The sequence below is a fragment of the Plectropomus leopardus genome, chromosome 4 (genome assembly GCF_026936395.1).
Source record: "Plectropomus leopardus strain MGB_pleo_1.0 chromosome 4, ASM2693639v1, whole genome shotgun sequence".
In the NCBI taxonomy this organism is placed as follows: domain Eukaryota; kingdom Metazoa; phylum Chordata; class Actinopteri; order Perciformes; family Serranidae; genus Plectropomus; species Plectropomus leopardus.
The window spans coordinates 33,064,508-33,640,000 of record NC_142179.1 but is presented as its reverse complement, the minus strand read 5'-3'; the positions used below and the strand labels follow the sequence as shown (position 1 = coordinate 33,640,000).

The 575,493-nt window shown below is 39.8% G+C and overlaps 20 protein-coding genes and 2 long non-coding RNA genes across 40 annotated transcripts in view; 12 read left to right on the top strand and 10 right to left on the bottom strand.

Moving 5' to 3' along the window:
• Positions 1 to 13,117, top strand: part of ncaph (non-SMC condensin I complex, subunit H) — a 14,059-nt gene extending 942 nt beyond the window's left edge. Inside the window, exons 2-18 of the mRNA XM_042488288.2 lie at positions 719 to 941; positions 1,152 to 1,242; positions 1,475 to 1,567; positions 2,137 to 2,254; positions 2,487 to 2,635; positions 3,210 to 3,399; positions 3,720 to 3,802; positions 4,515 to 4,708; positions 5,183 to 5,328; positions 5,802 to 5,908; positions 7,272 to 7,391; positions 7,686 to 7,793; positions 8,566 to 8,709; positions 9,712 to 9,822; positions 9,977 to 10,053; positions 11,330 to 11,405; positions 12,757 to 13,117. Of these exons, the coding sequence (XP_042344222.1) occupies positions 724 to 941; positions 1,152 to 1,242; positions 1,475 to 1,567; positions 2,137 to 2,254; positions 2,487 to 2,635; positions 3,210 to 3,399; positions 3,720 to 3,802; positions 4,515 to 4,708; positions 5,183 to 5,328; positions 5,802 to 5,908; positions 7,272 to 7,391; positions 7,686 to 7,793; positions 8,566 to 8,709; positions 9,712 to 9,822; positions 9,977 to 10,053; positions 11,330 to 11,405; positions 12,757 to 12,816 (2,085 nt within the window). The 5' untranslated portion in view covers positions 719 to 723 and the 3' untranslated portion in view covers positions 12,817 to 13,117. The remainder of the gene's footprint in view (positions 1 to 718; positions 942 to 1,151; positions 1,243 to 1,474; positions 1,568 to 2,136; positions 2,255 to 2,486; positions 2,636 to 3,209; positions 3,400 to 3,719; positions 3,803 to 4,514; positions 4,709 to 5,182; positions 5,329 to 5,801; positions 5,909 to 7,271; positions 7,392 to 7,685; positions 7,794 to 8,565; positions 8,710 to 9,711; positions 9,823 to 9,976; positions 10,054 to 11,329; positions 11,406 to 12,756) is intronic.
• Positions 13,118 to 15,355: 2,238 nt separating this feature from the next.
• On the top strand, positions 15,356 to 26,977 carry vamp8 (vesicle-associated membrane protein 8 (endobrevin)). Its single transcript, XM_042489035.2, has 3 exons — positions 15,356 to 15,563; positions 20,023 to 20,190; positions 23,915 to 26,977. Exons 1-3 carry the CDS (start codon positions 15,549 to 15,551, stop codon positions 24,095 to 24,097), a joined length of 366 nt encoding a protein of 121 aa, XP_042344969.1. The 5' UTR covers positions 15,356 to 15,548; the 3' UTR covers positions 24,098 to 26,977.
• Positions 26,978 to 39,145: 12,168 nt separating this feature from the next.
• Positions 39,146 to 50,114, top strand: vamp5 (vesicle-associated membrane protein 5). Its single transcript, XM_042488978.2, has 3 exons — positions 39,146 to 39,435; positions 45,150 to 45,293; positions 49,301 to 50,114. The coding sequence occupies exons 1-3, from the start codon at positions 39,433 to 39,435 to the stop codon at positions 49,457 to 49,459; spliced, it is 306 nt and encodes a 101-aa protein (XP_042344912.2). The 5' UTR covers positions 39,146 to 39,432; the 3' UTR covers positions 49,460 to 50,114.
• A 2,179-nt stretch (positions 50,115 to 52,293) lies between these two features.
• On the top strand, positions 52,294 to 85,287 carry gcn1 (GCN1 activator of EIF2AK4). Its single transcript, XM_042487630.2, has 57 exons — positions 52,294 to 52,375; positions 53,813 to 53,915; positions 54,004 to 54,067; positions 54,573 to 54,704; positions 55,174 to 55,282; positions 55,604 to 55,702; positions 57,138 to 57,272; positions 57,441 to 57,618; positions 57,716 to 57,790; positions 57,959 to 58,087; positions 58,172 to 58,222; positions 58,862 to 58,960; positions 59,149 to 59,322; positions 59,417 to 59,569; positions 59,670 to 59,762; positions 59,845 to 59,920; positions 60,506 to 60,665; positions 60,827 to 61,016; positions 61,186 to 61,310; positions 61,697 to 61,875; positions 61,981 to 62,074; positions 62,161 to 62,274; positions 62,371 to 62,569; positions 62,657 to 62,809; positions 64,015 to 64,196; positions 64,506 to 64,586; positions 64,789 to 64,932; positions 65,778 to 65,902; positions 66,413 to 66,602; positions 66,689 to 66,759; positions 67,520 to 67,685; positions 67,803 to 67,997; positions 68,918 to 69,164; positions 69,465 to 69,586; positions 70,394 to 70,508; positions 70,892 to 71,071; positions 72,079 to 72,299; positions 72,761 to 72,829; positions 72,915 to 73,053; positions 73,141 to 73,337; positions 75,291 to 75,433; positions 75,521 to 75,638; positions 75,741 to 75,956; positions 76,062 to 76,226; positions 76,879 to 77,040; positions 77,126 to 77,218; positions 77,313 to 77,456; positions 77,820 to 78,089; positions 78,295 to 78,408; positions 79,770 to 80,000; positions 80,148 to 80,341; positions 82,167 to 82,281; positions 82,612 to 82,708; positions 83,057 to 83,205; positions 84,069 to 84,179; positions 84,332 to 84,553; positions 84,660 to 85,287. Exons 1-57 carry the CDS (start codon positions 52,358 to 52,360, stop codon positions 84,783 to 84,785), a joined length of 8,016 nt encoding a protein of 2,671 aa, XP_042343564.2. The 5' UTR covers positions 52,294 to 52,357; the 3' UTR covers positions 84,786 to 85,287.
• A 1,529-nt stretch (positions 85,288 to 86,816) lies between these two features.
• rab35b (RAB35, member RAS oncogene family b) lies at positions 86,817 to 101,317 on the top strand. The gene is made up of 6 exons (XM_042488218.2): positions 86,817 to 87,123; positions 89,405 to 89,455; positions 89,550 to 89,673; positions 96,546 to 96,670; positions 96,848 to 96,972; positions 98,964 to 101,317. The coding sequence occupies exons 1-6, from the start codon at positions 87,072 to 87,074 to the stop codon at positions 99,090 to 99,092; spliced, it is 606 nt and encodes a 201-aa protein (XP_042344152.1). The 5' UTR covers positions 86,817 to 87,071; the 3' UTR covers positions 99,093 to 101,317.
• Positions 101,318 to 103,685: 2,368 nt separating this feature from the next.
• Positions 103,686 to 136,766, bottom strand: bicdl1 (BICD family like cargo adaptor 1). Of its 3 annotated transcripts, none has more exons than XM_042489030.2 (11): positions 135,910 to 136,337; positions 133,645 to 133,860; positions 122,431 to 122,547; positions 119,842 to 119,853; positions 118,508 to 118,654; positions 117,648 to 117,827; positions 117,354 to 117,572; positions 115,428 to 115,571; positions 114,295 to 114,425; positions 112,864 to 112,984; positions 103,686 to 110,282 (listed from the first exon to the last, which is right to left on the bottom strand). In XM_042489030.2, the coding sequence occupies exons 1-11, from the start codon at positions 136,300 to 136,302 to the stop codon at positions 110,106 to 110,108; spliced, it is 1,857 nt and encodes a 618-aa protein (XP_042344964.1). In that variant the 5' UTR covers positions 136,303 to 136,337; the 3' UTR covers positions 103,686 to 110,105. The 3 variants fall into 3 exon arrangements, 2 of the variants coding, with proteins under 2 accessions (XP_042344964.1, XP_087933292.1); XR_015776497.1 differs by lacking the exon at positions 119,842 to 119,853 and adding an exon at positions 112,210 to 112,324 and having other exon boundaries at positions 110,144 to 110,282; positions 135,910 to 136,766; XM_088077166.1 differs by lacking the exon at positions 119,842 to 119,853 and having other exon boundaries at positions 135,910 to 136,763.
• Positions 136,767 to 145,010: 8,244 nt separating this feature from the next.
• Positions 145,011 to 230,783, top strand: citb (citron rho-interacting serine/threonine kinase b). Of its 9 annotated transcripts, none has more exons than XM_042487946.2 (41): positions 145,011 to 145,390; positions 149,697 to 149,798; positions 152,319 to 152,462; positions 153,270 to 153,389; positions 162,884 to 163,054; positions 163,225 to 163,278; positions 163,443 to 163,496; positions 164,990 to 165,130; positions 167,856 to 167,981; positions 170,245 to 170,340; positions 170,595 to 170,711; positions 171,733 to 171,842; positions 172,151 to 172,325; positions 174,738 to 174,935; positions 175,043 to 175,096; positions 181,170 to 181,367; positions 185,773 to 185,966; positions 186,715 to 186,850; positions 186,951 to 187,055; positions 187,321 to 187,461; positions 187,779 to 187,886; positions 188,513 to 188,738; positions 188,910 to 189,068; positions 189,252 to 189,275; positions 191,071 to 191,241; positions 191,737 to 191,917; positions 193,524 to 193,612; positions 193,728 to 193,832; positions 194,154 to 194,323; positions 194,748 to 194,792; positions 196,842 to 196,922; positions 197,854 to 197,989; positions 198,336 to 198,475; positions 198,590 to 198,682; positions 199,611 to 199,719; positions 200,128 to 200,256; positions 200,944 to 201,024; positions 201,119 to 201,197; positions 201,288 to 201,461; positions 201,733 to 202,018; positions 229,576 to 230,783. In XM_042487946.2, exons 2-41 carry the CDS (start codon positions 149,790 to 149,792, stop codon positions 229,597 to 229,599), a joined length of 4,953 nt encoding a protein of 1,650 aa, XP_042343880.2. In that variant the 5' UTR covers positions 145,011 to 145,390; positions 149,697 to 149,789; the 3' UTR covers positions 229,600 to 230,783. The 9 variants fall into 9 exon arrangements, with proteins under 9 accessions (XP_042343880.2, XP_087933284.1, XP_087933287.1 ...); XM_088077158.1 differs by having other exon boundaries at positions 172,133 to 172,325; positions 187,767 to 187,886; XM_088077161.1 differs by having other exon boundaries at positions 145,012 to 145,390; positions 172,133 to 172,325; positions 201,730 to 202,018.
• An 84-nt stretch (positions 230,784 to 230,867) lies between these two features.
• On the bottom strand, positions 230,868 to 269,988 carry mtmr3 (myotubularin related protein 3). 4 transcript variants are annotated; one of them, XM_042488020.2, is made up of 22 exons: positions 269,811 to 269,988; positions 267,615 to 267,690; positions 266,762 to 266,818; positions 264,487 to 264,576; positions 261,493 to 261,609; positions 258,773 to 258,793; positions 256,453 to 256,535; positions 253,708 to 253,874; positions 253,520 to 253,616; positions 253,000 to 253,113; positions 251,664 to 251,854; positions 250,761 to 250,892; positions 250,488 to 250,599; positions 248,295 to 248,490; positions 247,904 to 248,089; positions 247,458 to 247,628; positions 245,043 to 245,188; positions 243,038 to 244,568; positions 241,641 to 241,751; positions 241,393 to 241,481; positions 238,508 to 238,534; positions 230,868 to 236,303 (listed from the first exon to the last, which is right to left on the bottom strand). In XM_042488020.2, the coding sequence occupies exons 3-22, from the start codon at positions 266,762 to 266,764 to the stop codon at positions 236,132 to 236,134; spliced, it is 3,756 nt and encodes a 1,251-aa protein (XP_042343954.2). In that variant the 5' UTR covers positions 266,765 to 266,818; positions 267,615 to 267,690; positions 269,811 to 269,988; the 3' UTR covers positions 230,868 to 236,131. The 4 variants fall into 4 exon arrangements, with proteins under 4 accessions (XP_042343954.2, XP_087933290.1, XP_087933289.1 ...); XM_088077164.1 differs by lacking the exon at positions 238,508 to 238,534; XM_088077163.1 differs by lacking the exon at positions 258,773 to 258,793.
• Positions 269,989 to 270,629: 641 nt separating this feature from the next.
• Positions 270,630 to 380,650, bottom strand: cux2b (cut-like homeobox 2b). 2 transcript variants are annotated; one of them, XM_088077155.1, is made up of 22 exons: positions 380,276 to 380,650; positions 341,692 to 341,802; positions 338,164 to 338,211; positions 312,490 to 312,568; positions 301,024 to 301,164; positions 300,598 to 300,757; positions 299,438 to 299,517; positions 297,217 to 297,283; positions 292,183 to 292,231; positions 291,405 to 291,491; positions 288,938 to 289,129; positions 288,757 to 288,815; positions 288,620 to 288,668; positions 288,268 to 288,367; positions 286,349 to 286,978; positions 283,980 to 284,081; positions 282,982 to 283,820; positions 278,695 to 278,860; positions 277,742 to 278,047; positions 276,233 to 276,421; positions 275,850 to 276,126; positions 270,630 to 274,625 (listed from the first exon to the last, which is right to left on the bottom strand). In XM_088077155.1, the coding sequence occupies exons 1-22, from the start codon at positions 380,336 to 380,338 to the stop codon at positions 273,812 to 273,814; spliced, it is 4,608 nt and encodes a 1,535-aa protein (XP_087933281.1). In that variant the 5' UTR covers positions 380,339 to 380,650; the 3' UTR covers positions 270,630 to 273,811. The 2 variants fall into 2 exon arrangements, with proteins under 2 accessions (XP_087933281.1, XP_087933282.1); XM_088077156.1 differs by lacking the exon at positions 380,276 to 380,650 and adding an exon at positions 379,503 to 380,195.
• Positions 380,651 to 388,858: 8,208 nt separating this feature from the next.
• On the top strand, positions 388,859 to 393,891 carry myl2b (myosin, light chain 2b, regulatory, cardiac, slow). The gene is made up of 7 exons (XM_042487686.2): positions 388,859 to 389,006; positions 391,008 to 391,097; positions 391,211 to 391,286; positions 393,061 to 393,165; positions 393,253 to 393,331; positions 393,401 to 393,449; positions 393,540 to 393,891. The coding sequence occupies exons 1-7, from the start codon at positions 389,004 to 389,006 to the stop codon at positions 393,642 to 393,644; spliced, it is 507 nt and encodes a 168-aa protein (XP_042343620.1). The 5' UTR covers positions 388,859 to 389,003; the 3' UTR covers positions 393,645 to 393,891.
• Positions 393,892 to 397,085: 3,194 nt separating this feature from the next.
• On the top strand, positions 397,086 to 401,839 carry LOC121944027 (serine/threonine-protein phosphatase PP1-gamma catalytic subunit A). The gene is made up of 7 exons (XM_042487685.2): positions 397,086 to 397,515; positions 397,928 to 398,059; positions 398,223 to 398,453; positions 399,196 to 399,300; positions 399,539 to 399,762; positions 400,295 to 400,429; positions 401,171 to 401,839. Exons 1-7 carry the CDS (start codon positions 397,461 to 397,463, stop codon positions 401,258 to 401,260), a joined length of 972 nt encoding a protein of 323 aa, XP_042343619.1. The 5' UTR covers positions 397,086 to 397,460; the 3' UTR covers positions 401,261 to 401,839.
• Positions 401,840 to 402,731: 892 nt separating this feature from the next.
• Positions 402,732 to 416,006, top strand: pptc7a (protein phosphatase targeting COQ7 a). Its single transcript, XM_042487624.2, has 6 exons — positions 402,732 to 403,325; positions 405,804 to 405,983; positions 409,429 to 409,627; positions 412,523 to 412,646; positions 412,741 to 412,870; positions 413,823 to 416,006. The coding sequence occupies exons 1-6, from the start codon at positions 403,124 to 403,126 to the stop codon at positions 413,879 to 413,881; spliced, it is 894 nt and encodes a 297-aa protein (XP_042343558.1). The 5' UTR covers positions 402,732 to 403,123; the 3' UTR covers positions 413,882 to 416,006.
• Positions 406,521 to 408,466, bottom strand: LOC148189815 (uncharacterized). Its single transcript, XR_015776496.1, has 3 exons — positions 408,328 to 408,466; positions 407,462 to 407,574; positions 406,521 to 406,658 (listed from the first exon to the last, which is right to left on the bottom strand). It is a non-coding gene; the product is annotated as an uncharacterized LOC148189815 (long non-coding RNA).
• Positions 415,980 to 425,761, bottom strand: rad9b (RAD9 checkpoint clamp component B). The gene is made up of 11 exons (XM_042487623.2): positions 425,637 to 425,761; positions 424,911 to 424,981; positions 424,496 to 424,633; positions 424,178 to 424,292; positions 423,817 to 423,916; positions 423,373 to 423,479; positions 423,057 to 423,163; positions 422,062 to 422,126; positions 420,338 to 420,454; positions 418,114 to 418,336; positions 415,980 to 416,813 (listed from the first exon to the last, which is right to left on the bottom strand). Exons 1-11 carry the CDS (start codon positions 425,668 to 425,670, stop codon positions 416,679 to 416,681), a joined length of 1,212 nt encoding a protein of 403 aa, XP_042343557.1. The 5' UTR covers positions 425,671 to 425,761; the 3' UTR covers positions 415,980 to 416,678.
• Positions 425,762 to 425,913: 152 nt separating this feature from the next.
• LOC121944411 (protein FAM216A-like) lies at positions 425,914 to 428,719 on the bottom strand. The gene is made up of 5 exons (XM_042488193.2): positions 428,552 to 428,719; positions 428,431 to 428,462; positions 427,099 to 427,229; positions 426,803 to 426,929; positions 425,914 to 426,727 (listed from the first exon to the last, which is right to left on the bottom strand). The coding sequence occupies exons 1-5, from the start codon at positions 428,629 to 428,631 to the stop codon at positions 426,558 to 426,560; spliced, it is 540 nt and encodes a 179-aa protein (XP_042344127.1). The 5' UTR covers positions 428,632 to 428,719; the 3' UTR covers positions 425,914 to 426,557.
• Positions 428,720 to 428,860: 141 nt separating this feature from the next.
• On the bottom strand, positions 428,861 to 436,328 carry LOC121944412 (ubiquitin-conjugating enzyme E2 G1-like). Its single transcript, XM_042488194.2, has 6 exons — positions 436,138 to 436,328; positions 432,838 to 432,940; positions 432,641 to 432,738; positions 431,068 to 431,246; positions 430,838 to 430,945; positions 428,861 to 430,740 (listed from the first exon to the last, which is right to left on the bottom strand). Exons 1-5 carry the CDS (start codon positions 436,178 to 436,180, stop codon positions 430,859 to 430,861), a joined length of 510 nt encoding a protein of 169 aa, XP_042344128.1. The 5' UTR covers positions 436,181 to 436,328; the 3' UTR covers positions 428,861 to 430,740; positions 430,838 to 430,858.
• A 997-nt stretch (positions 436,329 to 437,325) lies between these two features.
• On the top strand, positions 437,326 to 442,528 carry anapc7 (anaphase promoting complex subunit 7). The gene is made up of 11 exons (XM_042488054.2): positions 437,326 to 437,535; positions 438,254 to 438,440; positions 438,619 to 438,738; positions 439,014 to 439,125; positions 439,248 to 439,401; positions 439,497 to 439,639; positions 439,853 to 439,970; positions 440,056 to 440,252; positions 440,343 to 440,567; positions 441,216 to 441,366; positions 441,459 to 442,528. Exons 1-11 carry the CDS (start codon positions 437,435 to 437,437, stop codon positions 441,646 to 441,648), a joined length of 1,698 nt encoding a protein of 565 aa, XP_042343988.1. The 5' UTR covers positions 437,326 to 437,434; the 3' UTR covers positions 441,649 to 442,528.
• Positions 442,529 to 443,759: 1,231 nt separating this feature from the next.
• Positions 443,760 to 476,824, bottom strand: atp2a2a (ATPase sarcoplasmic/endoplasmic reticulum Ca2+ transporting 2a). Of its 2 annotated transcripts, XM_042488854.2 has the most exons (21): positions 476,293 to 476,824; positions 474,729 to 474,746; positions 474,552 to 474,634; positions 471,281 to 471,385; positions 469,002 to 469,140; positions 458,225 to 458,305; positions 456,419 to 456,504; positions 455,788 to 456,252; positions 453,409 to 453,497; positions 453,128 to 453,230; positions 452,125 to 452,256; positions 451,906 to 452,025; positions 451,579 to 451,797; positions 450,395 to 450,730; positions 449,556 to 449,776; positions 449,206 to 449,408; positions 448,351 to 448,436; positions 448,133 to 448,266; positions 447,906 to 448,023; positions 446,494 to 446,614; positions 443,760 to 444,493 (listed from the first exon to the last, which is right to left on the bottom strand). In XM_042488854.2, the coding sequence occupies exons 1-21, from the start codon at positions 476,408 to 476,410 to the stop codon at positions 444,480 to 444,482; spliced, it is 2,991 nt and encodes a 996-aa protein (XP_042344788.1). In that variant the 5' UTR covers positions 476,411 to 476,824; the 3' UTR covers positions 443,760 to 444,479. The 2 variants fall into 2 exon arrangements, with proteins under 2 accessions (XP_042344788.1, XP_042344787.1); XM_042488853.2 differs by having other exon boundaries at positions 443,760 to 446,614.
• Positions 476,825 to 479,589: 2,765 nt separating this feature from the next.
• Positions 479,590 to 501,283, bottom strand: ift81 (intraflagellar transport 81 homolog). The gene is made up of 18 exons (XM_042488058.2): positions 500,833 to 501,283; positions 500,576 to 500,679; positions 500,285 to 500,465; positions 500,092 to 500,181; positions 499,429 to 499,494; positions 499,038 to 499,148; positions 497,096 to 497,180; positions 496,388 to 496,551; positions 496,204 to 496,299; positions 495,600 to 495,746; positions 489,793 to 489,942; positions 487,861 to 487,989; positions 485,323 to 485,412; positions 482,892 to 482,978; positions 482,686 to 482,757; positions 481,842 to 481,927; positions 481,545 to 481,590; positions 479,590 to 481,355 (listed from the first exon to the last, which is right to left on the bottom strand). Exons 1-18 carry the CDS (start codon positions 500,974 to 500,976, stop codon positions 481,173 to 481,175), a joined length of 2,031 nt encoding a protein of 676 aa, XP_042343992.2. The 5' UTR covers positions 500,977 to 501,283; the 3' UTR covers positions 479,590 to 481,172.
• A 1,057-nt stretch (positions 501,284 to 502,340) lies between these two features.
• LOC121944039 (breakpoint cluster region protein) lies at positions 502,341 to 542,102 on the top strand. The gene is made up of 23 exons (XM_042487707.2): positions 502,341 to 504,604; positions 520,012 to 520,193; positions 522,266 to 522,370; positions 523,981 to 524,166; positions 525,077 to 525,184; positions 525,391 to 525,451; positions 525,560 to 525,612; positions 525,699 to 525,839; positions 529,561 to 529,682; positions 530,024 to 530,189; positions 530,444 to 530,563; positions 530,762 to 530,837; positions 530,939 to 531,043; positions 532,106 to 532,180; positions 532,662 to 532,759; positions 532,969 to 533,100; positions 535,773 to 535,832; positions 537,849 to 537,958; positions 538,754 to 538,893; positions 539,046 to 539,180; positions 539,282 to 539,387; positions 540,436 to 540,595; positions 540,677 to 542,102. Exons 1-23 carry the CDS (start codon positions 503,260 to 503,262, stop codon positions 540,764 to 540,766), a joined length of 3,876 nt encoding a protein of 1,291 aa, XP_042343641.2. The 5' UTR covers positions 502,341 to 503,259; the 3' UTR covers positions 540,767 to 542,102.
• A 1,500-nt stretch (positions 542,103 to 543,602) lies between these two features.
• LOC148189814 (uncharacterized) lies at positions 543,603 to 552,364 on the bottom strand. The gene is made up of 3 exons (XR_015776494.1): positions 552,130 to 552,364; positions 547,543 to 547,626; positions 543,603 to 543,738 (listed from the first exon to the last, which is right to left on the bottom strand). It is a non-coding gene; the product is annotated as an uncharacterized LOC148189814 (long non-coding RNA).
• Positions 543,693 to 573,543, top strand: specc1la (sperm antigen with calponin homology and coiled-coil domains 1-like a). 4 transcript variants are annotated; one of them, XM_042487734.2, is made up of 17 exons: positions 543,701 to 543,833; positions 548,933 to 549,065; positions 553,215 to 553,377; positions 553,460 to 553,598; positions 554,477 to 556,107; positions 557,095 to 557,302; positions 557,613 to 557,686; positions 559,537 to 559,712; positions 560,035 to 560,198; positions 560,343 to 560,464; positions 561,257 to 561,347; positions 561,928 to 562,017; positions 562,114 to 562,270; positions 562,562 to 562,664; positions 566,648 to 566,764; positions 566,881 to 566,940; positions 568,984 to 573,543. In XM_042487734.2, exons 2-17 carry the CDS (start codon positions 549,043 to 549,045, stop codon positions 569,071 to 569,073), a joined length of 3,408 nt encoding a protein of 1,135 aa, XP_042343668.2. In that variant the 5' UTR covers positions 543,701 to 543,833; positions 548,933 to 549,042; the 3' UTR covers positions 569,074 to 573,543. The 4 variants fall into 4 exon arrangements, with proteins under 4 accessions (XP_042343669.2, XP_042343668.2, XP_042343670.2 ...); XM_042487735.2 differs by lacking the exon at positions 548,933 to 549,065 and having other exon boundaries at positions 543,693 to 543,833; XM_042487736.2 differs by lacking the exons at positions 543,701 to 543,833; positions 548,933 to 549,065 and adding an exon at positions 543,888 to 544,783.
• The last annotated feature ends 1,950 nt before the right edge of the window (positions 573,544 to 575,493 follow it).

The following is a 575,493-nucleotide window of genomic DNA, read 5'->3' as shown; positions in this document are numbered from 1 at the left end:
AAACAATGCAAGTCAGTTAAAAATATCAAAATAGAAATAGGTAAATAAAAGTCATAATTAAGTGCATAAAAGTTATAAGCACCATAATTTTTTTTAAAAAAATCTATAAAGTGTATCATTGCAGAGCTATTAAGGGCCCCTTTAAGTGTCCATAAAGTTCATCATATTTTATTTGTCCACTATCTGTGTGTGTGTGTGCCTGAGTCTGTAGATTGGCATAGATAGTAGAAGGCAGGATGTATGTGGATGTGTGTTGTATGAGATTCTCTTGCATTTTCCAATTGAATCCTAATGTTAACGTAACACGGCCAACTATTGTATGCTGAGTGGTGAAGGGTGTCAAACTTGACTTTAAAATTCAGCTGTAGAGTGGAGGCAGAAACACATGAATGTTTCTACTTTTCTAGGACTTTAACACTGCAAGCCATTTTTTTACACATTGAAAATACTGTGTATTGCTCTTTACAAAATTTACTTACAATTCTATGCTCAATTATACCTCAACTTAAATATGTTTAAATGAAAATCATCATATTAGCCTTTCTAATGCTTCGTTATACACTACAACACAGTGCAGTTAATATGGAAATACTTTTCAGCAAGTATAACATTCTGCTACCAACTTTTTTACTATCTTTCTAAACATTGTAACATGATCCTAGCTATTTTCTTAAACATATGTCAACATGTAGATAATGGCATGTTTCTATATCTCCAGCAAGGATGAGCGCAGCCTCCACACCGGTCTCTCGGATATGTCCAGGATGGACGTCGTCCTCCTTGAAGAACAAGGGTCTTTCCCCTGCAGCCTGCAGCACCCCGCTGCTGGCAGCCTTCCCCGGCAATGATGATGAGCAGGAACGACGTCAGCGCCGAAGGTCAAGAGTCATTGACCTTCAGACTGCCACTGACTCCTCCTTCAATGACTCTGCAGCTCATAGGTAAGCTGTAGAGATAAAGGTTTTGCCAAATTGTGCTTTTTGTTGTGTTTTGAGCATGACTTTGGTGACAGTCTGTCACATAGAGTTTGTAGAGTTTGAGCAACTCTGATTTCTAGAAACATTGAATACCACGGCTTTAAAAGCCAATTTCTCTCTGCCCTGCTAATATGTATCTTGAGATCTTAAAGATAATCTCATTTTTGTATGCAGTGCCTCGGGGACTCCTGCTGCCGTGCCCAAGCTATCAAATGCACAGATCTCTGAGCATTACTCCACCTGCATAAAACTCTCCACTGAGAATGTGAGTGTGTGTGCATGCATAAGATAGAAAGTGAGAGAAATCAGTCAGTGACTCACACAATGTGCCTTTTAAAGTGTTATAATAATTACCCTTGAAATGTAATGGTTTTTTTCCCTGTCTTTGATATTGTTCATGTGTTTAAGATGTATGTCTATGACTTTTGAAATGGAGAGTGTAAAGACTTCAAAGGCACAAATCAGAGACTAATGCATTTCTCTTTTCTTTTTGGCAGAAAATCACCACCAAAAATGCCTTTGGCCTTCATCTGATTGATTACATGGCTGATATTCTCAAACAGAAGGATTCTGAGCTCACAAACTTCAAGGTTTGAGTTTTTTTTTAAATCCAGGCTAGCTTTGATATAACTCTTGGTTCCCCAGACATCTTTGAACTTTTGAATAATTTATTGAAGTTTAATCAAATGTGTCGTACTTTATCTGTTGTAGCTGCTTTCCCGCTTTAACCTAGAAAGTCCTAAAAACACAGACTTTCTTTTTACTTCAACTGTCGAAAAAATGTGATCAAATGTATCTTGGATTTTTTCCTTTTTGTATGATACTTCGATCCCTTAAAGGTCTTTAATATGGTGACGTAGGTAATTAAATCTTAAATTACAGTGTCTAGCAAAGTGTTTTATCTGAACAATGTGCAACATCTCGAGGTAACCCACTGAAAGTTGCAAAACATTGCCTCAAAAGTGTGAAGGGATTGTTGTAATTATTAAAACATAAATATCAGCAGTGTTATTTGATGTTATTATGCTCTAAAAAAAATCCCTAGCAGACTTATTTTACAGGCAGTGTGTATGATTTTTGCACGCCCCTTCTTGTGATATTAAGCGAAATAAATAAAATTGACTTGACCTGATTAGTGCTTGTGTGTCTCCTGCTATAGGTGGCAGCTGGCACTTTAGATGCCAGCACAAAGATCTATGCTGTGAGGGTGGATGCTGTTCATGCTGACGCCTACAGGGTGCTGGGGGGCCTGGGGGCTGAGACTAAACCTGGAGAAAGTGAGAACCTCAGCAATGTCATTTCTTTCTTTCTTTCTTTCTTTCTTTCTTTCTTCTTCTTTTTTTTGTTTATTTCTGTCAGTTTTTCATTTGGATACACTGAATTACACTGAAGCAAGGATGCAGGATTTGGGGGGCTCTGTCCTACAGAAAGTTATCTTGTTCTTAAAGTATTGCTCCATTATTTTATGTTTTCTGCCTTTTGGCTCTCTTAATTTTTGTGCCTCTTCAGACCATGGTGTGGAGGAGGACAGAGATAATGAGGAGGCTGCAGCAGGTGAAGTGGCCGCCAAGCAGCCGAAGAAAAAGAGACCTCCGAAGAGGACAGTAGAGCAGAACCTGAGCAACATCAATAGTGCAGAGTCTGAGAGGAAGTGTGAGGTATGGTGCTATCTTTACCGAACAGTATAAGTTCAACTGACACCCACCATAGTTCTAGAAGGAAGATAGCTCTGCTGTCAAACTGCAATATGCAGTGTTATTTAAGTAATATTGATATTTATATATTCTGCAGATGGGATAGATGGGCAAACAGAATGCCAGAAGGGCAGTTCCAGTTATTTCCCTGTTTGAGAAGATGAAATGATGCACCTCAGTTTTTCTCTTCTGATACTTTTACTCAATTTTTATTCAAGGCGACATCCCTGCAGTAACAGCATATCATTCTATCAGTCACTAAAACTTCATAATCCCCTCATATCTGCTGAGTGTCTGTCTGATGACTGATAAGTTCATATTTGAGGATTAAGATACATTATTCGACATGGGTCACTAAGCTTTCATCAAGCCACTATCTTTGGTCTCAAGTATGACTGTCTCACCTGACATCAGATAACCAGAAGACATTAATATAAATGAAGGACCCACTGAAGTCTGTTTCAGTACATTGTATAAGTATTTTTGACTGTTATCGTATGGCTGTAAACCTGATCGGCTGTCTTTCTTACCCGCCCAGGTGGACCCCATGTTTCAGCGGATGGCTTCATCCTTCGATGAGAGCAGCACAGCTGGCGTCTTCCTGTCAGTTCTCTTCAGTGAGAACAGTCGTTGCGAGCTGTTATTTCCCTCCCACATGACCCTCCTGGAGTCCAGACCCTCGTACTCTCCTCCACCTCAACAGGGAGTCACTGCATCCCCGTTCATGGGTAAAAAACATTTACCACCACGCCTAAAATGTGTTAAATTTCATAACCATAACTTGTTAGGTTGTCATAAAACACTGTCCCATCAAAAGGATTTGTCTGAAGCTTACTGGCAACCTGTCCAGGGTGTACCTCGCCTCTCATCCAATGACAGCTGGGATAGGCTCCAGCCGCCCCGCACCTCCACCCCCCAGGACCCTTATGAGGACAAGCGGCTACGGACAATGAATGAAGCTTACTGCCACCCAGCTGTGTGTCATGTTTTCAGCTGTTCCTCAGTAGCAATGCTAGCTCCTCATCTTTCTCTGCTGTGTTTCTGCCAGCCGGACTGCAACGCTCTCAGGAGAAAAGCGCCATCTGCCCCTCCCTGCAGGATTTCTCCTTCACGAGCTGGAACCCTGAGCAGGTCAGAGAAACCATTTAACCACCGAGCCAAATATTAGAAATTGTTCTGATGGAATACTTTATTAGTTTTCAGATTACAAGGTAAATAAGACCAGCACTTCCTTTTAAGATTTTGCCATCCATTAAATGGAAAGACACATTCACACAGAGGTGTTTGATCATATGCTGTTAAGAAGAATATTCTTTTAACTTTACCAGATTTAATTTATCCATCTTAGTGCTGACCTGAGTTGATATGGTTTGGAGTAGCAGGCATTTTAGAGAGATAATTGCTGAGTTTGATGGAAAAAAGTGTATTGGATTAGAATCACAGACTGCACCTTTAATTCAAACCAGTATTTTTTGTTTAAACTTGACGTTTTGATCAGTTGGAAGTCCCAGTCTTTTTTATGCACACACAAACGCAAAATTCCCGCAGATAATTTACCCTGGGAAAGGAGCAGATTATGGCCTGCAAACGCAGTGCCCAGTTAATAAAATATTATCTTGGTGACACCACTGTCAAGATGCTGACACACCAAGGATGGCTTAATACATCAACTGATATCTGTAAAAATGTGCATGTCCACATGGTGCAAAGACAACAGTGAAGTCCAACTGAGCACCAAGAAATCTCTACAGTTCTCTACCTTCTTCCTCTATCAAATCATCTGCATGAGTCTCATTTACAGACTGTCAGATCCAGCTGACTGTGATTGTGCATCGTCTTTCAGACCATGAATCAGCTCTTGGAGAAGATGAAGCAAGGCGATCACGTGTTTGATGTGAATGCTGAGCCCGAGCCTGAGCCTGAAGAGGACGACTGCCCTGACTTTGACGCAGACTATGAGGAGGGAATGGGTGACTGTGACGACAGACCCAAGGAGTACAAAGAGGGCTGTGAGGCTTCTGGCTCCGGTAAAGGGAGGTAAGATGGCAGATTGTAAGACGGTTGAATGGTGATGTTTGTCTTCTGCTGAGTGGTAGAGGAACTCTTTTACCACTGACCTTCTAGTTAACTGATTTTTCTGTTGTTTTTTATAGTCGTGGGTATACGTTTCTAGAGATGGTTCTCTTTTCTTTATTCCTTTTTTGCACCCTTTCCTTTTCCTCTCCTAGAATTCTATATGCACCTTGTGTTAGAATGGGATAATTTGCCTCCCCCTCAAGAAAATAGCCTTTTTTAATGCTTCTTAAGCTTTCAAGTTTGAAATGCATTATATAATCATAGGGGTAAAATGCATTGCCTATCACTACCAGGAGAGCAGGTATTTGATTGATTACACCATTCTGAATGAGTCAAAATGCTACTCTAACAGCCTCTATTAGCAAGAGATTATGATTTGTGTCTATGTGCTTGACGATTTTAATGGTTTCTCATGCTGGTATGATGGTGTTGCAGGGATGTGATTCCAATCGGAGAGGGAGACATCACCACCATGTGTCTGCAGCTGTCCTCTCAGCCCAGGGAGTACTCATACTTCAGCCCCAGGACCATGGCCACGTGGGCTGGACCCGGCTACTGGCAGTTCAAACCAAAGCACAAGTGTGAGTGGAAAATTAGCATAAACACATAAAAAGAGAATACTCAGGTGTCAGAGTAGAGAAGTGTCCTTCACCAAGACATGTTCTTTTTTTTGTCATATACTTGATAAATTTGGGCAGACTAGTGCTAAAAGATCATAACAATAAACATTTTTTGTTTTGTATATATTGTAATTAGAGTTAATGTAACCTCAGCCTTCTGCATTTCCTCTCTTTGTGTAATCAGTATATGCAACAGGGATTTTCTAGTTTCAGTTAATTAAGTAGTCCATTATATGTAATGCCAGAAATGTATTTGGATGCTGTGTTATACTGCAGCATAATGTATACACATTAGGCTTATTTTTTGTTTTGGGAGATAAATCAGGCTTTCCCATTTTCTCTAAAAGCCGAGATGTTTGCTAATGGTTGGCCTCTCCTGCTGAATGTGTACAGAGAAACGATTATCTGTCTCATCTGTCTGTATGTTTCTATAGTGGACCATTTGCCTGACAAAGAGACACGTAAAAGGAAGCCCAAGAAGACCTTTGAGATAGACTTCAATGATGATGTCAACTTTGATACCTACTTCCGCACCACAAGAGTAAGAACCCTCACTGCTTTTGTCATTCCAGACACAACATATTAGCAGTTAGAGAGTGTCATCTAGTGTATACAGTGCCTGATGTTTGATTTAGTTTAGTTGGGTTTATTTGTACACAATTTAAAAACTTTATCAAATCCATATGAATTTTAAAAAAATGGGTCAGGAGAGGTCACGATGCCAGAGGCTTAAACAAATGGACCCCCTCAACTTGAAAACAACCAACAAAAATCAAGAGGAAACAAACAAACGAAACCCAGTCAATTAACATTTTTCAAAAAATAATACATAGGGCAAAAAAGTAACCAATCAGTAAACATTTATCTAAAAAACAAGAGGTACATAGAATGCAATACAAAGTGTAGAGGAAAAAATGAAATATATACACACGTACATATAGATATAGATATATATAATAAAAATGAGGAGCTCCTGAGAGCGTGTTCATATCTGTACACTGTTATATCAGAGAAAATACTGGCTATGTTTTGTTCTGTAAAATGGGCGGTGATGGTAATCAACCTGTCTAGTTTTATATGACTGAATCTTTCAGTAAATATAAAGAAATTGCTAAAGGATGATGCTTCACCTTCCTGCAGGGTTGTGCAGAGTTGTAGGTATGTTTATATTTCTAATATTTATGTCATATACTACTCATTATTAAATACATTGTATGGCATATGGAGAAATATGTTTCTTTGCTTTCTTGAGAGTTAGATGAGCAGATTCATACTAAAGTAAATATATCCAGAGAAGGGCAGAGCTTAGCATCAAAACATTGAAACAGGTAGGAAGCTGGCCTGGCTCTGGCAGAAAGGAACAAAATACATAAATCTCACAAAATAATGCTTTTTTGTAAAAATTAAACCAACAAGCTATGTGTTAGTGAGCTTTAGAGGTACAGGTATTTTGTTACCTTTGATGTTTGGCTCCATTTTTCTTTTAACCATCAGAATCTTTCAGTTTTTTTTTAATTTATTTTTTCATTTACTCTTATTCTTAGACTAAATTTGGATTGGTTCATTTTTTGGGTACATAGCTTTATTTTATTAATGAATTAATTAAATAATTAGTACTTTTTTATGGTCATGTTTGTTTTTGTTTTTTAATTATTATTGTTATTATTTTTGCTTGTTTTTAAGTAATTTTCTTGTCATTTTTTTTACAAATGTCTCACTTTTTTGAACAATTTTGTTTTAAGTTGTTTGTCACCCTCTTCCCTTGTTTTTTAAAAAGAAATGAAGCCAATTTGTTCGAGTATCAAAGGGTTTAGAGCTTGTGAGTTAAACATGTGTATGAAGGAAACCCCCCAAATACAGAGGTATCTGAACTGAATGTGACATTCTCTACTTTCCCTTTACAGGCTGCCACCACTAACAGCAAGTCTGCCCTAAGTGCAAGCAACAAGAAAACAACTCTGCCAGCAGACTTCCAGTTTCCCCCAGAGACGCTGTCCCAGCTCAGCCTCAAACCCTCCAGCTCGGTGAGTCTTCATTCCTCCTGTCAGCTGACAGGGCTGCAGGAGGAGGCTGAAGGTAGAGATGCACAAACTCATCCTCATCCTCAGCACTGATATGAGATGAATGTTGGCTGAAGTTTGACATCATTATCAATACAGACCACATAAACATAAAAAAATAGTACAATAATTACATAATTTTCATGGTCTTAAGCTTTTTATATTAAATTTGACACATGGCATCAGTCAACATGCCTGTGCCATGTCCTGTGAGTATCTGTTGCTAAAAAAAGATCATTTGTGTTTTGTTCACTCTAGTTGAGTCAAGAAGGTCAGAAGAGGCTGTCTGGAGAGCTTGGAGAGGGTATTGGAGACTACGACTACAACAACGCCAACGACACAGCCAACTTCTGTCCAGGTCTTCAGGTCTGAACATTACTTTTTTTTTTTTTTCAGGCTTCCCACTAATCAGTAAAAAGTCTTAAAAGTACATTGAATTTATTAAGTAAAAAAATAAGGCCTTAATTGGTATTGCACTGACTTAAATGAATCTTTCAAAAGTCTTTAAAATGCTCACACATGGGAAGGGGGATTTTTTTTTCTAACATTCCATTGTAAAATCAAAATATAATTGGTCTTTTTGTTGTTGTTGTTGTTGTTGTTTTGTTAAATAATTTAATAAATTACTTTTGTTAAACTTACCTAATGGGAATCCAAGCAGTGGAATCTCACATGCAGATTGAGAAAACAAAAATCAATCAGAAAACAGGCCAGAAATGCCAGATATTTCCGCCTCTGTTGGGCAACTAAATAGATACCTTTATGATACAATAATATGTTCACGTCTTTCATGTGTTCCACCCTAAAAAGAGTTATTTTTCCAACATTTGATGTAAATAATCTAACCTTTTCACTGGATAAAAAAGTCATTTTTTGTTATGGTCAACATTTGGGCAAAATAAAATGATCTTTGCTCATTTTTGGTTGTTAGAAAATTGGTCTTGAACTTAATTCCAAGTGGCATTAAAAAGTCTTAAAGTTTAAGTCTAACTTGCCTTAAGCTGTAGGAATCCTGTTTTTATTACTAAGGATTTATTTAGTTCTTGTCAACTTTTACAAAGATTGAGCATTGTCATCGGATATTAAAAACCACATCGCAGATTTTCAATCCTTCATCTCTGTCCATCTTCCTCTTCAGGGGCCTGACAGTGATGATGATGTCGAAGGGTTTGCTGGTTCAGACGACACACAGCCTTCAGGTGATAGTATGCCTCTGCCCTCACAAGATCTAGAGGGCGTCTCAACCTACGGGGAGGATGATCTGGTACCTGAACCACACAGGGTGAGTAACACAAGGTCTTAGTGCAGGTGATACTGTAGGTGGTTCTTGGCCTTTTAAAGATAACTGCTCTTCACTCAAGAGCTTTTGTAAAAAATTCAACTCAGTTTTCAGTTTTATTTATTAAGCCCATTATCACAATTCACAATTTGCCTCAGGGGGCTTTACAGCATATGACATCCCTCTGTCCTTAGACCCTCACAGCAACTAAGGAACCCCCCCCCCCCAAAAAAAAAACTTTTAACTGGGAAAAAATGGTAGAAACCGCAGGAGGTGGCCCTGGGGAGTGATCCCTCTTCCAGGGCGAACAGATGTGCAATAGATGTCATAAAGAACAAAAAAATTACTGTAATGACCAAATGATACATAGGAAAGAGAGACAAAAAGAGAGAGGGAGGGGTAGAAATGCACAGCAACAATAATAGTAACAATAGAAATAGACATAAACAAAAATAAATGTAATTAATGATAACATGTAATATTACATGCAAATATTGCAGTTTATGGGTGTGGCAATAACAACCATATGTGTATTATAATAATAGTAGAGGTATGACTAATAAAAATGTCAGTAGTAGTTGGTGTCGATTAGGACCACGTCATCAGTGCAACCACAACCCGTGATCCAGGTGCTGCTGCGGGCAGGATCATGGCATCAGCACAACTACGACACGGGCGCAGCCACAGACAGGATCACAGCATCAGCACAACTATGACCACAATGTAGAAATATAAAATGTGATCCAAGAAATATCAAATGTGCTCATGATTCGTGAGGCAACATAGCACTACAGTGACAACAACCAAAACTGCCTCATAATCTTTCAAATTCTATTTCTAACAGTACAATTTTAATACCTGAAATCCATTACAGTCAGTAACACTGAAATTGACACGCTAAACTGAACGCTTTGGGCACATTTTACACAAAAGATTTTACTAATGAACTGAAACTTTTTTGCTAACTTTTACATAATTAAACTTGCATCATTGCTTATTTTATAGGTCAACAAGATTGAGATCAACTATGCTAAGACAGCAAAGAAAATGGACATGAAGAGACTCAAGACCAACATGTGGAGTCTTCTTACCGAAAGCCCCGAAAAGCCCACAGAGGTAAATTACACTGACACACTGAAACCCCAGTCATTTGTCGTTGCTCACATTTTGTGTTTACATGCAGCCAATCAGGGTTAGTTGTGTATATCTGCGTGCTTCTGATTGTATATTGTGTCTATTTGATTAGTTTTTGCCTTAATGTTCCCTACAGGAGGTGGATACTGAGGAGAAGCCAGTAGTGTGCGGGGAGAAAGCCTTCAGTCAGACCACAAAGACGCTGCTTCAAAGGTACAAGCAGACCTCCTGCTATGCTTGCCATAGGCCCGGCACTAATGAGGAATAATAATGACTGAACAGCACTCAGCAAGAGAGCATGGCATGCATATATAAACACAGCTTTTCATTGTTGATCGGGGTTTCTGCTCAGATATGGACATGTAGATTTAAACACAATTTTTTTCAATGTCTTAATTATTGTAAGGACGTATTTTCATCTGCACGGTTCTATTGCTTTGTTTGATAGATGTATAACAACTAAAGAGAGTCTCAGTCAAATTTGGTAAGATTTAGCCTGGCAGATACGCATCATTTAAACCCTGCTGTGAGCCAGCAAACAGCAAAACCAAATACTGCTACTGCTTTAGGGCCCCTGCACATGTCGCAGTTTTTGAACCCTCAGATTCACTGTTTTCAGTGTAGGCATGTGGTATTTACACTCAACTGATATCCAGTTTAGTGCTTTGCTGGCTTGAATGGCGGTCTAAAAAATTTAATCTCACAGCCCTTTTAGACTTTCCAAGTGTTCTCAACCTGGATGGCTTAAATCTAGATAGTGAAACGAGCAGTATCGCGGGGGTTACTCACAAAAAATGATTCGCTGATTTACAGGCGTCTCTTTCCTGATGTAAGTCAATGGGGAAAAGTCTTTCTAGGCTTGTGGGCATCACGTGACAGACCCGGATGGTGTAATTCAACGTTTGGTCTGGTTGTGGCATGCAAGCGTTCCCATGTGCCTGTTTTTCAGTGCTGCATCCTGAGATAAGCGAAATTCAACTTTATGAAAGCAGCAATGCACACTGCATGTCATGTGCCAACAAACAGCCCATCGCAACCTGTAGATATCTTCCCTTTCTTCTGTAAACATCAGTCTGTGATAAATATGTGTGTAAGAAGTTGATCATTTTAGCACAGGGCTACCTCGAGCTTTACATTTTACCTGCGGAAAACCTTTTAGTCCAAATACACATTCAAAAACAATACCTGGAAGCTGGCCAGCTCAAAGGAAACTGATGTTTACAGCTTTCTTAATCAGCTATGCACTTAGGATTCTTTTAGTAAGTATTATGGTGTTGGTTATGGTTGCATCGCAACCTCAGATGCAGCCTGCCTCTGCGCCTCTGACAGTTGACACAGTAGATACAAGAGTGGCACCCGACACCTGGCAGTTAAAGACTCCGCATGTGTCCCAACCTTTACATGCGCTGGGTTTGAACAGCATGATTGAAGGAATATAACACTTCTTGTGTATGCCCTTCTCCCTTTCTCTTTTCTCTTTCTTGTCCAGGTTGCCAAACACGATGGCTCAGAACCTGTCGGTGCCTCTGGCTTTTGTCGCTCTGCTTCACCTCGCCAATGAAAAGGTGAGTTTTGTTTTATGGGTGGGTGTTTACATGGCAAAAGACCTGTAAAAATAGAGAGAAAAAAATTGATGTGTAAAATGTTTTATAAACTTAAAGCAATAGTTCAACATTTTGAAAATTACGCTAATTCACGCATTCAGAGAGTTAGATGACATTGATACCACTTGGGTCGATATTGATCTTCTCTTCTACCTCTCTGCTGCAATTTTTGAAATTGTGTAGAATTGTCTTTAAGTTTTTTTCTTCATTCCTATTCCTCTGTGATTAACATCAAACTTTATTTAAATCATTAAACCCTGCGTAATATATTTTGTCAAGGTCAGATTTATGATTTGCTTACAAGTGTCAACAAAGTTGCACATTAGGATGTTATAAATAGGTTCAGTCAACAGATACATTGCTTTTCTAAGTAAGTTCTCAAAGTAACTGCAGGTAACTGTAGCAACCATATTAATGTTTCACTCTACAAGTTAACTTGCTGGTGAAACTAACTAAACTGTGGTTCAAACTAATTGCAGACTATTTTAAAAATTAATACATTTTCCTTTGCTCATGCTTAAAGCATGACAGGCACTCAAAGTTGTCTCATATGACAAATGTGTATGTTTAACCCTTTGAAACCAGGATCGGCATCACTTGTCTTTTGCTGCATTCAGGTGAATGTCACAAGCTATTTGACCCGTTGAACCATGAGAAGGTTTGCTTTCTTTCAGAAACGTAGGTGGTAATGACCAATTTGTCAATAAATGTCCCACAAGCTGCAAAAAAATTGGTGAACAAGAACATTTTCTTAAAATTTGTTTTTTAAAAAGTGGGGAGGACTATAGGAAAATTAGAGGGAATAGAGAAAAAGTCCAGAAAACTATATTTTTAATTATAATAATTTTACATTTAAATTATGTGCCTAAAATAGAATAGAATAAATAAAATGCATAAAATAAAAAAATACACATAATACCTATTTTCTGTTGATTTTCGTTGAACTTTTTTTAGTCGTATCATACGTTTAGTTGCTTATGGCTTTTCCCGATGTTTTTGAAACAAATTACACCACTTTGTTTAAGTTTCAAAGGTTTAATACATTACTGTGATATATTCTGCTTCTCATGAAATGTTCCCCACCTTACAATGATAATTTTCCCATAGACATAACATGAAATACCTAAAACTAATAACGCACAAAGAAAAAAGGACTTTGAAATGTAAAAGTGTACACACCTTTCATGTTTTACTTACCCTGGAGATAACCAAAATGGGCTTATTTAGACATGTGGCTATCTACTGGAAAATGGGAAGTATTTATATGTATTTATTGTTGTGTACACAAAGGAATATGTTCTGTTTTTTACAGAATTTGGAGCTGGTGAAGGTGGATGACATGTCAGATATCATCATCAGACAAGGCCACTGAGGAGAGATCAATGATGGGATGTTGTATGTTTGAGAATTGCTGTTATTCTCTGCTTTTTCATCTCTTTTACTGTTTATTGTACGTCTCTTTCTTTGTGACACGCTCTTGTTTAGATTTTTTTTAATTCATTCTTATAGGAAATCCAGCATGAAATAAGAGCTCAGACATCAAGTCTGCCTCTTTTCCTTTAATAGCATTTCCCTTTTATTCTGTACTTCTCCTGTGTGTAGATAACTTAAACTGCTCAACCACCGCACAAAAATTTATATTGTCAAAAGAAATAAAAGCTTTTTCTAAAACATTCTGTGGAAATCAGACTTTTTCCCCCCACAATTTATGTTTTCCATAATGCAATAGACAGTATTTTTAGTGCTAATGCCTGCTGGGCAAATTGTTTTCCAAAATCATCATAATGGCTTGAATTATTTTTAGCTGCGTGTGATTCAGAGCAGAACTACTGAGGTTGTCTCACATCATGTGACGTGACAGCAGGAAATGAACGACATGTAAGCGTAACGCTGCATTCTGAGATAGAGGTGAAACCGGTTGGTCGGGGCTGCTGCAGGTAGCTGGGTGGGACTCGGTATGACATCAGTGCGTCAGGGAGCTGCAGGACAGGGAGGAGTCACTCAGTCAGCTGAGAAACACACCAAAGAGCCAACAGTCTCAGGCAGAGTTAAATTACACTGTCATTGATTTCTGTAGAAAATGAATAGTAGTGAGTAATAGCAAACCCATGTTTTTAACATCATCAGTTCTGTGTGGATCATTTTCTACACTCAAATGACATCTTTATCTAATCGAATGAGATCTGTGGAATGGGACATTGCTGCTGATGTAGAGATACTGAGCTATTGTGTTAAGGAATGACTTGCAGTGGTCTGTATTTCATATGTGCGGCTGCCTTCAGCGATGAAATATAATGTCAAAACATATTTCTCAAACCATCATCAACAAATTAGTTGTTGATGCTGTTTTCTTGTGCTGGATGGATATCTGTGGCCTGAGGGTGCATGATGAACCAAGTTTTTGATACAGTTGTAGAAATTATACATTACCATGTCACTTTAAGCCCTCAGAAATACTGATACATCTCATGATGAAAAAACACAAGATTACAAAGATGCACTCAACCTATTTTCTTATTTATTGCATTCAAAGTGTGCTAGTTGGATATGGTAGGGGTGTTTTCATATTTGCAATATTCATTGAAATGTTAGCACATTTGAATCCAATTAATATGCTGCAATCAAATTGCATGACCACATTGCCAATTGCTGTTTTGTTTAAAAATGTCAAAAACAGTAATTATTAAATAAACCAGTGTTCCAAAACCTGTCAGTTCAAATGCCAGTGTTCTCAGAGGTAAACTTCTTTCTCTTATTATTTTGATAACTAACAATTTTGTTGCTGTTTTTATTTGTTTATGTATTGATTTTTGATTAGCTGCTGATAATGAAAACTTTTCTTGTTTTGGTGGATTGAAACTTCAGTTTGTGATTGTCTTATAACAATGGTAATTTTGATTTGATTCTTGCTGGTGGTGGGCTCATCAAAAATTAGTATGTTGTTATTCAGGCTATCTTAGCACGCCCCCACATCTTTGCCTTGTCCTTTTGTTTGATCATGAACACAAAAGATGACATAACACCTATCTCACACCTTAAAGCTCTCTTTTCAACTGAAGAAAAGCAAACAAAATCTTATAATTATTAACACTGGTCGTTATATTATTTGTGTCTTTGTGATTCAGCAACTGGGCTCACTGCCAACATATGATGGGAACACCTTGATATTAGGATAAAATCGGGTGAGCCACATCAAGTTGGTGTGTTGTACAACAATAATGGAAGTTAAAGGAAGGGGCCTTCAAAATAAAAGTACCAAAACGTCTGGTTTATTACGTATTATATTGTGTATTGTAAATTATATTAAATTAAATTCAAATAACAAACTGGCCTGTATAATTAATAACAAAAAACATGCCAAAACAGATTTCTTTGTCTAATAACTGGGCTGTAGTTCTGGAGGGGGGGCGGGGGGTTGATTTGGCACAGTATTTAAACTTCCTGAAAACTTTATCTCAGATTAAGCATATACTGACAAAGTTTTCATTAAGGGACAAAATTTGCAGTTGACAAAAACGTGATAAATTGCAGTATATGTTATCGCAATACGCAACACATTTAAAATCACAATATTATATCATGATTTTAAAAAATGTTGTGACTATACTGTAGGCCATTGATTATCCCCATTTCTGTTTGTCTCTGTTACTATATACGTATAAAGGGTAATATAACGTGTGAAACTGAATTTGCTCATTGTGGTTTTCAGTCAATTTTGATATTACCAGTAAATATGTAGTTCATTGCAAGCTTAATTATTTTTGGTACATAATTTGTGATTATATTAATAATTAAGGTGACCTAAAAACTTGTATGTGTCTTTAAAATATATGTAAATTGCAAGTGCTTTATTTTGAAAACATAGGCAGGAAGTCATAGTTGTGTTATGGGACACTTCACAACACTTGAGTTCAAGGAATTCAGTTTGAAGAGAAAAAAAAACAACCAGGAAGTTAAACAGAGGAGGAAACGTCTGCGTTGTGTTGGAGCATCAAACTTTCATATCTTTAGGAAGATTTTTTTACATAAGTTTTGAATAACAGCGTCAACTTAAAAGACAGTTAGTCCATCGGGTTGTGGTCAAAGGGCATTGTTTCTGACAAGATGAACACTGATCCGGTAGGTGATACTGGCTGAAGCTTGTGGTTTTTGTTCAGAAAGTCTCCGCCGTCATGATGTTTAACAGCAAACACCACACGCAACAGGTGTATATCCGGATATCATATCATACATTTGAACCACAAGAGTTGTATTAAGTCTGGAGATTAGTTATATAAGTGTGTATTAAGTTTTCATTGTTAGGAGAGGAAGTCTTAGTGTATCTTAACAAAATGGCCTAAGTAGCTGTCGAAACCGTAACAGGTGCAGTTTGTCAAGGAATTTGGCTAATGTCGGTTTCTCTCACGCTTCATTTCACCTGAAAACTTTATCCGCGCTGATATATTGTCAGTTAATTAACTTCGGTCACCTGCAGAAAAAAAATATTGCGTAAATATTTCAAAAGCACGAAGTTGCTTCCAGGTCGGTTGAGCCTGGCGCCTGCAGCCAAACTCCACTGAAAGATGTGCTAATTTCACGCTAACTTAGCTTGACTTTACCTTACCTACTACTTGAGGTTAAAAAAAAAAAGTTAAAAATGACATTTCTGAAGCCTCATTTTTCTCTAAAGACCCTTTAGCACTCTTGGGTAAAAATTCAACTTTTACATCTTTAGCTCAGTGTTTGAATTAGCTGCTTCATAGCCACAGTTGGTGCCACTCAAGTATTAGCGTTATATTCGGCTAATATTTTGTATTAACAAACTGTGCTAAGAAATACTGGTGTAAAAGTTAGCACGTTTTTAAATGAGGTCTTGCGTCCCTCAAATATTATTCAAAATTAAAAGAGGCATGTAAAATTCTTTCTATCTATCGTTATAACTTTTGACATTTTTTACTTTGTCAAATTTGGCTTTTACATTTTTTAGGGACTGTTCGTTATTTATGAGGGGGCTGGAGGGGTGCAAAACGAGGGAGATATGTTTAATAATTTCTTAAGCACTAGTGAGGAACTGTGTGTGTGTGTGTGTGTGTGTGTGTGTGTGTGTGTGTGTGTGTGTGTATACATATATATATTATAAATATCCACTGAACACCAAACCCACCTGCAGGTTTAGGCAAGTTTTATTTTTAAAAAATTGCCAAAATTACCATGGTTGTCATAGCCAAAAACTGTAAAGACTTGCATAATAATCATATGATTTGTGAGTAGGATTTGCAGTTTTCAATTTCCGTAAGAAATTAGCTTTGTCTTGGTTGTAACTCTCCAATCCTGTGCTGTTTGGCTTCAGTGTCATCATTTAATGTAAGTATATACGAACATGGCAAGGGCCTATTTATGGTTGTGGGAGGGTTATGCATATTTCCCCAATCACCCAGAGACTCAAGGAAAAATATTTGTAGGTCCGGGGAATGTCAGAATACAGTTAATAAAAAAACAGATAATTTTTAAAAAAGAAAGAAAGAAAATCCATGTCACACCTAAGCCACCCCCTCCACTCATAAAAAAAGAACAGCCCCTTCTCCTATCAGTGATGAAGTACCTTGAAAGTCTCCCAGGATCTTTGAAGAGCACATTTAAGGATACTTGAGTGTTATTAATAGGCTGCTGTTATTTTTATTCATGATGACTTACGAAATGATCTTTCCTTCCGTGTTCTCACTCTGCTGTGCTATGAATGAGGGTTTTTTTTGTTCATATCTAACACACATCTTCTCTGTCAGTCGCCAGTAACAGAAGCTTGTCCAATGAAGGACGGTGGGGTATAATGAGTATCTGTTGGAGGTTAAATACCCCAAACTGTTGCTCTTTGCGATAAACAGTTACATACAGTGACCTCTGAGCTTTCAGGGAAGGGGCTTCCTTTTTCGTTTAAAGTCCAAGCAAACTAAAGATATAGACTCTGCTGTGCAGCAGGGAGAGCTAAACCAACAAACAGTGTTTCCTGTAGCCTGCAGCATTTATTGGTGTCGGTTTAACGAAAGCATTTATTTTGAGTCTGCTTGCATAAAAGGAAAAATCTCACTGCTCATCTACGGCATGTAGTCTATTCAAAACCCGAGTGCACTCACAGATTATTTCACATTTGACTAGATTAGGACGCGAGGATTTATTGTGGCCTACCGGGACAAATAAAATCCATCGTTTTGTTTTTATAGCCTAAGTCAAACATTTAAAGAGAAACGATTTGATTCATCTAACTTACACGTCAACGGGAACTTCCTTTTGAATCATTCTTACTCCTCGTGCATCAGCAAAGAATTTACGAGGCGTCTTCTCTGCAGGCTTTTGTTTGAGTTGTCAAATTTTACTGAAAGACTGCAGTCACTTTCCATGCACAGCAGAGGAACTTATTTTTCACACATTTTTGGGTGTATTCTTCTACAAGGTTTAAACACTTGTTAATAGGACACATCTTTGTTGTCGTCGGTGCATGAGCGTCTTGTCCCGGACTGTGTCTGTCTCCCTCTTTCTGTGGATGTTGATACTTGATAGCTGTCAGCCATTCAGACGGCCTCATTAAACTGCCAGCACTGGTAGAGGCAAACGAGAGAGGGACTAAACCTGGTTTATATGGCAGATAAATAAGAGCAGAGTTAAACAGATGAGAATACAGAAATATGCAGTATGATATTATGGGGACACAAAGACACCGAGAAATATGTTAAATGAGTCGCAAAAGTAGCAAGACGAATTGTTTTTAGGATCAAAAGCAACTACATATCAGAAAATCTATTAAAGTGTTGTTTTTAGAAGTGGATTTGATATTACTGAATGGAGAATGGAGTGAAGAAAGAAGGAAGGATGGGGGATAAGAATGAAAGAAGGGAGGGAAAGACTGGAAAAATGCAATATGAAGAAGGGATCAGTGAATAGAAAGAAGAAAGGGTAGGGGCGGGCAACAAGGGAGCAGGTAGACGGCAGGTAGACGGCAGGTGACGCAGCAAAAAAGCTGCTGTTTCCTAGAGACAGGTTTGTTTACAGTCTGGTGCTGGCTCATGGGATAAGAAAGTCACTGTACACTTACCACAGGTGTCGTTTCTACACACACCATAAATATCATTTCTACTTAGAAATGACACCCACAACGACTGTGTAAGATCACAGCCTTTCTTCCTGTTGAGTGCAGACGCGCTGTAGCAGGCGTTCCCAGAGATGGTGTGACTGCCAGCAGGCTGTGCTGTCACCTGCAGCAGCCCGAGAGACTGAAAGGACTCTCAGAGCTGCCACCAGTTGTCATTCACATTGTCTTCTGAAAACACAAGTCTGATAGTACTTTGTTTAGATTGTAATGTTGTATTGACTCGCTTGTGTCAGACAGAAGAATCCAGGGACTGGGGAATAGGAGGAAAAGAAAAATTATTCTAAAAAATACTGCAGGGCCAATTGGAAAAATGTGTCCTGAGAGCAGCTTAAAAAGGCCAGCCACTTTGATTTTAGTTTTGAAAGACATGTACTACTTTGAAACCTGAAGCAACATCACTTTTCTTGTGCTGCTTTCAGATGACTTTCATAAGTGTTTAAAACTGAACCCTGAGAAAACTGCTTGATTTCTTTCCAAAACATGTAAAAGAAGGCAATGAGCAATGTCATAAGAAATGTTCCTTGAATTGCGAGAAATTAGCAGATTTTTAAAAAGCTAGGGATAAAAGAAAAAAAGCTACTGAAAAATATATTAATAATAATCATAAATATATTCAAGGTTACGTTACAGAATTCTTTTTCAAGGTAATTTCCTTGTTTGTTTGTTTTTTTAACTTTCTTTTTACTTTTTTATTTTATTTTATTTATTTATTTATTTATTTATTACAGTCTTCAGGTAATTTTCTTGTACTTTTAATTTCTTGCTAATTTTTGGGTCATTTTTTCTTTCATAGCCTTCTTTCCATGTTTTTTTTATAGAAATCAAGCAATTTTGCTCAGGTTTGAAAGGGTTAAAGTCATACTATGCAGGAAAATGATGTATTGATTCACAAATGTTTTTCTTCTCAGTCATCCCTTATGACCCACTATACGTTTGTGGTATGATTTAAATCTGCACATGGTCTCTTCTGTGCCTGTATTTTCTTATTTTCCTCTTATTTTGCTGCGTTTGGAAAGTTCCAAGGCACAGCGCACAGGTGAGGTTGTAACGTCATTAAAAGGTAGCGATTAGATACACGACCTGGCAGCCTATCAGGGGCCAGATTCGGGCCAAGCCAGTTGAGTACCACTGTGCAAGACACTAAGGACGCTATAGTCTACACACAAGAGCTGTACCAAGAGCTGTTCAGCTACAATGAGACAGTCCTGACCTTTGGAAAGAAAAGGTCATTTTAAAATAGAATTGACAATTGCTTAACCCCAAAAATTTGGTTTGCATCTAATGTCCCTTAACCACAAACGAAGCCAAAAAACACATTTATTTTTTAGTTACATTTCAATGTAACTGTTCATACAAAGTTGTTTGGATTTTTAACACCAATAAAAAAAAACTATAAAATAAAGTTTGGACATGGGAACTTTGTTCCTCAACTAATTTTTTTTGTGTCCATCCCAGGAGCGGGGAGGAGTAGGGGCAGCGCCGGAGTCACAGGACAAGGTGCAGTCCTTAAAGGAACAAGTAGATGGAGTGAAAACCATCATGACGCATAATGTGGACCGGATCCTGGCCCGAGGAGAGAGACTGGATGACCTCATGGGCAAGTCAGAGGACCTGCAAGCAGGGGTGAGTCATACTGCCACATACTGTAACTTTGGTTTGTGTAAAAGTGGGTTGAGATGTGCACTATATTCTTATACTTGCACCAATGCATCTTTGGTGTACCGTGTATTTGTCAATACACAGGTTGTTTTGCAGCGACCTCAGTGATAATCATCTGGTAAACCAGTATAACAAGTCAGTCAGATTCCAGACACTACACAACCCAAATGAACCAGAGAAATGTTTTGTTCAGACTCAGCCCAAATCCGTTTTTTGTCATATCCAGATTGTATTTGGATTGATTTTTAGAAAGTATGTAGAGAAAAAAAACAAGAAAAAAACACACACATGAAAACGAAATTGTTTACAACATGGATCCAAACCATATTTGAAGGGGGGTTGAAATGGGATTCCTGTCGGATTTCTACAGATGCGTCTCAGTTAAGCCATCCTGGTCTCTCGAATCGGATACTCAGAATTATGCCAGTCGAATCAAATTTGGCTGTTCAATACTAATATTTAACTATTTGCTCCTTTTTTTCAATAAAGATTGTGAGAGTTTGAACAGGGTTCAGTGAGATGTTCAGGATGCAAGTGAAATTTAAGCAATGTAGTTAATAGGTTAATTGCACTGTAGACGGATGGGAAACGTGCAACATTTTTTAGTCAGTATCTGTATCATATTGAGTTGCTGTGAGCTGTAAACTCACCATTTCTACGCAGAGGACAGAAAATAATGTGATTTTGCAGTCTTATGGGGCAAAATCTCTCCTCCTCCAGGCAGCTGCCTCTGTGTACGCAGCAGCCTGTAACCAAATAGCAGCGTGAAATTGAAGAGTGCTCACTCTGCAGGAAAATCTGAGGACTGAAACGTCCCTGTAAGTATACTGCACACTAACTGGCAAAAAAAGAGATTGCTTGACTTGAAGTCATCTCAGTCGTCTGAGAGGTCTCTGACTGATGATACGAATCTCTGACTTTCAGCGATCATCCTATTTTTGACACACATATACGATGTGATCACTCGACATAACAGTACAAAATTGTCAGTCTGTCAATTGACAGTCTGTCTTAAAGATCTCACTTGAGAAACAACTCTCTTTTTTTCTCTCTATGTCTTTTTTTTTCTATCTGATCATAGCTTAAGTCTGGCTTTTTTGTTTCTCTGACCTAAACTTTGGGTTAAGCATTTATTAGTACGACGTTAGAGCTGCTTCTTATTAGGTAATTACGCTCACTAACCCAACAACCTTCTGTCTGAGGTTCAAATGCCTCACTGCACAGTAGAGGTTGACAGATTATCAGCCTGGTCAAATATCGTGGCCGATATTTGGCATTATGCCGATTATCTGTGTCAGCGTTTTATTTTAATGATCACCGATAGAATGAAAAAGTGTGCTTATTACACTCAACCAACACCAGTGAAGATAGTCTGCAATACATGCAAGAAAGTGTCAACATGGCAGGAACTTTTACTTTGTAAAACCTCAGCAAGCAGTTTTATTTATTCTTTTTTTTTATTTAAATTTTCATTGAATTGTATAAAAAGTTGCCGTGAACTTGCTGTGTGTGATATTTAACAGTTCAGTTTGGATTACACATTTGCTAAAGGCATTTAGATAAAGTTTTGTGTTGGAGTTTGTTGTATTCCAAATTTTAAATTTTGACAAATATTTTAATTTGTATTATAAATGTATATCGGTTCCAAATATTGGTTATCGGCCCCATTAAGTACTAATAATTGGTATTGGCATCTGCCCTGAAAAAAACAATATTGGTCGACCTAGTGCACAGGCTGTATAGTCCTTCTGCACTGTAGACTTTTTGATTTTGTCGTAGCAGGAGAAGCACAGATGCCACTAACAATATTAATGATGGCTCTGATCTGTCGATGTCTCTGAGGAAGCCATCTCAACAGCCAATATTCACAAAACCAGGACGCCGAAACTGGCTGAGTTAAATGGAATGCAGTCATTATTAATGTTCCTAAGCACGCAGGTGACCTATCGAAATGGGAATGAAGCAGCAACTTTCTTTAAATGTACTGAACCTTTAATTGTTGTTGCTAAAAAACATGCGGCCTCTTGCTGTCTCATAAAGCTGACCTTCCTCACAGCAGACATCTTGACTCTTCATAGCTGTTAACGCACAGCCGTATCTAATAACGTGGATAATGGCTCCGTTCCACTTAGCTGTGCCAGGAAGCCATGTCATTGAACCTGCAGCTCAGTACCAGGAATGAACAAAGGAGCCATTATCAGTGACGCGTGACTCAGGTGTACTATGTAAAGGTCTGACATTAACATTAACCTTCCTCAAAAAACATAGCTGTCATTAGGCAGTGTGTGTATTTAAATGGTGAATAAAGTGTTAGTTACTACGTGATGATGGCATCGTTGGAGTTACTCCGATGGCATAAATATTTGATGGTAGAAAAAGTGACAATCCCAGTGAGAATAGGTGCAGACTAATGGTGCATTTCCACTACATGGTTCCGGCTCTTCTCTACTCTACACTACTCGCCTTTGGTATCGGGTACCGTTCTGGGGGTCATTTTCCATTAGAAGATAGTACCGCCTCAGTGTAGCTGGTCGCCATAGCGATGCCGTGTAACACTGCCGTGACGTCAGTTTCGACGCGACACACACATACACATAGGGTTCAAAATTAACAGTGGCTTCTGTGGGAGCCCCATTTTCCAGTGCGCACCACTACTAAAACACATCACATGCATAAAGTGTGCAGCAGCGTGTGGTCAATAACAGGGTTACTGCCAAAAAGATTCTACTAATACCCACCGGTAACATTTCCTCTCTCTCTCTCTGTCCATTCTGTGGGATGATGAGTTCAGGGGACTATGTAAATGTAGGAGTTTGAGTGCAGCACCGCTTCACGCACAGATGACCGCAGCAGGAATATACACAACAGTTAGGTAGTGGAGACAGATGTTTGGAAATGGAATGTAATGAGCGAATAAACACACAACATTGACATATTACTTCTGTTTTTTTTTTTTATTATTTCAGGAACCTTTATGCGCAGAATATATATATTCTTTAACATAAAAGTGAACACTTTTTTAGAGTTCTTCTGAACATCCCAAGAGAGGCTTTCAGGGGATCCGAGCTCCCCTTAGCTCCCCCGTAATTCCAACTATGCATACACACAGACACTCGCTGGATACACTCAGCGGCCAGTAAGGTGAGGAACATTTGCACCTCCTTGAGTGACCACAGCGTGATCTTTCTGTTGCTTAGCATTTTGGGAAAGGAAAAAAAATGATAAACAGCAGCCGCTATAATAGCTTTGCTGTGTGCGCTGTTCAGGGTATTCCATGCGTGCCGCGCATTGATGACGCAGTGACACAGTGATGTTTCTCTCTGACCAATCAGTGGTCTGCAGTGTTTCACATCACCTTTTAGTACCTCATAGTACCTGGTCGACTTTTTTTGGAACCCCAGGAGAGCAGGTACCAAAAAAGATGGTACCAGGTACCAGGTACTTTTTCCTAATGGAAAACCAAAAAAGGCGAGTAGAGTAGAGCCGGTACCATGTAGTGGAAACTTGCCATAAGTGGCCTAGGAACTATAGTATGTTGAAACGGCCACTATACGATCTCATGAATATGTCACTCGCTGCTGTTTGGTAGAAGCGAAGCAATAAAATAACACATGGAGGCTTTAATAGAACCACTTTTCCAAGAATGCATGATTTGTTGCTTTAATGTCTCGTCTCCCTCTCTGCTCAGGCTCAACACTTCAAGCAGACGTCTCAGAAAGTGGCTCGCACCTACTGGTGGAAGAACGTGAAGCTGGTCGTGGTCATCGTGGTGGTAGTCCTCATCATCGTCCTCATCATCGTCCTGCTGGCCACCGGAGTCATCCCTGTCAGTGCCCCCGTGCCTCCAGTCGCTCCCACCACAAAGCCTTAAACACACACACACAAACACATAATGTATATACAGTCATACACACATTCTTATTGCACAGTATACAAAGTAATATATAGACTAAAGCAGGAAACTGCTGTCTGGTGAAGCCTTTATTACTTCTGAGTTAGTTTCTGCTGGGAGCTTTCATGCTTGTATTGGAATTCAAGGACTTTGTGCTTGTTTGAAGGAACTTAAAAGGCACATCCGTTTTTGAAACTCTTTCAAAACGCAGTTCAAGTGTAGCCACTTTTTGAATTTGTGAGAAATTAAAGAAAGGTGTCTGGAAGGTCTGAAGTTTTCACCTGACAGCAGCAAAAACACTGTCCCTGTTCTTAAAGGACGCTGCATAACATCACACCAGCTCCTCTGTTTTTAACTGTTTCACCACCAACGGTTATTTCATCCTGGAAAACAGCGTATCACTTTAATGTGTGGATTTAGAAAAAATCATTTTGGATTTCTCCAGTATCATACGAGACATTTTGTTAATGTTAAATGTCATCACTTATGTGCACCTTTACCAAGGGCAGTCTGTATAGTTTGAAAGTTGAAAAATGCAGTTCCTAAAAATATCAGGCAGCATGTTTTTGCTGACATTGGACATATGCACCTAACACAAATCTGTTACAATGTCACTCACACTAGTGAAAGGCTGAATTGTGTATTTTAAGATATATAGAAATGTTACCATTTATGGGCATGTTACTTTCAAAGTGCTTCCACTTTCTTTGTAGTCAGACAATCTAGAAAAAAGTAATCATCCACAGAAACTCATTTTTTACATTTTTCAGGTAGTTGATTGAATGTATACACTTAGGGCTGCTTTAGTTCTTTATAAAAAAAAATGAAATTAGCTCCTCACTGGTTTTAAGGGCTCATGTTTGAGGAGAGGTTTGTAAAAGTAATAGTACACAGTCAAAGGTTAAGAAACAATTATAATGCATAAAAATCACATCATTCAATTGTGTTTAGTGTCAAACCGGTGAGCTAAGACACCACCGAGTACAACATTAGTGTGTCCAGAAGTGTACATCAAAAGATCCAGTGTTTAGGATTTAGGGTTTTTTTTTAGTGTACAATCACCTGAAAATAAGAATCGTTGTGTATCGTTATCTTAGATTAACTGTTTAAAGTTACATATGGTCCTCTTCTATGGAGTTCAACATGTATTTTCTACAGTAACCTGGAACAGACAAATCTCTGGCTCTAGATAGGGCCGTTTTTTGTGTTTTCATGTTGGCCATTGTAAGTCTCCTACACACTTCACGCTACACGTTTCAGTTTCTTGCAATCTGCAAAATCACCACTGGATGTCACTAAATCCTACACACTGGACCTTTAAATATAAATCAGCATTGACTTGGGTGATAAAAATTAACTGATATTACCTTATGTTTTAAAACAACACTGCATTTTCAGTTACACGTTTTTCTACTTAACAGAAGAAAAGTTAACTCAAAATTTCAGATTTGTACATTTGCGCTTTGCAGTATCATTTAACACATCTTGTTAATTTTTTTTTTCCTCAGTGTGTTTTACCTCTAGCGTTATTGCATTTTAAATGTAGAGCTTCGGTACGTTGATTCAATAAATAAACCACCAGGGTCAGCAGTTAACCCTTTGAAACCTGAGGACATTAGCTTGAGTTCTTTCAAATATGTGGGGAGAAGGCAATGAGCAACTTAACAAAAAATGGCCCAAAAATTTTCAAGCATAAGTAAATAAAATTTCTAGACATTTACTTAAAAAAAAAGAAAAGTAAAAAATTAACTAGAGAATGACCTTTAAAAAAAGTGCAGAATATTTATTAAAAAAACTATAACAGCATTATAAATATCTAATATAATATAATGTAATATAATATAATATAATTTTATATATAATAATTTTCTCCTAGTTTTTAAATAATAGTCAGCCATTTTTAATACTAATTTCCAAGTCCCCCAACCCCCCATTTTTTAAAGAAATCAAAGCAACTTGCTGAAGTTTAAACAGGTTTAATAGCTTGTAAAAGGTGTTTAAACACAGCAAAAGAAACAAGATGTGGATCCAGGTTGCAACGGGTTAAAAGTCTGTTTCCACACTTCTTGTTTTGGCTCTACCAGCCAGCCAGCTGAGAGAGATCAGTTACAGCCCCACTTGGCTCCCCCTGCTGGGTCCGTGTCAACCAATAGGCCCCCGCAGTCACAGCTTAGCAAAAACTTGCAAAAATGTCTGCAGCACAGATCCTGCATGTGCAGCTTCCCGCCTCTCTCTGCTGTTACAGTATCAGTTTAGCTTCAAGGAGGTCAAAATAACTCCCATCATGAACTGTAAATAGTTAATATAGTTTCACCTTTATGTATATTTGCAACAGCCTCAAACCAATGTGTTAATGAAAGTAGCTGTTCTTGTAGAGGCTATTTATTTATGTCATTCATGTTCTCTCTCTTTTTGTTTTAATCAAAAATGAACTTGTGAAAGCTGTTTGATTTCAACAGAATAATCCAGACTGATTAATCCTGACATGGTACAGTTGTATTGCTCTGTTCTCAAATCATTTCTAGAAGCATAGGTGTAAAAAAAAAAAAGGAGGCTGTGTTGGAACAAATTTCTGCATAGTGTTTATTACGTGGCTCTGGAGTGCAGTAGAGCTAATCTCTTTGCCTGATCTCATACTGCTCTGATTAATGCTTTGTGTTCACACAGGCTGCAGCAGGTCTGTTGTTGCATTAGAAGCTTTTTTTTGTCATTTTGAATCAACAATCTTTTAACAGGTGAGATGTCGGACTCCAGTTGACCTTTGTTGTACCTGAATGTTATTAGAATTCTGGAGGGTTCTGTTCTGATTAATAATGGTATTTAATGGTCTGATAATAAATAAATAGTATTTACCACTAATGGTGTGCCCTCTTTTGCTGTTTCTCCAAATGACACGGGATAGAGAGTCCAACTACTCTGAGACTAAGGAAGTTGATCAGAGCCCTTTTTTTTCTCTCAGTGAAGCTACGACAAGTAACAGGGCTCATTTTCCTCAACTGTCAATTTCATGTTAACTGCTATTAGTGCCAAGTAAGAAAAACCAAAAACAGAACACCTGTTGTAACAGGTGACTTATGATCAGTGGGATTCAGCATTGAGCACACCTGGTCAGAGCAGATTTGGATGGTTAAGAGCGTTTGGTGCAGGGCGACCTCTGGCTCACTGGGGCACAGTGTGCACCCCATATGCCTCAGGCCCCTGCAGCGGCCTGGGTTTGAGTCTAGCTTGTGGCCCTTTGCTGCATGTCATTCCCCTTTCTCTGTCCCAGCTTTCCCATCTCTCTCAAACTGTCCTATAAAATAAAGGGAAAATGCCCCCCCCCCAAAAAAAAACCTTAAAAAAAAGAGAGAAGAGAAATTTAAGAGAAAGTTGCTGCATGAAGCCCAATGCCTTCACTGGAAACAACATGGCTACAAAGACAGCGACAAAAAGTTGGATGCTGGTTTATTTCAGGCAGTACATTCAGTTACATGACAACAGTAGCTGGCTTGCTCTTGTGCTCTAAAGTTCATTTACACTAAATGATTTTTTGGAAATGGTGTCATGGCTTCCTTGATGTGATTCCTGTAAGTCAGGGAGGAGATGGACTATCAGTCATGGAGAGAAAGGAAGTGTGATTTGACAGGAAGGCTGGATTGCTAAAACAAAACCTCACGATGTAATTGGTCAGACTTTATTGTTAACATCATCAGGGATGGTTATCTGTTTTTCAGGAAGCTCAAGTAATCGGGCAATGACATATTTAAATGCTTCCGATATGCGACAGGCCTGGCACAGACACAGCAAGAGACAGGACACACATGGTAAGTGAAGAGTAGCCTCATTTCTTACCCTACCCTGGGACACCATAGCTTCAACTTCAACTTCAGGAACTTCACATTGATTTCAGAAAAAATAATGATAATCCCAAAGCTAGCACTATACATGGTAAAGAGGTTGAGCTTGTTGTCTCTTTAAGTTACCTGGGGACCCTGTTCCATTCCCAACTTAATGCAAGTTTAAGTTTAATGCAAACACAGTGTCGATCATCAGACGTGGACAACAAAGAATGCACCTACTGCGGAAACTTCACTCCTTTAAAGTCTGCAACACCCTTTTAAGCATTTTTTATCAATCATTTATCGAAAGTCCTTTAACTTTTTCTTTTATCTGTTGGTTTAACGGGCTGTCTGTTACAGACAGGAACAGTCTGAACAATATCATTAATGTCTGCTTCAGGATTATAGAGAGTCCAGCAGAGAGATCTTGACCCCCTTTAGGAGAAATATGCAGCAAAGAAATCAAAATGAATTATAAGTCAATCTGATCATGTTCTATCAAGTGAATTCACTTAAATGCCCTCAGGCTGGCACTACAAAGCACCCTTACAAAAATAAATCCTTTATTCCTTCTGCTATCAGGCTGCTAAATGTTGACAGTAATCTTTTTAAATGACTGCTGTATTTTCTAATCACATGGTTGGTTTATCATTGGATCTCTGTCTTCTTCACATGGCTGGCAAGCCCATGCATACATTTTATGAACATGAATGTATTTGAGTGATGTGCAATGCATCGGAACATCTTATTTAATTAATTAATTGAATTTATTCTGTCCGGTCCTCATGTGGGTCAGTATGTTCAGGACCATACGAGGTGTCAGTGTGTATCTTGCCCATGTCCTGGTCTCTCTGATGTTCTGCTACTACTACTGAGTGTCGCGTGTTGTTGTCTCTCAGTTTGTGTTTGGTCTGGGTAGATTGTGAAACTAAATTGCCCTTTTGGGATAAATAAAGCTGATTGAAGTTGAAGTGAAGTTGAAGTAAAGGTGAAGGAGAAACCTGACAGGTTACAAGTTGCTTTAAAAAGTAGAAAGGGTGTTATGTCGGCAATATATCACCATTGAATGTTGTACAATGTAAGTATGTCCTAAATGAAAAAATCATGGTGTATGTTGTGAAAAGGTTTTTTGTTTCACAACACTTTTAAATGGTTACACACACACACACAATGTTAAATAGGTGAGTACAGCCCTGCTTCAATGGTTAGTTCTTTTGGTGTTTACATACAAACTAATCATTCATCTGCCTGCAGGGCTCACTCTTTCAGCTCTTTACACTTCAGCAAATAACTTCAAACCGCTTCAGTGTTTTAAATTCAAGTGACACATCGACTGCTTTTAGTGCGTTAGCTTGAACTGCCCACACAACAGCTCAAATGTAGATATTTAACATTTCAATCTGTTTACAGGAAACGCAGCCCTTTCCAGTAGCACTTTATATCCTATTACAAAATGATACGCCATAATCTAAAAAGAAAATGACTGTATTTTATCTCAGTCTATTTTTATATACTTTTTTAAATGCACTTTTTTAAAATGCAATAAAATGTAATGGAGTAAAAGTATATATATATACATATATATATATATATATATATATATATATATATATATATATATATATATATATAAATAACAGAAGTTGGAAATACTTAAGTAGGGTGCAAATATCTTAAAATTTTACTCACAGTAAATACATTAGTTTTCCACTATACTCCCATCCAGAACCAGCAAACGTTGCTGTAAAGTGTCTTTGGAAATTAAAGGTTATTTTGAAAGTGATTTTGATTAAATTCTAAATTATGGTTTAACTTTTGCATGTTGTGCCACTTTTAACTAACTTTTCCTACCCCAGGAACGGCAGAGCCAGCATCACAAAGCAAGGTGCAAGCCTTGAGCAGTGAGGTCGATGAAGTCACTGGCAAGATGAAAGATAATGTGGAAAAAAATGCTTAAACTGGGAAAGATCATGGTCCACCTCTCTGACAAGTCAAAAGATATGGAAAATTGGGTCAGTGGTCAGTGTCACTACGATATTTTACACTTTTATCATGATTTGTGTTAAATTATGTTGTTGTGTATTTGATTCCATAAACTTACACTAATGCATCTTTGGTGAACTGTGCAGTTACAGTTTAATGTGAAGTCAAATAAAAAGGTTGCTACACTATGACCTCAGTGTTCATCATCATCGGGTAGAGCAGTGCAAGTCAGCCGAGGTCATCCCATATTCAAGATGTGACATAACAGAACAAAAATTAAAGCGTGGCTGATCTGACCTAAGCTTCAAATAAAGCTTTGTTAAGCAAGGCGTTGTTCTAGCTACACCTTGTTAGGTGATTAAACTCAATAACCCAATAACCTTTTGTTTGTGGTTCAAATGCCTCACTGCACAGGCTGTATTGCTCATCGGGAAAGAAGTTATCACTTTCTGTTAGTGCACAACTGGTCATTCTAGTTTTCTTATTCCAGGAAATGTTTCAGTACGCATTACAGTAAGCACTGTCTCAGGCGAACAGTTTGTTTTTGCATAGCTGTTACCAATATCGGCCAAAGAGATGTTTGCCTTCTCTCCAATATAATGGAACTAGATGGCAATCAGCTTGTGGTGCTTTAAGTGCCAAAAAATACATTTGAAAACTCAACAGCAATGTGTCTTTCCAGAAATCATGACATGGTTACTCAAAATAATCCACAGATGTTGTTTTGAGCAGTTTTATGCAATACAAAGGGTCCTCCATTGACATATGCACAATCGTTTCATGTGTTAAATTGAAACTTTTTGCTTACTACCAAACTAAACCCGCTAACAGCTTCACCACACAGAGGGAAGCGTGCATCTGCTCACGAATGAGAGGCTGGTTATACGTATGGTTATATCCATATTAATAGCATATTTTCACATATAGGTCACACGACTATATTTTATGTCTTGTCTTAACTTATGTATGACTTAACTAAGTCAATGACACATTTTAGATCACTATAACAGGTCTGTTTCTTGTGGTTTTGATGTTAGTGTACTTTTTTCTGTTACTCTGTCAAATGGACTTTGAATGTTACAAGCTTAATATTCAAAACAGTGACCTGTGATTAAGGTATTCTTGGAGGGACCATTGATGAGTTGGGTTCCATTTCTTTGTTGCTTTAAAGTGGACCAGTGTGTCGGAATACAAAATGTATTGCTTCACTGTAGTGTCTCATCTCCCTCCCTGCTCAGGCTCACATCTTCAAGAGGACAACAGAGAAAGTGAAACATGAATACAGGTAGAAGAATGTAAAACTGATCATGGTCATCGTGGTGGTCGTCATCACCATCCTGCTGGCCAGAGTCATCCCTGTCAGTGCCCCGGTGTCTCCTATAGTCTATCCCACCAAAAAGCCTTAAACACACACACAGGCACAAATAATGTACATACAGACAAAATTAAATCATAAACAAAATTGTCCTGTCACAGGCCGCATTCTTTACTGGGAACGGAAAAATGGGAGAAATTAGGTAAACATGTTTATATTGTAAAATAAATAAATATATTTTTGTATGTTGCACTGTATTTTGAAATATGACATTCTAATGGTGATATTGACTTTTTATGTAATTGTGCATTTTTTGGTTATGGAGGTAATACTAAATATAATGTACATTTTTGCTCCTATGAACAAAACATCAGGTTAAATTTTAATATAATTAATACAAAAATATACTTTCCCTCAAACAAATTTCATCTGAGTTTTGATTGGAAAAACAAATAACGGTGCAGCAAGCTATTTATCATTTTAACAACAGATGTCATTTTTTTAATTAGATCTTTTATGAACACAGTTATTTTTAAGATGTAGTCTAAAGCATTATCTAGATTACCATTACCTTAAGTGTATGAATGACAATTTAATTACAGATGGAAGAATGGGTTCTTAAGAGTAAAACACATTTTGTGTTGAGTCTAAGTTAAAGTTTATGCAGAGGTGTGTGTAGAGCATTAAATGCAGTTTGTAATATAGACATGGCTTGTGTTTGAGAGGAGGGAAATGCATAAAGTATTTTGTCATCTGCAAAAAATATATTTTTAAGTCAGTGTTTAGTGTTTGGTATATTATAAATAACAAAGGACCAAGTGCAGAACCTTGTGGTACCTCCTCAAAATCACAAATCTGGTGTGAAATTTGGCTGTTAGCTGTGTTTCAAACCTTCTTCATGAGCAGGGAAAACTTTGGAGGATTTTGGAACACTATTGTGTCCAATCTTTAAATATATAGCAGAGATATTGAACCCTTTGACTTCTTCAACTCAGCTCAGTGTTCCTGCTGCTGTGAATCTGTTGTGAAGCAGCGGATGTCACTGAAAAGAAGATTGAGGGCACTGAGAGAAAATAAGCACAGCTTTGGAAAGCACAAGAGCTCCACACTTTACCATATGTCTTTGATTTAATAAACACAGCACCACGGTCAGCTGTTAAAGGTCAGATTTCAGGCCAGTGGATGTTCACACACTTTAGGCCGACCAGCTGAGAGATCATTTACAGCCCCTCGTGGTTTCCCCTGCTGGGCACATGTCAGCCAATTGGACCTCAGAAAGAACAGTTTATAACTAGAAAATTATGTTCCAAAACACACAGTCACTTTACAGAAGTGTGTTTTCAGTCTGGGGCAACATTTTTACACATCTCAGCTCCCACCTCCCTCTGCTGTTAAAGTAGCAATTCAGCTTCAAAGAGGTCAAGATAAGAAACAATATGAACTATAGATAGTCAATATAGTCACACCTTTATGTATATTTGCAACAGCCTTAAACCAATGAGTTAATGCATGCATCTGTTCTTTTGGGTGCTATTTGTTGTTGTGTTTTTTTTATTTTGCTTCATTTGTTAGCTTGTTTTCTTTTTAAGACATGCTACCTATGAAGAGGTCTGACTTTTCGGTCAGCCAGCTTTCTGAGTTAGTGTAGCTCACACATGAAAAAAGTTATCTGGGACTGTGACACATATCATAAAAATAAATCTAACCTAAAATCATGGCTACAAGACAATCAAGTGAGTGACCACACTATGTAACTTGTTTAAAATATGAAGTGTGCTTTGTTTATATGTTTTATGTCCTGTTTGCACATTTACAGAATTAATGTGCGCTGTCCCTGTAATCTTTAACTGTATTAAAAACTATATAAATAAATAATCAAATATTAACCAAAGAGGGATGTATTTGATGTTCGTACAATCATTTTATTTTATTTATTTAGATTTTTGTAATGATTCTGGAGCAGAGTTGTCCGATTCTCTTTGGTTGCTCATGCATTCTTACATTGATCCATGCTGTGTGAGAGTAAGATCATTTTCTGTTCATACAGACTCTAGTTGTTGCAGGTCTAATGTGTTTTTCACCATGTCTTTAACTGTTTGATTAGCAGAATTCACAAGGGTCTTTTCTGATAACATATTATATAATGGTGCTTTGATGTGTAATAAATATCACTTTTACTCATTTGCTTTTTGCCACAAGATGGAGACAGAGAGTCCAGAGTGATGTGAGAATTTAGGAAATAGATCTGAGGGGATTCCCATCATCTTCTCTGGTGGTTCACATCTGCTCCTGGTAAAACCATGGAGGGCATTATGGCACACTGTCTCATACTTTTGGTTTCTGTTCAGCTTATTAGTAGGCTGAAAGACAAAACTTTTGTGTATTTATAATCACTTCACTGAAGAAGACATTTGCAAACACTGAAACAAAAGGGAGTCATGTTAGTTTGAGTACTGTGAAGAATGCAGTAGGGAAAAAAGGGTGGTATAGCCTACTACAAATCAGGCCCAGCTGGTGAGGCGAGGGGCCAGCATGCCTTCACTGTGCACACATCTGTTTTCAAATAAGAAAAAATGAAACTTTAAGATTTACCACTGAGTACTGACTTGTCTGTAATTCTTTTCTATCAAACATTTTTTTGTTAAATTTTTTTGTTTATGTTTTTTTTTTTTATTAAGATATATGCCCACCAAACATATCTACTACATTCAAACCAAACAACCTGTAAAAAGGACTATTAAGCAAGAGAGAACAAAAATTCAGGCAGAGTATTTAACATGTTGCAACAGGCCCACCGCTCCTGTTGACTCAACAACAGTGAACCTCTGTGTCCCACCAGAATGAATGTGCTCTTTTGTCAAAAGTGGTGACTAAACTATTAAAGTTTTATCCCCATGACAAAGGGCCTGATGAGTTTTCAGAACAACAGCCTCTAAGACAAACACAGACAAAAAAAATCCACTGAAAGCCCATTTGTGAGTGATGGGAAATGAGCCTGGCCTCAGACTGCCGTAGTCATGCGGATGTGAGTCTTCCATCCATGGACGAGTATTTGACAATGATGCGAAGGCAGAGTGGTCAGCCTGCTGAATATGGCCTTTGTGTTTGTGAAGCTTTTGCCTGAAGTAGCCTTTTGTTGGCCGGGCCTCTGACCCCGGCCGCTCTGACCTGACAAAGTCTCACATGCTGCCTCAGTTAGAAAAATGGTAAATACTACATCACAGATGTATTGTGGTGATTATGTGTTCACTTTGATGATGCGGTGGTGATATGAATCTGAGGTGGAGTCTGATGGAGGTTAAGAAGGTCAATGCTGACTGATTTGGACTGAAATTGTTGATACCACAGACTGTATATAAAGATCTTTATATACAGTATTGCCATTCATTTATTCCTTTACTAGGCTACACTATACTATAGCCAGCTATACTATGATATACTACATTATACTATGCTTTTGCTATGCTATGCTATGCAAATGGGATAGTATATTACTTAGTATGCGACAATATAATATAGTATACTACATTACAGTATTATACTGCACTTTAAAGTCGTATGGTGTCCTATAATGTAGTATACTAGTACACTACTCTTCACTAGTCTATCATAATACTGTGTAATAGAGCCCATTATCACAAAAGATGGTTTGCCTCAGAGGGCTTTACAGTGTACGACATCCCTCTGCCCTTAGACCCTCACATCACCCAAGAAAAAAGTCCCGAAAATGAACAACAACCCCTGTAACAAGGGAAAAAAAGGAAGAAACCTCAGGAAGAGCAGCAGAGGATGATGAGGGATCCCTCTTCTATGACGGACAGACGTGCAATAGATGTCATAAATAACAACTGAAATACAATCATGGCAAAAAAGAAAGAGAAAGAGAGAGGGGAGGAGAGGGGGAGCGAGGGGGAGAGAGGCACAGCAATAATAGAAACAGATGCATGTCATATTACAATAACAATAGGTGTGAGATTATCAAATGCACTCTATGATGATATTGTGGGTGTTGATAAGAGTCTCATGCATATACTGTATTAATAGGGAGGTGTCCAAAGGCATGATCACAGCATCGGCGCAAGCAGGACCAAGACCACAATCAGGGCGAGCGGGGGGCAGAGTATCAGTGCAGCCACAGCACGAACACAACCAAAGGCAGGGTCACAGCATCAGCACAGATATTACAATGATCAGGCACAGCCAGGGCTGCGGCCAGGATCCAGGAAAGCTAGGAAACAAGGGAGCAGGAATGCTCCCAAGAGGCAATGGGATTAGTGTAGTGCAGTTCAACAGACCCAAGGTGGTGAGCAGTAAAAAGGATAAGCACTCAATGAGAATCCTAGAGTCACTGATCAGCAATTATGACTTAAATATGAATGCTAGAGAGCAGTAACAGAAAAGAAAGATAGAGAGAAGAAAGACAGGTCTGAACGGACTCAAAACCAACCCTGCCGGATTGGGCCGAAAACTCTGCCACCTCCCCCTCCTTTTCAACTTGTGCTCCAGGAACTGAACTGAACTGCACTATGGTGCAGTATAATATGGTACAATGTTATATACTTTGGGGATATAACTGTACTCTACTATACTGTTCATGCTGTACCTTTACGTATAAAATGGTGAATGAATGCTAATACAGTATAGTATACAACTATATTGAACTACAAAACACTATACTATACTAGACTAGACTAGACTAGACTAGATCAGAGTAGACTGTACAAAACTACACTATAAAACTATACTATACCACAGTATACTATACTGTACTATCTATATTAGGGTATGCTATTATACTTAGTATAGTAAGTACATACTGGACAATAATACAATACTGTGCTACTCTACTATACTACATTATAGTATACTATAACAAACTATAAAACAACTCTTGCATTATCAAACAAATTATATTATGATATGCTGTACTACACTATTAAACTATACAAATATTACTGCAGAAGTAGTATTACCATTCATATTGGATTTAAAAGTAGCAATTTAATTATAACTGTAATGTATGCAATACATAATGATCGTATTGCTTCTTCTAATGACATGCCATAGAAAATTACTCCACTACACTCCACTATGATGTTGATCATGTTTGCACACTCACAGCTTTGGCTTGGATTTGGTAGTAACATGTTACAGTAAACAGAAACAGTTACAGGGCCGGTCGTCTTACTGCTTTCCCTCTGATAACAGCACGTAATCAGTAATATGAGATGTATTTTAGATTGGTTGTATTTGTTCATGGTTTATTAGGTCTAACTTTGTTTTCAAATGGTGAGGCTCTGAGAGCTTTACATGGACTGCCTCCCTTCTCTCTGTGCAAAACCTTAAGTGAAGTCTGGCAAAAAAAAATTGTATTGATTTTCGATAGTACAATTCTTTTAGATATATATTTACAGGTTTTTGTTCTTTCATATAAAACGAAAACAAAACTATTCAAACCAAACATTAACACATTAAGATCAAATACCACAGTCCTTGCATGTAATCCATTCTAGTTCTGTATATAGTTTCACATCCGTAATAGAGCCACTATTTGCTGCTCAGCATCCCAGAGCACTCAAGTGATTCAATGATTCAAAAAAACTTAAATCTGAGTGAGATTTAATTTAATTATGGGCATAAATGGAAGCCTATGAGTTTAATTCATATAATAGCAGCCAATAATTCATACATACAGAGCCTCAGCAACATACAGATTAAACCAATGTTTTATTAAAAGACAACCAAATGAAACTTAGAATTTTGACCTGACACAGAGTTCACATGAAAAAGACAATTTAAATGTTTAGGGAAGAAATGCTTGAATTACCCTACTTCTTCTTTCTGGTACTTCTTTACTTCCAAACCACTATTTCCAAGCTAATACGTCCTCTATTTGTTCCTCTTTTTGTATGCAGCTTACAAACACTGTAACACAGCAGTGCAGTTATGAATTAATCACGCAGCAACTTCTTTTGAACAAAGTATGTCTTGATGTCTCAATTATGTTTGGACGACTTCTGTAATTCGAGATAATGGGGTTTGCCTCAGGGTGTGCTGTTTGACATGTAATTGTCACCAAATGAATCGAAGACTGTTGGAAAGAATTTCAGTCCCCGTGTTAGTGACACAGTTGAGCTACAATGGACTTGTGTTGTCAGTCTGTCAGCTCCTTATCATAAGTGTGGCAGCGACAGACAAACACACACACACACACACACACACACACACACACACACACACACACACACGTAGCTGCAACACTAATGATAAAGAGCCTGTGTGGTGCTGCCTATAGTTGTAGTAACTGATGACAAACTGAAGAAACCCACAGACACGTTTGGTCTTTGGATTTGACCCAGCACATGTCTAGAGTTATGTGTAGTTTATAACTGTAACATGATTTAACCCACTGAAACCTGGATTGACATCAGTTCATAAATTGCAAAAAAGATTAATAAAAGGTGACAGAAAAGTGACCTAAAAATTAGGTCACATTTCAAAATCAGGGGAAAATATCAAGAAATCTATATTAATAATAGGCCATGGGAAAAAAAAAATTTATTATAATTTTTTTTTTAATTTTCATTTCATGTTTTTGTTTTTGTTGTTGTTGTTTTTTTTAAATTTCAGGTAATTTTCTCTTAACTTTGTATTATTTTCTTGCTAATTTTTTTAGTAATTTCTTCTTAAGTTTCTCATTGCCTTTTTTCTGTGTTTTTTTTTAATCAAGCCAAGTCTCTCAGGTCTCAAAGGGTTAAGGCCAGAAAGCAGTCTACTGCAAGACAAGGACACCATTGTTTTCTTTTCAAATTAATTAAAAAAGAAAAAAAAATTAAAGGTTCAACCTATAGGTCAATAGGTCATAAGGACATAAAGTACTGTTTAGTGCAACAAGGTCACATGAAATGTACTTTTTCATGCCTCAGACACACTGTAAGTCTCTGTGGTGATATTATATAAACATTGCGCATATTTCTCGCAAGGGTGGACCAGCAGTCACCTTCTTAAATCTTGCACAGCCCATAAGTAGGCAACACCCTTCAGTGACCAAACTGCACACAATGTTTTGCAGTGAGTCTGCAAACGCCTGATAGACATGGACGAGTCTTATGTTCATGACATGACAAAGATGCATGCAGAGAACGAGATGGTTCATGCCAAACTGTCACTGAACAGACACATATAAGGAAATGACATACCAATATATTTATGATACATCTGTCCTGCAATTCTTATTAGTTTTCCTGCAGGCTGAAGATAAAGGAGAGTCTGAGTGCTGCTGCATTCAGGTGTCCCTGGTAATTTCACGACCAACTCAACGACAGAAGCATTATCAGTAAAATATACTGAAGTATCAGCAATAAATTTGTGATTACAGATTATAACATAATTTTGTATGTTACTGGATTATGGAATGATACGTAAGTACATCTTACCCAAGTACTGCACTGCAACCTTTGAAACCTGGACAAACTGGTTTCATTTCATGCAAAAACATGAGGAGAGGCCAACGAACAACTTAATAGGACTTAGCCAAAAATGAGCAAGGAGTTGTATGCTTGTATGGTAGCCTCGGCCACTAGTGTGTGAATGTGTGTGTGAATGGGCGATTGTGACATGTAGTGTTAGAGTACTTTGAGTGGTCTGAAGACTAGAGAAGCAATTTATAAGTGCAATCCCTATACCATTCCCCTTAGTCTTACATAAGTAAAGAACAGTCCCTAAGAGAAAAAAGCACAGTATTTTCGGCTGAAATGTAATGGAGTAAAAGTATAAAGCAGCTTTGCACGACAGACAACAAGTCTACTAGTCGCCAATTCCGGGAAAGTCCAGACTTTGAGGAAGTGGCATCACGGTCATGTTATCGCCTCTTGTAATTGTAAGGTTTCCGGGAATACCCTGAACGCCTCACAATCAGACTGCACGAAGCCCAGCAGCAGGCAGGGAGAGGACCACAGCACAGAGAAGTGAAAGTGACAGAGAGAGGGTGAGAAGAAAAGAGAAAACCGCAAAACTTTGCGCTTGCTAAACGCTGCACTTGCTTTGTTTCGGGAGACAAGGTGGAACATTAAGACAGGTTGAAAACTACAGAGCTGGTATGCTGTGTTTCCTGTTACTAAAGTTGACTCAAGCCGCACTATAAATGCATTGGATCCGGTGACAGACTCGACACAAACACAGCAAGACGCGAGACAGACATGGTGAGTCAATATCCATTTACAATTTGTTATAATGCCAACAGCTTCGACAAGACAGAGGAGGGGGAACTTTGTTTTGGCAGAATGTTTTAAGAAATGTACTATGACCTTTCTTATCTTTGGTCAAAGTCCCACAAGGTAGCAGAAGGTAAATGGGACACGGCAGCTGCTGTCAGCTCGTCCATTTAAAATGACGAATACAGAATATTACAACGCTTGGATTTTTTTACTGTGTTTTTTTTTATTTAGTTGAAAATACATAAATTCGGTGTGAGGTCGAAAAACATTAAAGTTAAACAAGTGAATACACTAAGGGACTGTTCGTAATTTATTAGAAGGGGTGATGCAGAACGGCGGGGGGGCACTTGAATGAAGTACTGGAAAGCCACACTTGAGTAAAAATACTAGAAAATGATTTTGGTAGAACCTTAAGTCTCCTTTAAGAATATTACTTGAATAAAAGTCTTGAAGTACCTAATATTTACTGTACTGTACAAGTATCGAAAGTCATTTCATTGTATTGCAAGTAAAAGTCAAAGTACTTGCTGTAATCAAAAAAACATGCAGTCAGAATTTTGACAATTGTTTCTTTGTAACATACACCACAATGCACGACACTTGAACAAAAACTTTTTTTTTTTTTACAACTTAAAGGACAAAAAACATTTTTTCTTCAGTCATCTGTCCATGCCTTTCTTCCTTCCTCCCTTCCTTTTCTATTTTGAAATAGGTACATAAAATGCCTAGGGTAAATGTAGTCTAGTATAGTAAGTATAGTATAATATATTAAGTATAGTAAGTATAGTATAGTAACTAAGTACGCATTTTTTAAGGAAATATAGTGGAGGAAAAGTGAAAGTTCACAAAAACACAAAAACTCAAGCAAAGTACATTTACTCCCCAAAATATTTAGTATATAGGTACTTTGTTACATCACATAACTGGGTAAGGGACATTTAACATGAAAGGATCATGTTCTTATTTATTATAAATATCCACAGAACCCCCTTAATCCACAAGAGGGTTGAAAACGATTGTTCTTTGAAAAAAATCTCCCAAATCACACTGTTTGTCATAACCAGAAACTGTGAAATATGGTTATTTATGGGGAAGGAAGTGTCATATATTCTCCCACAGTCACTCATGGAAGCTTGAGGAAAAATATTTGGGTCATGATATTTAACCCTTTGACATCTGGATTGACATTACTTGTCTTGTGCTCCTATTTTTCAGACACCTTTCACAATTGTTTCAACCTTTTTTGATTTTTCTTTCTGTCTTTTTAACATGGGGATGAGAAACTTGGCAAGAAATGTCCCACAAATTGCAAGATTTGGTAGATTTTTACAAGTAAAAAGCTAGGGGATAGAATTCCAGAAAACTATATTTATAATTATTGTAATTATATTATATTTTAAATTATTTTACAGAATCTTTAAGCACTTGTTTCAGATCTTTTTTCCCCTTTTGCTAATTTTCTGGTACTTTTTGTAGCTTTTTACTAATTTCTTTTTTAACATTTAGGTCATTTCTTCTTAGGTTGCTTGTTTTTTTGAAGGAAATCAAGCCAATCTGCACAGTTTTCAAAGAGTAAATAATAAGTGATGTCACACATTAGCCACCCTCTATACTGAATATAGCATAGTCCCTAAATAAAACCCATTCAAAAACATGACTAAAAAAGGAAAACGAATGTCCGTACAGTGCCGATACAAAGTAAGTTAATATAATGAAGTGAGTCTGCTTAGGTTTAAATTTAAGAGCAGCATTAAGTGCGATATGAGAAGCAACCTTACAGAATAACATAGGTTACAATTATTAAACTAAAGGAATGCAAACATGAAAGATGATCTCTTCTTTCTTGCTTTTTTTTTTCAAGATGAATGAAGAATGCATTTTTGGCAGGACAACAACATCATGTGTTGCATCCCAATAACCTTCACACATTGCTCTCCTTCAATATAAATGAGCTTAACACAAGATTAATTATTAGCCAACAAGATAGCAGTTGTTTTGACTGTCCTACAGCACCGCACCACACTATCATGAACGTGCTGTAACCTGCGGTGGGTGTGGTTTCCCTGGATAATGCCAGGTACATTAATGCAGGCAAGGAGGGAGGGAGGGAAGGAAGGAAGCAAGGAGGGGAACTGGAATGGGCAGCAGTTCCTGTGTTAAAGACGTCGCCGGCTGAATTTTAAACACACACTATTGTTCAGCTGCTATTTGGTTGAGCCAAAAACGAGATAACTGGGCATTCAGGGCATCCATTCATCAGTTTCCACCAGCCAGTGATATGATGTTTACTATTCTCAGCGTATAAAGTCGACTTACTCAGACAGTGTGTTTCAACAGGAAATGGCAATGAATTATGAACCAAATCAAGATGCAGAGAGTGCACTTGTTTTGTTCTGTCTGTTGGTTTCCTGTTCCTGTCGACTTTCAGAGATGTTGTCTTCCTCTCATGGCTTGGAGTTTAAAAGGTGAAGGCGAAAGCTGTCAGGATATAAATTGCTTTGAGGTCAAACTACTTATAAAATATCCTGCTTCAGGGTTCTTATCAATGTGCAGTTACCCTGTTGTTGTTGTTGTTTCGCCCTTGGGTGCTGCATTTCTCCTCAGAGCAGAGACAGAGGGTTGAGTAAACAGCTGCTGCGAGAACGCAACCTTCGTGATCTTAGAAAACCCGCCCGACTTCATTTTATTGGTTTCATGTGTCACTGGTTGCTTGTTTCACGTAAACTTAACCTTGCAGGGCTGGATCATGAATGTGTTCCAAAACATGTTTTAATAGCAATTATTTTGGTTCTAAAGTTACAAATTAGGAGTTGACAGATTATCGGCCTGGCTGATAATATTTGGCTTTTTTTTTATTATTATCTGTATCTGCGCTTTATTTTAATGATCACTGAAAAAAAATAATCAATTGAAAGTGTCAAGAAGGTGTCAACATGAGAGAAACTTTTACCTTGTTAAACTTCTGAGAGATATTTTTATTCATTTTTTTAGTTTAAATTTTCCCTTGACTTTTTATTTAAAAAAGTTGCTGGGAACTTGCTTTACATGATGTTGAAAGGTTTCACTTTTGGTTAAACATTTGCTAAAGGAATTTAAACAAAGTTTTGTGTTGGAGTTTTTTTATATTCCAAATTCTAAATATTGATAGAAAGATTTTGTTTTTAAATATTAGTCGCCAGTCTCATTAATTACTAATAATCACAATCGGTATTTACCCAGAAAAAACAATATTGGTCGACTCCTATTATAAATGAATGTACTCTTGCTTCGGTCTGCTTGGAAAAAACATGTCACAGCAGGTTGTCTTGTTCTGCTTAAATTCACTGCAGGACTATTGTTGTGTTTATAAAACACAAAGCCAGTCTGATCTGTATCAGGCAGACATAGTTTGTGGTTTTTTTTCCATTTGGCAGCCAGTCTGAAAAACAAGCTATGCAATTAACATTTGCCTTACTTGTTTTATAAACCTGCTGACCAAAAACACGAAGGAATTAAAGATTTAATAATCTAACTATAGGAGGAGCTAAAACAGTAATTATTTTACAGAAAAAAAAAACCAACTGACGCACTAATAGAGTGCCACAGAGATGAAGTTTTTCTGTTGGCCAACCCAAAAGCTAATGTCACTCCGGTTCCCTCGCCAGAAAGCCTGTGGGATTTTTCCATTGGATTTTGGATTAATACAGAAAATAAGCTTTGTAGTAAATCAGTTTTTGTGATACTTACACGTTTTAATCAGCAAGATAATCTTCACAAATGATAACCACTTTCAGGATTTTTGAAGCCTAAATTTAATCTCTAGGAGGAAAAAACTCATGCTAAGCTAGAATCAAACTACACCAGCGTGTTCAGCGTGATTCAGCTTGATGATGTTCTGTAGTTTTATTTAGCCACTTGATAGCATCCATATTTTTTTAAGGCCCATAAAAGCTTTACAGTGTGAGTGGGGTATTTACTGAAATGCTAATCCATTCTCAAGTTTAAGGACTCATTACTGGGGTTTTCTGTTAGCAAAACTAAAAAAAAAGTACTACCCTCGCTCCTTCACAGCTCTACCCTTTTGTTCAAATATGGTCACTCTTGGCTGGAGTCCACAAAAAATGGGTGATGTTTGTCCTAAACAGACTATGATTAAACTCTAAAAAAAACTGAATCCTACATTTCCCACAATGCAAGTTGCAACTAATAGCATATTTCTATTCATTAAGTGCCCATGCCTTTTAAATTCCACAACGCCAGTTTGTAATGCAGACGTGATGACATCATCAGGGACTGTTTTCTCAGACTTGATAAAAGTCCCTCCAGAGCCACAGAAAACAATAAACTACTGTTTTCCTCGCTGAGTAGTACTCACTGTGACTTGTAAACTGGCCTTTATGTATAAGATTGGTGGCATTGTGCAGAAAAACTTTTCTAAAGCTCAGGAATATTTTGGCTACACAAGGTTTGATAACATCTTTTTTAAAATGACATACAATAAATGCATTCAAAGTCAGTAGAAACATGAGTGAGATGTCATCACAAATTAGAAGTGCAACACTGAGATGTAAAGGTCCAATATGTTGCTTATTTTCAGGTTCATACTTGTATTTTGTATTTCTCTGGTGTTAAAACAGAAAAAAATGCATTATTTTTCTCATTTCACATTATATTTCTCATACACTTTGTCTGAATACGCCTCTATTCACGCTTTGTCTCCAATGCTCCGTTTGAGCGCCTGTCTCTATAAAACCCCCTTTTGGAAAAATCTGAGTCCGCTCTGATTGGTCAGTGTTTCCGCGTCTTCCACTTCTGCGCTCTCGTTGTCTCTGCGCTGTCGTTGCAGTGGGGTAATGACTGCAGTGGCACTGTAGTGGCAGTTTTTACCTTTTACCTTTATATGGTATAGCTGTGACATCACAAATTCACAGAAGTCCTGACGGCCTGTTTAACTTTTTGAAACCCAAGCTAATTGGCTTGATTTCTTTAAAAGAAATAAAATAAAACTGGAAAAGGGCAATGAGCAACTTAGGAAGAAATTGCCCCAAAAATGTACACACACACACACACACACACACAAGGATGAAATAAAAAAAAAAGAAATGGGGGAAAAAAAAACAAGAAAAAAAGATATGACCTGAAAAAAGTTTACAAGAATAATAATTCTTTAAAACATTTTTTTAGAAATAAAATTCTGATCATCATAAATACATTTTTTAATATATTTTTCCCTATCCTTTTAAAAACTTTTTTTCCTAAACCTACTAATTTCTTGACATTTTTGCCACAGTTCTTGCCAAGTTGCCAAGAAAGCACATTAATTTGCTCAAATTTCAAAGTTTTATATACAGCACAAGAAAATTGATGTTGATCCAGGTTTCAAAGGGTTAAAGGCGCAGTTTGTGGATACAGTCTGTGTGCATTTCTCAGTGGATTGAGTGTTTTGAGATTTTCACAGTATTTATATTGCATGCATCCTTGCCTTATAGTAACAAAATCATGGAAATCCTACATTTTTACAATGTAGGACTTTAAAAAAACACCTGACATACCTGACATTGGGTGTTTATAACCAAATGTTACCATTATCAGCCTTTTATTCGCCAACGGGAAAGATTGAACAATGCAAGCTCATAAATTTTTGCAAAACGTCCCAAATGACTGTATGAATCCACATTATGTCTCACTCTTTAACAATGTTATGTGTGTTGATTGGACAGGAGAATGGGAAGAGCCGCCTGCAGCAGGCCCAGGAGGAGGTGGAGGAGGTGAAGGTCATCATGCTGGACAACCTGAACAAGGCTGACGAGAGATCTGGCAAACTGGGCGAGCTGGAGGATAGGGCTGATGAGCTGCTGGCAAAGGTATGCGAGGGGAGTGCGGAGAAGCTGGTCCAAGTGGAAAAACATCATTACATCTAGTCACACCAAACTATTTTAACTGAGCGTGGAAGTGTCTGGAAGTATCTGGGTCGTATGGATAAGGTGGATTACTGGAGCAAATGGCACACACACTCCCTTTTCCACAGGCGTCAAGGGATTAAAACCAGGAAATGTCATATTGATGTCTATAAATACACCTTAGGTGGAGCTGGAGAGGAAAACAAATGTACAATTTACATCCTGATTCTGTTTTATGGGGCTATTTTTAGAAAGGTATTTCCTATTGTTTCCTAAGATGAATGAAGCGAGCTGGTCTCCCTGGGTACGACAGAGTGAGTCCAGGACATGCCACGAGGCGAATGTCCGTCCGGGGGTCAACAAGTGGGTCACTTCGTTCCCACGTTTCCCCCTTGGTCAGTGTTACATAACACTATCGGGCAGTTCTCAGAGAACTAAAAAATCACACAGACAGATAACTGAAATTTGAGCTAAAAATTCACTTGTGATAGCATGAATGATGAGCAGGCAAACTGGGAAAGCGCCTCCCAAATTCAAGTGCAGCTCCTAGTTTTAGGGATAATGCTGCCTTCATGTGCTCCTCGGGAATGTCGTACTTGCCAGTTGTGTAGTTGTAATTATGACATACACGCATTCAAGTGCTCAAAAAAGCAACAAACGTGGACACTAGAAGTAAAATGATGTTGTTTTCATGGCTGATGTTTTACCAAAAGCAAGTAGCACAGAGCTCCTTTGTGCTCCAGCAGCCAAACGAAGCAAATAGAATGATAGAATGTGCATCAGGTATATAGTTGACGTTTAATTCCTTTATAAGCTTAAATAATATTTTAATTAGCTTATATTTGCTTAGCTAGCTAGCTTTATGTTCCTGTTGTCTCAATGTGCAGCAACCAAAAGTAAATGATAGCTACTAGGACTAAAATAACGAAATATATATTTTTTTACTGTCAACAGTTTCAATGCTTTCTGCCATTTGTGCTTCCCTGAAACATCACGCAAACATCACAACTCTGCAACCTCGGGTATAATCAAAATTTCCCAATTTCTCTACTCATAATTACTACCATGAAGGGCCCTTCATGTGCTTGTAACTTGTAAAAACAATATTTCCGAGGAGCACATGAATGCTGCATAAGGTTAAATGACTGTGTAATGTGAATGGGGTCATTCATTAACCCCCGAAGGAATTAGTATCAGCTCCACAGTGTTTTGGCAACTTTCAGCTCATTGTTTTGATGTTGCGACCCTCATCTTAACTGTTCACTCTCGCTGCTGTCTTCTAACAGCAGCAGACAGTCAAAAAATAAACTCACTCAGTACATGCACAGTTTTGTGAACCTTATTTCATAGCTCAATTAGGCTATTTAATCGGACTACTGTCCTGTCCTCCTTTGCCACTGGATACCACAACAACAAACCCCCAAGCCAGCCAAACCTATACACTGAAAATGGCAAATTTTGACTAAAACTTGGATTGTGCAATAAGGCATGTGTGTTTTATTCTGTCTATGAATTGTTGTAAAGACTTACAACAACTAAAACAACTAAAGAACCCACTTTGGAAAAGCCCAGACTCTGTCTCACAGGACCCTCATGCCCGATGTTGATCCGTTTTCTTGCACTGCCAGCTGGAATTTATTTGCCTCATCTTTTGACCCTGGCAGCGACATGTGACAGTGACAGTGACTTCACCAATGTACCGATCTGTTTACATGAGCTTCTGTGATACAGTTGTAATGGTGCTCTGCTAGAGCCACATACAGCTATCAGATCATCTGTGGTTACAAAAGATCCAATGAGCTTCTCCAGAACTGTAAAGTATATTCAGGCCTCATTTCTAAGGCACCAATTATCAAATTATGTTTCTTTTTTATCACTGAAAGTGTAATCACACAGTTGACATACATCTGTTAGGCCTACTGCATTTTGTGTCACTTTGTGGTGTTTTGTTACATGGCGTTTTGTTTTGTGGCATATTCTTTTGCAAAGAATTTGCCATTTTAATGACAGTACTTGCCTCCAAAGAAGTTCTCCCCGACACTCTTTTGCAAGACCATGGTCGCTGCATCCCGGGTGTAGCGCCGCCGCCACCACCCAAGACAATTAAGTAAATAAATACAAAAAAGCCAGAACATTTTTTCCCCTAAAGCAAAATGATAATGTGTGCTTCTAGACCTTGCATGTTCTCCCCGTGTCTGCGTGGGTTCTCTCCGGGGTCACAGTCCAAAGACATGCAGCTCAGGTTGATTGGTGACTCTAAATTGTCCTTAGGTGTGACTGTGAGTGTGTATGGTTGTCTGTCTATATGTGTCACCCTGCGATAGTCTGGCGACCTGTCCAGGGTGTACCCCGCCTTCTGCCCGATGACAGCTGGGATTGGCTCCAGCCCCCTAGCGACCCTTACGATGACATGCGGTTACAGAAAATGACTGACTGACTGACTGCTTCTAGATCTTTCTCTAGCACTGGCACAGCGCTCTGGAGATGGTTATGGCTATGTGAGACTATCTATGATATTAGACTTTTTTTTTGTTAAAAACATCTGTTAGCTCCAGCCAAAAATGATGCTGATTAGAGTGAAAGTACTGAACCATAACCATCAAATTCAGGCGGTAAAACCAAAACAATGAACTGAAAGAGGCTAAAACACCTTTTACAGCCGAGAGAACCTGCAGAGTGCAACCTCGAGTGACCCCCTTCACATTACATGCAGTTATTTGATCATTGGAGCTTGAAGTTTTATCATGGCCCCAAAATTCTGAGGTCTGCCAAGAGAGCTGCTTTCCTAAATCCATGTCATCACAAAGTGTATCCAAGTGCTCATGGAGCTTCAGTTTTAGTGGACTTCATGTTTGCTTTGTTAGTTCTCTGAAAAATGCTCAATAGCGTGATGCAACATGAGCCAATGGAGTAATGTGGGAGTGGGGTGATAACTCTCTGTGGCTTCACCTTTCATATCACATGCAGTCATTTGATTCATTGTTGATATAGAACATATAGATCGGTTCATATTAACAATGTTGTCATATGTTGTCCTATCCTATAGAATGCTTTCCTGTTCATAATCCATGTGATCACAAAATTTATCCCTGTATGGTGTGACTAAAATCTCAGTTCGCTCTTTTAATTCTCTGATAAATGCTCAACAGTGTTATGTAACACTGGCAAACAAGGCATTGTGGGAACTATGTGACCTGCTTGTCAATGCCAAGACGGACCATAGCAGCCGTGTGATCCATTGTTAATACGAGCTTATTGAATAGAGCCACAACCCTTTGAAACTGGGGAAAATTGGTTTGATTTATTTCAAAATCATGGGATGAAGGCATTAAAGCATTGTAGGAGAAATGAGCCAAAAAACTGCAAGAAATGAGTACAAGAAAATTACCTGAAAGTTAGTAACAAAATTAAAAAAGAAAGGGTGAAGAAATTAGGTCTGATTTAAAAAAAGAAGGTGATTAAAAAAAATCTAATAATTCTATAAAATAATTTTAAATATGTTATTTTGTTAATTAAAAATGTCGTTTTCTGGACATTTTTGTTTAGCTTTTTAAAACATATTTTTCTAATATATATTTTTCTTGCAATATGCAGGAAATTTCCTGCAAACATGCTTATTATCTTCTTTTCCTTGGTTTTGAAAGAAAACATACCAAGTTTAGCTAAGACTTCAAAGGTTTATAAATAATTGTGAAAAGCATCTGAATGCAGCACAAGAAAAACTGATGTGAATCCAGGTTTTAAAGGGTTTAGACGGGGAAAGTAGGGAAACAAGTGACAATTTTTCTAAATAAGTTTTCTGGATAGAATATGTTTTTCTTGTCGTCTTTTGGAGTTTTATAGAAGTTTTTATGCCGCCTTCGGCCAAATAAATCCATCACATTGCCAAAATTTTCCATATGTTCAATATAATTAGACAGATAAAAAGCAACAGTATAATGTAAAATCTTCTCTTTGTGTTTTCTCCTCAGAGTAAAGCTTTTGAAAGGACCGCCAACCAGGTGAAGCAAAAGAAACGATGGGAGAACAGCAAGATGAAAGTTGTGTTTATTGTCGTTGGCGTAGTCACGGCAGCAGTCATCATCGGACTTATAATCTACGCCATCGTTTATAGCGCAGGAGGACAGTAGCTCATTTGGTGATGTAAAGAAAAACAATATATTGGGACTGAGGAGGGACATGAAGTGGACAAAAGGCAAAAAGCTCCATGAAAATCGGAATGCAAACTGTGGGACTCCAACATCTCGCTCAAACTGCTCAGTCTGCATATTTCTGTGTTGAGATATTCATGGGAGTATCGGTCCTTCTCTTTATTAGTGTCAGTTGATATGGTACCAGTGATTGCTCGGCTGCTTCGCTGCTTTTCATAATAACTTTTCAAAAGTCATGTCTCTGTCAGGTCCACATTTGAAGGATACACAAATCTTAGATCTTAGAATACGTTCTAAATAAGTGCTCCAGCAAAACTATGGATAGCTAATATTTTTAACCAAACATCATTGGCCGACTACTTTTGTACTATTTGTTTGTACATATGGGTTTATGTGCACCACTCAGAGGAACAGTGCCATTAGTGGTTGCTGAACTGAAGACAAAGTCCATTTCACCAACCATTCAATCGATTATCTGAGTCAACCTTAAGTGCAAGAAGACGGAGGAAAAGACAGGACAGATGGTGAATATATGCAGTTTCAAATAGCTTCTGTTAAGAATTAATTGTACTGTTGCAAATTTCATGTGTCAAATATGAGTCTGTGTCATTAAAATGTGTTTAAAGGTGCAAAAGAGTCATTTTCTGTTTGTTTTTTTTGTTTTGTTTTTTGTATTTGTATTTGTTGGACTGTAATTAAGATTTACTGAAGTTTAAAGTTTACCAAATTTGTTTTTTTTTTCTTTGGCTCCCAAAAACACAGAAATGGATTTGTTGTCAGTACTTGTTCTCTACATTGCTTTTTTAAGATATGCATAGATAACATATTTAAGTCTTGAGCTCAAGTTTTGTGTAATTTGGTTCAAATGACCAGTCAACTATCAAATGGAACAATATGATTTAGAGCCAAAATATATAAGTGTGCTTTCAGAAGCATAGATAAAATCTAAACTTGGAAATGTCAGTTATTATAAGCCTATATTGGAATTTTATTGCAGTTAATCTGCAGTTGTAGTAAAGAATATTGTGATAAACATTGACCCCTGCTGGTCAATATTTTTATGACAGATAAATATGCAGAGCAGAGGGGAACAACATAACAGGTATGTTGTGTACACGGTTATTAACAGTTGGCTTTTATAGATCCATAAAATCAATCACAGTATTCATCAAATAATGACACTTACTGTTTATTAAAAGGCTTGAGGATGGTTCCATTAATTTTATTGATTTAAATCAATATGTTAAAAGTAAAATGAACATAAATTTATATATATGGACTTAATGTAGGTACCACTTAATTAAATTAGTAACACAACTAAATAACTTCAAATTGATTGATTGATTATTGAAGTACTCTTTTTTTTATTTAGGACCAGACAATTATTATTTTTTGTTTCAAATTACGTCTATTTTATCATTAAATGTTACACACTAGAAATTTTGTCAAGGGAATGAAACAGTGGCAAGTGTGCAGATGACAAATGGTCAGGTGAAGGAAAAGAAAAGAGCGGCGGAGTGACTTTAATTTGAATTTAATTATCTTAATTAATCAATCAAAACAATAAACTCTTTTTACTTGATAATTATGTCTCCAAATGAAGAGACCATAGTATTAGTTTTTATGATGTTGAAAATAAAACTTAAGCCATATATCATAATGGCACTCTGCGAAATGAGGTGTAGGTGGTCTGTTAAGATGACAACCAGAACTGTCAGTCTCTGCTGTTGGTAAATCTGTACATGTGAATCTGAGTAAGTAGACCCATGTGCCTGTTTACCACTACGTTTTCAGGCATGGTAATGTGTCACCTTCATACTTGACACAATTGCAAAAATATTTATTGCTTAAGAAGCTGTTCAGCTTCACTGTAATTATTTTTATTTAAGTGATTTATCAGCAATGCCAGAAAACATTGTTTTCTAGGTAAGGTTTGAAATGGGTGAGTATGTAGTGGACACCCTGTGGACCAAAATCATCAAGCAGTCACTATGGAGATAAGGGCTTTCTGCGTTTATGATGTTAAATAGGACAATATGCACAGTTTACAGACCGCCATGAGTCTGCAATGAACAGATGGTAGGTCACGCCAGCAAAATTAAAGAGACAGGTAAAACAAATTACAAGAACAACCATATTGCATGCATATAGTTTTGTAAGTTTTTTGTCTTATTTATTTGAATGTCTTACTACTTGAAAACAGTATTGATGCATCATTTGTTTGCATTTTCTTTCTATTTAACGTATCCTTGTTTACAGTAATACAAAAAGGTGCGCACAGTAAAACTCCTGACAATTATTCATCTCTCAACATTGTTTTCACAAAAAAAAGTGTTGAAACCATTTCTTGTGACTTTTGTTTGACTAAAGTAGAACATAGATCTTCTTTTCTTTTCATGCTCACAAACCATTAATTTTGGTTTGAGACTCGCAGCTTGATTCTTATAAATTCTAGCCAATATTCCAGAATATCCATTCTATAGTCAATATGAATCAAGTAATTTCCAATTGTATTGATCTCATTTTAAATGTGTGCAAATTTAATGTGTGTCTTTTGAAATTTATTACGGCTTATTTTGTTCCATGTGTTTTGTTCTAAAATCCCTAAAATGCCAGTCACCTATTCAAGCATCTGTATCGTATCTATGAAAATATCAAATATCCACATTTAGGCCTACAGATGTACATTTTGAATGTGCTACTGTTTTTTTTTTTTACATATAACTATTTAGTGTGTGTGTTTTTCAGGTTTGGTTTTACATGTTATGTGACAATGCAAAGGGATAACGTTAGAACTACTGATTTAATAAAAGGTTACGTAGCATTTGTGACCCGGAAGTGACATCAACAAGTCCTTCCTGCAGCGGGACCGGCAAGATGGCAGCGGACACGCAGGTTTGTGTGGCTGTTTTTTAATAATAGACTACCCGCTTACAGACAGGTATCCATTTACGGTAAAAACGGAATTCGTGGTATCTTAACCACCGCTGTACAAACATATCGGTATGTTTTGGCATTCAACGAGAAACTCGGACAAAATTCAACAAGAGCTCGCGAGCAGGCTGCTAGCTTAGTGCTACGTAGCCCCAGTGTGACTTAATCACTGTGAGCTGCTGCTAAGCTAACGAGAGCCACCCTCTACTGACTAAAGACTGGCCTCTGTCCGGAGGAGGAGGCGAGCTGAAGCTTCATTTTGATATTGCTGTACTGTATTCTAACTTGTTGAATGTTAAAATTTACTGTCATTAACTTCAGCAGGTCTGAACTCCTTAAATTTGGCACACGAGCATCTTATGTGATGATGAGTTAAGCCACGCCCCCCACAAGTAGTAAATTGTAATTAACTAACTGACATCTTTTGGGTGCATTAAAACCTTAAGTAGTCACTTAAATAGTCAGCGTAACAGTTGCTGGTGCAGTGCTGGTATTGTTATAGTGCTGAAAATCCCTTCATCAACCACTAGTTGATTCAGAAACAAGGCCTTCAGAGTTTACTGCTCATTGCTTTTTCAAAACAGTTAAACAAATAAACCATCTCCTTTATTTCTCACTCATTACAAGGAGGTTATCTCCCCACCACCCAGTAAATTTTCAAACAAGACGTAAAACTGAACACTTGGTCTTAACCCTTTGAAACCCGGATCGGCATCACTTTTCTCGTGCTGTGTTTTCAGAAATATTAAACCTTCAAACTCTGAGCAAATTGGTATTTTTTCTTTTAAAAATGTGCAGCTTGGGAAGAAATGGTCTGCAAATTGCAAAAACAAGAAAGAAAGAAGTATATTTATGGTTGAGTAACTATTTTGTAACTTTTTTGTAGGGCATTTACTTGTTTATTTGTTGCAGCTGCTGTCGTTATGGTTATTGTTTGTGTTTTTCTTTGTTTATGTAATTTTCATGTAGTTTTTAATATATTCTTTTTGCTACTTCTTGGGTAGTTCCTTTTTAAGTTTCTCGTTGCTTTTTTCACCCATTTTGTGGGGTGAAAAAACAAGCCAATTTGCTGAGGTTTCAAAGCGTTAACATCAAAGTCCCAAATATGAATTAACAAACATGTAACCAGAGCTGAGATGATAAGTTGATTTGACAGTCGACAGTAAACAATTGGGATACTTTTTGGCTGATCAGCCAATCTTTTAAGCCATTCCTCAGTTACAAGTGCCAATAATCCTCTAAAATGTAAGGATAAGCCACCCATCCCTGCCCTATATTATCATGAACTGATTATCTTGTGCTCCTGGAGCGTAGGTCGGACTGATAATGTCACCACAGCCATTCACTTCACTGAAGTCATTTGACCAGTCTTTATACAATACATGACTATTTCTCTAGGTTTCAGATACGCTGAAGAAATTTGCTGTGAAAGTGACAACAGCCAGCTTGAAAGAGCGCAAGGAGATCTTCGGGGAGCTGAAACAGTGTATAAAGGGCAAAGGTGAGGGATTTTGTCTTTATTTTTTCACACTGTGTTTAAAACAGGTGCTATAATCAAAACTAATGCTCCTTTCAAATCTGTCTTTTAGAGTTACCAGAGCCTGCCGTCAAAGGATTATGCAAGCTCTTCTGTCTCACTCCAAACAGATATCGGTAGGTGCATGCAATGATATTCAGCCATGAGAAAACCACACCTAATATGACGAAATTCTCCCAAAACTGGTGTTGTTTTAATGTTTACAGTCGGTTCCTTCTTTCTTTTGTACGTGTTGATATACTAATGCAGACTAACGCAACAGTCTGGCAATAAATCCCACCATCCTCAACGTTGTTACGTTCAGCGTTTGTTGAGTCTGTTTTAGAAAGGTGTCAATTAAATTTTATTTACTTTTATTTCGGAGGTAGTAGTCTGTGAGAGATGTGTTCCTGTTATTTAGTCTAACCGTTGATATAAATAGCTTTCTGAAATGATCATAGTGTTGAGCCAAAGCCTCTCTAAAACGAATTCAACAAAAACAGAACATGAGAACCATCATGCAGGTGGAATTTTTTGCAGTCGTGTTTTATTCATCTGCATTAATTTCAGCTCAGTGTACCCAAAAAACTTGAAGCTGAGTGCAATATCCTTTGTGTGTACATGGATGTTTGTGTTTTTCAGGGATGCTGCATCACGCAGAGAGCTGCTCTCTGTCATCGCCCTGCTGGCTGACCGTCAGCCCGACATTCTGGTGACTAGCCTCCTCTACTGCCTGCTGAACAGTGGCATCATCAGCAAAAATGGAGAGCCCAGGTACTGCGCTGAACTTGACATTTTTATATTTATTGAATTGAACTGAAATGTATCCATTGGTTATTGAAAAATAATTGACCCGCTTGCATTTTAATAAGGAATTTAATTCTCTTAAACTATGTAACTGTATATAAAATATAAACTGTGAAGTTTGTAGTTGCACCCCTAAAAAAAAAAATTCCTAAATGTACTGATTTACAGAATAAACTGCATTAGATATCCTTAATTTTCCAATGTTTGACAGGCAAGGTGAGAACAAACCATATAATGTTGTGTATTCGATTATAATGATCCGAGTGCAGTTAGAAGAAACAAATTAAACTACATTAATTCTCTATAGTAAGGTTTGTTTTATTGAATAAGACAATGAAATCAGCAGAAAATTTTAAAAAAGTGTGTCTTGGAACCAATATTTGAAACTTTGGTTGTATATTATGCCGGTTATTTATTATTATTACTATATTCGCAGCAAAAGCACAGGATCTGCTGCCTTCATCGGCTTGTCGTGGACCTGCCTTTTAGTCCCCGCCGTGTTTTCTGCCCCAGAGAAAAAAGAAGGACCCATCTGGAAGAAAATGGTCAGTAAAAGAATCTCTTCTTCTTTTTTTTAAAATAAATTTTAGTTAAGTAGGGCATGAAAATGTTGCTTTCTGAGTTGGTAACCTGTTGCACAGAATCCTCCCACATTTTACAAGTCAGATCAACCTACCACACACCCCCCCTTTATACTGCATCATTTTATCATTATTGTGCTTATTTAACTATTGCAGTGCCTTGTTTTTACTTAGTGTCTAATTTTGATTTTTTTTTCTTTCTTTGTTAATTTATATTGTGCACCACTGGAGGTCTGCCATATGCTTGCTCAATTAATGACATATAAGGTTCATCTTCTTCTTTAGGTGGAGGTTCAGAGCCTTCTCGTAGCGGAGGTGGTAGGTGGAGCAAAGACCACGGCTCAGAAATCAAGCTTCAAGAATCTCAATCACCTCTGGAAGGAAGTGAGTACGGACACAGTGGGGAAAAAAAGACACACATTGATCTTGTCAGAGGGGACGATCTAACCAGGTTTTTTTCCACCTCGGTCATCCGCTTTGTTTAAATCGCTGATCAAATCAGAGATGTGGGGCTGAGCAGCGATCTGGAACCGGACTAGGGAGGACTACTTACCCCAATAATAATCATATCCCCAGTTACCAACTGTCTTTTGGCCAACACACTTCTCCTGATATAATTTAAAACCAGTCTGGAGAGACACTTTCAATAGTGTTCCTCTGGGTTTTTCTACATCTAGTTTGATTTACTGTTACTGAGTTAAATCCCCTCTGTCTACAGTATGACAACTGAAGAATTAGAAAAGAATGTTACTAACCAGATAGAAAACGTCAAACTCAAACAATGAAGAAAAAGGATTGATACATTTTACGAAACAAAAAAACCCACAAGCTCATCAAATGGGCTGTTGTAATGTCATGCTGCAGTCTGGTGACCCTATGGGACATAATATATAACAACAATAACAATAATAATCTTTATTCGTATAGCACCCTTTATACATAAAATGCAGCTCAAAGTGCTAAACATGCAAGAGTGCTAAAAATTTAAAGCTAACAATATATAGAAATATATATGTATTTATAAATATAAAAAAATGTAATAAAAAATAAAGTGATCATTATAAAGTGCATGGATACTGTAACTCTGGAAATAAGTTGCAGACAGGCCAGAGGTGGAATACAAATAAAAGAAATATTATAAACAACAAAAGTCAAAATCGTAAAGTTGCACAAAAAGCATAAAACAGATTTATAAGAATTAACGACTGTAATATGTGATAAAATTAAATAGAATGTGGGATTAATTAAAAGCAAGATCACAGAAATGGGTCTTGGGCTGCTTCTTTAAACTATCTACAGAGGTTGCTTCTCTTATTATCGGCAGTCTGTTCCAGGCAGCTGGTGCATAAAAACAGAACGCTGCTTCATTATACTTTTTGTAATTCATTTTCGGTGCATTAAGCAGGCAAGCACCAGAGGACCTGAGAGATCAGGTTGGAACATGATCAGACAAGCAGTCAGATAGGTAAGAGGGTGCTAAAATCATGTAGTGCTTTAAAAAGACGTGAAAGAATTTAAAAAACAATCCTCAATGCTACAGGAAGCCAGTGTAGCGATGCTAAAATTGAAGTAATGTGATCTCTCAACCTAGTTTTTGTTAAGACTCTGTCTGCTGCATTCTGTACTAATTGCAGCCTGTCAATACTTTTTTGAAACGTGCATTTCAAAAGTCCAGATGCAACAAGACAAATGCATGCATCAACAGACCATACAAATACATATAGTGTATGTGTTTAAATCTAGATGTAATAATGGATCATAATTTGTGAGTGACACACAGGAATGTTGGATATGTCTGATGTTGTGTTGTTTTTAACAGAACCCTGGACTGGTCGAACAATACATCAGCACACTGTTGAGTCTGGAGCAGAGCCCCACCAATCTGGCCATGCTGGGGGTGTGTTTAGACTTCTGCACTGCTGAGAAAGACAAAGCTACAATCGAGAAACATAAGGTGATTGGTCTTCTGTCTTGTTGTCATTTTTAGTATGATGTTGTTGATTACTGCAGTACTAATTAACCAACTGTGCAACTTTGATACTGTACTTTCTCAGGCAGTACATGGAATCTGATGAATATGTTTTTGGCTGTCAACATATAACCTTTGTCTACTGTTTTCCAGAGTGCCCTGTTGGACTTGTACATAAAAACAGTTCTTATGAGCAAGACAAAACCACAACAGCACATTCTGGACAAAAGTAGCTCCTTTCTGCGTCATGTGTGCCACTCTGAATTCAAGGAGCAGCTACTCCCGGCGCTGCAGAAGACAATGCTCCGCAGTCCCGAGAACGCCATGCAGAGTGAGATGCTTGTAGTTGATGGTGTTAAATATTCATCTGCTTGGTGCTCCGACAGCTCTCACACAGTGGTTTTAAACATTGTCTGGTCTCTTTCTAGCTGTTTCATGCCTGCTGTCGGCTGTAACTCTCGACCTCAGTCAGTATGCCATGGATATTGGAAAGGCAATTGCAAGTAAGGCCTTAGTGGACACCTAATTGATTTAGTTTTACATGCATCTTGCGGAACATATTTTTAAAACATACACTCGGTTGTCAGGGTATGGTCTGATTTGTCACAGAAGAATTGATGACTGAAAAGATGGTCGCTCCATTTAGCATAACTGTGTGTATCTTATAACAGGCCAGCTAAAAGCTAATAATGCCCAGCTGATGGAGGAGGCGGTCCAGGCCATGCAGAACCTGGCCAAGCAGTGCAGTGACCTGACTGCTGTCCAGGATATTGTCACTCACCTTTTCAAGATCCTCGGAGGTGAACTAATTAATGACTCCGATTAGGATGTTGTCTAACCATGTTTGGAATGACTCACCTGAATTATAATTCTTGTGGTTGCAGGGTCTGAAGGAAAGCTCACAGTTGTTGCCCAAAAGATGAGTGTGTTATCAGGTAAGACGACTTACATACTACTGATGAGGGATATGACCCTAAAATAATATCACTATATTTGATGGTATTTTAGTCATAGCAATATTCCTGATGATAATATAATGTAATATGATATAATTTTGTTTTGTTTTGTTTTGCTTTTGTCTGTTCACCTGTCTTGTGGGGGGATTTTTTATTTGTATATTGATGTGCAACTTTTCTGCACTTTTTTGTATTGACAAAACTTTAATAAAAATATTGTTTAAAATATATATAATATAATATGTATAAAAGGTGACAAGGAGCCGATTGTTGTTGATTGTGTTGTTTTTTTGCTTATTTTTAGGTAACTTTCTTGTAACTTTTTACTGATTTCTTGCTCATTTTTTGGCTATTTCTTGTTAAATTGCTTGTCGCCCTTTTTTCCATAGTATTGAAATAAACCAAGCTAATTCGCTCAGTTATCAAAGGGTTAAATGCTGGTACAAGTTGCCTAAGTTGGAATGTTGTTTTTTTCACACCATAATAAAAACTATACAGATGTTATAGTGAATGACATTATATGAAACACCTGTGTTGCAAACACTTATATTATTAGCTATCTGTGAGATGCGTTGAAAAACATTTCGTTCGAACCTCACAGTTGTGGTTTTGTTGTAGGGATTTCGAGCTGCAGCCATCATGCTGTATCAGGAACCTCCAGCCAGACGCTCAGCTCTGCAGTCACTGTGATGTTCGTCCCTTATTTACAACAAGAAGGTACCATTGCTCTGTCTTTTCTTCCTCTCCTTCATGGCAAAATGCTGGACAGATTTACCAATTGCATGAAAATGTTTTTAATAAGTCTCAAAAAGCACATGTTTTAGGCCCCGGGTCTGTAAGTCCTTTTAAGAGTCCGCAGTTTAATGTTTGAGTCTTGCACTAACCTTTTCTTTGTGTTATTTTAGTTCACGAGGCGACCCTGGTGCACGCGGTGTCCGTGCTCTCTCAGTGGAGCGGTCGTCTCACTGTGGAAGTTCCCACCGCTCTGCTGGATTGGTTAAAAAAAGCTTTCACTCTCAAGACTTCCACCTCTCTTGTTCGGCACGCCTACCTTCAGGCCATGGTGGGGGCCTTCAGAGGTCAGTCACCCAAAGGACGTTGTGATACATGTCTAAAACACATATCCTCAAACTGAACTTAATCCTGTGCTATCATCTCTACCATGTTTTTTAGGTGACACTCTGGCCCAAGCCACAGACCTCATGCCCTTGCTCATTCAAACAGTGGAGAAGGCTGCGGCGCAAAACTCCCAGCAAGCTCTGCTTGCAGAAGGTGTGGCAGCTTCTGTTCTTCTGTGTCGACTTGCACTGCTGGAGTCACAGACGGGTGAGACTGCCATCTCTTTTTTCTCAATTTTGGAGACTGCTGGAGCATAGAAAGATGGGAAGCGATGAGGATTTTTTTCTTAAACATTTTGTTTCTGCAGAGGCAAAGTTCTCCAGCTTTTGGAACCTGATCTTAGATGAGAAAAAGCCGCTCTTCACCACAGAGAAGTTCTTATCTCAGGCCAGCGAAGAAAGTAAGACAATTTTTTAACGTATTTCATTTGCTTAAAGTCTTAAATATTAAGACATGAAATGATGGCCTGTGTCTGTCTTTAGCTCTGCTCACAGTGCTGCTGCTCTGCGAAAGGCTCTTCTTGGACCATGCTCACAGGCTTAACACCAGCAAATCACAGTGAGTTTGTCTGTTAACATTAGAAAACTTCTGACCTATGAGATGTCCTAGAGCAGGCGCCCCATATACAGAGGCTGTTTCCTCGCTGCAGTGGCCGCAGTTAGATTCCAGCCTGCAACCCTTTGCTGCATGTCTTTCTCACTCCTCTTTTCATCTTTTCATCTGTCCTGTCTATTTAAGGCAAAAAAGCCACAGAAATCATCTTTAAAAAAAAAAGAAAAGAAATGTCATTGAGCTTATATACTTACTCCAGAAAAACACTTATTTGCCTGCATATTTTGTGCATAGCCAGAAGATTAAAAGGTATATCCAGAGGGAGATAAGGGCCAAATTATCATAAGAGAACACTGGAATATTTATCTTAAATGTCTGATTCTGCAAAAGCATACAAACCATGATAATACGCAGTGACTTCCTGTATATATTTGCTTCCTGAAAAGTTTTATCGAAAGACAGATCTAATGTACTTTCTGTGTAGGAAAAACAAATATGTAAATATGAATTAATTACAGATTGGTATCGTATATCTTATTCCTGTAGTGCTAAAGCACTCGTTAATTTTTCCTTCATGTCACTGTTCTGTAGAATGTATCATCACGCCACAGTTGCTGTTCTGCTGTCTCGGAGCTGGCGTGTGAGGAAGCGGGCTCAACAGACAATTAGGAAACTGCTCTCCTCTCTGGGGGGATCCAGTCTTGCCCATGGCCTTCTGGGAGAACTCCGCGTGGTCATCAACAAACACAAAGTACAGACTGATTTTTCACCATTAACTACAAAAATATAAAGTTGCATTTTTAATTTTTTTGTTTTAAATCATCGAATCAGTTAAAGCCTGACTGTTTAAAAAATGAGTTTATTTTTCTTTCTCAGCCTAATTGTTACTGACTGTGCGGTGTAAACATTCAGGTTTTGCCTCAGGACGTCCTGGTGTCAGAGTCAGGAGAGCTGACTGAGCTGGGTCGCAGCTACGTCCCCCCTCGTGTCCTGCTGGACGCACTGTGTGTTGTTTGCTCCTCTGCCAGCCAATGGGGCGACCCCACTGAAGCAGAGAGTTTGGCCATGGAGATTCTCATAGTCACTCACCATCCATCCATAGGTATGAGCATGAGTTGCTATCCAGAATGAGTCTGCTGCTCAGTCTGTAACCACAGTCAAGTTAACTGTATGCCAGGTTTTTATGAATCTTAATAACACTGGAGTTTGTTGGTTGTGTGTTGGCACTCTGTCCTATATTTTAATTGTTTTCCGCTCTGTGCGAATTTCAGTTGGAGCTCGCCGCGGCCTCTGGCCTTTCCTGCTCCAATCCATGAACATAAAAGCAGAAGAATTTATAGAAAAGAATCTGGAGGAAATTCTGCCGCATCTTCTAGAGGTCAACGCTGACAACCAGGTCTGAAAATAACACGCACCTCTGATGCATTTAAAGATTTATACACACCAGAACACGTAAGTGTACCTGATTCCTGAAGTCGATTTAAGGATAGATGAACAGCAGTATCTTCCCACACATAGAGAAGTAATTTGGCAACACATTTGTAGTGTTGTAATAAAAATCTTTTATTAAAGGTCAAATGTAGATGCTTTTTCTGCTGGCAGTTAACACCATCCCTTTCCATCTGCTACCACCACAAGTATATTTCAGACCTGTGGGAAAGACAACAGCAGTTACACTGTTTTTTTCATTCTGTGCAAAATATCAAGGATATTAGTGTTTGACTTATGCTGATGTGTTTTACATGATACCAGGGTGTTTATTGTCCTAATATCTCCTCTCAGGCGGTGAGGAATGCGGTCGGTGCCCTCTCTGGTCTCTCCCCCACCAAGCTGTTGCCGCGGGTAATCAGCCACGTCACAGAGGGGCTCTCCCGGCCTGCTCTTCATCAGGTCACCAAAGAGGAGTATGCCATCATGCAGACACCCGAGGGAACACTGTATGACAACAGCATCATCCAGAGGTAACACACAGCCTTTCCTCCCACTGTGATCTCAACATCAGTCACCAGAGCCTTCTGATGTTCACTGCGTTTTATTTCTTTCGTCCTCCTCAACACTCGCCACAGTGCCCATAAGGAAAGCACCAAGAAGGTCAACATGAAGAGAGAGAACAAGGCGTACTCATACAAGGAGCAGATCATTGAACTGGAGTTACAGGAGGTAAAGTGCACTTACCTTCATCTGTGTGTGGTTATTTTAGGTGGTGTTAATGTCTGGAGCACATTTTGATCTCTTTTATATTACAGGAGATCAAAAAGAAAAAAGGCATCAAAGATGAATTGCAACTAACCAGCAAGCAGAAGGAAATGATGCAAATACAGATGGAAAAAGAGGCTGGTATTCGCAAGAGACTTCAAGGGGTATGAAACCAAGTCAACAGAATGAATCCTTTAATACTAAGCGCCTGATGTGTGACATTCTTTGTTGATGTGTGATGTGCTTCTCACTGTCACCAGCTGGATGTGGAGTTGCAGAGTGTGGTGGGTCTCCTGGAAGCCACTCTGATAGAGAGACCACCTCAGATCACCTGGGAGCTCCCCAGTGTCCTCCAGGTCCTATTGCCCCTGCTGCAGTCCCCTCTGGCTGCTCCACGCATCCAGCAGGCCTTCTTGGACATCGGAGTGTGCCTCATGCCCAAACACTTTCACCATCTAGGTACACGGCCTGTCTTAGTATTGATTTTTATAGATAAATACAGCCTCAACATGTCGACTCAATGTCACTTTTTTTTTTTACTTCTAGCTGTGCTTGTGGGGCACGTGACCTTACGACTGCTGAAGCCAGAGTGTGATCTGGACAATGCTTGGGAACAGGAGGACCTGGACACAGCAGCCCACCGCACCGTACTGCTGCTGCACAACCACACTGTCCCGCAAAGAGACACCAAGACTGCCGGTGAGCTCAGTTACAGACACAAGTGAAAGTTCAATTAGTAAACACAGTAAACACCAGAAGTAACTGCATTTTTTAACACACATGCATACTTTTGTTTGGAATTATATGTTTTTTCCTTTTATTCATATATTGTTATTTATTATTTCCAGGGAGGACATGTAAATAAATGGTATAATATTCCCAAAATTATCAAGCCAATATTTCAAATGAAAACTTCCAAGTAAATAATTTAAAGTTTAACAACATCTAAGGTGGATTTATGAATAGGTGGAAGAAAGGAAAGATTAAGATGAAAGACAGCATGAAACTGAAGATTTTCTGAAATTGGCATTTTTTTACTGTGCAGAAGACACACATGATTACGTATGTCAACAATTTTTCAGTTTGCCATTTGGAACCATTTTGAGAAATTGACAACCACTTCTTGGATGGCAACCTATTTTTAACGTATAACAAATAGGGACACCAAACAGAAAACAGTGCCACCCAAATGACATATTTTTAAAATATTTGTTGTATTGGTGATATTTTAATATTGCCGTTATAGTGAGAGAACAGGACAACGCTGTTTTTGATCGTGTGTGTGCTCAGGCATGTGTTTTAGAGACAGTGGCTAATTAAGTTGCTTCTCAGATTTTGTAGAGTAAAAATAAAAGCAAACTGCAAAGAATTTTGTTTCTTTTACTGTAATAAGGCTTTTAAACATTCTTTTATTTTACATTTTCTTGTTGAGAGCACTCACTCTGCAGCAAACTCTGGTGACCGAAACTTCCCCAGAAGCACACTGCACAGCATTCTGACTAGCAAAAAAAAAAAATAAAATATGCTCAAGTGAAAACAAACTCAACAACATACAAACCTTCAAGCGAGACAAACAATGATGCATACAATGAAACCAAAGACAGCGAAACATAACAATACAAAACAAGACAGGGATACAGCACAGGATGATGGGTGTGGGAAATGTGATCAAAATAAAATAAAAAAAAATCCACAGAGATACAGCAAAAACAAGTCCACAGATGCATAAAGTGGCTTTCAGTGGCAACCATATTATCAGTTTCCACATCCAAAAGCTGCTTTGTCAGTCTGGGAGCCTCTAGTAAAAGTTGGTGTTAAGCAGGAAGTGACTAGGATAAGAAATGTGACTGTGCTGGTGTCCTGATTGCTCTCCTGTTTCTTTGTATCAATGTTTTTCCCCTTAGACGTGGCTCCACTGTCTGCTCCTGCTTTCTCCTTCTGCTTCCCTCTCCTCAATGCCATGCTGAGGGAGTCTTCAGGGAGCACAGAGGAGACAGAGACCATGATGACCAGAGCCTTGCAAGTCATTCTCGAACACTCCCAGCTCCGGTCCGCCACAGACAGCGATGACCTTGTTATAGATGAGGTAGGCACAGACATCTCCATTGCATTTTCCTTTTGTCTGTGACCTGTGCAGGACATTGTTGGAAAATCCATTTATGCTTAAAAAAACAAAAAAATAGACAACCAAAGCAACAATGTATCTTTTGTTTTTTTTTGTTTTGTTTTTTGTTTTTGCCATGCACCCTTTTGAACACATTGTTCATCACTAGTACATGGAGTCATTGGTCTGTAAAAAATAAATGACATACCAAATTTGGAAAGCTTTATGTGACAGCACTACCATTTATTTTGTAGATTTATTTACCAACTGTTGTGTGTTTTCTTGTCTTAGAACGGCCCAGAGCTGCTTCCACGTGTCAACATGCTGCTGCTACTGACAAGAGTTATATCCACAGCCACCCCAAGACTCCAGGTAAACAAGGGATTTTACAGACAGAATTTAAATGCATTTCAAATGCATTGTTGTTGTTCTTATTTGTATATATTTAGACATGTACATGAACTCCTTTGGTTTTTGCAAGCTCTTAAACGTATTCCCTGTTACATTCCTCAATAGCCACATGACAGAGTTGTTGCTCAGAACTGTGATGTGACGTCTGTCACTGTGTTTTCAGGTGTTGGCGTCTCAGTGCCTGACCACGCTGTGTGCCAGTGCTGGAGGTGGAGAGGGCTGCACCGTAGCAGAGCAGCCTGAGATAGACGTCCTGCTCAACGCCCTCCTCTCACCCTGCTTCTCTGTCAGGGATGCTGCCCTCAGGGTGAGCTGGGAATTTGGCATTTGTTGAAGCTGGCCTGTCCCACAGGAAACACAGGGTTCCCACAGATCCTTTAAAAGTCTTGAAAGGCATTGACTTTATTAATTGAAAAGTAAATTGAATGGACTGTAATTTTTCAAAAGCATTAAAAATACTCAGACATGGGAAGTAAGATTTTATTAATCTTTTTTTTCTAATGTTGCAGTGCAAAATCTCAAAATGATTGGCAACTGCTATTTTTTACTTAAATTATTGAATAAATTCCTTTTCTTAAAATCTCCATGATGGGAATTCAAATATTGGAATTTCACATTCCAACTGAGAAACACAAAATCACCCAGAAAACCGTCCAGAAAGGCCAGATATTTCCTATTTCTATTGGTAAACTAAATACTTTAACGATAATACGATATGTTCATTGTTTTCCATGTATTACTCTCAAAATGATTTTTTTTTTTAACATAGATCATCTAACTTTGTCTTCGCAGAAGTCATATTTAATGCTAAATGAAATTGTCCTTCTACAGTTTTGGTTATTAGAAAATTGGTCTCAAACACAATTCCAAGTTACATTAAAATAGTCTTAAAAAGTCTTAAATCTATGTTGCCTTACGCTGCAGGAACCCTGAAACAAAAAGGGAAAATAACCACATTTTCAGCTGTTTATCCACAGATTAGGCTTTATAAGCCAAAATCATTTTTGTTCATCTAAAAAGACATACAGTTTCTAGATCAATACTACTGTTTACCAGGTTACCACTAAATATGTTAAATGATATTGTATTATAGTCCTTGTATATGTGTATTCCTGTTAGACATGCTTTAAAAACCCTTCTGTATGTTCTCAGGGCTTGTTGGAGATGGAGTTTGCGCTGCCCACAGACAGCGCGGAGACCAGCGGGCTGAGTTTGCTGCGCAGGCTTTGGGTTGCCAAGTTCGATGTAGAGGAGGAAGGCCGAGCCTTGTCTGAAAAGTGCGTATTATGGGGTTTCTTGCTCCTTTCTTCTACAAGCTGATTGCTCATTCTACAAAAACTCACTGGTTCTTATGTGTCTTTATCTTTCTTTTTAAAAAAAATGTAGCTATGCTGCTGTTCAAATGACATTTTGATTGTTTTATCCTGCATAATCAGTTTTTTCTCCATAAAAGAGAAAAACAAAACAAAACAGAAAATGCTTAAAAAGAGGAAGACACTCAATTTTCTGGGGTTTTTTTTGTGTATATAGTTTTGGCATTTTTTGTAGGATGTTATGGGGGGTACAGAACATTGATTTAATGTTCAGTTGTATGTTTTTTTCATCAGATAATGAATAAACTAAGTACCAGGAACAATCCGAATATTTATATACATATTTACACATGTATTTTGTGTGTGATTATGTATTTCTTTATCGGTATGTATTTATTGGCATGTATTTTGAAACATCTTGTTCACGTTAATTAAGCAGTTGAACTAATTTCTTGGCTTGTTCTTCCTGCTCAGACTGTGGGAGTCTCTGGGTCTGGAGTTGGTCCCTGAGCTCTGCTCTCTGCTCATTGGAGATGTCACCCACCACGAGGAGGCCGTCCGCTCTGCCGCAGCAGAAGCTCTGTCGAGCGCCGTATCCCAGTACAGAGACCAGTCTGCTGGAGTGTTGGGCCAGCTCACTGAGCTCTACCACCAGAAACTCTATGTGAGACCCTGCACCACGGCCAAATCACTTTATTAGTGGATGAATTTGAGGTCAGAAACCAAAATAATGTGTTTCTATTTTTACAGAGACCACCTCCTGTGCTTGATGCTCTGGGCAGAGTCATCTCTGAAGCTCCACCTGACCAATGGGAGGCCAGGTAAACCTCAACGTTTTCTTAACAAAGATGAAATATACCAGGATTTTTAACTTTTTTATCTTAAATTAAAAAAAAAGAATGGGTCCCAGGAACGCACAATTAACTACCATAATATCTACATTATCCCACTGTCAATGTGTGCAGAAACATTTGAATTAGTTTCATTCATTAGTACAATTGCAGATAATAACATTATCTGTTTTCACTGAAATAAATAAAAATAATTATTTAAAAAGAAGAAAAAGGGTAAAAAAAAACCAAGACAGGACTAAGGCAAGACAAATACTACAGTTCAAATCAGCACCCAGACAAAGACAAAAACATAAAGCTAGCAATTAAATAAAAACAGAAAAATATGTAAATATATGTTTACAATGATAAAAGTAACATAAACTATTAAAACATTATATAATGGTTGTCAGTTGGACAACTGCCTGTCACATCAAAATTTTATGTCCCTAAAATACATAGTTAATCATTCAGGAATATCTGGAAAATCCAGCTCTCGTATATGTTTGAAAAAGGGGTCCCACATCGTCCAAAATTTTCTCAGGGAGCCGTTCACCTTGTCATTTTGAGACAGATTATATCGTAACCCACAGCCCAGGCGTTTTGCTTATTAATGTCTTGCTTTAGTGGTTATACATCAGATATTATCAGAAACTCTAATGCTATTGTAACAGTGTACCAGAAACATAACATTTTCCTAACAGGTTGCGTCTTGTGCATTAAACCATTCTGTCACACATGTCTTTGTCAGGGGTGGCATTGCTCTGGCTCTGAACAAGCTGTCCCAGTACCTGGACGAATCTCAGGTCACCCCTCTCTTCCTCTTCTTTGTTCCCGATGCTCTGAACGACCGCCACCCTGAGGTGCGGCGCTGCATGCTGGACGCTGCCCTCTCTGCGCTCAACACACACGGGAAGGTACTGCTCACTTCTTCATTTCACTGCATAAACGTACAGATCAGTTCAAACATGTGCTTCGTATATATTGCCATTTACGTCTCGGACTATATCTTATGAGCCCGTTTTATGTAACAGGACAATGTGAGCTCCCTGCTGCCAGTGTTCGAGGAGTTTCTAAAGAACGCCCCCCAGGACGCCAGTTACGACTCCGTCCGTCAGAGTGTGGTCATTCTCATGGGCTCCCTGGCAAAACATCTGGACAAAAACGACCCCAAGGTCAAACCCATCGTGGCCAAGCTCATCACTGCACTCTCTACGCCTTCACAGCAGGTAAACAGATAAAGCTGTCAGAATTAGTGACTTCGCTTCTTAGATAAGAAGAAGAAGACTTAATTTTATGTGATGTTTGTGTTGATGTTTAATTCATTTATTTTAGTCTTTTAAGTTATCTTTTAATTTGTTCTTTTATTCTGTCTTGATCGCATTTAATTCTGTTATTAGTATTGATATTTCTGTGTTTCCTTCTAATATTTTAATTGGCACGGGTTGTTAGTGCTATTTTTGTTTTGTAATTGTTTCTCTCTTGATTAATTCTACTTTAAATTTTGTCCGGCTTTAGTTCTGCATTATTGTTTGGCTCTTATAGTTATGTTGCCTCTGCCTCCTCCTTCTTGCTTCTGCTTTGCTTTGTTTGTCAAAGGACTTTGTAAACTCTGTTTATAAAGGTGCTATAATAATAAAATTATTTTTACACTCTGAAAATTAACAACAACAAAAACAAACAAAATTTAAAAAAAAAAAAACTAGAACATGATGATGATTCCTAGGCTCTGAGAGTCCTCATGAACGTGTTCAGCATTTAAGATAAATAAACAGAAATAAAATTACAGAGTTGAGTTGTCATATTAAAATAAAACAAGGGTATTTCAGAAAAATAGAGATTTTCCACTTCATCCAAATTTCTTCAAATTTAGTTTCCTGAAGCCTAATTGAAAAGGCAAATTCTTTCCATTATAAAAATTTCATAAATGGTATCATACCAGTTAATATTTTTGTTTTTGTTTATTTATTTATTTTTTTTTGTTTTTGTTTTATAAGGAGCTCATCCTGCTGTTTTACTCCCTACCTAACTTGCATTGTTGAGACTGTTCAGTCCCATTTATGTCTTTTTATACAGATCCCACTTTGCGTTGTTACTCCTTGTTCTCAATCCACCACGTTATCTCTTGTGGTTTGTCATTCCTCATCAGGTCCAGGAGTCCGTGGCCAGCTGTTTACCTCCTTTAGTTCCTGCCATCAAGGAGGATGCTGCAGGCATTGTAAGAAACCTGCTGCAGCTGCTGCTGGAGAGTGACAAGTACGCAGAGAGGAAGGGGGCAGCGTACGGACTGGCAGGCCTGGTCAAAGGTCTCGGCATCCTGGCGCTCAAACAGCAGGACATCATGACCACGCTGACCGACGCCATCCAAGACAAGAAGAACTTCAGACGGAGGGAAGGTCAGTGAAGTTCATCCAACCACTTCAGTCAAGTCTATTTTATTTATAAAGGCCATTATCAAAAATCACAGGTTGCCTCAGAAGGCTGTACAGCATATGGTATCCCTCTATCCTTGGGCCCTCACAGCGACTAAGGAAAAACTCCCGCAAAAAAAAACCCTTTAACTGGGAAAAAGCAGAACTGCTTTGTTTATTTAGACCCATGCGTGTCAGACTGTGTGGTCTTTATTGTATGTACCAGATGCAGGTATTCTTTTCAAGAAATCAGAAACCACTGAGCTGCTGTTTGTTTGTGTGCAGGAGCGCTGTTTGCCTTTGAGATGTTGTGTAACATGCTGGGGAAGCTGTTTGAGCCGTATGTGGTCCATGTGCTGCCACACCTCTTGCTTTGCTTTGGAGACGGAAACCAGTATGTCAGAGAGGTGAGCAGGCACGTTTTATCCCTCAGTCTCGTCTTCACAACTGTTTCACTTTCTGCTTGAACACATCTATTATTTTTCATGAATTTATCACCAAAATGTCTTGCTTGACTCTCCTGTCTTCCTGCATATCCACATCAAAGCTCTAACGCTCTTAAACGCTTATTTCCGCCATACTTCTACTGTAGCTATGGTGTCTTTATTTCAAACTGTCGACACACATACAACATACAAAGTATCAGAAAAAAATATCAGAATCAAACACATGCAGATGAAGCAACAAAATTAAAAACAACAGCAACAAATTAAAGAAATTCAAGGTTCATTTTATTGTTATTCTGAACATGTTGACACATGAAAAGAACAAAACTCTTGACTCAGATCCAGCAGCATACGTTAAAATGACCGTGGTACTAAATAACTTAATAAATGAATAACTACAACTATTATTATAATCATCTTTTTGCTCTTGCCCGTTGATGTAAAATGCATCACTTGTGAGTCTGTATGGGAAAATTGCCACAGACACCAAAAAAACAAAACAATGGTACACTGAGAAATACAGTTTCCAGTTTTCAGTAGAGTTTTCCATAATGGCAATAGGCTCAAACTGTGTTGTGTGAGCTTGTTTGGGCTTGAATGTAACATTCTCATTTATGTGTAAAAGTCCCTCACTACAGTTTTAAAAAGTGGCAAGGTTTTAGGATTTAGGAAACTTCAATAATCCCTGTCTTCCGTCACAGAATTTGAGTGTAAAAAATGTGTAGGATCCCTGTTTAAGTTTTTACCCCTTGCCTCCTCTTCCACCAGGCTGCAGATGACTGTGCCAAGGCTGTGATGAGGAACCTGAGCGCCCACGGAGTGAAGCTGGTCCTTCCCTCCCTGCTGGTGGCCCTGGAGGAGGAGTCCTGGAGAACTAAAGCAGGTTGGGGGTGCCTACATGCATGGGATTCCTAGGCATTACTGGATTGTCTTCAGAGGATGGAAAAAAAATTTGGTCATCTCCAGATTTTTGACATATTGGGGGAGTGCTTTAAAGCCCAGGAAGATTATGTCCCAGCATATGTAGTACTGTACACGCCCCATACTAAATTCATATAAACTGTCATGTCGGACATTGGGAATTTAATTTTATTAAGTATAGTTTATAGGTACATCATAAGTGTTAAGTTGATAGCCAGTGTGATTATAGTTGTTTATTACTGGATAATGATTTTTTAATCTTTGTTCTCACACATCAATACGAGGACAGTCACAGTCAAACAGGAGCTTCTTGTGAATCACCCCTCTCCCCCCCTCCTCCTACAGGCTCGGTGGAGTTGCTGGGTGCCATGGCTTTCTGTGCACCCAAGCAGTTGTCCTCCTGCCTGCCCAGCATCGTGCCCAAGCTGACGGAGGTGCTGACTGACTCCCATGTGAAAGTGCAGAAAGCCGGCCAGCAGGCCCTCCGCCAGATCGGCTCTGTCATCCGCAACCCTGAAATCCTCGGTAAGTGACTTTGAGTCATGAGGCAGAACTGCCTCGACAGTATCAGCGGTGGTCTCTGTATCAACCCAAAAAGTTTTTTGAAAATCCACAGAACTTTTACCCCATTTTTGCAGGGCTCAATGTCCATCTGTAATAACTACTAAACTGAATTACAGCATTGTAGTAAAAGAGGAATTCCACCTATTTTTACACATCTAAGTCTCTGTACAGATCTTTCAGCATACGACTACATACTAAAGTATATGTATAAAAAGTTGTTTAAAGACTTTTGTGACTCCAGAGCTGTGTGAAGTTGGTTCTGCTGAAGATCACAAATTTGAAAACTAAATAACAAATCTGATTATGTTGAGAAAGAAATAAATAAGTAAATAAATAAAGAAAGAAAGAAATGGGCTACACACCTGTGTATCCCGCTCTTCATCTCTGTTTGAGGCTGGAGGCTACATTAGCCGCTGCTACCATAACATACCTGAATCTCTGGCTGAACTGTTGGCTGTTGTTGCATTGTGGGTAATGTAGGCACCTGGTTTCAACAGTGACAAAGAAGCCATGGATTTAAAAGGACTATCTCTGACAAACTTGCTAATGAACTCCAGTTATACAGGAGTCACAGACTTTAACGAGATCATCTGTTCAGATCATCTGTTCAGCACAGGAGCGCAGCATTATATAGCAGTGCTACATTTTTTTGAGGCCATAGCAAACAGCTGTTGATTTGCCTCATCAGGGAATCAGTTTACAACATAATGCAGAACAACAGAACAACAAAACATCAATTAGGGTTACTGTCATGAGCATTAAATCTGCATTCATTAGAAACATTTGGTAAAATTTGTTTAGTTATTGGTTTGGACAATGCCAGGCATGAATACAAATGATAGTAATTCTATTTTTTTTTAAAAGAGGCTTGCATCCAAACAACAAATACAGTTTTGAGAATTACTTATCTTTTCTACGACTGATGTTTAAACTATTGTTTTACTAATGTCATTTGTCCCCCCGCTCAGCCATCACCCCCATCCTGCTGGACGCTCTCACTGATCCGTCCAGGAGGACACAGACGTGCCTGCAGACGCTGCTGGACACCAAGTTTGTTCACTTCATTGACGCCCCCTCTCTGGCCCTCATCATGCCCATCGTCCAGAGAGCCTTCCAGGATCGCTCGACTGACACTCGAAAGATGGCCGCTCAGATCATCGGCAACATGTACTCCCTCACTGACCAGAAGGTACACACCGAAATATTACAATGAACTGTAAACAAAAGAAACTGTGTATTAGTTCCCACTTCAAACCAGTGGTATTTTGAAGTCTTTGGGTTGTTTGGTTTATGAGTGTGTGATACACTGAAGCAGAAGGCACAGCTTTATATTTTACACACTTTACACACTCAGCATATTGTTCATATTATAATTGAAATATTCACAGATAAGTGCTAATTGTCTTTACTGTATATTTTACATTTCAGCATATATACATGTTTTATTTAAATATTTCAGTATTTACATACTAGTGCTAATTGTTCACTCTTACTGTATTTTTATTTTAGATTTTTATATACTTATGCTGGTACTTATTTCTACTTGTTATAATTCTCTATGCTGACACCAGAGGGACTGTAACGAGCCACAGGTTCCCCCCCGGTAATTAACAAAGTATTTCTGATTCTGATACGTGTTGTTGTTTATAGGATCTGTCACCCTACCTGCCCAGTGTTATTCCTGGACTGAAGGCGTCCCTGTTGGACCCGGTGCCTGAGGTGTGTTGGTGATATAAACAGTAGCACAGTAATATATTTCCTGCATGTTTGAAGATGAAGCTAAAACAGGTCTCCTCCTCTTTAGGTGCGTACAGTCTCAGCCAAAGCCCTGGGTGCCATGGTGAAGGGGATGGGTGAATCGTGCTTTGACGACCTGCTGCCGTGGCTCATGGAGACTCTGGCGTCTGAGCAGAGCTCCGTGGATCGCTCTGGAGCTGCACAGGGTCGGTTCCTCTACTCTCAATCCCAGCATTTTTTCTCATGTGGTCATTAAATGTCTCATTGAATGATTCGTGTGTTGCTGTTTTCAGGTCTGGCTGAAGTGATGGCCGGACTGGGAGTGGAGAAGTTGAACAAGCTGATGCCGGACGTGGTGCAAACAGCCAGCAAGGTGGACATCGCCTCCCATGTCAGAGATGGCTACATCATGATGTTCATCTACCTGCCGCTCACCTTTGGAGACAAGTTTACCCCCTATGTTGGGCCCATCATCCCCTGCATTCTCAAGGTACTGCTATGACCAGAAAGTTGTTTGTTTGTTTTTGCCATAAATCACATTTCCTTGATTTTGAAATTACTACCTCCTGTGAATATTCTAGCCATTTTCTTTAGATTCATTGGATTTCTTTTTATGTGGAGTTTTAATTTTAAAAACAGACCTACAATTAAATTGAATTTCCCAATTTTATTCTTTTATGTGTTCGATTATGTGGTCATATTTTTTAGTAGAAAACGAATTCTTCTGATATCTAATGATGTTGCTCGTTGAGCTGCCCGCAAAGTTTAAAATGAAAAGTTTTCTACACGCGTTCATTTAATCTAAAACTGTATATATTTTTCCACAAAGCTGAGCTAAAAACTGCTGTTTCGAAAACTCAGATCCAGGGTCTGAAATTATAACATTTTTTTCCCTACCTGCCACTGTAGCAGGCAAGGTTTTTACTACTGGTTGATTGGTCACTAGGCAGGGAGGAAGAAAGAAAGAATCCAATAACATGTATTCTCAAATGAGCCATTCTGCATAAAGAGTATGTTTCTTTTTTTTTAAAAAAAAAAGTATATTTTGATGCTAATATTTGTGTACTTTTACTTAACTAAGATTTTGAATGCATATTACTTGTAAATTGTAACAGAGTATTTTACAGTGTGCTATCACACTTTTGCTCAAGTAAAGATTTGAGTACTTCCTCCACTGCTAACCTCCAGTGTTCAAATTACACCATAGCTTTTGGGGATCCCTATTTTTCAGGGGTCAGAGGGTACTGTACACAGGAACGTGCATAAAATACACCGACTTACATTGGGAAGCAAAACACAGGAACTTTACTTGGGTCTTGAGGGGCTGCAGTGTTTATTCATGGATATCTGAAACCTAAACTGTACATTTACTACCACCACATATCTTAACTGCTAAATTCTCCTCTGCACCAACGGCTGTCTGTGCTGAGTGTACCATCACACTCTTTCCTTTTATTGCATGTCAGGCGCTCTCACTACAGCCTGAGCTATTTCTCGAGATGAAATTGACACGAGGTATAATCACTAATTTCATTCCGATTCTTTGGACACTGACACAAAACTTGCAGATACATACAGTGTGCCACGATATGATTTTGATTTGATTCGACTAAGGGGCCTGTGATCAGTATGAAATGATATCTTGTGCCCATTTTACACAGTCAGTTACAGAAGAAGCTGTCATCTCTTCCTTTTATGCTGTTGGCCGGAAAAGATTTTAAAAAAAAATACATGAATGCTGTAAATATGTGTAACTTGTTACGTGTAATAAAGTCTAACTTAAATTGACTCCACTAACAAACATCAAACAGCACATGAGATCAGTTTGCCTGCAGCGCTTTCTGGAAAAAAAACATAATTTTAACCCAAACCAAGATCTTTTTCCAAAAACTCAAGGGCTATCTGCCCTGAAGGCAAACTTCTCCCAACAGCCATTAACAACAAGATCATTTAACTGAAGCATTAAATTTGGCTCAGTGATAACTGTCGAGGTTCATAGAGAAAACTGTTGTTTTTGCTACTCACATAGTATTAGCTTAAACACTTTTACATAGCATAAATTAGCCTAGCAGTCTGTTAAGCTACTCATAGTAACAGAATTCATGTAGTATTTATACTGTTACTCACCATTTGTTTAAATCACTTCATCTCCTTGAATTTCAGCCTGCATGCATGTTTTTCAGCCTTAAAATCGTTAAAGCAGAGCTGCTAATGTTGCTGATCATATCTATGACTCTTTGTAAAGTGTCAATGAAGTTTGAAAAAAGCCTCCTTGTTTCAGTATATAGTCCTCCAAACACACATACAAACAAGCACACACATACTGATAGTACCAGCAGGTATTTGTCCCTGCATAGTGGAACAGATTTTGATGAGAAATACTGGAATCTCAATTCAGGACTCTCAACCTTTGCTGTTCCTGTCTCTCTCTGTGGTCCACCAGGCTCTGGCTGATGAAAATGAATACGTGAGGGACACGGCACTGCGAGCTGGCCAGCGAATCATCAGCATGTATGCAGAGACCGCCATTGCTCTGCTACTTCCTGAGCTGGAGCAGGGCCTGTTTGACGACCTGTGGAGAATCAGGTTGGACTTTAATACACCTCAGCACATCAGTGACAGTAAATGTCGCTCTTACATTGACTGATTGTGATTCTTGCTGTTGGTTTGCAGGTTTAGCTCCGTGCAGCTTCTTGGAGACCTGTTGTTCCACATCTCTGGAGTGACGGGAAAGATGACCACGGAAACCGCCTGCGAGGATGACAACTTTGGAACAGCTGCATCCAATAAAGTATAAATACATTTCTTTTCTACTGTGGTGTTGATCTGTTATTGAAAAGTGTTTATACATTTATGGGTCAAGAGATGCTGACCTTTGACCTCTTCTTTCCAGGCTATCATTGGAGCTCTGGGTGCTGAGCGGCGTAATCGTGTCCTCTCTGGCCTCTACATGGGTCGTTCAGACACTCAGCTGGTGGTTCGACAGGCGTCCCTCCATGTGTGGAAGATCGTGGTGTCCAACACCCCCAGAACTCTCCGAGAGATTCTCCCGACCCTCTTCACGCTCCTGCTGGGCTTCTTGGCTTCCACCTGCCCTGACAAGAGAACGGTATTACCTTTGTAAACACACTCATACACGTTTATCTAATTGTTTATTTCTTCCTGTCATTGCGAAAGTACCTTCTGCTGACGCTGTGTGTCGGTGTGGTTAAAGATCGCTGCTCGGACACTGGGTGACCTGGTGAGGAAACTGGGAGAGAAGATTCTCCCCGAGATTATTCCCATCCTGGAGGAGGGACTGCGCTCCGACAAGAGTGACGAGAGGCAGGGAGTCTGCATCGGCCTCAGTGAGATCATGAAGTCCACCAGCAAAGATGCGGTGAGTCACACAAACGCTGTAACACAGAATTAGATTTACATGGCTATCCACAGCATGAGAGACATCACAAACACTATTAGAATTATTTTATTTTTTAAAAAACACGACCCCAGAGCTGCTCCCACCATTCAAATATAGTTTTTTTGTTTTTTTTTTTTTTTTTAAATACATTTCGGATGAAGACACAGATTAGTTTAAACCAGGATTGACGTGCAGCAAAGAGCTGAGGTTGGAATAAACCCTGCAGCTGTTTCGGCAAAGACAATCAAGGATGTAGCCTCTGTTCATGGGGCAGCCGCTCAGTTTGATTCATTTTCTTCAAATAAAAACAAGTGTTCCGCTTATTACAAGGTCTCCAAAGTGAGATAAAATACAAAGCTTGTTTATCTGTGCTGTAGATCAGCGTCGTAGATATAAAATTACATTTTTTTTCTGCATTTACTGTCAGTAAATATATAGTACTGGATATCAAGGTTAAATAAAGAGGTTCACCTATAGTGAATTTTTTAAAGGCGGTTATAATAACGATAGTTTGGACCAGGGAAAAGCTGATAGCTGGGGTTTTTTTCCTGAAGAGCCAGCTCAGACGTCTGGACGTCGAGAATGTCAGCAGACATGAATCATAATTATCCTGATGGTGTTTGTTGTGTAGGTGCTCGTCTTCTCTGAGTCGCTGGTCCCCACAGTGAGGAAGGCTCTCTGTGATCCTCTGGAGGAGGTCCGAGAGGCTGCAGCCAAAACCTTTGAGCAGCTTCACGCAACCATCGGTCACCAGGCGCTGGATGACATCCTGCCTACTCTGCTCAAACAGCTGGTGAGGGAGCCAGGACTCAAACATAACACAGATAACACGCCTCCAATCCAGTCTGGCTTTTATTACACTGAATGTCTTTCCTCAGGATGACGAGGAGACAGCTGAGTTTGCTTTGGACGGCCTGAAGCAGGTCATGGCGGTGAAGAGTCGCTCTGTGCTGCCTTATTTGGTTCCAAAGGTAAAAAGGCTCACAGTCTGTGTTTTCTTATTAGGTATTAATATTGTGTATGACTCTATAGGACTAAAATGATTGTCCTTTCTGGTCGTACCAGCTGACTGCTCCTCCTGTGAACACCCGTGTGCTGGCCTTCCTGTCCGCTGTGGCTGGAGACGCTCTCACACGCCACCTCGGAGTCATCCTGCCCGCCTTACTCTCCTCCCTCAAAGAAAAGCTGGGAACAGAGGATGAAGCAGCGGTAATACCTGCATCTTATTTCCAGAGTTATAGTGTCCAGTGCTCTATAATGATTTTACTTTAATTTATTTTACTTTTTTATATATTGTTAGGTTTTAAATTTTAGCACTCTCTTCTTCTTCTTCTTCTTCTTCTTCTTCTTCTTCTTCTTCTTCTTCTTCTTCTTCTTCTTCTTCTTCTTCTTCTTCTTCTTCTTCTTCTTCTTCTTATTATTATTATTATTATTATTATTATTATTGTTGTTGTTGTTGTTGTTGTTGTTGTTGTTGTTGTTGTTGTTGTTGTTGTTGTAGTTGTAGTTATTTTAGCTATTTTATAGCCTTTTCCTCTTTTCTCATCCCCGTTTGTGCTCTCTTTGCCTCAGGAGTTGTGCAGCTGTCAGACAGTGATCCTCTCAGTAGAGGATGAAATGGGCCAGCGGATCATTATCGATGACCTGCTGGAGGCCACGCGCGGCACTGACCCCGGCCTCAGACAGGCCGCTGTCACCATCCTCAACGCTTACTTTGCCCGCACCCGCCTGGACTACAGTGCCCATACCCGTACCCTGCTGTCAGGCCTCATCCGCCTTCTCAATGATTCCAACCCTGAGGTCCTGTCTCAGAGCTGGGACACCATCAACTCCATCACCAAGGTGTGTTGACGTGCAAATAGAAGTGGGCAATATTTGTACATTGTTTTTGCATTGGCGTAAAGATAGTTTGACACCAAACATTAGTTCCATGGTTTCTGCACACATTTACACACAATGGTGGAAAGACAACAGTACTAATAAGTACTATATTTATCCTACTCAGTGGGTAAATACGGCCAGCGTGTTGTTTGTTCTTCTTTTATAGAAACTAGATGCAAGCAGCCAGCTGGCTATGATCGACGACCTGCATCGAGACATTAGATCAGCAGCTGCAGACGTAAAGGGTCAGCACCTGCCTGGTTTCTGCCTGCCAAAGAAGGTAAGAAAGCTCCTCCTGATGCAGTAAACATTGGGACATCATGACAACATGATGGTTTGGTTCTTGTGTTTCTAGCTTATACATAATCTTTCTGTCTTCCTGAGTTGTAAAATTAATATAAGTTTGCTCTGACTGGAATCTGGTTCCCATATGTCACAAATGTGTGTCCACACTTAAAAGAAGCCATTTTTCACCTGTTACTTATCACATACAAGCTTTTCTATTTGTCTGTTTGACCCTGGACCATGTCTTTAACCGCAGCAATTAATCTGATAGCTCAGATATTTTTACAGAAACATTTAAGCAATGATACCTGACATGTGGTAATCTCCATGACTGTAATGACTGATAGACACCTTTGACAGAAGTCCCTCTTCCTACAGTTAGTTGATTTGGACGTTCAGATTTGGACGTTCAGATTTATACAAAAATCAAGCTTTGAATTTAAATTTGTCTTGTTCTCATGAAGAAATTATTCATCCCTTCATTGTTCAATACAGGTTCTATATTCTCAATTCAAATTGTTTGATTACAAGAACTGATCCACACCTTTCAGTCAAAACAGAATTCTCAGTGGCCTCTAACAACAATTTTTGAGAATCAGTTGACTGTTTAAGTGCTACATGAAACAACAGTTTACTGTTTCCAGCCTCATATATGTGAGTATTTACTGCTCCTCTGTGGTTAATTGCAAATTTTACATCTGTGGGTGACAATGTCCCTTTGGGCTCTGGGAAATCCAAATGGGCCTTTTTCATAATTTTCAGACGTGAAAGACTAAGCAGTTAAGCAGTTAATCCCAATCATTAATTGACACATTAATCAGTAGTAAAAATATTTTTTTTTCCAAACCCCTTCATCATTTCATGGTGTCATGCCTCTGCACCAGTGACAGCCGTTGCCTGAAGCATTGTGTTTTTGTTGCCTGTATGTCCCATCTTTGTACACTTGACATATCTAGAACACTTTGCAAGAATTTCTTCAAATTTGCACAAACGTACATTTGCATAAGGATTACTCAATTACATTTTGGTCGTTAAAGGTCAACTTCACTGTGACATCATAATGTTTTCTCACGATTATTTAACACCATAGGAAGACAATTGGTCACTAATCTTGAAGCTGTGATAGTAGAGATCTTCTTGCTGCTGGGTTGAAGATGTGTGTGAAGCGTCCATGTTTGAGAATGTGTAGCTTCTTGGTAGCAACATCCATATTTAAAGCATAGTCTACCATCATGTCTACATCTGGACAGACATGGATGTAAAGTTTACATTGTGAACTGTAACTTGACTGGTTAGTTATAGACATACAGCCGCGAGGCAGTAATTGTAGTTTTTTCTGTGTCTTTGTTTGCACAGGGTGTGACCTGCATCCTGCCTGTCTTGAGAGAAGGTGTCCTCACTGGTAGCCCCGAGCAAAAAGAAGAGGCAGCCAAAGCATTAGGAGGAGTCATCAAACTGACTTCCCCTGAGGCACTGCGGCCCTCTGTCGTCAACATAACCGGACCGCTGATTCGAATCCTGGGAGACAGATTTGCGTGGACAGTGAAGACCGCTCTGTTAGAGACTCTCACTCTGCTGTTGGCAAAGGTCTGTGCCTGCATCTCTCTGTGGGATGTGAATGGCCAAAAGCTGTTTAAAAACACCATCATTTCTCCCCACAGTTGATCAAATTGTCAGTCAGGAGGCAAAGTCACAATGTTTGTCTCTGACATCTCGATCGTATTCCTCCTCCAGGTGGGCATCGCCCTGAAGCCCTTCCTGCCTCAGCTGCAGACCACATTCCTGAAGGCCCTTCAGGACTCGAGCCGCGCGGTGAGGCTGAGGGCCGCTGAGGCTCTAGGCCAGCTGGTTTCCATCCACACCAAGGTGGATCCACTCTTTAGTGAGCAGCTCTCTGCCATCCGAAACGCTGAGGACTCAGGAGTCAGGTGAGCACTTGAGTAGTATCAAAATCTTCAGTTAGAGGAAACTTAATTCAGACTGCTCTGCCTGCTGTTGCTTTAATCAAACTACCATATCTTTGGAAGTGGAATGATTTAGCTATGAATATCAGAGATATAGGCATAACTGATTGGATGGTGCGTTTCTAGATACTAGAAAATACCATTCGAAGCAGTAAGAAGAGGACGAGGGTCATGACAGTAGTGTTAGTGTAAAGTGCAAATTAAAATTCTTTTTGGAATCCTGGAACCAGTTGACAGCAACACAATAAATCCGTTGTCAGAAGTAGACACGAAAGGGATAAAGATCAATAACACTGGATGACGTGGGAAACGGCCACGTGAAAAGATGAGGAGGCAAACCACAAAAACAACATATCAAACGGCCAATGACTAATTTGTGTTATTTGACATTCGTCCCAAAATCTTCTTTATTAGAGGCCATTATTATTCGGTGATCCTAACTCATCTTAGATATATCACTATCTACATATGTCAGCTGATATGACATGTCAGTACAGAAATGGCAATTATATTTTTAAGTTATTGAAAAGTTGTATCAGCATCACATAGTTTGTCCACCAGAGAGCACTGGCGAGTTTGTTTTTCTGCCGTCTATTTTCCCACTCATGACAAGTTTATTTACTAAGCACCATTCAGACGCAAGGCAATTCAAAGTGCTTTAAAGGGGCTTAGAAATGCATTAAAAATAATATATTAAGAAAACATTACAATTGCATTCATAAGTGTATAGATAACTTTGGGGAGAAAAACAAACATTAAAGGACATTAAAAAAGCAAAAGTAAACAAATAAATAGTTACAGATCAATGGAAATAGTTATGTTAATGGAAAGCAAGAGTGAACAAATAGTGTTAAAAAACCTCATTTAAATGAGCTAACAGTGTGAGCTCACCTCAGGTGTTCAGGAAACTTGTTCCACAGGTGGCGAGCACAGAAACTAAACACTGTGAACGCTGAGTAAACACTGGCCCAGATGACCCGAGGGGTCTGGATGCTTCGTATTTTAAAAGTAAATCCAAAATGTATTAAGGCCTGAGACTATTTAGTGCTTTACAGACAGTGTGAAAAGGATTTTAAAAACCTATCCGTTGACACACAGGAAGCCAGTGAAGTGATTGGAGGGCTGGTGTAGCATAGTCTTAATTTTTGGTGTTGTTAAGAATTACATTTCTTGGTCCCAGTTCTTTAAATTCAGCTCACAATGTGACTTCAGTGAAATGAATGTCAGTTCCATCAAAGTGCACATTTAAAACATTGTAAATATAGCAACACTAATGATTAGGCAGGCTCGTCATTTCGAATCCTTGTAGCCTGAGGGTAGAAGCTCCTCCTCAGCGACTCAGTGCCAGCCTGGTGTAACCGGTACCTCCTTCCACATCTCAACAAGTGAAAAGGCAAAATTCCTTAAGTAATACGCTAATTCAAGGGATGCAAATGTTTGTGTTATTTGTTTAGGTTTTATAAATAACATCAACAATATTGTTATTAATGTGTATGTGTTTGTTATATCCCCATCTGAATTTTGGACCCCAGGAAGATTAGTTTTTGTCATTGGCACCAGCTAATAGGTATCCAGGTATCCTTTTAGATAAATAAATTAATTAGTAAATAAATAAATATCTACAATGGTATCTGCTTCAAAACCCTTTGGCCAGGCTCTATTCTCAACACAGGAAAAGTAGTCATCAGCTTAAAGGAAGTGGATGAAATGGTACGTGTTGTTTTTAGAACTGATAAAGTTTAAAGACTCACTCTCATGCTTGTGCCTGTGCTCTCCCCCCCTCTCTCAGGGAGACAATGCTCCAAGCCTTAAGGTTTGTCATCCAGGGGGCCGGCTCAAAGGTGGACCCAACCATCCGCAAGAACATCACCACCACATTGCTAGGCATGCTGGGACATGATGAGGTATGACAGGGGGAGCAGATGCTTTGCAACTAGAGCTGGGGAGATTTTTTTTTTTTTTAATCTGTGGCAACACTCCTGTTTTCCCACCCCAGGGCCTGTATTGGCTGCTGAATACATAAAATAATTACCAGTGAAATAAAGTATAAATGTATCAACACAGATACAGAGAATTTGACAGCGTTGTTCTGTGGTGTAGCTTCCTCTGTGATCACAGCAGAGAAACGGAAGTGAGGCAGAGAGGATGTGGTTTTCTGAAAAGGTGGTTTTTGAGCCTCTGTGTCTGTTGACTATAAGTGACACTCAAACCTGTCTGTCTGTCTGTGCACGTAGGATGCGACCCGAATGGCTTCAGCCGGCTGCGTCGGCGAGCTGTGTGCCTTCCTGTCGGAGGAGGAGCTGAAGAGCGTGTTACTGCAGCACGTCCTGGGTTGGTATTTCGTTGCAAAGTTATTGTCACGCATATCACATTCTGTGTATAATGTCAGCTGTGTTTCTGAATGTGCCCCAGATTGCTGTTTATGAAAATGCTTGGCGCACAGACTGAAATAATAACAGTGACTTAGTAAATGTGTGTTTTTGCTTAGTTTAAGCACAAATAGTGTTTTTCTTGTCTTTTTCTAAATATGTTTATAGTGACATTTCTCATGGTGTATTTGTCCAACAGAATTGTTTGACTTTACCTGTGTGTGTTTGTGTGTGTGCACGCACACACTGCTCCCCGTGCATCAGCAGGTCAGTGGGAGCATGAGCTAATAGCTGTTTTTCCTTCCCTCAGCGGATGTGTCAGGTGTCGACTGGATGGTGCGTCACGGTCGCAGCTTGGCCATGGCCATAGCTGTCAAGTCTGCTCCTGAGAAGCTGTGTGGGAAGGAATACTGTGATACTGTGACAGAGACTATTTTGGCCAACGCCACTGCTGACAGGGTGAGGGCAAAGTTTGTGTCGCACTCTGTTCTTCGACCATATTTTTCTCCCGTCTCTCATGAGCTGAATATTCTGTATGAGTCACCGTTCAAGAAGTGATTTGATATTTTTGGAACTAGGCTGATTTCCAAGTTGTGGTTTTATTTGGAGTTACGTGCTGTAACAGTTTCTTGGCTGGGGTCTTGTTGTTTCCAAAAGGTTGCAAGGCAACCAGCAGTGACTACAGGAGGTCAAGAAATATTCCAGCCCATAACTGGTGAAAAAAACACAACTTGTCAATTTTAGTGATTAAATCAACAGGATATAATGTGATAAATTGTAAGCTTTAACCCTTTGAAACCTGAGCAAACTGGCTTGATTTCTTTAAAAAAAAAAAACATTGGTAAAAAAGTGACGTGCAGTTTAACAAACTGGGCCAAAAAAATAAAAAGAAACTAGTAAAATGTTATCAGAAAATTACCTAAAAATGTTTTTTAAAAAGATTTAAAAAATTAACAAAAAAAGCACAAATTACCTCAACAAAGTGCAAAAAAAACTTTAATATACATACCTTTTTCCTTTTTTTGTAGCATAATTTTAAATATATAATTAAGAGAATTTAACGTGTAGTTTTCTGGACATTTTCCCTTTGGATGTTTTTTTTTTTTATGAATATTGAATAACCCCCACCACTCCCCAGTAATTGCCCACTTTTGGCTTTCTAAAATACAACTTTTAAGTATTTAACTGATATCTTAAATACAACATATATAGCTGATATAATTTACAGTATATTATAGGGTACTGCTGTTCTCTTACATTATATGTTTATTCCTTTTGTCCCTTGTGTGTCACTACATGTTGTGATTCTGCTCCTCCTCCAGATTCCCATTGCCACCAGTGGGATCAGAGCGATGGGATATCTGATGAGGCATCATCTCAAAACAGAGGGAGGCATCGGCGTTTCCCAGCGCATCATCACACAGTTTGTCAAGGTAAAGCAGGAACCGTGTCACTCAGCTCATATTTACACGCTATTTACTTTTCTTTATTTGTATAAGTAAGGAAGTGGGTGTGAATAAGTTACTCAACAGTGATTAAACCTAGGTTTCGGGTTGAGACATCTGTTGTCTGTGTGATCCCGCAGTGTCTTCAGAATCAGTCCAGTGACATCAGACTGGTGTCAGAGCGGGTGCTGTGGTGGGTGTTCAAGGACCCAGCAACGCCCGCCCTGGAGGCCAGTCTCATCAAGCCTGTACTGAAGAGTCTGCTGGACAACACCAAGGACAAGAACACCAGCGTGAGAGCTCAGAGCGAACACACCATCGTCAACCTGCTACAACTCCGACAGGGAGAGGAAACCATGCAGGTCAGACTACAGAATCCCTGCTGTGATTTACAGATGGATAAAACACATCTAGGAAAAAAAATGTTTTTTCTAATCCTTACTTTCCTTGCTTTTTTAAACATTTCAGAGCATCACTGCAATTCTGGACTCAGCCAGTAACGAGCTGCTGTCAGAGTGTCACCGCCGGTCCTTGAAGAAAATCGCCAGCCTGCCAGACTCCAATGAAGAGATAGACGACACCATCCTAACGTGATGGAGCAGGACTGAGCTATGAAATGATCTGTGCTCTGCAGATCCCCACCGTACAACCCCAGAAACACTCACCACACATGCCCATGTTGCCTTTTATGGACCAAGGCTGAGATGGGTTGTTTTCCCAAATATTACCCAACAAATTCCTTTTTTTCTCTCTTTGCATCATTGTTTTAGCGGCATTTAAGCCCAATTTATAACTTTTTTTTATTTTATCTCACCATGTGCAGGTTACTGTCCTGTGCTGAACTACATTAGAACGACACAAATGCCAATTCTGTTTTGATGTTTCAGTGTTTTGCTACTTATTTTACCAAAATGATTTCAAGCATTTAAGACGCCGCTGTAATCAAAAAACACCCCTGTCTTTGACTTTTATTTGGACTTTGTGTGTGAGAGTTGTTTTGGGGGGGAGCAACCTCTTATAAGAATAAAAATCATTCTTATGTCAGTGATACGGTTGTAAAAAGGCAATACAAAATAAAAAGATCTTGATTTCATAATGTAGTGTATGAAATATTGGAAAACAGTTTTGTTCAGGGTGGGGTCATGGGTCACAGAGACTTTCTTTAATTATTACAGTAACACAACATATTTTTCTGTGCGCCGCCTACCAGCGTTTGAATGAAATTTAAATTGTCAGTACATGTGGGAATCATATGTAGACAAAACACATCTTCAGTGGAGGTGGGTGGAACAAAATACAGCACAGTATAGCAATATTTTGTATCAATACACAGATGCTAAGTTTCATTTTTAAAATTATATAAATGATTAACAAATACATATTAAACCTTTTAAACCTTTGTGCTGCATTAGGATACCTTTCACAAGTATTTAAACCTTTGAACCCTTTGCAAATTGGCTTGATTACTTTAGAAAAGAAAAATTGGGGGAAAAAAAGGCAAAGGGTGACTTTGCAAGAAATGTCCAGAAAAATTGCAAGAAATTTGAAGAAATCTTTTTTTAAGCTAGGGATGGAAATGGCTAGTAAGATATATATTTACAATTGTTATAATAACGTATTTTAAATTATTTTACTGAATTATCATTTTTAAGCAGTTTTTTTTCTGGTCCTTTTTTCTGTTTTTTTTCTGTTTCCTTGTCTTTTTTTCCTTTTTTTACACTTCCCTTCTGTTTGTTTAGATTTTTTTAAAGTTTTTGTGCTAATTTTCAGGTAATTTACTTCCTTTTTTTTTTTTACTAATTCTTGCATCATATCTTCTTAACTTGCTTAATGCCTTTTTCCTGTGTTTTTGAAAAAGTTAAGCCAATTTGCCCAGGTTTCAAAGGGTTAAACTTTCAACATCCTGTGAGAATAATAAAATCAGTCATCTTTCAGTCTTTCAGTCCAGAGGATACATTTTTCTCCAATAAAAATGACTGAAGTGAGGTGGACAGGCTAAAAACTGTCTTTTTAGAGAAAACAGATAATGACAAGGTTTTCCTTTGGGGACATAATTTGCTGTCAAAAATGGTAATAAATTGCAGAATATCTCAGTTTATTTTAATGCAACACATTAAAATCGCAATGATATTGTATCATAACTTAAGTATCGTGATAATATCGTATTGTGGCCTTAAGCCATTCTTACTGCCAACATACAAGGGGATTGTCAATAACTGTGACCCTCCTGGAGAGTGACCTTTGCTCTAAGAAGCACCCCATCTAATCTGGTTTTAAGATCACTAGGGGCGACCCTGATGTCTCAAGCAAAATGTTTTTAATTCATTTTATGCTGCTTGGACACACTAATCATTTTCCAACCAGTAATCTGACTGGTGTATATAAAGGGATGCGGTAGATTTGCCATATTATTTGGTTGTCCTTGTGTACATTTCTGTTGTCTAATTTCTTTCATGAGAAATGTGAGGGATCACGCAATTTATTGGCCCCTTGCTTGCAGATGTTGTGAATCAGTGAGACGGTAGGAGTCTTTTGCCCTTGTAGTAGCATGAGTGTGGTGTTCATCAATGGGACGGGACGGCCGTGCTGTAGCAGGAGCCTGCGCAGTGACGCCGGGTCAGAGTTGGGTGCAGCTCCACCAGAGAAGGAAGCGGAGTTTCCGGCTGTTTGCAGCGGAGGGAGAGGATTGCTGACGCCGCGAAACCCCGAGAAAAACGCCGCCGGCTCGGGGGGGCTAACCGTTTCTAGTACCGGTAGTGGTCGTTTTTCTTTCATATTGGGGGACCTGGGGGCTGGTGTTTTTTTTACGAGCCGAGGGGGTCGGACAGCAAACCGAGCAAAGAAGCGGCACAAGGCGGGGGTGAGCCACCAGCTACCGGCATGGCCAGGGACTACGATTACCTCTTCAAGCTGCTCATCATCGGTGACAGCGGTAAGCCGACGCCGGGGATGCGGGACGGGAAGTGGGCCTTGTCTTGGGGTTTTTTTCAAGACGGGAAGAAGAAATGCAGGTGTAGGCCCGCGTTCTGCTCCTATGATGCGTTTACTACTTGGTATTTTTTATTTTCTGCATTGAAGTGATTGGTGAGACGTACACATCCGCCATATTTTTGTGGCGCTGACAGGGCGGAGGTTGTGTGTCCGGGCTGGGCATATCAGGCGATCGGGCCGGATATCGCCTCCAGATCTGTAGGGTTTGTCTCTCGAAGATTTTCAAGTCCTGTACTCATATCGGCACAGACATTTTTTCAGCTCTACAACAGAACACAAACTATAGCCCAAATAACTGTACCGGGGTCCCCATGTTTCTCTAAATTTGGCCACTAGTTTGTGTCCCCTTGTAGCTGTTAGCTAGTTGGAAGTTAGGCTAACATTACACTTGCTTGGTATGTAGCTAACTGCTAGCTAACGTTAGCTGGACTTAGAATCTTGTAACGTTTTTCCTGGATGTTGCGGTCTGTATTCACAAGTTAAATGTGGTCCAATATGTGTCCTGCATTGTTTTAAGCCAATTTAGTTGCGTTGTTATGGAAATGCGATTTGTTATTTAGCTAGTTAGCATAATAGTGCTAGCTTCTCGATAGTGGAGGAATGCTGCACTGCAGTCTGTAGCTTGCATCCACACAGTCAAAGTATAAAGTGTGACAACAGAGTGGTGAGTGTCAACTGAAGTATCACTTAATTCACTGCCTATTAAGCAGCAGAGGATGAAAGGCTATCCTTACTCACTTACTAACTATGTTTACCGTTTTTATTATACTAAAACTGGTGGGAAACAATGTCACAGGTGGATGCATTATGCAAATGTGCACAACTGATAAGGAGTGCTCTTCTTGTGTCTCCCCATTCAAGTGAAAACGTTTTAATGCAGCTCCACCCTTAGTAGAAGTGCAGCCCCAGCCTGCAGGACTTCTTTGTGGGCAATGGTGTTTGCATCCATTGACAACCCCGATCCTGGCACTACCCCATCAGCTGGCTGTTCACAGTAGAGAGCAAGGCAGCACAGCAAGCCCTTCTCTGCCACTCACACACAGAGGCCAGTGTCCCCTCAGCTGCGGCATGGAAGTACAAGTGTTTGTAGTGCTGCACAGAGATTATCTGAGAAAGATGCTCTGACTTCTGCCCCTCCTCGGCTGCATCTTGCAGAATGATCTGCTGCTGAGAATAAGAAATTCCTCACGCTGAATCTCCACTTACTTAGCTGGTCTCTTTTAGCCCCTGGCTTGCCACAGGAGCACATGCACATGGAGAGACAAAAGTTGTGTAACACAAGTTCCAGGCTGCACAACTTGAAACTGTAAATGTCATAACAGGTTTCATTACTGACACCCTTAGGAATTTTACATTTGAGGGAATTTTTGTTTCTTTGGGCCAGATGGCTGGAGGGAATATTAAAGCTTCAAAAGTACAAAAAGATGATCATCTCTCTTTTGCTTTGAAGCTTTGGTTATTGTTTGTTTGAGACCACAGAAACCTGAGAGCTTTTATGTTGGGACCGATCAAACATGAGATGACAATAACACAATAGGTAGGCTAAGTAACGGGGCTGTGGCTTGAGTCCCACCCCAGGCTGAGCACCAGAGTCACTTCCTAACTCCTGTAACCTGACAGCTAATCTGTTAAAGACTGCACTGATCTCTCTCATTTTTCTTCCTTTTTTATCCCACTCTGCTTCTCCCTCTGCTTTGTCCTCTTTTGTCATTTGTTGTGACTATTATCTTCTTCCTAAAACCTATTTATTATTATGCAAGATTATTTTAGGAGGCCAGACAGATATATTTGCTCCATTTGTTGTCTTGCTTAGACGCTGCTGCTGTTGTTGTATTAGTTAAGCTTTTTTAGGTACAGTCGTTCAAAATCCTTTAAATGAGCGTGAACTGTGCAGTCTTATTTACCTTACGTCATTCACGTCATCACTGTGCAACAGGTACAACTGTGTATGTTTGCTAAATGTTTAGGTACACAAGGTTTAAAGCAACTGTTCAAATTGACATCTTGTTTGTGGTTTACAGCCATAATGTGCTGTTACCCTGAGTGGCTAGAATATAACATGGAAACCAAGTCTTTACAGATACTTGACATTTTGTGGTGCACAAATCTCCCAAAAACCTCATGCTCAGACAGCCGTAGAATTTAATTTGAAAGCTACAAGTCAAATATTATTTTGCAACCTGTTCTCTAAACCTCATCCTGTGCTTGTGTTTCCTCCTCAGGAGTGGGGAAGAGCAGTCTCCTCCTGCGATTTGCAGACAACACATTTTCAGGTGTGTGGTTCTACCCCAGTCGCTGTAGCTTCATTTCAAGGCTCTCCTACTGTGTTGTTGTAGGTCTTTAACTTGATTTTGTGTCGGTGTGCAGGTAGCTATATCACCACGATCGGCGTGGACTTTAAGATCCGGACAGTGGAGATAAACGGGGAGAAGGTGAAGCTACAGATCTGGGATACAGCAGGGCAGGAGCGCTTCCGTACCATCACCTCCACGTAAGTAGACGCACTTTTGTGTGGGCTTTTCAAGGGATGCTTGATTTTTTTTTTTTTTTTTCATTTCAGCAGTTGAATCTGAAACCAAAAAGGCTCTTGTGGTCCTCAGATTAGGTTTTATGTGAGGAAGCAGTTTGTAGACAACTAGAATGAGTCGGTGCTGCTCTGTGAAACTGGGCGGAATTCCCCACAGATGTTAATTACAGATGTGAGAGGGAGGCTCCTGGTCTCCTACTGTAGTGCTACATGACGGCAAAGGCTGGGCGTCGTTCCCCTCTTGTGCCTTACCCTCTCAGTGTGTGTCACACTGCTGTCCGGGGTTCCTCTGGCTTCACACTGATGATGAATGAAAATAGTTTTGGTCTGTAGAGCTGAAGTTATTATTCTATCATCTTGCAACATGAGAGCAGGATACACATGTCCAACATGAGGACTGGTCTGTCTGTTCAGTTCGGCCTCAGCTGAGTCACTACACAAATCAAACACACAAGAGGTCGACTGATATACGTTTTTCAGGGCTGATACACATTATTAGTAGTTAATGAGACAGATAACCGATATTTGGAACCGATATGCATTTCCAATAAAAATGAAAATATTAAGTCAAGTGAAAATTTAATTTAAAAAAAGAATAAGTAAAAATAGCTCTCTGGGGTGTCACATAATAAAAGTTCCTCCTGTGCTGACACTTTCGTTGCACTGTTTAATTAATTAATTTTATCAGTGATCATTAAAATAAAACGGTGATACAGATAATTGGCAAAGTATTGGCCCCGATAATCATCCAGGCTGATAGTCTGTCGACCCCTGAAGCACACAGCTGCGCACTATTGTTGAATGAGAACAGTTTTCCTGTTGGGCAAGCCTTCACAACACACAGCATCATTTGCCTTTACTCCTGCTGCTCGCAGCACAGTACTGTTGAATACAACTGGATTATATCACATTCATATAAGATTTTAATGAGTTAATGGAAGACGCAGCAGTGGTTAGCCAGGTGTCTGTTTTTAGATCTGTGGCCGAGAAAAGGCACTTAATGCAAAATGAATGGGATCCTCATATAATCAAAGTGTAATGTTAACATAGCGATACTTTTACTTTTACCGTATTTTCATGACTCTTGCTACTGACACATTAATATTATCGGGTGTCACGGTTCGCAGAAGTCATGCTTCAGTTCATAACCCAGTTTAGGAGTCACAGTTAAGTGCAAGTTCTGAACAATGGGAAAAGTAACCAGATGCATAAGGATCTGTTTCTGTTCATTTATGTTAACAGACAGTAGTGCATGTGTCAAAGACAGAATCCGCTTGTTGGAGCATTTTGCCCACTGGCAACTTTGGTGAACTGTATTTATCATAAAAATAAAGGAGCTGTACAGAAACGCTGTGCAGACTCTGAACAGACACTTTCTTGAAGACAACAAGTCATAGCAACAGGCTATACAACTGAAAAGTGACTAGTACTTGTTACTTTCGTTGGTCGGATTGGTTAGGTTTAGGCAAGAGGAGTGGGATTGGTTAGAGTGAGGGTAAGAACGTCATAGTAAGCCAGCTGGAGGCAGAGTGTCATTTCTTCATTATTCTAGGATTTGCAAATTCACGATTGTCACATCTGGGCGATGCCGTCGAATGTCCGTCAGCATGTTGGAAATGTTTTCATTCACAAACCCTACAACAGTGGAGCAATGTGGACACACCGTCCTCCTCTTATAGACCTCTCTCCCACTGTTGCTGTTGTAGCTGACCAACATTCAGCAAGTGGGTCTTTCAGCACACGAACTGTGGTAATAATAATGATTATAATGCTTCAACAGCAACATGTCCTCAAAGAAACAGTGTCCCTGTCACTTAAGTTTACATTGGGACTATTTTCTTCAGCAGAAAGTAGATCAGGTGGAACCTTTAAACAGGAGATCTGTAGATTATCCAGAGTAAATGGGCCATTTTTTGGATAGATTATCATTATTTAATTTTCTAGTACTGTGATCAACACAAACACAATTACTTTCACGTCCACTTCATTAGTGTGGAGGCGTAAAACTAAAGCCCTTTCTATAGAGATCATGCTGCGGGGCTGCTACAGCGTCCCTTCATGAAGGCACCATTGCTTTTTTGTAAAGAACCAAACATCTGCAGCATCATGGCACTCCAGTGTGTGGTTTTAAATAGCACGCTAGCATCCTGTCCCATCCTGCCAGCTGTCCCTTTTATACAGACATTGATGCGGTGCTGTTGCTGCCTCCGCTTTCAACCTAAAGGCGAGACAACTCTGTCCTCCATCCCACAGTCAAAAAGAATGACAAAGCAGAATAATGGCATAACATTCCACCTTTGAAAAGGCGGTGTAAATGAGGTTTAAGAGATAGATCATCTCAATCAAATGTAAATGTCCGTTACACCCAGATCTAAAACCGTCAGTCATGGATTTTTGACCACTCAGGGGCAGCAGAGGGAGTATCTGTCTCTTTAGGAGCTAAAATTGTAAAATTGATTATTGTAATTTTGTTTTTGTTTTTTAAACTTTGTTTAAAAAATGACCAATAAATCTACCTTCTAACTTCTAAATGTTTTACTATTTTCTAGGAGTTGACCAGTCTGGTTTTTAAGGGCCGATACTGATTATTAGGAGTTAATGAGGACGAACTGATATGCCAATACTGATATGCATTTACAATATAAATGAAAATCTCTCTGTCAATATTTAGAATATGGAATATAACAGATTTCAACACAAAACCTTATTTAAATGCCTTTAGCAAATGTTTAATCACAACTGAAATGTAAAGCATCATATACAGCAAGTTCCCAGCAACTTTTTTTATACAGTCAAGTAAAATTTACATAAAAAATGAATAAATAAAGATAGCTCCCTGAGGTTTTACTAAGTAAACGTTCCTCCCTTGCTGACACTTTATTTGCACTCTTTAATTCATTTTATTGGTGATCATTAAAATAAAATGTCAATACAGATAAAAATCAAAATGCCAAGTATTGGTCCCAATAATCGGTTATATGTTTAATATACTATTTTCACCTGCTAGCTGCTAACTCTGTTTACTGTTTGGTGCTGAGCAGGTTGTGTGCAGTTGTTCTTTAGAGCTTTCCTGCTCGTGAAAACACTGATGAGAGCAGTGAAAGTGAGACAGATCAGTGAGGTTGTAAGCCATCAAACCAAAACAATGAGCTGAATGACAGGAACTAAAGAGGAACTAAAGTCTGATGATAATTCTCTGTGTGTTTGTCACTACAAGTGACCCCTCTGACATTACACACACAGTCACTTGATCTGTTATTAGTATGAAAATATTTATTATTGGCAGGTTTAAAGCAGTCAGCCCCAGTGACTAAACTGCAGTTAAACTGCTTCTGTTGCTCCAGGCTGTCCTCTTTAACTCGAGTGTCCCTCGCTTTGTCTGACAACCAATCATTTCTGTACTCAAGTGTCTCGCACTAAAGACAGCTCAAACGTGATTTCTTTCCCCCTGCCCTGCTGAGTTATGGACTTGCCATTCATTAATGTGCAGTTTACTTGGAGTTGCTTGACATTACAGAATTTATGTCCATAATAAATAAGAGTTGTGCATAAATGTGCAGCTGCTGAGGAGACAGTGTCCTAGCTGCTCTGATAGAGACAGCATTAATATGACAGCTGCAAACTGCAGTCATCTTCCCCACACACTCCTTTTTGACTTTGACAGAGGCCACTCTTAATTAAAAGATATTAAACTGTCACAGTCTGAGCCATGTGAGTTTGTCCTAATTAAGGCCAAGAGGACATGTTAGATAGTTGATATAACATAATGACGCCGTCGCAGTGAGGACGATCAGAACACCAAAATCATCCAGAAAGCTTGAAATCCTCTGCAGTGCTGACGCCTCGGCCCCTGAGGAGTATGACCGTCCTAGTTTGGAAGCACGGCTGCCACTCGTTGTGCAGGAATCCACCGAGCAGGCGGCCTATTTAGGCTGATTGGTCACTGCGCTGAAGTAGAGTGGCGTGGTGCCTCATTAGGTCCTAAATGAAATTCACCGTGGTGCTGGATCATGGGCAGAGACCTGCTATGTCCACTTATGCAGGCTTTCTGTATGCCGGACCCTGTGGCCACGTGCCTGTGGCTGACCCACAGCTGTTATCAGCCTTGGGCCCAAAGCAAGACCTTGTACATCCCACAATAACATAAAATACAGCTTTTTCTTTTTAATTTTAACACTTTTTGTCGCAAGGTCATGATTTTATTTAAGACGTTTATTCTCATTTTCATTTGCAAAGTTGGTTTTGAAATTTGGGATGCTTCTCCACTCTGATATTGGACTTCGTTTACCAAAAATGTTTACTGCTTTGGGGTCATAAACACATAACGTCTTAATTTTGTTCCCAACAATGTGGAGAAATCTATCTTTCCTACAGAATAAGAGTATAAACTTAAATGCATGTTTGTTTCGTTATATCATTATATGGTTCCTCTCTAAATTTGAAGTTTTTTTTCGGGCCTGTGAATGTAGCGCAGGCAGAGCTCCCCATGAGTTATTTTTTTCCTCAGCAGCAGTTTGTGACTCGCGTTTTAGATAATCGATCTTTTGATCGATTTAGAGCTGATCAGATCAGATTAATGGATGAGAGGAGTAGCTGCTGCAAGTGAATGCAAATGTTAGACCCTGCAGAATGAACAGATTAGTTTAAATTTCACTGCACCTGATGTTCTGCTGCTCCATCTGTGCCCAGAGTACGCTCTGCACTCCAAGAGTGTGGTGCAGTAAATAACTGGTCAGTATATATATTTCAGCAGAGCTCCTAATGAACTGTCCATCTCCAAAAAAAAAATGTATTTGTGGTGGCAGATGTTTTAATCTTGGCAGGCAGCATCAAATAACTGAATGTGTGGGAAACCCTGGAAATAAATTGTCGAGACAGAGAGGAAATGAGGTGAGAGAGATGGGCAGTAGCGTGCAACAGCCCAATTGGAATCAAACCAGGGACACTGAGATCACTTGATCAGCACCTTCAACCACAAGGCCACAAGAGCGCCCCTAGATTGATGTGAGAAGTCCACTTTAATAAACTTTTATTACCCTGTTTGTGCAGAGTTTTACTGCAGAAAACACGACTGCAGGTGGGGCCCCCACACGCCTGCTGTGTGTGTTTTGTAATTTATGGTTCTCTATCATGTCTGCTGAGCAGACACACACATACGGACTTGCACACACGTAGCCATCTACCCCTGCTGTCTGGTGGGTCATTACCGCTGGACATTGGGGACATGCTCAGACAACAGCGTATCCCCACACACTGTCACGCCAGGCAGAAACACTGACACACACGCACACATAGTACAACTGACAAAAGGGTCTTTGTGTTTGTTTGGCGAGTGCAGATACTCTGGGGATGCTCCCTTTCTGATGCCCGCTGCTCTGTTTGATGCTTGGCTGCAGGTTTACAGTTGAACTGTCCATCACATTCTGGCTTTGTTGTGTCTGTGTGGGACAGATGCTGGTCTCAGTTCTGTTGGCTTTCCTTCTTTACTCAAGCAGTCACACTCTGTTCTGATGTATTTCAATGCAGCAGTATTGTAGCAATTATGCAGTTATTTTTTAGACTATGCAGCTTCTTTAAAATAAAGTTATTTAACTTAGATGAGACAAGTGGATGTTTTTGTCAATGATAGAGGGCCAGATGTTCACCATTTCTACTATTTATCCATTGGTGCCTTGTGCCATCCAAAAAAGTATAGTTGATTAATATGCTTTACCGTTTATTTTATTTACGTCATCTGATAAAGCTTTGTGACCATCCGCCTGGTTGAGGGGGGCGTTGACGCAATGCCAGCACCAAAACAGACAAACATGGCGGAGCTGGAAAGCGATACTGAACATGGGGATTCAGCACTAGACATTGACACATTTTATCTTATTAAACGTTATTATAACAGTAGTTTATGTAACTTTATTTTATGTCATTAGCTAGTTTATTTGTAACTAGTTCATTTAATGATTTAGAATTTTAGCAGACATATATTGTGTATCATGATATAGCCTAAAAATATTGTGATATCATTTTGAAGCCATATTGCCCAGTCCTACCTTTCTTAAAATTTGGCACAAACGTCCACTCAAAAAAGAGCTGATTAGAATTCAGTGCTCAAAGATCACTGTGATCTTGTGTCTGTCTATATTTCCCGACTGATATCAGAGGGATACAGTGAAGTATTTTCAAATTTGGCACAAACATCCATGCAGACTCAATGATGAACTGTGCAGAACTTGGTGATCAGAGGACAAAGGTCACTAAGACCTCATGTATGTTTCATCCTCATGAACATATCTCAAGAACATCTTAAAGGAATTTCTTAAAATTTGGCGCAAATGTCCACCTTGTTTCAAGAATGAACTGATTAGAATAAAGCACGTGTTTGCACGTAAGTCAAAATTTTGACAAAATTTCACATAAACGTCTAATATGAAAATGATAAAGTTCTGACAATTTATATCCAAAAGTTAAAAGGTCGACTTCACTGTGAGGTCATAATGTTCTGCAAAAACACGTTTCTGGCCATTATTAAGCATCATATATCTCAGTACAGAAGCGGAGACATTTGCTCAGTAACTTACTGTTAAAAGTTGTGTTGAATTCGTGCTGATGATAAAGATCTTGCTGCCGGGTTGAAGATGTGTGTGAAATATCCATGTTTCACAATGTGTAGCTTCTTTGCATCAACATAAACTTGTCAGCTGTCATGGCTACATGTGAATCTGACCGGACCTGTATGTAAACTATGACTGCAACTTGACTGGTTCACAGAGGCGTTTTGGACTGGGATTCACTGAGTTACCTAATGCCAAAGGTTGACTGACTCTCTCCCTCTGCACGTTCAGATATTACAGGGGAACGCATGGGGTCATAGTGGTATATGACGTCACGAGTGCCGAGTCCTTCGTCAACGTCAAACGATGGCTACATGAAATCAACCAGAACTGTGATGACGTGTGCCGAATATTAGGTGAGTCTGCACCTTTCAAAAAAAAAGGGTCTGGGTGCTGTGTTGTCATTTTGGCACCCTTCACCTAAAAATAGACCTAAAATCTGGGTCACACCTGTTGTTTTTTATTTGCAGGCATTGAAGAATTGTTTTTGACTCAAGACTGTAACATCACCTGACAGCATTTTCTATTTTCAGTGGGAAACAAAAACGACGACCCCAACTCCAAGGTGGTCGAGACGACTGACGCGCAGAAGTTTGCAGAGCAGATGGGCATAAACCTGTTTGAGACGAGTGCAAAAGAGAACATCAATGTTGAAGAGGTAAGTAAGTCACTGTTTGTGTCGCCTCGGACTGTTTGCAGACGGACATGTTTGCGTGGAGCAGTGTGTGGGACATGGCTGGTATGCAGAGCAGCTCGGCTGAAGACATGAATTAAGCAGCGTGTGTGAACGCTCCGTATTACCCGCTGATCAGGAGGATGTCTCACCGTGCTCAGTCTGTAACAGTCTGATTGTACAGACCATTCCTTAAAGCTGTGGTTCCTAAACTTTCCTTAAGGGATCCCTTTTCTGTTATTGCGTAAACGTATGACCACTGAGTAGTGACATATTTTGTGGATGTTTAATATTAAATTCAATGCAAAACAATAAGGATACAGACCAACTGATAAACTGTACAATCAACCCAAAAAGTGAAGGCAATAAATGCAGGAAGTTTGTGTAAATGAGGGATTTGGATACATTTTGAGCAGATTTTTTCCTGTCAATATTGCAGATGAGTTTTCTCAAAATGTTAACTACTGTTTGTGTGTTTTTTGTTTTTTTTTAACAATACTACACAATTAATAGGATTCTCTTCCCACAAATTCTGTGTTTTCTTCTTCCTACTGCTGTTTACCGTGCATTTTTCTAATGCAGGACGAGGTTGTTTCACAGAGAGTGAAGGCTCTGTCAATACAGTTTGTGTTCAGGTCTTCACTGTGTCCCTAATCTGTGAGATTTTTTTAAAGTTTATATCTTGATAATAATATATCTGCTTTATTCATTCATTTCACAGAAATGAATGAAATGCTTAAATAAAGGCCAACTCTATATATCTTTGAGTTACATATTATTGTTATAGTTTACGTAGACCCCTTAAAATTAAGACAGTCTCTTGACCCCCAGGTTGGGAATCAGAGGAATAAAGGTATACACACTGGGAAGTACACTTTATGGTCCCAACTAATGATTATTCTAATTTATTTTCTTTATTATTTTCTTAATAATCAATGAATTGTTTAATCTATAAAATGTCGAAAACTATGAAAAAAAAATATCTCACAATCAGAATTTCTTAAAACCCAACTGAATATCTCATATAGTTAGCTAAGCTAAGTATAAAGCCTGGAAACATGTAGTCTGGCTTGTGAAAAGATAACAAAATCTGCCTACAAGTACCTCTGAGGCCCTCTAATAAACACATCGCACTTTGTTTGTCTTGTCATGGTCAGGTGGTTGTCAAAGTGATCTGATCCTTACTCGTCATATTTAGACATGCTTGGGTAGAAGCCCCCAATGTTGCTGTATTGATGCTGGGATCAGCCTTGTGCATTGCATCTTGATGTAGAAAGGGTCAGCAGTAAGTCACATGAGTCAGCTCTCCTGGGTCAAAGTCCCGTTCTTGTTGGACCAACCGTCAGCAGACTTTCTCGCTCTTAAAACTACATCCGTTACCCTCAGTGTCTGATAATGATGGGTTTACAGTGGAGGTGCCATATATAGAAATATATAAAATATATATATATATATATATATATATACATAGAGAGAGTGAGAGAGAGAGAGAGAGTATAGAAAAATAGAATATTTGAAAATGATAAAAATGGAAAACTAAAAAGCCCAGATGAGTTGCGCAGAAATTTGATATAAACTTTCACCTCTGCATTTGATTGTTTTTCTTCAATTCCTCTTTTCAGAAGTGTCGACAATTTTGTAAAAAAAAAACAAAAACAAGAACCATATGCACAACTCCTTAAGATCTACATAGTCAGATATGCATAAGTTACATGACATTTAATCTGTCTATATATCTATAGATAGATAGATCTATAGATCTATCTCTAGCTATAGATAGAGAGACAGATAGGTAAAAATGTGTGTATTTATATTTCTACATAAAATTTTGTGTGTGTGTGTGTGTGAGTGAGTGAAACAAACCAGATTTAAGGTATTCATCTTCTAATTTTTGCCACTTTATGTTTATGTGTCTGATCTGGCTGACTGATGGCTGTACTCGCCTCACGCCCTCGCCGTTTGCTTTTCCCTTGCAGATGTTCAACTGCATCACAGAGCTAGTTCTAAGAGCCAAGAAGGAGGTGCTCGCCAAGCAGCAGCAGCAGCAACAGAACGACGTGGTCAAACTTACCCGGAACAGTAAAAAAAAGAAAAAGTGCTGCTAGCAAACTCGAAGCCATCCACAAAAGGCCGGCGGCGTCTTTTCTTTACACATGCATATACACAAGACGGGACTCAGAGCATCTAAATTAAAGAGCAGATAAAGATTTAATAAATATATGGTGAAAGATAAAAAAAATAAATGGAAAAAATGTCCCCTTTGGACAAACTAATCATGAAGACTTCAAAAAAAAGTGTACAGATTTTATTAGACGTCAGATCAAGTTTTATTTGGAATTCAGCAGACGGGCACTATTGACCTGAGGTCCTCCTTTCTTAAAGGATCTGCGAGCCGACAACTGACCGCCATAACGCTCCGATTTATATCCACATAGCCCCCACGTTCAGTATCTCATCTCTCCTTCTCATTCCACTGCACACGGGACATTCAGAGTCGAGAAGGACTCTGCGCCTGAGGAGGAGGCTTCACCTGTTTTTTTTTCTGGATTTCTTTGTTTCTCTAGTTTAATTTTATGGGGGGATGGGAGGGGGGGTGTTTGCTTGGTTGGGAGGTGTATTTTTTTGGAACGGGCGTAAGAGTGGTCTCACCACCTCTGTGCAGTTTCAACATTTCAGACACGGTGGCTCACGCCAACACATCATGAACTGCTAGGTTTTGTTTTATTTGACTTGTTGGGGGAGAAAAAAATCACACAGATGATGATGATGATGATGGTGATGATGATGATGATGATTGGTAGACAACCTTTAGCAACTAATCCGATGGACAGAACTGGTGACTTTTCATGTTTTTCTTTGTCTTTTTATTTTGCCAAGCTTCCCACCTTCTCCCCTCTAACCTCCAATAGTGCTGAGCCAACGATGATTGATTTTATTTTTTTGTCTCTTTTTTTTTTTTTTTTTTTTAAGTGCGGCAGAGCAGTGGGAGCGGGCTCTGAAAGCACCGTTCACTGCAGTCTTACTACGCTTTCTGGCTTTTAAACCTTTTTTTTTTTCCATCTCAATTTTTTTTTAAACAATGATACTGCCAATATTATAGAAAAAAAAAATATTAGGAGCTCCAGTGGCACCTCTCATTTGGACTGTTGCCATAGTGGCCCCTGGTCGGCCATGAGGCAGAATCAGGGACCCTGTTGAGTCCTCAGGAAGCGCTCAGGGCTGCCCTCCCTCCCTCTCCTTATTTCACCTGTGTATTTCTGCAGCCACTGGCCTTCTCTCCACCCCGACGCCCACATATCGGCACCTCTCACGAGCGACGGACTCCTGCATCCGGTCCGCCTAAGCGGCACGAGGGGGCTCTGGAAACTGGCTCCTCGTAGTCGCCGTGCTTCATAGCAGACTGTGGTTTTTGCCCTTGTGTTCGAGCATGTAACACTTTGTTTGCAGGGGTATGTAAAAACGCCTGACATGCATTTAGACTGTCAAGGATTTACTGTATTTTCTCAGCTCGCAGAATATTCTTAACAGTTGACTAAAAGTCCGATGTCGTGTTTTTCTTTGCTTTTTCTCTGTCACAACGTCCCCTCGCTCAATTTGAAGTGCAACCAGACAGTGTTTTTGGCATCCACGATGAGAGTGTGGCAGACAGTGGGACTGTTAACAAACGGGGGCGAACTGCAGCACTGGATCTCAGTGTGTTTCGGGCCTGAGCTCCCTCTCCACGTGCACCGCCAGGGTTTGTCAGAGGCCGAAGCGTCGCACAGTGTCTACCGCTGACATCTTTGTTTCTTTATTTTTGAATTGGGAGAGTAAAACACAGAGAGAGCCGTAGGCATTGGCTGAGCTTCAGTGGGAAACATTTCCTCCTCTGGGCAGACTCTGGCAGCCGGTTTGGGATCCTGATACGCGTCGAGAGGTCACTGTGACCTCCAGGGCCTAGGAGTGGTATCAAATCTCACACCTTATGATTTATATTCATTACGTGTCTGTATATATAAATATATTTGTGTGTTTATATTCAGTAAAGAACATACACACATAATTAGCACACCCAAAACGGTGCCATGTGTCAAACGGGCCCCGTGTGCTATGGTTGAAACACACTCGTCAGCTGTGGTTTGCTGTACACTGGAGAAAAAAAAGAGATGTACTATTCATTTTTTTTTCCCTACATGAATTTAATCAGTAATAAACGTTTTAAAGGAATAAATATTTGACACATAATGGCTGATCTCATGTGTCAATGATTGGTCTTAACTTCATTTTAAACCTGTGTCTTTTTATTTTATTTTTTGCTTTCTGTGAATAAAATTGTATGGGAGGAAGTGTGCGCTGGTCTCTGGAAGCCTCTTGCTGCTGTCTGTCTTTGGTGTTCGATGCTGTAGAGATTATTCACGTTAGGAGAGGAATTCCAGCTCTCACCCTTCACAGGAACTATGACACAGTCTGTTCTTGTCTTTCATCGTCTTTTTCTTCCCATCATCAGTTGTTAGCTGTCATCCACACACACCCCCCTAACGTCATACCTGGGGCCGGATTCACAAAGATTCCTGGTTGCTCCTACTGACAAAATTCTACGAAAATTCTTTGAATTGTGATGAAGAATTTCCCTTTAAAGTTAAAACTTCCTGGTAAAGATAAATATTTACAAAGCATATTAGCCCATAAAAGAGCTCCCCAAGGTGAAAAACGGGGGTAGGGAGGAGGACTTTGAAGAGGCTGATTAGATCAAAATACTCCATTCTGAGTTCATGAAATGCTGCAGATTAGGTGGTGCAAGAAAGATGTTTCTGCTCAGTCTTACTACGGATATTTCCACATTTCCAGAAAACGCGATAATGGTATAATGCTAGATGTAATGTAATAACCACTAAAAAAAAGTATTTGCAACTGGAGAATGTTACAGGGCAGCAGTGTGATCACACAACTTTCACAGTCTCATATTGGGACGCAGTTTGTTTCATTTCCACTGGGTGTCCACTCTTTGCAGGCTCACAAAGTCTGTGACAACCAATCACATCTGTTAAAATAATGTGCCATACCTAGCAACAGGGTCAACCACACCTCCTCACTAAAAGGATTTTCTGTTCTTTCCTTTCTCAGAGATACTCTGAGAACTTTCCTAAATCACTCCTAAACTAGGACTCCCTCCTAGATTTTTTTTGGCAAAGTTTGGAGCTCTCTCAGATCATTCTCTGAATGTTTGTGAGTACGGCTCCTGGCGTTTTTAGCTGATGGAAAGGCAAGTGTGGATTTTACATGATCAGTACTGCAGGGAATCATTTAAAATGTTTGATACTAAAACAGTACTTAAACAAAAAAAGATCTTTACTTTGGGGGATATAAACCTGCTGGGGAATACACATGAACAGGCGGTGTGAAGGGATACTAAACTCAACAGACCTTTTTCGCAGACATCTTGACCTGTCAAACACAGCTGTGACTCATAACATTAATTGCTGCATTGCACTGCAGAGCTCACAGGTGCAGAGCAGCAGAATGTCTGCTGTGAATGATTGATTTGGGAATAATATTGAACAAAGTGAAGAGAAACATGCAGTTCATGTTTCATATAATGTTAATTCAGCACTCCTTGCTGTGCTTGGCTCCTTTTGGTAAGATTTGATTTTTATATATACTGTTCTGTCTTTTGAGCACAAGGGTAAAGACAGACGTGTTTTCTGATTCAGATCAGATTAAGACAATGACTGATGCAATCTTTAAATATTTGACACTTATGTGCCTAATGCAAAATACATATTTTGGTTGGTGGTGACTAAATACTGAGGTTGGTTACCTGGCTCTGTCTAGTAGCTGGAGAAAACACTACATTTATTGACACCACCTTCATCATTCCCTAAAAAAATGAACAATAAGTAGACGAGAAGTGCTAGCAGTCTGTGCCACAGTGCTTTGAGCTAAATGCTCACATAAGCATGCTAACACACTCACGTGTTAACATGTGGATGTTAACCCTTTGAAACCTGGGTTGTCATCAGTTTTCTTGTGCTGCGCTGAGACACCTTTCACAAGTATTTGACCCTTTGAAACAAATTTAAACAAACAAACACGTTTAATAATTCTGGAAACATGGGGGAAAAGTCAATGATCAACTTATCATGAAATGTACCACATATTGAAGAAATTAGTAAAAGGTTACAAGAAAATTGTTTTAAAATATTTTTTTAAAAGGTGAGGACTATTAGAAAATTATCACAAAAATTCTGTACAATAAAGACATTTTTTTTTTAGCACTTTTTAGGCCATTTTCTTGTTTGTTTTTTGCTCTTTTTTGGGGTGGGGTGGGAGGTATTTCAGGTAATTTTCTTGTGACTTTTTTTCAAATTTCTTTGCAATTTTTGGGCCATGTCTTGTTAAGTTTTCCCCATTTAGACTATTTATACAACTCCTACTTTGTTTTTGCATCCCAACAATCACCTGAGATGACAAGAAGACATTACAGGTTGCTCATGATGCAATATTAATGATCTACGCTTGTTCAGTTTGCTTATTGTTTGCCCTCATCATGCAGGTGGTGATATGTGTAAAACTTAAATTGGGTCTCTTCTATCTGCTGTTACTGAATTCCTTGTTGTTAGCAGAAAGTTAGAAGCGTCCGAGGCTTATCTAGAACAAGCCACGCAGTGAGAACCACAGAATGAAAGCATCTGCATTTCAAGGCCGAGTCAGGACACAAGCAGATTGTAAAGTATTTATTTGTACAAAAAAAATCCCCAAAATGCTAAGAAAATTGCATGATAAATATTTTGAATAGTTTGAAGCATTCTGTAACTGAAACAGTGCCGTTATTAGTCAGTGGTGAATGGAAGCACTCACAGGGAGCACAATGAGCCCACCGAAAGCACTACATTCCAAAACAACATCCGACCATGTGGAGACAAGCAACAGAGCACACGCTCGACGGCATGCCCGTCTGTCGCTGCGGCACAAACTCGACCCACAGCCGCAGCATCAGGATGTTTAACCACACAAACACGCTGCAGACGGCGCTTTGAAAATGCTTTCAATTACAAAAATGAATCAGTACAGTCTACAGTGTCGGAGTGACAGGAAGGAAAAATAGAAAGTCAAACATGGAAGAAACAGTTATTACAACATAATGTGGACAGAACTAAATATGTTACAATGGATTGTTTTTCTAACAGAAATGTGACATGAAGTGAGAGAAATGACAGTCTGGTTGTGGCAGGAGTGACTGGTGTTTAATCCAAGCTTGATGCAGTCTTTCTCTGACCTGTCAATCACTGGAAGAGAGACCCAAACTACAAACACGTGTACATGAAGGTTCAGTGTTTGGATCCAGCCAGTTACACACTTTCTATATATTTCTCAACCATGTTTCTGTAAAGAACTTTCTAATAAGCCACCCTTTATACGGTTTTACTTTTTATTTTTATCCGTAACCAAGCCCTCACAGTTGGAAAAAAAATGTGAAATTTGCTCTCTTTTTAAATTAATATCAAAATCTTGACACATCAAGTCTCATTAACCTGAGCAAACTGGTTTGATTTCTTTCAGAACATGGGAAGAATTCACCAAAAAAGAAATTTCAGATAATTACCTAAAAATGAGCCAAAAAAACAAACAAGGAAATGACTGACAAAAGTACTGAAAAATATATATGTATATATTGTATTGGTGTATTGTAATTTTTAATATTAAAGTATAAATAATAATTAAAAAATATAATATAATTCTCTGGACATTTTTATCCTCCCCTCTTTTTTAAAACAATTTAAAGATTTTTTTTGACATCTTTTACTAGTTTCTTGAAATGTGTGGTACATTTCCTAAAAAGATGGTCATTGCATTTTTTTCTCCATGTTTTCCAAAGTAATGGAACCACTTTTCTTAGTTTTCAAAGTGTCAGATACTTGTGAAAGGTGTCTAAACGCAGCACAAGTAAAACTGATGACAATCCAGGTTTCAAAGGGTTAAAGGAATACCTCACCCACAAAATGACCATTTGTACATCAACTACTCACTGTGAGTTGCCTTGAATTTTGAAAGAAAACTTTGTTTTTCTCGCATGCCTCCACAGTGAACAGAGAATCCAAAAAAGGTGAACATTCTTAGTGCATTAAAGTAAATGGGGTCCAGAGTTAACCACAACAAAACTATCAAAACATTTATCGTCTGCTCAGAACTTCCCAAAGACGTCAATTTTTGCTAAAACATTACAAGCAAAACACCTCTGCTTATGAGAAGCGCACAGTTAACATGCCTAGCAACAATCTGAGTATAAGCTCTGATTGAGCACTCTACTTGGCCGTGCATGAGACTGTTTGTAGTAACGTGTTTGAATAGGAAAGTTTTAGCTGAAATGCATGTGTTTGGGAAGTTCTGAGCATGTGACTTGATAAATGAGACTTAAATTATACTGCACAAGTTGTGTGAGAGTTTGCTCACAGTTTTGCTGTTGTTAAAGGTGGATCCCATTTACTTCAGTTCATGAAGAATGTTTGCCTTTTTTGAATTTTCCGTTCACTATGCAAAAAATGTATGAGAAAAATAGATTTTTTTTTATGAATTCAAGGTATCGTGGTGAGAAATTGTTAGGGTCTGGTCATTTGACGGTTGAAGTATTCCTTTATGTTGTTTTAGATTGGTCTTAGTAATTTTACATTTAAAGATAAATTAGCTTTTGGGTTGTTTTAAGGTGCCAGTTCGGTTGATTTTTTTTTAAGAAATTGTATTTTAGTTTGATTCTGATATTTTTTATGTTACTTATTTTAGCTTGTTTCTCTGTTGCTTAGTGCTAATGCTGCATATCTTAGCCAGCTGTTTTTGGTATAAATGAGATTTTCTTGGTTAAATTAAAAAATACATTTTAGCTATTTAACTTATCATACAGACTCATCCAATAAATCATTTGACCTTTGACTTCCTGGGAAAGTGCTATAAAGAATTTGGATTAAAAAAAACAGTGCATAAACAATTGATTATATAAATAAAGATTTTTTTGTTTAGCCTAACTTTTGCTGTTAGTTTATTAGTGAGTGGATAAGTGAGAATCTTTTGATTCTTTATTCATATTTTTTAACATGTATAACTGCAGACTTAATATTTAAATAATGGCTATCATCACCTGGTTTGCTGTTAACCCCCGTTTTCAGTCTTTGCACAAAGCTAAGCTAACCAGCTGCTGTCTGTAGTATTGACTTTCTCATATACAATTTATGAACAATTAAAGAATAAATGAATGAGCGTTTATAGACTGTTTTATAAAGGGTGACTTATAAGAAAGTGGCCCCAAGAACTGTCCACTGCAATTTATCAGGCACTCTTGGATTAATAATTGGGATTCATGAGTCTTCTTGGGGTATTCCCAGTAAATTATGCATCACATTGGTGAATAATTTAGGTGAAATTTAGGAGTACTAATGAATCTCGGACCAGCTACTACTACATGCCACAACTGAACAGTCAGTCAACGGACGTGTGAGTGATAATGTCCAACTCGATAGTGGAATTCCTGTTAGGACACACATGAAGAAAAAAGAAAACAAAAGCCTAGAAATAACTTACAGGTATATTTCTCTCTAAAAAAAGATTTTCATTCAAAAGGTATGCATTTTTTTCTTATAAATATAACGATTTCATCCAAACCTATTCAACTTTTTGTAAAAAAAAAAATCATTCTTTGGGTTGATCCTTCCCAACAACCAGCTGAGATGACAAGAAGACATCTGCATAGGTTTGCACAGCTGCATTAGACATGAGTTCAAACACAGACAGACATGAGACATCACCGTGCCACACTGTAACTCATTCATGCTCGGAGATTTCAGGCCGACACACAACTGTATTACTGATGGAGTCACAGATGTGTATGTCACCTAAAAAGGAAGCCCGGCAGCTAACAAATCAAAGTGCCCATGAAGTATTGAAGCCATGAGAATGGAGGTAGACCTTTTTTAGAGTTTAACCGCAGCAGCTCAGATGTGTCGACCCAGGGTACAAAATTAGCAACATCCAGCCGCCAAATGCTGCTTAAATATGCAAGTCCCTGTAAGATTCCCTTCACTCACCAGCCCAAAAATATAATGTTAATCTATGGAGTAGCTGAACATTCACAAGCTGTTTGGCTGATGGACAAAAATCTAACTTTGCACCCTGTGTGGACCGCTGCAGAGGAAGTTTAGTGGAGTTTTGTACGCCGGCACGCCTTAAAATGATTCAGCAAGTTACTGTTGATTGATTGATGAGCAGTCTACAGTTCTCTTCCTCCTTCTCACGCTGATGTAAACATTTTTGAAAATTTTGGTCAACTAGGAAGATGATTGACATCATGACAACAATGTTGGACAGTTCCTTTTTTTTCTTTGACAAATGATAAATATTTAAAATGTTCAATATAACGTGAAAAATGATGGACGAACCGTATCACTAACCTCAGTCAAAGGTTTATTCAGATGCTGGGGATGCACACGAAGGCCTCATAGAGTTCACCACAGACCCACAACTAAAAAGTGCTGTTCTTTTAATCACTCGCTCAGTATAAGGATACCCTTCTCTCGCTTGATTCTGTTTTACTTCAGTGTGAAACTTAAATCTTAAAGGTCCAGAGTGTTGGATTTAGTGGCATCTAGTTGTGAGGCTGCAGACTGCGTTTAGGAGAGCTAAAGTGGCCAACTTGAGAAATGTGAATTGCCTGACCAAGAGCCAGTGTTTGAGTTTTTTTTTAACTTGTTCTGTATCCCCAAGTGGCCAAAAATAATAAAATAAATTAATGCAGAGTGAATTTTTCCATGAATTCAGGCATTCGAAGATCCAGTGTGTTGGATTTAGTGGCATGCAGCGGTGAGGTTGCAAATTGCAACAAACTGAAACATCGGCTCATTCTAAGGTGACGGAAACACAGCAGTTCTTATTTTCAGATGGTTATAACCTAATGACAGCATATTTGTGAATGCTGTATTCCACGATGCCTCGAAATCCTACTCTGGTACTTTTATCATGGTGATATGTATACTTTTGGGGACAAACCGGAGTACAATTTTTAAAGGAGAATAATACCAAATTTACTCATAAAAATAAGTTTACTGGTCATGGGGATATTTCTCAGCATGTAAAACCAGCTTTGTTTTTTCTCAAAGAGTTGCTGCCAATGATGTCATCAGGATTTTGTTTTGAGGGAACTACAGGAAAAGTCTGACCCTGTAGCACAAAAAATGCTCAGTTTCCACGCCAGATGCTGACTGTGTCTGTCCACCATCAGAGCATATAGTGTACAATCATTTGATCAGAGGTTTTCAATGAAAACAGCTGCCTGCTGCTGAAAACTATATTACATTTTATTGAAATTGCATTCATATGATTTAATTTGGCAAAATAACTGAATGATTTAATGATTGATTGTTTTTTTTAAAAAAAAAAAAAAAAAAAGGCTGAAGCACTCCGTAGAGCTGACTGGAACTGCAGTTCGAGTTCTCTAGTTAACTCTTTAAAACCTGAATAAAGTGGCTTGATTTTTTTTAAAAATAGGAAGAAGGCAATGAGCAACTTAAGAAAAAATGACGCAAAAAAAGTACAACAAAATTACCTGAAAAATAGCACAAAATCTGAAAAAAAGACAAAAAAGGACAGTCAAAATCAAAAACAAACAAGCAAAGGACCTGAAAAAGTGCTTAAAAAGTAATTATAATTATGTAACATAATTTTAAAAAAGTTTGGGAAAATGCTAAAAAATGTTCATAATTGCATATGTCATAGATGTATTTTTTCACTTTTCTTTAAAAATTACCCTTTCTTTCCTATTTTCCCAGTCATTTTCTTGTACTTTAAAAAAAAAACCTGCTTATTTTTTGGATCATTTCCTCTTAATCATTTCCTTCTGTCCAGGTTTCTTTTTCCAAAAACATAGGAAGAAGGCAATGAGCAACTTCTGAAGAAATCACACAACAATCTGCAAGAAAAGTACAACAAAATTACCTGAAAAATAGCACACAAAGAGACAGTCAAAAACAAAAACAAACAAGCAAATTACCTGAAAAAAGTGCCTAGAAAATCATTACGATTATGTAACATAATTTCAAAAAATAAAATAAAAATTGCATTTTTCTGTTTTTTGTTTGTTTTTAAGGTAATTTTCTTGTTTGTTTGTTTGTTTGGAGTTTTTTTTTTCATTTTTTGTTAACTTTTTCATTAAGTTGATAATTTCTGTCTTTCCATGTTTAGAAAAAAAGAATCAAGCCAATTTGCTCAGGTTTCAAACGGTTAATTATGAGTGACTCCTTCCACATTAAACATTGTTTATATAAAAATATTGATTAGTGCAGATTAGTATTAGATTAGTATCTGTCCCGAGTCCCCAAACTTTTTGAAAGTGCAATACTAAATCTTTTGCATATCCCTTTAGAGGTTTTCTCTCTCTCACTCTGATTGGACGTTTGGGCCGGGCATTAAACCACAGTAAACCTCCTGCACTTCTGTCTGTAGGAAAATAAACACTCTTTGTCATTCTTGTCGTCAGATATGCAGCACGCTACAGTCCTGATACATCACCCTGTTGCCTCATGTGGTGAACATCCCCTGAACAAATGAATAAACCTGAGAGATCACATGTGGGCAAGCTGACATTACAGCTCTGTCCCCATCTTGTCCCACAATCCTGCGGTGTCCCATACAGCCACCTGTCTTTCCCCAGACTCCTTGGCCTGATTACTGGGATGCATACAGTAACAGTTTGGACATGGGGTTCCCTCTCTACAGAGTTGGCAGTGGGCTAGTAGAGATGGTCGTAGGCACTACAAGGAAACCTTCCTCAGTGGAGGTAAACTTTGTGACCCTGTTCATGTTTCTGTAAGACCGAAAGCTTTCTGAGAGAGGGGCCGGAGCCAAAGCCTCTGGGGACTCTGATATTTCTATCTCTCATCGTCAGCAGTCACCAATTAATCAGCGAAGAGAAGAGTAATGGGACAGATAAAGTGCAAAATGACCCCCACCCTCCCCCTCCCCCCCTAACCTCAGTGTGTGCCACTGCCCGTCTTTGGCTGTGTTGTTACCCCTGTGCTGTGATGTCGCTCCCTCCTCCTCCCTCACCTCGTCTGTCTCTGTCTGTCTGCTGTGCTCAGGACCAGTCCAATAGTGGGGGCTCAGTTCTTTTTGAAAAAAGAGAAAAGTCTCTTGTCCCGGTCGGAGATGCGGTGAGCTCGTCTGGACGACTGACCGCCGTGGGCCCTCGACGACCCTGACAGCGAGGTAGGGGCCGAGCGCCACTCGTCCTGGTACTTGTCCATCAGCTGCTGGTCAATCACTCTGTGCATATCATCCTGAAGCACGGGGGACAAAGACGTGAATGAGACAAAGACAGGAGAGAAAGGCCACAGAGAGGGTGTAAGGTGGAGCAGGACAGGGTGTTCTTGGGAGACTGGACTCGTTGATCAAGTTACCTGTTACTGATCACATAGACACCACAATCACCTTTCACCCCCAGCAGATCAACTTAATACTGCCCAGTCTTAGATTGGCAGGGTGGTAATTTGATTCAAAATTTGTATTAGTATTTATAATTTCATTTCATACTGTGCCAAAAATCAAACACACACTCTGACCATCAGCGTGCAATGTTTTGCTTAAAGACACATCGACACATAGACAAGAGGAGTCACGTATCTGCACAAATCAGTTTAAGTGCAGGCGCCGTGGAGCTTTCGGCAGCCCTGGATTCCTGGACATTAGCTGCATGATTTGCACAGTTTGTAATCCAGCCTTGAAGATGATGAAAAAACATGTTCTGTTCTGAATAACCAGGGGCTGCATTCCATAAGAAGAGAAAATAACAAGTATTTAAGTGACATCATATTCTGAATCAGTGATTCCCAGATGTTTCCAGCTTGTGACCCCTTGAAATGAAGCAATATCATTTTTTGTACCATATGTTTACCTGTTGTGAAGAGTTAAACAATGAGATATTTTTCCTCTCAAAATAATAAAGCCGACAAGCTTGCGATATACTTGTGATTACTATTCAGCAATCAAGAAGAACATTCAGACCTTATAACAAAATCTGAAAAAGCAACCTAATTTTAAAGTCAGATAAGTTAATCTTGCTAACAGGTAAGTGAAGGTATAAAGTAAAAAGAGTTATGTTCACTTGTAGATTTAAAGATTTGTAGCATCAGAAATGTGGATTTTAATGCAGAAGAGCTCCACATTTTGACAAAAAGAAATTTAAACACCATTAAATGTATACTAACTTTAAAGGATACATATATATTTATAGAATTTAAAATATAAAATCATACATTAAAATCAGTCAAGTCTTTGTCTTCTTTGTGCAACGAGTGCTTTGATTGGCTGTCAAACACTATGATGTTACCATTAAAATAAGAAATGACTCTCTCTGTCACAGCTACACATATCAATAAAACCGACATGGATGAAACAGAATCAAACGCTCTCTAAAAATCTGATTGTTGCAGTTGAGCCATTGTCTGAAATGATTTGGGTTCCTTATCATCGATTCATAAAAAACAAATATGTATATTTGTGTGTATAACTTGATTTACTCTTTCTTTTTTGTTTAAGGGGAGAGAGAGTGGATGACATGCAGTGTTGGAATCAGACCTGCAGCCACTGCGGCAAACACAGAGCCTTTTTACAACTGGCACCTGCTCTTCCAGGTGAGCTACTAGACTTACATTTAATTTTAGACATTTTAAGACTTTTTCAGGACCTGCAGACACACTGCTGCCAAGCTGTTTGTTACAAGCTGTTGACAGATTGCACCACCAGGGGGCTCTGACAAGCTGCTAAACCATGCTGGCAAACAACTGCTCTGGGACACTAAAAACAAGTACTTAGTGTATGAATGCAAACCTTTGATTACTCCGGCTGTCACCTAATATCCCTCAGCAGTACCATTAATATAACTAGCACCATTTAAGCTTTATGATCTATTGGGGATGCAGCGGGGGTGTTTTTGGTGTCTGTGTGCTCATCTCTCAGCAGGTAAGCTGACCAGTGGACCATCACCTAAAAACCCTCAGGGGCTACAGGTGTATGGAGGGAGGAGACAGAGGCAGGTGGACACAGAGGTGGTGGGTTGGGATGGTTCTCTGTGGTGGTTCATGGTTTCAGAGAGATCTGCGATGTGCGTTTCTCCTGACTCAGTTAACCGTAGCATGGAATGGCTCAGCATGGCGGAGTCAGGTTAGTGCAGGGTGAAACGGCGAGATGGCGCAGCTCGGGGCTCACCTCTAAGGCAGGAGGGGGGGGTACCACAGGGGAGAAAGGGTGGTACGGAAGCTGAGAAAGGCCACTAGATCAGAAACCACAAGAGCCAAACAGTAAAGAGCCCTGAGGAGGCAAACTGTGGGCAGGGAGAAGAGAGAGGAGAGAGCTGCTAGTTACAGATGAGGGAGGGGAGGGAGGCAACACACGCACGCACGCACGCATGCATGCGCGTGCGCACACACACACACACACACACACACACACACACACACACACACACACACACACACACACACACACACACACACACACAGTGTCCTCAGGCTGTTTCCTTACAGACACCCATCAAAGACAAGCACCTGACAAACACTCTCAGAAGTTAATTGAGTGGTTTAGTGTATATGCACAGACTCTAGAAGTATTAAAATAGACGGTAAACACAAGTTACAGAGAAGGGGAAGGGAAATGGACAGCTAGTGTAATTTCATTTTGATACACATTATATTATGGTGTGTTTACTGATTTCATCAAAAAATGTGTAAAAAAAAAATTTATCAAGAAACTACATTTACCGAACAGCTTTATTATCTTAACAACCTTAAAATAGCAGTTTCAAAGCACTACAAAAGGACTTTTAGGCTTTTACTCGTATAACACTTGTGACCTTTGACCCACCTGCCAGGCCTCCAGCTGCTGCGACAGGTTGAGCTTCTGCTGGATGGCGTCCAGGAGCTGGCTATTCAGAGACATGATGTCTATTTTACACTTGGCCAGCTCCATCTCCACTGCTTTCTTCCTGCAACACCCACACACACACACATACACACACACAAACACACATTAAATAGTGGCATTCTGCTAGCGTGATTGGTCTACCGAAACTAACACAGTGATGAACGCAACTCTTTAAAGAAATACTTCAGCCTTTCAGTAAAAACAACTTATTTCTTGCAGAGAGTTAGATGAAAAGATTGGTAAATAAAAGGCTACAGTCAGCAGCAAGTTAGCTTAGCATAAAGCTAAGGTAACAAAATTTTGATCTAAAGCTTGTTAATTGACACATTATGGTCATAAGGAGACTCCAGGAAATCACTGCTCCCAGCCAGGAAACAGTCCAGCACATTACCTCCTTATGGCCACAACTTGTTTTAAATGTTTAATTTTGGATGGGTTAAACAGACAAGATATGACTAAGTGAGCTTTAGAGGTGTTTGTAGGCAGAGTCTGTTAGCTTTGGACAGAGCTGGGCTATCTGTTTCTCCAAGCTTCCGGTCTTTATGCTCAGTGAGTTGTCGAGATGTCTGTCTTCTCTCCAATATAATGGAACTGTCTTACTGGCACTCTGCTTGTGGTGCTCAAAGCACCAAAAAATGCACCTGAAAAACTCAACAGTAATATCTCTTTGCAGAAATCATGACCTGGTTACTCAAGATAATCTACAGACCTTATGAGCAGTTTCATGTAGGAACTATTTTCTTTACACCAAACTACGCCCGCCAGCTGTATCACCATGCAGAAGGACAAGAGGCTCATGCTCACGACATTGCGAGATGTAAACATTAATGGTGTCTTCCTCAGCTGAGCTGTAACGTTGGCTCGCTCTTGTCCATGAGTTAATGTGCGCGTCCATTTCTGCAGTGATGCAGTTGACGGCTGTTGTTTGGTGGACATAAAGTGGGTCCTACATGAAACTGCTCACAACAAGGTCTGTGGATTTTCTTGAGTAAGCGGGTCATGATTTGTGAAAAGCAAAACTGAAAGTTTTTCAAATGTTTTTTGGCTCTTTAAGCAAAACAAGCTGAGTGCGCCTTAGTTCCATTATATTAAAGAGAAAGCAGACATTTCTACAACTGATATCTCCAACGCTCCAACACAACTCACACCAAAACAATCTAGACTGCACAGCCAAGAGGAAAAATATGTATTTTTTTATTTTGGGGTGAACTGTCCCTTTAATTACCTTTAGGAACAATTGCCAAAACTATAAATACCAGACCCAGATTGTGATAAAATGGAATTATCGTTTGGACTTGGCATCATTTTAATTGAAAAAAATTTAGTAAAATAAAGTTTAAGTCTGCATATTTTTATGTGACATGCTCTTACTTGGCTATGGCGTCGTCTCTGTCTCTGATAGCAGTCTGAAGCTGCTCGCTGGGTTCTCGGACTTCAGCCATCGTCCTCATCCGCTCATTGTCTTCCCGGAGAGAGCACATCTCTACAGAGAGCAGCGCCATCTGTAGGTCAGATGGGAGAATGACACAGATGTTTGTGTAAGACGCAGGACTCATAAATTTAAGAATGCATCCAGTCTCTGAAGTCCGAGGGCGGCTCATGTTTGAGACTGAGTTGACCCAGTTCATCGGGAGAGCAACTGACTGTGTGTGTGTGCGTGCCTGCGTGCGTGCGTGTGTAGCTTATTTTGTGTAAGTCATGTAAGATGGCACTTTAAACCCACAGGGGAGTGAGAGCTGTCCTGGCAGAAAGAAGACAAGGTTGAAGCGATGTCCTACATTACGAACAACACACATCAAATTCACACTGGCATACAAACTCAGGACTACATGCAAGGGGTCGACCGATACTGGTTTTTCTGGACCAAAACCGATACCGATTATTAGTGCTTAATGAGACCAATAACCGATATTTGGAATTGATATGCATTTACAACAAAATGAAAATCTCCAACACAAGACTTTTGCTAAACAATGCATTTAGCAAAAGTTTAATCAAAACTGAAACTTTCAACATCATATACAGAAAGTTCCCTGAAACTTCTTTTTTTTATAAAGTCATGAAAATTTAAACTAAAAATGAATCATCAAAAAAGCTCCCTGATGTTTTGCAAAGTAAAATTTCTCCGATGCTGACACTTTTTTTGCAACTTTTAATTATTTATTCCTATCATTAAAATAAAATACCAATACAGATAATCGGCAAAATGTCAATATCAGCCCCAGTAATCGGCCAGGCCAACAATCTGTCGACCTCTACCACATGCAGCAATATGTTGTATCACAAATGTTGCATCTTAGTCATGAGCACGCCTCACTGCAATCTTATTCAGCCAAGAAAGACTGGATGCAATCTTTATCTGCCTCGGTAAAAATATTTCTGCATTGTGCTCACGCTTTCGCGTCTGTATGTGTCACCTGCTCTCTTGTGATTCATTAGTGCAAACATATGCAGCATGTTTGTATGTGTGAACGCGTGCACAGCGCTGTCACCAGAGCCGGTACCTGATTGTGCAGCTGTAGCCCCTCCTCTTCACTGCTGCGAGTTTTGTCCTGCTCGGTTTCATACAGCTCTCTGACCTCCCGCAGCTCCTCTCCCAGCTTCCTCACCTGCTCCTCCAGCGCCTCCTCATCACTGCGCCGTGAGCCCTTCCAACACACAAAACACACACAGCATTTCAAAACACATACTCGCAGTAAATGTGCTGTTACAGCCCACAACTTAATACTGAAAACAGCCCCACAGAGGCTCCATCCTGTCAAAGTATTATTGAGTTAGCTGTCTTTAAAACGTCTTTAAAAAAATTTCACCTTTGCAACATCACCAACTCTTGGTAACACTTAATTTTATGAGCCCAAGAGGTTCCTCATACCGCGTTTTAACTTTAATATTAATCTAATAAAGTGTTACATAGTGGTGGAAGAGCTATTCAAATCCTTTACTAAAGTAGTAGTACTAATACCACACACAAAAAATAATCCTCTGCAAGTCATAGTCCTAAAAACCTTATTTGAGTAAAAGTATGTAAGTATTATCAGCTAAATGTACTTAACCCTTTAAAAGCTGGACCTTGATCAGTTTTCATGTGCTGCGTTCAGACGCCTTTTACAAACATTAAAACCTCCGAAACCTGAAAAAATCGTTTGGTTTCTAGACACACACTACTGGACACTGAATACCTAATTATCAAGGTTGTGAATACAAATCATTATTTTTCAACAACAACATGAAAAAAATCATCCTTAAAAAAAAAACAATTTTGTAAAACACAATTCCCTGCAAAATATAATAAACATGAAACATACAACAAGTACGTCATGGCCATGGACTTTGTTCACGTAGGGAAACATTTTGGATTTTACTACCTATGATAACTATATTTTTTAATACTGGCATAAGGTCACATAACCTGGTTAGTTGACCTGTCTCCCACTTTAGTGTTTCACATTATTATTATTATTAAGTTCACTCACTTAATGCCCCTCCCTCCACAGCCTGTCAAATGACTGTATCCCCCAGGATACAATAAACAATGTAAACTCCTAGAGTTTGGCTGTGTTAGGGTGTTTTCATTATGTATTATTTTATTAGCTGTGGGTAACTCTGAAAACAAGCAGGTGAACAGAGGCAAGCCCACTGCAAAACCTTTTAAATCTGCCACTGTATGCCCTTTCATTAAATTTACAAAAACTACTACATCACTTCCTGGTTCTCTCTTACAAACTAAAATAAGAGTGGCTGCTTCCTATGGTGTCTTCCCTGTTAGCAGGGAACAAAGTTACCTGCAAGTTGCAATCATTTTTTAAAGAAAACATTTTAATCTAATGTTCAAAGAACGTTTTAAGGATGTTAATCATTGCAAACAATTCTCCTTTAAAGTTAAATGCTGACTAAGACATGACGTTATAACTGCAACATTCTGAAGATGTTTGGTTGATGCTGAGAGGTGACAGATCATAGAATGTTCTTTTATACAGTGTTCCCACAATGTTACATGAGAACAAAGGAAGAACATTTTCAAGGCAACATTCAGAAAATTGACGACTGAGATTAGAGACCACTTTTAATGAAAATGTAATGTAAGGTGATATGTTAACAAAAACATTTTTTCATGTTTATAGAGAATGTTACCCTAACTTTAAGAACATTCTGAGAACTAAAAGAAAACTGAACACTGCTGAACACATTATGAAAGCATTGTATTGGTTGCATTTTACCGTTCTCAGAATATTTTCAGAACCAAGAATTGCTAGCTGGGTTGGGCGATTGTCTCTACTTTTCATATAATAATAATAACGAGTAACATGATTCTTCCAAGGAGATTGTTTGGAAATTAACAGAGCCATAACATGAGACATTACCTCAATGTTTTAAATAGAGGCTATTTTCTGACAGTGCTGATTGTGTGTGTTTTTTGTTTTTTTTATTACCGTAGACTCGTTGCCATCCAGCAGATTCTGTGTGAGCCTCCGTAGCTCTAGCAGGCTGGTGTGGAGGCTCCCAGTAGGCACATCCTTGGCTGACGATGTCTCCGAGGACTCGTCCATGGAAGAGTCAGTGGACAGCGCCGAATCTGTAACGTCGTTCCCCCGGAGGTGGGAGCAGAGTGAGCGGACTTCGCAGTAGGCCTCCCATAGCTGAAGACGCAGCTGAATAGACAAGGTAAGTGTTAAAAAAAGCAAAGCAAAGTATCTGATATGCAAACACAACCCTACTGTAGCTACCTGCTCTCTCTCCTGCTCCTGCTCCTCCTGCTCCATGCTCTGTTCTATCTCACACAGCAGGCTGGACGGGTGCGGGGTGAGGCTGTGGAGGCTGTGCTCCTCCGTCAGCTCCTCCAGCCGAGCAGTCAGCTGCCTGTGGGACACCTGAACCTCCTGAAGCTCCAGCTGGCTCTGCCGTAACTGGACGCAGCACAGGAGGAAAAACTGTGACTTAACCCCTTGAAACATGAGCAAGTTGGCTTGTTTTCTTTCAAAAAAATGTGAAGAAAACAATTAGCAAAGAAAGAAGAAATTACACAAAAATGAGCAAAAAAATTAGTTAAAAAAAAAGAAAATGAGTCAAATAAATAATATATCAAAAATAATAAATAAATCAAACAAAACACAGAAATTACCTGGAAAAACTGCTTAAAATCATAGGTTTGTAACATAATTTTAAATATGTAGTTATGATAGTTGTATAGTTATTCCCCCTAGCTTTTTCCTTTTCCCCTAGACATTTTTTAGTAGCTATTAAATAAAGCAATTTTCTTAATTTACTAATTTCTTGCAAAAAAATTTATTGCCAAGTTGCTCATTGCCTTTTTCCCATGTTTTTGAAAGAAATTGCACCAATTCACTCATGGTTCAAAGATTTAAATACTTGTAAAAGGCATGTGAAAGCAGCACAACTAAAGTAATGTTGCTCTAGTTTTCAAAGGGTTAACAGTGTAGAAAAAGCACCTGTAGAGGTCTGATTGGTCAGTTGACTACCTCAAGGACAAATTTTAGTGTATAAACACAAGAACAGCTTTATAGAAGGTTACTTACTCACAATGTCTACAGTTAGTAGTTATTCTTTTAAGATTTTAGGTCTGTACCTGTAGGTCCTTCTCGTGAGACTGCCTCTCCAACACCAGCGTCCTCTCTCGGAGGTCGTCCACTGTACTCTGCAGCAGCTCATTCTCCTCCAGCATGGCGTGCACCCGACGCTCCAGCTCCATCTTCCTCTCCGACAGCATCTTAATCTAACATGTCAAACAGCACCGCTTAGTTACTGCGCCGTGGGAAAGAGGAATTAATCGCAGAAACTGAGGACTGTTTCGATTTCTCTGGTCGATAGCGGACCGATGGGCAGCTATGGAGCTGATTAAAGGCTAAATCTTGTTGTTTTTTCTGACTCTGAGGCAAACTGGGCTCTTACACAAGATTAAAAAGTACTCCCACTGGCCTAAAGAATGTTTGTTGCCTAGCAGGGGCGTAGGCGTCAGTTGCCACCCTTGTCTTCAGGAATGCCTTGGTGATATGTTAGCGTCTCCACAAAGCTTGATTTCAGCTTACTCCACAGTATACATGTGTGACGGCTTTCCACTGAAGGCTAGCACTGCAGAAACACAACATGTTCCCAGTGAATTGTTTACCTTGCAGCTGCCTCTGACAGATTCCCCATTAAACAAACATCAGTTCATTTCAATCCCTCCTGCTTTTGACCTACATCTGGTAACCTACTTCACAGGGTACGGGCTTACATGTGGATCACTTGTTTTTATTACCATATGAGCGTCCACATTGCCAGGTTTGGGTTATTTTTGGGGCTGCTGTAGTCGCTCTCGTCACACAAATAGGGCAAAAAGCCATTAGTCATCAGTATATGTCATATAAAGGCAAAGCATTGGGAAAAGTGGGAGCACCCAGACATTGCAGTATCTCATCTAAATATAGAGCGGTAGCCTTTTCTCCCAATTATAGCACAGGCTCTGCAGTCTGGGTGTTTTCTGCCTCACTTTGAAGAGAGGCTATGGGGAAATCTGATTTGTTTTTATGCTCTTACAGTGCCTTTGTTCATGATACATCTGGCTGATCATCATACATGACACAGCTGACATCACAATACATCTCATGCTCCAATAACCAAGCATGTTCCTCATGCTCGATGTCATGAAACAGGGATTGCTGTAAGGATTTGGAAATGTCAAGTGCAAATTTTTCATTTTTAGAGAGACAGAAACATGAATATCACAAAACATTAAATGTACAATGCTACAGTATTACTATCTATGAATTGATAGTATTTTACCCAATTATTGGCTGGTTTACAGACAGAGGAGGTGTGATTCAAAAGAAAATAATGGTGCAATCCTTGTTTCTATTATTTTGCGAGACGTTACATGCGGCATGCAGTCTGAGCGACAGGCAGCGTTCGGTAACCACTCACTTCTAGCCCTTGCTGCTCCAACCAAGAGGGAAGGAGAGTGAGGGGAGGAGGAATGGTGAAGAGAGAGATGAAGATAATCATTACAGAGAGAGAAAAAGTAGTTTGAGAGTAATCCCACATTTGCCCTGACAGAATAAACACTTCATGGTGGGTGAAAGGTGAACATCATCTCCTAAAAAAACAGGGCATTTGTTTAAAGTAGTGTTTCCCTTTAGTGTGATTCTATTTCCTTATTATTATTATTTTTTTTTACCAAGAATTCCAACATCAAAGCGAGACTGTGTAACTTTTGTTAAACAGCAGCCCCTGTGGTAACTGCGCATTAATGGGACATTGAATTTTCCTAAAATTCCTAAAATTCCTGGAGTCAACTGTTTTAGACGGACTGACATCAATATTAGGTGACCACACTGAGAGTGAGTGCAATGGACCAAAAGCAGGAAAAAAAGACATCTCCTGGTGTGGTACAGCTTCTTTACATCTGTTAGGCTTGGGTGGTATCATGATATTAAGATATACCAAGATATTTAAAAATCCCAATGCCATGATTTTGAATGCCATAAAAAATACAAACACTCATCTTTCTATTGAACTCACATGGATATGCTGTATTGTTTCATAAGGACAAAGGGTAAGACTGTTACCTTACGGTTTATTTATTAGACTGAAAAGAGAGCTTGCAGAAACTCGTTACAAACTTGCTATTCGGGGTGGTCGTATGTAGTGTTGTGTTTTTTCGTCTCATGTATTCATCCATTTACCTTATATCCTGTTTTATTTTGAAAGTCAAGCTCCTCATGAGTCATGTCTTGTGTTACGTCCTGCCTTTGTCTGTTTCCCACCTGTCTTCTGACACAACTGACCTCCAACAGTCTCATTAATCCTTCCCTGTTCCTAGAGTCTTCCCTGTACACCTGTTCTGTGTTAGTCTGTTTGCTCCACCCTAGTGTTCCCCACCACACCCTTGTTGTTAGCGCATCCCTGTGTTTCCCTCCTTAAGCATCCTCCTGCCGCATCCTCCAGCTTTCCCTTCCCTGGTGTTGAGGTTTGATGTTTGTTCCTTGTCTTGCCTCCTTGCATTTAAAGCCAGTTCTGTTATGCATACATCTGTCTGTTCCCATAAGCTGGTTATAAATAAGTTATATTTCTTCGAGTTCCTGTTGCCATGCTGTTGCTTTTTTGCACCTGGGGTTGACTGCCTGTAATATCCCCAACAGAACCAACTGACCTCTATGAACCCAACAAAGCAACATTCCTGTCAGTGTTTTGAATTGGATTGGTCTGCAGCAAATCTCCCTGCATTCCGGCCACTAATCCACCCCCTGGACCCAGATGGTGAGTATATTATGTTGTTGTAGTATATTACGTTTTTTTTTTGCATTACATGATGGGTAGCACTGCACATAAATACTCTCATATACCGTACAACCCAGTGAAATTTAATAAAAGGATTAAGTTATGCAAAAAAAATAAATTCTTTCTATTTAACTCATACAGAGAGGCTGTATTGAGGATGTATTGTCTGTGGTGCACCCCATGTGCCACCAGAAGTCTGTCTCTACTGGTGGAACAGGTAGCTGAGCTGAGAAACATGGTGCCTACAAGTGGTGGGCATAACATTACAGGGCTGTAAACAGCCGGTGAGCAACGGCAGAGAGTGCGCAGGGGAAAACAGCATATTTTCACATCTAACTTGATGAATTAAGGGTTTATTTTGACTGAACCAGAGTTAGAACAGTTGACTAAATTGTACTAGATGACTAACTAAGATGGTTTAGGTGAGTTTTATTGTGTTTCTGTTGAGTTTGAATTCAGTGTGTTGATAAGTTAACAAGGCAGTTATGCTATATTTAGTTCAGTGAAAAATAGATGCTTGATTTTAGGAGGTGCAAGGTTGTATTCTTCTGTTTAACTTTCTTGAAATTTTGTGAGTTTGTGTTGGTTATTTATCAGATTTTAAAGCTTAGATATCTTTTGGAGTGTTGCAAACTCGTGGGTCAAGTGGGAGAAGGGGATAGGTAGATAGCACTGCACACAAATATCATCATAAACAGTAAACCCCTGTGAAATTTCAGGAAAGTATGAGGGAACGAAAAAATAGATACCATCCAAGCCTATCATCTGTAACGTACAAAACATAATACAAAAGCAACACAAGGTCAGAAAATATTTACATTGTCTCTGTAAAGTCGAATCACACAGCAATATCTAAAGTTTGCTAACATTAGCCACCATGATGGTCACATCTGACCAATTAAGCCAGTAGAAACAAAACTTTTGAGTGTACTGAAATAAACAGCGCTGTGTTTTATTGGTAAAAAAAAAATCATAATCATGTTTATTTGCATGAAGGAGAATGTTTGAAAAATTCTTTCAAAAGTTACATAGTCTCGCTTTAACTTCTCTTGGGATCTGCTGTCACCTCAGGCAGTCAGGCTTCTCGCTGACTACCAATATAACTGCAAACATTGTTTTTGCAAGTAGCAAATGACTACTCGAGGTCTGTGCACTCTGAAAAGTACAATTCAATCAACTGTACTTAGTAGAAAGTGATGCATAATGTTAAAAACGGTGCTGATAGTGGCTCACCTCCGCCTGTAGAGTCTCTAGTCGTGTCATGTGCTGGCTTGTAGACATACTCTTCTCCCTGAAGTCATCCCGTAATGAATGGACCTGAGTGGACAGCTGCCTCTCCACCTCTGCAGCCTGGATGGAGACACACAGACAGGATAGTAAGAAAAGATAGCCCAGATATGATATAAATGTGTCTGCTCTTGCATTAGTACTATAACGATTTAGCTCCCCTCTCACAATGGATGGGTTGTCAAAATTGACACCATGCAACTGACAGTTCAGTCAAAATTCTGGTCATTTTTTGTGTAACTAACATAGCATCTTCTTTGTAACTTGCACCCCCAGATTTTTTGGGGTCTATAGACCCACACTACACTGTCTTAAGTGACATCACTTTAGGGCATTATTCAGACTTTTCACAGCTCCCTCTGGAGACACTAAAGGCTTTATAAAACTATTTTCACATGTGCAGCAGACCATAGACTGTATATAACAATGGACAACATGACTGTTCCCCCAAAGTATGACATTTCAATCTCGATCGCCCCCTGATGTCTGTCTGCAGTATAGGTCATAAAGCCCTCCCCTCCATATTAGTGAATGGGACAAACTTAGCCAAACTAAAAACTCGCTGTATGTGGGATATTTTAGCTTTACTTAAGCATAACAGGAGTAAGTGGGTGCGCATCATCCATCTTTATACACAGTCTTTGCAGCACACCTGTAAAATCAGATGTGTTCTCCTTTAATCGTTGTTTATGGTCAAGTTGACATAACAGCACATTGTAAATGTGTTACATTAACCTCTCAGTTTTATTAGAAAGATTGAATAGCAGCTCTTTAAGTCTGTGTTCCCTTACAAAGATACTGAGGTGACTCACTAGAGTCTGACAGCTATTGTAAACACACACACACACACACACACACACACACACACACACACACAGACAAGCATAAACACATTGATGTTCACCATGTACTCAGTGACACAGAGTCACTTGTACATCATCCCTCTCCAGTCTGTTCCTGTAAAATGGTGCATTTGATAGCTGTTTCTCTGAAAGCCCAATTTTGTCTGAATGTCATGGCCCTTTTTTAAAAGCCTTGAATAGTCCACTGCTCAGTATTTGTGCAATCCAGCCCAGCAGCAGCCTGAGTGCATCAGTTGAGCTTATTGGACAGGTGGGATCAGGCCACACAGAGCCTGGCTCAGCTTCATTAGCATAAAGCTGCACTCAGGAAGCTACCGCTCGCATTATCATCACTGCCATGGCAACAGCAAAATCCTCAAAACCACTCACTTTTTACAGCTCACTGAGGAGACTGCATGAACAGTAAATATATCAAAAAGACTGTAAGAAAGGGAGCAACTGATCTGCACACTGAATACTAATTCCAGTTTTATTACCATGGCAAGCACTCTTAGGCCCTGAGGAGATCACCACGCATGCTTGAGTTCACATTATCAATAAATTTTTCTGGTTTGTCTTTAAATCACTGGTTGAACATGGAGATGACTAATATCAGTCTGAAGAAACGCCTCTAGGTGGCACCACACACTGCTACCTCCTCTCAAGGCGCTCACAAAAGATGAGAGGAGGATCAACAGCTGGTCGTGGTGCGTTCAAGGGCTCTGCTCTGAGCAGTTAATAATGCAGCACTCTTGAAATAACCCTGTGTAATTTCTTTTTACAATAAAATAAAACTGGAATTAAGGAACATTAATAGATTAGGTCGAAGTTCAAATGTTCTCCTCGCATAAAATGTTTGAAATAAAATAGTTTTCATATCTCTGCAAAGTATTTTAAAACAACAATTAATGAATAGATCACCCATCTCTCAATGTATATTCCAAAAAGGACTATTCCACATATAATGCATCCCAAAGATACACAGCAACTCAAACTTAAAATATGACCATAACATAATAAAGAAATAACTTTTTTTGTAAAACAACCATAATAATGCAGGTTAAATAATTCCACCACTCTTAAAAAAATGTATCTTTCCTTGTACATCCTTTAAACCTGGTTTAAAACATGGCTCCAAATAACTTCACTGCAACTATTATACGTTGAATAACAGAAAGATTTTAATTCAAAATATCAGAAAGATTTAAAGCAAATTTGTCATTCAATGACATCATGACAACAGTTTATATTGAGTAGATGAACAGCTAATTGATAAGCCTGAGCGATGACTAATAGGTTGTGTAGGTGTCATGATTGTGTGACAACTCAAATGTAAAACTGTGTTCATCTGGTACTCAAAGCAGATTAAGCAAATGCTAGTAGAAAGGTATTGCTGCTCTGTCTGTAATAGTCCTATGTATGAGTTTGAAGGACTTAGATGTGACACAAGGTCTAGGAAATCAAGATTTCTTTACACTTAATCTTTTTTTAATAAAAGGTTTTAGGACCAGTCTGAACAAAGATATATGAATGGTATAACTAACCACTCAAGACACTGCCATTCATAAAAATGTGCTACTCTCTACCAAGGGAATACTCCAATAGTTTTACAAGTAAGAGATAGATACTTGGCAAGAGGCGCTGGTACAAAGCTGATGCAGGAAAGAGCAATAACTTGATATTAGTCAGGATATCTATTTCATGGAAAAGTTGCCCATCAAGGGCGTCATTATGGTGTTTGATGCTGTTTGTCGTCATGGATTTCTCACATGTAAAAAGATACAGTAGTGCATATACTGTGGTTGCAGACTTAGATTTAGAGTCATGATGTATTATAGTACATTATGGCTCAGCTGCCTATCTGTGAAACTTAAAACTAATCAACTTCAAATTTGCGCAAAGATAATTGGCCAACCTGTGGCATACTCCTTTCAGGCAACTCATAAAAAGAGCATTCTCAGACTTAACAGCATCTCTACAGACCCCTTGCTTGTTCTAAAAAGAGGCCAACTTCTGCGTCTCATCATTTAAATGCAACAAGCTAAAAAATATGTTGATACATCAGTCTATTCTGTTGCTACACCAAAATCTGTGCTACTGATTGAGATTATTTACATTATTTGTTTTATACGGTCGTGACTGATTGGTGTGTTTTTGACAGGTATGTGCTGTTTGTGTATTTTTATGTCTAATTCTATATGAACTCCTTGAGCAGAACTGCGTGAGGCCGAAAAATGAATTTCAACGTATCGTATTATCATGGGTCAATGGATAATATTTGCATGATGTTTGTGTTGCTCTATATCTAATAATAATAACCATGGGGTGTGTGTCCTCACCGCAGCGGCCACAGGTTCTACTCCGATCTGCGGCCCTTTGCTGCATGTCATCCCCCCTCTCCCTCTGTCCTATAAATAATAAAAGCAAAAGCCAAAAAATAAACCTTTAAAGTAATAACAATGATAAGCACAACAACACTAATAATAGAGACCATGGTACAACTACTTCTGGACCCCTTGCTCAGATAACACTCTTCTTTGAACGTGTCCTTAATTTTTTTAATCTTAACTAAACACCTGTAAATTTCGTGTCTGCATCTTGCATGGATATGCTCACTGTTAGTCAACCTGCCAGTACTCAAAACAGCTTGTGTGGTAGTTCACCCTGCAATAGGTGTCATCAGGACAACAGGAATACAAAACCAGCTGTGACGAAGGTGTCGAATCAAACAAAAAAAACCTAAACCTAAATTTAGCACTTAAATCAGCATATTTAATGAAGTTGGTGGTATTACTATTTGAGTTCTAGCCAAATGGTTGAATTCCAGTATTGTAAGTTGCTTTAGTAAAAACAGCATTGTCTAAATAAATGAAACTGAATTAAATAAAATCTAAATGTATTATTTCTTAGATGTACTGATGATTTAAATGATTTGTTTCGACTTGGTTAATAATGACAGATAAATCACAGTTTATTTATTGTGATTTGTTGTGGAAAAAAAATAACAAATGTTGATGGATTCTGATGTAGACTAAAAGAAAAATAAATAATCCAGTATGTATTTCTGCAGTAGCCTAATATGCTTTAATATAAACTTTAAAGATTATGAACCTGCATAGCTCCATAAAACTTAAAATAAACTTATTGTCTTTGCTTTGGAGTCCTCTAAGCCATTTTCAAGTTTTGGAATATAAGCCAAAATAACATGTCAGTGAGCAAATGTCTCTGAGCCAGTTGGTATTAAACTATAGTGGCCAGATGTGAGTTTCTCTGTGATCACGTTTCTGTGTCCTCTGCGTGGGAAACAGATGTGCAGTCATTGTAGGCCAGTGCAGTGGCAGGTCACAGTGGTGAAGTGACATCTGACACACTGGCCCAGTAATAGGCTGACAGATTGAGAGCATGTCGGAAAACCACAGAGTTGACCACGGAGTGCCTCATTTGCAGATACTCACTTAATCTGCACATAAATTCCTCACATCCCAGACCAAGCATCATCAGTGTGGCAGGACAAACCGCCAAATCAGACCGCTGTGACGGAATCCAGGGCAGCAAAGTAGGGCTCAGCAGAGTCACGTTTACTTACGGTCTCTTTGCTTTCACATTTATGTGAGTAAATACTAAATACTGTGCTTTCCAGAAGAGGGTTGAAACTTAGAAAGTAGACATCACTCCTGTTGATTCAGTTGCCGATTGTCTGTGGCTGTGGAACCTGATCTCGCAGGTATGACTGCAGGTATGTCACAGGTCTTCGGTGGCACAACCTGGCATCAAACTATCTGCATCCTTGTGCCATTCTGTACAGCTCATTCCCATGGTAACAACACATGGAGTTTCAATTTGCATGTCACTCTGGTTGTCATAGCAACCCGGGAGAAGTGGGATGGGGTGGGGAGCCGCGAATAGTGGTCTCAATGCTTCTAGTATTTTCCTTAGTCACTTTCACAGAGTGCTGCCTCGTCTAGACGTGTGGAGGATGGGCAACCCCACGATCAAACGGTTGCATAACAAACACTGAGAGTGACAATACGTGCCAATCGGAGAGCTGATACCAAGAGCAACAGCTACCTTTGGCTGGTGGGAGGCAGATGTTATGTGCTCCGGTGATTGGATGCAAACGAAGCTGATGGCTGGACAGATGCCTGGGGACTGTGTTCAGTGCTGGCTAGAGGTTGTATAAGGAGGAGTGAAAGTGAATGCTGTGCAAAGTGTGATGTGGATACACACACACGCACGCACGCCCGCACGCCCGCACGCACGCACGCACGCACGCACACACACACACACAACGTAGTATGCCAACGTTCTGCTTTTGCCACCTCAAAAACATCACGCTTGTTAAATTCTTGTAAATGAGAAGTCAGAAAAATTGAATTACTTCTCCCCCTATAGTCTCAGATAAACATCTTAAATGCGTCACCGGAGGCTGCTGTCAATGTTCAATTAAGTAAATTCTAGAGGTTGACGGAAGCAGAATTGACCATGGCCATAAAACATGCAGACACTTTTGCTGGAGTCAGTGCATCCCCAGCCTTCTCTGAGCATGTGTGGTAATGTAATTAGAGAAAGGTCCCCTTCCTGCTGGTTCGCTCTGATCAGATTAGGCCTGAAGAGATTGGCTGTTCTCACACTCAGGAGCCATACAGACCAGAACACACCTCCTAGGCTCTACCCCTGGATCAATGAGAATGGATTTCTCCGGGTTTATGGAATATATGATATAGTTTTATCACCCAGTATTGGAAAATCCCAAAAAGAAATAATCCCTGGGGGTATTCGTGTCAACCCGGGATAAGATGTGACGAGCCACAGACTAAAACTTTAGATCTTCTTTGTCCCAATATCTATTCTACCTGCTGTTATTAATTAATTAGAGTATGGACTGGAGTTGTTTTGGTTCCTTGCTGAATGCATATGGCGAAGCTATTAGCGCGGATTATAGCCTAATCCCCTCAGGGCTGTATTTTAAACTGTGACTTACATCACTTCCTACAGAGTGACCTGCCTTCTCAAGGTCATCCCACTGCAACCAATTTAAGGTCCTGCTAAGAACTGACTGTTGTTAGGAAGGCAACACACTGTTTTCTTAAATATAATCTTTGGCTGTAAGGTAAATAAACGTTAGTTAATGATTAATTCTTCTAAAAAACATGACTGAAATGCAAAAAAAATCAAATGTCCTCAATTTATTTCAGAAACAAACTGAACATCGGCACTCACATATAAATCAACTTATTTAATTTGGACAAAATTAGCAGAAAGTGATGAGTTTCAAAGGCAAATTACATAAGTGAGGCTCCTCTATATATTGTTTGAGATTTTGGAGTTGTGTGCACTTTTTAAAAAAATATCCAATTTAATTCAATATTGAATATAATAATAATAAAATGATTGAATGAATGAATAATAATTGATGATGATTTATCAATTTAAATATATTTTTTATTTGTTTGATAATTCAGTCCTCGACAGCAATGATGAATACAAGATTCCAGTTAGTGATTATAATGCATATTTTGATGGATAGACCCCCCCACCCCTATTTAAATATCCTCAAAATGTGTATGGGGCTCCATCACTGTTGATTGAGATTGATTGTATAAAGTGTTATGAAAATGATAATTTATACACACTGTGAATTGGCTTGCAGACAGCCCATACTTTCTGAGCATATTTCCCTTGTTAGCTTTGTGTGAAGTTAGGATCCGTTAATGTTGCTATTGTTGTTAATGGTGAACTTATTATTGCAACATCATACAGCTAATACCACTTCAGTCAGAGTGTGAAAAGGTCACATTATGTCACTGCGTCATTTTGCACATCTTGCACTGAAACTGTAACTTTTTTTTAAATAATATTTTTCTAAAAAGTGTCAAATGCATGGAGTGAAATTTGGACAATTTGTGAGTACTAATCAATCGCCAGTCATTAATGTCAGCTATAGCTAAGTTACCTGCAGTACTGTAGCCACACATACACCCAGCAAACAACAATGGTACTCATGAGTGTATTCAACTTATGTTATTGTCATTATGTTATTTTCTTAGATATCCCGAGTGATGTCTGAGCAAAGTGTCAATTATTTACATTGCGCTGCATGTATACAGTTGTAGCTTTAATTTATTGCATATTTGTAAGGTATACTGTACAGCTGTGTTAGTTGGGGTTTTTTTTTGGGGGGGGGGGGCAATTTTAATTCCATGGCTACAGCCTTGCAATATCGTGATTGTGGTGTAGCAATGGTAGCTGGTAACAAACTCGTTTATGTGCTCCTCTTGTATGTTATTGTAAACCCAGGGGCTGTATATGTGGTTGTTCTGTCAGTTATCAAAACCTCGTCCTCGCCACTCTGAGCAGACATGTCAAAAGACAATAATAAAAAGATCAGAATCACTTGAGCAGAGTGCAGGAATATGCACTATGCCATAGTCTGGGGGGGGCTGTCATAATAACTGTTGTGTTTTAAAGAGTTAACTATTATGAGAAACAGAAGGTGCAGATGAAAATAGCAGGCCCTCAGGGACCTCACCACTGTAGAGTTCCCTCAGGGTAGTTTTACATTGCCTCCACATGCACAGAGCTGTAAACAGTTAACATTACTTAGTCATAGTCCAGTGCTCAATAATGAGCACTGACAGAGAGAGAGAGAGAAGAAAGCAAGAAAGAAAAGAGAAAGGAAGATAAAAATGAGCAAGAAAGCGAGCGCTGTGACTGACCTCATTTGTTCTATTACCCAGCAGGTCTCCCTCTGTCTGCCCAATTCACTGAATCATGGATCTGGATCGATGCGGTCAATTAAGTCTCATAAATTTCACTGAGTCACAAAGACCACAAAGATATGCCCCCCCTTTGCCCAAAACACAATCTACCACTTTAAGGGAATATCTTTATAGATTCCCACACCCAGGTTTCAGTTAAATTAAATGCAGTTTAATTATGCTAAGTGCCAGCTCTTGCTTGGATCCATAACAACTGACCAGCCTTTGATTGCTATGTGATGATGGTGTCGGGGCAACATAAGGCAGGATGCTGAAAAAATCTGACCCGAGATGAGAGGGAGAGCTGCTCTACACAGCAGTGAGCTGGGGGTTAAAATCAACCACACAGAGCTGTCTCCTCCCTGAACAGCGTGTGCCTTTGCAGCCGATCCTATCTCCTCCCAGGAAGGGGAGCGACACAGTGTGAGCGTCACCATAGACACAGCTGCTGACGGGGTTATCAAAGCACTCGTATAGGCTTGTCAACCTTTGTATGCACAGCTCTGAGGCATCCTGAAACGCAGCCTTGGTACCCACTGCCAGCCTACCTGGCAGCTGACAACACTGATTCCTTTGTTTACAGCCCTTCAGTTGTTATAATGGTCTTAAAGGAGTTTATGCTGTATATCCCTTTGACAGGTTAGGCAGCATGATGTAGTCTTACTCTTAGAAAGCAAGCTCATCCCTGTGACGTATCAGTTGTAAAGTGTGTCAGAGTGATTTGTAGCTGCTCAACCACACAGTTTGAGAAATTTAACATAATATATAGTGATAAGGAATGTTACTTTTCTGGTGTGGAAATGAGGCCACAAATGAAGAGACGGGTTGGACAAATTAACATGAAAACCAAGGGTATAATCCAGGTCAATCCTACAATAACACAGACTATTCTCTATTTACAAGTGAGAAATGTCCTTGATAAGACTGTGAAAGAGGTGAGTAAGTACTGCTTAGTAGTTTAAATAACTTATTTAATAATCAGGTGCTCAAAAAAAGCATCAGCCATTTGCACTGACTAAGCAGAAGTTATTACTATTTGGCCTAAACCTAAGAACACCTGTTGCCAAAAAAAAGTAGGTATAAATACTTCCTTATTCCTGTCTCCATTCATGATGATGATGCTATGGCGACAGTAACAGTACATGTTGTATTGTAATATGACGATGCTGATAATGACAATGACAGGGTGACAGTAACAGTACATATTGTACACGTAGTACTGATGATGATGATGACGATGATGATAGGGTGACTTGTAACATTACGATGTTGTATTTGTAGTATTGATGAAGTTGATGACGATGATAGGGTGACAGAGGCTATACATATTGTACTGATGATGATGATGATGTTAGAGTGACAGTAACAGTACATATTGTTCTTGTGTGCTATATTGCAGCATCAGCATTTATGTCACCGGTCCTGATGCTGCATTATGGTGACTGTCATGACCTGTTGAAGGTGATGTATACAGTATTAGGAATGGTTTCTGTTATTAGGAGATGTCATATTTAATGCTCACTAAATTATTATAGGCTCTTTGGAGTTATGGTGGACACTTATTAGTCTGCTCTTGTGGAGTTTGAATGTGCAGAAGTGCAAGTCATCTTGGGTATAGATTAATGTCAGCTGTATGTTTCTGAGTCATATTGTTTGTGCTTTATGTGTTTTTATTATGTTTTTACCCATGCTGCAACACAAATTCCCATTTGGGACAAATAATAAAATTGGATTTTTCAAATGTCATTTCTGTTTAGGAACTAACATGCCACCAGTGACAGCATTCGAATATTGCATTGGAGCCAGAGTTTGGTGCCACTTCTATAGTAGTCAATTTGGCGGGCACCCCAAATTACAGTATAACCCATCATATCTTTGTTGTTTCAGCTTTGACTTAAAAAAAACCTTCCATCAGATTAAATAACACACATTAGGTGATGTCGACTGATGCTTTTATCGGATTGTGCCCATTTTTTTCCTTGTAATTGGTCTCCAAACAGACTGGCCATGCGATTGACTTCAATAAAAGAGGCACCAAACTCAGGCTGAAGCGCAAAATTTGAATGCTGTGACATCATGTCCTTTCCTTATTTTATAGTTCCCATGTGAGCTCTTAACAAAGTTTTGTGCTGGAGATTGTTATCAACAAATATTAAACAATATTTGTTGACCCCTAATATGTACAAAGCTAACTGTGAAAAGTTAAGTAACTAATGTAAGGATGAAAATGCACTTTGATTGCAAAGTTAGGAGATTGCAGTAACGTTACTGTTGAGCTGATAGAAGGTAAACAGACAGGATTTCAGTAAAATGATGTACGGAAATAGCACCAAACAAGACCGAAAGGCCCTGCAAAAATCATTCAGTAAAATTCATTCATTCAGTAAAACATACTACAGGTACTGCTTTGCCATAAAGGATGTTTACACTGAGCGCTGCAAGTACAAAACCAGGAGAATCATCAAAGATCCCAACTGAGCAGATAACATACTTTTCTACTTATTGAGGTCGGGAAGAGGGTACTGGTTACTGCAGGCCAGCGGTGAGAGGCACCGGAAATTATGAGCTCAGCAAGAGCTTCTACCCACAATTGTATTTCTAAGGTTTCATGAGACAAATAAATTGATTGAATTAACTAATGTATTGTTGCAGTACATCGTGCAAGTAGAGAATAGTCTCAAAAATTAAACTGGCATCTATTTTAGTACTTCATCTCATTAAAGATTTACATTGAAAACTCCACAAAGATACAGTTGATTGCAGAGCTGTTACATTGTTACACCTGAGTGACCACTTTCTATGGATTAAGTGTCTGTTGTGGTGTAGATCAGCAGACTGAAGAGTTGTATTGAACTCCTTTGCATGGATTAATCAGACATTGCTACAAATGCCAGCACTCTCAGCTCAGCTCCATCAATCTGCATGTACTGCCAATCTCAGTTTCTCCTGAGATGTGTTCAGTAGGTCACATCATCAAGTCTCAAGTCCTCCTTGAGTGCATGTATGTATCTGTCTGTCCATCAGTCAGTTTATCTGAATATCTCATTTAGGACATTTTCTACTCTTCCTGTCATAATAACTGCACTCAAATTACCTGCCAATATGCAGAGTGCTATTGCATAAGTGTGCAGTCCAATCATTCTAAATTATTCAACACAAGGCCCGGAAGCTCCACTTTTAAATTGATGAGTTAGCATAATTCAGGTAGAGTTAGATGGAGACAGGCTGAACCGAGGTAGATGACCCCCGAGGGATGATGAATCCTCACTCGGCTGAGCATCTTATGTCATGTCAGCCAGGCAGACTTGAACTGGACTGAGTGGCCCTGAGGCCAGGCCAGGGAGACAACACACTACACATACACACACACACACACACACACAGGGTGGAAGGTTGTTTAAAGCAGCATTAAGACCATGTGACACAGTGAGTCAAAGCCCAGACTAATTAAATCTTCCATGCAGATTTGCCCAGCCCGCCTGAAGCAGAACTTTTGAAGCACATGCATTCATACACACACACACACACACACACACACACACACACACACTGCTCCTCACCCTACTGAGTTGCTCCAGCAGTCTGTGGTTCTGTTCTGAGAGCTCACTGATGGCCTTGGTCTTGTCTCTGTCAGCTTCTCTCAGCTGGACCTGATGGCGCTCCAGCTCGCCCTGCAGGTGCTGGATGTCCGTCTCTAGCTCGGCCACACGGCCCTCCCATTCCCCCTCTCGACTTTCTAGACGCCGACGCAGCTCATGCTTCTCCTGCTCCAAGTGCTGGATGAGGGGAGAGAGGGTGACATGGTTAAACCTTGATTTGCTTGAATTTAATGTGCAGTATTGACCTAGTTTTACAAAACAGAAGTACCACTGAAATCACTGAGGGTGTGACAAAGTCAGACTTGACACAGATGCTGGTGCTGCAACAGACTGAGACAGTTGTATTCAATCTTTGTAAATATTTCACTAAAATATTTCACTGCATGTTTTGTTACAACACATCTTCATTTTTACAATTTATTTTTGTTATTACAAGATATTTTCACGTTATCACAAAAAATCATATTATAACAAGAGGTTTTCATGAACAAGAAACTTTTGTTCTAATTTTTTGTTCAACTTTTCTTGTTATAGCAAGATGTGTTCATGCAATGACAAGACATTTTTCTTGTTTTAACATCTAAATTTTCTTGTTATTACATGAAAATATCTTATAAAAACCCAAATAACATCTTGGTATTACAAGAAACTTTTCATGTTAATACCTACCTGGTAGTTATATGCTTCCATACAAACAATGTTTTTTTTTTCCATACTTAACGTTTTATCTTCTATGTCTGCCTTTTTTCTACTTTTGGGTGTGGATGTTTTCACTGTGCCATGAGTATACATTTAGCATTAACCTAAAAATATATGATGTTAAGAATGATGAAAATTTGAGTATTGCGCTATACTCCAGAAATGCAAGAAATGCTCTTTCAGTGCAAGAGTCACAATAAGTGCAACTATGGCGGCCCAAAATGTAAGAAGCAGTTTAATCTGGTGCAAGGATATAATTCAGTGATTTTTAACTGAACTAGCCTTGTTTCTCCTGTTCCTGGAGTGACAGTTCAGATAATAGGATGCTTCTTTCTATTCTCTGGATGGCAATGAACGGTGGACAGATGCACTGCACCACCAGCGGCTGCCAGAGTTTGGATGGGGGTTGTTGTTACGGTTAAGTCCAAGGCTGAAGCAGCTGGCATCTGTGTGGCCACTATTTTCATCTCTGATTATACGTCCGAACACAAGGAGGGATCAAAGAGAATAAAAACAACACCAGGCGCTGTTTGAATAGGATACCAGGAGTTGTAAAAACATCCATAAGAGTTTGTTATTTGTTAACAGGCAGATTATTTCTCTGAGCTGGAGCATGAGGATGAATATGGATCAAAGGGCTGAACAGATGTACAGTAGCTACAGTAGGCCCTGGACAGCCACAGGATTAGTCTTTAGGGGTTTCTCAGGCCACGTGCTGGCTTGAGTGAAGGATTTTGAAAACAAGAACAAAAGCTCAACTGTACAGCAGTTATTGTAAACATGATGTGTGAAATTAATAGGCTATGGTATAACCATGTTACACTATGAATGATCAGCAAGTTTCAAATTATTGTATGCAGGCTAACTAGTGCCCAGATTGTAGTACATTAGGTACATTATTATAGTTGCTACTATAAAAAATGGGAGCCTGCAAGGTGAAACACTCCCATGTCACTTTGAATGTGGAGCTCTATAGGCAGCATTTGTTATGATGGTCTTAAGTTTTTTTACATTGTGAGGGCCCAAACTTCACTCAAGTATTACAGAACAAACCAGAAAGAGGCCTAGACCAGCCTTAAAACATGACTAAATAATATTAAAATTAAATTATTTCTTTAGTTTACCTCTAATTTCTAACTGAGATCCTTGTGCACTTTCTTATATGTCATTTCAGTCAATATTTTAAAAAAGACTGAAATAAATAAATTAATTAATAAAACAAAACAAAAAATATGAAGAATGTAATTTGCCTAAGTTTATATCTGACTATATCAAACTAATATATTATAATGTTAGCATAACAATAAGTTACCCATAAAAATGTGATTTGACACTTTTGCTTTCACTTCTGGTAATTTGAATGTGGAGCTCTACAGACAGCATTTGTTATGGTGGTCTTAAGTTTGTTTACATTGTCAAGACCCAAACTTCACTAAAGTATTATGGAGAACAAACCAGGAAGAGGCCTAGACCAGCATTAAAAACCTGACTAAATTATATTCTAATTAGATTACTTTATTAGTTTACCTCTAGTTTCTCGTTGAGATCTTTGTGCATTTTCTCATATTGCTTGGTCAAATCTTGGTTTCTCTCCAGCAAAGCTTTGCCGAGTTTAGCAGCTAAAACCAAGTCTTTTTCCTTTTGACGGAAGAGCGACAGCAAGTCTGCGCTATGCCCCGCCGGAGGCGTCTCTAGGTCCAGCAGCTCCTCCTCGTCGTCCCGCTCCCCGGTGAGCATGGCCAGTTCCTCCTCCAAGGCCATGCCGAGGCCTCCGGAGCCGGCGTGCCGCAGCGGGTGACCCTGAAAGCCGCCGGGCTCCTGAGCGGCGGGGCTGGCCCGGGGCTCCATGCAGTCGCTGTCCAGCTCCAGTGGTGCTGAAACCACGGCAGACGTCTGCAGGTCGAGGCAGAAAGCGGACATCGCCGCCCGGCGGAGGAGAAGCCAACGGATAAGAGCCGACTGATTTCACTCCGGATGAACCCACCCTGCTCCGACAGGGCTGGGCTGACCGGACCAGCTTGTAATCGACAATTCATCCATCATTCCCGCAATGTCGAGCTGGATCCACCTCGATTATAAACTGCTGTCTTCTCAGTTTCCTCACGTCCCTCTCTCCGAGTCAACCTACCAGCCGCGACTCTGGCTCTGATTGAATCCCAGCAAACACCGCCTCCTCTGCACCTCACACTGGCTGTTTGTTGTTGGACACACCAAATGTTTTTATCCCGGTATAAACCGCCTGGATGAGCTCTGCGCAGCGGTCGGTCGGTCAGGGTCTATCCCGCCTCGGGGTCCTGTGTCCCCCATAATGATCGGCCTGTTACACCGGAGGTATTTGCCAGCCAAACAGATGAGCGCGATCCCGATGCCTTCTCAACCGCTCTCCCGTCTTAGATGCGCGTTCCCGCCACGGTAGTGACGCCAGCTGCAACCTGTTACAAACGGCCAGCCCATTGGCTGAGAATGATAGCGCCATATTTTGGTGCTTCTCACACACATCTGTGGCATCCAGTAAATGAGCACGTGAAGAGACAAAATGAGAACAGGCTGTTGCCTAAAGTGATGCAGCAGCTATCGTCAGAAGGGGTAAAAAAAAATAAATAAAAAAAACCAAACTGTAACGGATGAAAAACCCCAACAATTTACCCTACATGTCGCATAACCGGTCGCTTAAAACAAAACAACCAAACAAGAATATGATGAAGAATATACAGTAATTTGCCTAATTTTTTATATGACTATATCAAATGAAAATATTATGATATTAGCATAAGTTACCATTAAAAAGGTGATCTGACACTTTTGCATCCACCTTTAAGGTTATTATATTATGTTCAGCATGTAGTAAAATGTAAATATTACAGCCAGTAAGGCAATTCAGTTTCATTCTTCGCAAATAAAACTGAAACAGAAATGTTTCTCTTATGCAGAGCCATGTAACTGCGGAAGGCCATTTTAGTCAATACTAAATAAATAAATATATCAATAAATAAATATGAGCAGGAAGTAAATTAATATGACGGAAATAAATCCATAAATAAATATACATGTATATTATATATTTTTTAATTAATTGATTGGTTTTGCCATTTTTTTTATGGATTCAGTTTTAGTCATATTTATTTCCTGTTCATATAAATTTACTGATGTATTATTTATTTAATATTGACAATAATGGCACTCAGGTAAATTAGCCCGCTTAAATGAAATGAAATGCTTGCTGCACAGGTGCTACTCCTCATCACTTTATTTGCAGTCTAGCTACCAAGACGATTGTTGCTGAGCTACTACCTCTTAACAGCTAGTTTTCCAGTAATTTCGCCAGCATTAGTGAAAAACTTACCCAAACTCCGGTCTGAACTGCTGAATCGTTGCAACCTGTCTCCAACTTTCGCACCTGCTAGTGCATGTGAGCTAGTCGAATGTCAGGTGAGGCTCTCAGGTAGCTAACATTAACCCCAATTTTACATTAAACAGCTACTGCGTCATACATTATTTTTTAAGTGTGTGTTTCATGCTATTAATAGTTTATTGACAGATTCCCATTCTGACCTCTTTAACTAAAATGAAATGCAGGCCACATAGGTGCTAGCCACAATAGCTAGCATACTAGCTACCGAGATGAGCTGGCTTAAGGTTACCTCTTCGACCTAGCTTGTAACTAGTGTGCCATTGAGCTAGCTGGTGTTAAGTTTAGTTGTCAAAAACTTACACAAACCCATGTAAAATTAATGAAGTAATGTTATTATTATGAGTCTAGTCTAAAGCTGAGTCACTGCAACTTAGTTCCTACCATTCTGCTGTTGGTCTTTTTTTTCCCAATTGCATAGAGGTGAAGCTGTCACTTAGCTAACCTTAGCCCCAATTTGTTTCCTTTTTTTCCCCCACAAAACAGCTAACTTACTGCGTCATCAATTAAATACATTCATTGATGTAATGCGTCTTTAATTTACACATTTATTTTTTATAATTGAAGCATAAAATGTGTGTGTTTAATATTGTTAAACGTTTCTTGACTAATTCTATGTTATTTATTTGCCTCCAAAATAGCCTACATATCTCCAGTGATGGAAAGTAACCGAACTACTGAAATATACTACTGTACTGCAAGTAAACTTTTGAGGTAGGCTACAATTTGTACTTATCATCCATTTTATGATGACTTCACTGAATTTTAGACATATCGTAGGTTTTCATGTGACGGCTACAGTTACCATACTTTACAGATTAAGATTCTATAACATTGTTATTGACTGAACTGTAACAAAGCCAATGGTATGGACCCATTACAGCTGCAGCACTGAAATGCTGTTTACAGGGAAATAGGTCAGAGATAGTAATCCAATAATAATATAACAATACAGTATATCACTCTGAAAGGGGTCATTCTGAATAATGAGTTAGCTACATTTACTTTGATACTAAAGTACAATGAGCTGATAATAGGTTACTTATGTGCTTTTACTATTATTTATGCAGGACTTTTTAATTTTTAAAAACTTTTTCTACTATTTTTTTACTATTTTTTTTTTTTTTTTTTCATTTTTGATGCGGACCACAAATGCACAGGAGAACTAAACAGACAGGCAAACAGGGGTAGTACAATACAGCTCATATGTAGTTAGCTTTGTGTTAATGATTCCTTTCCCAACAGTCTCTGGAAAAAAAGAGAGACATAAAAAGACACCAAGTAAGGATCACGTCATTTTCAGTCCATCTAGCTCTCAAAGGAAATTACATTTATATACTAAACCCACTCAGCAAATAGACCAATACTACCAATAAACCAATAATAACCATACTTTATGTAATAACCATTTGGACCAATACTGACAAAATGCAATGATACAAAGGTCAACCTCTCCATTTCATATATTTTCTTTACAATTGCTCTTTTTACTTTTACTTGGATATTTTTGACATCTTGGTATTGCTACCTATACTTAGTGTATCCCATAGTCAGTATTATCTGTTTTGGATATGCTGCGTTTCTCCTTTCTGTATTGTGTACATTTTTGTTATGTACGGTCTATTTTATGACAAAATCAAATACGATGAACTAAATCATCCAAAATTCCGAAAGTATAGTTGTTGTTTGCATACACAATGAACGCACACATGACACAGTCTGTCGACCCTGCCTCGATAGTTAGTTATGCCTCATCTTCACAGGCCAAAAGGCTGACTTTCTACTTCTCCAGGCTAATTTGCAAATAGCCCCTTTTTATTTCTTTAACAAAGATGGAGGTGATAGTATCTAGTCCCATGAAGCTAATCTATTAACTCGAACTCTGATGTATATAAATGTATATAATGCAAATGTATATAAATCAAATGTATTTAGTGTCAAAACGTAGCTATCTGATGTGTTTATTAGTATCATATTTTTCCACAGAAGGAGAAAGGTGAGGGGAAATATCCCAAACTGAGAACTGCTTCCTAACTGCTTTAAGAGGCTAATTGGGGGTCAGAGAGTAAATTAAGGGTTGCAATTACAGTTGGGATTAAGTAAAGGTTAGTGTGAGTTGAGGTTAAAGGTTAAGGCATTAACATACATGTTACAGGCCTCACGCCTTGTGCTGCCTGTAACAGGTGTGGTGTCCTGTTTTATACAGGAATATCCCAGTTACCAAACAATGTTTTAAGGTTTTAGATGTGTATTATGTCTCATAATCAGTAACTGCTTATTACCAGCTTCAAAATACACCTAACCAGTGTCTTAAATGCTGTAATTCAACCTCCTATATTGTTTACTGCACTGACTAGACACATTATAAAACGTACACAACAAAATATTTATATTAACACATATTTGGCTTCTCTAAATTATCACTTATTATAACATGTTTACAGCTTTATTATAAACATCACACAAAATAAAAATAATGACGAAAATAAGGCCGCAATTTCTGTTACACTCTTTTTATGGAAACTAGCAAAACTGACAGGAAGCGTTTAAGCTTTTTACTCAAAACTACAATTTAACACATTAAATTTGATCAAAACGAAAACAAAAAGGTGTTAACAGTACTAAAGCATGTTTTGGTAATAAAGTAACCCACATTACTAACCTGTTTTATACAGGAAAAGTAGAAACAGGAGACGTTAGTTGTGTCTTTACAGCAGGCCGTTTTCTGTCTTTATTCACAGAATTCATATCTTTTTTCTCTCTTTCTTTCATAAAATAAAGTGTTTCACAAAAATCTGTTTCAATTCACAATAATCCTCCAGAGAAAAGTGAGGGGAAATACTCCAATCTGAAAACTGCTTGCAAACTGCTTTAAGAGGCTAATTGGGGGTCAGGGAGTAAATTAAGGGTTTAACAGTTACAGTCAGGATAAAGTAAAGGTTAGTGTGAGTTGAGGTTAAAGGTTAAGGCATTAACATACACAATGAAGGCCCTCTCAGATACAGCAGTATGTGTGTTTCTGTGTATATTATGAGTGGGGGATGAAGGGGTAGAGACGACGTTAGGATGTTGGGGGCGGGGCATTGGTGATGAATGATTACAAACAAAGCCTCTTGAGCTGATAAAGTGAAGGCACAAAAGAAGTGGGTCACAGCCTGCTGGTCCAACGTCGCCTAGCTGCAGGGGCCGAGGGGGCCACGCACGAGATAATGGGTGATTTCCTCCGAGCACATCAAAACCTCACTGATTTGATAAACCGCTAAGCTGAGTGAATTTAGCAGCCCACATTATCCTTATTAGAGTAATACTGCTGGTGTTGAATTGATTGCAAATACAAGGAAAAACAACAACAATCTTTGTGCTGCAAAATGAATTACATGTACATACTGTATTGCAGACTGATTGGTCAGCAAAGTGACAGTTATTAAATTGTCTATTACAAACAACATTTATGAAAATAATTACTGTTGCAGCAAAGCAGAAAAAAATAAGGGTGAACCACAGTTAAATACAAAAATAAATCTAATCAGAGAGCTAAGAAATAATAGTGTTTAAAGTAAAAACATAAAACAACACGATGAGCTTAGCAATATGTAATGTTACACAAGTGTTTATGTAGATAAATTTAATTGACATTGTAGGAAAATAGCCTGACAATACATGAAAATTGTGGTCAGGAGTGTTAATAAATGCTCATCAGTTTACCACATTGCCTTTGAAAGGAGATAAACATTATAAGCGAGAGCCCGTTGATCTTTATAATAGACTATGGCTCCCTCTGTGGAAAAAAAATTATATTACATTCACATTCTGCAAGTGATAAGTAAACAATCAACCACCCGCTGCCATTGCCATTGCTCTAAAGAACTGCAGAGATCAGATCTGAAAGGTAATTGGGGGTTGCTGTGTTAATATGATCAATACTATTAAATGGTCAATAATTTTATGACTTAATGCCAATAACTTTGAGTATGAAATTTGTTCTGATTATTGTAGATTACGTTATTAGTAAATAAATAATGTCTTTTTTAATATCTGCAGTTGTAGCTCAGTTTACAGATCTCCAGGATTTACAACCAATCATAAGGACATTTTTCCCTCAGAGAAAAATAAATAGCCTTCTCTCTGTGACGCACTGTCAGCAACATCAAAAGCTTTGTATTGTAAATTTTTGAGTGACTACATCCCATCCCCTTGCCAAACTGTCTTGTGATCAAATGAGTAAGCAGCCTTAAGTTCCCTCAATGGAGCTCCTTTTATACTGGCAGTTTACAGGAAGTATCTAGAGCAGCGTCTTCCTAGTACTTAGTGTTCTGTGCTTATGTAACATCAACCCTTAGTCATACTGGCCTGACTCTGCCTTTTTGTAACTAATGCAAGGTTTGACTGACTCTTATGTAACAAAATCAGACCCTTCAAACCTCGAGATTGCAGTATTTCTCTCTGATCGCCCTAACCTCATACCAAATGACTAAACACACAAGATAGAGAAATGCTTAGCTATTTCAATGTTTTGCCAGTGGGTGGCAGTGTTTTTACACTGATATGTTTTCTAGATTACATGAAAAGCATGTGGCACCTGTCGAGGAGGTAAAACTCTGTCTGAGCATTTAAGTCCCTCCCTAATGATACTTTCTAACATACCTACACTGTTGGGTATGTATATTTTTTAAGTACTAATCATTATTTTGCAGGAGAAAAAAAATCCTAAAAACAACTATGCTGTGCTTTTACACTGCAGAAAGATTTGAATTTTCAACAGAATCTGAAGTTATTGAGAATTAATGAATTACAGTACATTGCATTGCAGTGAAATCCTAGTAAAAACATCCAGCGAAAAGGACTGTAATTTTCCGTCTTTACTTCAGAGTTAAGCTGGGATTGGCCCTAGACACATACGCTACCTTGTTGCTAGGTAACATCATTATGATGCCTCTGCCTCAACTCCAAATCTCTGTGAAAGTGCAACCCTTTTCATACTGATTTCAAACACTGAGATATTACATTAACTATAGACTGTTTTTAATAGTTTAACTTTATGGCTTTCACATGAGACGGATCAATGCGAGGAATAGAAAAATGCATTCAGACTTTAAAACATCGTTTTTATTATAGGAGCAGTAAACTGTAATAGCAGATCTAGTTTTGCTATTTACTGTATGCACAACAAGTTGCACAGTATCTGTGAAGGTTTGAAGTCCGGCTGAGCGAAGTCACATACTTAACAATATGCTGCATTATGTAATGGCATAAGATAAAAGCAGGTTGTATTAATAAATAATGACACATTTTTTTCTTGAGTATATTTAACGATAATTAACAAAAACCTCCCTCTGCATTTGGTGCTTCTCTTTTGTTTCATTAGGTGTCACTGGCAGATAATCTGTTTCTGTGGCAGGTGATGACCTCATCCTGAGCTTATGTGGGTAAGTCTTTTATTGAGGGCTCTTCCTGGATGTGTGTTTGTCCAGACACAGATTTCTCTTCAGATTACACTAACACATCTGCTTGTCTGAATCAAAAACATCAAAGACAAAAGAGCTAAAAAAAAGAAAGAAAAGAAAAAAGAAAAATTAAAAAACAGCAATAAAGCACTGGAGTCGAGGAGCAAAATAACAAAATCAGTCAGCTCCACATGGAGGTGTGAGCTCACTCCTGGCCAGTGTATGAGGATACGCAGGCTTTGCCTTACGTACTCTTTTTTGTGCATTAATTTCACTTATTCATTGTTTTTTATTTTTGTGTCATGCTGAATCATTTGGCCCATGGGATTACAAGTAAAAATTTCCAACATGTCCTGGTCTTGTATGTGCCAAGCATGCGGGGGGAAACAAAAAAAAACAAGCAAAACAAACTATAAATAAAACAAAAACAACATCCCAAATGAACTACCTCACGGGAAACTACCACGTATCTGCAAATTATCTCAATAAAGACCTCTCTTTACCAGGACAAAGGTTTTCACATGCCTTTTGTAGTACTGCAGTCATAAAAGTCTAATTTACAACTAGCAAGAAGTATAAGTGAGTACTGCCCTTGTTGTCAGTCTGCCACTGATTACTGTATTTATACATTTGATTGTACTGTACTGCTTTCACCTTTTTGCATTTTGTCCCTTCTGCTGTGCTGATGTAGTACTGCTTGCCAGGTTAGGTTCTGCCATCTGTTGCTGTATGTGTAATCTGTCACTCTGTGCGTGTGTGTGTGTGTGTGTGTGTGTGTGTGTGTGTGTGTTATGTGGTGTGCACGTGTAGTCAGTATCACAGTGACGTGTCACTTGGCTCACATTAGCATAAAAACAAGAAAACTGAGGTGAGCTTGCATGAGAATGTCAGACACTGGGGACCTTGTTAGGTTGTGACATGACATGTACTGTATTACGGTTTACACTGATACAAAAATACTTCAATATGCTTTGTTACATTGTTATTTATGTTCATTCTCTTCCAATACTTTAAGCACACACTGTACTGTACACTGTTTCAGTGCTGTTGAAGATTATACTGATACATAGCACTGCGTATAGTTTGCTATGTTAAGTGCTTTTATTGCAAATAATTACAGAAACTCAGAGTCAAGTTGTGGAGGGTTGTAAGTGACATTTCGGCTGTAAAGGATTGTGATTTATGATAGAAAGCATGAGAAAGCTTCTGTTAAGGGTCTCTTAGCTTTATCTAAAAGCAAAAATGAACACATTTGTAACTACACAATAAAACTGAAGGGAAAATATAAGTGGAATTTTAAAAATGTCACAGGCTCAAAGGTTCATAACTGTAGCCTCTATCTGAGAAAAGGGTTGCAATAATTGACTTCTTGAGCAGAGTTTTTTTCAGGGAGGTATAGAAATTCTGCATTACATTCATAGTGACTTTTTTCTTCAAGCAAAAACCTCTTGCAGAACCTCTTTTTAATTGCTCTGCTTCTTGTTTACTTGCAGATGGATTTTACTGTACCATCCTTGTCCTGCCAGTTATTAGATTGCATTGCTTCTTCTCATTTGGAGGAGGTTTAGAAGGGTTCATTGTACTTAGTCACTAATGAGCTGCACAATTAAAGGACTTGTTAGTAACTGACATGAATGTACAGTAGTTTGCAACTATTGGGAGCTGACTGTTAACGCAGTGTGTCAAGCAGCATACATTAGTGTGATTAGTGACGGCTGCTGCAGCACGAGGAGAGGAAGAAAGAGTTGAGGGGGGGTAAGGGTGAGTGGGTGACAGAGAAGAGAGGGAGAGAGGGTGGGAGCTTCCTCTCACTCTCTACAGTATGTGATCACCGGTCTGCTGCATTACTTCACAATGCCATTTCTCTGTGGTCCTCTCCTCCCTCCCTCTCTCCCCCGCTCTATCTCTCTGTAAGCAGTAATCTCCAGTCGCTCTCGCTGCCTCACAGCTTTCTGCCCTGCCACAGCACATCTCTCTCTCCCCTCAGCTCCACTCTCCCCAGTGAGGATGACATCCCCGAATTTGATGAACCAGCGAAGCTCTCATTCTGGCTGGTGGCTTCCGAGGGAGAACCCACATGAACGGGCTTACTGGACGAGGAGGTGCCGTGTCTAAGGAGCTTCATAGGAAAGCTGTCAGCTGTAGCAGTCTCTGAGTAAGTGCTATACTGTTTCCTTACAGTACTGATCCTGTCAGATATAAGGAAGAGGGTGATGGCTTGGTAAGGGAAAGAATGAAAGCAGAATGTTTGTTTTACAGCTCTGAACTGCTACAGTGCATTGTTATTTTCCCCATGTCAGCATGTTGGATTACCTGACTGATTGATTGACTGACACTACAGTTGAGGATTTATGCAGCGAGCAGATAGCAGTGGTAGCAGCGAGCTTCTGCAGCATCTGTATCTTGTCTATCAGGAGTGAGCGCTATTCTTGGTCACGACACTGAATTGCTGTGTCTTTGTTTGCCCATCTCTCTTCATTGCTGTGCTTACTGTAGCATACACTCATACAGATGGCTATCACTCCCTGGGATGCCGTTTAAACTCTGCACTGTTTGTATGCGGTCATAATGAGACCCCTGGTCAGAGATATGATTCATCTATAGCAAGACAGGAAGTTTTGGGAAAAAGTTTATCTGAATGTTTATCACGCAGGGGATTTACCAACAGCCTCAACTCCTTTTAAGCACCTAGTCGGTAAGGTGCCATAGTAGTTGCGGTTGAGATTCAGTCCACAAAGAAAGCTGAAATTACAAAGTCAGTTGGAGAAAGTATGACAAGATGAAGACTGTGGTTGGAGGGACATATCTCTATGGTAACAGCAGGTTTTGCCAAGGGTGGAGGAGAGGTGAAGGAAGCTTGCTGCTTCTTTCTGGCGCTTATTCAGCTGGATCAAAAATTACAGCACTGACAGGACTTTTCAGGCAGAACAAAACTGAATATTAATGAAGAGATTGTGGGAGGGACAGAGGAAATTATCGATAGATAGATGGACAGATGGACGGATAGATGACAGTAGTATAACTGTAGTATTATGCACACCAACAGGATTTTGTGATTTCATGCTTAACGCAGAGCCTGGTTTAAGGTACCTAGAATGTGTTTACTAAATTCTATATAAAAGTGGTTCAAAGCTTTTTGGGAGCGGTGTGCAGTCACATCTGTTGGTGTTTACCTGTTTGTGAATGTGGACCAAATTGGTGGTCGATGGAACAGAAAAAATGAGAGACACCTGTGCTTAGTCAAAAAGCACCAAACTCTCTGCAGAACAGATCTGTCAGCGCTAACGTGAGTTGTGATGAAAGAGAGAGAGAGAGAGAGAGAAAGAGAGAGAGAGAGCTCTCCTGCTCCACATCCTCAAGTGTCATTTTACCGAAAGCCTCCTTCAGAGGCCCACACTGATCCTCTTTGTCATTTGGATTTGTGATATAATGATGGACTGGATTTTTGAAGTGCTCAGCATACTTTTATGGATTGTGATACTCTGTCAACTCGACCACTACAGAGTGCATCAGTGGAAGAGCTGTCAGGTGCAGGTCTGTGGCTTTGGTGGCCCCAGTGACAATTGCCATGCAACAGCAGCAACAGCAGCCAATTGTTGATTAAAGGCTAATTGTGGCTTTTGTTGACTAGGTGAACAATCCTTCTACTGGCTATATTTCATGACAACATATCATCCTAGCACCGGCTTCCTGAGAACTGCACAGAATTATCGTGCAGATTTTTCCTTTCATAGCTCTTGTAACAAAATAGTAGTTTTTTTTCTGACTAATGTTTATGTATTCCTTTGAGTGTGTTTGTTTATTAACTATCAGGCCACAAGGATAATAAACTATTAACTGCCACCAAGCTCACTCCCCCTTGCAGCATCTTCAAACTGGTAGCCTCTGTAAAATGTGCACAGTTTGGTCTTCAAACTACTCTAAAAATATTTAGAAAACAGTCTATAAAAATGTATTTAAATGCAATGAGACGTTCACATGCATGAATTGTCTGAACCAATGCAAATGCACTGTTTTTTTTCATGCGCCTCCAAAAATATAGCGCTGTAATATCAAGCTCAGATTCCATGGATGAGGCTGCATTTAGGGATTGGCTGGGGTTAGCCTTTCCTAATCTTCAAAGAGTGTGGTGTTTAGCAGAAAACCAAGAAGCTGAAAAACCATGTCTGAATTGTAAAACTACTGCGATGGCAGAAACCTGAAGCGCTCTATCTTTGTTGCATGACTGAGGTATTATTTATTTATTGTTGTCATGACAATAGGCACAAAATGTCTCTAAGTATATGTGGAGAGGATGGGCTGAAAGATCACCAGAGGGGAGTAGATAGGAAAAGGACTGTGAGCTTGTTTTTGGAGAAGAATCTGTGCCACTACAGTGTTGCAACAGGTCAATGATTCACCGCTGCCCACAGCCCATACAGTAGCAGTGGCCCCTGGTCACCCTGCAGACTGGATGTAGAGCAACACCATGACTGGGATGCAACCTCTCTCTCCGCTTTCCTCCTCTTCAACAACTCTGACTCACAGACCAGCACACATTATTCAACCCACGAAAAAGAAGGGCTCCTCGACTGAGTTGGAAGCCAGTGTTCCTCTGAATGTTCTGTTGTTGATGAGCTCTTATAAACAAACAGTATTTGTAGGACATATCTGATTGAAGGCACTGTAATATTGCTTCCCTACCAAATGTTGGACCAATATCTGGATTTGTACATGTATCCGTTCACATTTCAATAACAAGTAACTGTTCACTAAACACTGATAAGCCGACTCAGTGGTCAAACTCTTTCCTGTAGTTGTAATGAGCTTTTTAAAGTATAGTTATTAGTAATTGCTTTCAGGGAGCTAATTATTGCAGAGGAGGGGCCCAGCTGCACAGTCTGTTAGCTCAGCTCATTATGGGCAGTCAGCTAGCACTTGAGTCTGGGAGGAAGACAGCCAGATCTGAGTCCCATCTGGTGCCTCATGCTAGGATGGCACCATATAACCACCAACTTTACCACTGGCTGCTTGTTGTGGAAGTTCTCTGCATTGTTGAGGACTATACACTAACACAAACACTAAATGTGAATTGTTGTAGGTGTCAGCATGTATAAATGTCTGAAATTCCTTAGTGGGCGTAGAGTCACCATGAGGCATGAACCATGTATCTGAGTCATAACACTCTCACATGCCACCTGGTTCCTGAGCAAAAAAATTCAAACAGGACATTTTGACATCTCATTTAAACCAGACATCCATTGTTGTATTGTGTATACTGAAGATCAGCAGGTTGCTGGAGAAAGCTTACCTCAGCTAACACTTTGCTCATGCCATCATCAGTCATGACAAGCCACCTGCTCCAACATCATGTCATGCTGATGAAACTGGAATACCAGGCAGTATTGTGATGCAGCTTGGGCCCATTCTGTGTGGCCTGCTGTGTTACCGAACAACTCAGCCCTCAAATGACCCTCGAAGCCATAATGATTACATCAGTGACATTTCTGGCAAATATTAGCAAGCACCAGAGTCATCTCTAGAGACTCATAATGTCCGTTGTTCATGTACAATGTCTGCTTAGCTTGTTGCTAACATGTGATCTACTGGGCAGCAATATAATGGTTATGTCCTGCTGTTCACAGTAGGTTAACACAGTAGTCAAAAAGTGGCAACAGACAATATATATGACAATTTGCATTTATGCAACAGTAAATCCACATAGCAATCTGCTTGCCTCCTAATGTTAGTTGAGCTTGAGTTGAGCATGTTACTGTAGGGAGGAGTGGGAGGTGAGCCTCTGCTTTTAATAGACATTCTCCCTGTGTCGCTCATTCTTCTGCCTGCCTCTTGATCACAAAAGCTGCCAAATATATCCAGCGGTGGTAAAAAGAGGCTGTTGTGTGAACACAGGCAGGCTATTTATAGCCTCTGTTAAGCCACAATATGAGCGCATATTTGGTCAGCGCAGTATGGATCTCCTTTGAACAACATACTTTATCTGCTAGTGATCTGTGGCTTCATGTTAAAGTGTGTGCATGGAATAAGTGTTATAAGTCTTCAGTGCTTGATTGCTAGTTGTTCTTCTTGGTATTAGAGCTTGTATTATAATTTGATTTGGATGCATTTGCTTGATTAGCTATTAGTAATCAACATGGATGTATTTAGTTTTGATTGCAATACTCACATCTGTGATCTAGGGTCTTGATATTCCTTGTTTACTTGTTAAACATTTAGATATGGAATACTACAGCAAACTGCCACCTTTATGGGTGTCAGAACACATACAGAAGGTAAATTATTCCAGTTGACAGACTCAACAAAGTCTTATCTATACAGTCTGATTATAAAAGCTAAGTGTTTTACATAAGAGCATTGAGTCAGCCCCTCAGTTTTCGCAAGAGGTTGTGCATAAAGACTTTGCCATCATGTTTCTCTCCCTGTATCTCCCCATCCTCTCCTCACTCTCTTTTCTCCTACAGATTAGTGACTACACCCGTCAACTCTCTAGAAAAGACTGCCTCCTTTGGAAAAAGCCTCATTAAAAACACAAGACAGCCTGAATTGCCGGACACATGTCACAGGTATTACTCTTCACATGGTAAGAGTTTGATTCCAGAATGAGCTATATCAGCCATCTGTTTGTCAGTTTGCCTCTACACTGTAGCTCAGCTGGAGTGTTTGTGTGTGTGTCTATGTATCTTAGTATTCCACGTCACTCTCTGACTATTTGTGAAAAATGGGCATGAATCAGTTACAGTTGTAAAGGCTAAAATTAATCTTTGTCAATGTCACCGTAATGTCTGTTTTGCTAAGTGACCTCCATCAACTATTTTGATTTTAATTTAACAGTAAAATGCTTTAATCCTCTGTGGTAAAGATAATCTTTTTGTCGATTCACTTCACTGGCTTGTTGGTGGGATTCAAAAATTACATATTGGTTTTTATTTGATTGTCTTGTAATAACAAACTACTGATGGTAGAATTCAGCATATGGTTCAGTATTTTCCACTCAGCAGCTTGCAGTGATGTTAAATATATGACGTGACAACGATGGCTGAACCACTTCACCACCTCCAGCCCACCATAAAGCATACATTTAGATCCAACAAGTAAAAACTTCTCTGACCTGTTCTTGTAAGATTTCAGTGTAATGAAGTCTGTATGATTCAGAACTTTACCTGTCAGCGTGAAGAGGAATTGTCCAATACCATAACCCCAAAATGTGCAAAAATCTTCAAACATCTACTGTGTTACACTTAAAACACAAACACTTAAAATGTAGTTTGTTTTTATTATCAGATCTGTATACAACATCTGTCTCTCCAAGGTATACTATGCAGGATTGTAGATTTCTACTTCTATACATGCTTGCTAGCAAAACTGAAAGTAAAAGCCAATCCCAGATTCACCCTCGACTGGTGTCACTAAGTGTGTTTACATGATGTTGAAAAAAGTTGAATTATTATATTAATGCAACTAAAACTGGATTTTTAAAATACATGTAAAGTTTGTCCAACTGAAATCAAACTAAATCGAATTTCTTGAAATCAGACTAACTCACCCACATAGTTCAATTGGAAGTCAAGCTGTTCTGCCGTGAAAGCACCATAGTCAGACTTTAACTGGACTTGGTGGTTGCACATGCTCCTCATCCCCTTGCCAACCTCCCTCGTTGGTTAGGGGTAGGGACTGTCCGTTACTTCGTTATGTGGGTGGGGGTGGGGGTTTGGGGGTGCAAAACAGGTCAGGCATTAAGATAAATGTAAGCACTGAGGAAGGACTTGAGTTTATAGTTTTGGCTTAGGTGAGGGATATACAACTTGAAAAGGTAGTATTTTGTATTTATTTCAGATGAAAAAGTCACAGTCCAGTCACCCTTCTCCTCTGATAAATAAAGCATAGTGCCACAACGCCGGCATGGAAGCCAAGCAATGTACAGCTGTGGATGGGGCTGCAGCAAGACATACTTTAGCCACCTAAAAAAAAACCAATATCAGTTTAGTTGTTCACTTTATTTGGATATTTTTTCCTCTTTACCTTACACAACAACTGAACTCATCTATTAAGGCAGCCTTTGCTCCGTGCTGTTTGATTACATGTACGTGATGCAGCTGTTTTTGACCCCAAAGTTATTGTAAATAAACAGTAGTGATTGTGATGCAGTCTATATCAGAGACTGTGTAAATAAAACAGGTATATTGCAACTAGCTGAAAGAGGGCACATCTCCATCTACTTTGTCGGAGTCAGACTTATCCACACATGTGAACGTACTAACTGACTTTGTGGTTTTACGCCGCTGTGTGTCTTGCTGCATACGGTCTGGCACCTGGATGCTAACCTTTTATAAAGCTCAGACGTTGCCTGAGCACTGTGGGGGCACAGGCCCATAAATGTCCCTAACATGGACAATTAGAGGAAAATGAGAAAATACAGGCAGGGGGCAAGGTCTGCAGAAAATACAATCCCACACACTTCTAATGGGTCATATAAGATGATGACGGTGATTAAGTCTTTACTTTGTCATTTAGGAAAGTCCTGCATAGTATATTTTCAAATGTGTTGGAAACGGGAAATCTTTTTGTAAAATATCCAGTGATACCTTGCAGTAAGGTTAGATTTCAGTGCAATGTTGACCCATTGCTTTTCATGTCTCCAGCCCCATGCTGTTGTGCTTTGTTGTTGTGAGCATGTGTCTGCATGCTGACTGTGTGTTAGTGCTGCTGTACACTAAGTGCTGTGACTGTGTATCTGTGGCTGTGCTGCCAGCCCTGCTGTTTTTCTGGTTTCCAGTGCTCCTCAGGCCCTTTAATGCTGTAATGGCACATCTAATTGTATCATCAATCGCTACCAATGACATGTACCGCCAAACAAGTGCAGTCTCTTACACTTGCACACACAGACACGCAAGCATTACAGGTGCATTGTTCCTAAAACTGTTATATTTAAAACAATGAGAAGATGTCCTTAACACAGCTACACCGTCAAGGGATGCTGAAAGAAAAAAAAGCATATCTACTAACATCCACAGGCCCCAGAGACTCATTAAACCATACCAAACTGTCAGATAGAAGTTAGGTCCATGCTGTGTTCTTGTTTCCAGGTTGAGCAGGAGATCTCACTCGTCCAGAGGAAGATGTCTGACCTTGAGTCAGTGCTGCAGCAGAAGGATATAGAGTTGAAGGCCTCAGAAACCCAGAGGACTATCCTGGAACAAGACCTGGCAACCTACATCACAGAATGTAGTGTGAGTAGCCCTGTAGCTTCTACAATGAACACACATTAGAAGGATTTGACTGCTATGGGTGCAGTGCTTTCTTTTAGAACCGCAGGACATTTACTGACATACTGTGATTTGGGTGGACAAAATATTAGAAACACCTGTCAGCATAACACATTCCAATTCAACAGCACAGAGTAAACACCTATTTTCATTAGAGTTTCATTAGAAACATCATATTATAACCACTGCGGAGTGATTGTACTAGGCCAGCCATGCCTAAGTCCAACCCAGAAGCCAACTGTGGCCCAAACTTAAAGGGCCCTTGGCTTGTCTTTCAGAATATACTATATGATTAACACAATATTGGTTAAACCAACAAGATCACTTTGCATTTGTTTTCATTCCCCTGATAATGACAGGACAATCATACAGTTTGTAGACATGCACCAATTAGGAACTACAGAGGCAAAACTAATGTGTTTTTGTAACCAGAAGGTAAACAAGCAAACTAACAGTGACCAAACTAACATGACCACGGCAAAGGCGCGTAAAGTCGACAGTGAGGGCTGTCACTTTCAGGAGCGGTGGAAGGTTGTGTACTTTTTTACTTAAAGATGTCATTTTTATTTGATTTTTTTAATGTCTTTTTTTTTTTTAATAACCTATCTGACATGAGAAGCAGCTGCCCCCCAGGTATTTTCACATTATGTAATCTGGCCCCCATTTAAAAAAAAAGAAAAAAGAGGGGACAACACTGTATCAGACTGTCTGTAGTTTTAGCTGGGTGTACCCAACCTACAACCAACTTACATGTGCATGTCTTGGTTTCAGAGTCTAAAGCGCAGTTTGGAACAGGCTCGGATGGAGGTGTCACAGGAGGACGATAAAGCTCTGCAGCTCCTCCATGACATCCGGGAGCAGAGCAACAAGCTCCAAGAGATCAAAGAACAGGTAGGACTCCATCTTGGGCGCCACTGGGTTAAAATATATACTCTTTAATTCCAAATGTTGTCTCCACTGATCTAACGTCACAATCACTTAAAATTTAATCGAAGTTTTGTAAATTGTACAATTCTTGAAACGGTTTGTCGTCGACAGAAAACAAAACACATGCACGCCCTTTTGTGGCAGAATTTTTTACTTGTTTGAACTCAGTGATGTAAACACTGTACTGTATGTAATGCATAAAGCCAGAATGCTAAAATAATCTTTTTTTATTTTGAAAAAAAAAGCAGAGTATTTCATAACAGCAGTCAGATGGAGTAGGTCAACTCACCAAGGCTGAGTGTGTGGGGTGTGTGTTAATTAGAGAGACATTAGATGTTGTTGGATCCCCACCACTCTCTGTCAGGCGGTTGTCAGTATAACATCACAAACCTACAGTATGTTCAGAAATGCCTCATATTGCAGTACACTATTAATGTAAATAGTTGTGTGATTATTGTCACTTTTTTTAATCCTTGAACCTTTTTACAATAATATAATGGTGCAGGTCATCTACAGTATAGAAGATTTTCAATGTTTGAGGATTTTGAGAGGAAAAGATGAACTAAGTAATTAGTGAAAAAAAATCTGCTTTCAGTGATCTATAGTTTATTCCTTTATTTGCAAAAAAAGCAATGTGCCACATTTTACAGACTAAGTTATTTTACACAATCTGTAGTCTTCTGTTTAATTCGTCAAGACTGTATGGAGTGTGTGCTGTGTCAACTCAGTGTGTATCTGTGAAATCAGGAATACTATTACAGGAGAAAGACACAGGGGAGCTTTACTGTACACACAGCCCTTAATTACTGAAATCAAACATGATGAGTGTGTGGCATGTACGAGTGTCTGTGCATGTGCATATAGTTCTGCATGTGTGGCAGCACCACATGACCAAGTGTTGCTAACTGTGAGAATGAAGCTGTTAAGAGATTGACAGCTTAGAACAACAGATAGAGCATGAAAAATCATCATCCTGGCATGATTTTTTTTTTTTTTTTTGAAAAAGGTAATAGAAAAGCAACCTGTTTTTCTCAGCCTACACTAGTGCTGGTTACCAAGCACAGAATACATTGTGCAATGGTTGCTATGGTGATGAGAGCCATATACCTACGAGTGGGGAGAGCACTGATGCAGTGGGCAGGCTGTCGTGATGAGGTGCTGGGGCCTTAGCTCATGCTGTTTGAGAAACAGATCATCAGTTGATATACCACCCTAAAATTAGTGATTTGTTAGACGGATGCACCCTGTCCTGAATAGAGCTTTTTCATTATTTCTTATCTCAATACACTCACAAGCAACTCTTAAAAAATGTATTTTTGTCATGTTCTGTGCATACACATACTTCTTCCACGTAGAAAACGCAATTTACTACTCTCATTTAATATTTACTTGGTATACAATACCATATCATAGTAGAAGGGGCTCATTCAGTTAAAACAGACCTTGGAATTAATCTGTGGCTCCTTGGCAAGTGAAGCCTGTGGAAGTGGTCCAGGCATCTGTCCTAAAAGGGGAAACCCCGTCTCCTGCAAATTACATTTTTATATTACTAAATTGCATCTATAAGTATGTTGCAGTAATATAACTGCTGCCTGTGACTATGTTTAGGCAACAAAAGCACTTTGGATAAGGTTAGGGAAAGATTGTGATTTTGATTAAATGTCAACTAGACTGTAGACACTATGAGTGGCCAGTGTGATGTAAGATTGCATGTTTTGGCAGAAAATACTTATAGACATTGTCAGTGAACATTTCGCTGATACATTCTGTATCATAAAAGGACAATACTGTATATTACTACTATACTATTAAATATTTTACTATTATATATAATACTAAAATCACTTATATTGGAGGCACAGTAGGAAGGGAGCTCATAGTGGTGAGTGTGCACAGGTGGACTGATTACAGCAAGCAAAATTGTTCATATTGGTACCTGACTATTGTTTTAAGACTCTGCAGATTGGGAACATATACATATAAGGGTTCAGTGTACTTGGAACAAACTATGATTAAAGACAAATGTGTTTATACCTATTTTGAATGGCTTCACTCAGAGGTGGGTCAAAAGGCCTGCCTACATCCCACTGCCGCCCTGATCTCTCTCCTCTGTGGCTGCATATCTTTGCTGTCTTTAAACAATGAAAGGGTACAAGCTGGATGAGGGGGCGCACTTTCAGACAGCCTCTCCTTGAAGGTTTTTATGGTGTTGCACTCAGCTGCGCACAAGAAAAGTGCAGAAAACAGCTGCATGAGAAAGGAAAAAAGAGAGTTTGACAGAGAAGGTCAAATCCTGTCTACTTTGTCGTTTCTAAACACCTGGCCAATTGTTACATGAAGTGGCCCAGGTTGTCAGGTAGTTTGGAAAGTTACAGAAATTGTTAGATGCAGCCAACAGTTTCAACGTGCAAACAAAAAGTTTTGAGACCCTGTCAGAATATATGTCTTGCTTTTCATTTAAAGCATACTGAGGCCCTTGGGGATCCCTCAGGATGACCTGAAGGAGGTTTCTGGAGAAAAGGATGTTCAGGTGATGGATCCTTTTCCTCAGCAACATTGCTATGTCAGTGTTGATTTTAACATGTTGCTATGTAGAGCAGCATCTGCTAATCTGGTTATGAGTATTTATTCACTCTTATACTTTTGCTCACGGCTTCATGGAGCAAGCACGAGTGTAGACTTATTAGATTGCTAGTTTGACAATTCTGGCGTGCATTGCTACCCAAAGAACTTTTTGATTTCCCAACCAATCTATGAGTGTGTTTACATGACATGAATTATCTGTTTATCATTGGTTTTTGGAGTCTCACTTTTTTGTGTATGAGCATGTAATTAATTAACTGATTAATACTTTTAAAAGAACTCAATGTGTTAGCTGGAGTATTTTGAAAGAAACTGGGATGTATACGGGGAATATGAATAACCCGATTTCTCTGTGCTCATGTAAACATTATGGTCCAAATATGATAATAAGAACGATATGCCTGGGGTTATCACACATGTTATTTATGTCCATTTAATCACTCTTGTGTTCTCCAAATAATAAAGGTAAAGATGCTTTCGCTCGTAAACTGTCTGCAGGCACAAGTTAAAATTGAATTCTGTCAGTGAAAAAATTGATAACACTCCCCCATCAGGATTGTCAGGAAATGTGAGTAAAGGATTGTGTTGGTCAACAGCTGCAAGGCTGTGGTTAATCTGAGCACCTTGTGAAGGGATGTGTATAACTGGGAAGGAGTTAAAAATAACAAGCCTCTCAAAGCAATTCGTGCATGGATAAATTATGATTAGAGCAAAATGATTATAGTCTGTATCTACAAATTTATGAGTATAGTTTGCTGCTCATGCACATTATCTGGCTCTGTGTTCCCATTGGTGCCTCTCAGCAGGGTATTTACGCCGGCTTAATCCAGCATTTCATCTTGAAAAGCATCTGTCTCCCACGCTCTGTCATATGACTGCAGTGTTTATCATTTTCATGCAGAAACCTTGCAGTGTTGGATCAACAAACAGTAGAGATTGGGGATAGATTCATTTTCAAAGAAAAGCAAACTGCGCCAAAGCCATTAAGACCTGCAAACACATGCACGGAAACTATTTCACCAAAGACATATGGAAAACCACACTGTTTCTGTCAAAAGAGGCTAGAACCCATAACACTTCCTGGGCCATCAATTCATGTGTGTATTGTATATGTAAGCTTTCATAATCAAGGGCACTGGATCTACGTGAATCGACAGGTCTGCATTTCTATTTGTTTTCTATTTCTAAGTATTATTAAGCCCCTGTCCCACTGGACAAAGAAAAACACTGACACCCACTAGCATCTGCCTTTATTGTGAAATGTTGCGATCTGCATTCATTCCCGGGACAAATGACTCTGCATGGTCACGGGTATTCATCGGCTCCAGCTCTGATCGGCCCAGAGCAGCCCCTTTTCAGAAATGATGCAATTATGCACCACCACAAAATACCGTCTGTCCCCATCCAAGCAGCACTCAAACATCGTTGAAAATTAGTTGATGCTACATTTGAAAGAGAGATTGATTAAGTAACAGGTATATAAAAGAAGTAACTCTTGTTACATTTTCACTGGGCTCCATGCTGCTCTCTAATGTTTACTAACCCGTGTCCTGCACATTCATGCTGCCAAATGTGACACACCTTTAAAAAACAGTAAGGCATACTCATCTACACCAGAGTTGTGTACACAGTTCTGGTCTACTGGCCATGGGAAAGTCTATCGCCTATTTTTAATGAGTGTTCATGTGTTTAAAAAGCTGCTTGTTGGGAAAAGGGTATTAGCCTGGGAGGGGGTGGGGGTGATAGCTCACCTGGAGGAGCATGCACCTCATGCACTAAAGGCTGATGCCTACCCAGAGCCTTTTGCTACATGCCACCCTCTCTCTCCCTTCCTCATCTATCTTTAGTTGTCCTTTCAAATAAGGGCAAAAAGCCAAAAATTATCATTAAAATTAATATATATATATATATATATATATATATATATATATATATATATATATATATATATATATATTTATTTTTTTTAAAAAAAGCTCTTTTAGTAGGCAAAAAACAAATGCAGACTTAAAGGACCAGTCTGTGCAAGAATGGCATCTAGTAGTAAGGTCTGAATACCCCTTTCTATCTTTTGAACCAGTGGGCCCTTGAGTTCAGACAGAGGCAGACAAAAATCACAAGTATGCACTAGATTGCCTATGGTTATCTATGTCATCCCATCATAAAAAGTTTTGTGGTTTTACATTTTTCATTATTTCATTCTAACATAACCCTGTGTGGCTATTTAGTTTACAACTTGATTACTTTTAAATTATTTCCCATCATGCTCCTGGAGAAAAATATTATGCCAAACAGGTATGACATACTGTATATTAGCATTTCCTCACATGTCAGCAAAAACACAAAACTCTCAGTACAAGATAAGAGATGTCATATTTTGACAGTATTCTGTTGTCATATGACATATTTGCGTACGTGCTGTATTTGCATACAACAGTTTTGAATGGTTTTTTTTGCCTTAACTCACTACCAACGTCTGTTTGTTAGCTTTGTTATTTTAGTGGGAGGAGACTATGAGAGTGAGGGGCGAACTGTTTAAAGATTAACATTTGTCACAGCATAAGTGCTTATTAGTGAATCAGATACACGCTATAATAAACACAGACTCTTGTTTAGTCATAAACTTTACCAATTACTCCTCCTTTTCCACAGAACAAGAGAACTGAGACTTGTTGACATTCTTTCGCCTTCCTGGAGTCCCTTCCATGTTTACTGTGTACCTGGTTTGCTGCTTGTTGTTTGGTGCTGGAGAGGGCGCAGCTATTAGTTGTTGACAGTATTCACATCATTCGGTTTTTGCATGAGCCAAAACTAAAGACTTACAGTACTATTAAATATGTTTGATTTTACCAGAATGTCAAGATGAGAAAAAGACTAAGTTAAGACAGCTCAGACTGAGTTTTATGACCACCTTACACCAAATGATTGAAATCATGGGAGTTCAAACCAACTGAGGTAAAACCCTTACTGGTGTAAGGCTGACATATGTTTTAAACACAACAGCAGGTTATTAGAAAAAAGCCAGCAGGAACATAAACTAATCCGATTTTGCAGTAAATGGACTAAAGCTCACTGGTAAGGATATTTAAAAAATATATTTTCTATGTGCAAAAAAATGATAATTTTGCATACAATAGAAGGTAGAAGGTAGATTTATTAGTCATTTTTTAAAACCAAGTTTAAAGAAATAAAATTTAATTTTTCCTTGATCCTGCTACATCTTTAGAGTTGAAGGATTAATTGAATAAAATCAGCAGCTAATATGAAGATTCCATCTGGTTGCTCAGGCATGTTACTGCTGGTGGCATCATTCAATTCCTACAGAGCATTTTTTGAATTTGCATCAGTCTTGTGTCTTATGGCTCCCAACAAGGTATGTTGTTACAGTGCAACAACTTGATCTGGGATGTAAGGGGTTAACCATGTCTCTGTGAAGATGTGTGCAGAGCAGTGTCTGATTTCCCGATGTTAAGTGAGTCTCAATCTCATCTCATCCACTGGGAGGCTTGGTAGATGAACAGCTCACGGTCCAAGTCAGGTCAGCCTCACCCTGATGCTGGCTCTCCTCCCTCTCTTTGTTTGGTGTTTTTGGTTTCATTTTTCCCCTGTGGTCTGACTGGCTGCTAGGCATATGCCATTGTTGAGGATCCTCTGGCGGTCTGCTGCATTCAGTCCAAACCTTACACAGCTTTACCCAATGTTGATGAGTGCTTTTCCATCGTAGAAAAGTCGTGCTTTAACAGAAGCGGCCATGTATATATAGAAAGGGAAATTGCGAGGCAATGAATGTTTTGTTTAAGGGCAAATATACTGAGCTAAAAGGGAAAGAGCAAAAGAAGTTCATATCTTTAAGTGGAACTCAAGGGATAACCTTAATAGTAAAGTGTGCCAGTTCACCAGTCTTAAACCTGAGGCTGATTGAGCCAAACAACAAAATGAAATACAGAATTGCTTCTGTTATTACCTAAAATCACCCTTACTGAGAGTTAATCATGTTCGTGATTTGCAATCATGAGCGTTGTGTGTTTTTAGGGCAGATGATACCTCCAATAAAGATTGTACGCAGCCCCAAGATAGCCCACAGACAGATAATTACTAATGTGAAGGTCTCTCTCAGTCTCAACAAGGTGTTAAATCTATAAATCTGCTGTATAAAGGGATAGTTTTGAAGGCAAATGCCCATTTTAAAACTCAAATATATTCTTTTTTGTAGGATTTGGAATGATTTTTCTGTTTTTTTTGGAAGTGTTTTAAATACCCGTAAATGATCCACAATGGTGAAATTCTAACACAAAGGTATCTATTACAAAGTATTTTTTGCACACAGATAACCTGAATGGACCAAGGACAGAACAGGGAATATACAATAGGTTCTCTGTAATGAAAGGATATTGTGATTCAGCGCTCCACAAGCTCTTAGATGTTTAACGTCACATTGAAAGCTGAATTCCCTTTTCTTTCATTTCCTTATACTGAGTCATTGTTTGAAATTTGAAAACAAGTTCTAGCTTTTGTTGACTTGGGAAGTCATGACCAGATAAAATGTAGTACCCAGGAGATCCAGTCAGTTCTCATTGATGGGAGCTGTCAACCTGCTTTTGTGAAGCCAAAATGATCAGTGGGGGGCAGGCACCCAGGTACTTTTATACTGTGCACAGCCACCTCACAGGAGTTTTTTTCTTACTTGACACAAACAGGTCAGCTACCAAACATGGAAGGCCAACATAAGCTAGCCGATTAGGGAGATTGTCTCTTTACTGAGAGATTCGTGGTTATATATGTAACCTCCTGTCCCACTTTAGCTTCACTGTTAGCACCCTTTTCAGCATGTCTGATGTTGTCTGCTTCACTTGTCCTAATCTGTGTCGGTTAAGCGTCAGTCTCTCTGGATGCAGAAGGATGCTACTTTTTATTAGCCTGACAGACAGGCCGATGTGCCCAGCACGCTGATGAGGAGGTTGAAATTAGATCTGTTAGGCTGTGACTAATTACTTTTAAACAGACATGTGCATTAAGTGATTCTGGCTGATCAAAATTTTCTCTTCAAATTCTTTTCTTCTGTTCAGTGCCTTTTCATATCATTAGCCTGGTTATACTTTGCTACCCTTTTGTAGTATCTCTGCACTCCAATAACTGCAAACACATTTGACAAATAATGGCTTTCATACAAGCCTTTAATTACCCTCATTGAAGCATTTTCATCCTTTTCAGTTGATTGTGCTTCTGTACTGGCAGCGCATCTTAGATTACATCTCTTATAAATGAGTTTGTTCTTATAAATGATGCAATGGCTTCTAACTAGAACATGTTCTTCAAACAGGTTCAGGATTTGACGGAGAGCTCTTTTCCACCTAAGACATGTCGTCATCGCTTTTCATAAATTTGCTGCAATGGTAGCTGCTAGACAAATATTTTATTTTATTTTTTTTAAGTAGCCTACTATTGTGCTTACAAGTAGCCAGAATTCAAAAAGACTGTGTCCCATTCCAGGCACTTTTTGGCAGGGGCACAGTCCAGAAATATCAGTAAAGATTAGCAACTCTTTTAAATCCAAAGACATTTGTGATATCATCAAGTATAAAGTCTGGAGCTGCTGTGAGTCTGATTTGAGGACCCACAGAATGTTTGTTTTCCTTTTTTTTTTAACCCAAATTTGCCTTTTTCTGTTGTGGTGTTCATGGCTCAGACAGAACAGGAAAATGTACCCATATACACAGAACATTTCCCTGGGGGCTCTGAGTGTCATCTGTAACATCTTTACCAATTCATTGTTGATGGAGAAGCTCCAGACTTTGTACTTGATGACAGTTTTAGTTTTAGCACTCTAGTTTTTGGATTAGGGAGACAGTTGTTCATGTTTACTAATATTTTTGGACTACAATCCTGCCAAAAAGCACCTGGATTGGGAACACAGTCTTTTTGAATTTTGGCCACTTGTAAGCACAATTGTCCAAAGATATTAGTAAACATAAACAATTCTCTCTCAAATCCAAAAACTACAGTGCTAAAACTCAAATTTGTGATGCCATGGGCTATAAAATCTGGAGCTGCTCTATTAGACAGTGGATGGTGAAAGATGCTCTAGATAATACTAAGAGCAACCAGGAGAATGATCTGACTGTAAGGGTACATCTTCTGGGTTTTTTTTTTTCCAGTATTTGAAAAAAATTGTATACTTGATAACATTACTAATCTGAGTTTTAGCACTCTAGTTTTTGGATTTGAGAGAGAGTTTTTCATGTGTACTAATGTTTTTTTGGACTGTACCCCTGCCAAAAAGTTACTGGAATGGGACACGGTCTTTTTGAATTCTGTCTACTTGTTATTCAATTAGCTTTTTTTTTCAATTTTAAAAGTGCCTTTCTACCATTGCAGCAAATTTTTCTCTGTTGAAAAGAGCTCTTGAACCTTGAAATGTTCTTTTTAGAAGCCATTGTAAAGTCTGGAACTGCTCCATAGACAATGATTGGTGAAAGAGATGACTCTGGGAGCACCTAGTGAGAAAGTTCTTGGTGTACAGGTACATACCTGTGTCAGAACTGAGATCAGTACAATAGAAAAAAGCTCATCTCTATAGAAAAACGGAAACACGTTCTGTAGGTCCACAATATCAGGCTCCCATTCATTGTCTATAGAGCAGCCCCAGACTTAATACCCTATGAAAACATGTGAGTTTGAGACTTTCTTCTCTGGTTTCTAGCTTTGAACAAGAGCAGCTTGTGTTCACAAATATTGACTGAACTTTCCTTGGCCATGGAAATAGCATATTGGAATTTTTCAGTGTTATTACTCCCTTTGTGTGTGTAAGATTATTGCTCTGCAGCTCCTACATCCTTTTACATCTTCTATCGGGGGTTGCTGTTTTTCTTGTGCAGGAATATCATGCCCAGCTGGAGGAGATGCGAGTCTCTATAAGACAACTGGAGGAGGACCTGTCTGCTGCCCGTCGCCGTAGCGACCTGTATGAGTCTGAGCTGAAAGAGTCTCGGCAGACCAGCGAGGAACTGAAGAGGAAGGCTGCTGACTACCAGCACAGGATACAGAAGGTCTCCACTGTACCTACAGCTGTTAATGACCCTGAAAGTTACATAGAAAGGAGCTGCGGTTTCTCAGTGTAAATCAAAGTAACCGGTAGTCATTATGAAGTTTTTGCTTGGCTGTCATCTTGCCATGATCATTAAAGGGAGGGATCTAAGAGTTTCCGATATCTTTACAGGCCAAAGAACAGGGCAGAGTGGATGCAGAGGAGCAGGTCACCAAGTTGGAGAAGGTAAAAAAAAAAGTTTATTTAACTGTAATTAGATTCGTTAATTGGTGAGGGTGGCTGAATATGTCTCAGTAAATATGCTGACAGGTTCAAGTAACTTTAAGAAAGGATGAGAAACTTTAGTATCAACCTTTACACATCGTAATGGCTGTATTTTTCATTTTTAGACCAGTGCTGAGCAGCAGACCAGGATCCAAGAACTTCAAGAGAAGCTTGCCAAGGTAAAATATTTTTGCTGGGAAGATTAATGAATAATTTATATGAGCTTGTGCTCCCAAATGCGAGTGATGTAACAGCATTTTACCCTTTCAGATGAGTGTATAAACTCCTTCTTCACCCTCCCTGACCTCATTTTTTTATCTGTCAGATTTGGTCTATGGCCCCAGAACTATTAAGTTGTCTTTTTAAAACCAGACTTACAACTTAATTATCAGCAATCAAACAGTTTTGCCTCATTAGCAAAGATAATTTCATCCTAATTGTCTTTTTGCTAGAAATGAATATTTAAAACTATAATTCTCTCTGCCAAGAGCACATGAGGTTGTGGAGCTGGTATTCAAGGCTGATTGAGCCCACATTTGGAATAGGTCTACTTCTGACTCGATGCAAAATAGTTTATGAAATAATCATTAGGGTAGCACTTTATTCTTAAAATAACCTTGCATAGTTTGGTTAAGGATTTCATATTAATATACAGCAGTTTGTGTCTTAGTAGCCACTGAACTTCGGAAAAGAATGTCAATCATTGCTTATACAGTTAAATCAAGAACCTGCACTGTAAACAAGGGTTACTAGGTGTACTGAGCAGGTGATGCAGCTGCATATAAAACCAATTCATTCCATGTATTTTAATTGTTTTACAATTGTTATACTGATACATGTTCAAATTATTTTTGTCGGCCAGAGGCATTATGTTTTCGGGTCGTTCACCTGTCCATCCGTCCATATTTCCATACCTCCGTCTGTCCCTCTCTCATAAATGTGATATCTCACAAACACCATTTGGGGATTTTTTCAGATTTGACACAAACGTTCACTTGGACCCAAAAAAGGATTGATTAGATTTTGGTGTTCATAGGTCAGTGTGACCTTGCATCAATCTCATTCGCTTGAATATCTCAAGAAAACCTTGAAGGGAATTCCTTACATTTGGCACAAACGTCCACTCAAGAAAAAACTGTTTAGACTTTTGAGGTTAAAAGCCAAGGTAACTGTGACCTAAAAAAAATGTTTTTTTAGGTTACAGTTACCTCAAGAATTCATGTATAATTATGACAAAATTTCAAAAAATATCTCACCAGGAAAAAATGATGAAATGATGACATTTGGTATCGAAAATGCCAAAGGTCAGCTTGATCATAATGTTCTGAAAAATCACTTATTTGGTCATCACTCAACGTCATATTTTAGAAACCAGAAGGGGAGACATTTGATAAGGTACCAAACTGATTATATAGATCTTCAGTTCTACCAGGGGGAAGATGTGTGTGAGGCATCCATGTTTTCAGAGACATGGATGTAAACTGTAAGTGCAACTTGACTGGAACATGGAAGCATACAACCGCACAACCATCTGGTTTTGACTCAGTTCTTTTATTCAGTGTAGTTATTAATCATTCAACACTGGCATGTTGCATCAGACATGTGTTGTCATTTATGTATGTGTAAATAACAGCAAACACTGTTAAAGTGATATTTTTCTTTCAACACCTAGTCGTTAAAGGCTAGCGCTGAAGCTACAGACCTCCTTCAGAGTATGAGAGCCGCCAAAGAGCGCATGGAGCGAGATCTGGAGAGGCTACAGAACAAGGAAGACTCCAGTGACAGCCTGCGTAGACGCCTCCGCGAGACTGAGGTACACACACACGCCTCCATTATCACGCATACAGTACACATACACACATAGCCTAGCATATATGTGTTCTGGCCCCTTGCCTGTTTGTTCTCATTCTTTTGTGTATCATGTCATTTGTTGCTTTGCAACATCACAGACCTTTTTGTTAAAAGTGTTACATAAATAAATCTGGCTTGGGTATCTGCTAAGCACAATGAGCCCATATGTTCTCTTGTAAACATGTTGTTTCTGCACTTTCTGAGGAACACTTGTGCTGTGATGGCATGATAACTTGATAGATAGGCAAAATGTTTGACACAGTTTATCATTATTTGAAAATGTATCCACTTGTGTTCATGTTTTTGTATTTCTGTTGCTACCTCGCTGTACCGTACAAATACAGTGTGAAACTAAACCAAAGGCTCTTTAAGCCGATTCAAGAATGTTATTGGCGTGCCACCGCACAAACAAGCATAGTTTCAGACATTTTTTGGTACAAATATCACCAAAAGTTCTCTTAAATTCATTGTGTGGAGACAATGTGTGGTCTTGAAAAGAGAAGTACTTATTGTTACTGGTGTCATGAAGCAAATCAGTCTGCATGAGACATTTTACTGTCTGATTCCTCAGTGGCTCAGTAATTCCTGTGGCTCAGTGCTCCTGCCTCCTCTATTATGTTGATTTTATTATGTATCTGTGCAGTTTTCTTACAGGCTAAATTCACTGGCTAAATTGTAAATGTCTTAACATCTAAATTTAACAAAGAGAAAAGAATCCATAGCTGTGTAAAGGCTATTTAATAATGGAGCTTTTTTTTAAAAATTTTTTTTACTATTCTTTAGTAATTTACCACTTTTATTCATCTCTTTTGTTTTGCTGTTTTTTCTGCTTCTTGTATAAAAAAAAACATCCAGACATCTTAAATGCAAGGATTTGTTTTATCGTTTTTCATTAAAGGTCCAGTGTGTAGGATTTAGTGGCATCTAGCAGTGAGGTTGCAGAATTGAAACTTCTCCCATGTACCAAGCGTGTAGGAGAACTTCTGTGGCTGACGCGAATGGCCCTTTCTTGAGGGTGTCTGATTTTTCCGTGGCAGGCTACTGTGGAGGAACACGGTAGACTCTGTGGAGGAGGACCTGCCCCATATGTAGATATAAACAGCTCATTCTACTGGAGTGGTCTAATGTGACTAAGTGATAATAATTTGTTCCAGTATTTTTGGGAGTATCTGTACTTCACTTGAGTTTTTATATTTCTGGCAACATTCACTTTTACTCCACTACGTTTCCTCTTAGCATTTTAGTTACTTACTACAAAATAGGGAAGGAAGGGAGGATGAATGAAGGAATTGGAAGGAAGAGAAAAACTGCATTTCCCTCTTTAAATCCTTTAAGTTGTAAAAAAAAGATGTTTCTCAGGTGCAATGTATGTTTTATTTCTACGGTGGTTAATTGTATGAAGAAATAAACTTCATGATTCTGAAAATTCTTACCACTAGCTTTTTGTCGATAGAATTTACTACCTCTACTTTTACTTTAAATGCTTAAGTACATTTCATGTTTTAAAATTACCTTTCATATTTAAGTACAATATATATCAGATACTTTAAGACTTTTACTTAAGTGACATTCTAATAGGTGACTGTAACTTTAAGTCATTTTATCATTTTAAAAAAAAGTGTACCTTTACTCAAATATGGCTTTTGGATACTTCATCCACCAGTGTTCTACTGTTATGAAAACACAATGATTCTTATTTTCAGCTGATTCTAAACTTATGAAAACATAATTATGAATATTATTATACCCTATTTCTGCCAATAGATGCCCCTAAATTCTTCACATTGGACCTTTAAATGAGGTTTCCTCTAAACAAAATCATAATATGAACTTTCAAATATCTGAACATGGAATGTTGACAGGACTTTTAATGCTTCTGTTAAGTGTGTATGCTTTAGTTAGTAGGGAATATAAAGGAACAAACAAAGAACATAAAAACCTTGAACCTTTCTCTGCTAACCACAGACTGCAAGAGTGCAAACACCAGCAGGCAACCCTTTCATCATCTTCAACACTATCTCACAAGAATCTGTCAGAGCTCTTTCTATTTCAGTCAAATGCAGAACTTTACTGTGACCTAGTCACACAATCCACCAGCTCTAATAAATGCATAAAAGATACATGCAGAATGCATATGTTTTTAATATGTATTCATTTCTGCAGTGTCTGTAGTTACATGTACAGTATACTTTAATTTAATTAAAGGTTGTTATAAGTTCTTCTTAACCAGCACTTCACATCAAGCACTTCACATGTAAATTTGGTAATTAGCATAGGTTAATGTGGACAGCAGAGTCAGAGGAAAGAAAATGCTCATGTGGTCACATTTAAACAGCTCCAAAGACCTCTCACACCATCACACATGAATGCAAATGGGCTCTTTGGAGCCATTGTGAGGAAGTTGGAATAATGAGATATAAACAATGGAGATGTGCATCCCTAACAAGCCAAATGGATGCGGCTGCCACTGTATATCATCAATTCTTCCTTGAAGTGGAAATCTTAAGTTGAATTAGCATTTCTTTAAAAATGTGCTGTGATGTCCAGCAAAAAGCACTATTTCTTTTTTCACCGTGGATCTTTTGACCCAAGGTTTGGGGTAAAACTAAAGGAAATATTCTATTTGTCAGTCAACACTTGTGTGTGTGTTTTTGTGTTTGTGCATTATTTGTGTCCGTCGTGTGCAGGATGGTAGGAAGACTCTGGAGAACCAGGTGAAAAGGCTGGAGATTGTGGAGCGCCGGGAAGCTAAACTGAAGGAAGAGATCCAGAGCAAGGCCCAGCAGATTCAGCAGATGGCAGATAAGATTCTGGTAACCCACCTTTCACCATTTGTGTGGAGCTAAAATAATCAGAGGAGGTGTGAGATAAACATAGCCCATTGTCATCATTGCAGAGGAAGTGCTATTTTACGTAATATTTCTGAAAAAAAAACCCTCCTGTTTATCATTTACTGTCCAAGGTGTTCTTGAGATATCACATTCACACATTCACGAAATTGGACAGTGTCTATATATATATAGTTATATTATATATATATTCACGAAATTGTACAGTGTATATATATATATATATATATATATATATATATATATATTTTCACGAAATTGGACAGTGTATATATATATAGACACTGTCCAATTTCGTGAATGTGATATCTCAAGAACACCTTGGAGGAATTTTATAAAATTTGGCACAAATTTTCAATAAGATTCAATGATGAACTGAAAAGATTTTGGTGGTAAAAGACAATGTGACCTTGAATCCCTCTCATTCTTGTGGACCTGATATATCGCAAATCAACTGAGGGAATGTCTTCAAATTTGGCACAGACATCCACTTTGACTCAAGAATATACTGATATGAATCTGGTGGTTAAAGGTCAAAGGTCGACATCACTGTGACCTCACAAAACATGATTTGGGCATTAATTCAAGGATTCAAATGCCAGTTATGACTACCTTTGACACAAATGTTTAATAGGATAAAATTATGAACTGATTATTTTAATATCCAAAAGGTCAACTCCACTTAGACATCGTAACTCAAATTCTAAATCAACATTTGTGTGCTGTACAGATAAACATTAGACTACATGAATATTGTTAGTATTATACTATTTGTAGAATTGCTTGTGACCGTTGTGATTCAAACATTTTCGGTAACTCCAGAGTGCTGTAGTTCAAAAGCCAAAATTTGTTTAAAAAAAATGTGTTGTTCAGCCTTTCAAACACAACATTTTCATTGTGGCAAAAAAAAAATGGATTACTATTCTGCTTGCTACAAACAGAAGGAGGCATGCACCTGTATAAACAAAGGGGTCTAGCAGCAGTCCTACATTAAAATTCTTTTTATTAATTAATAATACTAGCTCTTTTAATCTGATGAATCATTTCATTCAAATTTATGAGGATTTGTTGGAGGGTGCTTTTTTTTGTTTTTGGCTGGTGACAACATAAAATATGATGATAGACATTCAAATCGACATTCTCAATAGAAACTTCAAATGTAAAAAAACAAATAAAACATTTGGTACAGCTGAAAAAAATATACAGATTACTACTCTTATTCATCCATAGACTTCACATCACATCATTTAATCTGCTGCATATCTGCCCCAAGCTTTAACCCAATCAGAGGTCTAATTACACAAAATAAGTGACAAACAGCGTGTGGGTGTACAGGGGAGAAAGTAGTAGTTCATAGGAAATAATAATTGCTTTTTTCCATTTTGGTGTACCAGTTCTGGGGCTTGAGTTTTATGTTTTAGTTCCACCTGTGCTTTTCCTGCCATAACAAGTGAAAAATGTCGATAGAGAGTGCTCAAAAGAGAAGGGGTCAGGTTGACCTCATTGATGTGGATAACAGTGTGTCTCATGCATACTGAAACCCGCTTCCTTCCTACATCCATAGTAACAAAGACAAGAGACTGATTTTCTGTGTAATTCACTGTTGTTGAACTTTTATGTATTTTTAGCTTTCTTTTAACTTTATATTTTTACTTTGGTTCGTGACATATATGATATGTGATTTTATGCAGTTTTATTGCTCTTGTTTTTTGTAAGGTGAGTGTCTTGAGTGTCCTGAAAGGCGCCCAAAAATAAAATGTATTATTTTTATTGTTATTATTATTTTAGTGCGTGGATACTTAAAAGTCATGAATATATTTGATAAAAATGTGTCCCCAGTTTTAAACATTTAACAAAGTCTTTCACTGCCTCACTGCCTGAACAAACATACTGCATCTGGTATCAAAAATGCCTAAGTTTGTAAGCTTATTTAATCTCTTATTGGCTCCACCACAATCGCCTTGCAAATGTGCTAAATAACAACTCATTATAATTATATTTTTCCAATCACCACACATAACCAGCAGGAACCATCAGTGATTTTGATTACGAGTTTGTGATTTTAGGGGCCCTTCTGACTACCTCTTGCATACCACAAATATATCATAAGTATAAGCTGTTTTTTTGTGATACATTTCTTTGTACATCTCCCTTTTAATTAAAGGAGGCACTAAGTTTTGTCTACTTTTAGCAGTTGTGTGTATGACATATTTATATGTTTGTGTAGGCACTGGAGGAGAATCTGCGAGAGACCCAAGCCACAGCCCAAAGACTGGAGACTCATCTGAAGCAGAAGGAGAAGCTCTTTGAAGACAAGATAAAGGTAAAATTCATGAACACAGAAATGTGCAGGCTCTTTGGTGCTACTCAGAAAAAAACAACAACAGGCAGGTACATCCTGATGTACTGTACTATCAGGAAGTGCTCTGTGCTATATTTGGAGGTCATACTTGAGGTGGTTAGGTTGTGGGTGTACTCTATGCTCAGGAGATCTACAGTATGTCATCTTCACACTGCTCTCTGTCCTGTTAAGTGATATCCTGGTTATGGTTCTGTGGGCTACCTTGCATTGAGCAGGTGTTGGAGGCCCAGATGAAGGCGGACATGGCTGATAAGGAGATGCTGGAGTCCAGTCAGAGCAAATATGAGGAGGAGGTGCGGGAGAAGTGCAGCATCATCAGTGAACAGAAGGCGGTAAGCACTGACCAGCTTGGCAGTGACACTATCTCAGGCGTATTTTAGCATTTATCACACTGACATAGATATCTTGTTTGGAATAATTTTGGGTAGGTTATTGTAGAACTCAAAATAATGAGCCATAAAATGACAGTTTACACTAAAATGAAAAAAAAAATACATATATTTACTTATATCTGAAGTGCCAATTATCAATTCAGATTGTTTGGTGTGAGTTGCAGAGTTTTGGAGATATCGGTGGTAGAGATGTCTGCCTTTTCTCCATTACAATTAAACTAAAAGGCACTCTGCTTGTGGTGCTGAAAGCAAAACAAAAGTGCATTTGAAAAACTCAACAGCAATGTCTTTTTACCAGAAATCAGGACCTGGTTACTTAAGATAATCCACAGACCATGTTGTGAGCAGGTTCATGAAGGAACTATTTTCTCTCTACCAAACTACACCCACCAACTGTATCACCACACAGAAGAAAGGATGTATCTACTAATGGACATGAGTGAGCTGACGTGAAAGTTAAGCTGAGGAGGACGGCACTAACGTTTACATCTCTTGCTGTCAAGAGCATGAGCTTCTTGTCCGTGTGTGGATTAAAGCTTTCCTCTGCACCATGATAACGGTGGTAGTTGTAGTTTGGTAAAAAAAAAATACTTCCTACTTCTAACTGCTCACAATAAGGTCTGTGGAATATCTTAAGTAACAAGGTCGTGATTTTTGGAAATAGACATTGCTGTTGAGTTTCTCAAGTGTTTTTTTGGCACTTAGAGCACCACAAGCTGAGTACTGTTTAGTTCAATTACATTAGAGAAAAGGCAGACATCTCTACAGTCAATATCTCCAACATTCTATCTACATCTACATCTACTTTGATAAACAGCACTGCAGGTGGGAGCAAAACTTTTTAATTTATTTATTTATTTTATTTTGGGGATGAACTGATCCTAAATAAAGCCAGTGATGTGAATATGTGACTGAATGTTTTATTAAAACACAAACAATACTCTCCATCATTTCTATTCAGACCATAAATGCTATGGACTCTAAGATGAACAGCCTGGAGCAGCGAATTGCTGAGCTGTCTGAGGCCAACAAACTGGCAGCCAACAGCAGTATCTACACCCAGAAAAACATGTAAGCACTGTTACACAAATCTTTGTAATTTTGTTTGACAGTACATCTCTATCCATGAAATACAGTAATGTGAAAGCTGTGAGCTTTTGTTGATTATCCTAAGTAAAATATTAGCTTTAATCATAATGGTTTAATATATGATGAAGTGCAAAAGCGGAAGTTAAAGAGGGTGTAGTTTGTGCAAAATTATTCCCAGAAAATGCCTTGTTTTTTTTGTCTTTGGAATGTATGTATACATAATGGCACAATACAAGATTGCATTGGCTCCTATTGAACTTTTTGCACACAAGTATGTGTGGTGTTGGCAGGAAAGCCCAGGAGGAGATGATTTCAGAGCTACGCCAACAGAAGTTCTACTTGGAGTCTCAGGCTGGGAAGTTGGAGGCCCAGAATGCCAAACTGGAGGAGCATCTTGAGAAAATGAGTCAGCAGGAGCAAAGCAATAAGAGTCGTGTTCTGGAGCAGGAAACTAGGCTCCGAGAGGTGAGGAGGTACTACAAGTAGATGGACCAGAAAGTTAGGCAGTAGGGCTTAAAAAAATTACAATACTAGTACCAGTAGCACTACCATTAAAGTGATTCTGTTACCAATAGAGTATTTAATTTAATTTTTAAAAAATCCCACTTCATTCAATTCTTATCTTGTGAATGGAAGTATTTAATTGCGTAAAAAGGCACCAGATGCCACAGGCGTGTAGCGTAGCCGTACTTTCAAACGTTTTGGTGACATCTCAGCACACCGATCTACAAGCTTTATCAATTATGTTACCCTTGACTTAACCACACCACAGATCGTATGGGTTACAGCTGTAGTGGGCCAATCAGATGTTGCATTAAAGCAAAGAATGCTTGCGATTGTCAGCTGTGATCAAAGCCATATAAATTATTATTTTTCTACAAAAAGGATGGAATGCAAGTATCGTTTGACTGGGAGAATTTCAATACCATTCCTTTAGTTCTTTTTTTTCCTCAACAGCAGTTTGTGACTCATAGGGTGGATAATAGATATGTTGACAAGGTCCCAGCTGATCAGCTAGAGTGATGAGAGGAGCAGCTGCTGCAAGTGAATGTGCATTTTTAGACCCAGCAAAGGGAATGGTTAAGATTTACTTTGAAAACACCTAGAGTTCTGCTGCTCGACCTCTGCCTGGAGTGCACCCCACGCTCCGAAAGTGTGGTGCTAAAAATAACCAAATATCTTTAAACAGCATCCTTAAAGAGGCCTTATTATGCTAATTTTCTGGATCATATTTGTGTGTTGGGGGTCTACTAGAATAGGTTTACATGCTTTAATGTTCAAGAAACACATCGTGTGTCTCATACTGGCCTTTACTGCAGCACCTCTGTCTGAAACAGTCTGTCTGACGTTATGTCCCGCCTCCCAGAATCCCAGTCTGCTCTGATTAGTCAGCTGGCTCACTCTATGCACATATACAGTGCCTTCTGAGGGAGAGAGAGCTCCCTTTAGCTTGGGCTTTATTACTTAGGAGAGTTTTTACAAAAACAAAAATACTATACAAAACAATAAAGAAAAGGAAAAAAAACCCAAAGCACAATAGGTCCCTTTTTAGGTATGGTCCAGCTTCAAATAGAAAATATCTTTGTGGCAGCATTTATTTTAATTGTGGCAGGCTGCCACATATGAATGACTATGCAGAAAAACCTGGTATGGAGACCTGGCACCCAGCCCTGTTGTGAGACAGATGTATGTGTTGATAGACTGTAGGATAAAGGCTTTCCGACCAGAGTTTAACAAGCAGGTAAAACCATTTCATTTTACTCCCTTGTTCCGTAGTTGTTCCTTCCTGTCCTGTCAGTCCCATCCTAGTCTGTCACTTCTGTGCCTAATTCTGTTTCAGTACAAATAATTTCAACTATTAGAATCTACTAACTTTTAAGTGTTGCATAGATAACACTGAACACTGGGCCTCTTCCATCTGTACTGATCTGGTTTCAAAGAGTGGAAACACACCTGTGTATAACTGCTCTCCAGTATATTGAGGTTATAATTATGGTGCATCATAACCCCATGTGGAAGCAGGTGCAGCATATAAAACAGTTATTAAATTATTATATATATAGGCTCTAACCACAAGGCTTAATGCTAAAAACAATAATTTGATATACAAAGCATAAATTAGATATATTCAATTTTATTTATAAAGCCCATTATCACAAATCACACTTTGCCTCAGAGGGCTTTATAGCAGCTGACATCCCTCTGTCCTTAGACCTTTACATCGACTAAGGAAAAAACTCTCCTAAAAAAAAAACCTATGAAAAAATGGGAGAAACCTCAGGAAGAGTGACTGAGGATGGATCCCTCTTCCCCAACAGACAGATGCGCAATAGATGGCATAAAGAACAGTAAAATTACAGTAGATGAAAAATGATACAAAGGAGAGAGCATGAGAAAGAGGGGGGGGGGGGGGGCACAGCAATAATAATAGTAACAATAACAAACAATAGTAATAGACATTAAAAAAAGTAATTTGCGATAGTATAATATGACATGCAAATATTGTAATTTATGTATTTGGCAATAACAGTCATATATGTATACTAATAGTGGAGGCATGACTAATAGTAAGGGCATATGATATGACAGTGAAATCTAGTAGTATTTTGTGGTCATTGCAGGGATCTTGTTGAGGACTTGTTTTAAAGTATTCTTTAATACTACTGAAAGTGAGTTTTACAGGCTAGAAATCTCAACAACAGGAGAATTTTGGTAAAGATCAACAACCTTTCTGGCAAATGTTTTAAGATAATTTTATAACACTGGATGAAAAAAAAAAACGTGAGGCAAAGTAAAGGTGAAGTATCTGTGCCTTGGGGTAAGTCACATTCTCGTCCACCCTCATCCTAGATGGCCTCTTCCTGTCTCTCTTCGTAGATTGGGCTGGAACATGAGGAACAGAAACTGGAGATTAAGCGTCAAGTGACGGATCTGACTCTGTCGCTGCAGGAGCGCGAATCCCAGATCAGCAATCTGCAGGCAACTCGCCGCGCTCTGGAGAGCCAGCTACAGCAGGCTAAGACTGAGCTGGAGGAGACCACTGCAGAGGCTGAGGAGGAGATCACCGTGCTTAGAGTGAGAGAGAGAGAAAGTAGACTTGTACTGAAGGTGACATCTCTTGTGATGTTATATAATACAGGCAGTGAAATCTGTCCTTCTGTCTTTCTTGTCATACCTGCTAGGCACACAGAGATGAGATACAACGCAAGTTCGATGCCTTGAGAGACAGCTGTGCGGTAAGCTGCTCCCTCTTTTTTTTCTTTCCTTTTTGCTTTTTCACTTTTCCAGGAATAGACAGCTTGTCTGGCACCAAGCACCAGCTGACTCTTCACACATCATTGCACATAACTAACAACCTAAAGTAGACAGAATATTTCAGTCCATATGTGTTTCTGTCATTCTTGGCTAAATTAGGCTTCATTAAAAACATTTCTTCTCTACTTCCATTAAATATAAAATGTCTCCCTGTGACTTTAAACACTCTTATTCATCTTCCTTCTCTCTCATATGGTTAAAAGTATCAGGGTGGGTCCTCGCTCATGTTTACAAAGCTGACCCAAAAACATTGTATCTATGGTCAATGTGAGAATTGCAAACATGCACCAATTTTTACACAAGTGGTAAATTAATTCCCAGTTGAATTTGTTTCAGTTATGCAGTTGTGCACATAAACAGCCAAGTGAGCTACCATTACCAAAACAGGCCCAGAAGGAGCAGGCCCGTTTCACACAGCGCGCGTCAGGAGCGCGTGAGCGGCGCTGAGCGTGTTGTTACATATTTCGGCGTCAATGTTATCAAGTTGGAGCGTGCACGCTGCCTACCTGAGCCTGACCTGAGCAGCACTTGTCAGATGCGTCTCCGCTGCATGTTGACTGCAGCACATCTAGAGAAACGGTGGCTTGCCGATTTTTTCCGCGTGACGCGCGCGTTTGTCAGCAGAAATAGTGAAGATGGTGTTTTGATGATTACATTGACTCTGTACCACTTTTTACTGCAGTTTAAAAGTTTGTCCCTGTCACAGAGATGAGGAAATACAAAGACGGCTGTCATACTCCAACTTCCCCGCTTCCCTTTCAAAACAAAAGCCCTCTGACAGCGTCTCTGTGGACAGAATCCCATCAGTTGCTGAAAGAAGGCATTTTATTTTGAAACATTTATAGGACCGTGTCGTCGGCTGTGCAGGAGCTTGCACGACTTCGTAAATGAGTAGAATTTGTGCTTATGAGTTTAGAAATACATCACTAATATCTGCGGGCCGTGAGGCAGCAGCGACGTTGCAACAACGCTGCATGTGTGAACACCACAAGCATTAAACACGCTGCAGTTCGGCGAGGCCGAAGTCACGCACTTCTGACGCTTACTGTGTGAAAGGTAATGGCTCTTATCCTGCTGTCATGGTTGTTTGGTGCCTGCACATTCTAGGATTTCTTTTCTTCTTTTTTTTTTTTTTTTTAACTGCTCTTCATGGTTTCATTTACCCAACCTACCTACTGGCTAACAGAGCACCTCACAGTCCACATGTACTGGTAGATTTAGTCAGAAGAGTTTTAAATGTGTCGTTTGATTTACGAGATACTATTTTCCCTTCTATAAAACCACATTATCTTATCACCAGTGTCTGATAATGAGGCCAAGCTACAAATGATGCTTCAAGAAACTACCAGTTAAATAAGTTCCATCTTTTATTGTGTACATCTTTAATAAGTGAAGGTATATTTTTTTCAGTACATGTAGCTATTTAACGGCCATTTATATCTTTTCATTTTTCAGGCAATCAGGGCTAAATTAAAGGGGAACACAACCTAAATGGAGACTGTTATTTCCATGGCCAAGAAAAGCTCAATCAATATTTCTGAACATGAGCTGCTCTTTCTCAAAGTCAGAAACCACAGAAGTGAGTCTCTAAATTGTGATGTCATCAAGTATAAAGTCTGGTGCTCCTCCAGAGACAATTAAAACTGACTGACTGATTTGTAGACCCACAGGATGTTTGTTTTCTTGTTTATTCTAAAAGGAGCTTTACTCTATTGTAGTGTTCTCAGTGCTGAAGCAGAAAATGTGCTTATATACTCAGAACTTATTCCCCTGGCTGCTCTGTGTCATCTAGAACATCAGCTACAAAACGAGGTGACATCACAAGTTTGACTTTTAGGACTCTGGCTTTTGGATTTGAAAGAGAGTTGTTCATGTGTACTAATATTTTTGGAGTGCCTTAGACCACAGGGATAACATATGAATTATTGAAATGGGTGTAGTTCCCCTTTAAAGCTGCAGTTAAGGTTGCTTTCATCAAAATAACTTTTTGTCATATATGGTGAAACAGTCGCTACATTCACAAAAAAGTGCATAACACATAGAGTTTGTGATAAAAGTATGTCACTCCTCCTTTTCATAGTGTTTCTAATGACATTTTCTACAATATACCATGACAAAAGGAAAACAACCAGTCAGAGTCGAGGAATCTATGACAGCGGTCTGCATGCTAATCACTGCTTGTGAACTGTGGTCAAATTAGGCTGCTCTGATCAAATACAAATCAAGATTCTGTTATTGCATTGCCTGTTTCTCATTTCTTTTTTTTCAGAAACATATTTTAGTGTACTGTTTAGCTGTAGAATGTGAAAGTTGGTCTGGCCAGTGGGTGCTGCTTAGTTTACGCTTGACTTTTGTCAACATGGCAGCAGGGTCACAAATCTTGATTCATAATTTAACAGCGCTGCCTAGTTTGACAGTTTTAGCGCAGTTCATAAGCAGCGAGTGACTTGATTGATAGCTGCGTTAGAGGCTCCTGGTCTCTGGTTGGTAGACTCCAGCAAATGCCATCAGAAACACAACAAGGAGGCAGAGGAACATGATTTTGTTCACATCTATCTCATGCGCTACTGTATTTATGTAATGCGTAATATGACAAAAAGTTATTTTAATAAAAATCTCCAACTATAGCTTTAAAGTATCATATAATCCCAAAGGATTGTCAAGTTTATGTAACTTTATCTGCTAGTTGCACAAGAGCAGTACAGGCACTTTGGAATTGTAGTTTTCTCAGTCCCCAGGCCATTTTGAGAGTTATTATTACATTTTGTTATTATTTAGTTGGACAATATTAGGGTATGTTGCTATGGAGCCCTTGTGTCCCACTAACCTTGAGAAAATGATGATGTCATGTTTAAGGGATTTGAGTTTCTTCAAATTTATTTAGCTTGAATTAAAACCAAGATCATCACGGTCTTCCTTTATTCCATTGCCCTACTTCTGAGATCCACCCACTCACAAACTGTTCAGAGAGCACTGTCCATAGATTCAGCTGGCCAACGTTCAGGCAAACACAGCCAAATTCTGCAACAAGCAGAGCTTGAAATGCCACTCTATTTTTTGCCCTGCTGAGAATTGTGATATTTGTCTATCCGTTAGTCTGTCTGTTGAATACTTTGGAAGGCTGCAAGATATCTTGACAACTACAGTATGGGCCAAATTGTCATGAAATTTACATAAATATTTTCATCCATCATTTTGCCACCCCTTAGCAGTTCTAGTTTTGGTTTAGTGTAGCCATTATTTCCATTTGACAGACATATCAAAAACATAGCAAAGTGCCAATATAATTGAGATATACTGAGCATATTAGTCTCCTTCAAAGGATGAATTCTTTACATGTTGGACATACCTGAACTTTCCTCTTGTGCGATCTTTAAGCCAAAATGTCAGCGTAGTACAGAAGCCATCCCATAATCAGCAGCCTGCAAAGAAACCTGCTGACAGCAGACATTTTATTTTTAGCCACACTACTGGTAAGACTGTAGAAATACTTACAGTGTCAGTGTGTTAATACAAACACTGTCAGTGTGTTCTTTGTTGTGTCAGTTATTTTGTATTGTGGGGTTTATTTTGTTATAGTATATATATATAAACCTGTAGCCTCAACCTGCCACTAGAGGAGCTTCAGGCTGTTATCCTTGTTCAAACATGTATGTCTTTCTTGTATCTTTAATGACTCTAAATATACCTGGCTTACATTAGCTAGCATTATGTTCTCCATTCAGACTGGAAAAAAAACATATAAAAGGTTACCTTGACAGCATAATAATGGTGGCATTTGAGAGTGGAGCGCTTTCTTATAAGTGCCCATTCTTCCTGCTGAGTTCTTTTCTTAACACAGTGAACATTTAGTTTTGAATTATGACAGTTTATATTGTGGTACTACTGACAGTTGTCAGCCCACAGAGATTTTGTTATACTGTTTCCACTGAAGTAGTTATTCTTTTAATATTTCTGTTTGTATTAGACCATTGCACGCATGTTTTAAATTGATTAGGACTCCTTTTAGACTGGATCAGCCAAAAGACAATTCCATCTTATTTCACCTATAAAAGTAGAATTTACTTTTTAAGCATTATCCCACTTCAGGGAGTGTTATTTTAATTATCTTCGGTTTATCTTTGATTATCTTCTACAACCCAATCATCACTGTGCTGATAGAAGCACAACCTCCAGTGTGATATTGCTTTTATACAATCGTTTTACAAGCGACATTTATTAGTTAAAAGTTATTTTATTGTGGCTTGTGGTGTTGATCTACATGTAACCACAGACCAGCTACTTTCCATCATGTGCATATATTTGTATGTTTTCATTTATCGTGCAACCAGTGAAATATCTGTTTACTGTCGCTTTGCTGGTAGGTGCGATTCCAATGAGTTAACAGCTCGTTCAAACTGTAAATTGTGACACTTCTTTCCTTTCCTTTGTCCTCTTCTGATGATAAGTTATATGTTGAAATATGTTCATCTTTGCGGTGCAAACGCTGATTCAGTGATCGTTACTGTAGCTAACTGATGGTTAATGTAATTGATATTTTAGAAGACCTGTTTAGCAGATTGATATATGCAAAGTTAAAAGTCCCAGTGATGTCGTACTCTGTATCAGCACTAGTGGAATCCCTGTTGTTGTTGAATCAAATTACTTGGTTGGAACTAACTGCAAATTTGTTCATAATGCAATTTTAACCATTCAGTCAGCCATATCTTGGTAGTAATAATATCCCTAAAAAATAGTTACATATAAAAACTGTGAGTAAAGCCATATTTAGGTGGATTCAGGCACCACAGCATCTGTGCTGCTTAGTCGGTTTCATAGAAAGAGCAGGTGTTCCTCTGTATTTCGTACTGCCAGGGTACAGTAAATGTTACATTCATTTTAGTCAAGGAAACTGTTGGACTGATTTACTGCCTCTTTAACTGGGCTTTTTATTTGCTGTACACCCACAGCCTTCACAAGTTAGTATTGAGCCATTTGTATTTAGCAGTGTTTAGGATGCAAAGCTCCGGATGTGATTTACTTTAGGTTCGCAAGTTGCTCCATAGATTGGGATGATGGACAAGTTGAGTAAATATAGAGGCTTGCTGGATCACAACTGTATCCATTTCAGCCCTGACTTCCTCGCCCCGCCTTAAGTCTTTAGTTGCTGCTGTCAGTCCCCTGCCTCGGGGGAGCAGAAGCACTGAGTCAGTGCAGAACAGACAGCTAATTTATGGACTTAAAAGCTTTGCCCCCCCCCCTGCCACCTGCAAGTTCTGCATGGTACACATGTTCCCATGAGAGCAGAGAATAAGGAGCTCTTACAGGCAGCCTCGGCAGCCTTTCACCCTCATTTCCCTACAGCGTGCACTGTAGTCATGGCTGATTAGGGGAACAGACTAGTGCTGATGAAATGATTAGCCTGCTCCTTGCTCTGATATGCTGCCTGGGTTAAACAAGTAGCCGAGATAACATGCTGAAATGATTACCGCATTATATCACTAACCTAGATATCTGCATCATGTAATAATGCAGCAGTGGAGTTTAGACTGTGTGGGGTGTTTGGTCAATTTTTTGTGTGTATGAGTAATAATATGCACAATGTTATGTATATGCACGATGTAAGCAAGACCTTCTTATGCATATAAATTTTAACATGAAAGTACATTTATTGTGTATACTGAGTGTATATCAAAGTACAGTAGGGGTACCTTTTTCAGACCTATTTACAGAATATCACAGTATGTATCAACTGTGTTAAGACTTAGAATGCTGCATGTTGTAACTTGAATGCATAGTAAACATACAGTTATTTAAGCCTAATATATCACTATTATCAAAATACTCATGTCTGATGAAATTCTTAAAGGACATGAATTAATTTAGAAAATCCTGATTATGTTTTATTAGTAGCTGCTTTTTATTTGGTTGATTTATTTAAGGTGCAGAGGAGGTGCTCTGTATATTGTCCTTTCTTTAAGCTGGCAGTCTGAGTGTCTTGTTGACTTCCTGCAGGTGATCACAGATCTGGAGGAGCAGCTGACCACACTGACTCAGGAGAATGCCGAGCTGAATCGCCAGAACTTCTACCTGTCCAAGCAGCTGGATGAGGCTTCTGATGAGAGAGAAGACCGTCTGCACCTCAGCCAGGACGTGGACAGGCTGCGTCGGGAGGTGGCCGACCGTGAAATGCACCTTAACAACCAGAAACAGGTACTTGTTTTTAATCCCTGTGCTGCAGTTAAAGGTGCTTTGAGGTTTGACCTGTAGCGATATGATAATGCGACAGTGTTTTTACATGTTGTTCTCTGTTTTGTTAGTTCTCATGCACAAGCAGTCAGGTGACAGAATACACATTCTGCCAGTAGTTGTCCATCCAAATGTAGTGCAAATTTTACATCGTTTTCAGAAAATCTGCAAAAGACAAATTTGTTTGAGTTGTGAGTTTATGTGCTTTTCAGTCTAGTTCTGTTATGTGAATACTGGTAGTTGGTTAATTGAAATGCTAAAAAAAAGCAGTTGGTGGCTCTGATTCTCTATTCAGGTGCCACTGTAGAAGAGGGCATAACAAGATGATGTAACTAAAAAAGCCGAACCTCAAACAACAGATGTGTAATAGATGTATGATAATGGAGCGCACGCTGGTTGATACACAAACTTTTTAATCTTCCCCAACCTTGAAAACTTTTTTTGTGATATTTTGCGATTTTTTTTTTTTATTACTGGCTTTTTCTTCTTTTGTTTCAATTATCAAGTAAAAAATATGGATAAAAAAAAGATACAAATGTACCTTCCGATCCTCTAATATTAGTCTGATCTACATATTACTTTGATGCACGTGTGACAGACTTCAGGATATACACATGTGAATAAAGTAGACTCTAATGGGGCATTTTGATCAGATGTTACAAATGTATTGCTTCTATAAGTACTGCTGTTATTTTTTTTTATATCACAATCCTTAAGATTTATATATATAGTTGAGAATTAGGGCTGGGTGATATTGAGAAAGTCAAATATCACAATATATTTGACCAAATACCTCAATATCGATATTGTGACAATATTGTAGGCTTTGGGTGCTTTCAAGAAATATTTACATGATGAAATTTTGATAAATAATCACCAATTAATTAAATGGCTAAATGCAAATAATGGAAAACCCGGAAAAGTCTGCAAAGTTTAGAAAATGAAATCACTTAAAAGTAATGCAGCCTTTAGATCCAGAAAAAGACAATACTTACGATATAAAAATATCCACAATCTAAGATGATATCTAGTCTCATATCAAGATATCGATATAATATCAACATATTGGCCAGCCCTATTTGAGAGCTTTTTCAGGGTGGTTTGTACCCTAACATGACTCAAAATAAACAATGAAACACTGCAGTCTTCCAACCATTCAGGAGCTATAACACTTTGGATGGGTTGCGAGTCTGTTAAGAGGTAATCAAACAAACAGTGAAAGCCCTGAGTTTTGAACCCAGTGCTTTCGTCTCAGTGCGTATCGCTGAGTCAGCCACGATGGTCTGGTAGTCTTCAATTTCTGCATGAAACTGCCACAAAACATCAGCTGCCATTAGTTGAATAATTTTTAAGATAAAAAAGGAAGCCTTCAGTTTTCTGTTGTCTCAGACAGTTGTACTACTTCCTCTAGTTCAGGTTCCTTCCCCCTGCCCACTTCCAGCTCACAGCCAGTCAGACACCAGGCCTCCACTTACCCACATTATGTGATATCTCCACAGTACCTTTGACAGGTGACCTAGACATCTTTCCAAGCTCTGACAGTGTTAAGTGTAAATCAGGCAGCAGAAACCCTGGGAATATTTCAGTATTGTTCTGTGCTGTATTCTGGATGCAGCGAGAGAGAGCGCGAGCGAGGAGGCTGTGTGATGTGTGCGCTGCCCCTGTGGGAGGATATGTGTGTGGGTGTCCAGTAGCGCTCTCGGTCCTGCTGGTTGTGTAACCAGCGATGGAAGTCATAGACGAGGGATGGGGTGGTGTGTGGGAGGGATGTGTCATCCCCATCACTCCCAGGTCGTGTCAGCTGTGGAAGCGTTGGACTTCAGAGGGCCGTGGTGTTGCTGCAGCTCCAGCACAGGCTATATTTGTCTCCCAGTGCTTTGTCTAAAGCAGTGCGTTGTAAGACGTTAAACACAGCACTTTGTGTAGGCCCTGTGAATACAAAACGTTCTGTGCCCAAACATGTCATGTAAATAACTGCACACGAGGACTGGTGATGTTCTAATTGCAGTTGAGGAGTTGTTAAGTAATGGTTTTATATATAAGATTTTAACCATTAAACACAGAAAACTATTTGCTATTTAAAGATATAGTGGAGTAATGGTGTCCTGAGTAGAGAATGAACTTCCTGCTGTGTGTGTTGTAATCCAAGCTTCTCTGTTAAAACGTTAACAATGTCACTTAGATAACTCTGTTGTCTTTCTTGCCTAGTGTATTTGCCTCGTCACTTGACATTGTTCACAAAATCGTAACTTTATTCTGTTATTTAACTTGTTATGTGTTCCATGCAATGACCGTATATAAAGATGGATGACGTGTCTCTACTTCCTCACACTGTGCAAAAATTAAGCCAAAATTTCATACCTACGGATGCTGCCGTCTTTTGCTGGTCACGTCACTTGGAATCAGAGTGGATAATTGAGGATGTGCAGCCATGGTATTGAGACGTGTAGTTGCAGCCACTACCTTTTCCGAGCATACATGACACACCCCCTAAAAATCAAGCCCACCACCACCACCAGTACAAGACATACCAACTAACGAAACGGTTATTTGAACTCTGCTACAATGCTTTACTGTAGTGACTATATATAAGGCCAAATGTAGTTCCAATCCACTTCATCTATTTATTTAATTTATAAGACATTCAGTTGTGATTTATTTTATAGCAAGATGTCAAGCCTTACCCTAATCCTGACCTCAACTGCCTGTCTTCTAAACTGGCAAGCATTTTCTTCAAGGCTTCATAAGGAGCAAAGGGGCTGATCATCTGTTGATAGTGGGTGAGTTACCAGCTGGTGTGCGGGTCAAGTAGCTACTCCAGCCACAGCTTTACCTACACAAAGGTATCGAGTTCCTTCCCACACACCTATCTGACCCAACAGCGAGCAGCGCCATGGATCAAGAGCACACTGATTGACACACAACTGTCAATTATTAAGTCTTACGCCTTTTAAAGCATCAAATAACTGATTAAAGCTAAACTTATCAGAAAAAAAATTAAGACTTGAAATAACATCAGCGTAATAAGAACTTCTTAAAGTGACAGACACCGTCTTTGTGAGAATGTCTTTGATGTGTACTTTGATCTTTTAGTTTGATATACGTCCCATCCCTTTAACATGGAGGGGGTGAGGTTTATGACCTATACTGTGGGCAGCCACCAGGGGGCGATCGAGATGCTTTGGCTTCACTTTCAGGGAGCTGTTATGTTGTCTGTCTTTATATACAGCCTGGGAACTGTGCCCAGCACACCAATTTGTTTAGAGCTGAGATGCTGTTGCTCTAGTGCTGCCATCAAATGCTCCTTGAAGGCCCTTGTGCCTGGGTTCCTGATTTATTTTAGGAATGCCATTAGTTCATAGTGCTATGGCTAAGTGAATTCCATCACTGACACAAAAACAAAGAAGAAACTGTTGAGATGGCTTTAGATGGCCCACTCTCTTTTCTCCATGATGGCCTATGAGCAAAAGGAACTGACAAAAAAAAAGGAAGTAGACAGCTTGTGTTGCATAAAATCCTTCTGACGCTTCTCATGACACTGCCATGCAAAAACTTTCCTTGCTATCCCCGAATCTTTCTTGCATTGCTACTTCTAATAGTGATCCCTCCTTCACAGCCTCTCAATAGGCAGCAATAATAAACTGAGAGCTGTAAGGCAATGCTGTTTGAGAGTAATTAATCATATTTGCTTACGTATTGTACACAGGTGCAATTTTGAGTATATTGTTTCCTTGTAATTCTATCTCAATACACTAAATATTTTACCTTTTACTCCACTACATTTCTTTTCTTATTACTTAATTTGCTAACTGTGGCTACCAAATCAGTTTTACATATAAAACACATGATCAGTTTCAAGTTAAAGTCTGACCATCCAACAGAATGTTACAAAGTTAAATTAATAGCCCTTTGTCGACAAGTACAACACAAAAATTCTGCTTACATGATAATGCACCACCAATAATTATAATAAAACAATAATACAAAATGCAGTACTTTTCTGACAGGGTCCTTTTTCCTGCAATATGAGGACTTTTCTTTGAGCACACTATAAGCATAGGCTCTCAAGACCTGTCCTTCTGACCAGCCTTAGGGAAAGAGGCAGACCATGAGGGGATTTCCCAAACCCACCAGTGTGAATATAAATCACATTTATTTCTTAACCAGTGAATGAGCAGTAGTAGTTTCTGAAGCTATGTGATAATCAGACAGACACCCTCAATGTCAGTCCTGTTACAGCTGTTGAATTACATTCTCGCTTTATCTCTCCTTTGCACAATTGTCCTTTTCTGACTGAAAATGAATGACAGCACGTCATGTTGAGCTGTGGCACAAAGGTATTTCTCATCTAAGTCCTGTTGTGTACCAGAACCTGGAGACACTGAAGACCACATGCACCATGCTGGAGGAGCAGGTTATGGAGCTGGAGACCCTGAATGATGAGCTGCTGGAGAAGGAGAGACAGTGGGAGGCCTGGAGGGCAACACTGGAGGACGAGAAGAACCAGGCTGAGAGGAGGACCAGGGACATCCAGAGACTGCTGGACACAGAGAAACAGAACAGGTACAGCAACACACACACACACACACCGCACACACACGCACACCACACACACACACACACACACACACACACACACACACACACACACACACACACACACACACACACACACACACTATAATGTTATGGACATTTATCGACCAAACTAAACCATTTGGTTTTGAGTATTTTTGTAACTGAAGCTTACTGGACAAACAGACATGGTTACGGAACATTCAGATATTTTGACATGCTGTTACCACTTAATAGACTTGGGAGTTATGGGAGTTTTTCCACATGTAGTGTTTTCAGATCTAATTTAACCACAAGACATGTTACATATCGAGACAAGATTCTAAGTTTCTTTTTCTAGACAACTTTATCTTTTTGCTCTGAATGTTGCTGTTGCTATCAGTACTGGATCAGCTCCTTCCGCCTACACACCCTGAATGCAACAAGTTTAGGAATATTCTCTAGGGTTTGTCAAAAGGTATTCTTGGAAATATGTGAAATTATTCTGAGTATGTGTAGGCAAGGCATGTGATGTGGACTGGGCACACAAAAATCATATTAAAAGAGAGAGCTTTGAATATATATATATATACTTAGACAAGATATAAAAGATATATTTTACTGTATTTGATTCAAAAAACAAATGTATGTAAGTTACTAAGAGGTCGGAGAAAATATCATGGCTATACTGAAAATGAATGCACTTAAGGACTCTACATAAATAGCGTAAATAATAGTAGTTTTCTGTATGCTCCAGGCTTCGTTCAGAGCAGCGCAGCTCTGAGTCTCGCCAAGCTGTGGAGCAGGCAGTTAAGGAGCACAAAGCTGAGATCCTGGCCCTGCAGCAGGCCCTTAAAGACCAGAAACTCAAAGCTGAGAGCCTTGCCGACACTGTAAGCATTTCCACACTGTTAAATAAGTATTTCATTGTATAGTATTTTTTTTTCTGGTAAACAGATGTTACAGCATGCTCTTCCTGCTTTCTGTTCTCAGTTGAATGATCTGGAGAAGAAGCATGCCATGCTGGAGATGAATGCTCGCAGTTTGCAGCAAAAGCTAGAGAGTGAAAGGGATGTGAAGCAGAGGCTGCTGGAGGAGGTATTCTGTATCAACCCACTGATCTCTTTCTATATGCCTAATGTGCTTATGATAGATGTTTAAAGGCTGTCTTTGTGCATGTCTCCTGCAAATTAGTTGCCAGAATAGAAAAATGAACTTGATTTTCTCTGTGTGAAGTCATAGCCATTACAAATGTCAATCCATGCTGAGAGGTCTAGCTGGTGCTATCATTGGAAGCAATCATTTACAAGTGGCAAAGTCACAGTGTCCAGATGGTGATGTAACAGCTGTTTCATGTCCACAGCAAGAGAAACTGCAGCAGCAGATGGATGCCCAGAAGACACACATCTTCCGTCTGACCCAGGGGCTGCAGGACGCTCTGGACCAGACTGACCTGCTGAAGACTGAAAGGACCGACCTGGAATACCAGCTGGAGAACATCCAGGTGCTGCTACACACACATACACACACATACACACACATGCACACCCACAGAAAGAAAACATACTCTCAAAGATAATGAGGCACACACATGTAGACCTGTTAGACTCTCTGTCATTTACTGTCTTGTTTCTCCCTCACTGTTCTGTAACTTTGTTTTAATAGTGAAAGACACAAACAGAAACATAGCCCCCTCGCTCTGTTTTACCCCTCAGCAAAGAACCCCCCTCTCTCTGTCCCTCTGTCACCCTCTCTGTGTGAAATAAAGTACTTGAGGAGAAATTCATGGCAGTAGTGATGTTCACTTAGCTCCACCTGCAGGCTGTGTACTCCCATGAGAAGGTGAAAATGGAGGGGACCATCACTCAGCAGACCAAGCTCATCGACTTCCTCCAGGCCCAGGCCCACGGTGGCTCCAAGAAGAAAAAGGTCAGATGGGATTATGAATTTAATTGTACTGATGAGAATTTATCTGTCCTCCAACACAGGTCTGAATGTTTATTTAAAAAAAACATGGAAAAATGTACATGTACACAAAAAATAAAATTTAAAGGCAAATTTTACCAATTTAGGAAGTCAGAGTGATGAAGAGCTCCACAAAGACAGTTAAGATAGCAAATGTTCAGCATGATGATCAGGTAATTCATTTCAATTCAATTAAAAACTTTATTAAGGACTCAGCTCATTGAGATGTCCATAGGTAATAACGCAGGATAACATCACCAAAATAAGGACATAAAACAAGAATAGAAAGGTAATTTTCTTTATTATGTGTTATGTGTTAAATATATATGTATGTGTGTGTTACACACACACACACACACACACACACATATATATATATATATATATATATATATATATATATAGTAGTATCATTACTACCTCATGAACATTAAGGGTACTTCTTATGCTTTTCCTTGTTTTCTGTCATTTAAATAGTGTTATAATGTTGGATGTTCATATTAAACAAGTTCAGAATTTCAATTAATAAGGTAAACCTATGTGAGTAATGGTTAAAACAAGTGAACAATATGTGGGTTCCTGTGTCTCAGGGTCTGTTTGGGCGACGTCGAGAGGACCTGTTGGCCGCCATGGCTGCTCAGGCCCAGGCTCAGGGTCAGACTCAAGGCCAGGTTTCCCCTGTGCCTCCCATCCAGCCGGTGCCTCTGCAGTACAGCGACATGAAGGCAGCTCTGGACAAAGAGCGCACTCGCTGCTCTGAGCTGGAAGAAGCCCTGCAGAAAATGAGAGCGGAGCTGCGATCTCTAAGAGAGGAAGGTGAGACTGCAGCAGTTTATGCAATCTGATCAAACACGTTTGAGATTTTGCACCTCATTTTATACCGCTGACATTAATTTCATAAATGTTTTGCAATTAATTTTAATTTATTTATTATTACAAAACTGAAGAATTGAAATAAGTTCAATGAATCAATTATTCCAACCCCAGCGCTCCAGTATAAAGATCATGGTAGCTCTGCAAACCCGGCGGCAGCACGACAGCAGATGATTATGTCTGCCATGGTGAAGTCTCCTGAGCACCAGCAGGGCCCAACCAACCTGGCACCCTCCAACTCAGAACGCAGGAAGGTGACTGCAACACCTGAGGGTGAGTGAAGGGTTGATGTTTACTGAATTGCAGCCTTTACAGACACACACATGCAGGTTTATAGATTCATAATTGACACACACTGGCCCTCACCTGCACACACATAGACACACACATATAATATCACTCGCGAAGATCATTTGTGAAACTCTTACTATCCTTTTTCTTTCACACACCTTTCAGAGAGAAGGAGGGTCACTTTTGAAAGTAAGTTGTCCAAACTCATGGTTCCCGCAGTTTGGTCTCTTATCTCTCTTCTCCTTTTGCCTCATCCACATCCTTGAAAGGCCAGATTTTAAAAGCTCTGCACTTATATAAAATGTGAGATCTCACCAGGCTGGTCAGGTGAAGCTGAGGGATCTTCATGTAAATTTTCACCTTCACAGTGCACAGCTTTAGAAATCTGAAGCATTTTATCTTGGTTGCTGAAGCTTAGTCAATCTGATTTGCAGAAACTCTGCTCTGCTCTTTGACTCACTACAATCCCACCCGAACTTCACATCATACACTAACAGAGATGAACCTTTTCATGAAATCTGCAATGCACAAAACGCTGTTTGAACCCTCACTGTGAAAAAAACTAACGGCATTTTTCAGTCATATTATTTAATCCTGCTAAAGAGTCAAGTTTACTACAATAAAATTAAAGGGAAAGTCGTCCCCCCCCCATTTAAAGCTACATATTTTTCCTCTAACCTATAGTGCTATCTATCAATTCAGGTTGTTTTTATGGAGTTTTGTTGTAGATATTAGCTGTAAAAATGCCCTTTTTCCATATATAACGGAACTAGGTTGCACTCAGCTTGTGGTGCTTAAAGCACCAAAAATGCATTTAAGAAACTCAACAGCGATGTCTCTTCTCAGAAATCATGATCCTGTTACTCAGGATAATCCACAGACCTTGATGTGAACAGTTTTATGTAGGAACATTTTTTTTTCTTCTAAACTTAACATACCAATTAAATCACTACAGAGAGGGAAGCATGCACGCTCACCTAGCAAGTTAAAATTACAGCTCAGCCCAGGAGGATGCCATTAATGTTTAAATCTCATGCTGTCACAACCCTCTCATCCATTGGCAGGTGCATACTTCCTTCTGCGTGGTGATGCACTTGGCCGGTGTAGTTTGGTACAAAGAAAATAGTTCCTACATAAACTGCTCACACCAAGGTCTGTGGATTATCTCAAGTAACTTGGTCATAATTTTAGCACTTATATTACAGAGAAGGGAGACACCTCTATGTCTGCAACAATTGGCAACTCACACGAAAAGATATGAAAAGTAGCTCTACAAGTAAGAGGAAAAATATGTATTTTTGATTTTGGGGTGAACTGTACCTTAAAGTTTGGACGATCCTCATTACAATAAAATCCCATGTCAGTGTAGTCTGCCATTTATCTTTGCAGGAAAATGTGTTAATTGCAACATCAACAGAAAAAAAAGAAGGAAAGAAAAAGATAAATAGACAGCAACAAGAACATGAAAATAAAGTAAAAACACAAGTTATTTATTGGAGTTATGTTAAACACAAAAGTAAAGATGTGTGTAATATAGGGAAAAAAATCTCCAAAAAGTCCACAAATTATTATTATTAACCATCTGACTTTTAGTATGTTATTTCAGTGCAAAACCTGTTTGGTTCATTCTGTTCGTGCTTTCAGACCAAGTGTTTTATGGAGAACGCTGTGGTGTGCAAATGAACAATACTGGACACAGTGTGAAATTTGACTGAATAATGCCTTTAAAATGCAGCAGTGAGTGGGCACAAGCACGAGGGATTGATCAAATCAATATTCTTTTTCAAGCATCTTTGTCTCCAGAGTTTACTTGCTTATGCATTTTGCAAAACATCTTACAGTTCCTTTGGAAACCCTCTTTTGTTAACTAATTTCATAGCGGGTATGGCATGGTGCACTGAGGTTTAGAGGCGGTGAATGTGTCTGACACAGTAAGACGTGCTAGAGCTGCCTGCCCTCACTGTGTTCCCCTGGCTGTATTCAGAGTTTAGCCGTCGTTTGAAGGACAGTCAGAGAGACAGAGAGAGGGAGAGAGAGAGGGTGGTGCACCACAACACCGCTCACCGCTTCACAGTGGGACTCAACATGAGAGCCGCCAAGTGTACCGTGTGCCTGGATACTGTGCACTTTGGTCGCCAAGCTGCTACCTGTCTCGGTGAGTTACAGATGTGTTTGACAGGGGCCACCCTGAACCAAATCACCCATGTTACCTTTATGTAAACACAATGAACATATCATAGTAGCTTATACTTGTATTTGTTGCCCCATTTGTAAAACTACATTTGAAATTGTAGCCTTTCATTTATTTATTCATGTATTTTCCATTGTACAAAGGATAATTATGACAGTGATGATAGATGGGAGTGTTATTATGATGTGTGAAACCATGGTGACGGCTGCTGCTGTTGCCTCTCACTCATTCTCATTGTTTATAACATTGAAATTTTGTTTCTGAGACCAGTATTTGCATCTTTCATTTTTCCAAACAAACAAGGGGAAAAAACAGACAGTTTTATACACAAAGGAACTGATTGCAGGTCCTTTTATATGTTTTTTTATGTTTGAGATGTTTAACTGACGAGTACTGTGCCAGACAAAAGGGTGTGCAGAGGAGCCAAAAGCTCTCTATGACAATATTTTTTCTCCTCAGAATGTCACGCTTTGTGCCACCCAAAATGCTCCCCCTGCCTTCCAGCCACGTGTGGCATGTCCAGCGACTGCTCCCTGCATCTGCCCGAGGGCCTGTTACGGGATAAAGGCAGCTCCACGGGCCAACAGCTCAAAGAGGCCAGCGGACACATGCACCTGGAGGGCTGGATGAAACAGCCCAGGTAAGCATAAAGTCCCCCTCTACTCAAAAATCTGTTTTTATGGCTCCTAAAGTATCTGGCCTCAACCATACTTATGTGTATCTGTGCAAAGTTTGTCACTGGAAATGTGTTTTTTTACATTATTCTACTAAAGGGGGCAATTTCTGTGTGTCCTTGAAATCTGAGATTCAAACGTATGCTTGTCAAGCTGTATCAGCTCTGTGAATAGTGCAAAAGCCAGTAGCCGTCCAATACTAAAAATATGATTCGACAGGGGAACTGAGATCAACGCAACATTGGCAAAAAAAACTGAAACCTCCAACACAGGGTGAGAGCAGAGTTAGCATTAGCATAGTGAAAGGTCTGACAGTAAACAGTTAGAAAGTGCAGTTTTTATAAACCTGACCCTGGAGCTTCTCTCCACTATCTATACCTAAACCCAATCATAACAGATATTGTATGTTTCAAAAGCACTAAGATTATGTCAGCTACTGGTAGTAACAAGCTAACAAGCTTTCAAACAACAATAGTTACTATTTAACTTGTTATATAGCATTTTCCTTGATGAGTTTTCAAAGTGCTTTTCAGAAAAACAGCAGATTAAGACCAGACAAAAAAAAGAAAACGACACAGTGATAGTCAAATATACACACCGGGGGATAAACAAACTACAACTTAAACAAATAATAGATGCTTAATACACTTCCCATTCTGAAATGTTTGCTACTTGCCTATTTCGGTGAACAACTTACTTCTCATCTGAGTCTGATTGAGACTCAAACATGCATGGCTGAATCTCTCCCATGATACCACTAACTCTAATGCTAGCCATCTTGGTGCACACCACTCTTTCACTGGTCAACCTAGTGCGTGTAGCGCTGGAGAAAGTGGAAAGTGAAAAAGACCACAAACAGCAGTGGTGGGCAGCACGGAGGCTCAGATTTTTACAAACTCTAAAACTTGACTGGAGTGGGACTTTAAGCCTTTCTCTCACTGTCCTCAGTCTTACTATTGAGGTGCAGATCATGACAAAAAAAAGCTGATTTTTTTGATTGACAATATCAGTTTGGTCTTGATAGTCACATAGGCCAGAAATGCATCCAGACATTTTGCACATGCATCTTAATGTGACAGTGCGTCTCATTTGTACAGAAAGACAGATGAAAATATCACAGGCACTTTGCAGATAATTCTTAACATAAGAATGCATTGAATAGTTTATTGAGATTAACATTGCATTAAATTGATGTGCATTTTATCCTCCAGAAACTTGTAAAATCAATACCAAGATGCACTGAAGTTGTTGTGGAGTTCAACACTTCATGTTGAGTTATGGTTATATCCTTCACTCCCATAAGTGAATTTGTCTCGAGCAATATACAGCTGTTTCTCTGTAGTGCTCCCTCACTGTGAGCCTGTGTCATCTCCTCCCACTGATCAGGCATGCTGATGTTACTTAACTCAAGTCCTCTCAGGCACTCTCTGTTATGTTCTGTCTGGAAAAGTTCACCCATCTGGTACTTAAACCAATTTAAACAAAAGCATTTGTAGAGTTCCCTGCAAAAACAGATGGATCCATTTCATAATCTGTGCTCTGTACTAATGCAGCTGCCTTGCGTGTTTGCAGGAATGGGAAGCGAGGCCAGGGCTGGGAGAGAAAATACATGGTGCTGGATGGGACTAAAGTATCCATCTACGAGATAGAGCCCAGAGAAGGTTGCTCTCTTTTACCTGTATAACAGAAAAACACACAGTAACCTTTCATAGCTCTACCAAAGCAGATCGCTTTTAATTTTACAAACACTGTTCTCTTTGTGTGTGTGTTGTTCAGATTCAGTGAAGCCGCTGGAAGAGTTTGACCTGTGTTTGTCAGACGGAGAGGTGGTTGTTCATGGAGCAGTGGGGGCCTCTGAGCTCCCAAACACCGCCAAGTCAGGTACAATATACAAAGCTGTTGATTGCATGCTTAAAAATCTCTCTTTGTCATATTTCCTCACCGTCATCTTTCAGAGATCTCCTTGCCATTGTTTGTTAAAGTTTCTGTCTCATTTATACAAGACTTACCATATTGAATTTTTTTTTTTTAATGTAATTAAGAGGAGTTATGGCTCTTCAAGTCTGGGTCATTAACAGGGTTCCAAAGAGTCCCATTAAAATGAAGCACAGTGTGAATTTACTACAGTTAACTAGAATCCATGGAAATACGACAGAGTGTAAATTCTGAGGGCATTCCTTACTAATGTTTCCTGTGTGCCAGATGTTCCCTACGTCCTGAAGCTGGAGTCCCGTTGTCACGCCCCCTGCTGGCCTGGACAGTCAATGTACTTCATGGCTCCCAGTTTCCCAGACAAACAGCGCTGGGTGGCTGTCATGGAGTCAGTGGTGGCCGGGGGGCGAGCCTCACGGGAGAAGGCCGAGGCTGACGCAGTGAGTATCTCTGGAGCAGGACAAGGTTGACCAGCTCTCTGTGTCCTCGATGTCTGCTGACTCAGATCATGATCTGTTATGACCGCACTCACAGATAACTGCGTTGTCTGTGGCTGTGATCGTAAACTCGCTGTTTGACTGTGTGGGGGATATTCATGAGCAGCGGACATTGTATTCTTCAAGAATTCATTTTCAGTCATTTAGGTTTTAAGTTTAGAGTTTTGATGGATAACCCCCAGTTCACTTATATGTGTCGTTAATTGTCCCCTTCTCTCTCCTCTTCTCCTTCCCTCCTCTCTCTCTTTGTCTTTCTCACTGCTGTTTGTTGCTTTTTCATCATGCCACATTGTATGTCCGGTATATGGGCGTGTTTTGTTGATTTGCTCTGTTCTGCCCATTCCATTGGGTTTCATTGCACACATAGGCTGCTGTGTCCAAAAGACAAATGGTTCTGTCTCCTCTGGTCCAGGTAAAAAGTCACACAGATAAACTGTAGACATAAGACTTACCGACACTCACTCACACACTTGAATATCCTTTACAAGGCACGCAGTAGTGCATGTGTCTGTCATTGTGTTAGTTAGTCATCTCCCCCCCTGCTCCCACCTCACCTGCTGTGACCGCTTCTCACTCTCACTATCCTCTGCTACACTGTCATGTCCCGTGCAAACTCTGTGTTCATGTAATAGTTTGGATGTTGCTGAATTATGTATTTGGTGTCCTGTTTTTTTTAACACCAGTACACAACATCTCACCAAGATGTTTGATCATCTTTGGGTTGATCCTCTTCAGCTGTCCTGTCCAGAGGACCAGGGATCAGACAGCGGGCTTTTACCTGCTGGTGTACTCGTCTGTGTTTATACCCTGCTGCCCCTCTGCACACTCTTTAGAGACTGGGACTCAAGTCACCTGACTCTTACTCATCTGTGAGACAAAAAAAAACAAAAACTGGGCAACATAAACTTGACTGAATTTACAGTTTGGATGGTCCAGAGTTGCCTGTGGCATGTATCAGAATTACTTGAAACTAACGTTTTTCATATTTCTTGCCAACTTTTAAAAGATAACTTTGGTATTTATTAACCTGGACCCTACTGTTTCCATTTTTTGCGTCAAAGTGACTAATTGAGACAACTTTCTGACATTGCTCCAGTATTGAGTGAGAACAGTGTAGCAGGCAGCAGCAGAGTACTCTGCCATGTAATGTTAATTGGCAATTTTGCACCTTCCTATTATGTCCACTAAAAGTGCTTGTTTGTGCCACTGACAGACTCAAATTGTTATTGGAAGTGAGTGACAACACCATAGAACGGATCCCTACAGAGGTAGACCTTTTTCTTAAAGAGTGAGAAACCCACAAAAAGAATATGGTGCGTCCAGTAATCACCAACTCTGGTTTGGTTGAAATAAAACCTTAATTTATGTAATCAAATGTGAATATTTAATGCTCCATAAACACTTAAAACGCTGCTTATTTCAGTGGAGTCTGGTGATGGTGATGCCGGAGCTGTTTCTGGTTAAACCAAAAGGACCTTACTCTTTAACAAAAAAGTCCATTGGTCACTTAAACAAAAATGTTGAAAATAAGGTCCAATTTAAAAAATACTGAATGATTTCCCATGCTGCTATTGCCTGTACATCAACAGATAAATTCAGGTTAGCCAGTTAAGAGTAAGGAACCTCATGTTATTACACTTCATTCATCATGGAAAACATATTAACAAAACCACTTAAAACAGATTTTGTCAGTTTTTGTTGAGCATCCTCTAATAAAAGTGAATTGTAAATGTTTTATTATTCTTCATACAACTTAAAGTTTATGAAGGTGTGGCTCTTTAAGCTGATATATACTTTTTAAAGCCAATATGTAAATTTAAATTACCATTGAGACTTAAATATTGGCTTTTTAATCATTTTCTCAACTGACTGGTTCACATTGAGCAGTACTTACGTAACTCACGTCAGACCACAAACAATATCTTTTAGATTAAAACAGTCACTCGAAAAGTAACTTCAGGACCACTGTAACCAGTAAATACACTTATTATATTATACATTATATGACCTCACTTTTTTTAATCCATTAATTTACCTTTTAAGTTATTTATTTATTATTGAAGATATATGTTAGTGCTATATTTAGAATGTTTGTGTGTGTGTGTGTGTGTGTGTGTGTGTGTGTGTGTGTGTGTGTAAAACTTTAATTGAGATAAAAAAAATTACAGATTGTTGAAAGTGTACATTTACTGTAAATGGACATGTCAGCTGGTGCAGTTTCAGAAGTAAAGGTGGCTACAATGCAGAAACTTTAGTATTTTTCTACAAATGACTGGACTTGTGATAATCCATGCTTCAAACTGCAGACTGACTTGTGACTTGGTCCCACGTCTGATCCTGTTAACGTTCACACAGTCCTGCAGCTGTCCAGCCCCCTCTGTTCTGCTCCTCTGCTGCCTCCCTCTGAGGTCTTGTTGAGGTCATGACCCTGCTGACCCTTCACCTTTCTCTACTCTTACAGAAGCTGCTAGGAAACTCTCTCCTAAAGCTGGAGGGAGACGATAGGCTTGATATTAACTGCACCCTCCCCCTCACAGACCAGGTATTGCTGTAGATCTCATTTTATTAGAGTACGGGCAGTGTTGTTTGTGTACAGTATTTACACTTTATCTCTTATTTTATTTTATTTATTATTACCATTTGATGCACCCTTCCAGATTATATGTTAGAGTTAATTTGCATCTGCAGTCCCTCGGCAGGTCGGAACAAATACACAGCACAATGGCATGATAACACAAAGCAGTACAAGAGACGAGAGAAACACACAAGATAATTAATACACACAAAACTTACAAAACACACAATAAAAATCTACACACAATAAAAAGCTACACACAATAAAACGCTACACACAATAGCGCGTCACAAGTGAATGCTTGTCAAATTAAAAACAAGTTATTAAGTCCAGAGTTCGAGGTCAGTGAGTGCAGAGCTGAGCAGCTTGTAACTGTCTTTTCAAGGTGGTTTTGTTAGTTCTGATAAAGTTGTAGCTCCTTAAAACATCAGAGTGTTTCACTGATTTGTAGCTTTTCCAGAAAAAGCTGATTGGCAAATGCATTGTGCCGATATGGTATATTACAGTCGGGTACAGGGGCTAATCTAGAGGATCTAATTCAACTCACTGAGTGAGTATACACAAAGTCACATAGTGAAGGAGAGGCCAAACCATTCAGAATTTTATAAACATGGCATAAATTTGAAAATAATATACAATTTTGAAAGTAAATTTAATTACATTATTCTGCTGATTTTAGACATTTTTTCATGTTCATAATTCAGAGAACATCTATACACAGTAGCAGCTCTGTTTAAAAGTAGCATTATCTCAATTTATGGCGAGACATGAAGCACAGAGCAGATGCTGGGGGCTCACTTCCAAGGTTCGCCACATGTTGCTCCTGTTTGAAATTTCCCCATGTTCACCGTAATAGTGACGGTTATGTTTATGACGATGTTTTCTTGCTGTGCTGCAGATAGTTCTGGTGGGTTCTGAAGAGGGTCTGTACGCACTGAATGTTATCAAGAACTCTTTGACTCACATCCCTGGCCTGGGATCAGTCTTTCAGATCCACATCATCAAAGAGCAGGAAAAACTGCTGATGATCGTTGGTGAGATGTCCAGCTTTGTCATTTTCAGTATATAATAACTACTGAGTGGCAGGATTTGAGTCGAGACTTTTCATTCAGTTCAGTAAGTTAGTGTTCATAAATCAAAAATCCAATATCCTCTGCCATAACTACCTGCCATTAGAAGTACTTGGTATTATTGAGGCTCTACAATTATTATTCATCATTAAAACTTCAAAAGGTCAAACTTCCACTCTAATAATTCTGTTGAAACTCGTAGATGTGATTCATCTTGTCACACAGGGCAGCGTGATGACTAAGAAGTGAATTGTCCTATTGGTCCTGGAACAGAAGCTAACTGTGTAACGTCTGTCTGTGCGCGCTGCAGGGGACGAGAGGGCGTTATGTCTGGTGGAGATTAAGAGAGTGAAGCAGTCCCTGGCCCAGTCCCACCTGCCCAGCCAGTCTGAGCTGGCTCCCTACATCTTTGAGACAGTGAAGGGCTGCCATCTGTTTGCTGCTGGGAGAGTAGGTCTTCTTCTGCTCCCTGAAACTTGAGATAAAGCAGAATTTCTTTGTTCTTTTGTCTTCCCTCAGTGGAAAAATGTGTTGTACAAACTGACATCTTTGCTCTCCCTGCAGATAGACAACGGCCCTTGTATATGTGCTGCTATGCCTAACAAGATAACCATTCTGCGCTACAATGACAATCTCAACAAATACTGCATTCGTAAGGTTAGCATGGCCTGTTAAGCATAATTTGTTCTGAGTACACTTATCCTGACATACAGTGGTAGAAAAAAAATAATAAAACTACAAACAAAATAAAAAGAGGGATGTTGTCAGTTTGAGAAAAAGTAGAAAATAATGTCAAAAAATTTATCTTGGTACAGCAGTTATGTGAATTAGAAACTAAACTAGCATTAACACAGTTTTAGTGGAAACTGTATTAATCCAAAATATGATTAGCAGCAGATAATCTGGATGTGAAAAGAATAGTTTACTCAAATGACCCTGTGTATATCAATAACTCTCCCCATGTTAGGTTGAATCCATGAAGAACACTCTGGGGTATTTTTTTACTGCATGCCTTTATGGTCCAAACACTGAATCCAAGGAATCCAAAAACTGAGAAAATTCAGATTTGGAGTAAAAAGGGCTCCATGTTCAACAGAACTATTATCAAAACATCCATTTACTAACTCTCACACAAACCATTACACAACAAACCAACTGATCGAGGCAGAGGTAGACCTGCATGGTGACTAGCTTTGAAGAGAGCATAGTTCAGTTTCATTTGATTTAGTTTTGCAGTTGTTAAACATGGACCCTTATGACTTCAGTTCATCAAGAATTCCTTTTTTTGGATTCTTCGTTCATCGTGGAGGCATGCGAGAAAAACGTTTTCTTAACAAATTCAAATTATACAGGGTGAGTTATTGATATACAAATGATCATTTGGAGGATAAAGAGTTCCTTTAAAAAGCATCAAGATCACAACACTTTAGTCTAGAGGCCTTTTACAATCACCAAGGTTTCTAAACAGACTAGGGTGTTGTCTGTCGCTTTTGTCTGTGTCTCCCAAATGTCCAAGACAAATTTCTCCTAAGGGAGACAATAAAGGCTAGTCTTATCTAATCTTATCTTGTTCTTTATCTCACAGGAGATTGAAACTTTGGAGCCCTGCAGCTGCATCCATCTGACCAGCTACAGCATCATCATCGGCACAAACAAGTTCTACGAGATTGAGATGAAGCAGTTTGTGCTTGAGGGTGAGAACACACAAGTAGAATATTGTTGTGGTTTAAAAGAAAACTTCCTAAACAGCGGTTTTAAACAAAATTTAAGAATAAAATAATCTGCTTAAAATGCACATACGTCTCTTTTACTATGTTATTGATAGTAACTTTTTCATTTTCTTTCCTGTCTGTGATTGAAATCTGTCTGTGGTGAGAAGACCTTTGTCAGTTGGTTTAGAAGCTATTACTATATATTACAAATTACCTGCCTTAAGAAACAGATGATAAGGGGTTTCATACATTTTATAATAATACAATAGATAAGGTACTAGACAGTAACAGGGTAAAAGTTAAGATCTATGTCATCAAGTCTCATGAAGTAGGATTATGCTTAAAGCATAGATTTTCAAAATATTGTTTTCCCTGACTTGTCTGCTGCAGAGTTCCTGGACAAGAACGACGTGTCACTAGCCTCAGCGGTGTTTGCAGCCTCGTCCCACAGTTTCCCCATCGCCATCATGCAGGTGGCCAGCAGCATGCAGAAGGAGGAATACCTGCTGTGCTTTCACGGTGGGTTTGATTCATCGACTCCTCCACACACTGTTGCTCTTTTTCTGTTTGCATCACAACACAAGATGGTCATGTGCAGTATGGTCGTAGATAAGATACATTTTGAGTATAGCACAGACCAGCACTGCTGGGCAGCCACTACCAGTGAGAACACAAAAGTGTGTTTTTATTTTTTTCTTTTAAATCTTTATTAACATATATATTTGTAATGCTGACATGTCAGTTACAACAGAATAACAAACCAAAAGACAAAAGCTCATTTAAAAAAACCTGCCTGGGTGCATATATATTTTTGCATCCTTGAGTATAAGTCTGTCTGTTGATTAGTGTTACATTCCAGTGTTGTCTTTTTGAGTCTTGTAAAGAGTCAATTTTTTTTTCCATTTTCTTTCTATTTGTGCTTCTTGTAGTCTTAGTCTGTGTGTGAATTTTTCCATTAAAAAGATTTCTTTTATAATTGTTAGCCATTAATCTTTTGTTGGTGGTGAAAAGCATCTTTTTAGTGTTAAATTCTTTCCTCGTGCCACTATGATAAACATTTTAAGTCATAAAATTGTACTAGTGAAGCTGGGTGATTTTATCCTCCTTTTTCCATTAACACTTCTGCTTGCATACACGACTCCTTTTGCCCTGTCTCGACCTAACAAGACACACAGAGGAGCATAACAAGCTTTATTTATGTGGTAGAGTTTGGAGTGTTTGTGGACACGTACGGACGAAGAAGCCGCACAGAGGACATTAAGTGGAGCCGTCTGCCTCTGTCCTTCGGTAAATACACTTTACAACTTCTACTGCTTTATGAAACAACAATACAGTAATCAGCAAAACAGCATTAAGTGTTGTCATTCTCTCCATGGTGCAGCATACAGAGAGCCCTACCTATTTGCCACCTACTTCAACTCTCTGGACGTCATCGAGGTTCAGGGTCATGCTTCTCTGGGGTGAGACACACAGGCTACTTCAGACCAAATTCGAACAATGAACATTTTGGGTGTTAGCTATATTTCTCCCATCTCTGTTTTTGTTTCCAGTCCTACAGTGCTGGCTCACCTGGACATCCCCAACCCTCGCTACCTGGGCCCGGCCATATCCTCGGGAGCCATTTACCTGGCGTCCTCCTACCAGAACAAACTGCGGGTCATCTGCTGTAAGGGAAGTCTGATCAGAGAGTCAGGAGAGCTGCAGAGGACCGGCTCCAGCAGAGGGTCAGCTCCCTTCCTTAGTTTGAGCACCCGAATTTAAATTAAAGTGTGTAGGTGGATTACAAAAACACTTGAACACCCACAAACATGTTACCTTGAACCACATTTATTGTGAACTGAAAGTTCAAACTCACAGTTAGATATTACTATTGTTTTCATTAGATAGGCCAACAGTGCCATCTGCTGGCAAAATATTAAATCTTCTTTTGTCTTCCTGATAACACTGTAAGACACCATTGTGAGGTGCATCCTTCTTCTCTGTTTTCTAAAGTAGTCCCAGTAAGCGAGGCCCGCCCACCTACACAGAGCACATCACCAAGCGTTTGACCTCGGGCCCTGGCAGCCATGACGGCCTGCACCGGGAGCCCAGCACTCCACACCGTTACCGGGAGGGCCGCACCGAGTTCAGACGGGATAAGTCTCCTGCCAGACCACTGGACAGGGAGAAGTCGCCCGGCAGGGTGCTCGACAGTCGCAGGGAGAGGTCACCTGGGAGATTTGGAGACAGCACCCGACTTCATGCAGGGTCTGTCCGAACACAGCTTGCCCCTGTTAACAAGGTACTGTAGAGGCTTGCTGTTGCATGGGTGGTTTTCTTGCTTCAAAAAAAGTATGGCATGCTTCACAGTATAGCATGCCATAAAAACTAATAAGTTTAGTATATTATTAAAAAAGCTGTAGCACAGTATACCAAAAAAACATTACAGGAAAGTATGTATTAAAAAGATCATAGTATGTTACAAGAAAAACTCATGTCATTAAAGAAGTCATAGTATAGCGTGTTATACAAGATGGCATGAAAGAGTCACAGTATAGTATGATGTTCAAAATTGCATAAATATCTCAAAGTATAGCATGTTGTTCAAAATGACATAAAACACTCATAGTATAGAATGTCGTACAAAATGTCATCAAAAACTCACATATACTATATCATTCAAAATAGCAGATAAAAGTCCTAGTATAGCATGTCTTCCAAAATGACATAATAGTATAATATGTTGTCCAAACTGGCAAAAAAGTTACAATATAGTATGTCGTCTAAAATGGCATTATATTGCATAGAATACTATGTCCTTCAAAATGGCATAAAAACGTCATAGTATAGTATGTCGTTCACTATGGCCTAAGAACATCATGATATAGTTTGTTGTACAAAATGGCATTAAAAACACAATAACATGGCAACCACGAAAAACGAATTTGTGACCATTCAGACAAGAAACAAAGGTTCTCAAAACGTGAGAGAGGATGAAACACGGTGGTTTTGCCAAAGAAAATAACTTAATACAACAAAATTAGGCCTAACTAAGTCACTACCCCAGAAAACAAAAGCTTAAAAAAAAGACCAACTCCCTTATCTAAAAATTAGCTTTCACAAACAAACACAGGGGGTAGCAACAACCAATTAACCTAGTCTGTCTAAACAGAGATTTCCTGAGTGTGTGCAAAAGTGTAAAGGGTACCCCAACTTACCTTATGTCCACAACCTCTCATCACATACCTTTTCATAAATGCAAAAACTGTTCTGTTCACCAAAACAGTAGCCAGCTTAGGCAGAGAACAAAAAGAAAAAAAAGAGTGACTGGCACTCTGCAGGACATCCTCTTTAATGATGGCGCCAACAGAGGATTGGACAGTTTGGAGTGGAGGCAACCAGTGAGCATCCTGACCATCTGCACAGGTGGAAATCAATCAGGATGTACAGGTGGAAAACACTCAGGTCATTAGCACCTGGAAAAAACACAAGAGAGGAGGGAGAAAACAGGGGCGAAAAACACACACAGCACTGTGCCCCTGCCTGGCATGTAACAGTCGTCTAAATGGCATAAAAAAAATCATCGAATCCTCTAAAATGACATAAAAACGTCATAATATAGTTTGTCGTTCAAAATTGCATAAAAACCTTCATTGTGTAGTATGTCATCCAAAATGGCAGAAAAAAGTAGTTGTACAGTATGACGTCCGCAATGGCATCAGAACCTTTTACTATACTATGTTGTCCAGAATTGTGTAAAAAGTTCAGGATATAGTATGTCATCCAAATTGGTATGAAAAAGTCATTGTATAGTTTGTCTTCCATAATGGCCCAAAAATGTCAAAATTGCTGTGTCCGCCAAAATGGCTTAAAAAATCATATTATGTCAGCCAAAATGGGCTAAAAACTTAATGAGATAGCATGTCGTCCAAAATGGCATCAAAAATCATGAAAGAGAGAATGGTATGTTAAGAGAATGGTATGTCACTCAAACATGATCAAAAATCATCAAAAAGATCATACTATAGTATGTCGCTTGAAATCATCAAAAATGTCATACCATAGAATGTTTCAAATATCTTTATTGTTAAGCATTCATACAGTATTAATACATGTTTCCATTTTAATGGACATATTGCCTCATTTTGATATCCAACTATAGAAAAATAAAACAAAAACAAACGTAAAAACAGCACAACAAATAACATATAACAAAGAGCCTCTCTCTCAACCCCAACTACAACCCTGGTGTAGTGCTGCTTAGGTCTGATAGAAGCTATGTATAGACAGTGCATCTTAACCATCTGTCCTTCCTATATATGAGATCACAGGTTTCCAAATCCTTTCAAATTCTTCTAATCTGTCATAGAGGGTATGTCAAATCCTTTCCAAGTGGAAGGTGTCAGTCAGTGTTGTTATCCAGGCTTTAAAAGTTGGTACATATTTCTTTTTCCAGAGCAAAAGAATACATTTCTTGGCGAAAAGGAGGCCATAGGACAGGAGGTGGCACTGCACACTCCTTAGGTTTTTACAGTTTTCTTGATGCACCCAATATAACTAAAAGTGGATCTGGGCTCATTTTAACCTTAAAAACCTCTGAGTAACATGAAAAAAATGTAGCCCAGAATTCCTTTAACTATGCAATAAATCTGCATCCGCCTGGTTACATTTTTCACAAATCAGTGACGTTTCTGGGAAGATTTTATGTAGTTTTACCTTTGAATAATGTAATCTGTGTAAAGTTTTAAACTGGATCAAACAGTGTCTAGAATTAAGGGAACATCTATTCACATATTTAGTTTTTCTATTCCCTCTTAATACCCTTCATAGTCACTAATCCATGTTCCTGCAGAAGATTGTATATAAATGAAATTGCACAGTTTAATTTGACCATGGTATGGTATGATTTATTATTATTAAACTTTCCAGCATTATATAAAAATGAAAAGCTCCATCTTAAACAAACTTCAGGAAAATTTAAGCACATTGTGCTGATAATAGGCAAACCTCTCCTGACTGCAGGACTCTGACTTGAACTTCTGTGAATCTTCTGTGACACATCTGTGCTATTAATCATTTTACTTTTTCTAAAAAACAACTTTTGAGTAGGCCTACCTTCCTATAGCTGCCAACACTTTGCCAACATTCCCAGTTAGAGAAAGGGTGAAGATAAGGTAATGTGCCCCCAGGCCCCCAAAACATTACATCTGCCCCTGGTAAAAATGATGAGAGCTCAGCACGATCAGCTGGATGAAAGACGGAGCAATAATTCATCCAAAGTCTGCTTTTACCTAAAACTAACACAAAGCAGTCTGTAGAAGTCTTAAAGAAGGCAATTTCCACCTCTGCAAATTTGGCTGTTTCAGACACTTTGTTGCTGTGAGGAGCTCTGCAGACCATCAGCTGTTTGATCCGCGATAATGAAACACTGTGGAAGCACATACGACACGGTTGTCAAACACTCAGCTGTAATCTAGAGTCAATTCTTTATTATCATTGGCTGGTCGTGTTGTCTGTCAAAACATAGCTGGAATGCGTTCTATCGACTACATCTCATATTTCAGTCCAGAAAAAGTTATTTTGTGATTGATATTGTTATCGATTATGTTGCTCAAAAATCCACAAAAACGTCTTACTATTGTCTGTCAGTGTGGACAAAGTATAAAAGTATAGTAAGTCATAGTATAGTATGTTGAAAAATGCTATATTATAACATATGGAAAAATTATTGAAAAAGCTCCAAATGTAAAAAAAAAAAAAAAGTAATAGTATAGCATGTTCAAGACGTTTATGATGTAGCATGTTGAAATATTGTTCAAAAAGTCAACGTTTGAGTTTTTTAAAGTCATAGAAAGGTTTGTCAAAAATGGTCAAAAAAGTCAGCACTCCAAATGTCAAAAAAAGTCATAGCATAGCATGTTTAAGAAATTTATAATGTAGCATGTTGAAAAAAAGGGTCCAAAAAGTAAATATATTAAATGTTTCAGAGCCTCACAAAATTTGTCGAAAAATGCCATACTATAGCATGTCGAAAAATGATCAAAAAAGTCAGCACTCCAAATGTCAAAAAAAGTCATATTATGACATGTTTAAGATGTTTATAGTGTAGCATGTCGAAAAAATGGTCCATAAAGTAAATATTTTAAATGTTTTATAGCTTTGCAAATTTTGTCGAAAAACGCTATACTATGGCATGTCGAAAAATGGTTCAAAAGTCCTCACTCCAAATGTCATAAAGTTAATAATGTTGCACGTTTAAGGACGTTATGGTGTAGCATGTTGAAAAAAACGGTCCATAAAGTCAATATTTAATGTTTCAGAGCCTCATGAAATTTGTCGAAAAATGCCATACTATATAGTATGTCGAACAATGGTCATGAAAGTCATCCCTCCAAATGTCAAAAAAAAGTCATAATGTAGCATGTTTAAGACATTTATAGAGTAGTGTGTCGACAAAACGGTCCAAAAACTCAATATTTTTAATGTTTTTCAGCCTCACAAAATTTGTCATAAAATGTCAAATGTCAAAAAAATTGTCAAAAAAGTCATCACTCCAAATGTCAAAAAAAGTTGTTGTATACAATCTTTTGGACTTTTATAGTGTAATATGTTGAAAACAAGGTCCAAAAATTCAATATTTAAAATGTTTTAGAGCCTTGCAAAATTTGTCGAAAAATGCCATACTATAACATGTCGATAAATGGTCAAAAAAGTCATCGCTCCAAATGTCAAAAAAGTCATATTATTGCATGTTGAATACGTTTATAGTGTAGCATGCCAAAAAAACGGTTCAAAAGTAAATATTTTTAATGTTTTTCAGCCTCACAAAATTTATAGCATGTCGAAAAATTGTCAAAAAAGTCATCATTCCAAATGTCAAAAAAAGTATACAATCTTTTGGACTTTTATAGTGTAATATGTTGAAAACAAGTTCCAAAAAGTCAGTATATTAAATGTTTCAGAGCCTCACGAAATTTGTCGAAAAAATGCCATACTATAGCATGTCGAAAAATGATCAAAAACATCATTGCTCCAAATGTCAAAAAAAGTCATAGTGTTATCATGTTGAAAACAATTTCCAAAAAGTCAGTATTTTAAATGTTTTAAAGCCTTGCAAACTTTTTCAAAAAAAGTCTTACTATAGCATGTCAGAAAAATGTCAAAAAAGTCATATATTAGCATGTTTAAGACGTTTATAGTTTAGCATGTTGAAAAAACGGTCCAAAAAGTCAATATTTTAAAGGTTTTACAGCCTTGCAAATTTTGTCGAAAAAAAGTCATACTATAGCATGTCGAAAAATGGTCAAAAACGTCATCGCTCCAAATGTCAAAAAAGGTCATATTATAGCATGTTTAACATGTTTATAGTGTAACATGGTGAAAACAAGTTCCAGAAAGTCAGTATTTTAAATGTTTCAGAGCCTCACAAAATTTGTCGAAAAATGCCATACTATAGCATGTCGAAAAATGGTCAAAAACATCATCGATCCAAATGTCAAAAAAAGTCATATTATAACATATTTAACACGTTTATAGTGTAGCATGTCGAAAAAATGGCCAAAAAACTCAGTATTTTTAATGCTTTTCAGCCTCACAAAATTTGTCATAAAATGCCATACTATAGCATGTCGAAAAATTGACAAAAAAGTCATCACTCCAAATATCAAAAAAAGTCATATTATAGCATGTTTAACACGTTTATAGTGTAGAATGTCAATAAAACGGTCCAAAAAGTCAAGATTTTAAATGTTTTACAGCCTTGCAAATTTTGTTGAAAAAGCCATACTATAGCATGTCGAAAAATGATCAAAAACATCATTGCTCCAAATGTCAAAGAAAGTCATAATATAGAATGTTTAACATGTTTATAGTGTAGCATGTCGAAAAAACGGTCCAAAAACTCAATATTTTAAATGTTTTACAGCCTTGCAAATTTTGTCGAAAAAAGTCATACTATATAGTATGTCAAAAAAATTGTCAAAAAAGTCATCACTCCAAATGTCAAAAAAAGTTCTGTATACAATCTTTTGGACTTTTATAGTGTAATATGTTGAAAACAAGTTCCAAAAAGTCAGTATTTTAAATGTTGCAGAGCCTCACAAAATTTGTCGAAAAATGCCATACTATAGCATGTCGAAAAATGGTCAAAAAAGTCATCGCTCCAAATGTCAGAAAAAGTCATATTATAACATGTTTAACACGTTTATAGTGTAGCATGTTGAAAAAACGGTCCAAAAGCTCAATATTTTTAATGTTTTACAGCTTTGCAAATTTTGTCGAAAAAAGTCATACTATAGCATGTCGAAAAATGGTCAAAAACGTCATCGCTCCAAATGCCAAAAACAGTTGTTGTATTCAATCTTTTGGACTTTTATAGTGTAATATGTTGAAAACAAGTTCCAAAAAGTCAGTATTTTAAACGTTTCAGAGCCTCACAAAATTTGTCGAAAAATGCCATACTATAGCATGTCGAAAAATGGTCAAAAACGTCATCGCTCCAAATGTCAAAAACAGTTGTTGTATTCAATCTTTTGGACTTTTATAGTTTAATATGTTGAAAACAAGGTCCAAAAATTCAATATTTAAAATGTTTTAGAGCCTTGCAAAATTTGTCGAAAAATGCCATACTATAGCATGGCAAAAAATGGTCAAAAACGTCATAGCTCCAAATGTCAAAAAAAGTCATATTATTGCATGTTGAATACGTTTATAGTGTAGCATGTCGAAAAAACGGTTCAAAAGTAAATATTTTTAATGTTTTTCAGCCTCACAAAATTTGTCAAAAAATGCCATACTATAGCATGTCAAAAAATGGTCAAAAACGTCATCGCTCCAAATGTCAAAAAAGGTCATATTATTGCATGTTTAACATGTTTATAGTGTAACATGGTGAAAACAAGTTCCAAAAAGTCAGTATTTTAAATGTTTCAGAGCCTCACAAAATTTGTCGAAAAATGCCATACTATAGCATGTCGAAAAATGGTCAAAAACGTCATCGCTCCAAATGTCAAAAACAGTTGTTGTATTCAATCTTTTGGACTTTTATAGTGTAATATGTTGAAAATAAGGTCCAAAAATTCAATATTTAAAATGTTTTAGAGCCTTGCAAAATTTGTCGAAAAATGCCATACTATAGCATGTCGAAAAATGGTCAAAAAAGTCATCGCTCCAAATGTCAAAAAAAGTCATATTATTGAATGTTGAATACGTTTATATTGTAGCATGTCGAAAAAAACGGTTCAAAAGTAAATATTTTTAATGTTTTTCAGCCTCACAAAATTTGTCGAAAAATGCCATACTATAGCATGTCAAAAAATGGTCAAAAACGTCATCGCTCCAAATGTCAAAAAAGGTCATATTATAGCATGTTTAACATGTTTATAGTGTAACATGGTGAAAACAAGTTCCAGAAAGTCAGTATTTTAAATGTTTCAGAGCCTCACAAAATTTGTCGAAAAATGCCATACTATAGCATGTCGAAAAATGGTCAAAAACGTCATCGCTCCAAATGTCAAAAAAAGTCATATTATAACATATTTAACACGTTTATAGTGTAGCATGTCAAAAAATGGCCAAAAAACTCAGCATTTTTAATGTTTTTCAGCCTCACAAAATTTGTCATAAAATGCCATACTATAGCATGTCGAAAAATTGACAAAAAAGTCATCACTCCAAATGTCAAAAAAAGTCATATTATAGCATGTTTAACACGTTTATAGTGTAGAATGTCGATAAAGCGGTCCAAAAAGTCAAGATTTTAAATGTTTTACAGCCTTGCAAATTTTGTTGAAAAAGCCATACTATAGCATGTCAAAAAATGGTCAAAAACGTCATCCTTCCAAATGTCAAAAAAAGTCATATTATTGCATGTTTAACATGTTTATAGTGTAACATGTTGAAAACAAGTTCCAAAAAGTCAGTATATTAAATGTTTCAGAGCCTCACGAAATTTGTCGAAAAAATGCCATACTATAGCATGTCGAAAAATGATCAAAAACATCATTGCTCCAAATGTCAAAGAAAGTCATAATATAGAATGTTTAACATGTTCATAGTGTAGCATGTCGAAAAAATGGTCCAAAAACTCAATATTTTAAATGTTTTACAGCCTTGCAAATTTTGTCGAAAAAAGTCATACTATATAGTATGTCAAAAAAATTGTCAATAAAGTCATCACTCCAAATGTCAAAAAAAGTTCTGTATACAATCTTTTGGACTTTTATAGTGTAATATGTTGAAAACAAGTTCCAAAAAGTCAGTATTTTAAACGTTGCAGAGCCTCACAAAATTTGTCGAAAAATGCCATACTATAGCATGTCGAAAAATGGTCAAAAAAGTCATCGCTCCAAATGTCAGAAAAAGTCATATTATAACATGTTTAACACGTTTATAGTGTAGCATGTCGAAAAAACGGTCCAAAAGCTCAATATTTTTAATGTTTTACAGCTTTGCAAATTTTGTCGAAAAAAGTCATACTATAGCATGTCGAAAAATGGTCAAAAACGTCATCGCTCCAAATGCCAAAAACAGTTGTTGTATTCAATCTTTTGGACTTTTATAGTGTAATATGTTGAAAACAAGTTCCAAAAAGTCAGTATTTTAAACGTTTCAGAGCCTCACAAAATTTGTCGAAAAATGCCATACTATAGCATGTCGAAAAATGGTCAAAAACGTCATCGCTCCAAATGTCAAAAACAGTTGTTGTATTCAATCTTTTGGACTTTTATAGTTTAATATGTTGAAAACAAGGTCCAAAAATTCAATATTTAAAATGTTTTAGAGCCTTGCAAAATTTGTCGAAAAATGCCATACTATAGCATGGCAAAAAATGGTCAAAAACGTCATAGCTCCAAATGTCAAAAAAAGTCATATTATTGCATGTTGAATACGTTTATAGTGTAGCATGTCGAAAAAACGGTTCAAAAGTAAATATTTTAATGTTTTCAGCCTCACAAAATTTGTCAAAAAATGCCATACTATAGCATGTCAAAAAATGGTCAAAAACGTCATCGCTCCAAATGTCAAAAAAGGTCATATTATTGCATGTTTAACATGTTTATAGTGTAACATGGTGAAAACAAGTTCCAAAAAGTCAGTATTTTAAATGTTTCAGAGCCTCACAAAATTTGTCGAAAAATGCCATACTATAGCATGTCGAAAAATGGTCAAAACGCGTCATCGCCCAAATGTCAAAAACAGTTGTTGTATTCAATCTTTTGGACTTTTATAGTGTAATATGTTGAAAATAAGGTCCAAAAATTCAATATTTAAAATGTTTTAGAGCCTTGCAAAATTTGTCGAAAAATGCCATACTATAGCATGTCGAAAAATGGTCAAAAAGTCATCGCCCAAATGTCAAAAAAGTCATATTATTGAATGTTGAATACGTTTATATTGTAGCATGTCGAAAAAACGGTTCAAAAGTAAATATTTTAATGTTTTTCAGCCTCACAAAATTTGTCGAAAAATGCCATACTATAGCATGTCAAAAATGGTCAAAACGTCATCGCTCCAAATGTCAAAAAAGGTCATATTATAGCATGTTTAACATGTTTATAGTGTAACATGGTGAAAACAAGTTCCAGAAAGTCAGTATTTTAAATGTTTCAGAGCCTCACAAAATTTGTCGAAAAATGCCATACTATAGCATGTCGAAAAATGGTCAAAACGTCATCGCTCCAAATGTCAAAAAAAGTCATATTATAACATATTTAACACGTTTATAGTGTAGCATGTCAAAAAATGGCCAAAAAACTCAGCATTTTTAATGTTTTTCAGCCTCACAAAATTTGTCATAAAATGCCATACTATAGCATGTCGAAAAATTGACAAAAAGTCATCACTCCAAATGTCAAAAAAAGTCATATTATAGCATGTTTAACACGTTTATAGTGTAGAATGTCGATAAAGCGGTCCAAAAAGTCAAGATTTTAAATGTTTTACAGCCTTGCAAATTTTGTTGAAAAAGCCATACTATAGCATGTCAAAAATGGTCAAAACGTCATCCTTCCAAATGTCAAAAAAGTCATATTATTGCATGTTTAACATGTTTATAGTGTAACATGTTGAAAACAAGTTCCAAAAAGTCAGTATATTAAATGTTTCAGAGCCTCACGAAATTTGTCGAAAAAATGCCATACTATAGCATGTCGAAAAATGATCAAAAACATCATTGCTCCAAATGTCAAAGAAAGTCATAATATAGAATGTTTAACATGTTCATAGTGTAGCATGTCGAAAAAATGGTCCAAAAACTCAATATTTTAAATGTTTTACAGCCTTGCAAATTTTGTCGAAAAAAGTCATACTATATAGTATGTCAAAAAAATTGTCAAAAAAGTCATCACTCCAAATGTCAAAAAAAGTTCTGTATACAATCTTTTGGACTTTTATAGTGTAATATGTTGAAAACAAGTTCCAAAAAGTCAGTATTTTAAACGTTGCAGAGCCTCACAAAATTTGTCGAAAAATGCCATACTATAGCATGTCGAAAAATGGTCAAAAAAGTCATCGCTCCAAATGTCAGAAAAAGTCATATTATAACATGTTTAACACGTTTATAGTGTAGCATGTCGAAAAACGGTCCAAAAGCTCAATATTTTTAATGTTTTACAGCTTTGCAAATTTTGTCGAAAAAAGTCATACTATAGCATGTCGAAAAATGGTCAAAAACGTCATTACTCCAAATGCCAAAAACAGTTGTTGTATTCAATCTTTTGGACTTTTATAGTGTAATATGTTGAAAACAAGTTCCAAAAAGTCAGTATTTTAAACGTTTCAGAGCCTCACAAAATTTGTCGAAAATGCCATACTATAGCATGTCGAAAAATGGTCAAAAACGTCATCGCTCCAAATGTCAAAAACAGTTGTTGTATTCAATCTTTTGGACTTTTATAGTTTAATATGTTGAAAACAAGGTCCAAAAATTCAATATTTAAAATGTTTTAGAGCCTTGCAAAATTTGTCGAAAATGCCATACTATAGCATGGCAAAAAATGGTCAAAAACGTCATAGCTCCAAATGTCAAAAAAAGTCATATTATTGCATGTTGAATACGTTTATAGTGTAGCATGTCGAAAAAACGGTTCAAAAGTAAATATTTTTAATGTTTTTCAGCCTCACAAAATTTGTCAAAAAATGCCATACTATAGCATGTCAAAAAATGGTCAAAAACGTCATCGCTCCAAATGTCAAAAAAGGTCATATTATTGCATGTTTAACATGTTTATAGTGTAACATGGTGAAAACAAGTTCCAAAAAGTCAGTATTTTAAATGTTTCAGAGCCTCACAAAATTTGTCGAAAAATGCCATACTATAGCATGTCGAAAAATGGTCAAAAACGTCATCGCTCCAAATGTCAAAAACAGTTGTTGTATTCAATCTTTTGGACTTTTATAGTGTAATATGTTGAAAATAAGGTCCAAAAATTCAATATTTAAAATGTTTTAGAGCCTTGCAAAATTTGTCGAAAAATGCCATACTATAGCATGTCGAAAAATGGTCAAAAAAGTCATCGCTCCAAATGTCAAAAAAAGTCATATTATTGAATGTTGAATACGTTTATATTGTAGCATGTCGAAAAAAACGGTTCAAAAGTAAATATTTTTAATGTTTTTCAGCCTCACAAAATTTGTCGAAAAATGCCATACTATAGCATGTCAAAAAATGGTCAAAAACGTCATCGCTCCAAATGTCAAAAAAGGTCATATTATAGCATGTTTAACATGTTTATAGTGTAACATGGTGAAAACAAGTTCCAGAAAGTCAGTATTTTAAATGTTTCAGAGCCTCACAAAATTTGTCGAAAAATGCCATACTATAGCATGTCGAAAAATGGTCAAAAACGTCATCGCTCCAAATGTCAAAAAAAGTCATATTATAACATATTTAACACGTTTATAGTGTAGCATGTCAAAAAATGGCCAAAAAACTCAGCATTTTTAATGTTTTTCAGCCTCACAAAATTTGTCATAAAATGCCATACTATAGCATGTCGAAAAATTGACAAAAAGTCATCACTCCAAATGTCAAAAAAGTCATATTATAGCATGTTTAACACGTTTATAGTGTAGAATGTCGATAAAGCGGTCCAAAAGTCAAGATTTTAAATGTTTTACAGCCTTGCAAATTTTGTTGAAAAGCCATACTATAGCATGTCAAAAATGGTCAAAAACGTCATCCTTCCAAATGTCAAAAAAAGTCATATTATTGCATGTTTAACATGTTTATAGTGTAACATGTTGAAAACAAGTTCCAAAAAGTCAGTATATTAAATGTTTCAGAGCCTCACGAAATTTGTCGAAAAAATGCCATACTATAGCATGTCGAAAAATGATCAAAAACATCATTGCTCCAAATGTCAAAGAAAGTCATAATATAGAATGTTTAACATGTTCATAGTGTAGCATGTCGAAAAAATGGTCCAAAAACTCAATATTTTAAATGTTTTACAGCCTTGCAAATTTTGTCGAAAAAAGTCATACTATATAGTATGTCAAAAAAATTGTCAAAAAAGTCATCACTCCAAATGTCAAAAAAAGTTCTGTATACAATCTTTTGGACTTTTATAGTGTAATATGTTGAAAACAAGTTCCAAAAAGTCAGTATTTTAAACGTTGCAGAGCCTCACAAAATTTGTCGAAAAATGCCATACTATAGCATGTCGAAAAATGGTCAAAAAAGTCATCGCTCCAAATGTCAGAAAAAGTCATATTATAACATGTTTAACACGTTTATAGTGTAGCATGTCGAAAAAACGGTCCAAAAGCTCAATATTTTTAATGTTTTACAGCTTTGCAAATTTTGTCGAAAAAAGTCATACTATAGCATGTCGAAAAATGGTCAAAAACGTCATCACTCCAAATGCCAAAAACAGTTGTTGTATTCAATCTTTTGGACTTTTATAGTGTAATATGTTGAAAACAAGTTCCAAAAAGTCAGTATTTTAAACGTTTCAGAGCCTCACAAAATTTGTCGAAAAATGCCATACTATAGCATGTCGAAAAATGGTCAAAAACGTCATCGCTCCAAATGTCAAAAACAGTTGTTGTATTCAATCTTTTGGACTTTTATAGTTTAATATGTTGAAAACAAGGTCCAAAAATTCAATATTTAAAATGTTTTAGAGCCTTGCAAAATTTGTCGAAAAATGCCATACTATAGCATGGCAAAAAATGGTCAAAAACGTCATAGCTCCAAATGTCAAAAAAAGTCATATTATTGCATGTTGAATACGTTTATAGTGTAGCATGTCGAAAAAACGGTTCAAAAGTAAATATTTTTAATGTTTTTCAGCCTCACAAAATTTGTCAAAAAATGCCATACTATAGCATGTCAAAAAATGGTCAAAAACGTCATCGCTCCAAATGTCAAAAAAGGTCATATTATTGCATGTTTAACATGTTTATAGTGTAACATGGTGAAAACAAGTTCCAAAAAGTCAGTATTTTAAATGTTTCAGAGCCTCACAAAATTTGTCGAAAAATGCCATACTATAGCATGTCGAAAAATGGTCAAAAACGTCATCGCTCCAAATGTCAAAAACAGTTGTTGTATTCAATCTTTTGGACTTTTATAGTGTAATATGTTGAAAATAAGGTCCAAAATTCAATATTTAAAATGTTTTAGAGCCTTGCAAAATTTGTCGAAAAATGCCATACTATAGCATGTCGAAAAATGGTCAAAAAAGTCATCGCTCCAAATGTCAAAAAAAGTCATATTATTGAATGTTGAATACGTTTATATTGTAGCATGTCGAAAAAAACGGTTCAAAAGTAAATATTTTTAATGTTTTCAGCCTCACAAAATTTGTCGAAAAATGCCATACTATAGCATGTCAAAAATGGTCAAAACGTCATCGCTCCAAATGTCAAAAAGGTCATATTATAGCATGTTTAACATGTTTATAGTGTAACATGGTGAAAACAAGTTCCAGAAAGTCAGTATTTTAAATGTTTCAGAGCCTCACAAAATTTGTCGAAAAATGCCATACTATAGCATGTCGAAAAATGGTCAAAAACGTCATCGCTCCAAATGTCAAAAAAAGTCACATTATAACATATTTAACACGTTTATAGTGTAGCATGTCAAAAAATGGCCAAAAAACTCAGCATTTTTAATGTTTTCAGCCTCACAAAATTTGTCATAAAATGCCATACTATAGCATGTCGAAAAATTGACAAAAAGTCATCACTCCAAATGTCAAAAAGTCATATTATAGCATGTTTAACACGTTTATAGTGTAGAATGTCGATAAAGCGGTCCAAAAAGTCAAGATTTTAAATGTTTTACAGCCTTGCAAATTTTGTTGAAAAAGCCATACTATAGCATGTCAAAAATGGTCAAAACGTCATCCTTCCAAATGTCAAAAAAAGTCATATTATTGCATGTTTAACATGTTTATAGTGTAACATGTTGAAAACAAGTTCCAAAAAGTCAGTATATTAAATGTTTCAGAGCCTCACGAAATTTGTCGAAAAATGCCATACTATAGCATGTCGAAAAATGATCAAAAAACATCATTGCTCCAAATGTCAAAGAAAGTCATAATATAGAATGTTTAACATGTTCATAGTGTAGCATGTCGAAAAAATGGTCCAAAAACTCAATATTTTAAATGTTTTACAGCCTTGCAAATTTTGTCGAAAAAAGTCATACTATATAGTATGTCAAAAAAATTGTCAAAAAAGTCATCACTCCAAATGTCAAAAAAGTTCTGTATACAATCTTTTGGACTTTTATAGTGTAATATGTTGAAAACAAGTTCCAAAAAGTCAGTATTTTAAACGTTGCAGAGCCTCACAAAATTTGTCGAAAAATGCCATACTATAGCATGTCGAAAAATGGTCAAAAAAGTCATCGCTCCAAATGTCAGAAAAAGTCATATTATAACATGTTTAACACGTTTATAGTGTAGCATGTCGAAAAAACGGTCCAAAAGCTCAATATTTTTAATGTTTTACAGCTTTGCAAATTTTGTCGAAAAAAGTCATACTATAGCATGTCGAAAAATGGTCAAAAACGTCATCGCTCCAAATGCCAAAAACAGTTGTTGTATTCAATCTTTTGGACTTTTATAGTGTAATATGTTGAAAACAAGTTCCAAAAAGTCAGTATTTTAAACGTTTCAGAGCCTCACAAAATTTGTCGAAAAATGCCATACTATAGCATGTCGAAAAATGGTCAAAAACGTCATCGCTCCAAATGTCAAAAACAGTTGTTGTATTCAATCTTTTGGACTTTTATAGTTTAATATGTTGAAAACAAGGTCCAAAAATTCAATATTTAAAATGTTTTAGAGCCTTGCAAAATTTGTCGAAAAATGCCATACTATAGCATGGCAAAAAATGGTCAAAAACGTCATAGCTCCAAATGTCAAAAAAAGTCATATTATTGCATGTTGAATACGTTTATAGTGTAGCATGTCGAAAAAACGGTTCAAAAGTAAATATTTTTAATGTTTTTCAGCCTCACAAAATTTGTCAAAAAATGCCATACTATAGCATGTCAAAAAATGGTCAAAAACGTCATCGCTCCAAATGTCAAAAAAGGTCATATTATAGCATGTTTAACATGTTTATAGTGTAACATGGTGAAAACAAGTTCCAGAAAGTCAGTATTTTAAATGTTTCAGAGCCTCACAAAATTTGTCGAAAAATGCCATACTATAGCATGTCGAAAAATGGTCAAAAACGTCATCGCTCCAAATGTCAAAAAAAGTCATATTATAACATATTTAACACGTTTATAGTGTAGCATGTCGAAAAAATGGCCAAAAAACTCAATATTTTTAATGTTTTTCAGCCTCACAAAATTTGTCATAAAATGCCATACTATAGCATGTCGAAAAATTGACAAAAAAGTCATCACTCCAAATATCAAAAAAAGTCATATTATAGCATGTTTAACACGTTTATAGTGTAGAATGTCGATAAAACGGTCCAAAAAGTCAAGATTTTAAATATTTTACAGCCTTGCAAATTTTGTTGAAAAAGCCATACTATAGCATGTCAAAAAATGGTCAAAAAAGTCATCGCTCCAAATGTCAAAAAAAGTCATAGTGTAGCATGTTTAACATGTTTATAGTGTAATATGTTGAAAACAAGTTCCAAAAAGTCAGTATTTTAAACGTTGCAGAGCCTCACAAAATTTGTCGAAAAATGCCATACTATAGCATGTCGAAAAATGGTCAAAAAAGTCATCGCTCCAAATGTCAGAAAAAGTCATATTATAACATGTTTAACACGTTTATAGTGTAGCATGTCGAAAAAACGGTCCAAAAGCTCAATATTTTTAATGTTTTACAGCTTTGCAAATTTTGTCGAAAAAAGTCATACTATAGCATGTCGAAAAATGGTCAAAAACGTCATCACTCCAAATGCCAAAAACAGTTGTTGTATTCAATCTTTTGGACTTTTATAGTGTAATATGTTGAAAACAAGTTCCAAAAAGTCAGTATTTTAAACGTTTCAGAGCCTCACAAAATTTGTCGAAAAATGCCATACTATAGCATGTCGAAAAATGGTCAAAAACGTCATCGCTCCAAATGTCAAAAACAGTTGTTGTATTCAATCTTTTGGACTTTTATAGTTTAATATGTTGAAAACAAGGTCCAAAAATTCAATATTTAAAATGTTTTAGAGCCTTGCAAAATTTGTCGAAAAATGCCATACTATAGCATGTCGAAAAATGGTCAAAAACGTCATCGCTCCAAATGCCAAAAACAGTTGTTGTATTCAATCTTTTGGACTTTTAAAGTGTAATATGTTGAAAACAAGTTCCAAAAAGTCAGTATATTAAATGTTTTGAGCCTCACGAAATTTGTCGAAAAAATGCCATACTATAGTATGTCGAAAAATGGACAAAAAAGTCATCACTCCAAATGTCAAAAAAAGTCGTAGTATAGCATGTTTAAGATTTCTATAGTGTAATATGTTGAAGACAAGGTCCAAAAATTCAATATTTAAAATGTTTTAGAGCCTTTTTGTCGAAAAATGCCATACTATAGCATGTCGAAAAATGGTCAAAAAAGTCATCGCTCCAAATGTCAAAAAAAGTCATATTATTGCATGTTGAACACGTTTATAGTGTAGCATGTCGAAAAAACGGTTCAAAAGTAAATATTTTTAATGTTTTTCAGCCTCACAAAATTTGTCGAAAAATGCCATACTATAGCATGTCGAAAAATGGTCAAAAAAGTCATTGCTCCAAATGTCAAAAAAAGTCATATTATAGCATGTTTAATATGTTTATAGTGTAGCATGTCGAAAAAACGGTCCAAAAAGTCAATATTTTAAATGTTTTACAGCCTTGCAAATTTTGTTGAAAAAGCCATACTATAGCATGTCAAAAAATGGTCAAAAAAGTCATCGCTCCAAATGTCAAAAAAAGTCATATTATTGCATGTTGAACACGTTTATAGTGTAGCATGTCGAAAAAACGGTTCAAAAGTCAATATTTTTAATGTTTTTTAGCCTCACAAAATTTGTCGAAAAATGCCATACTATAGCATGTCGAAAAATGGTCAAAAACGTCATCGCTCCAAATGTCAAAAAAAGTCATATTATAGCATGTTTAACACGTTTATAGTGTAGCATGTCGAAAAAACGGTCCAAAAAGTCAAGATTTTATATGTTTTACAGCCTTGCAAATTTTGTTGAAAATGCCATACTATAGCATGTCGAAACATGGTCAAAAACGTCATCGCTCCAAATGTCAAAAACAGTTGTTGTATTCAATCTTTTGGACTTTTATAGTTTAATATGTTGAAAACAAGGTCCAAAAATTCAATATTTAAAATGTTTTAGAGCCTTTTTGTCGAAAAATGCCATACTATAGCATGTCGAAAAATGGTCAAAAAAGTCATCACTCCAAATGTCAAAAAAAGTCATATTATTGCATGTTGAACATGTTTATAGTGTAGCATGTCGAAAAAACGGTCCAAAAAGTCAATATTTTTAATGTTTTACAGCCTTGCAAATTTTGTTGAAAAAGCCATACTATAGCATGTCAAAAAATGGTCAAAAAAGTCATCGCTCCAAATGTCAAAAAAAGTCATATTATTGCATGTTGAACACGTTTATAGTGTAGCATGTCGAAAAAACGGTTCAAAAGTCAATATTTTTAATGTTTTTTAGCCTCACAAAATTTGTCGAAAAATGCCATACTATAGCATGTCGAAAAATGGTCAAAAACGTCATCGCTCCAAATGTCAAAAAAAGTCATATTATAGCATGTTTAACACGTTTATAGTGTAGCATGTCGAAAAACGGTCCAAAAAGTCAATATTTTATATGTTTTACAGCCTTGCAAATTTTGTTGAAAATGCCATACTATAGCATGTCGAAACATGGTCAAAAACGTCATCGCTCCAAATGTCAAAAACAGTTGTTGTATTCAATCTTTTGGACTTTTATAGTTTAATATGTTGAAAACAAGGTCCAAAAATTCAATATTTAAAATGTTTTAGAGCCTTGCAAAATTTGTCGAAAAATGCCATACTATAGCATGTCGAAAAAATGGCCAAAAAACTCAGTATTTTTAATGTTTTTCAGCCTCACAAAATTTGTCATAAAATGCCATACTATAGCATGTCGAAAAATTGACAAAAAAGTCATCACTCCAAATATCAAAAAAAGTCATATTATAGCATGTTTAACACGTTTATAGTGTAGAATGTCGATAAAACGGTCCAAAAAGTCAAGATTTTAAATGTTTTACAGCCTTGCAAATTTTGTTGAAAAAGCCATACTATAGCATGTCAAAAAATGGTCAAAAAAGTCATCGCTCCAAATGTCAAAAAAAGTCATATTATTGCATGTTGAACATGTTTATAGTGTAGCATGTCGAAAAAACGGTTCAAAAGTAAATATTTTTAATGTTTTTCAGCCTCACAAAATTTGTCGAAAAATGCCATACTATAGCATGTCAAAAAATTGACAAAAAAGTCATCACTCCAAATATCAAAAAAAGTCATATTATAGCATGTTAAACACATTTATAGTGTAGAATGTCGATAAAACGGTCCAAAAACTCAATATTTTAAATGTTTTAGAGCTTTGCAAATTTTGTCGAAAAAAGTCATACTATAGCATGTCGAAAAATGGTCAAAAACGTCATCCCTCCAAATGTCAAAAACAGTTGTTGTATACAATCTTTTGGACTTTTATAGTGTAATATGTTGAAAACAAGTTCCAAAAAGTCAGTATTTTAAACGTTTCAGAGCCTCACAAAATTTGTCGAAAAATGCCATACTATAGCATGTCGAAAAATGGTCAAAAAAGTCATCGCTCCAAATGTCAAAAAAAGTCATATTATTGCATGTTGAACACGTTTATAGTGTAGCATGTCGAAAAAACGGTTCAAAAGTCAATATTTTTAATGTTTTTTAGCCTCACAAAATTTGTCGAAAAATGCCATACTATAGCATGTCGAAAAATGGTCAAAAACGTCATCGCTCCAAATGTCAAAAAAAGTCATATTATAGCATGTTTAACACGTTTATAGTGTAGCATGTCGAAAAAACGGTCCAAAAAGTCAATATTTTAAATGTTTTACAGCCTTGCAAATTTTGTTGAAAATGCCATACTATAGCATGTCGAAACATGGTCAAAAACGTCATCGCTCCAAATGTCAAAAACAGTTGTTGTATTCAATCTTTTGGACTTTTATAGTTTAATATGTTGAAAACAAGGTCCAAAAATTCAATATTTAAAATGTTTTAGAGCCTTGCAAAATTTGTCGAAAAATGCCATACTATAGCATGTCAAAAAATGGTCAACAACGTCATAGCTCCAAATGTCAAAAAAAGTCATATTATTGCATGTTGAATACGTTTATAGTGTAGCATGTCGAAAAAACGGTTCAAAAGTAAATATTTTTAATGTTTTTCAGCCTCACAAAATTTGTCGAAAAATGCCATACTATAGCATGTCAAAAAATGGTCAAAAACGTCATCGCTCCAAATGTCAAAAAAGGTCATATTATAGCATGTTTAACATGTTTATAGTGTAACATGGTGAAAACAAGTTCCAGAAAGTCAGTATTTTAAATGTTTCAGAGCCTCACAAAATTTGTCGAAAAATGCCATACTATAGCATGTCGAAAAATGGTCAAAAACGTCATCGCTCCAAATGTCAAAAAAAGTCATATTATTGCATGTTGAACATGTTTATAGTGTAGCATGTCGAAAAAACGGTTCAAAAGTAAATATTTTTAATGTTTTTCAGCCTCACAAAATTTGTCGAAAAATGCCATACTATAGCATGTCGAAAAATTGACAAAAAAGTCATCACTCCAAATATCAAAAAAAGTCATATTATAGCATGTTTAACACGTTTATAGTGTAGAATGTCGATAAAACGGTCCAAAAACTCAATATTTTAAATGTTTTACAGCTTTGCAAATTTTGTTGAAAAAAGTCATACTATAGCATGTCGAAAAATGGTCAAAAACGTCATCCCTCCAAATGTCAAAAACAGTTGTTGTATACAATCTTTTGGACTTTTATAGTGTAATATGTTGAAAACAAGTTCCAAAAAGTCAGTATTTTAAACGTTTCAGAGCCTCACAAAATTTGTCGAAAAATGCCATACTATAGCATGTCGAAAAATGGTCAAAAAAGTCATCGCTCCAAATGTCAAAAAAAGTCATATTATTGCATGTTGAACACGTTTATAGTGTAGCATGTCGAAAAAACGGTTCAAAAGTCAATATTTTTAATGTTTTTTAGCCTCACAAAATTTGTCGAAAAATGCCATACTATAGCATGTCGAAAAATGGTCAAAAACGTCATCGCTCCAAATGTCAAAAAAAGTCATATTATAGCATGTTTAACACGTTTATAGTGTAGAATGTCGATAAAACGGTCCAAAAAGTCAAGATTTTAAATATTTTACAGCCTTGCAAATTTTGTTGAAAAAGCCATACTATAGCATGTCAAAAAATGGTCAAAAACGTCATCCTTCCAAATGTCAAAAAAAGTCATATTATTGCATGTTGAACACGTTTATAGTGTAATATGTTGAAAACAAGTTCCAAAAAGTCAGTATTTTAAACGTTTCAGAGCCTCACAAAATTTGTTGAAAAATGCCATACTATAGCATGTCGAAAAATTGACAAAAAAGTCATCACTCCAAATATCAAAAAAAGTCATATTATAGCATGTTTAACACGTTTATAGTGTAGAATGTCGATAAAACGGTCCAAAAACTCAATATTTTAAATGTTTTAGAGCTTTGCAAATTTTGTCGAAAAAAGTCATACTATAGCATGTCGAAAAATGGTCAAAAACGTCATCGCTCCAAATGTCAAAAAAAGTCATATTATAGCATGTTTAACACGTTTATAGTGTAGCATGTCGAAAAAACGGTCCAAAAAGTCAATATTTTATATGTTTTACAGCCTTGCAAATTTTGTTGAAAATGCCATACTATAGCATGTCGAAAAATTGTCAAAAACGTCATCGCTCCAAATGTCAAAAACAGTTGTTGTATTCAATCTTTTGGACTTTTATAGTTTAATATGTTGAAAACAAGGTCCAAAAATTCAATATTTAAAATGTTTTAGAGCCTTGCAAAATTTGTCGAAAAATGCCATACTATAGCATGGCAAAAAATGGTCAAAAACGTCATAGCTCCAAATGTCAAAAAAAGTCATATTATTGCATGTTGAATACGTTTATAGTGTAGCATGTCGAAAAAACGGTTCAAAAGTAAATATTTTTAATGTTTTTCAGCCTCACAAAATTTGTCGAAAAATGCCATACTATAGCATGTCAAAAAATGGTCAAAAACGTCATCGCTCCAAATGTCAAAAAAGGTCATATTATAGCATGTTTAACATGTTTATAGTGTAACATGGTGAAAACAAGTTCCAGAAAGTCAGTATTTTAAATGTTTCAGAGCCTCACAAAATTTGTCGAAAAATGCCATACTATAGCATGTCGAAAAATTGACAAAAAAGTCATCACTCCAAATATCAAAAAAAGTCATATTATAGCATGTTTAACACGTTTATAGTGTAGAATGTCGATAAAACGGTCCAAAAACTCAATATTTTAAATGTTTTACAGCTTTGCAAATTTTGTTGAAAAAAGTCATACTATAGCATGTCGAAAAATGGTCAAAAACATCATCCCTCCAAATGTCAAAAACAGTTGTTGTATACAATCTTTTGGACTTTTATAGTGTAATATGTTGAAAACAAGTTCCAAAAAGTCAGTATTTTAAACGTTTCAGAGCCTCACAAAATTTGTCGAAAAATGCCATACTATAGCATGTCGAAAAATGGTCAAAAAAGTCATCACTCCAAATGTCAAAAAAAAGTCATATTATAGCATGTTTAATACATTTATAGTATAGCATGTCGAAAAAATGGCCAAAAAACTCAATATTTTTAATGTTTTTCAGCCTCACAAAATTTGTCATAAAATGCCATACTATAGCATGTCGAAAAATTGACAAAAAAGTCATCACTCCAAATATCAAAAAAAGTCATATTATAGCATGTTTAACACGTTTATAGTGTAGAATGTCGATAAAACGGTCCAAAAACTCAATATTTTAAATGTTTTAGAGCTTTGCAAATTTTGTCGAAAAAAGTCATACTATAGCATGTCGAAAAATGGTCAAAAACGTCATCGCTCCAAATGCCAAAAACAGTTGTTGTATTCAATCTTTTGGACTTTTATAGTGTACTATGTTGAAAACAAGTTCCAAAAAGTCAGTATTTTAAACGTTTCAGAGCCTCACAAAATTTGTCGAAAAATGCCATACTATAGCATGTCGAAAAATGGTCAAAAAAGTCATCGCTCCAAATGTCAAAAAAAGTCATATTATTGCATGTTGAACACGTTTATAGTGTAGCATGTCGAAAAAACGGTCCAAAAAGTCAATATTTTATATGTTTTACAGCCTTGCAAATTTTGTTGAAAATGCCATACTATAGCATGTCGAAAAATGGTCAAAAAAGTCATCGCTCCAAATGTCAAAAAAAGTCATATTATTGCATGTTGAACATGTTTATAGTGTAGCATGTCGAAAAAACGGTTCAAAAGTCAATATTTTTAATGTTTTTCAGCCTCACAAAATTTGTCGAAAAATGCCATACTATAGCATGTCGAAAAATGGTCAAAAAAGTCATTGCTCCAAATGTCAAAAAAAGTCATATTATAGCATGTTTAATACGTTTATAGTTTAGCATGTCGAAAAAACGGTCCAAAAAGTCAATATTTTAAATGTTTTACAGCCTTGCAAATTTTGTTGAAAAAGCCATACTATAGCATGTCAAAAAATGGTCAAAAAAGTCATCGCTCTAAATGTCAAAAAAAGTCATATTATTGCATGTTGAACACGTTTATAGTGTAGCATGTCGAAAAAACGGTTCAAAAGTCAATATTTTTAATGTTTTTTAGCCTCACAAAATTTGTCGAAAAATGCCATACTATAGCATGTCGAAAAATGGTCAAAAACGTCATCGCTCCAAATGTCAAAAAAAGTCATATTATAGCATGTTTAACACGTTTATATTGTAGCATGTCGAAAAAACGGTTCAAAAGTCAATATTTTTAATGTTTTTCAGCCTCACAAAATTTGTCGAAAAATGGCATACTATAGCATGTCAAAAAATGGTCAAAAACGTCATCGCTCCAAATGTCAAAAAAGGTCATATTATAGCATGTTTAACATGTTTATAGTGTAACATGGTGAAAACAAGTTCCAGAAAGTCAGTATTTTAAATGTTTCAGAGCCTTACAAAATTTGTCGAAAAATGCCATACTATAGCATGTCGAAACATGGTCAAAAACGTCATCGCTCCAAATGTCAAAAACAGTTGTTGTATTCAATCTTTTGGACTTTTATAGTTTAATATGTTGAAAACAAGGTCCAAAAATTCAATATTTAAAATGTTTTAGAGCCTTTTTGTCGAAAAATGCCATACTATAGCATGTCGAAAAATGGTCAAAAAAGTCATCGCTCCAAATGTCAAAAAAAGTCATATTATTGCATGTTGAACATGTTTATAGTGTAGCATGTCGAAAAAACGGTTCAAAAGTCAATATTTTTAATGTTTTTCAGCCTCACAAAATTTGTCGAAAAATGCCATACTATAGCATGTCGAAAAATGGTCAAAAAAGTCATTGCTCCAAATGTCAAAAAAAGTCATATTATAGCATGTTTAATACGTTTATAGTGTAGCATGTCGAAAAAACGGTCCAAAAAGTCAATATTTTAAATGTTTTACAGCCTTGCAAATTTTGTTGAAAAAGCCATACTATAGCATGTCAAAAAATGGTCAAAAACATCATCCCTCCAAATGTCAAAAACAGTTGTTGTATACAATCTTTTGGACTTTTATAGTGTAATATGTTGAAAACAAGTTCCAAAAGTCAGTATTTTAAACGTTTCAGAGCCTCACAAAATTTGTCGAAAAATGCCATACTATAGCATGTCGAAAATGGTCAAAAAGTCATCACTCCAAATGTCAAAAAAGTCATATTATAGCATGTTTAATACATTTATAGTATAGCATGTCGAAAAAATGGCCAAAAAGTCAATATTTTAATGTTTTCAGCCTCACAAAATTTGTCATAAAATGCCATACTATAGCATGTCGAAAAATTGACAAAAGTCATCACTCCAAATATCAAAAAAGTCATATTATAGCATGTTTAACACGTTTATAGTGTAGAATGTCGATAAAGCGGTCCAAAAAGTCAAGATTTTATATGTTTTACAGCCTTGCAAATTTTGTTGAAAATGCCATACTATAGCATGTCGAAACATGGTCAAAAACGTCATCCCTCCAAATGTCAAAAACAGTTGTTGTATACAATCTTTTGGACTTTTATAGTGTAATATGTTGAAAACAAGTTCCAAAAAGTCAGTATTTTAAACGTTTCAGAGCCTCACAAAATTTGTCGAAAAATGCCTTACTATAGCATGTCGAAAAATTGACAAAAAAGTCATCACTCCAAATATCAAAAAAAGTCATATTATAGCATGTTTAACACGTTTATAGTGTAGAATGTCGATAAAACGGTCCAAAAAGTCAATATTTTAAATGTTTTACAGCCTTGCAAATTTTGTTGAAAAAGTCATACTATAGCATGTCAAAAAATGGTCAAAAACGTCATCGCTCCAAATGTCAAAAAAAGTCATATTATAGCATGTTTAACACGTTTATAGTGTAGCATGTCAAAAAAACGGTCCAAAAAGTCAATATTTTATATGTTTTACAGCTTTGCAAATTTTGTTGAAAATGCCATACTATAGCATGTCGAAACATGGTCAAAAACGTCATCGCTCCAAATGTCAAAAACAGTTGTTGTATTCAATCTTTTGGACTTTTATAGTTTAATATGTTGAAAACAAGGTCCAAAAATTCAATATTTAAAATGTTTTAGAGCCTTTTTGTCGAAAAATGCCATACTATAGCATGTCGAAAAATGGTCAAAAAAGTCATCGCTCCAAATGTCAAAAAAGTCATATTATTGCATGTTGAACATGTTTATAGTGTAGCATGTCGAAAAAACGGTTCAAAAGCTCAATATTTTTAATGTTTTTCAGCCTCACAAAATTTGTCGAAAAATGCCATACTATAGCATGTCAAAAAATGGTCAAAAACGTCATCGCTCCAAATGTCAAAAAAGGTCATATTATAGCATGTTTAACATGTTTATAGTGTAACATGGTGAAAACAAGTTCCAGAAAGTCAGTATTTTAAATGTTTCAGAGCCTCACAAAATTTGTCGAAAAATGCCATACTATAGCATGTCGAAAAATTGACAAAAAAGTCATCACTCCAAATGTCAAAAAAAGTCATATTATAGCATGTTTAACACGTTTATAGTGTAGCATGTCGAAAAACGGTCCAAAAAGTCAAGATTTTATATGTTTTACAGCCTTGCAAATTTTGTTGAAAATGCCATACTATAGCATGTCGAAAAATGGTCAAAAACATCATCCCTCCAAATGTCAAAAACAGTTGTTGTATACAATCTTTTGGACTTTTATAGTGTAATATGTTGAAAACAAGTTCCAAAAAGTCAGTATTTTAAACGTTTCAGAGCCTCACAAAATTTGTCGAAAAATGCCTTACTATAGCATGTCGAAAAATTGACAAAAAAGTCATCACTCCAAATATCAAAAAAAGTCATATTATAGCATGTTTAACACGTTTATAGTGTAGAATGTCGATAAAAGCGGTCCAAAAGTCAATATTTTAAATGTTTTACAGCTTTGCAAATTTTGTCGAAAAAAGTCATACTATAGCATGTCGAAGAATGGTCAAAAAAGTCATCGCTCCAAATGTCAAAAAAAGTCATATTATAGCATGTTTAATACGTTTATAGTTTAGCATGTTGAAAAAACGGTCCAAAAAGTCAATATTTTAAATGTTTTACAGCCTTGCAAATTTTGTTGAAAAAGCCATACTATAGCATGTCGAAAAATGGTCAAAAACGTCATCGCTCCAAATGTCAAAAAAAGTCATATTATTGCATGTTGAACATGTTTATAGTGTAGCATGTCGAAAAAACGGTTCAAAAGCTCAATATTTTTAATGTTTTTCAGCCTCACAAAATTTGTCGAAAAATGCCATACTATAGCATGTCAAAAAATGGTCAAAAACGTCATCGCTCCAAATGTCAAAAAAGGTCATATTATAGCATGTTTAACATGTTTATAGTGTAACATGGTGAAAACAAGTTCCAGAAAGTCAGTATTTTAAATGTTTCAGAGCCTCACAAAATTTGTCGAAAAATGCCATACTATAGCATGTCGAAAAATGGTCAAAAACGTCATCGCTCCAAATGTCAAAAAAAGTCATATTATAACATATTTAACACGTTTATAGTGTAGCATGTCGAAAAAATGGCCAAAAAACTCAATATTTTTAATGTTTTTCAGCCTCACAAAATTTGTCATAAAATGCCATACTATAGCATGTCGAAAAATTGACAAAAACGTCATCACTCCAAATATCAAAAAAAGTCATATTATAGCATGTTTAACACGTTTATAGTGTAGAATGTCGATAAAACGGTCCAAAAACTCAATATTTTAAATGTTTTACAGCCTTGCAAATTTTGTTGAAAAAGTCATACTATAGCATGTCGAAAAATGGTCAAAAACGTCATCCCTCCAAATGTCAAAAACAGTTGTTGTATACAATCTTTTGGACTTTTATAGTGTAATATGTTGAAAACAAGTTCCAAAAAGTCAGTATTTTAAACGTTTCAGAGCCTCACAAAATTTGTCGAAAAATGCCATACTATAGCATGTCGAAGAATGGTCAAAAAAGTCATCGCTCCAAATGTCAAAAAAAGTCATATTATTGCATGTTGAACACGTTTATAGTGTAGCATGTCGAAAAAACGGTTCAAAAGTAAATATTTTTAATGTTTTTCAGCCTCACAAAATTTGTCGAAAAATGCCATACTATAGCATGTCGAAAAATGATCAAAAACATCATTGCTCCAAATGTCAAAGAAAGTCATAATATAGAATGTTTAACATGTTTTTAGTGTAGTATGTCAAAAAAACGGTCCAAAAACTCAATATTTTAAATTTTGTGGAGCCTCACAAAATTTGTCGAAAAATGCCATGGAGACATGGAAAGCTCAAGCGATCGTCCCCGTGGAGAAATTGGTTTGCAGCTACAAATAAAAGTATTGATCTATCTGCGATATTGGATATAATAGGCACATGCACACTCTGCTGCAACTGTATTTAAATTTCATTGGCCCTCTTGATATTTTTAGATATGATGTCGTAACGTAAGTGTCAAACTGTGAATTGAAATGGTGACAGATATTGAAGCAGTAAATGGGATCCTTTGTCCCTGTCTTTGTCTTGCAGGTGTGGGATCAGTCATCAGTGTGAATCCAGTTCTGCTCCTCTCCTGACTGGAGGTCAAAGAGAAACTACGGGAACACCTGGATCCACTCTGAGTGCAAGCACACACACATGCACACAAACACACTTCACTCAGGCTGAACGTCAGCCCCATCGCCTGTACATAGTGCAGCCTCAGTTCCTCGTTCAACAACACATAAACCTGCACTGGGAGACGTCTCCTGCGACAATCCTGTCTTTTCTGACCCGTGCTTTGACGGGAGAAATCCCGCCGTAGATTTGGTGGCAGGGAACCTCCGCTGATCTACACACAAAGAGAATCTACTTTATGATATGTACTCAAAGTTGTAAATATTGCTGTCTGAGTTTTTATAGATAAAGGGAATAGTCGGCTGGTAAAGCCATGTCTATTTTTTTTAAAAATGAGTTTCTAAAGATGTTGCAGGGAGATTACTGATGTCGTTGGTTTACGAAATACAATATCAACATTTCATTAGAATCTGAAGTTTCATGTTCGGTTTCTTCTCTGTTCGGAGAATCAAACTGACATTTAATTCCTCACATAAATCACGATAAGAGGGCGGTCCGAGGAGGCAACACTTTGCACATGAGATTGGATTTGAACAGGAGTTACGAGCTTGTTCTTGTTACACGACCAGTCTACTTTCTTTGGATCAAATGTATGGTCCTCTCGACTCAATAGCCTTTGATATATTAATGCATATGATTGCTTTATTGACAGTCGTCGTTCGGCCATACTTTGTAAAACAATTATTAAGCAATGTTTTGCTCCAAGTGTTCCTTGTGTTGTTTTTTAGCAAACCTAAGATCAAGAAACACGCAGCTCTGCCTCTGCTGCCGGAGCTTGCTCTTAGTCTGCTGCTGCTGCTGCTGCTGCTGATTATGGTACAGATGTCCTGTTTCTGTGCAGTGGTATGAAGTCTAGTAAACGTCAGGGGTCGTCACTTTCTAGTATCGTTTCTTTAGAGCCAGTAAGACCACCTCCATTCGTCACATCAGTGAGCATGACTAACTTAGAGCAGCACTTGTCGCTTTTCAAACTTGATTCTCTCTTGGTTGTTCTTTTTTCCGTCACGTATTCACTTGGATTTGCATTGAATAAGTAGACGTTGATGTTAGACAGTAACTTAAGATTTTCTTGATTTTTAGAGATGTATACCAGTACATGCATTAAACATGATTAAAGCGTCTGCTCTCTTCTTTGTGTGTTTGTTTTCAGCTGCAGATATTCCGCCAGGCAGTAATCAGTGAGAGCAGATATCAGCACAACACAGTAGGTTTATCTAGTTTATTTTTCCTTTAATTCTACAACAATGTAATGCTCTTTAAAGTAAATCCGACAAAACAAAATATTCAGACTGAACAAGGAGCACTTGTTGTTACAGGAAATTGCTATGTACAGCTACACACTCCTCTGACAGACATGAGAAGGTTCAAAGTGCTTATCAAACAGACGGGAGGAAAAAGGGAGGAAAATCAAACAAAAGCACGAGTGATCCCTTTGTGAGAGACCCGTAATAAAACTGCTTGGCACCAGTCTCCACCAAAAGAGACACACACACACACACAGTCACACTAATGCATTCACGCGCACACACTCATGTCAAATGATTACTGGGCCGTTGCAGTGACGCCTCTGACAGAGCACGTCAGCGCAAGTGAAGAAAAATACAACATATGCAGACCAAGACAACTTCTTGGGAGGGGGGAAAAATAAAAGCACGGCAAGGGATCGTACTGGCAACATGTGTTAACTGATGACTTGTTCACCATGTTACCCGATCCTCCCACACAACCATAACGCTCGTTACAATACTGAAAAGCACAGCACTCTCTCAGTTTCAGCTTTATATTGATGCACTCTGTGGCAGTGTCTACTTTATGTCATGTGCAAAAAATAGCTTTTTTTTTTCTTTTTTAAAGACAATTCACATTCATGGATTGTTGAACCAGACGAGCTTGGTGCCCCACATGCCTGTGATAGTGGTGAAAATACAGAGTGAGGATTCATGCTGTCAGGGTGTCAGCGAGGCAAGCGTAAGAGCTTTGACCTGATAAAGGGACATTACGCATTCTGAATTTGAGAAACTGCAAATTATGAAGCCTTTTTTAACATTTAGGACGTAGACACAGACGTTTGGGAGGAGTGTGAAGCCTTGGAACACATCCCGATCTAACATTACAGGCCAGCTTTACATCACCAATATAAACTTAGATGTAAAAGTCAATATTGTGGTTTCCGATCAATTTTCCAGTTAAAACAAATTTTGAATTGGACTGTGCTTTTAAAGGTTCAGTGTGTAGGATTCAGGTGGATATATTATCAGAAATGCAATATGAGAGGTATGTTTTTGTGTTTTTGTTACCTTCGATTGAGATGTTTATATCTACGTAGGGAGCAGGCCCTCATCTATGGAGACCGCCATGTTGCTCCGCCATGTTTCTACAGTAGCCTAGAACAGACAAACCAAATACTTTATTCAACACTAGTCTAGATAGAGCCACTCACACTTTGGCGACGGCCACCGTAGTTAGCAGCCCCTCCACAATGAGCCAAAAAGCATCTGAAAAACATGGATGTTTAACGTCAAACTGTTTCGTTCAGTGTTTTAGCGCTTTAAATCACCGGGTCAATTGGTTTTGGAGAGGAGACCTCTCTGGAAAATCAGCTCCCAGTTAAATCCTCCTGAACAATGAACACTGAAGGAACTCTAACTGGGAGTTCACGCTTGGTACATAGGAGAGGCTTCAGCTAGATGCAGTCCTCATAGCTACATACCAATCAGTCCTACACACTGTTCCTTTACAGCAGTCGTACCATCTCAAATCAATGCTCAGACATTAATGTTTGGACAAATGCTAGTCTTGCTGCTGTGGCATCACAAGTGTTTTTGTAAATATTAAATTGGCAGAAATGTCAGCATCTCGTCACGAGGGGGCAAACACTTATTGCTATACTATTTGAAAGAGTGAAGGCCGAGCTGTTAATGAAACACATTCACCACTTCCACAGGAGGGCAGAGAGAAAAACACTTCAAGCCTGTTGTTGTTCTGACCACCTTTAAAAAAGCCGCTCCACTGCACACGCCTGCTGATTCTATCAACACATCAAAAGCCAACAGGAGAAACACATGATCAGAGATAACAGATCCAGAATGATTAAATGCTATCATGATGTCAATCACACGGTTATATTTATGCATTTCCTGTGATAGTCTGAACTTGTGGGGAACCACAGCGCCTCTCTGGCCTGCTGCTGTCTGAAGCGAAAGTGGGCCCTCTGCTGACCTGACCCGCTGTATGATGATGAAGAGAGATTCAAAGATTGGCAGTCTCAACAGTAAGATCATTCAAATGAAAGTCTGCGGGCGTGTGCTGTACCTTTGCTGCTCCAGCTGACTAAAGGAAAAAAAAAAAAAAAACACACATTTTCAATAACAACAACAAAGGCCATTCTCAATGATGTAAGTCTGGAAAGCAAGAATCACTCAGCTACTACAAGCCCAGTGTGAATCTGTGTGTGTGGTGAATGAGTGTGTGTACAAAGTAGAGGTAGTGTTTGTAAATGGGTTTGAATGGAGTAATGTGTGAGTTGGGGTGGGGGGGTGGGGGTTATTTTGGGTTCAGGCTGCTTGTTTTGGACCACTGTTCTCTCAGTGCATAGACATCTCGTTGGCTACAGACACTCCTTTTCTTTTTTTCCATTCTTACATGTGATCGTCTCAGGTCACATGATGCTAAATGACCTCTGACACTCCCCTTTATAATCGGGGAAATCGTTAACATCTCCAAATCTGGCTTTGATTGGCTGATACAAAATGATGAGTGTCGTCGTAGCCACAGATCAGAACCATCTCTCATCACATAAACACTGATTATCCTGTGGCATCTGAATTGTCTGGAGTTTAAACAGCAATTCAACAACAAAACCTTAATAAATTAAATCAAAGCAATGATCGCATTTAAACGGGAAAACCACTGCAGCATCAAAACAGGACACCCTGCTTCTCTATTTTAAAAAAACACACCTGTTACCTTCAACAGGTTGCAAAATATAGGTACTTTTCTGCAATTAATAACATAAGAAAACAAAGAAATAAAAAACAAAAACTTTTGGTGACTAATTTAGTGAGCCACTATTCAAGGATTCTATACATTTTCTTAAATGCTATATATGTATCTGAATATATTATTTTTTTCATTTATCTTACAAAAAGTGTGTGTGTGTGTGTGTGTGTGTGTGTGTGTGTGTGTGTGTGTGTGCAGGAGGTCATTGAATAGCTGTGAGGCAGAGCGGGCGTCTCAGTGTAGCTTCTCTGACTTGTTTCATGTGGGAGTTACAGACTTTTGAAAACGCCAAGAGCCCTTTCTACTGCTGCTGTCCTCCTCTGTGTTTCAGCCAATCAGAGTGGAGATCACGAGTGAGGTCACTGTCAATAGCCGCCTCCAAGAAATAATAATAATAATTACATGAAATAAACAAAAATATTGTATTTTGAATTTGAGGTTAAACGTGTCATATCTTCACTTGTGATTTCCACCGATGGACCGAAAAGTGAGCGAGACGTCCAGCTCCCAGTGCCTGCTGGGTAAGTAATCACAAAAAGGGGGCTGTTGTGAGTGAAGGGCATGAAGGTATGGCTTACAGGAGAGATTACACAGTCAGTCAGTCTGTGTCGGGCACAAACAACCTGCAGCTCTTCTGCCGCCTGACACAAACTGACAACGCCACAACACATCAGCTCACACTCCCAGCAGACGCCGAATAACAGTCTGTCAGCGACGAGGAGCTGAGCGGCCGTCAGCTGGTAAAGGGTCGGATGTTCAAAAGCCTTTTCTATTGATCACTGACTAGTCCCGTTGTAAGACTTGTATGGGTGAATTTGTTTCAAAACAAAACAAAAAGAATTTTTGCTCCTCACGGTGGTCAAGGTGAGCATGGAAAACAAGTACGGTGCTTTGAGGGACAAAATCCTTCAGATTGAGTTGCAGCGTCTCTGCACTCTGGGCTGAATCTCAATACGCTACACACAAACTCTAAACGGATATTTTGTATTTACACGTCAATTACCTGTAGGTACTCTATAAAAACACGTGTGGGCCATTCTGTGTCAAAAGATGAGAAAAAATTAAAAGAAAAAGCAAGCAAATATGCTGCATTAAGATTCAGCCCGGAGCACTTTAAAGGGTCAGTTCACCCAAATTACAAAATAGTGATTGATTATCCAGAGTAACGGAGACACGGTTTTGTAAAGAGGCACTCCACCAATTTTACACAATATCAGTTCACTCATCATGCAGAAAACAGTCCTGAAAAGTAACCCCAGTGATGTCATTGTGATGTCATCAGAGTCACTTTTCCTGGGGCATGGAGACCACAAACTTGATACGAAAAGCCTGCATGTGAAAGATGTGGCCGTTTAACCAGGCAAGAAGGAGCTATGTAGTATCAAGTATTTTTGGAGCTTGAACCACATTAAGGACTAAAAGTCAGGATATATTGGTCTCTGCTGCATCTCTGTGCAAACAGTAACTAGTTATTAAATAATTAAAGGGCAAACTATAGAAAACACTCTGTGGTTCCAGCTTCTGAAAAAAAAAAAAAAACGATTCTGTATTTCTTAATACTGTTATTGAACTAAATATCTTTTAGTTTTGGACAATAATTTGGTAAAAAAATCTTTCATATATGTGACCCTGGGCTGTATAATGACCAAATTTCACTTTTTTTCTGGCATTTTACGGAGAGAAAATGGACTGATTGATTGATAGAATGATTTGTAGATGTATTGGTAATAAGAACAATAGTTGCAGCTCTACTTCAGGTCACCTCCAGTGTCCTGGGACAAGATCTGAAAACCTGAAAAAATATATTAATATTTTTCTAGTTGCGGTTAGAAGTAAATGAGGAAGTATGGTATGTTCATTTGGATGAACTGACCCTTTACACTTTTCCCTAAACAACACTGTGAGCATCAGATCTCCAGATATTTCTGAAGCTGAGGGACTCGTAAGATTTTCCACATTGCTCCTGATCACACACCCTCCAGGGAAAAGAAGCAGTCTGAGCTTGGAGACGATGGTGCGTAGGAGTCCGATGAGAAGCGTTGATGAGCGGGGAAATGATTTAACAGACCAAAGCCCTCCAAGAGACTTCAGCGACACAGTGAGACGACCTTCTCTGCCTGCCTGGTCCAAGGCACCAGGATGTCCATTCTCACTCCTCTGGCCTCGGAGTGCAGTCCTGTCACAACCCCCCCCGCGTGTGATTTCCCTCTCTCACACACGCTCACACACACGTACACAACCCACCCCTGTGCACACCCACAGTTCAGAGCGCTCGGCATCTCGTCAACACGTCATTCAGCTCCTCTGCCACGTCATTCTCTGTATATACACATTAATTTCCATATCCGCAGCACACACACACGTAAAGTACATGGGACATTCTGTGTAGCTCCTGTGCTCTTCTTCTTCTTCTTCAGCGGTGCGCCTGCGTTGGCGGCTGGCAGCTCATCCTGTCCCGCACCTCTGACACTCAGTTGGAGCTGGCCGTGATGGGTTTCTCCAGCTCCAGCTCCAGGGGAGCCGGGCTGAGCTTGAGGCTGCCGTAGCAGGTCTTGCAGACGCGGCTGGGCTCGAACAGCTGCTGGCTTGGCACTGGGATCTTCTGGTCGCAACAGCTGGCACAGAACACGTTACCGCAGTTCCTGCAGGGAGACACACACAGGTTACTGCTGCGCTCTCACACACAGCCTCCTCACACCTACAGTTACCATGCGTCTCCTCTTCATTCCACCTAACTGCTCTACATCTGCACCAGATCCTGTTCTTCATACACGCAAACTGAGTGCACTGGATTTGACTGTTGATCTGTTGATACATTCATTTATAAGTGACTGCTTTCCTTAGATAAAAAAAGTGCTGACTATTTATGACATTTTTATGGGGGATTTGCCATTTTAACACAAAACTGGATTAAATGTATTAGATAACTATTAATCATTCACTGCGGGGAATTACAGTGACATATATTTTATTAAGGGTTCCTACAAGTTAGACTTTAGACTTTTTAATGCAACTCAAAATGAAACCTAAGACTAATTTTACAATAAACAAAATTGAGGAGAAAAAAAATAGCTGAAATTACCTTTGGTTAGGGGGAATTTTGCCCATTTTGTCTCACTCTGCATGTGAGATTCCACTGACTTGATTTCCATAATGCTGAGTTTGAAAAATGTTTTGCATAAAATGCACTGAGCCACATATGTATTGACTTGTATTGACTTGTACTGGTTTAAGCCATGCCGCGAAATCTTGGTCTAATAGCTTGTTTTTGTTCAACTTGCATGTTGTCAAGGGTGCAGTGATAGCTCGCTGACCCTCATCTGTGTCACATGAGTGCAAGAGGCATTCAGTATTTTTTTAATTAGATGTTTCCAGTTATTGAGATTTTACAATGATACAAAGTCAGAAAAGAGATGAAGAAATCCTACTTCTCATGCATTTTTAAGACTTTTTAAATATTGATTTAAGACATTTAATAGCAATTAAAGTCTTATTTTTCAATGAATGACTTTAATGTATTCTAAGACGTTTTAAGGATCCGGGGAAGCCCTGTGATTACTTTACTGGTTTTTCCAGGGTAAGGCTAACAATACTACAAAAACAAAAACATATTTTATACTTCTCAGCATGATCAATCACTGTTTGGGTTTTTTCATTTGCAAATATAAGATATTAACAGACTTGTGCAGTGACAATGTGCTGTCTGCAGCTGTGGTGCCAATTGCGCCGATCATGAGAATGATCTCATGATGGAGTTTGAAGAGGTGAATTAGGTGGGTGAGAATTAATGGGATCATTTTAGCTGGATAAATCCATGATAGCCTGGATCAGTTTATCCACATTTAAAGAACAGGATGCTGATGTACAGAATGATTCTGATTTAGAGAAATGTTGTTGTTGCTCTGTCTGATTAAAATCCGATCACAGTGGACGCATGATAAATCAGGTGGAAAGAAGGTGTCAAAGTTGTGAGCAAACCTCATTCACCCTGTTTGAGTTCCACTCTGCTGTGATGTTGCTCTACATGCCGGTTAGCAGAGGTGCTCTAACACTCACTGGTGCTATTTTGATTATTCAGCCCATTAAAAACAACAACAAAAAAACATGTTACCATCACTACACAAGGAGGCAGGTCACACTGGAGGTGTCAGATACCCATGCTCAGATTAAGATGTAAGGCCATGCTCACACACTTTACACACACAGCGGCCCCTTTCTACCTGCCTGTACTCACCCTGAGCAGAATGTTTTTAAAGAAATTAAAAAAAAAAAAATCACAGTGAGTCTGCAGCCTTTTACACCCCCAGGTGGACAGAGAGGCCTCCTGCACCATGCGGCGCTGCTGGGAGGTGAGATGCAGACGGCTGGTGAGGGGCAGCATGCTGCCGGGTCGTGTGTGTCGAGGGGGGTGGGAGGGCAGGGTGCTGATGTGGTGCAATGGCAGGAGGAGTGTTGAGGTTGAGGAAGTCCACTGTTTGTTTGTTTGTTTCTTTCTTTTTTTGGGTGGGTATTTGAATTTTGCAGGTGAAATAACAATCAGCCCTCGACCAATCACAGCCCTCCCACTGACAGCACCGTGCTCACGGTCACAGCCAATCAAAACCGCTGAATGGAAACACGTTGGCGCAGCAGGACGCACACTCAAGTCAATACATCTCAGAAATGAAGAGAGATTTCCCTGAGAGTTTGCTGACAACTACAACAGAATGAAGGGAAACCAGATGCATCAGGTGAGGAGGGGGAGGAGCAGGGAGGGAGGGAGGAGGAGGAAGAGGGAGGTGCAGTGATGCCAGGTTAAAGGGTAGAGGGCGGAGGGTGGAGGGGGGACAGGGGAGCCGGATCTCACCAGACCTCCTGGACAGGCTCCCTGCCACTGTAGAGGAGAGGGGCAGACAATGGATAAGAACTGCCGCAGCAGTGAAGGACACTTCACACACTACAACACACCTTCTGCTGAAGATGTGTGTTACAAAGCTTTTCTTCTGTTTTTATGAGGCACAAAATCTAAAATAGCTACAATTGAGAAATGGCTGCAATGCTACACTGTTATAATGAAGTCTGCAGTCCAGACCACACCAAGGTTATTAAAAATGACCAAAATTAAACTATGTGTAACAAAAAAAAAAAAGTAAAACTAGCTAACTAACAAGAGTGTACTTATTATAATAAAATGAAATAAAAATATACAAGTCTTTAGTTTTAGTCTTTTTAAATTTGGTTATATTTGTCAACACAACAAGCACCAAGAGCCGGGTGCATATGTTCGATGTTTACTGATGTCTACATGACTGTAGGTCAGTTTCCTGTTCTGAACTTCTTGAATCTTGCCGCTGACAAATACCCCCCGCATTATAAATAACACGACCTAAAGATAATACTGAAAAGTAATAAAAATGAACCAAAGGCAAACATTTTAAAGGAATGAAAACTAAACAAACACATGTAAGAAACTGAAACTCAACTGAAAACAAAATAATAATAAAATAAAATAATTTTAAAATTTTAAAAAATAAACCTATAACTCCGGATGAGCATCCAAAATACATCCTGCTTAAACTTCTGGTACTCAGCACTTAACTTGATCCAATCCATCACAAAAAAGCAAAGTAAGCAGCAGTCAGCAGTGACATGAGCAAATGATGATATTAAAGGAAACAACATCTGCAAAATCACAATGAGACAAACTACTGAAATAATATCTCCATCTGCACACTTCAGCCAACCAAAAGATGTCCTGATACTTCCGCGTACACTTTGAATGGACACTGAGGTTCCATCTGTCCCTTTATTCTAAACAGTGATGTCTGCGGGGCACATCAGTGCAGGACAGCAGCTCCCTGACAGTCTCACCTTTTACTCCTTTAATAAGGCTCTGCCATACTTCACTCTAAAAATGTTCTCATTATAGTGCAAATTCAAAACTTATGAAAGGGACCTATTATGCTTTTTTGTATATTGTGTCATATATAGTGTTTTGCTCATAATTAAAATGGCCAAAGTTTAAAAAATGAGGTAAAAAAGTAATGTTTGTAAGCAAAACCCTCAGACTTCAGACTCTTCTGAATTCTGTTTACAGCTGTTTTTCTACTCTAGCCACAATAACAATAATTGATATTATTAATAATATTAATATTAATATTAATATTAATATTAATATTAATATTAATATTAATATTAATAATAAGAAGAATAATAAGAATAAGAATAAGAATAAGAATAAGAAGAAGAAGACATCATAGTGCGCTGGATTTCTTTTTAGGTTCATCTGCTCCGAACACACCACTGTAAGTGTTTAAACTCTGTAGCCTACGCTGCGAGATGAAGTGGCCTTCACACGTCATGTAAACATGTAATGTGGGTTGTTGATGTTGTGAATTTCTCTCTGATTTGGCATCATATTCCTGTTGGAACATGTCCAATGAGTTTATAAGTTTTTAGTTAAGATTTTTCACAAAAGAAAGTGCTGCTGTTTTTTTGTAATAGTAATTCCTCGGCTGCAATGATGGTGCAGAAACGCTGAAATAACAAAGACCTGGAAACGCTGACCAATCAGGAGCAGACTTGGCTGTTTCGCATGAGGGGCTTAACCCTTTGAAGCCTGTAGCAACGTCACTATTTTTGTGCTGTTTTTAGATGCCTATGATAATAAGTATTTAAACCCAGAGGACACTGGTGCGATTTCTTTAAAAACATGATATAAAAGGCAATGAATATCTTGGTAAGAAATATTACATGAATTCCAAAAAATTAGCAGATTAAGAAAATGATTTTTAAAAACGTAGGGAAAATGTCTAAGCAAAAAAGAAAAACACTAGGGATAACTAGATCTATAATTAGCATAATTAATTATTCAAAATTGTGTTACAGAATTATTATAAATTGTAGGCAATTTTTCCAGGTCATCTCTTTGTTTATTTTTTAAATTTTCTTTTTCATTTTATGTATTTACAGTATTTATTTATTAGCAATTTTCTGGTAACTTTCTTTTAGTTTTTACTAATTTCTCAGGTAGTTCTGTTGTAGTGCTCATTGCCCTCTTCCCACTCTTCCCATGTTTTTTAAAGAAATCAAGCCAAATTTTTTAGGTTTTAAAGGGTTAAAAAGACAGGCACTAAAACAAAGCGTCTTAGAGGATGAATGCAGATGTTCCAGCACAGACAGTATGAGGAAAATGAAGTGTTTTTCAGTATTATAGCATGTAAAGTAGTAGAAATTTTAAATACAAGTATGAACCTGAAAATAAGCATAATAGGTCCTCTTAAAGGACAGATTAGGTCATCTTATCCTCACACATGCACGTCTGCCGGTGGTCAGACATGCATGTATTCACATATGTAGTACAGAGCAGGCTGGACAATAAACTGAAGTCTTTTAAACCAGTCTAAGTCTTTCCTCCCTAGTGGAAACCAAAACTAGTCAACAGTCTGATTTCGAGCTCTCATCTGCAGAAACACAAGTGACGGTGGACAGAAAGTAAAATCCAACCAATCCAACTCAGAATGAAAATTAGACTCATTACGATGCTGAGTGTGAACCAAAAGCTGCATCAGCTTAATCTGAACACAGTCTCAATGTATCTGGATACAAGAAACTGAGTGTGAACAGAGGAGGAGGGAGCTTAAACAGAGGAAGCATCTCTTTAAGCCTCGACGGGACAGACAGGAGTGGTCGATGGCAGGGAGAGTGACTGAAGCTTTGAGCTCTTTCAGCTTGATAACCATCAGTTCTTACCTGCAGTGATGCTTCCTGGTGGCGAGCCAGAACCTGCTCTCACAGCCGTAACACTGCGCTGCCAAATGGTCCGGGTACCAGCGGGTCACCTGGAATGTACGCACGGGTCTCAGTTCACAGCTCACCCACCATCAACCATCATCAGCTGACATTTCTGAAGAGATCTGAGTTCATAAATGCAACAAACAGAGCCGCTGCTTTGAGATTTTGGTTCCCTCCCTTAAAACGATGTTAGCCTGGCTGCTCACCTCAGTGTCCTGTTTGTCCACCTGCTCCCAGCTGGCCTCAGAGAACAGCTCCGTGCTGCAGCGTGACAAACAGTTGGGGTCCAGATTGTACTCGGAGTCTGTCATCGAGGTCTACAATAAGCGAGAGACAGAGAGTTAGAAGGCGTATGGAAGTGCATCGACCTGATTTGGGGAGCTATATCGGCAGAAATGGAAAATAATATAATAAAGATGTTTTCTTTAGTGTATAATCCCCTGAAATTGAGAACTGTTTTTGTTAACTTAGAATGAGCTGTTTGAATCTACCAAGGAAGCGGGTCCTCATCCATGGAGATCTCCATGTAGCACCATGTTTCTACAGTAGCATTGTTATTATAATTAGAATTACTTTTCTTTTTACTGTTATTATTTATTTATTGATCTAGTATCTACTAATATCAAATATTTAGTATTTATTATTATTATTTACTATTATCTATTATTATTATTTGATTAACTAATTTATTTTTATTCACAATTAAAGTTTGTTTTTCTGTTTCCCCTTTTGCCAGGACTTTGTTTTGAGGGATGGGAGGGATGGGGTTTGTTTGTGTCAATCTGTTCACTTAAAATTATTAAAAACCCAATATACATAATTTGAAAAAAAAAAAAAAAAAGTTTCTACAGTAGCCCAGAATGGACAAACCAAACACTGGCTCAACAAAGGGCTATTTGCATTTAGCGTAAAAAACACTGATTTTGTTAAATTACTTAATTCAGTGTTACTGGTTTACTGGTTTAAATCACCAGGTTTGTTTGTGTTTAAGAGGAAGAAACCTGCGGATAATTCAGCTCCCAAAAACCTCCTGAACGTCTGCATCTTTAGTTCTCAGAGAAAAATGGGAGCACAGATGGCATAGATTATTTGTGCCCGTCTTTGACATGCCAAACAATGTAGGAGATGCACTGATTTATAACATGTCACTGCTTTATTCTGTGTTTTTACAGGTTTTAATGGCCTGGACCATTTGTTTTGGAAAGAAAGAGACTTCTGGAATAATTCGGCTCACAGTTAAAACTTCCTGACCGTCACCATAAGGAATTAGGTGAGCACACGTAAACAGGTGCACGGCGTCCCGAACATGTCAAACAGCGTTGGAGATTCACTGACTTTTATCAGAAAACTGCTTTATTCTGTTTTCACTTGTAATTGCCTGGTCCGTACCTCTGTGGATAATTTGGCTTACAGTAAAAACTTCCAGAACAATGAACACTTAAGGAATTCTAACCAGGAGAAGTTCCAGCTGGTTGCAATCTGCAATCCTCACTGCTGGACGCGACTTAATCCCCCTAACATTTACACACTAAACCTTAATTCGGAACATCCAGGAGGTAAACAGATCAGCAGGTCAATCAGTTTCAACCAATCAGCTCCTTACCACTTCGTCTCCCATATCTCCGTTGATCCTGTGGGAGCCGGCGTGCTGCTGATTCTCCAGGCGGCTCCACAGCTCCTGCACCTGCTTCTTCAGAGTCTCCACTTCCATCTGATGCCCCGCCTCAATCTGCCTCAGCCTCTGCTGGATGGCGTCTGTGTGCAGTGTCAGTCCATCGTCATCCAGGTGACTGCGGGACGGCTGCTCCGGGCTAATGGCGGCCCGGCCCAGCAGGGCATGGCACCAGCGGTGCTGAGAGCAGCTGCCCCGTGGGTGGAGGATCAGGGAGTTGCAGCTTACTAGGGACACCTGTCGACTCAGAGGAGCCCTCTCCCCGTTCCCTTTGGCCCAGTGATGTCCTCCGCAGGGCTCCCCGTCGGAGCTGTCGCCGTTACAAACCCCGTCCCTGCTGAGGTCAGACTGAAAGGCACTGACAGAGGGTCGCTTGCTGCCCCCGTTTAAAGTTCTCATAAAGCCATGCTCACCCGTCTCCGCTCCTTTCTCCTTCCTGGAGCAGGGCGGTTGGCTCCTGCTGTCACTGCAGGGCTGACGACTTGGACAAACAGGAAGCTGCACTGGAAGCTCCAGCCTGCTGCAGGCCTCCTCCGTCAAAGTCTCTGTGGAGCTTTCCATCAGTGAGGCCCTCTTATCCACCTGCTCCACCGCCTCTGTGATAACTTGGTCAGACTCTGAGTCAGGGCAGGGCTCCTCCTCCACACCCTGCTCCTCAGGTGAGCTGTCCACAAAGCCGTTAGTTATAGTTCTTTGGGCTGCAGGCTGCTCTGGCTCACCTGAGCCGGACTCACTGGGTCCATGAGCAAGCTCCTCTGGTACAGAAGAGTTCTCTACATCTTGCTTCACCTCCACCAGCTTCTCTGGGTTCTGAGTCACCTCAGCTGCCTGTTGATCTGGCTCCTCAGCCTTCTGTGAGGGCAGAGGGGGAAATTCTTCATCCTCCTCAGCCTCCATCACGCCATTTTCTGGAAGGTGACCATTAGCAAATGCTTCACTCTGCATCTCAGTCCCGACGATATTCGCACACTGATCATCGTCTTCAAGTTTTGCTTCTATCTCGACCTCTGTGCTGTCCAAGACATGTGTGACAGCAGCACTTTCCTCTCTCTGAATATCTGCTGCTGCCTCCTCTTTAGTGGCTTCCTGAAGAATGTTCTCCATCTGCCCCTCGGCCACGCCCACTGCTACAGAGAGCTCCGCCTTCTCCGCTTCCTCCTGTGTTGCTGCTGCGCTCACAGAGCCTTCCTGTCTGAGCTCAGTGTGCGAGCCCCGGGGCTGCGGGCTGTCTTCCAGCTCAGAGTCCACTCCGTCTGGGTAAGGCCCCACTCCGTTAGGCCGCACCTCCTGATCCTGGCCTCCCCCTCCCTCAGGCCCCACTGCCATGTTGAGCTCCAGAGAGCGCCGGTGGTCCTGCCACTTCTCATTGAGGCTTGGGTCACTGGAGCGACGGTTCGGAGCCAGCGAGCTTCCCAGCTCACATGCACTGGGCAAGTTGTCAAAGGAGCGAGTTTTCGTACGTCTGCAGAGCAAACAAAGAGAAGAGTTATTGACAGGAAACAGCATTTCATTACATAACAACAGCTCAGTGGGTTTAACACCCTGTGATTCAGTCTGCAGCAGCACACATAATCATTATCAAATTCAGTTAACAAATAAATCACACATCAGCCACATCAAAACAAGAAAAAGCAGCACAGACATAATGGAAGAAAAGCACTCAGACTTTGTCTCTTTCACTTAGAGCTAGCTGTCATAAAGTATGTCAACACTGAAATGAACCAACTTCCTGTTGCTCTTCCTTGCTGGTATGACTGTCATGAGACATGAGATAAGCAAAGCATAAAATCGTGTGAGACAGTGAGCACAGCAAAGTATTTAAGCAGTGGAGTCGGAAAGCCGGGCCCCTCCTGCTGTGGGATTCCTCGACCTGTGTTTATCTTACATGAGAGAGGAAGAGGAAGGGGGGGTTCGGGTGCCAGCGCGCCAGGCTCACCTGCCCAGGGGCGTGTCCTCCGGGTTGCCGCCGGGCACAGGGTAGGGGGCACAGGAGTCGTCGGAGGGGGTGGTGGGGGAGGAGCTGGGCAGGTACACCGCTGTCCACAGCATCAGGTTGCGTACGTGACACACTGGATGTAGAACCTGGAAGAAGAGCTGCAAACTTAATTTGGTGTGATCAGAAGGAAGAGGGGAAACAACATATAATCTTGAAACAGATCGTTAAAGTCTGAAACATCTAAAAAAAAAAAAAAAGAAAAAAGAAAAGAAACTAAGCCGTTTTTGGATGAACATTTGAATCTGAATGTAAATGAGTTCTGAGAATTGAAAGAAATGAGAACATTTTTCCTTCATGCACTCATGGTTAGCAGATAAAATTATGGTCAGAACACCCACACACACACAGTGTAAACACAAAAACAATAGTAACCACAAAAATGCAGCTCACACAAGTCTGAGGCTAAAAAATAACAAAAAAATGAAGTTGGGCTGCATGATAAATGGTTTCAGCATAGACACTGCGATGTGCACATGGGCTTCTATCACATCGCAGGACGAGCATTGTCAGTTACAGGAAGTTAACTAAAACATGTCAAGCTACAACTTTTTAATGTTTTCATTTTTCATGAACTATGTTACCTGCCTGGCCTTCCTATTTAAGACAGATTACCTGTGTATGTGACATCATAGTCTGGCTGTGATTGTTATGGAAAGTGAGACTCTCCTGCTGTCTGTGTGTGTGTGTGTGTGTGTGTGTGTGTGTGTGTGTGTGTGTGTGTGTGTGTGTGTGTGTGTGTGTGTGTGTGTGTGTGTGTGTGTACAATAATTGGGGCAGCATGTGCTGCAGACACAGTGAAGCGCCAGCTTTTCCAAAGCTGCAGTAGTCAGCAGAAAGTTTCTAGATAAGTCCAGGTTCTAGTACGACTGTGAAAAGGCCAGTGTTTTGTGTTCACTGCACAGATGAAATCACGAAATTATCACAAATTCTCCGAGCTAATCTTCACTGCTGAGTTGCTGAACTGTAAAAGCTGGTTACCAGCTACAAGCCAGGCTAAAACTAATTGAGTTAGCCTAAAAAAAGACAGAGGTCTACCATTTGCATTTCGGAGCCGCGAGCCAGGAAAGGTAATGTTAATCTACAAGGGAAGTCGGTCTGATAAACAACCAAAGGGCAGCCCTACTAGCAGTCGACCACGACCTGAAAATGTGTGAGGAGACAGAGGAGCAATGTAAGGAAGGCCCATAGTTTAGGATAAGCAACATGTTATTATGACATGTTAGATCATGGACATGCCTGAATTGATAAAAGTATGATATGAATAAAAAGGTGTCATGGTGCATCAACTTAAACTACCCAGTTTCCCCTCCGTCCCTAAGAAAAGTAATCAGGATATATTTTTTTATTTTAATTTTTAGTAGAGATGCATGATATTGGATTTTTTTTGCATATATGCTGATATTTAACTCATTTGACCAATAACCAGTACTGATGTCGATTTATATACTTTTTTCCTACTTTTAGTGATCAAGTCTAGTAGTAGAATTAACATCATATTATGTATACTCTAATCTTGATGTCCCACCAGCAGATGGAGACATAAAATGCAATGCTTTTCAGAGTATGCAATATTCATTGTACAAAACAGGAAAATATTTTTATATGTATATATATATATATATATATATATATATATATATATATATATATATATATATGTTTGTTATGCTTGTAGTATTGGCAGAAATGAACATGTTGGCTGATTGCGATATTTCATTTTCAAGCCAATTTCTGCCGATACTGGTGAGTTGCCAATATTATTATGCATCCCTATATTTTTGCCTTCATTATTATTATTATTGCTATTTTTTTCTATACAGATGCACTCATCTAGAAAATCACAACAGTAATTATAGAATTAACAATTATTTTCTAAAAGAGATATCAAGTAATTTGATATCTATTTATTTTTTATATTGCAACATATGTTGAGGAAACAAAATATATTACAATATAAGTTTTTTTCAATATCGTGCAGCCTAATCTAAAGAAACCTTATGAAAAACATAGCTCTGGGGTTCATCTTTCCTATGAAGCATTTGAAGATGTTGATGTCTAAACCTGCATGATTTAAAAACCCAAACCTAGGGCAGCTTAATTCTCTGTTTTCCAAATCAATTACACTAACACATTTTCTTTACATTAACTCATTTTTATCCTTTGCCTTCCTGGCTTTATATCTGTCCAGACTTCTCAAATATGTATTAGAAAATAATTTGTTAATGATTTTTATAGTTTCATCCTATTATTTGAAGAAAAAAAAAAACAAAACAGAATAACCAGGACCACAACTAGCAGCACTGCACTTCCTAAAGGACTTGAGTCTGACACACAGTGATAAAACAGTGGACGTACTGTCTCAGAGTGTGAGGAGTACAGCATGTTCCTCAGTGTGCGGTTGGCCGGTCTCAGCAGTGACCAGACAGAGCAGGTCCTCTCCTGGACGTGGCGGTCCTCCCTCTCCTTGCCACTGTTACACAGGAAGGTGCCGAACAGACAGGAGTAGGTGTGCTGCACCAGCTTAACCTGCAGGCACACACATACGGACATGTAGAAGCTTGCATACACACAATTCAGGTATGATAATAAGAGCAGAGATGACAGGACTTTCCTCATACGTCTTATGAACATACTCAGACAGTAACTGTATATCACAGGCTCACAATCGGAAACTGACATGACAACACTTGAATCGGAGGCATGCCGTTTCTATAGCTGTGCATTAAAACATTCTGAAGCATCTAATCTCAAGAATCTTTGCAACAGCTGCAGTACACATCAACTACCAGACTTATACGCACCAGGAAGGCCTCGTTAAACTCAAAGGAGCATGGGAACTGCCTCTGCAGCTGGTGAACACAGTCCAGCCACTGCAGGAAGACAGGGCAGCGCTCGTTCAGATCCTCAGAGTTTTCTCCGTGGCCGCAGCGGTCAGCAAACTTATGGCCAAAGTCCAGCCAATCCGTCTCCACCAAAACTTGGAAGCCCTGCGCAAAGACAACACAACTTAGATACTTTCGGACCAATTACTCTGGTAGCATTTTATTTGCACATAAAAACCAACAAATATTAAATTAAAGTGAACAGAAAGTTTTCCTGCTATCAGATGTCATCCTAGCTACATAAATTGCCCTCAAAAAAATTGAAAACGACCAGGGTCAAGTCTGGACCCGAAAGAGTCCTTATTTGTACCTCAATAGTGCGGTAGTAAGGGTCCAGCAGCAGCTTGGACAAAGCAACAATCTGAGGTGTGCGGTCCCAGCCGTCTGAGCAGTGCACCAGTACGGGCCTGTGGTCTCTGTCCACGGCGTTGACCACCAGCAGCGCCGCCTTCAGCAGCAGGGAGAGATGCTGCAGCCACTTGGTGCTCTCCAGTGCAGAAAGCCAGCTGCAGGAACACAGACAGCAAAAGAGCAAAAACATCAGAGAACCTCATAAGCCTCAGTCACCAAGTGATTGCATTGCACACGTTATATGAGGACAAGGACCCAGCTTGGACCTGTGCCACATTCCACAGCATTTCTAGCTTTATATAGATTGCAACGCCCATCAACAACTTCCCCAGGACATCGTATAGCTATGAGCACAACCATCATGTATATCCTTTTTCTCAGAAAAAAGTGAGATTGTCCTTTAGTGTCTGACTTACACTTGCATAAAGCTTAAGGTCTATCTAAGCACATTTGTTGTTCTAAAATTTGCAATAACTAATTCTTTTGGCCATTTGGGGGCAGCAGAAACATGTAACAAAATAAAACCTCCTTTTAGGATGATATGACAAACTTTTGAGCAATATTTTATTAATTTATGCAGGCAGCAGTTATGGATATTAGCATTTATTTGCATTTCTGGCCACCTGGTGAGTGTAAGTTTTAATAGTTACTCTCCTTTAGTTCTGTTTGTGGTCTCTACCAACTCCTGAGGAATATATCTGAATCTTCAGCTGCTAATGCACAACTATATTCACCAGCTGGCTGTTAACTTTGTCTTGTCTGTTGTTTGGTATGGAGCAGGTCGATCGTAGCCACTTTAAGGCTCTGTGTCACTGCAGTGTGTTCAAATGAACAGTGTTTGGCTGCCCCCCCTGTACTGCTGGTGCCTGGATCTCCACGCACATTTGCAGCAGACTTCGATAACCCATTTTCCATCACACAGCAGACTTTTGCCAGTGGATGGTCACAGCTTGTTTGGGAAGCCAAACACTGTTCATCCGCACACGCTGCAATGAATCAAAGCTCGCTGAAAATCGGCAATGTGTTTCCTAAAGCAAAAACTTCAAGCAAACAGGCTCTGATAAACCCACTGTACACTACCTGCTCCATCCCAAATGACAGGTGGAGAAAGTTAGTAGCTAAAGAGTAGAGAAATATTTTTCACAGGAGTTGGTGGAGATCAAACAAGAGCTACAGCAGAGCAAATATTAGACTTTCATTTGTCAGGTGCCCAGAAGTATGACTTCAAAGGAATGACAGTGTATCTCTCAATCTGTTGGATATTCAAGTAGGCAACTGTTTGTTTACACTAATAACTTTACAGGCAGGTATATGGTGGCAGCTGTGTTGCTTGGCTGTTCTTCTGCCCCCTAGAGGTCACAAATTGATTAATGTAGCTTAAAAATCCAGGTGTCTGGTAATGATTAGCAAATGACTTTGCCTTTTTGAATCATGGCCAAATAATATTTCAAAACATTACATGACCAGTGGATGATGCATGCACCTTGGCCTACTTCAATTATGAGTAAATGTTAGCATCCTTATCTTATCTTGGTTATTATACTAAGCATTATGGGTGGTTTATATTGTCTACGAGCACGGAGCGTCTGTGACAGAGACAGTCGAGCATGTGACAGATTTTTCACTTTCAAAATTTGAGGACTACAAGTTCAGTCATTTAGCAATCATCCTTTACAAACTGGTGCAGCCTGCTGTCTTTTTTTGCATTTCTTTTGCAAATGTGCAAAAGACTATAATTGAAAGGCCTGCAAATACAGAGGTAAATGGACATGCACTGTGTGACCCTTATAAAAAGGCTGAATTAGGTTTAGAGTTGGGAGGGGTTTTTAGAGTCTGTTTTCGTCTTCTGATTTGATCTCCTAACTACTTTCAACAACATTCTCTTAAGCCGGAGTGATTCGATTACACATTATTGTAACGACGAGTCCGGGAGTGCTGATGGAAAGAGATCCTCCGCTTGAGGTTGGGCCAGACGTTCTAAATCAGGCGCAGATGTATGGCCAAGGTCAAAACACAGCTGTGATTACTAGTTACCTACAGTTACAGTGAAGCTTGAGAGCTTTGAGTTTAGTAGTTTGAGTCTGCAGAGCTTTAGAGTTACGACGAGGGAAAATTGGAGGCATTGCTGGAGGCGTAAAAAAAAAAAACCTACTTGGCTGGATCGGGCATCTGAGTGCAGAGGAAACGCAGAGACTGGAAACTCTTGCGGATGGAGTGGATGTTGGCCATGCCCATAAACACCACTTCACAGTTGGGATAGTACTCTGGAACAGGAAGAAAACAATGGGGGAAAAAAAGGAGAAAACTGGTGGTTTTAATTTTAGCACACAGAACAATCACATTTGCTGTCAACTGAGCTCCTGAATCCACAGCACACACTGACCTAATTCTGCTAGTAACCAGGGACTGAGTTGAGAGGACCTACCTGGACATTCACAGCCTCCCCCTTTAGCCCTATTAGCTACAGCAGCAGCGTAGGACCTGGCATCCAGGATCAGTAATTTGTGGGGCTGGATGGCCAACGTCTCCACCTCTGAGCTGTTGGTCATGGAGGATTCTGAAAAAGACACGAAACAAAGCACAATCGTCTCTCAGTTAAATTTAGGCCGTATGACAGTAGAGCTGAGGGGTTTGGTTGAGTTCATATTCACAATCAAAATACAAGGATATCATTAAGAAGTGAATGATTTTCATCCAGGCACATCCATCACAATCTGTCTGACATAAGAAATTACTGTGATCTGTGTTTGTGTAAGCCTGCTACTTCAGACAAGTCCTAACAGGTCACACTGCACAGAGCGTCTGCTCTTCATGCAGATAGCAAGCCTTCAGTGCGGAAATATCTGTCTGTGTGCAGTGGTGGTGGGTGTGTTATCAGCCAGAAGAGTGTGTTTGTGTGTGTGTGTGTGTGTGTGTGTGGACAGTATATCAGTGAGTGAGAGGTTGAGTAAGGCCACATCTACACTATGTTTTTTTTTTAAAAAATAAGGTGATTTAAAACGAAAATGATCTCCCTACACAAGGGATTTTATGTTTTAGAAATAATCTCCTTCCATACTAACACACCTGAAAGCGAATATCACATGACCATTCACATATAGTCTTCACACGTGTACTGAATCCAGAAGGGAACGTGGTTGTCTGCTTCATCGTTTTCAAAAGTCTCTCTTCCCACCAATCCAGACTAAAACGCAACTCTGTAGCTTTCAAACTAAAACGCCAGAGTAGTTTGGACGTTGTGCATACATGTGGCAATAGTTATGTGTTTTAACTTCAAAAACATATTACAGTTAATGCAGCCCAGGGCTGACTGTGTGTAAGCTCTTACCAAAGTCGGTATCAGGCAGGTCAGTGCCATTGGTGTAGCTGCCATTGGAAAGGTGTTTGCGGGAGCTGCTGTCCACAGCGCAGGCCTTGGCAATGGACTGGACCAGGTGCTCGTCATCAGCGTTCCTCCAGCCCCACCAGCTGACCTCTGGCTGGCCGCAGCGGGCGATCACAGCTCCTGTGGTCTGATGTCTGTATGAGGGGGCGGTCAGGGCAACCAGAAAGAAGTTAGTCAAAACACAACAACATAGTCAGTCTACTGTTGAAGACTATGGCTGTTTATTTGATCTCACATCTATTCTTATATACAGGACAAAAATGCCTTTTGCTACCACAATGCCACAATACAGTAATTCACAGCTGTAGGTTTATGTCGTACATAACAGACAGCATTTAACATCTATCAGTTTCTTTTGCACAAATACATGTTTAATTTTTTTACTTGTTTCTTAATTTTTTTTAATCAAGAGGCCTGCAAGTATTAATTAATTCCATGGTTGCTTATCCTATTACTTTTTGAAAATTGTGAAAATGTTAATCACAGTGCCCTAAAGTCCATGTTGACATATCCAAACTGCATATTTTGTCCAAAACACATAAGTATTTTACTTACTATCTTATAGAACTGGAACAACAAATATTCTAATTTGAGAAGCTGGAACCAGTGATTTTTCTACTTTTTTTGCTTAATAAATGATCTTACAAATTTGATTAATTTGTCAATAAACTAATCAATTTATTGACTAATCATTAAGATATTAACTTGAGAATTCAATTTTTTTTTTGGTTTAACTGCTTACAACTCATCTTATCTATTGTGGGTCTAAAGCAGACCTCCTTTATTTTCATTAGCTAAAAAGGTTAGGAACCACAGCAAACTTTGTCTAGTATTTATTTCAGGTGCTGTGACGCACAAAACAGGCATACAGTGTTGGCATTTCTGGTTGGAGTAGTTTTCCAAAAACAATGTTCAAAGGCTAAAGTACTCGAAGTACTGTTCATTAAATACAACAACCACAATTCACTGAAGCCCTGACGCAGTGTATGTTATTGGTTAAGTGAGTGGTCTTGGCCATGTTGACAAACTCTGAAAAGAACCAAATCCAGAAATGTAGCCTGGAGGGAATTATCCATTAGTAATTAGCTGTATGCTGTGGTTTTCTAAGTCAAAGTAAACTCTGTCCACAGTGACACTGACACACAGCCATAAAGATATTATCTGAGGATGCTTTAATTTCTTTCATAAATAAATCAGCTAATCAGCACCTGAGAAAGCCTTTCATTGTTTTGGGGCTATAAACACATTTAACCTTCAACCTTGAAACAAACACACCAACCTATAAACCACAGCAGGAAACCTCTTCCAGGAGCGGAAGGCTGCCACATTTTCCAGCTCCTTGTCAGTGATCCAGGCTGGCACCAGGAGCTGCTGAGGATAGCTGGGGCAAAGCCTGGCAGAGCGGAGGGACACACAGAGCAGTGAGGACAGAGAGCCAGAGCACCAAAGGGCTGTGATGGCTCAACAAAAGTCTCTGTCTACAGACACCTAATCCTGGGCTGGGCTCTTATCAGCCCGGGGCGCAGCACCAGCAGAGTACAATAACACAACCACCCACTGTCTCTCTCTCTCTCTCTCTCTCTCTCTCTCTCACACACACACACACACACACACACACACACACACACACACACACACACACACACACACACACACACACACACACACACACACACACACACACACACACACACACTGGTGCTGTACGCCAATGAAAGCAAAGGACGGATCTGTCTTCTAGCTGGGAGTGAAGGATGTCAACACAGCAGCAGGTTATCCTGAACAAAAGCCAACATTACCTGAACTTGCTGTTGATGTCAGATATCCTCCAGGCGTTTTGAGTGTCAAAGCCCATCCTCTCCACCTCGTTCTTGAACCAGGACGTCACGTGTTCGCCTACAGAGAATAGAGATGTCCGATAAGACCGGAGCAGAGAAAAGAGGTTCTGCTGGAGTGACGTGAGGACATGTGAGAGACAGTAAGGTACCTGGTCTACACAGCTCGCCGTGCTGCTCCTTTTCACCTGCATACACCTCCATGCACCAGGCGTGGAAGGCGAAGGAGAAGAGGTCCTCCAGGCGAGAGGGAGGGCGCACTACAGCGTTCAGGCGTTTCAACCATTCCTGACACTGCTCAAAAGTAGAGAACTGACACCTGTGGAGCAAACACAAGAGTCAATGTTACATCTTCATGGTGCTGCAACAGTTTATTAAGAGCCAAGGCTGGCACACTAAAGAAAACATTCAATACTGTTATCTACTTCAGAACCAAGGATATACTAGCCTGTACTGTTGTCCTCTCTGCATTTGGAAAGCACATATATTCCTGCCCAAGAGTTCAACTCAAATAGTCAGATATTACAGTTACATAAAGCATGTTTTTCCACATTAATTCCCTCCTTCATGGTAAAAATCACTCAACACATTTGTAGTAAAATAAATTTAAATCATGAATGTGATCTTGCAATTAGCTTTTAAATGTCATTATTGAAGTTGAAAGCTCCTTTACTGTTTTTGAAATTTGATCTTTATTTGCTGGTTCAAACACTGAGGTTTTAAATGGCTTGATAGTGTTTGTCACAGAGAAGAAGGAGGGCCACATAGAGAACACTGCTCTCACCTGAGCGTCACCTTTACTTTGTGATTGGCGGTAATTTGTCAACGAATTAGTTAATGCAGCATGACTTCCCAACTGCAAAGTGTAGACCTGTACTTTTGGCAGGTTTTTCAGTCTGCCACAGAGAAAATCAGAGGTTGCATTAACCAAGTATTTTATGTCATTGACATTTTTTTGACAGAAAAAAATGAGGTCTGTCTCTCATTTTTACATATTAGAACATGAGGCCGATCTATTATAACTTTAGGTAATTCACACCACATCCAGTTGGTGGCGCATGCACTTTAAGTAGCTATTGTACAGTCCTGTCTTTTATCAAAAGCATAAACTCATTATGGAGCTAGCTTTAGCCATCGCATTGGTCGGCTCTTTTACTACATAACATTGCAAAATGTCACAGCAGCTGAGTATCAGATGTTTCTTTGGATAGTCAGTGTCTCTGTTCATCTTTTCTCTCCATGACCCTATAAACAGGGGTGTAGTGCTGCCTGAGCTCACTGGAACATCACTCCTCCACTTTCTGGCTCCAAGTTAAGAAATTGATATCTGCAGGTTAGGGGTTTTTCCCTGCTTAAGGGTTTTTTTAGGAGTTTTCCTTAACTGCTGTGAGGGTCCAAGGTGAGGGTCTTTACGTCGTGTGGTGTAAAGACCTCTGAGGTAAATCGTGGTTTGTGTTTTGGCTTTTTAAATAAAATTGACTTGACCTCATATAACCGTTTGCAATTCAGGCTGAATTTTTCTAAGTGCATTAATATCCAATCATTGCTAAAGCCTATGTCATGCAAGTGGGAGTCAAAGTAGTAATATTGAAATTTAATGTGTGTTGACTGACGAACAAAGGCAACTTATAAATTAAGTAACATGCAAAACAAAACAAAAAAATTCTACTTTAAAGCCTATAACTGTCGCCAGCAGCCTTTGAGTGGAACAGTGAATAATATTCCGTTTTCTCTCTGTAGCTGCTAACTAATAACTTGTAAAGATGAAAAAGCAACAAACCTTAATTTATTTAATAGCTGTAGTTGACTGAGGTATGTAAACTTACCACTGTAGGAACAGTGGTTACATAACCTTTGAAACAAGCCAAAACTTAATTGTGCCGTGTACGTATGTGCACGTGTCACAGGTGTGCGGCAGAACTAAAACAAATAGCACTACAGTACTGCTTATGAATGCATAATCAACAAGTTTGTTCTGTATATTTATTATGAAAAATGGAAATAAATGAATGAAAATAAAATGCTATTTTATCAGTAAAATATGTAAATTAAAATGATGGGTAATAATATATTATGAAACACTTTTTGCAACCACGTCCATCAAAATGATGGACGACAAGAAAGTCCAACACAACCCCTGAAACAATTCTAAGTGACAGGGAAAACAATCTGTGCACTGCAATTTCAGCAGGCTACAAAACAACCAGCAGCTTTGTTGTTTGAACTTTGTGAGGCTAAGCAACAGGTGGTTTCTTTTCCTAATTAAATGTGAAATGGCAGTGATATTATTTTATACCTGCACATATTTTACTGATACAGCTTCTGGGTGCAAAGTGCATTTAACAGCCTCTATGCTTTGTAAACTTGTCCTTCCATCGCGCTGCTGCACATACAGTATGAAGCCTGTTTTGTCATTTTTGGGGGTTGTTGAATCGATTAGATGCATGTGAGGAAAAGGTCAGTTTACTCCTTGGGTGTATTGATACTCAAACAAACCGTTTTGTTTCTTGGTGGGCTGAACCCGGTGAAGCAGCTCTGTTGGTTCGGCTCATTCTGGCCTCATCTTGGTCAAACATAGTTTATGACTGTAGGATTCCTCTGTTACTTTTATAGTGTGTGTCATGTTTAAGTGAAGCCATAGTAACCTATGGGGCATGGCTTTGTCCTTTTAGCTAATTGTAACACCTATACATTCCTGCAGTTGGACTTCCTAGTCACAATAAACTTCTTAGTTATGTGGGGTTTTCTGTGACTTCAAAGGCTTCGCACAGGACATCACATGTACTCCTATAGATACGGAAGAAACATGATTCTACATCAAGTTTCCTACACCTTTAACAAAGAGGAGGTAACACCTGGTATGACACCAGGTTGAAGGAATTTATCACTGATCCTACCTGACGACTTTACAGTCCTTACAGGTGACATGAAGCTGGAACATATCCCGACACTCCACGTTCTCTATGAGCTGGAGAGGAACCTGTGGAACAAAAGAGAGGAAACATCAAATCTATACGCAGTCAAACTTTGATAAAATGTTAAATAGCATATCAAGTATGTCGAAAATATACCACAAGACACATGCTGTCAGTGAAAGTGGTGTAATAGACTGCAACTGACAGTCCCTTCAGCAGATTAGTGGATGCAGTAAAACGCCTTCATGCCAAGAACCAGCCACATGTGCTGCCACATCACGTTTAATTAAAAATATTTAATTGTATGAACCAAACCACCATTCAGCCACATGATGCTAAAAATATACAAGTCACACAGATTACTTGTCCAGGTGCATTTCCATTAATTTTTCACATCACATCACATCTCCCTGAGCTCTGTTAATATACATAATCTTCTTAACTTTGAGTGCGGGAGCACAAAAACACTCAATACTAGATGCAGAAGAGCCTGTTCCTGTATCTGCATTTCCCTTTTGGCCCAGAGCTACAGTCTTATCTTTAGTAGGCAAATACCATCCAAAGTACAGAACTGCCATGTGCTTATGACTTAAGAGCATACTTTGAATACAGCAGGGAAATACCTCTGCTGCTTCTGACTAAGCTCTGTTAATTAGCTAAGAGCACTGTTAAGCAGCGCAGTGGGCTTTTTATAAAAGGTGTGGCTCAAGCTGCTGTTCACACACAGTCCGCAGACATGCACGATCAGCGGCCACTCATCAGCAGGTTAAGCTCCCAATACATGAGTACAATGACAGGGTTTACTCTCTAATGGGAGATTTTTTTGGTGTAGAAGTTTCATTAAAGGTTGGCAGCTTAAATGCTTTGTATGGATACATTTTTCCACCACATACTTTTCGGATCACATTTAGTTTAATTCTACAGCCGATACCTCTTGGTCAGTTGGTGGATTGATTGGTCAATATGCTCTTGTCCCACCAAGGTCTTATTTATCAGACAATCCCTGGTGTCCACCAAATTTTTTTTTCCCAACTGAAAACAAAATGTGCTCTTTCAGAAAACGCGCAGCTCGGAAGCACTTTGGAGGCGCAGCGCTTTTTTCAGCTGAGACCCTTTGGTTGCGTCTGGTTGCTATGATGCAGAATATCTATGAAAGTAAAAATGTCAGCAAAAGCTCTGGCCTTTGCTCTGGATGAAGGGAAGGTAAGAGCACATCATATGACAGGTCTGACCTGACAGGCTATGTGGATTTAGTATTAGGCCACATCCACACCAACATTTTATAACAAAAGCTATCTCTGAGCAAAAAGCATTTTAGCATAGTTTCAGGAACAATCTCTGTTCATACTAATATTGCTAAAGAAGCATATCACATGATCATTCATGTACACCGGGCATGCACATACCGATGTCAACAGGAAGCAGATTGTCTACTCTGAGGCTGGTAGCTTAGTTACTGAAAATACTACAGAAATATCAACAAGTAAGACCAGAAATTTCTTTGCATGGACCGACTGAGGTGGAACTGTGGAACCCAACCCTGGAGTTTCCAAATTAAAACAGGGTCAGCAGCGTTTTCAAAGGTCTCCGTTTTAGAGGTTCTAAAATACCGGAGTAGTGTGAAAGCTGGGCATAAGCATAGCTTAGTTATGCATTTTAAAACAAAAACATATTAGTGTCAATGTATCTGTAATTTCTACTCAATTGTTGTTGTTCAGCACTTGTACATGTAAGATGCAACAGTTGTTTTATGGTATTTGTCCTGCTCCTGCTCCACTGTGATTGGACAGCTGGGTAAAAAGTGACATTGATGAGCAAAGTGTCTTAGCAGAACTTTAACATGTTTTAAACTTTTGACAACCAGAAAGAATGTGCAACACTCAGCGCAGAACATATGCTCAGGGCCTCGTCATGCTGCTGGCATTTGTAGCTTTGTGTAAATACGCGACATTCCAATTCCAAAAAATATTAAAAAATACGATGACCTCAGAAAAAAAATGCTTTGGTGGACACACAACACTACCAGATAGAGAGCTCTCAGTGCTCTGAGGCTGATTTGGTTAATCTTAAAATAACATGCAGATTTTTTCAACCACTGACCAACTGTTTGACTGATAAGAATTTCACTCAAACACAATTTTCGTGGGTTGATTATAGCCCTATTTAATCCAGCACCTGGTGTTAAACAGGATGAACAAGCAGGATTCTCCTCCTCAAGGCACCAGCCGGTTAACAAACAAGCACACACATATTAAACACTCAAGTCAACCACTCCACACCGTGCAGCTCTGCTGGTACTTACTGACACCTCACAACAACAACTCTATCCAAAACAAAACACAGAGAACAATAATAAATATGATACTCGTTGATTTGTAACTATTTGTGGCCTGTGTAGAGCCGCAATCACCGCACATTCCGGATGTTCGAGCATCCTGCCACCACAATTTAATTCCTGCCCTCTAATCTACATCCCTAATCTGGCCACCATCAAAATTCCTGGGCTGCTTGTTAACAGCCTCTCGCTCTCTTGCAGCACCTCCCACCCCTGATCTGTGAGCCCTGACAACTCTGGCATGTGATGCAGATGCCTCGTCAACCCGTCCAAATATGTGCGAAGAGAACGTTGGCTCTGTCTGGTGTGAGCACAGAGAGGCGGTGTGTGAGCCAAAATCCAGAGGCTCATTAAGGTCCAATTAACTCCGGCAACATGTGACAGGAAACCAACAAGGACATGAAATTCTCAGATGGATGTGATCATCAGAACCACTGCATATATCCTATACATATCGAGCTCTGACAAATTCAAAAATAACATATGGATTTGTTTTGAAGCAATACCTACATTTGAGATTTGGTACCAGTTCTGTTTTTAAAAAAAATTACAAAGTGAGACAAAACAGAGACAAACATGAAATACTGTAGCTGTCAACAGGGCTCTATTGTTGACACCATACTTCCTCTATTCCCCCAAATTAGTTCTGGTCCTTGAACCGGACACATTCAGGACTCTTGATACCATGGTGCTATCTGGCAAACCAGCCCACGTTTCCACCAGTTTTGTAACTTAGGATGTGTCATCAATGGAGGGCATTCCACAATGCACAATAGAAGTTAACAATAGTGACAAAAATGTAGAAAAAACTGATTATCTGCAAACTTTTGATGTGTTACTACAGATTTGTTTTTACCCAAAAAACAAGCATGGACTCAGTATTAATGCGACCACTGCATGCCCTTCTTTCGGACTTGTCATCTTCCTTATTGCCTTCTCCATCCTCTTTCCAACCTGTAGAAAAACTCACCCACTGATGTCATCACTATTTGCACTTCAGGTCAAGGAAACCCTGCTGTTTTTTGGTTGCAGCTGAGAACCAACTTTTCAAGTTCTGAATCAATTTAGTTTTGGTCTTAATATTCTGAATGGTTCAAAATTAGGAGCAGGAACTCGAATAGAACCGGTTCCATGTTGGTGGAAAATCTGATACCAATACAGATGGGAAATCTTTTTAATACCTTACTTTACTAAATATCAACAAACGACTTAAGAATTGAGATTTAAAGTCAAAATAATAATTTTCTTATTGTTTAAAAAACAACTTGAAAATACCAAAACCAACAATATGCGAGTCCATATCCCAGTACTTTCTGACTCCCATTCTCTGTCTATGGCTCTCAGCATCAAGTCAATAGATTCTTATTGAGGAAACATTTTTTTATAAACTGGTCACAAATATATACTTTTTTTTAAGCTGAAGAAATTGCATAACAGATGGGGACTTTAGCTTTCAACACTTTTAACTCAAACAGTAGAACACTTGTGACATTTTGGTACTATTTCGATCTGTGGATTTTTAAGTGTGTGTGTGTCTGTGGCAGACGTGCACCTGCACAAATACATCGTCAGCGCCCAGTCGCTGGGCTGACAGTGGTCACCCAACCTTAACACAGACAATACTTGTTGATAGAATGTATTCATCGCTGGTTTTGGTATTATGGTGGTTGCTGACAGTAAGAAAAATACAGAATATCTTTTTTAGAAAATGAGTGAAAGTTATCTATAGATGATGATAGTTCTTAAGGAAAGGAAGTGAAACAGCCAAAAGCTTTCCCTGTAGCACATGGTTTGTCATTGCACAACTTTTCTGCTCTCACGTCAGCAGCAGAGCAGCTTGGTGATCTGAACATATCATGTGCTTTTCCAAAGGCATTTAGCGTCCTAGTCAGAAATATGGCAAATACTGTAATTTTGAATTAGAAACATTCGCAGGACTGCAAGTAAACAGCTTATTAGAGATAGCATACATAATCTAACAACACAGAATACAATCTAGAAAAAAAAAGTTGTTTTTTTCAGTACCACTACCCTTTGCAACACTTGCAATCTGCAATATAGAACATACAGTACAAATGTATATATATATCTTTATGTATGTATTTATGTGGTGTGCCTCTTGGCTGTAATAAGTCTCAGTCATAAGTCATAGTCATAGTTTTCTAAATTTAAACCAGTCTAGTACTAAGAGTATAAAAAAAACAGTTTAAAATAAGAAAACATGGTTCAGTGAACATGGCAAATGAGGAAGGTTTTTTTTAATAAAGTGACCACAATTTGGTAACAACGCTAAACAGTCTTTCTCAACATGGTGAGGGTGAAGAGCAAAGCGAGACAGAGAGGCGGGGTGGGGGTGTGACTGTTATGCATCCCCCGTGGAACCACTGCAACCAAGGCAACAGCAAGTGCAGAGAGAAAGCCGAGCGGGCAGGCCAGTGTAAAAACAGAGGCGATGAAGAGTCACGAGGCACTGCTGCCAGTGCAGATCAGCTCTGAATGGCCTGGTCACCACAGCGCCTGCACAATGGCCCCGACTCTGTCCATTCACAAAACACTAATACGCACTTTCACACAGCCTCCAGTCGAGACAAAGCAGTTAATTCTTCAGTTATTTTGAGCTGTGTGGGAGACAGTCTCTAATCGTATCTGACCTTGACGCTCATCATTTACTTTTCAAAGATACTTACGTTGACAATGGACTCTTTGAACTTGATGTGTAGGCGGTAGTTGGACATTGCAATGATGGCATCCTCTGCTCTCCCCACATACTCTGTGAACTCCCCGTGCAGCTCAGGAAAGGGCACCTAGCAACAGCAGGGGAGAAAAAACATTTCAAACAAGCTGCAGAGCCACACAGATCACCAGAGGTGACGATGATAGATGCACAGAGGGCTGGGGTACAATCGCTTGTATCACTAGATGAGAAGAGTGGAACACAGTGAGATGAGAGGGTTAGCGAGGTATGTTGAGACTAAAGCCAGAGTTTTTCATGTTGCGAGGGTGTCTCTCTATTAACCTGGCAGATCGCCATGGTACATTATGGCTAGGGGTGGGAATGTCTGGCCACCTCACGATTTGATTTGGTTGCGATTCAGAGGGTTAAGATTCGATGATCAAACATTAATGATACCTCTGTGAAAACTTTTATGTTTCTTGAACCCAATTTTCACGTGTTTGCAATTTATAGTTTGATCAGGCATGACATTTATGCGATTATAGACAATATTGTTGTTCACGTTATTTGTATGTGTTTAATGTGTCTAAAATCTTGTTTACATTTGGAAAGTAGTCTATCATACTTAACATATGGGTACTGTAAAAGTAAAGGTATTATCTGCTATTAACCTAATGAGCCTGCATTACATTACCTGCTCTGTGGCCGAGATTATAACCACTACAGTCCTTTTTACCTCCTTTTACCTGTTTAAATACCTTTGAGGACGTCAATACTGGGCGATACAGCGTTAACAGGCTGCGCACACTCGCGTGGACAGCAATAAGTTTCTGGCAGACAATCACTTTTTGGCACGACACTGTTTGAATTTTACGCGCAGCCATCTTCACCGCGTGCTCCTGCTATGTGCACTCCATAGACTGTCTAGGCAGGCGCTACAATTCGGCAGTTCTGAGCGTTTTTTTCTGTTTCAATTTGTGAATTGTTTCAGAATCATCCACGTCCATATCGGGATGCATCTAAGAATCAAATTTTCCGTACATGTACATGTGCATGCATTCATTGTGAAAAAAAGAATTGTGTTCTATTTTATTATTAAGGTCACCCTTGCTCTTACTGAACTACTGAATATGTTTAAAGTGATCTCTGGCCATTTGCCCAAACTGGCTCTAAACGAAGCTTTCTATAAAATTGCAGGTAGCATAAATTAATAGTTTGCAGTTTTATTAATCAGTATCATATAATCAGCACAACCAATTTGCATATGAAATGTGGCACAATTGCTTTAAACCATAACATTACCACATTGGATAAGGTTTTTATGCTTCTACCTAATGTACTAAAGTCTGTTTTAAATTTATGGTATTGCAGCTAATAAAAAAAACAGTTAAAAAAGTGATCACTTTGTTGGTATTAATCACAGATAATATTCCCTCAATAAAATTCATTTCACTTATATTTGGCCAAAAACTAAAACAATTTACACACATTGTTCATTATGAGACAGTGTCAGTATACGCAATGGAAATACAACTTTTGAGCGTAACGTTTAAATATCCTACATCAATTTTTAAGTTAACAAGTTGTAGAATGTACAGTTGTCAGTTACCAGCGTCCAAAATTAACTTGTTGACTCACTGGCAAAGGGCACTGGAGGATGGAAAAATCCACACACCAAGCATATTTTTACTGGCTAGACTTGTTTTAAATTGCCTTTTTGTGTCACATATACATAATTGTTTCAGTAAATTTAATTGAGATAATAAGGTATTGTGTAGAATATTGCCAGAGCAAAATAAGAATCAAAATGTTTCTATCATACAGCTTACAACTCATCACCACACCCTCAGCCTGTGAATAAGTTCCCTTTGGTTAGCAGTGACTCAGTGTATGTCTAGGGTTTTTATTGTGAAAGGTAAGAATGGAAGGAGTGATGCAGTGATGTACTGTCGTTGACAATGTGCGAGGCAATAAAGAGTTTACCATCTTGGTTCAGACTGCAGAGCCTCTGTGTTATAATTTTATTACCTTCATAAGTATGCGCACAACACCAGTTAGCGGCAGAACTGAGGCAAGTGATAGTTTAGCTTATCAGCTGATGTCCAATACTGCAAAACTGGAGTCGGTCAGTTTTCTGACAGCATTTTGACACACATAAATGCACATCTGTAGTGTGTGTGTGAGGAGAGGAGCAGCAGAGCAGTATAAGTAACATCAAAATGCAGAAGAGGCTCTCAGCATAATTTTTCATTACATAACTGGTTTAGTACAAACATTTACCTGCCATTGTACATAATAGCCTTCGGATAATTCTAACCAAATGGAAAATCTACCAATTTTAGGAGCTTGGCAGGTATTACTTTTGGACCACGGTTCTCATGTTAGAAATGAATGGAGTGGTAAAATAAATATATTAACTTACTGCTTCACACAATAACCAATTTTCTGCAAAAAAGGACAGACTCGAACCTGTTTGGTGGTACACCCCTATGGTCACCCTAACTATTTTACAACTTGTATTAATGTGTTTACATGTCATGTCACCTTTGCAGGTACTGTACAACCAAATTGCTAAAATGGAAACCATACCCCCTTTTTTTCCCCATAGCAAAAACTTTTCCCATAACCAACCAATGATCTTTGTGTAGAACCCAGGACTTTTAAGACTTTTCCAATTGGATTTTTTCGTAACAAAGAAAAGGCCTCAGACCAAATAGATCAATTTCGCTTGGCTGCAAAACATTAGCGTTTGCAGCACTGAACACTGATTTTTCTCAATATAGACAAAAATAAGTTTGTTTTTATTTTCAGATTTTAGGACTTCGGATATCATTTGACTTTTGACCCTTTGCCTCTGTTACTGGCCAAACTGAAAGTGATCTGAAGCCACATGTGTCGCAGGGATTGTGTAACTTATTACAGAGTAGAGACTCACCCGCACATTTTCACATAACTGTCAGGTTAACTTGCTTTTTTTACAGTACAATATAAGCTTCAGCTTCCTCACCTGCATGTTTTCCTCTTCCAGAACTGGGGACTTCTTGGGGAAGATCTGATTGGCCTGGATACACTCCAAGCTCTGCTGCCCCTCCTCCTCCTGCAGAAAAAATGGCCTGTTAATTCTTTACTGAACTAGCATCAATTTTAACAACCACAACCTTCTTTCAGTCACACACTTTCTTGAGTTTTAATATGGCTTTAAGAACATTTGTCCAGGGAGGGATGTCTGAGTAGGAACTTTTTCATTACTGCTCTTGTCACACCCTCATACACACTGAGACATGCATTTACAGCTTTGACCGCAGATGCCAGCTTTACACCAAATGACTTTCCATATGATTTCACTGTCCCAGACAAATTTCAAACGTCTGAGAAAAATTTTACCAGTTGGTTTGTACTTGCGTGATTTTGACTGGTGTAAGGTTGTCATAAAACTTGAACTGAGTTGTCTTAGGTCATTCTTTTTCTCATCTTGACATTCCAATAAAATCGAACATGTTTGAAATTAGTTTTTAGTCTTGGCTCATGCAAATAGTGACGTTCACGGATGTTAATGTTGTCAACAACAAATAGCTGCGCTCTCCCCAGCGCCAAACAAGAAGCAGCAAATTGGTTAGACAGCAAACATGGAGGGGATTCTTGGAGGCTCTCCATCTTTCCCCTCTGCTGATACATTTGGAGCCAGTCTCCAGAACCACCTCTCAAGACCCTGACCCCACTGCTTAACACTACTTGTACCTTTTGTTTTTATTTATGCAATGCTTTTTGTGTTGTGATTTTGTCAAGATATTGTCTGCTTTCATTAATTTTACTTACTTTTTCCTACTTTTATTTTATTATTCTTACTTTTTACTTTTATTTGATCATTCCTGTATATTACTGGATCATGCGTCTGCTTTATTTATTCTCTTTGTGAAGCACTTCTATGCATTTGTTGTTTTAAATACGCTCCATAAATAAATCGCACTTCACTGGACTTGACTCGTGTTTCTAGAGTTATGCGTTTTTGCAGATAAGAGAGGAATTGTTAATATGTTATATTTCTTAAAGGAGGTGTGACGTAATATTTTCCACCAAGCACAGGATGGAAAATATTCTCATAAGGAATTTATTCCTAGTCTTGTAAAGAGTGATCCTGAGAGATCCCCAGTCTTTGCAAAATCTCAAAAAAAAAATAAAAATCACAATGTCAAAGAGTTTTACTCCTCCACTTTTTTTGCCTTGATTTTCCAAGCTTTGATTGATTGGTTGGTTTTCATATTGTTCTTACAAATGACGGAAGTGTCACAACCCCTGTTGTGACGGAGTTGATTTAAAACCATCTTGACAGAGCTGCATTTATGCTGTATTGTGCGGCTGTCTTCTCCCTCCCACCCACACTGTGATGTGCAACCCAGGCTAATTTACTATAATCATCCCTTGTGCAACAAGCCATGGTTTAATAACAAATGACAAAATGCTCTCAAACTAGATATAGAAATTGTCATTAATTTGCAAAAGCCCCTGAAAAGAAAGATGAGTGTAACTGCGATTTTTGGTTGGCAAAATCAAATTATGGACTTTTCTATATTTATTTACAGGCAGTTTCATCAGGGCCAAATGTTTGAGGTCACAGTAGACTTATGCAACATATTTCACGCAGGATGCCTATCAATGGGGAATGTGAGGCATGGATTTACAAAGCAGAGTCAGGGATTTTTTTCTCAAAGGCAAACTGGTGGAAAAAGAGTCTGGCCTTGTACTGACACATCGACAATAATCTATGGACTGTGTTTGGTCAGGAGCAGAATTTAGTCTCTACACTGCGCAAAGAAAGATTAAGGTGGTCGAAAGCAATGGCAGATAATGGACAGCGGCGGCACATCCTGAGGGATGCTGGCTCAGCATGGGCCGAGTTGATACACACAGTCGTCATGGCTGGAGGAGCAGCGTGGTGAGGCCAGCCAGGGGGCAGCCGCCACATGGCATCATGCCAAGAACACAAAAACTCAAACACACACGCACCGTTCAACAGGCAACACATCTGATCCAGTGGTTATGTCATGATGCAACAATACAACACAGAGTTCTACAGTGAAAACTAAAAGCTGCCCTGCTTAGTCTGCAGCCTTGGAGGACCTTTGACACTGTTGCAGCTGATTTAACTGTCTGCTTCCTGGTAAACAAAGCTGAGAGTTGAAAGTGAAAATCAATGGAGAGTTTTCTATCCTACAGAATGTGCCCAGGCCACCGGACACAAAGCAGCTACTGTCCAAAGCATGCATGAACTTAAAGTACTTTACCATGGCCCCTGTGAAGGAGTGTGGGTCACCCAACAAGGAACTCCGGCCTGGACCAGTCTGTGCAAGAAGATCACAGAAAGTTGAGAAGTTATTCTGCAGAAAAGATGTATGTAAATTATATATGGTGCACAAAATGAAAGCAGCCATCATCCTCTTAAATGCAGTCTGATCACATTCAGTGTTGACTAAACTTTTCAAATTAAGATTTATTAATAGATTTTTTTTTCTCCTCCAGCCTGAGGTGAACCATTGTGCAGTCAGTACCTCTGGGATCATTATTGTGAAATATGGAGCAACATTTATAGAAACAGAATTTGTGATCAAAATACTACATTGGCTATCTATGTCACTGTCAGCAGTGATTTCAGGTCAGTTAAAGGCATTGTAAATCTTTCTTTTCTTGCTACAGAGCTTACTTTTGTAGGGCAGCAATAATGACTGGTTTTGAAATTCATTTCTGTAATGTCTAATAGAACAAGTGTTTAAAGGAAATTCTCGGACAACCAGTTCGATAAAAAATAATGTGAAACTTCTATGCAAGCATCAAGATGTGTAAATACTTTCTCAGGGAATGGGTCTAGGCAGTGAACTGATTGCAGCCCATAATCTACTGAGAGACAGTGAGCCCCTAGTTGGGCAGTCATGTTCAAAACGTTCAATAGCAAATCAATTCACATGAAATTGCACTACATTGGACAGCACTGGCAGCATTTAGGCCTTCAGTAAAGCTTAGACGCAGTTTCATCAGATGCAGTAAAAATGGACAAAAGTTCTGGCCACCACATTTAAAGAAACAGCAGATGGCTGAAAATATCAAATAAAAAAAATAATGTAATACCTGTTTTCAACTTACCACGGACAGTCAGTAACAGACGATGAGCAGTCCTGATGATCCTAGTTCGAAGCACTCACAAGTAAGACATGGAAATCTGTGGAAATGAAGGCAAACATGCAACTCTGAATAATAAGCAAATGATTTTCCTTACAAACATGCAAATAGCAGACTTTTTTACCAAGACATTCAAGCTACAGAAGCTCTTTTGATTCCCTTGCAAATATAGCTGTACTGGTGGTCAGAGTGGCTTGCATGTGAGCTCAGAGATACCACTTAAACTCAGTTGTGGAATGGAAAAAAAGCCAGCTGGATCTTGTCGCACTAAATCTACAGTCCAGCCAGTACACAGGCATGGTTTGGTCACATGAGCTGGCCATTTAATGTTCACCTTTAGAAACAAACAAGTATCCTCAATTTATGTATAATATTAAATCTAAACCCCTGCCACTATGTCTGGAGATTATGCGAGTTAATAGAAGTAATGGTAGATGTACAAGTGTAAGAAAAACATTATTTGTGATATAACCACCCAACAATGGTTGGTTACCTGCCCAAATGACTGGTCAGGCACACGTACTTGGCATCGCCTAACAACACTTCACAACACTTGGCTGGTGGCCGGTATTGATTTTCTGCCCAGTGTACAGTTGAAATAGCTTAAAAAAAAAAAAAGTTATCCACCAAGAAGATATACCAATGTTTTTGTGCAGGAGAGGTCAACATATCTTTGCAGAGAGACCACCCTTAAAGTGATATAGCAAAACTCTTCTCAAAACAGGCAACCTGCTAGGGATCTCTCAGCATACAGGCCCACAAATAGTTGTAAGGGTCAGCTACTCTTGCAGAGGCTGAAATCTGATCTGAGAAGGTCAGTGAATGAGCAGCACAGGACCTCAGCACACCTTCCAGGGAACATTTAAGATGCCTAAGGGCAGAAACAAGACAACAATCCCATAGCATCAAAGGCAGACGGGGACCTCAGCAACATCGGGTGGTCTTTGAGAGTGCTAAGGAGCAGCCAGAGGAGGTCATTACATCACTGACTGAGAAGTCCAGCCTTCACTGCCGGTGCTACCTGATAAAGCATATCTGCCACACACACAGGGCTCTGTTTACCGCAGCGGGCTCATGACCCGAGGCTACGGCTCAGTCTGGTTCTGAGTTCAGAGTCACAGAGGGAAGGCTAAGCCCCTTAGAGCCTTAACGTTACTGCTATCCCGTGACAGGCCACCATGCATCACAGACTGCAACACAATCTACCAAATAGCCTCAATCTCCTAACGGACATTAGCAACTTTTATACAGAAATACTGACTGAGGCAATAAATAGAACTGGCTGACTGCACAGTTAGCTTGACTGAACTGATGGTCAAGCAGAGAAAATGAACATAGCGCCACTAAAAAGGATTAACTAACACAATAGCATACATGTCGGCTAACTTTGTGTCGGACCAAAAAACAGATTCCGCTGGCTTTATAAGAACACTTTTCAATTACTGACGTTAACTATCGCTAGCAAAAACTTTCTAGTTAGCTCATGTTAAGTGAGAAAATAAACGTAACGTTGGTAACCTTAATTAAAAATGATATATATTTAGATATCCAAAAGAAGCAACGTTTTCCAAACACTTCTGAACAGTAACCTTAGTTTAAATGAGTACTAGAAAGAAAAGTGCTCTGTGACACAACGTTAGCTTTGGGGAAACCTTTTTTACCAGGCAAACGTCAGAACGTTAACCGTTAGCTATTGACATTTAACTTGTACAGGTTCGCTAGATTAGTTAGATAAGTACCCATGTCAATAGACTAAAGAAACGGCTGGCTGGCAGCAATATTGCTGCAGCTTTTTATTATCTTTGGCCAGCGTTGGCGTTAAGCTACATTTTTTGCAGCTGGCTAACGCCAATAGTTTAATAGTTAAAAGTCCTGCTAGCAAGCTAACGCGTAGTCCATGGTGGATATTTGGATAGCAAGCAGCCGACATTAACATTTAGTAGTAAACAGTGTGCTGTTGTGTTACAATCTCAGAGTACTCGATGTTTGCCACTAGTAGCGTTGGCACAGACCAGCCAGTAAGCTGGCTAGCTAACATTAGCTGCTGAAGCTAGCGCAGCTCTCTGCAACTGTTTTTGTTGTTATGAGATGGAGGGCGGAACCCAAAACGGAGGCCTCTGTCAAAACACACCAAGGAACGACCACAACCGGCGGACTCACCAGTGAAAGGAGTGATGAGAAGTTAGGAGCCAAAGATTCATCCGAAGCCCGTGCAATTACTGAGCAGCAAATACACCTCGCGCAAATAAGCATTAGTCATATCCGAGCCGAGGCCAGCTTCACTGCGTCCCTTTCCAGCACCGAGCCGTCGTCGCCATCGCCGCGAATTCTCCAGCCCAACAACCTACGTAAGTGCGTGACGTCACCGCGTCAGAGCGGTGCTCTGGGCGGGGGAGGGGCTCAGACACACCATGCGCTACGATCATGTAAACACAGGGCCTCCGACTGCCCCAATAAGCTGAATATATTAGACATGAATGCTGCTAAATTTAATCAGAGTGAATAATGTTTGGATCATGTGACTACTAATGAAGCAAACAGGGTAGGAATTACATATTATTAACTACATGGGGCATTTAATCATTTCAACATTGCTAATTTAGATTCACACTGCACTTTACAGTGAAGCACATTAAGATTTTATAGAATTCTTAAAAATACTTGATGATTGAAATTTTTTATACTAGGATATACCCCTTGAGATGCATCATCTCGTTTTCAAGGGGTCCCAAAATAAACATTTGTGAAATGAATGTAAAACAGAGCAGTACAGGACACAGTGTTTAAGTAAATTACAATACAAAACAAACTACAATCACATAACAAACAAACAAAAAGGGGAAATAAAATAAATAAATAATGATAATAATAATAATAGTAAAAAATACTTACGCTTTTTATTTGTTTTGAATGTATTTGTGTGCATTGATTTATATTGTAGGTGGTGGTTACTATAAAGAAATAACAACACAACACAGCAGGATCTTAAACAATTATGTATTGAATGATGGCTTACATATGCAAATTCAGTTCCAAGACGCTTGGCATACCTTTGTCCATTCTATAACATTTACTAGCCTGACACGTGAGGCATTAGACAGTTATTTAAGTCTGCAGGACACTTCTCTATATTGGCTCACAGCTGACTTTCATATGGATTTTTTTTCCTTGTGACAAACCCTCAGTGTCTAGAGTTGTACAATTTAACAACTCCGAATACAATCATTCAATTTTTGCCGTCCAATTGCCTCATTATTTTAGTGACTAATGTCAATTACAAAATAAAACCATCTAATGTGTAGAGCTCTTGTTATAAAAAGCTTAGCTTTTTTTCTGAACTGGGTTTCAAAAAGCCCTACACCCCTCTTAAATCACACTTTACCACAAGGCATTAACTCCTGCGAGGATAATGCACGAGGCATATGATATGGCACAACATAATCTTGATTTAAATATTTACCTGGAAGTAACTTATTGGGTTCTGATTTGACTGGATTCATGATGACTTTGTGAGAGCCAAATTTATCAGCTGCACCATGCATGGACTTCACCAATGTAAAAAGACTTTTAAGTGCTGATTCAATGTCCCTGTGCAAGAACAACAACACAAAAACACAGTCCTATCCCTTGTCATGAGACCAGAATGGATTCGCATGCAAAACAATGAGATGAGGTTTACATGAAGAGATAATGGTCTGGGTAAATACATTTCTTTTTCAGTCATATGTCCATGTTACCATGAAAGACGATGAAATTTCCACATTAGAAATGCCACTTCTAATCATACAGTATATTATGCACAAAAAAATGGTGGTACGAAAACCAGAGAAAAATCTTCTGTGGCTCCAAGAGAAAAAAAAAAACAAAAAAACAGTATTTTAGAGAGCAAAGTCTACTGATCTCAAAAATGCAACCCATTAGCCTCTACCTGGTAGTTCCAATCTACACTGTACTTTGACACGTCCGTGTAATGAATTACAAAACAGCAACAGCTCTCCGACAAACCACCACTTTCTGTGGAAGCTGCATTTCCTATATACACACAACTTCCACAGATCCATTTAATATTTAACAGAGTCATTCTCTACGCCACATAATGTTTATCATAGTCACCACCACTGATGAGAGCAACTGTTTCAGTAAAGCTTTAAAAAGCAAGACTACCCTGAGAGAAGGTCTAAAACGTGGGCAAGCTTGCCAGACCAGAACTGGCTTGAATGGGTTTGGTTTATTAAATCTGTACACTCTATTTCAATATAATCAGCACATTTTGTTCCAAGAATGTAAGATATTATTTTTTTTTAGTAATTGTGTAATATATATCTCTACATAATACAATCCAAGTCCTCTGAACTATGTAGACATGTGCAAGTGTTTACTACCAACTTCAACGATACAGTAAAGGCAAAGACTTGTGGACACTAAGTTAGGATAATGTTGATATTTGAAATTTTTCTTGAGTCCTCACAATTATCAAAATCTAAGTGCTGTAAGTAGTTCATACACGAGGTATTGAATATCTAGTTAACTGTTCTGAGTATAAAATAGAGGCAAAATACATAAAGAACATCTTGCAAGCATGACAAAGAAACTTCTACAGACACAATACACAAGTGGTCAAATATAATATGAGGGGATACCTGTAACCTTGTGTGTCCTTGAATATCGTGTACTTACAGACCGGATGCTTTAATGTTGATGTGAGATTATACTGTATCATGCTCTCAAATACTCTGAGTTTTAGCCCGAAAGGGAGATCAAGTCACGACACCGTAGTGTTGCTCACTGCAATTTTTTCACATCTGACTGCCCAGCTAAACCACACATCAGTACTCACAGGCTGAGGTGTTTGATCATTATTTTAGCTACAATAAATGACCCATTTCGAGAAAGTGCACTCCATCAGGTGTTACACACACGCAACGGAACTATTAGCTCCCTATCACTTCAAACAGCAGCATATTTTTTGTAAAAGACGAGATTTTGCTCGTTAAAAACTCGCCACTCGTGTTTGATCTCTCTGGTCTGAGGCATGATACAGAGTACCCCCCACCCCACCCCACCCCCCACGCTGATCTCAAATAAGTGTTTATGTGTAAGAATGAAACGCATGGTCATAGCATGATGTGCATCAACATAATCTGAGGTAAACCAGGTGTCCTGTGTGTCTTGGCCTGTTACAGTCTGAGAACCAGTGCCTTAGAGGGTCAGAGAGAGGTAAGTCTGAAAGAAATCATGTAAACTGTGCTCATGTGTAGTGAAATGTTTCACTTACTACCAGAAGCACAAGGGCCCTAAAGTGTAAACCTCAAGGATTATACAAAGAAAACAAGGAAACAAAACACTAAAAGTACTCTACTCGTTAGATTTAACGTGTTCCTTTTTTCTTATTTTTTGCAGGGTTTTCAACTTTTTTTTTTCTCTTGTTTTCGCTCAAGTATAATCACAGGTGACTAACTACAGAGGATAACAGGGTCAGGTGAGTACCATGCTACATCAGGTTTAGAGAAGGCTATTGCAGACAATTCTACAACATGTACAACCACATTTTATACGTGTGAGTTACAAATATTTCAAAACATATCACCAAGAAACTAAGTACATACAAGATGTTGAATATTTAGAGTCTTAAAGGACTATCCCTCAGTCAGTAATAGGATTTCATGTTACTTGACTTAAACTGTCCAGTCTTACAGACAAAATCTGAAAAATTGCTATTCAAAAAGTAGCAAATTTGGTCAATGTCTCTTTTCAAATAGTTATAGTGCTTTTAATGGCTTAAGACAGGGGTCTTTTTTTAATCTCACCCAGTGGCAATCTACAGAACTTCAGTGTACATTTTATGACACCATAGCTGCAAAAGTCTTCATGTCAAGTCCAATAGGTAAAACAACAGCTAGTGCTGTCACATATATTTCAAAGTAGTATGCATTATCAAAAAAAAAAAAACAAATACACAATTATAAATTTTTTTTCTTTAAGTTCTTGTAGGGAATTCAGCCTTGTGTTTAGCTCAGCGTTCCCATTTCCTTTGAGTTATCAGTGTGAGAGGACAGGCCTTCAGGAGCCAGGCTCCGTTCCAAGTCTTCAGGAAGCTTCTATTTGAGACTCTCCTGTGTTTCCGCGAGGGTCTTTAGGACTAGATACAAGTAAAATTGGACTTAAAACTCCCATTCCAGTGTTTCTTCTCGATTGGCTGCTCTCTCTAACCTGTGGATGATGTTATTGAGGTTGGCCATTTTCTCATTGCGTCTCTGAGTGCTTCTGTTGAGTTTGGGGCTTTGGAAGGGAGGGAGCTGGTTAGGGTCCAGGCTGTGATTGGTGCTCGTCGAGGGCGGATTGGGCAGCGAGGGCGATATGGGAGCGGAGGAGGAGGGGACGGGGGAGACTGACATCATGAGGCCGGGTGAAGATGCAGCGGAGGGGGAGTTTAGGGAGACCTCCAGGCTGCTGCGGCAGGGCTCTGACGAAGCCTTGAAACTGACCGGGTCGACGGGTGACTTTCCGGAGTCTTCCCCCTCGTGCCTGGACTGGTTGGTCCTCTGGGGACCGTCTATGGAGACCGCGCCGGGGTAGAGCCCCTGAGCCTGGCTGCTCATCCCCTCTTCCTGCCTCAGGCTCTGGCCGGCCAAGAGGGGCTCGCGGCAGCCGGCGATGGAGTCCTCGTGCTCGCTTTTTAACTGCGGGAACTGTACTGCTGTGGAGAAACACTGAACTCTCGACTGTTTCATGCTGCCCTCCCTCTCTTCGTCCCCCTCGTCTTCCCTGTCTATCGCCTCCTGTTTGACGTGAGGCAGTGCGGTGTTGGCGCTGAGAGGAAGGCTGGAGTGGATGTGTCCTGAGGGCTGCTGCAGCCTCCTCTCCTCTCCGTCAGAGTGGGGGCTCCGCGTCACCGGGGGGGAGTAGCTGTGGTGCTCAGCATCTGTGTCGTTGTCGGGCAGACCCTCCATCAGCACCTCCCGTCGCATCCTGGACCTGCACACAAACACTGCTGTTAGAGGGCAAACACCGAAGTGTGGGAATATTTACAGGAGTCCCACACATTCTAGTGGATGAAATTTCAACACTCTTCCATGACTTTTCAAGGAGCCATGATCTTTTTTTTTTTTTTGCCTACTTGTCTGGCGTTCTTTAAGCGTATAAGATCCAAACATAGTTTCAGGTAGCTGGCAAACATGAAGGGAGAGACATGATGTGGAGAAAAAATGGAGAAATGTACGTGATGGTAAACCACACCTCACATCGATGCACATCAGAGCTGCGTTACATCGACAGCTTCATAAAATTAATTTTATATTATATTACATTTTACGTTACATTACATTGAAGATTATCCACGGAACAGTATTGTAACAGTTTCATTACCCGAAAAAAAAATTCCATGACTTTTCTAAAATTTTCAGTGATTTTTAACCCTTTGAAATTTGGATCAATATTGGGTTTTTTTGTGCTGTGTTCAGACACCTTTCACAGTTTTTTAAAAAATATATATTTTTAAGAGTCTTTTTTGGCCTTTATTAGACACGACAGCTTCAGCGTAATAGGGAGGTGACATGCGGCAAAGGGCCATGGGTGGAATTAAACTCGCGGCCACTGCAACAAGAGCACAGCCTCTGTGCATGTGGCGGCAACTCTGCTAGGTGCCTTTCACAGGTGTTTAGAGCGCTGAGCAAATTGGTTTGACTTCTTTTGAAAACATAGTCAAAAAGCAACTTGGGAGAATGGCCCACAAAGTGCAAGATTTTAATAGTTTATTTTACAAAAAAAGCTAGGGTAAAAGTTGAGAAAACTAATAATCAGAATTATATCTTTAAAATTATTTTAAAGAATGATTACTTTTTAAGCACTTGTTTTCAGTTCATTACCTTGTTTATATATTTTTACTTCCCTTTTTTCTGCTAATTAGTTGCAAATTTTTGGGTGATTTCTTTTCATGAGTTGCTCATTGCCTTCTTCTCGTTTTTGAAAGAAATCAATCCAGTTTACTAAGGTTTCAAAGTGTTAAAAAGTCAATGACTTTTCCAAACCTTTAAATTATTTTGACATATTCCGTGACTTTTCCAGACATGGAAAATATAACTGTGAAATTTTCTGACTTATCCTGGCTGTGGGAACACTGTATTTCAGTTAACTTTTCTACTTTATATTTCAGGTATATAATTTCAGCTTAAAGTGTAGAGTAGAGTAGAAACTACTGGCCTGTAGTTGTGGAACCAGTTGATGACAGTGTTGGTTTTGAGTTTGAGCTGCGAGGCCAGTATCTCGATGGTGTTCTGAGAGGGGTAGGGCTCCAGGAGGTAGGCCTTCCTCAGGGCTTCTTTCTCCTCGGCTCCCAGCACCACCCGAGGCTTCTTCACCTGGCTGTAGGGGCACAGGTCCAGCGAGGCCAAGGCCGGACTCACACACTCAGAACGAGTGCTGGGTGAGTCACTGTCCGAGCCGGTGCTCAGCAGCCCGTACCGCCTTTTCAGATAAGCTGGAGGGAGGAGCGTGATAGCCAGTGTCAGGGGATAAATAAAAAGCACCAACACATTCTCAAACTTTTACTGAGAGATACTACAGCATCCTCTCAGGATCCTCACCTTTCTTCTCCATCTTCTTCATGGCCCTCAGCTTGTCTACGTTGTGAGGATCATTGAGCCACAGCTGCATGCGCACAAACGGCTCCCGGCCTTTCAGGCTGAGTTTGTGCCAGGGTTTGGGCCTGGAGAGCAGATCAGACACTGAGCCTTGAGTCAGGCCGAGGATGGTCTCCCCGAAAAGACGCTGGCCTGAAGAAAAAACATAAACAGAATATGTAGGACTTGTGTAAGCATTTATTTTTCGATCAAATTTTATTTTATTTTTTTCCGTGACTGGACAGGTGTTTCTCTGAGTGTATGATGTCTATAATGTGAAGGTGTTTCTTGAATAACAGTGTTTGTTGGAGGGGCATATGGTCGCTTATCGTATAATGTTTTTGACCTTACCCTTTTTTTAAAATTTATTCTTAATTGTTGTTTTGTCAACGGTTGACTCTTAAGAACTTGAGGATGAAAGACAAATGTCTGTGAAAACAGACAATAAAGTATCATCTCATCTGAACCTATCTTATCTTATCTTATCTTAAATATAATACCAACAAAAAAAATACAGATTGAACATGGTACATGTGAAACAAGTTCCTACCCAACCTCCAATTTAACAGCCAGACAAAAAAGGAAAAAAAACGTTGAAACCATTTTTAAACACTAATTTAAAAAAAGAAAGCAAGCAAACACAAAAATGGGTCACACAGTTATGCTGGTAGCTGCCATGTCTTCAACAAAGGAGAGAAATGGTTGCCAAGTGGCAAAGAATATTCTGGTGGGCCCTCTAATGGTGTATCTGGATAATATAAGATTTCTGGCCTTGTGTAAGGAGCATTTATAAGGAGTGTAAGCTTAAAGATATTCTGAAATATTCAATGAAGGATTTTCCTAAAAAAAAAAACAGTGTAAAGACTCATACAGAATAATCCCTCTCGGTCATCATTTAAGGACTAGAGGTCGACAGATAATTAGCCAGGCTGATTGTTGGGGCCTATATTTGGCATTTTGCAGATAACATGTATCCGCGTATTATTTTAATGATCGCTGATAAAATTAATTAATTAAAAAGTGCAAAGCAAGTGTCAGCATGGGTGGAACTTATACTTTGTAAAACCTCAGGGAGCTATTTTTATGTATTTAAACATTTAAATTTTTACTTGACTTTATAAAAAGAGGGCTGCTGGGAACTTGCTGTATATGATGTTGAAAGGTTCAGTTTTGATTAAACATTTTCTAAAGGCATTTAAACAACATTTTGTGTTGGAGACTGTTATATTCCAAATTCTGAACATTGACAGAAAGATTTTCATTTTTATTGTAAATGCGTATCAGTTCTTCAGAGCTTTACAAAAAGACCGTGAGTGGGTGCCACCCCGTAAGCAGCAGGCATCTGGGAGATACAGAGCAGAAAAACAGATATGGTGGGACAAAATGCCAAATAAAAGTAAATGTGAGGTTGATTTTTACTTTCACTTTTGTTGGCGACACTTTGAACTTTATAAATTCACACTTTGAACCCACCGAGGTTGTTGTCTGTTAGCACCTCCTTGACCTTCTTGGTGATGGCGTAGGTGTCCAGCTCTGAAGACATGGCCACCAGCTCCTGGATACCCAGTGGGTTTGTGGGCTGATTTAGGGCCATGAGGCTGGGAGTGGACTTCCCTCCCTCTGGGTGGGGGGGCAGCCCCAGGCCCAGACTTTCAGGCTGCTGGTTCTCCTTGCTGCTCTCCAGGGAGAGGCTGACAGGCTCAACTAGCGGGCTTGGGTGGCTCTCTGCCGGGCTGGGAGGAGGGGAGGGCGAGGACTGAGCCGTTACTGGGCTTTTATCTGGTGGATGGAGAAACCACAAAAAAACAGTTAACTTATATGTCAAATGTAGACAATGCAGAAGTCCCTCTGTATGTACGTTGAAATAACTGCAACAATTTTGCATTTCCAAATTTTGCATCTTTACATTTGATATTTTGGTATTGCAGGTATTCAGAGTTCAGAGCTTTTATTGTCCCTCAAGGGGAAATTTGATCTGCAGTTGGTGGTACAGAACAATTTCAAAATATGATAAACAGGCACATAGGACATCAAAGCAGCACACAAACAAACTTGCTAAAAAGCAATCCCCGATCAACAGTAAAAGTGAAAGCAAAAGTAACAATGACAGTCATCTAAAAGTGTCAATAAAATATAGAAATGTCAATAAAAGGAGTGATCACAGTCATTTCCAATCATTAAAAGAATGAAAGTGCCCCCAAAGCAGTGGACTTTAGAACTGTGCAGGCTGATTTTGATGATTGCACATGGAACAAAATAAAATTTATACCTACTTGTTCTTGCTCTTTGGAGCCTGTATCAGCGTCTCTGTGTGTGTGTGTGTGTGTGTGTGTGTGTGTGTGTGTGTGTGTGTGTGTGTGTGTGTGTGTGTGTGTGTGTGCGTGCGTGCGTGTGTGTGTGTGCGTGTGTGTAAACTGCAGTCTCACCCAGAGTGTGGCTGTGGTTCGGGGGCTGGCTGAGGCTCTGGCCGAGCTGGTCCAGTAGCCACAGCTGCATCCGGATGAAGGGCTCCCTGCCTTTCTGGGTCAGCTTGCTCCAGGGTTTGGGCCGAGACAGCATGTCGCTCACGCTGCCCTGAGAAAGCCCCAGCACCTGGGCCACACAGTACAGGTTAATATACATATATATATATTTAACCTACACCTTTTTTCTGTTACACTGCTAACAACACATGTATAAGTGATGATTGATTTTCTATATTATTATTACAAAAGAAAGAAAGAAATTTGCTCTTATCATATACACATACATATACACTTAAATCAAACAACCACTAGGGGGAGGCAATACACCAGAAATATTTCTGTGAAGTTTCTTCAAATAGGTCATTTAAGTTAGCAAAAAAAATCCATGGTGAAGCAGAGCGCTGCTCGTTAAAACAGATATATTGTGATTTGTATCATCATGAATTAATTCAATGACAAACATTTTTAACGAGTAATGTTGTATTTTTCGATTTCATGAAATCAATCAGCCGTAAAAATTGGTTTATGTAAAATGTCTGCACTGTTTTGAACCTCAGCGGAACTTAGTTTGAGAGTATTTTACAGTCAAATCATCAGTTAAGTTTTCACAAACATGAATACGTCTCACGCAAAGGCCCAAGCTGCAGAATGAAGGCTTGATCCCATGATGCCATGGAAATGTCAAATCTGTAACATGAAACTTAAATGTGTTTTCACACATTTACACACAGTGAAAGAATAAGAAAGGCATCTAGGAGAACACCTGGAGGGATTTTCTGAAAATAAAGCAATTTTATTTTATTTTTCATTATATTTTGATTTTCTGGGGCTGAACGAATAAAACGGAACACCTGCACACAACATGCAGTAGCTCATTTCAGGAAAGATGCTAATAACATGCAGCGCTGTGAATGCCTTCTGTTGGTGCATATTTGCCACAGTGTGTGAATCAGAATTTTTAGATAAACTAACATTTGCCTTGATCCAGACCTTGGGATACGCCCACTCCATCAAGTTGACTGATGAAAACGGAGTGCAGCAAGTTAAAAATTCTGTTTAAGATGAGGCACATAATATCATTTGATTCAAGTAAAACATTTTACAACTATGCTTTCAGGGCCACCTAATGTTAGGGTATAACACAAAGGTGTAAAAGTGTAAAAGTGCAAATACTGAAAGCAGCGAGTCCTTAGCTCTGATTCCCAGCTGTCTGCCACATGTCATTCCCCTACTTTTTTCCCAAATTTCCTATCTCTTTCTGCTATCAGGAGCAAATAAAGGTATGAACGTGGTTCTCACAGCTCAAGGCTAGGTAGATCAGACTTTTTAATACCACTCGGATTTAGGTTAAAGACCAATTTTCTATTAACCGAAATTGAAGGACAATTTAATATTACCCAAATTTTTTGTCCATTGAAAACTTTAGATTATCTATGTCAAATGTTTAAAAAAAAAAAAAAAAGCAACATTTTAGAGTGAAACACAAGGAAGACGATAAAAATATTACATTGTCATAAATGTATCTATTTGGTTAACCAACAGAGGTGGGAAAAATCTGGCTTTTCTGGACAGTTTTCTTGGTGCGTTTGTGTTTTTCTCTCTGCTTGTGAGATTCCACTGCTTGGATTCCCATCATGACAAGGAGAGGTTTTAATTAAATTATTTAAGGAAAAAATTATTATTAGAAATTATTTTGAGATTTCTCTATGCAACATAAAAAAACACTATTCATAAAATCTTACTTCCCATGTCAGGGCATTTTTAAAATTTTTGACAGATTAAGTCAATTTAAAAAATAATCTTAAAAAAAACCAATTTCATTCATTTAAGGGACAAGCTTATCTAAAACTGATATCACCTATTTAAATGCTAAATCAACTGTATTTGATTGGTAGCTAGATTCAGATGACTGAACATAGCTGAATACCTATAATGAACCATTAAAGTCCACTAATCATCACACAACTTCTCCGAGACCACTATGCCACAAAGGGAATATCAGAAGAGATGAGTTGTTGAAATTTATCAGGTGTGTTAAGGTGAAACTTGTGGCCAGCCTTCCAAACAAGGACGTGGTGACAACTCATCCAGGAACCAATAAAAGATCACAGCAGAGCATCCAAAGAATGCAGATGTCTCAGCTAAAGACATGGTATACAATAGGAGAGATGAGAAAATAGCATTCCAGGGAGAGCAGCAAAGTGGAGACCATTTCTTTTTCACATTTGCAGAAGTGCCCCTGAAGGCTTTTAGCATAACGGCCCTGAAGAGTCGTAAAAAGTGGAACTTTTTAGACAGTGCAAGTTGAAGTACACCTGGTGTGAAGAAAATACAGCATTTCAGACTCATGACAATGTCCTACTGGGCGAGAATAGCTATGCAGAGCTGTACCTGAAGCGACTGTGACATGATCATCAATGTGATATTATTGGACTTGCTATTAATAAGTGGAGCATGAACTGTGCTCGGTGCCAAAATCTCATGCCACATGAGCCACACCTCAAAAAGAGATGAGAGATGCTGAGATGCTGAAAAACCAAAGTTTCAATTTGGACTGGTCTTTTTAACGTCGTCATGTGACCTCAACGGGAATGCAGTACCTGGACTCAAGCATTTCAGACTTGTCTTTTAGCATGAAGACCAGGTCAAAATCCCTCCCTAGCAAAGTAATATTTTATTATAAAATGTGATGGGCTGCAGTTATTGCTGCTAAAATTGGGCCGCCTATTATTATACTTAAAAGGGGCCAAGGAGGTAAGTTCTGTCTCACAAATACCCCTTTTCTACACTCAAGGGCTGGCTTGGCTTGGTTTGGTTTGGTTTGGTTTGGTTTGGTTTGGTTTGGTTTGGTTTGGTTTGGTGTGCACATCAGCTCAGTGCAGAGGGGATTTGCATACAGTCTGCACCCCATGTAGGACCTGTCCTTATCAGGGGACATAGCTCAAAGCCAACCTGTGGCCTTTTGCTGCATGTCAGCCCCATTCTCCCTTAACCAAAAAGGCAGAAAGCCCTAAAAAGTAATGTAAAAAAATATTTCATCATTTGGGGTGACCTCGAGCTCATTTGGATGAGTGTGTGACACATGTGGTTAGGGTTACATTCCAACCCTTTGCTACATGTCATCAACCCTCCCCCTCAGGCATTTCCTTTCTATCTGAAACTGTCCTGTCGATATAAGCAAAAAAGGGCAAAAAATAATTTTTAAGGGAGGGGGGAGGGGAATTACTTTTTCACATGGACGATTTCATTGTTTATTCTTCCGTGGATAAACAAAATGTTTTTTTTGGTGTTTAGTCAGTTTACCTTAGTCAATATTAAATGTGGTGTGAAGATCTGAAAAACATTCAGTGTGACAAATATGCAATACACAGCAAAATCACAGCTCTGTTATCTGTGGCCTCCATTCACTGTCTGTGGAGCCGCTCTCGTTTCTGAAAACTTGATCACGGTGCATATTACAACAGACAAGGGGGAAAGCATTTAAAGCAATACTGAGTTTATGACTCAAGTTTTTCTTTAACCCTTTGAAGCCTGAGCAAATTGGCTCATTATTTTTAAAAAACATGGGAGGAAGGCAAAGAGCAATGAAAGAAGAAACTTATGAAGAATTAATTAAAGGTATTAGAAAATTACTCAAAAATTAGAAAGAAAAGCTAAAAAAGCATACAAAGAAATGCCCTGGAAAATGTGCTTAAAATGTATGGTAATTTATAATAATTTGGTCAAATAATTTTAATATGTAATTATTATAATTTTTCCTATCTTATTTTCCCCCTACACATTATCCCTAGGTTTTTAAAAATAATTTTTCAAATCAACATTTTTTTTGCAATTGCTGGTACACTTTTGTGGTACATTGTTTTTGAAAGAAATCATACCAATTTGCTCTGGGGTCAAAGGTTTAATTATTGTGAAAGGCGTCCAAAAGCAGCACAAGAAAAGTGATGTCGCTCCAAGTTTCGAAGGGTTAAAAATCTGATATCCTGAAATACTGATACCCTTTATCTAGAGTTACAATCATTGTTATGACTATGCAAATATGTTTAACTTAATATTTAGTTTAATATACCAAAATGTATAGTGTGTCTTAGTTCTGGTATCTCCAACATTTATTGGAGTAATATTCTATTATATTCTACTAATATTCTACTCTATTCTCTATTAGCCGGCTGCTTGTACTGCCGCATGCATAACAATTTTTTTATTGTTTGTTTTTTATTAATAAGATGAATAAGAGCAAAATCTGACCTTTTCCCCAAAGATCCTCTGACAGATGCCGTTCTTCGCCAGCTTCTCCTTCACCTGCCTGGTCAGCTCGATGGTGTCCACCTCTCGGTACATGTACATCTCATACTGCTCTGGAGTCAGCGGCGGCACGGTGGGCTTGAGGGCGCGGGGGATGTATGCTGGGTAGTAGGAGAGCCTCCCTGGACCGGGGCCGGGAGACTCTCCACTTACCGACGTGTCTGACTCCACTTTCACCTCCACCGGCCGGCCCAACCCCAGCTCGTCCTCAGCGGCGGAGGCCTCCTCGCTGTTGGGGAGCCCCTCGCCGTTCTCCAGACGGGGCCAGGGCCGAGACAAGGCGGAGGGCCCGGAGGAGGAAGAAGACAAGGAGGGGGAGACAGAGTTGAAGGGCAGAGAGCTACCTCCGCCGCTAAGCACCATTGACCCCCGCTCCTGAGACCAGTGCTGGTCGAAGTAGGTGCCCGCTTCACCGATCTCTGATTTCACCTTGCGGATGATGTTCTGGACGAAGGCGGCCGGGGAGAGGACGCTGAGAGGCGTCTGTGGGCTGCTGATGGGGTTGGCCATGCAGACTGAGACGCAGCCTCCCTCCTCCTGTTTGATGGAGATGGGTAAAGGCAGACCCCTGGAGCGCTCCGGGGGCCCCAGACGCTCTACCTGAGCTCCTGAGCTGGCGCTCGGGGCCCTCCCGCACACCTCCATCTCCATCAGTGCTTGCTGCTGGGCCTCCATCTCCCTCCTGGCCTGATCGAGGATGCTCTTGATGGTTTCGTCAGAGCTGCTGCCCGCCCCGTTACTGCTCCTGCCTGATGAGCTGTTCAGAGACGACTTGCCATCGCCTAAAAAAGAAAGACCTGCACTCTGACACTAATGCATTCTCAAATCACCTTTCCAATTTAGATTTCATAGTAAAAACTGTAAACATCATTGTAAATTTACAAAAAAATCAATCAATGTGTCTTTCAACTATGACTTATGACTCGCAGCTTCATCCTCACCTCCCCTCTGGGACTGGATCTCCTTCTTGGCCTGCTCCAGGATATTCCTAATGGCGTCGTCTGACCCAGTTTCAGGAGTTCGGATGCGTGGAGTGATGCTCCCTGCCACAGAGGGTAACAGAAAGAGATAGAGAGAGAGGAGAGAGGAGGGGGGTGAGTGGGATGGTTGATCAGAGAGCAGTTCCAAGGCTTTGCTTTTGACTGGTAGATCAATGGCTGCCTTTGAGCGCGTGCTGTCTGAGGTTGCAGTATACGGGAAGCTCAACTTTCAAAAGCTGTGAATCTAGGGAGAAAACAAAGTTTAAAAGTAACACTACAAACATGGCAGAGGAAGCCGAGATGAAGTCAAGGATGAGGTCCAAGTAGATTAGAGGGTTTAAACGTACACAGGTCCACAAGCTTAGCCACCAAAACAAGATGGCATAAGTGCATCAGCTTGAGAAACTTGTTGGTACACTGTAGCTTCAAACCCTCACAAATTCCTTTAAAAACTCCCAGAATGACTTTTTTTAATAACCTAGTTCTTATTTTGGTAGCTTTGGCCGATTATAGAGACACCTGTTTAACCATGTTATCTAAACTCTCTATTTGAAGACAAAAGTGTAAAAGTTAATTATCACTGGTTTATGCGGGAGTATTTGCTGGCTCAACTTTAACTTGCTCCACTTAAAGCATCAGGCCGGCATATTGTGCTGTGTATTTGTTCTGACCCGCCGAGAGACTGCAAATGCCAATTAGCTCTAAGCTATAATATGGTACGGTGCATCAAATGGTAACATTTATGTTTAAAATAAAATAAATAAATAAATAAACAAACTATTCGACATGTTTCTTATTGTCAACGAATGCCAAACAAGGACAATACCATATTTATTTGTAGGGGACTATTTTCAGCTGTGGATTAATGCATATTTGTTGTTTTATTTTCAGCAGCATCAGAGTGCATGTGCGTGGGATTGCCTTAAAATAAACTTCATGTAAATGAAGGAACATAGTGCAACATTGTGGCTCACTGATGTGTTTTTGGACAACAATGGAGCAAAGGGGGATAAGATAAAGATAAATACATGCAATACTTGTTAGTAGTTAAATAAATTCAGTGTTGGTCTAATCATGGATTTGTTGACAATAAGAATTATAAAGAATATAACTTGACGCACCCAAACCTTTAAAAGTCACTGTAAACACACGCAGGTGAACATTCATGACATTTTAGACAGTTCATTCACTTGTGTTTCATACTTGTTTCTAAGACAATAGTTTAGAATACATGGTTAAAGCTACAATGGGTAACTTTTTATGACAAAAAGTATTTAAGTAAGTGTCCCTATATCCTAACAGTAGAACATGAGGCAGATAATATCTATTAAAAAATTGTGCTTCTCTGCCTCCTCATAGTGCTGTTAATGGCATTTGCAAGAATCATGAAAACAACCAATCAGAGCAGAAGAGTCAAGATTGCATCAAACTGTGGAATTCTTTACTGAATGATTTAAAGTGTAAAAATTTTTTTTTAGTTTAAGGAGATGTATTAAGACTAAATAAATTAGAAATAATTAGACTATATGAAGCTATCAGGTAAAATTTGTCCTCTTAGTGAAGGTGATTTATGGTGCTATGGTGTATAGCTCAATGTTGTTTGTTAAGTAACAGTATTTGACAGACCATTTATTTCTTTTGTTTATATAATTAATAATTTATAATAATATATAGATTTTTTTATAATTTTAGAAAGGAGGAGGTAAAATAAGATTTTTTTTCTTTTCCCTGCTCCTTTTCAGCTTTGAAATGTGTATTAGAGTGGTTTTGAATCTATATCTGATTGTTGAGCATCTACATGATCAGAACAAATTGGAAATTTAGAAACATATTTTTATTATACTGTTTAGCTGTAAAATGAGAAACTTGGTCCGGCTAGTGTTTTCTTTTGGCTTAACTGACGGCTTGGTCACAAACTTTTTTTACTTTACAGCTTAACAGTACACTGAAATATGTTTCTGAAAACATCTGAGATGAAAAATAGGCAATGCAGTAACAAAATCTTGATTCATGCTTGATCAGCACTGCCTTGTTTTGACAGTTTAACTGCAGTTCAAGAGCTGTGGTTAACATGATTGACAGCTACTCTCTAGATTTTCTTAAGGCTAAAATCAGAGCGGGTCTCAGCATTCTTTCAGACTATTTGAATAACACTTTGCTCAGTTTATCGTGTGACTTTTGACCATTGACACCTAAATTAAACTGTCCACCCCAGCTTTTAAGGCTCATCTTAACTGTCATGTTACAAATACATATAGTGTTATTAATTCCCAACTGAGCTTGCACACTTTTCTAAAACTTTGTGTCATGTCGCTGTGTTTTCCACTCACCTCTCTGGCGGACCTGGATGGTCCTAAGTGCGAGGATGTTCTGTTCATCAGAGAGGAACTGCTTCATCTTAATGAAAGGTTCTTTGCCTTTCACAGTCAGCTTCCTCCAGGGTTTGGGTCTTGCCAGGATCTCACTGACCGAGCCCTGGGAGAGGCCCAGCACATAGTGGCCAAACACACGCTGGCCAATGTTATGCTTCAGCAGCTGCTCCTTCACCTGGAAGGCGATCTCTGCCGTGTCCAGTTGGTCCTCGTCTCCTGCAGTTGAGCTGCCGCTTTCCGACTGGTCGCTTGGCAGGCCGGCGTCGACGCTGCCCGCCCCCACGGGCCCTTGGGTGGCTGACATGAGGGCGACTTTGGCTGCATAGAGGGCGGTGGGAAAAGCCATGAGGCCTTCCTTTTTAAAGTGTGGCGAGAGGAGCTGCTTGTGAAGGATATGGTCTCCTGACAGTCTGTCACCAGAGCAAGGCGACACGGAAAATGGACGGGGTAGATCATGGCTGGAGGAGGAGCCGTCAAGGGTGGGGGGGCCGGGACTGGGGGAGGCACGGCCATCCACATGAGAGGAGGACGAGTGGGAGCCAGGCGGCCTGCCAGTCTCTCTTCCTGCATCCTCTGACTGGTCATCATCTGGTGACAGAAAACACGCACACACAGACTGAGCTCATATATAACACATCACCCATTCTTGAGAACTGAGACAAATCATGTACTACCAAATTAAAAACACGCCCATTTAGTTTCTGGGGTGAAAGATTATTTTTAAAGGATTTCTATGCATAAAACTGATTTATTAAATATTTTGATCTGCTTTAATATTTTTTAATTTCTCAACTTACCTAGTGCCTAAAAATGCCCTTGTCCCAGAAAATAATTTAAAAAGTCACAATTAAAACTGTGTTAAAAGCCTTAAAAATTGAAAACTTACAGTACATACTGATAACATCAGTGTAAAAATGTACTGCTATAATAAGTCATGTTTGATTTTGAAATATATTTTGTGAAAATGTTTGCCCTTTAAAGATATGTTCCAGATTTTTGTCAACTTCGTCAGATTTCTCCAAAAACATTAATTAATTCAGCATAAAAGAGTAAACTATTTTCTAAGGTCTCCTGTCTCGTTTTTTGATTTTCAAAAAGGAGGGAATGCTGCTCATGTACTGGTAAGTTTTCTATTTTCTGATAAACTCATTACATGATATTGCTTCCAAGTATGTCTCAACCAAAACAGGTCGATATGGTGGTCCTTCTAAACCAAAGCAAATAAGAATTATGGTTTTAAAATGAGCATTTTAACTACCATTTAAAGAACTTTAAGCATCTCTAAAAAAATAAAAAGGCTAATCACTAGGACTGCTGGGAAATTAATAAATATATAATTTATCTGCCTTTTTGTCAACTCTGGCAGAGCTCACCTCAAACATCCAACTTATGCTATTTAAGAAAAAAATTACATCAAGGGTTAGTTGGCCAAGTACGAAGTTTAACAGTCAAGACTTTGACCTTTTAAAATATATTTTTCCAGCCTAAGAGAAGAATAAAAATCAAAAAACCCCAAAATAAGATTTTATCCCAATTCTCTAGAATGACTGACATGCTAATTAGCACGAATGTAATCAAACCGACTAATTGTTATCCAGCTGATAACAGACATTTAATTAATTATTTCAGTTGCTTTCTAGCCTTGCAATCCCAGAATACATCTTGCAGGCTCAGTTTATGCAGAAGAGATTTAATTCTGAAAAACATTGACTTTAAAATTGATTGAGCTTGACCAATGAGCACCACACAATCTGTGAATTATGGGGAGTTTTTAGACAATGACATGACTCGCTTCTTCTTGTTAAGAATCTTGCAGGTATCTATTAAAATCTCACTTTCATAGACAAAAAAAGAAATGTGAAAGAGATTTATTTTACCAGTGCTGTGCAAAATTCGGGCCTTATCCACCAGGTATTTGTGAGATGGAAGAAAGGCCTCTTTATCCAGCAGAAGAGCCTCTGCAGCCTTGGCAGAATCCTATGCACACACACGCACACACGAGTTGTTAATTTTCGATTAATCAATTGCAGTGGCTGTAGATATCCTGATAATTGATGACAATCAGTGAAGCATTCAAAGGCACTTGTGTAGTTTTTCTTTCCTGACACAGGGAGAACATTAAGAAGAAACCAAAGAACCACTTTGGTGAGAGAAAGAAAAACTGCTGCATCAACACACGCTGATGGTGCAGGGGAATATATATATATATATATATATAAATATATATACCTGGGACGAGCTGCCATTTGCTGAAGCCAGCTTCATTACCTTTAGGATGCTATGGACAGAAACAAACATGAAGAGAAAGTTAATTTTATAAGTAATTATGAATGACGTGCACATTCAGTCTACTCTAAAATGATCACCTGAGTTCAGTTTTAATCTCTTCATAGTCCATCTGGGATTGCAGTTTAGCTTCTAATCTCTGAAATGGAAAAAGAGAAGCAGCATGTTATTTCATTTGAATAAGTTTCTCATCAGAGCCGCAGAGGACTGAGGAGGTGTTTGCGATGTTCTGTCACGTCTCAGTGTGTCGCAGACGCTCACCTCGATAGCTTCTGTCTTATAGGCTAGCTGCCGTTCCAGCTCTAGGATCTGATTGGCCGAGGTCTCTTGAACTTCCTGTAGCGTGAACTGCAGCCGCTGAATGTTTTCAAGGAGACGGAGGATTTCGCGGTCTTTAGCCAGCAGGGCAGCCTCCAGCTGGGAGGGCAACACCTCGCCCTTTTCATTCTTCTCCTGACAGGGTGAGAAGCAGAAGTGACAAAGGTTGTGAGGGTGAGGAGAGGGAGGTGATAAAAGGAGTGAGGAGGAGAAAAGGTGAGAGGCCAGCCGGTGAATCACAACCTCTGCCGTGCTGATATGATGCAGACAGCTAGAGAGTGAGAGAATTTGACTTCAGGTAACCGTTAATACTGCATTTTAATATTTCTAAGTAATTGTATCGTTGTTTTGTACGATACAATTGTATTGTATACTAATGTAGTAGACGCATCATATCTATGCCAATTAAAAGCCATTTTGTATTATGTATGTCATCATGCATCATGTATGATTTTGTGGTCTGATGTACAGAACCAATCTGTCAGAATGTAGGTGTGTGAGACTTAATTTGGTAATTTTAAAGATGACACATACATGATTTTGTTTTGAGACATTGAGCTATGTTTGACAGATGATGAGTATCTTTTTGTCATTGTTTTGATAAAGACAGAAACACAGTAATTAAAATACTGGAGTGGACCAGGTGCTGTCAAATTTGAAAATATAATATCAAAGAGTTAACCAATATGGTTCAGTTTGTTAAAATTATAACTGCTATGTTGAGGATGTTATTCAGACTTTGTTCATTTATGTGTTTTTTTTCTTCTTGTGATGTATTCGTCCTGCACTGGACAATGGGTGATGCTATACCTTTTTTGCACATGTGCAACTATGTCTATATAGGTCATTGAGGGGACATTTTGGAAGAAACTCTAAGTCTCAGTCTAAGAATAAATCTGGATTTTCAACTGGCTGATTAAAAAAAATGCACCACCCACAGCAACTTTAACTTCAAAAGAACATCTAAGGTTACAACAGGTTAGTTCTGGAGAGTGAACTACATAGATACCAAAGCAATGACAACTTAACATCCTAGTTCCCCAAAAACCCACAGCCATGCCAGCTGTGAAAGAAGTATTCACATCATTTACATATGTCAAAGTATAATTTACTACAATAAAAAAACTCTATAGAAATCCTGCATTCAGATTCGTACATAAAAGTATTAAGTATGAATCTGTGTTAGTATTATATTATATTATATTATACTTTTATTATGTCAGTAATGCATTAACATATAAGCAGAATTTTAATGCTGGTTGTCAGGCAGTTAATTTAACTTCAAAAATGTTCAGATGTTTTGTATGTTAAATTTAAAGCTACAGTTGGTAACTTTTACTGAATTAATGTTTTGTTATATTTGCTCAAAATATCACTATATCCTGATTCCTGTCAGTGGTACATGAGACAGAAAAACTGAACTGGTTCTAATGGCATTCCCTTGAATCACTGTTCTTTTACTGCAGTCAAACTGTCAAACTAGGCGGTGCTGATCAAATATGAATCAAGATTCTGTTACTGCATTGCCTGTTTCTCATCTAGAATGTTTTCAGAAACATATTTTAGTGTACTGTTTAGTTGTTAAATGAGAAAGTTTGTGACCCAGCCCCCATGCTGAAAACAGTTGAGTTAACATAACGCATTGCCCACCAGCCAGGCGGACAAACAGTGCACTAAAATATGTGTGTGAATCATCTGGGGTGAGAATTAGGCAATGCAGTAACAGAATTTTAAGTCAGATTTGATCACCCCTGTGAAAATATTCTGATACAAGGAAAAGTCCTTCATCAAAATGGTGCTTAAGTAAAATTAAGTAAGTAAAAGAACCAAATGAAGAAAAAAAAAACAAAAATAAAAATGAAAATAACATACCATTAAATGCAAAATTATTCAAAAAGAGAAAAAAGGGCATTAAAAAACTCATCACTCAAAGAAAAAATAGAAAAATATTTAAATGTTTAATAAAATAGTTAGCAATAAATTTACTGTAAATCTACTAATTGATTCATCAAGTAATTGTTGCAGCTGTACTTATATAAACTGTAATTGTAATTTAATTTATGACAAAAAAAACATTGTATTTTATAAACTCTTATGTTTATGATTAGTAAAATAACTAAATTATTCAGATAAATGTGGTGAAGTGAAAAGTACAATAATTCCCTCTGGAATGTGGTGGAGTAACAGTAGCTTGAAAAGAAAATACTCAAATAAAGTAAAAGTGCCTCCGATTTATACTTAAGTACAGTACTTGAGTAAATGCAATTAGTCACATTCAACCACTGTATGAAAGTAATCAAGTGAGTATCTCATAATAGTACTTAAGTGCAGTAGTTGAGTAAATATACTGCACATTCCACCACTGCCCAGATGTGGCCAAAAATCAAATAACATGTCACGTGGTTCTTACCCTGCTGGTGCCCTCTGCTGGATGGCAGTTTCCTGTGGCTAACTGCTCCTTTAGCCTCTCCACTTCCCTCTGGGCCTTTTCCGCTCTCTGCGCACACACACACACGGTATCACAGCCTTACAGTTTCCGTACACCAGCCGCATCAATTGGCTAATGAGATGATCAAGGTGAGCGCATATACATAAATCAAAGGAGGCGCCCTTGCTCTGAAATTTTAGAGCCACGTGAAAGCCTGAGCAGAGGCCCGCGCGCGCAGACGAGTGCAGCCACCGGTTTATTCTGCTGAGGGGGCTGTTTAGTCAGCCCACTTTATTCCCCAAACTGTTTACCTGCTCTGTCACACCCGGCCTGCTAATTAATGATTCATTTTGAGAACATTTATCTAGGAGCTGCTGGCAGAGAGCAGCAGAGTGAGAAAAAGAGCATGAGAGGGAGAAGAAAGGAGCAGAAGAAAAGAGGTATCACCACGATACGTAGGAAGCAATCAAGGCAGTGAGATAACTAAGAACCCCGGCGTTTGGCGCTCCGGCATCAATCGCGCGCGGCAGTCTGCTGTTCTCTGCTGAGTGGAGCCGTGCTGCCATAGCGCCCAGCGACGGGGGCTCAGGTTTACACTCGCTAATCACACACTCAGGGGAGAGGAGGTGGAAGTGGGAGGAAGAGGGGGGTGGGCACAGGACGGAGGGCGTCTAATTAAAGCCAAGGCTTGATTACAGGAGTGATTACCTTAACGAAGGAGCATCTCAATCAGAGAAGCGCAGAGGCAGACTGTACTCACCTGGTTCGCTTTCTCGAGATTCGCCATGATGGCGTTGACCTCCTCTGCCCTGGAACACACACACACACACACACACACACACACAGACAGAGACAGAGACAGACAGAGAAGCAGAGGATTACTGTGGAGACACTCTCACTCTCAGAGCAAACACGTTAAAAACAACCAGCTCAACTGTTGTTGTTACACATTTTGTTAGTCAGATAATCCTTTATTCAAAGTAAAGAGTGGCAAACACAGTTAACTTCTGGAGAGGTTCAAGTTTTACAAGTAAATGGCTTTTTTATTTGTTATATGCATGTCATATGCATTTCAGGAATTTAAAAATAAAGAGTTTTAAACTGTGACCTTATAATTATTTATTATGTATTTGACTGTGTATTGCAGTGTATGGGATGGGCTTGTGGAATGGTATGAAGATGTATCAATTTAAAAAAACGATACAAAAAAGTTATTTTTGGCAGGTATATGGATGAGGAAAGGTAGTGTTAGGGATGTTTCAAGTTATTTAGTAACATTGGGATGTAAATAATCCTGGGATAGGTATTTATTTATTAAATTTGGTGGGAAAGTAAACTGGGGTTGGTTGTTTGTACACTTTTTGTAAATACATTTGGGAATAATATATGAGTTAAAAGTGAGAAAGGGCTCGGAATATATAAGTTTTACACCTATCTACTCATTTTCAGACACTGCACTTTTGTTTGTTTATAAAATCTTTTAATTTTAAGTTCAAAATAAAGTCATTCATTCATTTTTTCCAAGCAAAAACAAATATTTTTGAAAAAAGGCAAAGGTATAATACTGTGTTGTACTTTTGGATTGTGTGAGATGTATACACTCATTAAATAAAATGCTCTGGATTTATTTTGGGAGTTGCAGTTGTACTGCACTGTAAAGTTTTTGCTTCAGTGCCTCTGTTAACAATAACTAAGCGAGCTGGGTGTCTACAGCGCAGCACTGCTCATCCCTTAAACAGCAAATTATGTCTGATGGTAAAACAACAGCAACAAAGACCATCAATGAGGAGGTGTGCCTTCAGAGAGCCAGCTTTTTCAGTGAGAGCAGCTCACACAGGAACAGTCTACCAGCACTTAGCAGGAGGTTTGACACATATCATTCATTTAAAATGACCTCAAAATAACCAAAAATCATGGCTAAAAGGCCATAAAATGTGTGCCAATACTCTGTAAATTATCTCAAACTTGTATTGTGCGTTGTTTTTTTGTTTTACTCACTGTTTTCCCTGTTTTGACGTACTTTGTGCTCTCAGTTCTGTGTTGTTCCTGTTTTAATGTGTTGAATGTGTTTTTGTGTTGTTGTTGTCATCACACCTGCCCAGGGACTAAAGTTTAAAAATAGCAAAGCTGGCTAAACTGGCACACTTACAGAAATGTTTGTTAATGTGCACTGTCCCTGTAATCTTTAACTGTCTAAATACAAAAGTTAGTCCGATAACTTCAGAGCAGCTACCCCCTCCCTTGTAACAGCGATATTTAAAATCAACATTTATGTTTAATATAATCCCCAACTCATGAGTAAAACATTCAAGTAAAGCTGTAATCAGATTGATTCATGATATTTAAAAGAACCATAACTAAGCTGTCTCACAGCTCATGGCAAGTGTTTGATGATAAAGCAATCTGCTGTGAGAGCAGGATTTTAACATCTGGAGCACGACATTTCAGCCACAATCACAGATATCATGTTATCAGATGTTTTGTCAAAAAGGACATTTTTGTTGAACTCTTTGCCTGGTAGGCCTTCTCAGACATATACACTAGTGAGGAGGTGTTTTTACTATTTTGACCACCTCGTTTATATCAGTGAGGGCAGACTAAATATTAGGAAAACAAAGTGCAGTTAAACAGCAACAAAAGCTGCAGCCTAAAAAGTTGGCATACAGTTGAATCAGCACCTCCTTAGTGTATACAAAAACTTGACACTGAAATCTTGATGAATATTTTAATGGGACTGTTGTGTTTGCCTGCATTAGTGTACAGTAGGCGTGGCTAATAAAGTGGTTGCTGAGTGTATCACTGCCCATCAGCTGAGGCTCCTGGGAGAGGGATCCCTCCTCAGCTTCTCCTCCTGAGGTTCCTACCATTTTTTTCCAGTTCAAGAGGGTTTTTTTGGAAAGATTTTCCTTATCCACTGCGAGGGTCCAAGGACAGAGGGATGTTGTAAGGCCCTCTGAGGCAAACTGTTATATTGGGCTTTATAAATAAAACTGAATTGACTTACAGCCAGGGTTTTAGAGATAATGAGGTCATGTGTCAAACTTCCCACAGTGTAACCACAACAACAGAGGAAATATTTCACTGGCCACCAATTTTATTATTTCATTTAACTGTTCAGTTATACTACACTGGGAAAATACATGAATATTCTGGTAAAGAAATATTAGTTGTAAAATTGGGTGTTGTTGTTAATAATCACTTTATTGAGTCTAATACATACCATATGCTGCTTGAAAGAAAATCACCAAGTGCATTTTGTGTGTAATGGTTGAGTATAAACCCCTCTGATCCAGAGCTGCAGAGGTATGAGACTTTTTTTTAAAGATTTTTTTTTTTTGGCTTTTTGCCTTTATTGGTGATAGGACAGCTCATGTGTGAAAGGGAGATAGAGAGTGAGAGTGGATGACATGCAGCAAAGGGCAGAGGCCAGAATCAAACCCACGGCTGCTGCGGCGAGGACGCAGCCTCTGTATATGGGGCGCCCGCTCCCCCAACTGAGCTACCGGGCACCCCAGAGGTACAAGACTTAAACTGTATGATAACTGTCTCAGAAAATATTGCCCTGTCTTGGTATTGATTTTTTAAAAGTATTATTTTATAATTTTGTTTTTTATTATTCATTAATCATCCAGCTTAATTCATAAAGATAGAGCCTTTGTAGTCATCCTTAACTCTGGAGTGACCTGCCTGAGGAGATCAGCGCCACAAACTCCGTCTCATCTTTTAAATTACTTTTAATAACCCACTTTTTTAGAACTGCTTTTCAGTGATTTTCCTTATGTTTTATGACATTTTTTACACATCTTATCCTCTTGTACTTACTATGTACCTAGTGACTGGCTTTTAGTTCATTTCCTTTTCCCTTTGTTTTGATATGTGCTTTGTTTTTAATGTAAAGCACTTTTTAACTGTGTTTTGAAAGGTGTTATAAATATATAAATAAAGTTACAATGACCCCTAAAGAATGAAAAAATACATGTTTTTTTTAGTTAAACAAACATTTTATTACTATAACTGAAACTTGAAACCATTTTTAGAAATAAAAGTATGTGTAAAAAGTCCTCCTCCACTAAAATAAAGGCAAGATTCTTGGTCCAGCTGCTTTTTTTTTTTCAATTTCGCAGATGAGCAAAAAATACACTGTATGATAACAATCAATACTCATACCACAGGATACCTTATGAACCGCCTTAATCCCAGATAGTTTGACGCAGTACTGATGACATGACCTCTGAGCTCTCAGTCATAGCTGTGGCTCTGCATGAAAGCTGTGAACACACTAATGTATTATTCGATTCCTCACAACTCTTCTGAGGTTGGACTCTGACTCGCCTCCATACATCTAACAATCAGAGTAGTCTAATTTAAACAGAAGCTCAGCAGGATTATTCATGAGGTTTGTTTGAAGTTCAACAGTTTCATTTTGCACGCATGGGACCTGATTTTCAAAAGGTAGATAGGGATGAATTAACGAGGATGCTGTGATTGATTTAAATATGCACATAGGTTTCTCAAGTTTCGGGACACGGCAGTCCTTTTATACCAAAGGAAAAATTTGTTCAAAGAAAACATTAGACTTTTTTTTTAATCCACATTAGAGAAACTACATTTAGCCGAGCCTCCGTTCTCTCATGTTTGCACTGAACTGCTCCTATTGTCTCACATCAGGCTGCATAATTAGCTCAAATATTAGTGTTCTAACGTGTCATGAGTAAAAATAAAAGACAATACTATTTCCAAAATGAGCTGTGGAATCAAAGCTGTTCTTAGCACTAATGCTCATCGGTGCTGTGTGGCGTAGGTTTCAGAGGGTCTCGGTCGTGCCCCGGTCCTATCAATAAGGCCGGGATAGATGGCGCCCTGCTGACAGCAAACACTAACAGGTGTCAGCTCCACGTTTAATGAACTTGTGCAGTACGGAAAATGTTTTGTATTGATTACCTGCTCAGCTGCTCAAGCCGAAGCAGACAAATAGTCTTTCTTATCAACATTGAGGAAACAGTCAGTGAGAGTAATAGAGGCCGGCCCGCTGTTCAGAGGTTTCAGGTCAGCGAGGGATAACTGCAGCTGGAGCCCCGGGGTCAGTGGTGCTACCGTCGGCCCAGAGGAATGTGACCGCGACAACACACACACTGTATGACAAACCATATAACAGAGATGCTCTTTCAAACTGCAGCTGCGCGCAAAAAGGTAAACCCAAACTGAAAATGTGTCCAATCCAACAAAATGGATGGCAGTGGGTCTAGAAACATCAGTTCAATTGCGCCATGGATTAAGCCTGGGAGAAAATCCATTAGCAGCGGCTGACTGTGCTCTGGAGCACAACCCAAACAAAGGAGTGTTTACTTTGAATGTCTATCGACATCCTTCATACAAGCTCAGATTCATTTCAGGCGTGCGGTGGATACATTGCGCTCAAAGACCAGGACAAGGTAGAGTGTTTTCTGAAGCAATCTTTAAATGGAGCAATTCTTCTTGAGGGCTGTCATGGCCCAGCTGCCAGTGAAGGCAAACACAGACCTCTCTCATCGACCTGCATTAGTGGCTGAGTCACTCTCCGCCTTTACAATGGCATTCCTCAGCTCTGCACTGGACATGAGTTTATGTAGGCAAAATAAAGAAGAGCGGCCTCGAGGCTTGAGATGCTACGCTGAGGCGCAGTGGGGGAGGGAGGCGGCAGAGATGGCAGTGTGTACCTACCATTACTTGAGGGAGAGGAGGAAGATGTCAAAAAGTTTGTGAGAAATAGGTGGTGATGCAAACACAAATTGCAAAATCAGAGGCGGACTCTTACTTGTTTGTCATCTCCTGGTTGTATTTACACCGCAGGTCCAGCAGCTCTGTCTGTGCAGTGTTCAAGGCTGGTGAGAGGAAAACAGGGAAGTGAGACATTTATTCAAAACAAGGTGAACTTTGACCTTAAAGCTGCATTACTGAATTTATTTGCCAATTTTTGGTTACATTAAACAAAAAGTTTGGGTTTTTTAAAGTGGTGTTATAGAGAGTGGTTAAGAGCCAACAGGGAAGCTAAGCAATGTACTGCTGTAGAGGGGGTCAGCAACAAAACGTATTTTAGCCACCTGAAAAAGATCCATCCTTAAACAGCCCAAGTGTACGCTATATTGAGAGCGTTTTTGTCACTTTCCAACAGGGAAGCCGTTAACGGCTTTGGATCCCAATCTATGCTCTCGTCAAAGCCGCCAGACTCCATGGACAAAAACAGTAACTTTATTTTGGAGAAACGGAGCTGCTAGTCTACTGTTGCTTCAAACGTTAGTGATATTGTGTGACTTTGGTGAATCAGAAATAATACTTTTAAAATGCCAGAGTCACACAATAAAGCAGCTTTTCCATCAAAGGCTACAGAGTGAAGTCTGCATCTCGTTTTTCATCCACAGAACGGGGCTGCACAAAAAGGAGCAGGCTGCAGTGAGAGTCTCTCTATGGGATGTTTATAAATAGCAGGCTTGTGCACTGACTCCTTGTCAGGCAAGAGCAGGGGTTTATTCTGCCCGAGCACACCTAACAAAGCTCCGACAGTCCGACACATTTATTTTTCTTAAAGTGAGGATTAGATTGCACCTCAAAAGTTGCCAGCAGTCAGCCCTTAGTTTAGCTGCTGCTAGAGGCTGCATGTTATAGTTATAGTTCACTAATGTATGAAAAGCTTGTCACTGTATGAATAGCAGTTAAAGCAGCCACAGCTCAACACCGAGCACCTTTTAGTACCAGATCTGTCTACTAGGTACCCCAACAGAGGGGTGACCAAAAATGGGAACAGTTCCATAGGTACTAAAGGTACCATCCACAACTTTTCGCAAAGGAAATGCCAAAAACATGCATATCAAACTGATCTGAACCTTACCGACCTGTTGTTGGAAACGCCCCTTAACACAAACAAAGTGATCGAGGCAGTGAGAGACCAGCAGCTCCTGTGTTCAGAGATGTTAAATCTGTTTTTCTCAATTGAGTTTGTCTCAGAAGAGAGGGATATAATGGATTCAGTTTCCCATTAGAAAGCGATGTCTGACAGCACGGTGACAATTTTTTAAAATAAAGCATACACTTAAACTGGTATTGGCTTTTTTAGGTGGCTAAAATTTGTTCTTTTTGTTGCTGGCCCCCATCCACGGAGGTATATTGCTCAACTTCCATGTTGGACTCCAACCTGCTTCTCCAAACTGGAGCTGCTGACTGACATCTGCTGTATGTGATATACTGTCTATGGATATATACCTCGTACAGCCACACTTCAAAAATTCCAAACTTTCCCTTTAATATCTTTTCAAAATAAAGGCCATTTTAAATTCAAACATAACCAATGTGCAGACATTAATCCTTGAAACCTGAATTAACCTTTGAAACCTGAGAAAATTGGTTTAATTTCTATCCAAAAAAATGCAGAAAGCAACTTGGCATAAAATGTCCTGCAAATTGCAAAAATGATTACAAGGTGAGAAGAAAATTATCTGATTTACCTAAAAAAAAAAAAGAGGGACTTATCAGAAAATTATTTTAAAAAGAATCTAGAGGGAAAAAAGCCCAGAAAATTTTATTAAAATTATTGTAGTGATATATTTAAAATTAGGTTACAGAAAAAATAAGGATATTTAATATTATTATTTGTATTTATCATTATTATTTTATTATGGCATTATTATTTTCTGTTTCCTGTGTTTTGTTTTTTTTATGCTAATTTTGAATTTTTTATGACTTTTTACCAAAGCTTGCTAATGTTTGGGTCATTTCTCATTAAACTGCTCTTGAAAGAAATCATGCCAATTTGCTCAGATTTCAAAGGCTTAATAGTCATTGAATCATTTGAAGATTATGGTAACTGTTACTGTTATGGTGAAAATCAAATTTTATTTTAAAATGTTAGTTTTAACTTGCAGCTGTGTCAACAAAGCAGCAGCAGGGTGTCTGTGTTTCAGCAGCTGGCACCACACAGTACCTAAACACCTACTGACATTAAATGTGACAGTACAGTACATGTCAGTGTTTAAACCACTTACATGAATGCAGAACCTTGATCTTCTCCTCGGCCTCCGATAGTCTGTCAGCCACACCAACACTGGCGCTCTCCTCCTCCTCCCTGGAAGAAAAAACAGTCAGTTCCTTCACTACACCATGACCACACATAGCTGCAATATGCAAATTAAAGCCATACAACATAAAAAAAGGATTCATACCACCCTTCCACCTCCAGAAACAGCACGTTTGACAAGTTTAAAAGTGAACTCAACTTAAAATTGAAAGAAGCAGATATATTTACATTTTACTGTTGGAGCCTTATTTGATTTGGCTGTGGTTTCTTTTTTTTCTTTTCTTTTTTTATAACGTTTCACTGCTGCCGTTGTTGCAGGTGTCACACTATAACCCAGATGGTCTTCAGGACAACTTTAATGGGGGCATTTAGGTTTTACTGTACAGGGTGACAGACAGAAGATAAATTACCCTCTAATCTAATCCTACGTCATTAAAAATTGAATATTGTTGCCTGAAAGAGCACTAAAACGGAGTGAGAACATCTCTGCATAGGGAAAAGGTCTAAAATATTTAAGGTTAATCCTTGACGATCTTTGAATTTCTTTTACATCATACCAGAAATAATGACTTCAGTAAATGACAGTGGTCTGTGCTATAGGAACCGGATGACACAGGCATATAAAGCTGCAGTTGGTAACTTTAAAGTAAGTTTAAACTAAAAAGTAAGTTTTTGTTATCCACACAGCAGTACAGATGGTTTGTGGGGAAAAAAACGTTCTTCATCTCTTTCTCTTAGTGCTCCTAGTGGCATTTGTTAGAATCCACTGCAGCTGAATGAAAACAACCAATCAGAGCCGAGGAGTCTGAAACGCAGCTGTCAATTACTTCTCATGAATCAAACTAGGCAGCACTGATCAAATATGAATAAAGACTCTGTTACTGCATTGCAAATTTCTCGGCTCACATATTTTAGTATACTGTTTAGCTGTAAAATGAGAAACTTTGCTCTGGCTGGTGCAGTCGCTTGACTGTTTTCACCATGGCGGCAGGGTCACAAACTTTCATCTTACAGCTAAGCAGTGTAACAAAATATGTTTCTGGAGCATTTTAATTTCGTAAATAAAAATCTAATGCACATCTATAATGGCTGTCAGTCAGAGGGAGGGAGTGGTTCACTGTTTCTCACCCTCGGTCCTCAGCTCCATCCTGGTGGTTCTGCTGTGGGGAGCCTGGGGCCCCGGGAGCCGGTGTGCTGTTGGGCGTCATCAGGGAGGCTGGAGAGCTGGATTCTGGAGCCTCTTCTGTCGCTGCTGCCCCTGAGACTGCTGGGCCGTCCCCCGAGGGCTCTGTGTGTGCAAGAAAAAGGCTGGGGTGAGTTCTCAAACATGTGCAATATGACAGGTAATTTAAAATAGTCATCTTCAGGTGAGCAATTTTCACATCTCTCCAGGTATTTTTTTTGGTTGAATTTACAGCCTTCCCAACACCTGGTGCATTTAAATAATCTTCTCAGTACTTTCAGACCTGTACAGTAGCAGCCACTGTTATGCAGCATTTTAAAAAATTAAATTCATGTGGGACTGCTCCCTGATGTAGATGGTTTTAGCCTAACCTGTCTTTTCAAGGCACTCCAGGTGTTTCTTCCAGTGCCCACTGATCTCCCGCACCAGGGCCTCGCTGTCTGGGGCCGAACTGTGAAGCTGCTGCAGCCTTTCCTCCAGGGTGTGTGAGGCCTCCAGCACAGGTGCCGGATCTATGGAAAAAGACACAAACAAATCTCTGTAGAAACAGCTCGTATGATTCACATGATATCCATACACTCCTACTTTTCAAAAAAAGCAAAATAGCTGTTTTACTGTGCGCACCGCCTGTAAAGCACTTTACAGAGCTTTCTGCATCGCAGTTTCAACACAGACACACTATTCCACTGAGACTTGTTTCCAAAGAGTGACTCTAAGACTTTCCCCACTCAGGCGCCTTTGAAAATTTTCACAGGCTGGACCTAATGACACAAGTGCTGTTGCGACCCTTCACATGTACAGAAATCAACTCTAATGAGTCTTCGCACGTGCTGATGAATGGCAGAGAAGACAAAAAGATTGCCATGAATATGTGACGGAGTCTTAAGTCCCAAGTATACACCTAGGCAAAGTGTAGAAAAAGTCTGCTCCTGAAAAGGGGGAAAAAAAAAAAAGCGGGATTCTTTAGCACAACAGAGAAGCTGTTTTGCAATGCATGCGCGGCAGCACCGGGCCCATGGGGCCAACTAGGAGGCTGTTTCTCAGCTAACAAGTCTCCTCTGTATCATTTGATCATTTAAATTATTATGCCAGGAATTCTCAGGAGGCAGCTCGGCACTCCACATCACAGGGCTGTTTTTAATCTTCCCCTTCCCTTTCTTCCCCTCCCGAAAAGTTCAACAGCTCAGAGAGAGAGAGCTGCTCCTGTTGTGTACCTGCCTGCCGAACACCAAAGGAGGTGACTTCTAGTGCCAAAGCACAGAGAGGGAAGCTCAGGGGAGCTCCTTGACAAGGGGGGAGGCAAGATGTAGAGCCACGCGCACACACACACACACACACACACTCTCTCGCTCTCTCTCTCTCTCTCACACACACACACACCGCAGCCCTTCAAAACTCTAAAAGAGGAGGAAAATCGCTGCTTTGCTGCACAAACTTTTCTCCCACAGCTTTCATCCACTCATCTTAGACTTCTGTGTGGAACCCAATTGGATCCCTTCTTCAGTATGGGCACTGACTGAAGTGACTTTTCATAAGAAGTTGGAGCCACAGACGTTTAAACTTTGCCAGATGCCACAGAGAGAATGCAAACTCGGAGCCGGCAGGCCACGAAAATAAATGCTCATCAGAGAGCCAAAACTTCTGCAATGTGCAATTTGTTGAAATCCTGGCCTCGCATTGCAGCTCGCCATATCTGCATTTTCATCAGACAAACATTTTGGGCCATTTAATTGATCGAGCTATTTTTTCCCAGGACCGTTTACAGTCAAACATTGTCTGCATTCATTGTTACACCAGCTGTGGAGATATTGCATCAGTCACAAGGGACATCACTATTAAGAGCAGAGCTCTTCTAAGACAAACAGGATGACTTAAAGCACTGCTATTCCATCGACCCACTGTCACAGAAATCACTTTATCAGCCTCTTTCCCATATATCCTTTCAACTTTTAATGATCAAAGGACAGAGATTATAGTAAGGGATCTCTCACACATGGACAAGCCAGGATTATCAATCAGTGGCAGGGGAGTAAAGTAAAGTCAAATTTAAAGTGAAGGGATATAACTTAAGTCTGTATACAAAATTAACCCCCGTCAAAGTAGAGCAGCAGGGATACTCTCTAAGGGCCCGGGATCTACAGTTACTGAAGGAGAGTCCAGAAAGACTGCTGATAACTTTGGAAAATAGACCTGCTAATTGATGTAGCTAATAAGAAGCGCAGGAGCTTCTTTTTAAGAGCAGCTCTGACGCTAAATCCACTAAATAAACCCCACAACGGAGGAGGAATTCAGCATGACCCCAAGCGCTCACTTTCCTGTTAATCAAGAAACATAACTCAGCTGACGAGGCATTATGTACATCAGGTGAGTCACATCACTCTCACGGCAAAATAAACGGATCAATTTTTAATTCATGACTTATCTTAATTATAGATGATTGGATGTCTGCTCTGAGGTCATGATAACTGATCGGGCAACAGCAGCTCATTTAAACTAATAAATCACGGGACACTTAATACATCATTTTCTCTGGTGAACGCGGGGCCGGCTCTGGAGGAGTCACTGCCACTGAGGAGAGTGGGACAGCATACAGTAGACAGGTTCAATAATGTCATTGTGGAAACATGAACATATTTGTTCACTCACAATGAGTCAACATTATGATTTGTTACAATTTAAGTCATAATTTTGTAGCTTTGACCATCATTTCCATCACTGTACTCATGGGAGCAGGGCCGTAGCAATGGAGTCAATGTTGAGGGGGCCAAATCTGCAAAGTGTCATCCTTGGACAAACTACAGTACACCATTACACTGAAACAGGTTGTAATAATAATGGAAATTTTTCAAGATCATTTATAATTGTGATTACATTTGCCAATGATTATTGTAAATGGCAGTGCATGGTTGTCTGTTGTAGCATCACATTTCTTTTCTGTTTTTAATCAATATTGGGGAATAAGCATATTTGAATATTGGGAAGACTTGCCCCCCGTAATATACATTATAATAACTGCCTTGCTGTAGAGTAATGGCCGGTGGTAACACGGTGACAATGCTAAAGCAAAGTCCAGTGAGGCAAGAAACTCAAGGAGTCAGACAATCAGACAGATTGTGAACAAGCCAATAGTTTATACACATTTAATATAATAGATTTTTAAGTAAAAGTGAAAAGTATGCACACACCAGAAGTCTGAAAACTGTGTTTAAAACTGTTTAGGGAATAATTTTACTCTTGGCCATTATTTTTGCTGCCAAAAAAGTTTGGCTGTCTGATCCTCTGACTGCTTGTCTAAATTTACAAGATAATTATAAATGACACACAAAACAGAAATATAGTGGTGAAATGGTTGAGGTCAGTGTTGGGAAAGCTACTTTGGAAATATAATAGCTTACAAATGACTAGGTACCCTGTTTAAAAATCTTATAGATAGTGTAACTATTTTAATAGCCTCATCAAAGGAATGTAACTTATTACATTAGGTTACTTTTTGATATTTTTTTTTTGACAACTGTTTTTCTTTTTAATTGGGCAAAAAAGCTAAAAAAAATGTCCGGAAACAGACTGTGCCAAAATTAGACATTCCTGCATGGTGAAAAGGTGCAAAACAAAAGAATTAATGTAAAATTTTACATATAAACTTTTTGCCAAAAATAATTCATTTGGATGCAACCCCTTTGTTTTTGACTATTACCTCCAATTTATTTCCTTTTTTCCTAGTAAATGTAATTTATTATAATTACAATAACTAGTTACTCCCCAACACTGGGGAGTCTAAGGTACACCTTAGATTGAAATAAGTTAGGGTTATACATAAATATCCAGAAATGGAAGAGAGACTAGACTGTTATATTAAAAAAAATGTTTGAAAAATCTGTTTGAATAAATACTGGAGCAAGCATGATGTACTGGAGGTGTTTTGAAGCTCACACTAGCCTGCAACCTGATGTGTGTGTGTCCACAAAGTTACAAAGTTACAATATTATTAGCAACAAGAGAACAGATGGAAAATGTATAAAAATAAGACCCAAGTTGTGATAAGCCCAGACTTACAAACAGCCAACAAATGTTAGCAGGTCTTTTAACTGTTTTTGCACATTCTCAGCTGCATTGATATTGAGTTTCATCACTTTGGCTGGGCGATAATGAGGCTGCCACCCTGTAGCAGCTTCCTTGTGGTCACTGTGTTGCTGTTTCTGTGCTATTGCACATCTCAAAGCGGGAGGCGGCTGCTGTATCTGGGGTGAGCCTTCAGTCTGAGCACGAGCCAGAGCCTGTCAGATGCTGGACGGCTCAGCGGACTGCAGGTGGCACCGGGGAGGATGGCGCACAGGTTCAGGATGTGTGTCTAGGTGGGTGGGGGTGGACCAGGGTGGTGTGCGCCAAGACAAGCAGGTGTGTCGGGGCGGTCCGTCTTGGCCCTGTCAGCGATACACCATCATTAGGCGGTGTGGGCGCAGCAGGGTGCACCATTATGTCTCCCTGGGCCCTGTGTAATTACGCTCTGACATAATTAACCCAGCAAGCCCATTAGCCAAGCATTGGCTGGCTGAAGAGAGAAAAAAAAACGCTATAATTATTTGTTGTGCGCATGTTAATGAGGCCAGCTGTGTTCCCATCATACAACACGAACAAATTAATTTACAAGGCTGTGCTCCAAGGTTTTTTCTTTTCATTCAAAACAGTCTTGTTTTTTTTCCCTTTGAGTGGACTTCAAGGTCCATAAACACGCTCTGCCGCTGCTGCAACAAACAGTAACACTGCTGTAATATTGTTGTCAAGAACCAAAAGTAGGTTGAGAGAACACTAAGTCTTTACTTTCACCTTCACAGACAACGTAAAGTGATATAAGGTATGTAGGATAAATTGCCACTTCTTTTCTTCTGCCTGTCAAGGATTAGTTTCGATTAGAAAAAACACAAACTGCCTGCGACAAATTCATAAACACAACTTTTTTTTCTGTTTGCGGTGCATTTTGAGACCAACGAGCATTTGATTTTCAGACGGAGTGTCGCTTTACCTTGAAGTGGCAGGAGGAGTGAGAAAATACTAAAATAAAAAAAGATGGGTGGAATGAAAAAAATGATTGTGGGAAGCGGCGGCTTTTGTGTGTGAACACAACAAAGCTGAAAGAGAAACTTCTTAACCTGTTCTCTTTCATTGCTGTTCCATGTCTTTGTTTGACAGACTGAAGGACGGAGAAGGAATGACATCAATACCGAGACATTTTAAAGCTCGGAACAAAGAGTGCAGCCGGAGCTAGATAGCATTTAAAATTAACACGAGATGCTGCAGTGAGAAAAGAAGTGCCAATGACATCCAAACCAAACTCCACTTGAAATTATACAGAAAAATAAAAAAACGCACCTCGCAGTCTTATTTATGAGACATGTAAGACAAATCACAATGAATTAACGTCATCACTCTGTGGTCTTTACAGATTTGAATCCCATGGTTCTTATCTGCTCTCAGGCACACACACAGATACAGGCATTCCTACAGACACACACACACACACACACACACACACAGTTGCTGTCTTTTAAGAGCACACTCTCTCCTGGTCCCTCTGGGGTCTCCTACTCCACAGGGATCAGTTGGAGAGGCCCGGCTCTTTTATGAACATAATGCATTATTAAGCACCTCAAACATCTCCTGGGCCTTTGTTTATTACTGCTCTTATTAATCACTTGTGCATAATCTCGTCCCGCCCAGAGAGCTTTCATTTTCCATCAGCTTTTATACGTCCTTATTTTCCAACAGACTGCCACAAACGCGCACGGCACTCCTTCTTTGCTCTCATCCTGACTGTAGGTACTCAGCTGCAAAATTACAATAAAGCCAGCCTGGCTGTGCCTCGCAGGCCTCTCTCCCTCTCTCTCCCTCTCTCTCTCTCTCTCTCTCGCTGGTGCCTGCTTATGTATATGAAAGGTTGGAGAAGGACAACCATTCTTTATGCATTTGAATGACTCTGAATTACTAAGGTCAGTGCATTCTGTTCTGATAATCTCATAGCCGAGGGAAACATCTGATGTGAATATGTAAGGCACTTATAACCATCTCATTTCACAACAAGACATGCGGCTTAATGTGACAAAAAGCTGCTTGTACTTGTGCTCCGCTCCGCACTTCCGCTGGTCACCACTAGCAAGCACTGTTGCCATAACATTCCCACTGCTGCACGCACACACACATGAAGACTCGCACACCTCAGACATGCCGTAGGCCCGGCACACACACAGACTTAGAGGGGTGTATTCAGATCAGAATCTTCACAAACTCTGAGTGAGCTCCCCGCTCAGATAAAAGGAGCTGTGTTCTAAAGGAGAGAGGGAGTGGGGTGGATCCTGAGGGATGAGTGTGTGCACTGAGAGGAGGCGAGGAAGAGCAAACACCTGGAGCGTCAGTCTCAGGGCTACGCCCCTGGCGACAGGGCCTCGCTGCTCTCACAGAGGTGGCAACAAACGCAGACGTTCAAACGCCACTCGCGCGCGCACACACACTCCGGGAGAGAAGAGCAGAGTGCGGCGGCGAGGAGGAGGAGAGGAAGAAAAAGAGAGAGTAAGTTCGGCGCATCTCTGGGAAACCGATGAATTCGGGCAGGAGCTGCCACTGTTTTTCAGCGTTCAGTGATCAGGACGTGTTTATCTGCACTGATCAAAACCGTGCGGAGGTGATATAAACATTGTTAGGGAAACACTGTTAACAGGCCTCTTTCAAGCCCCAGACTGGGTAGGAGTTACAGTGCACAGCATGGGGAGATGTCACAGGCAAATCAAAATATAGAGCGCTAATGAAACACTCCAGTGGATTGACATCTCGGCTTAGGGGCCTCATAAAAGGCAAGAAATCACTTCAATCACATGCATCAAGAAGTTATTTCTGTTCTGACTTTACTGTTGCATTCTACTTGCCATTGAACAGCAGCATCATCTCGCATTAACAAAGCGAAACATTATCATGCTGGAATCTCACAAACGTAACGGATATGTTATTTGTATTCAATAGCGGGCCAGCAAAGTGGATAACTGATATGTGACCAGATGTTAATGATAGCCAGATACAACAGGTCACATATTGAGCTGCTGCTGCGTGCGCCCATCCTCCCCCCTTTCCTTGTTCGCCTTTTGCATTCATTAACTCTGCTGTTGTCCTGCTCTGATTGGACCGAAGGCCTTAGTGTCGGCACACAAATGAGCGCGCACACACACGGTGAGAGAGGCACTTTCAAATGAAATAATAGGAGGGAAAAACGTCCTGCAATGAATAGTAATAACTGCATTAAGATTAACGAGCACGGCGTGTAAAGAATAATTGCATCTGTCAAAAGATTAAAAATACATGAGCTGTAGCATTTGTTGGGGGAATGGTGGGAACGCTCACTGTTGTGTTTGAGGGGCAGAGAGAAATGAAGTGGGGCCACAGCCAAATGACTGTCCTCCGGTGTACCTGGAGTCATCCATTCTAGCGAGGGGTGGGCAGGAGAGGGGGGGAGTTGTGACCTTGGACACCAGCAGCAAGATGTACAGTGACAAACAGGCGCAGGATACTGTAGGCCCTCCTCACAGATGGCAGATACTGCAAGGGCCCGGACACACAGATACTCTCAGTGGTGTGGCCTCTGCTGGCTGCAGCCACAGAAGTGAGGGGATATCTGGCAATGAAGGCAGTTAATGTCGGGATCAGTCGACACTAGATTTTTGCCTTTCGGGGTGGTCATTGTGTCAGATTAGGCAATCAATGAGTCGTAAAATTGTTGCTGTGACTTGGCGAAAAGTCATGGCAGACTACAAGTTGGACCCTGACCAGTCATAGCTTGCCATCTTTCACATCATCTTCATCATCTTCTGCAATATTTACAGTTGTGCACAGATAAGGGCTGTGTACTGCATTGTGTTGACATCACAGAAGTGTCGCAGAAGTAACAAAACTATGCAGGAGTTGGGTAAGAATCTTTTTGTTGGGACATAGATAAGTTTGCCAATACGCCCTTATTAGGCCACTCATTTTGAGGTATTAAAAAGGCCATATTATGCTCATTTTTGGATCATATTTGTATTTTGGGGGTCAACTAGAATAGGATAACATGCTTTAATGTTTAAAAAAAACACATCATGTGTCTCATGTAGCCCTCTGCCGCAGCACCTCTTTCTGAAACAGTCTGTCTGAGCATATGTCCCGTCTACCAGAAGCCCAGTCTGCTCTGACTGGTCAGCTCGCTCTCTCTATGCACACTCTATTGTATTTGTTACACTGTGATATCACTAAGTTACGGCAGTAAACACTGAAACTTAAACAAGCTCTTTCAGGCAGCTTAGGAGCAGTGTCTTCTGAGGGAGAGAGATCCCTTTGGCTTGGACTTTATTACTTAGGAGACCTTTTACAAGCACAAAAATGCTACACAAAACAATAAAGAAAAGGGAAAAACCAAAAACGCATAATAAGTCCCCTTTAAGGGGGTAGTACCATGAGGTGATGATTTTTTTCCCCTTTAATATAGAGCCCGCATGGCCAGATCAACCTGTTAAGGTGGCCTGGGGCATTTTTTCCCCCCTAGGCCCCCCACTGACATCCCACTACCCACAACATGAGTGTATCCTGTTGCCTTCATGTTCCCCTGAGGGTAAGGAATCCTGGGCAGATGCCTTGGCACAGTGGCTGAATGTGTGGTTAGGCTAGCCGTAGCCAAAAGAAGAGGAACTTTTTACATGTTGTTCTTTCTTAGCAGGCTAGTTTATGCTAGAAAACGCAGGTTTTCCCCTACCACTGCATTAAAACCAAATACTTGATAAATGTGATACAGTGGTGCAGGAATGAGTCCTAAAACCCAGAAATGAGTTAACATTTCAGCACTCCTGGGTCCCTCGCCTTGAAGCCAGTGGGGTTTGAATGGGTTTTCAGTTAGATGCCTGAAATGATCAGCTTAAGAGATCTTCACGTTTAGTTCTACAACATAAAAAACACCAGTAAATATCCCAAATAACCCACACTATGGTTGCTAACAAGTAGCCAAATGAGACTACATCACATCATCACTCCGAACACGGCTTTACAGGCTTGTTGTAGTGACGTTAAGTCATGTGACCTTCGTGTAGTTAGTTTATAGCCTAACATCAGCTTTTTACTTCTGGCAATTGCGTTTATGCTTAAAGAAATCACAAAAGTGTTGTTTCTCTGTGAAGATTATCTTGCTGAACAAATTGTGTGAGTATTATAAACAGTTGTTAGCCATATAGTTTATTTTCTGCAATAATCCAAAATCCAATGGAAAAATCCTGTCGTTGACAGGGGAATCAGGGCGACACTAACTCCCACAATGGCTCATAGAAGACTTTATTACTGCAGATTCTAGTATTACAATGTACTGCAGTTCTGCATGGGGTTGGCCCAAGTGTCATTGTCGTACCCCAGCAGAAGCCTATTTACATAATATATGTCTACTCATTTCATTTCAGCAAGTGTGAAAGTCTGTATTGTGTTGTTATTTTTAGTTATTGTAGTTTCTCTCCTATGCCCGTACACATATGCACAAAGAGCATAGAGTACTCAGCGGAGCACAGGAGAGAGTGACGCGTGAAATGAATTGACAACAACTTATTATGTTACATGCAATAAAAACAAGTGCAAAAAAAAAACATAAAAAATGGACAAATGTCGACAACCCCAAATGTAAAAAATAAAGCTATAAAATGCCATATGCTTGCGGTAATAGTGGCTCGCATTATTTTATCTATAATCTTTGACAGTTATCACTGAGCCAATATTTATACTTTTGTATTCTTGTGTGTAAGTGGTGTTAATTTAACCTACAATAATGATAATAATATTGTGATGAATCTTGTTATTTACGCCTCTGGTAATTAATTGGGTTAGCATTTTAGTTAGCATTGTTGCTAGCATTAGCATTTTCCACGTTTAGTACAGAAGTGGGTGTGACAAGTTTAAAGTTGTTGGAGGGCAATTTTCACTCACCTAGGCAAAGTAACGAGTCATATATGGCTACTTCAACTACTTCTTCCAGGAAGCTTTTTTTTTAACTTTTTATTTAGTGTTTTATTTATTTATTTATTTATTTATTTTCAAAATAACAGACGGTCTCTGACATACGACCTTACAAAAATGATATATTTAAACATAAATAAATGAATAAATATTTTAAAAATAACAAACAAAAAAAAAACACACCAAAAGCAAGTTAAATCAAACGAGATTTACAGAGAGAGGAGGCATTAACAGAAGAACAGGTTCAGCTACAGTGGAAAACAATGACATTTGAATGATATTTTGTTATAATAAAATCTATGGTAAGTGATTATTAACTTAAATTAAAGAATAAGTAGTGTTTTTACCTTTCTTTCCACTGAGTAATTATTACAGTTATCATTAGTAATGCAGTAACATTCTCAAGTAGTAACTTTCTCTTATGGAACAGCAAGTATAGTAAATAATGAGATCTGTTTTTCAGGCGACTTGCCTGCCACTGTTAAGTACTTTGTGACTGAGAAAGAAGACAGTGATACAGTGAAACAGACTCCCTTTGTAAAGGTAAGGTCAAATGGAGGTAGAAGGCTGGCTGTATTATGTCACCTGATGTAATCTGACACAGGAAGGTCTACCAATGTATACTCGATATAATGACTACACATACACTGTGTGTGAAGAAATACACTGTATATAAATACACAGAGAGGATAAAAGTTATTTTGTACATCGAAAAAATAAAAGCTGCTATAGTTTCTTACTTACACATATGAGTTCATGTTGGGTGAGAGTGGCCTTTCTTTTTATTTTTAAGTCTTTGTTCTTGAACCTAACAGCTGTTAGTTGTCTACTCTACTTGAGAGGGGTTTGTGACAAATAGATCCCACAAGATGCTCCTGGGCTTAAATTAAGGCCTCTATATAAAAGGTATAGGTCAGGAAATCAAACTGAATACATCTTCAAAGAACGGTATTTCTTATCAAGGAAATAACTCCATTCAAAGTGTGTGTGTGTGTGTGTGTGCCTGTGTGCGTGCGTGTGTGTGCTGGCGCAATATCAAGCAGGGGACTTCAAGGAAAAATGGAGACCTTTAAAAGTCACTTGCTGCCGTCGCTATTTCTCTGACGCAGACTTTTATCTTGTATTCATTGAATCTGTAAACAGCATTCTCTACTCCTGCCACAAGTGTTTCTCTGATCTAGACTGAGATTGGGCTGCGTTTTGCCGCCGTCTCCTGCAACAAAGAGCAATACAGTACATGTGCCCCGGCGCTGGAATAACAACTGAATAAACACACAATACGTCTTTCCTCCGCACTAACTTCACTGTCTTTGCCCCCTCTCTCTCCCTTTTTTTCCCCCCATTGGCCTCATCAGGGCCTGCGTTCCACACGAAGCCAGACTTCAGTTGGGATTTTAATTGGCCCTCCACAATCAACAGCAGAGCTCCTCAAGGATGTGTTCGCTCCTCAGCCAGGCTACACTCAAGGACCAGCGCTAGGTTTTGAAGTGGCCTCACGCAGAGTTTTGGAAACCACTCTGAGAGCACAGACTTTGAAAAATAGATAAGAGCCACAGGGTATAGGGTTTTATGTATCTTATACCCATGTGCTGTGGTGCCATATTTATCTACAGCAAGAAAATTACTTTCTTGGTTTGTGTATGTTCATATATACATGATATGTCACTGTGTGTATAGGTCCAGTGATAGCGGTTTGACGGAGCTGATCTCCAGGGAGTGATCTTTGAAGCGGCAAAGATAATTCTAGAAGTAATGTGTGTGATTGTGCTGTTTATGCTGCTGCTGCTGTTGTTGTTTGTGAAGATGCACATCTCTGGTCTTAGTGGGAGACTCACCTGGGGCCTCGATAAGCTGTTTGTAGATTCCCAGGAACGCAGACTCGGCCTCCTTGCTGCGCTTGTTCAGAGCAACCACCTGCAGCGGAGAGAAGATGCCATTAAGTTAAACATTGACTGATGTAATCCTGGCGTATGCCTAACTCGCAGTGCACGGAATATTTACATTTCAGGCTTTAGACTGACTTTTACACACACTTAAAATCTTATAGTGCCAACAATGAATCAATAGTCACAAGAGCAAAGGTCAGCCTCACAGCATCCTTCCAATAAACAAACAGTCGAGCGTGTCCTATATATGTCCTGCTTCTCTCAGTGTAACAGAAAAATGTGCACGTCATATAGGTTGTGCATACGTTAACAAACTAAAAGGCTCCATATAGGCATGAAAACTAGATAAACAAGGTGTAAACTCTGACGATATTCTCCCTGTTTACTGCCGAGCTGCTACATGTTGCGAGGTGACATTTGGCCCGTTAAATGTAGGTGTCGCCGTGCACGAGAAAGGCTCGCCAGTGACGGTGGCCTCCATCACCAGCAGCACTCGGCACCTGCTATCCTCGGCTCGGCGGGTGATGCAAACCAATTAACGATTCATTAGGAGGGACAAAGAAAGCGAATTAGCCACCACCTGGCCCCATGGAGAGGGCACCTGCACTAGTGGGTATGTGGGTTACCCCTGCTCCCAGCTCCCGCTAACACCCCGGGCCTGTTTGTGAGTCAGAGGACACGCCGTAACTGCCTTTCCATGTCCTCTGCTCTGCGGCGGTAAATCAGATCAGGCCTTGTCCAAATGACCCCGTACTCCATAAGCAGACGAATTCAAATTATTGTCATCTATGGTCTATGTCATTTCTGTCACTGTTGATTACAGCCTCCGTCTGGATCGGCTCGATGGACTCCACGACGGAGGGTCAAGTGCGCGGTGTGGCTGAGCTCGGCCGCTCATCACCGGTATGACTACACTTGAAAAACGTTCATTTTGCGAAAGGCTGGAAACACTTATGAGAATGGTGGCGGCGGTGGTGGTGGGGCTGTTTAGTGGGGTTATAAATAAGGTGTGTGGAAAACAGCGAGGGACGGAGAGCCTTTGATTTACTGGAAATGGCTGGCGACTTCCCCGGGGAGGCATAACGACAGCATCATGTTTAAAGAAATATCATAAAGATCAAGCAAATCCCCCCCATCACTCCCACTTGGAGCAGCTCAGAGGAGTTCATGGAAAATGGAAAAGGCTGGAGCCCAATCAATACAGATGCAATAGTCTGCAGCTCTCAGCCAGCTCCCTGCTACACTATGCTGTTGTTTCACTCAGCTATACCCCCATTTTACCCCCCACACCCCACCCAGCAACCTCCATCTGCCCCTCCGCCCACCCACCTCTCCTCTCCATCCAGGATGTGACGTTAAAGAGATATTTTGGATTATTTGGCAGTTGGTACACTCCCAGTTTGGAGAATCAGGCTGGAGTCCAACACAGAAGCTAATATATGTAATGGTATGGACAGGGGGCAGTAACAAAACATATTTTAGACACCTAAAAAAAGTCACTAACATCAATATTAGTTTAAGTGTAGCTATATTGAGAGTATTTTCAATTCTTTATTCACTCCAGCAGCCCCTGTCTGACGGAAAAGTCATTTATAACATCAGTTCTCCATCTATCCTTGAGTCAAAGCCACCAGACTCAAAAACAAAAATCATTTTAGCTTGCTGAACATGGACGCCACTAGTCTACTGCACCAAAAGTCACACAATAACACAAACAAACTAACTGATCAAGGCAATGGTAGACCAGCAGCTCCTGTGTTCAGAAATATCAACACTATGAAACCTGAGCAAACTGATTTGATTTCTCTCAGAAATATGGGGAGAAGGTAGCGAGTAACTTAACATGTCAGAAAGACATGGCGCAAAAATGAGCAAAAAAGTTGGAATTACCTGAAAATAAGCACAAAAGAACAAGAAAATGTCCTCAGAAAAGGGGTGAAAATATTTGTGTTTGTATTTATTTTATATGTTTTATTACATTTCTTTTGTAACGTATATAAAATTATTATAATTATATACATTTTCTGGACATTTTCTCCTTTTTTTGGATAATTTTCTAATAGTCTTCCCCTCTTGTTTAAAACAAATTTTTAGGTAATTTTCTTGTCACCTTTTACTAATTTCTTGCAATTTGTGGGACATTTCCAGCCAAGTTGCCTTTTCCCCACGCCTTAGAAAGAAATTAAACCAATCTGCTCAGGTTTCAAAGGGTTAAATAGCTTGTGAAAGGCATCTGAATGCAGCTTAATAGCCCAGGCTATTAATAGAAGTTTTACAGTGTGTTTTGTTGCTGACCCCCATCCACAGCAGTACATTGCTTAGCCTCTGTGTCGGACTCCAGCCTGCTTCTCCAAACTCGGAGCACACCATTTGCTGTATGTAATACGCTATTCATGACAAAATACCCCAATCAACCCCATTTAAAAAAAGGTAAAGTATCCCTTTAATGTCTACATGTTTGTTTGCAAACAGAGAAAATGTGCAAAGCATGCTGCCCCCATAAACACTGTTTCCAGCTTTATATGAGGGTTATGAGTACATCAACAGCTAGTGTTGGTTCAGCTAAGGTTTGGTTTATCCCCGCTGATGAGAGACTGTTTTTCTGTTTGCTTCGTTTTCATGAGGAGCAATTTCGTGTCACCACTGCGTGACAATGAGCAAAGCTCCAACAGCACTTTGTGACAACCAGACAAACTATCATCAACCTGAGCTTACGCCCCGAACTACATGGCCACTACAGCAGGGTGGCTGAACCCACCGCTAGTCATCAACTTTTCACTGACAGTCTGCTGGCTGGCCCGGTTTCCTCTGAAGCATATACATCAACTGAGACTCCTGACTGCATGTGTAAAAAGCCTGAGATCCTGTGAAGGCAACAGCGAGGGCTCCATCTTCCAGAGAGACGCGCGGGGGTCTCCTGGCCCTCCATCATCCTTTAACGAGAGAACACGGAGATTACCTCCACAATCACACCATTAACCTGCCTACAGACACTAGCAGAGACATCAATCACACGCCTGCCTGATGCCTTCTCACGTTAGCGCCCGCTATGCGTATATATATACCCCCCACACGCACACACAACCCACCCTCGCCATCATCAAAGCACTCTGAGGTGTCGTGCATAATATGGGCTGATCGGGGAGTCATCTTCATCTCCATGCTAATCCACCTTCAGCCAAGCACATGGGAGTTCAGAGCCAGAAGTCTCGCACGAACAGATACGAGCATTTGTACAGAGGAGGTACAGCTCGAGGAAAGACTACTTCTGCTCCTCTTTTGGATGCAAGATATGGCTCTGGCCCTGGCTTCAGCTCACAGCGCATTCTTTGTTTTCACCCGTTTTGTGATAAAGGATATGGCTGCCGAGGGAATGGGCTTGGCCACAGGTTGATTTTACAAGCAGGAGTAAAGCCCGGGGCAGAGTAGCAGGAGAGAGACAAAGGAAACCTGTTAGAGCTCCTCCATAACTCTTCATGCTGCAACAGAGTGGGCAGAACACCGCCTCTGGGACAAGGCTGCTGGGAAATACTTACTGATAAGCCTTTGAGAATACTTACAGTACCCGCTAGTGTGTGAATCTGAGTGTGTGTGTGTGTGAGAACAAGCTAGCATGTGTTGAGGAGGGGGGAAATAAATGAAGGAGGGGAGTGAGAACAAACCTAGAATGAAGTAGAGGAAGCAGAGTGAAGGGCTACTGAGCGACATCCAGAGAGAGACAGAGAGACAACGGAAAAGAGGGGTTCCCATAAAGAGCGCAATTAGCAATTATGCAGTCATCAATTACAATTATCACAACTGGTGATTATGCAATTATCACTCTAAATCATCATTTTCCCCCTCTGCCTTACCAGTTTGCCACCCCCTGTGATTTGGTTGTTTGAGGATGGGTTGTGATGATGCAGGTGATTAGAGTGAGTGACGATGACGGGGGTGTTGGGCGGGTGTCAAGGCAGATCTCGCACTGTGTGTGTGCAAAATAAGTGTTTGAATACAAGGAGCATGTCTGCATATGCATCTGTGTCTTGGTGTGCACAACATGTGATTGAATTCTGTGTATTTTTCGTGTGTGTGTGTATGTGTGTGCCTGCGTGCGGATACACGGTTCCCATCTCAAGGTGAATGTGGTTGGTTGCTGTGGGTGGTTTGGGGACAGCAAATGTATGGTTCCACAGTCCCTGAGGCCTCTAAATTACCTGTCATCTTCCCCATGATGCAAAGGTCAGTGCACAATCATAGGGAGTCCATCCTACTGTGCTGCTCACTGAGCGCCAGTCCAGCCCACAGGCTGACAGGATGTCACAACAACCCGGGTCCCGCTCCATGCTTATTAGAACAAAACAGTGGGAAGCCCACCACCACCGCAATACCACTTGTCACAACACCTTCCAGAAGAATCCACTGGATTCACAACAACATGTTCAGTCCTTGGTGTTAATGTAAGTGTTGGGAAAATTAGGCAAAATATGGTCAATGCTCTACTATTAAGTTGTCTTAAATCGCGCTGACATCTAAAGCTGGGATTGTTTTTGTCAAGCTTATCTTTATTGGTAAAGCATTTCAAACATCTGATTTTAAACTTAATGGTGTTCCATTGACAACACTGCCATTTTGAACCTTGTATAATGTCCTATTTTTCTTCTAGATAAATCTTTTTCGAATTATAAAGATTTTTTGCCCAATACATGACTTAAACAATTAACTGTTTAAAAATGTTAAATTAATATGATGTCACACAACTAATTAAAACTGACTAGTTGCTTCAGCTTTATTACAGATCTACAAAATGATGTGTTTAGAACATTGCTGTAAATAATAATTACATAATAGATCAGATGATGCAAATCTTAAAATAAGCCAATAGTCCGGTGGTTTTAATTAAAATTGAAGGAAGTCCCCGTACTTCTTGTACAAATCAATGTTTAGATTTTTGAAGTAATACAAAAGAAATGGCTGGAATTAAATTTATTCAACTAATTTTTCAATTCCAGTACACTAGAGGTATAAGTGTTTCTTAATTGGTAAAATGATTTTATTTCTCACTCCACGTTATCTTCTAATGTCTTCTGATGCGCCCTTAAAATTTAAAATGGATCTGATTCTGATTCTGATTTTGAAGACAATCATGAGATGCATCTGAACAGCTGGCTGGCCACAGGAATGCCTACATCACTCATGAAGGACTAATAGATTTGGTTCTTTCAACATTGTATAAACAATCCAAGGAAGAAACCTGCGATCCTATAGTTACGTGCTTTCAGTTTCCTTTATATGTGACCTGTATGTTAAAAAAAGGACATGCAAAACCGCTATTTTCCCTTGAGAAGCAGGGAAAAGATCATATTTTAGCTGTGCCACCCAGCACTTTTGCAGCTGTCACTGCTGGCGTTTGTTTTGCGTTGAGTGTAGGTTCAGAGGAGAGGCGGGAGGAGAGAGATGAGTTGGTGCGGAGTGACTGATGAGTGGGTGGAGGAGAGGGGCAGAGGTAAACACTATTGCAATACAGTCTGGACGGTGAGAGTCCCGTGTACACCCACACACGCACTCCCACGTACGCGCACACACTTGAACTTGGAAGCATGCAAACACACACGTGTCAAGTCGCACTAACGCAGATGCACAACTACACACAGACTGTGTTTGAGGGCAGATTTAATCATGGTGACACCCATCTCGGAGCGGTGGTAGCAGCATGGCGGTGGCTGTGGCCGTCTCTGGATGCCCGGCGAGATGAGCAGTCAGAGCACTGACACACATCTCGTCGCCACGTCAATTCCAATCAGTGGTGCCTGTCAGTCAACATGCTGCGCTCACCGACTGACGCCACTGCAGAGCTGCCGTCTCAGCCAAATAAATGGCCAAAGCTGACCAATATTCTTTTGTAGCATTTATCCGCTCCCGATGTAAATACATGCTGCAGCGAGGCAGCGACAGTGAAAATACAGCTCGATTTATGGAAGCCTTATGGGAGAAGCTCACCTGAATTTAAATAGAAGTAGAGTGCGAGGACCTTGAAGAGTATGCAGCGGAAAAATGTCAATATAGATGTTTTAAGACATGTTTCTAGACCCTATTAATCCACAGAGAAGCTAGGAAGGTTTCCATATGTTTGTACAGTTATTATTGCATTAGCAGTCAATAAACAACAATAGGAGTCTACAGCCGTGCTCGCTGCATTGTCAGGCTGTACTTAGGCACCGTGGTGCTTTCAGCTAAATGCTAACGTCAGCATGCTTACAACATAGATGTATAAAAAGAACTGGACACAGCATTCATTCATTCCTATGAAAGTTCAGACGTATTAAAGTTGCCCAGTGGTGTATAAAGCCAAAAAGGTTTGTCTTCCCGGGCATAAAATTACCTGGATCGTGATGTCAACAGAGCAACTGCATTTAAGACTTCATCGGCTGAGTAACCAGCCTTAGGTTCAGCCCTTCTCTAACGTGAATTGGGATAAAATGATTTAATTGAGAGGCTCTTCTACACTTTTGAATTGTATCGGACTGAATAGATCAAATCCTGATAGTGAAGTGAGTTATTTAAAAGTACCAGGCCGTAAACCTCCATTCTGGCCATTCAAGGAATTGTAGTTTTTGGCACATTTATGTTGGCTTAATTTTCTAGCCCTGGAGGTTGCCACTTGTTTGGGCGCCATGGCTTCAAGTGATGAACACGGAGATTCTATTTCTGCATTTTGGCCACTAAGGGTGTTTTCATATTAAGCAAGATTGTTTCGTACCATGCACGAGCAAGATTCTTCCCTTTAGCAATGTTGTTCATAGCCCGAGTACACTTGCATATGTAAACACTGATACAGGAGGTGGTAGTATGCACATAGTTGGTATCCAATCCACCAATACACACAAACATGTCATCAACAAGGCACATTTGCCAATATTCGGCGTGGGAAATGGGCCCAGTGCAGGCTGGATACAAAGGTGTCAAAAGAGACATGAGGCGCTGAGGAATGCCTTTACAACTCTGCTCACTGACGGCAACTTGCAGTTGTTCGTGAGGTGAGAAACAGACCAGTTGTTGACTAGAATATTCTTTTTTGATTTCCACAGTGTGGGTAAAAAAGTGTGGAGAAGCTTCCTAATCAGTGACATTAGTTAGGTTATTATCATGGCAGTGAACACAGCGCACACGTGACATGGCATGCTTGCTTTCACACCTCTTGCGGACTGTGCTCAAGTGCACGTGAATTGTGCCCAAGACCACCTTCTCAAGCAGATTTGGGCAAGGTTCACAAACAAGAGTCTTTGGGGTCAAGTGTCCTCGGATCCGGGCCTGGGCCTCTAATATGAAACCACCCAAAATCAAATTGGCTTTAATGCTCGGCACCCCGGACTTGGCTCACAATGACAAACCTAACATGCTACTATTTAGCAAGTATAACATTTTAGCTTAGAGTGATAGCATATTAGCAATTAACAAGAGGTACAACTAATCTGATGGAAATGCCATTAGTTTTACAGGTATTTACAAGTATTGGAAACACGGTAATATCATCAGAGTTTTTAAAATTCACCCTGAAAGGGACATACACGTGTACCAAATTTCACTGCAATCTATCATAGAGTTGGCAAGACATTCCCTAAAAACCACAAATGTCAAGGTCATGGAGGCGCTAGATAAAAAGTTAAAGGACCACCCAAGTTATTAAGATTCATCCTCTGGGGAAAAAGAATGTCTGTACAATATTTCATGGCAATCCATCAAATCTTTGCTTAAATGTTTCAGTCCACACCAAAGTGGCGCACAGACCGACGGCAGACCCCAGAGCCACGCCGCTAGCACATAAAGGTAGATCAAGATATATGACGCAAGGTGTTTCACTTGAATATGAGACAAGACAAAATGAGCGTGACCTCAGGTCACCGCCCCAGCAGAGAGTGCCGGTAATGACCCGGGCTGAGAGGAGAGCAGATCTCTACAGATCAAGGTGGAGCTGACGTAATCCCGACGGACGTGGCACGCGGAGCAGCATGAGAGACAAAACATGGCACGACATTAAATCCAGATCAAAGGGCCTGCTGTCTCCACCACGCAGCAGGTGCCTTCTGGGTCCCCCTCCACCATCAACAGGCGGCAGGAGCGCCGTGTTACCCGCCCTCTCGACAAAACTCAAAAGCAGCAGCCTCGGCGCTAACACCTCAAAGTCACGACAAAGTCAAAGTCAAGAGCCGGCGAGAGAGAAACGGAGGGAAGAAAACAAATCTTTTCTGAACGTCTTTGTAGTTCAAAAGACAGGAGTTGTCATTTTCTTTGAGCTCGCGCTTTCAAATGTTTGATGCAGCGAATGACCTAAACCTTGAAGAAAGTGTGTCTGCTGAAAACGTATCCATCATGGCACGATGGGAGGGAGCGGGGGCGTGCTGAGGCTAAGATGAAGGCACCGGTTGATGTGCTGAAAGGGAGGGCTGCGCAAAGTAGCGGTGAGTGCACCTGGACTAGATTTCAGAGCTGGGAGAACTGTTAAGAGGAGAGAAGAGAGGAGAAGTGTAGGTAAGGGCTAATTATAAAAATAAAGTGCCCCCATTATCCCGGCGCTGTACTGCCCTAGTGAACAAAGCTACAACAGATGGGGTGTCATGGGTAACTGTGCCAATGTGAGCCAAAGCCCTGGAGTGGATGGACCCTGGCAGGCCGCTGGTGGAGCAGCCCTGGCAAGGGAGAGGCACAGCTGCATATCTCGCCCTCAGACACATGTTGACAGTGTTTCTCTAGCCCTGCCTACACTAGTCAAGGTGAGACAGCATGACACGAGGGGAGAGAGAGGGAGAGAGCAAGGGAGAGAGCGCTCCACCATGATGGATAGCGCTCTCCATCCACCTCTCCTCTCTCTCCCTCTTAGAAGGCTGGTGACTTTCCAGTGAGGCAATTATCATTGCGGAATGCATAATAGCCTAATTAATTACAGGTGTCAGCGCTGCCTTTGTTTCAGCATGGAGGAACATCATGCCAAAGCCGCATCCGCTAAAAGGAGCAGCGCTGATGAACGAGCCTTGAACCACGGCGAGAAGAGCGCAGCTGATGGAGGAACACAACGCTGCGGAGACGACTTGAAGTCTGCCAAACAATCCCGCGTCTGTTGCAAACGGAAGATGGATTGGAAACACATGGTGCAGAAATTAGGTCCATTATTTGCTTGATAAATCTGCTGTTTGCAATCGCGGCGCTCGGAGGAAGATCTCAGGTAGGCCCCGAGTAGGGCGGCTCTGAGGGTAATTTGGTTGCGAGTTGCAGACAGCGCGGCAGTGTTGCTGGCAGTGCTATCAACAATGAAACAGCCCCCTTACCCGGCGTTCCTTACAAACATGGCATATCATTTGTCCTGTCAGATTTGCCGATTTCATTCATTGTAGTGAGCAAGCCGGAAAGCAGACAATTGCCGGGGAGAGAGAAAAAAGACCTAACAGGACCTGCGAAGGAGAGAAGTGAATGATGGGGTGACTAGGGAGGAGAGACAGCACAGAGATTCCTGTTATTCTCCTCCTCAGCTAAACACAAGCATACATTGGTGCAGAGCTTAATAGAACGTCGCATTTAGTGTGTGTGTGTGTGTGTGTGTGTGTACTGTACAGCGCGTGTGTCTATCTATGGGGGGTCGTGGCGGCAGGCTGATAATCCCACCACGCCCCCAGGCAGTGGGGGCTCATTGTAGAGTACATTGAGTCTAATAGGAGCGGGCGCTGAGGTTGTATGCAGCTCTCCCTGCTCCCACTGTGAGAAGAGTTTTACATAATTAATGACTGTTGATGTTTCCCAGGTAGTCGCCCGGCAAATTCACTCCAGACTCGGCTGCCACCGTCGTCGGTTCCGCAGAGAATGAGCGACACCAGAACAGACAGCTTACATTACAGGCATAAATAAGGCAATTTTGTACAGTGTCTTCAGACATTACTGTGAGGGGGGTTCAGGGCCAACGATTCGACTTGCTTCAGAGAAACACTCAGAAAGAGCTTTTCTATGTCTCAGAGTCTGCAGAGAATTTGCTCTTGATGCGAGTAAAACTGCCTCCTTTAGTGTTTTTATAATTCTGCATGCTGCACAGACAGAAGCTTGGCGCTTTTCAAGATAACACTTGACGGCTCCAGACGGATGATCATTCACGTCTGCATGAATCAGTCTAATTTGAATGTCGATCTTAATACATGTGAGCCCGGTGGTCTGGATTTGGATGTTCCAGACCTCTGACAGTCTGCTGAGGCCTCGGGGCGCTGGCACATATTGCTGGGAGGCAGTCCACATCCACACTGGAGCATGTTAAATTAAACATTTAAACACGACACCAGGGGAAGGCTATTTTTTACTGCTCTCGGCCCACTACTCATTATTAATTTGTAATAACCTTTAAGGCTTTTTGATGTCATACATATTTTACAGAGAGATATCACTCCCAGCCAGACTGGAGAGGGCCTGTCGATGACAGATCACCAGAGTGCCACCGAAATGTGCCTTCGTCTGCTATAATTAGGACCAGGTGAGGGTTAAGAGTGATCTTTGGACTGTGTGTGTATGAATTTGTACACCAGCTCACACTAATGCATCAGTGCGATGACATGTTAGCATCCAAAAAAGTGGATCAGCCAAAGAGAGGAGACTGGACAGGATTTTCCCAAAATTACCTCCCACAAAAAAAAAGTGCATAACGTCTTTCTGGCAGTGACCTGACTGTCATTTTAAAACCCTTTATGTATTTATGAATGCCCAGAGTAAAGGAGTTAATTTCAGCTGCATAAATCAGCTGAGTGGTTGGACATTTAGGGGAAAGGGGGACACATTAGCACCCCGCTCTCTGTCTTCTTCATATTCGTCTGTTAGAGGGCTGGCCAAGGCCCATCTTGCTCCCGCTCTGCTGGGAGGCCCTCGGTGCCCGCTGGATGCCAGCCTAAAGCTCATGTACGCTGGTGCCAACACGCCACTAAAAGCTGTAAAACAAATGAGCTCTGTTTGGTTAATGTACACTGATTGACCTCTGCTGCCAGGCATTTGATGTCATGATTGTAATGACCAGCTTTCCTGCCTGATGACTCATATACAATGTGACAGGCACGAGGTGGCATTTCAATTTGACTGAATGAGGGCTAATCAGATGAGATCCCGAAAACGGCAAGGGCTGATGTTGTTTTCCTATCATATCTGGGAAATTACTGCTAAAACTGTAGCATTTAAAATGTATTTGGTAATATTTTTTAAAGGGTTAGTTCACCAAAATTCTTTAAAAATGTTAATACTTTTCATTGTATGTAGTTTTTTGTAGTAGTTTTATTTTATCCAGGTTTTAATATTTTCATTTCTGAGATTTCTGCTTCCTTCCAACAAAATATTAGGTGGCGCGGTACTGAGGATGTATACTAATGAGATTTAAAATCTTGGTTGTTCCAATGGCTACTTGTGACCTTTTGCCACACGGAGCATGACTATTAGCTGTGAGCAGTCCTATCAAAGAGTGACTTTTTAAAAGCCTTAAAGAGACAGTTCACTATAAAATCAAAAATACATATTTTTTCTCTTACCTTTCATGTCGAAACTATTTTCTCTTTTTTCCAAATTACACCCCCAAGCGAATCACTGCGCAGGAGGAAGAATGTGTCTACTGCTAACTTACTCATTAAGCTTGTAATGTTACAGCTCAGCTGAGGAGGCCGCCTTTAACGTCTACAGCTTGTGCTGTCACGAACCTCCTGTCCATGAGAAAATGCTCATTTCCTCCTGTGCTGTGATACGATTTGTTGGTGTAGTTCAGTAGAGAGAAAATAGTTCCTACATGAAACTGTTTACCACGAGGTCTGTGAATTATATTAAGTAACAACATCAATTTCTGTAAGGAGACCATGGTTATAAGTGTTTTTAATGTTTTTTTTTTTTTGTTACTCTCTCTTTAGTGTAAAAAGTTATGATACTTTCTCTGGTGCAGAGATTATACAAACAAAGGCAGGTTAGCCTTGATCTTTTCTGGCTGACAACAATTTAGGTCATCTTAAAATTCACAGCAAGAGGGTCCCTGGTTCGAAACCCCGTTGGAACAGGGTTCGGTTCGTGGGCGGGGGCCCTTCTGTGCGGAGTTTGCATGTTCTCCCCGTGTCTGCGTGGGTTCTCTCTGGGGTCTCAGGCTTCCTCCCACAGTCCAAAGACATGCAGCTCAGGTTGATTGGTGACTCTAAATTGTCCTTAGGTGTGACTGTGAGTGTGTATGGTTGTCTGTCTATATGTGTCACCCTGCGATAGTCTGGCGACCTGTCCAGGGTGTACCCCGCCTTCTGCCCGATGACAGCTGGGATTGGCTCCAGCCCCCCCGCAACCCTTACGAGGACAAGCGGTTATGAAAAATGAATGAATGAAAGCATTAAGAAAGAAGAAAACCAGTTGATCTGACAACAGGCTAACTCCTCTTGATGCAGCTATACCTTTGCTAGCTAGGTAGCTGGCGTTTTCCTAACATTAGCTTACTTGGGATGTGTCTTTATACAAAGTGATTTTCTGTGAAAATTGTGAAGCACCCGCAGCCACATCTTTTAACCATCTTCTAATTTTGGTTTTCTTCTCAACGTAGACAAGCCAAGCACATAGCATTTTTAAGTAGCCTATAACAAGGAAGAGGAAATTTGACAGAAGTTCTGCTGTGTTCCAAACCTGCTCAACCGAAACCGGACGGGACTTAAGAAGGGCTAATTCCTGTTTCCTTTCACATACATTGTATTATTATGGTGGAAATCTCAGAGATATATATTTCAAAATGTGAACAAATGAAACAAAAACTACTAGCATGGTTATACACAATTAAAGGTGAGAAGTGAGAATGTTTTTTCTGTCATTTTCATGAGCCAACCCTTTACAGGAATTGCAAGGAATGCTAAAGAATTTTTTTTTTTTTTTTGCTTCACAATAACCATTCTTCTTGTTACATCATGAGGCAGACATTCAGGGGCACTAAATCAATCTTAAGAAGCCTCAGAAACAACTCTTCAGCAAGCTTTATATATAGGACCTGACTTTAGTGGTTATCTATTGGATGCTGAGCGTTACATAACCCTCCATATGCTCAGAGTGTAGGACAATTCCGTACGGGTTATAAATAAAGAAACCTGACGCACGGCTGCAGCCACTGTGATTTGGGCAAGTTCTCACATGGGATGTCATAGTTCTGCAGTGCTAGCCCCACTGCTATTTCAGGCTCTGCCTCATTAGAACATCCGCCGTGAGTGAACAAAAAAAAAACACAGACTGTACAAAAGACATTTCATTAGGGAAGAAGGAGTATGAAAAACGTTCACCCTCCCAGCCATGGTGCGTTACAAGCTAAAAGTCTATGCATTGCAACATTAAAAGGTGGATGCACGGTGACACACACACACACACACGCACGCAGATGGCGAAAAGTAGCCAGGTAGCTACACTGCTGAGATCTGTGTCACATGGTCCCACAAGGAGGAGGTCTGCAGGTCTCGTTGACAGGGGCACAAACACGCAACCTGCCACAATGACTGCAATTACCCCACATCCACTGCCTTCAACAGGGGAGTGAGTGTGTGTGTGTGTGTGTGTGTGTGTGTGTGTGTGTGTGTGAGGGGGAGAGTGAGGGACGGGACATGTGATTATGCATGTAAGTGTGACTTCTTGCATGAGAGAAGAGGGGGGAAAAAAAATAGACATTATTGCGTGACTGCCTGAACCAGCCTCTGTGTGTGTGTGTGTGTGTGTGTGTGTGTGTGTGTGTCGGAGCGCGCCTGTAGAGGCCCTCTCACACCACAGCGGCTGGCTAATTTAGTTAGGGAATAGCTGGCTGTCCTTCAGGTGAATGGACAGAGATTGGTCTCAATATGAGATGTAATAAAACAAGCCCATCACTGGATCTCACCGCACCTTCGGCTGTCCTTCACATGTCTCGCCAGAAGAAGACACACGCCCACAAACACATACACATACACACACACACACGCTTACACACAAACACACGACCCAAGGAGCCCTCCAAGGTTTGCTATTTTGAAGACCATCAAACCAATATTGCTTTTTCAGTTATTTTAGCCAGCATTCTATTTATTTTTATAACCAGCCACAATATATGAAAAAGTTAACTGCATGAGTAGTATGTGAATTTGACATAAACATTGTCTGATTTTATTTGCCAAATAATAGTTCTGACATATTTAATCATACCCATGGAAAACACTTAGTTCCTTTGTTTTGAAAAATGCTGTATAGGTGAAGTTCAAGAAATAGGCAACGCAGTAACAGAAGCTCGGTTCATGTTTGATCACTGCTATGTACTCACAGTAAACAGTATGGAGCCCACTTCCTAGTCCCAAATTCTCACATTACAGCTAAAAAAAAAGGCACTCAAAATGGTTCTGAAAAAGATTTAGGCATGAAACTAGCATACAGTTAAATTTTCTTGGTTCATATTTAATCAGCGTCTAGTTTTACTGTTTGATCAGAGCTTGGTTTTAAAGACAGGACAAAGAGCGATGCATCTCTCTCTCTTGATCCGCTTCTATTCAACTCGTGTCCATGACAGAGGGCACTCAAAAATGATGATGCACTATCTGTCATTCAAATAACAGCCCTGGAACCAGAAAAAGCATGTCATCCGAGGAATGTGAGCTAAGAGATGAGCAGGTAAGTTGAACAGAAGTTTACTACAGTTCATTTACTCATACCACTGACGCTGTTAGTAAACAAAGCTGACTGACAATCTGCGAACATACCTTTAAAATATCAAAGTAAAAATACTCAATATGCAGAAAAAATGCCACTGTGAGTGAAATATTATTATATGTCAGATTAGGCCTGTTTAAGTGTCAATAATGATGCATGAGTGTGTGAGAAGGATTTATTGTCATAGCTAATTTTTGGGGGGGGTTATTCGATAGGACAGATTAAGCATGAAAGGTGGAGAGAGAGAGGGAATAACATGCAGTAAAGTGCTTCTGATTGGAACTGAATTGAATTTGTTGCAGCAAAGACATAGCTTTTGTACATGGGGCTCTGGTTCTACCAGGTGAGCTACCCGGTGCCCCGTCGTAACTAGTATTTTTAACTTTGCCTTTGTAGTGAAATATTGCGTAATTCTACCTCCAAACACATATTTACATGAAACTTATCTGAGAAATTTTAAGGGGAAATCACTCTCAGAAATGTTAATACCTCAAAGACAACTGTGACAAGGGGCCCCAACTAAACACAGTAAATTGCCAGCCAAAGACATTGGAAACCACTTATTTAACATTCATCAATCTGTTGTATTTTATAAGCTTATTATATGTGTTAATGTAAGACCTTAACATGAAATGTTACTCGTAACTACTGCTGTCACATAAATGTATTGGAGTATTATTTTTGGACAATATTTCCCTCTAAGTTGTAGTGAAATATAAGTATAAAGTGGCATAAAATAGAAATACTAAAGTAAAGAACAATTGACTCAAAACGTTGCTTGAGAAAGGTACTTGGTTACTTTCCCCCACTGGTAACCCACTGCTACAAACTCCTGCATGTTACTTTTAGTCAGAGAGTTGTCTGACCTCCATGTCTCCTGTATACTAACGGGCTAACAGTGGCTCTCTGTGAGGACTGAAGCACGGTGGAGCTCCACATGTCCTCCCATACAGCCGCAGCTGACTCCTGCTCCTTCCTGCCAACACTAACATCCAGAGTCTGGTGACCAGCAGCTTTTCTTCCCTTTGGCCGTCCCCTCGGCTCCACTCCAGGCTGGGCCCACCACTCCAGAAGACGAGCGAGAGCTCTCCCACTAAATCCACCGAGACCCAATTACGGGGACTGCAGGAGAGATCGCGAGGAGATGCAAAGTTACTTTGCTTTAATTGAGGATGTGTTTAACACTCTCCTCAGGCCACCATGGCCACTTTATGTCTTGGATGAAACAGAGGGCCCTGCAGTGGGACTTTAAAACATATATCTGTTTGTGACAAAGGCAAAGAACACTCTGATGCGTAGGCTTAGATATTAAAGGGCGGCGGGTGTGATTTAGGACGTCGTACTCGCAGTGTAAAATAAGAATAAAACAAGCAGATCTCTTAAAAGTGTAAAAACACATTTGATTTGTGTCGGGGAAGCAACACTTTAATGTGCGGTGTACATCAGAGGAGATGCGCCCCTCCCTGGTAAGAGAGTTATTTCACTTGCAGCTGCTTGTTTTAATAGAGCCACATGTTAATTAGTATTGTAGTTAATCCCATATTACAGAGACCCAAACTGTCAGGTCATATTATAAACAATCGGTCCTAATGTTCGTGCATGTGACATTTGGAGCTGCTATCTCTTCTAGCAAAATGTTCCCTAGGTACTAATTGGCCTACTTTACGCTGTCTTTCTTTGAATTGCCAGTTTCTTTATCATTTGGGATATTAGCCTTGACAAGCATCATCCCATATACCATAGGCCTGCTAAAAGTGGAGAGGAGCTGCATCTTTTTTCTTTTTTTTTTTTTTTTGCAGAGGGACAGCAAAAATGAGAAGAAATGATTTACACTAGCATGTAACACTGCAAGATCTACCTTCATGGGATATTAAATACAATTTGAAAGAAGAATAAAAGTTCAAACACTTAGCCAGCAGCAAAGTGAGTGTAACTTTTCTCCGCTTGCATTATTTAAGATAGGCTCCATCATTTTATCAATCTATCGATCTCTCACCAGAAAGATGAAAATGGAAAAATAATGAGGCCGATGAATGCTGTGTAAAGAACATCAATGTGCAAAATTTAATTATCTGTGCTGGAAAGAGAAGGAAAATGTGTCGGCTGTTTTCTAAAACAAAAAAAGTGGGGAAAAAAGGAGCAGTTAATATTTTTCCCTCTCTGCATATTTTAATTACCAGATCAATCATAACTACGTACTGCAGTACTGCAGAGAAAAGAAAATTGCAAGTCTAAATGAAAAACAATAGATTTGCTTTAAAGTCTTCGCTCTTTTGAAGTCTAAATTAAAATTTCAGGTGCCTTAACAAGAGCCTTCTTCAGAAAGTTATGATATTTAATTAGCGTGTTTAGATTTTGCTGAAATTAAACTTCACAGCCGAGCATCATGTGAAATGAAGACTGGTATTCCCGGCTTTTGGCGGTGGGGGGGGGGGGACACCACAGATGAACACAGGGAATTAAATCACTTCGGCACATGAGGGCTGTGTATCCTCTGACAGAAGCTCGTGTTCTTTTGACTTGTGCTGCCACTGGCTTGATCTGAGGCTGGGTCTCGCTGTTCAATAGAGCGGAGAAACAACTTTGCTCTCTGACTGTGTCTGTGCGCCTCTGATTCTGTGCCTGAAATCAGAGAATTGCGCCGTAGAATTGGCGGAGCAGCTCTCCCCGTTCCGCCTTTTCCTCCTCGCATGAGCTTTTCCTGGTTGTACGAGCGCTGATGTTTATTTCTCCTGGCATGTCCTCGCCGGCGCTGAGCCACCGATTTCACACATTTTTATTGGCTAATTTGACTGTGCTCTTGCCAGCAGCTGAGAGGGAGCCAGGAGTCAGAGAATCTCGGAGACACTGCTACTGCTAGTGTTGCTGCTCTCTGACTTTGGATGCCTGGAGGGAGCAGAGGAGGGAGGCTCTCACCTGTCTCATAACAAGTAGTTGACCATGTTAGACTGAGGCGAGCTGGCTCTGAGAAACTGCCTCTTAGATTAGTTACTGTCTGCTGCTGGTGAGTGTCTGTTTGGTGAGGGGTCAGGAGGGGAATGTGATTGCCTGTCTCTTAAGGTGACAGGGGTTTAGAGGAGCGGATGTACACCCGGTCAGACACCCAATAGGAGCGGTGCAGTCGGCGCTATGCGTGCGTCCGTCCTCAAACATGGCTAACATTTGCACAGCAGCGGCAGTCAGGCGTGACGTCTCCGGGCTCTGAGGTTTGTGCTGTCAGGACGGTAGAAATTAAACCTGGCACTGCAGAGCAGAATGTGCTGAAACTCATCAATTCCACATGGCTAGAGAGCCAAGTGCCTATTTATAACATCCCCACACCCCACCCCCCTTCTCTTCTTTACCTGGTGTGCATCCCTGGCTCTAAACACGCATCCGTAATGATGAATACACCCAACTGGGATGCTCCGACAGGGCATCAGTCAGGACAGGAAAACAAACACGCCAACACACACACACACCGTCAGATCACAGCACAGCAGAGGAGGGATAAGACTGACACTGGGAAGGCTGATGGAAAGGTTGAGGCGTCTCAGCATAAAAACACCCAGCAGAATCACAACAATCAGTCACCACGCTGGAAACAAACAAGGGCAGTCAGATATATTAAACTTCTTCAAAAGGCCCAATCTGTGGCTGAAATATGGCGCACCGCTGGTGAAACACTGCCACCCAAATACAGTTTTTTTATGTAGTCATTTACTGAATTGATGACTTTTCATTTTAAAAGTTACTGCCAGAGCCTCTGAGAAACAGACTGATGGCATTCTGCAGGAGTACTTGAGTCATACATTTGTGTTTGGATAGAAAAATGTGTTCACGTTTATGATGTCTGCCAACACTGGAGACAAAAACAAAATAAGCTAGTCGAGAGTTATTTTAGCTTTGCATTCAATGACATCTTCGACATTTCCACCTACAGCTTCAAAGCAACATCAGTGAAACTGCACAGCACAACTTAAATGTATATTCATGAGAGGAAGATGCACTCCTGCTGAGGTCAACACACAGAAGACTTCTACTGCTGCAGCCATATTTACTATGATCTGTAGCTTGTGATGGCCAGAGATGAGACCATAGACTGTACATTAAGATGGACAACATGACAGCTCCCCCAAAGTGTAACATTTCAATCTCGATCACCTCCTGGTGTCTGTCTGCAGTATAGGTCATAAAGCCCCCCCACCATGTCAGTGAATGGGACATGGACCAGACTTAAAAAACTAAAACTCCACCCCAAATAAATGTTTTCCAAAGATGGTTTCTGTCACTCCCTGATGTTTGTTTGTTTTTGTTTTTATGATAAGTTCTATTTTAAGGAGTTATTCAGTTCTACAAAAAAGGCATTTTTCTGCCATGATTGACAGCTGTGACAGCCAATCCATGCACTCGCATTCTCGCATTCAATGGAGCTGCTTGCGACTGGACGGATGGGTGTTTTGGCGGGAACCCTACCACCACCATGGATATCGCTACTGCTCAGACTCCGGGTTCAAATGACTTTACCAGCACGAGATGGCAGCGGCCATATCTGGGATATTTTAGCCTTACTTAGGCATAGCAAGGGTAAGTGGGGACATCCATCTTTATATGCAGTCTATGGGTGGGAGCAACTTATTGTTTTGCAAGTCTCAGGTTAAAAAACTCGAGTTCAGGTCCTTGGCAATCATAATGCATTCTTCACTAAATGAAATGCCCTTTTAACAACAGCGTAATCATTTATTGAAAATACAAAAAAATATGAATGCTTTAAGAATCTGTACTTATTTGTTACTTGTATGTATTTGTTGGTTGGAAGCTGTTGCTTCTCCGTCTATAATTTTCAACTTGCTTGTTTTACATTCTACATTTCATTTGTTGACCACTCATAGTTTTTGTACTTGAACAAAATAATCTTTGGTATAATTTTTTCCAACTGGAGCTCAGTAGCATAATGTTGGTTCTTCATGGTTTTCTCCTACAAATTGAATGAATGTTGTCAGATTGGGTCCAAAAAAGTGGATCTGGGACAATTTAGTATTAACTTGCTGGGAATTTAACATTTGCTGAATAAGGAACTAATCTGATTTGTAGCACACTTTAAATAACATGCTTTTTAATCTTTGGGCTTTGGGGGAAGGTATCAAGTATTTTTAAGTCAAAAGTTTATGTGAGGTCACAAGTCATTAATGTTTGAGTCTAAGTCAGTTTTGTAAAGTCTAAAGTCATCAAATTTGTGACTCAAGTCTGTGTCTGTAGTCTGTGTTTATTTATGGAAAAACAGGCATTGTACTAATTCTTCAGACTTTGGCTTTAGCTAGTTAGCAACATACATCTGGATGCATCCAAAATCACTCTCTATTTATTATTTGTCTTACAATGTCCGGCTTCTCAAACACTTGTCTTTGTACATTCAATGGAGTCCAGGGACTAAAAAATAAAGGACACAGTGGATTCCTGCTTTAAAGCATCGAGTTTAGCATTTCAGCCTTCGTCATCTTGGTTTTTTGGAGCCAGACGTGACCACAGATAGAGGCTGGAGCTGTGGAGGAGCGAGGGGTGGATCTGACTCATAGACTTTAGTTACGCCTTCCAGATGGCCAGTAGCAGCCCCTCCCCTTTAAATATATGTAACTTTGGGCGTTAATAGAATGGAAAAGGGTGAATTATATAAAAATTCACTGCCCGTACAGTTTCTATAGATATAGCTATAGAGACCAAAATTTTTTTTGTGCCAGGCCATACATTTTGCTTTTGGAGCCAGCCCCAAGTGGCCACTTGATGTATTGCAGTTTTTGGCACTTCTGAGTTGCCACTTGGAAGAGTCATCTAGTTTCAAGAGATTTTTTTGCTTTAGTTGAATCATCTGCAATACCTGCTGATGCATTTTTGTCTAAAGAGCACTACAGAGTATATCTGCATCTGATAGCGGGCTGCTCTCTGAATCAAGTTTAAAGACAACTGCACCATCTGTAAAATTCACTTTGTGTTCATCCTACACTGTGTTTTCACATTTGTTATTATTCTGTATCTGTCACTTGTGGCCACAGTGGCCACTGTTGGCCACTGGCAAAAATGACACTGACTCTCTTTAAAAGTGTTTAACAAACCTAGTCAATAAACAGTTATCACAACAAGGAACAAAGTGAATGTAAAAAAGAGCTAATTGAGAATGGTCTGCTGAATGGTTTTCTGATGTAAAATGGATCAGTGAAATTAAATGAAAAGCAGCGCTGCCTTCAAAATGAGACTTTCTAAAATTAAAAAAAAAAAAGCCTTTGACTGGGCTATTTGTTCATTTGTCAATGTATGGACTCTGGCATTAGATGAGAAGAAGTATCAGAGGTAAGATGGACCGCCGTTAAATATTTGATTCAATCTCCACATATAAGCTTGTTCATCTTTGGCTAATCGTAATCAATAAAAGTCAACTTTCAAGTAATAAAGAGTGAAACAGTAAGTGAACAGACGTGCATTGAGTTTGGGTCAAAGCAGCTTTTCTGCACTGATGTGGAGAACAGGCGAGGACACTCACCCTCTGGAGATGCAGAGGACGTAAAAGACTCAAGGAAGGTATTATCTAATGTCCAATTACACTCCCACGCCCCCCTCCACCACCACCACCACATGCCTTCCCCTCTGCTCTGTCTCCCTCTCCTCTCCCTACCTTCCTGCCTCCCACCTTCCTTCCCTCTCCTTAGTATGAAGAGGACACAAGTGATAAACCAGGAGCAGAGAGCCGGTGGTTTACATGGCCCTGGAGCCCATTATGTTCCCTACAATAGGCTGGAGGCCTGGACGTGCTGTGAATAGGTAATGGCCTGGAGATCCTGGGCCTGGCCTGCTGCTCAATGAGCCTGAGACAGCCGAGCAAGAGACAGGCATTAGAGATACCTCGTCAGCCCGGTGTGGAGCAGTCTGGTCATAGCCGGGGGGGAGGCAGGGGAGGACAGGAGAGTGGGAGAGGAGTAGGAGGGTGTCGTAAATGCCCCTTACATAAGGCAGGGCATGAAAAATAATAAAAAGGGAATATTCGGACGCAACTGTAAGGCAGCGATGTGGTTTATTAGCACAGAAATATGAGCCCATAATGTCCAATATGCATAGAAATCCAAACTTGCTTGATTTTAAAGCAGTGTATAGTCTAGAGGCAGCTTTTGTACCGCACAGTATGACTCTGCAGCTCACTTGTTCCGACCCCATCTTCCCAAGTTAGCCATCCACTCAAGCAATCTGTACCTAATAACCGCGAGGTTTAGCCCATGATGAAGATCTGTCTTCATTGAGCTGGAAAAGCTGTAGCGTCGCCGAGCATTTTTCCTAACGGCGCAGTCCCTCATCTATGAAAGTGCCATAGAGCCCCTCAGACAATTAGGCAGGGAAAAGCTTTATGACCGTTAGACTCACTCAGTGAGCGGCACTCTCACCGCCAGCACCGCCAGGAGCGCTGGCTCGTGCAGAAAGGTAATTACGGAGCCTCTCATAATGACACGGAGGAAGCTTGCGTCATAACACCCACAGCCTTTTATCATAGCGCTGTAATTAATTATCATCCTTTACTCTTTGATTCATTCCACTATTCATAACATATTCATACATTCAAGAGAAATTATCATTTCCTTCAGGAATTAATCAAAAGGAGGAAGAGCTGGTCGTCTCTCGATGGATGATCAAAGACGGTGTTTGCCTACCTCGCTGCGTGGCGGGCGAGCTCAGGGCAAGGCACTGTGGGCACTCAAACACTCTGCTGTGCTTCTACTCTGTGACTGGTCAAATCATCTGCAAGGCGCTTTACATAACGGCATTTAGGCTGAAAACACAGCTGCAGATGTTTCCGATAAATAAGAGGTGAATGGATACGACAATTTAAACAGGCAGTGTGACTTTTGCTGCGCATTATCCCTCATTTCTCCTGTCGTTCTCCAACTGTCTGTACATAAAAAGACAAAATTGAACATAACGTTTGAATTGCCTCTTTCTTGCCTTTCCTAAACATGAGAAGTGAGTCGTATAGGTGAGGAGGAGCAGCCATTTTGACTCACATTTTTACTCACTTTCATGGAGTTGAAAAGCTGCTGTATAGCCAAAATACCTCCCGTGTGCTCATAGAAAACAACAACAACATACATAAAAACATTGTCTTCCCCCACATCATCACTTCCCAACCTCAGGGGAAGAAATGGCACAGTTAGACTCATAAACAGGTGTCCACCGGCCCCCAGTTCGCAGCACTTTAATAGCTGTTTGATGTTTTTGATGTCTAGTCAGCTCGATCGTACCTTGCTGCTTGATAATGAGGGCCAATAATGATTCCTGAGCTTGAGGGGTTAATGGTATGTAACCGGCAGAGCTGCTAATTACACGTTACAAACTATTTATCAGAATCTCCATCTGCGCAAGCACCACAACTCTCATTGTGCACGCTAAATTACTCCACGGATTATCATTGTAAAGCAAGTTTCAGTAATTAGGGACCCATACTGCTGTTTTCTTTTTCGGAGAGCACCAAACGACATCAAGATGAGAGGAGAAAAAATAGAATGACTGGTTAATTTGGGCCTGATATTCAGATTGGTACAGGCCGGATGTGAGGAGGAATCTGCCTCTCTGCAAGAAGAAGAAGAAGAAGAAGAAGAAAAAAAGGATACAAACATACAAGAAATCTGTCACTGTTCTGTGTTTTTTTTTTCGCCTCACAATGGTTTATCCTGAGGGGAGTTTAAAGTGAGAGGGAGGTGTAAATTGCGTGGAGAAAGCTCACATAGTCTTGGTGAGACTGTACGTTCGTTCAGATCGCAGCGAGTGCTTGTGTGAAAGTTGTGTGAAAGGTGTGGTCTGACGGGCCCGTCTCTCCAGCGATCGGTTATTTGAGAAATAACTGTCATCTCCCTCGGCCCCAAAGGTGTGCCTGAGACCACGGAGACGTGTACCATCTCCTCTTCTTCTCCTCCGTAAATTTTTATTAAAATTACCTTCATTATAAGACAGTGTTCATTATAAAACCAAAAACGCCGGTCTCCCAGGGCCCTGTGGATTAATAAGGACAGCGGTGTATTTTAAGCCGTAAACTCAGCTCCTCACTGTCCTTAATCTCCTTCCTACTTCACAAGGCCAAATTAACACCTCTCCTCAGCTCTGACGGGACCTCATTAGCAAACTTCCAGGGAAAGAAAGAGGAGAGCAGAACGAAAAAGAGGAGAAGAAGGAGGGAAGCGACCAATGACAGCCACCAGCTCTGGGATTAACCCTTTCTCCTCCTCCAGCTCCTCGGTAAAAAACTAGGTCGGCAACGTGTTTCTAATCAGTCGCCTGGTTAGCGATAATTAGAAGGCGAGATTGGACGGGAGAAGAGAGAGAAAGTGGGTGGGGAACATTGAAATGAAAAAGAAAAGAAAGAGAACCTGTCATGTCGCAAACACTTCAAAGGAGCCGACTTCTCCTTTAGAAGTGGCATGATGAGGGTCCAAATACCATGAGGCACTCCTCTGGGCCTCCGAACTGGGAGGAGGAGGAGGGGTGGAAGCGAGGACCCAGTTCTTTCTCACATGTATGCATCCTCACACACACACACACACACACACACACACACACGCAAGGACTATCGTTCACCACCTGTACAGTGCAGCTGCAGGGGAGCTTTAGTCTATCCCAAACCACACAGCCAAACAAGCACATCCAACTCCACCTTCTCCTCACATTCTCCCCCTGCAGCAGCAGGTCGAGGTCCCACAGCTTACACTGAGGTCGCGCAGACTACCGCTGGGTAAAGTTCACGAGCCTCCGCAAGCTGTTTGACATTACCAATAAGGTCAAAGTGTATCAGAAAACACCAGAGGATTATATTATTATGGTGTGCCGAGTTGCTCGCTGCACCTCGAGATCAAAAAATAGCCGAGGCTTTTTTCACGGCAAGCTGGCTTCCTTATCAATGTGCGGAACATAAGCTTGTGGAAGTTACACAAGAGAGACCGAGAGGTACCCAGAGAGGCCTGCAGCTAACAAGGAAAGAAAAAAAAAAAAAAAAAAAACTCATCGCTCATTATCAGCCATCTATTTTATCTACTATGAAACATCTCGAGACTCCCAGTTGTCAGACATCAATGGTGCTTAAATTAATCCTGTGGGTTCCTGTTTGCACAATAAAGATATGGAAGGGTGCTTCTGATATTTGTGCGACTTTACAGTTGGAGTAATTGAATTAGCGCACAAATCAACCACAGAGTATTGCGGAGTGTGGTATTGAAGAATGTGATAGCTCCTGCCAGGGAACACGGCTGCTTGGGCATAGTCAATTATAAAGCATTAAAAACAATCTGCCAATAATCACTTCCAAGAGAACTGAACAATCCATTCTGAGTGTTCTCATGTTTACCGATGATAGGGCTTTCAGGTTAGCGCTGAGCGGGAGTTTAGAGGGTGAGAGTGAGACTGAAAACATATTTGTGGTATCATTTCCATAAGCCTCTGCTTTGCGGACCATAACGCAGCTCACAAATGTGATTTATGACCTTGGTTTAATGGCTGGAGCAGAGTCTTGGTAGGTATCAGATGACTTTTTCAATATGGCGACGTCAGAGGGGGCACGCTGAATGCACCATCACAACAGGAAATGAGGGCTTGTCTCAGCCAAGAAAATATGAGAAGCCAGATATCTGATCATCTAATGGCAGATAGATGCTACTTCACTTTGACAGAAAAGGCATCAGTCAATAAGGAGCAGATGAGCACGAGAAGTATGGCGCGGATTCCTCTCCCCTATCTATCAAATCATTTATTCCAGAGGCATGCTGATCTGCACTGGTCAATGTACATAGAATATCCAGCAGGAGTGTCTCTGGTGTCAGTAAATGAGAACAGAAAAAGGCTTAGGAAATCATCAATAAAAATGTTACTTAGCCGTTTCCAGACTTTCTATGTTTTATTCTGCAAAACCTGTAAATGTTTCACACGGCTGTAAAAATGCAAAGACACGAGACTCACCTGGGCCTGGAAACTCTTGAGAACAGGTGCCACCATCTCCCGGACTTCCTGTGTACAAACCAAAAAAGCAAACTCAGTCTCAGCATTTTCTATTTTTCAGACGCTCCACCTGTTTAGGAATCACGATCGGCCCCAGTGAGGCACAAACGGCTCCATAAGAAACACGACTGGAAAGCTTTAATGTTAATGGATTCTCTCCATAGCTCCTTTTTAACACTCTGTGTGTGTGTGTGTGTGTGTGTGTGTGTGTGTGTGTGTGTGTGTGTGTGTGTGTGAGTGAGGTATGTTGCTATGGGGTGTGGGTATTAGTGGTTAAACCTAAAGGGTTTGAGTGGGCATGTTTGAAAAGTGGGGCTTTCCAGTAGCTTGCGTTTGAGCTCAGAGATCCAGACTTGTGCGAGCTCCCACAGCCTCAGGTAAGGGGATTGTGCTGCCAGTGGTGACAGCCTGATCCTGTCTTAAACGCCTGTATTATACTGACAAGATTACAGCACCACACTACATACTCAGACTGAGATAGGCAGGCAGCATAGCCACAGCAAATAGCCCAAGGGCTCATTTATAAAATATAAAAAATATTCTCTTTGACTGCAGCTTAGATGTCAATGGATGATCATTTCAAAGAAGATGATGAAAAAAAGGACAAAATCATATCTGTATCATTCATAGATTTAGCTTTTCATGTATTCAGCTCAATCCACCATAATTGCCATTTTGCCTTACAAAAGTAAGGTGGAATAAGGTCTTGGCTCATTATAATGCACAGGAAGGGGGGGAGGGCACAGTGATGCACAGACGGCAAACATAAAATACAATTCCCAATGTAGTTTTAAAAGTGTAGTCTGCGTCAAATAATAAATAATGATGCATTCGATTTTTGCTTACTATAGTATGGTTGTATAGCATAATTACTGCTATTATCTATAAGAAAAGCCAGCATATTCATTCATCAAATGCAGCTGCCAGGTACATAGAAATGTTAACTTGGGTGACAGATGCAGTGACGTTGCCAGTAAAAGAACTTCTCACTTAAGTTGAGTATAAACTTTGGTGATGAGTCCTGCTCAGGGAGGTGGAGTACAGAAGGATAATTCTCTAAGTAGCACCACTCTGCATGTCTGCATGTCTACTTAATCGTTCTTCTTGTATCAGCAAGACAAGACTATGTTTTTGGAATATTTAAATATTGTGCATTGCTGACCAGGTGGAAGAGTGTGCAAAAGGGTAGTGGATAATATGAAAGGGCAGGTTCACATTTTTTCCAAGACTTGAGTTTGTAGTGTTTTTAGAAGGAATAAAGTAGACTTGAAGTGAACTAAAGCGTCAAATTGGAGAGAACGCTCAGGTCACGTCTCACTCTACCAAAAACATCTACGGAAGCCCCCACATTTTTTTCAAGTCTGTCTTAAAGAAATAATTCAACACGGAAAATAGTCATTTGTATATGAATTACTCACCCATGTTACATTGACTTGTGAAGAAACATTTTTTCTTATACCAAAATGGTGAAAGAAGAATCCAAAAAAAGAAGAGACCTGATAAATTGAAGTATCTGGGATCCACATTTAAAAAACAGCAACACTTGTCAATACCTTTGTTTTGTAAACTTTCATACAACTTGTGCAGAATAATCCAAGACTCGTTTATCTAGTCATAGGCTCAGTACTTCCCAAACATGTGAATTTTCACTTAAAGCTTTTAAAATACTTCTGCATAGACAGCTCAGACACATTACTAATTCACGCATGAGACTGTGTATGCAGAGGTGTTTTTTTAAATAATAACGTTTTAGTGAAAATGCATGTATTTGGGAAGGACTGAGCATATGACTGTATAACTTGGATTATACAGCACGAGTTGTGCATGAATTTGTAAACAAATGGGTTTTTTTTGCTGTTGTTAAATGTGAACTCCTTTGACTCCAGTCATCATCAAAAATTATTTCTAGTTTTGGATTCATTTTGGAGGCATGTGAGAAAAATTAAGTTTTCCTCTCGAGTTCAACATAACATGAGGTAAGTTACTGATATACAAGTGGTCATTTGGGGTGTGTAGTATTAATTTCAGACAGTATACAAATGCCCATAGGTACACTGGAAACGTTACAGGTTGTGCTACAGGTCCTTTCTGTTAAAGAAGGCCACAAAGTGATCGCTTTCTTAAAGGTCCGCTGTGTGAAATATGGTGGCATCTAGTGGTGACGCTGCAGACTGCAACCAACTGAAACTTCTCACATGTGCCAAGCGTGTAAGAGAACTATGGTTGCTGACTCAAAAACACAGATTGCCCTATTTAAAGCCGATGTTTGATTTGTCCAGTCTGGGCTACTATGGAAACAACATGGCAGGCTCTTTATGTAGATATACACAGCTCATTCTAAGGTAACAAAATTACAAGGATTCTTTGTTTCAGATGAATAAATACTAATGAAAACATAGTTATAAATATTTTTTCCTTTTCTGTCAACATATTCTCCTAAATCTGACACACTGGACCTTTAAATGACTGGGAGAAAAATATACAGACCTCATTTTGTGCTAATATGCATTTTGAAGTTCAGCTGAAGATAATATTCACAGTTAGACACATTTTCGAAGCTGCGGCAGACGGAAAGTAACACATTTTGTACCAAAAAGACTAATTTTGGAAGACTTAATTTGGCCCACTCAGACAGCTGAAGCTTCATATTAGCTCGGGCTGAACTTTAGTATGCATGTTTGCAAAGAACGAGGACTGTGGATTTTGTGTCTCATCTCTTTCACTGGAATCAGAAAGGGATCTCTTTCACTGCCAATATAGACGAAGGGAACAATTACAACACCAAGAACTCTTTCAGTGCACTCGACATATGTGCTTATGAGCATTAAGACAGACTTCTAAAAACTAACCTATCAGTCAAAAAATGTTCTCTTCATACTTATTTTCTACTGTGCATTTGTCTTTAATAAAAATGTTGTTTTAAAAAGAAGCACAAACAGTGTTCTTGTAACAGTCATGTTTGAGGGCTGATGCAACGTGGGGCTCGTCTTCATTAACATTCATCAGATTGTGTTTAGTCAGAGTCCTTCTCCTTACGGGTTTCCAGAGACACCTGTTCCTGTTACACTGCAGAATTTTGGAGAAAGTCAACATCAGCTGCCAATTCAGACAGCAAGATAACTTTTTCATAAACTGGTGCTTTGGCTTCGGAGTTGAAAGTAAGCCGCAAAGTCGTGCTTACCTTTTTGTAAAAGAGCCCCCCTGGCCTCACATCACACCCAGCCAGGGGCTAACGTAACTGCAAGGCCTCTGCATTTAAATATTAACTGAGCTATTGGAGGACGAGGGTGGGGGCCAACCCTGACTTCTCAAGTGTTAATGTTAATGCAGATTTTACAAAAGAAAGAAAGAATTCCTTGCACAAAGGTATACGCGGGGGCTCCAGCGGCGGCATTGAGACAGAGAGTCAGTACCTGCTGAAGTGAAGATGAGGAAAAATGACACATAGAGTTGGGGGAATACGGGGAGGGTGGGGGGTACCAGACTCACCTCTGGGACATTTCTCTTGAACTCCCTGCTCAGCTCTACCAGGTGCTTGTGGGAATGTTCGCTCTCCTCTTGTCGACCAGCCAGCTCAGATGCTACAGAGTTTAGCTCCCTCTACAAACACACAAAAGAGAGAGAGAGAAAAACAGTGAGTGGAGAGAGACGGCACTTTAGGGAGCCTGCCAACGCTCATCCAGTAAAGCTTAGAGTGTACATAAATAAAAATACACTGCTGAATATTAACAATGTAATCCTTCATGATCTCACAGCAGTAATACTTACAGCTAGCCCTGGCCCATAAATAATTAAGCCAAAATAAATCCAATGCCTACAGTAGCAGAAGGCCTTTTAGATAATCAGTATTTGAAATAATCAATACGCTTGCAACGGCTATGGAGCGCCAGTGAGGGAGTGGGGCGAGAGGGGGTAGACAGAGAGTGAGAGTAAGAGAGAAAGGGAGGGGGGGGGGGTGAGTCACGTGTAGAGACCCAATAACCTGACATACACCCTTGCAAACAAATAGAGCTTCCTCCTGAAATGAAGGGCTGGTTTTTAAGCCTGGCCAAGACCTGATTCAAACATACAAACGCCTCGCTTGCTGTCGTAATTACCACAGGTCAGATCTATTTTCAGCCTCTTTTCAATCTCTCTCCCATCGCCTGCACCAATCTTTATATTGATCCTGCACTGATTTTCAATACATGACAGCAGCCTGCATAGCTTTAACCAAATTACCCTTTTGCTACAACAACAGCCCTAATCGCTATTCCATTAATGTCTCTGCACATCACTTCTTTACATGTCTGTGTTATATACGGAATGAGAGCTCCACCCCGGCAACATGTCTGATCCACTATTCAAAGCTGTCTGTGCAGCGAGCCCCCTTCATCAGAACCTTGCATTCATGCTGGACTCAGCTGCACCACATGCCATCCGCAAATCCGATATTATCGATCAGTCATCCAATTCCCGGCTCTTTCAGCAAACAGGAAAGAGAGAGGAAAAAAAAAAAGGAAAACAGATTCAAACTCTACTCTCCTGTGCTGAGCAGCGCTGGAACGGACAACTGTACATTCACCTCCTCTTCATTTTGATTCTCAGTAATTGATGAGGATCTTCTCTTGTAACTGCCGGGTTACAATAGAAAAGTGGAGTAGGGGGATTCAATTACCACTGCGAATTTATATATGACGCCGGGAAATTAAATTGACTGTGTTTTAATTAATCTGCAGTCTTACTTAAAGGCAATTTAATAAATCATCACACAAGGAGGGGAAAAAAAAGCGAGGAAATGGAAGGGTGAAACTTCAACGGTGGCGGCCTCGTGGGATGGTGGCAGCCTGTCGGTCAGAGAAGTAGGCCGTTAATTGAAGGGCTGCTGGTTCAAGTCCCTGGATTGACGAGTCAAAAAGTGGTTAAAGTAGGACTGAGTGTCATCTGAGGTGAGATGCAATGATACAAGCTGAGATTCTATACGACAACAGAACATCATGCCAGTGTGTGGACGTTCAGATGGCATTTTAGTGGCTGAATACTACATTTCTACTGAATCAACACTGTCATTGGTATAAAACAAAACAGAAACAATTAGTGCATTTGATTGGGACTATTTCCAACCCAATCAACACGTTTGCACCCTCGACTGCTCGAATCAGCAATTAATCAGCAGCCCTGCACTTTAAACTATGCTTCCCTAGCATCAGTTTTGGATGTTGTTTTGTCAGTTTCCATGCATTACATACTACAGTGTCTTTCAATACAAACTTCTGGTTTCACAGGAAATGTTGGATTCACCACCAAACTACTTTAAATTTAGGCAGCAACAAGGTTTTGCCACTAAATCTAAGCATCCGTGTTGTTCATATACATATATTATGTTATGTATGCCAGTGACTACAATATGTGGTTGGAAAAAAAAGGTGAGTTTTGGTTTGGACAAGAACACCAGCCTTCTGGTTGAAAGTCCTGTGTGTGTTTGACTCGTCCAACATTCTGTCCCTGATGCCACAGATGGGATTGCTTGGTAGTGAGTTGAAAGCCTGGTGCATCTCATACAGACACTGTGAGGTGCCTTGCGTGTGCTGCTGTATTTGATACCCCTGGATTGAGAACGGGTTGAACCGATACAAATTCGGTGCAAAAGTGAATATTTACAACACCAGGATGGTGGACGTGCGAGTGATTTAAAATAAACTGCAATGTCTGTGTTCATCATAACTAATGAACATGTCAACCAAAATGTTTGGCATTTGGGGAAAAATTCTTATTCATTTTTTTCCCTAGAGTTTGATGAAAAGATTGATACGTCAGATTTTGTAGATATAAAACCTACAGCCAGCAGGCAATTAGCTTACCTTAGCATAGCATAATGAACAAAGGCTATCTTTGCTCACTCTCTTAAAAACTTCCAAACACATTAAAGCTCACTAAATAATACATTATATATTGTTTCTCAAAGTGAACAAAAGGTAAAAGGTAAAAGTTGTTGTTTTACAGAGTAAAATGCTTGAAGTATTTCACAGCTGGGTGCAGTGACGTCATGTAATCTCCACTGATTGCTTGGCAAACTCACTATGACGACAAAATGTGTGACATAAAAGAAACAAGCTAATTGAGGCTTTAGCTACATGAGCAATACTTGTAAGTAAATACATTGTTGATTTTGGTCTATAAAAGGGATTTGTTCACAACTGTAATCATATGGTTATCATACAGTTCCTTTCGTCATCATGTCAAAGTTACCTGGGTAAAGTGGTAACCCTAAACTGCTCCTGATGGTGAGTTCAGTGTCTTGCATGATAGCTCTTTGCCATCAGTGTATGTTAGTGCGAATGGTTAATAATAGAGCACAATTTACCAATGCTCATGTTTTGCTAGTGTATTGTCTCACCAAGCCTAAGGACTGCACGTCTTGTGTCATTTTTCCTTTGTAACAAAGACAGACGATACATTTTTAAACATCTGCTTACCACCACTGCTCATTTCCATTTAAAAATTACAAGTTCTACTCTTAGAAAGTATCCAAATGTTAAGGACACATGTGGTTAGTAGGAAATGTGTCTTTCCTGGTAAATCATACAGTCACTGATAAAGGCCATGGCTGTACAGAATAAGGCGACAGGACTTTATAAATTCCTGTTAGTCCTTACAGTCCATCTGGGATGAGCCTTCCTGGAGATTAGAGAGTGGGCTTTCAGAAGCCGGCCAACCTCCACTAGATTCAAATGGCCCCAGACCGGCTAATCTTGCCAAGAGAAAATTCCTCTAGAAGTGACTTTGAGTGGATTTTATAAGTACTTAAGATATAACAGTGTGGTGATTCTTAGTCCGCCAGTGCTTCAGTGAGCCGGGTTCGCTTTTTATTGCAGCTCGGCTGATGAGAATGGTGAATACTCATGCTGTATGCAGGCCAAACAGTGCTACCATAATGGCATGGTTATTTTGAAAGCACCCCCACAGTTTCCAGACCATTACGAGGGCGGGGAGCCCGGGCAACAGCCCATCAAATGAAACCTACTGTCTGTCTTTCTGGAAAGAAGTGAAGCAGAACAGACTGTTTGCTTCTTTAGTTGTCTTGCTCAGATTGATGATGGTAGGAACTCCACAATGTAGTGTTTCGCTATGCTATCTCAGGAGACAAAAGATACTAAAGAAGATTTTTCCTCTGCTTCCTAATCAGATGTGATCCATTTCAACCTACAACCAGGGCACCTTTGAGATCCCTGATTAAATTCACTTATCTCCCTCCATTATGTTGAGCTTTATCCTTCATGAAATCATTTGCATGAACATGCAGATGCTTCTGATGTCTTGAACACTTAAAAAGAGGGAAAAGGCGAGTTTGACTCACTGTGCAAAGAGGAGTTTCTCTGTAATCATTTGACAGGTTTTAAAAAGGACGATTGGGACCAAATTTTCAGTGTATGGCAGTCGGGTCAATACGGAGCTCCTGTCATTAAGCCTCTGCCAGTCAAACATCCAGCCATAATTGATGAGTTTCCCCCGGGGAGGGCGGAGCTGTCATTGGGGCTGGAGGCACAGGAAAGAGGGATTTTGAGCATGGAACCAGTCCTGGCGTGCTTTAGTCAATCTGCGAGGGGAAAGCAATTGGTGACTTCTGACTCAAAACCAAAGACCAAGAAACAAGAAGCTTATTGGCTTTAACAGGATAGACCTGCAGCCTATTGGCAGTCAGTAAATGGACTTGAAGCTCAATGAACTGCTGAACAACAGAAAAAAACACAGTGAAACCATGACTCGCATTTCCTTTAGCTGACAAAGAAAGGCTCTTCTCCTCTGACACTGACCAAAGATGGACCCCATCTGTAGTGGAGCCCTCACATGATCTGACAGGCAACCATTTATACTGCATTAAGAGGTCTCAGGTTTATGCAAGTGTGTTGCAGCAAAGACTGCAGGGAGTGGTCCCTTCAGACTCTGTTGGGATAAACCGGGCAAGAAAAATGGAGGCCAGTAGTGGCAACAAATCTGCAAAAATACAAAGCACTGAGGATCATCACATAAGCTGCTTGTCAAGTGTGTTTCATTTAAATGATGGGAGGCTAGTTAAAGCTACTGCAGGCAGCAAACAGAGGGTAAAAAGTCTAATAACCAAATCCGGCGACTGCTCTTGACAAAAATGGGAGCACAGAGACAATAAGTCCAAGTGTGAATGTTTTAGGTAAAATGTGGGGCTCACTAATGTATTGTGTTGGAGTAGATTTGACATTGATTCATTAAACCTAGCTCGTCTTGATTACATCTGTAGTGGTAAGCTATTTTCTGGCCTTTCACAAAGACAGCCCATGGTGGAAAATGTTGACAACTGGGGGAAAAAAAACTACCAAGGTACTGCAATGAGGTAGACTGAGTCAAAATCACTATTGTGTGCACTGGGCTTGGGCAGCACAAATTAAAGAGGAAAAAATAGGGAGGAGGAGGAGAGAGGGGAAAATGCAGATGGGGTATTATTTTTCTTTTTGTATCCCATCTAATTGCAATCATAGGCAGATGTCTGAAAGTGTGACAGCATCAGCAGAATTGCTGCTGAGAGCACAGAATCTTTGTCTAAAAATAATCAGACATTCTGTGTGCTGCTGTTTGTTATAATGGTAATCGATGCTGGAGGCTTTGAATTCCATCAATTTATAGATCCACTCTGTTCTGCCTGGTGACTGTACTGCCTCACAACCCCCACCGCATACGCACACCGACGCAAAAACACACACACACACACACACACACACACACACACACCCGCACGCAAGGTCTCGCACAAAAGAGCGAGTGGGCACACATGCATGCACAGAGACACATGTGCGCTGACATCTGCGCACTGAGGCTGCAGCAAGGCAAAGCAGGGACCAGTGTGTGATTAAGATAAGTGTAGTTTCCTTTCATACATTCCTTGTCGCCTCCCATTCTCTGCGAGGCACAAGATTGTCCATAGCTGCCTCAGATTAGCCCCGCATCTCAGACGCCACATTTCAGAGGGGGGACTGATCAATAAATCAAATCACCACAATCAATGGCCCCAATCACTGCAGTCTAGTCTGGCCTCAACATTATTACTGGCAACCCCCCCCCCCCACCACCACCACCACCACCACAGCCACTGAGGGAGGAGGGAGCGGTTTTGGTGGGGGGATGGAGCAGTGCAGGGAGTAGTGCACACTGGCGCCTGTCCATGTGAAAGATCCAAAATGAACTCTTATCAGGCCTCCTTGGGCTGAATATCAGTTAAGGGCAGGACAGGCAGACAGCTGTGTGTGTGCGCATGTGTGTTGGACCGTCCAGACAGAGGGAGCTGGTGCAGGAGGAGCCTCTGACCTCCATGACCCCTCGCTAGGAACGTGAGCCGAGCACGCGGCCTCTGACAGGGAAGCACTGGGGGGCTGCTATCACCTGGCATCTTCCTCCATCTGCTTACCACCGACTGCTGCTCCTTCACTTTTACTCTCCATCAGCGTGAGCTAGAGCTGCTCCAGTTCACACCACCATCACGCTGCTGATAGACCACCTCACACCTGAGTCAGACAAATACAATTTGCATAAATTAATTCTGAGGGTTTGTTTTAACCTGCTGTGACTGCCAGATGGGTGGAGTTAACCTATCAGAGAAGGACAGGTGCTGGGTATGTTTTCAATCACAAAAAAACCAATATATCGATATTTTATCGATATCATGATATGAGACTAGCTATCGTCTTTTTTGATATTGTAATATCGAAAGTGTTGTTGGTTGGTTTTGGCGATATGGTGCCATGGCAGAGCTCTAGGCTCGCCCCACCTCAGATTCTAGGACCAATCTCTATCGCCAAAACCCTTGATGGAAAATCAGGTGTTATCACGCTTGTTAAGGTAGAAAATCACTTGTTTATTGAGCTTCCTTATCAATAAGTAAAATGTACATGCCACTGTAACATATTGCGCAGTGTTTCATCAGGCCTACTGAACGTATATTCACTACACTTTATCGCTTCCATGCCACTTTATAGTAGGCCTATCATATGCTGACTGATCACATGGTTTCATTTTTATGGCTTACATATGTACTGTTTGTTGTGTTAATTATGTTTAGATGCCACTGTGTATTGTATCAGTATACAATAGTATGCATTCATTAGGTTAAATAAGCCACACACCCTCCCCCATAACACCAAGGTTAACAGTACTACCTAATATTCATTAAGCTGTGACCAGGGTTGGGGAGAAACAGAATACAAGTAACAGTTTTACTTATTTAAAATGCAAAATATGAGTAACTGCACTCTGTTTCTGTTACAGTTAAATTGGTGGTATTCTTAATACAGTTACAGTCTTTAAAAAATAGATTACATGAAGGGATTACTTTACTTGTAGCTGATAGCTAAGTGGTATATTTACATGGCGTGCTATTGGGACACAGTGTAAAATTCATGTGGTGCGCATTTATGATAGACAGATGCAATAAAAAAGTGTGCGCAGTTCACCTGCTACACGACAATGGCAGAGATGTACAGCCATAACACTGCTGTGTGTTTTTGGCATATAGACATAAGACCCGGACGGTCTTGAAGTACTCCAAAAGTAACCCATAGTATGTAGAACACATTATTTAGTTTGAGTAGTTAATGGAATGTGTTTCACATTACATTTTAGGGCACGTATTCAATAATCTGTGTTGCATTAAATTTGAAACTGTACTGACTATAACTCAAAAAAGTTAGGTAATGTAACATTAAGCAGCAAAACACTCCTACTGACCTCATAAGTGCCAATGCTAGCTAGCTATACTAATGTTGTTACCACAAATATGTCGTTTTAACTAATGTTAATGTAAAAATTGGTGACATTTGATATTCTCCATATCGCCCAACCCTGTTATGAAAGTTTAAATGCTCAGGTAGCCATTGTTCATCTCTTTGTATGGCTCTGACCAGGTACTCCACTGGAGTGGTTCTCAACCTCTTTGACTTTTAACTCCAAAAAAAGCACACCTAAAACATTTTGGGCAATGTGCTTATTCCCTTTTTTCACCAAAGGTTACATTGACACCACTCATATCTTTTTGTAAACATAAAACTAAAGCCCAGAGATAGTTAGCTTGGTTTAGCATAAAGACCGGAAACAGGGGTACACAGGCTAGTCATTTCCCCTTGTTTCCAGTCTTTATGCTAAGCTAATGCTTTATGCTAAGCTAACTGTCTTGTGCCAGTTTGTTCATATTTAACAGATATGATCAGAAGGCCTATGAATTTTCTTATTTAGCTCTCGGCAAGACAGCAAATGAGTGTATTTTGCAACATAGAAAACTATTCCTTAAACATTATGCAGTGTGCTTCATTGTCTGTGTTTGATTAAATAAAACAATATTGAATAGCAAATGTTTTTTTCTGCTTTCCTATCCTAATAACTGTCTCATGACCCCTCAGATTTATCCTGTGACCCGTTGTAGGGTCCCAAACCCCAATGTGGGAATCCCTGCCCTTCAGCGTGCATGCGCAGTCCACTCGGCAGTAGCAAAACTGACTGACTACTCAGTACAGAAATACATAGGTAGTGTATAGATTGTGAGGACTTACCAACGAGGAAAATCACATTTAATTTTGACACCTCTCTAAACTCTGGACTGGTAAGTCTGATAAATCATCCAAAATAATTAATCCCCAGTCAGTCAGGCTGTCTTCAAACAGCATGCTAAATCTCACAAAAGGAAGGAGAAGCGTGTGAGCGTTACAACCATCAGCAAAAGGTGTGACTGGTGTTGTCAGCCATTATTCGTCATACCCTGCTTCATTTAGAGAGTTTTTGGCGCCTGATGCACCAGAGCACAGCCTACTTGTCAACACTTCTCTCTCTTTAATTCCAACACGCACACTTGGACATGCATGCACACACACATTTTCTTGGTTCTCATTGATACACTGCTAACACATTTTAGTATGATCAGGGAGGCTCTAATTCCATTTATTGTCAAGTCTTGTTCAAAATAATAAAGAGGTATCATGAAAACATCTTATTACAGCCCTTTCAAACGGGCCTGGATCCACTCAGAGTCCAATGAATAACTTTAAATGTCCTCCAATTAGAAACTTCAAATTACAATCTATGACTGAATGATCCAAACGAAGGCCAATTACAACACCTTATTTATCATCATTAAGGCCGACCATTGTTCTGCTCCTTTCAAACTCTGTGGTTACAATCAGGGTGTCTATTGTCATTGTGTGGTACATGCAGGGTGACTAATTACACAGTCCTATGATTCATTAGCAGACTAGTGGGTTGAAACCTGAGAGGAGACATGATAACCCTGGTTGGCCAAATGATGGGCTCAAATGGAGAATATGGAAGACAGGGAGGTTTCACAATAGCCAGGAACTGCCAGTGCTCATAAAAACCTTCAAAACTCAAGTTTTTAGAGAGAGGACGCATATAAAAAAAAAATTAGGAGAGCAGAAATGGTACGAACTTGAAGAGTAAAATTGGGGACAAGGTTTGTTATCCTGTTTCTTCAAAGTGAGGAGTGCACTGCGGGGGACTTGTTTCTGTGAAGCTTCACCATCGAGGTCAGTTAGTGGGAGAAGGCTCCAAAGATGCAGCCATCAACCGCGATGGCCCACTTTCACCTGAAACGACGAGCTGTAGCGATGCAACACAGCTAACCTGCGATTGTTTATTCTCTCTTAAGAAATGTCAATCTGTTCGCTCTCAGGTGTGCTGCTCTTCCACTTGTTTTTGTTGTTTTCTCCCCCCTACTCTCTCCGTTTTCCCTTGTCGATTGCAGCGAGATCAAAGCGACGCCGCTGGAAGAATCTGAATATTTCAGGTGTGGAGAGAGGGCTGCGTTTCACACCACCTGTGTAGCGCTGAGAGACAGGTCCCTCCTCTCGCTCAGACTCAGTTAGCGGGGCCCCTGGGGCCTGGCGACATAAACCGGGGCCACCTGTCTGAGAGAGAGGGAGCGCTCCTTTACCCTCCTTCTCTCCATCGCACTTTCATTTTACAGCATTTGAACCAAAAATAAATGAATCTAAATAGAGCGGTGAGAGTGGGAATAAAACCAGTGCTGACAACAAGCAGCTGAGAGCTTTGAGCGCCGTCACAAAGGCTCCAAGATCTGGCAGACGAGTTCCGCTGCCGCAGAATGGGAGCAGCCACTTGAAAGGGCAGTTTATACATGAATCATTTTATAATTTGCCCTGTTCTGCAGCAGAAGGTAGCTCTCATATATTAAATGATGAGCCCGGTCAGGAGAAACACAAGGATTACTTTCTGCCATAACATAGTGCACAGTGCAGAGCAGGTCTGCGAGATGATTCGCATCACATCATCAGGGCCGCCATTTCTGACCCAAAGCAAATAAAAAGTATCCCTGATGTCCACACCAGCCTTAACAGTTTGATGTAGCCGCTCTCCTTGGAGGGCTGTGTGCCTTGACATGTGTGCATGTGTAAGCACTTGTGCGAGCCTGTGTGTGTGTACGTGCATGTGTGAGGACGTGTGTTCAGGGGGGCGTGGAGGCAGGTTCCACGCCACCAGTTCCCAGCCATGTCTCTCAAAAGGGCCGTAAAGTCTTTACAGCAAATTCCTTACATTCATCTGTGTCAGAGCGCTCGGCACACATTAGGCGTTTACACGGGAGGAAACACAATCTATTTGATGCTACACTGCCCACACGTCCAGAGCCCTCCTCCCCACACTGGAGATTCACAGTGTTTAACTTCCATTTCATATTCTGAACAGGCAGGCAGACAGGCAGGTGAGTGCAGGGAATGGACTCCATCTTGCTGTAAATCAGCGTTTAAACACCCGGCTAAATGTAATCTGGAAAGAGTCAACAAGAGGCCCCTCGCATTACGCTGCTCAAGATATTTGTTTTTATTTATTCTGGAATGTGCAATTGATTTTTGTTGTTCCCCCTAATGATGTATGCAAACGGTGAACCGAAAAAAGTCACACTTCATTTTTTTCTTCCCCGGCTGCGGCTGCTGCTTCCCATCTTTTAATATCAGTGGTGCTTATGAGAACAAGTGGAGGTTAATCTAGGGAGCGGGTCATAGCCAGCCGGCTCTTTGTAAATGTCAGCTGGGAGATCCAGGCCTTTCTTATTACCACACTAAACCAACAAGGCTGACGGCTCTAAGACGGATGTGTGACTGGGTGGTGTCTTCCCCCCACTTCTCACCACCAGCACGGACCAACCCCTGCACGGAAAACCTTATTAATCAATCGATTTATCGCCATAAATCAGGCCAGGCTTTGATTGTATCAGCAAGTCATGCAATCAATCAATTAGTCAGGACCTAGCGGCCCAATTTGCCTAAAGAAAGATGAATGCTCCCCCACATCATCCATTTGGTTGTCCGTTTACCCATCAAACACGGCTGCTGTTGACTCCCAAGCCCAACATGCATCCTTTTATCGATTTGTGCAGATTAAACTTGCAAAGGAATCAAAGGACACTTAACTGACTGGGAATAATTCTGCCTTTTTCATTTGTAGTGAAGTATGTTCGGCGCTCTCCTTTGATAGTGTTGCCTCATATCATCAAAACAACAAAGTGTAAACATTAAAATCCAGAATACAGAGCTCTTATGAGTGATCCAACAGAGAGAATTAACAACTACAGAGGATAATGCTTAGAAGTAACTGGACCCACTCTGAGAAAAAAGAAGGGGCAGGATGGGAAAAAATCACAGATTATTATCAGCCGGGTTTAGATGGCGAGGCAAAGGGGAGCGAGGGGACTGAGCGAGGAAACAGCTGGATGAACAAACTGTGGAAAACATATGTATAATGACATATTTGTTTCATATTTTACCCCAACTGTGAATTCCAATCCACATTGTGACACCAGCTGCCTCGGTCCAGTGCTTCCCATCTGCAACTCGGTGTCAGGATGTCTCCCAGGACGGGCTGGGAAACTTTGGGGACGACAAAAACCGACAGGAGCAAGTAGAGCACGACAGAGTGGGCTGCTGGAGCCTCGGCGTGCTTCTCCCCCAGCGGCGGGTTGCAATGTGGCAGACTGCGGAGCTGCCGTGGAGAGGAAAGAACACCGGGGGCTCCCCGGGGATAACGTCTGTGGTGGGATTAGAGCCCCACCAGACCTGGTTCTGCTTCACATCCTCAGACCCTGCTGTGTTACAGCCGAGGGGGGGGGCACCGAGCTATCTGTGGGGGCTTTACAGTTCTGCCCAATCTCCCCAAGCCTCACCATGTAATTAGAGATAAAGACAGAGGGCTCAGCTACTCAACCTCAATTCTCCCGGCTTCACACAAGGCTGCCCACCCATAGCCCCCAGAGGAACCCCTCAACACTGCCACTACACCAGCACTAGCTAGCTACAAACCCTATCACCTCCCGACCAACTGTTCCACACACTAAACATACTACAAGCTACGCCACATGATCCTGATTGATTGGCGTTCATGTGTCCTGAAGTCGCTACACCACGATCCGCAATGGTAGGGTTTTTTTTGAGGGTGTATTCGATCTATTGTGTGTGTCGAAGAAGCTTCATATTGTAAAAACTCTCAGGTAAACAATAACCGCGGTAAATAAGTAATTTTTCTTCATATCTCCCCTCCTCTTAAACTTCATCCAGGCAAGGTGGGGAAATTTAGAGAATAACGCAGAGGAGGAACTCTCGACTATATTCAAGAAACACAAAATTATACTATGGAGGGATCCATTATTCATCTCAGATACATTTTTCATTTAGGAGTGGGCTGGATATGAGCAATGATGAATGCATCGCCCAGGATGCAATTTGTATGTAAAATAACAGAAGATTACAGAATATGTTTTAAGTGCAAATGCAGTTTGTTGCCATCTAAGTAGAAAATGCATTCCTACAAAAAGGAATAAGACCTGAGCCCCATGATGCCGCCTCATAAAATCACTTAGCCCATAGCTAGGCCCCTCGCCAGTCCTTACAGAGGGTCACAATGAGAGGCTCAAGTGATGAATGAGCCAACTGGAGTAGATTTTCATTCATACAATATACACTACCTCTTGGCAGGCCATTTGGAAATGTGGGATAAGTAAAGCGAGTAACTACGGCTAATTCAACTTGCGTCCGGCTCAGCAGCACATTTCCGCGAAATCCACCCTGATCTGTAGAGATCACACAGAGTGAGCGCTTGCACCGTTAGATGCATGTCTACGCACAAGTGCACACCAACATACTACAGTGTTTCGCTGCCTGCCAGGCATCCACATGTTCCTCTCAGGACTTGCTCTCTCCTCATCAGCTTCACTCGGTGCACACCGTTTCAATTCAGTGCCTCTCAAAGACATACAAAGAGCCTTCCACTCCATTCACAATACAAAGATTGAATACAGCCGCCTAACACACAAGACGTGCCCACCACAGAGCATGTAATACAACTCATTACTGGGCATGCAGGGTGCAGAGGGTTGTGATGGGAGAGACAGGCACAACGGGGAGAGAGAACAGGGGGCCTTTACACAAACATCTCCATCTCTCCTCACAACTAACAGAGCTCTAAAACCAGCCTTAATAACTAAAGCAATCCGATTGATTTTCGGAGGTTCTCTGAAATAAGTCTTATAACAGTGCTGGAATTGAGGAGGAAACCAAAAACACTGTTAACACTTCAAGTGAAAGTCAAAGCATGCAGGCCAATGGACATCTCTAGTTGCATGACGGGCAGCGTTCAGAGGTTAATTCAGGTCCAGATTGCAACTTCCCCTCCTGCTTCTCCAAAACTGTGGTTGACCCACAAGCAAACTGTGTCCAATCACAAAGAGGCAGGGGAGCAGTGTATCTAGGTCAGCCACATTGATCTCAGCCCTTCACTGCATGGCTCTGGGGTCAGGTTTTTGTGTGCTGACAAGAGGGCACTAGGTTTGGTTTGGTGCATGTGAGGGCAGAGAGGGGGAGCTGAGTTTGTAAGGTAGGCAGGAGAAGAAGAAGAAGGACGGCAAATCGGCGTATCCGCCGCTGCACACGGCCTCATGAACCTTCCTTAACCTCAGGGCAATCGCATGACCTGAGGCAAAGCATTACACACATTAAAAAGACATGACGTTCAGCGCATTGGAGCTTCAAGCACGCAATCAATGGGGCCACAGGTGCAAACATTTTCTGCACTGCCAGTGGAATGCCCTTTTTTTTTTCTTTTTTTCTTTTTTTTACCCCTCCCAGGATTACAGTGGAACCTGTTTTTGCACTGTGTTCATGTTAATGTCAGCAATAATAAAGACCTGCAGCACAAGAAACAATAAAAAGCAAGCGAGCTGGAGACAGCGTTTGGAGGTGGGCTGGAAACAACATGGGGAGTCAGGAGAGAGGGCAGGATGTGAGGAGTCTGTCAACTTCTCCCTGTCTGCTCCCGTGTTCGCTCGCTTCAGACTGAGGGGAGCAAATGGGCCTAATTCACACTGGCTTGTGTGTGAGTGTCTCTGCTGTCTAGCAGCGTGAGCGGGAATTAGATCTATGGTTTGTAGCCTTCATCCCTTCCCAGACAGACTTGTTCCGGCTCAGAGGCGCTGCCTAATCCGCACCTCTCTCCCGCTTGCACTCCCGGAAAATGACTTCACACAGCTGCCTCAAACGCCCAACGCAGCAATTCTCGTCTGACTGAACTCCCCCCGACTCAAAAAAAAAAAAAATGCCTCAGCAGACCTCCCATAGCTCATTTAACATACCAATTCCTCCCCAAAGCCCACCCTGCCCCCCTCCTCAGAGATGAAAACAACAAGGAAAACAACTACAGCCCCACTTGATAATTTAAGGGCCCTTTTCTCCGGAGAGCTGTCAAAATCAGCAGTACAGTGCGAGGAATTCAAAGACAGGAGGCAGCCTGGTTGTGCAGTGGTGGGTAGTTGGTTTCAGATCTCCGTTATGTCCAACTATTAAGAACCAGGTAGGACATTCATGAAGGTGCACAGGTATTTACGTCACCCTTAGGGCCCTGACACACCAACCAGACAGTCAGCCAATGTCAGGACGTCAGAGAGCGTCTGTCGCCCTAGTTTTAGCAGCATGTCCTGCGCCATTGGCACTAGTCCTTGTTGGCTTTTTTTGGCCGATACAGTATGCTAAAATGGCATCAGAGATGGCAGAGTCCATCTGTGAATGAAATCACTCTGATTGGCAGTTCAACTCAGGGCACGAGAAGAGAAACAAAGAGAGGAAAGCAAACGACTAAAATCAAAAGGGCATGAGAAAGAATAAACCTGCTATTTTAGGTCAGATTTTTTTAAGCCAATGAGCTCTTTAGGAGAATCAGTTTGTAACTGTTTGTCTTACTATTCACTGGCGCACTGTAAAGGCTTGTTGCTTCAATTTTCAATATGCTAACTAGCTAACTAGCATCTTGAATCTGTCAGTCAAAATCTATTTTCTTTTCTACCATCCTTAGTTCTAACAGTATGTTATCTTGTTTTCCTTAACACATTGGTCTTAAGTCAGAGGCCCATATAAACATGTTCAGGGAAGTGATAATGCAAAATTTGTACACAGGCCGGTAGATGCAATGGTAGCAAATATAGAGGTACAAGGAATAATCTTTGCTTTGCTTCAAAAGAACATACTATTAGTATCGCTGTTGTCTGTATGGGTAATTTTTCAACATACACTTCTAATTTATTTTGATTTGATTTTATCTTTTCCGACTTTAATGTTATTAACAGATAATGATGTGAGCATGCTGTGCTGTATATGTACACACATATTAATACCAATGAAAAAATGAATATTAAAAAACAAATGTTTTATTACTATAATTAAGACTTGAAATCCTGTGTAAAAAGTCTACGTTTTGAAAATAACTAAAATAAAAGTGGGATTTTCCCTTCAGTTGCAGTTTTTGATGATATCGTCGAAAAGCAAACATACTGTGGTGACCCACATTATAGAGAAATTCAGCAGAGACTGTTGCTTTAAGTTCAGAACTGACAGAAGGGGATTCTGGGAAACGCAGTTTAAGGGAGTGTTGTTAAAAGCGTGGTTTTAGTTTTACTGGCAGATTATCCGGAGCTTGTCATGGCATGTGTTGTTGTTGTCACAAAGTGAGAGTAAAGGACTCAACTCAGTCTCTTTGTCTCGTCATTCCTGCACTCCCACAGTACATGGTATTATAATCGTCAGCTTTAATATCACGGTATACCTTAAAACTGGAGAAGTTTTGATGCTGCTTGGTACAAGGTTCAAGATCGATACCTTAAAGCTATCTAGTACCGATACCCAAGCCTAATGAGAAGTGAATTAAAGTCACTTCACAGCGAGGACTCAAAGCTGGGGAACACAAAGCCGAGGGAGTTCTCACATTAAAACCCCGATCTTGGCCAGGTGGTTTCTTCTAGTTGTCGTCAAGGACACAATCATACTAGATAGTTCGGGCTGCTCCCAGACACAGCGGCCACTCAGACAAACACTCCAGCCTTGAGGGCAGGAAACCGGGAGAACTCCCTCTTATAAAGCAAAGCATACCTAATGGCTTTCATCTGCTTCATGAATACTCCAGCGACCAAACTGTGCCATGAAGCCAGCACTTCTTCACCTGCTTTTTGTCTTTTCTCAGAGCTACTGTGAGGTAAGAATGCGATTTCCTGATCTTCAAGTACCATTTTTGAATCTCCAGGGAAAGCGGTGAAGTGTCCAGTATTTCAAGAAGGAAAAACCTGTAAAAGTAAAAGGGGCAAACATTGTCTTCCGTGTGCTCAAATTGCAGCATTTATAAGCAATCAACTGATGCTGCGAGAAATGCAGTGTAGTTCTCAAGAACTCCTTAGGCAGCAGTGAGAAACAAGTGATATTACAAGAAAAGGAGAATGATTAAAGCCTAATATGGCATAGTCGAGAGGGGAGAGAGAGGTGATTTATCCCTTCACGGCCTTTTGACACTAAATTAAACTGTTGAGTCCATTCCCCCGTGCCAGCTAGTTATCTTTCCAGGCTAATTTAACACTATAATTTACATTCCATATAAAATACATCCTGATGTGGTGCTGTCAAGGCCGTACATCATTTGCGGAGAGTGCTCCAGTTTCAGTGAAAAGGACAGAATTAGATCATATTCATGATGCAATTAAACACTTCAGTGGGAATCGATGTAAAACCGATGAGCCCTGAAAACAATGCATATGGCTGAGAACATTAGAACACATTACCTACCCTTGGATCCCTCGCTCCACAGACGCAATTTAAAATCCTCCACCACTCCACTCTCCGTCTCTCCAGATTCATAACGCACAGCGATAATAAATGAATTTTTCACAAAATTATTCAACTACTAAATTGCCCATGGTAACTGAGTATCAGATGAAAGTGATGTGAATTATTAAGTAGGGAAAGTGTTTGTTCTCACCATGGGTGTAATAATGGGCCAAATGAGGAAGAGAAGGGGCGCAAGAGGGGCAGGTTACAGGAAAGGGAGATCTCATAATAAACATGAGTGTTGATGTAAAAATGGGAAAACTCTGTCTGCCGCCTGGGCCTCCAGCTGGGTTGATGGTATCGACCAATTTCCCTTGGGCGGTAGTGTGGGTTTTCTTATGGATACAGAGAGGAGAACATTACGAGGCGCTGCTGCATATTCTCATGTAAAACTGGCAACAGGCCCTCTGGAGCTGGCAAACCACTGCAACAGCCAGCCAATGTTACACCATCTCACCACATTTTACATAATCAGACAGACAGCGCAGCAGACCACACACTCACACCGCTCCACTCCAGATCACATCAACTACCTGTCACACTCCTCTCCACTGCCATCAGGCTCACTTTGATTGGCTTAGAGCCACATTTTCACACAAAAAAACGACAGACCTGTCGCAAACCGCAATAATACACTTTTCAGCCCAATTTCAAGTCTTATTTCCATTAGTCACCATTTCCGATTTTTTTTTCATTGTCAAAGCCCAAACTTGTTGATAGTAAGAAAAGTAGACAAATGTAATGAAATTCAGAATTTAAGAGCCATACAGAGGCCAGAGGTGCAGCAATTTGTAACCATTTCTGACAGGATGAGTTGGCCTCTCCAACTGAAACAGTAATTATGCTTAATGGTCCTTTAATCTGTCCATCAGGCGCGAGGTGAGGAGCCGGGTCAGCCTAAAGTGCTCCAGGCGTCACAGCGTGTCAGGGTACAGTCAGAGGGGTGAAGTGCTCCACGAGGAGAGCCGGGACCGCTCGCTTCAGCACACAACATCAGCTAGGCTGCAGGACACAGGCCTCCCTCCGACACACACATTAGTCAACACATCATACACCTACAGACAACCCCCCCACCCCCCCGCACACACACACACACTTGGAAATGCTCACACTAAACCACAGAGCAAGAGAGAAACATGTTTCATGGATGAGCAAATGCATGAGGGAGGATGTTAGATCTGATCTGACAAAAAAATCCTGATTGTCTTGGATTGGATGACTGATGTTGAACTTGTGAACTTGAGATTTGTGAACTATCCAGCTGGTGCCCTGGCACTCCGCCACCACCATTAATCTGTAACTCTGAAAGGCTTTCTTCAAGTTCTCCCAGAATCACAAGTGATGAAAGTGGTTTTTTAGGGGCTTCAGCTAATTCCAGTTCGCATTAGAAATCCCAGGTCATGTCCCGTACATACCTCGACAGTCACGCATGTCTGAACGCCCCCATACACAGACAAAGCCGGGGCGGAGAGAGCATTCCAAGCAGAGAGATGGCACTAGGTCAATCCCAACAGTAATAGCAGAGACACAGGGCCCATACCAAAACAAGGGTGAACAAATAGTACCTTTGTACCCAGAGTCATTTGTACCCAACTCAGGCGCCTGGCTATCTCAGAGCCCACAGCAGATAGAGCTCCCAGTCCCAGCTATGCATCTGCACTTGTGCTGTATTTGTTATCTTGGACAAGCATTCTCCCTCACCGTTTCACTGGCCAAATAGAGAAGGGGGAGAAAACGAATCACTCCTAGACCCACTCCTGTTGTTCCCTCAGCTGTCAACACTTCTCACAGACTTCACCCCCGCCTAGCCACATCGATACAGAGAAGTGACTGCCGTTTGCTTTATGATTGCCTTGTTTTATTCTCTCGGCCGAGCTTTTTCTCAGCCCTCACAGCTCTAATCAGACCGCCTTGCCTGGACAACAGAGCCATTGTCTCTTTAAGTGAAAGAGGCAGTGGATCAGTGAATCCCTTTCCATTTTCCCGCTTTATTAGCCCAGCGGCACACTACTGTTTGTACTAGTGGGTATTCTGTGTTTGCTGAGAACAATTACAGTATGACAAATGATCCGTCAATGCCATCTATCAGGCCAGAGCTGACAGGAATCCTATAGACAGGGCAGCCATTCGTCCCCCGCTCCCCATCTCTGGGGTCCCATGCTTTAGTATCCATGACAACGTGCAAGCCACTTGCCACGCTTGCCACTTCACAGTGAGAGATGAGCGCCCGTGAGTGGCTTTGAAAATTAGCCTTTGACACCCCGTGTTCCACTGCGTTCCCACCCTCCTAGCCTACAGTCCAGCCCCTTTGGGGGGCCTTCGAATGGTCCCAGCCCTTTTTTCGCATTCAGGCTCGCACAAACACAAAGGCACACATACAGCAAGGAGCTACCATAAACATACCTCTCTAGGTCTCACAGTGTCAATTTTATTGTGCCTGAGCTATACGATTCTCAACATTAACCTCACAGCTACATTACCTATCCAGCAATGGAAAAGAAAGAGAAGCACCAACACAGCCAACATCCATAAAATAGGGTGAAGAATAAAATGGGTGAAATAGAAAGAGAAAGGCTGAGGAGTGCCTGAATGCACATGAGCTGCCAGAACATTATCAGACAGAGCCAACTGTCTGACCCCTCCTTCTCACATTTCAGCAATGACTTTGTGGGAAAATTATGTCTCTCCAAAACTGAAAAAATACTTCATTAAAGCCTGAAAAGTACAGGAAAGTTGTAGGTTTTTAGCAAAGTAGCAGTAGTTCACTGCAGCTCACCTTCTGGTTTTAACAGTAACAAGAAAGTTGGGTGTAAAGGGAAGCGATTTAAATGTAATTGCAGTACAGATCAGACTTTAATTAGGACAACAAAAACAAAGATTTCAGTGATCAAGAGTGGAAAATATAATTATTGCGATATAAATTTAAGAATATCAGGAGGTCAACGTGTAAAATACAGATGCAAAAAACACTTACAGCGCTGCTAAATCACAAGTGAAGTATTAGAGGGGTTGTGGGCAAAGCTACAATTCCCATTTGACTCGCAGACACACCTCTTTGGGGTTATGTTTATGCCATAAACTACACTTGGCAGCTGAGGATCATATTACTACCGTGAAAGAAACAAACAAAGCTGTGCAAACGTGGTGCACTGTCAGAAGCAACGGTCTTACGGCTTGTGATTAATCATATTTGGAGAAACATTAAAGGGATGGGAGGAAACTGGCTCCAGCACTAGGAGGTAAGGGTGTCAACTGATATAACCCACCACTGACATCAAGCAGAGCCAGCTAGCTCATTGATGTGGCAGCGTCTCATTTTCACCAGTTTGGAAGCAGACAGTTTTGCAGCGCCTTGCGGTTCTTAATTATCTTCCGACTTTGTCTAATTCAATCAACACAACTCAGATCTGGCTGCGAAATGGCACTCACATCCCCTCAAGCTCAGCAAGTCAAAAAACACTGAATAAGTGGAACAGTCAAACTGACAAAATGGCATAGCGCATGAGAAATAACTACTATTTTATCTCCCGGGCTGAGACCTCATCCGCTGAGGAGGAGGAGGAAGAGGGGGGTGAGGGGAGGCTGGGAGAGCAACCAATCAGCTTTTTGTTTTAAGTTACAAGGCTGCGTTCAGGGGGGACACAGGAGTCAAGTGCTTTGATGACGCTGCAGATGCTGCCTTGCTGAGCGGTGTGAGGTCACTCTGTTAGCCGAGACTCTTTAGGTCCCTCGCTCGGATGCTTCCTGGCGAACCTAATATCCTGTTAACACTATGGCATCTATGTCAGATGTCAGGATGGTACACTATTTCACACAACTTCCTCGCCATGTACATTTCTAGTAGAATACAGGACAAACATGCCAGCGACTGTGTAGGCACAAAAACACTCCCCCACACACGGAGAATTTAAAGGTCATTAGGGATTATATTGTTTGCCAATTTGCAGTCTAAAAAAGTGAGTGACATAATGAGAGGAGGTGGGATGGCTAAGCCCAAACCCCCCAAAAAATCCTTTTCCACACCAGCGCCATTCCCACCCATTCACCTCCCATCTAATTCCGAGGGCCACAGCATTATTAGATTTTGACATTATTAGCTGAAATAGCAGAGAGGCCCTGCTGTCATTATAAAGCCTTTACTTTCGCGCTGACTGCCAAATCTGTTTTGCACTAGCTACAGACTGCCAAACCCAACAATGGCAGATTAGTGAAGCCCTTCTCCTGTTGCAGCAGAGGTTAATATAAAGTGACAGGGCTAAGTCCGCTCCGATTAACTATGCTGAGAGATATTACGGCAGTTTGTTACATCAGATCGTTATTGGATTAAACAGCATGCACAACAATGAAAGTTTAATTTTAATTTTCGGCAGGAATATAAAACAGGCCCTGAGAGCGCTCCTGTCAGAACAAAGGCAGTCGTACAATACCTTCTTGTTTGTGCTTGCCCCTTTTGCCATCGCTGGAGTGGCAGACATGAGAAAAAAAAATGATGGTAAGTGAGGATGTCAGTCTCAAGATTTTTTTCCCACCTGAAGTTAATACATCATTTATAAAGTAACACAAGTCAACTGCTTTTAACAAGCCAGGATTTGGTCAACTTAAGGGGATAAAGTATCAAAAAATTATCAGAGCAATTTTATCCTCCTGCCCTCCTGCTGTTTATTGCTTTGGTCATGTACTGCTGTGCTGCATGCAGCGGGAGCCCAGTTGGCCAGTGCATTGTTAGCTCTGCAAGAGGTCACTGCACCTGACCAATAAGCTGTTATTAATCCTTACAGAGTCATCCATTAGCCCATCCAATTTTTATGACCCTCTTCTTTATTAGATGAGCTATCAGCTGTCCATATCTGGCAGAAATATGGACTTCCTCATCTGGTCTCCAACACTCCCATCTTCCCAGAAGGTGTTGGCGTGCTGAGGCCAGGTAGAGTGAACCTGAGGCCCAGCCAGGGGAGTAAAGGAGGGGGGGGGGCTGAATCTGCCAGTCTCCTGGGGTATTCCCTACTGTCCCGTTACCTCCGATAAATCTCAGTGCTTTACGATTAGGTACATAAAATGAGTCATAGATCTGGACGGTAAATAAGAGCTTGTCAGTGGGGCTGACGCCAGGCCCAGCTCCTCCTCCACCTCCTCCTCTGCCAGATAGTCCCTCTGTACCCCGGCCATCAGACTGCAGCTATTGAGCTGGGGCTAAAAAGGCTCCAATAAATAAGCCTGATATTTCCCTCAGGACGTCTACGGTGCCACCCTGAAGCATGCTTGCATACACTGAACAAACAAAAAACGTCCGGCATCAGAAACAAGCCTGTCTGGATCCCAACAATGTTTTACCATGTTTTTTTTTTTTTTTTTCAAATCATCTTCAAAAAACTGTATTACGCTCTTTGTTTCTAATTACTTCTCTCAAACAGAAAAGCCAGGAAGTCAATGGATCAATCCATTTCAAGTATATTCAAACTGTATGCTGGACTCCAAGACACTGATGTCTTTTAATGGACCTTCAATCCATACTTGCAATTAAGCATGCAAAATCTCCCATTAAGTAAGTCCACTTACAGTGTATTTACTCTGGTGCTGTTTGGGTGTTTTTCAGAGTGCGTCTTCCATGAGGCTAAGAGAGCAGTGGCGAGATGACCTGAGGGAGGACTGATGGTCTCTTATGCACTAACACAATGATGGACACTTCCTCTGCAGCGCCAGCTAATCATTGTTGCCGATTCGTTTACACTGGTCCAAAATGACTCCCCGAATGACCGCCTTTGCATATTAAACAGACAAACAGACAATGGGGACACACTGTTGGAGGACATGAGAGCAGCGAAAACACCAGCAGTGTCATGATAGTCTGAGGAGTAGACTCATAATACTGTACGTGCAAGTGGGAATCCACCGGCTGATTGATAGCATATTAAACAGAATTGTGTTACTGCCTATCCACTGCACATTTTGACAAGGCACCTGCAAAACAGTTTTCAACATACATCAGCACCTATTCAGCATAACTGCATATAAAGTGCACTGCATCTCTCTGTACTAGAAAAAAAAAAAACGAGGCTATCAGGAGAAAGAGGTCTGGGGAAGAAACGCAGAGAGAGTGAATGGCTACAGGCATGCAATCAGCTAAGAATTCAAAATCTCGCCCAGTTTATACAATTCTATAATCAGAGAGCAAAGAAGGAAACAACGCCATTGGCACAGCAGCAAAGAGATTCAAAACATTTTCATTAGTGAGCGAAAAAAATAAGTACTCCTTAGTGAAAGCATTGCTTCTTTTTGCATAAGTTTGATGTTTAAGAGGGAAGATTAGATGGAGGACAGGGGGTTTTATGTCAAGTCTGAACTCTGCAAAAAAAAAAGCCTTTCTGACTAGTTACACCATCCAATTTATATTGTTGTTTTTCCAAGTGATTCATACATTGTCAGTCAGAAACTGGAGCGCCAAAACTATGAAGCAAAAGCTGTAATAAATAATTGTAATGTATCTTTTTTTATTACATCTGTGATAGAGTAATGCAAAAATGTAGACTTTATTTTACAATGTTTGTGCTGAAGATAGGTTTATTGTCAATCGGAGACTCTTTTTTTTTTTAGAATGAATGGGAGAGTAGAGCTGCCAGCCCAGAAAAAAATCTATATAGTATGAGGTAATAAGTTATTTTATACATTTTTACAAGATGTTATATTTTAAAACAAGCAACTTTTCTTGTTATTACATGAAACCTTTTTGTCTGTTTGTATGTAAAATTTATACATTAACATTACATTATATTGTAAAAACATGAAAAATTGGCATAACAGTAAAATATCTTGTTATAACTTCCAAACATAACTTGTAAAAAAGTGAAAATGGCATTATTGTATTATAACATGAAAAGACCTTGATATAACATGGAAATATCTGGTAAAAACATGAAAAATATCTTGGCATGACATAAAAATATCTTGCAAATATCTTGAAAAAAAACATTGAAAAAAGGCATTAGCATGTTATAACATGAAAATATCTGGTAAAAACTTGGAAAAAAATGTCTTGAAATAACATGAACAGATCTTGTTATAAACAGAAACTTTTCATATTATTACCTGATACTGATTTTTTCCCTGGTCTAGCAGTTCTACGCCTCCATATGAATGCTATAATATATAAATTAGCAATATCTTGGCACTTGGGTTGAAGAATATCTACCAATTGACTCTAGACAGTGCAGTGGTGCGCTTAAACAGAGAAGGAAAGCAATTACACTGGTATTAAGCAACAGTATGCCAACATGTAATTATGTCTATGGGCCAATATGCCAATCAGCCTGTATGCCATGATGCCAACATGCCATTATATGTCATACTAATGCCATCTTGTTAATATGCATAAACATTTCATTATAGCTCTCAGGGTCAAAATGTCATTTATTCATGCCACTGTCATTCACCTATTTGTTATTGTGTTGATATGTTAATGTGTCATTCAATATGTCATCATGTCATACATTACAGTCAATATGACAGTAATTTTAGTGCATGGAAAAAGAATAATATTGCCCCTTTTTTTAAAATGTCGCTATGATTTTATAGTGTCCCGTGTTGACAATGGCATTTACTTTTTTGTATATATACACTATGTATGATATTTATAAGACAAAATATCATGATAAACAAGCACAGACCTCAATGCCAGTCTTTCTACATGACCTGACGTCATTATTTAGGCTGCGATATGTGGTTATATTCTGTAAATGCTCTCCCTGACAACAGTCTATTGTCTTAATATCCTTGCAGCTGGAACCTTCTATTTATCTTATTTCAATTTTTCCATCACTGCCTCAGTGTCCTTCTGTTGTATTGATCCATGAATCCACTCAGTCCTTTATCGTTTATAACTATGAAGTGCTCTGGAACTTGTTTTGAAAAAAGCTACATACATACAACACTATAGTATTTTTTAAAGTTATTATCACTCCTCTGTGCGCAACTGTTTTGTTTTGCTTCATGCTGTTCTGCAATTTCGTCTTCCTCCTCAAAGTGTCTGCATGTTGTTCACCCTTGGACCCACAGCTTCCAGTCTTTCCAGACAGGCTACATCTTTTGCCAACATTTTGTCTCTAAAAAATTGTACAAAATGACCAGATTAAACGCAGTACAACAAATGCTTTTATATTTTAGCCAATAACAGATCATCATACTCATATTTTCTCTCAATTTTCAGTCACAGAAGCAAATCTTAATGCATAGTGACAATAGTTTGGCAATTTCTATTCCCTGAAAAACTATTTTTACCATCGCCCTCCTAAACCATTGATGCATATATCATCTTTATGCTCCTTTGACTCAGCGTTATTGAGAGCGTTTAGGGACTACCTATGACTGCTTGTACTGTCAACTAAGCAGTTTAAATGGTGGCATATTTTGTGCGAACTGCTTTTTAATATCTCCATTATTTCAACTGGGTACAGTCGTGAAGTTAATACAATTAGTTGAACAGTAGAGAGACACGCTATTGTCTCTACTTGGTTTTGTGTTTGGGTCATTAAAGCTTCAGTCATTTTTGGAGACAGTTTATGAGGTGTGACATTGTCACAGACGCAGCAGGACGATGTCTGGCACTGTAAAGCGCAGCTAATTGTTATTTTTAGGGTTCTTATTTCGCTGTAATGTTTTCTAAATTATTTAAGGCTTGTGGATTTCATGAGAATTTTGTGAGCAATAGCATTGAGTTAGCAATATGAAATATTTGCACCTTCACGTATGCTCATTTTATATTATTGATTGATCTTTTTGACTTGGATATATTGATTTAACCCCATCAGGACAGAGAATAATTGATTTTGCACCACATTGCACCATATTGCACCATTTGACCTTGTTTACTGAATTTCACTGTTTATAAGGACACTGTGAAGGCCAGTCTATTTGCTATTTATACATTATAAGTCTATTTGTTATTTATACATTATATATTAGATGTGGGAATCACCAGAGGCTCCAGGATACGATATTATCATGATATTTATGTCACAGTACAATATTATTGCAATTTTAACATGATGCAATATGCTGTATATGAGTATTGTGATAGTTAGAAGTTATGACAAAACAAAACTTATTTTTTTAACTTATGTTTGACATAATAGGTTTCAGTCTATTATACCTATAGTATATTGAAAAAGCTATTGATTTCATTGTTCTGGTAAGCTACCAAAAATTAGATTTGTATTTGTAATATAACCCTTTGAAACCTGGACTGACATCAGTTTTCTTGTGCTGTGTTCACAAGCATTAAACCCTTTGAAACCTGAGAGAATTTGTTTGTTTTCTTTAAAAACTGTTTCCTAGTTTTGCAAGAAATTAACATAAAAGAAAAGACAGAAAATGACATGAAAATTATTTTAGGAGGAGGAGATCAAATTATTAGAAATGGTTTGTTACTAAAAACAGGGGAAATGTCCAAAAAATGTTCCAGAAATGTGTATATTAGCACCTTTCTCTGTTAATTTCTTATTTTTTTTATCTATTCATTTACTCTTTTTTAACTATTTCTCAGGTCATTTCCATGTTGGGTTTTTTGGCTTATTTTTAAGGTTATTTTCTTGTAACTTTTTCTTAATAAGTTTCTTGCTAATTTTGAGAAATTTCATGTTAAGTTCCTTATTGCCTTCACCCCATGTTTTCAAAAGAAATCAAGCCAATTTGCTCAAGTTTCAAAGAGTTTGTATTGAGGGTAATGTATCGATACAGTCAGTTTGCCATGCAAAAATATTCTTTCCCCCCACCACTATTATATATACTTTTTGTTGCCTGTACAGTGGTGCCGAAGCAATACTTATACTTCCACTATATGTTATTCATGATGAAATATATAGAGTCCACGCTATCTTTTTGGACATGGAAAAGTGGAACATGACATCAACCAACCATAAAGAGCATGTGACATGTTAGAGTGGTCCTGCATTATTTGCCCATCCTACTTACAGGACATTATTTATATTTTCATAAAAAGTTCTTTACTCCGCTCTTTACATACTGAAGGCTCCTGGAAGTGATCACACAAATAATATTTGGGGGTTGGGTTGGGTGTTTAAGAACCAGATGTGCAAAAATGAGCAGCACTCAGAAGAAGGATTATCTCCTCATAATTCTGCCTACGAATCGAGTCATAACTAGACGTCGTCAGCAGTTGCGGAGAGGTTCTGAACATTAAGTTTATGGGCTCCTCATTATTTAACATGTTAGGGTCTCCCCACAGCCCAATGAAATTTTGATGGCAGTATTACAGCTAGTTTGTTGGCTCTTCACTCCTACTCACTACTTATGCAGATGCAAACGGTAAGAGAAGTCTCTTTGGACGGAGCCACATTTGCACAGGAAAAGACATTAGATTAATCCACCTTTCTGCTCTGACGTGAATAAATATTCACCACTCATCTTCCAAAGGGCATGATTCAGAGAGCGCTGGATTTGCTGCAGCCTTGGTGGTGGTGGTGTTGTTGCAGACATGCATGATGAGGCCAGACCCCTGCCTGGACAAGGCCAGGGACTGCAGTGGTGCAGTGATCTGAGCTAGCCGTTTCCTGCCTCTCCATCTGCATACAGTAAAAAACAAACATTCCTGTAAATAAAGACGGCTGTCCAGCAACTGTCTTCCCAGCGACAATGGTATTGACCGTAGTCAGATGCTCCGCTGATTAAAAATTGATCCATTTTGAAAAATCTAATCAACTGAATAGGATTCTTTCATACGTGGGGTGGGGTTGGGTGCGTTCGCTGGGGGTGGAGGGGGGTTGAGCAGCTGCTGACACAGAGAGGCAGACCTGTTATTAACCCCTGCACCTCCACACGGCCCCCTGCACCCTGCTCCCCAGTTCACATCCCCCCCATGCGCCCCGGGACTAGACGTGGCCCAGACGGTCTGAATTATTCAGCAGTCTGAGAGAGGCTCCGGCCACTTGGCCTATTAATGCCTGCCAGTAGAGGCTAGTGGCTCTAATGGCCAGTCCAGAGGAGCCCCAGTTCCCAGTGGACGGGAGGAGGGCTGCTAACGCTAGGCTGCAGGGGATGTGAGAGCGAATTCATCAGGGGCTGAGGTCGCAGCAGGTTAATGATGCCGCACGTCTAGACGAACGCTGGACTCACACCCTGCCCAAAAGGCAGTGGGGGGTTGGCGTTGGGATGCAATAATATTTTTATCTTGAAGGAGCCCTGCAATATTAAATCTTGGGGCTTATTTATGAAAGAGCAGCATTGTTGACTTTGACCATCCACAATTGACCTGAGGTTCCCCCCTTAAAAATAACAGAACAACGAATATCTCTCAACCCACAGACTTGACTATACCTCATATACTCTGGTAGTCCTCCTATTATCTAAAGGAAAATGAAAAGGAAATGAAGTAAGTAACATTTATCAGAAATGGATCAAATGTTCAGACATGGCTGAACAACATGCATGACAGAGAGATTAAAAGATTGTCTACAGAAACCAACTCTGATTACTCCCAACCCCTTATCATCATTGCACAAACAATCCCAACAGCTGGAGAGGGCCCTCAACTCCAGCACAAAGTCACTCAGTAATCAGGGCATCTCCCCCAGAGAGAAACGGGGATGAAGCTCGGGGTGCGATTCTCATTTGGGAGCGGCTCGGTTTGCCATGAGGTCTATCACCTTGGTGATCGTGTGCTCGGTGTCTCAGAGGGTGTAAACACAATAGTAGACACAAGCGCTAGAAAAAATGACCCTGCTAGGTGCAGCACAGATGATCCAGTCAACAACAGCAGAGTGCATGATCTGTGTGGCATCTACCTGGAGGATTCCTTATAGAGAAAGCTCTCAGACAAAAAGTAATCATTGTTGCACCAGAACACTCAGTCATCATTCATGGTGAGGGACAAACACATTATAAAGTCCAGGCAGAGAGGCAGAGGAAGGTATTCTTATTATCATCTGCTAGAGATTTATGTACTTGAAGGTTGAGTTCTTTAAGTGAGTGGGCTCGATAAGTCTGATGAAGCGGAATGACTTTAGCCTTCAGTGGGTGCTATCTGCGCCGGACTGCACTGCACCGCCGCAACGCACACGCTCTTCCCTTATCCGGGATCTGATGCCAAGCACATTTACTGTTGAGGTCAACGTCGCTGCCATGATTGGACCAAACCAAGGGCATCCCGTGGAAGGCTACAGAAGGGACGCGGACACACCCCGCGCCCATTTACACAAAAGTAATTTCCCCCAGCTCCTCTCGCTCAAGGTGACCAAGCACATCATTCAGAGATCCACGCGAAATGATCCTGATGGCCTCATCGCAGCGGACACTCTCCCACATTCAAAACAAGTCAGCGTGCAGCGAGAAGAGCTCCATACAAGACATCGATTCAGAGCAGAAATGTAGAATATGTACGGGCCGAGTGGAGAACCACATGCATAGCAAATTATTTTGCTTGGCTGCGGCTAAAAAATCATATGCTTGCTTATCATAAAGACACACTGTATCACAGTCTAAATATTGGTACTGCATTAATAGTCAAACGGATCATTTCCATACAGCATCAAGCTGAGATGAAATATTGTGAGTATAAACGCTCCTTTGACGCCTGCACAGATCTCAAGAGCTTAGGAGAGCCCACAAGACTGTCCACTTCACGTGCATGTCCCCTGGTTTGTCATTCGAGTTGACCCCCCCTACCCCTCTACCTCGACCACATTTCTGCTCCTCAGGCATACTCTTCCTCCTCTTGCATACAGCACAAGCCTGGAGCAATGTTTAGCTAAACCTGCTGGCCTACGTAGGCAGAGAGAGTCCCCAGAGGGCTGAACAATCAGACAATTTCAAGATCATGAAGCATTAAACCAATCCCGGCAGGGTACACTAATTAAACAGCCGAGCCCGGCACAGCCAACCAATCCCCACAGAGCAATTAAATCCATCCCCTCTAAAACACTGTGGAACCTGTCTGGGGAAAACTGCCGAGGAGTGAGAGAGAAGAGGAGAGAAAACGGGAGAGATGGAGAGGGGCGGGGGGGAGGAAAATATCATAAAATTCTTCTGGAAAAAAAAAACTAGAAAAAAAACTATAGGGGGAATGCAGCAGGAGGCTAACAAGGGAAATTGAAAAAGGAGCGACTCAATTCAGTTCTTTGTTCTTTTCTCCCTTTTTTTGCATTAAGATTCAAAATGTCTGCCTTTTTCTCTCAGTTGGGGGGGGTGGGGTGGGGGAGGTCTGCGACCACATTTAAATGCAAAAATAGTGACCCTGTTGCGATCAAAAGTTGCATATTTAATTAAGATTACAAGGTCTGGAAAGCACTCGTGAGACTCGATGGAGAGACAGAATAGCCTCAAGGCCTATATTACACACCGGCAGAGCTGCTAACACAGTTGCAAACCCTGATCAATACCCCGATGCCCTCCACTACGAAAGTAAATGAACAGGTGACAATGGAGGCATGACATCACTGGGCTTTTCAGGGAACAACAAAACCAGATAAACGGCGAAGCAGGAAGGGAGAGGAGAGATGCAGGCTGATTTTGGGGCCTCCTGCACACCAGCAATTAGACCACAAGTGTTAACATATATAATTGCTTACATTAATTATGGATAATGAATAAATAAGGGATGATTCTTTTTCCAAAATCCTACAGTTAGGTAGGCAAATTCTGCTGTTATGTTATTTCCCTGGAGAGGCTCCGACAGTGTATTTTGGTGGTGTTGAAGAGGAGTCGAGAGCGCCAAAGGGGTATGATTCGAGCGGGAGGTGTGGACAGGGAGATAGACTTGCTCTTTTCTCCCCCGACTGAGGTGGCGTATAAATCACAGAGCCCAGCTTCATGTCTCCACTTCCTGTTCCTCTCCATTAAAAATGATAAACTGTACCTCTTGAAGCCACTCGCTCGCTTTAGGGTCCCAGTCTGCACCTTCCTGGTGAAGAAGCGAGAGTGCGCGGCTCAGATTTATTCTATCCCCTCCCATTGTTGGGGATGAATAAGAGAGTAATTAACTGTGTGGGGGTAGCAGCTGCACAAAGACAAGACCCGGCTAACACAACAAGCACTGATCCATCTGCTTTTGCTATAACACACCTTTTGTATTATTTTGATAAATAAGAGCACATCTGCTTAGTAATAACAAATGCTGGTTTAATACTCAAAAGACCACCGAGAGGCCGTCTTTCCCGGGTCTTCTCTCTTCCCACTTAAATGAGGACAAATGGGCCTTACAAATGGGTGGCATGCACAAGACTACTATTCCTCCAGTCTGGTAAACACACTCTGAGCAGTGGCACATAATGAGAGCGGCTGCGATCCCCAAAGACAACCTGGAGAAGGTAAGTGAAGCATTGATCTCATGAGTGTGCTGGGCCCAGGAGCACCCTTCACACCATGCTAACCCACGCTACATGACAACCGACGTCAGAACACACACCGTACAAAAGCCTGGCACTTGCACGTTTGGAGAGGGAAAAAAAAAGGTATGCTTTTTTTTTGGTCGAAATGGACAATAGAGGAATGGAATACAGCAAGTGAAACCCTGCCAAATACAGCTGAGGCATGCTAGGTAGAGAGATGGAGAGACAGAGAGAGAGAGGGAGAGAGAGAGGGGGAGAGAGAGAGGGAGGGAGGGCAGCGGGATTCATCGTAAGCCCAGTAAAATGAACAAGAAAGGACTGGTGCTCAATACGTCTGCAGTGGCGTCAGGCAGTCAAAACAAATAAAGCCAAGGCCGCGGTGGAGAAGCGCAGCTCAATATGAACTTGCTGGGCATGGGACTGGCTGTCAGCGGGGAGAGAGGACACAGCTTTATACCCATGCCGATGAGCCATTACCTCTCCCCTCCTGATGCTTCCGCCTGGCTCACTGTGAGGGAAGAGGAGGCTGCCCTACCGCCATGGAGCCGTCCTCCAGCAGACTAATGTGTCCCTGAAGTTTTGTTAAAGCTGGTTATTTACTCCTGCAAAGCAATTGCTCCAGCCTAGGGGCAGCAGAACGGAGAACGCGCTGCTATGAAAAATCTGGCGTCTCTTGCTATGAAGAACTGTCTACTACCAAGGGGGCGTTCCCGCTGAAGCACTGGGGGTACTGCTTTTTTGGCACAACGTTTCATAAGAGAAGACATTAAAACAGCAAGCCTCCGAAAACAGAAAGATTCAGGCAGGTAGCCAAAACAGAAGGAATATGACATAAATTTTTAGCGCTCATTACCCGCAAGAATTAGTGATCAATACTGAGAAATCATATGCTCACATGATGCAAATTGTGCCTTGAAATTAAAAGTTTAAAGGGTCACTTCACCCACATTACAAAAAAAATCTCACATATCTCCTGTGCTTTCTAGTCAGCAATGTCTGCTTTACTTGTTCAGGTTTTGAGATATCAGTCTCTGAGATTTCGGCTTGACCCTGGCATAACTGATGTGAATAGACTTGCATTTGAGGTCCCAAAGGCACTGAAAACATTTAGCAGCAACATGTCTCTCCAGAATTACAATGTCCCTGTTTCTCTATACAATCCACAGGATGTGCTGTCAACAGCACTTGCAGAGACTATTTCTTTGGTAGAAACTAATTCCGAAGAAAACTGTTTCTGTGGCTCATAGCTCTGATTCATGACTATCATATGTATCACGATCCAGCATCGCTTTCTGCTACAACTCAGATATTTCTGTCACTGAGCGGCTCATGAACTTTGTTACAGGGAGAAATGTTGATAGCTGATCTGGTGGTAATTCATTTTCTTTGCAACCCATATGGTTAGGGGAAAAACACAATGCAAGTGCAAGATAACATATTAAAAAATCAGATTTAGTCCAACTACTGAAGGTTTCTTCCAATCACAGTCATTACAAACTATGTACAATTGAAGATGACGTAAGATTTCAATGTCGCTTACCTGCTTGAGAGCAGTGTGCTCAGTGCTGCCACTTGTGGTCAAAAGCTGTATTACCACAACACTAATCTATAAAATGGTATTCTCTTTTAAATAGTTTCTGTCTTTGAACACAGCCTCCCTGTTGCACTCCTTTAATAACGGTCTTGAGAAGTTTGGCGCTACAATATTTGGTTGAATTGAAAAAACATGTTGATATCTACGTCTTTCACGATATCCAAAAGTAGATGTGTTTCTACCTCCAAACATGTGGGCTTTTCTTTTTTCTTTTTGGGCAATGCATCTGTACTCCAGCCCCGCAAACTGTTGTTGAATGGTTTGAGTACAACATATTATATTAAATTGTAAGTGCTTTCCTTAATCCTCAATCTAAGCTCACAGCAACATATTGCATATATTTTGACAGCCCTTTATGGCCTATTGATTAATTGATTAAATTTCACACAATTAATTTCTTAACGACAGATTAATCAATCGTCAATTAATTGTTATCATCCCTGCAACGTATACATGACAACAAACAGAACTGATCATAAACACAGAGCTGATGGTATATAGACAAGAGGCTATGTGTTGCAAACTGGTAAAAAAAAAAAACAATTAAGAGGCATATTCCAAACAGGTTGTTATGATGCTTCTAAAACCTTAAAAAAATACCAGTATACCCCACATGTCTGAACTGGGAAATGGTACATTTAGAGAAAAAAACCTAATTCAGAATATCCAATCTGAAAATGCGTTAACATGAGCTGCATCACATTCAGAATATTGTCATATTCGTAATAATAGCAGTGTATTAACATGCATGTAAATGGAGTCACTGTTATAGGACCAATAAAGAAGATTGCCCATTTTTTAAAATTCCCTTAACAAATTTTATGAGGTGATCAGGGACTGAAATGTCTGATTTGGCGAGACCGTGATGCAGAACAGTGATGTGTAGCATGTTGGTGTCTTGAAAGACACAGCTGTAATGTTTTGAAAGCAGTGAACAACGGAAAGGAAATGACATTCAACACTATTGCAATGGAGTAGAGGCAGAGATATCAGAGACGTATATATCAAAACCCGGGAAAGCAAAGCTAAATGGCTGAAGCAGAAGTGAAAAAATGCGTGGGGTTTTTTTTTCTGTAGTTTGCGTGAACCAATCCTTTAAAATTACAGCTTTCCAGACATTTCAAGCATACAATTGCTGATATAGAGAGTAACAGCATCACATCCAGGCTTATCAAACAGCAGCACATCCAGCAGTCTGCAAACAGGAGCACAAGCAAGGCAAAATGATTGGATAGGTATGGAAATCTACTTGAAGGAAGGTCAAAGTGATTAAGCTGACATTAATGACAGGCCTAGTCTTCCTGTGAGAATGCTCACCATAGCTGTCTCTAAACCCATTTGTCATTCCGCTTCCAACGCTGAAGCATCTGCTTTGAAGTCTCTACCACTAATGCTACACAGAGAGGTTAAACAGCTTAATGCTGAAGTCTGTTTCACTCCTCTCGCTCTCTAATGTTCCCCGCGTTTTATGTACCGGGGTTATGGCTCCTGGATTTCACATCTCAATTTGCCCCAGATAGTCCTGTAAAAGCTCCTCTCTTTCTTATTTGCTTTGTTGTCACTGTCAAAGGAAGAGAGGGGCAACCCGAAGGATACGGGACCGTGACAGACATGCCCCACCCATCGATTCACAGAAGTGGTAATAATGAAAGCATGTTAAGAAATGTTTATATGGGAGGCATGCGCGACTCAAACCTCTGCTGATTATGATGATGGGGCAGCTTTTACATTCAAACACAGCACTTAATCTGCTGAAGATTTGAAAGCCCTGACAACAAAAGGCGAGTCTTGAAAAATGAGATAATGAGCACATATAGCACCCAGCGTGGAGGTCAACTTTAAAGCCTTTTATATCTATCGCAGCATATGAATGGAACGATACAGTCATTATGATAAATAATACAAGATCTGAGGCGCTCTGGACTTACTTATTCTCCACTACAATGAGATTATACTGATGCATGTGACATTAACAATATCAGCAAACAAATATATGAAAGCATGAATGAAATGGAGACAGAGACCGATTTTCACAGCCAATTTGAGATTGCAGGGTTGCTGGGTGAGTGTGCATGTGTGTGTGTGTGTGGGGGAGCTACTGGCAAACAGCGCACAGAGCAGGCTGGCAGCGGAGGCAGCCAGGCTCACAGGCTGCAAAGCAATTTCACTGTTTGGCAATACTGTTGTCTCTGTGTGCGGATTAGAGCTGACACCAGAGCAACTGAGTCATGCTAAATGTAGTACAATCACAAGCTTTTGTTCCTGATCTAAAACCCCACTGCCTCTTAGATTCATGGAAGAGAGAATGGAAACAAGGCGAAGAAATAGTAGCAAATAAGCGGGGCATTATTTCGCCATATGAGCGCAGCATTGCGACATTGGTAAAAACAACAGAGGGATAAAAGTAACTGGTAGGGAAGGCATGGAGCCAAAGTTTTCCGAAGTAAAATCAAATGCAAGTCTTTTTTTCAGTCTGCTTTGATATCCTTGCAAATCCTTTTCTAAGTGCTCAAAGGGCAATTAAAAGGTAATAATATGTGTGATAAATCCATGGTTAATAGCACATTTCAGCTGATAGGAGAGGATACTGCATTTCCGCCTGCCTTGACCACACATTCTCATCACCTGGCTCTGCAAAGTCTTTCTACAGGCCGAACGCTCTCTCTCCAGGTACCGTATTGGCCCAGAGTTGTTTTTGGGCCTGGCAGGACCTGGCAGGACAGACCCTGACCCGTCCTTTTCATGCTCGCCCACGGAAATGCCATCTGGCTGGTGTGAATGATTACCACAGCAACGGCCGGGTGACCTGCAGCCAGCAGGAACCAAGGTCACTCCACCTCAGCGCTTCGCACTTTCCCTGCCCTCTTTTCATCAGCCTGCAGGTGAATTATTCATCCTGTACAACTCGGAGGCAAAAATCTACTGCACAAACACGAAAAACTGCACACTCAGTTTACTCATATAATAACCTGTAATGAGAAAATAAATGTTCCGGTGTGAACTGCTAAAATAAACAGCTCGTAGATGATGTAGCAACAACGCTGTTCTATGTGGGCTTAAACGGGGAAACAGCTGTTGTGATTTTACACGCCCAGAACTGGCTCCAACCATGACTGAATGAGAAATAAGTGAATTAATTGATTTCTGACACATGTAGCAGAGGATGTCACATTTCAGCTACAAGCATGTTTGCACCTTTGTAAGAGTATTTACAAGAGCTGCTGACAATAAGAAACAGTGTTCAAATCCATGCTAGCCTGGTGAAATATTAAAGGTTTCAGCGTTAGAGAAAGAGAATTTCAGCAGAAAATGAAACAACCACTTTCGTCACATGCATGTGTTCGCTTTGCCAACTGTCACATAATCATTACCAACAACAAAACTTTGTGCACATAACACCCTGGTTAAAAAGCATTTAAAAAAGTCACTTTTTGTCAGAGGCTGACACTGAAGACAAAGTCAGTGCACACTATTCATAATCGCTATAAATCAAGCCAACATTTATCTTTAAGTGCATTTAAGCTTATTTCATTTTTAAGGCTGAGACTATGTAGACTGATGTGTGTATTTCTGCAAGAGTGTATTTTTTAAGAATAGCCCGTCAGCACAATTACAGTAACAAACAGTGTTCTTCTGATGGTTCATGATATCACGTGGACTACGTGGAAATACAATCCAAAAGCCTAACACCGGGGATCCTGCACCTAAATTCATTTCATCCACCTTCCACCTTTGCCTTATTGGTGACAATGAAGCATCTGCAGTAAATATAAAATGCTCCAGTGTTAAATAAAGACAATTTCAGCAGAAAATGAAACAACATCGCATGCATGTGTTTGTTGTGCTTTAACACAGCTTTGCCAACTGTCACATGATCATTACCAACAACAAAACTTTGTACTATTAACAAACCGGTTATAAAAAGCTTGAAAAAGGGCACTTTTCCAAACAAGACAGACACTAAAGACAAACGTCAACACGTGTCATTTATAGTTGCAATGAATCAAGACAATGTTTGTCTTCATGTGCATTTTATCTTGTTTGATTTAAGACTGAGACTATGTGGAATATTGTGTGTATATCTGCAAGAGTGAATTTTTAAGAATATGTTTGCACAGTTATACAGTCACAGTGTTTAACTGTGGGTCCACAATATCAACTGGAGCACATGGAAATATAATTGATTGCCTAAAACAATGGATCCTTCACCTACATTAATGTCTTCTACCTTCCACCTTTGCCTCACTGGTGGAATTATTTAGCCACATTTATAAACTGACAATAATCTGCACCCATCTGCAGTAGATTTAGGTGCTGTATTATAGCAAGTGGCATCAAAGTTAATTTAAAGATAGGGTCATTCAAGGGAACACAAGCATGAATTAACACTTTTCTGCAGGTATCATGATTTTTTCTGTGCATAAATGGCTGTACGCCTTCTGATAGCCACAGACTGGAAGCTACCCTTTTTCTTTTATTATATACCACTACATCACTGCTCATGACACTAGGTAATGGCTCGGGCATCCTTAAGGGGCAGTTCAGATTTAGCTCCTAGGCTACTCAGTCACATTTAATGAAAAACCTTGAATGTATACATCTATCATAAATGTTCCACGGGGCTGTGGAGCCGGGCTGAACCGGGATGCAGAGAGGACGCTACATGCAGCCGCAACAACAATAGCTCCCTCCTCGCCCCTCTTGGATCCCCCAGCCTGGATGAGAGAGAGGTCCAGCGGCTGGGAGCTGGAATAACACCCGACCGACACGAGACAACCGAGAGCCACCAGATCTGATTTCTCCTCCTCGGTAGGCTTTTCCGAGGGACACGGACTGCCATGCTCCTGTCATTTCTCATGTTACAGAACATCAGTCAAACGGCACAGACGTTGCCCTTGCGCCGGCCGAGGCTGATTTACAAACATTAGCGGGGAATACAATTACACAGCCCCCCCGGCCGAGCAGCCCTATGCGGCTTCAGGAGAGAGCAGAGGAGGAGGGGAGGGGGGATGGAGTGGACACTGAAAACAGCGTTTAGCTTTTCCCCAACCCTATTTCAACGTTTTGCCTTCAGAAACACAAACGCAGAACCTGTCAGCATTGTGGTTTATAAATGCAACTTTCAGCTCAGTGCGTTAAGCTATAGGCGGCGGAGCTGACATGCTATTTCATAAAAGGTACATGTTACGGCTGTGATACAAACAAACTGCTCACCTGCCACATTCTCCACGTTATTCATTAAAAAACATGTTTGTGCCAGCGACACTAGCAGCCTCCGAAACACTTGAAAGCTGGTCTTTTTTTTTTCTCCCAACAACTAACTGCTTGTATGTTGCACTGTCAGAGGCGACTAACGTGTCTAAATGTACAGACTACACAGACGGAAAATAGATGTTTTTCGCTAAATGTCCGAGCAGAATGCGTAATGTCCACCAAATAAACTTTCCAAATCACGAATAAAACTTCCCAACATGCAAATTCAAGATACAAAAAAAAAAATAAAAAATTAAAATGGCAAGAATTGTATTATAGCCTACTGAAAGATGCAGCAGCAACGCAACGGCCGTCGACACAAACCCGCATAAAACATTAAGCTGGCTGAAAAAGTTACAGCCTACGGTCCAAGAACAGAGATTCAGGGGCGCATTAAAAGTTTCCGTACATGTAAGTACGCCGGTGCTTGTCGCGGACAATAAAGAGTAAAAAAGCTAGAAAAGCTAATGCATGTAAACACCAGTGCTGTCCGCGGTGCTGATCCCAGATCGGTGTGGCTAACACAGAGGCTGTGCTGCTCCACGGTCGCTCCACCGCGGATCAATGATTGAACTGAACAAAGGCAGAAGAGAGATCAATTTCTAATAACTATCAATGCAAACACCGCCAGCTTTCGCCTTACATTCACCCAAAACGAGACAACACACACCGGAGTACAGTAACAAGACATACCGCTGGAAAAATACACCGAGAAAGGTGAGAATAGCACTAACCTGAAGCCGCCGTAGATCAAATTTCTTCCAATATTGAAACATCGATCCTACATCGGCGGCCATCTTGGGGGATATTGAGGAGATTTTTTTCAGCGGCTGCAATAAATATGTGGGCTGGATTCCCCCTCGTTAAACAACGTTTACGATCACCGGTCCCACTTTTAGAAAAAATAACCAACTGACTTAACACGAGACTCCGCCGATATGTTTGACAAGTCGACCAACATGTTTTTAGTGGGAGCGAGAAGCGAAAAAGTAGACGATATTTTTGGCGAACTGCCCGGGTCTTTGAAAAAGTAAAGAGCAAGTGTGTCCGTGCCTCCGTCCCCAACATTAACTGGACAATTGCACTTGATTTTGCTTTGGCAAAGTTATCAATACTGACGTAAAGCACGGGGTTGATCAATACCGTCTGGAAAAAGGGAAGGAGATGATGTGTAGATTAGTGGAGTTCAGGGAATTTAGCCAAGCCTACTTTTTTTTTTTTTTTTTTTGTTTATAACAGTGTTTATTACAGGAGCATACGGGACAGTCGCCTACAATTAGAGCAAGTGTTGGAAATTAAAATAGGCTGCATTATCGACACATGTAGTCCGACTATTATTAGAATGCCATTTAACATTAGTCCACATGTCGTTTTCTCATTGTGCAAATTAGATGAAAGATATCTGCATATTATATCCATATCTTAAAGGGAAGTTAACAAAAATGAACTGGAGCTATTTTGCAAAGTTCATTCTTTTAAATAATCTTTTTGCCTTTGTGTTAGGCATAAATTGAAATTATAAATATATTCTTTTGCGTTATTGTCAAAACCCATTTAATATAGCTCAACATTAATAAAAAAAAGACAAAATATAAGCCCCACTTTATAATATATTACATTTTATATTTAATATTTTTTCACTATATTCGGATTTTTGTGGATTCCTTTGCAAAAATCATCAAAGTCGGCCTCTATGTTGATCTGTTTTCTTTAATTGTGCATGCATTAATAGAAAATAATAAGCATGTACAGGTATCATGCATGATATTTAAGTCCATAAGCATATGCTTTAGGATTGGAACAAAAATTGTGTTTATGAAACTGCACCTTTTCTTAATCAGTTAATGACAGCGGTATTCTAAGCACATATAAAGTGTCACATGTTTGACTTTGTCAAACTTAATAAAGCTTGAGGGTCCTCTTTGTCTACTTAAAATAAGTCACTCCTCTGGTCAGAGAGCACACATACATAGGCTGCTGTGGTGATACTGGTGCCAGGTGCTCCCCCTGCTGACACCACAGTGTTAGGAGCAAGGTGATGTACAGATGAGCACTGTGTGATTTCCTCCATTAATTATTATACCATTATCACTAAGTGAAGGTGTCCGTCAAAACCTACCGTTAAGTCCACCTCCAGCGTGGTCATCATGCAGCAGCCTCAACAGTGTACAGTAGCTTCCAGCCAATATGAAAATCAGGTAGAAAACAATATCCTCATGGGTCATATTTTTAGCACTGCGGGGGACAATGACATATTCCTCTGCCATAGACAAACACCTGAGGGGAAAGAGAGACAAGATTATTAAAAGTTTTGCTTATTGCATTTTATTTATTGCTCCAGGGGTGAGGCTACAATGCAGGATTTAAATATAGAATAAGGAAGATGGTGATGTATGAGAAAACCAGAATCACAATACATAGGACAGCTTTTGATTTTTACAACTCACAAAATATAGACAAGAATATTAGACAATTTAAGAAATTATACACTTAGGAAATAATACATTTTCTGGTTGTTGAAATCTGTGTTAGGCTAGTTTTGAAGCATCCATCATCCAAAATAAGTGTTTATGCTCATTTAATGCTCATTTACATATAAGTAGATGATCTGGTCAATATTAGGGGTTGACTGATTATCGGCCTGGCCAATTATCATGGCCGATTTTTGGCATTTTGCTGATTATCTGTATCAGTGTTTTATTTTAATGATGGCCGACAGAATTAATTGATGAAAAAAGTGTGCTTATCACACTCGACCAACACCAGTGAAGATAGTCTGCAATACATGCAAAGGAAGTCTCAGCATGGCAGGAACTTTTACTTTGTAAAACCTCAGCGAGCAATTTTTATTTATTCATTTTTTATTTAAATTTTCACTGAACTTTATTTAAAAAAAGTTGCAGGGAGCTAGCTGCATATGATGTTGAAAGTTTCAGTTTTGATGAGACATTTGCTAAAGGCGAACAAAGTTTTGTGTTGAAGTTTGTGATATCCCAAATTCTAAATATTGACAGAAATATCTTAATTTAAATTGTAAATCCATATCGGTTCCAAATGTCGGTTTTCAGTTTCATTAAGTACCAATAATCAGTATCTGCCCTGACAAAAAACGATATTAATCAGCCCCTAATCAATATATGCCAATATTTGTAATTCATTAGTTATCTCCTCAATAATAATAATATCAGACATTTTTCAACAAAAGGGTGAAAGGACAGGGTCAGCGAAGGGTTAAGAGTGACACCGGGCCAGGAAACATCAGTAAGAACCTACAGTGCATTTTTGACCTTTGTTACCATGCTCAATAGCACATTCTGCTCAGACTGAAAAACTTTCTTTCACCAGCAGATCAAGCAAAGTATTTGTAATCACAGACATTTTTAGAAGCCAGGTAGGAACACTGTGTTCTGGCTCAACAGGAATGTAGAGCGCCCAGGCTCTATGGGGACCCAGGTGGGACCTAAACCCACAATCTCCTCCTCCAGAGGCAGATGCTTTGTCTGCCGGGCCCCTGAATCCACATTCAGCCTTAATGAAAAATAGCTGAATCTCATGGCCTCAATCAGTTCTGTACTTCTGAATATAATCTTGACCTCACATTCACTGCTGTCATCAACAAAGCACAGCGGGCCTCTTCCAGGAACCTGGTCACCCCATTCAAATTAATACCTTATTCTGGAAAAGCTTAATCTAAAAAGTAATGCACGGTTACTTAAAATGAGGACTGTGCGCACAAAAGGGAAATTATCCAGGAGCAAGAAAATCATTGTTTTGATGAGGTCAGTGGATGAGGGATTTCAAATGACTGTGTTTCTGGGGAAGAATGGCAGAACATCTGTTTGAAAATGCTGACAGCGTGTTTAATGAAACGGCATATTGTTGATGAGTGATAGAAGCTTATTTGAGCTTGTTTGGGGATTTTATGGTGGTAAAAAGTACCACCTAAACTAGATTTCTATAAACAAATCATCCCATGATATCCTCATTTTCGCTACAAGTTTCCTAAAGCTACTATTAGCCCTCCAGTCTCTCGTTGTCCTAGAAGATATATATGGATTACTGAATGGGCCTACTGACAGAAATCTCACAATGTTAGCCCCCTCCCCTGGCCTTTTTACCTGCTAAATGTGACTAAATTAACTCAAAATACCCACAAAGAGACACAAAAAGACCACCAAGAAACTGCAAACAGACACAAATGACCAACTAAAGGGGCAAAACTACTACAAAAAGACACAAAACAACAAAGAGATACAGAGCAACTAAAAGAGACAAAAATGCCCACAAGAAGACACAAAATGACTGCAAGGATACACAGAAAAAGAATCACAAAACAAAAAACAACCAAAAGTAGGCACTAATGACAAATGACTACAAAGAGACATATGTCAACCACAAAGATACACAAAACGACTACAAGAGATACAAAGCAACCACAAAGAACAACATAGAGGCCCAGTACAACCAAATGGAGCAACAAAAGACACAAAATAACGACAAAGAGTCACAAAACAACCATAAAGAGACACAAAATAACTACAAAGAGTCACAAAACAACCATAAAGAGACACAAAATAACTACAAAGAGTCACAAAACAACCATAAAGAGGAACAAAATGACCACAAAGAGACACAAAGCAACCACAAAGAGACACAAAGCAACCACAAAGAGACACAAAGCAAGTGTAAAAAGACACAAAAAACATAGATACAACGCAACTACATAGAGATACAAGACAACAAGGAGACAAAATGACAACAAAGAGATCCAAAGCAACCAAAAGGAGACACAGAACAACTAAAAAGATACACAGAGCAAACAAAGAGACACAAAACAACTGCAAACAGGTACATTCCCACAAATACAAAATGACTACAAAGAGACAAAAAACAGCTACAAAGAGATATAAACCACCCGAAAGGAGACACAAAATGTCTACAAAGAGACACAAAATGACTACAAAGAGACACAAAGCAACCACAAGGAGAGACAAAACAACTACAAAGAGACACAACCCATCCACAAGGAGACTGGGGGAAAAAAACTATAAAGAAACACAAAGAGAGACAGAGAGACAAAAAATGATTACACATAAAATATCCATGAAAAGACACAAAACAACAAAAAGTTGCACGACAACTACAGAGAGACCCAAAACAACATCAAAATAGGATAGGAAAAGACAGAACAAAGTGTGTGGGGCCTGCTGTGTCATAACCAGCACATACATAGTGCTCTCTTAGACTCTGGTCATCAGTAGAGGTTTCTAAATAAATGTGACAACATGTCGACAAATACAAAGACTTTAGCACCCCGACTCTGGCTGACTTGGTGTAATTACAGTTTCTTTACTTTGACTATGTGTAACCAATTTGTGCAATTGGTTACTTTTTCAGCAGTTACTACCGGGATTACCATAGCAACCTTTATTCGACCACGCAAGTGGGTCGGTTAAAACAAAATATAATGATGGCCTGCCAAACTGTGAGGTCTCTGCTTTGACTGAGCAGGTTCACGTGTGTTAACAGCATGATGGTGCAGTTCTGAGCAGGAGCAAACTCTAGAAACTGCAATTATATGCATTCCAGGAGTTTTTACAGAAATTTCCCCTCACCTGGCAAGGGTATTATTTACAATGACAGTCGAGAGCATGTACCTCTCCAGAAAGGCCGACACACTTGTTTGCATTTTCATCCGCAGCAGAGCTAAAAACGCTGTATGGTGTGTGGAGAATCATAGCCCAGTTTACAACACTGCCTTCCTTCTACACCTGCCTGAAACAATCAATACAAGGGCTTGCCTGTATTTACAAAGATAACTATGCATCTGCTCTTTGACTGCATTAAAATGAATTTTTTTGCTGGGTGGGAGATTAGTGAACCTTATGAAGGTTTATTAAAATATTCATTAGAAAATGTGATAATGTCTTGAAATTTTTATGAACAGAAATTAAAAGAAATTATATCATAACATAATGAAAATGCCTCATTTGGTGCATGATGCAGTTTAATTCCTCCCCAAGTGATTTTATTGGAGCTAAAACTACAATAGGCTACATTATGAATACACATACAGATGAGAATGCATTTAAAACCAGATGGGACAGCAAAAGCACAGAAGAAACAACAGTGAGTTGATTCAGTGCTGCTGAGAATGAGTCAGGATCACATTTCTGTGGTAGTTCGGATGCTGAATGCTGTGGGCTGCTAGCACTACCCACTGGACAAGATAGGTAAGTGAATGGTCAAAGAAATAAAAAATCTGCAGTGTGTGGGAAAAAATGAGCTCCACTCCATGTCCACTCTGATTTGTAGTAGGGCATTAGTATAAAATAGCATGAAATGTTAATACTCAAGTTCAGCTAATCTATTATATTCCACTAATACCTATTTTACAACTCCTGTCAAAATGTTTTTAATAGCAGATGTGACGTTTTTTACTCAGTACTTATGCTAATAACTAACAACTTCTCATATCTTAATATCATAATTCAAAATTATTCTGGAAATTAAAAAAAGGTTTAAGGTACACACTAATGTTTCAGTGGACATGTAGGCTACTATAAACCTAAATAATATGCCAGAGCGCATTAACAAGCCCCCAGAAACATCCATTTCAATTATTACAAAACTGTCATAAAACTGCCAACCAACCTGATTTTCAGACCATCCTAAATTTAGGTCTGTTCTCAAACTAATGCCACATAGTTCAACATGACTTATTAGTCACGTTCGGCCCTGCTCTTAAGGCTACGTTTTTCCTTTAATGTCATTTATTCAGTCATTTTTGTGTTTTACATTTTGTTACGCAGCTCATTTTTTCCTTGTTGTCACCTTCACCGTCTGCCTTTGAGTGTTTTCCCACCTTTGTGATTGTTTGACCCACCCTGATTGGTTCCCTCATGCTGTCTCCTGTCCTCCAGTAACACTCTCCTCCCCCTGTGTGTATGGTCAGTGTGTGTTTTTTTAAGTTTTGGGCTGTCCTCTCTCATTCCTTGTATCCAGCGTTAACTCTAGTTCCTCATGTTCAGTGTCTTCTGGTGTTTCTTGCTGTGATAGAATTTTTTGGATTTACTTCTGCCTCAGTTGTAAGTTGATATTCTCAAAACACTGAACTCATACTGGCTCTCCAAGTTGTTAAGGTTTTCTGAAGAAATAAGTCATAGAAATAGCCTACCATTTGTGACACACTTTTTTAAAAATAAAATACTGTGCTTTGAAGAATAATTTCTCAAATCAAAATATCAAAACTGTTAATATTACATCTAACTCCTACTTGTCTAAGTTGAATACGGGATCATGCTTGGCTTTCAAACTAGTTGTGATGTCACAAAAACTCCTGCTCATATGTTCACATAATCAACTGAAATGTAAGGTGAGCACAGAGAAACTTTCCCCCTTCAGCAGATAGATATGAGAACCGCCTTCCAGTGTCAAACTCTGCACACATACATCATTCTGCACAGTGAAGCTCAAACATCCAAGTAAAGTTATTATTATTTATAACACATAGCTATCCAACTGAGAGGGGACATAAAGTGTTCACTGTGTGATGTTTGAAGCTTGTTTGGAATAATCCATAAAACCCTACACAACAAATACATTATTCACAAAGTAATAGGTTAATATTTGGGATCTGACATAGTTACCATCATTTGTTTCATGACTTTCCCGTTAAATTCCACTTAACTTGCCTTCTATTATCACAAAGACAGTTGTGTTTTTTGTGTTAAACATGTCTACTAACTGGTTAAGGACCAGAGATGGGGAGTATCCAATAACATGCATTAAAATATGTATTTAATAACCTCTGAGTATTTTGTAATATGTTTTGCTGGACAGAAAAATAAGATGTATTTTGTTAAAAAAAAAAAGAGTTGTGTCTGTGTATTTTAAACACTTAAAAATACATTAATTTTTAATGTGACATTTTATTGTCAAAGACACATTTAAAAAAAAATAACTGCAGGCCTACAACAATTAGCCCAATCAGTCTTTGGTTAAATGCATGTGAATAAGGTCCAGCAACGCACTTATTGTGCACTATGGTATTTCATTTGTGTTACAAATGTACACAAAGGAAAGTCATGTTTTTTAGTTTGTTGGTATTGAGGGATGCTTTCGCTTCAACTAGTTTCTGCTGTATCATACTCTGCTGTAATGATACTGCTTTGTGTCTTTTGCTCTTGTGAAACTGGTTACTTGTTTTAGAAGATCTCAGAAATGAATCAACATCTGAAACATCTGCTTTGACTGACAAGAACCACCAAGCATGCACCCCTGAATTTGACGCCTCCAACCTTAAAGATATCCTGATTGGCCACTTTGAATCCATGATGTTAGCTGAGCTCATCTTTTCAGAGATTAACGTTAAGGCTACTAAAGGCCTTAATAATAATAATGATGATAATAATAATAATAATAATAATAATAATAATAATAATAATAATAATAATAATAACTGCTATTGAAAAGGGGGAAATAAAAGGGGAAAGAAATTGAAATAATTTATAATTATTATAATTTTCATATTTTTATATTTTATAATTATTATTTTAAAACATGTTATTATTTTCTAGCAGTAGTAGTTGTAGTAGTAGTATAGCTTGGATTTATGTAGTGATTTGATGAGACCCAAAAACACTTTACATATTCAACAGCAATAAAAAAAAGTACAAAACTGAAAAAGTAACGAAAAGTTGCATGTTTGCTGAGATTGTATTTTAATTGAACCCCTTTTTTCTCATACCAGTTTTTTTTATTTTGATACATTTAATGGGCAAGTATTTGTAATGAACAAGATAGTTTTTGATGTATTTGTACCCATCTCTGTTGAACCGACACAAAGCAAAGCTCTGCGGCTGAGTGTGACATTGTCTAAACTAGTTCAGTTTCATAAATAGATCACTATCCAACATTGTAAGAGGACAACAACACTGTTTATGAAACACATCATATGAATAATGTTTTCCACAGCGCGGCATGCTGTTTATGATCCAGTCTTATTGGGGCTCAGAACTCTTTAGCCAACAGTTCCGTTTATCGTGCTACCAAGAAACAGCTCTAATCACAGCATGGTTTGGTTCCCCGCGGAGCACTAACAGGACAGCTGGGTGATGGATCCCATCAAGTGCAACTGTCAGTGTCAAACAACTGTCCTTCATGAGCCAAAGCTATGTCCTGTTGTTATTCCTGGGCCTCAGTAATGGGGTATGAGTGTTTGGCTATTATCCCTAAATCTCATGAACTCTGACAATGGAGGGTGGTGGTGGTGGTCGAGAGGGGAATAGTCTTCTTTACCTGGGTCTCTGACTAAACAAGGCATGGAGTATTTATAACCCATAAGCATGTGCCATTATGTAGGGGAGCGGGGTCAGTATATCTAGCCCTTGTTTTGTGTGTCGCTCCCTCATAAAGCAGCAAGGATACTGCGTGGTCCTCCTCATCAGCTACTGCTGAAATATGGTGAGTGGACACACACTTTATAGTCATTGCATTTAATCTTGTTTAAAGTACTGCCAGACTGGAGAGATATTCTGTTACTGCTGCATGTGTTTATATAGTATGTGATATAAATGTATGATACGCTGTCATGGCATGTTTTGATGAATTATACATCTTGCTCTCCTCTAACCAGTGATAATGAATCAATATAGTCCATGCCAATATGCTTATGGATACTGAATACAGATCAACAACAAAAAAAATCATTAATAGGACAGCACTCTGGTCGTCCTATTGATGATTTATTGATTATTTTTGTCTACTCGCAATGCTGAAATCAAATAAAAATGAAATGAATTGATAATTGTAGCATGGAGAAAAGAACAGGAGAAGGAACAGGAGATAACAGAAAACACAGGAAAGAGAGAAGACAAGGGAACAATAGAGGAAAAGAATGGAGAGAGGGCAGAAAAAGTAGAGCAGAAGAGAAAAGAGAAGAGATAGTAGAAGAGAAAAGAGGAGACTAGGAGGGGAGAGGAGAAAAGGAGAGAGGGAAAAAAGAGGAGAGCAAAGAGAGGGGAGTAGATGAGAGGAGAAAAGCAACGAGGACAAAAGAGTGAAGGGAATATGTGGGGTTGAAAGAGGAGGAGAGGAAACATTAGATGGGGAGAGGGAAAGAAGGAAAGGAGAGGAATAAAAGGGGGAAGGAGATAAGAAGAAAAGAGCAGAGGAGAAAAGTAGAGGAGAGGAAAAAGAAACAGGAAATGGGAGAGAAAGAGGAGAAGAGGAGACATTAGAAGGGGAGGGGAGAAAAGAGGGGAAGAGGAGAGGAAATGGGGAGATGAGAGGAAAGGAGAAGAAAAGACAGGAGAGGGAAGGAGAGAAGGAAAGGACAGGAAAAAAGAGTGGAAAAAAGGGGGGCATTAGATGGAGAAATGGGAAAAGAGAGGAGAGGGAACGGGGGAAAGGAGATGAGAGAAAAGAGGAGGAACATCAGAAGGGGAGAGGAGAAATGAGAGAGGAGGGGAAATAAGGAGATGAGAGTGAAAAAAGAGAGAAAAGTAAAGGAGCAGAAATAAAGATATTGAATGGGGGGGGAGAGGGAGAAAAAGATGTGTGGAAATTGGGAGAGAGGACAGGAGAAGGGAGAAAGGAGGAGACATTAGAATAGGAGAGGAGAAAAGGAGGAGATGAAAAATGAGGAGAAAAGGAAAGGAGAGGAAATGAGGTGAGATGAGAAAAGAGTAGGAGAGGATAAAAAAGTAGAGAGGAGCAACAGGTAGATGCAACAAACAGGAAAATGTAATGTATCATTTTGATGAAGTTTGTGTTGATCTGCACCGGGCAACATCAACAAACAGCAACTTCTGCATCCCATCCAATGACTGCATGAATCCTCTTAAAACAAAATAAAGAAATAAATGAAGCTGAGCGCCAGAGGTCCCGTCCATGAGATACACAAGTGCTCGAGAGCTAATCCACAACAGGGGTTAGACAGCAGCTGTCGGGAGGCCGCGAATCCAAGCAATATGATGTCATCGCGCCGCATCCCCTTTACACTGTTTTTCACAGTTCCTTGGCAGTCATGTAAATAGCTCGACATAATCCTCGCCTCCCAGGGATTTCTGATCAAACAGGGCTCAGTGTACCCTCCTGTCATCACCCGGGCCCTATAGAATAATCCCTCGTGTGATCCTGGGACTGTGGGAGTGCGGGCAGCGGACCACACCCTCCCCAGGCTTAGTCTGCATTCTCACTAAATTGGAGGCTTGAGTAAATATTTCCATAACAAACTGACAGTGTTTGTAATCCGTCCTAATGAAATGCGTGCCCCGGTATAAACCTTGCCTGTTGTGCAATTAATGCCCCCCACACTCGGTAAGTTTGCTGATCATCGGCTCGTTATCATAAGCGCATGTGTCACAGTGAAACCGATAATGAGTGAAGCTGAAGCGGAGAGCCAGGTGATGATGGTGCCATTAGTATTGGATCTAATTAGAGTGTCATTGTCAAACCCCGCAGGCACCCAAGAAAGCAAAGAAGAGAGCGGAGGGAGCCAGCTCCAATGTGTTCTCCATGTTTGAACAGGCCCAGATCCAGGAGTTCAAAGAAGTCAGTGCTCTGCCAAAATGTTTTCTTTCCCATTGAGTTTGAGCAGTTTACTCTGTGGCGAGTGCTTACTGTGCAGACTGGAGACACAGCATGTAACAATCAAACTTCCACAGGCTTTCACCATCATGGACCAAAACAGAGACGGTTTCATTGACAAGAACGACCTGAGAGACACTTTTGCAGCTTTAGGTAGGCCATCCTGTGTGTGTTTATTTACGTGTGTATGTCTCTTTTGTGTTGTGAGAGTTTCACATTGTCAGATTTCACAGAAGTGTATCTAGTTGTAAACCTTGTTAGGGCTGAAGCAACTGGATTGGCAGAAAACTCTTATCTTAAGAAATGTTTCAAAAATGCCAAACATCTGTTTCCTGTTTTTCTTTTGTCTTATGTAATGGAAATGGAATATTGTTGTTTCTGGACTGATGCTCAGACAAAACACATCTGAATATATGTCACCTGAGATTTATGGGATATTATGATAAGCATTTTTCACTTTTTTCTAATATTTTATTGACCAAACGCAGCGACAGAGCTTATACGTGTCATATGTGCTCCCCCACTCCCCTTTTTGGAAAAAATAAATAAATAAAATTGACATAGAGGAAAAATACTCCATAACCACTTACGGTTAGTTAGTGGTAGCAGTACCACTTCTAGTCCTGGCAATGCAGTTCACCTTAAAAGGTCTCATATTGTAAAAAGTCTGATTTGCATTTCTTTTATGATACAAAGCAGGTCTGGCTGCTACATAAACACTGAAAGTATCAAAACACTCAATCCAAAATGCACACGCGCCTTATTAAGAAACTGTGCCTTTTAAATGAACCATCAGGACTTCCATTAAATTGGGATGTCAAAGTACCAACACATTCTTATCCCAAATTGTCACATGTTGCCACTTTGCAGTGGACTTCCCCATGTATTTATTACATTTTAGATTTTCTTCTGCATCTGGTGTTTATGTTTCGGGATGCAGCTCCTGTTATGTCAAATACACATGGTAGATAACACTGCACGTGATTATGTTTAAGCAACAATAGGACATGGCAACCAACGCTGGGATGTCAACAAATGCAAATGCTGGCAACTACACCTGTCTAACCGTCCGCTGGTGTATAACAACGTGACCACTTCTGTCCAGCCACATTCTCACATGGCACTCGCCAGCGGCTTTTAATGCACACATGAAAGGTGCCTTTTAGCGTTGCAGTCTTCTGCTAAAAGCACTATCAAAGCTGCGCTGTTTTATGCGTTTGGATTGCGAGGGCGCTGCAAGTACATTGCATAAAGGTAGAAACTGGTGCTACAGTACTGTTACAGTCATTTCCTGGCTGCAGAGATGCCAAGAGCACAAATGTGGAGGACCTGACAACCCTGACCAATCAGAACACAGGAGGCTGAATGAGATGGGTGCTAAAATGGCCTGTTTCAGACAGAGGGCGAATACAGGTATCTTCAAGCAGACAGTACGAGAAAAATAATTTGCTTTTTTAGCATTAAAGCATGTAAAAATGTTCTATTAGAAACCAAAAATAAAAAATATGAATCTGAAAATGAACCCAATATAGGACCTTTAATGTGTTCAGCAGTGAGTAGTTAACACAGTCAGAACACGCCGGAGCATTGATGGTATGGAGGAATGGAGTTCATATGGAAAACATTAGAGTGAGAGAAAATGAAAAGGCAAAAGCCATTTGAGGAGCACTACAAAAAAAGATGTATTTTGCAAATTTGAACATACCGTATTCTTTTATTGCTATTATCCTTGTTTGTTAAAATCCTAATATGTGCTGTTTTTCATCATTTCTTTCTCTTGTTTGCTATAAAAACACAATCTGCTGGGTCCAGCACTGGCCGAATGCTTCATCGACCAATTGAGAAAATGATAGATTGATCGATAATGTAAATAATCGTTACCTGCTGCTTTAAACCCGACTCCACTTTATCTGCCATCCTTCTCTAGGCCGTTTAAATGTCAAGCAAGAAGAGATTGATGAGATGCTGAAGGAGGCCCCAGGACCGATTAATTTCACCGTCTTTCTCACCATGTTTGGAGAGAAACTAAAAGGTGGGGGGAAGTCCATGATAATGCTTGTAAACAGATGTTACCTTTGTTGTAGTTTTTCACCACAGAGCTGCTACTGTTCGTCTTCAGGTGCTGATGCGGAGGAGACCATCCTCAACGCTTTCAAAGTGTTTGATCCTGAGGGGAAAGGAACATTAAGAAAAGACTTGTGAGTAACAAATTGTGGTTGAATGAGGTAAACGTCCAGTCTGCTCATCATCGCTGTTTGTCTCTACAGTGTTACAGAGATGCTGACGACCCAGGCGGACAGGTTCTCCCCCGAAGAGGTTAGAGTTCCACCTCAAACAGTATTAGAGTTTTGATGAAAGATATTCTTCACTTAATAATAGACCTTTGTTAAAACTTTGTGCCCATAGATGGAACAGATGTTTAAAGCATTTCCACCAGATGTTGCAGGAAACCTGGACTACAAGAACCTGGTCTACATCATCACACACGGTGAAGAGAAAGACCAAGAGTAGATGATGTCACCTGGACTTTGAAACCAATGTTTGTGCCAAATATCACACATACTAGAAATGTAAAGTAAAAATAAACAACATAACTTTTCATATTTTACATTCATTCATATGAATTATACTGTTTTGCATTAACGTTTTAAGTATTTTTTAGTTATAGTGTGTATATATATATATATATATATATATTATTACATTATGTACATGTACTCCATTATGATATATAAAATTAAACGTTTATGTGACCACATGTTTTGACAGTGAAATATTTTTGATGAAAGAATAGAGAAGTGAAGGTTTATGTCACTGCTGGTAACCGGAGGAGACATTTTCAAACATTCACTCATTCATATTTAATCACAATCATATTGTTTTGAAGCTGTGGGATATTTTCAGGGTCACAAGGTTAAATATGTAGGCCTGGAAGGATGTTAGTTATTCCCATGAATAAAAACAACAATTACTCTTTTCCATTTTGCTCCAGGGAAACAGATTTGTGTGCAGCTTTATTTCATTTAGTTGCAACAGGAAAAAAGAGGCTGTTTCAGTAGTGATATTTAATTAGCTGTAAATGGTCATTTGAGATTCAGTCTAGTGTTGATTGTGCAGCAGTAGGATATGTAAGAGTTTAAAAAAAACCATTATGAAAGATATGTGTGCTCTGTGAAAAGGTCTATCAGCCAAAGGGAGTGGTTCCCCCATTAACCAGCAACTGCAATAATGCTACACTAAGCTAAGAGTGTAGCATGATAAAGACAATACAGTATGTGTTTAGGGAGGAACTATTTCCTTCTTAACCCTTAAAACATGCATTCACATGTTTCCTGTGCTGCATTCAGGCACCTTTCACAAGTTTCACAAATTTAATTGTCTGAACCTGGAACAAATTAGTGAGATTTCTTACAAAAATGTGGGAAAAACTGTAAAGGTGGTAAAAAATGTTCCACATTCAAAATTCCAGAAATTGCAAAATATTAGTAGAATTAGTTTCAGAAGCTAGGGAAAACTCTTTAGGGGGAACAAAAAGAAGAAAAAAAACCAAGAGAAAAAAATATATTTAGAATTATCATAATTAGAAATTTAAAATTATATTACAGTCATTTAATTTTTTTGGCACATTTTTCAGGTCATTTCCTTATTGTTGTTGTTGTGGGTTTTTTTTTTCTTGATTTAAAAAAAAAAATCAGGTAATTTTCAAGAACTTTATACTAGTTTCTTGCTAATTTTGGGGGGGTTGTTTCTTCTCTCATTGCTCATTGCTTTTGTCCTATGTTTTTGAAAGAAATTAAGCCAGTTTGGTCAGGTTTCAAAGGGTTAAAGTGTTACAGTGCCCCTATAGTGTATTTGTGTTAATTTTCTTTGCAACTGAAACAACCTCCATCAACTCTTTTTTGGTGAAAATGAATCTAGTCTACCATATTTACTGCTAACTTTCTGTTGATGCTAAACATATAGCAAACAGTGCAACTTAATTTAATATTTTTACAAAATTATATATTATATAATATTTAGTTTGCATAATGTGCCAACCTACATTCAGACACATAGCAATGACCTGAGTAAATTTTACTGGCAATTTTTTGTCTATGTCACTAAACTTTACTGTCCATTCTTGAGTAAAATTTACCAGTTGTCAGAAAGGTTGAAATTTGCACCTTCCTTTGTTTAAAATCACTTTGAGCGGGAAACTGTGAGCCTTGCTAACGTAAGAATGACAATGATTTGAATAGCTCATACAATCATTAGAGCTCACTTTTAACTAATAATATTTTAATAACTAATCTACTTATGGGTAAGGCTAGATTACAGAGAGTATGATGTTAACATATTGAATAATGTTGGCTTATGTTATCGGTAAGCTGGCGAGTCTAACTTTGCTATTAATATAAGTGCTAACGAACATGCTAGCTAAATTTGACCGTTTGGTACAATTAACTTTGCATAAATTACACACTAACCTTTACATTTCTGAGCTTCCTCCTTTAAAATTCCAATACCTCTTTTCACCAATAACTTTTGTAGAAGTTGTAGAAGTTTGGTACATTTTTTGTAGAAATCCCTGAGTGACATACTGGACTCCACCAGATCTGAGAGAAGTAGTGCTGTCTTTTGTATTAATGCGCCACTGTTGCTGTTTTGAGGAACTATAGTGTTTGGCGGAAGAATACAGTACACGTGTTTCAATGCTGCAGGTACCCATGAGATTGAAAGGGTACAAACATGTGTTTTGATTTTATCTTAAATCACTTTGTGCCCTTTTATTGGTCAAAAGGTATATTTGTGACCTCTTAAATACCAAATACTGTCCTTTAGCGGGAACATTTAACTATAAGTGTATCTGTAGGTACATAACTGGTCTTGTCTCATACCTGTGTTGACAGTGTTGAGTGCTTTTTATAGAAATAATATTCTTAATTGTACATAGAGTTTACTTGAGCATATCCTGTGTAAAATTTGCTAGGAATTTCTCTGTGGAAATTGTTGCCTAGCTTTTTGTTACTCCACATGAGTCTCAATGTACTCTCCTATAAATAGTCCTAGATATTAGCAACTGAATATGAGGAGGAACTGTGTGAATCAGTCAGTATATCATAACTGCCCAAATAATTGACAGCTCTTCTTCAGAGTTCAGAATGGCTTGCTGTGGACACAAATTTGTGATTTTAAGTTAACAGGCAGTTAAAAATACTTAAGAGCTTGTTTTCTAAATTAAAGTGCTGAAATTAATATATCAATAATAACGACATCATTCACAATTTGAACCCAAAATTGCTGCATAATTACCTGGTAAATACTTATCCATTGCCAGTGTATGTTTTTACTAATACAACTATGGCATACTATTAGGACTTACAAAAAATTGAGCTGCTGAATGATTATTTGGTTACTTAACATTTCTTTCTTTTCCTACTTTATCTTCCTCTTTTGTTCTGCAAATAATAACTGTAGACAGGATTTGGGGTATGTGGGTGTATGTATATGCATTTAATTATTAGAGTATAAGTTGAAATTAAAAAGGAAGCTGGCTGATTAAAATTCAGTGACTAAAAGAGAAGGGGTTGGATTAAATACGTTTGTACTTCTCACTGAATGTGTAAAAAAAAAAGCTATTATGTATTTAACCATTTCTTTTGCTTTGTTTTTCATTGCCTGTAAATATTTCTGTTTTTGTTTGTCTGCTTGTTTGTATGAACATTTCTCCATTTTCCTTTTTTACATGTTCAAAACAAATCCAAATCCAAAACAAAAACCATACCTAGATTTTTACTTTCAAACCATTAAATGTACAATGAGAGGGGATCAAAAATTTACTGTGGTTCCTGAAGACTGATGCCCTACTTTATAATCACGTTGATGTGTTTGTATTTTTCTTATTTTTCATGTTCATCTAAGTGAGCGAGAGAGTCTTTCTCCATCCGGTCCGGTGGGAGGCAGCAGAGGAGCAGCTAGCAGCAGCCTCCTTGAAGCAGCTGGCTAGCTGTACAAGGTGCGGCGGAGAAAAACACAGACGGGACACCATCGCTAGCTAACAGCTAGTGCGGTTGACGTTTATTTTTTTTAGTCCCTGTTTCTGAACAAAACCCAACACTGGATGTAGATTTTTTTTTAAACTGCGATGTCCAAGTAGCTTAGTAGTTTTTGACCGTGTCGCCGAGAAGCTAAAGAGTAGCAGGGTCACACCAACATCTTTACCCTCAAGCCGGAAAATCAACCAGCTAACATTAGGAAGCTAATGCCAGGATAGCTAGCGGGCTAGCTTTCACCAGTGTGCTAACGCCAAGACCCAGATTTAACTGAAACGATTTTATTAACGCTGCAATGGCTGATGTTGACAAACTCAACATAGACAGTATCATTCAACGACTTTTAGAAGGTAAGGAAATGCTGGAATATTACCCATAAATCATTAATTTCCTTATGACAAAAGCTAAGAGCAGATACGCTTCTAGCTTTAGCCTGTTTTTCAACATAATGTAAAATAAATAGCCATGTTAGCTAACGTTAGCTAAAGTTATTCGTTATTTTGTAGGGGTAGCCATCGATGTTCCCCTAATTTTTGTTGGGGTTGATGATGCTACTGTACTTGAAGGGCACGAATCGATACTTGGTCCAGTTCACATTGTGTGTCTCACACAGTAACTCTAACATTGCGCATTCCGGCGCGGTGTTTGTTCCCCTTTTGTCCCGTACAGCATCAGCGTAGAGATACTGTACCAGGCATTACTTAGGACTGTAGTCAACTACTGTTTTTTTTCTGACCTTTTGTTTATGTTTTCTTGTTGCAGTCAGAGGAGCAAAGCCCGGCAAGAACGTGCAGCTGCAGGAGAATGAGATCCGTGGATTATGCCTGAAGTCCAGGGAGATCTTTCTCAGTCAACCCATTCTGCTGGAGCTGGAGGCCCCTCTCAAGATATGTGGTGAGTCTGTGCATTAAAAAAAACATCAATTAATGTAGTTTTATGATGGTTATTTTTGGTTCCCTTTTCAAATCATCATGGGGACATAACCACTCAAAACTAAATCACATACAATTCACATACTGCTGTGCTGTAGGTGTAATGATGTACTTTTCTCCTGCAGGTGATATCCACGGGCAATACTATGACCTGCTGAGGCTGTTTGAGTATGGAGGCTTCCCTCCAGAAAGCAACTATCTGTTTCTGGGTGACTATGTGGACAGGGGGAAGCAGTCTCTGGAAACCATCTGCCTTCTGCTGGCCTACAAAATCAAATATCCAGAGAACTTCTTCCTGCTGAGGGGAAACCATGAGTGTGCTTCAATCAACAGAATATATGGTTTCTATGACGAGTGTGAGTACCGTACCTCTGTAGCCATTCTTTCCAAATCTATGAGTTTTTCTAAGCATTTTATATTCGGTTCATGTTGTAGTGATGGTTTGAGTTAATTTCTGGTTTTAGTTCTGTGTTTTGGTTGTTGTATGCCACACTGTGTAGCTTCGCTGCACTTTGGTGCACAAAAATGATCTTGGCATTTTAGCCCTTATACAGGATTTTAGGGTTGATGTCTTTGGAGGTTTGCATATGTGCAGCAGCATAAGCGCTCTTATTAGGGATGCATAATATTAGAATTTTTGCAAATATCCATTATGCAGATCTATAACAACTCATTTGGCCAATAATGAATACCAATGCTGATATATCCCCTTTTTCCCCATATAATTTCAGTGATAATAAAGTCTACTATGTAGTGGAATTAACATCATATTATGCATATTCTTATCGTAATGTCTCACAAGCAGATGCAGAAATGAAATACAATGCTTTTCTATGTATGCAACTTTACCCATTGTGCAAAATAAGAAAAATACTTCCACTTTGGGTTGATGGTCTGTACATTTTCTTTTTTATCAATAATTAAAAAAAAAAAAAAATTGGTTTGTGACATCGTCAGAAATCATCATGTTGGCTGATTCCGATATTTCATTTTTAAGCCAATACCTGCAGTTACCGATGATTTACCAAAATTATCGTGCATCCCTAGTTCTGTTTGCTATGATATCATGTTAAATTGAAATCCTTTTTTATGTTTTAGGTAAAAGAAGGTACAACATCAAACTCTGGAAGACCTTCACAGATTGTTTTAACTGTCTCCCTATTGCCGCCATTGTCGATGAGAAGATCTTTTGCTGCCATGGAGGTTAGTTTTTTGATTTGAAAAAAAAAACAACAAATTTATTTTAAGTCTTGGAGATGACGTTTTTTTTACACATGCATAATGTCTAAAGTAGTGTACCTTTTGTGTCAGCCACTGTCATTGGTCCTTTAGCAGTGCTTGCTTTGCACTTTGTCAACTGACGTAGGCCGTAGCAATGTGTAATAGGCATTGACCTCAGTATCAGTGTGTTTATTTGTACTTTCGCTGCTGTTCTGTCTAGGACTGTCACCTGACCTTCAGTCCATGGAGCAGATCAGACGCATCATGCGCCCCACTGACGTGCCCGACCAGGGTCTGCTGTGCGATTTGCTTTGGTCTGACCCAGACAAGGATGTTCTGGGCTGGGGGGAGAACGACAGGGGTGTATCGTTTACCTTTGGCTCAGAGGTGGTGGCCAAGTTCCTGCACAAGCATGACCTGGATCTGATCTGCCGTGCCCATCAGGTAATCGCTCTGACCTCTGTCATTCTAAACAGCAGTGTGACGTGTTTGTGTATCAGCAGATCACTGAACATGCTGACTACACGTGATGCGAGGTCTGCAGGACATCACATACTATGCAGAGAACTGGCACAATACTGTATGTCCAAACAGTGTTCCCTAACCTCTTTGGCTTGTTAGCCTTCAGATATAAAGCAATGTCTACTTTTGACCCCTGTTGGTTGGATGTCTAGCGGTTGTGACCAATTTATCTAAAGATTATTTTTACTTGTATAAATGAAAAAAAGAACTGAAGAGGTGGGACCAGAAGAAAATCTGAAAAATACATGATTTTTGTGGCAGGAATGTATGCTTTCTGCTTCCAATCGTGTTTAATCATCTTGTGACCCCTTGTGGGACGTCCTGACTCCTCAGGTTGGGAACCACTGTGCAGAACTCATTAGAACTCACATTAGACAGACATTCTTCATCAAAAAATGCCAGATTTTCTAAGTTTGTCAATCTGTCTTATCTATTGGTATCATTTCACTTGCAGGTTGTTGAGGACGGCTACGAATTCTTCGCAAAGAGGCAGCTTGTCACTCTGTTCTCAGCACCTAACTATTGCGGAGAGTTCGACAATGCTGGTGCCATGATGAGTGTGGATGAGACACTCATGTGCTCTTTTCAGGTAAAGTGCCTTCGCTTGTACATTGGATATTGTAGGGAAATAGTTCTAGTTAAGTTTAGACCATATCAGTCATTTTCCAACTTTTACACACACAAGTAAAAATAACAAGTAAAAGTAGTGAGTCAATACTTTTTAAGAAGTGACGAGCAAGTTTTGCTCACTGAAAAGCTGTGGGCTGAAGCCTTCGTTTATTGCACTTCCAGTTTTACAGTGCATTTATCGTTTTTGTACTATTCTCATTAGATTTCTACAATGAAAAAGAACGAAACAAGCAAGAAAAAATATGTTGATATTTTATATACCTCAAAGTCAGGGCCAAACTAAATTTATATACACAGAAGTAATGATAATGTGGTTTTAAAGATTTGCGCTTCAGTTTGACATACTGTGTAACTGTAAAATGCTGCTCAGATAAACAATGAACCACATGCAAATTGGTTGTTAGTAACTAGTGATTATTGTGTGAGTGCTCCATATTTAAAAGTAACCAATTTACCCTGTAGTTCCAAAAACCTGCTATTTCTAATTGAGTCATTTTTTCAATTAGTCTGTTAGTTTGTTTCTTTGTTTTTTTTAACTTCATCTATTATTAATTGATGTCAATGAATTGAAAATGCAAAAGTCATTAAAATGGTTACAATTGTCCAAATGTTCATTTAGAATCTGATATTGTGCTGCACCAGTTCTGCACATCTGCAATAGGAAGATCTTTTCATTCAGCGTTGTATGTCCCTTTTGTAGATTTTGAAACCAGCTGAGAAAAAGAAGCCCAACGGCAGCCGTCCCGTGACTCCCCCCCGCAACATGGTCACCAAGCAAGCCAAGAAATGAGCCGGGGGACTTATGGCCGGAGTCTCACTCCTCTGTTCTGCTTTCGTCCTCTGCATTTGAAGGATTGTTTATCCTTCATGCTGCCAATACTGAAAAGATATTCACTCCTACCCTATGAAAGCAAAATATTTTGTTGTTTTGTCCACAGGGGTAAATTGATATGTCACCATGATAAACCTCAGGTGTTTTGCACTCCATTTTGCAGCTAGTCTTTGCCACATATGACTGTTCAATCAGGAAAAATGTAACAATACGGCTACTTATGCACAGGAATGCCTTGTTTGAAGCTGTGCACAATTTTTCCAGTTTCTTTAATGTCTCATTTGTCATTTTTCTCACTGTCAGTAATGGGTTATAATAATGGCTATAAAACCAATGGGGGGGGTGGGGTCACAAATATCTGTTTACTTATGTACAACTTTATTTACAGTTTATTTACGGTCAGTGTCATAGGATGTTGACTTTACACACTGCATCATCACATTTTTAAACAAGTCTTGTGCTAAATTAAACGAATAAAGAAGCACTCTTGTAATGTCTAAATCTTTCTAATAAACTCGAGTGTATTTTAGGGGGAAATTGGTATCCGAGTGTCATTTGTTACTTAAGCTTTTTTTTGCTTTCTAAAAACCACAATACAAACTGAAAAGACAGAAAACTGAAATGCATACTGTTGAGCAGGAACTCCTCATGAAGGAAGGGGCTCCTATCAGGAAACCCCCACAAGGTGGAGACAGAATATAGTGTAATATCCATCATGACCATGGAAATGTTTAAGTTCATCAAAGTATGTAAAATATTGTATATGAAAAAGGGACACAAGTATGTGTGAAAAAGAGCAAATTATTGATTTTTTTTAATGGAATTGACTGTTTACCACTATTTTTCTCCACATAGGTTTATGACGTGTACCTCACCTGTCATATTCATTTTTATCTTTTAAAATAAGCTAATTTATCCACAAAACATGCATCTCATTTCGGTGCATTGTTTAATAAATATAAACTTAGCTATCAGGGCGCTATATGGCTGAAAGTCATTATGAAAGAGCAGGGAAGTTGGTTTAGTGTCTGACCATTTTTTCTTTTGAATATGAAATTTTCCAAAAACAAAAAGTTGTCTGTATGATAAACAATTATTAATTTTCTATCTTACATTACCTATAGAATAACATTACATCAAATTTATTTATTTTATTTATTTAACCTTGTCATTTATACAGTATTTGTCAAATTTTCCATGCTTTTTACCATTTTATGTCACTAAATAAGGATGACCAAAAATACCTAGATGGAGTGAAACTAACATAGCTTATTCTGTTTAATATTTAGTAAGAGCATTTGTCTTTCAATATTTTAGGTCTTTAATACTTAAAAATATGCTTAAAGCTGACTGAAATTGATATTTCCTTATAAGGAAACGTGGATTGCGTAATGGTGTCTGACGTCAGAGCAGTCACAAGACCGTGCTCGCAGAGCGGAGTGAGTGAGGCCACGGGGCAGTTGGTTCACACTTTCTGATATGTAGCGTCGCAAAGGCAGATCAGGCACCATGGCCGCAGAGAAACACCTCTTACGGGTCTTTTGGAGCGGAAGAGGCGACTGTTTTGTGTGATTTTTTTTTCAGATACCACGGCGCAGGAACAAAGCTCCCTGAGTCTGAATTTATTCTCCCAGCGGAGGGCATTGTGTGTATGTCTGCGTGGCGGCTGTTGTTATCGGCGGCAGTGTGTGGCTAGCTACACCGCGCATCTCCAGCCTCGTTAGCAAGCTAGCAAGTCAACACTGTGTGCTTACATCGCCGCTAAGCTAGCCAGGGCTGCTAGCTTGGCCGGTTTGTTTGGTGGGAGCTGGTGTGTAGGTGATGTTGTCCGTGCTGTCGTACGGTAGACTGGTTGCCAGAGCTGTCATCGGCGGACTTTCTCAAACAGACAGCCGTGACTACAGCCTGGTGACGGCGAGCTGTGGCTTCGGCAAGGATTTTCGCAAAGGCATCCTGAAGAAAGGGATGTGCTATGGGGACGACGCGTGCTTCATCGCCCGACACAGATCCGCCGATGTTTTGGGTGAGTGTGTGTTTTTTTTTTTTGCTGTAACAACATTAACCAATCAATGCGACATCAGCGTGTATAACGTTGCTATGACGTGAATGATATAAGAGGGCTGAATTGTCTTATCGTAGGTTGGATTGCACGTGAGACCATTAACATAGTGTTCTGAAGGCTCGTGGAAGTACCCACTCAGATGTGATCACATCACTTCAGTGTTTGTTTTTCAATTTTGTAATAGTCCCCTGCAACAACCGGCTGCATCTTTAACTTGTTGGTCTGATTTCTTTAAAAAAAAAAAAAAAAACATGGGGGGAAAGGCAGTAATCAAATTGGCAAGAAATGTCCCACAACTGCAAGAAATTAGTAAAAGGTGACAAGAAAAAGACCTAATTTTTTTAAAGGGGGAAATAAAACAGGAAAAATGTCCAGAAATCTACATTTAATAATAATGATAATAACAACAATAATAATAATATGTTAATTATATATTCAAAATAATGTTACAGAAAAAGTACTTTTTGGGGTCATTTCATGTTTGTTTTTTACCTTTCTTTGTTGTTGGTTTTTTTCAGGTCATTTTCTTTCTTTCTTTCTTTTTGTACCAATTTCTTGCTGACTTTTGGGCCATGTCTTAAGTTGCTCGTTGCCTTCTCCACATGTTTTTGCAAGAAATCAAACACTTGCCAGGTTTCAAAGGGTTAAACCAAGCTGCTTGCACCTAAACCTCCCCTGTGTTGTGCAGGAAATCAATTACTCACACCATCAATACCTTAACTAAACAAAAACAACAATCGGCTCAATTTAAAGTTGATTAAAATGTCTCCTCTGCACAGAGACCTTGAATCCCATATAAACAACCTGTTATTTAACATCTCTGCAGGACTGTGCAGCTCTGCTCAGTGTCAGTGTGATGATGCTTTAGGGTATCAACCAAGACAGACAAGTAAACGTAGAAATTTTGACATCCTTTCACGAAGCCAGGTTATTTTTGGAAGGGTTTGATTAGTTGCAAAGTTGTGTGTCTGCTTTAAGCAGGCCTGTTTCTCTGTTTTGGCACAGGCTGAGGAGACGCACAGGGCCATCCTTGTATGGTCAGTCCTGGGAGTAGCGAGACTAAAGTTTCCTTTCTAGGAAAATCTTTGACCTTACCAGATGTGCCTATGGGAACAAGTGCTCTTATTAACCTACACAGCAGATTGTGTTTTTATAGAGAGATTAATGAAGGCGTCTTTAAAGCATTTGGGAGATTTTATGTTTTGAAGCCAAGAGCAGTGCTGGCTCTAGCAGATTCGGCGCCCTGGGCAAGCTTCCCCTGGTTCAACCCCCCCCCCGAGTATTATCACCTTTTATATTTTCTTGTTTTCATTACAAACAAGAACAAAAGGTAATAAGAAGTCAACACCAATTTCCAGCATTTCCTTTGCTGTTACTCTAATGCTCTCTGCATACACTCCACCACACCCACCAATGCTCCTGCATGTTCTGACTGTGGCGATCTCTCACTGATAAACACATGAAGGTAAACTGCATTGCCAGGATTAGAGGTGTTACGTTTACTACAGACTGACAGGCGGCCCATTTCTATACTCATGCTTTTAACTAGTCCAGTCGTCTAATTTATTTCATTTCATTCATTCATATAATCACATATTATGGTTTTACTCTTAAAAATGTGTTTTATGCTTTTAATGTGCTTTTATAATTTTACTCTTCTTGTTTAATATATCTTTTATATTTCTACATTTTATTTCTTTTATTTGTTTCTCACCTCTGACCTGCTCTGCTACTCATTGCCAGAGCTATGGTATACATGTGTTGTATAATGATTTTTGATTTATTTTATTTTATTTATGCATATGTGGGTGTATATATCTGTATGCTGTATTTGTTTTTATATATGTATTTACATACACGTTTCTCATGAATTGTTAGGTTTTAAATACAAATAAAGCTTATTATTATTATTAGGTTTTAAGATAATTTTCCCTTTTTATTAGTTAGTTTGTTTTTGTTTTTTTCTTTTTTGTTGTCATTTTTTAAGAAGAAAAAAATAGTTTTTTGTGTGTGTGTGTTAATTTACAGTATTTGAAAGATCTCTTGACATCTGTAGATGATTGGATAAACTCACTAAACATAATCAGGAAACAGAAACAGAGATTTGATTACTTGAACACGTGTCTTTCTGTACTGGATGTTCTTTCTGCATCTTGGTGAAAGTGGCCATTGTTTTTCCTTATTGTGCAGCTGCATGGCCTTGTTCTTGCAAGATCCTCACTTGTGCACAAGTCTGAGCAATGCCAAGAATGATTATTATTTTTCGGAGCTTGTTTTTACTTAACCCCTTGAAAAAACAATTCCACTGTGGGGTTTAAAGGGCAGTATTATGTCCAATACATAATCCAATTTTACTGTTGTAAGAGAGAGTTGTTGAACTGCTTTTAAGATGAAAATGATTAATTCCAATCATAAAAAAAAAAACCTGTCTGTTTTTAGGTGTTGCAGATGGAGTAGGTGGCTGGCGGGACTATGGAGTAGACCCATCACAGTTTTCAGGTACACTGATGAAGACATGTGAGCGGCTGGTAAAGGAAGGACGCTTTGTTCCCAGTAACCCAGTGGGAGTCCTCACGACCAGCTACTACGAGCTGCTTCAGAACAAAGTGCCACTGCTGGGTGAGTACAGCCACTGGAAACACAGCATCTCTGTGTTTATAGAGAGTGTCATTCCTACCTCCACTTGTTCTAAATACACATTAAAGTAAACAGGACCTCATCAATACATTATCGAATACTCTCCTGTTTGTCTAGTTTGATGATTATAAGAGGACTGCCAAGGTTTCCTACTCAGTGCCTCCCACTCCAGCCTAATTAAGATCCATGCCTCACATTGTGCCGGACAGCACAATTCGACCTATGCTGTGTGGACGCACACTGTGCAGGCCAAAAAAACATTTTCACATGTGTTTTGGTCGGAGCACACTGTTTATGGTGAGGTTGTTTGTTCTGCCCGTTCAGTTCAGTGGTGGCTGGATGGAGATTTTTTCATCATGAGTCACAACAGACAGATCCCATTAAGAAGTCCCGGGAATGTCCCATGTCCTGACCTGCCCTTTACAATTCACTTCCAGAACCCTTCTCCTCCTTCGCACTGCTTATCGACAACAAAGCATGCACAAACGTGTCAACGTCGGCGAATAAATGTTTTGGGAACAGATCTCAGTCTCTGTGAGCGTCAGTACTTTTCCACCCCGTTATCACATGTGCAGCAGGGGAAACAACACAGTATTGTGCTGTTCCTTCACGGCAGAGGGAATGTTCTTGAGGCCGGCAGTGTACGTAATTGTGCTGCTGGAGAGAAAACGGAGAAGAAAGGGAGTGAGTCACAGTGCGTGAGGGGTTTTTAAGGTTGATCCCAGTGAGCATATTTTGGTGTGCCGAATGAATCAGCAGCAGGGTGTGGCTGCACGCTGTCCGCCTGCTCCACCAGCTCGTGTTTCCCATTTACCATCTCCCAGATGGTGGAACTCTAAAAATTCTTACAGCCGCTACGCTGATTATGGTATGTTGAGTTTGTGTATTCATTTAACCTCATTAATCAGTCTCCCAAACACACTTTAATTAGGTATCTTTTCATAAACAGAGGGTAATCTTTGAAGCCAATATAGCTGTAGAAAGTCTTTGAAGCCTATATAGCTGTAGAAAGTGGAAATGAAAAGGCATTGTTGAGAAAACTATGTCAAAAGAAAATCTAATTGACAATTTTTTAGCACCTTGGTATGGTTGTACTCTGGGTATTACGATTCTTTTCACAGTATCCATTCCTTTGAGTTGATATAAGTAAATTTAGCACCTCTAGTCCTAACCTATCTAGGTCTGTTAGGAGTAATACTTTAAATGTTGACACATTTATTGCTCCACAGCAGCAGAGGATCACTCACAGTACTGCTTTTCTATGAAAATAAATAAATAAAATAGAGCTCCTTCAAAATAAACAAAAACAAAGGAATGAGTCTTTGCGAGCTGGGCTCACCAACTCAGTTTATCCCTTTAAGTTGGAAGTTTCAAGTGCTTGACTAGTTCAGTTTCTGTGTGTGTGTTCAGTTTTCATAAATGCAACTACCCAGGTAGTGTTTAAGTGTGTGTATTCTTACCTACAAACATTCTCCTCTGCGAACAGGTCCTACGGGAGGCCACACCGCATCCCCAACAGTCCAGTCTCGCTGGGCTGGGTTCACAATCACTCAGTTTATCAGTAAATCTGGTCCTTAAAAAAAAACAAACAACACAAATAGTGCAGAATTGTAAGTTATCAGTTTTATTTCTATCATGAGACCTCATTAACTTCTTTCTTCTTCAGAGTATTTTATAACATATAACCAAAAACAGATGTCCAGTATAATGAAATATACTGCCATGTATTACAACTACAAGTGTTTTAGCACCAAAAAATATTAATAGCTTATCATGAGTTTCTATAATCCAAGGTATTTTAACAAAAAAAGAATTATCTATTTAAACCTCTTCTTATTTACAACATTACTCTTTTTAAACAGTTAATGACATCAAATGTTTTGCACTTCATGAATTATTCCTAATTTACTTAAACATGTATTTTATCATCGAAATCACTTAAATGCAATTGCAGTTACACTACAAACCATTAAAGTGGGTGAATATCACTTAAATCAAGTGCTATAATGTAAACCACATAGATGAAATGCTACTTTAATGTTTCACCACTGCTCAATCAGACCGGAGTTAGCAATTAGCTTAGCAATTAGCTCGAAACAGCATTTAACATAACATTAGCACAGGGATACAACACAAACCAAATAACTGCATTAGCAATCAGCGTTAGCATCATTTTAAACATTATTAGGATGATACAGTATGCACCAAAGTACACTGAAGACAAAAAAAGCTTCTCATAACCCCAGCTGTTTTTTAGAGAAACGTATCTGTACAAGAACTAGCTAAACAACAACAGATTAGCAAAAAAAAAACTTGCGTCACTCACTCGAGTTTCAAGCATTAATAACTCGACAGAAGTTATCTCCTTCAGGCTCACAGCGCGTATTCTAATAGAGCACCTTATTAATACTGCTATGGTTGAATAATCATGTTTTTATGATTAAATCGTGGCATAACGCCAAGACTCGCTCCATTCACGTGACTTGCATGCAATACGTCCTCGAGACGTTTTAAGACGTTTTTCAGGAAGTGATGTTATGCTCAGGTGGGCACCATACAAACGCCTCTACCATCACAGCTACTAGGAACAACATGCAACTACATATCTAAATAACACTACAGTGATGAGTAGCCCTATATTTCACAAGAGTAACATCAATGTATGGAACTTTTCAAGTTTTGATGTTTGTCACTGATATAGTTCGCGCACGTTCGACCTCTAGAGCTACACACCCCACAAACATCGTCTTCTCTGCTTTACCCGTCATAAGTTTGCTTTAATAAAGATAAACTGTTAATTTTATCACATTGATTTAGCATCTCGCTTGTATGTAGGTCGACTATTTAAGCTCAAAGCGATGTCACAGAAATGCTGCAGACTGACTGTCGCTCTTTGAGGGGCGTGTATCGGACATTCCACTTATCTCCGCAGCCTTGTGCTGCATTCATGTAGCGTCAGAATAATCTGAGAAATGACTTCCTCATCATATTTCATGGCTCACTTGAACTGTCCCTTTTGCACTTTATCAACTTGTTTTTTTGAGCAATAAATATAACATATCCTTTTTGTAGCATCTGTGATGTTTCCACAATCATTGTCAATTTGCTGTAATATTGCAGGGTTGTGCACACTGCTTAAAGCTCATGAAAACATTGAAGTCGTTCACTCACCTTATCAGGCAGCGTGAGTACTACCACACGATAACAGCGAGTGGGAGACGTCAGTGATTCATGAGCTCCTGAATGTGTGACTGGCTGACCTGGTACATACTGGACATCGAAGAAGAGAATGTTCTGTTTTATGGTTGTTACATTTACCAGCGAATGATGCAAACTGCATTTGCATTTTATTTCTAGGATGTTTCAAAACATGCATAACATTTGCATTTAAAATGAATTTTAAAAAAATGTATGTGTGTGTCTGCAGGCAGCAGCACGGCGTGCATTGTGGTTTTGGATCGGCAGAGTCACCGGCTGCACACAGCTAACCTGGGAGACTCTGGCTTCCTGGTGGTCCGGGGAGGGGAGGTGGTCCACCGCTCAGACGAGCAGCAGCACTACTTCAACACGCCCTTCCAGCTGTCCATCGCACCCCCAGGGGCTGAAGGAGCCGTCCTCAGTGACAGGTGGGACACCCAACAGGGCAGTAAATCTGCTGCCTCACAGATATCTGAATTGTTTGGGGACAGCACATATATGGACAGGTGACAGAACGAAGATGATGCATGTGTTCCTGCCGCAGGTGTGATGAAGCCGCACACATCCTGACAATACAGATCACATGCAGACATAACAAAGGCGCTTAGCTGAAACAAACTGCACTGCAGAACATTTTGTCGTGCCTGTGTTCATCACTTGCAGCAGTGTTTTGTCAGTGCAGCGACTGTACTGTGTTGAGCTGTAGTGTAACAGTGTGTCAGGGGCCACGTGCTGCTGTGTCTCGTTGCTGTGGTGTGCCAAGCAGCAGCACAGTAGACATCAGTGGAGTGCAGGGCAAGCGTTGGATGTTTGCCAAGCTTTCCCTCTTACCCGGGTCAAAGTCTGTGTGGGCTGAGGGACAAACCAAAGAGTCCACAGCCAATCCTGCACCAGCAGGCTCAGCCACCTTTTCACTCATTCTGTCTTGAACCCGGCAGATTATTTTGAGCCTCTTAAAAGCATTTCTGGAAAAAAAAAACGAAGAGAAGATGAACCATGGATGAACCTGAGCTGCATGTCACCAGTGGGACAGAATGAGTGTTTTATTTTTCTGTCTTACTAATGACCTTAAATCAGTCTTATCCAACCCATCATCACTTTCAGTTGCGGTGGATTTCGAGTGGCTCTGGAAATGACACTTCCATTTTAATTTGTGCATTTTAGTCATTTAGTTGGAAGGATTTACTCAGTGATTTACACTGAGTGCAACAGCGGATTAAGCTTCCAATCCTAGATCACTAACTCACTAGCAACCAATTGAAAAGAGTGCAGGGGTCAAAACTGAAGTGCACCTACAGCATTCTTTTGATGCAGGATACAAGGGAAATGCACCTTGAAACGTAAAATATTGCCTCATATTGTTGTGGAAAGGGAGATGGTGCTTCTGGGAGAAATTCAACATGATGCTGCATGTGTATTTTCAAGGGTAACTTTGTATTTTTCTACCTGGACCCTATTTTCTTATGTTTTTTGTGTGTATGTGACTAATGGGAACAACAATTTTTGAAACTGGTCCAATACTAAGCAGATTGCTGCAGCCAGCAGCTACGAAACAGGCTGCAATGTAACATTATAGACAATTGTGCAATGTCAATGTAGGTCCACTGTAAGTTAAGGCTGTACCCGACTGTGATCATGGCAGTCAAAAAGAATTTGGCTGTTGGAGATAAATATTTGACGATTTGTTTTGTTTTCTATACAAAGTGTCAAAGTCAGTGTGACAGCAGCGTCCACGTCGTATAAGAAACAAGCTAACAGCACTAACGACAGATCGCAAATATGCAACAACTCACTACATATCAAACAAAAGCCAGAGACTGTATCTCCGCTGTTCTCACAATCATCAAATCTGATTAGATTGAAATAAACCCTGAATTCACTCAATCATTTAGATTTGAAAATGTGCTGCATGTTAAAATTACTATGTATTTACATGGAGTCTGGCAGGTTTGCCGATAGCGACTTTGTGGCTGTTCCTGGTTAAAGTAAACAGATGTTATGCTTTAACAAAAAGGTCTATCAATGTAGTGTTCATTACTTCATGTTGTCAGACACTGGCGATGACAATCTGAGCCTGTCGGTGGCAATAACAAGCACTTTTAGTGGAAGTAAATTTGACGGTGCACAGATGCCCCGCAGGGATTACATTGCAGCCTGTTTTTTCAGCAGCTGCAGCACTTTCACTCAATACTGGACCAGTTTAGAAAACTCTTGTTTCCAGTAGTCACTTGGACACAGAAACATGGGAAAATATGTTCCAGGTTGAAAAAAAACAATAGTTAACCTTTTAATAGTAACATGGCTTCACAGCTATAAGCCCATACATTTTGCCCAGGGATTAACTTCATAATTGCAGTTGAAGATAAGATGATTCAGAGTTATCACTGTATAATTACCCAATGTGTTTGTCCTCGGTGGCATTTGAGAAATGACTTTGGCTCATGGATGTGTTGAACACACACACACACATCAACGGATGATGAATCCAAACATGGCAGCCAATTCATTTCAGTAGCAGCTGGCTCACCCAGTGCATACAGCAGAGAGGTTTCTCATGCCTCCATATCTAACTGCAGGTGTCCATGATGCATTTGTGATAGTGTCTTTCTATGGCTCCACCTGGCTCCAAGAAGAAATGCTAGTCCTTTTTCCACATGAACTGCAATTTCAGCGACATCGAAGTCAAAGCACAGGACAGGACAGGCTGTCCCTGAAGCTTTGGCTCAATGTGTCATGATGCAGCCCCCAGACAGTTTGTAATGAATATAATTCACGACTGGGTAAGGGATGTGCAACAGAGTAAGGGCACCTTCCAAGAAGTGAACTCGACCCTGGAAGACTAAGCATGCCGGATACTTTATCCTGTGTATATTTGTAGCACCCATCATCATAATTGTGGCACGTTTTATTGGAGCTGAGTGTCCCTTCCAAAACCCCATGTGATGATTCTTTGAATTTATCCTCATCCTGCGCATGTGATCAAGTTTCTGTAACTAGGGTGAAATATCAGTAGCAGCCAGGAGTCTAGCTTTTCCCACTGTAGAGTAATCAGTGAGTGTTCCTCGAGTAGAGCTGGGTTAGAGGTTCAGATTAATATACCAGGTCAGACGGGACAGATTTCCTGGACGGGGGTGTAAAAGGGAGAGAGAAGAAGCTTATGCAGGAGGCATTAATGCGGTCACAACCTTGCTGACGCTGGTGTTAGTTTGTATTTTTAGTTTTCACTGCGAGATAAAACACATTCTGAATCCTGAATCACTTAAATCACCAAAATCATTGCATGCATAGTTCTCTGCCTTACTTTACCGGGTCTGTGCCTGCAGCCCTGACGCAGCAGACAGCTCTTCCTTCGATGTCCAGCTGGGTGACATCATCCTCACCGCCACAGACGGGCTCTTCGACAACATGCCCGACTACATGATCCTGCAGGAGCTGAAGAAACTCAAGGTGAGTCACACGGAGGCTCAAACAGATTTGATGGTGGAATCAGAAATATGTCTGGAATACGAACTTCACTCTTGCTTTGTTTTTTTCTCTAAAGAACTCAAACTATGAGAGCATCCAGCAGACCGCCCGGAGCATCGCAGAGCAGGCCCACGTTCTGGCGTATGACCCCAATTACATGTCGCCTTTTGCACAGTTTGCCTGTGACAACGGACTGAATGTAAGAGGTACGTGTGTCAGTTCTGTTTGAGGAAATGGAAACTGAAGTGTACGTCCTGTTGCTCTTCAAAGGTATAGTTCTGACTTTTTTGAAGTGGGGTCGAATGGGGTATTAATCCATGGTTAGTGTATTACACACTGCAGATGGTGGTGGGCACCCCGAGTTCAGAGAAACAGGCTGGAGTCCGACACAGAAGCTAAACAATGTACTGCGGTACAGCAACACAACATATTTTTAACCACCTAAAAAAAAAGTCCCACCTGAAAAAAACCTATATGAGTGTTAGTGGATGCTATATTTAGAGTATTTTCACTGCTTTACATTTTCCATCTGACAGCTTATTTTGATGATAAAGCCTCTATGAAGCCACCAGACTCCATTAAGAGAAAAACAGTAATTTTAGCTCACTGAACACAGGAGCTTCTGGTCTACCGTGAATTAAATCTTATAAAAGCCAAAGTTACACAATACCGCATCCAAATCAACTGATCGAGGCAGCACAGGACCAACAGCTCCTGTGTTCAGCGATGTTTAATCACTGCATTTTTCATTGGAGTCTGGCTGTAAAGAGACCCAAATAACAGCTTCTTTTTTCAGTTAGAAATCACTATCTGGCCTTAAGTTGAAGCGGTGAAAATATTCTAAATATAGCCTACATTTAAACTGTATTTTTTTTTTTCTTTTTTAGGTGGCAAAAACACACTTTGCTGCTGACCCCCTTCCATAACAGTACATTGCTTAGCTTCCATGTCAGACTCTTGCCTGCTTCTCCAAACTGACATCTACTGTTTTTAATAAACTGTCTATAAAAAGGTGTCCCATACAAACCCACTTTAAAAAATCTATATGATTCCTTTTAATTAAGAGGATAATGATACATGACACAAATATTTTCTAGATTGACATGTTACATTTTTTGCGTAGTACCAGCCTAACTGTACGCTGTTCTTTTTGTCCAGGAGGAAAGCCAGATGACATCACAGTGCTGCTGTCAATAGTGGCAGAATACACCGACTAGAGTCTGTGTGGAGCTGAGACAGGGGGGCATCTGCCTCTGCAGGTGATGGACTGCTTTGATTCCTGCTGGCCAGGATGAAGGACTGAAGCCAAATGCTTCCCCCACATGCTCTGGCTCTACTCGGCCTCATCCACCCCCAGCTGACCATCACTACCCCTTTCTCCCCCCCCTAAAGAACCTCCTATATGCCCACTTCTCTGCGATCAGAGAGTGGCTGAATAAAGGGTACTGCACATCCTCTTGGCTGGGCTGCACTGTTGGCATCTTTGCAGTGTCCCTGTACTCACTGGATAATCCCATTGCCAGGGATAAGCAGTCATTGGGCACGATGGGAGATGAGGATCCTGTCTGACGGGGATAAGTCGTCTTTCTCTGACGGGTGGTTTGGGCTGGGAGGAAGTCGAGATTCAGATGTAGCCAGACGGTAGGTGTTAGACCGTTAAAACGGCTCCATGCTGGGCTGCTGAAAGGCGAAGATACAGTCCATCAGTCGTGTCATGGAGGGAACTGCACAGAAAATGGCAGCATTAGGGCTCAATAAATGGGCTGCCTTGTGCAAGCAAATGTTCCTAATGATACAAACTTTTGTCGAAAGAGCCTGGAACCTTGTATGTGGGTGCAGGGAGCATATGTTTGATAGTAGACCAGTGTGCTGTTCTGGGATGTTTAGTTTAATATTTGCGAGGATTGAGTGTATGTGACATTTATACATCCATGGTTAGTTTCTTGGCAGGGTGATCCAATAAGATTTCATGAAGAAGAGCAGCAGCTGCCTTTTCCATACCAATGTGATTCAAGTCTAGCACACATTTTGTTACTTCACGGCTGTTAGGATGAGGATTTAATAGCCTCGCCAGATACATATTTTGTCAAACTGATGCCCTCCCTTTAATCTCACAGCTGCTGCTGAAGTCTTGATTGTGATTACATGTGACGTGTCTATGAATATGTGTGATGAATGTGCTCGTCAGTGTGTCTTTTTGATATGTGTAATTAGTGTCTATGAAATGGATGTGAAGGCCACAGACTCCTCCGTTTCCACTGGGCTGATGTTGGTGTTGCAGCCTTAAACGCACAAAAAGCTTACGAAGCATATCTGAAAGAAAAAAGAAAACAGTGGAAGTCGGTCAGGTGACCAAAATGTATTTTTGTAACTTCTTTGTTCAGTGGGATTGTTGAATTTCTTTGGACTGATCGCCGCATCAAAGTAGCTTTAGAAACTGTTGTTCACAATCAGCGTTTCCTTTTTCTTCTCTCTCCCTACTGCTCTACAGCTCCAATGGCACATTCATACGTCACTGCAGAAGTGGTCATTATGTTTCCATTACATCACCGCAGATTTGCACTTGGCATTACCTACAGCTTTTACCCACAGTTTTAAAAAATTCTTAAAATTATTTTGTGTAATGTTCAAATGATGTGCCTTGTATCAGGTGTCATTGATACTGGCAAATAATTCCTTAAACCCCCAACTATGTGCCAGGTACTGGGCACAAAGCCTCAAAATGTTAAGTAGCCATAAGAGTCAAAACAGCTTTCCCATCATGCCCTGCTGTCTTAACACAAGATCCTTTCACCTGTAGTATGCTCAAGCTTTTTTTCCTCTCCTGAAATCTGCTTCTCTGCACTCAGTCAGGAGCTTAGGAATAGTGATAAAGCCATCGCACGCTTCGAAAATCCTCCCTAAGGATCTTCCGATCACTGTTTACAAACTGCACTATCTAATGGACCGTTTCCCTATTTAATCTGACAAGTTCCCACTGGAGGACTGCAGTGTAAAGTGTCATTGTGAAGTGGTGCTGATGGGCACAGAGGAGCAGTGAATGGTCAAAATGTGAGTTTTAAGTGTTAAAGCACTGAGGACAATCTAAGCAGCCTTAATATTACAAAGCAATTCTCCCAGTCAGATGGTACTGCCACTGTTCGCTTTGTGGTTCCTGCTTCCTGACTCATACCTGCCCTGACACTCTTCCCTGTCGTCTCTCATCTTCCAAACCCTTTGTTACAACCAGAGCATGTGTCTATATATATTTTGGATGTACAGTTCAATGAAGATCTAAGCTCTGTAAAAAAAAAACATTTTCAAATCTGTACAATATTTAAATAAAGAGTATAGTATTTATTATTCTGTTGTACTCGATGATTATGATTTGAACTTAAACTGATAGTTGGTTTTAGATCAGAACACTCCTTGGCAGGATTGAACAATACCTAGCAGAGGCGTTTTTGTAAAGGCCGGATGCCTCCAGGGATGTGTTTTCCCATGAAGACGTTATCACATTTAGCTCTGCTTCCAGTGTGTGTTACCTCACTGAGTTCAGGCTGCTGTTCAGGCTAGAAAAAGATAATGCTTAAGAACACCTTGTACAATTTGTGAGAGTGTACTCCCACATTCCTCACACATCAGGCATACTACCAGTTACCATCAACAGACAGGTGTGGTGTCTTCAAGCTGATGTAATGTTTTCACAGACAAGAACAAAAAGTCTCTTTTCTTACATGTTAGGACAAATCTATTTCACACTCTGAAATTATGGCAACAAATTCTTTGATATATTATTTGATAAATAATTATTCCAAATAAATGTCCAACTGCGAGGTAATACTGAAAACAATTTAGCAAAGCAAAGTTTGATCTATAAACAACAAGCTTAAAAACTGCTTAAAATACAAAATACATTAAACACAAATTACTTTAAATTCTATCATTTGGAATACAATAGAATGCTGAGGCCTACTTTTGACAACATCACGAGAAGTTATAGGGAGAAACGAGCCGTGTGTAGGAGCTCTGTTTTCAGAGTGAAGGGCTTCTTGCAACGTCGTCCTCCACATTGTCCTCTCCGTCACTGAAACATGCCAGAACAGGCAGTCTGGCAGCACCATCACTGTCCTGCTCTGAGGACAAAGCCCTGAAGAGGAGGGAGCAGATCTACAGAAAGAAAGAGACAACATGTCAGAGTACAAAAAAACTTTATTCAAAAAGAGATGATTTGTTTTAATTTTATTTGACTTTTCATTCCTTTTGGATTTTTTTTTTTTTACTGAAGAACAGGGGGCTAATGTAAATATTGATACAATAAAAGATAATATAAGTGCTGCTTCATTTCTCTAGGACACTGATCTGAAAAGATATATATCACCTCTTGAGGGGCCAAAAAATAAAGATCAACACATTTAACATGGAGAAGTCGAAGTTTGACTGTGATTCCAACAAATAGGTTGATTTATCATGATGTCAGAGCACATCAGTCAAATCCAGTGCCACCCTGCATGCCTGTTCAGTCTCACCTCACCATATGAGGTATGACTGAACAGGCACTCTGGGCATATTTCCAGTGGAGGTCAAAGTGGAGCACTTAAAGCATTTTGGCACTTCACGATGCCACACATCCTGCAAAACTGCAACGCCTGCAAGCATCAGAGAACAAACATGTAGAGGCCGTATGGAGTTCCAGTAAACTAGAATTACTGCCCTGGGGTTGTATGGATCTGTCAGTCAAATGAAGTTTACATTCTTGTCTGTGTCAAGGCCAATATGTTATTATGACAGTCGACAGTGCTTCAAATAGTAATGTTGCTCTGCTGGATATGGAAAGCTACATCCAAAATTCAGATGCTTGACATCTATACAATCGTCTCAGTTTTAAGATGGGCACCCAAGATCAGAAATTCAGTATCTGAGCAAATGTCACCCCTTATAATAGTAAATTTCATCTCATGAAAAAGAAAAAAAAAACCCTGAACAGCAAGGGAAACTGAACTATCTATATTAATGTATGTTCTGTTCCATTTAATGCTGTCCAGAAAAATAAAGAATTAAAAAAGAAAATGTCACCCCTTATGCTCTTGAGTTATGACATTGAGTAATGGCCAGAAAAGTGTTTTTGCAAAACATTATGATGTCACAGTGAAGCTAACCTTTGACCTTTTGGATATAAAAATGTCATCACATTTATGTGACATTTTGTCAGAATTAGTGTATGAATTCTTATGTTATGGCCAAAATGTGTTTCCTGAGGTCACAGTGACCTTTGACCACCAAAATCTAATTTGTTTATTACTGAGACCAAATGAACGTTTGTGCCAAATTTGAAGAAATTCCCTGATGGTGTTCCTGAGATATTGCGTTCACAAGAAAGGGACTGACAACCCCAAAACATATTGCCTCTGGCCACTGTGTCACTGGCAAGGAGGCACAAAAACCAAATCCAACAGGAAGCTCTTGTTACCGTGGAGGAAGCAGGCGTTGTGGCAGCACTGGCACAGGCCTCATCAGCTACACCAAGCCCATTAGAGCCGTCAGTCTGAGGCGGGAGCAACTTTAGAGCAGGTGGGTTGATTAAAGGGCTGCCCTGGCTAGAGGGTACCATCTCCATCTCAGCAGGAGGATCATGAGCGTTTCTGCAGTTCGCCTGACATGAACTCTCAGGTAGAGAAGCACCGTCTGCACATCTGCGAAGACACAAGACACATCCGTCTCTGTGGCAAGCTGGGTTTTTTTTTTTTTTTAAATTTTTAATCTAGACCTAATGATCAATTCCTATGCTGACAAAAATAACTGTGGCACCGTGAGCATTGTAATTGTGGTCACTGCTTTCATGTTTTATAGCTGCAAACTAACAGTTCTGTTCCTGTGCTGACAACACAGTGAAGTCACAGTGTGTCTCAGTGAAACTTGACTCCCGAGCATGAGGATTATCACTGAGCCTGGTGATGAGAGGTGGTGGTTATACTGGCATGTGTAATGGAGGGAGTGGAGATAATGTTAATGCCAGGAAATAACAAAACAAGAGGCAGGGAAATGAGGCGAATTGCACAAAGGCTGAAGGGGAAATATCACACAACACAATGACTACAAAGCTGAAAAACAGGGCATCAACTCGAATAAGCAACATGTTTTTTTTTCTTTGGAAAATTTAACTCCTGAAACCTGAGCAAACTGGCTTGATTTCTTTCAAGAAATATGGGAAAAGGCAATGAGTAGGGGAAAGAAGTAATGGCCTGAAATCAGGAAGAATTAGTAAAAGATGTACAAGTAAATAACATTTTAAACATTAAAATTAAAAAAAAAAAAACAGATCCGCCTCCATAAAAAATTAAGATAAAAAGTAAAATATAAATATATAATATATCAATATAAAATATAATAATTCTGTGAAATAATTTTAAAATTTGTAATCATGATAATTAATTATAAATATTATCTTTCCCTGGCTTTTTTTTTCCTCTTGACATTTTACCCCTCCCTTTCTTTTTAAGAATTTCATAATCTAATAATGTCTTGTGATTTGTGGAACATTTCTTTCCAAGTTGCTCATCGACTTTTTCCCCATGTTTCTGAAAGATGGAATCAAAGTAATTTGCCCAGGATTTAAAGCTTTAAATACTTGTAAAAGGCTTCTGAACGCAGCACAAGAAAAGTGATGTCGCTCAAGGTTTCAAAGAGTTAAACATATTGACTATATGTTCTAAATTTGTGTCTGTGTTGCCTTTAATAATCACAATTGTTTTGCTTTTCACCAGAGGTACAAATAAAAACAGATTGTATAAGATGATATTAATATTAAAATAGTACTAAGCAAGAACACTTGATGGTGGAAGTAATGTTGAAACAATAAATTTGTGTAATAAATAAGTGTAATAAACTTGATATTATTATCAACTTTTGAAGTTACATGCATTCAAAAATATTAAAGCACATTTTGTTTATTCACCTTTACAAAAACATCCATGAACAGGGTGTGTAGCTGTCAGCTGATACTGAAAGTAGCCTTAAGCATGGTAACAAAACAACCCTGTGCATGTAAACACACTGCGCGTCATCAACCTCAGAGAAGCACCAGACCACAAAATAAAAAAGTAAAATGAGGAAGAAGATAGCAAGAAAGTTACAAAATGTCTCCACACAAACTCGGGCTCTGCATATGTTCAGAAACAGCAGAGAGCGGGTTGTAGTTGAATTCCTGAGCTGTGGGAACAGGAGCACTGAACTGACTGCTCAAGCAAACCAAGCTAAAAATGACCCAGATGTCTGACAGTCATCCAAAGCATAGTACAACATAGAGGGTGAGTTAGCAGAGCGGGACAGTGACACTAGCAGAACAGCCAAGCAGGCTAGCATGGCTGAGATGAGAGGATTACAGATTGCCACACTGACAGGCTTCCCAGTAGCCCCACATGTCCTGGACTTGCCCTATTTATCTCGGTTACAGACATAAGGCTGTCTGTTGTAACACTACGCCCTCTTAGGAAGCTAAAAACAGTCAATGAGGGCAAACCGCCTTGACCGAGTGCCAGGAGAGAAGCTCAGGTAGAGCCCTGTGGGAAGATTCAATTATACTCTGGGATACACCGTCACAGTAGATTTGAGAAATGGGGCCCACAAAGTCTTCAGTTGCCAGTTATTGCAGACAGAATTTAAAAAGTGTGATCGGAGCATGCAGTGTTTGTTACCTGGGGGTAGTAAGGGTCTCTGCAGGCTGAGAGGGGTCCCTGCTTTCAGAGTCAACTAGAGTAGCCAGCACTACAGTCGCCTCCAGGACCATGTCCTCCACAGAGAAGCACACAGGCCTGCAAACACCAATGACATACTGACAGACATCTGACAGTGACTGAAATTTAATGAAATACTCTCCTCTTTTTAACATTAAGCAGCCAATAGAAAAACTAACCATAACTCAAAGGTCCAGTGTGTAGGATTTAGTACCACCTATGGGTAAAGTTGAAGAACTTAGGTTTCTCCCATGTGCCAAGCGTTTAGGAGAACTACGCAAAAATTAAAAAATGTGAAAACACGGAAGTGTAAACATGCAATTGGCCGTATCTACAGCCAGTGTTTGGTTTGTCTGTTCTAGGCTACTGTAGAAACAACATGGCAAATTCAAGGGAAAGGACTGGCTACGTGTGTAGACATAAACAGCTCATTTTAAGGTAATTTTTTTTTTTTTTTATAATACAAATTCTTGGCGCCTCGTGGCTTGGTGGTTTGAGCGGGCGCCCCATGTACCGAGGCTGTGTCCTCGCCGCAGCAGCCGCAGGTTCAATTCTGTCCTCAAACCTTTGCTGCATGTCATTCCCTCTCGCTCTCTCTCCCCCTTTCACACTTAAGCTGTCTTATAAAATACAGGTAAAAAAGCCCCAAAAAATAATCTTTAAAAAAATTACATTAAATTAAAAAATTTAATAATAATGATAATAATAATAATAATAATAATAATAATTCTTATCGATTTTGAATAGGCTGGTACATGACAGATTAACATATCAGATGAGAAATTCTATTGGCAACAATAAAAATAAAATGGCTATAGAATAAAGGCAATCCCTACAAGAGAGGGCACAACAAAATTTAAAAAAAAACTATAGTAATAATTTCAGTTACAAATTGATGAATAAAATAAAATAAAAGAATAGGCAGAGGAGAGGACAGAGGACAGAAGAGCAATAGTCATATTTCAGGGTTTTTGGATAGTGTAATACAATTCCATAAATCCTCCTAAATTGGTTCCTTGGCCTGGTTTCTGTCAGTCATCCTGGCCAGCGTGGATTAATATGAGGCAGTTTTTGTCATAAAATTGACCCATTCTTTCATTTCTGGGGATTTAGTTGATTGTCAGTACCTGAGTATTGCTCTAGCAGCTGGAGTGACCCCGGCCATAACAACTGAGACTTCTTCTCTTGGCATGTTATGTACTTGTGATCTGTCTCCTAGTAAACACATTCTTAGCGACACTGGCAGCGTCTTAACACCACGATTCTTATGTTCAGGTGATTAAAACCATTAAAAACTATGATATTATATACCATATCTGCCAGTAGATACCCCTAAATCATACACACTGGACCTTTAACTAGCTTAATTTGCACATGTAATCTACCATTTTAGAGACCTTTTGCTGTAATAATGTGCATTATTGTGTTCTGTATATTGTATGTATAGTGTTGTCTTTGTTTTCGTACTTCACTGCAAACTAAGTTTCCATATGGGATAGTAAATTGACTGAACTGATAAATGGTCAGTTGGTAAAAAAAAAAAATAATAATCAAACTCACCAGCCATGGTCAAAATAGGTTAAATGTAGAGGTTATCTGGTATTAATTACACACTCCGCCTGTGGTACAGCACCCCACAGACTGACGTTGAATGTCACTCAAGCTAATGATGATGAGACACTCACTTTCCTGCAGCTCCGAAGTAGACAGACACTGGAAGGCAATGTGACTCTGCAAAGGACAGTAAACCCTGGGGGGAAAAACAGAACAGCAGCAATTCTCTGACAAAAACTGGAATGTGCTTGTGTGCATCCATGTCATAACTGTGACATTTTAAAAGCAGATATGAGAGTAATGTCATTATGTGTTTACAGTGATCAGGCGAAAGAAAAATATCAATGCTCAAGTAAATTGAGGCTGACTACAAGGTAAAGCCTGGCTTCTAATCCACCCAAACCAGATTTTCCAAAACGGACAGGAACAAGAGGACTAGGCTGGCTAATGAGGATCCTCACAGCGGGGTGTCCAAGAAACATTCCAAGACATTAGGGACAAAAGTTGTGGGCGTTAATGCAGGTCAAGTCTTATTAACCAGACTAACACATGGACTGTTCATCCAGATTTCCAAGTGATTTAAAAAAATACAGAAGAAAGCAATTTTAATGGGTATGTTTAGGGCTATTTAGGAAATTACATTATATTTCTCTAAGATCTAATATTTTGATCTTTTTGATTTTTTCACTCAAAATGTAATCAGTTTAAGATCGACTTAAGTTGAGCTGGCCCTTAGTTACAACATTCCTACTTGGCTTGAATGTTACATGTTTCATAACAAACCACACAATGTGCAGCCTATAATTTCTACTACTCAGAACTTCAATTACTTTTTTATGTGGTGGTATAATATGTGTCACTTAAGTCGCACTATTTTTGCTTTAAAGATGAGTCACAACACCGAGGGGAAAGTTCACATGGAAACGATGCAGAGATCCAGGTCACTTGAGTATCCAAATTACAGGACCAGAAATATGACCTCTCAGACATGAATACTACTGGTGAGCCAGTACTCTTACACTTACACACACACACACACACACACACACACGGCAAACGCACACGCAAGGTACACATAATATTCTCATGTGACAGGATAAAAGGAGCCTCCAAAAATAACCGTTACCCTAAACTCCTTTAGACAGAAGGTAATGTCGGACTCCACTCCGACCTGAAAGTAGTCAAACTCGTCTGGGTGTAAGGACATCTCCGTGTACATAAACTTCATGTGATCTGTGACAGAAGTGCATCCAAGTCAAACATTATTTGCACAACATTTTAAGTGTTTGTCTAAATGTGGTTGAAGAATTAAATTAAATTTGCATAATCATGCTGGATTGTCAAATGTCTCAAAGCTGATGCGACTTCTTAACACTTGTGATATCTGTGACTCACGGTATTGTCATGGGCCCGAGCCAAATCACAGTGTAATGTTAGCTCACCATTTCCACCTTCATAGTAATTTCTCAGATTGACTCTCAGAGGAGTCACAGACAGAGTGATTTCCTCCTGGGACACTGGGAAATGCATCACCATATCACCAAGAAGCCTGCAGAGGTAGATCAAAACAAATGCAAAACCATGCAAAATCATTGAGCAGAGAGCCTTATGTCACTGATGTTTACGTTTATGTCCTTGTCAAAGGCTGAATAAACTGAATCGCTGCTGAATCTAGCTGGCGGTTACCCTATAACTAATTCATTTTACTGTGAATCCACTTGTCATGAAAAGCAAAGTTTATGGGTAGATTTCTGAACCTTACTGGAACTAAGATTTTATTTGCAGAAAAAAAGGGTCCGACTCCATCAAACACTCCTAAAGTTTAATTTGTTGTATACTGTATGGTAGAAAGTTCTAACTTGATAACATAATACTGAGCTGCTAACCTGGCAGGAGCTTTCAGCACATTGGGACAGAGGTGTGAAGAAAACACTGCCTGCAGAGCCTCAGTTTCCTGGAAACGCAGGTTGTGTGTCTTTGTGATGCCTATCATAAAAGCAGAGAGGAGACATTTGGAGGACACTGCCACCAAGTGTTGATAATATGAAATGCAGTGTCTGCAGCACAGAGATGAACGTCGTTAAATAAATCTGGCTAAGTAAAGAAAACGGTTCTAAGTTTTAAGAATACCATTTAAGATTTTTTTTTTTTTTGTTATTACAATCAAATAGGACAGGTCTCTACAAAGGCAGAATCTGTCCTTTACATGCACCTATAGCTTATAATACAAAATGCAATGTTTCCTACCATGCCTACAGAAAAACTGCATCATCACCCGGTCGTATGGAGCCCTGATTGATATCTGACATTTTTCCACATTACGCTCAATCGAAGTCAAACAGCGGAAAAGAGGTAGAACAGACTAAAAAAAACAAATAAACATGTTTCAGACAAGGTTGTCATGACCATTTTAACATTTCAGTCATAGAGTCTCAAAGGAAAGGGAGAAGATTATCATGTCATGAGACTGCCACTCCTGTCTCCTATATCCTGAAAAATTGAGTCTGTGTCCTATGATGTCACTTTGAGCTCTCCACAGATTATGAACCAACATGATTGATATACCTTCATGACCAGTTTGCATTTGATTGTTTCACTGCCCTGCTCTGATACTGATCCCAGGCTGTACTGCTGGAAGAACAGCGGCGAGAAGAAGAAGCAGGCATATGCAGAATGAGAAGAATTCACAGATCTCAGTGCCAGCTTAAACACAAAGAGAGAGAGAGAAACTGGTTCAGTTAAGAGGTTGTTCCTTGCTACCATTGCCTCTGAGACAGGAGGCCCAACACTATATAGACTTTGTGTAAAAATAAATAAATAAATAAATAAAAATAAAAAGGTAGGGGGCAAGCAATAACATTAGTCCTCTCTATAAAAGTCAGACTTCCTGGTTACTCCCCCGATTAACACCAAGTATAGGTGATATTTGAAGATATGACTAGATAGTGTTTCCCCTCCAGTTTTAGTTATTGCTGCTCACCCCTCTAACCATGGGATCCAACCACAGGTCATCTCCAATCCGTGACAGGGCATGAACGGCCTTCCCAAATGCTGCAACACAACCAAGCGCCACCAGAATTCAAGGTTAACAACAAACTATTGTTTACATGTGTTTAGGGTGTCTACAGGTGTAAGACGCTTAAAACTTTTAGAGTTACTTTAGGTTGATCTAAGGTTAGTTAACATTTTGCCAACAGGTAAGTAAAAGTATAAAGTCAGCATGAGGTATGGTTAAGGATGTGTGAAATCATAAATGTGGACTTAAATACAAAGAGCTTCACTTATTATGACAAAAAGACAAAAAAATCTTAAAGGATGGATAAATGAAATTAGCTAAATATTTGTTACAAAGACAACCATAAAAATTGAATTGAATTTTTCAAACTGAATTTAAGTAATTTGTTTAACCTTTTTAATGACCTACAGACACACTGGTATTGCTATCACTACGGTAGCTTTTTCTTCAATTAAATGTGGGTGAACTGCCATCATTTACTTCACTAAAATAATGGTTAGCTAGTTAGTGAAGAGCTAAGCTAAGCTAAGCTAAGCTACATTAGCCAAGCTAGCATTCTGTCATCATAACCTGTTTTTCAAGCCTCTTGAGAGCTACTACAACTTTTATACAGGTTACAGCTTTTACACTCTTTATAAAAAATGCTTAAATTCGTTACAATAAACGGAACACGGTCTTGTTAACAATCACCTTTTACGTTATTTCCTTCCAGAACGCAGTTCATATTTTCTGGTGGCTGATGTTAAAACTCAGGAGCTCGAGCTCTTCATTAGACACCGGTAAACAGCGCGCGCAGCTGTGATAGCTATCTGTCTAATTAGTTTAGCTTGGTTAAGCTCTAAAAAACATGATAATTAAATTAAACACAATGATGTCATAAGGGCAAATTAAGCATAAAGAGTGTCCTTGCCAGCAAAATGTAAAATTTAATTATTTTATTTACTAGAAGAAAATGTGCTCAAGATACTTCAGGTCACTATTTGGTTTATTTATTAGTGGATTAAACAGAGGAAATATACATAAATGATCATTGCTGTTAATGCACCAGTTATCCACAAGGCCAGGGTAGATGTTAGTCATAACAATTATTATTGTAATGTCAAAGTGTCAGGTATAAGTTAAAGCAAATTATTAACATATTGATCTTAGTTTCCAACTAGCTCCGCTAAATTGTGGAAACAATATTTCTCAAATTAAAAATATACAAGTCTCAAGTTCTGTAAGAAGTGGTAATATTTAATACAGCCCAAATAAAAGATAAATTGTTAGAGAGGCCATTTTATACAGTCTGCCACAAACAGCTATAATTCAGGGACAACAGAATATCCAGTAGAATACTTATTATTGCTGTGTTTTTGGATAATAGCATGATTAAAGTACAAGTACACATCATGACAGCTACTACAACTAGACATTTAACTAAAAGAACATACAAAATATGATGTTCACTATACCTCTAAATGCAGTGGTGCAATATGTGTAACATCAGGTCTGTGTAAAGCTATGACTGCACACAATGCTAGGTTGAGAACATTTATAATCATATTTGAAAATTAGTGCAGTAACAGGTTGATGCAAAAATCAGGAGGTAACCAGTTGCCAAAAAATCTGTCATCTGTTGACTATTTTTGGGAGTATGACATCAGAATTAGCCGTGCTGCTGCTTTTCCTCTGCCCTTGAGGATTTGCTCTTCCCACATCCCTCTCTGCGTTCTTTGTGAACGTACTCTTTTCTCTATGCTGATGAATCCCGTACCTCCTTCTGCAGGTGGGATTCTGACCTGTAGGAAATAAAAAACACAGCATAAGATGGATGGTAGTGGTTAAATATGTTTGAGGGACATTAAGATACGCACCAGATTGAACGCATGTGTGCAGCACATTGAGGTAGTGCTGCTTCATCTGCTGCCTCATGTGCTCTGTGCTGTAAACGTTTGCTATACTGCAAAGGTAGCGTCTCTGTCCAGCTGTAAGGGCTGGATGCTGAGACAGAGACAAGACCTGATGTGATTAAACATGGCAGAATGACAGTAATCTTGTTATGTATGAGCAATGTTTCAATTATCTCATTCAACCCATCCTAAAGCCCTTGACAGGAAAAATACCAAAAGGAAAACTAATTTGAGCATGCGTTCCAATGCTGTGTGGTTACCTGTAAGAAGGGGGCGGACATCAGAGATTGGGGAATGTGTATTGTCTTCATGTGCTGGACGCCTGCAGACACATTTACAGTCTTTCCTCTATGCATCTCCCTCATTTGCTGACTAGATGCACATTCAAAGCCTGCAAAAGGCAACATGCAACAAACAACACCTTTTTACAGATTTGTGGTGTTATTTTGGCAGTATGTTTTAAGTATAATGCTCTTTACTGGAAATTATTGCTCATGAGTTCAGTGTATCAGTATAATAATATTTATCATTATATATTTATGTTTTTCTGTTGTGCATCCACATGGGCTCTTTATGTTTCTCTGATGTGAATCTACTACATAAAAATTACTACCAAGCAACACTGTACATTTACTTAGGTACTGTGGTTCTTATACTTTACTTGTGCTTTTGGAGTTTATACTACTTTTTACTCCTACCCCACTACATTTTAGAGGAAAACAGATATATTTTCATAGATGTTTAAAATAGATTTATTTTACAGACAAAATTACAAGTTACTTTTCAGAATAATTTACATACAGTACTATTAGCCTTCTAAAATATATTTTTTGTTATGAACAACCAAACAGTACATGAAAAATTTAAAGGGGCAGTTCACCCCAAAATCAAAAGTATTTTTCCTCTCACCTGTAGTGCTATTTATCAGTCTAGAGGCTTGTGTAAGGTCGGGTAATCTAGCAGTAGATGCACGTTTCAATCCGTGCTGTGATAAGGTTGCAGAGTGTAATTTGGTAGAAAGAAAATAGTTCCTACATTAAACTGTTCACAACAAGGTCTGTGGATAATCTTGAGTAACTGGGTCATGAAACCTGGAAAGAGACATTGCTGTTGATTTTGTCCAAAAATCATTATTTTTTGGACACTTTGAGCACCACGAGCCGATTGCTTTCTAGTTCCATTAAATTTGACAGAAGGCAGACGACTCCACGGCTGAACACTTGACAACTCACAACAAAACTAGATTGATAGTTAGCACCACAGGTAAAAGAAGAAATATATAGCCTTTTTTTGTTCTAATTATCAAACAATATATACAATAATATAAAAGGGGCTAGTTTGCAAAACAACTTCACATTTGATACTTATAATTTTCATATGGTAATTTTGCACTTTTATTTAAAAAGAATGCAAGAATCAAGAAATGACAAGAGACTATTACTTTGAGACTAAGTGGTTTGGTTTAGTTTAGTCCTTAATAAACATGTACAATTATTTTTTACATATAAATATCAAATAATGTACTTTGTCACTTAATTATGAGAATAGGATTATTCATGTCAAGTTTGTATTTAAAGGAATATTTCACTCACCATCTGTGCATTTCAGGTTTGGTCCTGCAGACCTAAATGAAAAAAAATCAAGATGAAAATAAAGAAATCCATCATCTTCAATGATTCATGTTATGTGTTAACGCTTATACTGTTGTCTTACCTCATCAGGATGTGACCACTTCCATTTTGCAACAGCTTTTCTTTTTTCAGCTGCTCTACAAATGTAACCCGCTTTCTCATGGTCAGTCACAGTCCAGATATTTCCTGTTGATATGCCAGAGACGCTGGTAACATGCTTATCAGCTCAGCGTGCGTTGCAGCCAGCAGAGCCTATGAGTGTGACATGAAGCCAACGCTGAAACCCGACACTATTCCCAGGGTTCCAATTACAGAGCAGAGGGCTAATATACTTGAACCCAAAGCGTGTTCTCATCTAAAATGTAAAACGCCAACAAAACTAACAGGCCGCTCTGTTTACACACTTTATTGAGCATCATGTCCAATATACATTGCATTGACACAAAATGGAAAAAAAAGAACCCAAAAACAAATAATGGCGTTAGGGTGGATTACCTGGACACACCATTTTCAGAGCGTATTGCTTAATGACATTTCAAACGCACTGAATCTGTGCAAATACAGTGAACACCGGTCAGAGGAGGTCATGGTAGGTTAGAAAATTCTGACTTAAAAAGGTAATGTCGACAGCAGTTATGTGATCATAAAGTCTACAGAAAACTACTAACTGTACACATCACATTCACCCAGAATGCACTAACAATTATTTAAACATACCCAACTCCTTCCAACCTGATTGCATGCGCCAAAAGATGGTTTTTCAATGTCAGTCACAGATCAATCATGTATAACATAATTTAGAGTAGATGTCATCATGGCTTTAACGGTCAGCTACGCCATCTATGAAGGTGAACCGAAGCAAATGGTTTCCAGACTCCACCCAAACAACAACTGTGTATATTCCTTCAAAATAAAAGCCAGACGCGCTATTGTGTTCACGTCCCATCAGAACACTTATTTAGACTCTACTAAGTGGCGAGTTAACTTCAAGTCTCTATCAAGAACCCAAACTCAGTGATTACATAAAGGTGATAACATTACCTAAGTATGCACCAATCAGAGTTCAACAATCTACCACAAATCCCCCCGAGTGAATGTGATTTACACATCTTTCTTTAGCCACACCTTGATCAAAAGCCAAATGTGCCACAACAAAGTAAGAAAGACTAGCCTAATTCTACTATGGAGCCCTTAAATTCTCCATGTTAATAAATTAAAAATTCAAACAACCATAATGAGTCAAATTTGCCAAACCTTTTAAAGTGAGGTAAGCTCAGGCGCCAGTTAACCAGTACACATGGACTAATCACAGCTTAGGCTATTTTCACAGACTGTATTTGGTTGTCCATGAGTTATAACAACGTTGTGAAAAGACTAAGTGATAATTAATAGATGTCTCCATTGAGCACATGTTAAAGGAAAGGCTCAGGAATATTAGAGGTTTACCGTTCTGATTGCTAATCGAAACCCTTCGATCCTGAGAAGTTGGCACGAACCTCCTGTTAGCATTAGCTACGCTTGTGGAAGTCTATACATTATGAAGCTAGAGCTCTCAAATCACTGAGTTTGCCATTCCATTTACATCGACAGCTAGCGACAATACATAACGGAGCTGTTTGAGGGGATCATGCAGGTTTGAGAGACCTAGCTTTATATTTGGAAGACATGCACTAGCATAACAAGAACATGCTAACAGGAGGCCGTTTCTCAGCAAATCAAAGACTGTATGAAAAAAATAACCCTCTTCAAGTTCTCAACCTGTCCCTCTAAACCACACGCAGACTGTGAGGAGGTGAAGCCAACAAAAGGCAACAGTGATATTCCATGACGGTGTTGAAAATAATCACATCTATTGACAAAGATTGGTTGGGGCCGACATTAATCTGGTGGTTTAAGTATTCAGTGGGGAGGACGAGTGATGACCTAATGGTGACGGGTTTTCGTTTTGTTTTTACACAATCTTGACCACTAAATTGCATAAGAAACCTGGTATAAAGTAGAAACTGTTCAGCAGCAGATAAAAAAGCAAGTTAATTTACAGTAGTGACATATCTTACATCATTAATTTTTCAAAATAAATAAAATTAAATATACAATTCCAGGTAGGAAACAGGTTAATTTCGCTGGTAGGGTTCTCAAATTGGCTCATCTTGCGGAAAATGACAACCGTTCACAGAAACGTGGTTGGAGCCAACCAATTCCTTTGACTGGCAAAACAAGGGGTGCAAAAGCCTTTTGCTGAAATTTTCCCTCTGAAGGCATTTCCTTTAACTGGAAAAAAAAAGGTGAATATCATAATTATTATGACTTCCAGAAGCAATGTTTCACAAGTGACTATTACTTTGCTGAAAGAACTGAATTTACTTACCCTGGAATTTACAATTGACTCCTAATCAAAAGCCATCTCTTGACTTTTTCTTACACAGCGAGCCACCTTCCTCTTGAATTCACCGTTAGGGTCCTCCCTCCACTCTTTCTGTGGGAGCAACATTAGACTCTTTCAATGACACATCCGTAATTATACTTGATCTGCCATGAGAACAAGAATGAAAAGAGGATTTCTGGTGTCAGGAGAACAGGATAAGTAGTGTAACTCACCGCCGCATCCACATTAGCTGGTGAGTCGCTGTTGGGGTCTGCCAGCATGGAGATAACGCTAATCATGATTGTCTCTACCGTGTGGATGGGAAGCCAACGCTCCTCAGGCTTTTCATAACCAAACTTATCCTCTCCTGGCTCGTGCAGAATTGAGATGCAAACGTCCCCGTTCTTTGCAACTGTGGAGAATGGGAACGTGAATTTAATGTTACTCCTCTGCTTAATCACAGAAAAAACTAATAAGAAAAGGCTGCAAAAATGTAATTTAATTGTCCAGACCAAGAGATGGCAATGAAGATTTGAAGATGCGATGTCAATAGGTAACCAGTTAACTGCTGAGAATATTTTTGACTGGTTGCGCATGTCTGTCTGCAGGTTAATTTTGATACTCTTCATTTTAGCAGCAGCGCTTGCACTATGCTGTATTACAACAAAGCTAATACGGTATTCATGCTTCACTGATTAGCTATCCACCGCCACTCTGTAGTGTACACCAATCAGTTTGGGTGGGAGCTAGCCAGTGTCGCTGCTCATTCAGTGATTACTGCTAGTAATGCCGTCCTGAACTGTGGTGGTATTGCTGCAAAAACATTGAGCCGACCGACCTTCTGGTCTCCCCCCAAAACGCAACATTACGTAAACAGGCTAATATTGAGCAGCAAAACCCCTTTTTGTATTGTTTGCTACATTGTCACTCATAGCTCTGTTAGCACAGCTACCACTGTCAAAAAAGCACCGTCCCCCCACTATGGTTTGAATGGTGTTACTAGCACTAACAGCAGAACGAGCACTAGCTAGCTGCGCCATTGGCCAGCAGCCAGCCAGCTCACCAGTGGAGACCGAAGAGCGGGCAGTGGGATCTATGCTTCTACGTTTTTTTTTTTCTTTTAAGTTTTTATTTAATGTTTTACTTGTAAAAAATAGATATTTATCTAATATCTTATAGCATCCACATTATATCACACTTAATACAGTTTTTTTTCTCTCAAAAACACTAGTTCAAACAAAGGACACCTGATAGGGCTTGTTGTCTAGACTCTCAAATCTTAAAAGCACTAAAAGCACACAGTTAGTTGGTCTAGTAGAAACTAGACCAACTAACAAAAAAAGTAAGTCACCAGAACAAATCATAGAAAAAAACAGTATTAATATTAAAATAATAACGAAAAATCAAATGAAAGTGGCCAAGTGTTTCTTGATACATCTATCACTGTATCAAAGCAACATTAAGCCATATTAGGGAAGCCGAACCCCGATGCTTCAGCATGTTAATACAAATTAATGCCAATCTGTCAGCAAAGCCAGCAGAAAATAAAATCAAGGGCAAAACATTAAAATCACACCCCCTCTAAATGGATTGCGCTGTGATAAAGCAGTGAAAAGCTGATTGAGTGAATGGACTAAAAGAAAAGCGCATCTTGTATTTGATGTAATATTACCTTTTGTTTGTTTGTTTTTTCCTTAAAAATTAGTTACCGATTAATGGATATCGGGCTATTGAAAGCAAAATTAACCAAAACTGACATCACTAATTGGAAGTACCCAAAGTAAACATTCAAGATGATGGGTTTACCATTTGGGTGCCATATTTCAGTGATGAACTTCATCTTTGGAGGCCGTAGTGGATAATCATAGGGAAAGGTTAGGTATGCTTTGAAAAACCCTCCTTCACTGCAACACAAAGAACAGTGCAAGGAAAAATGTGTTAATTTAAATTGTACATTTATACAATTCTCAACCAAAGACATGACCTTCAAATTCTTAACTTACAAAAGGGTATCTTGTGGACCAATGATCACAACTTCCCATTTATATATGTCATCATCATCTATCAGACCAGCTGAAAAGCCCTCCACGGGGTTCTTGTTGAGCTCTGAAAAAAAAGAGGTATTTTTCAATACACTTAAAAAAACAACTATAGCAGTTTCATAAAAGTTACAGGTCTGCATGTGTGAGCAAGCAGTCAGATAAAGATTACAGGGTAGATTTTGGAGCACTCAACGTTTAGAGTTGCTTGTTGTTGCACTGACAAGACTCTTGCAAAAGACAGAAACATGTGGACAGTTATGAAAGTGATATAGGTCATAATACGTCAATTGGTATAATTTGATAATCAATCTAAGCCAGTTTATAGTAGGTTTTAAAATATATTTAAGAACTAGTACATAGTATTTAGTGACATCTAGTGCCTAGGTTGCATGACTGAAATTTCCCCCCGTATGTCAGATGTCTTGTAGAACTATGGCTGACTGAAAGTGCAAATGGCCCTATTTAGAGCTTATTTTGATTTGTTCATTCTGGGCCACCGTAACAGCACTGTGGTAAGAGAACCCACTCTATATGTAGATTTTGAAGGCTGATTTTAAGGTAACAAAAACATGACTACTCTTGGTTTCAGGTGATTTTGCATTTATCAAAACATAGTCATGAATGTTAAACATTAATTTTGCCAACGAATACACCTAAATCCTACACACTGGACCTTTAAAATGAATGCAGGATTCGGTGAATGTCAGAGCAATGCTTTGGAACCAAAAACAAAAAAGTCTTTGCATGGCAAAGCGAAAGAAAAAATGCCTTAGATTTCACTAATGTGGCCATAAAAACAACTATGGTAAGATTAAAAATTAAACCCAAAGAATTAGGATGTGATTTTATATTAGGCCTCAACAGCAACAACGTGGAGGAAATAACACAGCTGCTGTGAGAAATGGTGCTCAGTAAACACTTTTAGAGGATAATGATAACGCGGCACAGCCAAAATGAATTTGCGCTGAAGTCTCTGACATTGATGAACCATGTATGATGGAATATAAAGGTAAACCTAAGGAGAGCAGCATTTTGTTTTTCTCATTTTGTCGACTGATGTTGATACAAATTCTACCACAAAGCAGCTGCAGGAAATGTTGAGTTTGCATTCACCATAAATTAATGGTTCAATACAGGTTCACAGCTCCTGACCAGAATGAATACGTGGTAAGTACTGTATCAGCCCCTTTAATTAACACCATTACTTTCAAAAAGCAAGGTGTGAATTATCCTGATTTAAACCTCCTGAACCCCTGTTTTAATTTTCTGGCCAAGGTATAACCATTCCTCTTAACTTTTGTTTCATCAGGAGATATTTGGTTTCCAATGTTTAGCATCATGTCAGAATATTTGGTTAGGTAATAGAAACAGTCATTTTTGTGCCTCTCCATTTAAGAAAGCCAAGTAAGATGTAAGATCAAGTTGTGGTGTCACATTATCAACAGTTAATTCAATACAGTAGGGCTAATGTTTCCTGAATAAAATCGTGGTTTCCAAAAATAATAATCACTGCTGAAGTGAATCACCAACTTGAAGAACTGATTTGAGTCAACCACTGTAAAGCCAGTGATTCACAACCCCACACAGTGAAACCATAATCAGTCATAGAAGGGGCTGTTGGCCTGGCTCATTTGTTTTTAAAAATCATTGGATTCAGTGGTGGATGGATGCTGTTGTTTAGAATCATGGAAATACTTGAATCCTTTCAGTACATCCTGGCTGTACAGTACATGATCACGGTGGGTCCAACTGTATCAAAGTAGGTCAGGGTGGCTGTGTTGCACAACTGGGAAAACTCTGAAATAATATCAACTTCTTAATCAAATGTACATGGTAGGGGTCAACTGATATTTGTTTTTCAGGGCCAATACAAATTATAAGAAGTTAATGAGACCGATAACCAATATTTGGAACCTATATGCATTTACAATGAAATTCTTTCTGACAATATTTAGAATTTAGACAAACACAAAACTTTGTTTAAATGCCTTTAGCAAATGTTTAATAAGAACTGAAACTTTCAACATCATATACCGCTCATTCGCAGCAACTTTTTTAAATAAATTCAATTGGAAATTTAAATAAAAAATGAATAGATAAAATCAGCTCCCTTGGGTTTTGCAAAGTAAAAGTTCCTCCCATGCTGACAGTTTCCTTGCGCTTTTTAATTAATACATTTTATCGCCAAATATTTAAATAAAATGCCAGTACAGATTACTGGCAAAATGCCAAATATCAGTAATCAGCCAGGCCGATAATCTGTCAACCTCCAGTACATGGTCTGGGAGATTGATCCTGATCATATCGTGATAAAGCTTCCTCCTATTCCTCTGCATTACAGTTTTATCGCCTTGTTTTATTTTTGTGCGCATCAGTAAAATTAATATTGACAGCCTCTTTCCAATGGACGTTATATAATAATTACAAGTGACCATTTGTTATTTTGCTGCGATCGGTGTTGTAAAAAACGTTATATTAATTTAAAATAATCCCTTGTTTATCTAGCTGGTAGACAGGCTTTTAGACGCTGAACTGAAGGCTACTGTCAGTAAACTGCAGCTGTACATCAGCGGCATATCGGTGTGGGGGTCCATGTGCCCGGCATTAATACGAAAAGACACACCACTGCCATCGACAGTATTAAAAATAATGGCGATTATCAAAATAAACCAACACAAGAACTCATCATTGACGGATTGAGCAGAGATGCGTCTCCTCACTAGAAGCCGCTAACTAACCAGCGGTACAGTCAGAGCCAGATTTCACATCAGAAACGTTAGATATTATCTTAAAGAGCTGAGTGGCCAGGTTGTAATTTTAATCAACTTACGACTTATATAGTAGCATATGTGTCTATGACAGGCTCGTGATATATATGGCTATCATTAGCAAAGCTAAAGTCATCAGAGCAGATGAATCCCTGGACTGATTATTCCTTTGTTCCGTCAGCTAACTAATGTCGAACTTGCTAGCCCGCTAGCAAGGTTAGCGTTGCGATTCAGTATTGGTTCAGATGATATTTGCTCTGAAACACTTCAAAATATATAAATATATATTAATTTCTCGCGGAAATTCGCCAAGCAAAGCCACACACTGTGCAGCAGCGATAAAGGAGTCCATTATGTTGCTGGGTTAGCTTTCAGAGCTTACTCCTATGGCGTAAACATAGCTTTGCGTCGCTATCAAAAAAGCTAACGATAGCTGCTAAATAGGTAGCCTCTGTATCGGCTCTGTTTGCTTAGAATATTTAATTCATGTTACCTGCCAGTTGTTTTCGAAGAAGTAATGCTGATTGTTCGGTCATGGTACGCGGACTTAAATGAAATGACTTTGTGTCAACAAATACTTTCCAATAAAACCGGGCTAAGGCTGGAGTCGAGGTGAGATCCTGCGCTGCCTGCTGCTGATTTCCCTCTGTGTTTTGACACAAGGTTCAGCTGCTGGGTTCAGCTCTGCGCATGCGCGTCTGCAGTTGACTTATGTGTGTTTATATGTGAGTGTTGACGGCGACGTTTCTACAGAAATCAACAGGCACTAACATGGAAATGCTCTTCGTGACGTTTCTAACCTCATATGAACTAAAGTTACATGATTCATAAAAGATATGTAATGCACGACATTTCAGGACCATTGGGGGTCAGTTCCCAGAGAGGGTTGTAACATTTGGAACAGCTACAAGATACTGCGCTGCAAGTCTCAGCAATGGGATCAACTGTTTCAAATTTCAAGTTCCTTATTACCATGTGCACAACCATTACAAAGCAGTTTTCATTGGCAATAAAAAAAAAAATTGGATCTCAGGCTCCCTCTAGCAATGTTAATTGAAAATTATATAAGAAAAACATGCATGTTAAAAAGTAAAATCTAAGACAAAATAGTGCAACTTCAAGTATAGGGCCAAAATAAATGTCACCAAATATTCTTGTCTTGACTATTATTTTAGATGTTTGAATTATCCATGATATATGAATGCATTTCTGTCACTCCAGTGATACACACAGACATGAAAAACAAAAAAGGCTTTGAAAAAATATTTGTCATATATGTTTGTATTACAAGTATCTACTGTACAGAGATTGTTTTTTTTAAATGTGTTAAGACAAACATGTGTTTCCCCAAATCACAGTGAGAGTTCTGAAGTAGCTTCACGCCAGATTTACTGAATAAAAAAAATATTTCTGCAGCAAATACAAAAGATGCGTTCATAATTATCGGAAACGTGTAACAGCTACCCACCTTAACCCATGTGGCGTATAAAAAGATTTAGCCGTCAGTTGAAATTGAATTAAACTCCATCGATTTCCAGCTATTATTTCTAAAAACAAATATAAGTCTGTTAAAATCGAATTTGTTCTTCAAAGACGCACAGTATCATGTTTATTAACACAGTGTTTTAAACGACGAGCTGGTGAAGAGCACCTGAAGGCAGCATTATGCGGAAGGAAGGCAGTTCGGCGCCATATTTAATACAACAGAAGCTAGCTAGCATTAGCTGTTTACAAGCCCAAACTTTTAACTTGAGACGGAAACCTAAAGCGAGCCCTTCCCTTAATCCAAAATGAATGTAATAGATCATGTACGGGATATGGCTTCCGCCGGCCTTCACTCTAATGTTCGGATATTGAGCAGTTTGTTGCTAACGATGAGTAATAACAACCCGTAAGTAATGTCTTAACAGGGTCCGTCTATTTCCTGAAGAGTGCTTTGCTACAGCGGCGTGTTATGTTGTCAGCCTGAGACAGTGATGGCAAAGAGCTAGCTGATACAAAGACTGTAGCCGAAAATCGGATGTCGTTATTGATTCAAAGGACCATTCGCAAAATATTGGTCTCAAGAAATCATGGCAACGAGGGGTTCATTGTTTATAGTACTTGTTCCTTTCCAAGAAATAGTCATATGGAGAGTCTCCAACTACAGTTAACGGTGTCTGCTATGAGCAGATATCTTGACGTGTTGTGAATCCCTTACTATCTTGACAATACAGCGTGGTTTTAAAAACAGTTGCTATGTACTAGCAAAGTTTCAGCACAGTGTTCTTGTTCTGATGTAATCCAGCATGAAATGACAGCTGGAGCAGGATGTTTTTGCTCAGCATTCATAAATCTTGGGTTACTTTTTTACTCTCCTTTACCTTGGATCAATAGACACTTTAGCAGCATTTGTTTGGTGGTGTGGTTTTTTATTTTGAGAACATCAGTTTGTAATAACTCAGTTTTCTGCTGTTTATCCTGCTCTGTCACTCAAGATCACTGAAACCTTTGTGCTGCTAGCTAATTTAACCAACACATTGCCTTGTCCTGTATGCAATACATGTTTTATTTGTTGTGTCTTTTCTGATTCTAGTTATTTTGTGATTTGTATCTTTTTTTGATTCAAGAGAGCTGTTGTCGCCGGCACAGAAGTACCAGCTGTTGGTCTACCACGCCGATGCCATCTTCCATGATAAGGAATATCGTAATGCTGCCTGCAAATACAGTATGGCATTGCAACAGAAGAAGGTGCTCAGCAAAACATCTAAAGTTCGCACCTCTACTGGCGGAGCTGCATCTAACATCCAGGCGCAGGTATGTCAGATAAGGCTGTTCAGTAGAGTTCAAGATAACACATCTGTATTTCATTTATTGTGTCGATGATGATGTTATATTATGTTGTGGGCCTTGAGGGACAAATACAACCGACTTAGACAGTTGGCATGAAAGGTAACGGTAACAATTACAATTACACTTAATGTTGATTTTACAGAGTTTGCCCTCAGAAATTGAGGTAAAATACAAGATTGCTGAGTGCTACACCATTTTGAAACTGGATAAAGACGCCATTGCAGTGCTTGATGGGATCCCGTCCAGACAGAGGACACCAAAGGTAGACTGATTCTGTTATAGTTATTGTAATAAATCTTTTACACTACATATTTCATGTCTGTTAACTCAGAGATGCTGCAAAGCTATTAGAAGGCTTCCACTGTGTGTGATCAGTGACATGTGAATGTGCAGTGATCTGAAATAGTATCATAATCACAAACCAAAGCACAACAATAACAACATAATGTTTAGCATTAGGTCTGCAAATGTTTAAGTTCATTAGTTTTTTAAAGAGACTTGTGATAAAATGAATGTTATTGTTCTTTGTTGCCTCAGATCAACATGATGCTAGCTAACCTGTACAGGAAAGCTGGTCAGGAGCGTTCTGCAGTGACAAGCTACAAAGAGGTCCTCAGACAGTGTCCCCTCGCCCTGGACGCAATCATCGGTATGCATGGTCACACAGAGATGTCTTAATCCAACAAACAACACTTAACCTGTTGTTGTATGCATGCACACACACACATGCTCACCAAAGCTCTGCTTAAGTTTTGCTTTTTTTTCCTCTAGGACTTCTCTCTTTATCAGTCAAAGGAGCTGAAGTGGCGTCGATGACTATGGATGTGATCCAGAGTATCCCAAACCTGGACTGGCTCTCTGTTTGGATCAAAGCTTATGCCTTCATACATGCGGGGGACAATCAAAGAGCCATCAACACTATCTGGTGAGCAGAGCAGTGATGTTTTATACAAAATGACTGAATATTACCGTTTCTTTTAATGGACAGACTTGTTTATTTAACTATATGTTTTGTCTCAGCTCTCTTGAGAAGAAGTCTCTGTTACGGGACAACGTGGACCTCCTGGTGAGCCTGGCAGACGTCTACTTCAGGGCAGGTGACACCAAGAACGCCATTCTCAAATTTGAGCAAGCCCAGATGCTGGACCCGTATCTCATCAAAGGTGTGCTGCAGTTTTTCTTCTCCTGCATGTCACTTTCTTTAACTTTCATGTCTTTCCTTAGCATCTGTCCTAAACAGCTCAGCCTGTTTTGTCCTCACAATCTGTGCTGTGGACTCGGCACGTTTGCACCAGCTTCACACTAACCCGCCCTGAGTGACACATGGAAACACGGGAGATTTTGCTGTTTAGGTAAAGTGTTGTTTGCCCTTGCAGGGATGGATGTTTATGGCTACCTGATGGCTCGCGAAGGACACTTGGAGGATGTTGAAGTCCTGGGAGGACGATTATTTAATATCTCTGACCAGCACGCAGAACCCTGGGTGATCTCTGGGTGAGTCTCTTGGGTTACTTTTTTTCTGCTACATGAAATGTCATTATCATAGGTTTTATAATCCTTTGAATTTGTTTCCGTTCAGTTGTCACAGCTTTTATAGCAAGCGTTACTCCAGAGCACTCTACCTGGGAGCAAAGGCCATCCAGCTGAACAGCAACAGTGTCCAGGCTCTCCTCCTGAAGGGCGCAGCACTGAGAAACATGGGGCGAGTCCAAGAGGCCATCATCCATTTCAGGGAGGCCATGCGCCTGGCTCCCTGCAGACTAGACTGCTATGAAGGCACGTTTGTAAAGTCTCTGTCTCTCAGATGTAGCGTATTTCCATTCTGCTCGCCTTGAGCTTTAGTTAAAAAGAAGTGTCCCTTCACAGGTCTGATCGACTGTTACCTGGCGTCCAATGGGATTCGAGAGGCCATGGGGATGGCCAATAACATCTATAAGACTCTAGGAGCCAATGCACAAACTCTGACCATTCTTGCCACGGTGTGCCTGGAAGACCCGGTGACTCAGGAGAAAGCCAAAACTCTGCTGGACAAAGCACTCGCCCAGAGACCCGACTACACCAAGGCTGTGGTGAAAAAGGCTGAACTGCTCAGTACGTACAAACAAAAGCTAGAGTAGTGACATAGCTCCCAGAAATGAAAATGTATTAAAGGTCCAGTGTGCAGGATTTAGGGGAATATATTGGCAGAAATGGAATATAATTTAATAAGTATGTAGTATGTTTTCTTTAGTGTATAATCGCCTGACAATAAGAATTGTCGTGCTTTTGTTACCTTTGAATGAGCCGTTTATATCTGCATAGGGAGCAGGTCCTCGTCGATGGAGATCACCATGTCATACCACCATGTTTTTTCACAGCAGCCCAGAACAGAAAAATCAAACAGATCAGTTCTAGATATGGTCGTTAGCGTTTTTGCGTCTGCCATTGGCCTCTCCACAACAAGAGCGTTGGAAAAACACTGATTTCTTTAAAGTGAAAACTGCTTTATTCAGTGTTTTTACCAACTTAAATCAGTTTGTTTTGGAGAGTAAGAGACCTCTGGATAACATGGCTCCCAGTAAGAACTTCCTAAACAATAAACACTAAAGAATTTATCACCAGGAGAAGTTTCAGCTGGTTGCAGTCTGCAGTCCTCACCACTAAATCCCGTTAAGTCTCACTGGACCTTAAATGACATAAAGAAATGAATTTTTGATGTACAGGTTGAAACGATTGTGTCCCTTTTTTTTTCTTGTGAAGGTCGAGAACAGAAATATGAAGAAGGGATCGCTCTCCTCCGGAACGCATTGGCCAATCAGAGTGATTGTGTCCTGCACAGAATGCTGGGAGATTTCCTGGTGGCTGTTAATGATTACCAAGAGGCCATGGATCAGTACAGCATAGCACTAAGGTAAGAGGAGATTTTGACGGGCATACCAACTAAAACAAGATAAGGATTTTTTTTTTCTAACTGCCACTTATTGTGTTTTTACTTTCTCCAAGTCTGGATCCCAACGACCAGAAGTCCTTAGAAGGCATGCAGAAGATGGAGAAGGAAGAGAGTCCGACAGACGCAACGGTGGAGCTGGACGGTGACGACATGGAGGGCAGCGGAGAGGACGGCGATCTGGAGGGCAGCGACAGCGAAGCGGCACAGTGGGCCGATCAGGAACAGTGGTTTGGGATGCAGTGACCCCGGCCATCAATACACAGTCACTGCTGTGACCTGTGGGGAGCTTTCGGCCTTCGGGGTCGTCAAACAAGACAACGGCGCGTCTAATGCTGTTTTTCTCAATATTCTGACAACAGCAGATACTGAACTCCCAAGAGTCAAACTCTGTTGTAAGACAACTCAATTGCTCAATATTTGTGAATATTAGGAAATATCTGACACTATTTTGGTTATTTTTTCTGCACTTTTTAATTTTAGCAGTCCATGGCTACCTGAATAAACGCATCACTGTCCCAGGAAGTGCAAAGTAAAACTTAAATATACTTATTACAAAAGGAGTGTCAGTGTGTCAGAAACGACCCACTCTGGATCCTTTTTGAGGTTGAGTTTCTGAGCACACTACAGAGCAGCTCCTGGGCGATGTGTACGGGGAAATAAAGACAGAAGCAATAGTCAGAATCAAAAAGGTCTGATGAGAGATTTTGTTCAGGCCAAATAATGTCTGGAGTTATCCTCCACATGTGTTATTGGAGGGACTGGGGGATTTTTTTAAAATTAGTGTTATGTTTGAGCCTGACTCACAGTTGTTTGCTGCAGAGAAGGCAAAGTGTGGATCACAGTAACAGCTGTGAATAACTTTGTTTCTCTGACAGAAAACAGGGAGTCTGTGAAAAAGTGACTATGTACCATATTTATAATACATCATCTTAATTTGTCACATGAGAATGTGTCATGTAACATACATGATATTGACTTCGGTGTATGGTGTCTGCCTTTCTGTGTACAAAAAAATAACCTTATGATTGACTCAAGTGTTACTTAACCATTTCAAGATAAATGTTTATAGTATTTTGTACATATTTTTAAAGTGTATAATAAAATTATTAACACACTCACTTGACATGAATGTAGTAGTCCAGTTTCTCTTCGATGCAAGGATTGAGGTCTTTCAACCCTGTTTCTCATGTTTTTGGAAATAATTGCTATTGAAGTGTTTGAGCGAGAAAAATTAAAAAATGTTATCACTAGGGGCATATTAGTCAATTTACACCCATAAAAGCTTTGGGTGTAAATTGGGAAGTTTGGTTCCCAACCCCTGCTCGGGGCCTCCAATGTTTCCTTGGGGGTCTTGAGGCCTTTTTGATTCTATGGGATTTAATTAAAAAAGTATATACAGGAGGTCTGTATATCAGCATTACATTATTTTTTAAAGAAAACCAATGAAATTGTTAGATTCCAAGTTCAGATTAATGTCTAAGATATATAAGAAAAATCTCAGATCTCAAAACTGTCTCTCTGTTTCAATAGCCTTGTCCTGCAATGTAAGAAAAGGGGCCCCTTGGTGTGACCCTCAGCTCAGCTGGTAGAGTATGTGCCCACGTTAAGCCATTGCAGCGAATCATCTCCTCTCTTTCATTGACAGGCTCAGATTAGTGTTTTGACAACATGATAGGAAGGATCCCTACAGAGATAGACATTTTTGTTAAAAGAGTAAAACTTTTTTTCAATTAATCAAGAATGGCTTCAAAATCACCATTGCCAAAACCACCAGACCCCGCATTAACTAAACATAAATTTTATCATTGTTTAACCCACTTAATTTAAAGTTAATAGAAACAAAATAAAACTCACAAAAACTCTTGGTTTGTCTTTCTGTTCCAACAATCGCCAACTCTGGTTCGGTTAAAATAAACCCTTAAATTAGGCAGTTGGATGTGAAAATCTGCCGGCTCTATACATGCTAAAATGACTGTTTATTTAAATGAAGTCTTATGGGTTTGGCAAAGGTAATTTCGAGGCTGTTTTTGGTTAAACAAAAAAGGTCTATCTCTGTTGGGATCCTTTCTGCAATGTTGTCAGACACAATAATAATCTGAGCCTGTCAGCGGCAATAATTAGCACTTTCAGTGGACAAACATCGAGGGGGCACAAAAGTCCCAAGTGATTACACTGCAGCTTGTTCTGCCACTGCTGGGTTTTGCTTAATATTGGACCAACTTCAAAAATTGTTGTTCGCAGTAGTCACTTACACAGAGAAAAACAAATACGGACAACAACAAAGTTACTATTTAAAGCTGTAGACAACACACTACATTAAACATTGTTCAAATGACACCAAGAAGCATGGTGAGTAAACTCTTCATGTACGACAGTTTTATTTACCTGAAACCAAAGTTCATGTGATACATTGTACAATCATCTCTGAAAATACAGTACAGCAGTTTGGCAAAAAATGCCAGCGGAGGGACTGCCTGCCGTTCTCATGGTAAAGCGTATGCATCACTGCACCGCTGCACATCCACCTTCCCAGATATGGCAAAATCTGCTCCAAACATGTTGCACATCTCAGTGCAAAGCAGAAAAAAAAGGCTGTTTAGTTTTTTAAATATTCCATAAAAGTATTTCCTTAGGAAAGATGAACTGTTTTTTTGAGCTTATTTAACATTTGTACTATCTGACGAATGTCTATTCTATTTACCAATACTATACATTGTCTATTACACAAGTCTGGTAAAACAGATGGCTGATTCAGCGGACATGCACCATGGAATATTGTACAAGTTGCTGTACACGGTACTAAGATCTTTGTCTAAAAAGATGGCATGAGAATTGTAATCTAAGGCTCTTCATGCAGGAGGATGGAAGGACTGATGAGGTGGCGTTGGCTAGTTTTCATCAGACGTTTATTCATGGCCATTCTATAAAAACGATGTAGGAACTTTACGAGCCTCTGTCTTCATATTAATTAACTTGACATGCAGCTCTTGTAAAGATGTGCTGCCCCAAAACACACATGCACAACACAAAACAAAACCAAAGTTTCTGCAAGGAATTTAGAAGAGAGGTTGGGCCTACTTGGCCTTTGCTGCAAAGAAAAAAGAAGAGAGAGGAAGAGATCACATCAGTGGAGAATCACAGGCCAAAGTAAACGCATCTGAGTAGCAAATCACTGAAATTCATCAAGACATACTTTAATAAAAAAGAGCAAATATATTAAGGCCATGCTACAGGCAAGCAGAAGTTAGATAAAATGACAAATGCAATTAAAAATATAAATAAAAACACCACGTCCTGTGATGGTGTGGGGGCACTTAAATGTCAGTGTCTCTGCCAGTTGCCAAAACATGCTGCCAGACTACAGTCAAAAATAACCGGCACCTGTGACAGTGCCGGTTCAAAATGCAAAAGGCTCCTATTTCTCCTCAGTGTGTACCTGGCACTTAGTGACATTGAAGGCATTTACAAACTCTCAAACACCTTCTCTTACTCTTGTACCATTAAAAAGTATACTTTAGAAAACTGCTAGTCCTATCAAAATATATGAGGAGCTGTCATTGCTGTCACGTTCACAATGACAGACTGCAAAGCTGCAACCACATAAGAGAGCGCTAGTTGGCATGCAGGTTAAAGTGTACTCACTCTGCAGGTAAACAGGTGGAAGGCATTGGAAGAAACAACAATTAGCTTTAAAATAAAAAGAATATCAAAGCACTCGCTGGCCTGATATTATTGGAGCAGGCATGCAGAGAGGCTTAGACCAAGCTTGAGTAAACTAGTGTAAATGTATGGAGCATTTTGACATCAACAACAACCAAAAAAAAATCTATACAGAGTTTCTACTTTGTGTGCTATGTACAGATATACAGACTCTTCCAATGACCGCTCATCCACGTTGTGCTCAGTTGATAAGACTAACAGCTTCTTGGTGCCTTTTTACATATTCAAGTACAGTATGTGCACATTATACATACATTATAAAGATTATTAAGATGCAAAATCAAAGACTGAAAGTTGAGACTGAATCTCAAATCGTAAAAATAAAAATCAAGACAAAACTGTATTTTCTTCAAGTAAACAAATTTTACAACAGGCTTTATCAAAAAGAAAAACTGCTCTGAATCAAACTGGTAACATGTCTTTGTCTTTTCTTCCCTCCAGTAATGAGGAAAAGAAATATATATATATATATATATATATATATATATATATATATATATATATATATATATATATATATTAAAAAAAGAACATAAAAATGTGTGTGAGGGCTTTGTCTCTACTGCAAAAGAAAATGATGCTTACCTCAACACTTCAGGTGCTAATCTATGAAATGATTGATACGACAAATGGACAGTAATGATCATATTATTACAGCATTGAGGTAGCTGTGCTCTGCCTAATGCAGAAAAGAATGAATGACGACGCATGGAGCTCAAAAAATGACTGTAGAGAGTCACGCTGGGGCAAATCTATTCAAATCTTTGCCCCCAAAATTAGTATAGTACTATACGGTCCTCAATATTACATTCTCTTCACACCCAGCATTCTCGTCCCCACAGCCCCTCCCAAAAATTACAAAATATTAATTATCATAAAATAGTGTAAATTCTCTGTACAGCTCAACACACAGCTCCAACACGGTAGGCTTCTCTAACTGTTCAACACAGGGGATCAAGAGAGAGAGAAAAGCATGATGGTAAAATAAAAGACGTGGTCGTAATGTCAGTCAAAGTCATCAAAATATGACTAAACCCCGGCGCCCCGCCCAAAAATATGTATCGGTGAAAATGTCCTAAATACAAAAGATCTGACAGCAGCGTCAGAGCAGGTGCAGGTGTTGACTGTAAGTTGTTCTGCGTTAATGTAACTGTGTTAGATGTGTGTGTTAATGTCCACGTCACACTGGTGCACAGGGAGGGTGGTGTGCTGGAGTCAGTCAGGGCCACAGCACGGAGGACACGTTAGTGTCGGTGCTGTAGATCCACAGCACCAGGGGCAGGGAGATGGCCACGAAGGGCCAGGAGATCCCCTCGGCACATGCAGACAGAGAGTGGCCTTTTCTGGCCGGCTTCTCCAGCTGTTTACCAAATTCCAAGTAGTTCCTGGCCAAAAACTTTAGCAGCTCGTCCAGCAGGATGACGGGCACGGAGATCTTCAGCACCATCATCCACTGGGTTGCATCCAGAGGGGTGATCTGGAAGATGACCTGAGAGAGAGCATGACAACGTTCACCATCACAGCTGCTTTTTTTTTAACAACATGAGGTGACATGGCTGTCCGCACAGGTAACTCCTGTTGGAGATAAACCTCTACCCTTCCTAAGGTCACCATCATATTCAACCCTGCAGTACATACTGGAAGCTCCACAAGGTGTGTAGGTGTGCGTATTGGAGTCTGGTCGCATAGTGACTTATAGGGGACCTATTATGCTTTTGGGTTTTTCCCCTTCTTTGTTGTTTTGTGTAGCATTTTTGTGCTTGTAAAAACTCTCCTAAGTAAAAAAGTCTGAGCCAAAGGGAGCTCTCTCTCCCTCAGAAGACACTGCTCCCAAACTGCCCGAAATTGCTCGTTTGACTTTAAGTGTTTACTTTGTGATATCACAATGTAACAAATACAATCGAATATGCAGAGTGAGCAAGCTGACCAATCAGAGCATGACCGGGCTTTTCGGGAGGCGGGACATAAGCTCAGACAGAGCTGCTGCAGCAGAGGGCAGTATGAGACACATGATGTGTTTTTTGAACATTAAAGCATGTAAACCTATTCTAGTAGACCCCCAAAATGCAAATATGATCCAGCATAATAGGGCCTCTTTAATCCTTACAATAAGCTGAGGGTAAAAAATGATCATTTGTAGTTTACAGGGAGATATGTGGGGGACTTTTTCTTGCTGGCTGGAATCGAAGCTAGTTTGCTCACAACCTCAAAGTGAGGATAAGACCCCAGGAAGTCACAGTGTCAAGAAACAGTCCACCATATTATTAGTGAGCTCTATAGAGGAGCTGGTAGGTGGGTTATATATTTACCTTTGGACGGAGAAAGGGTCGCTGTTTCCCACAACTTTAGTCATAGGGTTCAGATATCACAGTGATATCAATCTTCTCATATAACTCTCAGCAAGAAAGCAAAGAGGTGTATTTCCCAAAATGTTGAACTTACATATTTTAAGATCCATATCATGTACTGTGATGCAACATCTAGCTATAAACTGGGGACATTTATTGGGACATCATACTCCTGTCTCCTCACTGTGTTCTTGCTGTGAGCGATCTAATAAAGGAAATATGACAGTGTTTTTTTCTTGTATTTTACCCATCAGCTTCTATTGCATGTTTGTAATAGAGCCATACAACCACTAGAGGGCACATAAGACCACATAACTCCTGAAACTCTACCTGCAGTAACTAAGTAGAGCAGCCAGCTTATTTCAGACCTTTCCTCTTAAAATGACAGCACCATCAAGCCATCATTGAAAAAACTGATTCTGTAAAACTCACAGGCAGAGGTTCCACATAGAGGATGAGGAAGTGGAGGGACATGGAGAGGCAAATGGCCCCCAAAAGCCAAATGTTCTCCCAGGGAGGCATCCGCAGGAGAGACTGGTTCTCGGACAGACTGGACATATGAGACAACACAAATGGTTAATTCATTTGTAGTTTTCCTTCTCTGAGTGGAAATAATCCCTAGATGAGAGCGTCCATCTTTCCGAGAGGCACTTCTTTACCTGTTGAGGGCGTTGCACATCTCGATGGTGACCAGCACAGACAGGGCCATGGTCATCGGGTAGGGCGACTCAAACACGTGGCAGTCCAGGCCGTCAAAGTCTGGGTTGTCTGGGGCGCACTGCAGGAAGTGGCTCTGCAGGGAGGAAGGCGGGGGAGTGAGGGGGAGGCAGAGAGCTGAGGGGAGCTGAGGGATGATCACTCAGACAGGCAGACTTACCAGCTGGTACAGAGTGAGCTGAGGTCCATCGTCAGAGAGAGTAAACCACCAGGCAGCAGCTCCCACTGTGGCTGCGCCCACGTAGCCTGAGAGCGAAAACACCAAACATCATCATGACTCATTTGTAAAACTACATGGAGGTAAATTAAAGATTCTTCTGATATATGTAACAAGAGATACTGCCAACGGTTGTATGCCTCTGCGCAGCTGTCAAGTTGCACTTGTTTACATCCATATCTGTAAAAACACACACACACACACACACACACACGCACACACACACACACACACACACACACACACACACACACACACACACACACACACACACACACACACACACACACACACACACACACACACACACACACACACACCTAGCTACCTACCTTCCCCCGGCAGCACTGAAGATCCCTACAATCAGCACAGTTTCAACAGCCATGATCAGTGTCACCAATTCAGCATCTCACCAAATGTGTCCGTTTCTGAGATATGAGGTTGAGTAATGGCCAGAAAAGTGTTTTTGCAGAATATTACGTACAAGTTGACCTTTGGCTTCTTAGATTTAAAATGTCAGCACTTCATCATTTTATCCTATAATACATTTGTGTGAAATTTTTGAATGAGAAGGTTGGTCACAGTAACCTTGTTCTTGCCCATAAACCATTAAAATCTAATCAGTTCATCTTTGAGTCTGAGTGAATGTTTGTGCCAAATTAGGAAAAATTCCCTCAAGGTGCCCTTAAATTCACAAGACTCAGATGGACAACCCCAAAACATACTGCCTCTGGCTACAGCTATCGCCGGCTCCAGAAATTGACATCATCCTTCCTTTCCTATCCATTTTCAACTTACATCCAATGGCCAGGTATCTGAAGAAGAGCCAGCCAGAGATGAGGGGCTCCTTGGCATTACGTGGAGGCTTCTCCATGATGTCCAGATCTGGGGGGTTGAAGCCCAGGGCGGTGGCAGGGAGGCCATCGGTCACCAGGTTGACCCAGAGCAGCTGGACTGGAATCAGAGCCTCGGGGAAGCCCAGCGCCGCAGTGAGGAAGATGCTGTCAAGAGAAACAACAGTAAGCAACTATAATGACATGTTCGGGGTTTGTCAATTATCAAATCAATCTATTACAATCCAACCCTCCTTAATCATAAGAACAAAAATTTACATAATTCTTGGGTCATTTGCTCCTCAGGAAACTCACCAGACAACCTCGCCCACATTGGAGGAGATGAGGTATCTGATGAACTGCTTCATGTTGTTGTAAATAGCTCTGCCTTCTTCCACTGCGGCCACGATGGAAGAAAAGTTGTCATCAGCGAGGACCATCTCAGAGGCTGACTTGGCCACGGCAGTGCCAGAGCCCATGGCGATGCCAATCTCTGCCTTCTTCAAGGCAGGGGCATCATTCACTCCATCGCCTGTCTGTGGAGAAATATTTCATTACAGAAGAATGATTTCTTTTGCTCTAACACAAGCAAATCCACACACTTTACACCATGTTTTTGCAAGAAATACCCACAAATTTCAGAGCAACAAGTGAATTATCTTTTTTGTTTATTTACTTTTTGTTAGGGTTTCTTTTTAAGAACGCTGAAAACAGAATGACACATACGTATGTGCCCGGCAAACACGAAACATGCTTTAGATAAACCAAAATTAACTAAAAAACTAGGGAAAGGTCCCTCTTAAATAAAAGCAAAATCTGCACATATATACATCCATATACACATACATGAACATATGCAGGCATATACACACCTACACGTGCAAAAGCGCATATCCATTTACTTACAAAATCTACTTAAAAGAAAAAACATAATTTAAGTTGGAAAATATGCCCATAACATCTGTGTGTTGCTGCAATACAAAATTAGGCCTTACAGCGGACATTTGGTTAAGCCATTTTGACCAATTTTCATCAAAAATACTAGCTTGGGTTCTTATTTTTAATGTGATTCTCTCCATCGGTTAGGCATCTTTTCAGTGGCAAGCAGAAATAAATAAATAAATAAAGATCAGCGAGAAACTCAGACTTCATACCATAGCAGTGATCTCGTCAAATCCTTGCAGGAACTCAACAATCTTGGACTTGTGGGAAGGCTCGACACGGGCAAAACAGCGAGCGTGAGTCACAGCCTCGCGCTGATCGTAGGGTGAGAGTTCGTCAAACTCTCGCCCGGTGAAGGCCATGCGCTCCACATCGTCCTCCTCTGTCAGGATGCCGATGCGACGGCAGATAGCCACAGCTGTGCCCTTGTTGTCTCCGGTGATCATGATGACGCGGATGCCGGCCTGGCGGCACAGCTTGATAGAAGCAGCCACCTCCTGTCTGGGAGGGTCCAGCATGCCGACACAGCCGACGAAGGTCAGGTCAGACTGGACGCAGAGAGACAAAGACATGACTGAAAATTTGCTAATTAAAGAATACCCTACAATTAAAGGAAAATATTCCACCTTTGTTTCTGTTGTTGATGGCAACATAATTATGTATATTTTCATTTGCCGTTTCTCTTTTTCTATCTTCTGGACCATCAATAATTGTTTAGGTAGCATTTTTATTCACTGATTATTTCTTTTAGTACTTAAAAAACACTCAATCTGAAGTCCTGTCTTAGCAGTTTTATTAAGATGATGCCTTGCTATGAATGTTATGTATTGGACCTTACTTATTTACTGTTTGTTTTTTGCTGTAATACAAGCAGTTAAAAAAAATCTAATAAAAATACTTGTTAAAAAGATGAATACTGAGTAGAAACTAAAAACAGCTAATTTTATTATAACATGAAAAAACCCACCTGTGCTGTAAATAATGTATTAGCTGTGTTGATGTGTTATGTGTCTGTTCCATTTCTGATTATTATTATAACTACTCATTTGTTTGTTTGTTATGTTGTTATGCCCTTTTATTCCATTTGAGCCCCGGTCAGGCAGTGCAATTGAATTTCATTGTATTCATCTGTACAATGACAATTAAGATATTCCATCTATCTATCTTCATGTTAGGGAGGGAATTACCGTCATTATTTGAATAGATTGTTAATTCTGGAGGGGATGTTTTTACTATAAGCCCTTTCAGATTTCTTAACCTCTCGTGCACAATTTTTGCTATGTTTTTTATTATCCACTTTTTTTTTAAATCACATCTTGTGTGATAATAAATTCCAATTCATATTCAAAGCAATTGTACCAGACATTATATTAAATAAAAATAATTTAATACTTACCTCATACTCTGAGAATTTGGCAGTGTCGGACAGTATCATGTCCTCCATTTTTGGCGGGCTGTCTCGTGTGGCCAGAGCCAAACACCTCAGGGTGTCACGACCTGTCCCGTACTCACGGATCACAGACATGATCTTTTCCTTGATGCCTTTGGTGATGGGAACTTTGTTGTTGCCGACTCTGACGTAAGTGCACCTCTCGATAACTCCCTCCGGGGCTCCCTGTGGGCAACAGCAGAGGAATGAAATATTCACAACATGGTAGCGGACTGTCGGGCATCCAGAGCAGAGCCACTGACAGGTCCTCCGGACATGTTTCTCTCAGTGTACCTTGACAAACATCTTGCCCATGGAAGATCGAGACTTGTTGGGGGTGCAGAAGACAGACATGGACTTCCTGTCTCTGGAGAACTCCAGGGTGAACTCCTTCCTCATCAGCTGCTTGATCACCTGCTCAGACAAACAGGACAGACAGAGTGAGAAAAACCTGCTGAGTGGGAGCAGTGGAAATCTGCAGCGTGTGCAGGTGACGGAGCTGCTGTCACTCACTGAGTTGCAGGCGTTTGCTCTGTCAATCTTGGACAGGCTGTGGACTTCAGTGTCAAAGACATTCATTTTCTCCACCAGACAGGTCAGCGCGGTCTCTGTGGCCTCCCCGACCTTCTCGTACACACCTTTCACCTGAAATAGCAGAAACAATCATGCAATTATTTTTACTATAACCTTGCAACTGCAACACATCAATGTCACACTAAGCAGGCAGATAATGATTAGATTTTGGTACCATACATCTGTTAGTGATACTCAACAAAATACAGTGATATAATGTAACAAAGTAATAATACTTTAACACACACATTACTTTGGTATTTTTTGGGAGTATCTGTACTTTGCTTGAGTTTTTATATTTCTGCCAACTCTCATTTTTACTCCTGTGCATATCTTAAAATAAAATGTAAACTTTTACATTAATATATTTCCCTGAAACATTTCAGTTGCTTGTTATAAAATAGAAAAAGAAAGGAGGGGAAAATGAAACTTTTTTCTTTAAATCATCTAGTTGTAAAAAAAAATATCTAATTTTCTTTTACATATAAAGAAATACACTTTATAATTCTCAAAATTCTGACAACATGCTTTTTTATTACCAACAAGTACTTTGATACTACAGAAAATAGTATAGAAAACATCAGATACTTTAAGACTTTTGCTCAATTAATATTCTAATAGCTAACTTCTACCAAAGTCATTTTCTTATAAGATATCTGTATTTTTATTGAAGTAAAAGGTACTTCATCCCCTTATCCACACTGACAAAATATACCACAAAAAAAAAGGCCTCCCAAAACGCCCTTCTCTCTTGTCAATTTGTTTTTAATCCAATGTTCATGTGTCAGGGTGCAAATTGGTAGCATTGCCTATTTGCACCTCAAATTAATCTCCTGAAGCTGCCCTGCACATGATGGATGTGCATTTGGATGCATATGTGTATATGCAGCTATGTTGATATATGACGTTATTATATAAAGTGATTTGCAGGCAGGGTTCAGACCTCGTTGAAGTCCAGAGAGGAGTCATTACACAGGGCACAGATGGTAGCCAGTTCAACCAGGGCATCATACTGGGAAGGTCTCACTGATTTACCATCCTGGAACCTGAAGGAAAGTAGAGTATTAACCTGTTTGTGTACAGAACATGTTAAAAATAAGAATCTTCTCTATTGTTGCATTTAAATAGCTATCTTTAACCTCATACACTCCATTATAGCTACAATCCTCTACATGAGCTTTCAGTTAGATCTGCCTGTTATGTAGTCAGCTGTGAAGTACTCACACTTCTCCCTCAGGTGCGTACGTAGAACCTGAGATGGTGAACTCTGACAGAGAGCAGCTGTCAGCTTCAGCTTTGTCGATGACGAACATCTGGAGAACAAGAGAGCAGGTGGGACAAGAACAAATATGAGTTTTTCGTGTGATCGTGTCAGTGTTTGATTCATTTCTTTCCTGACACAGCAGGTGGCAGCAGAAACCACAGAAATCCCAGGCGGCCCTGCGGAGTGAGGGCTCATTTAGACAGAAGATGAGCCTGCAGTGTTACAGAGTGTCTCTGTGAGGGCCAGGCTGGGTGGCCAACTGCCTAATGTGAGAAAAGGGTGTTTAGTTTCTCTCCATAAGTAAACACAAGAGGCTGCCAAGGAGAAAGTTAAGAGGGACGCTGTGCCCAAAAGGAAGAAGCCGCAGTGCCAGGCCTGCTCCCGAAGGATGCTTTCATTCTCTCTCTCTCTCTCTCTCACACACACGCACAGTCTTGTTTCCATCACTACAGAGGACATTACAGTGACTTAATTTCCTGGAGACTTACCCTTACCCTAAACATAAATACTTTGTTATCCAATCCTAATCCTGTCCAAATGCTCCTGTCTTACCAAAATTAGTGTGTATATGCAGGTTTTTTTCATAAAGGAAACCCCTCTAAATAGTTGACAAACTCCTTTACCAGTGCCAGTAGTCAAGTATGACTTTGTCTTTTTTTCTGGTGTGTCACAATCGCACCAGAGAACAGGATTAGTTAACAGTAGAAAGCAGCATGGAGGCCTGTGAAAATGTGACAGTGGTTACTTCTTATATCTGTTGCTCATTCAGTCTCTCTTTCAAACACAGCGTTGACAAGTTTGGAAAGATGTTTGAGTGCTTCTTGGACAGATAAAGATAGAATTTGAGGCTGCGATGACTAAGAGTTGCAGAAGTTATCGATGGTCACACTGGAATAGAGCCAAAAATTAGTGTGTCAACTGGGGTGTCATGTTTCCATCACTGCTGATCGGACCTGGACCTGATAAATACTGTGACTACTGCATTATTTGAGTCATTTGTCCCAGCAACATATGTAACTTAAATGTAACCTAAAGCCTTAAATGTAACTTTTCCCACTGAAGACAAAATTCCAGACGTTAGTGGGGTTTTTTTTGTACAATGGGAAATGGGTTTAAGTCTTAGATCTAAAATGTTTTAAGTTAAATGATGAGTTTTCTCTGTGACTGTGACTGTGTAAACAGATCTGTGTCCCCACAACATAATACACGGAATACATGTATACATACACACACATGCACACTCACCAATGTCAAATCCCGTTGCTATTTTTTTTTTTCTCGGATGATAACTGCAATGGGCATTCAATTTGACTTATTTCATTAAAAAAAAAGCTTTCAAGATTAACAATAGCCAATCAAAAACATTCAATACTAACTTAGGTTGTCCACCCTACCTGACCCAATCCCTTCCAAGAAGTAAAACACTGTATGAGAAAAGAAATCATGGTACAATTGTGTGCAGGTTTTCATTCATTTAGCCATTAGCACATGTTGCAATAATTCATCATAAAATGTTGCATGTGCCATTTATGTATCTGTGAAATAGAAAAATACATTCCTTATCTAAAATTCATGAAAGTTTTTTTTCTTTTTGTTACAAGAGTCAACAAGCACAACCCTTTAGACGGTTTGGTCTGCATGTCCTGAGAGCAAATGTTTTCTCTTTTCAGTAGTTTCATCGATGGCTCTCTGTGAATAACCATAAATCTCTGAAAACAGCAGTAATTGCACCATCACAAGGCTATTTAATCAAAGCCAGTACAACATGTGGCCCAAACAAAACAGAAGCCTAAACAACTGTTTGATAAAAAACTGTAAATTAATGCCACAAATCTAATTCAGGCTTTGCCAAACTTCTGAGAAAGCACTGAACGGGCATCCAAGGGGGATTAAACTTTAATAAATGCTGAAATGCCTTAATGTGGGGCCAAGCACTGCTGGGGTGCCACTCACTGACACAGAGAGAAAAAGGAACTACAGGCTGGCTGCTTTGCAGCTTGGTGACGCAAGGTCAGTTATGCAACAGCAGCACTGCAAGTCATCCAACAGCTCAATGTAGATTAGAGGAGCGGCGGTATCTTGCCTTCTCGTTAAATAACCTGAATACCTGATCACAAGGAACACTCCACGCACTCTGTTTGCACAGACTGCATTAGCATTTTAGCTGACAAATGTATTGAAAGTGACTTACGCAGTCACAGTTTCTCCAACTGCTGTCATCTTATTCAAACACCAGCAGGGACAACAAAGATGACAAAGCACAGACGACCAAACTGCTCAGCAATGCACCAAGACAGAGAGAGTGTGTGTGTGTGTGTATGTGTGTGAGGGAGACTCACTCTGCAGACAGACATCTGGTTGGTGGTCAGGGTTCCTGTCTTGTCGGAGCAGATGACAGAGGTGCAGCCCAGGGTCTCCACGGATGGCAGGCTGCGGACAATGGCGTTCTTTTTGGCCATGCGGCGAGTGCCCAGGGCCAGGCAGGTGGTGATGACAGCAGGAAGACCCTCAGGGATGGCGGCAACAGCCAGCGCCACGGCAATCTTGAAGTAGTAGACTGCCCCGCGGATCCAGGAGCCTCCATGGACAGGGTCATTAAAGTGGCCGATGTTGATGATCCACACGGCGATGCAGATAAGGGAGATGACCTTTGACAGCTGCTCGCCAAACTCATCCAGCTTCTGCTGCAGGGGCGTCTTCTCCTGCTCCGTGGCTGCCATCTCGTCTCGTATCTTGCCGATCTCTGTGTTAACACCGGAGGCCACGACCACACCCACGGCCTTCCCAGCTGCGATGTTGGTACCCTGAAATAACAACACACATACATGTCTGAGCACATCTGATTACATCTCACACATCTTGAAATTACAACAGGAGCGGGTTTTTCCAGGAAGTTAACAGAAACTAAACAAACAAGAAGTGGAAGGACGTCAACAGGATGTGTGATAACTTTTGCAGATTCAAGCTTACAGAGAAAAGCATGTTCTTCTTGTCCTGATTGACAGCACGGGGGTCGGGCACGGGGTCGGTGTGTTTGATGACGGAGACAGATTCACCTACAAAGACAACAGAAGACAGCAGGTGAAATCAGTTTGCATGTGTCTCTGCAGATGATCTTGGGGAACAAAGCACCGCCAATTATCTCGACAGAGAGAGATCTATGGAGCTGATCATTCATGCTGCCTCACTGATCTTTCATATCCTCATGAATGTTTCAATTCAGAGGCAAACATGTTAATTGGAAAGTGTCATGATACACCTCTGGGCTCATTCAGCTGCCAGCTCAAACCATCTTTATTTTTGACTTTCATACAGCTATTCTGGTTCTTCAAACACAGCTGGAGAATTGATCCATTGATCTTGGATTACGTGGGATAACTTTGTGCTATAATTTTGAAAAAAAAAGGGAGCATCAGTGTAGAGTCTGAAGTTGATTTAAAGCTGGGGAATGCACTGTGCCAGGAGTGCAGCCAAAGCTCAATTTTCATTTTAGTACAGACATGGACATATATGTGCAAACAATTTCAAGGTATATAGTACTTTAAACTGTAGTTGGGAAATTTTATAAAGTATTACAGTTTTCAAATTTGCTGACATTGTTACTATATCCAAAGAGAACTACATGAGATGGACAATATGTGAAAAATCATATTCCTCTTTCTTCTTTATAGCCTGCAGCACTAGCCTTGCTGCATGTGAATGAAAACAACCAATCAGAGCCAAAGACTCTATAACACAGCTGTCAATCACTGCCCGGGAACTGTAGTCAAAGTATCAAACTAGGTAGCGCTGATCAAGTATGAATAAAGATTCTGTTTCTGCATTGCCTATTTCTTGCCTTAAATATTTTCATAAATGTATTTTAGCGTACTGTTAAGCTGTAAAATAAGAAAGTTTGCTCCTGCAGGTGGGAGATGCTTGTTTTATGCTTGACTGTTTTCAAAATGGTGGCCAGGTCACAAACATTCTCATTTTATAGCTAAACCGTACACTAAAATCTGTTTCTGAAAACATTTGAGGTGAGAAACAGTCGATGCAATAACAGAATCTTGATTCATATTTGATCAGCGCTGCCAAGTTTGACAGTTTGAACACAGTTCACAGGCCGTGATGGACATGATTGACAGCTGTGTGGATTCTGGTGAATACCATTAGAAGCAAATAACTGATTATGTCTCCTGTGCTTCAAAAGTTATTTTCATAAAAGTCACAGACTGTGTCTATACCTGTCAGGACTTGGTGGTGATATTTAAGGCTTTGTATGAAAACAATGAGCAACCTCACTTGTCCATTACGTTAAATAAGAGAGATTCAAATTTTTACCTTCAACCCTGTGTGACTTTCTTTTTATTACTGAATAATTAGCATGTAATCAAAGATTTAAATGTTTGAAGGGAAATATAGAATGGCACAGCCTTGAACATATGAGAGGAAAAAAAGTATTAAAAGATAACAAAATTATAAGCAATATGTTGTGTTTCAGCTTTCCTATGTGTAAAAGTATAAAATAAACATGACCAAAAAAGAAGGGGAAAGTTAGACTTGCTTAGTCAGTAAGTCATGACCAAAGAAATACCAACATATGTGCACTCCTCAGCCAAGCTATTTTATAGATGTAAAATGAACATGTCACAGTTGTAAAGCAAACTAATCAACAAAATGTTGAGGTTTAACAAGAAAATAACATCTTAACAATCAATTCAACAAGACCCAAGTTATCAGGGGAAAGAGAGAAATCATGTGTTGGCTGTGATGTCATCAGCAGACATGTCTTACCGGTCAGAATGGACTGGTCTACCCTCAGAGTTGTTGATTTGATGGAACAGATACGGATGTCAGCAGGCACCTTGTCTCCAACTGTAACAAAACAGAGCCGCAAATAGAGAAAGCATACAAACAAAAGCATGAGGAGCATCAACACACAGAAAAATCTATTAGAAATAGAAAGCTCATGTTAATAACAACAACCAGAATAAACAGTTAAATTGTCATAACATTATATAACACTGAAGGTTTGATTTCCACCGAGTCTACCTGTTCACTCCTGGTACAATGCTGTTTGTGTGTGTACAGACTAAATGAAGATTTAACAGATGAGATGTTGTCTGTTTTCTGCAGGCAGTAACTTAGCATTGGTGTAAACTAAACTGATGAAGCACAGCTCATTACAGGGAGGTTGCTGTGCCACACAGCAGCAGAGCAGTGTTGCCATCGCTGCAGGGAAAGAGAAGGAGAGAGCCAAAGAAAGAGGAGGAAATGAAGGACCTGTGAGCCATAAAAGGCCTGTCTCAAAGGAAAAGGCCAATTTGGGTACATCGGAATTGCAGTGACCCAATTCAACTTCCTAATGGTACATAAAGGCAATGGAAACTGGAGAAATGGCTCAGGCTATGGCACAGTTCCATGGACATAGTCTACATATAGGCCCTACTTTGTTAAAAATCCAAATTGTATCAGATTTTTACAAAAGGCAACAGAGAACATATTATCATCAGAATCCAGGAACACACTCCAGCCTGCCAGTAGCTCAGTAAACTTGTTTTTTTCAAAGTTGCTAAAAAGACTGATTTAATTAAAATTGTCATTTTTAAGTTGCAACAACTTCATAAAATTAAGTAAGTATAACTTGATTTTAAGTAAACTTAACAATTTGATATAAGGTAAACATACATATAGACTTGTTATACTGACTTACTTTTTTCAAGGCCATCTGCTTCCTAGATTTTTTTTAAAAGTAAAATCAGCTGTTCAAAATTGTCAATGTAGCCCAAACTCTTGCATAGAAAAAATACAAAGATTTTATAAAATGTACCAGTGTCCAGATTCCCATTTGAGGGAGACACGTACTGTAATCCAAAACCCTCTATGCCCTTGAGGAGGATAAAATAGCAATGGGAACAACAATGCATGCAGCCAAAAGTGGGGAAAGCATTTCATGACATACTTTAATATGCTGATCAGGTTTAAATGTGGCCGTATAATGGCAGCTGTTTCCTCCTCATTGCCACAGCAAAGGAGGAGAGACAAGGGGACAAAGACTGGGGCCAAACTCTAGTGCATCACCTTGGAGAGACACTCATGCTTCATGAGTGTTGACTCGAAGCTGGATGATCTTCAACTCATTAGATGTCCTGACAGCTGTGCCAGGACCTCTGGTCTGTCAGCAGGTATTGGCCAGTCAAGACAGACATTGACAGCTTTTCTGAGAAGGACTAGGTTGCATCTTTAAACCATCTGAATCTGGAACGACGGGCGCCATGGAAGCTTCACTTCTGAGAAGATCATGCAACCCGGCTCACAGGCTGAACAATGCAGGCTTGGGGGTCACAGTTTCCCCTGGGATTTTTCCAGCCGCGGTGCTGAAGTGTGTGAGTTCTATTTTGTGCTGCCGGAGGATATTTAGCGCATCCACTGACACAAGACGGGCTTTACATACATATTTGTGACTAATTACATTTTCCAAAAAACATTCAATTCACATTATTGCTCTCACATTTCTTGCAAAAACAACTGATGACTGAACACAGATACAAGTTACCGACATAAAATTGTATCCAAGTAGTTCAAGAGGACAGGATTTCCCACACATTCATGTATTTAAAACAACTGCCACCACAAATAGATTTTTGGAGTGGCATCGTTCCTTAGGAGTGCTATAGGAATAAATACACCGTTTAGTTATTTGTAGCACAATTGGGTCAGAGACAGAGCAGCAAAACATCAGGCTCATTGAAAATGAAACTGAACAGTTCATTCTGCTGGGGCTAAAAGCTAACATTCACTTGCAGCAGCTGCTCCTCTCATTCATAGATCTGATTGGCTGTGAAAGAATTGACAAATCAATTATTCACCCCCCAAACTGTAGGAGAAAAAAAAAGATTTATGGAAAGCTCCGCTAGCGCTGCGTTCACAGACATTCTGAATTTAGAGAGGAGCCATAGAATGATACAAGGGGACACAAACAAAATGACTCAGGACAGTCAGGATCCCCCAAGACCAAAAACTGCTACAAAAGCCCCCGGTTTCCCCAAATCAACCCTGCATCATTTCCAGTTGCAGATACAAAACCAATCCTGAAGAAATGCAGATGAGCGAAAGCTGGTATACATAACCATGTATCTCAGTCTCTACAGAGGCATTCAGTGTAACGTGTGTGGTGGGGGAAGAGACAGAGAGAGAGAGAGAGAGAGAGAGAGAGAGAGAGAGAGAGAGAGAGAGAGAGAGAGAGAGAGACAATGTAACTGCAGTCGAGACAGGCAGGTCAGCTGGATGTCAGGTTAGCCGTAAACCATGAATGTAACAATGAATGTTCAATGTGCACTATAGTTTGTTAGAACTGGCAGACCAGTGACGCTATTTTAGGCTTAAAGAAATGATCTCCAGTGTCATCCAAGCTCTTCTAACTGGCCTTCAGACTATTTAGAACAAATATCAGCCCATAACAACTGGTGGCCAATCGATCAGAGACCCTAATCTTGGGATGTTTAATTATATAATCCTGAGGGAAACACTGTCAGTTCAACAGCACTCGACTTCCTGGTGGTATGGATCAATAATGCCGCTGCTTTAACAGAGGAACCCATTTCACAGCAACACTTTTTAGGCTTCGGTGGTATCAGGGTATAACGGTATACCAGGGTATTTAGAAATCCTGAAGGTATGTTTTTCGATATGGTCATGAATATAGGTGCTCCTCTTTCTATTAAAATCATTGTACGTATTGCACAGCTCTACTGGTGGAACAGGCAGCTGAGTTGAAAGACAGCGAAAGGCCACAACACAGAGTGGTGGAGGGATAAGTTACAGACTGTAAACGGCTGGTGTCCAGCTACGGCAGAGAGACTGTGGGAATGACGGCATGTTTTTTTGCATCTAACTTGATGAATAAAGGATTTATTTTGACCAAACCAGAGCTGGCGATCATTGGAACAGTGGACTTACTAACTAGATTACTAACAAGTAACCAAGATGGTTTGGTTGAGTTTTATTTTGTTTCAGTGGAGTATGAATGAAGTGTGCAGTTAAGCCTCATTAGTGACAGAGAGAAAGTTGAAGGCAAAATATGTCGTATTTTTCTGTTTAATAAGGAAAATAGGTTTGAGACTTTACTTTTCTTAACATCTTGTTGGTTTCTATCATGTATTTATTAGTCTGAAAAGCTGAAGGTAAGTAGTGCATTTGCTGTCCAGTGAGGTGTTAGCACTGCACACTTAAACCGTCATATACCATATACCAAAGTGAAATTTCAGCAGGGTACGAAGGTATGAAAAATGAGATACCGCTCAAGCCTACAACACTTTTAACTTTCTTAAGAAAATTAATCCCATCCCTAGAAGAGATGAAAAGGAATATATTTAGTTGTGTCACAGGAAGTTAAACATGAAATGTTCCCCTTAAAAGCCAAAAAGCTTTACAATGACATCCTAGATGGTTGTGTAACACTTCCTTTACTACTTCCTGATACTGACAACTTCTGAGAAAGTGCTGAGACACATGGCTGATGGGATAGGCTTTTAACAATGGAGCTTGCTAATGTAGTAATACATCATACAAAGAGATCAGTGAGTGTTGAGGCTGTGACACTGTGACACACTGGAATTGTCCCGAGGCTGTTATGCTGCAGACCTGCTCAGATGAAGTGTGTATATATCATCTGTCCCTTTGTGTCAACATCCTACTCGGTGGCAGTCCAAGCATCTTCTCAGGCATGACCACATTTTCACCTTTGAGCTTGCCAAGGGGCCATAGAGTCCACAAATTTCAGAGTGGTAAAAGCTATGACCTGGTGATACATTGCACCCAATGTGACTCCCAGAGGTGCCTTTTCCATAGCAGGCGAGGCACCGACTGAACCGAACCGGTTTGCTGTGACTGGCACCTGCCTCTGCAGTGTGTTAGGGGAGAGCATGTTGTTCGGCAAGCCAGCCCTCCTCAGGGCCAGCCAGGAGGCCACATGTGCTGATGGCAGCTGAACAAAAGGCTGACCTCCTGTAACGTTGAGTGGGCCGTGTCAGAATCGTCAACAAGTGAAGCTTCCTGCAGCTTTCCAACACAGCGCTTACTAATCAACTCAAAAGCCACATTTACATGTGCACAATACACATGCAAATCTTAAAACAGTCAATAACAGTAGAATACTAACTTTTCATTCCTTATTCTCAGGTATACTAGAGAGCAGAGCCTGATATATCTATTGTTTGACCGATAAAATCGGTATCAGTGTATATGCTGTCCAATATACTCCACTATGAAAAGTTTATTGTTTTATTTTTACATTATATAATACAGAAAAAGACGCTTGGGATCTTTAAAATGATTAAATCCCGATCGACATTGGTTTTCTTCACTAGCATTTCAGCTTCTTCATGGTTTTGATTTCTTTCAAAAACATGGGGAAATAAAACAACATAATGTCAGGAAATGTCTTGCAAAATGAAAAAAATATAGTGAAAGGTGACAAGGAAATTATCTGAAAATTAGCTGGGTGGGATTATTAGATAAAAAAATGGGGGGAAATGAACAGAAAAAAAGGATTCCACAATTAGCTTTAATATATATTTAAAATTATGTTACAGAAATCTTTTAGTACTTTTTTGAGCACTTATTTGCTCACTTTCACGTGATTTTCTTGTAACTTTTATCAAATTTCTTGCTATTTTGCTGTTTTTTGCGCCATTTCTTGTTATCTTGCTTGTCGCCCTTCAATGTTTTTTTAAAGAAATCAAGCCAAGCTATATTTGAGAAATAACAGCAAAAAAATGTGGTTTTGAATATATGTATATATATATATACTGTATATTTAATATCAGCCAATATATCAACTTTTTTTGGCATTTTAATATCAGTATTGGCATCAGCCCAAAAAAATCCAGTACCAGTCTGGCTCTACTAGAGAGGCTATGTTACCATGACTCAGCACAACCAATGGAAGGAAATAAAATTGTTAATCTTTTTTCCCCACATGTTCTGTTGGGTCCAATTTTAACTTAACTGTACTTGTAACTGTATTATAGGTACATTTTGGTGAGCACGTAGTATAGGTGGATACTGCATAAACCATTCAGGGCAGGAATCTCCCTTCTTTTGCGTCCTCAACACTGTGTTAACACAAGGTAAAAGTCACAACTGAGTTTAACTGTTTTATCAGCAAACAACAGCAGAGTAAATAAGGTTCAGTTAACAGTTGGAGAGGAGAGCCAAACCAATATTTACCAACAACTGACTGTTTTTTTCTTTTGACTGCCTGCTATGATGTCATTGATTCAAACACGTGTCAGCCGACTTTGGATCTGATCCTAACCTATGACCTCACTTATATAAGCACTATCTCTGCACCATCTCCCTCAGATTTCTGCTTTGCCTTTGTCTGTTATGAATCTTAAGCAGCAGCCGAGCCTCCACAGAGCATGCAACTGTTTCTGTTGTCATAGTAACAAACCTCGTCCCAGGACTGGGAGCAGTTTTAGTGCTCCCCTCCTGTCAAAAAAAGGGGTTTCAGTAGGGCCTGGCAGAAATTACATGTACACTAACTATGAAACAATGAATTCCGAATTTATATCTTTATCGATTTGTAAAAGGTGTTCACCACCGCCCACACATACAGTGTAGGCTGCAAACAAATGGAGGATACAAGGATCTGAACTTTGGATGTTTGACGTACTGCTGTTGTAGTTACAAAGAAAAACATATTTTGAAAGAGGAGAGGCATTCAGAAAAAGCAGACTGAATGTAAGATATAAAATCTAACGTGTCCTTGTAGCCATTCAAGACACTAAAATGTTCAAACAGCGATCAGTTTAAGTATAGATTTTAATATGTTGACAGAGGGTCAGGCTTTTACATTCTGTTCATGTCTTCAGGTTAACACAGTCAGTCATGGCCCCTCATTAAATCCTTACAGAGGGTTAAAGTCTGACCTCTCACTGCCCCATCTATACCCTGACAGCATAGCATGGATTCCCAGCAGTCAGTGCAGTATGACTTAGGGTTAACAAGGCTGGTACAGAGGGCTAAAGAGTTGACAATCTGTATAAAACTAGAAGCCAGCTTTAATACCATTATAAGAAGCTTCATGCACTGGTAACACCAAACATTTTGGTCCCACATATAGTTCATGCAGATTGAAGCTTGCATGCAAACAACCAGCAGTTTGGCTGGAATAAAAACCTTTGTGCCCTTCTGCAGGACTTCACTACAAATAAGGTTTTTGCATTTCTAAAGCCTGCTCCCCTGGTCGGCAAGATGAGACCGTTTCTCTCAGTCTCGCTGACAAGTCATGATCCTTTGCCAAAAAGCAGTCCCTCTGTGACGATGGATGCTTGCCAGACCACATTAAATGCCACATACTATCCATGGTGTCTGGAATCTTAGCGGAGGGTGCATGTGCTGATGGGCAGGGTTGCTGTGCATTGAGCATGGTGGGGTGGGACGGTTATCCACAAAGCGCTTCCCTATAAGGTCATCTCTCTCAAGCACAATAGGAGCAGATCAGAGACCCCCCCCCCCATACTGCCCTCCCTCCTACAAGAGCCCCCGTCACAACCAGACTCCACAACTTCACAGGGAGCAGAGAACAAACCCACTGAGTTCTGCTGCTCTGAGAAAAGGCCAACATCCAAATCTGCAAGCCTTCAACACCACAGTGTAAACTGGCAGCACACAGAGCGTACTGTGTTATAACAAGGACTTAAGGGAACAGTGTATAGGATTTAGGGGGATCTACTGGCAGAAATGGAATATGATTTACATGATTATGTTTTTATTAAAGAATAATTACCTGAAACTAGGAATCATTGTGTTTTTGTTGGCCCAGAATGAGCCTTTCATATGAGAGTGGGTTCCAGGCCCCCAGGAAGTGCACTGGGCTTTGGAGCAACTTTTCATAGTGGCCAAACAGTGGAAGAACAAGCTCCAGTCATGTGAAGCCATTGGGCCCGAGAAGACTTTTTCCCACCGACTTACATTGGAAAAGACACATCTGTTAATCAGTGGATACATTTATTTGATGTTACAAACCCTATGAAATGACCCACTTCACTACTGGGATTTAATCCATTTGATCCAGTAACTGTAAATCTATAACAGCTGCGAGATTAAACTATTTTATTCCTATTCAAGTTAGCAGAGCAGTAAACCAGAGGTAGCCATCTCAGCTGGTGAAAGTTTCTTGTGCACACAATGGGCCAAATGATTCGGAAGAAACGTCAATCATCTGTGCAATTTTATACTGCAGAAATAGAGCTTTTTTGGTTTCATGTGCCACTGAGTAACTGCCACAGTAATTACTGGGTTTCCGCCTTAAATGCCTTCTCCAGGTCTCTTAATACATCTATAGTGGATCCTCTTTCACAGAGTCTTCAATATTGCACCCCGATCTTTCTACAGTAGCCCAAAATGGACAAACTTAACACAAGCTCTAGAGAAAGCCATTTACTTTTTTTATGTTAGCTGAAGACCATCGTAGGTTGTACTACACCCTGGAGCAGCAACGATAATTTAATAAATCGAATAGTGGTCAACTATTAAATTAAACACCAACTTATCCAATGTTCAACTAATCAGTTTGGAGTAATATTTTAAGAAAAAAAGTCAACAATTTCTGAATCCAGCTTGAGTAAACTTACCCAAACATATCTTTGGGTTGACAGTTGATGATATCACCTTGGGCTTTTGGAGACAACAATAGACATTTTTCATAATTTTCTGACATTATATAGACAACGTTATTTTAGAAAAAAAATCAACAGATTAACCAACAGTGAAAATAATCATTAGTTGTAGTCCTACCACACAATTTGGAAAGGGAGAGGTGAGGGAAGGGGTGTTTAGACCGTACCACTTAATGCCAGTAAATCCTACATACTGCTCCTAAAATCCTCTGGAAAGAGATGGTGAACCCCACTTGTTACTAGCTATCAATTTTAGGGGTTCATTAACTGGAGCATGGGAATCCTTAACCAGAGTAAAAACCTGATTTATCATAACTGATCATATTTACTGGATGATTTTAGAAGCAAAGCTACTCAGGCAAAATCACTGATCTGCATGTCAGAGAGACAATTTCTGGAACAAGTCAGGGGTTAGTTTTGATGTGGCGCTGCATGACTTGGCTGAGCCACATTGTTGAACAAATATTTCATCAACTTGGCCACAACAGCCAGAGGACTACACAGGACAGCAGACTGGACAGAGAAGACCAGCACAGCCGAAAGCAGCCCTCTGAGCTTCAGCCGCTTCAAGATTAGATTTTACAACACTAAACAAAGATGAAACAAAGCATAAAATAATCTAGTTTAGATAGAAGTCTAAGAAATGCACTGAAAAGAATGTTATTTCCATGACATTAAACAAATTTTAGTGAGCTTGTGACTGATGAGCGATGAGGTGTGAGTGGGAGGCGGCGTTCAAACCCACGGCAGCACCCTGACAGAGAGCAGCACAGATTGGCTGCAGGCTATTCTTCTCACGGCTGAGGGGGCCACAGAGGGCTCGTCTCGGTGTCCTCTACCCCGGCTCAGCAGCCAGCCGGCTGGCATCTGCGTCATCCTCCTCTGCATGGCAGAGGTCACTTTGGACTCCAAAGTTTGGAGCTTCAGAAAAATATTATTCAGAAAAAAAGGAGCTGACAGGAACCATTGTAAAAGATATGTGGAGGATTTGGGATGTTGAGCCTCTTCTGAGTGCAAGATAAAACATCCGGTTTTGCTGCCTGCTGGGCTGCATTTCTGAGTAAGCCTCAAGCTGCTGACAACAAAGCCTCCAGCTACCTTCATCGAGAGCAGTTAAATAACCAGGGCTCTAATATGCAAGAGGAGAGCGCATATGACTCACAAGTTTCTCTTTAAATCTGAGCCAAATAATTAGGCTTTCTACCCTCTGCGTCTGCTGCAACACAATCAAAAGAGCATGATAAGGACTGTCGAAATTATATACAGTATGCCGTATAACACTAGAAAAATTATACATTTCAACTCCCAGCGCACTCCGTCTCCATTTGCCCTTGTCAAGGTTACTCAGGAGTCCCACTGAACACTATCCCATGTCACCCACTGTAGCAACGTTCCGCAGAACAGGATGGGAGGGGCGTGCATGGGGTGGGACCAGACACCTGTCATCTTCACGACTGTCACTGCCTCTATAAATACAGCATTCCATAATCTAAATGGCCCATGACGGCTAAAAATAAAACCTACCACTATGCACAGAAAAACTATGCATCACTTCAGTGGCTTAGGGTTAAACACAGTATCAAGATAACGCCAGTGTTTTAAGGACTTCAGCATTCCTCAACACATCCGGCCGTTCATCCCTCTGCCAAACTGTATATATATGTATATGTGTGTGTGTGTGTGTGTGTGTGTGTGTGCCGTGTGGGGAACAGTACTCTTTAAAATCAAAGCTTAACATCCTGAGGATTTCAGCTGCTGAAATACGCTGACTGGACCTCAGCAGCATGAATCACTCCAGCATTCAGTTCACGTACTGCATGGGGTGGAAACTGTTGTGTTGGGATGAGCTGCGAGGATACAGTAGCAGCGTGGTTACGTGAGTGTGCTCAGACTGGGTGTGTGTGGACAAATACACACACGCTCACGCACACACAGACAGAGTGAAGTGGGCCTTGATCGCATTTGTGCCCATCCCTTTGAGACAATGGGTTAATAAGAGCATCTCAAAATACATCACTCTTGCAGGGTGAGTCACCTCTGCAGTGGCACATGGGGATGGGGGAGGTTTCAACTCAAGCTTGTGCTAAATGTGATCCATGACCATACGTGGACTCATTTGATCTGTCCACAATAGGCTTTACCTGAGGCACAGCCAAACAGCAGCGACAATCTTTCATATTAAAACACCACATCTGTTCTTTAATCTAAAAAAAACACCATATCAAACACTTTCTTAACAGGGAAACAAACAATTCTTGGTGGAAGTCGCAGTGGCGTTAAATTGCCAATTTTCCGTACCAATATTCAAGATTCATGTGATATTCAGATGCTTCTTTTGCGCAAGAGAAGGCAACATATCAAAACCAGCATCTAAACTTTTTCACATTTCCTTCAGCTGATGTTCTATTCTAAGCAACACATATGACAGAAGCAAGGTTGAACCAATGACAAACACAGCAAAAAAGTAGGGATGCATGATAATAACAGCATCTTATCAGTATCAACAAACATTGGTTAAAAAAAGGAATAACGAAATTCGTATAACACGAACGAAATTAGCTAACATGCTGATTTCTGCCAATTTTCTTTTTTAAAGATTTAGCCACTACAATAAATGCTTTTTAATGTAATTACTCCTCGTTTTTCACATTTTTGGAGTGCTTGGATGTCTTTCCTGTTTATCCTGTTGGTGTCCATTTTCCATTAGCACCCAACACAAGTTTTCAACCTACATTTGATAAAAGTACAAAGCAACCTGTCATCTCTCTCTTTTCCTGGGTTGTATTTATATATCAAATATCGGCCAAAAAATCCTATATCCTGCACTCCTACAAAAAAGCTATATCTTTGTCAATATGCACAAGGTCAAGAGCAGGTCAACCTACCAGCAACCTCCACAATGTCACCAGGCACGATGTCTCTGGCTTTGATCCTCTGCACAGTTTTCCTGTCCTGCCGGTACACTTTCCCCATCTCAGGCTCATACTCCTTAAGTGCCTCAATGGCATCCTCAGCATTGCGTTCCTGGTGAGGAGAGAAAGAGATTCAGTGTCAAAGACTTCTGAATTTCCCCGAGATGAACTGATAATATCACATAACCTCATACATGCACAGAATTTCCCTTTGAAGAGGCGCTGACTGTTCTGAGTTGGATGTTTATTTGATCAGCTTTTGGTTGGGGACATTTAGATGTTAAGCATATGAAAACGGGAATATAAATCATTTCATTTTCTGTTTTCCAATTCAATCATTCAGCAGCATCTCCATCTTTCATCAGCAGGAAGAACACATCACTGCCCACACATTGTTTAAATAAATAAATAAGCCTGGCTCATATGTGAGGGATATACAGGAAGACTGGTGATGACAACTGATAGACTGTTCCTTTTCAATAGGAAGCTGTCTTGAGACAAAAATAACTCTGAGTACACAGTGTCAAACTACAGTGTAAGTGAAGGATGAGAAATGTTAAAACCTAAAAATCACAGCAGGCTGATGCACTAGCTACGGTTACATGGGCAATATTTCTTCAACGCCATTTTAACTCTGATTCGATTCCAACTGAACTGTATACATGGATGCTAAATAAAATCATCTAATAACATGTGCTTTTACATGCCCCAAAGCCTTAAATGAGAATATGACTTATTTTGACTTAAGCATAGTAGATCTGCAGAAGAAAAACATTTTGTCCAACCTTTTAGAAAAAACTAAATGCATTCAATACATAAAGTACAGAAGGAGAAGAAGTGCTTATGCTTGTTAATACGATTCAATTCGATTCAAATTTATTCATAAAGGCAATTATGACAAATCACAAATTGTCTCAGAGGGCTTTGTAGCATATTACATCACTATCTTTGGACCCTCACAGTGACTATGGAAAAAATCCCCCAGAACACCCCTTTAACAGGGGAAAGAAACAGTAGCAACCTCAGGAAGAGCGGGTGAGGAGGGATCCCTCTTCCAGCACAAACAGATTTAGAAGTATGCTACATCAATGTAACCCAGACTATTTTGTATAGCCAAAATAACTGATGTCCCTTAATCACCTCACCTGCAAACTACTGATGTTCCCTTAACGTTTCTGCTGCAGGTAGGGATAGACAATTATTATGTCAAGCAACTCCACAGTTCAGCCTGTTGCACAACTTAACATAAAGCTACCGTTTCTTAATCAAAGAATACTCTAATTAACGAGAGCACACGCATAATCACATAGCACTAGCAGAAAATATTGGTTAAATTTGTGAACAATTTTCTTGAAAATCAGGTGGAGGGAGCTTGTAGGAACAGCTGCTGTGGCATATCGTGTGCAGTGCATGCACTCCCTATATTACCAAATGTTACTTGCACGTGGAGAAAACATCGTATCAGGCATTTACATGGTTTCAGGCACTTAAATTATTGAATGGATTATCAAAGATTTACACCACCCCTTTCAACCAGACTAAAAATTCCTTCCGACTGGGGCAAGGTAAGCAAGTCCAATTAAGGTGGATACAATAGGCATTTCTATTCCAAATGGTCTGCTACTCTGATTATTTGTGGAATATTAGGTTCTAACTTTAACTGAGTGTCTAAAATAATCTACACTCATGTGAAATATGTGTTAGGTTCACCTTCTCAAGCAATCCAAAAACAAAGGTGTTTCTTTGAGGTCAGAGAAGTGTTGATTCATGATTTTCAACACTGCAGTTCTTGATAATGTTGCGTGGGATTAAACTGCTCTGGATGCATGATCAACTTGATGCAGGATATTAGAAGGCTGTGGTACTGGATTACACTGGATTTAGTGAGATAATGCCAACAACTATTTTTCCAAAATGATACAACCTCAAATATGATTTTTTTTTTTCCTCGAGCCCACCGAAGGCTGGCACTGACAAGCAAAAGCTTTCACTACCAAACTAACTTTAGGTGATGGATTATTTTAAATGCATATCACACGTTTAAATGCTGTCTCATTATCTTAATACGGTATCCTTAGGTGTTTGGTCATACTAGTGAAATCAATAAAGCTCTGTTTTCATTTAGAAAAGCTGGTAACACATACAACTATCTTATAGAAAATTCATCATTGTGCTGCAGAATTTATCTTATTCAAACAGTATGTAATGTGATATAAATAGAGTGACTTCTTAGGGATCTCATTGTGTCTCACCTGCCACACACCGACGATGGCATTGGCTATAAGAATGAGTAAAATTACAAAAGGCTCCACAAAGGCTGTAATAGTTTCTTCTCCCTCCTCAAACCAGGCCAGGACCTGAAATAAGTACAAGAAGCACATGGTTAGTTATCAGATATTCACAGAACAGAAAGGTATAGCTTACAACGATGAGAGTAAGGGGTTAAAGAATCAAGGCAGAGCATACGAAGTTGTTCAGGATGGAAAAAATACTGAAGAATCATCTCTCTGATAGACAGAGACATCACAGATTGTGCGTTTAAATGAACTGGACAGGTCTTTATCTCTTAAAAAGAGACTGTGACAGCACTGTTTCCTTCCAACAGTGTGAGGGTTTAGCTGTTTGTCAATAGCCAGGAGCTCGACATCAAAGCCAGAGATTGTTAATAGCTGAGGATCCTCCCACACGTTCCTTATAAAAAAACTTCATGTACTTGGGAGAAAATAAAATTACAGAATTGCGCCTGAATACTTCATATCATAGGCTTTTTTCCTGTACTCAAGTTGAAATTTGGAAATATAAGAGCCTCAATCTTCTGAACTTTAATACTGCATTTATTCCATTCAATATGGGCAACAGTTTTGTTTTTTTTTATTTTAAACTGCAAATACAGCCCATTTAATCTGAGTAGATGTGCGCCATTAAAAAGACTGTAGCAACTCAGATTTACACAGTTGGGATTGTAGCTAGATATCTGAACATCTAAATGCCAGAAAAAAAGACAATATTCTGACCTGGATTCTCATTTAGTTTGTTGTTCTTGAGAAAATTGTCCTAAAATTACCCTGCGTGTCACAAGGAATTAGTTAATGTCCCATAATGTAATAAAGCAATCAACCTCAGTAAGACCTAAGTATCTGGCTGTGGCAGATGCCAAAGACTTTTTAAATGGCGTTACTCAAATGGCCAGCATAACTCTTAATAGCAGTTTAATACAGAAGCTCAATCGTGCTCTAATGCAAGTCATAACACGACCAAGAGATTTACATTTCCCAGCTGGCCTACATATACGAGAACCATATACATACTGTATACGAGGGGTACAACTAACAACCACTTTACTTATGGATTAATCCGACATGGAATTTTTCAAACAATCAATTAGCCATCAGAGAAGAATATAATAATATGCTAAATGATTTGTAGACTTTTAAATATCTAGGGTTTTAAATTGATGACCACTTGTCCTTAACGGTGCATATCCAGTATATTGCTTAAAAACCTGAAGCATTTACTTCAGAAACAAGCCTTTCTTTTTGTTTGGAGTCAAACAGAAATTGGTGCAGTCTACTAACTGTATATCTGCTCTGCTCTGGATTGGCCTGCTCTATTTACATGCCGCCTTTGTCACTGCAATGTCTTTATTTACAAAGCTATAGTTGGTGAAATTCCAACTGACTTATCTTCGCTTTCGAATATGAAACATGGAAATTACAATCGTTGTTTGCAAGACTTTTTGTGTCTCTGTTGTGGCCAAAGTCAGAACTGAACTGGGAAAAAATAGTTTTTAGGTTAACTGCAACTACATGGAGCAATCTGAAGAATGATATTAAGCTTCAAGGCATGGTGACCTTAAATGAGTTTAAAACCATGGTAAAATCTATTGAGCCCAGGCTGTCTGTGTGCAACTCTTTTATCTAGCATTTGATGTTACTCAAATCTGTGTGTTTTATGTAAATTTTATCTGTTGTTGACACTCTGTGTTGCTGCTATTCTTGGCCAGGTCTTTCTTGTAAAAGTGAGCTTTGATCCTGGTTTTAATGAAGGCTAAATAAATAAAAAAAATAATTCTGATCCACCAACAGTACACGATCCAAATATTTTCAGGCTATACTAACATAAGACAGACAAAAGCAGCACTTTTCATTTGGAAAAAATAAAAATAAAAAAAAAGATTTGCATTATTGCTCAATGGGAACTTCAATCAACTCACTGACTGTTTGTTTCAACCCTAACGTAGTATATGCTACTTACAAATATGTACAATGCAGCATCTCATTAAATAATTCATTAAAAAAAAACAGCAAACCCTTAACTTCTTCTCTTAACCCCCAAATGAATCGTGAAAACAGAGCTCATGAAAAGTTGGACTAGTTTTGAAATTTAGTATGGACTAATAATTTTAAAAATAAGCCAACAGTTCATGTTTATTCATTTTAATGTGCTCTCACACTGTTTACATATTAAAGCGTGGGAATGATTTATTTTATGTTGTGGTGGGGGTGTGTGCGCTTGCCCGATAAGAGCCCTCCCACTGAGGGGTGAGGGCCCAAATTTGGTCTTGAGTGGTGCTCTGTTCCCCTGTCAGACAGCAGCCACTGACACCTCTGTATCACCTGACTGGACAGTGCACACTACATACCAACTCTCTCTCTCTCTCTCTCTCTCTCTCTCTGTCTATCTGTCTCTCTCTCTCTCACACACACACACACACACACACACACACACACACACACACACACACACACACACACACACACACACACACACACACACACACACACAAAGAGGGGGCCTCACTTATCAAAATGTTCTTCAGCCATCTGTTCATTTACAGTGCTTTTTTCCCATAAAACCTTGTGCTTTTCGCTTAAATTTGGCGAGACGAATCATTCAAAAATAAAGAACTTGTTGTACACAAAACCTTTACTTTTCACATGACATCCCAACAATAAAAAGTGCTACTATGTGCAAATGTTCATTTAATTTATCTCCGGAACGGGCTCGGACACTTGCTGATGATGCTATTACATAACGGCGGTCCACTATTAAACATTTATCTGTCTAGTGCTCAAAGTCAGCGGCCCGAGGGAGACCGGGGTAAGTCATTACACAGCAGTCATGCTTGACGACTCAAATGTCTTACTTGGCACGTGGTGATCGCAACTCAATGCTGCTACTGCTGTTGTCACCATTCCTCAGATGGGTGACTAGCCTCCTCAGCTGTTTAGCTCTCTAATATGAGAGCGTAACCCCGGCAGGGTTAAACAAACTGAAGACGTTCACACTTCAGCACTATGCAGTGCATAAATTATACCCTTGCCCTTCAACACATGCAGCTTAATAATAATCCTATGTGCATTTCTGAACGCACATAAACACTCTTTTAGCTTAAGGTGGAAAGGGAAAGCTATTTGTAGGTTAGGTCCCTTAACTTTTGGATTTAAAAGACTCATCAATGCAGCAACCTAAACCAGACACTGTTCCATCCAAGAGTGCAAGAAAATGTTGTGAAATACTTACAAAAGATATACATGCAGCCAGTAGAAGAATTCGAACAAGTAAATCTTCAAACTGTTCAAGGACAAGCTCCCACAAAGATTTTCCTGCAGAGAAGAGAGTTGGTTAAAAAAAAACAATCCATCACAGAAATTTGTTATCACAAATGACAGTAACAATATCAGTGACAGTAACGCTTACCTTCCTCTGCTGGTAACTCTGTGTGTGTGGAGACATGGGAGTCAATCCAGGGACAGCACACGAAATGGATAAAAAAGAAAAAGAGGGTAAGTTGTGTTTTAAGACTTTTTAAAAAAAAAACAAAACTGCCAGATGGAGACATGCAGTTCCTGTTTGATGATTGGGAACTGACTCCCACAACAAGAGGTCAATGTGGTCTATGAAACTGACGGGTGCTTCCTTGAGAGTGCCAAGTTTGTTTTGAAATCTCACTAATGTTTTTCACTTCACGTTTTGATGTTTTAGTCATACATACTGAACAAGAGGGGAGACTTTTAATGATATAGTGAGGTTATGGATCTCTTTGACTGTTGAGGGAACCAATCCAATGGCAAAGTTTAACCCTCTGAAACCTAGACCGACATCAGTTTCCTTGTGCTGCATAGAAATGCCTTTTACAAGCATTTAAACATTTGAAATGTGAGCAAATTGGTACGATTTCTTTGAAAAACTTCAGCAACCTCACATGAAATGTCCTGCCAAATGCAAGAAATAGGTAAAAAAGCGACAAGAAAATGAGCTGAAAATTAGCTTTAAAAAAAGGAGAATCATTAAAAACTCAGGATAAAATATCAAGAAGAACCTATTTATAATTATTCTGATTATTTATTTGAAATTAGGTTACAGAAAAAATATTTCTATGTCTTTATTTTACTCCTGTTTTTGCTCTTAACTTTTTTTGGTGCTAATTTCAGGTAGTTGTCTCATAGTTTTTTACTAATCTCTTGCTAATTGTAGGGTCATTTCTTTCCATGTTTTGGAAAGAAATGAAGCCAGTTACTACAGTTTCAAAGGGTTAATGCCACTTTGCAAGACTCCTACATTCAGGTATCAGGTTTACACTTCTAACAGTGACACATAAGTCCACTTTATCACACAATGGGATAACCCCAATCAATGTAAAGGTCAGATGGATTTAAAGGGGGGATCGTATACCCCCGTGACCTCTCAGGTGATATTAATATAAAACAGCTGTTTAAGCCCTGGAAGAGGAGAGATCAACATTGAAGGATAACGTTACTACAGTGATCCCGTGGCCACTGTTCAAATGCCTGCTGGATCTTCAGGCACATGGGCTGATGTGTTGCAAGTCTGCTTTGAGGAACATATAATACTGTGTTTAACAATGTCACCATATTTTACAAGAACGGTCACAGTGAGGTTATGTGTAACAATGTTATCACAGTCAACACTGCTCTATGATACAATAATGCACACTGATACAATGTACAGTAATGTTACCAACCTTTACAATGGTACAATGCCCTTTATGTAATGATTAATGTGTTACTTTGAAAGAAACGGGAAACCCTCGAGGTCACCAGTGATGACGTCAGCCAAATCACTTTATGGAGCCGGGTAACACCGACCGACCAGCCGGCCGACCGGTGTTTGATGACTTTTACCCCAAATACTGAATAGTAGTGTGCTCACACCACCCATGTTACAATGACAAGACATTTTTGAAGCGTGTCTCATTCACAGCAGCGGCATGTGTGGTGGTCTACAGTGTAAATTGTCGTACCGTTTAGGCCCCATTTCTCCTTCTGTCGTTTCACCTCGTCCAGGGAAAGTCCTGTGCTTTCATTGACGCAGAAATAACTGTAAACTTCTTCCACACTCTTCGTGTGAGCGTTCTCCATGTTGGACAGACGGCTCCTTCCCACACGGCTTCACACAAAAACACTTCTGGCTCTATGAAACTGACAACACTTTGAAATGAATAGTTTTTAGCCAACTAAGAGCTGTGCATTAACACTCGGATAGCTATCGTTAGCTGCTGACCAAGGTGCTCTCGTGTCCCCCTGCCCCGGTAAGATTTTCTTTGCGGGGAGAAAAAAAATGATGTTTTTAGCCCAATTCCGCTTCCCTGCCCGGGTGAAGATTACTCAACGCTTCCTCCTATCTCCGAAAATGGTGGAAAAGTGTCTGCAGCAGAGTCCTGTGTTAAGGACTGCATTCACCCGGTCCAGTCCACTGTGCTACAGTGCCGTGCCGTGCCGTGCCTGACCGTGGCGCAGCTCTCTGTGGCTTCACTCGGTGCTGACAGTCTGCTTTTATCAAAGTGCCTCACTGCTGCCCCTCTTCCCTGCGCTGCATGTGGACTCATATCATTGGACGAGCCGTGTCAGCTACGTTCAAACCAGAGGGGGAAACACAGGAAGACCAGCACCAAACAGCACACGGGGATACATATCCGCATATCCCATTCAAACACTGTGGTTTCGGTCGTATGTAAACCAGGAAGCTTGGGTCAATTTGCATTCATTTTAGCGCTTTGTAGAGTGTGCCGCCATTGGCTTCACTGTAGAGGTCTGGGGACTGCCGATATGACGGTGACTGAAAATAGTGGTATTACTGTTATTTGTGCTTCTACCCCATAACATATTAAATTAAAGGGGGACTACAGCTATTTTCAAATTTCATTCATGTTACTCATATGGTGTGAGACACTACAAAAAAAAAAGTAAATATTAAAATCTCTTCCAAATCCAAGAACAAGAGTGATAAAACTCAAATTTGTGATGTCATGGGGTTGTAAGTCTGGAGCTGCTCCATCCATAATAACCGCATTTAGACTGAATATCACGCCATTATAACATCTCACCATTCTCTATAAAACGTCCATCTCGGAGAGGGGTGACAGAGTGGTCTCTCCTCTGAGCTGTGAACGGGGGTACAGCACAGCAGATAAGCTCCCCAAATTGAGAAAATTGTGCACTTTTTGAGAAAAGCATGACATCTCTAACATAGTTAGGGCATACCATAATGTTTATTTTCAGATGTGGAGGGAAGTCAGATTTGACCTCTGAGGACCGTGAGAGGTCAAATCCAACATGGCCGCCAGTCATTGCCATCTGATGTTCAAACATGTTTAATTTTATAACCAAACAGTGTAAAAAAAATAATTGAGGTGTCATTTCCAACGATATTGGGGATGGCCATTCATTTGGTGACACTTGTGTTGTGGCCATTGGGCGGCATGGGAATGGCAAGAAGAAGAACAGCGGCCATAAATGTCCACAAAATGGGAAAACAATGAGATTCAGGAGCTCCTTACCCTCTAAGCAGAGGGCAAGATCAGCTGTCATATAACAGAGAAGGTAAATGATTGTGATTCACGTGTTATGCCTTTGTTATTGTTTAGAAAGCACAGCCAACGCATATATTATTTGTCATGCTAGAGGTGGATGTTTGTGTGTTAAACATAATGCCCATTATACCTCCTTTGATTGTGGGATGCCAGGATGCAGTGTATAATCACACTGAAGTGGAATGATGCCGCCATTATTTGGTTCTGTGTGAAAATGCAAAGGAGGCATGAAAAGAGGACGTCATAGCAGCCCCAAGGCGCGACCTCTGATTAAAGACAGCTATTGTCTACGGAGCAGCTCCAGACTAAGTACTTAAAGACTTCTGAAGTTTGAGACTTACTCCCTGGTTTTGGCTTTGAAAGATACCAGGGTTGGAAACTGGCACCAGCCACCAGCCAAATGCTGGTAAAATATGCAAGTGGCTGCTAAATTTGCTTCACTAACCAGCAACAAAAACAATGGTAATTTATTGAGCTGCTGGTAGTCACAGTGACACATGGACAAAAAAAATGTATTTCCAAACCTAGAGAAACTAGCTCATGTTCAAAAATATTGATTGAACTTCCTTCGCATTTATATTAATATAAATTTAGGTGGTGTTCCCCTTTAAAAGACACAACATAGTATGGATACTGAATGGTATTCTTTTCAGCCTTGCTTATGTAAAAAAGGCTTGGCTTCATTCATGTTACATTTCAAGAAAAAAACACTTTTGCTATGCTGGTGTTGCAAGCTGAAAAAGTACAGTGTACTCCACCAAGTTCAGTATAACCTGCTTGTGTAGATTCACAGACTAGTTTACAAATTCCCTCAGACTACAGGCATCCCATTACACAGGCCCCATGTCTTATTTTATTACTACCTAATTTGCACTTGCTTTGGGGCCTGTGTTTGCCTTCAGCAAGAATGAGTTCATGCTCAGAATAGAGAACCAAAAGACTGGCCCCAGATCAGTGTCTCAGGCATGTCACGGAGAGTTTGACAATGGATTTACAGTGACTAAGGACAAAAAAACTGAGAAACATTTTAAAACAAACCTTTAAGATCACATCAGAAAGTCTCCTCTGCCAGGCACAACCAATAAACCTAACTAACTTCATCTGCATAACAACTGTAAAGGCAGCCAATTTGCTACAGAGGTGTGGGGGCACTAGGTCAACCCCCGGCCCCCCATCGTGTTCTTTCGGGGGGTATCAATGTCACATGTTTTACGGGACTGCCGTGCATCATCTGTTAACACGTCTTAATAGGACCCCAAGAAGCACAAGGTGCTGTAACAATAATAACATGGCACTACCCAGTTTGACATCAAGCTGCCTTTGACAATGCACACTTGATCCGCTTGGCACAAGAGCCACTAACACAGGCTGTCAACGAGCAGATTAAGTTTCTGTGGGAGGGAGGCTGGGATCCTGAAACATCCATGAAGACATTTGTTGGGAACAACATGAGGCACTCAAACCACAGTCTATGTGGGCTGAGTGCCACGTGTGCGCAACATTACTTGCTAAAAAAAAATAATCGAATTTAAGCACATGAAATTAAATTTGTTTTGTTTCGCAACTGGTTTACAATTGATTTACTGATAAATTAGTAAAGGATATACTCTGGGAAATTAAATTGCGTCCTTCTTGTAAACTGCATGTTTTGTAATATATGACATGATATAAAAATGTGTTATTGTTTAACAGACAGCTGCAATTTAGATGAAATAAAACAAGTCAAGATAAATATATAAAAAACATTTAATCAAAATACATAGACATCCAAAATATCTAACTATGCATGTTTTAAATATCAAAGGTTATCTTGAAATCAAGATATATTACAGAAAAATAGTGTATGTTATGATATACAGTATAAAGAGGCAGAATGATATGACTATTTTATCAGCACTGTTCAAAGCAATGGACGTCCCAGTGAATTCCAAAATTGGCAAGACACCCTGTCCAAGGTCATGGTAGTCCATGCCAAAAATAGTTGACCGGGGCCACATCCCAAGTGCTCCACTTTGTATGCTGTTATCTTTGGACACTTATATTGAAAGCGTATTCTTAAAAATGTTTGAGTCTCCAGGGGCCAGAGGAAGTGAAAATATCAGTCCTGCTACACGTCCTGATACATGCGCTCTGTTAATTTTTGGATTCTCAAGGGATTTTAAACTGTGTCATCAGAAAGATGTTAGAGGTGCGGTGATTACAAAAGATAAACTATCAAGTGAAACATGACTGGCAGTGTGTAACAGACAAGGTGTAGGGAAAGATGAACTCCCTAAACAATGAAACAAAGCGTGTGCTATAGTGTCCATTATCAAATAACAACTACATTGTAAAAAAGATTTAGACATGTTACAGGGAGATAGAGAATACTAAAGGAATACCTCACCTGTTAAATGACCAACTGCATTATTTACTCACCATATGTTGCGTAGAATTCAAGAAGAAATCTTTTTTCTTTCCTGCCTCCAAAAAAGGGCAAACATTCTCAACGAACTGAGGTAAACATGGTCCACGTTTAACTACAGCAAAACTATATAACACACAAAAACACATGCATTTTTGCTAAAATGGTACCATATCAAATATTTCCGCCTACAAGTAGCGCCCCACCCCTCAAGCGTGCCTGAGCACACACATACACCTGAGTTAAAATGCATACACACTCTGACAGGTTACTTCACCATGCATGACACTGTTTGTACTGATGTTTCAGCAAAAATGCATGTGGGAGGTATTAAGCATACGGGATAAATGAGACTTGGATTAATGGGTGTTTTGATATAGTTTTGCTGTTGTTAAACCCGGTCCCCATTTATTTTGGGTGTATCCACAAAAGTAATCTGATGCTCTTCACTAAAAATGAGAGCGCTGGTGTTTGAAGAAACAGAGAGTTCTATTTCTACATGAATGAACAAACGGTGTAGTTAATCACACATTAACTGTGTTCAGCGCTCTGCTGCTCCGTCTCTACAGACAGAGTGCCCAGAGTATGATCTGCCACTCCAAAAGTGCTGTGCTCTGGATAAGTGAAGGGCATATCCCAAACAGTGCAACAAATTTACAAACCGTCCAGTTTGCGCCAGAGTGCGCTCTGGCTCTTAGAGTATTTTCGAATGCATCCTTCAATTCGTGAAGAATGTTCACCCTTTCTTTGGATTCTCTGTTACCCATGAAGACATACGATTAAAACAAAATTTCCTTCACAATTTCAAATGAACATACAATGAGTAATTGATGACGGTTATTTCCAAGTTAAACTCTACGTGAATGTACTGTAGGTGAATTGCAATTGACCCTGCCTTGACGTGTCCTCACAGCACCAGCCTATCCTCTCCTCCTTCCTGGATGACCTGACCAATAGATGCCTGGCTCTGAGCTCTTATGAAGCACTGCTTCTTGCACTCCATCAGCTCCTCCAGGTCACACCACATCTTCATCTGCTCCATGTTGGTGCCGTGGCTCTCCCTCACCATCTTCTGCTTCTCACGTAACTTCTAGAATCCACAAAGGTTTGTAAAAAAATGCATTTAAATGGCATTTTCCAGTACAGTATGACTCTGATCAATGTTATATAATCCATTTACATTACTGCAGCGAGGCTAGTTTCCTTGTCTGTCCTCAGATCATGTTCTTGACAGTATACTGGCACTTGCTCAGTCACTTCTTGGACACACTTTTCTCACCTTGCCAAGTAACTCCTGTTCTGAAATGTTCTTCATATACACTTCCCTACAAAAGAAGCAGAACATTCAGATATAAGCCATTGCAATTTCACACGTTGATTCACTGTTTCTAAATAACGGTGTGTTGTGTCAACGCATCCTTATATCACAATGTCTAGTAATGAGTTTCTGACAATTTCTGTGCTGAATGGGAGGATAAAGTGACAGCTAAACTGAGTGTGCTGTAATATGAGCCTCCTGAGGCAAAGGGAGCATTCATCCTGTGAACAGCTTGCTGGCCTGGCTCAGCAGGCTCACCTGATGGCCTTCTTCCTCTCTTGTGGATCAGAGGACACATAGGCCTTCATCTCTTCAGTCGCCCGCTGTATTTGCATCTCAATGATCTGTGGAAAACAAGGAGGGAGAAGGTGGAGTTTAGTGCCACAGTGGGTGTTTGGAGGCAGGTCACTTGCAAATTACTGAGACATTTTATCCACTCTTGCTGCAGCCGTATGAGTAGCAAGTCACTGTTTCAAGTTTAGGAGAATCAATTCTAATTTCACCATGCCGATGGCCTGCCTGAGGAAATAAGGCTATCTGAGTCAGTGTCTTCCTTTGAGTCTTCTCTCCAAAAAACAGACTTTTATCAGAAATAACATGATTTTATCTGAGCTGCCAGTTTATTTTATTGGCATCCATTTGATTTTTAATCTCTTGTTCTGTTATTCAAATGTTGCCCTTCTTATTTTTTAACTCGTACTTTGATACTTTAACTAATTTGTCTCTTGATATCATGATATTTTACATAATTTTACTGTCTGTGTTTCATTATGTGCTTTACACCTTTAGTTTGTTTCATTCTCTTTCTGCTTTTATTGTAAAGCACGTTGTAACTGTGTTTTGAAAAGTGCTTAATCTAAATGAAGTTTATCAATATTATTTTTATTATGTCTGGCTTGTAAAGCAATGATAATGATGAGTGATACACTCCCTGGAACACACGCTTGTTTCAGCCAGAGAAGGGGGGTTGTTGGAGGTTAACAAAGGAAATGCAAATGGCTACGGCACTGTTTGACTCAGCGGGGCCAAAAATGCCAATGTAAAATTGCCATAGATCTTACACACTGGACCATTATTACATCTGTCTTTTTGAAATACTTGCCTCTGACATGGAGTTGATATAATGATATTGGTTTTCCTCCTGCGATGTCTCCTCTCTTAACGCTTTCACCTCCTTTGAATGAAAAACAAGAACAAAGATGTTGCTATGTCAACGTTATAAATTGCAAAAGAATACATGTGATAAGCATATATTAATACATCTAAATTGTTGGCTATATTCTGCCAAGTGTAGGGTAATAACTCTACCTGCTCCAGTTTAGATCTGTTGCTCTCCAAACCAGCAGTGCAACTTTCATATTGCGTCTTCTTTTCCTCATATTCCTGGCTTAGTTCCTGTTGAGACAGGAATCCAAACAGTCAAACACAGGAACACGGAGACAAATGATTTTACGTTCTGCATGAGAACCGAGACAAACACATAGAATGCACATTGTTCAACCCTCTTGTCATACTCTCGGCACTGTTTCATATCAACGAAACATCACTGCTGGTATTCGAGCAGTTAAACTTTACAACAGGGTCTAACAAAATCTATTTATGTCTTCCTGTTGCAGCTCTTCATTAGTGCACATTACCCAGTAAGATGGAAGAGTGATTCTGGGAACACGTGTAGGAAAATGTAATCCTCCGCTTTAGCTCAGCGATGTCGGGGGCTTTCCCATTGTGCATTTTATTTATGGACTATGTAAATTATTCTTAATGGACCCTGTCCATGATAACACACACAGTATAAGTTAACTCTTAGAGGCCCAAAGGCACACAGTAAAGAGCCAGCCATTTGTTTTTAAATGTAGAACAGATTAAAGGTGATGGAGGTAGTGTATTTTGGCATCACTGGGCATCCCATAATAATCTTTAAAAGATTATTATGGGATATGACCATTTGAATTTCAATGTGCCCAAAGATTTTAGGCATATTGAAATTCAAATGGTTTGACAGAACAGTAGACTTCTGCACTTCCTCTTGGTCCTAGTTCCAGGCTTTGGATAATATAACCTGTATTGGGGAACTATGGCCAATCACAGCTCATTTCAGAGAGAAGACATTCCTATTGGCTGTTCTACAAATGCAGATGCATGTGCACAACCCTCAGAGGGTGAAATCCTGATTCAATGGCAAAGAATGCTGCAGAGAGAGGTACTATTTCAGCATTGGCAACTGCCTACAATGCAAAGCAACCAAAAAAGATGACGCACTTATGAAAATTAAAAAGAAAAGAAAAGAAAAACAGAGTCTAAAAGAGACTCTGACAAACAATAAAAAATAAAGTGTCAATATTATTGAGAGGTGGAAAGCTCATAGCAGCGGCTTCATGTAACTAACATTAGCTAGAGCCTCGAATCACAGTGTCTCCTCCACCGCACTTCCCGTTGCTACAGAACACCTTGCCAGGAGAAGAGTGCACAGCATTTCCAGAGATGAAATTCCAATCAGCAGTAGCAGCAGCAACAACTCTAATCTAGCCGGCGCTGGAGTACCACACCGCTCCAAACTTTCGGATCAGCAAACTTTTGGATCAGTAAACTTTCTGTTGCTGCTGTTACATAAATATGCATAGTGACTGCCCTCCAAAGGTTGAAACCTGACTATTACAATATAATTTTCCTTTATAAAAAAGTTAAGCTGAGGGGTGCTGCTTCACGTGTAGGTCTCAAAAACTTCTGGGGAGGCCTCTATCTCAGTGAGTAGAGCATCTGCCCCATGTAGGCTGAGTCCTTTGCAGCAGCCTGGGTTCGATTCCGCTCTGCGGCCCTTTGCTATGTCTCGCCCTTATTCTCTCTCCCCCTTTCCTGTCACTCTCTAACTGCACTGTAATGAAGGCTAGAAAAAAAAACCATTCAAGGCACACTGTTTTGCAGAAGTTAAAAAGCCTTTCATAAATGGGCTTGATGCCTATGCGTTCCAACATACAGTCTGCACTATGGCATGTAAAAACAAGTGGCAGCTCACAGATATACAAAGGCTGATGTCAGGTGCCAGGCAATCAGAGCAGCACAAGGTAACTGTCACAGGTGCAATCAATCAAGTGAGTGTGCACACACTCAGGTCAACTCCAACAAAGCAGCAATGTGTTAAATTGAATTTTCCTATTGGCTGATCCTGGTAGCAGGAGTCTGCTTTCATCACAAACTTGAGTGCCTCCTCCCTGAAATTTGGAGGAGGGGGTTTTGTTGTCCAATAAGATTGAAAATAAATCTACGTATTGGAAACACTACATTATTTTATGAAGGGTGTAAATATGCCTATGCTCATATGGTGGGAGGTGCCAAGGAAAGACAGGAGGAGGGTATATTTTCAAAAGATTTTTTTAACCCTCTCCAGAAAACTGCTACCCCAGATTTAATAGTTCATGTTACCTCACATAAAAGTTCATATATTTTTGCTTTGGCAGAGCTCAAATCTGTATGTAAAACCTGATTTTTTTAAGGGTGTATAATCCAACATCATCCTGTGTACTGTATTATTGCATTTTGGAGTAGGACATAATTCCCTTTTATATGAAATTATTGTCTGACAGACTCTGTTGACCTACAAAAAACATTTCAAAAATCAGTATCAGCTTTTATTCCTGAGTTGTGTATCAGAGGACAATAATGTTTTGTCATGTTTGTTGAAATGTTGATATGGTGTAAGGATTCTTTGTTGCAGAGGTGTTATAACATGGGCGATGCTCACCTGACACTGCTGTCTCAGTGATCTCAGTTCTTTTATAATGGGTGCTAGAGCCGATCTCTTCTTCCCTATCATAGAGTTTAACTTCTTCACCTGTAAAAGCAAAACAAAAACACACACCACAGTAACACTGAAAACAAAAAACAGTATTACAATAATCAAAAAGTAAATTGAGAGGAAACATTTTTTAATGCTGAAATTCGTGACTTTGTATACATTCTAAGTCTGCAGAGAAATCAGCATATATAAGTTTGGCAGCATTATCAACCAGACAGAAGAAATATGACAAACCCAATGACTTCTTAGTATGGAGAGCCACAGTAGGGGTCATGTGACAATATTCAGTAACAGTTTGGTAAGTATTTATTAAAACATCATAGATTTCAGCTTTATGGCAGAGCCAGTGTAAAAGCTGGAGCCTGGGATGTTTGACTCCATCGTTAGGAGTGGTCTGCAGTTTGCCAAATGTACAACCTGCCAAACTGATCAACACACTAAATACAGTTTGGAGCACTGCCTAATCAGTCCCAACTGTTTCCCTCTGGGCCCAGACACATAATGATGACAGGATGATAAATAAAGTGGAAGCTGTGAGCTATGCTGGAATAATGTTAAGCATTTACCTTGTATTTGCCCGTGACTAATAACAATTGAGATCAATGTTAACAGGCAGGGAAGGGGTTTAATTAAATGACCTGCACACCAACACAGGTGTTTCACTTTGGCTCATTAGGCTCCTAAACACCATGTGATAATATGCCTTTTTACAGCAGATATTTGTCGTAGCAGGAAAAGAACAGGTGTTACTAATAACATTAGTGGTGGCCATTTACTGACTACAAAATTCACAATTTTCAGTCTGTGTTGGTATGTGTCCAACATAACTTTAAAAACTTTTTTAAAAATCCTTACAAAGAAAAGAGCTGTACTGTCATTAAAAGAGATTTTCTGGTGTTGCTGTGACCCTCATTATGATCATTAGTTTGTAGTCTTTATGAATTGAATTGCACAATGTTTTTATAATAATTTTTTTCACCGAATTAACAAACTAATAAGAAAATGTCTGCAAACTTCAAAGTTCTATGCAGGGTGTGGAAATCTCTTCTATTACTTTATACCACAGGCTATAAAAATAATGGATGTAGCCATGGTGACGTCACCCATGGGTTTATGGACTCCTGTTTTGAAGCCTTGAGTTTGGCATTTTGGTCATCACCATCTTGGATTTTTGGATCCATAACTGGCCATATTAGGAGTTTGGAGCTGTGGAGGAGTGAGGAGTGGAGCCTACTCATAGGCTGTGGTGACGCCTTGCAAACAGCCTGTCACTTACAGTAGCCTCGCACTTAATAATGTGTAACTGTAAGCCTTAATAATATTTAAAGCCTTATTATTATTTTTTTTTTGTACCACGCTGTGAACGTTCTTATTTCTGCTTTAAAGTTTGGCATTTAACATCAGTGTCTATGAGGGTTGGTTGCATTTTAGAGCCAGCTTGAAGTAGCCGAACTGCAGTTTTTGGCACGTCCATGCTGGCTTAATTTTTGAGTGCCTGAGTTTGCCACTTGGTTTGTACTCATCAGTGCTTCTAGCACATTAGCAAAGTTTCAGCCCAGAGAAGTGATGATCATCCAGCAACACCTAATTTTCACAAAACTGATAATTTCCCAGCCATCTAAGCAGTGCTCCTATCCTGTGAGATTCTCTTAAGTTTATATCATGAGTAATCATCTAACGGTTAAAAAAATAACAATCTTATTAAGTTTCCTTCTCAGAAATGATCAGAATGCAGAGATTTAGGCCTACTGCAATTTAAAAAAAAAAAAAAAGTTATCTTACACCCTTTACAATCAAGAAGGCCTTGCGAACACCCCATGAATCTTTGGGGAACCAGTGACCTACGGCATCCATTTGTACCAACCATGCTGGCATAGCTTCTTGGAAAGGGGATAAACAACACTCTAATGTAAATTTTGGCAAGGAACAACTGGCCTGGCCATTTTCAAAGAGGTCCTTTGAACTCTCACCTGCAGATATCTAAATGAAAATGGGTTCTATGGGTAACCCACCAGTCTATCTTAAACTGCAGAGGGCCCCAAGTTCCCAATAAGTTCTGGTCCTTACAATCAATGTACTCCCTCAAATTAAAAGTGTATATTTGTCTTTTTAATCAGCCTATTTGAAAAACAATAAATCACCTAAAATGCAATGACATTAAAATAGGATTGTGGTGAAACTCTAAATAACAACTGTACCAGTATTAGTTTCTGCACATCAGATAATTATTAACATTAACTGTAAAATAAGAAACTAAAGTATATCAGTTTTCAAAAAACATATTTACTTCAACAGCATACTAGAATCCCTTAAATTCACAATTCATTTTTTTTTTATATAACAGGGCAGCATCATTAAAATATAGTCTGAAGACATTTCAGATTTGGCTCTTTAGGTTTAGAGAAAAACTTATTTTCTAACATACATACTACATAACCTTTAGTGATATGTAAAAAAAAAATAGGGTGGATCACCCCTTGGTACCATTTCAGACATGTCGTCCAGTGTGCGGCCCTTCTTCTCATCCAGCTCGCTCTTGATGGCCGACACCCTCTCCAGTTCCTCCTGAGTGTCACTGTAGCCAGAGATGCCCTTCTCCGCTTCCATGGTTTGCTTGAAAAACAAAACAGAGACACATGTTGGAGGGAACTCATGACTGTATGAACTAATTCTGCACTGAAATCAAATGACCACAGACACATAACATTGGTCTTAGGGAGTCATCCCAATGTCATCGACATCACTATGAACAGTCAGTAAGTGTGCATTCAACTACTTTACAATTTGAGTGCTTTCTTTTTTGAAAATGATTTCAAACATAGCACAAGAAACAACTTTATTCCATGTGAAGCTTTGGTTAGCTGTTGAAGTGGTGACATGAAAACTCTTTGAAAACTGGTTCAAAACAGAAATGTTTTAATGTCTTGCATAACAGGTAGCACAGTGACAGCACATTTCAGCTGCAGTAACAGAGCTACCCACTCATCACATCCATCATTTGACCCTCTCTGTCTCATATAAAAACGCCAGAATGCATGAAGAACTATCCGGCTGAAAAATCAGGCTCACACATACAGAGAGGAGCAGACCCATCGCCAGCTCGACATGTGATCAGAAGGAAAACTTTCATTGCTTTAACAAATCCTGTGTGGGCTGCAGACAGAGGAGGAGCAGCAGATGCAGCCATCAGAAATAGAAGCTCAGCCTGCGTCAGACAGCCTATCAACAAGTCAGGTGCTGGGACCGCACAGAGGCGTGAAGCCATTTCCAGGAAGCTTCTGCCACTTCGCTGTTAACACAAACTGTGTGAATGAGGAGATCAGGTGAAAACAGCACATTTAGAATGGCAGCATGACTGCAGGGAGAGGGGTGGGTGGGAAACAGTGTGACTGGTACAGGGCACAGTGGGCAGTGAGAGTTGTTCAGAGGATTTCTGTGGTCCACATGGAATATGTAACATTTATAGTGGTGTTTGAACATGTTACCTTTAATGACCACTACCTAAGTGCAAGTTTTTGAATTCAACCTGTCAAATGTAGCTGCTCACTAGATAACAAATAATGATAGGCCTGTGTTTCATTCAAATTACTTTTGTCAATGACTAAAAAGAAAAATGCAAGAGAGAAATTAGTGGGTACTCATGCTATAGTTATATGTGAAGAACATGTAAGTACAAGCAGCAAGCAAAAGTCCATTGCACAATACAAACAAAGTATATTGTATCACATCTCATTGTATCGTATCGTATCGCATTGCATTGTATCGTATCGTATTGAATCCTATCCAATCGTATCATGGACTTTTGCTAGCGAGTTGTTCTGTAGCACCCAAAAGGATCAGAAAAGATTTAAAATAAAGGCAAAAAGCAGATCCCATTCTCTCCTTTGTTCTGCTGTAAATATTTGCTATGTCAACTTGTCTTACATGGGAGTTAACCACTTAAAACTACAGCAAATTGGCTTGATTTCTTTTTAAAAACCTGGGACGAAAGCAATAAGCAACAAAAAAAGAAATTATCCGAAATTTAGCAAGAAATTTGTAAAAAAAAAAAAAATTACAAGACAATTACCTGAAAATTAGTAAATTACACACAAAACAAACAAAAAATGAAAAAGTAAAACAAGGCAAACAAAAAAAATCAGTAACATATTTTTAAATATGTAGTTATAATAATTATACATACAATTTGTTCCCTAGCTTTTTCCTTTTTTTCCCCCAAGACATTTTCCCTAGCCTTTAAAAAAGAAGACATTTTCTAAATCTACTAATTTCCTGCAATTTGTGGAACATTTCATACGTAACCTTCTCCAGGTTCAAAGTTGGAAATACTTGTGAAGGCTTCTGAAAACAGCACAAGAAAAGTGATGTTGCTCCAGGTTTCAAAGGGTTAGAGGTAGGACAAAGTGTAAGACTTACCAGTTTCTGTTGGACGATCTCATGTCTCTGTTTGAGAATCTCCTCTGTTCGTTGCAGGACTCCATATTCTGCTTTCAGCTCAGCCATTTCCTGCCGTTTCTTCTTGTATACTGTTCCCTTGCTGCGCAATTTCCCCACCAAACGTTTCAGCTTTGAAGAACATAGAAACAGAATTCAACATTACCATTTTAAGGTATTTAAAGCTGTAGTTGGTAGCATTTATCAAAAAAACAAAACTTGTCATATTTGCTGAAACTGTCACTATAATAACTTTGCGCCAAATAAGACATATAATCTGTAAAAAAAAAAAAAAGAAAATCCTCTGCCCACTCTATTGCCTTGTAGCATTTCTGCATGTGAACAAAAACAACCAATCAGAGCCATGCAGTCTCTAACGCAGCTGTCAATCACTGTTTGTGAACTGCAGTCAAATTATGCAGTGCTGTTAAAACAGGGATAAAGGTGAAAACGCCAGGAGTGTTGGAGAGCATTTTGGAGGCACAGCATTTTTCAGTTGAGAAGCTCTGGTTTCTATGATACGGAATATTTGCAGAAATAAACATGTCGGCACAAGGTAGAGTACCTGCTCTTGATGAGGGGAAGGCTGAAGCACACAGGGAGAGAGGACAAAGCCGCCAGTTTGTGTGGGTTTATGACAGGAATTGATTTACTTTATTGTAACAGATTTCTCCTCCATTGTTATTGTTCAGCACTTGTACATGTAAGATGTGATGGTTTGTCTTCGCGGAGGCTGTTGGTCCCTCATCCACTATGATTGAATGAAGTGACAGTGACAAGTGTGCTGTTTTTACCAAAAGTGCAGTATTCATGCCCAGCACCTCCTTGTGCTGCAGGCATTTGTAGCACAGCATAAATAAACAGTGCTCCAATTGAAAATTATGTTAAAAATACGCTGGCCTCAGAAAAAAAACAAACAAAAAAAAAAAACGCTTTGGTGGACACAGCCACTTAAGGTAAATGTTTTTCCTATATTCACCTGGGCATATATTGTACAGTGGGTTTTTAGAGCCTTTTTTTTTATTTTTTTTTTTAGAAAAAATGGTGGCCTAAAGAGCAGGAAATAAGTCTGAAGAGAGCAGTGACAAATATGCAGGGTGTAAATAACAAAAAAACAAACTGTAAGATGCTGAAATCCTCTGTAGAATGGAGGGAAACTGAATTAAGTTGATAATTATCTGTACGTTTATCCATACAATTGACCTCTCTCACATACATGTTGTCATTTGATCAAGTGTTCATATAAAAAATTTGATTATTGCAGCAATGAAGCATAAAATTTAAATTATTAACCAATTCTCCTGTGCTTGCTACAAGAAAGAAAATGTAAATGAAAGAGGCATAAATGCAGTTTCTATTTGACGACATGGTGTCCAGCACAGCTGAGATACTATGAATGGCCACGCGAGAAGACAATGGGTTGAGCCCGGGGAGGGACGGGATTAAAGGACGGCAGTGACCGGGGGCCATGCCATGACCTGAAACAGTCACTCGATCTTTTCAGATTCACAGCCAGCTATGTACAGCAAACAGCTTCATCTGGCAGAATAACTGCTTTAAGTGGATGTTCAGTCACTCCCCACCCTGACTGTCAGTCGGGACACTATGAAACTCCTCCACAATGAAGAGCAGCTATAAATGAACATGGACACGGGAGAACAGCCCCAGAAATCACAGAATGTGCTTCACGTCCTGTGGGGATCCGTGGAGCTTGGTGTGTGCGTGAGTGTGGGGGTTATGTGTGTATGTGTGTATGTGTGTGTGTGTGTGTGTGTGTGTGTGTGTGTGTGTGTGTGTGTGTGTGTGTGTGTGTGTGTGTGTTTGTGTGTACATTTATTCTTTGTGTATTTTGGGACATCAAGGGCAGACATGGCTGAGAGAGGAATTAGCGCAGCAGAATAATACTGCATAGTGTTCCCGACAGTGTGTTCCCAAAACACATGCTGTTAAACTGGCCGACAGCGCAGTCATAACACACCACTTGTCTCAGACATACAGTACATTCACACCAACACTTGCATACAAACAAAAACATAATTGGTGCAGCAGACACTCCAAATAACTATGTGTAGAATACAATGGCAGAGCATCACTTTAGAAACAAAACATAGCCAAATCACTGCAATATTTCAAGGAAAAGCGAGCTGATGGTGTCTTGACTGCAGTAAGACTAAATTTAACCAGTGCCATGAGGCTGGTTGATGAAGTGGTTTCATGTTACTGGCCAACCAATGACGAGCACATGTAGTCATCCCTCTCAGAGAGACCCTGCAGTTGGTGGGTGGCATGTGATGACACATAACCGGCAGAATGGAAAATACCTCTGATAAAGTGATCATCTCCACCGTGGCCGATGGCCTGAAACTACGGAGGAGTATGATAAGCTGTGTTTGACAAAACATTTTCCATTAACTTCATTCATGTACAGTCTCAAGGGCCCTCTTTGTCTCGACAAACAGCTACCTCTCATCAGTTTGGTAAGACTTAAAAGATATGTCGGTCCGGCTCTAATGAATTGTATTATAACTGATTCAGAACATCAACAGTAGCTGAAATACATGTGAGCTCCTATGTTATACCGGTGCTATGGCCAGTAGGGCTTAAAGTAATGATTATTTTCATTAATCGATTAATCTGTGAATTATTCTCTTGAATAATCAATTAGTTGTTTGGTCTATGGAATGCCAGGACATGGTGAAAACTGTCAATCAGCGTTTCCAAGATGCTGTCCTCAAATGTCTTGTTTGGTCCACAACCCAGCTGAAATCAAATAATGTTTACTTCTACTTGTTTTTTTATTTTCAAAAAAATGAAAGATTAATCAATTATTAAATTACTTGGTGATTAATTCAATAGTTGACAGCCAATTGATTTATGTAATAATTATTGCAGCTCTAATTGCCATTACTTAAAGGCACAGTGTGGAGCAGTTCAGTTCAGTGTGCTTTGGTGCCCACCAAAGGTCTTTGAGTGCAAGACCACTGTCGTAAAACACACATAGGCCTCTGTTAGGCCTCCCCATTACAGACAAGGTACATTTGTTGACAAGCTGAGGGATGCGGAGCCAGCAAAGACATTGTGCTAGGTCATGAACCATGTTGACTGACAAGGTACAGCAATATTACCATTTTTTTGTGCAAATATGACTCTGCTAGTGTCTACAGGCAATTGTTTGCAAACTATTTGCATGTGGAAGATGTGTGTATTCAAGTAAACTATTGTTATGAAGTCCACAGGCTGTGGTTGAATGACTATACTGGAGAGGGCAATTTATTACACTCTAGTTGAGATCCGTAAGGTTCCAAACTTACAAGGCTTGCTTGAAGATTTACAAGGACAGAGACAACTTTTTAGTGTGAGAGGGATTTATTTAATTATTCATTTGTATGCAAGCCTGAGACAAAATTTGGGTTTAGATTACTTTCGGCACCCCAAAAAGCTGCTAAACATGAGACAACAATGACACCGATCAACTTTGAAACTGCCATTTTAAGGTGGAAAAGCTACATTATGTTGCTTCAAAAAAAACAGGACCACATTTAAAGAACAATATATCTTCCTGTCAAATATAAAGATTTTGCTCCTCCACCACATTGCTCAGAGGATTGCTTTCCCTTCCCTACCTGAAAGGAATAAGCATGCTAGAAGTAATTTTTCCACTGATTTTTCACTTCCTCTATCCTCTGCCAGAATTACCGAAAACATTAATTTTGTTGCTGCTGCAAAAAGAATCATCCTCTTTCGGTTTTGTGGTTCATAATAACCAAGAATATTTCAAACATAAAATGTGCTGTAGAGGCCGGAAAAGACTGGCCATATTGTGTGTTTGTTTGTTTTAAAGGGATATTTTGCAGATTTTCAACCAATTTTGTTTCAATGTGCTCAGTAGGTGTAAATGAACTATGGTTGACTTCCTTCCATTTTGCAAGCGCCAAGACGTCCCTCCTCATCTCATCTCATCTCCCAGCTCTTGGGCTGTTGCTTAAACTACAGATTGAATTTCCACATTTTCATATTTCTGTCACCACGGTCACAAAGAGTATAAAAGTGGATTGAGAGCAAGATCCCATCCCTCTCTCTCAAAACTTAACTTAAAAGGTAAGATTAGGCAGTACTGATTAAATATGAGCCAAGATTCTGTTACTGCATTGCCTATTTGTGGCCTTATATGTTTTCAGAAACATATTTTACTGGCCTTCCTCACTGTAGTATGAGAGTTTGTGAACATGAAATGGGTGCCTAACCATTTTCCTGTATTGTAAAAACAGAAACTAATTTAAAAAAGAGATCAAACAAACATCAGCCAAGATTTTGTTACTTTGCCTTTTTTTATCTAAAATGTCTTCAAAAACACATTTTATTGCCCTGTAACCAAAATTTCATCACGTCATTGCCTATTTCTCAACATAAATGTTTTCAAAAACATATTTTAGTGTACTGTTTAACTGTACACTAAAATATGTCATTTGGGATAGCTTGTTACTAGCTGGCCACCATATTATTTCCTCTGTAAAAACAGACACGCTTAAATTATGTCACATACCGGTGGGGGCGTCAATTGGTCCAAAGCAGTGCAGTGCATTCTGGTAGTTGTAGGTTTTCTATCTCTCCTTGTGAATGTACTTTTTCTCTCTCTGATCATGTGGCATCAATTTCAAAAGTAATGTATTTGTGTCTTTCTACTGCATAGACAGACTATATTTACAAAACGGCCATCTTTCCGGTAGTGAAATATGCTTTTTATTATCTTAATGTCTAGTAACGGTAATGTACTGATGCTAAAATATTACATTTATTACTAGAAATGTTAGTGATAGCGATTCACTGGAGAATTTTTTTTTCTTTTTACCCCACGCAGGCAGGTCAGGGTCAAAATTGTAACAACACCCTGGGAACAAAATGCACCACTGTCAGGGATTGACAGCATCCCCATAGGACATGAAGGAGAACGCTGGTGCAATTTCAGATATGCTGTAACTGTTTTACTTCAGCAGAGATCCCAGCTCTCACCTCATGGATATCAATGTGCGTCAAACGTCGGGCTATAAAAATTCTCATCCACACAGTGGAAACGGTCACAGCGCAACCCCCATCCATCAGCGTCCCTCTGCTAATACAGAGCTGTTTATAGTCGACCCTTTAACTGGAAGCTTAATGTATGCATGGGCAGAAAAAAAAAAGAAGTGATTGCTCAAGGCTCTCTCACTAAAGTGCGACTGTATAACACTTTTTTTTCTCCCTGTCAATAGTTCAGTTCTATTCATCAGCAAGACAGCTCAGAGGAGAGTCTCTGAAAGGGGGAGTGAACATCCTCGTCAAGGATATAAATAAAGACAAATGTTTTATGCCCGGAGTCTGTTTAATATGTCCAGTTTACTTAAATTAGGAGATTGATGGCACACAAGATTAGGGAAAAGGCCATCTTTCATCCAGTTTCTACAGTGCAGTTCCTTGTTCTGGATATTCTCTGTTGTGTTCTATTTATGGCTCTGCATGGGAATGTGGGGGAGAGCAAGGAAAAGGGATAAGTAACATTAGACAGTGAGCCCGTCTGTGTTTGGATAAGAACATAAATAGACTCTTGTGTTTTCTGTGGTTTGCAAATCTACTGTTGCTCACTTAGATAAAGATGGAGTTTCTGTATCCAGAGAATAGTGCACAAATGTCTCTTTTCTTGACACTGCCTGTCCAGCTAAAAAAAATCAACAAAGCTTTGAGGACATTCAAAGATGGCCTTCATTTAGTGATGCATGACTTTGTGACTGTAAAAAGCACTTCAAACAGCGTACCTCATCACCACGAATGATCTCTCCCCCATCGGTGCCTTGTGCCTGGCTGCTCCTCTGCCTCAGCTCCCTCTCTGCAGCGGCCAGCTCCTCCCTCGCCGCCTGAAGCTCCTCTGCCTTTGACTCCTTCCGTCGCATGATGATGGAAGCCTGCAAGAGTTGCATTGCATTAGATATACACACGACAAAAGAGTTTCTGCTGAGTGTCCGTTAACCTGTGAGAGAGTGAATGCAATTGAGCAGTGAGAATATTTTTAAGGCAAGACATATTGGTGAGAAAAAGAATTTGCATAAGAACAAGAGCTAAAAATGCTAAAAATTGTTACTTCACTTGGATGTGTGAGCTTAACTGTGCAGAGTTTGACGCCAGAAGGCCGATATCAATACTCTGCAACTCGTTAGTCTAAATATTGTCTTAGATTTTGGATATAGTAATATATTGTAAGTGTCTCTTTTCCTAGTTTTGAAGGTTGCATTACAGTTAAGTTAAAGTGAACAATATATTACACATGCACGTGAGGCCAGCACCACAGTCAGCACTCACAGGTCCCAATTCACTCGGGACAAAATAGAGAAAAAGATGAAAGGCATCAAATAAAGTCATCACCTGTTGTCTGAACACGGCAATTGGGTCATCTATGGGGTCATTTCTCATCATCCTCTTCTCAATCAGATGGTTTATCTGAGAATCCACTTCTTTAATCTGTGAAAGTGACAATGACAGAACACCCAACATATGGGAATTTTGCAATTTATGGACATAGACTTTGACATCACATCCTGGTCCTGACCTTGTCCTCCAGCTCCTGGAGATCGGCCTGGCCCATGGCAGGCTCTGCTGCTATTTTCTGCAGGTACTGCACTGTACGCCTCATACCCTCCAGCTCTTTGGGGAGTTTCTCAGAGACCATGTAGGAGTTGATCTTGATCTCCTCTTCAAGCCTCTTCGTTAAGCCTGAAAGAGACGGAGCTTTTAATTAAGCACGCTCAGCTTAGAAACTCTATCAGGCTTTCTGCAGCTCTCATTACATAAGAAAAGCTGAATATTTTTCATATATGCAAACCTAAGAATATGACAAAACACACCACTAATAACTTGCCCAAAATGACATTGAAACTGTCTCTCAGAATTTAATTGTTGAAAGACAATTTTTTATGGGATTACATGATTTATCTGCACATGCACATACTGCACAGTAATAGTGATAAGTGACTTTAATTGTGCAGCTCCACCCCAGTCTGCATTGCATGGGTCATTTTAGAAACTGTAAATGTGTAAATCTCTCCTCTGGCTGAAGAGCCCGATACCAGATGAGAACAAAAGGAGACAATTTTGACACTGGATAAGCTCTATTATGGCACTTCAAAGATCAGTATAATTAGAGGGTCTCAACAGATGAAAGCCTATTAGCTGAGAGACCTCCTAACGCTCTGCTGTGTCCTTGAACCTCTCATCCAGCTGTGTCCTGCAGAGGCAACAGCAGGACACGAGAACTCACTCTCTGGATTGGCATCTGCTGCTGCCTGTCGCAAATCCTTCAACTGCTGCTGCGATCTCTGCAGTCTCTGCTCTGCCTGGAACAGCTGAACACACAAAATCATTACTGATACAGGTGGGAGCATTAACATCCAGTGTCCATTCATCTGTAGTTTCTTTCACCTTAGGGCCGCAACTAGTGACAGTTTTCATTAGTGATGAGTCCTCTGATTATTTTCGTGTTTAACTTTTTTTTTTTTAAGAAATCACACAAGCTGGTCCTTCTCAGGCAACTAATATTCTCTTGAAAATTGATGGTTGATTTTTAAAAAATTTACAAACAACAAAAAAAGGTATTTATTATTTTGAAGGAGGTTGCAAATGAATTGTGTAAATACTTGAAACTTTGGTCGATGATTATATCACAGATGTGTCTGCAGATATCAGACACATACATTTAATGCTTTTAAAGACCTTTTCAACATTATTTTTAGAAAAATTTAAGACTGATTTTTGGACAAACTGTATTTCAATTTAAACGCTGCAGGTTAGCATAATGGTGAGTAGTACATATGTAGTCCTGTGCAGACGCAACTTTTATTTAGGAATATTATTATTAATGTGAGTTAGGTTGATTCACATTTTGTCAAAAGATTAGTGCAAGTATAAAGTTAAAAATGCAGCATTAGGTGCAGTGGTTGGTTAAAAGATTTGTAAAATCAGAAATGTGGACATTAAAATTAAATCTAGATCAGTGAAATCTGATTTTAAAAAATTGGGGGCAATTTATTAACCAAATTAAACTTTAGGACTATTAAATTACTTGCAAAGGTTTGATGAGTAGGAATTAGGGGGATATATTGGCAGCAATGGAATATAATATAGTGAGTATGCTCTCTTCAGTGCAAAATAACCTTAAACTTAGAACCAGTCTGTTTTCATTACCTTAGAATGAGCTGTTTATATCTACACAGGGAGCTGGTCCTTGTCTACAGAGATCCCCATGTTGCGCCACCATGTTTCTACAGAAGCCCAGAACAATCGAACCAAACACTGGCCCTAGATTGGGCCATTCCCATTATCGTGTCCGCCACTGTAGCTGGCACCCCTCTGTGACAGGAGTGTTGGAAATCACTGATTTTCTCACATGAAACTGTTTTATTCTGTGTTTTTACCAGTTTATGTTTTAGAGGAGAGACGCCTGCAGGTAAGTCAGCGCCCAGTAAAAACCTCCTAAAAGTCTGGATTTTAAGTCATCAGAGAATAGAGGTGAGCACATCTTGGCAGGTGCTGGGTGAGCGTCCTGTCTGCAACTGGCCAAGCGGCTTCAGAGACACACTGATTTGTAATAAGATACTGCTTTATTCAGTCTTTTTACCAGTTTAATTCACTTTCTCCACTTGTTTTGGGGAGGAAGAGACCTCTATGGAAAATTCTGTCTCCTGGTAAAAGTCTCCTGAACAATGAACACTGAAGGAAGCCTAAGCAGGAGACGTTTCATCTGGTTGCGATCTGCAATCCTCACCATTAGATGCCACTAAATCCCCCTACTTCTTGCACACTGCTCCTTTGAGGCCCAATATTCAGAACAATTTTACAGCCATGAACCACCATGATGTACAATATAGAGCTGCAACTTTGCAACTGATTATTTTCATTATTGATTAATCTGCCAGTTATTTTTTCTAGTAATCAATCAATCTTCAATTTATTAAATCCTAAAATTGTGACCAAGGCTCTCCAAATAGCTTGCTTTGACTGACCAAAACACAAAGATACCACTAAGGCTTTGGGCATAACAGTAAGCCTATAAACTGAGTAAAAACACCTAAAATACTACATGTTAACTTCTCTTATCAGTACTCAAATGCACAGCAGGCAGCATATTGTTTAACTGATCTATAATGTTTTAGTAAATTATACTCAAATGTAATGATAAATCACAATGAATGACAAGCATTTACTTGGTTCTTCTGTTCTTGCTTCTGGTGAGTCAGTGACTCCTCTCTCTCCTTCTCCACCCGCAGCTGTCTGGCCTGCTCCAGCATCCGTTGATGGTTGGACACTGACTCCACCTAGTGGAACACAAGTTAATGTGACAATGTCCAATTCAACAGAAATAACCAAGCACCTCTTACAGAGTCATATTTCACCTTTTGGCAGGGCCTACAAGTAAGACCCATTAAATCGACACCTCATTACCTCTCAGACCTGTTAAGACAGCCTTATAGCCTGTCAGAATCCTGTCAGGACTATTAGAGAAGCTGATAATATGTCTGAGAGCGTGTTTTCATTCCTCAGTGAATCCGAAAGCCTTCCAAGAATTAGAATAGTGGAGGGGCCTGTCTGCCTTACCCTCCTCTTCAGCCTCTCCACACGTTTGATTAGTTGGTCTTTCTCTTCTTCCATTGCACTAATGTCCTGTTATACAAAAGGAATTGCTTTAGTTTATTACATTTACTGAGTTTTAGAGAGTGAATTATAATACAGTTTACATAGTTAAAAAAAAAATTTTATTAAAGGAATACTTCACCCCCTAAATGACCATTTGTATGTCAGTTACTCCCCCCTGTGTTACATGGAATCTATGAAGAAAACTTTGTTTTTCTCACTGACCACAGGAGATGCTGATCTACCACTGCGTCAGTTGTAGTTTGTTGACAGGCAGAACCCGTATTTAGGGAGGTCAAATTACTCCTTTTGTCAATAGTCTCGCTTCAAAGAGAGCATAAATGAAGTTTGTGAAAGAGTTTGTGAATGGATGTTTTGATATAGTTATACTGTTGTTACATGTGGATGCCTATGACTTCAATTCATCAAGAATTTTCTGTTTTTGGATTCTTCATTCACCATGGAGGCATGTGAGAAAAACAATGTTTTCTTCACAAATTTAGCATAACATGGGGCGACTGATGATATACAAATGATAATTTGGGTGGTGAAGTATTACTTTAATGTCAATATATGACCGTTTTACACCTCTATCAATGAATGTAAAGAGTTATTGAGTGTTTTTACCCTTCGGATCTCAGCTGTGGAGAAGCCTGACGTCCTCAGCAGCTCACACTCCTTGTGATTATTCTTAAATTCCTCCACCAGCTCTTCATACTGTGAAGACACAACATAAATGTATGGCCTCTTTTGCCTTTTAGGTTCTAAGAAATTTTTAAAAACTATTAAACAAAATGTCAATGTGTAATATATCAACAACCTTTTGAGAAGTTTCATTGATAAGATCGTCCTGCAGAAACTCTGCAGGCACCTCCAGTTTGACTAGAAAGCGAGCCAGATAAGCCCTTTTCTTGAGTTCAGGAACCCTCTGTAGAAGCCAGTGGAGGATAGGGTGGACCACGGGCTTGCTGGCTGTCACCAAACCTTGTCTGAAGCTGCTCCTGAATTAGAGAAGGGGTGCATGTGATGAAAATATCCTTCAAACTAGACATCACACTTGTTCCACTAAATGAGGTGTGGTTATTGATTCTCATTGAATGTAAAGACTTACACATCAGAGGAGTTGCCAGGAGGTTTATATTTCAGCATCCCCAGCAGAGCACACATTCTCTTTATGGTGTGTTCAGGAGTTTCTTCACGGATATCTATTGCTTGCTAAAGACAAGAGGAGCAGAGTGTAACTTTACCTAATTCAGATACATTCAGGAATGGCATACACAAGCAGTTATGATAAAACACATTGCATTATTCGCACTGGCACAACTGCACTATCTTAAGTATGTGTAGTTGGTAAAGTTAGTGTCCCACCTTTGGATCTATTTCAGCCAGAACATCATTTAATATCTGCAGCAGCTGCATCGGCTCGAGGGAGTCAAACGTGATGAGGTTAAAGTTTTTCCTGAATGGCTCCCTGTTAAGCTGTTCAACGATGAATTTCAGCTGTTCACTCATCTTGAAGAACACAAAACTTGCTTACAGTGAAGTCTTCTTGTCTGGATTAGCCGGTGGCTAACGGCTGGCTAACTACGGTAGCTCTCTGACGTCGACGCTTGAGAAATCCAAACTGCAAAGAAAACTTAGTTTCAACCGACTTACTGCGGCCGATGACAGACACCTATTTACTAATAATAAGGGCAATTGTCTGTTAAACTTATTACTTGGGCTTTTTAATGTTTATCCTTGCTAGTTAGCGGACAGAAAGGCAGCGGTTGTTGTCAGCAGCCCCATGGAAACCAAGGTGTCACGGATTGGTTGCTAACCGGAAGTAGCTTCCATAGTATGATTGAAGAGAGTTTTGTTGCGCTAAATGCGTGCAATTTGCTTTTAGTTTACTTTAACAAACAGAAGTATACAAAAGTCGAGGAAAACTCTGCCATACATGTTTTATGGATGAAAACATCCATACTAAAATAAATGCCATTGACTTGCAATAACATGTCGACAAAATTATAGATATGAATCAGTCAGTTATCATTTGAGCATCTTAATTTAATTTGACGCAATCTGTATTATTTCTCGTATTTTATTTTATTTTTTTTTTTACCCTGAATCTCAAATAGAATACCTACCAGCAAAAATGAACATAACGGCTGAATGCTGAAAATGTGACCTAAGTTTGAGATACCTTAGGGACTGTACTTTACTTGACAGACTAGCTTGTTGGTTGCAGTGTTTTTTGTTTGTTTGTTTGTTTGCTTGTTTTAATCATGACCATCCTAAGGGCTACAAATATATTTCCTTGAGCCTACCTGAGTGACTAATGGAAATGCACGACACTCCCTAAACATAAATAACCATATTTCACAGTCTATAGCCATGGATGATGGGTTTGTGGGTTTTGAGGTTCTGAAGGTATGTAAAATAAAACACAAAACACAACCATTTAAGGTCGAATTTCCCTCCAACAAGCCAAATCAAAAAGCATAACTCGCTTCCAAGAGCTATTTGGAGTGCCTTTACTAGTTTGCACCATCCCTCCCCTCTTATAAATAACCAACAGTCCCTAACTTAATCTGACCCATTTCTCAGTTTGTATATTTGCCCCCTTAAATCTTACTAAGAAGAATAACTACCATCTTAAATTAAATAAAGAATTTAAAAAAAACTAAACTAAACATAAATAAAATAAAATAAAATACGACAATGGCTAAACGCTGATAATGTGTCACGCAACATTAACACGTCTAGACTGGTTCAGATAGTTATTTCGAAATGGTGTATTTAACAGCACTTAATAGTTCACATTTTCTTGAGGAGATGCACCTAGTTGCACTTGAACGCACCACCGTGTCAGTCTGGACTTTTGAACCGTCAGATGGCGACATTTTCTCAAGGCACGGCTCCAGGTTCCAGCACAATGAACTTTGGCAGGATTTAAGAGAGTTTTCAGAGCAAAACAAGTGCGCTGTGTTAGACAGAGACATTTCTGGAGCTGAACTTGGCCAAGGGGGCAAATATTAATCTTGTCGTTTTCTCAGCGGCGGTAAAAAATGTAGGCTGAGTTTGAACTACCAACAAAAGAGAGTTATTTTGGAAGTCGGGAGCTCGTTTTTAACCGTCCACCTGAACGACAGCAGCCTGAAGACAACACTTTTCTCCGGAAAACCGTCATGTTCATCTCGCCGTGGGACGGTTTCTGCCTTTAAAAATGTCAGTTAATCTCCATTATTAGACCGTGTGTATTTTAGGCTTCTTGTCACAGCGTTTTTAACATTTCCTCGGGAACATATGCTGTGGTGAATTTACTCCTCTCGTGCTCAGTTTTACCGTAAAACCTCGGCTAGAAGCGGCATTTTGACAAATTACCATTGTCTCTTTTATGTATTTGAAGTGAGATCCTAAATCACATTCATGTAGCCCCTCCTCTTTGCGCTGACGAAGAGCCACAACACCAGAGAGCTGCGAGTCAGTCAGCCACCTAACACTGAGGAAGACAGAGGATCTCCAGAGAATAGACGAGCACAGGCAGGGATCAAGTGCGACATAAAGGATAAACTAACATTTAATGGACTGGAGCAAAGAGATTGGAGCAGTGATCTCGCCTCTGTTGGATTTTCTTCTTGTGTTTGTGAGTAAAGCAGGTTTTCTTCCCTGTAAAGTGGATCCTTTTTCTCTGGAGAACTCCTTTCCTCTCTGTACTATAGCACTATGGAAGCTTTGAGTTGTAAACAGTCAGTTCATGCTTTAGAAATGTATGTGTTGTTGGATTGAATAGTTAATGTCAGAGTGATAACAATGGTTGAGCCGGTGGGGTTTGTGGCGGCATGGAGAGCCCAGTTCCCTGAGTCTGATCCCCCTTGCATGGATCTGAACTCACTGGGGAACATCGAACAAGAGCTGGACAAATGCAAGGCATCTATCAGGCACTTGGAGAAGGAAGTAAACAAGGAGCGCTTTCGGATGATCTACCTGCAGACTTTACTTGCGAAAGAGAGGAAGTCTTACGATGGGCAGCGGTGGGGGTTTAAAAGCACTCCTCAGGTGAATGATGGAGACCTGCCTGGTGGTCCAGACAGCCAGAGGTCAGACGAGGCACCAGTGGAGGAGCACCAGCAGAGAGGGCCTGGCAAGACAGCCAGGTGTAAACCACATCCAGAAGGAGAGGTGGACGGTGCCTCCCCGGCCAAACAAAAGGGTGGAGTGTCACCCGTGCGCCAGGAGTCGGAGATTCCTGATTTCCCACTGGGTACAGGCTCTGTGGCGGCTCTGAGGTCCAACTTTGAACGCATCAGGAGGGCAAACTCTCACACAGCTGGAGATGGCAGAGGGTTGTCGGTGATGGGCGGCCAGGAGAAACCTTTCTATGTGAACATGGAGTACCATCACGAGCGAGGGCTGGTCAAAGTTAACGACAGGGAAGTTTCGGACAAGATCAGCACCTTGGGCAGTCAGGCCATGCAGATGGAGCGCAAGAGATCCTTGCACTCCGTCCCAGGGAATCTGTCAGCCGCTACTGGTGATATCAATAAGGCTGTTCAGAGAGGCAGATCCACCGAGGGGAACTGCAGCTACAATGGGTCATATGATGACCCAGAGGTCAGCCCACACACCCTGAAAGACAGTGTGATCCGATCCAAGTCTGAGCGGCAGCCGTCAGAGTGCCAACCTTACACCAGTGTGTATGTTGGGGGAATGATGGCTGAAGGGGACACTCGAGTCATCCACATCAGGGACCACAGCATAGAGGAGGATGCGCATCTTACCTGGCCAAGGCGCTCCTACTCCCCTGGCAGCTTTGATGACGTAGGAGGAGGGTACACTCCAGACTGCAGCTCCAATGAGAACTTAACATCCAGCGAGGAGGACTTCTCCTCTGGCCAGTCCAGCCATGTGTCCCCCAGCCCCACCACCTATCAGATGTACAGGGAGAAAAGCCGCTCGCCCTCCCAGCACTCTCAGCAGTCCTTTGACAGCAGCAGCCCGCCCACACCCCTGTCCCAGAAACGTCTGAAGCAGCAGGTGATGGTGTCCGAGGCCTCCATCATCGGTGTTCGTAAAACAGGCCAGATCTGGCCCAGTGATGGGGACTCCACCACGTCCAGCAGGACGTCTCATGACAACAGTGTTCAAGGAGATCTGGGTAGGTCTGCAAAACACACTGCACAACACAGATGACTCCTCAAGCCTTTCATTTTCAGGATTAAAGACAGAAAAGTCTTTTAATGGGTAGAGATGCTACTAAAAAGCAAATTAAAGGCCCGCTCTAATCACCTTGTGAAAGATGTTTCTGCTCGCCCTGGCTGGCCTTGATCCAGAATAAGTCTCTGATGTGTAAAGTGCACCGAATATTTTGACCTCAAACACACAGTCCATCTAAAATGCTTTCAAAGACAGGATTATTATACACTTTATTTTTAAAAAATTTTAAAAACATGTTTCTGCCCTTTTCTTGGATCTTATCACATTTATTTGAGGAACAGTAAACTAATATGATAAAAGTGCCTTTGAAAACATGTCAGGTTTGATAAAACTCATCTTCTCTTCCCGTTAATGCAGATTTTATTTGATCTCCCCACAGTAGAGCTGGATGATATGGAGAAAATAAAATTACACATTTACACAATAGGTTTTTTGATAAATAATCATTAGTCATGTGGATGTAATAATTTCAAAAAAATAGTAGTCTGCATCTACTTTTCTCTTTCTTTGCATCTCTTGTTTACAATGCTGGCAATACTTCCTCTTTGATGCTTACAGTTTCAGTAAAAAACATTGAATGATTGAATTGTGGAGAATCTTACCAAGCTAACACTCTGTGTAGCATGTCCTCATTGACAGAAGTTTAAACATGCATATATACATATTTGTATATGATGTGAGCTAGCTAAGCTTATCTCCAGTGAGTAGCCAAAATCCCAGTTTTATACATCCAAAGATCTTCTATAAAAATGAACTGCATGGCAACCAGACCAGACCTCTAATTGAGACAGGCCTTCATTTGTCACAATGTGGCCCCACAGTGGGGTCGTAAAAGGGACTGGACATTTAATCAAGCCTAGGCTTTTATTTGAAGTTTCACAGTAATATACTGTTGTAAGAAAGTGTAAAAAAAGTTCTGTTATAATGATGCTATTCTTTGAAATAAAATGTCGGAACAATTTATATTCGAGTTTCAGGACATAGTCCAACAGAGCCAGCCGAAATACATCAGGTATTATCAATATGTTGCCCACAGCTACTCTGACTTATATCATGATATGGACATAATACTGTTATATTGCCCAGGCCTACCTCACCGCCTTTATCCATGTTGAATGTATCAGGAAATGTTAACCCATTCCAGTTAAGCACGATTAGCCATTACACCTGGTTGGAGCCTGCAAATAGTCCCCCTGCCATTAGAGGGTTGGGAGTGACAGGATGGACTTTGCATACACTGATTCTGAACAGTAACTCTGTGGGTATACAGTTCTTTCAGTAGTGTTTTCTCTCCTCTTTGTAAGGCTGCGTGCCCTCTCTTTTTCGCCCCCTTCTGCTCTTTGCCCACTGAGTGCTGCAGCGCTCTCACAGAGATGCTCTGACTGAGACAGCGGCTGCCCCCAGGCTTCCCAGTCTCTCGGCCCTGTCCACCCTGAGTGTTTTCGTGTCACCACACATCAGTGTTGTTGTCCTTGGTGCCGAGTAATTAACTTAAAGGGGTTTCTCTAGCGTGATAAATTTGGGGAGGCTCTTTGTTACGGGAGGCGGGGACAAAAAAAAAGAAGCCCTGACAACTCACTCAAAAAAAGAGGATCGAGGGGCTTAAAGTGTGTCATGCGGCTTCCAATCAAAGCGCCTGCCATCAGTGTTTCCTGTTGTTATGTGCAAACACAATAGGAGAATCACTCATTGAGCACGAGTATTGACATGTTAACAATATAACAATGTTAAGTGGGATAAGGAGAGTGGTCTGGGTAACTTGGTAATGCCAAGGACAGAAGGAGAGGCAGTAACGAGTGTTCCCCTGCGAGAACGTTTGTCAAAGCGAGCGACACACAAGGACACGTGGATATTGTTGCTGGTTGAGGCCAAAGAGGGATTGGGATACAGAGCGTGTATTAGGATTGGAGCTGGAAAATTGTCTGCCTCTACCCCCCCAAAAAAGTGTTATCCACTATGGGTCAGATTAAACAGATGAGCAGAACAGTGTGTTGTTACATAAGGTGATCCAGTCCAAAGCTCTTTGACACAAAGCATGTGACGAACAAGCAGATAGTCTGTGATATAATCAGCATACAGTGTAAGCTAGCACGCTGCTCGCACGACTGAAATGTCCAAATCCAGTTGACCCGGGTCTGCGTCATTCCACTGTGCCATTTGTCGTGCAGGGCTACTAAAATACTGCCAGGGTGTTTCTGTTTTCACACTCAGAGCTCCTTCTAATCATTTTGCAAAAAAAGAAGTGAAAGCAGATGAGAAGCAGAATTAATACGGTTTCTGTAGGGATGCCCTGATTTGACTTTTCAGTCCCGATACTGATACCTTGGTTTTGGGTACCAAACAAGTACTGAACCGATAGAGATGTTTAATTAATAGCTGCAGGATTTCCGCCCCAAAAAAAGCAATGGTTTTGGATTTTGGATCAAACAAAAGCTCATGATTTATTAACGCTTGTGTTTAGCAAGATAATCTTCACAAATGAGCATCACTTTTATGATTTATGAAGCGTGAATGCAGTCGGCAAAAGCAAAAAGCTAGCGTTTTAAACAAACAACATTACAACTGCGTGACTTCAACTTTGCCACCACAATGAGGGTGTCAAGCCGTGTATGGCGTGATGACGTTTTGTAGTCTCATTTAGCCACTTGTTAGCAACAGCCTTTTTTAAAGACACTTAAAAATCTAGAAATTTACAAGTGGGGTAATCATCGCAATATTTTGTCATAAAACAAATGTGATAACAGACGTTATTTAAGCCATCTAACCAAAAAAACTGACTTTGAGACGAGGGGGCCAGGATTGCTAAAATACTAGCTCATTTCTGAGTTTTAGGACTCATTCCTGCAACAGACTATAAAACTCCACAAAAATAGAACTCAAGGTCCGCTTACTAACTCTCAGTTGTCATGGAGATGAAGAGTGTGAGATGTGTTTGAAAGTTCTGGAAAAAGCTAACAAGTTGACACAGAATTATGTTTGTCACACTAATGTTTCTGTGGTCAAGAATGAAGCTTCACGCTCATTACACAGCGGTTTTCACAGACTGAGTAGAACATCCCGTGACCAGTACACTGGTCTTTAGTGTAAAATCTGCTGGAGTTCCCCATTTAATGGACCCTGTCCTGTGTGACACCCTGTTTCAAAGGGCCATGCTGCAGAGCCTGAGGTGCCGCTTTTGTCCAGAGGAGACTTGTTGCTGACATAATGGCACAGCTGCCTCATGTGGACCTTGCTTTGTGGATTACCAGAAGTCTGGATTTATTTTCTGATGTTGTAATAACATTACTGTGCACGTTGTTGGATTAGGCCTCAGGCAGGGAGCTGCTTTGAGGCGAGTTTTTGCAATAAACTGCTCTTTGTTGTGGTTTCGTGACTTTAAGGGAGCAGTTGGAAAGTTTTTTTTTGTTGTTGTATTTATCATAAAGCATTGCGGCATTCACTCAAATCTATTAAATGAGCCCAGTAAAGCTAAACTAATCTCTGTGTTGTAAAGATGCTTTGTGCTCCAGTTAGCTGAGTTTTGTGTAGACAAAGCTTCATAAACTGTACAGTGCAACCAGTGGTTCTACTTACCCTTTGAAACCTGGGTGAATTGGCTTTATTTCTTTTAAAAACATTGGAAGTTGGCACTGAGCAATTTAAGAAAAAATGACACAGAAATTAGTAAGAAATTAAAGCAAAGTACCACCTGAAAACAAAAAAAGCAATGACCTGTTAAAAAACAGCATAAAAAGAATAACAATTCTGTAAAATTATTTGAAACACAATTTAAATACTTTAAATAAATATTTACAACATCAATATTTATGATATATTTTTACATAATACATATTTTTCCCCATGTTTGTGAAAGAAATAAAACAAATTTAATCAGGGTCCAAAGGTTTGAATACTTGTGAAAGGCATATGAATGCAGAAGAAAAGTTAGCAAGAAATTAGTGAAAAGTACAAGAAAACTACCTGGTAAAGTTAAAAAACAAAAAAACAAAAAAAAACCCCAAAAAAGAAAATAAAAGAGGAAAAAAAGAAATGACCTAAAAAGGCATAAAATGAATAATGGGTCATTCTGAAAAATAATTAGAAATATTTTAACTTAACATTTATCATCATGGTTGAAAGGTTTAAATACTTGTAAAAAGTGTTTGAATGCAGCACAAGAAAAGTGATGTCGATCCAGTTTCAAGGGGTTAAATTAGTCTTTCTGGACTATAAGATTTGGTGTGCATGTTTATGTCCTGCGCCCTGTCATGGAACGTTGCAGGAGACACAGAGTTGACGTGATCCCTGCTGCTGTTGTGTGAGTGTTTTAGTGTCTGGCAGGGTGGCACATCCCCGCCTGGGAAAATTGACTTACTATAAGAAACACCTACTAACTGACACAAACAAATACTTGTCCCGTCGCTGCTCAGCTGCATCGCCGCGTGAAATCTTAGTGAAATGGCTAGTCTATAATTGACACATCTCAGGGGAGCTTTTTTCTATGAATAGAAGAATAAGTGTTGTCTCCTGGTTTCTGGTTATCTAGGCCAATTGTCAAGCCTAGCTGTGAATAGAGCTGCTGATTAGCTGTGGGCCTTATAAGGAGGCCAACTCTCTGATGGGTCTATTTTGCCATAATTAATTATCATCATGACAATGACATGCCTGTGGCCACAGCTTTCTGGAAGGGTCTGAGTGTGTAGACTGTCTCGTGTTTAATGTATTACAGTGAGAGGACGTAGAGGAAGAGGTCGGCCAGAAGGGAAATAATAAATCTCACCATTAGTTTAATCATAATCCCTTTGCAAAAATCAGGAGATTGTTTTTTTAGGATGCATTTAGCCGAGCCTGTTTGCTCAGTACGATTTCTGTAGGTCTGTGTGGGACGGCTGCAGTGACATTAATAGAAAGCGTCTGTCTGAAAAGGTGATGAAGGCTGTCTGAATGTCTTGGCTTCAGCCCAGAGATTGGCACTTCTTGCTGCCTCAGCAGGAGTCACACCGGTGCTGGTCTACAGTCCCGGTTAATTGCAGACTCATGAATATTTGAGGTTCCTCAAGGAAGCCCAGACAGGCCTATCATTGTACCTGGATGTCAACATCTGAGGTTTGGTGGTCAAGGAAGCTGAAGTATTCAGCCTCTCCCCTTCCTAGAGTAAATGTAGGCCTACACGAGGAAGTGCTGGCAGCTCTTGAGGGCAGCCAAGTTTGCTTCTGTGTGTGTGTGTGTGTGTGTGTGTGTGTGTTTGTGTGTGTGTGTGTGTGTGTGTGTGTGTGTTTGTGTGTGTGTGTGTGTGTGTGTGTCAGTAAGACACCTGTTCTTCTGTGCAGTGTACTGGGTAGAGTGGTCAAAAACTGGCATGCCATCAGTACACTGCCAGCTGCTCTCACAGTAAAAGCAATGAATAGCCTTTTTGTTCCTTCCTATCAGAAAACAGAACAAAAACACTTGTGAAGAAACTATGCAAGACTGTGCACACTGTTTATCATATTAGCTCCTCTATTCATGTACTCACATACACGTTTCCATAGATAAACCTTTATGGAAAAAAAAAATCTTCGGCATGTTTATGAGCCTGCGGGCCTCCCCCAGTTCAGTGATCCACCCTCGTGCTTGGCCTCAGCCCCTCTGGTCCTGCAGTCTCAGCTCCCCTCCCTGGTCCCACTCAAAGGGCCCTCTGTGCTGTTGGCTGGCAGGCCAAGTGTTTATGGAATGTCTCAGCTGCTTGTGGGGTGTGGGGGGAAACGGCTAATGAAATGTTAAGTGTTGTATGAGTTCACCTCTCTCACCACAGCCTGACCCGCGGAGCTTGTTGTGTCACTGGTCAGAGTTTGTTTTAGACTAAATGTTCTCTGGCAGAGTGGGCCCGGGTGGTGTGAGCGGAAAGCAAACGCCTCAACAAGTGAATTTGAACACCGAAGTCCTATGTACCTGTATTCAGCCGTTTAAAGGGGCAGTCCGGTGAATTAACATTGTGCTTCCATAAAGTAAGGGAACTAGAATGAGGGAGATTTTAAAACGAATGGTCAAAATTGAAGCAGCAGAGGCAGAGAGATCCTTCCTTTTAAGCCTCGTATTCACCAAAAACTTTAGGTAGAGTAACTTTGGAACTAAAAGTAACCCCTACAGACATATACCTAGAACCTAAATCTGTTAAGTGGTTCTTCCCCGGACAGCAGCACTCGCTGTATTTCAACATTCACAGGGGATACAGAGTGAAGTTTGCACCTTGTTTGTCGTCCACAGAATACCAATTGTAACTCGAGAGACGATAGTGAATTACTTGTTGGGTTTTTATCCAAATGCAATGCAAATATTAACCTTAACCTACTGCAAATATTGGGAGTTGTTTCATTAACGTAAGCAATCGATGGCGCAAATTCTCCAGTCAGACATCAGGGTATAAGAAGCCACCCAGACAATGAAAAGAAAGAGAGCTTGAAGTGGCCCATACAATTACAGAACGTCATCTTTTATTTGTTGATTTGCTGTTTCCATTGCACCTAGTCTCATTTACCTTTTATCAATACAACAACTTTTCCAACTCTCCCAAGTGTAAAACTTTCTTTTTTGCAATATTTTGAGTTTATTTATTTCTCATTTCTGGTGTTTCCAATGAGATCTTTTAGTGCAAATTGCAAATGCGGATAAAAATAGATGGATGCACCTACTTTAGCATCCAGTCAGCCCTAAGTCCAACATGAGAAGACCAAGAAGTAGAGCTGCTCTGATAGTACAGCCCTCGGGTTAATGGTTCAGTAAACATAACCACCCGCTCGCAGCAAGAAACCCTGTTCACCATCCACAAAAAGAAGTGCTATAAAAAGAGGCAATACAAGAATACACATTGAAGTAAACACTGGAGTAAACACTGGTGGGGCTTACCATCACTGGATACAGCGCATGGCGAGTAAAGAGATGAGGACTGATGTCGAGCTCCCAATGTCTCTCTCCGTTAACCAACATCTAAGGTTGGCTATTTAACGCAACATATAGTGCAATTACAACACAAACCGTGACAAAAAACGTCTCATATAGCGCCGACCTATCCTGGATATTTTGGGTTGATGTCGATATATATTTGAGAGTAAAAAAATTCTCATATTGATACATTGGCCAATATCTATGTTACATGATATTGATTGGGGATAACCACATCCAAATCAAGTTCAGGAAACTGTGAAAAACTAAAACACCAGTATTTCAAATTTGGATTGAGGCTAATGTCTGATCATTTTTGATGCTTCTTATAATGCACGTAAAACCCTCTAAATTACATATTAACAAAGTATTTGGTGATCCGGGTTCCCAGAGACTGATTTTAACATTATTGTCAAAAATGACATCAGTGTACTGAAACTGTAAACTTCACGGGGAATTTGATAATCCCAAATAATCCTAAGCATCGTTCTCTATATTATGTTTGTTAAAAATAAACTTTTAATATAATACATATCAGAAAACATATAAGCTGATGTGATATCTCTGTGATGGGTCAATATGGGCTGATAAAATCAGCTGACCAATATATCAGTCGAGCTCTATTCCAGATGAAGTTGTTATGTGGTTTTGATGTGGCTGTTTTCTTGCTACATTGGTCTCGCTAAAACTGTGCAAAGCTAATTATAATGTAAACTATAAACTAATGTCACACATGAAGATTATTAGATAGCAGTGGATTTTTTTTGGGCAGCTGTTTCAGCATCTTTGTCTAAATTGTCATATTCTTCTCCTGCTTTCAGTTAGTAGTTGGCTTTTTGTTATAAGGGATGATCACTGTACGGTATGGACCTAGTAGTAGATGCCTACATTTCTTTGGAGCATGTGGTCAGGTATTACACATTGTACCTTTAACCATCTTGTTAGATGCACACATGTGCTGTAAAACCTGTGTTGCTAGGCAGGTTATGACTGAGCCAATCACATTAAGGCACATCAGGTGAGGTCTGTTCACTAATATTTAATTCTATTCAGACACGCAAATGAATATTTGATCATACCTGGAGGTCACCGTGATTTTTCATGTGGCTGATTAAATTTTTAAACATCATCTGCCAATAATAAGCCATCTCAGCAGTTGTGTTCACTGTCGAAAACAGACATAATATATGATCCTAAAGACTGGTCGGGCTTTAGTATGAATTATGAGCTTTTCAAAACAAGTGAAATCAGAACAATTCCCCTATAAAATAATCAAATAGGACAAAATAGCTACTTTACCATAAGAGATATGCTATTATTTCCTTGTGTGTTAGTTAAGATAATCTGTGTATAGCCAGTGCATGTATGTGTTTTATTGTCTGTTTATTTTTTACAGACTGGAACAATTATTGGGCTTTTATTCTCTCTGTTATGCAGCACATTATAAGCAGTCGTCTGACCACCCTGAGCTATTTCAACACACGCTGATTAGTAGGTGTGCTGGGCTGGGCGGCCCAGCTCTGACCTACCCTGCTCAATGACTGGCACTAATTTTAGGCTGCCCTACAACAGATCAGAGGCGAGTGCTGGTGGGCCTCCTTGCCTCCGCCAGCCCTGTGGTTTAAAGGGCCTCTCAGTGCAGCAGACACTTCAGATGGGCCGGGATGTGATGATGACGATGTGTTGGCTTACATTTTTATAGTTTGCCAAAACACACAGCCAGTGTCTGCGTTTGGCGTAACAGATGCCCCAGTTACAGTATGAGGTTAAAGGGACGCTCTGCCAATTTTACATGTCAAAGTCAATTTACTATCCACAGGGAGTAGTACCACACAGCCTGTGAAAACAGTTGTTTAATTTCTTCTGTGGCTCTGGAGGAGCCTTTGTGAAGTCTGAGAAAATTAGTCAAGTGACATCATGTGATTAATTTTGGATTTGGGTTGGGTTGTCCATCACATTGGTCTACACTGAAATATCTCAACAACTATTGCATGAATTGCTCAAGCATCAACCTCCGGGGCTAAGAAATAAAGCCAAAGTGCCAAAAACTGCTCAAATGACTACTTGAGGCTGGCTTAAAGAGTGAGTCGGTCCCCATTTACCCCCATATTAAAATGCCCAAATTTACAGCAGATATACACAGATTTACAGCATGAAACAAAAAAGTGTTATTGGTCTCTATAGCTCATTTCAACCATATAAAGATGGACATCACACCCCTACTTACCCTCAAGTGAAGCCAAAATATCTCAGATACAAAGGGGCAATGAGATATTTTGGCCCCACTTTGGGGGAGCTGTCATGTCATTGATCTTTATATACAGTGGGGATGAATTTTCACATGATTTACCCGTTTGAATGTTTTTAATGTCCATTGACAGCCGCACTTCGCAGTTGCTTTTGCTCTTTCAGTTTTCAGTTCATGAAAGTTAAATGGTAAGGTTTCGATTGTCTAACAAAGTATAGTTCAGTGTTTGGTTGTACTAAAAGATCCTCAAAGGAGTCTGGTATTCAGCTTGTACAATATAATGATGATATTCCAGTGAGCACATTTTGTTTGAGTGGTTGGAATGAAGACTGATTTTTAAGAGCAAAAATTAGCATTATAGAAGTTAACCATAGCTGTAAATGCCCCATGCTTCCAAGCTAGCAGCTAACAATAGGTGTATCTCCACTCTAATGTTCGAATATGGTTACTTCACCAAAAATATCAAGGTGGCAATGGCTAAAATGCCAAACTCGAGCATTCAAAGTGAGATCCACGAACCAGTGGGAGACGTTACGTTGGCTACATCCATTATTTTATAGTCTTTTGAAATCCCATCATATATTGTACAGGCATTCTTGGTCCCCTGAGGATGAATCCTACTGACTTTAATGTTCCTCTTTATCCTTTTCTTCACGCCCCACCTTGAGATTAACATTTTTGGTTTTGAGTGACATCACTATGGGGATATTGTCAAGCAATCTGGCATGATCCTCTGACTTTTTATCCATCACCATCATCAGGTCACTATTTTAATTTGTCTAACACTTTGGTTTAAGACCAAATAGTTTTAGAGACTGAAATAAAAAAAATTTGGTGCTGATAGGATTTGAGTGTCACTGTGTAGATCAGTGACACATCACCTCCTCAGCAGTGGTGGCATTCAAGTAGACTCTTTGTAGTCTGGAGATTTGAATGGCTTTCCCTGTGAAGTGCATTACAGATAAATCTATTAAGATTTTTCCACTTGTCATGAAGTGAGGAAAACTACAAGGGCCACAAGTTGGGGTCACTAGTGTCTGCGTAGCCATCACCCTTTAACCAGTTTCCCTCGATTTGCTCTCCCTGCCAACGTTGTTTCCCCAGTGACCGCACAGTCCGCAGGAGAATCCATTTGCTGGAGCCATAAAGCGGTGCTAAGCTTTTCACAACATCACACATTGGCATCTTGTGCTGCTTTTTACCAAAGGTGCAACCTTTCTCTCCAGATCTATACGACCATTAGAGAGGCGACAGAGAGGCTGTCCTTCATTGTACCTTTTTTTGAATCTGTGGTGAATTATAGATGCTTAAATGTCAGTTGCAGCCGTTTCTGAGCTGGATCGATCAACACATTTGCCATTTGGTGTTTATTTCTGGGAGCTTGTAATCTAAATTCGGTCCATCAGCTGACCGATCTTTGTGTGGATGTCAATATGTTCACAGCGGGGAACAATAAGTGGGCTCTGGTTCCTTCCTCTTTGTTGGAGTCTGTCCCCCTTGAGCTGTTTAAACACACTGATCAGTGATCAGTCAGTGTGCCAGGCTGGGCACCACTGAGTCTTTTCCCACTGGGGAAATGGGAAATTATGGGTGCTACTATTCTAGTTCCAGCTCTTTCTGGGACAAATCAATAGACCTCTTTGCTATTTGATTTTTATTTGTGGGAATTGCTGTCTGAATCTTTTCCCATCAGTGGAATAGAATTGATATTTTATTTTTTTCAACAAATTAGTTAAATTGAGGTCCAGTTGGATCCAAGGCCTGTTTCTCTGATTGAAACTTCCCACTTTGGGTTGATTCCACATCCAAAATCAAGCTCATTTTGCATATTCAGATATCCTGCTGGGAAGTTAAAGGCGGTGCTTTTTTTTGTCCGTGCCACGTGATGATGTCATTTGGAAACCAAACACAAGCTTTCATTCCAAACATAAAAACATAAATATTCATAAAAGCCTCCCAAGGGACACTTACTCTGGTTTTGATAGTGCGTGTTGGTCTCATGTTGTGAAATAAGACTTTCTGATTATTTCTGTGATGGTGGATCTCTGATGCTGTGATACTGTCTCAGCTGCACATCTGTCACTCGCTCTCTGCCTGTTTATCGTAGTTCATCTCCATGGATTAGGATTAGGGCTTTGAATGTGTCTTTGCTTTGTCATCAATAGGACATCCAACATGTCCCCAGTGTGAACTGCTGTGTTTGTCTCGTGAACGTGGCTCGTGTTTGCATGCTGGAGGAAGGAAAAGTGTTTCATGATGATTGATGGTTGTCCAGAAGGGGACTGGAAAGTTAAGAGCCAGTTTTTTGGCTGAGTCTTTATATATCCTTGAGTTCTATTTTTAGTCGGGGTGTTCAGTGTGGTAAATCAAACACACTGTGTATTTTGCATTAAAAGGTGATTCCGATCATAATCTTGCTTTTTTCTGATAATGATTTGCAGTAATCTGACATCTATAAAGCCATGGCATGTGGGAATAAAGACAAATTAAATTCTTGAAAAACACAGAATTACCGGGTTCGGAGATAGTCCAAAACAAAATCAGCTTCTCTCTGATCCACGGCAGCTCACAACTGCAGCTGTTGGGCTCAACTGTCTTATGTAATATCATTAGAATGTATTTATTACAGCTCTATTGCACAGAAACCATTTTAAGCTGCAGCTAGTTGGGTATGGGACAGTTAGGACATACTGTGGATCTGAAAGGATAGCTCCTGGAATACTTTGCTTTTTTGTAAATGATCACTTATCAGTTACTACATAGTGGAAACAAGAAAACAATATTGTCTCTTCACTGTGACTTCTGATATGTAGCCTCTACTATTAACACTTTGTTATGGAGCATTTTTTTTCACTCTGGACTGACTATTTAATAGATACTTGATACATTTGTCAAGTCATTAAGATTAGCTGAATCCAGTGTATGACTAATATATATGTATTAGTGTATGTGCTGGTCAATAAGTAATAAGACATTGTGGTACAGAGGCAATTTTGTTATTAAAAAAAAAAGTATTTTTGATTGAAGTTCAGTCTGTTTATAAGGCTTCAGCTACCATTGAGGACACTGAGGTCATATCCTCTGTAATATTTATTGGCGTATGGGGCATTTTATAATAGGATGAAGTGTTTACGTCTACAAATCGGAGTTTATTTATTTTTTTCAGATTTGTGAACGCAGCACAGATGGAGAACGCCATGAGTTCTTTTTTTTCCTGGGCAGTATAATTGATCTGTCGATCCGTTCACAGCTGATCAGATCAATGGACAAGTAGAGGTGTGACTGAATGCAAATATGTAGACCTGGTAGAATCAGCAGTTAAGTTTCACTTTCACGGCTCCTGATATTCGGCTGCTCCATCTGTGCCCAGAGTACACTCTGCACTCCGAAAGTCTGGTGCAGTTCATAACAGAATGGTATACGTATTCCAGTAGCGCTCCTAATGAGCGGTCCAGCTCCAAAAATAGAAAAGATTTTTGCGATAGCAGATGTATTTATTGTTGCTGGCTGCCACAAATAAATGAATGTGTGGGTAACCCTGCTTCAAATATAACTGCTTTAAGGACTCAATATTCTCCATAAAAATGCAATACCTGGCACTGCTGAGCAAACCTTTACTGAGAGATCCAATGTGCTGAAAATTTAACAGCAATTTTATATTTAATTTAAGAAAATAAAATGTGACTGTTTTTCATCTTTAATGCTCAAAAAATGTAACTGAGTTTGGTTGATGGTTAGAATATGGCAGGGACTCTCAACTTGCTTTGCCCAGGGGCCACTTTTGCAAAATGACAGGTGGCTAGGGGCCAGCCGCAGCAGCCGTGCATGGGTCAGGCAAATCGGCTTGAGTCTTATCATTTATATCTCAGCTTTAATATATTTTTGTAGTAATTGTAGTGTTGTTTATAGTTTCCAAATCAGTTCCATGTGACATATATTAAACTCCAAAATAGCAATTTTTGTATCAGCCTCTAAAACTGTGTATGTCTTGCTGTTCTATGTAACAGCTCTACACCGGTTTTACAAGTTGTTTGAGATTCGAAAAAGAGCAGTGTGTACTTTGGTTTATTTGTTCAGGTCTTGTTAAAAAGGTTTCACAATCAGGACAAACAAAAGACATGAAAACAGGCTGCACAGAGACAAACACGGCGGAAAACAATCAAGCCAGAAGAACTGTGTCAGAGATGAAATAGACTTGTATTTTGAGTGAGATTTTATTGTACAAAGTAAAATATGCTATCTGAAAGTGCAGAAGATAAAATATTTAACTGCAAAAGGCATCAGTTAGCTGGAATGTAAATGTGATAGCTGTGATCAATAGCTGACTGTGTGCGTTAGGAGTGGGAGAGGGAGCTGTTTGTGAAAAGATGACCTTGTGTAAAGAGCCTGTTTCCGCTATGAAGCAGATGAATTGCTGAATTTTCCGGACAGACCTGCCTGGACACTTCCTCAGTAGCAGTTTGTGATCGCTCCAACATCACTGCTAACTTAGGATCTATTGTCATGCCCACTTTCTCACACTTAGCACAGCCAAAATTTACAAACGTCCCCATAAAAGACACAAATGGCTCTGTATTATAGACTCAAAAAAACATTTGTAAATCCTCCTCTTAATTTATTTTTGTCTTGTAGTGTTTTCTTTTCCACCCTCTGACTGTTTCTTTTTTTCCTGGAAGCAGATAGTTTGTGGGTCCGAGGCCGCTGCCCGAGAGAGGATGTGTTATTCATCCAGTGCCGGGGCTGATGTATAATCTCTCTGGAACACAGAGTGGCCTTTCACATGGACTTCCCCTGTGCTCTGAAGCTGTTTGGCTTGCAGTAGTCTCTTGCCCGAGCAGTCAATACAGCTCTCTGCCTCTGTGTATTTGTTTGAGTCCTTTGTCACGGCCTCCTCTGTGGATGTCATCCTGTCAGCCCGCCTGTCTTTCCAGGCCTCTCCAGGGTGACTCGGCTTTATCCTGCCCCTGGTTTCCGGAATCCTCTTTTTCCTGTTTTTAAGCTGAGATGAACCCGTTTTGTAGCTTCGTCTTAACATACTTAACTCCGCATTTCTAGACGTGTCTGGTTTATTTTTTTTATTGCAGCTGGTTGGGATGGCTTTTGTGCATTTGCCACATCCTTGACAACGATAATGATAATAATGATGATAAGTGCTGGTGAGTCAGGGGTGGCTGACAGTAATTACAGGATACAGAGCCTGTTGATCCTCATCTTCAGGGTGTCTTGAAAGTCAGAAATTGCAGGGATGATGAGAGCAACATGTATTTCTGACTTGTTCCACTTGTTTCTGGCACTTCCTCTGTCAGCGTGGTGTGAAACATGTGGGTTTCTAGTCCCAGACTGAACGTCCCTTCTGCTCGGTTTTTTTTTTTTTTTCTATTTTCTGGAAGATCCATGCTGCTTTCTAAACCTTAAAATCTCTTTGATTAGTAGACACAGAGTGACTATTATACCAGGTTACTGCCACGCGTTTCAGATTCTCTCTGATGCTTAAGGCACACTGTACAACAAGGCTGGCATGAGCGGAGCACGTGCGGTGCCCCTGCAGTTTCCCAGGCTTATCTTCTTGCCTGGCACGAGCCCTCTGTGGCTGGCACGGGCTGTGAGGTAGATTTGTGTAGGTCACAGGTTTATTTATGAAGGTTAAAAGAGGATTAGATATAAAGACAAATGGCAGTAAAAGACAGAACGCTGCTTAGTGTTTATAGTCAATCTGAGTAGATATTTTTAGGCTTCTATACAGGGAGCAGACAAAATAAAAACTGAAACTTACCATTTAAGACAATGAAGTCACATCTGGATTAACACACTCAAGGCATCTGGGGTAATGAGCAACTAAACAAGTCATGGCCTAAAATCTCGCAAGAAATTAGTAAAAAGGTCAAAAGAAAAACACCTGAAAATAAACAAAAAATATAGAAAAATAAAAGTAAAAAACCCCAAAACAAACAAGAGAATGATGTAAAATAGCGCTGAACATTTCAAGATATATATTCATTTATTTGATATATTTTAGGTTTCTTAGGGTTAACAGTGAATTGAGCCCTGTGCACTTTCATCCCAATTAACCCATTATTTGAATACCAACCAAAATGATGTTTCAGTAGGTTGCATTTCCCATGATGCTTCTCCATGTTTACTACACGCCTTAACAGTTTAATGACACAAATCATGTGACCATTGTCCTTTGTTTCTCACAGAGCCTCCCTACAATGAGACCCCTCCGTCATATGGCTATGACCTGGAGCACTCCGAGGAACACCAGCCTCGACACGACACTCTATCCTTCACCGGATCCCCAACCTCCTCGCCGCGCCTCCGCTCCAAGAGCAGGAGCAGCCGAGACACCCAGTCCTCAGGCTCTCTGGAGTCCACGCTGTCGGTAATGTTACTGGGTCAACTCCCACCAACTCGTCTGACACGTTAACTGTGTCTCTCAGAGCGCAGTGCTGCTGCTGTTCTCTCCTTCATCTTCCTCTGGCTGCTCTGCTGTTGTTCCCTGGCTGCTGCATTGTCCTTCACTGTCCTCTCTCCACACACCATCCAACACTTTTAGCTTTGGCTTCTCATTGTGTGATGAGAAGTTGTTATTACAGCTTGGCATTGCTTCTTCTACTGTCTAAGTGTTGGTGTAAAAGAACCAAATCAATCCCAGCATTCTTTCTCAAAACAAATGCAGATCATTTGTTTAAGCCTGCAAGTTGATCTCAAGTCAAACTGTTTTTACTGCTTAATGTGATTATTTTAAATAAATTGGACCAAAGTCATAGAGATATCTCAGCTCTCGCATATTTCAAATCAGTCTCAGGGCTTTACTGAAGTGTTTCACAGATTTACACCAACATTTTCCCATCAACCTTGTCAAGATATTGCTCATTTTTATTCTGTTCCTGTGTGGCGTTGCTAGATGTGCATTAAAGTGTCAAACCTGCTAGACACACTCAGATACTCTAAAATCTGGGTTTGTACTGGAAGAACAGTGTCCCCTTCACGTTCTGTGCTATAAAACCAAACACTGCATTGCCTGCAAAATCTGACAATTGGCCAATAATGCAATATAATAAATAATAATAATTCAGTTTTTTTGTACAGCGCTTATCAAAAACAGTGTCGCAACTCACAGACACACACACACAGGAGCAGCATTGTAAGAACAATAGATAATTCAAAACCTTAGATACAACACAAAACATGTAAAAGCGACTGATGAATTTATAACCAAAACAGAGCAGTACAAGATTTAAGTGCAATGTGATGAGTTAGGTACAGTGTAACTCACAGATTAAGAATAAAAACAAATCAAAAAATAGAATAAAGGAGTAAATGTAGAATAGCCTATCGATAAAGACAGATCTTTAGAAATGATTAAAAGAAGATACTAATTTCAGTTTTTAAGGAGTTTTATTGAAAAAAATTGCAAACATCCATTTTAATATCTGTTAGACAGTTTGTAAAGTTAGTGAGGTTTGGAGTATTGGTGGGCTTTACAGGGAGACACAGCTGTTTGTCATCAGCATAGCAGTGGAATGAGATCTTATGTCTATGTATAATGTGGCCTTGGGGAAGTCTATATAATAAGAATAAAATATTAAACATGGCATGTACAGTACATGCTGCCAGTCTTCTTAGCAGTTTCAAATTCCAACTGGTAAAATTATTGTCTCTAACCCCAGTCTTAGATGACCCAGATGATATCATCAAGGTTATTTTCTTAGACTTTGGAAACATCCTCAACAGCCGTAAAAGATATTATACAACTTTTTTACAGGCTGAGTGGTGTACTGTATGAAGAGTAAAAGCCCTTCAGCCAGGCATTCAGTCAGCTGATGCATCCAGAAGTTGATCATACAGCTCCCAGATGTTAATGTTCTTTAGTGTGAGGCAGGACACTGCTAACAAACACCATACATGCTACACACTGTGGGCAAACAGATGTTCAAAAGAGACCCCAGCTCCCCCTCTCCCTCTGCTCTGTTCCCGTCCTGTTTGTGGTATTCTTATCCTCTGATGTGTAAACTTGGTGATCTTCAAAGCCTAATTCATGGTGGAGGGTGGGTGGTTTTTTCAGCATACAGCTTTATAGTTAATATAATGGCAGAGCTTGATACAGCCTTCCTCGATGCTCCAGTGTCCACACCAGGATGACTGATGGCTCTGACCTGTTTGGAATAACAACTCCTAGACCAGGAACACATTCATCTTCCTTTAGATGCTAGGAGTCTCTGGTGCAGGCCTCTTGGAATGTAAAACTCCTACAGAGTTTAATCAAATCTGGTCCATCCCTAATCCCACAACAACAATATCTGCAGCCTGCAGAGGTATAGGGGAGGTTTCATCATAGATCAAACCCATCATAGTTTACATATCATGTTTTCATCCAGAGCTTTTTGTGTTGGAGAATGTCTGTTCTTCATGTTTGATGGTTGTTTTCTCTCTCCAACATGTTTGTTTTAGGTGGAGTTGGATCAGGAGAAGGGGCTGGAGATGAGAAAGTGGGTTCTGTCCGGGATCCTGGCCAGCGAGGAGACCTATCTCAGCCACCTGGAGGCTCTACTGATAGTATGTGTAATTTACAACACACACACATGCACGTGCTCGCGCGCACACACACACACGGACAAAATAATTTCCCAGGCTTTTTGCAAGCCTATGAAAAAGAATCTAAATTAGTTTAAGACACTGAAAGAATGCTACTACAGCTAGCATCTTAAATATGATTTTTCTTTGACTCCTTGTGTGTTGTATATTTTTCTTACTATTCGATAGAAAAATAACATACTCTTCCCCTTAAAAATGTAATGTTTACTTCTTAAGCAATACATCACATGCTTACCCCATTTTCCCTTCAGGGATTTGCAGACTCAGTCGTTATTTGTTTGACTATTAGATTGTGGTGGCTAACATTAGATAATTTATTTAGCAAACAGTAGATAATGCCATGTTATTAAAAATTGCTGAGTCAGTTTGAATTGTCTTTTGAAATTCAAATTAAAAGTTTTCATATAAGTGATAAAACACGGCTTTGCTCTATTTGATACAGGAAGGGATTTTGCAGCTAAAGCATCAGTCTGGTTCAGATGTAGCCTATGTTAGCTAAGGTTAGATAATGTTAGCAAATGCTTGCTAGATGTAGACTGATATTACTGGGTGTGTTTGGGAAAATCATTTTTAAAAGAAAATATAACTCCTTCTTTCTCTTACAAATTAAAAGGTGAATTCTTAAGTTATGAATTATGCCTTTGCTCAGTAAGTAAATAGTAAATACACAAAGTGGTTCTGCGACTACAGTGTTAGTCTGTCTAGTAAGATATGTTAGCAAACATTAGCCAATGCTACAAATCTTTGCTAGATATTACTGCGTCATTTGCAGAGTCAGTTTCTAATGTAAAGTTTGGAAAGAAGAATAATACATTCTTCCTCCTACTAATGGAAAGAATAATTCATAAATGATTTAAAAACACACCCTCCCTCAGTTTAATTGCTTATGTTAGCTGACGTTAGCTAATGTTAGCAAACCTTTGCAAGATTGGCTATATAACTGACATTTCTTAGTCAGTTTGTGAAACTATCTCATTTTTCAAAGAAGAAATAACACATATTTCGCCTTACAAATCAAAAGTTGGTTTTATAAATGATAAAACACGTCTTTGCTCATTTTAAGAAAGAGGTTCTGCGACTACGGCGTTAGTCAGTCTGGTAAACTGTAGCTTATATTAGCTAAAATTAGCTAATGTTTTGGAAGATTTGCTGTGTAGCTGAGATTACTGCGTCAGTTTGTGATACCGTCTCATTTTTGAAAGAAGAAATTACACATTCTTCCTCTTACAAATGAAAAGATGAATCCATAACTGATGAAAAACCAACCCCTGCTCACAGCTTATTTTAGCTAACTTTAGCAAACTTTTGATAGATTGTTTGCAAGTTACTGACATTATTGAATCATTTAACATTTGAATCATTTCTCTGTTAGTACTACAGTATGTATCACTACATTTAATCATTTCACCATTATCCTCTTTTGCTACTTATTGTTACAGTGGCTGCTGATCAGTGAGAGTTTTTCTCTTAAAAAAAAAAAAAAACACACACTTTGAATCAGTGTTTTGACCCTTGTGTTAATGGAAAAAACATGTTTCTACAACAGCATCATTCTGTGATTATTTATCCAGCCCATGAAGCCTCTGAGGGCCGCAGCCACAACTTCCCAACCGATGCTGACCATCCAGCAGATAGAGACTATCTTCTTCAAAGTGCCAGAGCTTCATGAGATCCACAAGGACTTCTATGACGCTCTGCTGCCCAGAGTCCAGGACTGGGGCCACCAGCAGTGTGTGGGTGACCTCTTCCAGAAACTGGTATGCTGATGAAATTCTTGTTAACTTCAGACTTAGATTTTTTATGGTTGAATAAGTTTGGAGGAAAACATGTCATGACAATGTTTCAGAAACCTGTTTTTCCACGTCTTTTGGCCTGACTTGAACACAGCAAAAGAGAAGTCACCCAGTAATAAAAGCCAGGAAATCAAAGAGCAGTGGAAAAAAAAAGTGTCTGATGGGGTGATATGTATGAAATGTTATAATAATTGTTTGATTTGAACCCTCTGAACAGTTGTTTAACTGTAATATGATTGTATAGTAGCTACCAAACAATGTACAGGATAGCAATCTCCTCAGCTGATTTAACCTCTTTGAATAAGAAGACCAAGCATCAAATAACATGAAACCTCACAGCGTCAAATTGTAAGTTGGCTTTTGATCAAACAGACCACGATTTGTCATGTCAGTAACTTTCAGAAACTAATTATAGCACTCCTTATACGTCATGCCTTGATCATTAATGATAGTTTAAAGGGGGATTTCAGGGGGGAAAAGGTGGGAGTCTTGGCTGTTTGTAATGCTCAGTGGATCTTGCAGTGCACATGTGAGTAGACTGCCTGGAGTCATCCCCCGGCCAGATAAAAGCCTCGCTTCACCACATTACAGGCATTAAAGGGGAACAAAACACTATAGGAGGTCGCTGAATAAAAGCTACCTCTGGGTTTGCTGCTGGATGAAAAAGATGAAACGCACATACGCATACATGGATTCATATATAGACACGTAAGCAATCATAGTCAAACTCAGCTGCATGAATCCTTCTTGTGGTATGCTAACTCACGCCTCAGCACAGCAAACAAGGACTCTGCAAACTATCCAGTGGCAGACTAGTAAAATCTACCCTCTCTGTTAGAATGAGTCTAATCTGTGCTCTACGTGTGCCCTGTAGGCGAGCCAGCTTGGAGTGTACCGGGCCTTTGTGGATAACTATAAGGTCGCTGTGGAGACAGCGGACAAGTGCTGCCAGGCAAACGCTCAGTTTGCAGAGATATCTGAGGTATGTAATCACGCTACACACAGCGGGACTGCGGCAGGCAAGTATTTGATGTTGCACAGCTGCCCGAGACAAGTGATGACAGGGCAGTTTTCAGCAGTCCTGACAGTGTAAAAGCAGCACAGCCCTTTGCTGCAGAGATGATTGTTTTAATTGCTCTGTGGGGCAGTGATTTAATGAGGGTATTTCTTCTGTTATCTTCCTGCCAGAATCTCAAGGTCAAAAGCACAAAGGACTGCAAAGAGCAGTTGGCTAAAAATTCACTGGAAAGTGAGTACTGAGTGAGATAAATGGCCGGCCTACGCATTAATCAATATTGCTATAAGTAGTTGAGCTGTGACTAAACTTGTTGAGCTGACTCTTCCTCCTCCTCCACAGCTCTTCTCTACAAACCTGTGGACAGAGTGACGCGCAGCACACTCGTTCTCCATGTAAGTCGATGTCATAAATCTGAAGCAATATCTTGCCTTGGTAGAGGGTTTAGTGGATTGATGTCGTCATTTTTTTTCTATTCTAGGACCTCTTGAAGCACACGCCCTCCATCCACCCGGACTATCCCCTGTTACAGGATGCCCTGCGCATCTCTCAGAACTTCCTGTCCAGTATAAATGAAGAGATCACCCCACGTAGACAGTCCATGACAGTCAAGAAGGGAGAGGTCAGTGTGGAAAGCTGAGTCACTTCATCATCTTTGGGTTGTACTTATGACTCTGTGACTTCACAGACATTAATACATCTACTTTTTTTTGAATAAATATGCTTAGGCTCGCTGAAAACCAAATGCATATAAAAAAATTTTTTGGTAGACGTTTAAATGAGGGTCAACTTCAATTCCTTACTGCCAGTTGCACTTTTTTTGACTACTTTTTATAAGTGAGATAATAACTTAATTGACACTGGATTTGCTGTCTGGCGAAAATAAATTTCATTCCTTCCTTTTTATTGAATGTAGCCCAAGTTGGTGAGTTATGTATTCACTAAGGGCTTTAGCAGAGGAGAAGGACAGCTTGTTCCCTTTGTTGGGCACTGTTCCCTTTGCCAAGGATAAACTCAGCGGTTTGGATAGTGTGGTGGCACAGTGATGAGTTCTGACTCCGTGGGCCGCTGCTGCTTTTACTGTATATGGTTTTATATTTGTCAAGTACTTACACACATTTTTGGTGGTTGACTAACTCTCAGGCGGAAAATCATTTTGTAATACAAGATTTAGGAGAACTGAGCTTGTTTCATTGCTATTCTCTTGCTAGTGCAACAGCTTTGGTCCCCGTTTACTTCCTGTCAACGGTATTAACAAACAATGCAACAGGAAATATATTTGAACCCCTTTCGAATATTTAGCTTGTCAAGGTTGAAATGGTCAATAATTGGCACTAGAGAAAAGGTCAGGGGATCACTTATGTTAGAGCAATGCGGGAATGAGTCCCAAAATATAGAAATGAGTTATGCACTTTCCGTTCCCTCGTCTTAAAGTAAATGTTTTTCTTTGTTACATGTCTGAAATAAGGTTGTGGTTAACACAAGCTACACAAGCAACAAGATTCCCATGTGTTGTTTTAGAACATAAAATATGTCAATAAATACCCCACTCATGAATTTTGAAGCTTTTACATGTTGCCCAAGTTTTGCTAGGAAGCTGCTAATTGAGACTACAGAGCGTCATCACACCAAACACGGCTTTACAGCCTTGTTGTGGTGGTGACCTTAAAGCCGTGACCACATTGTAGTTTGTATATGCCCCAAAATTAGCTTTTTACTTCTGCTGATTGCATTTATGCTTTAAAAATGATAAAAGTGGTGTTCATTGGTGGAGATTATGTTGCTAAACAAACTGTGTGAGTATCACAAGCGTTTGTTTGCCACGGAGCTTATTTTCTGCTGTAATCCAAAATCCGACGGAGAAATCCTGTCGGCTTTTTGACAGGGGAACCAGGGCAATTTTAACCTCTGGTTTGGCTTACAAAAACATCATCCCTGCACTACTCTATTACCAATTATCCTAAGAGTAAGATGAATGTGTAAACCAAAATGTATGGCAGTCCATTCTATATTTGTTGAGATATTTCAGTCTTGACCAAAGTGGTAAACCGACAAACAGAGTTTTGTTGCCATCCATAAAGCTATGCTGTCAGTGTAGCTTATAACAGAATTGGGCTGCATCTTATTCAAAAATATTTTTCTTAAGTTCTTTACTAACAGAACTCTTGAATAAAAGAACTCTAGCTTTACATATTTTCCCAAAAATGCATATAGATACTGTACAGTGTTTTAGAACACTTTCACTTATTTAATTTCATCACTGAAGCAGCAGCATTATGAAATTCAGGATTATGTCCGCCCCCGGTGTTCTGTCATTTCTTGTGTGTTGACAGTAAAACGCTCTGAGCACAAGGTGTCTGGAAGCTGCAATAAAAACCGGAGTGTGAGTCAGATTGTTGCTGACTCATCTCAGCCTGTCTGCTTTACTTCTGAAGGAAGTGGAGCGTAGAGGAAGCTCGTGACAAAGCCGCGCAAACACTGGAGGCAAGGGGTCTCTGTGTCGCAAACCAGGAAAACCTGCCAATTACCTCTGCGCTCACTCCCATCCTTCCCTGCCGCGGTGTCAACTCTGCTTCCCAGAAATGACCTGCTGCGCTCCTTATCAACTCCACTGTCTAACCAGCCTTCTGCACTGGGTGTGTACTGGAGTACCCGTGCTTCCTGACCCCTCTGCCCCCCCACTCACACACACCACGCATCTCAGGGCTCTGATTCAGACAACCTGACTGAGAACTTCCTCTGTTTTTCCTGGGAACTGGCCCATCCCACCAGGGTGGGATATCAAATCAAAGAAAGTTCTTGGGAACATTCTTCTGTGTGTATTTGAGGAAGTCTGAAATCCCACAAGGAGATTGACAGATAACAAGCCAGCACATGACAATCAGTGTGAAATATGGGTTGTTGTTGTTGTGCGTAGATTGTTGATGTTTTTGCAAAGCGGCCGCCTGTAATTACCATGACCATTTAAACCCACGAGTTTGTTTAGCTCCACATCTTGTACATGCCTCGCTGCTCAACGTCTCATTACGGTGCATAATAAAAACAGAGGAGATTCCAGTGCCAGGAGGGTGTGAGCACAGTGCAGTCACAGCTCCTGCTTTTCCATTGGATTATTGACTATTTGTGGTTGTGTTTGTGTCACAAAACAATACGCGGATGTCACCCTGCCACCTCTTTCTGAAACCAGGACAGTACTGAATGTGTTTTAGGGCCTTTTAACCAGCCAGCTCTGAACTGGAGTAGAAATAGGAAAACCATGCTGCAGTGATTTCCTTGTTTTTGTTTAACTGTGGTTGGAGTGGGATGGCAGAGTCTCACATGGGCAGTGTCACAATAAACAGCGTCAGCTCAGAGGTCAAGAGGCTGAGGGGGGAATTTAGATGCGCGTTGCTGCAGGAAGAGCTCGTCATCGTAGCTGCCTCTTGCCTCAGGCTGGATGGATCAACGAGGATTAGAGGTTTAGTGTTGTCAGAAGTATCGATTCATCAATTCATATCAATTCTGTTAGTGTAAATGGTTTCAGTTCTCTTTTTTTTCAGTATCAATACACTGGTGCTTTCTAGCTTTCTCTTATTGTTAATTTACTGCAGTCATTCTGCTATTCTATGCAACCAACAAAGAAAAGAAAAGTCACTGTTGTCAGGATTTGGTCTTGTTGTATTTCTCTTGATAATACATTTAAATTTTGTGCCCTTAATGCCAGTTTTCCCCCATGGCATCAAAAATGGTATTAAATATCTTTTTTTAAGGCATTATAGTGAATTTGAAACTCCAGTATTGTGACAACACGAAAGAAGAAACAAATGCCACCTTCTTTTGGTCAAAAAATAATGCTAAATGATCAGAAATGAAAACATTTACAAGACACAGCCACTATAGCTGCTGGGTAAGATTGTATTGAGCTAAAAAATGCTAATTTGTGTGCTATATGATGGTATTTGAGGAAACCAACTAAATACGCTACCTTGTTTTGGTCCCATTATGATGATTTATTGTTTTGGGGTTTTTGTTTATTTCTGCTATATGGGTTTAGACGTATTTATCCAACAACCAACCATAACAGGATGCACCGTAATTACAAGAATGTACAAACATCAGCACAAAATCATTGTTTGGTTCTCCAAATTATAGCAGTTTAAACTGAGCATCAATGTCAAACTTTCAGCAGTTCAAATTTGCTTTTTGGGCTGTGAAATAGTGCTTGAAAACACCTTAATTCTCAACCACAGTTTCAAGAGTTTAAAGTACTGAAAAATGAAAAATCATTGGAGATATATTTGAGGCAAACAAGAGTTATATGTATTATTAGTCTAATGACGTGATTTCTCGATTCCTGTTGGCAGAACCGTCAGCTGCTGAGGGATCGCTTCATGGTGGAGTTGGTCGAAGGTTCCAGGAAACTCCGTCACGTCTTCCTCTTCACCGACCTGCTGCTCTGCACCAAACTAAAGAAACAGGCTGCGGGGTGAGTCTGGGTCTACAGCCAGCCCAGGTTTAGGGATGCAGGCATGTGACCTGGAAGACCCGCCAGTTCAAATCTCTGCTGGGGAAAAAGGGTCACTCCGCCCAGACAGACATTAAATTTGTTAAATTCTTCTTCGCTGAAAATAGAACAGATTTATTGTGACGAGTGGTTGCAGTGGAGATAAAGGTTATAATTTCTCCATGAGTTTCTTAAGATGTTTTGCAAGCTTGTGGCTAGTCGTGTTGCTGGTTTCACACTGCTAAAAACATTCTAGTGAAAGAGCAGGGCAACTACAGGGTGAGAAGAAAGTGTTGTTAAACACACATCTTGTCCTCCAACAGAAAAGGGCAACAGTATGACTGTAAGTGGTACATCCCATTGGCTGATCTGACCTTCCAGACCATCGAGGACTGTGAGTCCACCCCCATCCCTCTGGTCCAAGATGAGGAGATCGACGCCATGAAGATTAAAATCTCCCAGATCAAGAATGAGATCCAAAGAGAGAAGGTGAATACACCTACAGAAACTCAAACCTCACCAGCGCAAAATACAAGGAAAACATGACAGAATGTAGCTAATGATTTATTACTCTGAAGGAACTACGCCGCAGAAACACCACAACAATGACAGCTTTGTACCAAAGTCTGAAGACACAACTCAAAATAAAATGAGGAACTTAAAAATTAGCACGCGTGAATAGAACAAATGTCTAGACAGCATGTCCCGTCTGCTTGCGTTAACCCTGCACTGTTGATCTGTAGAGAACCACCAAAGGACCCAAAGTGATCGAGCGCCTGAGGAAGAAGTTGTCAGAGCAAGAGTCTCTGCTGCTCCTCATGTCGCCTAACATGGCCTTCAGAGTGGCCAACAGAAACGGCAAGGTGAGTATGAAAGCTCCTTATGAAAGCTCCAAAAGGAGGGATATTTACACATTTATGCAATTATTCATTGGGAATATCTTGCACTGTAAATAAACAACTTCTTCATTTGGTTTCTGCTGCCCTCTGCTGTTCAGAGGCAGGACATTACAGCATGAGTGTGCAATAAAATAAAGTGAATCAATCCTTCATTTCTTTCAGGGTTTCACATTTCTCATCTCCTCTGACTATGAACGTGCAGAGTGGAGGGAGATCATTCGTGAGCAGCAGAAGAAATGTGAGAAATGACAATTTATTTAATAGATTTAGTATTATCCCAACAGTTAAAATGTCATGCAATTTTGTAACTTGAATTTACCCTGACTGTGCATCCTGCAGGCTTTAAAAGTTTCTCTCTGACCTCTCTGGAGCTGCAGATGCTCACTAACTCGTGTGTCAAACTCCAGACTGTTCACACGATTCCAATGACCATGAATAAGGAAGGTAAGGTTCACAGTGAACTGTACTTTTTAGGATTTAAAGAACCGGTGTGTAAGATTTAGGGAGATTGAGTTGCATCTAACAGCATGTTTCAGCTGGTTGCAACTTGCAACCAGCTGAAACATCTCCAGGTTAGAATTCCTTTAGTGTTGCTCAGGAGGTTTTTACTGGGACCCAAAATATCCTCAGCGGTCTCTTCCTCTCCAAAACAAATGGACTCAATCAATTAAGCCATCAAAAAAACATAATAAAGCAGTTTCGTGTTCCTGCAATGCTGTTTGGCATGTCAGAGAGGGGCAACTAGCCCAGAACCTTCTGATGTTTGTTCACTGATTTTCTCTGATAACTTAAGATCTAGACGTATAGGTTGTTTTTACTGGGAGCCAAAATATTTGCAGGGGTCTCTATCCCTCAAAAACAAACATGGCAGGTGATTAAAACAGTAAAAACACTGCATACAAGATTTTCACTTTCCAAACCATTGTTTCTCCAATGTTGTTCGACACGTTGCAAGCAAGGTGCTAGCCTAGCACCTGCTAATGTCTTCTCACCTTATTTGTTCTGGAGGTTTTAATCAGGAGCTGAATTATCTGTGGGGGTCTCTTAAAAAAACCAAACAAACAGACCCACTGATTTAAAATGGTAAAAGCAATGGAGATAGCAGTTTCATGTAAAAAAAAAAAAAAAAACAACAACAAAAAAACACCAGTTTTTCTGGCGCCTCTAGTCAAGGAGGGGCTGCTAACTACGGTGGCCAGTGGGGGCCAGTGTTTGGTTTGTCCATTCTGGGCTTCTTTAGAAATATGCAATATGTCGGACTGTGAACGAGGACTTGCTCCCCATGTAGATATAAATGGCTCATTCTAAGGAAATGAAAACACAAAATTTCTTATTTTCAGGTGATTATTCACTAAGTAAAACATACTTTTATGTTATATTCAATTTCTGCCAGTATATACCCCTAAATCCTACACACTGGAGCTTTAAGGTGCGTTTTAACATACCTACAGCTTTGTTTTGTTTTGTTTTTCTTAATCTGCATAATCTGAACGCTGCTCTCCACAGATGACGAATCTCCCGGTTTGTACGGCTTCCTAAATGTCATCGTCCACTCTGCATCGGGCCTGAAACAGAGCTTAAGTAAGTGGCTTATTCTCCTGTTTTTGACTAGGAATCATCGCACTGATAATTCTAGAGGTTGCATGCAGTGTCACATCATCCTCTGTGTCACTCCTGACTCATCTGCTGCACCCACCCCTCCTCTGTCACTCTCTCTCTGCGGCTGTCAGCTGGGAGGGCAGCTGCAACAGAACAAGTAGGATTAGCTGGGAACACTGTGTACAAGCCGCCTCAAATATGTCTTTGGCTCCTCAAATCAGTGCCTGCTCAAACTTTACTTTGTGCTCTTTGTCACTAAAGGTAATCAGGTTATCAGTGGCATGTACCAACCAGTGGGGAGTCCACTCCTGTTTGCTCTTTGTCCATGTACTGAGACAGCAATATTAGAACTGTAATGACACCAGAAAGACGCTTTGTACAGCACAGCGTCCAAACATGTTTCAACCTGATGTGAATCTGTAGTTTCATTTTGCTTCATACTACCTCTGCTTGTGCCCGATAGATCTGTACTGCTCTCTGGAGGTGGATTCCTTTGGCTACTTTGTCAACAAAGCAAAAACACGAGTGTACAGAGACTCTACAGAGCCCAACTGGAACGAGGTGAGAATACAGATTAGCGTGGAGAAAGTGAATGAGTGAGATTCACCCTCAGTATCTGTTTTTAGGACTGTTTTCCCTGGAAATAACAGCATAGATAGTTTATCACTTGTGAAAAAGCCATAGATGCTCAGAAGGATGAAATAAAAGTATGTTGTTGTGCATTGGGCTGAAACCTACAATAACGTGCCTTTGATGTGTTCCCGTGCAAGGAGTTTGAGATTGAACTGGAGGGCTCTCAGACTGTGAGGCTGCTCTGCTATGAGAAGTGCTGCAACAAAACCAAGCAGAGCAAAGAGGACGGAGAGATCACAGACAAGATCATGGCCAAAGGACAAATAAAGGTATGCACAAATCAAATGCATGAGCAAATAATTGCCTGTGTTTTTGTGAAATACCTGGGTTAATTAGATGGGTAGAGGATACCACACATGGGTGATTTTGAATGTTTTGCCAAATTAAATCAGTCACAGAAAAGCAACTTTCTAAACACACTGGCACAATAAACTAAATATTTACATCTTATACGTCATACTGTACCCCACATGGCACCAAATAACTAAAAATCTGTATTTATGGAATCAGTATGACCCCTGTAGTTCCTTTGACATTTACAGGAAAATCAGTCTTTGCCTACAAAGAGTGAACCGTCTACCCCTTTATTGATTTCAGTAACTTATCTGCTCTGCTGACCACAGGACTTCTTTTTTTGTTTCTAATCCTGCCCTGTGGGGCCCTTAACTGTTGAAAAAGAAGCGGACCATTAGGTTACCAGTGGGTCACTTCTGCTTGACCTTTGATAGGGTGTTGTGACAGAGGGTGGATTAGTCTTTGGGTTCACCAAATGTAGCCGTTGGCACAGCTCCAGAATATAAGGGAGGGAGAGAGACAGAGCGCTCTTTGATCGGCCTGGGAAGGGATTTCCCTGCTGGACAGGTGGGTCAAAACACTGTTGGCTCTTAGTCAGACACTGGTCATGATATTCAGGAGCAAACAGCCTGGAGATGTAACACCTGTCAGGCATTTAAGTCACTTTCCTGACCCGTGGTGTCATGTTGGGCTTTCTTCTTGCTTTGTTGATGTCTGAATCAGTGGTATGGAGAGTTTTTAATCTTTCAGGCTGACTGAGTGGGTTTAAAGTCTATGGGATGACAATATGACACAACAAATTAGTATTACATTTAAGTCATTTAAATTTCGAAGGTGTATAACCTGTTGTGCACACTGCAAAACATGAAAATAGTTTAATAGATAAATAAAATATAGAGGAAAAAATAGAAAAAAAACCCATTTAAAATAAATAAATAAGATTTAAAAAAATAAATATAAGAAGAAGAAAAAAAAATAAATAGAAATTCAGAATAAAAAATAAAATAAAATGTTAATAGTTAACTTATAATAGTTTTATGCATATATATATATGATTTTACACAAATAACTATTGAAAATATTGACATTTTCTTTTTTGAAATTTTGGAAATCAAAGCATCATATTTTAGTTACATGATGTGTGAGCTGGAAAATTCACGTTTAATGTATTTAAGAAAACTTGACCTTTAAACAAGTCATGCTGAATAACCTGTGTAACCACTTTTACCATTTCATATCCATGACCATTAGATTGTATTAACTGAGGCAGGATCTTAAGACCTGCTCTGTGAGATAAGAAAAGAGGAATCTCTGACAAATGAGGCAGATAATATTTGGGTTATATCCTGGATTTTGAATACTAAATATGGTTTCTGATACGGGGAAGACGAGCCTGATGTTACAGGTCACTAGCACTAGTCAGTTATTGGTCCCCGAGGATCCCATTTAAGCTACCTGAGATGCCAGATTACCAGGCAGCACTCCTCACAGCGGCAGGCGTGAGCACGTTGGTAATGAGGGTAGGAGGGGATTCTCAGGAGTTAATCCCCCAAATCCATCGGAGAAGTAGAACAACACACAGGCAAGCGTGGTCGGCAGGCTGCGTAGCTTTGTTCCTTTTCTGACTCCCACTGGAGTGAAAGGATTTGGAGCAAAACAATGCCGAGACATGAAGATGACAGAAAGTTTCGTAAAGGTTCACCTGGATTGTATCAGAGAAGATCGTCAATATACTTGAAGGAGATGTGATCAGTGACTGTTCGTTCAGGACAGAAGGACCTGCTGCTTTTGTTAGTGCTGTTATTTAGTAAAAAGTGCTCATCCCTTTGTTTGTTTGTTAGTCAGTGACAGTGACATTTTAGAACTGAGTGAGTTTTACGACAGAAAAATGAGTGAGAGCCATCCTAGTGAGGAGGAGAGTGTGGATCAGGCCAGCAGCGGTCTGGAGGAAGAGGGAGACTCAGCTACAAGGAAAGCCCCGGGTACAGGAGCCCGTCTGTGGGAGCGAGTCCGCAGCAGTCTGATCAAACCAAAGGTAACAATAAGGAAAGCAAGCTGTGGACAGACCTGCATGGGATGTTGTAAAGGATGCCTCAGGAACCTACTTTACGGACTTTTTTTATATACCTCATATTCTGGTGGAATTTAAAGCCTTATTTGACTTAAACAATGTGTTATATTTGTTTTAGGATTTATCTATTTTGAGTTTTTAGAAACCAGCATTGTGCCGCCTTTGATTTTATTTTATTTTTTTTTCTTTTTGATGAAAAGTATTATGTAAGAAAATTGATTTTCAGTGAACAAAGGATTATCTGAATGAGAGTCGGTGGTTTCTTTGGTTGAAAGAACATCTGCCATCTTAGCCAGGCACAGCGCTTAGCAGTTGGACATGATGTTGTCACGTTACTCATGCCTGATCACGGTAAATACAGGCTGGCAGTTTGGTATTAGTCAGACGACTAAAATAGATCCCTGGCACTACCTGGCCCATATGGAGTATGTTTATGCGAGGCTCAGTGTGAAATCATTGAGCAGGTAATACTGAGATTGCCTGGCACAATATTTCCTGGGTTTTCATTCTGGAGAGAGCCTGAATTACTTAAAAATGAAGTGAAACTCTAAATACAAATATTTCTTTTTTTTCCAGCTGGATCCTCAGACGTTGCAAAATAAGGACTGGCAAAGGACAGTCATTGCCATGAATGGGGTAAGTGTTTTCAGTAACCCGGCAAAATGAGCCAACTCTGATGCTGGTTTCTGGTTCACTGCTTCCAGTTTGGAGGTTATGGAGAACATCAAGGGACAGAGAAATGTATGAGTATTTAACAGCTAAATCTCATTTGTGTCTCACTTGGAGTTGTTAAAAAAGATAACATATTAATTGCCATTTGGAAGCTTTAAAACCCACTTTCAGATAAGTGAAACCTTTATTTTACTTTCACTTTTACTGCTTTTTCTGTAACAGGCCACATAAGACCTTTTTTTTTAATTTAAATTTTATTGGAATTAAATTGGTGTACATTATACAGCACAGCATACTGTCATAATTTTCTGTTTTTAACATTGAAGTGAGAAAGAGATTAAAGAAAATATCAAAAATAAATTGGAAATATATATTGTGAAAGGGTTCACATAGGCAACAGGCAATAGGGTTTTTTTTAAAGAAAAGAAACAGTCAAACAAAAAAGAAACAAAAAAATAGTTCACCTCTTGGTTTAGTTGGTAATAATATTTGGTAGGGAAAAAAGCATCAAACTACAGAGATTATTTCTTGTACCTCAACACACTTACATTTGTTACCATTACAGCCCCCAGCCTGTGTGAAAACAATGTATAATCACTTCCCTGAACATGTTCACATGGACCTGAGTTAAAACCAATATTTTAAGTGAAACGGCACTAAATATTGTTAGAACTAAAGATGGTAGAAAATAGATTTTGATTAAAATAAATAAATGACAAAGGCCTCTTATTATCCATTTACTCAAGCCAAGGTAGAAAATAAATAAACACACAAAGTAATTAAAAACTAAAGAATGTAATAAAATCTGTAACAATAATAATTGTAAGACCAGGTTTTAATGAAAAATTGCTGTACTTTGACTCTTCAAACCAAGGCTGGATTAACAAGTAGACTCCAGAGACTCTAAAAACAGGGCAATTGCTCTCCCTCATGTACATTGCTTTAGATCAGATCTAACCAAAATCCACTTATAATGATTAACATGTACAGAGTCCAGAGTCTATTTGTTAAACTAATTGACTGTATGTATAGCTGTTTTCATCTAAACCTGGTGTTCTGCAGTCTGAATGCAAAAAAAATCTGTAAAGTAGTCCTTTTTTCACCGATATATAATAGTAATAGTTTCAAAAACCTGTCAGTGTGTTGTAAACAGTGTCTGGAGTTTATGTGTTGATTTATATCATATTTGACAAGCCAAGGTTTATGGTGTTTTTGAGCCAGACCTGTTATGACAAGTTACATAAAAGATTTGCATATCTGAAAGTGACTCTTAAGCAGCCTTAAGGATTTTAATATTGTATCTAACACTTATTAACAACTGCAAGTGGTTCAAAAATGAAAACTAGAGCACGAAATATCATCATTTCTCTTTCCCTTAACTTTGCCTTTAACCTCCTAATTGGAAGCTGTGTTGTGAAGGTTAAGTGTTACCCGACATTAATAGATGGATTTGTGATTTTTTTATTTATTTATTTTTTTAAAAAAGGGACAATGTACATTAATCCACATCTAAACAAATGTAATGTATGCCGCTGTTCGACAACACTAAAATTACAAATTCATGAATTAAAGTGAGACTATTTATCTTTTGAAACAAGTAATAACACAAAATAACACATTCTCCCTCTTACAAATCATGTTTAAGTGAGAGGCCCTAAACACACCCCTGTTTAACTAAAATAATGTAGTTAAATTGAGTACTCTCAGGAGTTTTACCATAACAGCTGTAACAGTTCTGGTTTGACCAGAAGCTTATGTAGCTTATGTTTGCAAATTTTGGACTACTATTACTGTGAAACTACCATTGATGAGCACATTTGTCAACTCTTCTACTTGTGCTTGAGTTTTACTGTTTTAGCATTCACCATTATCTTGTTAATCTCATTTGTAGCCACAGTGTCTGCTCTTCAGCAAATGTTACATATACTTTCTTAGCCTACATAAATTCCAAAATAAAAGTTTTTTTTTTACTTGTTTCAGATTGAAGTGAAGCTTTCGATGAAGTTCACCAGCAGAGAGTTCAGCCTGAAGCGAATGCCCTCTCGGAAACAGTCGGGCGTCTTTGGAGTGAAGATCAATGTCGTAACTAAGTGAGTTGATTTTTGTATTTCATGTAACTTAATGGGTCAGTATATATATGTATATATACAGTATATATGTATATATATGTGTGTGTATGTATATATATATATATATATATATACATGCTCCTTTGTACAATATTTTTTTGTAAAATATTTTATATTTTGTTCTTTTAGTTTTAATTCCAGACTTCTGATTTGTCAATGAATGAAAAAGAAAAAATGACATCCTTTGTTTTTTCCTAAACTGTTTAAGTTGACCTTGATGGAAAAATTTACAAGGTCAAGGAAAGAAGTGAGAGGGAATTCTGATTTAGAAAAACCTGCTGTCCCTCCTGTCCACACATATCCATCCACCTAAATCCCAATTAGTATGATAGTATGAAAATAATCGCTAAATTTAGGCAATATAAACATAATTTTCTGTTTTCATGAACAGTTCATGTCTTTAAATGTTGCTCAGAGGAAGCACTGAAGCACCTTTCTAAAGCATTCAGAGAACTGGATCCAATCCTGGCTGCTACTTAGATACTTCCAGGTCATTTCCCTCAGTTAGGAACCTTCCTTAAAAAAATCAAAACTACATTAACTGCAGCTCAAGTCTTCTGAGAGCAAAAACTAGGACATGTGGGAAATGTGGTCTTTTGAAAAGCACTTGTACTAACAGTACCCTCTGGTGACATAGTACAGGCTGCACATATTTGTGCCATTGTCTCTTGTCTTTACTGTATTCATGTGATGAGTTAACGTTTTGGTGATAAGTCGGCCCTTTTAAACTTGTTTGTGTGTGGCTGTCTTCACCAGGCGGGAGCGCTCCAAGGTTCCCCTCATTGTGAGACAGTGTGTGGAGGAGATAGAGCGACGAGGGATGGACGAGGTTGGAATCTACAGAGTGTCTGGCGTCGCAACAGATATCCAGGCGCTGAAGGCTGCTTTTGATTCAAGTGAGTTCAGTTTTAAGACAAAAGAGAAACTTTACATGTAGACGAACTTAAAGACAGAGCTCTGCATGACTCCTACTCTATTGTTTTCCAAAGCTCCCTGTGCAGCTTGTATTCTTTGGTATTTCGTGACTGTTGTCTCATCTGTCCCGTAGACAACAGGGACGTGTCTATCATGATGAGGGAGATGGACGTAAACGCCATCGCTGGAACACTGAAGCTGTATTTCCGTGAGCTGCCGGAGCCTCTTTTCACTGATGAGTTGTACCCCAACTTTGCTGGAGGCATTGGTCAGTCACCACTTCTTTTATTTTGGGATCATTTTGGGCGGTCAGGAGGGTGTGAATACAGTCGTGACAGCAGCACATTCATGTGTGCTTTTTCCTCGCAGCTCTCTCTGACAGTGTGGCCAAGGAGAGCTGCATGCTCAACCTGCTGCTGTCGCTACCAGAGCCCAATCTGGTGACCTTCCTCTTCCTGCTGGACCACCTCAAAAGGTAAAAGACTTTACAATCAATACATTATTCAAGTTATTGTTTATCAGTGGTACATCAGTGTGTTTGTGTTTTTCTTACCTGAGAAAGATTTTGTTTTATTTTTGTCATCATGTGAGTGTGATGATGGATGAGACAAATATGTTATTACTGAGTGTTGAGCAGTGATTAAAAACTGACATAAATACCTACTGTTTGTGTTGGTATCTTTAGAGTATCTGTTGGCCAAATATTATTGGTTGTGGCGCTTATCGTGAATGATAACTACTAACCAGTAGTTATTTGTGGTTTGTAACGGTGTTATTAACTCTGTAACTCTGTAACTTTTAGAGTGAAATAACAAATTCTTCTTGTTGTAGATTAAAAGGGTAGATTTATTCCAGGGAAATAAAATTCACACTTGCTTAGTTAATACAACCTGACGTTAAGCCCTTTACACACCAGAGGCCTGACCAATAAACGACTCAAAAAAAAGCAAAAAACTTGTGAATATTTTGCCTCAAAACTATTCATACTGGCAGTGATGCATATTTGCAAAAGTTGCAACAGGTCCGCCATTGTCATGACATTGTGATGTGGCATCCATTCCATGCAGCATGATTGGTTGATGCCTTAATTTACAATGAGCAAGCTAAAATAAAAACTGAATTTGTTATTGAAAAAAAATAAAAATACTTTTTCGCTACTTAATATTCACGTTCTGTGTGAAAGTACTTGTGACAAAAACAACAGTTTGAAAACATATTCATATGCAGATTCATCTCAGGAAAAAAACACCTTTGGGGTGTAAGATGATATTTAGTCTCATATGACAGCATTTATATACTGATATGTTACCTAACGCTACTTGTCACTAGAAGGTATAGTGGTCACTGTTCTGATAAAGGTGCAGGCTAGCTTCAAAGTTTGGTCAAAATCATCTACAGTGACAGGTTTCCTTCGCTTGTTTCAGACTGAGGCGAAACGGTCACTGAAGCTTGATAGAAACATACTGTTTGGGATTTTGTGTGTATTTATGCATTAAATGTTATTGTTTGCGTTGCTCTTGCAGGGTGGCTGAAAATGAAGGCATCAACAAGATGTCTCTGCACAATCTGGCCACAGTTTTTGGCCCCACTTTGCTGCGGCCCTCAGAAAAGGACAGCAAAATCTCAAACAGCTCTCAGCCCATCTCCATGAACGACAGCTGGTCTCTAGAAGTCATGGCTCAGGTGCGACGCGTGTCACAATATTGATCGTTGCAGCAGTGATGTGGATTATGGGGTCTAATCACCTTCTCCGTGTGTCCGTAGGTTCAAGTCCTTCTGTACTTCCTTCAGCTGGAGAGCATTCCAACACCCGACAGCAAACGTCAAAGCCTTCTCTTCTCTACTGAAGTATAACAGGAGCATCACGCACTTCTCTGTAATTGTCCGGAGGCAGAATGTCGGCTGCTTAATGAGGTGGACGCTGCTGAGCCGCCGTGGCTGGCTGGTTTACTCTGAAGGTGGTTAATTTAGCCACTAGGTGGAACCATCAGCACATTGCAAAGTGGACACAGCCACCATGACCAAAGCCATTTCTTCTGGAGATGAGATGAGAGTGAGTGTTTTGTTGCCGCTGTGTCAGTAAAAGACAGCACTATATATGATGTATGGACAGAATATAGAAATCCTTTTTTTAATTTAATTTAAATTTCAAGAAGCATTATTTACTGTACTTTCATTTTCTACTGCCCCATTCTGTCACTGTGCACATTAGCTCCATGTTCACAGAGAGGGGGTATCTGCTGTAGCTGGATTTTGTAAGATTTATTTCAGTGGCTGGACGATGAATGAATGGTTGGATGAATGGACATTTGATTTTCATGTCTGTACCCCCCCTCCCAGAAATGTTTGTGGTTGAAAGCTCTCCTGTGCCAATGTTTCCCTGCTGATAAAGTAGAATATTTCAGTTCCCCTAATGTTTACACGCACTCTTAATTTTGTACAGAATAAAAAAGTAAGAGACTGAAAACTGTAGTTACACACAGCAACATGCAGGCATGTTGAGCGAAAGCATTTAAAGTGTTCTGGTATCTGTGCTATACATCTTGTATAGTGACCTTATTCAGTTCGCAGGTTCCTCTGGTGGCGTCCGAGCCAACTTTCATGTAGATATGAGTGCTTTTTTTTGGAAGTGGTACAGAGAAGTGAAAGCAAATCATTCCAGGAAAAGGGTGAGGCCTAATCCTTCAGCCCATGGAATGTATACTGTGCTGTATATAATTTTAATTTCAAACTTGTCTTTTGTCCATATTTCATGTTTTTTTGTCTACATTGTGTTTTTCAGATTTGGTTTCTTCTGTGTATGTGTTGCTTCACGCATTCCTTCTCTGTAGTCTACCTATATAGGACAAAGCCACACTGCTGTAGAAACGAGAGCACCTGGAGATTATCTCAAATACCAAATGTTCACTAGTATGACCCTTGAAGCCCAGTGATTCACTCATATCCAAGTCTCCCGGCTTATTGATAGGTTTATCATCCATATGCCAAGTATTACTTACTGAAAATACTCTCTGTGCTTGCAGTATTTTTTTTCCAAATCACTACAGGTATTCAATCACTTGTTAGCACAAACTGTAACCCTAAAGGCTTGTGATTGATGTAAAATAAGCAATAACTCTTTGTGATTCTTAGGATGAGGCTAGTGGGTTGTGTATGTATGATTTCTGTAAATAAAAACTTGGTAACATTATTCTTGCCATCTGTTATTTCTTAGACTGCTGCAAAACATCTGCGACACAACTCTATTTTTATCATGTCCAAGCTCAGCAATGTTCCAGTCTTCTTTGATAAATATGCACAGTACAGAGCTCATGCTGCACTGCAAACATGGGCAGATTATGAGATAATGGGTCCCTGGGTCCGCCGTGCAGAGGGCCCCGCCACCTCTGCCTCAGGAGACAGTCTCTACATTTAGCCTCTTTTTATTGTTGTTTTGTGTCTCTTTGTAGTCACCACATATCTCTGTGGTTTGTGTCTCCTTTTGGTTGTTTTGAGTCTCTTAGTGGATGCTCTGCATCTCTGCACTTGTTTTGTGTCTCTTTGTAGTTGTTTTGTGTCTTTTTGTGTGTGTGTGTGTTTATTTTGAATTGCTTTATAGTTGCTTTGTGTCGCTGTAGTCGTTTTTTCGTCTTTTGTGATCATTTTGAGTCTCTTAGCAGTTGCTTTGTGCCTCTTGTCATTTTGTGTCTCTTTTTGTAGTTGTTTGTGGTTATTTTGAATCACTTTATAGTTGCTTTGCATCTCTGTAGTCATTTTGATTCTTTTTGTAGTTGCTGTCTGTCACCTTGCTGTGAGTCCTTTTTGGTACATGTCTTAAGGGCAGGGCTTCTGGGCCTGCACCTGGTAGACCTGTTTAGTAATCCAGCCATGTCTCCAAATATATTGTCCTATTTGTTCCTGCCCCCTGGTCCCTCTGCTGCCAGCATAACACCTGTACACAGTTGGATCTACTTTGTCTACTAGAGATGTTATGCAAATTGATTTGTGAAGGGTTGGAGAAGACAGTGATGAGCATGTAAATTAAAAACTAACCACACATTTGCTACGTCTGGACTTTTATGGTCCAGGATCCCTGGATATGTGCCCCACACGACCTGTCAGATATTTAAAATAATGCAATGGTAGATTAAAAGGTAAGTATGATTACATATGATTTTCCTTATTTAACAACTGCCAAAACAGAAATAAAGTTTTCACAAAAAATTGATTCATTCTTTTTTTTAGTCAAAATCTTTTTTTAATGAAAATGTTCAATATATAGCAAAATTGCAGTGCTGACAGCAGCTGGCATCAATAATTCCAAGAAACATGGATTGAGTATACATAAATAAAGGTGACAAAAACCCAACAAAAGTAAAAAAAAAACAAAAACAAAAACAAAAAAACAATACACATATACACACAATCTATATGTGTAAATTTGATATTTGATATGTGTTATTTGTCCATATAACTTTATTGTCTTACAATATTTTGGGTGTGAGGTGAATTAGAGATTACGTGAAAGATTTCTATAAACCCAAATAAAGGAATAATCCGCAGACACAAATGGTTATTTAATAAATTGGACCTTTCTTCTTCTCTAAATGAAGTTGTGTGAGGATTCTGTAGTTGAAGACAAGCTCTGCAGAATTTTGGCCTGGTGCCAGTAGTAATATGGAAACGATAATAAACGAGCCAGTGGATATTTAAACATGCTGGGGGCAGTGTCCCCCCCGTGCAGAGGGTGATGCTGAGATGATGCAACCAGAGGAGGGGGCAGAGGATCATCCGGCTGCTGCCAACAGAGAGAAGCTGACATCCGAAACCGATGCTGCTGCTGCCGTCTGAAGTTGCAGATTAGCGAACTGTTAGTGACTTCAAATGAACACCCAGTGGACATCTTTTAACGTATCAAACAGAAAAATTAGGAGAGCCTCAGGTAGGAATATTTTATCTGCTTACTGACACAGCGCTGTCTTTTGCCGGCTATGCTAACATTGTTAGCCTAACGATAGCATTAGCAACCCTAGCTTTTCCATCGCTCACTGACAGCTGAGGTGAACTAACTGATTAAAAAAGAAACGCATAAATCTACTGTAAAGTTACGTTGATGACACACACTCGCTGTGTCCGTTTCGTGTGTTTTAAATGTCTTGATAGTTATTGTTTTAACCATCTAAAGACATTTTTGTCAGTTGTCAAGGTACAAATATTCACTTGGAGCTTTACGATGGATGATTTCAAAATAAGTTAAAGTGTGTTGACATGTAGCCGCAGTGTCAATTATAATTTAATGTGCGTCATATATGTGTGTTTACCACAGTTATTGCTGAATGGAGCGGGGGTGGGGGGGTTAAAAAAATGCGCTTTATATTAACTGTGAACTCGTTTTGTTGACTGCATATGTATCACAAATATGAAGTTACCATTAGCAATTTTAAATCAATTCTGTGACACATTTGGGCCTACTTGAGATTAGAACTAGTCCTAATCGGCTCGAGACTACATAAAGATAATGTTAAACGTAAACAAATTGAGACTTTGGCTCTCTTTACTATGAAATAGTCCGGAAAATCGAAATTATCAGTTTCACCTGGCTACAAAGCAAACCACAATACATTCTTTATATTTCTATTATACTATATCTCTGTCTAAGTTGCCCCTACTTTCACTCTACGTTGAATTATATCGCTTTATTGACGTTTTGATATAATTATTATTGTTTAAGTAAGGTGTTGTACTTACGTATTGAGCTCGATGCTCTTGTTTTGAAAGCGTATGGCCAAACAGGAAGTGAAATTGTTGAAATTCCCTGCGTGCCTGACCTTACAGCTAACTAGCTAGCTGAGTTATCTCCTTGGTTTTAAGTTACCATTTGGTCTCTAACGTGTAAGTACTGACGTATGTTCACTCTACAGAATGGGGTACTTGTCTCTATCTAAATGTTTGGTTGGTAAAGTGTGTGCTTGTGTGGTTGACTGACACAATGTTTGGGCTAACGTTAGCCGCTAATGTAGGTGTAGCCAAGAACAATGTAAATTTGCCATCCCCCTGAGAGGAGTCAACAGTGAACTGATGTTGCAGCTTGTCACTGCCTTTTGGGTGGCCTAAACGGCATAGTACTGCCGAGCTGTAGCCTCTGTGGGTGTCTTACTAAATCCTCCTCTCTCTCATACTTCTCTCTCATAATTCATTAGAATTAGTCGTTTTTTTTAACCACACGTGACCCCAGATGTTTCTCAACTTTCCTGGAATAGCTTGGAAAGAGCAATATTTCACAGCCCACTCTTTAAATCAATGTCCAGGAGACTCATGAAGACTAATAGAGACCTTCCTTTGTGGCTCTGCCTTATCATTGGTTTGCTTTCAAAATAATATTTTAGGGGAAAAAAAGTCTTGGAAACTTTGCCCCCATGTGTTATTGAACAAGGGGAAAGCAAGAAATGCATTTCCAAGAGAACCTCATAAATCAGGACCAACCCCAAGCTTCACTTGATTAAATCAAATTAAGATTATTTGTTTTTTGCTGCAGTGGGCATAACAACTCTTATTGTGGCATTTAAATAAAAAAAAAATGGTTGCCATATGACTGAAGGCTTCATCACCAAAAAAAAGGAAAAAAAAGGTTTGTTTATCACATTTCAGGTTTGTGCATTAATCTTGAGGCATATTTATTTCGGAATTCTCAGTTTGACAGAGTCTGCTCTGTCTCAGGCAGACTGGTGCCTGCTTGTCCTTATACATACAGTCACCCTTTTAAGGTTTGCCCCTTTTTTTTACTGGAGACGCCACCACAGGAAGCTGATGTTATGGCAAGGAAGTGCCTCCCCGCAGTTAAAGCATGAATACGGGAGGAGAGCAGGGAATGCGTATTAATGAGTTACTAGACCACTGCTACCCCCACATCCTTCCCTGCCCAGACTGTTTCTTCTGCGTCTTCTGTCTCAGTCTTGTGCTTTGTTCAGCTGTTTGTTTGTAAAGGAAACACTACACACAGTTGGTCCGTTGGTCAGCTTTGTTAGGTCCATTGCATTCATTAATGCTGAAATCAAATACTGTAGCTCCATTTAATTTGAGTCAGGATAAGTGTAATTGGCTTCTGACCTGTTAAGGAGCAGCTTCCATTCTGCAGCAAGGAGCACGTCATTGCTATATTGAGTCGAGGTGTAAATAATTTGGTTGACAGCCTCTCACTGCATAGATAACGATGGACTATTATGTTTAATAGGCAAAATAATATTGTGGTTACTTATATTTTGTAGATTCTTAATATCAGCCCTGCAATCATTCTTCCTCTTCAGAAGATTTATGCAGTTGGCTAATATTTGAGACAATGTCTGCTAGTGGCAAAGAAACCTGATGGACTCTGACCTTTTCATTTCAGTGTTGTTTATTAAAGATTTAAGCTTTATTTAAACAAGAGCGCACAAACAGTCAGCCCAGTAATATGAAGTTGCCAAGAAAGTAGTTTTCAGTATCACAGAAACAGCATTGTTTTCGATGCAGTGCGATTCATTACAGATGTTGGTGTGAGAAAAGCGACTATTTAGGCTACACTTGCCAAACTGAACCAAGTGAGTCTAATAAGCCACTGTGTACAAATGAATGGTGTTTATTTGAATGATCTTTTTAAGAGCTCCTAAAATGGCGCACAGACAAACCTTTTTGCAATATTTTTGCAGAGCTAGAGAGTGACAGAAAAGGCAGCCGCCTCTGCCCCATTTAGCTGCACTTTCAGTCCCCAGCCTCCGCTCCCATGTCTATTGAGATCCAATGAAAAGGGCTGCACATTAGCTAGCAGCTCTCTGTTTCAGACATCTGCTTTGACACACATTCAGCTATTCAGAAAACTGGCTGGTTGTTGAGCGCACATGTCAGTGCTCAGGGAAAACGCCCTGCCAAACGTATGTGTTATGGATAAATACTTGCATACACATGCAAGCAGTACAGAGTTGGGTGAGCTGAAAAACAGATAAGGCTGAGAAGTGATATATAGAAAGGTCATGATATATTCTATGACAAATTGAGTCCCATTTATTGTCCTGTATCTTATGCACTTGGCGGTATGAGTTCAGCAGCTGCTGATACACATTTTGAATTTTCTTTGCATCTTTGTACCCAAATGATTTGTTTTTAAGAAAACAGTAAGAGGACATGCACAGCAGGACTGATGAAATGCTGGCAATGGCAGACTGAAAGACAACAAAAGGCTTCCCAGACAATTATTTATAGCTTCACTGCATGTATAATTTAAAATAACCTGTCAACCTATAAAGTCTAGGCGGGGATAACATGCAGTGAGAGCTGTACAGACATGGGAAAATGCATGTTCTCAGAGTAACTTTCCAAATAAGGTGAAGCCTTTGGGGATTTACAAAAAGAAGTGGCTTAAATGGATAGTTGAGATTTTTTGAAGTTGGGTTGTTTGAGGTACTTATCCATAGTCACTGTAATACCTACAGTAGATGTCAGTTGGCATGCCCTCAGTTTGGAGAAGCCGGCTTTAGTCTGACACAGAAGCTAAGCAATGTAATGGTGTGAATGGGGTTTCTACTAAACCATATTTCAGCCACCTAAAAAAGTTCCACCTAAAAAAGCACATAACAGATTAAGTGAATGCTATATGGAGAATATTTCCACCACTATACCTTTCCGTCAGACAGCCTTTTCTGGTCAAGGAGCTGTTAATTGTTAAACTTCCACATCTATCGTCTCATCAAAGCCATCAGACTCTGTTGGAAAAAAAACAGTATTTTTGGCTAAATGAACATTGGAGCTTCTAGTCTGCAGCTGCTTCCATCAGTTAGTTTGTGTTATTGCGTGACTTTGGATCCAAACTATCGAACCAAACCACTTAAAATGTCAGAATCACAGAGAGTCTCTTTACCCCTGGTATTAATACGCATTTTGGTGATCCGAACACAAGTAGACAGCCAAGACACATCGCTGCTCTCACTTGTGCTTATCATGCGTCTCCAGCTGACCACTTGTGTTTGTTTTTTTTACTTCCCCGCACATAGATTTTAAATCCACACTTGTGAGAGCTTCTCTGTAGCATGTGTGCTCATCATGTTAGTAGTTGTGATGGTACAGCTGGAGATGTCGCCGTCAGCAGAATTCAAGACGTCTCCATGAGTTATAAAGCATTAGCGAACTGTCACCAAAACAACTGCCACATCCTGCACTGATAATGTAGTCCTTTTCATGGATGCATCAGGACGCTTTATCATTTTACACAACAAAAGATAAGAATTTCGGTCCCAGAACTCCTCTGCTTGTGGTCTGAGTGACTGAATCAGGATGTGTCTTGGTGATCATTTACACTTGTATTTAGCGCTGTCCATTTGTGGTCTTAACACCCAAAGTGCATGTTAATACAAGGGGTCAGCAGATTATCGGCCTGGCCAAACACTGGGGCCAATATTTAGCATTTTGCTGATTGTATGTATCCGCATTTTATTTTAATGGTCCCCAATGAAATATAAAAGTGCAAAGAAAGTGTCAGCATGGATGTAACTCTGTAAAACATCAGGGAGCTATTTTTATCTATTCATTTTTTAATTAAAATTTTCACTTGACTTTTTTTTTTCCCAAGTTGCGGGAACTTTCTGTTTATGATGTTGAACATTTCAGTTTTGATTAAACATCTGCTAAAGGTGTTTAAACAACGTTTTGTGTTGGAGTTTGTTATATTCAATTCTAAATATTGACAGAAAGGTTTTCATTTTCACTGTTAATGCATATCGGTTTAAATATTGATTGTCGCTCCCTTTAACTACTGTTAATCTGTATCGGTATCAGCCCTGAAAAAACAATATCAGTCCCCCCCTAATTAACAGGACAATAGTAAGACAAAAAGCAGTAGACCAGTAGCTCCTATGTTTAGCGATGTTAAGTCACTGTTTTTCTCAATGGATTCTGGGTTTGAAGAAAGGAAAGGCCTCCCTGTTGGAAATGGCCATCTGACTGAAGGGTAAAGCAGTAAAAAAAATCTCTAAATATACAATGTACACTTAAACTGACATTTTTTTGTTTTAGATGGGACCTTTTTTTAGGTGGCTGAAGTGCGTTTTATTGCTGACCTCATTCACAGCACTACATTGCTTTGCTGCTGTGCTGGACTCCAGCTGCTTCTCTCAACACTGGGCATGCTATCTGACATCTACTGTAGGTAATACACTGACTTTGGATAATCTGAACAATCCATTTAACTCAGCAAAAGACACTGACGGGGAAAGATAAACTTAGAGTTGATATTCTGATCGTGAACGGCCTACAGGGTTGTAGATGTAAACATAATATGCTGTATTATGGAAGTAGAGTTTGTATTGTAACCATAAGCTTGCAGTACAGGTCTGTTTAAAATCTACCTCTGCGCCACAGAAGCCACAGAGCTGCTGAGTCGAACCAGCTGACACACATTATTTGCCATTTCCTCCGTATGAGGCAGGGAAGATTGTTTTTGTTTGCTTGCAGCACTCTCTGAACTTACACATAACTGTCTATCTTCTGATGGTATGTGACATTCATTTACCATAAACAACAGTAAACATGTTATTTTGGATAAACATTTCTAGTGCTGCAACTTGAAAAATACATATTTTTATCTTTAAGTCCAATCAAACTCCTCATAAGTCTTCCTAAAGGCTAGGGCGGTATGTTTTTGTGGTTTGGTCACATGAATAAGGTGTTGCTAAACACTTCTCAGCATCTACGTCATTGGAGGTCAAGGTTAACCCGACAGAAATAATAAGCCAAAGAGAAAAAAATGAAAAACTTTGAGGACTCGAAGTGTGCTTGGAGCAAGGACTCTGTGCAGGATGACAGATTCAAAGTAACATCTGTACCAAGGCAACACAGCTGAAATCTATTAGAAAAGTATTTGTTTTTGAATAAAGTGCAGTTGTGGTTTAGCAGCAGGTTATTTTGGATACTCTTGAAGTATCAGGAAAGAGACAGTTGACAATATGTGGTTCAGACTGGAGCTGCTGTGTACAGATCTCCCCCCGCTCTTGCTGTATCAGATGGTAAATATTGTTTTATTTTTGTACTGTGTATTTGTTTAATTAAATTCAAGGAAAGGTTCAAGTCCGTGAATTGTCTAAACATTTTTGCTTCCACCACAATGCATCGGTCAGCTTCTCACAGTGTTCTATTTAAAAGCCTGATTTTCTGCTGATATTTGATCACATGTATTTCTATAACAACAAACTTCTGCTTAGAAAAAGAAAAGAGAACTGACTCCTGTAGTAGCTGGGTTTTCTATGTGGAACCCCAATGTAAAGCTGGAACTCTGAGTAAACTGTGAATAAATACAGAATGCAATGATTTTAAATTATCTTATGTTCAAACTTATGAATTTATTGTTTTTTTGTAAATATACACTCATTCTGTATTTAAGGGCTGCAGCATGTGTCAAAAAAGTAGGGACGGGGTGTATGTACTACTGTGTTACATCACCTTTTCTTTTAATAACACTCAAAGTGTTAAGGAATTGAGGACGCTAGTTGTTTTTAAAAGCGAAATTCTTTCCCCTTCTTGCTTTATATATGACTTCTGTTACTCAGTAGCACAAGGTCTCTACTTCATAATATGACTCACATTTTTGATGGGAGTCGGACCTGGACTGCAGGCAGGCCAGGCTAGTACCTGCACTCTTTTAGGAAGCCACGCAGTTAGAACACATGCAGAATGTGGCTTGACATTGTCTTGCTGCAATAAACAGGGATGTCCATGAAAAACATGTCTGGATGGCAGCATATGTTGCTCCAAAACCTGTATGTATCTGTATGTATTTTGCAGTGCCTTCACAGATGTGTAAATTACTCATGATGTCATGGGCACTAAGACACCCCCAGGTGCTGGCTTTTTAAGTTTGTGCTGGTAACAATCTTGATGGTTCTCTCCTCTTTAGCCCGGAGGACAAAACGTCAAGTTTTTCAAAAGAAAAAATTAAATGCGGATGCATCAGACCACCGCACAATTTTCCAGTTTGTGTCAGTCCTTCTCAGATGAGCTCAGGCCTAGAGAAGTCGGCTGTTTTTCTGGATGTTGTTGATAAATTACTTTCAGTTTGCATGGTTGAGTCTTAACTAGGTAGAGCTGATACCAAAATTAGTAGTTAATGAGACAGATTACAGATATTTGGAACCAATATGCACTTACAGTAGAAATGAAAAATCTTTCTGTCAGTATTTAGAATTTTGAATATAACAAATTCTAACACAAAACTTTAATTTAAATGCCTTTAGCAAAGGTCTAATCAAAACTGAAATTTTCAACATCATGCACAACACCTTCCCTGTAACCTTTTTTTTTCTTATAAAGTCAAGTGAAAATTTTAATAAAAATGAATAAATAAAATAGGCTCCCTGAGGTTTTACAAAGTAAAAGTTCCTCTCATGTTGACACTTTCTTGGCTCTTTTTAATTAATCAATTTGATTAGCGATCATTAAAATAAAATGTTGATACAGATAATCAGCAAAATGCAAAATATCAGCCCCAATAATTGGTCAAGCTAATAATCTCTTGACCCCTAGTTTACTGACATGGTTTTCCAGAGTGTTCCCGAGCCCATGTAGTAATATACTGTATACAATCATGTCAGTTTTTAATGCAGTGCAGCAGGGGTCAAAGGTTAAGTTACGACTGTTCAGTTATGGTGTTTATGCCTTGTCCCTTAGTTGCAGAGATTTTTCAGATTCTCTAAATCTTTTGATGATGTTATGGAGTGTAAATGGTGAAATCCCCAAAATCCTGCAATTGTGAGTTGAGAAATGCTTTTAAACTGTTAGACTATTTGCAGTTTTTCACCAAGTGTGAACCTCACACCGTCCTTGCTTTTAAACAGCTGAGCCTTTTGAGGATGCCCCTTTTATGCCCAGTAATGATACTTCAATCTGTTACCAGTTAAACTCTTTACTGAAATATTCCAAGCAGGGTTTTTTAGCATTTCCAGTCACTTATTGCCCATATCCCAATTTTTTTGTAATGTCAAAAACAATAAATATTTATCAGTTTGAACATTGAATATCTTTTCTTTATGCTGTAATCAATTGAATATAGGTCAAAATAATTTGCAAATCATTGCATTCTGTTTTTACTTACGCTTTACACAGTGTCCAAACTTTTTTGGAATTGGGCTTGTACAATAAATAACTTCAGCTCACATTTTCCTCTCAAGAGCTGTAACGCAAAAACTCCAAGACATCCAAATCTGTGCTAAAGTACTTACCCTTTGTCTCCAGCTGTGTCCCAAATCACTTTTCTTGCTATCATGGCTTCAAGTCAGGTTCTCTTCAGACGCAGCATGTGAGCAATACTGAATAAAGCCTCTTGTGTTTTATACAAGCTTTTGTGATTTGGTTACAGCTAGTTTCAGCTCCTTGTTCACTTCCAAATGAACATTTTTTATAGGCAAACATTGCAACTGATAACTGGTTGGTTTTAACACTTGCTGCTAATTCAAGACACATTTTGCAACAATGCAAAAAAACAAATTATGCTCAAGAATGTTCCCCCATTAAACTGCTGTTAGGAATCCTTTCAGTGTTGTCAAGTTGTTTAAATAGAACAGCGCTAATTGTGAACTGGTGTGAGTTGCACGAACAAGGCACTAAATGATTTCTTGGCAGTGCAAGATGATATTGAGTGCATCAGACCGGTTGCCCAGTAACAGACTAACGGACTCACATTTTTGCCTCACAAAATATGACGGCAGTTGAGTTGGTCTCACTTTGATCTGTAGAGGAATCCTTTTTTGGCTCTGCTGACTTTTCTACTCAACACGAGAAAAACTGTCTTGCCCATGTTTGTCTGTACTAAAGAGAGGAGTGAAGTACAGCAGCAGCCACCCCCACACAGATTAAACTCTTTATCAGTGTGATCGTTGTTGCAGCTGACAAGCAACTGAAACTCTGCACTGACTGAACTATTGGAAACACACGAGAGCCATCTAGTGGAGACACAGGTTGGAATTTGTAAGCCTCTATTTCAGTCTGTCTTAGATTCCTGTATTTGGTGTGGTCCCTTACAGCTGTCTAACGGCTACAAGGATTCAGATTGCCACACAAGTGTCCATGCATCTGGGGTCAGTATAAATTAACATTTTTACACTACAAAATCAGGAATAAATCATCATAGGGATTGGGAGAGCAAGCAAAATTATCCACTACCTCCCAAAGTTATTCAGTGTGGTCTCAGTGTTTTCTCATGTTAAGGGAATTACTCTGTGGAAAGAATTCCTCTTCCATGGAAAACTGGAGCTATCACTCTGCGCTCTGACATACATTACCTTTCTCCTCCCTCCTTTGCACACAGATTGAGCTGTAGATGTATCGGCAGCAGAGAGCTCAGTATGAAGAAGTCGGTCCGGCCAGCGGTGAGTAAGGTGAGCGGGGATCGAGGGAAGGCAGAGGCCACGGCTACTGCTGGGACCGGAAAGCCTGCAGCCAAAACCGCCACCACTGCACCTCTGTCTAAAGTAAGAGTCATCTAATCATGGGATGGACCAAATGCTGCATTGAATTTGATTTTCTTATCAAAGTCAATGTTTGTGCTTTCAGGTGAAAAGCAATGATGATCTTTTAGCAGCTATGGCCGGAGGGAATCCTGCATCAAGTAATGCTGTCAGCAAGACCAAGAGGACCGCCTCTATTGGGACTACTGCGAGCAGTCTAGATAGCAAGCCAAAGACAACATCAGGTATATCAAATATTCCATTGCTACATATGTCATATGTAGCAATGTTCATTATGTTTCCCACATAATTAAAGTCTATGTGTGGCGGTAGCTTACGGGGGTGTCACAGGGGCACTGCGTGTGTTTCCCCGTGGTATCCATTAGAGATGTGTCCCCTCTCTAAATTTGGAGGATTTTGCAGGTCTTGACCGTAAACGCAGAGCAGATTGAGCTCTCTATGAGTTGATTTGATCAATGATTTGCGAGATGGATAATTGATCTGTCATTCCAATCAGAGCTGATCAGGTTAATGCATGAGATGAGGAGCTGCTGTGAATGTATGTAATCTTTTAGACCCAGAAGAAAGAACAGTTAAATTTCACTTTAAATGCGCCTGATGTTCCACTGCTCCATCTGTGCCCAGAGTGTGTTCTGTGCTCTGAGATTACAGTGCTTTATTTTTTTCCCCCCCGTTAATGTTTTTTTTGGGGACATTTTTTTCCTTATCCGCTCTGAAGGTCCAAGAAAAGAGGGATGTCACATGTTGAGAAGGCTTCTTATAATTTGTGACATTGGATTTCAAAGATCAAATGGATATTGGATTGAAATTACTATTTGTACAGTCTGTTGGGGCATGCTTTGTGATTGGCCTGCAATGAAATTCGACTTGATTAATCTGTAATGCACTTTGGGTTGCCTTTGGGTATGAAATGTGCCACATAAATGAATTTGCCTGTCCTTGCCTTTGCCTATAAATAGCTAAATGGTTAATAAATTTCAACAGTGCTCTTCAATCGTGGCGGGCCGCCACACATAAATGAATCTGTGGTAAAACCCTGTATGAATTTTATCTGTTGTAAGTTTCACTGGAAATGTAAGATGACGTTTTTCTTTCTTACCAGGTACTTCATCCAAGCGTACGACATCTTCGATTTCCAAGGAGCCAAATTCCTCACGAGACCGTCTGCGAACATCCAGGACCTCAGCCAATAAGAAACAGTTGGTGTCAGGGACTGCAGCGGGGGATGTAGCCTCAGGGAAGCGCTCTCGCAGCCAGATTCCGGCTGAGTCCGACAGCCGTATGAGCAAGTCTAAATCAGACGGCCAGATCAGTGATAAGGTGGCTCTGGAGACCAAAGTGAAAGACCTGTTGGGTTTGGCTAAAAGCAAAGATGTGGAGATCCTCCGCCTTCGCAGTGAGCTGAGGGACATGAGGGCGCAGCTCGGCTTAGGAGGGAAGGAGGCACCACAACAGGAGGAAGCTGGGGAGGAAGAGAAGCCCCAGGTTTCAGCCATCACAGCAGCTGATGTGGAGTCCACGCTCATTCTCTTACAAGAGCAGAACCAGGCCATCAGAGAGGAGCTCAACCTGCTGAAGAGTGAGAACAGAATGCTGAAAGACCGCCTTAATGCGCTTGGCTTCTCTCTGGAGCAGAGGCTGGACGCATCCGACAAGCTGTTCACCTACGCCTCCCTGAGCCCGGACCTGGCAGCAGGCAGCGGGCAGAGCGACGGTGGAGGAACAGGTACGATGACATCCTCAGTGGAAGGCTCCGCCCCTGGCTCTTTGGAGGATCTGCTCACAGGACACCAGCACGGAGGCTCAGCGGACAACCTCGACAGTGAATCTAGTGAAGTCTATCAGGCTGTGACCTCCAGTGATGACGCCCTGGACGCCCCCTCTGGAGCTTCGTCGTCATCTGAGTCAGAGTGTGCGCCCAGCAGGGAGCACTCACGGAGGGGCAGCAGCGGCAATGCCAGCGAGGTGTCAGTGGCCTGTCTGACGGAGCGCATCCACCAGATGGAGGAGAACCAGCACAGCACTGCCGAGGAGCTCCAGGCCACATTACAGGAGCTGGCCGACCTGCAGCAAATCACCCAGGAGCTGAACGGAGAGAACGAGCGGCTAGGTGAAGAGAAGGTGATCCTCATGGACTCGCTGTGCCAACAGAGCGACAAGCTAGAGCTGTATGGTCGCCAGATCGAGTACCTGCGCTCTCTGCTGGATGAGCACCACATATCGTATGGACTAGAGGAGGACATCAAGAGTGGCCGCTATATGGAGCTGGAGCAGCGCTATGCAGAACTGGCAGATAACGCCCGCTTTGAGAGGGAGCAGCTGCTGGGGGTTCAACAACACCTGTCCAACACGCTGAAGATGGCCGAGCAGGACAACGCCGAGGCCCAGGAGATGATCGGAGCGCTGAAGGAGAGGAACCACCAGATGGAGCGAATCATGGAGTCAGAGAGACAGGGCCGAGCCGCCATGGGGGCCGCGCTTGAAGAGTACAAGGTGGCAGTGAGCAATGACCAGGCGGAGCTGAGCCGCTGCAGAGCGCAGCTGGACCAGGAGAGGCAGAGGGTGGCTGAGCTGTACTCTCTTCACACGGCAGGGGACAAAAATGACATCTGCCAACTGCTGGAAGGAGTACGTCTGGGGAAAGAAGAGGCCGAGGCCAAGGCGGCGAAGTTGCAGGAGGAGCTGGAACAAGCCCACACTGAACTCACGCGGCTGCAGGAGACTTTCAGTAAGGTTAGTAAAAAAAACAACATAGACAGGTAAAGACATCAATTTCCTGACGCTGTAAGATGCTCAGGGTTCACACAAAGTGCTGGAGGTGCTTGAAGTCCTTGAATTTGGCACTCAAAAATTTCAGACTTTTTTTTAACCTGGTCCTTGTATAAAATTAAGAGGAGAACAGAATGTAATTTTATGAAAAAACTTATTGGAAAATTTTTAAAACTAGGACGTGGGAATGGTCGTGCTTGCAGTTATTTTCTAATTTCGTATGAGCTAAGAAAGATCGGAGCACTAACGTGCTGGTAAATGCAAATTTGTCTAGAAATTTTGTCGTTGAAGACATAAATTATATCAACAAAGAGGATTCACAACTGTTTGAAATGCTTTTGAGAACTTGTGAGTTAGAGCAGGAAGAAATGGTCAAGTAATCGATGCACCACGCTCTGCTCTGAACATTTTCCTGCTTTTTTGTCCTCTACCAATTACATGCTTAAATAAAAATAAGTACATTTTAGGCTCCGGTAGCATACGTTAAATACGACAAATATTTTTGTCCTTGAAAATAAAAATTAGCCCATGCAAAGTCCTTGAATTTGACTCCCCCCTTTCTGTTTGATGCTAAATTGATGCGTTTGACCTAAATGAAACTTAAATCTAGGGAAGAACTCTGATGAGAGTTTTTGGGTCACCAAAATGAGTTCCTCTTTATTGTTTATGGAGCGGAGCCTGATTGGACCTTGAAAATGTAAAAAATTCTACAGTCAGGTCACCAGAGTCTACCTTTAGCAGGGAATGTTACACAGTCCTTGTAACTACCTCACCAACATAACACCAGGAAAAGGATAAATGTCTAGATGCGTATTTAACACACTTACCGTGCACAAATACATCCCCATAAATCACTGCATGACACCGTTGGAGCTTTGTTGCACATTAGTCAGCTAATGACTTCATGGCTTATTAATGAAATAAAGGACACCCCTCTTCCTGTGTGTGCAGCTGGACAGGGAATACAGAGACTTCCAGGAGCAGGTGCAGCAGCAGATGGCCGAGCAGGACCGCGTCCTGGAGAAGCAGCGCGTGGAGCTGCAGGAGAAAGAGACCGAGATCGCAGACATGAAGGAAACCATCTTTGAGCTGGAGGATGAGGTGGAGCAGCACCGAGCTCTCAAACTCCACGACAACCTCATCATCACAGACCTGGAGAGTGAGTGGGCTGGACACACAAAACAGCGTAAACTGGTTGTAATGAACCAACCTTGAGTGGCTAGTAGTAGCCGTGTATACAATCATGTTTATTCAAGTAGGCAGCCAGTGATCATTTAAATATCCTGTTGTGTGAAACCAAAACAACATCTATTAAAATAGCTGTTATGACAATTTATCATGTTCCATATCTCAAAGTTCTTGATTGTGCAAGTGCTTATCAATCATGCTCCAACTGTGAATCCTCTGACTAACAATAGACAGATGTGAGGTATTGAGTCAGACCAACATGTATTTATTTTCTATTTCAGACTCTGTGAAGAAGCTGCAGGACCAGAAGCACGACATGGAGAGAGAGATTAAGATTCTTCACCGCAGACTGAGGGTAAGAGTGTTGCATTGGGACACTGGGCTATCTGAGGGCCACGGCAGACTGGGGTCAAATAAGCGTTTTGTCTCAAGTTAGTTAGTTAGTTTTTATTTCTGTGTCATGCCATTTCTGGTCCATCCAACATGGGATTACATGACACCATGACAGTTCAAAGCAGTTTTACAGATAACAGCAAAACATTTTTTTTTCTACAAATCTACAGTTTATCTTGATCAAAGGTTTACTTTCTCTTCTCCCATGCTTTGTCCAGATAACGAGCTAATCTAAATGTTGCATATGTAAATAATAAACTGAATCTTTGTGCATTATCCTTACCTACAAAATCAATATCTGTTTTTATGTCACTAAACAAAAATTTGCGTAGATCCACATAAAAAGGGCAGTAGAAAACAAAATATCAGCCAAACAACACACACGATAAATGGCCTGGATCAAGGCATTTCTTCTTTTAAATTCATACACAGTCTAGTTTCAACTATCATCACTAGAGCTGTTTTCCAGAGAATCAGGTCCGGACACAGTCCTGAGTTTCTCTTTCACACAGCAGCAGATGATCTGTGTCAGACATGTCCTCGCCTTTCAGAAACACTGTTTGGTTTAGTCGAGGGATGGCACATGGGTAGAGTATCCAAGAAGTAGGACTATACTGTTGTCACATACGTGGTTTGTTATTTGGTCGTAAATAACAGTCACTTGCCATTCCTTTAATTTTTCTTAAGATGTCGGCTTCAGCCCTTATCTAAAGAAGTTCCTGAATGTAATTATCTCTCCACTTGGACATTTTTGTTGCTGTCTTTTTGTGAATGACCCTTCTTCTTCACCCTCTGATGTTTTTTTTCTTCAGTTTTCCTCTAGCCAAATGTTATTCAGCGCCTACTCGTTCTGTGAATTCTCTGGACAATAACTAGCTCTATTCACACTTGGGCTCAACCGGACATTACATCAACTTTGTACTATGAATCTGGCAGTATGAAGTCCGTTTCATGCCGAATCCAACTGATATGAACATATGCGTTCTCCGTACAGTTCCTCTGGGTATTGTCTGGCATGTGTGAAAGGAGGTTTAGGAGACAGAAAGACAGTACACCAAACTGCAGAAAGTTTAGGCCAGTACCTCTCTGCCATTGGATTCCCAAGGCAATGTAGTTTATATCTTTATGATCATTGAGTAAGAATACTTAATTACTGTCAACAGCAATTTTTAAACCACTTTAAACCACTTTAAAGCTGCATCAATAAAAATGTCTATATTAACAATAGATAAAGGTAGAATTTGTAATGTGAACTGTGTCGCATGTAATGACGAATCCACTTAGAATTTGCAGTTCTCAGCTCAGCGGAGCTTTCTGGCATCAGTCAGCTCATTGTTTTAGTTTTACAACTTTACTGTTTTAATTATCATCAATGCTGTCTCCAGACACAGCAGGCAGCTGTTTCACCGAAAATGTTCTGGTAAACACACTGCACCAAACAACAGACAAAGATGACAACTAGCTGGTGAACATAGAGGAGCATTTGGCAGTTACTTAGCCATGTATGCGTGTCAGGAGTTAGTAGAAAAAGCAGAGCTAAAAGGAGAAGGAACGTTTGACCTACATTCATCAAGTGGCCAGAAACACAACTCTAAATGAACGCTTATATTCCCCTGTGTCTGGTTCAGGGTGTGTAGATAAGTAATTGTTAACACATTTATTTTATCAATTTTTGTAACCCTAAGGGGCCAAAAAATCATTTACACTGCTTTAATGATCCATTATAAATGTATCATTTAGCCAGAATAATGTTTCACTGTCTGCTGTTGTCTTGCTGTGTGTCTGTGTGTTTTTGTGTTTGCGTGCGTGCAGGAAGAGTCGATGGAGTGGCGTCAGTTCCAGGCTGATCTGCAGACAGCTGTTGTCATTGCTAATGACATCAAGTCCGAAGCACAGGAGGAGATCGGAGACCTGCGGCGCCGGCTGCAGGAAACTCAGGAGAAGAACGAGAAGCTGTGCAAGGAGCTGGACGAGGTCAAGAGCCGCAAGTAAGACCCAGAGAGAGACGTTTGGAAGAGCTCCAGCGGTCACGCTGACATTGTCTGTCTTATGCTTGTAAACAAAACATGGGAAAATTTAACTTTGCTTATTTGATTATGACTCAGGGAGCCAAGTAGCAGAGTTTGAAGTCATTTATTAATGATGAATACCAAAGTTGAAAAATGCCTTTACAGAATAAATAATTTATTTTTAATTGTAATTTATTTGCTTCTAGAAGATGATATAATTTCCTGAATAATCACGATGAAGAAATTGTCAGCTTGTGATCTCTGAGTGTCCAAACTGATTAAGGTACTCTTTGTTTCCCAGGCAGGATGAGGAGCGGGGCAGAGTGTATAACTACATGAATGCGGTGGAGAGGGACCTGGCTGCCCTCAGACAGGGGATGGGTCTCAGCCGGCGATCCTCCACCTCCTCAGAGCCCTCGCCCACTGTCAAAACACTCATCAAGAGCTTTGACAGTGCCTCACAAGGTACCATGCAATCATAAAATGCTCCACTTTCTTTTACTTTCGTATGTTGCTGCTGGTATTAATAATCACATAACATCAAGAGTGTATTGTTTTGTGCATCTAAACTGAGCTGTATGAGTTGGTTCCTTTTCACTCTTCCCTTAGGTCCACCTTCCAATGGAAGTGCCACTGTGACTCCAACAGCTTCAGCTGCCCCACTGCCACGCACCCCCCTCAGCCCCAGTCCCATGAAGACGCCTCCAGCAGCTGCTGTTTCACCCATACAGGTACGGGAGGAAACACTTTGACCTTAGAATCTCACACCTGGTTAGATGGGTGTGTTATTGACCACAATGTGAAATGAACTTTAAGGCTTCACCAGTCCGCATTAAAAAACAAAGACGGCAAATTGGTGATCATGAAAATTTAATGTCAACAACCAACGTGACTTTAAAATACTAAATAATAAAGTAATAAAAAGAAATTGTAAGAGAAAGAGTGACTTTATACAAGGTTTTGGTTTGGAACAATAACCACAAAGTTCTTCCACACCTGAAAGTCTGATTGACAGGTGTACCAGATCAAAAGCTTAATTTGGTCTGAGGACCATGTAGGTAATTTCAGTGAGATCAAAGCTAAAAAAAAGACGTTTTTTTATTTCTAGAGTTATAGTAGGATTCTAGTAAACAAAGCTTTCCCTACGTAAACTGTTAATATGAAACACTGCGTATGTGAACAGCCATACTCTTACTGTCCTGTGAAAACCATATATCTGTTTTTAATGAGCTCAGAAAAACAAGTCTTTACAGTTTTTAGCATTTTTAGCAAGATTTTTATTTATTTTTTAAATCCAATTAATTTTTAATTTTCTTAGTTTAATATGTGAAGGAGCGCTTAGTACTTCAGTTTATCTGAAAGCTGCAAACTCAATCTATGTGGAGATACTTTGTTGTCTCTGGACGACACTTTGTTTTGCTATTAAGAGAATTTTTATTTATACATTTTAGGTTGTATTGTTTTTAATTAAGACCACTCACAGGATTTGTAATACAGAAAGTTGTAATTTTTTTCTGTTGCAGAGACACTCCATAAGTGGCTCTATGTCAGCAGCCAAGCCGCTCTCCTCCCTGAGTGACAAGAGGCCCAGCTACACAGACATCACCATGCCAGGTGAGGCAGCTGTAAATACTCTCCATATGCTGCATAAGTAATAACAGCTTCTCAGTTTCAGAAATGTTACACTCAGAAATGTCAAATATGGGTCACACATAGTAATAGTCCTGCGTCATCTGCTGCTACTCTGTTATAGTAAACTAATGATTAACAGGACCGGACCTCCCCTCTTTCATGAGAAATAACATGAAAGTGTTTCCCCAGAGGCTTGGAGGTCTGAGTTAGCAGGTCTGCTGTATGTTGACATCATGTTTTAGTTAATCAAAACACCAGAGCGGATGATAAGAGGGAAATGACGAGGCACCACGTACTACAGAATTTCCATTAGTTTGTTCTCACCAGCACTGAGCTCAAGTGTTTTATGTGAACGTGCGGACTGGGCCATATCCTCCAGTGTTCCATTTTTGTTTCTCTGATTTATGGTTTTCCTGCGCAGCAAGGCGGCCTCGTGCGTCGGTATTCCCTGAACTCAGAGGGGCTGGAATGTGGCTCTTTGCTGACCTTGTCTTTTAATTTCAGTGTCCCTTATAGAAACACTCTTACTGTATGTGATGTAAATACTGTGATGTGTCCACAGCTGAGCACCTTCTCAGGGGAACCTCGGCCAGCCGACCGCCATCTGTCCTCCAGAGGGTCTCCAACATGGATTCCACCAAGGCAATCTCAGGTTAGAGATGTTAGCTACGTTATCGAATCATGTTATGAACTAACTCAGTCATTAGTTACCATAATAGTCTACGATTGCTTCCCCCGTCCTGAGCAGTGTCCCGTCGGAGCAGTGAGGAGATAAAGAGGGACATGTCAGCTCCAGACTCCGCCTCAACCTCTCTGATGGCTATGAGTGCTGCTTCCTCGCCACTCTCCCTGTCCTCCTCTTCCCCCACCGCCTCCATCACCCCCACAGCACGCAGCCGTCTAAGGTACCTTCTTCTTCTTCACTGACTCTCCTGTGCTGATATGGTCTTACTGGGTTGCCGGTAATCCACTAAATGTTCTCACAAATGCCCATTTAAAGTCTTGTTTTCATTCTGGTCAGCGATTTTAATCCGTCAGTTGACCGTGTGACATCACCGCTTCATACTTAAGCTGTCATTGGTGTCCTGATAAAACATGTAGCACATGACAGCTTCCCTAGCTCACTAAGCTAACATGCTAACCACACAAGCTGTTGGCCTTACTAACATAGTAAATCTGCTGTGTATGTGCTACAGAGAGGAGAGGAAGGACCCGCTGTCGGCACTGGCCAGAGAGTACGGAGGCTCCAAGAGAAACGCTCTGCTGAAGTGGTGCCAGAAGAAGACTGAGGGTTATCAGGTGGGTCACTGGAAGGTACACAGATGTGATCCCACTTGTCCACATGTCTGTAACTCTTCACCAGTGTCTTGAAAAGTAGCTGGCACTAAATAACAAGCACAGTTAAAGGAGAACTCCACTAAAGCTACTAAAGTACTGCTGCTAATATAAAAAAGGATTGCATGAAACCTTTTGCGGCTCCAGAGAGAGCTGTGTGAAATCTGATAAATTGGGTCTCTTGAGTCAGTGTTATTGGATCAGAAGATTTCAAGTGTTATAGTGGCTGTTTCAGTATACCATAGTTGCTAGGCAACTTATTCTGCAAGGAGTCTCAGTTTTGACTCGTGTTCCAGCTCCATTTTGTAAAATCCAAGTACTCATGTGAGGCAGTAAAAAGCTTTATTTTTAAATACCAAAAAAAAAAGCAGACAAAGTCCTTCCACAATCACATCTTGTCTGGTCCACTATCGGCTTGATGTTCTGTTTTTATCTCGCATAGAGCGGTACAATACATTTCTACAGGATGAAGCACAGTGAAAAATTTTAATTGATCCACACCTATGCAGACTTTTTGTCATCTTCTAGCACGATGTCATTCTATCCTCTTTTGTCCTGCAAACTAAACTGCCTGATGGCACCATAGCTGTAGAACATAACTTAGCCTGCATTCTAACTGAAATAATATAAGTAATGCAAATGTAAACATAACTTTAGCTTCTACTATACACCATTCAAAATATACAGAAACTTGTAAAAACTTGAATAATATGAAAACCTATATAATATGTCATATACCATCACTAACTAACTATTAAAAGTAAAAATAAGGTCATTCATTCCTTCATGGCCTGGATCATATATGGCAGTACAAATATGTATTTTTTGTGGCGTGTCGCCAGTTCCCGTCAAAAGCGACAAGCTGATCTGATGCTCTGTGCAGGCAAAAATAACTAAAGGATCAGTCTGTGGAGAGCTACAAACACAGTGAGCAGCACCTTTTTTTCCCTCTACTGGAGTTTCATTATATAATTGTTTATTTTATGCTACATGTGAAATTGATGTTTCTGTCTGTCTGGTTGCTTAAAATGAATGAACTATGCAAAGTAAATTTGGACAAATGTTTTCTTTCGTAGTAATTAGAGCTGATTGTTCTCATGTTTGCTGTTAGACCAGTACATATTGGGTTTTTTGAGACTAAACAGTTCTGGGGACTCACTGAGAGGGACAACCTGCTGGGGAGCTCCCCTGAGTACTGCATATCTACAGGGGCTTTTTTTTTGTTTGCATTCGCACCGCCAATAGGAATGCTAAAGTAACATACTGTAGGCTGGCTGGCAGTTGGCATAGCAACATCACTCTGCTTTGACAAGTAAAATTGTGTTGTATTTTTCACCATTGCATGCACATGCACATTATAGTATTGCCTGGACATCACTGTTGGTCAATTTGTCTGTGTTTTTTCTTTTTTTTTTTATTCCATTTTTTTTAACATTACGAGCTGGTTTTGTTTTCTGTTGTCTGTCATTTACACAGCGAAACGGTTTTTTGAAAATGGCAGTTGCTGGTGCTGCATTTACTGTGTTTGATCAGTAGCCATACACTTACGCCACTCTTGTACTGGAAGAGTACCTACACAGAAAGAGGAGCTTGAACAGTCCCACTTGAAAACGGCACTTCAATCTTTCCCGGTTCTCATGGTGCAAACACAACACTAAGGGGTGTTCTTAGAACTATGAATAACTTCTACTGGTCTGAAAACACCTATTGCAAGATGTTATGAAAAATATCAGTGTTGGACCATGTCCAACTGTCCCTGAGCAAGCAGTGAATCTTTATAGCAGCTTCCCTGAGCTGTGACGATGACAGCGTGAGGTGCAGGATGAAAGTTGTAAACCAGTAACTCTGACTTGATTTGCCAGCACCTGTGGTTAGTAGTGGTAACAGCAAGAACATTTGATACTACAATTCCCAGAATTCTGGAGGCAGCAAGCACTCATTGAGCAGGTATTTTAGTATAAATACAACAGAAGAGCAACTGGCATATCTGTCTACAGTACGACCAAACAAACTGACCTTGTTTAAAAAAGACTTTAGTCAATTATCCATCATGTGGTGAGAAACCTCGATCGGATTTCATAATACGCACAACAAAATTGTTTTCAGCATAACAGCAGGACCCAGAAAGAGGAGTTGGTTACCTTTGCTGAGGAGTTTAGCCTGTAACTTTTCATCTAACTGCTCACTAGCTGCTCCTGATCATTACTCCCTGCAATATTTACAACTGAGCAGCGTCCAAAAGATGCCAGAAATTATTTCTGTCTTGTTTTGTCGATGCATTTTGTGTAAATGCCAGTTAAAAGGTTTTGAAGTCGAAGTAGCAGCAGTAGGAAATGTTGGGTTTGCATTAGCAGCATCTTAAAGAGGACCTATAATGCTCATTTTCAGGTCAGAACGTGTGCTTAAGTTTCTACTAGGAAATGTGCACATGTTTTAATGGTACAAAAAACAATTTATTTCCCTCATCCTGTCTGTACTGGAACAAATATATTCACCCCATCACCAATAAAAGCTTCTAAACACAACTGAACATGTTCCAGCTACAGTGTAATCTGAAATTGGGGAGAAACGAATAACAGTAGAAACCAAGATTTCGTGTTTCCCTGATGTTAGAATGCAGCCACAGGGAGGCCATATAAAGAAATGCAGCACACTTTGAGGTCACATTGTTTACAAAACTGTTGCAAACAGAATATTCAGAATACTCTGAAGCCTGAGGTTTTTGCTCACAGGTTAAATTTTAACATATGTCTACCACATCATTTAAAACTTTAGCCGTGTTTAATATGAACATCCTTCATTGTAACATTTTATATTTGATACAGCTCTTGTATGTTTTTATGAGAGTGATCAGTAAACAGTGAGGCTGATTTCAGTGAGATAAAATCAAAAACATTAAAGTTGGATTGCATGGGGCAATCACTTCCTGTCAATACCTTGTACGTACATTGTTAGGCAATAAGAGTCAGTGGCGGACTCAACAATCAAGCTCCAACATTTAGAAAGAAAAGTACAAAATCTAAATACTTCAAAAGGCTAATGCAGAGAAAAAAAATTCCAACCATATGGGGCATCAGAAATGGGATTTGAGTTCATGAAAATCTGCAGGATTATAATTTTGACTCTTTGGAGTGTGTTTCTTTTCTCTCAGTCCAGTGTGAAGGTGTTATGGACTCACAGTGCCATCATGGTGACTGTTTTCCTGTTTAAGGTCTTATTTGTTGTTTTGCATGCAGCCTTTTTGACACGAGTGAAATCAAAGAATGCCCGTCTAAACGTTTGCAAAGACGGTCTAAGCAATAACCTTGAAATGATTGAGGCTTAAAGGACAATCAGTAGGTGTGTCAAGAGTCACTTGCTATATTAAAGTGATGTTTACACCCTTTATCTCATGTAGGTTATGGTTACCATGACACCTCAGGTCCTCTGCAGGAAGTGTGCAACATTTAACACATTCTGCAAGAGACCTACCTGACAAAAACACGCAGCTTTGTCTGAATCATATTGTGTCATCCACATAAAAGCTGTGACACTGAGGGACGGCAGCATCTACTGACATATACCCTCAGTGGTTGTTTGAATTCACAGCTTTACAGCCCTGCAAAGGTCAGGTGGCAGCTGATGGGGGGGAAAGACGATAAATATGATATATATGAGTAATGTTGACACCTCATATAAAAAACCCAGTATCATCAGGCCGAGCTGCTGTTCTCTGCGGTTAAATCATTTTAAATAGTTTCTTGACAACTGAATTTATTGTGATCATATTATTGCTGAAAGCTGTGATGCACAGCGGCTGGCAGTGACAATCATGACCTGGGATAAAATATCGTACCTCGTAGCTCAGATAACGCTGAGAAATTGGTTTTCTATTGATTTTGTCCCAGACTGTGAATGTTCTGTGGACTTAAATCAAAGTTTAAGTGGGTCCCGGCTTTGTTTTTCAGAACATTGATATCACAAACTTCAGCAGCAGCTGGAATGACGGCCTCGCCTTCTGCGCTGTGCTTCACACCTACCTGCCCGCACACATCCCCTACCAGGAGCTCACCAGCCAAGAGAAGGCAAGTAGAGCGACCAGAAAAAGCCCCGACCTTTAAGCCACCGTGACTGCATTATTACTGTAGTTATAGACGCCGTATCCCACTGAGTGTGACTGTGACTCTCTGCTTTTTTTCAGAGGAGAAACTTCACCTTAGCGTTCCAGGCTGCAGAGAGTGTTGGCATCAAATGCACTTTGGTAAGCTTTATACAAAAACAAAATGCAAACCCAAATTCAGTCACAACTTTGGGCCAGATTTGAAGTTCCTTTTATTTGGACATTATGTATACTCAGAGGAATGTATGCAGATATATGTACACAGGCGATTGGTATTTTCTCCATTTGTTCTCTTTGGTAGCCTTTATGTTTGACTCGTGTGAGTGTTGAGTGTGTTATATTTTGTCTTAAAACTTATTTTTTTCATTCTTTTCTGACTTGCTACCCCTCCAACTCATAATACAAATACATTTTAACCACAGACATTTCTCATTCTGATCATTAACCTGAGATAGACCACAGTTACGTTTAGCAGTTGAACAGTGTGTCGTCTGCAGTTCTGCTTTTAAACTCATAAACCTCACTGAACTGCCGGTTTGGCGGTCACAACAAACCCAAGCTGTGCAGCTAGACATTGTTTTAACTCACACAACCTTACTTGCAGCTCTTGTTGAGGGTCATAAACTCTCCAAAGACTCTGCATTTTGGGATAATTTCATATAAAATTATACTCAAAACACTGAGAATGTCTCCATATGATGGAATGGCTCAGCAAAAAAAGACCCCACTGAATCTCATAAAGTGTTAACATTATATAACTTCATGTAGGACCTCAAACATGCTGTCAGACAGCATGAATACAGTGATTATTCAACCTTAAAGGGTAACTTCGGTACTTTTCAACCTGCGCCCTATTTTCCTCGTTTTATGTCAAAGCCCTAATTTTCTCTGGACTAGTATTACCTGGAGACCTCATGTTATTTAGAACAGTTCAGTTCCCTGCAGGGTCGTTTCCCTAATGTCGTCAGACACTTCCAATACAATCTGAGTCTGTCAGTGGCAAAAACAAGCACTTATAATGGTCGATAATTGATGGTGCACAATTGGCCGTAACGGTTCTGTTGCAGCTGGAACGGCCGCAGTGGTCTGTATCAATACTGGACCAGTTTCAAAAACTGTTGTGTCCATTAGCCCCCTCGAAACGAAAACATGAGATCCTTGGGCGCCCAGTAGCTAGCCAGGTAGAGTTGGCGCCCCCTGTGCAAAGGCTATGCCCTTTACTGCATGTCAACCCCTCTCTCTCCCCCTTTCATGCTAGAGCAGTCTAATAAAGGCAAAAAGACAAAAAAAACTTTTGGAAATGAGCAAATTTGCTTTCTTTATTTTCTTTCTGCATGTTAAATGATGCTGCAAGTTATCTTAAAAAGACTGAAAATAGGGAAACAGCTAGCTTGTATCTGTGCAAAGGTAACAATATTTTCTCACGCTGTTACTTCCCAAAGCGTCCACTGGTTGCCTGGCAAAGTCACAGCAACAAAAGGCCTCCTGGAAATAACTGTGTTCGGCTGAGAAATAGTCCAGTAGCTAACGCCGCCTTGTAATTGTTTGACAAAAGATTCACGACTCAAGGTTCACTTCCGATCTCGTCGACCGATATTGGTTTGTCAGAACCCAATACCGATTATAAGTACTTAGACTTATTAGTACTGAGACCAATAACCGATACACATTTACAATGAAAATGAAAATATTTCTGCTGAGATTTATAACAAACTCCAACACAAAACTTTGTTTAAATGCCTTTAGCAAATGTTTAATCAAAACAGAGACTTTCAACATCATATGCAGCAGGTTCGTTGAAAATTTAAATAAAAAATGAATAAATAAAAATAGCTCCCTGAGGTTTTACAAAGTAAAAGATCCTCCCCTCGTGATACTTTCTTTGCATGTATTGCAGGCTGCCCTCCCTGGTGTTGGTTGAGTGTAATATTCACACTTTTTCATTAATAAATGTTTCCTGCGATCATTAAAATAAATTACTGATACAGATAATCGGCACTCAGTCGATTTTTTTCCAGAGCTTTGAGCCACAACTTGAGTCCTTGCTCTCAAGAAGATGGTTCCATTGTTTCCACTAACACTTGTGTTATTTCGTTTTCAGTGTGTAGAATATGCAGCGTGGTTTGTTGGGACAGAAGTCCTCAGTTTAACTTCCTTTATCCTTTTTTTTTCTCTCTGTTTCAGGACATAAATGAGATGGTGCACACAGAGAGGCCGGACTGGCAAAGTGTCATGACTTACGTCACAGCCATCTACAAGTACTTTGAGACCTGACTTCAGCCACCCTGCTCCTGCAGCACAATCAGAGCTACGCCAGCCCTCCGGAGCTCTCAGCAACCTCTGTTATACCTCACAGACCCCCTCCCCCTCTCCACAGCAACACCCAGTCACGCTGCACGCTGGTCATCACTATTCAGCACCACTAAAGGCAGACCGGAGCCTCACTGGACTCACACACAGCTATTACATCCTTCCAGTGCAGCGGAGAAGGCGCTTTGTGTACGGATGTAGTCTAAGGGCTTGTCTGTATATCTACTGACAACACTGGGAAGCCATTAACAGTAACTGGTGAAAGCCTGGTGAACCAAGTATGAACTGACCAGTGATGATCATCCTTGCCTCCAGTTCCTGTCTGAAGGAGCAGCATGAAGAAGAAACCAAGTCTCAGTAGTGCCTTCTACCTGGCTTTTTGGCAAATAATATCCCCTCACAGTAACCCCAGTCACCAGAGTGTAAAAGGGGGGATTCCTGCAAATCTGACTTTTTTCTTTTGTTGGTGGAGAATATTTTGTCTACAGAACAGCAAACCAAACGCCAGTGATGTTGGAATTCCCCCCACAACCCTGAAAATTCCCTTTTGAAAGGAATTCAGACTGACACAGCCTTTTTGCACCAAGTCTTCCAGACGTTACAGCTCGATCCAGATGCCTCTCTTTAAACGGATAAAGTGCCTGTGTGAGTTTCGAAGCCGGAGACCAAGATATGAGCTCTCTCTGTGGGCCAGTCCTCCGCAGAGGCAGCGTCTTTTCACTACAGATTGTGAAGCCGAAGATCTGAGGAGTTGTTGCCAAATATGTTCCAGAGCCTTTTGATTGTTGATTTCTGACTTAGTGGTCATCAGGACAGAGCGATACTGCAGACAGACACTGAGTGTTTGCTTCTTAAGCACAGAAATATGCTATGTTCTACAACACCATGACACAGTTAGTTACGCAGCACTAACACACTCTTCTGAGGGTTCTTCACGCAGAGATTCATGAAGGTGGACTAATGTTCAGTTGATGTGTGTGTGGAGTTGAACCCTAATTTGAGTGTTTGTGTTTTTGTAGGCCTGCATTTGCCATCCTGCACTTCTTACATTAGGCACATAGAGCACACAGCATCATTTCATCATAACTAAAATATGAGTGAATAGTGTTTAGTCTTTTAATGAAATGTGTTTTGATTGTTAAAGTTCTGCATAGATCAGAGAGCCTTAAACTTTTTTTTTTTTAAGCCCGAAGGTCTGAGTAGAAAAAAATAGTCTCTCACCATGGACCTCATGCTGGGAAAAAGTGCTTTAGTGTTTTGAAACTAGCAGAGACAGATTCGTAGGTAAGGACTCTCTTTTTAAGGTCGATACAGCACCTCGTTAAAGAACTTATTGGGAAAGACACTTATTCACTTTATTGCAGAGAGATGATAAAATTAATACCACTCTCGTGCCTTTACACTAAATATGAAGCTACAGCCAGGAGCCGATTGGCTTAGCTCAGCATAAAGACTGGAAACAAGAGGAAACGGCTAGCCTGGCTCTGTCCAATATTAACAAAATCCACCCATATTTGCACCTCTAAAGCTCGCAAATTGACGTGTTATTTCTTGAATGTCTCTTTTGTCCCAGAGTAATACATCTATCAAAGAAGGAGCTTTGCACTTTGGTGTTTGTACAAATGAAACAAAACACATTATGTTAGTGAACTTTGAGGTGCCACTAGGTAGATTATCTTTGGACAGAGCTCTTTTTTTGTCTTATAGGGCTGTGTCCACTGAATATTTTTTCCTGAGGCCATCATATTTTAATATTTTAAAAATTCTTTGCAATGGTAGCACTGTGTATTTAAGCTACACTACAAACGCCAGCAGTGTGACAGGACTCCGAGCGTCTATTCTGCACTAAATGCTGCACATTCGGATTTTTTCTTCTTCTTAGTGTAGAGAGTTAAAAAAAAAAGTTAATTTTGGGTAAATTGCTGCACTTGTCACTGTAACTTTTGGAGGAGGAACAGGAAGAAAATGACTCAGACCAACCAACACATCCTTCATGTACAAGTGCTGAACAACAGCAAAAATGACGGAGATATTTGCTAATATACTGATATATATGAATGTATATTTCCTTCAGTAAACCCACACAGACTGGCGGGTCCATCTTCTCTCCCTACGCTTCAGCCTTCTCCTCATCTAGGGCGAGTACTCTACCTTGTGGCAACATTTTTACTTTGCGGATATTCCGAATCATAGCAACCAGACGCAACTAAAGTGTCTAAGCTGCTGCGACTCCAATTTGCTCTCATACGCTTTCAGCTGGCTGTTTCCAGAGGAGCGCCAGCTGTTTTCAGCTGGGAAAAAAATTAAAACACATTGGTGGACACGGATCATAAATGCTGAGCAAATCAGTTGCTGGCTCTAGCTTCATATTCAGCATCCAGAGATGAGAGTGGTATGAAACAAAGTGTGTTTCCCAAAATATCATACTACACCTTTAACATCAGCAAATGTTGCAAAACTCTTGTTTAAACACAAAATACTCAGAAGCAATCAGACAAGTCATTGTACCACTGACTTCTTGCGTGTGTTAATACTGATGTTGTGTCAGACAGGTAGATTTTGAAATTCCTAGTATGACTAACTGTTATTATAGATACTTTGTAGCACACAATGTCATTTAATTTCAAGTCAGCAGCATTCATGTTTTGCTTAACACTTTAAATAGTCCTCCTATTTAGTATTTATAAACAGTGTCCAAACTTTTCTAGAAATGATTTATAGTGCACCATAATGTAGTTGTAAGCACCTTTTAAGGACATTTTTTTGAAACAATGCACAGTATTTTTCAGCAATTATGACTTCAACTATCAACACCTATGTTATGATTACAGCTGTATTCATTATATTTTCATTTAATATCGCTTATAGTTGTAAAAAAGGTTATGTTTGTGAAAGAAAATGCACTATTAACCACTTAAATCTGCTTACAGCTACATTATAGTGCATTATAAACAATGAAACGTTTCTATACTGCTTAGAAATGCTAAATATTGGGACTTCCGGTGTTAGCATGCAGAGCTGACCGCTGTGTGTTTATCGTGCCTCAGCTTCACTGTATTTATTTGCATGGTTTCCGATCATCACGGTGAGGTTGTTGCTTTATCTGTGTGTCTGAAGTGTATATGGATTTATTACACATACAGTTAAGTAGCTGCACTGAGATAAGCTTTTTTTTTTGAAATTCCGCACTTATTTGCTGCCTTAAAAGTTCAGCTGAGGCTCCTGCGAGTGAAACTGTGACATTTCAGACTGCGGTTACCTTTGCTCACCAGACGTGTGTCGCAGTGTGGAAATAGTTTCTAAAACAAGGTCCGCCTTGTTCGTGCCTCCTGAGGAACACTAGTAATGAGCGATGGCCATAAAGCATGTCTAGTGAAGGTGACTACACACTGTTTTGATTCGGACCAGACGAAAGCTGCCAGCTGGTATCAATAGCAACATCAAAAATATTTTTTCGTCTCGATTTAGAAGCACATCCTGCTGTGCTGTTTGCCAAGCCACATCACCACAATGTGCACAGCTGCATTAGATGGTCAGATTTAAAGTTGGCACAAGAGCCTGCTACAATGACAGCTTCTTTTTTGTGTGTGGGAGAGAGGGTGCGAGTGAGTTATTTAATGACATTTGAAAGCGTCGGCGCTCTGTTGATAGGGGTTTGTGATGCCATGATGCTGAGGATCATCAGCCAGCAGTTTTATCGTGTTCTGCTCGGTTCCACCGCCGGCCCACGTGTTTTATTGCTCCCGACAGGAACGTCTGAGAGCTACAGAAAGATCTGAAGCCTCTCCATCCTGGAAGTGGAATGTGTTTTTGATCACGCTTTGGTGATCCTGGGACTTTACGAGGTCCAGCGTGTGCTGATGTGGAGTGATTGATGAACACGGGAGGAGAGCAGACCGCTGGCAAAAGCTAGGAAGCACATTCCTCCTCCACATGATGCAGCCGTGAAGGACATGTTAACACTGTTTGGGACCTGAGATGATGCCCTTTAGTGTGTAGCTTTACCACAGCGAGCAAAGCAAATGTGAACAGTGCATTATGTCTTTTTTGGGTCCACTTCATCACACTATTTTTCTTTGTTTACTTGAAAATGCTCTGAGAATTCCACTGAACCTGCTTCTTTTTGTTTCCATGTTGCCTTTTTTTATTTTTACGAATCCATGCCACAGTTTTGTTTTTGGTGTGGAATATTTTATTTTTCATCACACTACATGCAGTGCTGAAGTGGTCCCTCAGTAAAGTTAAAGCTGAATGAGTAGAAGTTTGTGTGTGTGTTTGTGTTTGTGTGTGTGTGTGTGTGTGTGTGTGTAAAGGGACTAAGCTACAGTATTAAGTGCACACCATAATGATAATCAGTTGTAAAGAAAATGCTGTCTGGTTTTATGTTGCTTTATTTTTTTCTGGCAGTAAAATAAATAAATAGTTATAAAAGACCATTGAAACAGCTTTTTTGTAGTCATCATTGTTTTAGCATGTGGTTTGAACTCAGAAATAGCCTAACACCTTACATTTCCAGTCAGCTCATGTTGGGGTGACCGGGATTGGTTAGCGTAGAACTAATTTTTTTTGTCTACCTAAGTGTTTTGAGTTTTTTTTTCTGAGTTTTCAATGCTTTGCAATGGGACCACTGCATATTTACAACATGCTACAAAAGACAGAAGCGAAAGTACAAGCAATGCAGGAAGTGCCCTATTCCCTACTGAACAGCTGTTATCACAGCAGGATTTAAAAGGATACCTACACATACCTAAAATCCACCACCTTGCTTTACCATTTGTTATATAAAGCCTCAAATTGGCAAACTTATCTCTATCATGGTGTAAAAAAAGACATGAGAGAGGAGGGAAAAAAGTACTAAAACAAGCAAACCAAAACTCTAGGCTTATTCTACATATACCATAAAAAAAACTATGAGAAGGTATTGAAAACCATTGAATCAAATGTATATTTTCTTATTTTCTTTGTTATTTATACCATAAACATGCAACAATGAGTTCTTGTGTCATCCAATCATAAGTCTCTATCTGATCATGTGACAAGAGATGCAAGCTGAGCACACCTGGGCAAATCAAGCCAGCAGCCAAAACGCAAAGGTGGTTCCAAGAAAAGACAGGAGCCAAAGAGCTATGGAAGATGGATGCAAAGTTTGCCTAAATGTTTTTTTTTTCTTTTCTACAGTCTCTAGCTCACCGATAAGCCCCTGGCTGCTGCCCACAGAGGTGAGTCAGCAAATATGCAGAAGCTAAGCAAACATAAGCAGCAAGCTAAATAACACAGGTCTAAATAATTGTAACATTTGGCTATTGTGTTAGATGTAAATTTTAAAACAAGGCATACATGTATTATGTAGACTTAAGTTGTAGCTTACTAGTAAATTAATGTCCAAATGTACCAAATGGAGAGCCAGCCTATGAATGATCATTTTAAGCTAACTATTAACCTAGTAGCTGGCTCTTCCTTGCATTATAATCATTATATTTACATATTTTCAGGTGCAGGTCTAACCAACTACTCAAATCTGTGAGTACAAGTGACATTTCAAGGGGATTTGGGGTATCTGTTGGGCCACTGTGCCCCTGTTTCAGTGTGTGTGTGTGTGTGTGTGTACTGTAGCAGGACAGTTTTGACAAAAAAAGTCATACTATAGTAAGCCATCAAAACTATAATTTGAAAAATGGAAAAAAAACCCCACCATCATAGTAAATGTCATATTAATCAGAAAAAAAAACAAAACCAACCTCACCACAGTATAGTGTGTCATAAAAAAGCAAAAGAAAAAAAACCTCAAAGTATGTCATAACAATCTGGAAAAAGTCATTGTACAGTATGCTATAAAAATGCAACAACAAAAAAAAGTGAAAGTGTAGGATGTCCAAAAAAAATGAAGAGAAAAAAACAAACCCTCATACTATGTCTTATAAATGCAAAACAAACAAAAAATGCCATGGTACAGTATGTCTTAAAAATAAAAAAGTCATAGTATAGCATGCCTTATACACAAAAAACTCAGTATTTTATGCCATAAAAATCAGAAAAAAACATCACATAATAGTATATCATAAAAATGCAAAACAAAGTCAGTATAATATGTCTGATATTTCCCACAAAATGAGTGTTTGTGATTTTTATGATATACTATGATGGTGTTTTTTTTTGTTTTGTTTTGTTTTTTTATTTCTTCAGGTGCTTGCAATCGACAGGAAATTGAACCAACAATTCTTAAGTATCCTTGGCACTGTATTGGGACAATCAGTCCATCTCGCCACCAGCAGCCTGTACATGGGAACTTTTTTTTCTGGGCGTAAGTAGCCTTTTCATTTTGCTGTTGGACTTTATAATCCACCTGCCCTGGATAAGAATCTAACTACATACATGTGCCATAAA

Excerpts from the sequence above, each read along its gene's own strand:
- vamp8 (XM_042489035.2), top strand. Across the intron at positions 20,191-23,914 it reads CAGAGGACCTGCAAGCAGGG|GCTCAACACTTCAAGCAGAC; the intron begins GTGAGTCATACT and ends CTCTCTGCTCAG.
- vamp5 (XM_042488978.2), top strand. Across the intron at positions 45,294-49,300 it reads CTGATGAGCTGCTGGCAAAG|AGTAAAGCTTTTGAAAGGAC; the intron begins GTATGCGAGGGG and ends TTTTCTCCTCAG.
- gcn1 (XM_042487630.2), top strand. Across the intron at positions 62,810-64,014 it reads AAGAGACACCAAGACTGCCG|ACGTGGCTCCACTGTCTGCT; the intron begins GTGAGCTCAGTT and ends TTTTCCCCTTAG. Across the intron at positions 64,197-64,505 it reads ATGACCTTGTTATAGATGAG|AACGGCCCAGAGCTGCTTCC; the intron begins GTAGGCACAGAC and ends TTCTTGTCTTAG.
- rab35b (XM_042488218.2), top strand. The coding sequence starts at position 87,072 with ATGGCCAGGGACTACGATTACCTCTTCAAGCTGCTCATCATCGGTGAC. Across the intron at positions 87,124-89,404 it reads GCTCATCATCGGTGACAGCG|GAGTGGGGAAGAGCAGTCTC; the intron begins GTAAGCCGACGC and ends TTTCCTCCTCAG. Across the intron at positions 96,671-96,847 it reads TGACGTGTGCCGAATATTAG|TGGGAAACAAAAACGACGAC; the intron begins GTGAGTCTGCAC and ends TTCTATTTTCAG.
- bicdl1 (XM_042489030.2), bottom strand. The coding sequence starts at position 136,302 with ATGTCCGCTTTCTGCCTCGACCTGCAGACGTCTGCCGTGGTTTCAGCA. Across the intron at positions 117,573-117,647 it reads AGGAGCAGGAGAGAGAGCAG|CTGCGTCTTCAGCTATGGGA; the intron begins GTAGCTACAGTA and ends TTGTCTATTCAG. Across the intron at positions 115,572-117,353 it reads TGGATGGCAACGAGTCTACG|GGCTCACGGCGCAGTGATGA; the intron begins GTAATAAAAAAA and ends GTGTGTTGGAAG.
- citb (XM_088077157.1), top strand. Across the intron at positions 152,463-153,269 it reads CCTACATCACAGAATGTAGT|AGTCTAAAGCGCAGTTTGGA; the intron begins GTGAGTAGCCCT and ends TCTTGGTTTCAG. Across the intron at positions 193,613-193,727 it reads CGAGATAGAGCCCAGAGAAG|ATTCAGTGAAGCCGCTGGAA; the intron begins GTTGCTCTCTTT and ends TGTGTTGTTCAG.
- mtmr3 (XM_042488020.2), bottom strand. Across the intron at positions 250,600-250,760 it reads GGGAGGCTGTGAATGTCCAG|AGTACTATCCCAACTGTGAA; the intron begins GTAGGTCCTCTC and ends TTCCTGTTCCAG. Across the intron at positions 247,629-247,903 it reads AGTTTAACGAGGCCTTCCTG|GTTAAGCTGGTGCAGCACAC; the intron begins GTGCGTATAAGT and ends GTGTGCCTGCAG.
- cux2b (XM_088077155.1), bottom strand. The coding sequence starts at position 380,338 with ATGGCCGCCGATGTAGGATCGATGTTTCAATATTGGAAGAAATTTGAT. Across the intron at positions 338,212-341,691 it reads TCAAGAGAAATGTCCCAGAG|GAAGTCCGGGAGATGGTGGC; the intron begins GTGAGTCTGGTA and ends GTTTGTACACAG. Across the intron at positions 291,492-292,182 it reads ATCTCGAGAAAGCGAACCAG|AGAGCGGAAAAGGCCCAGAG; the intron begins GTGAGTACAGTC and ends GTGTGTGCGCAG.
- myl2b (XM_042487686.2), top strand. Across the intron at positions 391,287-393,060 it reads AGACACTTTTGCAGCTTTAG|GCCGTTTAAATGTCAAGCAA; the intron begins GTAGGCCATCCT and ends ATCCTTCTCTAG. Across the intron at positions 393,450-393,539 it reads ACAGGTTCTCCCCCGAAGAG|ATGGAACAGATGTTTAAAGC; the intron begins GTTAGAGTTCCA and ends TTGTGCCCATAG.
- LOC121944027 (XM_042487685.2), top strand. The coding sequence starts at position 397,461 with ATGGCTGATGTTGACAAACTCAACATAGACAGTATCATTCAACGACTT. Across the intron at positions 398,060-398,222 it reads GGCCCCTCTCAAGATATGTG|GTGATATCCACGGGCAATAC; the intron begins GTGAGTCTGTGC and ends TTTCTCCTGCAG. Across the intron at positions 399,763-400,294 it reads TGATCTGCCGTGCCCATCAG|GTTGTTGAGGACGGCTACGA; the intron begins GTAATCGCTCTG and ends TTTCACTTGCAG.
- pptc7a (XM_042487624.2), top strand. The coding sequence starts at position 403,124 with ATGTTGTCCGTGCTGTCGTACGGTAGACTGGTTGCCAGAGCTGTCATC. Across the intron at positions 412,647-412,740 it reads AGGAGCTGAAGAAACTCAAG|AACTCAAACTATGAGAGCAT; the intron begins GTGAGTCACACG and ends TTTTCTCTAAAG. Across the intron at positions 412,871-413,822 it reads CAACGGACTGAATGTAAGAG|GAGGAAAGCCAGATGACATC; the intron begins GTACGTGTGTCA and ends CTTTTTGTCCAG.
- rad9b (XM_042487623.2), bottom strand. The coding sequence starts at position 425,670 with ATGAACTGCGTTCTGGAAGGAAATAACGTAAAAG. Across the intron at positions 423,164-423,372 it reads TTACTATGAAGGTGGAAATG|ATCACATGAAGTTTATGTAC; the intron begins GTGAGCTAACAT and ends CTTCTGTCACAG. Across the intron at positions 418,337-420,337 it reads GAGACCCTTACTACCCCCAG|ATGTGCAGACGGTGCTTCTC; the intron begins GTAACAAACACT and ends GTGTCTTCGCAG.
- LOC121944411 (XM_042488193.2), bottom strand. The coding sequence starts at position 428,631 with ATGAGAAAGCGGGTTACATTTGTAGAGCAGCTGAAAAAAGAAAAGCTG. Across the intron at positions 426,930-427,098 it reads TGTCCGCCCCCTTCTTACAG|CATCCAGCCCTTACAGCTGG; the intron begins GTAACCACACAG and ends TCTCTGTCTCAG. Across the intron at positions 426,728-426,802 it reads GCACACATGCGTTCAATCTG|GTCAGAATCCCACCTGCAGA; the intron begins GTGCGTATCTTA and ends TATTTCCTACAG.
- LOC121944412 (XM_042488194.2), bottom strand. The coding sequence starts at position 436,180 with ATGACCGAACAATCAGCATTACTTCTTCGAAAACAACTGGCAG. Across the intron at positions 432,941-436,137 it reads TCTTCGAAAACAACTGGCAG|AGCTCAACAAGAACCCCGTG; the intron begins GTAACATGAATT and ends CTTTTTTTTCAG. Across the intron at positions 430,946-431,067 it reads CAGCTAATGTGGATGCGGCG|AAAGAGTGGAGGGAGGACCC; the intron begins GTGAGTTACACT and ends TTGCTCCCACAG.
- anapc7 (XM_042488054.2), top strand. The coding sequence starts at position 437,435 with ATGAATGTAATAGATCATGTACGGGATATGGCTTCCGCCGGCCTTCAC. Across the intron at positions 439,640-439,852 it reads GGACCCGTATCTCATCAAAG|GGATGGATGTTTATGGCTAC; the intron begins GTGTGCTGCAGT and ends TTGCCCTTGCAG. Across the intron at positions 441,367-441,458 it reads CAGTACAGCATAGCACTAAG|TCTGGATCCCAACGACCAGA; the intron begins GTAAGAGGAGAT and ends ACTTTCTCCAAG.
- atp2a2a (XM_042488853.2), bottom strand. The coding sequence starts at position 476,410 with ATGGAGAACGCTCACACGAAGAGTGTGGAAGAAGTTTACAGTTATTTC. Across the intron at positions 469,141-471,280 it reads CCATCGTCGGTGTGTGGCAG|GAACGCAATGCTGAGGATGC; the intron begins GTGAGACACAAT and ends TCTCCTCACCAG. Across the intron at positions 456,253-456,418 it reads AGAAGAACATGCTTTTCTCT|GGTACCAACATCGCAGCTGG; the intron begins GTAAGCTTGAAT and ends TTGTTATTTCAG.
- ift81 (XM_042488058.2), bottom strand. The coding sequence starts at position 500,976 with ATGAGTGAACAGCTGAAATTCATCGTTGAACAGCTTAACAGGGAGCCA. Across the intron at positions 500,466-500,575 it reads CCTGGCAACTCCTCTGATGT|GAGCAGCTTCAGACAAGGTT; the intron begins GTAAGTCTTTAC and ends TCTCTAATTCAG. Across the intron at positions 485,413-487,860 it reads TGGACGACATGTCTGAAATG|GTGAAGAAGTTAAACTCTAT; the intron begins GTACCAAGGGGT and ends TTGCTTTTACAG.
- LOC121944039 (XM_042487707.2), top strand. The coding sequence starts at position 503,260 with ATGGTTGAGCCGGTGGGGTTTGTGGCGGCATGGAGAGCCCAGTTCCCT. Across the intron at positions 525,840-529,560 it reads TGACAGTCAAGAAGGGAGAG|AACCGTCAGCTGCTGAGGGA; the intron begins GTCAGTGTGGAA and ends TCCTGTTGGCAG. Across the intron at positions 532,181-532,661 it reads GGGCCTGAAACAGAGCTTAA|ATCTGTACTGCTCTCTGGAG; the intron begins GTAAGTGGCTTA and ends TGTGCCCGATAG.
- specc1la (XM_042487734.2), top strand. The coding sequence starts at position 549,043 with ATGCTATCTGACATCTACTGTAG. Across the intron at positions 549,066-553,214 it reads CTATCTGACATCTACTGTAG|ATTGAGCTGTAGATGTATCG; the intron begins GTAATACACTGA and ends CTTTGCACACAG. Across the intron at positions 553,378-553,459 it reads CCACTGCACCTCTGTCTAAA|GTGAAAAGCAATGATGATCT; the intron begins GTAAGAGTCATC and ends TTGTGCTTTCAG.